The sequence below is a fragment of the Phyllobates terribilis genome, unplaced genomic scaffold, assembly GCF_046119375.1.
Source record: "Phyllobates terribilis strain yellow unplaced genomic scaffold, ASM4611937v1 Scaffold_117__1_contigs__length_5270597, whole genome shotgun sequence".
Lineage (NCBI taxonomy): Eukaryota > Metazoa > Chordata > Amphibia > Anura > Dendrobatidae > Phyllobates > Phyllobates terribilis.
The window spans coordinates 1497161-2073876 of NW_027362877.1; the positions used below are offsets into that span (position 1 = coordinate 1497161).

General features: G+C 46.9%; 5 protein-coding genes and 1 pseudogene across 5 annotated transcripts; 4 read left to right on the forward strand and 2 right to left on the reverse strand.

Moving 5' to 3' along the window:
- Window positions 1–84906: 84906 nt before the first annotated feature.
- Window positions 84907–86842, reverse strand: LOC141201526 (uncharacterized; annotated as a pseudogene).
- Window positions 86843–114120: 27278 nt separating this feature from the next.
- LOC141201524 (uncharacterized) lies at window positions 114121–354842 on the forward strand. Its single transcript, XM_073663527.1, has 4 exons — window positions 114121–114230; window positions 115854–115951; window positions 116074–116191; window positions 352257–354842. The coding sequence occupies exons 3-4, from the start codon at window positions 116125–116127 to the stop codon at window positions 354386–354388; spliced, it is 2199 nt and encodes a 732-aa protein (XP_073519628.1). The 5' UTR covers window positions 114121–114230; window positions 115854–115951; window positions 116074–116124; the 3' UTR covers window positions 354389–354842.
- On the forward strand, window positions 116112–179644 carry LOC141201530 (uncharacterized). The gene is made up of 4 exons (XM_073663532.1): window positions 116112–116191; window positions 146390–146544; window positions 149465–150934; window positions 178309–179644. The coding sequence occupies exons 3-4, from the start codon at window positions 149518–149520 to the stop codon at window positions 179640–179642; spliced, it is 2751 nt and encodes a 916-aa protein (XP_073519633.1). The 5' UTR covers window positions 116112–116191; window positions 146390–146544; window positions 149465–149517; the 3' UTR covers window positions 179643–179644.
- Window positions 151163–169296, forward strand: LOC141201490 (uncharacterized). The gene is made up of 5 exons (XM_073663498.1): window positions 151163–151168; window positions 160631–160813; window positions 166159–166282; window positions 168017–168114; window positions 168193–169296. The coding sequence occupies exons 1-5, from the start codon at window positions 151163–151165 to the stop codon at window positions 168430–168432; spliced, it is 651 nt and encodes a 216-aa protein (XP_073519599.1). The 3' UTR covers window positions 168433–169296.
- LOC141201492 (uncharacterized) lies at window positions 265482–271618 on the reverse strand. Its single transcript, XM_073663499.1, has 2 exons — window positions 271545–271618; window positions 265482–266910 (listed from the first exon to the last, which is right to left on the reverse strand). The coding sequence occupies exons 1-2, from the start codon at window positions 271616–271618 to the stop codon at window positions 265482–265484; spliced, it is 1503 nt and encodes a 500-aa protein (XP_073519600.1).
- Window positions 354843–521125: 166283 nt separating the features above from the next.
- Window positions 521126–529282, forward strand: LOC141201502 (uncharacterized; the record flags this gene model as incomplete). Its single annotated transcript, XM_073663509.1, has 4 exons — window positions 521126–521204; window positions 521905–522002; window positions 522124–522241; window positions 527272–529282. Coding segments are annotated over 4 exons (2259 nt in total), but the record flags the coding sequence as incomplete, so codon positions are not given.
- Window positions 529283–576716: the final 47434 nt, after the last annotated feature.

A 576716-nucleotide genomic window follows, 5' to 3' on the forward strand; every position in this document is an offset into this window, starting at 1 on the left:
ACCCTTCTGTAATACAGACCTTTCAACATCATTTAATGTATAAGTGGAAAGGTTGATGATCTGAAGTTGGTCAGAGTTCTGACTTAAAATCTGTTCCTCTTCTTGTATGTCCTGGTGGCCATGGTCCTCACAGAATTTAATCCTGTTTTTTTGCTGCCGTTGCTTACGTTTCCCCCGTCTCGTCCGCCGTCGGTATCGCTCGTTTCTGAGCTTAAAAAATGATCACTGTGGCCTATACTTGACAGGGATCCTCCTTCCGTATATTTTACAGATGAAGGTTTACGCAGGTTGCCCCTATGTTTCCATTTGTAAGCTTGGTTCCTGTCATAATCAGCTTTATCCCTATTTAACTTGGCTCTTTTCCTCTCCATGGTATCTTTATCAAGACGATCAATGGTGTCCCTCAACTCAGTTTGGAAGGGCACTGTAAATTTATTATAATCATATTTGGACATCTGTGTTTCCAATGATTTAATGCGAATTTTCAATGTCTGGAAAAGATCCCTGTCATGTTGGATTAGCATATTGACTAGGACATTAGAACACTGTGATAAACCTGATTCCCATATGGCCTTAAATTCTGGGGTAGGTTCCCAGGCTGGAAATATCTGGACTCTCAATCCACGTGGATAGATAGAGAGTCTCTGATATTCCTCAAGGCTAGATATGTTCCACCAGACTCGTGTGACTGACTTGTGCAGGTCCGTCAAATCCCGTGCGAGACGATTAAAATCATTATCCTCCGCCAATGTAGGGGAAGGAAAAGCAGTCAAACTCTGTTTGCTCCAAGCCGCTTCCCTGGCCTCAAAATCAAACGCCATTATCCTTGAAAAGGGAATCACAACCAATTAGACAGTATAAAAAGCAAAATATAAGAAAAAAAAAATATATAATTGTATGTAGTTAGTGGCAATCATATAATTTACATACCAATATAATATTTGCGTGCAACCACCCTAGAACGTCAGAAAACTGACAAAAGCTAAATATCCTATGCAAGGAGGTGGGCACTGCTGTAGAATAGTGAGCAAAACGGGGTGCTACAGTAACCTGATATAATTGTATAATGTAGTTTAGAAGAAAAAAGACTCAGGATATACAACCGTGCACACCCAATATTAGAAAAGTGAAAAAATCTTTATTACATGATTATACACTGACAACACAAGAAAAAATAAAAACTTTTAAAAACAGACAAGGCATAACAATATTCATGGGGGAAGAACAATAATAATGTTCCAAAGCAATAAATCCCCCTTTAGGCCACAGGTATAATATATATCAATTTTAATGTCTCATAATACAATAATGGTTTTTGACCAAGCTATGTCACCCTAATTTCCAAGGCTCACCAGAAGGTTTTGGTCAAACCACGGGAGATGTTGCTACAATCACGTGTCAATATGGAGGATACACAGATTAGATTTATCACCAGGTTTAACAATCAATGGAATGAAGTGGTAGTCTATTTCGGAAACATTGGAATATACTTAAGACGGATAGTCGTCTTTCTAGTATTTTACCAGAGAGACCGTTGTTGACGGCTAGACGTGCCCCAAATTTAAGGGATAAACTTATGCACAGTCACTATACACGCCCTAGTTGTAGTACCTCGGGTGGTAGTAAATTTAAGGGCTCATTCCCTTGTGGCGATTGCTCTGCTTGTCCATTTTTCTCTTCTGGTAAAACTTTCACCAATCCGACTGACAACCTTCAATACCCTTTGAGGGACTTTATTAATTGTAGGTCCACCAATGTTGTATATGCATTGACCTGTCCTTGTCCAAAGGTTTATATTGGTCAAACGTCGCAGGAACTCCGTAGACGGGTACAGCAACATGTTTCTAACATCCATCTTGCTGAACAGGATTTGAAGAAGGGCAAAGCCATCTCTTCGGTGGCTCTGCACTTCTTCCAATACCACTCTGGTAGCCCCAATAAATTGCGAGTAATGGGCCTCCAGAAGATGAGGCCCAATTCACGTAATTCAGATCACACCAAGGATCTATTGAGATCTGAATCAAGGTGGATCTTTGTTCTTGATACAGTGGCCCCTAGGGGTATAAATGAGGATTTTTCATTTACTGGTTACTTGGCCTAAACTCCCATGGTATCCTTGCTATTGGAATCCCGCCTTAGATTGAGGGCTCTCTGGTTCAACCTTTTTATCCTTTTTATCCTTCTGACGCGCTCCTGGGCCTGAGTCGTGCGGCATCGCGCGCACGGGGGCTTACCCGGAGCCGGATCAGATAGGGATAGTAGTCTCGTGGCGGTGACCCGGTCCGTGCCCAGGGAGTCAAACTGAGTGGCAGTATTTAGCAGTAGATGTTAGAATGTTCGACTACGCCACCCGTTGAATGCGGCTATGAGGCCGCCGCTGCAGGGCAGACCGCTGAGGCCGGTGGTACGATTGTGCAGCGTAGATGGTATAACCCCCAACGGGAGGGGTATAGCCTCAGGGCAGCCGACGTGTTTGAAGGGGGTAGCAGTATAGCATGCAGGTGGCAGGAACCACTCAGAGACGGTGCGGTGTAGTTCAGGGTCTTTACTGGTGGCAAAGATAGACCCTCCCGGAGTACTGGCTAGCGATCGGGGCCTGGTCAGTCCGTGAGCAGATGGGATCTCCCCTGGCCAGGCGGAGTTGTAGGCCTCCCCAACTAATTGTACTCTTCTGGCTACCTTGCTAGAGGCGGGTAAAAGTAGCCCACGTCCCTGAGTGTACCATGTGGTGCTCACCCGTATGGCCGATGACTCGGGGTCTTCTGGTAGCTTCCGCTCCACGACGGCGGTGCTGGTCCCTTGCGTGTGACCGTGCCTTCGGGTTTCTTGGCCAGAGGACCTGAAATCCCCTGCCGGTCGGTTTCTGCTGCTGGGTAAGGATTAGTCCCCACAGCCTCGGACTCCGGGTCCGGTGAGAACTCTTCAATCAGGGCGAGCTCTACAGCTTCCAGCCCCTGACTCCTTTTAGCACTGCTCCCACTGAGCTCCTGATCTTTCTTTCCTATAGCTGCTCCTCTCCAGACCAGACTATGTCTCTGTCTGGGACTTCTCTTCTCCTCTTTTCCTTCTCTCCTTCAGGCCTAGCTCTGGAGCTGGGCCCAGACGGAGCCACAGCTCCCTGTCAGCCCTCTCTGGCTGAACTCTCTCTCAGCTTCTCCTCAGACTGAACTGACACTGTTCCTAGATGGTGCCCACCTTTTATACTCCCTCTGACACCCGAGCCCTGGTGACAATGCAACCAATGGGCTCCTACCTATGCCCAGAGTCCCTCCCCTGTCTGCTCCTACACCACTGGGATGTTCCCCCCCCCCCACTCCAGCCAGGGACAGACGCTGTCGTACCTGCACAACTATCTGGTGGGAGTACCGTTGTTCTGTCCCCCGGAAATGGGGTGTATGTGGTGCATGCAGCTGACTGAGCTCTGTTCCACACTCCATCCTTACCCGGGAGTGGAATACCACACCTCTGGTTCGAGGTGCAATACCCCTGTAGCAGCCGAGTCCTCGGGGTGCTACATTCCCCCCTGGTAAATCACAGCAGGTCCTCGGGCTGGAAAAGAGTAAAACAATTTAGACATACAAAAATTTTAAAGTGTACACTTGCATATAACACATAACTGAAAACTCATCCCTTTATGGGAGGTACTCTACTCTTTTTAAATGTTACTGGTACAAACATCATAAAACATTACAAAACTTTCTTCACACTTATAAAATACTATAAACTCTGTTAGCAGCATATGTAACTTTCAATATAAAACTTTTTCATATAAAACATTCTCAGATAAAACACATTCTTGATCTTCTGGCCACGGTGCAACTTGTGACCAGGTTAAGTGCAACAGTCTCTAGTTCTAAAATAGAAACGCAGTCCTTCTATAAAACCAGAAGGGGGCGCCTTAGGAAGCGCAACTATTTACAGGGTGACCGCTCTCAGTCCTCGGCCAGTGGGGATAAGGGAGTGGCTGCTCACAGTCCTCAGCCTGATTAGGGATAGGGGCACACAGGAAACAGTTCCACACTAGTCCCAACGGGGACCACACTTCAATTAGCAGCAGGTCAGGTACCCTGACGGGTAACTATGTACAGTTTCAGTTACCGTTCATTAGTAACGATGTCCTCCTGCTCCTTCCTGAGGGTAGTCTTCAGACCCGTCCGGGTCCTCTTGGCTTTCCTCATACTGTATCTCCTCCTCAGTCAGCCGGTGTACGTGAAGGGCATACGGTCCTTTGGCACACTGATGCCGGGTGAAGGTGACCTCATCACCCGGGTAAAGGTCACATCCGCGGTGTCCCTCCACATCCCTGCGGGTGACAAAGACGTCGCCGGGGGTTCGGTGGTCTCGGACAAAGCCCCAGCCGTGTTCCAGTTGAAACTTTATTACGGTCCGGGTGGCGCGGGGACTGTGGGCCGTACGGGGATTTCGTCGGGCCCGGCGTTTCTGCTCCACGCTTTGGACCTGCAGCTGTTCCTCGCGGATCCGCCTCTCTCGCCGTTCTCTCCCAAAGACCTCTAGCTGTTGACGGCAGCATTCCTCACGCCGGGCTGCGGCCGCCCGGGTCTCTTTGGTGAACCCCATGAGGTCCTCACCGGTCGGATCCCATGCGAATTGGGCGTCTTCCAACGGGAGCGGGACAATTTTGGCGGGCGCCGGTGCCGGGATCAGAGGCACACACAGGGGCCGTTCCCTCCGGAGTCGGGGGTTGATGTACTCCGGTGGCCACACGAAGGGCAGCCCGTCCGGGCTAGTATGTTGTGCGAAGAGATCTTCGCCCAGGGGCAGCACTGTGGAGGTTGAGGGCGCTGTGGGGGCAGCGGCGCCCGGAGGTACTTGGCCTTGCGTCCAGGCCGGAGGCATCCTCTTTGGATCCAGGTATGGCACCTTTGGGGAAGAGGGCGCTGGAGGGGCAGCGGCGCCCGGATTCACCAGGCCTTGCGACCAGGCCGGTGGCGCTGTGGAGGTAGAGGGCGCTGTGGAGACGGCGGCGCCCGGGGGTACTCGGCCCTGAGACCAGGCCGGTGGTACTTCCTGCTTTGCCGCGCTCAGGGTCAAGGGGCATGGCGTAACAGAGGGCGTGACCGCGGCTCCTGCCGCTTGAGGCCTAGTTAGGAGCGGTGGCGGTGCGGCAATGGGCGCGGTGAGTGGGACTTCGGGCTCTGCGACGGGGAGCTGGGGCAGGCTTTCGGCTACTGGGCTCGGGGTGATGACGTCCCCATTACCTGCTTCCATCCCTGCGGCTCCCTCCGCGGTGTCGTCTCCGGCCTTCGTCCCTCCTGCACCATCCTCAGGGGCAGACATGCTCCTCGTTGCGGGTGGCGTCCTCTGCTGGCGGGTTCCAGCCTGCTGGACCATCTCCCTTCTCCACTCGGCCAGTGCTTCTTGCTGCACTCAGGCCATCTTCCGGGCCAAGGCCTCCAGCGCGGTCTGTGCACGCTCCCGATCTCTGGGGAGCTGTGCCAGGATCTCCACCAGGCCTTCTGGAGTGGCAGCCTGCAACAGGTTCCGGACCACAGGGTCGGTGCTGTTCGACTCTCCCTCCATCTCCGGGTGCGATCTGTCCAGACTCCTCCAGGCCGCACCCATCCTCTCTGTTTTGTTCCCTATCCGCCCCCAATTGAGGGTGGTCCCGGGGCAACTTAGTGACAGTCAGTTCCAGGGGCAGCCCCCTCACGCTGATGGACATTTCTATCATTGCAGTCTCTGCTGGTGGGGGCGGTTTCCGCTTTTGGCGCCATTCTTGGACCTGGCCCACGATGGGAGGTGGTCTTTTGCCACCCTCTGGCACGCCCATAATGGCGTCCGCTCTGCCAGGGCGGGAAATCGTCTCAGATGGCGGGAATCGTCTCCTTATGGCGGGAAACTCCGTGGATGGCGGGCAAAGGCTGCAGATGGCGGGCAAACGGCGGGAAACGACCCGAGATGGCGTCCGATGGCGGGGACCCTCTGGAATTGGCAGGAGACTCCTTCTTACGGTACATGTGAATTTTTCTTCAGGCACGCAGTACCCGGTGGTTGCGGGCACGTAATCCTGCCGACTACGCCAAAGTTGACGCGCCCCTGGGCCTGAGTCGTGCGGCATCGCGCGCACGGGGGCTTACCCGGAGCCGGATCAGATAGGGATAGTAGTCTCGTGGCGGTGACCCGGTCCGTGCCCGGGGAGTCAAACTGAGTGGCAGTATTTAGCAGTAGATGTTAGAATGTTCGACTACGCCACCCGTTGAATGCGGCTATGAGGCCGCCGCTGCAGGGCAGACCGCTGAGGCCGGTGGTACGATTGTGCAGCATAGATGGTATAACCCCCAACGGGAGGGGTATAGCCTCAGGGCAGCCGACGTGTTTGAAGGGGGTAGCAGTATAGCATGCAGGTAGCAGGAACCACTCAGAGACGGTGCGGTGTAGTTCAGGGTCTTTACTGGTGGCAAAGATAGACCCTCCCGGAGTACTGGCTAGCGATCGGGGCCTGGTCAGTCCGTGAGCAGATGGGATCTCCCCTGGCCAGGCGGAGTTGTAGGCCTCCCCAACTAATTGTACTCTTCTGGCTACCTTGCTAGAGGCGGGTAAAAGTAGCCCACGTCCCTGAGTGTACCGTGTGGTGCTCACCCGTATGGCCGATGACTCGGGGCCTTCTGGTAGCTTCCGCTCCACGACGGCGGTGCTGGTGCCTTGCGTGTGACCGTGCCTTCGGGTTTCTTGGCCAGAGGGCCTGAAATCCCCTGCCGGTCGGTTTCTGCTGCTGGGTAAGGATTAGTCCCCACAGCCTCGGACTCCGGGTCCGGTGAGAACTCTTCAATCAGGGCGAGCTCTACAGCTTCCAGCCCCTGACTCCTTTTAGCACTGCTCCCACTGAGCTCCTGATCTTTCTTTCCTATAGCTGCTCCTCTCCAGACCAGACTATGTCTCTGTCTGGGACTCCTCTTCTCCTCTTTTCCTTCTCTCCTTCAGGCCTAGCTCTGGAGCTGGGCCCAGACGGAGCCACAGCTCCCTGTCAGCCCTCTCTGGCTGAACTCTCTCTCAGCTTCTCCTCAGACTGAACTGACCCTGTTCCTAGATGGTGCCCACCTTTTATACTCCCTCTGACACCCGAGCCCTGGTGACAATGCAACCAATGGGCTCCTACCTATGCCCAGAGTCCCTCCCCTGTCTGCTCCTACACCACTGGGATGTTCCTCCCCCCCCCACTCCAGCCAGGGACAGACGCTGTCGTACCTGCACAACTATCTGGTGGGAGTACCGTTGTTCTGTCCCCCGGAAATGGGGTGTATGTGGTGCATGCAGCTAACTGAGCTCTGTTCCACACTCCATCCTTACCCGGGAGTGGAATACCACACCTCTGGTTCGAGGTGCAATACCCCTGTAGCAGCCGAGTCCTCGGGGTGCTACACTTCCATCTCTTCTCGTGTGGCTGGCTTGTGCATCTCCTCCATCCCATAACAAGTTAATCCCCAACATTCTTATCATCTCAAATGCCAGGTCCTTATTTATAATTGTACGTATATCCATATATGTTGTTGCTTGGCTTCATTAGCCATCTCTGTAATGGTCCACAATTTGTACATGATTGTTGTCTGTTCTATGTTTGCCCATAGTTGGTTTGTCTGGTAAGTCTTTTATGTTCATGTTTATGTTTGTATTGTCATTATTGGTCACACTTCTATGCACATTTGGTGACTTTCTGACTCCATTCATATTTTTCATCTTGCTCTTTGGCCTGGCCAGGCACTTTCCTTGATCAGGGCTAGCCCTCTTTTCTTTGTACCGGTAAAAATTTTTTGTGGCGGGCGCGCTACTTCCGGGGCCATGCATGTTCCTTGCGTTCTATCTTCCCCGGGAGTGCCAGCTTCTTTCCTGTTGTGGCTGTCCTGGGGGACTGCATCCCCCTTGATCCCTGAGGGGGTGGTTTCTAAAACCGGATATGATCTTTTACCTAGTTCCGGTTGCGTTCCACCATAGCGTTTGGGTGGAACGCATGAGAGATAGGAAGGGGCGGCGGTTCGCCGACCGGATATGACGTCTTATCCAGTTCCGGTTGCGTCACATCACAGCACGTGGGCGGTACGCTGTGGAAATAGGAAGTTACCGTCCGACTTGCCACGATGCTGGAGAGATTATCTGAGGGCATCTATACTCACCTGAAAGGAATCACACTAAATTGGACAGATTATTTAATGTACACATGTGTTCACTGACAACATACCCCTGACGAAGCTGCGGTCTAGCAGCGTAACGCGTAGGGTCTCTGGTGCCAACAGGTAACTATGTCAATTTTTTATTTTTGATTTATCCCTTGACTACTCAGGAGTGCCCGTTTTGCCATACATAATTCAATTCATGATTTAATGTCGTACCTTACGTGGGATGACACTTTCTGGTAAATGCTGATACTATATGGGCCCCTAGTGCTAGCAGGTTATCACTCCCAATCATTCCTTCATTCCTCAATTTATTATGATGTATAGTCTGATTATTTGGGAATGCCTGGTTCATTACCTATGTTTGGTTTAGTGGTGCTGTGCTACCCTTTACTAGGGTGACATAGCTTGGTCAAAAACCATTATTGTATTATGAGACATTAAAATTGATGTATATTATACCTGTGGCCTAAAGGGGGATTTATTGCTTTGGAACATTATTATTGTTCTTCCCCCATGAATATTGTTATGCCTTGTCTGTTTTTAAAAGTTTTTATTTTTTCTTGTGTTGTCAGTGTGTAATCATGTAATAAAGATTTTTTCATTTTTCTAATATTGGGTGTGCACGGTTGTATATCCTGAGTCCCCCTTATAATGCCTCATGAAGGATGTCGCCCCCCTTATAATGCCCCATGCAGGATGTCACCCCCCTTATAATGCCCCATGAAGGATGTCGCCCCCTTATAATGCCCCATGCATTATGTCACCCCCCCTTATAATGCCCCATGCATGATGTCACACCCCCGCTCCTTATAATGCCCCATGCAGGATGTCACTCCCCCCCCCTTTAATGCCCCATGCAGGATGTCACACCCCCATCCCTTATAATGCCCCATGCCTCCGTACATTGAAAAAAAAATGAAATACTCACCACACTTCTCACCTGCTGCCGCTGCTCCAGAGCCCTCACCCGAGTCGCCGGCGTCTTCCTGCTCTGCACTGTGACGGCTCAGGAGAGAGCGCGGTGGAAAGCGGTCACCACACCCTCTGACCTGAGACATCACAGTCAGAGAACGCAGAAGAGACAGTAGCTGCTGCAGAGGCCTGGGAAGAGGTAAGTATTGTGCCGCCGGCTGCCGGGGCCCTGAGCAAGCGAGGGGGAGCGGGCACTGACACCGCTCTCCTCCGCTCACGGGTCCCATAGCGCAGCGGGTTGCCCGACAGCGAGTGCCCCCCCCCCCGCCTGCTCAGGGCCGACCCTGCACTCTTGCACAAGGGCCTACCGGAGGATTCTCCTGTTCTCCTGTGGGCCAGTCCAAGCCTGACTGTGCTATACATAATAAGGCTACATTCCTGCATTGAGCATGTCCTATTCTGATCCTCAAAATCAGATCACAACTGGACATTCTCTGACCTTCACAGATCTTATTCTCAGATCCATGATTTTCATGGATTTGTGAATGGACCTATAAAACTCTACGAGTCTGTGGACCATCCAATAAAAAAATCTTTCAGCACATGGACATTTCACACAAATGTGAGAATGCAGCCTAAGGGATTTTACAGATAACATTATCACTCCAAGTCACACAGCGCAGATACAGAATAATATTTACATCCAGGCACTTACCGCTGACGTCTCATCTGATCAGAGTCGGTTTCTGCTGTTTCTTCTCCATCTGGTCGGACCTTCATGTCAACATCCCCCAGCCACGACTCGTCTTGTCACGATGATCTCCAGTCTAGAAAATAACAAGGTCACATATATTGTATATATACACGTGTTTCCCCCACACTGCGCCCCTGAATACAGATATGTAGACCCCCCCCCCCATTAATATACTATTAGACACTTAGTAATCAAAATATAAAGTGATAAGCAGCACTGTGTCCCCCATTAACTATAATCTCCACCGGCCAATAGTATAAATTATTCAGTCTCTGTAACTCTCCCCAATTAACTGTAAGGCTATGTGCACACGGAAAATATACCAGGTTTTACAGTACAAGCAAAGTGAAACCCCCATCGCTGCTCTCTCCCAGCACCCCCATCATTGCTCTCCCCCAGCACACCCATCACTGCTCTCTCCCAGTACCCCCGTCATTGCTCTTTCCGGGCACCTCCATCATTGCTCTCTCCCAGCACCCCCATCATTGCTCTCTCCCAGCACCCCCATAACTACTCTCCCCAAGTACCCCTGTCATTGCTCTTTCCGAGCACCTCCATCATTGCTCTCTCCCAGCACCCCCATCATTGCTCTCTCCCAGCACCCCCATCACTGCTCTCCCCAAGTACCCCAGTCATTACTCTTTCCAAGCACCCCCATCATTGCTCTTTCCCAACACCCCCATCATTGCTCTCTCTCAGCACCCCTGTCATTGCTCTCTCCCAGCACCCCCATCATTGCTCTTTCCTAGCACCCCATCATTGTTCTCTCCCAGCACCCCCATCATTGCTCTCCCAGCACCCCCATCATTGCTCTCTCCCAGTACCCCATCATTGCTCTCTCCCAGCACTGCACCCCCATCATTGCTCTCTCCCAGCAACCCCATCATTGCTCTCCCCAGCACCATCATTGCTCTCCCAATCCCCACCATTCTCACCATCCCCATTATTGCTCTACCCATCCCCACCATCCCCATCATTGCTCTCCCCTTCTCCACCATCCTCATCATTGCTCTCCCCATCCCCACCATCCTCATCATTGCTTTCCCCATCCCCATCATTGCTCTGCTCATCCCCACTGTCCCCATCATAGCTCTGCCCATCATTTCTCTCCCCATCATTGCTTTGCCGATCACTGCTCTGCCCATCATTGCTCTCCCATCATTGCTCTCCCCATCATTGCTCTGCCCATCACTGCTCTGCTCATCACTGCTCTTCCCATCACTGATCAGCCCATCATTGCTCTGCCCATCACTGCTCTGCCCATCATTGCTCTGCCCATCATTGCTCTCCCCCCACCTCCCCTCATTCTCCTGTTCCTCTCCCCAGTGTATCAGTACAAAAAACAAAACAAAAAAAAAACACAACTTACCTCTCAGCACGCTCCCACAGCATCCTCCTTGTTGCCGGTAACTTCCTCCCTTACACAGGCCCGAGCTGCTTGATGACGTCATCAAGCTGTACGAGCCTGTGTCAGGGAGGAAGCACCAGGCAGGAAGCAGAGGACGGATCCCTCAGCTCCACTGCCATTTTCTTCTGTCAGCAGCGGAGCTGGAGGGATCGCTCGCTGCTCGCCGCACATGAGAGGGCAATCTGGCCATGGGCCCCCCAGAGCCTGGGGCTCCGAGAAGCAGGCCAGATTGCCCTCAATATTAACCGTCCGGTAAGGGCCCCCCTGCACCCTTGCACGGCCAGGCTCTGGTGCAGCTGCACCAGCGGTAGGTCCACCCCTGTCTCTGAACTAATCTGCTGATATCTCCCACCACGTAATCTCTGGTCCTCCCAAGACCTCCTTCGCTCCTCCACAATCATACGTTCCTCATCCAATCGCCTGCAAGACTTCTCCCGAGTATTCCCCATCCTGTAGAATTCTGTGGCCCAACACATCCGATTATCCCCTCATTTGGAACTTTCAAGCGGAACTTTAAAACCCATGTCTTCAGAACAGCTTACAGCCTGCAATGACCCCACTGCCACCTTACCAACAGCAGAGCTGTTGAACCCCCAAAACTACTATCCTTCCCCATTATCCTGTAGAATGTAAGGCCGCAATGGTAGGGTCCTCTCCCCTTTGTACTTGTCCGTCACTATTAGTTTGTTCATTGCAATTTCTATTTGTGTTTGTATGTAAGTCCTCCTCATGTACAGCACCATAGAATCAATGGTGCTCTAAAAATAAATAATAACAATAATCCCCCACATGATGTTCCCCCCAGTCTTCACCCCTGCCCTCCATGCCGGTGTGCACACTGCAGGAAGCTGCAGCAGTAGTTGGCACAGTGTTTCATCGTCAGTATCATCAGAGATGGGCTGCAGTGGTCTGCTGACCGTTTACACTACCCATCCCACGTACTCATCCTCCAACAAAACAAGTGGTTGGGCATCAGTGCACTCAATCTCTTCCAATTGTTGGCCACGGCCAGATGGATGGCCCACGGAACCACAGCCAGCAGTCATCAAAAAGCAGAAGATACCGCTGCATGACTTGGGGCTCAGACTGCTTGCCAGGGGGTGAGGTGGAAGACAGATGCCCATGAGCCGCAGGTGCCAAATCTGCGCTTTCAGCAGGGGATTAGGTGGAAGACAAAGCAATGGGACTGAAGGCACTCTCAGCCAACCAACCTAAAACCACTTCTACTTGTTCTGGCCTCACCATTCATCCAACGATACTCGGGCCTACGAAATTACACAGAGCATCCTGTCGCCTACTTGCAGCAAAGGAAGGTGTTTCATTTGGGCACGTAGCCGACACAGATCGACCACGGCCTTTCTCTCCCTGCAGCAGCTACATTCACCACCACCAGCAAAACTGACACATCTATTTGATGCTCTCCGCTTTGTTTTCAACCCAAAAAATTGCAGAGTATTACACGGCCTGTATTCAGAGAGAGAGTGGCTCGCAGATTATTACACTGCCTGTATTCAGAGAGAGAGTGGATCGCAGATTATTACACTGCCTGTATTCAGAGAGAGAGTGGATCGCAGATTATTACACTGCCTGTATTCAGAGAGAGAGTGGCTCGCAGATTATTACACTGCCTGTTTTCAGAGAGAGAGTGGCTCGCAGATTATTACACTGCCTGTATTCGGAGAGAGAGGGGCTCGCAGATTATTACACTGCCTGTTTTCAGAGTACCCCCTAAAAAAAAAAAAAAAAAAAATACAGTTTTGGCTACCTACTCCTCCTCCACTTTTTCCACCTACACCTCCACCTCCTCCTCCTCCTCCTCCTCAACCTCCTGCTTCACTTGGACCTCTGCCTCCTGGTTCAAGATTATAATTGTTTCTTTTTTTTTTATTATGTTATTTTAAGTCATTTTCTTATCAACATTTGTTTTCAGGGCAATTGTCCTGCACTTACCCCCATTTGGCTTCCTTTTGCAGCCCCTTAGCCCTTACTATGAACATTTTGCAGCCCTTTTTAAGCACTGAAGTTAGGGTCCCTATTGACTTCTATTGGGTTCGGGGTCGAGTTCGGTCCAAAACCAAACTTTTAACTGTAGCTTGGTAGAATCTGCTGAACCTGAACATCCATGGATCCACACATCCCTATCAGTAACACATCATTGTCTGCACATAGACGGTCATTTTTCTTGACAGCACATCTCTTGCTTACAGGACGATATAATTCTGAGAATGATTATTTTTAAGCTTAAAGAGGTGGTCCGCTACATTCTATAATGCCCCCTTCCATCCAGTATCGGTCCAAAATCAAGCGCGCGCTTTCCCTCTCTCCTCTGCTTTCATTGGCCACAAGCGCTCTCTGGATTTTGGGATGTTCACGATTACAATAATTGTCCTGCCCCCAGCTATAGAGTGAGGTGCGGGTGGAAGGGGGCTGCAGACCCCACAATCACTAGAGGATAGAAACTTCCACCGCACACTCAGGAGATCCAATGCAAAAGTTTTAATGATATTTAGAAAAACCTGCAAGTGGTGGACAAAAAACAGTTCTTTTGTTTAGAGGGGACTTTTACGTTTCGGTCCGCTCCTGGGCCTCGCTCACATAGTCGCTCTGAGTAAGGCTGTGATGGTCCAAACCATATGAGAGAGATCCCAGTGGGGATGCATATTCAGCTGAGTCCTTATGGGGAATGGCAGTAAGGGCGCTCCTGCACTTCCTGTGTGAAGGCCTTTTGGGATGTGACGTGCGGTGAAACGCCGTTCACAACCCAGTCAATCGTGGCGGGGGGTTTAGTGCGTGCGACTGGGTCATGCCTAGGTGAATCCAAGAAATCCGGAAGTTGAGGTGACATCAGCCGAGGTCACGTGATGTGGACTGAGCAGGAAGGGATAGCGCCACCCACAGGCACATCTGGCTACATAAGGTATTTCCAAAAATAGTTAGTTAAAAGGTGTAAATGGATGGGGGCATTTTACAATGTAGCGGACCACCTCTTTACACTTGTTCATTGGGTGATTGGCAGCAGTTCACACTGCACAGTTATTGGGAAACATAAGAGTATGTGATGAATGATTAGTGCAGGTCGTCATGGTGACTGTCTGTGACAATAAACCATAGGGAGCAGTGAGCATGGTGAATGGCATAGAATGGATGATAGCTGACAATGATGTTACTATGGTAATAAACTGGGGTGGATGGTATGGATGATTACTGCAATCATTACACTGCTTATAATCTGGAGGGGAGATGATGAAGGATTCCTGCAATATTTACTGTAATGACGTATGTGCTTTATTCACAGCGGCCTGCTGATATATATTTATGTACCGTATATAGTCTTTTAATTGCTAGATGAATGCAGAGGAGAGGGAGAGCGCGCGGTGGATGCTGGGCTGTGACAGGAGGTGGCGCCACTGGGTCACGCCGGCATGAATCTGGAATGTGACATGACCTCAGCGGGGTCAGAGCCGGCTGTAGCCGGGGTCAGAGACGCCCAATGAGCCGTCAGCGATAGCGCCCCTCACAGACCCTTATAACAACCAAAGGGAATCACAAAAAAACTTGTTTCCAAATTGAAATGGATGGGGGCATTATTGATTGCAGAGGACGACCTCTTTAATAAACCGTCCTGTTATTTAGTAACAATTCTTTATAAAGGGACAGTGAACACTTCTGACTAATTGTAACTTATAATTTGTGGGGTCCTGTAAATGAAGAGGTTCCTGCACACGGCCCCCGCTCAGCAGACAGCAGACGGGTCACTCACTAGCACCTTTAGGAAGGCAGCTTTTCTAAGAAAAATAAAAGTAGCATGCCAAAAATGTGTATAGAAATCCATGTAGCAACCTTATGGCAGCTTTACATTCTAGCTGTAATTCCTGCTTATGACGCGCCCCTGGGCCTGTGTCGCGCTGCGCTGCGCATGCGGGAGCTTACCCGGAGCCGGATCTGTGGAGGGTTGTAGTCTCGTGGCGGTGACCCGGTCCGTGCCCAGGGAGTCAAACTAGACGGCAGTCCATTAGTAGTAAATGGTTGATGACTACGCCACCCGTTGAGTGCAGCCAGGGGGCTGCTGCTGCAGGGCAGACCGCTGAGGCCGATGGTGGGATTGTGCAGCGTGATAGTATAACCCCCAACGGGAGGGGTATGGCCTCAGGGCAGCCGACGTGGATGATGGGGGTAGCAGGAACCACTCAGAGACGGTACGGTGTAGTTCAGGGTCTTTACTGGTAACAACAAAAGACCCTCCCGGAGTACTTGCTAGCGGATGGGGCCTGGTCAGTCCTTGAGCAGATGGGATCTCCCCTGGCCAGGCGTAGTTGTAGGCCTCCCAAACTGACTGTACTCTTCTGGCTACCTTGCTAGGAGCTGATGTAAGTAGCCCACGTCCCTGAGTGTACCGTGTGGTGCTCACCCGTATGGCCGGTGACTCGGGGCCTTCTAATGGCTTCCGCTCCACGATGGCGGTGCTGGTCCCACGCGTGTGACCGTGCCTTCGGGCTTCTGGGCCAGAGGACCTGAAATCCCCTGCCTGACGGATTCTGCTGCTGGGCAGGAATTAGTTCCCACAGCCTCGGACTCCGGGTCCGGTAAAAAGTCTTCTTAGTCAGGGCGAACTCTGCAGCTGCCAGCCCCTGACTCCTTGTAACTGCTGTTTCTTCCTATGCTGTCTCTACTTCTTCTCTTCTTCTACTCTCCTTGTCTGCAGGCTCAGGCCCCTGACAGGGCCTGCCTGTGGAGCAGAGCCCATAGAGCAGCTCTGCTCCCTGTCTTCTCCTCTCAGAACTCCCTACCCTGCCTCAGCCCCAGGTTTATATAGGGGAAGTCCTTCCCCTCCCAAGACTGGGCAGGAGGTGTGGCATGCACAGGATCCCTGACCAAAGGACCTCCCACCTGCTCTCAGACATAACATTACATTACTGTGGAAAACCAGACCCCTGGGGTGCCACATTCCCCCCTAGTGAAATTTAGTACTCCGGGACTAAACATATTTTTTTTTTTTAGAAAAACATAACAAGGTATAACAATAACAATACAATAAGAAAAACACATAAGATGGTTACGGCGTGTCCGCAACCGGGTGCAGTTTTGAAAAGCAAGGTGTCCATTTCACCAAAACAGGGAGACGTAACCAGGTAGGGGTCTGTCCTACCCCGAGTCCTTAACAGTCTTTTAGTCCATCCTGGGTTACGCTCCACTAACTGTACAAAGGATTCCCGGTAAATCCACCAAGGACTCCTATAAATAACTGGAAACACATAATATTTACAAGATATGGCCGCTCTCAGTCCTCGGCCAGTGGGGATAAGGATTGGCTGCTCACAGTCCTCAGCCTGTGGGGAGATGGGATGGCTGCTCACAGTCCTCAGCCTGGTTAAGGATAGGGGACACACGGGAACAGTTCACTCTTTTGTCCCAACGGGGAACATATTTTAAGCAGCAACAGTTTTTTTGGTACCCCTACGGGCAACTATATACAGTCTCTTCTCTACCGTACTCAACGACAGCGTCCTCCTGCTCCTTCTTGTGTGTAGGCTTCAGACCCGTCCGGGTCCTCTTGGCTTTCCTCGTATTGGTAGTACTGCAGCTCCTCCTTGGTTAACGTGGAGGGCGTACAGTCCTTTTGCACCTGGGGAGTTCAGGCCTTGCGACCAGGCGTGGAGAGGGTCGCCGTTGATGACGCCCGGGGTCAGAGGGTGCAACTTTGGGCCTGGGTGCGGGCTGGTGGTGGTAGTGCCCAGGGCTGGAGGGCTTGGCCGCAGGGCTTGTTGCGGGGGCTGGAGCAGGTCGGTGTCTGCAGCGCCCGGAATCGGCGGCTCCACCAGGGGGCCCGGGAGCAGGCTGGCGCTGGCAGCGTCCGGGACAGGGAGACTCCTCTTACCTGCTCCCGCGACCGCTCCTGCGTCACGCGTCTTCTCCCGGCGCTGGTCGGGGCCGGCGACGACTGGGGCACTGCCGATGCTGGGCAGCTTAGTCTGCTGCCGGTCCGCCATCTTGCTGTCCGTTCCTGGTGTCCTCCTCCCCCCTAGTGGACCGTGGCCTACCTTCCGGAGATCCTCTTCCGTAGGCCGCGGCTCCGCAGTCAATCGTCGGGGTAGAGGACCTGGCGTCGCGCTCCTGTGACGTCGGCGTCTGCTGGGCTCCTTCCAGGACCTTACGCAACGTCCGGACGTGAGGCGGGGCTTCAGTTCTCGCGCGCTTTCGGAGTCCACGCCCCTCTTCTTCCCGTGCGGCGTCTCCAAGATGGCGCCGGATGGCGGGAAAACTCCTCGGATGGCGGGAAGAAGGCAGAAGATGGCGCCGGATGGCGGGAAAACTCCTCGGATGGCGGGAAGAAGGCAGAAGATGGCGCCGGATGGCGGGAAAACTCCACGGATGGCTGGAATCTTCACCACTGGTAAGTTTGAAAAGTCTCTTTTTCAGGCACGCAGTACCCGGTGGTTGCGGGCACGAGATCCTGCCGACTACGCCAAAGTTGACGCGCCCCTGGGCCTGTGTCGCGCTGCGCTGCGCATGCGGGAGCTTACCCGGAGCCGGATCTGTGGAGGGTTGTAGTCTCGTGGCGGTGACCCGGTCCGTGCCCAGGGAGTCAAACTAGACGGCAGTCCATTAGTAGTAAATGGTTGATGACTACGCCACCCGTTGAGTGCAGCCAGGGGGCTGCTGCTGCAGGGCAGACCGCTGAGGCCGATGGTGGGATTGTGCAGCGTGATAGTATAACCCCCAACGGGAGGGGTATGGCCTCAGGGCAGCCGACGTGGATGATGGGGGTAGCAGGAACCACTCAGAGACGGTACGGTGTAGTTCAGGGTCTTTACTGGTAACAACAAAAGACCCTCCCGGAGTACTTGCTAGCGGATGGGGCCTGGTCAGTCCTTGAGCAGATGGGATCTCCCCTGGCCAGGCGTAGTTGTAGGCCTCCCAAACTGACTGTACTCTTCTGGCTACCTTGCTAGGAGCTGATGTAAGTAGCCCACGTCCCTGAGTGTACCGTGTGGTGCTCACCCGTATGGCCGGTGACTCGGGGCCTTCTAATGGCTTCCGCTCCACGATGGCGGTGCTGGTCCCACGCGTGTGACCGTGCCTTCGGGCTTCTGGGCCAGAGGACCTGAAATCCCCTGCCTGACGGATTCTGCTGCTGGGCAGGAATTAGTTCCCACAGCCTCGGACTCCGGGTCCGGTAAAAAGTCTTCTTAGTCAGGGCGAACTCTGCAGCTGCCAGCCCCTGACTCCTTGTAACTGCTGTTTCTTCCTATGCTGTCTCTACTTCTTCTCTTCTTCTACTCTCCTTGTCTGCAGGCTCAAGCCCCTGACAGGGCCTGCCTGTGGAGCAGAGCCCATAGAGCAGCTCTGCTCCCTGTCTTCTCCTCTCAGAACTCCCTACCCTGCCTCAGCCCCAGGTTTATATAGGGGAAGTCCTTCCCCTCCCAAGACTGGGCAGGAGGTGTGGCATGCACAGGATCCCTGACCAAAGGACCTCCCACCTGCTCTCAGACATAACATTACATTACTGTGGAAAACCAGACCCCTGGGGTGCCACACTTATCTCGTCTTTTGGTTTTTATTTTGATTTTTCTACTTTTCTCTTTTCTACAACTACAAATCTGTCGGCTTTCTAATATCGGCTCGTGGACCTGTTGGTTCAACCACATTCACCGTCTCCTATTACTAAATCAGGATCATCACAGTCCAACGTTGTATTAAAATAATTTAATGTCGTCAAACAATAATGAGAATTGTATGAACAGGATATGGAGAGGAGAGTTTCAGAATCGGGTGGATTCAGTCCTCTCTTCCTAGACTTAGACCCGGCGATATAACACAAGAAGCAGAATCATTAGAGCTGCGTCACTTACACCGCAGACAGGAAGTGCGATATAACACAATCATTAGAGCTGCGTCACTTACACGGCAGACAGGACGTGCGATATAACACAATCATTAGAGCTGCGTCACTTACACCGCAGACAGGACGTGCGAGATTCCAATAAACATTTAAAGCTGCTTAGATTAAAAAGGTTATTCCAAAAATCGTCATTTATTCCCTATGGGACTGTAGGGAATAGTCGGGGCTGTAATCTGACAGTCTTATAGACAATGAATAAAGTTGTGGTCTAGCATGTACACCTCCACTCCATTCAATACAGGGCTATGCAGAGCCTGGTTCCTGGGATCTAGGGACCCATTGTCTGGATTGCTAAGGGGGCCAGTGGTTGGACCCCAAACGATGAGTAAGTTTTATTATTGATATGGGACAACTAGGAATTTTGGGAAAAACCCTTTAGTTTTGTAAGAGTCAAGGCTGTGTGGCACCCCAGGGGGTCTGGTTGCCACAGTGGTAGTAATACCATGTCTGGGAGCAAAACAGGGGTTTCCTGGTCAGGAACACAGTACATGCAACACCTCCTGCCCCAGACCAGAAAGGGGAGGATCCTGCCCTTTATAACTGGGTCTGGAGGCGGGGTTAGAGCAGTCTAGTCTAGGCAGTCTAGTCAAGTGTGAGGAGTCAAGTGGGACACGCAGGAGCAAGAAGCCAGGGACTGGAGCTGGAGATAGCTCGTCCTGGACGTTTTACACAGAGGACCGGACACCAGAGTCCAAGTCTGTGGGGATTGCATACCCAGCAGCAGATACCGCAGGGCAGGAGATTGCAGGTCTCCTAGCCCCATCAGAAGCCCGGAGGCTCAGCCACCCGAAAGGACCAATACCTCCACAGAGGAGCGAGGAATACACAAGGCCCGAGTTGCCAGCCATACGGGTGAGCACAGCACGTTACACTCAGGGACATGGGCCGCAACACGACTATAAGCAGGATAGCCAAAGAGTACAGTCAGAACGGCAGGCCTACAACTCCAACTGGCCAGGAGGACTCTAGGATTGCTCCCAGACTGACCAGGCCTTCATCACTAGCTGGTACTCCCGTTGGGGCCCATATAATTGCCAACAGTAAAGACCCTGGGACTGCACTGCAAAAACTCCGTGTTGCCATTACTGATAACTTGCACTACTACCATCATCATCCACACACACTGCCCTGAAGCAACACTCTTCCTGTGGGGAGTTATACTACCCTGCTGCCAAACCATCAGCTTCAGAGGACTGTTCCGCAGCGGCGGTCTCTATTGACTGCATTCCACAGGGGGTGTAGTCGGACATTATAAATAACCTATACATAAATACGCCTTGGATTGACCACCTGGGTCACGGACCGGGTCACCGCCACAGTGACTACAACCCCCAGCATCTACAGGCCCGGCTCTGGGTACCCCACGGCCCAGGGGCGCGTCAGCTGTATGTGTATATATATATATATATATATATATATATATGGATTAGAATGTATATAAGTGGATTACATGAAGTGATAACATTCTATAATATATATATACACAGTATAGACACATATATATATATATAATTAAATCCTCTTATATTTAGTGAAATACTTTTCCACAATTAGACGTCAGAAGCAGAAGCCGTTGTATCATTTCAGTTTCTATTGTTCTTCTCTTTATGACTCTTTACATTCTTATCGGCATATATGTATCAGTACATTACAGCTGGAGATGATTTATTGCCGTTCATGTGATACAAATTAGGCAATGTCTGGAATCCCACTAATGGTTGGACTAGGACGGCCATTATATTAGTGGTCTGCAGGTTCTGAGCCTATAACTCAGATACAACCAGGGGGGAGTACGGGATTTCCAGGAGGGCCGCAGGCAGAACACTTGTATTTCTTATAATATATGATAAACTGTTCTCCGCTGTTTCAGCGCAGTAATAGCCGGGTATTATAGAAAGCCGACTGCTGACTGACACACAAGGTGACATCAATGGTCTCAAGGATTGAACGTTGATCGCTCCATTCTCAGGGGGTCTTGTGTGTAAGGCTATGTTCACACATCATGTTTTTTTCTGCAGCAAAACCTGATCTCTTGCCAGATGTTTGTTCAGGATTTTTCTTGCTGTTTTGCTTATTTTTGCTGTGTTTTTTTCACGGTCCTTTTGTCTCTTAGATGTTTGTACATAACGTTCAGTGAAAACAAGATAAAAATTTCTGGTTTTGGCGCAAAAAACGCTGAAAAAAAACACTGAAAAACCTGACACCTTCACTTTTGGTGCGTTTTTTCAGCGTTTTTTTCACCAACCATTACTTTCAATGGGTAAAAAAACACTGAAAAAAACGCTGAAAGAAGTGACATGCTCTATTTTGCAAAAAAAAAACCCATGATGTGTGCATGAGATTTCTGGAATCTAATAGACTTTGCGGGTACTGCAAGACGCAGCTGAAAATTACCATAAAAAACGCATTAGAAAAAACGCTGAAAAAAAACATGATGTGTGAACATAGCCTAAAGGTTGGTAAAGACTTAAAACATAATGCAATGAAGACTCGTCTGATCCTCACAGTCCTCTACTTCTGAGATTTGTAGAATCTCATTCACACCTTCACTCAAGTGTAGGTACAAAACAGGGATCCAGGTCTCTAATAAATCCACACCTCATCCACCATGAAACTCCAGCTGCCTTCCGTCCAGCGCCGGACTGGGGTGTCTGTGGCCCACCAGGGACATTGACTCCAGGGGTCCACCCACCCGGGCCCACCCTTCAGCTATTTGCAGATACCTGTTCGCCGTTATCCCCATTATATTGGCGGCTCCTGCCCATCACTGTGCGCTCACCAGAAATGCCATGTACAATTACTAGAGTTTGCATTAAAGGGTTTTTATTGGTGAAGTTCTCAGCGATGCACAGGTTGGGAAGGGGATCACTTATTTATTGGTGGAATCCGCGCTGTCAGGAGATTGTGGCACTAAGAGTATTTGGTGAGATTTTCACCTCTGTATTTATAAGACAAATCCAGGAGTGGAGCGATCCGAGGTCATGGTTTATGCATTTCTCACCCACTCCTGGTTTTGTCTTATCAATACAGAGGTGAAAATCTCACCAAATGCCAACTTGCTTTCTCTGGTGAACCTCTGTAACTACATCTCTGCTGCTGTGTAATAGTCACAAGACAGGGAGGGGTTAAACATCCAAGTATTTAATATCTATTGGAAATAAAGAGGTTTCCCCTTATTGATATCAGATAAAACAAATGACCAACCACAATCCACTCTACCAAGACCAATATTACCAGATAGAAGGCAGAAATACCACCATACCGTGACCAGATCACATATTACCACCACATAGTGCCCAAATAATGCCACATACAAGGCACAAATACCGCCACACCATGACCAAAGCACATAATACCACCACATAGTGATCAAATGCTACCAGATACAAGGTATAAATACTGACACACCATGAGACCACATATTACCACCACATAGTGACCGAATAATACCACATAGAAGGGACAAATATCGTCATGTCATGACCAAAGTACATAATGCCACCACATAGTGACAAATAATACTAAAATAATAAAAATTTATAAAAGCTCTGCATATTGGGTCAGTGTACAGGTTATACAGTGATCACCAGTGACATTATACACAGGAGCTCTGTATGTAGTGTCAGTGTACAGGTAATGCAATGATCACCATTGATATTATACACAAGAGCTCTGTATATAGTGTACAGGTTATACAGTGATCACCAGTGACATTACACACAGGAGCTATGTATATTGGGTCAGTGTACAGGTTATACAGTGATCACCAGTGATATTATACACAGGAGCTCGGTATATAGTGTATAATGTACAGGTAATGCAATGATCACCATTGATATTATACACAGGAGCTCTGTATATAGTGTACAGGTTATACAGTGATCACCAGTGACATTATGCACAGGAGCTCTGTATATGGTGTATAGTGTACAGTTAATACAGTGATCACCAGTGACATTATACACAGGAGCTCTGTATGTAGTGTCAGTGTACAGGTAATACAGTGATCACCATTGATATTATACACAGGAGCTCTGTATATAGTGTACAGGTTATACAGTGATCACCAGTGACATTATGCACAGCAGCTCTGTATATAGTGTATAGTGTACAGGTAATACAGTGATCACCATTGATATTATACACAGGAGTTCTGTATATAGTGTCAGTGTACAGGTAATGCAATGATCACAAGTGATATTATACACAGGAGCTCTGTATATAGTGTCAGTGTACAGGGAATGCAATGATCACCATTGATATTATACACAGGAGCTCTGTATATAGTGTCAGTGTTCGTGTATAGGTAATACAAATACTCACAAGTTCTTTATCTGCCGCAGACCGATATATCACATCTTCTATGCAGGACTTATCTCTGCAGAAAATATCATAGTTAGCTATAACTGATCACTTCCAGAGCACAATCCACACTTTTCCCAAGATTTTTACACTACATGAAATGACAAAAAAGCAACATAGTGCGGCACTCCACAGTAACAGTGCTCCAGTGTCATTCTGTGTCAGCGTCTGTGATTGGCTGTTGGGACTGTCACACATATAGAAATGTGAAAATAAATAAATAATAAAACAAAAATGATGTAGCGCTCCGCAGAATTTTTGATTCTCAGCGCAGATAAAGCAGACAGCTACGGGCTGCCACCTCCAGCTGCCTGGCTTTACCGTGGCTGCTGATCAAAAGTCAGGAAAGCCCAATGGGTTTTTTTTAATTTAAAAAAATAATTAAAAAAAAAATGCGCGGGCTCCCGCCATATTTTGATCGCCAGCCAGGCAAAACTAGGCAGCTGGGGGCTAGGATTCGCGTCCAGATGAGCTGCAGGCCTGCGCTGCCTGGGGCGACGCCGGGTCCGTCCTCCACAGTGCGCACAGGAAGCAGTCCCAGGGCGATGACGTCATCACCCTGAGACTGACCTCCTGCGCACGTGTGGCGCCCCTGGGGGTTCGGTCGCCACAGAGGTATTGCACCTCAACCAGAGGTGTGGTATCTCACTCTCAGGTAAGGAAGGAGTACAGCCCAGGACCCTAACACTACATCCACTACACCACATTTACGGGGGACAGGGCGAGATTGCTCCTACGGGAGAGCACAGTCCCTGATCCCTGGCTGAAGTGGGGAGGAACCACTTAGAGAGGGGGAACTATGTAGTGGATGGGTGGAGGACGTAGATCCTGGGAGCACTGTGGTAGGAGGTATAATAGGAAGGAACCATCTTGGTTCAGTCAGTCAGTGGGGAAGTTCCAATCAGTCAGACTGAGGTGCAGGCAGGGGGCAGAGGCTCTGTATGAGCTCTGCTCCATAGGCAGGCCCTGCCAAGAGGCATGAGCCTGGAAAGAGAGAAGAGAGGAAAGGGGAACAGGAAGGCTCCAGGAACGAGGGAAGAAGGGACCCTAGGGGTACGGGCCATGCAGCAAGCCACCCGTATGCCCGCTGCTGCCAGGAGGTAGGGGGGTCAGGCCAAAGAAGTGGAACCGGGTTCCCCAACCAGCAGAGACTACAAGGCTCAACTGGGAACCAGAGGCTGCAGCACTTCAAGTACAGCAGGCCGCCCACACCAGCCACCAGGAAAATAGCCACATAGGGCCAGGGGATGGAACACAAGTCGCCCGCCAAGGCCCGAGGACACTGGATAGAGGTGCCGCTAGGTGTGAGGTTCAAGGAGAGAGGCCAGAGAGGACACACAGAAGGGGGTCCTGCTAAGTGCTCCAGAGCTACCTGGGAGTCGACTGAGCCCCTCACTCGGTAAACACAGGACGACGCGGGAAGTTATAAACCTGCAGTAATAACTTGGAGTGAAAGAACTGTGAGTAAAGACCCTGAGACTGCATTGCAAAGACTCCGCGTTGTCATTACTGATTCCCAGCACTATCACCACCATCATCTCTACACGCTGCCCTGAAGCTACACTCCACCTGTGGGGAGTCACATCACCTAGCTGCACATACCACCAGCCTCAGCGGACTACCAATAACCGCAATCCACAGGTGGCGTAGTCGGACATTGACATTAGTGCACATAGACTACTACCCTGGTTTGACCGCCCTGGGTCACGGACCGGGTCACCGCCACGGTGACTACAACCCCCAGCATCTACAAGGCCCGGCTCCGGGTGTCCCCAAGGCCCAGGGGGCGCATCACACGCGCCGGCAGTATTGCGCTGCGCAGAGGAGGCAGAGGGGCACTGCAGCAGCAGGCAGAGCAGGGAGATCGCTCTCCCTGCTTTGCCGCTGCAGAGGGCCCATCACTAATCATATCGGCAGTGCTGCCGATATGATTAGCGAACCGGGGGGGCCCTTTGTTCTCTGTACAGGTCCCAGGGGGGTAGGGGGTGGGGCTTGGGGGTGTGGCCATCGGGACCCGGGGCCCACTGGGGTTTTCCCGGTCCTCCGGTGGGCCAGTCCGCCCCTGCTTCCGTCTCACCTACCACAAAATGATATAGCAGGAAGACATGTCCTCCCAATAGTGAAGCTCTGTGGAAAGCTTCTCTTATACTTACAGAATAAAGCCTTTTTTTACCTAGCTTACTAGAACTCCTGTTTTGCAATGAGGGTCAAATACCCTAAGATATGTGTTATTTCATCAAATCATGGAGTGTAAGTATAAAATTATGTCATATTAAGATTCAATTGATTCTTTAATAAGTTATTTCTAGAGTACCTCTTTTTAATATATTCATGAATTTATTTAATTTCTATTTATACTTCTTAATTCTATTAGTTTTATTACAAATTTTGAATGACAGGACGGAGACAAAGTTAGGCCTAGCTCCAGGCAGGTCAGAAACTTACTACGCAGAAGCCAGAACCAGGAGGCCCAAAACCTGCTCATTGGGGAGGATCCGGACATACACCCTTCACCCTACAGTGCTCCGGGACGTGCCTGAATTTCCACCAGTAAAAGGTACTGAAGTGACTATCGTGTCCGTCCCTGTACTTGCTCTGGCCCGGCGTAGTCTTTTTGTCCTGCATCCCCGTTCCTATACTGCCCTGAGGCCCAGCTCTACCTGTGGAGAGCAATACCATCAAGCTGCCCTATCATCAGCCTCAGTGGACTGCGCAGCGCTGGTGATCCTCACCAGAAGCCACAGGTGGCGTCACGAACTATTATTTTTACTAAATCAAACCCTTTTTGGGCCGACCACCGCGACATCCCTGAAGGGCAGGCTAAAGGCCCGGGTACCGAGTTATCCCCCATCTTCCTCTGGGTGCTACATATATCTTCCCAGAATTCCTATACTTTAGGGCATCCCCAGAGTCCATGTAACAGATCAGATTTTCCGAGTTTGCATTTTGGACAATGTACCAGACGATCCCTCATTGTTCTAGATACTGGTATGTTGAAGGCCAGTACAGCTCTGTGCAAAATCCTAAATTGTGTGTCTCTCCAGACCTCACTTAAGATGTTTTTCCGTACTGCCTGCCAACCCGCCAGCATTTTTTTCCCGATTTCCTCACCCTCTATTTGTTTGGCCCAGGATCTGAATGTTTTCTCTATGTCTATTTTTCCAAGGATGCCTTTCAGATTTCTGTATATTGCGGATATATTGCATGTACCTGTTCGGTCAAATAATAGATTATCCATTGCATTCCTTCTCGTCTCTTCACTCACATTTATCAAATGCGTCATAATTGTCCCTTTTATTTGTCCGAATTGTTGGAATTGTTGTTCACTTAGCTTGAATTTTAATATTATCTCTTCCCTACTCAGCCACCTATTTTCTTCTTCATGTAGTAGATTAGCTATTTTATGGATCCCCCTCACCCTCCATTCCTGAAATAGTTTGTTCTCTGCTATTTGTTGGAACACAGGATTTCCCCATATGGGTAAATCTCTCGATATTCTCCATGAGAATTTAAGTTTTCTCCTAAGTTCCTTCCATGTAGCTATTGTATCCCGATACACTATTGAGTTTTTTATTTTTTTAGGCATTAGGCTTTGTGGCGTGTGTAATAAGGCGACTAAGTTCCACGGGTACGCATACGATTTTTCCAGGACCGTATCAGAGAACCCACTAGTGTCTTTAAACCAATCTACTATGTGACGGGAAATACACGCTAGATTATATCCTCTTATGTCTGGCAAGTTTACCCCTCCCTCTTCCCTGGAAGCCATCAGTGTATTCAGTTTTATACGAGGTCTTCGACCTCTCCATATAAATTTCCTAATAGCCGAGTATACTTTCTGCACATCTACATGTTTTAGGAGAACAGGAATGGTCTGCAGTGGATACATGAGTTTCGGAAAACTCATCATTTTTAAAAGGTGAATCCTGCCCAATAGACTCAAAGGCAAATTTTGCCACCGTTCTAATTCCTGTTGAATTTTGGAGATGACTGGAGGAAAGTTTAAGTTATATATTGACTCTGGTTTTCTCCCCAGCTTGATACCCAGATATGTTATATGTGTTTTGGATATTGGAATACTGCACATTTCCTTTTCCACCATACTACTTCTGCCTCTATTTGTTAAGTGGAGAATTTCGCATTTGCTTTGATTTAGAGTGAATCCCAAATACCTACCAAAATTTTCCATAAGATCCAGGACCCCTGGCAGATCTCTTGCCACCTCAGCCATGTAAAGTATGATATCGTCTGCGAAATACGAGGCCTTAAGCTTCATGCCCCCTATTGGTATCCCTTCATAAACTTCATGTTGTTCTAGGTATCGCGCAAGGGGTTCTAATGCCAGATCAAACATTAGCGGGGACAAAGGACATCCCTGACGTGTTCCCTTTTCAAGAGGGAAATTTGCCGATAAATGACCTGGGGTTTGAATTCTTGCTGCGGGGTTAGCATATAGGGCTTTTATAACATTTCTGAAGTTTCCCACAAGCCCAATTTTGTCCAAAACTTGACCTACCCAGCTCCACTTCACCTTATCAAAGGCCTTCTCTGCGTCTAGTGTAACCAGAGCCGGCTTACCTCGACTGTTTTCTTCTTTATTTATTGCATCTATGGCTAACAATGTACGTCTTACATTAGTAACTGCACTCCTACCTTTCACAAAGCCCACCTGTGCGGGTGATACTAATGTTGGCAGTATCTCTGCTAATCTGTTTGCCATGAGTTTGGATATTATTTTAAGATCTTGATTTATCAAGGATATAGGTCTATAAGATGCTGGGTCCTCCACATTTTTCCCTTCTTTTGGTATTAAGCTAATATGAGCCACATTAGTGCCCACCAACAGATCCCCCCCCCTGTAACAATTCGTTATACCATGCAGTCAAAGTAGGGGTTATTTGTTGGGACATGACCTTATAAAAATCGCCCGTGAACCCATCCGGCCCAGGTGCTTTTCCAGCTGGCAATCCCCCAATGGTACTCTTCACTTCCCCCTCTGTAATGGGAGCATTTAGCATATTTAACTGTGGCTCTGAGACACAAGGTATGTTCATTTTTTTTAGAAAGTCCTCACCCTACTTGTGCCCTTGGCCTCTTCTATATATAAGTTAGCATAATACTCCCGCAGGGTTGAGTTTATTTCCCTAGGGTTATCCACCATTAGGCTGAGTTCACACGATGCGTATTTCATGCGTTTCCGCGGCGTTTTTGCAGTTGCGTAAACGCATGAAAAACGCATGGTAGAAGGGAAGCAATGTTCCCCAATGGAAATCCGCATGTGCTGTGCCCATGATGCGGATTCTTCCGCAGCGTTAACGCTGCGGTCAAAAATCCGCAGCATGTCAATTAATTTTGCGGAAACGCGGCGATTTTGCCGCCATTGACTTGCATTAGAACGCGCCAATTCTGCAAGACAGCATTTGTACTTGCGTTATTGGCGCGTTCTAATATGCGGATGGTACCCGGGTGTAGAGGAGAGGAGAGTCTCATCCACACCCAGGTACCATTAAAAAAGCTGTAAAAAAAGAATAAAATAAAAAATAATGTATTCTTACTTTCTGTCGGCCCGCGCAGCGCTCCCGCTTGGTTCCCGGCACTTGCAGTGAGTTGTAGGACCTGATCTGACGTCAGAGTCATGTGACGGGTCACGTGACGCTGACGTCGGCAGGTCTTTCAATTCAAAGTTGCCGGCGAGGGAGAACAGATTGAGCAGGACAGCGCGGGCCATCGGAGGTAAGTATATACACTCTCTCGGGTCACACTATATAAATCCATGCTGTTTGCTGTTTGCATGGATTTATATAGTGTGACCTAGTTGTCAAGCACTTTCCAGGTGATGCTAAAATCGCCTGGAAAGCGCTTGTCAATCTGCATGCGGAAACGCATGTGAATCTGCATGTGGATCCGCATGTATTCTGCAGGAAAAACGCATGCACAATCTGCATGCGTTTTTTCTGCCAGGGAGATGCAGAAATTTTCTGCTTCATGTCTGCATCGTGTGCACATACCCTTAAACCATCTCTAGTCTTAAGCTTTAAGATATTACTCTTTCCCTTCTTGCCCTTTGCCAAGTTTGCTAATAGCTTTCCTGCTTTATCTCCAAATCTCCTCAACTCTATTTCCATTTGCGTCTTTCTAAATAATTCTTTTTTTTCCGCCCATATGTCAAAATCCCTTTTGGCCTCCCTCCATTCATCCCTATTTTAGCTGTTTTTTGTTGTTGAAAGTGCAAGCATTTCTCCCTTAATTTCCTACTAAATTCCTCATATTTAGTGTTGGTTGGTTTTTTGTAATGTATGCACATACGCTATTAGTTGCCCTCTCAGGACCGCCTTTCCTGCTTCCCAGTATGTTTGTGGTTTCAGACCATCCGCCGAATTGTGGTAAGAATACTCCTCCCACCATTGCTGTAATATCACTTTAAACCGCTCGTCTCCAAGAAGAAACGATGGGAATCTCCATATGTAGTCCGTTCCCCTTGGATATTGCTCAATTAAATTTAGAGAGATTGGCGCATGATCCGAAATCACCATTTCCTCAATTTTTGACTTTTTGCATCTGTCTAGTAGCCCTCTACTCACCAATATATAGTCAATTCTAGACCAAGTTTGATGTGGGTGGGAAAAGTGTGTAAATTCTCGTTCATTGGGTGATTCCAACCTCCAAATATCCGACAAATCTGTGTCCTCTATGAACTCTGCCAATAGAGTTGATTTCCCACTAGCTTTCCCCCTCTTGTCCTCACGTGACTCAGTCGATCTTCCTCTATAGACTGTGTGTTGTTGTAATCTCCTCCTACTATCATGTTCTTTGTAATATCTTAAAACGTAGTTGTTCAAAAAAAGGTTTTTGCTCTGTGTTGGGCGCATATATATTGATTCCACCAATTTCTTCCTCATTTCTTTCTAGCTTTAGCATTATGTACCTTCCATCTGTATCCCGTTCTACCTGCGTTACTTTGTACGGTAGATTTTTGTGCAGCAATATGAGAACACCTGCCTTTCTTCCCACCCCCTCTGAACCATACACCTCTCCCACCCACAATCTTTTCATCCTAAACATATCTTCATTTCTCAAATGCGTTTCTGCAATAATGCAATATCTGCTTCTAGTTTCTTTACATGTCGCAGAACCATCATTCTTTTAGTCGGGGCTCTAAGCCCCTTTACACCCCATGATACAATGTGCATACTATGATATTTTCATTTTTGATTATATGTTGGCTGCTCACACCAAATAATCACAATTTTGCTCTGACTTACATTCTGTTCCTGCATGTCTCCCCTTTGAACAAAAAACAAGTTAACAACCAACAACAAACAATCACTCAATAGCATTTTTCTGTGACTTCCTTTTTCTGGCTTATTCCCCCACAAGCTCCTCCCCGGCAATATTTCTTTCGTTAAACCACCTCTAAGTTCTTTAAGTGGTCACCCCCTCAAGTGACTACAAATAGGAGAGTCCTTGGGTCGCCAGTCTCATTAAAGTGTCCTTCTCCCTGCTTCATCCCCTCCATAGTGTATTACTTATCTGCTTCAATATCCACTTCCTGGATTATCTTGTGATGTCTGGGTGTTCTTTGCCTTTGGGTCTGTGGGCTCAACCTCCAATTTTCGGATTCCTCTTCTCTCTCTGTACTTTGTTCTGCTTTTCTCCCCTGCTTCGGCGATGTTCCGACCTCTGTTTCATCTTGTCCGTTTTTCCTCAGCAGCTTCGATATGTACTCTTCTGCATCCTTCGGATTTTGAAAGCTTTTTGTTGAGCCATCTGTGTGCCTTACTTTCAATATGGCCGGGTACAGTAATTGGAACTGTATATGATTTTTAAATAGTCTGGAACAACAGTCACTGAACATTCTGCGCCGTTTATTAACCTCCACAGAATAGTCATTGAAAATGATAATTTTGTGTCTTTGAAAAGTTTACGGCTCTCTTCGACGTCTAAACGCTCGCAGAATGTTTTCCTTATCGTTAAAGTCCAAGTACTTGGCTATTGCTTGCCTTGGTCTCTGGTTTGTCTCTGGCGTACTGTTCGGTCTTTGAGGGGCTATTCGGTGCGCCCTTTCTACCCTCCTGTGAGAGGTTATTCCCAGAGCCTCTGGTAAATCATCTTCAAATATTCTCTGAAGTTGTCTGGGCTTGATAGTCTCCGGGAGTCCAACGACCCTTAAATTATTCCTACGTGATCTGTTTTCAAGATCTTCAATGCGATCTACCAAAATATGAACTTGCTTCTGCAGTAAACTGATGTCTTTATCAGCCTGTTCATTTATATCCTCCAGGCGCCCAATTCTGCCTTCTGCCTCCTCTATTCTCACTTCATGTTGTGAGATGTCTTCTTTAAGACCCATCAGCGTCTGTTTCATTGCATTCTCAAGGGAAACTCTTATCTGTGGGGTGAGGTGTTCGATTACTGATTCAGTAAGTTCTTTGTAGTTTATACTGCTGAAGTCTGCCTGCATCTCTCCCATTAGCTGGCCAGACTCTCTCTGTCCTCTCCCATCTTCTCTCACCCCCATCTCCTGCTGGGAGTCTGTACACAATTCCTCCCCTCTTGGCTTCTGTGCTGTCGTCTGTGATAAGGGCAAGTCACACTGAGAATCTTCATTTGTGACCATTTTGGATATCTCCTGAATCTCCCGTCATACCACTCACCGGGGTTTTACTGCTGCGGAGGAGATAACGTTCCATCGGCTGGTTAATCTGCTTCTCACTGTTCTGTGCTTTTGATCCTATGTTTTCTTAACAGGTTTTACTGCTTTGAGGGGGTGAAATCTGCCGGGGCTGCGGAGCTATTTCTTCTTATCGCCTCTCAGCCAGGGCCTGACCGGAAGTCAAAGTCGAGTTATATTTTATCGTCCACCGGTTTTCGCATGGAGCCGGCAAAAATTCAGGAGGTACTGGATTGGAAGCGTCCTGAGGATTTAAAGGCGTTACAAAGGTTTTTGGGTTTCGCCAACTACTACCGCAAGTTCATCAAAAACTTTTCTGTAGTAGCCAAACCTCTGACGGATATGACCAGGAAAGGGACAGACTATTCTAAATGGTCCAGTCCAGCCAGGGAGACATTTAATACCCTAAAGGAGTGTTTTGCATCTGCGCCGATTCGCATACGGCCTGACGTCACTCAGCCATTCATTGTAGAAGTTGATGCGTCTGAAGTGGTGGTGGGGGCTGTTTTGTCGCAGGGTGCGTGTCCTGGTAAATGACGTCGCCCGCTGAGAGAAATTATGACATTGGTAACAGAGAACTGTTGGCAATTAAGTGGGCTTTTGAGGAGTGGCGTCATTTTTTGGAGGGGACATTTCAATCTTGTATATCTAGGGTCTGCAAAACGTCTAACGCCCAGACAAGCAAGATGGGCGTTATTCTTTACCAGGTTTAACTTTTTTGTCACTGTCACGTAAAGGCTGGGGAACAAGGGCATTAAGGCGGATGCCTTATCTCGCTGTTTTCCTGGAGGTGGAGATAATTCTGAACCGATTCCTATACTTCAAAAAGGGGTTGTGGTTGCATCTACAGGTGCTTCTCACAAAATTAGAATATCATCAAAAAGTAAATTAATTTCAGTTCTTCAATACAAAAAGTAAAACTCATATATTATATAGAGTCATTACAAACAGAGTGATCTATTTCAAGCGTTTATTTCTATTAATGTTGATGATTATGGCTTACAGCCAATGAAAACACAAAAGTCATTATCTCAGTAAATTAGAATAATTAACAAAAAACACCTGCAAAGGTTTCCTAAGCGTATAAAATGTCCCTTAGTCTGTTTCAGTAGGCTCCACAATCATGGGGAAGACTGCTGACTTGACAGATGTCCAGAAGGCAGTCATTGACACACTCAAGGAGGGTAAGCCACAAAAAGTCATTGCTAAAGAAGCTGGCTGTTCAATGTTCATAGAGTGCTGTATCCAAGCATATTAATGGAAAGTTGAGTGGAAGGAAAAAGTGTGGTAGGAAAAGGTGCACAAGCAACCGGAATAACCGCAGCCTTGAAATGACTGTTAAGAAAAGGCCATTCAAAAATGTGGGGGAGATTCACAAGGAGTGGACTGCTGCTGGAGTCATTGCTTCAAGAGCCACCACACACAGAGGTATCCAGGACATGGGCTACAAGTGTCGCATTCCTTGTGTCATGCCACTCATGACCAATAGACAACGCCAGAAGCGTCTTACCTGGGCCAAGGAGAAAAAGACCTGGACTCATGCTCAGTGGTCCAACGTGTTGTTTTCAGATGAAAGTAAATTTTGCATTTTATTTGGAAATCAATGTCCCAGAGTCTGGAGGAAGAGTGGAGAGTAGAGATGAGCGTTGTTCTACTCGAACTGTTCGCCAATCTCAAATTCGAGCTGTTTTGGGCGGTGTTCGAGCCGTTCGGCGAACACGAACGATTTGAGAAAAATTCGGCTGTTCGAGGTTATGTTCGATAACTGTTCGTGCACCAAAATCATAACTGGATTTTTTCTCAGTAATGATGAAAAGTAATGTTAATACGCAGTTTGAGTGTACAGCGGGGTGGGGGGAGGGGCAGGGGATGGATCTCTGCAGGAATAATGAAGATCTCCATTTTTTTTTCTCTTTCTCGCATTTACAGTGGGGAGGTGCAGTCTGTCAGCCTATCAGCAGCGCACACACGGAGCGAAGTGCTTTTTTTCACACAAGCATGGGCATGTGTCATTGGCAGTGTATGTCACATGTCCTTGCCCTATAAGACCAAGCCATTTTCCCCGTCACCACCATTTTCTCACTGCTGCAGCTGCGTGTTAGACGGCACCGCTGTTGCTGTGTGCGCTATACCTTGTTAATTTCAAGCCAATTTTCGCACAAATCTACAGATAGCTTGGGAGTAGGGAATAGTTGTGATTGCAGTCCTTTTAAGGACTAGGTTACAGCATTTCCTACGACTTTTATCAGGGAGGTCTGTGCTCTTAAATAGATAGATTGTGGGAGTAAAGACTAATTGTAATTGCAGTCCTTTTCAGGACTAGGTTACATCAGTTCCTATCAGTTTTTGCCAGGCAGGTCTGTGCCAGTGCTGTGCAAGTTTTTTTCACAGCATTTGGCTGAATCTAGCAAAGCTAATCGTTTTTGGCCTATTGCAGAGTGTGTTAGTCAGTGGAGTAGCCTATCTGTGTTGCAAGATATACCACCTGTGTATAGAATACCAATTTTTTTACTGCACCTAGTGAAGTAAAATCTTTTGGGCATAGCATCATTCTATTAGTCCATCTATACTGACCTCCATCAGGTTGCAAATTGAATATAATTTTTTTCTGCATCTAGCTCTGAAAAAATATTTGGGCTTCTAGCAGTGTGTGGGACTTGTTCTATTAGTCCATCTATACTGACCTCCATCAGGTTGCAAACTGAATATAATTTTTTTCTGCATCTAGCTCTGAAAAAATATTTGGCCTTCTAGCAGTGTGTGGGACTTTGTTCTATTAGTCCATCTATACTGACCTCCATCACGCTGCAAATTCAAAATAATTTTTTGTCTGCATCTAGCTCTGAAAAAATATTTGGCCTTCTAGCAGTGTGTGGGACTTTCTCTATTAGTCCATCTATACTGACCTCCATCAGGTTGCAAATTAAAAATAATTTTTATCTGCATCTACCTCTGAAAAAATATTGGGCTTCTAGCTGTGTGTGGGACATGTTCTATTAGTCCATCTATACTGACCTCCATCAGGTTGCAAACTGAATATAATTTTTTTCTGCATCTAGCTCTGAAAAAATATTTGGCCTTCTAGCAGTGTGTGGGACTTTCTCTATTAGTCCATCTATACTGACCTCCATCAGGCTGCAAATTAAAAATAATTTTTATCTGCATCTACCTCTGAAAAAATATTTGGCCTTCTAGCAGTGTGTGGGACTTGTTCTATTAGTCCATCTATACTGACCTCCATCAGGTTGCAAATTAAAAATAATTTTTTTCTGCATCTAGCTCTGAAAAAATATTTGGCCTTCTAGCAGTGTGTGGGACTTTCTCTATTAGTCCATCTATACTGACCTCCATCAGGTGGCAAATTAAAAATAATTTTTATCTGCATCTACCTCTGAAAAAATATTTGGCCTTCTAGCTGTGTGTGGGACTTGTTCTATTAGTCGATCTATACTGACCTCCATAAGGTTGCAAACTGAATATAATTTTTTTCTGCATCTAGCTCTGAAAAAATATTTAGCCTTCTAGCAGTGTGTGGGACTTTCTCTATTAGTCCATCTATACTGACCTCCATCAGGTTGCAAACTGAATATATTTTTTTCTGCATCTACCTCTGAAAAAATATTGGGCTTCTAGCTGTGTGTGGGACTTGTTCTATTAATCCATCTATACTGACCTCCATCAGGTTGCAAATTGAATATAATTTTTTTCTGCATCTAACCCAGCCAATAGTTTTGGCCTAATACCACAGTTTGGCCACTGAGCTCTGCTCGGTTCCCATCCATTGTTTTTTTGTGCAAACAACTCCAGAGTTGTGAATTAGTTAACCACCAAAATGAGTGGAAAAAGGCCTGCTGCTGGTGGAAAGGGGAATAGGCGTGTTGGGAAGGGGAAAAAAGGTTGTGTCCGTGGGGTAGGTGTTAAAGCAACATTAACATCTGCAGAAGAAAGACCATCTTCCAGCCAAACTAAAATGTCTACTTCTTTTAGCGGACAATGTGATAAGATCCCTTTCTTACGGCCACGCCAATCGCTACAAATTCCAGATGAGGCACAAAAACAGCAGGTGCTTCAACGGATATCAAGTGCTCCTTTAAGTGGGCTCTTCTCCACATCAACTTCAACATCACAAATACTCCAGTCCTCAAAGGTGTCACCCCAATCGCACTTGCTTCCTCACAGCTCCCAAATCTCCAGTTGCCCGTCTGAGTATGAGGTAGAACAGATGGTTGAGTCTGCAGAGCTGTTTACTCATACTATATCCTGGGAATCAGAGGTCGACTCCAGCGCTTCTGTGAATCCAGACGAGGAAATGATCTGCACTGATGCCCAGAATCTTTATGAGTTGGATCCAGGACCAGACGCAGAAGGTTCTGACCATAATGTAGACCCTCATTCCCAAACTGTAACTCCTGTTGGTGGAGACAATGAGGAAGACGATGATGAGACTCAAATACCTGATTGGAGCGACAACTTTAGTTTTTTGTCAGGGCAGGAACAGGTTGGCTCTGAGGACGACGGGTGTGATAACGCACAGGGTGATGATGATGAGGTTGGAGATCCCACTTACTGTCAACCCACAGTCAGCCAAGAGATGAGGTCAGCAGAGGAGGTGGAGGAAGATGCTAGTGATGACGAGGTCAGGTTGCGCCTTCCTGGACAGAGACGTAGTACTGGAAGCACGTCAACAACTGCATCCTCAAACACAACTCTGCCTCTCACCACAAGTCGTGGTGGCTCTTCAGGTCGCATGGGTGCTAAGCCTTGCATAGCCTGGGCATTTTTTCAGATCGATAAAGATGACCCAAGTCGTGTTATCTGTAACATTTGTCAGCAAAAGCTAAGTAGAGGCCAAAAAATGCATAGTTTGAGTACTTCATGCATGAACCAGCACATGGACATGAAGCATAAGTTGCAGTGGGAAGCTCAGTGTGGTACAATGCGGCCTAGCCGGCCGGGCCAACCACCGTCTGCCATATCTTGTGCATCCGCGGCCTCTTCATCCTCTGTGACTGGGGGGACAGCAGTCACACCTGTTTTGGGGCGCAGACCTGCCACCTCTTTACCCGCAACAGCCAGCGTGATTGGCAGGTCATCATTTTCTTTGGAGGTGGTAATGACGCGCCCCTGGGCCTGTGTCGTGCGGCATCGCGCGCACGGGGGCTTACCCGGAGCCAGATCAGATAGGGGTAGTAGTCTCGTGGCGGTGACCCGGTCCGTGCCCAGGGAGTCAAACTGAGTCGCAGTATTTAGCAGTAGATGTTAGAATGTTCGACTACGCCACCCGTTGAATGCGGCTATGAAGCCGCCGCTGCAGGGCAGACCGCTGAGGCCGGTGGTATGGTTGTGCAGCGTGGATAGTATAACCCCCAACGGGAGGGGTATAGCCTCAGGGCAGCTGGTGAAGCAGGTGGAGATGGTAGTGGTAGTGGTGGTGTGACAAGGAGTCAGTGAGACGTGCAGCTGCAGTTTTCAATGCTTTACTCACAGTTCTTTATCAGGTCACTTGTGCGCAGTAAGGACCACCTGAGCCATGCTGCGTCCACCAGGTCAGGGACTCGGCCAACTCCCAGGTAATTCCAGAGCGTGGTCCAGAGCTCCCCTCTCTTCCTTCCTACTGGCCGTCCCCACCAGGGACCCACCTTTGTCCGGCTCCCTCGGGCCTTCTGGTGGCGAAACCTTTCCCGGCTTCCCTGACCCTATACGTGGTATGCCTTCCTGGTGGATGTGGTGAGGGGTCGCGCCAAGACTTGACCACGACCTCCGGTTCCTGGCTTAGGATAATTGGCCTCCACCAGTTTGGGATCCGGTACCCTGCTCTGCCAACCCTTCACCCGTTTTCGTTCTCTCGTGGGATCTCAGGGTTCCCTCTATGCTTGCGTCTCTGGGCCTTTCTTTGTGTTTCTCTTCTTCCTCCTTCTTCCTTCTCTCTCCTCTCTGCTTCAGGCCTGGCTCTGGAGCTGGGCCCAGACGGAGCCACAGCTCCCTGTCAGCCCTCTCTGGCTGAACTCTCCCTCAGCTTCTCCTCAGACTGAACAGTGTTCCTAGATGGTGCCCACCTTTTATACCTCCCTTCTGACACCCGAGCCCCGGCGACAATGCAACCAATGGGCTCTTACCTATGCCCAGAGTCCCTCCCCTATCTGCTACTACACCACTGGGATGTTCCTCCCCCCCCCCACTCCAGCCAGGGACAGACGCTGTTGTACCTGCACATCTATCTGGTGGGAGTACCGTTGTTCTGTCCCCCGGAAATGGGGTGAGTGTAGTGCATGCAGCTAACTGAGCTCTGTTCCACACTCCATCCTTACCCGGGAGTGGAATATCACACCTCTGGTTCGAGGTGCAATACCCCTGTAGCAGCCGAGTCCTCGGGGTGCTACATTCCCCCCTGGTAAATCACAGCACGTCCTCGGGCTGGAAAAGAGCAAAGACAATTTAAACTTACAACTTTTAGAATGCATTCATATACAGGACATTAACTTTTAAACTCATCCCTTTATGGGAGGTTCTCTTTTTAACGTTGCAGGTATAAAACATTACGGAAACATTATAAGACTTTCTTCACACACTTATAAAATACCATTAACTCTTTTAGCAAAAACTTTTTCATATAAAACATTCTTGATAAACACGTTCTTAATCTCTGGCCACCGTGCAGCTTGTGACCAGGTAAAGGTGCAACAGTCCATTTTAGGTGTCCCAACGGGGACCACACTTGTTAATCGGAACAGTTCAAACGGAAAGCAGTCCTTGTACCCTAACAGGTAACTATGTACAGTTCTTTATTCACGCTACTTCCCTTCAGTAGCTATGTCCTCTTTGTGCTCCCTCCTGAGGGTAGTCTTCAGACCCGTCCGGGTCCTCTTGGCTTTCCTCGTACTGGTAGTACTGCAGCTCCTCCTCGGTTAGCCGGTGAACGTGGAGGGCGTACAGTCCTTTTGCACCTGGGGAGTTCAGGCCTTGCGACCGGGCGTGGAGAGGGTCGCCGTTGATGACGCCCGGGGTCAGAGGGTGCGACTTTGGGCCTGGTGGTGGCAGTGCCCAGGGCTGGAGGGCTTGGCCGCAGGGCTTGTTGCGGGGACTGGAGCAGATCGGTGTCTACAGCGCCCGGGGTCAGCGGCTCCACCAGGGGGCCCGGGAGCAGGCTGACGCTGGCAGCGTCCGGGACAGGGAGACTCCTCTTACCTGCTCCCGCGACCGCTCCTGCGTCACGCGTCTTCTCCTGGTGCTGGTCGGGGCCCGCGACGGCTGGGGCGCTGCCGATGCTGGGCAGCTTAGTCTGCTGCCGGTCCGCCATCTTGCTGTCCGTTCCTGGTGTCCTCCTCCCCCCTGGTGGACCGTGGCCTACCTGGCGATGATCCTCTTCCGTAGGCCGCGGCTCCGCAGTGGATCGTCAGGGTTGACGACCTTCCGTCGCGCTCCTGTGACGTCAGTGACGTGCCCCTGGGCCTGTGTCGCGCAGCGTTGCGCACGCGGGAGCTTACCCGGAGCCGGATCTGTTGAGGGTTGTAGTGTCGTGGCGGTGACCCGGTCCGTGCCCAGGGAGTCAGACTAAGTGGCGCTGTATTAGCGGTAGATGTTGGACGACTATGCCACCCGTTGAGTGCAGCTAAGGAGCTGCTGCTGCAGGGCAGACCGCTGAGGCCGGTGGTAGGATTGTGCAGCGTGATAGTATAACCCCCAACGGGAGGGGTATGGCCTCAGGGCAGCCGACGTGGATGATGGGGGTAGCAGGAACCACTCGGAGACGGTACGGTGTAGTTCAGGGTCTTTACTGGTGACAAAGATAGACCCTCCCAGAGTACTGGCTAGCGATTGGGGCCTGGTCAGTCCTTGAGCAGATGGGATCTCCCCTGGCTAGGCGGAGTTGTAGGCCTCCCAAACTAACGATACTCTTCTGGCTACCTTGCTAGAGGCGGGTATAAGTAGCCCACGTCCCTGAGTGTACCGTGTGGTGCTCACCCGTATGGCCGGTGACTCGGGGCCTTCTAGTAGCTTCCGCTCCACGACGACGGTGCTGGTCCCACGCGTGTGACCGTGCCTTCGGGTTTCTGGGCCAGAGGACCTGCAATCCCCTGCCGGTCGGTTTCTGCTGCTGGATAGGAGTTAGTCCCCACAGCCTCGGACTCCGGGTCCGGTGATAACTTCTCAGTCAGGGCGAGCTCTGCAGCTGCCAGCCCCTGACTCCTTGTAGCACTGCTCCCACAGAGCTCCTGATGTTCTTTTCCTATATCTGCTTCTCTTCTCTGTCTCTACTTCTTCTCTACTCCCTAACCCTGCCTCAGCCCTAGGTTTATATAGGGGAAGTTCTTCCCCTCCCAGGACTGGGCAGGAGGTGTGGCATGCATAGGATTCCTGACCAAGAGACCTCCCACCTGCTCTCAGACATAACATTGCTGTTACTGTGGAAACCAGACCCCTGGGGTGCCACATTCCCCCCTAGTGAAATTTAGTACTCCGGGACTAAACATATTTTTTTAGAAAAAAAACATAACAAGGTATAAACAATAATAATACAATAAGAAAAACACATAAAGATGGTCACGGCATGTCCGTAACCGGGTGCAGTTTTTGAAGAAAAGCAAGGTGTCCATTTCACCAAAACAGGGAGACATAACCAGGTAGGGGTCTGTCCTGCCCCGAGTCCTTAACAGTCTTTAGTCCGTCCTGGGTTACGCTCCAACTATGTACAAAGGATTCCCGGTAAATCCACCAAGGACTCCTATAAATAACTAGAAACACATAATTATACACAAGCAACAAGAAAAACAGGTAACTACAAATAAAACAATTTATACACTTCAAATCCTCCAATGTGCGGGTAACTGGCCTCTAGTGGCCCTAGTGGACCTACGGAGCTGACTGTCTGGCCCTGAACTACAGGGTGTAGGAGCTGTCAAGGGTAAACTGAGCAGCTGTCTACGGGCTCTTTGGCTCACTAGGGGTATGGCAGGCTCACTATAAGCAGAGGGTTGATCCTCCTGGTCTGCTGGTGTGGGGTCTTCTGCCTCCTGGACCGGCTGTTCTTCCAGCTCTACCTGTTGCTCCGTAGGTGCTTGGGATGCTGGTTGGAAGAAGGTGAGTACGGGTACCACAACTGCACCATTGACTTGAGTCCAAGACCGAGGGAAGTCTCCGAGCACAGTACTAACCATATCTTCCCTTTCCTCTACGGGTCGATGGTCTTCTTGTTCCTCTTCAGGGTTCCGTAGCTGTTCAGGACACTTCTTCAGGTGATCCCGGGATACAATAGCTATGGTCTCCCCTCCGTCTTTACTGATGGTACAGACCTTCGGGTTCTCGTGGCTTGAGGGCAGTACGGTGTACGGGTCCTTCTCCCACTGGTCGTCCAACTTGTGGAGCCGTCTTTTCCTCTTCAAGACCTGCTCTCCGGGTACCAGGGGAACAGCGGGAGCATACTGGTTGTAAGTTTTCTCTTGTCTTTCCCTAGCCTGACAGAGACTTCGCTCCACGCTCTCCTGTACTTTCCGGTACTGCTGCTGCCTCTCTGTGTCCCAGTCTGCTTCTGGTGAAGTGTCCTCGGGTGTCAGGACTCCCATTTCCAGGTCAACAGGTAACTTACCAGGTCTCGCCCTCATTAGGTAAGCCGGGGTACAGTTGGTGGAACCTACCGGGATGTGGTTGTATAGGTCCACCAGATCGGGCAGCTTCTCAGGCCACAGACTGCGTTCTTCCAGGGGCAACGTTTTCAGAAGATCCATTACCACCTGGTTCATTTTCTCACAAAGTCCATTAGTTTGCGGATGATAGGGTGTCGTCCTTATCTTCCGGCAGCCATACAGATTGCAGAATTCCTGGAAGACCTCCGCTTCAAAGGCAGGTCCCTGGTGCGTCAGCACTTGGTCCGGGTACCCGTGTGGACGGCAGAAGTGCTGCTGGAAGGCTCTAGCTGCTGTTTGAGCCGTTAAGTCCTTGACGGGGACGACAACCAAGAACCGGGAGTAATGATCCACAATGGTTAACGCGTAGACGTAGCCACTTCTGCTTGGGGTCAGTTTTACATGATCCAAGGCTACCAGTTCCAACGGCTGCCGGGTGACGATGGACTGCAGGGGAGTCTTCTGGCTGGCACGGTCCTTCCTTCTTAGGTTGCACGGGCCACAGTCTCTGCACCACCTCTCGATGGTTCCCCTCATGCCTACCCAGTGGAACCGCCCGCGCAGCAGGAACTCCAGCTTCTTCCATCCGAAGTGTCCAGCCCCGTCGTGGTATGTCTCCATCACCATAGCTGCGTCTCTTCGTGGCACCACTACTTGCCAGATTAGTTCATGCGTCCGGGAGTTAACCATTCTGCGGCACAACTTCCCCTTGTAAAGGAACAGTCGACTCTTCTCAGCCCACAGTTGCTTGGCTTCCTCCGGAGCGTCTGGGTCAAGGCGAGCCTCTGGCCGAGTCAGCATCTCCTTCACCAGTCGGACGGCAGGGTCACTGTCTTGCGTTTCCTCCCAGTTGTAGTGAGGCAAGGGGTTAAACGTAGCGGCTTGCTTACTCCTTACCCGGTGGGAATACTGGATAGTCCCATGACGGTGGAACGCGGGGAGTTCGACTTCTTCCAGTCCCTCTGGATCTTCTCCTACGTCCGGTAGGTTTGGCATCCTGGACAGGGCGTCCGCGTTGGTATTGGAGCGTCCTGCCCGGTATTTGATTGTGAACTCGTAGTTGGACAGACGGGCCATCCATCTCTGCTCTAGGGCACCGAGTCTTGCCGTGTCCAGGTGTGTCAACGGGTTGTTATCCGTGTACACGGTGAATCGGGAAGAAGCGATGTAGTGCTTAAAGCGTTCGGTGACTGCCCACACCACTGCCAGGAACTCTAGCTTGAATGAGCTGTAATTCTCAGGGTTTCTTTCGGTGGGTCGCAGTTTTCGGCTGGCGTAAGCGATTACTCGTTCTTTCCCCTGCTGGATCTGGGACTGTACGGCTCCTAGCCCGATGTTACTTGCGTCGGTGTAGAGGATAAAGGGCTGGCTGTAATCAGGGTATGCCAGGATTTCATCCCCCGTGAGGGCCATCTTCAGCTGGCGGAAGGACTCTTCTTCTAACTTCTCCCATTTGAAGGGCGGCTTCTGGTACTTGGCCTTCCGGGACTGGCCTATCAGGAGGTCCTGCATAGGAGCTGCCTTTTTGGTGAAACCGGGGATGAATCTGGGGTAATAGCCTACCAACCCGAGGAACTGCCGCACTTCCTTTACACTGGAGGGACTTGGCCATTCCTTAATTGCGGTGATCTTATCAGGGTCGGGAGCCACTCCGTCAGCGCTCACCACGTGTCCCAGGTACTGCACCTTTGGTTTCAGGAGGTGACACTTGGAGGGTTTTACCTTTAGGCCGTAGCTTGCCAGAGCTTCGAACACTTCCGCCAGGTGTTTCAGGTGGTCCTCATAAGTCTTGGAATATACGATGACATCGTCCAGGTACAACAGGACCGTCTCGAAGTTTCTGTGGCCCAGACAGCACTCCATTAATCGTTGGAAGGTTCCTGGTGCGTTGCAGAGTCCGAACGGCATGCAGGTAAACTCGCTAAGTCCCATCGGGGTGGTGAATGCGGTCTTCTCCCGGTCCGCCTCTGCTACAGGAACCTGCCAGTACCCGCTAGTGAGATTCAAGGTAGAGAAGAAGTTAGCAGATCTTAAAGCAGCCAAAGACTCCTCTATCCTTGGTAAGGGGTACGCATCCTTGTGTGTGATACGGTTGATTTTCCGGTAACCTACACACATCCTCATGGTGTTGTCTTTCTTTTTGACTAAGACTAGTGGAGCTGCCCAGGGGCTACAGCTATCCCTGATCACCCCAGCCTCCTTCATGTCTCTAAGCATCCCCTTGGCGTGTTGGTAGTGTGCAGGGGGTACGGGTCGATACCTCTCTTTTATGGGAGGATGGTCTCCCGTGGGGATGTGGTGTTCTACCCCCTTGACTCGCCCGAAGTCTAACGGGTGTTTACTAAACACTCTCTCGTACTCTTGAACCACCCGATAGACTCCCTGTTTCTGGTGTGAGGGAGTGGAGTCAGCACCCAAATGTAGTTGCTGACACCAGTCCTCCATTGTTTCCTTAGAGCCGTTACCTTCCTCCGGGGAAGATGGAGGCAAGGGTTCTACGGACTGTATGGAATTTTGATTGATGGTATACAATTTGGCTAGCGTGGCATACCGGGGCAGGTACACTTCCCTCTCCCCGATATTTATTATGCGAACGGGCACCCTCCCATGGCGTACATTGACCACCCCCCGTGCTGTCAAAATGGTGGGCCTACTATCTGAGTAAACTGGTTCTACCATTGCCTGGTAATCTCTACCTCTCAGACCAATAGCTGCCCGGCACCAAATCATCATTTCACTTTTTGGGGGCATGGCAATAGGGAAAGGGTCACACATTCTTACGCTACCAATCTCACCACCGGAGAGTTCTATCTGTTGCCGTCGCATCAGTGCTCGGATCTCTTTCTGGAGCACTCGCTGCTGGCCGGAGCTGGCGTTCTTGGCAACCTGGTGTAAAAGGAAAATCACCTCTGCAAGACAATTTTCAATTACATTAGTTCCTAGAGTTATCTTTGGGTGACTCTCGTGTTTGTCAATGTCTACAATGATCAGTCCCTGTGCTGCCAGTTCGACTCTACCGATTTTAATGGTCACCTCTTTAACTCCAATCTGTGGCACGGGCTGACCATTGCTGGCGATGATACTCAAGTCGTCGTCAGGGTAGCGGGTGATATCCGAGTCATTCCAGTACTGCTTGAAGAGCACGTACGGGATAGTGGTGACCTGTGACCCGGTGTCCAGTAGGGCACTCATTGGGATGCCATCCAGTACCACAGGCAAGACTGGACGTCCTCCCACATATTTGTCGCGCCAGTTCGATGGGCCTGATGATCTTTTTCCTGGGGGTTGGCCCTCTACCCCAGGTTGTGCCAGTTTAAAGGACAGTACCTTGCCATATGTCCGGGTTGATTGCAGCGGCGGCAGATGGGTCGTCCGTCCTCGTTGTATCGGTCGCTGGGTCTTCCTCTGGCCGGTGGGGTCCTCCTTGGTCGACGCCACGGGATGTCCTCCGGTCCGGATGCCAGCTGGATCTTCCCTGGAGTGGAAACCTGTAAAGACTGCACAGTTCGGGTTAGCGCAGCAACGCTTTTAGCTAGCTCTTGGACCTGATGGTGCAGGTCTGGAGCCGGGTCATTGTTCAAAGCCTGCGCATCAGCTCCCACAGGCCCTGCCGACAAGGGCGCCGCCTCCTGGTGGTAAGTGGTAGTGGGGCGTCTGTGGGTCACAACGCCACCTGGTGCCGGTTCTCGGAGCACCCGGATGGCTCTGTCCTTGAACTGTGCAAATCCCAGATGAGGGTCCTGTAAGGCCATTGCCCGCAACTGGGTTCGGTGGGCATTGCAATATAAACCCTCTATAAATTGTTCAGTCAACAGCCTGTCCTCGTCTCCCACGCCGTCAGGGTCGGTCTGCTTAATGGCTCTCAGGGCCTCTTGTAGGTTCAGGGCATAGTCCCTTATACTCTCATGTGCCCGCTGTTTGCACCCGTAGAATCTAAGCTTGATCTCGGCTGAGGTGCGGGTATCAAAGGTGTCCCTCAGCCGGGTTAGTATCCCTGCGACAGTCCTCCCCCCAGGTGGCCAGGACTTTACCTCCCTTTGGGCTGCCCCGGTTAATTGGGCCACCAGGATGCTCACTTTTTGCTCTTCTGTGAGGGGGTACACCTGGAAGAGGCTATCCAGCTTTTCTCTAAAGTCATGCAGGGTATGTGACTCCCCTGAGTACTGGGGTAGCCAGGCTGCCCCCGGGATATAGGGCATGGTGAAAGGCATGACCGCAACAGCGGTGGCGCTGGCGGGGGTTGAAGCGGTGAACCTCTCCTCCGTATCCGACATCTTCCTCCCCCCTAGTGGACCGTGGCCTACCTTGCGATGATCCTCTTCCGTAGGCCGCGGCTCCGCAGTGGATCGTCAGGGTTGAGGACCTTCCGTCGCGCTCCTGTGACGTCGGCGTCTGCTGGGCTCCTTCCAGGACCTTACGCAACGTCCGGACGTGAGGCGGGGCTTCAGTTCTCGCGCACTTTCGGAGTCCACGCCCCTCTTCTTCCCGCGCGGCATCCTCAAGATGGCGTCCAATGGCGGGAAAACTCCACGGATGGCGGGAAGAAGGCCGAAGATGGCGCCGGATGGCGGGAAAACTCCACCGATGGCGGGAAGAAAGCGGAAGATGGCGCCGGATGGCGGGAATCTTCACCACAGGTAAGTTTTCACAGTCTTTTTCAGGCACGCAGTACCCGGTGGTTGCGGGCACGAAATCCTGCCGACTACGCCAAAAGTTGACGCGCCCCTGGGCCTGTGTCGCGCAGCGTTGCGCACGCGGGAGCTTACCCGGAGCCGGATCTGTTGAGGGTTGTAGTCTCGTGGCGGTGACCCGGTCCGTGCCCAGGGAGTCAGACTAAGTGGCGCTGTATTAGAGGTAGATGTTGGACGACTACGCCACCCGTTGAGTGCAGCTAAGGAGCTGCTGCTGCAGGGCAGACCGCTGAGGCCGGTGGTAGGATTGTGCAGCGTGATAGTATAACCCCCAACGGGAGGGGTATGGCCTCAGGGCAGCCGACGTGGATGATGGGGGTAGCAGGAACCACTCGGAGACGGTACGGTGTAGTTCAGGGTCTTTACTGGTGACAAAGATAGACCCTCCCGGAGTACTGGCTAGCGATTGGGGCCTGGTCAGTCCTTGAGCAGATGGGATCTCCCCTGGCCAGGCGGAGTTGTAGGCCTCCCAAACTAACGATACTCTTCTGGCTACCTTGCTAGAGGCGGGTATAAGTAGCCCACGTCCCTGAGTGTACCGTGTGGTGCTCACCCGTATGGCCGGTGACTCGGGGCCTTCTAGTAGCTTCCGCTCCACGACGGCGGTGCTGGTCCCACGCGTGTGACCGTGCCTTCGGGTTTCTGGGCCAGAGGACCTGCAATCCCCTGCCGGTCGGTTTCTGCTGCTGGATAGGAGTTAGTCCCCACAGCCTCGGACTCCGGGTCCGGTGATAACTTCTCAGTCAGGGCGAGCTCTGCAGCTGCCAGCCCCTGACTCCTTGTAGCACTGCTCCCACAGAGCTCCTGATGTTCTTTTCCTATATCTGCTTCTCTTCTCTGTCTCTACTTCTTCTCTACTCCCTAACCCTGCCTCAGCCCTAGGTTTATATAGGGGAAGTTCTTCCCCTCCCAGGACTGGGCAGGAGGTGTGGCATGCATAGAATTCCTGACCAAGAGACCTCCCACCTGCTCTCAGACATAACATTGCTGTTACTGTGGAAACCAGACCCCTGGGGTGCCACATCAGCGTCTGCTGGGCTCCTTCCAGGACCTTACGCAACGTCCGGACGTGAGGCGGGGCTCCAGTTCTCGCGCGCTTTCGGAGTCCACGCCCCTCTTCTTCCCGCGCGGCGTCCCCAAGATGGCGTCCAATGGCGGGAAAACTCCACGGATGGCGGGAAGAAGGCAGAAGATGGCGTCGGATGGCGGGAATCGACTCCGGATGGCGGGAATCGACTCCGGATGGCGGGAATCTTTACCACAGGTCAGTTTCAACAGTCTTTTTCAGGCACGCAGTACCCGGTGATTGCGGGCACGAAATCCTGCCGACTACGCCAAAGTTGATGCGCCCCTGGGCCTGTGTCGTGCGGTATCGTGCGCACGGGGGCTTACCCGGAGCCGGATCAGATAGGGGTAGTAGTCTCGTGGCGGTGACCCGGTCCGTGCCCAGGGAGTCAAACTGAGTGGCAGTATTTAGCAGTAGATGTTAGAATGTTCGACTACGCCACCCGTTGAATGCGGCTATGAAGCCGCCGCTGCAGGGCAGACCGCTGAGGCCGGTGGTATGGTTGTGCAGCGTGGATGGTATAACCCCCAACGGGAGGGGTATAGCCTCAGGGCAGCTGGTGAAGCAGGTGGAGATGGTAGTGGTAGTGGTGGTGTGACAAGGAGTCAGTGAGACGTGCAGCTGCAGTTTTCAATGCTTTACTCACAGTTCTTTATCAGGTCACTTGTGCGCAGTAAGGACCACCTGAGCCATGCTGCGTCCACCAGGTCAGGGACTCGGCCAACTCCCAGGTAATTCCAGAGCGTGGTCCAGAGCTCCCCTCTCTTCCTTCCTACTGGCCGTCCCCACCAGGGACCCACCTTTGTCCGGCTCCCTCGGGCCTTCTGGTGGCGAAACCTTTCCCGGCTTCCCTGACCCTATACGTGGTATGCCTTCCTGGTGGATGTGGTGAGGGGTCGCGCCAAGACTTGACCACGACCTCCGGTTCCTGGCTAAGGATAATTGGCCTCCACCAGTTTGGGATCCGGTACCCTGCTCTGCCAACCCTTCACCCGTTTTCGTTCTCTCGTGGGATCTCAGGGTTCCCTCTATGCTTGCGTCTCTGGGCCTTTCTTTGTGTTTCTCTTCTTCCTCCTTCTTCCTTCTCTCTCCTCTCTGCTTCAGGCCTGGCTCTGGAGCTGGGCCCAGACGGAGCCACAGCTCCCTGTCAGCCCTCTCTGGCTGAACTCTCCCTCAGCTTCTCCTCAGACTGAACAGTGTTCCTAGATGGTGCCCACCTTTTATACCTCCCTTCTGACACCCGAGCCCCGGCGACAATGCAACCAATGGGCTCTTACCTATGCCCAGAGTCCCTCCCCTATCTGCTCCTACACCACTGGGATGTTCCTCCCCCCCCCCACTCCAGCCAGGGACAGACGCTGTCGTACCTGCACATCTATCTGGTGGGAGTACCGTTGTTCTGTCCCCCGGAAATGGGGTGAGTGTAGTGCATGCAGCTAACTGAGCTCTGTTCCACACTCCATCCTTACCCGGGAGTGGAATATCACACCTCTGGTTCGAGGTGCAATACCCCTGTAGCAGCCGAGTCCTCGGGGTGCTACAGTAACACCAGCTGGTGTTGAGCGCTGTCCGACATCGATAGCACCACCTTTGGATCAAGGCAACCTAACATGTCCGCCTGCATCTTCCTCACAGACCGGCAGTTTGCCGGGGACACCCTTATCAACCCCGTCTAAGCACAATAGCCAGCCCTCGGTCCCTCAGATGTGGACAAGTAAAAGACCATTTCCTCCTAGCCATGAGAAAGCTAAGAGGTTGAATTTCACCATCTGCAAGTTCTTGGCTACAGAAATGCTGCCTTTCCGCCTGGTGGACACAGAGGATTTTCGAGACCTTATGTCCGTCGCAGTGCCCCAGTACCAGATGCCCAGTCGGCACTACTTCTCAAAGAAAGGTGTGCCAGCGCTCCACCAGCATGTCGCACACAACATCACCGCTTCTTTGAGAAACTCTGTGTGTGACAGGTTGCATTTCACCACAGACACTTGGACGAGTAGGCATGGACAGGGGCGTTACATGTCGCTGACTGGGCACTGGCTAACTATAGTGACAGCAGGACAAGGGGCTGCTGTCCAAGTCTTGCCGTCCCTACGAGTTGTGCGTCAATCCTCTTTATGTCAAAGTTCCTCCACTGCTTCTGCCTCCTCAACCTCCTCTCGGTCTTCCACCTGCACCCAAAGCCTGTCTGGTCGTGCCACAAGCTTTCTAACTGCGCAGAAGGGATCCTGCACACCTCCTTACTATGCTGGCAGTAGGGCTCAACGTCATCAGGCGGTTTTTACTTTGAAATGTCTGGGAAATGTGAGTCACACAGCTGAGGAGTTGTGGTCAGCTCTGGAGAACCAATTTCATGAATGGTTGTCTCCACTGGACCTGAAACCAGGGAAGGCCGTGTGCGACAATGCTGCAAACCTGGGTGCGGCCCTTCGCCGGGGCAATGTCACACACGTGCCTTGTATGGCTCACGTGTTGAACCTGGTTGTCCAGCAATTTTTAGCCCACTATCCCAGACTAGATGGCCTTCTGCAGAGGGCACGGTCGCTGTGTGCTCACTTCCGCCGTTCGCATCCCGCAGCTCAGCGACTTACATCTCTACAGAAGTCGTTGGGCCTGCCACTTCACCGGCTAAAATGCGATGTGCCTACCCGGTGGAATTCAACTCTGCACATGTTGCAGCGACTGTGGCAGCACCGACAAGCCCTGGTGCAATACGTTCTGATGTATAGCCTGGGCCAACGAGATCCAGAGGTGGGGCAAATCACGCTGGAGGAGTGGTCTCAGATCAGGGACCTATGCACCCTTCTGCACAGTTTTGAAATGGCGACGAAGATGTTTAGTGCTGACGATGCCATTATCAGCATGACTATTCTGGTGATTTACATGCTGGAGCACATGTTAAACAGAATTCGGAGTCAGATGGTGGCACAAGAGGAGGTGGAGGAAGTAGAGGAGGAGGAGTTGTATGCGGAAGGGCTAACATCTGCAAGGTCCAGACGGTCGGCAGCACCAAGGTGGCAGGCATGTGAGGGTGGGGGAGATGGTTTTACCAGGGCGCATGGTAGCAGCCAAACTAGTGAGGAAGGTGCAGGAGCCCAGGAAGAAGTGGAGGACGAACTGATGGAAGACTCATCAGATGAGGGAGACCTTGATCACATTTCTGTTGTGCGAGGTTGGGGGGAGAGGACAGAGGAAGGAAGCATGATTGTTACCTCGCCACCAACACAACAGGGACTTGGTGCTCCTGGATGCGCAACACACATGAGTGCCTTCTTGCTGCACTACCTGCAACATGACCCTCAAATTGTGAGAATTAGAAATAATCCTGACTACTGGGTTGCCACACTGTTAGATCCCCGGTACAAAAGTAAATTTGCAGAAATTATTCCTGCCATAGAAAGGGATGCACGCATGCAGGAGTATCAGCAGAGACTGTTGCAGAATCTTACATGTGCTTTTCCACAAAACACTAGTGGTGCACGTAGTGAATCTCACAGTTCCAACTTGCCAACCGTGGGACCGTCAAGTGTTCAGCACTCAAACCATAACAGAACCACAGTATTTGCTGGTAACATCAATTTTGCGGAATCATTTCACCACTTTTTTAGCCCATCCTTTGCAAGGCCACAGGAGACAAGAAGTCTGACACATAGTCAACGCCTAGAGACGATGGTACAGGAGTATCTCCAAGTAAACATTGAAGCCATGACTGTGTCACTGGACCCTTGCTCTTTTTGGGCTTCCAATCTGGATAAATGGCCGGAGCTAGCCACTTACGCCTTGGAGATCTTGTCATGCCCCGCAGCCAGCGTTCTGTCTGAACGTGTGTTCAGCGCTGCTGGTGGTGTGCTGACAGATAAGCGCACGCGGCTCTCCACTGATCATGTAGACAGACTCACGTTCATAAAGATGAACAAATCATGGATCCGAAACGACTTTTCTACCCCTGTGTCATCCTGGGGAGAGTAAAAGCTTGATGATTGGTTAAAATCACCCTACCAACCGTTTTAAGCTTTCAAATTACTAATCATGTTTATCTGTATCTTGGCTGGAAAATAATTTGGGCTTTGTAGCAGTGTGCAGCACTGATTCTAATAGGCCATCTATAATAAGCTCCACCAGATTTAAAATTACTAATCATGTTTATCTGTATCTTGACTGGAAAATAATTTGGGCTTTGTAGCAGTGTGCAGCACTGATCCTATTAGGCCATCTATACTAAGCTCCACCAGATTTAAAATTAATAATAATTTTTAGCTGCATCTATCCCGGAAAATAATTTTGGGGCTCCGAGATGCGCAAGACACACAAGTGCCTTCTTGCTGCACTACCTGCAACATGACCCTCATATTGTCAGAATTCGAAGTAATCATGACTACTGGGTTGCCACACTCTTAGATCCCCCAAACTTTTCGATCAACCTTTTCATTTTAATAAAGACCAAAAAAATGGTCATTTTTGCAATTATAAGCATTAGCAGGTTATTAGAAACTGAAATCAAACAGTTTTCAACTCAAAACTTTATTCTAGGTGATGTTACATTTTCACATAGGACCCCTTGTTCGAAAGGAGCTTCTGAACTCTCTCGTCCATTGAATTTGTCAGGTTTTGGATGGTTTCTGCTTCAATTGTTTTGCATGAGGACAGAATACCCTCCCAGAGCTGTTGCTTAGATGTGAACTGCCTCCTGCCATCATAGACACTCCTTTTGATGATGCTCCAGAGGTTCTGAATGGGGTAGAGGTCAGGGGAGCATGGGGGTCACACCATAAGTTTGTCCCCTTTTATGCCCATATCAGCCAGAGATGCAGATGTTTTATGTGCAGCATGAGATGGTGCATTATCATGCAAAAAAATGATCTTGCTGTGAAATACACGGTTCTTCTTCTTGAACCATGGCAGGAAGTGCTGTTTGAGAAAATCCACATACATTATGGAGTTCATCTTTAGCGCCTTCAGGGATCCTAAAGGGGCCGACAATCTCTCTCCCCATGATTCCAGCCCAAAACATTACTCCACCTCCTCCTTGTTGGCGCTGTAGCCGTGTTTGCGTGGGGTGTCCATCAACCAGCCATCCTCCACTCCATCCATCTGGACCATCGAGCGCTGCACGGCACTCATCCGTGAACAAAACAGTTTTGAAATCAGTCTTCATGTAATGTTTGGCCCACTAGAGCCGTTTCTGCTTGTGTGAAGTGGATAGAGGAGGTCGACAGGATGGCGTATGCACAGCTGCAAACCTCTGAAGGACCCTGCATCTTGTTGTTCGGGGGACGTTGGAGGCACCAGCAGCTTCAAAAACTTGTCTGCTGATATGACAAGGCTTTTTTGCCGCTGCTCTTTTAACCTGTCGTAATTGCCTGTAGGAAAGAGTCCTCAATTTGCCCTTATCAGCACGCACACGTGTGTACTGTGAATCAGCTACATACTTCTTGATTGCCAAGACACTTCATCCTGATCATCGCACAATGTTGATTGTAGTCATGCCTTGACCTAAACACTCCACAATTTGTTGCTTCTCAGCAGCCGACACATCCTTTTTCTTTCCCATTTTGGCAGAAAATGTAGGCTGCTTAATAATGTGAGACAGCCTTCTTAAGTAGTCTTGCCTTTCATTGGACACACCTGCCAAACTAATTAGCACAGGTGTCTGCAATTGCTTACAGTGATATAAAGAGCCCTGACACACATCACCATCAATGAGTTTAACTGACAAACAAACAAATTCTTCCCTTATCACTCCTAAACACTTTTTGCATAATAATTTGGAACACAGTGTACATGTGCTTTTCCACAAAACACCAGTGGTTCACGTAGTGAATCTTACAGTTCTAACTTGCCAACCGTGGTCTGTATGGAGTTGTTCAATAAAGGGCCCAAAATTAAGATAACATAGATGGGAGAGGTCTCTATGAATAGGAATTCCTAAGTATTTGATACCCTGTGAGGGCCAGGCAAAGGGAAAGTTGGACTGGATGGAATCCTATATGGATTTGGGGAGGGAGACATCGAGGGCCTCAGACTTCGCTGCATTGATTTTAAAATTTGACCATGTAACAAAGTGATCTATTTCAGCCATAATAGCATGGATGGATATATGTGATTGAGTGATATATACTAGGACATCATCAGCAAATAGAGAGCACTTGTACTCGGTGCCTCCCACCTCAATCCACCTAATATTGGGGTTATGGCGAATTGATGAGAGCAGGTGCTCCGTCACTAGGATGTATAAGAGAGGGGACAGAGGACATCCCTGCCTTGTCCCATTGGTGATTGTGAAAGGTGATGAAAATGTTCTGACGCGCCCCCTGGGCCTTGGGACACCCGGAGCCGGACCCTTTTTGGTGGATGCTGGTGGTTGTAGTCTTCGTGGCGGCGACCCGGTTCCGTGGCTCAGGGTGGTCAAACCAGTGGCGGGACTATTTATGTGGTTTTGATGTTTAAATGTCCGACTACGCCACCCGTGGATTGCGGTCAGAGTGAACCGCCGCTGCAGGGCAGACCGCTGAGGCTGGTGTTGTGGGTGCAGCAGAGCGAAGCATAACTCCCCACGGGAGGAGTATAGCCTCAGGGCAGTGTATGCGGAGGATGGGGGTGATGGTGCAGGGCAGCAGCAGTAACGACACGGAGTCAGTGATGCAGTCCAAGGCCTTTACTCACAGTTCTTATTATCCAGACCACGTCTGCAGGTAACGGCTGCCCACGTCGTACTGTGCTCACCAGGTGAGGGGCTCAGACAACTCCCAGATAACTTTGGAGCGCTTCACAGGACCCCCTTTGTGTGTCCTTTGTCTGGCCTTTCTTACCAACCCTTCTGTCCGGCTGCCTTGGGCCTCCTCTTGGTAAACTTGGCGCCAGTTTCCCTGACCCTATGTGGTGCCTTCCTAGCGGGTGTAGCGAGGGGCTGCGCTACATAAAATGTCACAGCCTCCGGTTTCTAGCTGAGGGTCGTTTCCTGCCTCCACTAGTTTCGGGGACCGGTCTCCCCCTTTGGCCTGACCCCTCCACGCAGGTGGATTCGGGCGTGCGGTGGCGACTCGCCCGTCCGCACCCCTGGGATCCCTTCATTCCTCGTTCCTGGAGCCTTCTCCGCTCCTCTTCCTTCCTTCTCCCTCTTCCAGGCCTGGGCCTCTGTTACTAGGCCTGCCTCCGGAGCAGAGCTCATGCAGAGCCCCTGCTCCCTGCCACTTCTGCTCAGACTTCTCTGCACTGAACTAAGATGGTGCCCACCTTTTATACTCCCTTCTCAATGCACCCAGGAACTGCTTCCTCCCTGCTCCTGCACTACAGGGTTCCCCTTCCTCAGTGTTCCCTCCCCCCACTCCAGCCAGGGACAGGGACTGTCGTGCCCATCTCAGAGGCATATTGGTCGCCCTGCCCCACGGCAATGTGGTGTAATGCATGCAGGTGTCGGGTCCTGATCCACACTCCATCCTTACCTGAGAGTGAGATATCACACCTCTTGGTGAGGTGCAATACCTCTGTAGCAACCGAGCCCTCAGGGTACTACAGTTCCATTTATCTTCAGCCTAGGTGACGTATTGTGATACAGGGCCGTGATTTTGGCTATAAAAGGGTCCCCTAGACCCCTACCCCAAGCTTTTTAAGAGAATCATATATGGCGTGCCAGGAGACTCTATGGAATGCTTTCTCAGCATCCAACGAGAGTATCTAATTACAAATTTTTAACTGCTTCTAGCCCAGGAAATACTTTGTACCTAGTAGCAGTGTCTGCTAGTCAGCGGATTATCCCGGCTGTTAAGCAAGCTACACCACCTGTAGTTTGGACACTTAATTTTTTCAAAGGAAATGCTTCGGGACCACGGGATACTCAGTGAAGAGCATCAGGAGGCACCCCAAGGCATAGGGGCTGGGACTGGCAGTAGGATGCCTTGCGGTGGACAGCCGGGCTCGATCCTTATAAAAGCTTTTTAACTGCAGCAGCTTTAGTGGACGCTACTGGAGCTGGAATTACGCGGCTGCTGGCATGAGACTTGCCCTCCAATAGATCCTTGTAAATGGATTTAAAGTGTATTCATTCAAATTAGAGAGACAATTTAAATTAAAAAGCTTAGAGCTGCCTCCACCACAGGGGGGCTCGCTCGACCCACCAGCGGACAGGCACCAGTATTGGGAGAGGGGGACTGGCCGTCAGGGTCCACCGCGGCTCTGGCACAAACCCGGCGACACGGAGGTGGCACGGGCAGGAGCGGACTGAACGTGTCGGCTTCTCACTTTTTGGATTTTAGAAGGGCATGACATGCCTATATCTGTGTCTCCCCCTCCTTTTACTCCTCCACCTCTTTTCTTTTCGCATGACTATATGTACTTGTCACTTTTCCATGTGTTAGTTGTGTCTTCTGAGCAGTTTGTCAGCTTTTGGACACCTTTGAAGGTGTTTTCTATGTGTTTCTATGTGTTTTTGTTTGCCTGCCATTGGTTTTAACGGTGTTCGAAGGTGTTCGACGAACAGTTCGACGAACAGTTCGGCGAACACACGGGTGTTCGACGAACCGAACCGAACTCGAACACTACGGGGGTGGCTCAACACTACTTATATTCCCCTCCGATGCTAGTGCCATTCCATTGATTTGAGTACAGGCTCTCCCGGCAATCGCGTGACAATGTCTGTCAAATAAATCAGACTTCCGGTGGAAGCCGGAGCTGCTGCTGTTCTCTCATTTCCTCCAGATGTCAATGCTGAAAAAAGTCCAAACTCATTAGATTTTATTGCTACCTGCTTGTCGCAGTCACAGTACCCTTGGGGTTGCAATATGACCCATTCACTTGCATTGCACTTCGATATAGTAGAGGAGAGATTGGTTGCAAGACAGGGGCAGTGTTCAAGGTCACTGTATAGCCCTAACCTAGGACAGAAGAGGAGGTAGGAGAATGTATGGGCTCCTGTCAGGTATATATTATTGCAGACAGCAGAGTGTATGGGCTCCTGTCAGGTATATATTATTGGAGGCAGGAGAATGTATGGGCTCCTGTCAGGTATATATTATTGGAGGCAGGAGAATGTATGGGCTCCTGTCAGGTATATATTATTGGAGGCAGGAGAATGAATGGGCTCCTATCAGGTATATATTATTGGAGGCAGGAGAATGTATGGGCTCCTGTCAGGTATATATTATTGGAGGCAGCAGAATGTATGGGCTCCTGTCAGGTATATATTATTGGAGACAGGAGAATGTATGGGCTCCTGTCAGGTATATATTATTGGAGGCAGCAGAATGTATGGGCTCCTGTCAGGTATATATTATTGGAGGCAGCAGAATGTATGGGCTCCTGTCAGGTATATATTATTGGAGGCAAGAGAATGTATGGGCTCCTGTCAGGTATATATTATTGGAGGCAGCAGAATGTATGGGCTCCTGACAGGTATATATTATTGGAGGCAGCAGAATGTATGGGCTCCTGTCAGGTATATATTATTGGAGGCAGCAGAATGTATGGGCTCCTGTCAGGTATATATTATTGGAGGCAGCAGAATGTATGGGCTCCTGTCAGGTATATATTATTGGAGGCAGCAGAATGTATGGGCTCCTGTCAGGTATATATTATTGGAGGCAGCAGAATGTATGGGCTCCTGTCAGGTATATATTATTGGAGGCAAGAGAATGTATGGGCTCCTGTCAGGTATATATTATTGGAGGCAGCAGAATGTATGGGCTCCTGTCAGGTATATATTATTGGAGGCAGCAGAATGTATGAGCTCCTGTCAGGTATATATTATTGGAGGCAGAAGAATCTATGGGCTCCTGTCAGGTATATATTATTGGAGGCAGCAGAATGTATGGGCTCCTGACAGGTATATATTATTGGAGGCAGCAGAATGTATGAGCTCCTGTCAGGTATATATTATTGGAGGCAGCAGAATGTATGGGCTCCTGTCAGGTATATATTATTGGAGGCAGGAGAATGCATGGGCTCCTGTCAGGTATATATTATTGGAAGCAGGAGAATGTATGGGCTCCTGTCAGGTATATATTATTGGAGGCAGGAGAATGCATGGGCTCCTGTCAGGTATATATTATTGGAGGCAGCAGAATGTATGGGCTCCTGTCAGGTATATATTATTGGAGGCAGCAGAATGTATGGACTCCTGTCAGGTATATATTATTGGAGGCAGGAGAATGTATGGGCTCCTGTCAGGTATATATTATTGGAGGTAGGAGAATGTATGGGCTCTTGTCAGGTATATATTATTGGAGGCAGGAGAATGTATGGGCTCCTGTCAGGTATATATTATTGGAGGCAGGAGAATGTATGGGCTCCTGTCAGGTATATATTATTGGAGGTAGGAGAATGTATGGGCTCCTGTCAGGTATATATTATTGGAGGCAGCAGAATGTATGGGCTCCTGTCAGGTATATATTATTGGAGGTAGAAGAATGTATGGGCTCCTGTCAGGTATATATTATTGGAGGTAGAAGAATGTATGGGCTCCTGTCAGGTATATATTATTGGAGGCAGCAGAATGTATGGACTCCTGTCAGGTATATATTATTGGAGGTAGGAGAATGTATGGGCTCCTGTCAGGTATATATTATTGAAGGCAGCAGAATCTATGGGCTCCTGTCAGGTATATATTATTGGAGACAGCAGAATGTATGAGCTCCTGTCAGGTATATATTATTGGAGGCGGGAGAATGTATGGGCTCCTGTCAGGTATATATTATTGGAGGCAGGAGAATGTATGGGCTCCTGTCAGGTATATATTATTGGAGGTAGGAGAATGTATGGGCTCCTGTCAGGTATATATTATTGGAGGCAGCAGAATGTATTGGCTCCTGTCAGGTATATATTATTGGAGGCAGCAGAATCTATGGGCTCCTGTCAGGTATATATTATTGGAGGTAGGAGAATGTATGGGCTCCTGTCAGGTATATATTATTGGAGGTAGGAGAATGTATGGGCTCCTGTCAGGTATATATTATTGGAGGCAGCAGAATGTATTGGCTCCTGTCAGGTATATATTATTAGAGGCAGCAGAATCTATGAGCTCCTGTCAGGTATATATTATTGGAGGCAGGAGAATCTATGGGCTCCTGTCAGGTATATATTATTGGAGGTAGGAGAATGTATGGGCTCCTGTCAGGTATATATTATTGGAGGTAGGAGAATGTATGGGCTCCTGTCAGGTATATATTATTGTAGGCAGGAGAATGTATGGGCTCCTGTCAGGTATATATTATTGGAGGTAGAAGAATGTATGGGCTCCTGTCAGGTATATATTATTGGAGGCAGCAGAATGTATGGACTCCTGTCAGGTATATATTATTGGAGGTAGGAGAATGTATGGGCTCCTGTCAGGTATATATTATTGAAGGCAGCAGAATCTATGGGCTCCTGTCAGGTATAAATTATTGGAGACAGCAGAATGTATGAGCTCCTGTCAGGTATATATTATTGGAGGCGGGAGAATGTATGGGCTCCTGTCAGGTATATATTATTGGAGGCAGGAGAATGTATGGGCTCCTGTCAGGTATATATTATTGGAGGCGGGAGAATGTATGGGCTCCTGTCAGGTATATATTATTGGAGGAAGCAGAATGTATGGGCTCCTGTCAGGTATATATTATTGGAGGCAGGAGAATCTATGGGCTCCTGTCAGGTATATATTATTGGAGGCAGGAGAATGTATGGGCTCCTGTCAGGTATATATTATTGGAGCCAGCAGAATGTATGGGCACCTGTCAGGTATATATTATTGGAGGCAGCAGAATGTATGGGATCCTGTCAGGTATATATTATTGGAGGCAGCAGAATGTATGAGCTCCTGTCAGGTATATATTATTGGAGGCGGGAGAATGTATGGGCTCCTGTCAGGTATATATTATTGGAGGCAGCAGAATGTATGAGCTCCTGTCAGGTATATATTATTGGAGGCAGGAGAATGTATGGGCTCCTGTCAGGTATATATTATTGGAGGCAGCAGAATGTATGGGCTCCTGTCAGGTATATATTATTGGAGGTAGGAGAATGTATGGGCTTCTGTCAGGTATATATTATTGGAGGCAGCAGAATGTATGAGCTCCTGTCAGGTATATATTATTGGAGGCAGGAGAATGTATGGGCTCCTGTCAGGTATATATTATTGGAGGCAGCAGAATGTATGGGCTCCTGTCAGGTATATATTATTGGAGGTAGGAGAATGTATGGGCTCCTGTCAGGTATATATTATTGGAGGCAGCAGAATGTATGAGCTCCTGTCAGGTATATATTATTGGAGGCAGGAGAATGTATGGGCTCCTGTCAGGTATATATTATTGGAGGCAGCAGAATGTATGGGCTCCTGTCAGGTATATATTATTGGAGGTAGGAGAATGTATGGGCTCCTGTCAGGTATATATTATTGGAGGCAGCAGAATGTATGAGCTCCTGTCAGGTATATATTATTGGAGGCAGGAGAATGTATGGGCTCCTGTCAGGTATATATTATTGGAGGCAGCAGAATGTATGGGCTCCTGTCAGGTATATATTATTGGAGGTAGGAGAATGTATGGGCTCCTGTCAGGTATATATTATTGGAGGCAGCAGAATGTATGGGCTCCTGTCAGGTATATATTATTGGGGGCAGGAGAATGTATGGGCTCCTGTCAGGTATATATTATTAGAGGCAGCAGAATGTATGGGCTCCTGTCAGGTATATATTATTGGAGGCAGCAGAATCTATGGGCTCCTGTCAGGTATATATTATTGGAGAAAGCAGAATCTATGGGCTCCTGTCAGGTATATATTATTGGAGGCAGGAGAATGTATGGGCTCCTGTCAGGTATATATTATTGGAGGCAGGAGAATGCATGAGCTCCTGTCAGGTATATATTATTGGAGGTTGGAGAATCTATGGGTTCCTGTCAGGTATATATTATTGGAGGCAGCAGAATGTATGGGCTCCTGTCAGGTATATATTATTGGAGACAGCAGAATGTATGGGCTCCTGTCAGGTATATATTATTGGAGGCAGGAGAATGTATGGGCTCCTGTCAGGTATATATTATTGGAGGCAGGAGAATGTATGGGCTCCTGTCAGGTATATATTATTGGAGGCTGCAGAATGTATGGGCTCCTGTCAGGTATATATTATTGGAGACAGCAGAATGTATGGGCTTCCGTCAGGTATATATTATTGGAGGCAGGAGAATGTATGGGCTCCTGTCAGGTATATATTATTGGAGGCAGCAGAATGTATGGGCTTCCGTCAGGTATATATTATTGGAGGCAGGAGAATGTATGGGCTCCTGTCAGGTATATATTATTGGAGGCAGCAGAGTGTATGGGCTACTGTCAGGTATATATTATTGGAGGCAGGAGAATGTATGGGCTCCTGTCAGGTATATATTATTGGAGGCAGGAGAATCTATGGGCTCCTGTCAGGTATATATTATTGGAGGCAGGAGAATCTATGGGCTCCTGTCAGGTATATATTATTGGAGGCAGGAGAATCTATGGGCTCCTGTCAGGTATATATTATTGGAGGCAGGAGAATGTATGGGCTCCTGTCAGGTATATATTATTGGAGGCAGGAGAATGTATGGACTCCTGTCAGGTATATATTATTGGAGGCAGGAGAATCTATGGGCTCCTGTCAGGTATATATTATTGGAGGCAGGAGAATCTATGGGCTCCTGTCAGGTATATATTATTGGAGGCAGGAGAATCTATGGGCTCCTGTCAGATATATATTATTGGAGGTAGGAGAATCTATGGGCTCCTGTCAGGTATATATTATTGGAGGCAGGAGAATGTATGGGCTCCTGTCAGGTATATATTATTGGAGGCAGGAGAATCTTTGGGCTCCTGTCAGATATATATTATTGGAGGTAGGAGAATCTATGGGCTCCTGTCAGGTGTATATTATTGGAGGCAGGAGAATGTATGGGCTCCTGTCAGGTATATATTATTGGAGGCAGGAGAATGTATGGGCTCCTGTCAGGTATATATTATTGGAGGTAGGAGAATGTATGGGCTCCTGTCAGGTATATATTATTGGAGGCAGGAGAATGTATGGGCTCCTGTCAGGTATATATTATTGGAGGCAGCAGAATGTATGGACTCCTGTCAGGTATATATTATTGGAGGTAGGAGAATGTATGGGCTCCTGTCAGGCATATATTATTGGAGGCAGCAGAATCTATGGGCTCCTGTCAGGTATATATTATTGGAGGCACGAGAATGTATGGGCTCCTGTCAGGTATATATTATTGGAGGCAGCAGAATCTATGGGCTCCTGTCAGGTATATATTATTGGAGGCAGCAGAATGTATGGGCTCCTGTCAGGTATATATTATTGGAGGCAGCAGAATCTATGGGCTCCTGTCAGGTATATATTATTGGAGGTAGAATGTATGGGCTCCTGTCAGGTATATATTACTGGAGGCAGAATGTATGGGCTCCTGTCAGGTATATATTATTGGAGGCAGAATGTATGGGCTTCTGTCAGGTATATATTATTGGAGGCAGGAGAATGTATGTGCTCCTGTCAGGTATATATTATTGGAGGCAGCAGAATCTATGGGCTCCTGTCAGGTATATATTATTGGAGGCAGCAGAATGTATGGGCTCCTGTCAGGTATATATTATTGGAGGCAGCAGAATCTATGGGCTCCTGTCAGGTATATATTATTGGAGGCAGCAGAATCTATGGGCTCCTGTCAGGTATATATTATTGGAGGCTGCAGAATGTATGAGCTCCTGGCAGGTATATATTATTGGAGGCAGGAGAACGTATGGGCTCCTGTCAGGTATATATTATTGGAGGTAGGAGAATGTATGGGCTCCTGTCAGGTATATATTATTGGAGGAAGGAGAATGTATGGGCTCCTGTCAGGTATATATTATTGGAGGCAGAATGTATGGGCTCCTGTCAGGTATATATTATTGGAGGCAGGAGAATGTATGGGCTCCTGTCAGGTATATATTATTGGAGGCAGGAGAATGTATGGGCTCCTGTCAGGTATATATTATTGGAGGCAGCAGAATGTATGGGCTCCTGTCAAGTATATATTATTGGAGGCAGGAGAATCTATGGGCTCCTGTCAGGTATATATTATTGGAGACAGGAGAATGTATGGGCTCAGGACAGGTATATATTATTGGAGGCAGCAGAATGTATGGGCTCCTGTCAGGTATATATTATTGGAGGCAGCAGAATCTATGGGCTCCTGGCAGGTATATATTATTGGAGGCAGCAGAATCTATGGGCTCCTGGCAGGTATATATTATTGGAGGCAGGAGAATGTATGGGCTCCTGTCAGGTATATATTATTGGAGGCAGCAGAATGTATGGGCTCCTGTCAGGTATATATTATTGGAGGTTGGAGAATCTATGGGTTCCTGTCAGGTATATATTATTGGAGGCAGCAGAATGTATGGGCTCCTGTCAGGTATATATTATTGGAGACAGCAGAATGTATGGGCTCCTGTCAGGTATATATTATTGGAGGCAGGAGAATGTATGGGCTCCTGTCAGGTATATATTATTGGAGGCAGGAGAATGTATGGGCTCCTGTCAGGTATATATTATTGGAGGCTGCAGAATGTATGGGCTCCTGTCAGGTATATATTATTGGAGACAGCAGAATGTATGGGCTTCCGTCAGGTATATATTATTGGAGGCAGGAGAATGTATGGGCTCCTGTCAGGTATATATTATTGGAGGCAGCAGAATGTATGGGCTTCCGTCAGGTATATATTATTGGAGGCAGGAGAATGTATGGGCTCCTGTCAGGTATATATTATTGGAGGCAGCAGAGTGTATGGGCTACTGTCAGGTATATATTATTGGAGGCAGGAGAATGTATGGGCTCCTGTCAGGTATATATTATTGGAGGCAGGAGAATCTATGGGCTCCTGTCAGGTATATATTATTGGAGGCAGGAGAATCTATGGGCTCCTGTCAGGTATATATTATTGGAGGCAGGAGAATCTATGGGCTCCTGTCAGGTATATATTATTGGAGGCAGGAGAATGTATGGGCTCCTGTCAGGTATATATTATTGGAGGCAGGAGAATGTATGGACTCCTGTCAGGTATATATTATTGGAGGCAGGAGAATCTATGGGCTCCTGTCAGGTATATATTATTGGAGGCAGGAGAATCTATGGGCTCCTGTCAGGTATATATTATTGGAGGCAGGAGAATCTATGGGCTCCTGTCAGATATATATTATTGGAGGTAGGAGAATCTATGGGCTCCTGTCAGGTATATATTATTGGAGGCAGGAGAATGTATGGGCTCCTGTCAGGTATATATTATTGGAGGCAGGAGAATCTATGGGCTCCTGTCAGATATATATTATTGGAGGTAGGAGAATCTATGGGCTCCTGTCAGGTGTATATTATTGGAGGCAGGAGAATGTATGGGCTCCTGTCAGGTATATATTATTGGAGGCAGGAGAATGTATGGGCTCCTGTCAGGTATATATTATTGGAGGTAGGAGAATGTATGGGCTCCTGTCAGGTATATATTATTGGAGGCAGGAGAATGTATGGGCTCCTGTCAGGTATATATTATTGGAGGCAGCAGAATGTATGGACTCCTGTCAGGTATATATTATTGGAGGTAGGAGAATGTATGGGCTCCTGTCAGGCATATATTATTGGAGGCAGCAGAATCTATGGGCTCCTGTCAGGTATATATTATTGGAGGCACGAGAATGTATGGGCTCCTGTCAGGTATATATTATTGGAGGCAGCAGAATCTATGGGCTCCTGTCAGGTATATATTATTGGAGGCAGCAGAATGTATGGGCTCCTGTCAGGTATATATTATTGGAGGCAGCAGAATCTATGGGCTCCTGTCAGGTATATATTATTGGAGGTAGAATGTATGGGCTCCTGTCAGGTATATATTACTGGAGGCAGAATGTATGGGCTCCTGTCAGGTATATATTATTGGAGGCAGAATGTATGGGCTTCTGTCAGGTATATATTATTGGAGGCAGGAGAATGTATGTGCTCCTGTCAGGTATATATTATTGGAGGCAGCAGAATCTATGGGCTCCTGTCAGGTATATATTATTGGAGGCAGCAGAATGTATGGGCTCCTGTCAGGTATATATTATTGGAGGCAGCAGAATCTATGGGCTCCTGTCAGGTATATATTATTGGAGGCAGCAGAATCTATGGGCTCCTGTCAGGTATATATTATTGGAGGCTGCAGAATGTATGAGCTCCTGGCAGGTATATATTATTGGAGGCAGGAGAACGTATGGGCTCCTGTCAGGTATATATTATTGGAGGTAGGAGAATGTATGGGCTCCTGTCAGGTATATATTATTGGAGGAAGGAGAATGTATGGGCTCCTGTCAGGTATATATTATTGGAGGCAGAATGTATGGGCTCCTGTCAGGTATATATTATTGGAGGCAGGAGAATGTATGGGCTCCTGTCAGGTATATATTATTGGAGGCAGGAGAATGTATGGGCTCCTGTCAGGTATATATTATTGGAGGCAGCAGAATGTATGGGCTCCTGTCAAGTATATATTATTGGAGGCAGGAGAATCTATGGGCTCCTGACAGGTATATATTATTGGAGACAGGAAAATGTATGGGCTCAGGACAGGTATATATTATTGGAGGCAGCAGAATGTATGGGCTCCTGTCAGGTATATATTATTGGAGGCAGCAGAATCTATGGGCTCCTGGCAGGTATATATTATTGGAGGCAGCAGAATCTATGGGCTCCTGGCAGGTATATATTATTGGAGGCAGGAGAATGTATGGGCTCCTGTCAGGTATATATTATTGGAGGCAGCAGAATGTATGGGCTCCTGTCAGGTATATATTATTGGAGGCAGCAGAATGTATGGGCTCCTGTCAGGTATATATTATTGGAGGCAGCAGAATCTATGGGCTCCTGGCAGGTATATATTATTGGAGGCAGGAGAATGTATGGGCTCCTGTCAGGTATATATTATTGGAGGCAGGAGAATGTATGGGCTTCTGTCAGGTATATATTATTGGAGGCAGGAGAATGTATGGGCTTCTGTCAGGTATATATTATTGGAGGCAGGAGAATGTATGGGCTTCTGTCAGGTATATATTATTGGAGGCAGCAGAATGTATGGGCTTCTGTCAGGTACATATTATTGGAGGCAGCAGAATGTATGGGCTCCTGTCAGGTATATATTATTGGAGGCAGGAGAATGTATGGGCTCCTGTCAGGTATATATTATTGGAGGCAGGAGAATGTATGGGCTCCTGTCAGGTATATATTATTGGAGGCAGCAGAATGTATGGGCTCCTGTGAGGTATATATTATTGGAGGCAGGAGAATGTATGGGCTCCTGTCAGGTATATATTATTGGAGGCAGCAGAATGTATGGGCTCCTGTCAGGTATATATTATTGGAGGCAGCAGAATGTATGGGCTCCTGTCAGGTATATATTATTGGAGGCAGCAGAATGTATGGGCTCCTGTCAGGTATATATTATTGGAGGCAGCAGAATGTATGGGCTCCTGTCAGGTATATATTATTGGAGGCAGGAGAATGTATGGGCTCCTGTCAGGTATATATTATTGGAGGCAGCAGAATGTATGGGCTCCTGTAAGGTATATATTATTGGAGGCAGCAGAATGTATGGGCTCCTGTCAGGCATATATTATTGGAGGCAGCAGAATGTATGGGCTCCTGTCAGGTATATATTATTGGAGGCAGGAGAATGTATGGGCTCCTGTCTGGTATATATTATTGGAGGCAGGAGAATGTATGGGCTCCTGTCAGGTATATATTATTGGAGGCAGGAGAATGTATGGGCTCCTGTCTGGTATATATTATTGGAGGCAGCAGAATCTATGGGCTCCTGTCAGGTATATATTATTGGAGGGAGGAGGATGTATGGGCTCCTGTTAGGTATATATTATTGGAGGCAACAGAATGTATGGGCTCCTGTCAGGTATATATTATTGGAGGCAGCAGAATGTATGGGCTCCTGTCAGGTATATATTATTGGAGGCAGCAGAATGTATGGGCTCCTGTTAGGTATATATTATTGGAGGCAACAGAATGTATGGGCTCCTGTCAGGTATATATTATTGGAGGCAGCAGAATGTATGGGCTCCTGTCAGGTATATATTATTGGAGGCAGGAGAATGTATGGGCTCCTCTCAGGTATATATTATTGGAGGCATCAGAATGTATGGGCTCCTGTCAGGTATATATTATTGGAGGCAGCAGAATGTATGGGCTCCTGTCAGGTATATATTATTGGAGGCAGGAGAATCTATGGGCTCCTGTCAGATATATATTATTGGAGGTAGGAGAATGTATGGGCTCCTGTCAGGTATATATTATTGGAGGTAGGAGAATGTATGGGCTCCTGTCAGGTATATATTATTGGAGGCAGGAGAATGTATGGTCTCCTGTCAGGTATATATTATTGGAGGCAGCAGAATGTATGGGTTCCTGTCAGGTATATATTATTGGAGGCAGGAGAATGTATGGGCTCCTCTCAGGTATATATTATTGGAGGCATCAGAATGTATGGGCTCCTGTCAGGTATATATTATTGGAGGCAGCAGAATGTATGGGTTCCTGTCAGGTATATATTATTGGAGGCAGGAGAATCTATGGGCTCCTGTCAGATATATATTATTGGAGGTAGGAGAATGTATGGGCTCCTGTCAGGTATATATTATTGGAGGTAGGAGAATGTATGGGCTCCTGTCAGGTATATATTATTGGAGGCAGGAGAATGTATGGGCTCCTGTCAGGTATATATTATTGGAGGCAGCAGAATGTATGGGCTCCTGTCAGGTATATATTATTGGAGGTAGGAGAATGTATGGGCTCCTGTCAGGCATATATTATTGGAGGCAGGAGAATGTATGGGCTCCTGTCAGGTATATATTATTGGAGGCACGAGAATGTATGGGCTCCTGTCAGGTATATATTATTGGAGGCAGCAGAATCTATGGGCTCCTGTCAGGCATATATTATTGGAGGCAGCAGAATCTATGGGCTCCTGTCAGGTATATATTATTGGAGGCACGAGAATGTATGGGCTCCTGTCAGGTATATATTATTGGAGGCAGCAGAATCTATGGGCTCCTGTCAGGTATATATTATTGGAGGCAGCAGAATGTATGGGCTCCTGTCAGGTATATATTATTGGAGGCAGCAGAATCTATGGGCTCCTGTCAGGTATATATTATTGGAGGCAGAATGTATGGGCTTCTGTCAGGTATATATTATTGGAGGCAGAATGTATGGGCTCCTGTCAGGTATATATTATTGGAGGCAGGAGAATGTATGGGCTCCTGTCAGGTATATATTATTGGAGGCAGGAGAATGTATGGGCTCCTGTCAGGTATATATTATTGGAGGCAGGAGAATGTATGGGCTCCTGTCAGGTATATATTATTGGAGGCAGAATGTATGGGCTTCTGTCAGGTATATATTATTGGAGGCAGGAGAATGTATGGGCTCCTGTCAGGTATATATTATTGGAGGCAGCAGAATCTATGGGCTCCTGTCAGGTATATATTATTGGAGGCAGCAGAATGTATGGGCTCCTGTCAGGTATATATTATTGGAGGCAGGAGAATCTATGGGCTCCTGTAAGGTATATATTATTGGAGGCAGGAGAATGTATGGGCTCCTGTCAGGTATATATTATTGGAGGCAGCAGAATGTATGGGCTCCTCTCAGGTATATATTATTGGAGGCAGCAGAATCTATGGGCTCCTGGCAGGTATATATTATTGGAGGCAGGAGAATGTATGGGCTCCTGTCCGGTATATATTATTGGAGGTAGGAGAATGTATGGGCTCCTGTCAGGTATATATTATTGGAGGCAGGAGAATGTATGGGCTCCTGTCAGGTATATATTATTGGAGGCAGAATGTATGGGCTCCTGTCAGGTATATATTATTGGAGGCAGCAGAATGTATGGCCTCCTGTCAGGTATATATTATTGGAGGCAGGAGAATGTATGGGCTCCTGTCAGGTATATATTATTGGAGGCAGGAGAATGTATGGGCTCCTGTCAGGTATATATTATTGGAGGCAGCAGAATGTATGGGCTCCTGTCAGGTATATATTATTGGAGACAGGAGAATGTATGGGCTCCTGTCAGGTATATATTATTGGAGGCAGCAGAATGTATGGGCTCCTGTCAGGTATATATTATTGGAGGCAGCAGAATCTATGGGCTCCTGGCAGGTATATATTATTGGAGGCAGCAGAATCTATGGGCTCCTGTCAGGTATATATTATTGGAGGCAGGAGAATGTATGGGCTCCTGTCAGGTATATATTATTGGAGGCAGCAGAATGTATGGGCTCCTGTCAGGTATATATTATTGGAGGCAGGAGAATGTATGGGCTCCTGTCAGGTATATATTATTGGAGGCAGCAGAATCTATGGGCTCCTGTCAGGTATATATTATTGGAGGCAGCAGAATGTATGGGCTTCTGTCAGGTATATATTATTGGAGGCAGGAGAATGTATGGGCTCCTGTCAGGTATATATTATTGGAGGCAGGAGAATGTATGGGCTCCTGTCAGGTATATATTATTGGAGGCAGGAGAATGTATGGGCTCCTGTCAGGTATATATTATTGGAGGCAGGAGAATGTATGGGCTCCTTTCAGGTATATATTATTGGAGGCAGGAGAATGTATGGGCTCCTGTCAGGTATATATTATTGGAGGCAGCAGAATGTATGGGCTCCTGTCAGGTATATATTATTGGAGGCAGCAGAATCTATGGGCTCCTGGCAGGTATATATTATTGGAGGCAGCAGAATCTATTGGCTCCTGTCAGGTATATATTATTGGAGGCAGGAGAATGTATGGGCTCCTGTCAGGTATATATTATTGGAGGCAGCAGAATGTATGGGCTCCTGTCAGGTATATATTATTGGAGGCAGCAGAATCTATGGGCTCCTGTCAGGTATATATTATTGGAGGCAGAATGTATGGGCTCCTGTCAGGTATATATTATTGGAGGCAGAATGTATGGGCTCCTGTCAGGTATATATTATTGGAGGCAGGAGAATGTATGGGCTCCTGTCAGGTATATATTATTGGAGGCAGGAGAATGTATGGGCTCCTGTCAGGTATATATTATTGGAGGCAGGAGAATGTATGGGCTCCTGTCAGGTATATATTATTGGAGGCAGAATGTATGGGCTTCTGTCAGGTATATATTATTGGAGGCAGGAGAATGTATGGGCTCCTGTCAGGTATATATTATTGGAGGCAGCAGAATCTATGGGCTCCTGTCAGGTATATATTATTGGAGGCAGCAGAATGTATGGGCTCCTGTCAGGTATATATTATTGGAGGCAGGAGAATCTATGGGCTCCTGTCAGGTATATATTATTGGAGGCAGGAGAATGTATGGGCTCCTGTCAGGTATATATTATTGGAGGCAGCAGAATGTATGGGCTCCTGTCAGGTATATATTATTGGAGGCAGCAGAATCTATGGGCTCCTGGCAGGTATATATTATTGGAGGCAGGAGAATGTATGGGCTCCTGTCCGGTATATATTATTGGAGGTAGGAGAATGTATGGGCTCCTGTCAGGTATATATTATTGGAGGCAGGAGAATGTATGGGCTCCTGTCAGGTATATATTATTGGAGGCAGAATGTATGGGCTCCTGTCAGGTATATATTATTGGAGGCAGCAGAATGTATGGCCTCCTGTCAGGTATATATTATTGGAGGCAGGAGAATGTATGGGCTCCTGTCAGGTATATATTATTGGAGGCAGGAGAATGTATGGGCTCCTGTCAGGTATATATTATTGGAGGCAGCAGAATGTATGGGCTCCTGTCAGGTATATATTATTGGAGGCAGCAGAATGTATGGGCTCCTGTCAGGTATATATTATTGGAGGCAGGAGAATCTATGGGCTCCTGTCAGGTATATATTATTGGAGACAGGAGAATGTATGGGCTCCTGTCAGGTATATATTATTGGAGGCAGCAGAATGTATGGGCTCCTGTCAGGTATATATTATTGGAGGCAGCAGAATCTATGGACTCCTGGCAGGTATATATTATTGGAGGCAGCAGAATCTATGGGATCCTGGCAGGTATATATTATTGGAGGCAGGAGAATGTATGGGCTCCTGTCAGGTATATATTATTGGAGGCAGCAGAATGTATGGGCTCCTGTCAGGTATATATTATTGGAGGCAGGAGAATGTATGGGCTCCTGTCAGGTATATATTATTGGAGGCAGCAGAATCTATGGGCTCCTGTCAGGTATATATTATTGGAGGCAGCAGAATGTATGGGCTCCTGTCAGGTATATATTATTGGAGGCAGGAGAATGTATGGGCTCCTGTCAGGTATATATTATTGGAGGCAGGAGAATGTATGGGCTCCTGTCAGGTATATATTATTGGAGGCAGGAGAATGTATGGGCTCCTGTCAGGTATATATTATTGGAGGCAGCAGAATCTATGGGCTCCTGGCAGGTATATATTATTGGAGGCAGGAGAATGTATGGGCTCCTGTCAGGTATATATTATTGGAGGTAGGAGAATGTATGGGCTCCTGTCAGATATATATTATTGGAGGCAGCAGAATCTATGGGCTCCTGTCAGGTATATATTATTGGAGGCAGGAGAATCTATGAGCTCCTGTCAGGTATATATTATTGGAGGCAGGAGAATGTATGGGTTCCTGTCAGGTATATATTATTGGAGGCAGCAGAATGTATGGGCTCCTGTCAGGTATATATTATTGGAGGCAGCAGAATGTATGGGCTCCTGTCAGGTATATATTATTGGAGGCAGGAGAATCTATGGGCTCCTGTCAGGTATATATTATTGGAGACAGGAGAATGTATGGGCTCCTGTCAGGTATATATTATTGGAGGCAGCAGAATGTATGGGCTCCTGTCAGGTATATATTATTGGAGGCAGCAGAATCTATGGACTCCTGGCAGGTATATATTATTGGAGGCAGCAGAATCTATGGGCTCCTGGCAGGTATATATTATTGGAGGCAGGAGAATGTATGGGCTCCTGTCAGGTATATATTATTGGAGGCAGGAGAATGTATGGGCTCCTTTCAGGTATATATTATTGGAGGCAGGAGAATGTATGGGCTCCTGTCAGGTATATATTATTGGAGGCAGCAGAATGTATGGGCTCCTGTCAGGTATATATTATTGGAGGCAGCAGAATCTATGGGCTCCTGGCAGGTATATATTATTGGAGGCAGGAGAATGTATGGGCTCCTGTCAGGTATATATTATTGGAGGTAGGAGAATGTATGGGCTCCTGTCAGATATATATTATTGGAGGCAGCAGAATCTATGGGCTCCTGTCAGGTATATATTATTGGAGGCAGGAGAATCTATGAGCTCCTGTCAGGTATATATTATTGGAGGCAGGAGAATGTATGGGCTCCTGTCAGGTATATATTATTGGAGGCAGCAGAATGTATGGGCTCCTGTCAGGTATATATTATTGGAGGCAGCAGAATGTATGGGCTCCTGTCAGGTATATATTATTGGAGGCAGGAGAATCTATGGGCTCCTGTCAGGTATATATTATTGGAGACAGGAGAATGTATGGGCTCCTGTCAGGTATATATTATTGGAGGCAGCAGAATGTATGGGCTCCTGTCAGGTATATATTATTGGAGGCAGCAGAATCTATGGACTCCTGGCAGGTATATATTATTGGAGGCAGCAGAATCTATGGGCTCCTGGCAGGTATATATTATTGGAGGCAGGAGAATGTATGGGCTCCTGTCAGGTATATATTATTGGAGGCAGCAGAATGTATGGGCTCCTGTCAGGTATATATTATTGGAGGCAGGAGCATGTATGGGCTCCTGTCAGGTATATATTATTGGAGGCAGCACAATCTATGGGCTCCTGTCAGGTATATATTATTGGAGGCAGCAGAATGTATGGGCTCCTGTCAGGTATATATTATTGGAGGCAGGAGAATGTATGGGCTCCTGTCAGGTATATATTATTGGAGGCAGGAGAATGTATGGGCTCCTGTCAGGTATATATTATTGGAGGCAGGAGAATGTATGGACTCCTGTCAGGTATATATTATTGCAGGCAGCAGAATGTATGGGCTCCTGTCAGGTATATATTATTGGAGGCAGGAGAATGCATGGGCTCCTGTCAGGTATATATTATTGGAGGCAGGAGAATGTATGGGCTCCTGTCAGGTATATATTATTGGAGGCAGGAGAATGTATGGGCTCCTGTCAGTTATATATTATTGGAGGCAGGAGTATCTATGGGCTCCTGTCAGTTATATATTATTGGAGGCAGGAGAATCTATGGGTTCCTGTCAGGTATATATTATTGGAGGCAGGAGAATGTATGGGCTCCTGTCAGGTATATATTATTGGAGGCAGCAGAATGTATGGGCTTCTGTCAGGTATATATTATTGGAGGCAGCAGAATGTATGGGCTCCTGTCAGGTATATATTATTGGAGGCAGCAGAATGTATGGGCTCCTGTCAGGTATATATTATTGGAGGCAGCAGAATGTATGGGCTCCTGTCAGGTATATATTATTGGAGGCAGGAAAATGTATGGGCTCCTGTCAGGTATATATTATTGGAGGCAGCAGAATCTATGTGCTCATGTCAGGTATATATTATTGGAGGTAGCAGAATGTATGGGCTCCTGTCATGTATATATTATTGGAGGCAGGAGAATGTATGGGCTCCTGTCACGTATATATTATTGGAGGCAGCAGAATGTATGGGCTCCTGTCAGGTATATATTATTGGAGGCAGGAGAATGTATGGGCTCCTGTCAGGTATATATTATTGGAGGCAGCAGAATGTATGGGCTCCTGTCAGGTATATATTATTGGAGGTAGCAGAATGTATGGTCTCCTGTCAGGTATATATTATTGGAGGCAGCAGAATGTATGTGCTCCTGTCAGGTATATATTATTGGAGGCAGCAGAATGTATGGGCTCCTGTCAGGTATATATTATTGGAGGCAGGAGAATGTATGGGCTCCTGTCAGGTATATATTATTGTAGGTAGGAGAATGTATGGGCTCCTGTCAGATATATATTATTGGAGGCAGGAGAATGTATGGACTCCTGTCAGGTATATATTATTGGAGGCAGCAGAATGTATGGGCTCCTGTCAGGTATATATTATTGGAGGCAGGAGAATGTATGGGCTCCTGTCAGGTATATATTATTGGAGGCAGGAGAATGTATGGGCTCCTGTCAGGTATATATTATTGGAGATAGCAGAATGTATGGACTCCTGTCAGGTATATATTATTGGAGGCAGCAGAATGTATGGGCTCCTGTCAGGTATATATTATTGGAGGCAGCAGAATCTATGTGCTCCTGTCAGGTATATATTATTGGAGGTAGGAGAATGTATGGGCTCCTGTCATATATATATTATTGGAGGCAGGAGAATGTATGGGCTCCTGTCACGTATATATTATTGGAGGCAGCAGAATGTATGGGCTCCTGTCAGGTATATATTATTGGAGGCAGGAGAATGTATGGGCTCCTGTCAGGTCTATATTATTGGAGGCAGGAGAATCTATGGGTTCCTGTCAGGTATATATTATTGGAGGCAGCAGAATGTATGGGCTCCTGTCAGGTATATATTATTGGAGGCAGCAGAATGTATGGGCTCCTGTCAGGTATATATTATTGGAGGCAGGAGAATGTATGGGCTCCTGTCAGGTATATATTATTGTAGGTAGGAGAATGTATGGGCTCCTGTCAGATATATATTATTGGAGGCAGGAGAATGTATGGACTCCTGTCAGGTATATATTATTGGAGGCAGGAGAATGTATGGGCTCCTGTCAGGTATATATTATTGGAGATAGCAGAATGTATGGACTCCTGTCAGGTATATATTATTGGAGGTAGCAGAATGTATGGTCTCCTGTCAGGTATATATTATTGGAGGCAGCAGAATGTATGGGCTCCTGTCAGGTATATATTATTGGAGGCAGCAGGATGTATGTGCTCCTGTCAGGTATATATTATTGGAGGCAGCAGAATGTATGGGCTCCTGTCAGGTATATATTATTGGAGGCAGCAGGATGTATGTGCTCCTGTCAGGTATATATTATTGGAGGCAGGAGAATGTATGGGCTCCTGTCAGGTATATATTATTGGAGGCAGCAGAATGTATGGGCTCCTGTCAGGTATATATTATTGGAGGCAGGAGAATGTATGGGCTCCTGTCAGGTATATGTTATTGGAGGCAGGAGAATGTATGGGCTCCTGTCAGGTATATATTATTGGAGGCAGGAGAATGTATGGGCTCCTGTCAGGTATATATTATTGGAGGCAGGAGAATGTATTGGCTCCTGTCAGATATATATTATTGGGGGCAGCAGAATGTATGGGCTCCTGTCAGATATATATTATTGGAGGCAGCAGAATGTATGGGCTCCTGTCAGGTATATATTATTGGAGGCAGGAGAATGTATGGGCTCCTGTCAGGTATATATTATTGTAGGTAGGAGAATGTATGGGCTCCTGTCAGATATATATTATTGGAGGCAGGAGAATGTATGGACTCCTGTCAGGTATATATTATTGTAGGTAGGAGAATATATGGGCTCCTGTCAGATATATATTATTGGAGGCAGGAGAATGTATGGACTCCTGTCAGGTATATATTATTGGAGGCAGGAGAATGTATGGGCTCCTGTCAGGTATATATTATTGGAGATAGCAGAATGTATGGACTCCTGTCAGGTATATATTATTGGAGGTAGGAGAATGTATGGGCTCCTGTCAGGTATATATTATTGGAGGCAGGAGAATGTATGGGCTCCTGTCAGGTCTATATTATTGGAGGCAGGAAAATCTATGGGCTCCTGTCAGGTATATATTATTGGAGGCAGCAGAATGTATGGGCTCCTGTCAGGTATATATTATTGGAGGCAGGAGAATGTATGGCTCCTGTCAGGTATATATTATTGTAGGTAGGAGAATGTATGGGCTCCTGTCAGATATATATTATTGGAGGCAGGAGAATGTATGGACTCCTGTCAGGTATATATTATTGGAGGCAGGAGAATGTATGGGCTCCTGTCAGGTATATATTATTGGAGATAGCAGAATGTATGGACTCCTGTCAGGTATATATTATTGGAGGTAGGAGAATATATGGGCTCCTGTCAGGTATATATTATTGGAGGCAGAATGTATGGGCTCCTGTCAGGTATATATTATTGGAGGCAGGAGAATATATGGGCTCCTGTCAGGTATATATTATTGGAGGCAGAATGTATGGGCTCCTGTCAGGTATATATTATTGGAGGCAGGAGAATGTATGGGCTCCTGTCAGGTATATATTATTGGAGGCAGGAGAATGTATGGACTCCTGTCAGGTATATATTATTGGAGGCAGGAGAATGTATGGGTTCCTGTCAGGTATATATTATTGGAGGCAGGAGAATGTATGGCCTCCTGTCAGGTATATATTATTGGAGGCAGCAGAATGTATGGGCTCCTGTCAGGTATATATTATTGGAGGTAGGAGAATGTATGGGCTCCTGTCAGGTATATATTATTGGAGGCAGGAGAATGTATGGGCTCCTGTCAGGTATATATTATTGGAGGTAGCAGAATGTATGGACTCCTGTCAGGTATATATTATTGGAGGCAGGAGGATGTATGTGCTCCTGTCAGGTATATATTATTGGAGGCAGCAGAATGTATGGGCTCCTGTCAGGTATATATTATTGGAGGCAGCAGGATGTATGGGCTCCTGTCAGGTATATCTTATTGGAGGCAGGAGAATGTATGGGCTCCTGTCAGGTATATATTATTGGAGGCAGGAGAATGTATGGGCTCCTGTCAGGTATATATTATTGGAGGCAGGAGAATGTATGGGCTCCTGTCAGGTATATATTATTGGAGGCAGCAGGATGTATGTGCTCCTGTCAGGTATATATTATTGGAGGCAGCAGAATGTATGGACTCCTGTCAGGTATATATTATTGGAGGCAGGAGAATGTATGGGCTCCTGTCAGGTATATATTATTGGAGGCAGGAGAATGTATGGGCTCCTGTCAGGTATATATTATTGGAGGCAGGAGAATGTATGGGCTCCTGTCAGGTATATATTATTGGAGGCAGGAGAATCTATGAGCTCCTGTCAGGTATATATTATTGGAGGCAGGAGAATGTATGGGCTCCTGTCAGATATATATTATTGGGGGCAGCAGAATGTCTGGGCTCCTGTCAGATATATATTATTGGAGGTAGCAGAATGTATGGGCTCCTGTCAGGTATATATTATTGGAGGCAGCAGAATGTATGGGCTCCTGTCAGGTATATATTATTGGAGGCAGCAGAATGTATGGTCTCCTGTCAGGTATATATTATTGGAGGCAGGAGAATGTATGGGCTCCTGTCAGGTATATATTATTGGAGGCAGGAGAATGTATGGGCTCCTGTCAGGTATATATTATTGGAGGCAGGAGAATGTATGGGCTCCTGTCAGGTATATATTATTGGAGGCAGGAGAATGTATGGGCTCCTGTCAGGTATATATTATTGGAGGCAGGAGAATGTATGGGCTCCTGTCAGGTATATATTATTGGAGGTAACAGAATGTATGGGCTCCTGTCATGTATATATTATTGGAGGCAGGAGAATGTATGGGCTGTTGCTAGGTATACAGTTAGTACTAATAGTACAACCCGTCTATAGCTATGTTGGTGTTTATGGGAGAAGGTGCTTCCCACAAGCTCCAAAGAGTGCCGACTCATGATACACATATCAAATTGAGAAGAAAGAGTTTTATCGGCATAAAAACACATTTTATTACATTATTATTCAACATATAAAAAGAGTATTCAAGCAATGCTAGAAATAAAGTGCATGGAGATAGCAGCGATGACCACCGGTGTCACTAGTCCTATATGTAGATAGAGCTCATGTATTCCACATGCAGTGGATAGAAGACAATATAGCCAAGCCACATTATTTAGTGAATTAATGTGTCGGTCCTAGGATAAATATGTAAATTAGTGGTACTAAATAGAAGGAATAGTTTCAAAATAGGACTTTTAAGTTACCCATATATTACACAAACAATGGTGCATGGCAAAAGAGAGCTATCTATTAAAGATTAAGTAAATCATCATTAGTCTTACCAAGTGAGCAGGCAATAGGACACCAGTGGTTTAAGGGTGTGCAATGGCGTACCCCAGGGTACCCCGACGCGCGTTTCGCGGCCCCCAATGGCCGCTTCCTCAAGGGGAATGAGGAGGAACGGAGGAGCGGATCCCTTAACCCCTTCGCAACCTGGGGTTTTGTCGTTTTTGCTTTTTCGTTTTTTGCTCCTCTTGTTCTCAGAGCCATAGCGTTTTTATTTTTTGGACAATATGGCCGTGTGAGGGCTTATTTTTTGCAGGACAAGTTGTACTTTTCAACGCCATTACTAGTTTTACCATATCATGTACGGGAAAACGGGAAAAAAATTCCAAGTGCGGTAAAATTGCAAAAAAAGTGCAATACCACAGTTGTTTTTTGTTTTTTTTTACCACATTCACTGAATGCTAAAACTGACCTGCCCTTCTTATTCTACATGTCATTACGAGTTCGTAGACACCAAATATGTATAGGTTCTTTTATATTTAAGTGGTGAAAAAAAATTCCAAAATTTGGTAAAAAAAACTAAAAAAAAATAGCGCCATTTTCCGAGACCTGTAGCGTCTCCATTTTTCGTGATCTGGGGCTGGGTGAGGGCTTATTTTTTGCGCGCCGGGCTGATGTTTTTATTGATAACATTTTGGGGTAGATCCGATGTTTTGATCGCCCGTTATTGCATTTTATTGCAATTTTGCGGCGACCAAAAAACGTAATTCTGGCGTTTAGGATTTTTTTCTCGTTACACCGTTTACCGATCGGATTAATTCTTTTTTTATATTGATAGATCGGGCGATTCTGAATGCGGTGATACCAAATATGTGTATGTGGGTTGTTTTTTTTTATATTTTAGTTTGAATGGGGCGAAAGGGGGGTGATTTAAACTTTTATATTTTTTTATATTTTTAAAAACTTTTTTTTTTCACTTACTGCATGCTTCAATAGTGTCCATAGGAGACTAGAAGCAGCAGTTGTCTGATCGTCTCTGCTACATACAGGGGACGAGCAGATTCCCTGCATGCAGCAGAAATGGTCCTGTGCTATGAGCGCCGACCACTAGGTGGCGCTCATAGCGACCAGATCATGACAACCACAGGCGTCTGCTGCAGACCCTGGGTTGTCATGCCCACCCATCGGTGACCCGCGATCACGTGACGGGGTCGCCGATGGGTGGGGCTTATGACGCACAACCCGGAAGCGCGCATTAAATGCTGCTGTCAGAGATTGACAGCGGCATTTAACATGTTAACAGCCGCGGGTGGATCGCGATTCCACCCGCGGCTGTTGCGGGCACATGTCAGCTGTAAGAATCAGCTGACATGTGCTCGGTTCAGTGAGGGCTCAGCGCAGCAGCCCTCACTGAACCGGGGGTACTCAAATGTGCGTACTAATACGGCAAGGGTTGGAAAGGGGTTAATCCCCATTGTGTCGATCACGTGTGGCCTCACGTGACCGATCACATGGGGTACATCCAGGTGTGGCCTGATGCTGGTATACGGCGCATGCGTCGCCGTGCCCGTCCTGGCCGCGCGCCCAAGCCATCAGGAGCCAGTGCGCAAGCGCGGGCACGCGGCACAAAGAGTGCCTGGGCGTCCGCGCGAACACCAGCCCCGCAGAGACAGCCAAGCGCGCACACCAGCAACGGAGACAGCAGCGCACGCGCACTGCATCATTGTATGCCAACGTACCCAGTAAGTGGAGAACATCTTTGCCAGACATCACTGGTTAATGGATACATACACAGAGGGAGACATATTATAACAATATATATGATCATCAAATCTTGTCCATGTTGCATTCATATTTAACTCCGCAGATGATCAATCATCCTTCATGCAAAGAAATTCTTATTTCATCCGGTCAGGTGGAGGCACATTCAGGCAATGTGACAGGGATATGATCCGTAGTACATGTCAATGAAAACTGAGAAAAATGCAATAAATAACGAATAATGGAAAAACCAAAAATCCCAAACTACAGATTGAAAACAAAAGCACGCCATGGCAATAAAAATAGTGGAGAAGCGGGGAGGGATTGGGGAGAGAAAAGGAAGAGGAGAAGGGGGAGGGGGAAAGGAAGGATGGAAACGGTAAAATTATAGGGATCCACATTGACATTCAATAAATTGAAATGTCATCACACGAAGGAAGAAAATGATAAGGATTCGTTAAGGCCTTCTGGTGATAGGGTGCCCAGCAAAACAATCCACTTGGCCTCTACTTGGGCTAAGATTTTCTTTACATTGCCCCCCCAGGTGCCCAGATGAATAACATCAATTCCACTGACTTTTAGGCCCCCAGGGTCGCAATTATGGACCTCCCTAAAGTGTCTAGGGATAGTCTTAAGTTCTGTAACTTTGGCCACCGTCCTGGCCGCATCAATGTCCCGCACGTGCTCCCGCACACGTACTCGGAGTTCTCTAGATGTAAGTCCAATGTAAATCAATGAGCAATCACATGTTGCATAGTAGATTACATTGCTTGTACTACAGGAGATATGATGTCTAATATTAAATTCACTTTTACCATCCGAGGACGTAAATGTGGTGCAGCGTAGGACATTGGTGCAGGCACGACAGTGGCCGCATGGGAATGTCCCCAATGTGGAGCTATGCGAGCCAAAGGGGTTAGGTTTCGCTGGAATATAATGGCTGGAGACCAGCATATCCTTAAGGTTGTGGGATCGTCTGGGGGTCATGAGGGGATAACACCCAAGGATTGGTCCCAGGGAGGTATCGGTCGTCAGGATGTCCCAGTGTTTCCTCATTATTTTTCTCATGTTCTCCCATTCATGATTGATTATAGGTAGATATATAACGTATCTTTCTCTGCCTATCCTTAGATGTATTTTGTTTATTGGGATATAATAGTCATAGCCCTGCTTTAGGCTGAGTTCACACGATGCGTATTTCATGCGTTTCCCCGGCGTTTTTGCAGTTGCGTAAACGCCGCGGAAACGCATGAAAAACGCATGGTAGAAGGGAAGCAATGTTCCCCAATGGAAATCCGCATGTGCTGTGCCCATGATGCGGATTTTTCCGCAGCGTGAACGCTGCGGTCAAAAATCCGCAGCATGTCAATTAATTTTGCGGAAACGCGGTGATTTCGCCGCCATTGACTTGCATTAGAACGCGCCAATTCCGCAAGACAGCATTTGTACTTGCGTTATTGCCGCGTTCTAATATGCGGATGGTACCCGAGTGTGGAGGAGAGGAGAGTCTCATCCACACCCAGGTACCATTAAAAAGCTGTAAAAAAAAGAATAAAATAAAAAATAAATGTATTCTTACCTTCTGTCGGCCCGCGCAGCGCTCCCGCTTGGTTCCCGGCACTTGCAGTGAGTTGTAGGACCTGCGGTGACGTCAGAGTCATGTGACGGGTCACGTGACGCTGACGTCGGCAGGTCTTTCAATTCAAAGTTGCCGGCAGCCGGGAGAACGGAGTGAGCGGGACAGCGCGGGCCATCGGAGGTAAGTATATACACTCTCTCGGGTCACACTATATAAATCCATGCTGTTTGCATGGATTTATATAGTGTGACCTAGTTGTCAAGCACTTTCCAGGTGATGCTAAAATCGCCTGGAAAGCGCTTGTCAATCTGCATGCGGAAACGCATGTGAATCTGCATGTGGATCCGCATGTATTCTGCAGGAAAAACGCAGGCACAATCTGCATGCGTTTTTTCTGCCAGGGAGATGCAGAAATGATGCAGAAATTTTCTGCTTCATTTCTGCATCGTGTGCACATAGCCTTATACATCTTTTGCTATAACCACGTAGTTCAAATCTGTTTTTTAAATCGGTAGCATGTTGTTCGAATTTAGGGTCTGAAGAGCAGATCCGTCTCGCCCTCAGGAACTGTCCGACTGGAACAACCCTAATAGTTGTGGGATGGTGTGCACTTGTGGCATGAACGAGGGAATTGACCGACGTAGGTTTCCTGTGTATGTCTGTCTGGAGGTGCCCGGCGCTGTCCACCTCAAGACAGACATCCAGGAACTCCATCTTGTGCTTGTCAAATTTGTACGTCAGCCGAATTCCCCACATATTACAATTTAATTGTGCCATAAAACTCTCGAGCTGCGGCACCGTGCCACGCCAAAAAAATAAAATATCATCGATATAGCGGAGCCAGCAGAGCACACGGTCCGTAGCCCGGGCACCCCTGTAGCCAAAAATCTGTCTCTCCCATGCGCCCAAGAAGAGATTGGTGTACGAGGGAGCGCAGGCCGCCCCCATGGCCGTGCCACGCCTCTGCAGATATATCATATCTTTAAACAAAAAATAATTATATGTGAGCACGAAGTGCAGCAGCTCAAGAATTAATTCGCACAAGGGCCGCCCAGGTCGGACGCCCCGAGGAAGAGACGGACCGCGTCCAGACCAATTGCATGTTCAATGCAGGTATACAAACTCTCAACATCTGCCGTGACGAGCAAGACACCTTCATCCAGGCGAACGCCGTCGACCCGCGTTAGGACATCCGTAGTGTCATGAGTCCATGTCCATGAGTTCAAGACTTCAGGCTGTCATTGCCAACAAAGGGTTTTCAACCAAGTACTAGAAATGAACATTTTATTTACAATTATTTAATCTGTCCAATTACTTTTGGTCCCTTTAAAAACAGGGTGGCACATGTTAAGGAGCTGAAACTCCTAAACCCTTCATCCAATTTTAGTGTGGATACCCTCAAATGAAAGCTGAAAGTCTGAACTTCAACTGCATCTGAATTGTTTTGTTTAAAATTCATTGTGGTAATGTCTAGAACCAAAATTAGAAAAATGTTGTCTCTGTCCAAATATATATGGACCTAACTGTATATTATTGGAGCCAGCAGAATCTATGATCCTTTCCCAGGTATATGTTAGTGAAGCTAGCAGAATGTAGCCTACAATGTATGGTCTCCTTCCAGTTCTTGACTGCAGCCCATAAAGTCAAAAGGATGGTCTATTCTCATCAGATCTATATCCACAGGTGTGCACCACCAAAATAGTCATGTTAGGTAGAGGAAAGGTGAAGTAGGAGAATTGTGGATATATAGAAATATTTAAAATGTATAAACTTTATTAATTTATTAAAATACTTTTAAACACAAAATTTCTCATGCATCAATAGATGCATATAAGGTAACCATCTATTGGAGTATAAAGATGGTACCCACTAATAAATCTGGCTCCTCAGTGTTATAAGAGATATGATCGCTTGGCAATGAGGTTTTCCTCCTGCTAATGATTTCAAATGGTGCCGGCTCAGCTATAACAAGTACAAATACACACACTGTGCAATTCATTATGGACAACTACGGGATTGGGCAGAGAGTGAGTGATGATAGTTGATATCTATCACTGCCATAATATCAGTAACCGCTAGATAAATGTCAGCTTATGTATACATGTTAATCAGGTGGTGAATAGTCGTGCCCCAAGGCAGACTCATACAAGATAGTGGTATAAAATATTTTGCCATGATAGTGTTATGGTTAATTTTTAATACCTATATATTATTAATTAGATAAAACAATTCTGATTCATGAGGCCTCTGCTTGAGTGTTTTAAGACATACATTGTGAAATGTCTGACTAAGATACTGGTTTCCTGTGAAAGTCTCTGAGAAGATTTTACGTTGGGTCAAGGGAAATGTGTTTGTTACTGATAAGCTATTTTGGTTGTCTGTTCAGTTGTATACAAAAACGAAGTTCCGCTTTTTTGTCTAGCTAATAAATTGGTGAGTCTAGGTTGCCACACCAGAAGACTCTACTTGCTGACAATGAATGTCACATGTATTCTGTCTCTCTCCCTTCATCGATGAAGTACCTTAATTTGAATCTCGCTGGCAACGTGAAGACCCTTTGCTGTCTAAACCAAAGTTCTCCTTAAACCAAAGAGGGTCTCCATAACATCAGTAACTTTCTTTGTCCCGTCCATTCCTTGCCAACTGTGATTTTTCATCCAAGCATTGAGAGATGAGCTGAAAGCAGACAATGTTTTCTATAGAATGGCAGACATGGGTGTTGTCCACATAGAAAGCCTCTCCTAAATCCCATGGACAAAAAAGCCGCCCTACAATCTGCCAGGACACATGCGGAAACATATGAAGCCTCCTGGGACTTTATACTCTGGAGTGATGAGACCAAAATAAATGTTTTTTTTGGAACTGATGGCTTCAAAACTTTACAACATTGAAGAGGTGAGGAATACAATGAGAATGCATGGTGTCTACAGAGAGACCTGGTGGTGGCCGTGTCCTTATGTGCGGCTGCATGAGGAGCTACATTTCATTGATGGTATCTTGAATTCACAGATGTTCTGCTCTGTAGTGACAGAGAAGATGCTGCCATCACTCTGCTCCCTTGGTAGGCCACTGTTACATTTCTGAAGAACAGGGTGACAGTGATTCAGTGGCCAAGTGTCTCCTGATCTGAACCCAACCAAACACCTATGGGGAATTCTGAAGAGACAAGTTGTCATCGCTCCATCCAGCATCCAGGCTCTAAGAGCTCGTTATTGAAAAAGAGATAAAAGATAGATATAGTATTGTCACTAACTTGTTCATTCCAGGCCTAGAAAACTTGGGGACGTCCTTTAAAATTATGGAGGCCATACAAAATAATAGATGTAGTAGCTTTTGATGTGGGGTGTACTCATTTTTTGCATCAACTAATTTGAGTAAAACTGAAGATTTTGTAATGAGAGTTATATTATTACCTTTACTTTCATGTTTTGATTACAAAAAAATGTTCTATGAAATTCAGTGTTGGCAAAATTTTAGAAATTGATCTTGTGTTCAGTGAGCTATTAAATAAAATCTAGAAAGAAGGAATTCTGCGGTGTTAGTGAAGCGCTAGAACAACTAGACAGTGGATTAGGTTATAACACACAAACCTTTTATTGTTTAGTACGCTCTCTAACGCCACGACGCGTTTCGATAGCAGACGCTATCTTCCTCAGGTAGATTCATTCATTGTGGAATGCCCACTTCGGTCACACGGTCCTGGTCATGTGACCGCTGAAGCAGACAGAAGCTCCCTACAACAGTTCCTGCCAAGTTGTGATCATCTTACAGACCCCCACCTGGAAGCGTTTTCCCTTGTTGTGCGGGGCTCCTTTGCACAACAGGACCAGGTGAGTGGTCACTACATCTCCCCCTTCATTTCCCCCCCCCCAAACCTCAGGCTCTTCACCACTGGCGCTCCTACTGTTTTTGTTTTCCATTAAACAAAATCTTACTCATCAAAGGGGGTGTACTCATTTATGGTGAACAATGTTTATTAAACTTTATAAAACACAGTGAACATAATTACACTTTCTTTCCCATATGACTTCTCTCATGTTTTACAAGGTGTGATTTATGTATAAAAGATTTCCCACATTCTGAACATGAATACGGCTTCTCTCCTGTGTGACTTCTCTCATGCTGCACAAGATAAGGTTTTTTTGTAAAGCATTTCTCACAGAATGAACATGAATACGGCTTTTCTCCTGTGTGAATTTTGTGATGTTTAACAAGATCTGATTTATTTGCAAAGCATCTTCCACATGCTAAACATGAAAAAAGTTTTTCTCTTGTGTGAATTCTCTGATGTGTAATAAGATCCCCTTTATGATTGAAGGACTTTCCACATTCTGAATAAAAAAATGGCTTTTCTCCTGTATGAATTCTCTTATGAACAGAAAGACTTGATTTACGCATAAAAGATTTCCCACATTCTGAACATGAATACGGCTTCTCTCCTGTGTGAGTTCTCTGATGTCTAACAAGATCTGATTTACCTGTAAAGCATTTTCCACATTCTAAACATGAAAACGGTTTCTCCCTGGTGTGAATTCTTTGATGTAAAACCAGCTCTGATTTACTTTTAAAACATTTCTCACATTCTAAACAAGAAAATGGCTTCTCTCCTGTATGAATTCTCTTATGAGTAGAAAGATTTGATTTACGCATAAAAGATTTCCCGCATTCTGAACATGAATACGGCTGCTCTCCTGTGTGAATTTTCTCGTGTGTCACAAGTTTTGATTTCTCTGTAAAGCATTTCCCACATTCTGCACATGAATACGGCTTTTCTCCTGTGTGAATTCTCTGATGTTTAACAAGATCTGATTTATAACTAAAACACATTTCCCACATTCTGAACATGAATATGGCGACTCTCCAGTATGAATGCTCTGATGTTTACTAAGATGCCCTTTAGCTGTGAAGGTCTTCCCACATAGTGAACACAAAAATGGTTTTTCTCCTGTGTGAATTCTCTGATGTGTTATAAGACTCCCTTTATTTGTGAAGGACTTCTCACATAAGGAACATGAAAATGTTTTTTTCTCCTGTGTGATTTCTCTGATGTGTAATAAGATTCCCTTTATTTCTAAAGCATTTCCCACATTCTGAACACGAATATGGCTTCTCTCCTGTGTGAATTCGCTGATGTGGAATAAGACTCCTTTTATCTGTAAAGGACTTCCCACATTCTGAACATGAATATGGCTTCTCTCCTGTGTGAATTTTCTGATGTGTAATAAGACTCCCTTTAAATGTAAAGCATTTCCCACATTCCGAACATGAATACGGCTTCTCTCCTGTGTGAATTCTCTGATGTATAATAAGACTCCCTTTAAATGTAAAGCATTTCCCACATTCTGAACATGAATACGGCGTTTCTCCTGTGTGAATTCTCTGATGTATAACAAACTGTGATTTATCTGGAAAGCACCTTCTACATTGTAAACATGAAAAAGGTTTTTCCCCTGTGTGAATTCTTTGATGTTTAACAAGATCTGATTTACTTCCAAAACATTTCCCACATTCTGAACATGAATATGGCTTCTCTCCTGTATGAATTCTCTGATGTGTAATAAGATCCCCTTTATGTTTAAAGGCCTTCCCACATTCCGAACATGAAAATGGCTTTTCTCCTGTGTGAATTCTCTCATGTATAACAAATTGTGATTTATATGTAAAGCATTTCCCACATTCTGAACAGGAGTATGTCTTTTTTCCTTTGTGTTTTCTGCGTGTTAAAAAATTTGAGCTTTTTGGAAATTTCTTGTCACACTGAAATCTTGAATCTACTTTGCCACCTGGACTTTTGGTAATAATGAGAGATTGTTCAGGAGATGATTCCTCATGATTAGGAGGATTATAAGAAAGTGAAGTGCTGTGAAGTCCAGGAGGTGCAGGAAGGGTGATGAGGTTTTCTCCATTAGAGTGCTTCATGATATCTTCTTTTTTACAATTTAGTGATGAACCGTTATTCTCACAAGGATTTCCTATCAGGATGAAAGATAAATTAGATGTGAGTTTTTTCTTCAACACAAAAGAGATTTCTGAATGTATTTTCTGGATCTCACAATGAAGACCCTCGTCAGTGAAAGTACCGGGAATAAGGAGGACAACTACATACCATAACATTAACACAATGACAGGTAAAGTGAATGACACTTATAAACTGGTGACATTGGCACAAGTCAGGGGTGGCAGAGATTAGACAGCAAATAGTTCTTTAAGTGGTAATTACTGATGGCAGGTTCCCTTAATGTACCTCCGGTGCCATTTCACTCTCTCAAGCTTCGTATCTTGCCCTCAGTGTAGAAAAGTGTCCAAGCAATTAAAGAAGTTGTCCACTACTATTAAAAATGCCCCCAATGTAATTAACCCATTGAGAGAAGATTTTTTTTAATTATCTTGCTTTGTCTTTATTGGCTGTGAGCGGCGCTATCGCTGGCCACTCACCGGCATCACGCGATCCCCGGCCTCAGCCGGCTCTTGCTTCCCCTGATGTCACGTCAAGTGAGGCGTGACTCGGTGATGCGATCCCCGCGGTGGATGCCGGGCTGTGGGTGGGGTTTCCCCGAGCGTCACATCCAGAATCCACCGCGCACTTTCCCAATGAATACAAGGTAATTGTGATTCACAAAATGTTATACAATTGAACGGTGAAGAAAAAAAAATTACATTTTTACAGCTATAATATTATTTTAGCCCCAGATTTTACATTTTCACAAAGGAAAATGAGTAAAAATGACCACATAATTTGTTATACAATTTCTGCTGAACGGGGCAATACCCCATAAGTGTCTGTACTGTACTGCTTAGCCACATGGCGAGACTCGGGAGGGAAGGAGCGCTATTTGACTCTTGGGGAACAAACTTTAGTAGAACAGTTTGCAGACTCCATATACAGAGCCCCAAAGTGGCAGAAGAGCAGAATCCCCCCTCAAGTGACACCAGTTTGCAAACTACACCCCTATGGAAATGTATCTATAGGTGTAGTGATGAATTTGACTCCATGGGTGCTTTCCAGAAACGAGCAGTAATGGATGTTGTGAAGTGAAAATGCAAATATTCCCTTATAGTGGCCAGTACATTGTAGTGTCCGGTACATTGTAGTGCCCTTACGTTGTAGCGCCCAGTACATGATTCCCAGCTAGTGCCTTCTGGAGAAATAAATTGGCTCTCCCCGCTACAGTAATGCCAAACATGTGGATGCTAACTGCACACGGTGGGGCCCAGGAGGAGGGGGCATTTGGATTTGGGAGCGCAGATGTCACTGGATTTCTTTAAGTGGGAGCCAAGTCACTTTTCCAGAGCCTTTGTGCTACCAGTAATATGGACACCCCCTATATTACTGTTTACAGATGATGAACCTGAGTGGGGACTTGTTTTTTGTGGGTTGAGTAGAAGCTCTTAATGGTGGCATTTTGGGGTACAGAACATTTTGGATCATATTTATCCTGTGCTGTACGCTGAACACTTACAGTGGGTACGGGAAGTATTCAGACCCCTTTACATTTTTCACTCTTTGTTTCATTGCAGCCATTTAGTAAATTCTAAAAAGTTCCTTTATTTTTCTCATTAAAGTACACTCTGCACCCCATCACATGGTCATAAGTATTCAAATCCTTCGCTCAGACACTCATATTTAAGTCACATGCTGTCCATTTCCTTGTGATCCTCCTTGAGATGGTTCTACTCCTTCATTGGAGTCCAGCTGAGTTTAATTAAACTTATAGGACTTGATTTTGAAAGACACACACCTGTCTATATAAGACCTCACCGCTCACAGTGCATGTCAGACCAAATGAGAATCATCAGCTCAAAGGAACTGCCCAAGGAGCTCAGAGACAGAATTGTGGCAAGGCACAGATCTGGCCAAGGTTTCAAAAGAATTTCGGCATTAATCAAGGCTCCTAAGAGCACAGTGGCCTTCATAATCCTTAAATGGAAGAAGTTTGGGACCACCAGAAGTCTTCCTAGACCTGGCCGTCCAGCCAAACTGAGCAATCGTGGGAGAAGAGCCTTGGTAGGAGAGGTAAAGAAAAACCCCAAGATCACTGTGGCTGAGCTCCAGCGATGCAGTAGGGAGAAAGCTCACAAAAGTCAACGATCACTGCAGCCCTCCACCAGTCGGGCCTTTATGGCAGAGTGGCCAGATGGAAGGATCTACTCAGTGCAAGACATATGAAAGCCCGCATAGAGTTTGCTCAAAAACACATGAAGGACTCACAGATTATGAGAAATAAGATTCTCTGGTCTGATGAGACGAAGATAGAACTTTTTGGTGATAATTCTAAGCGGTATGTGTGGAGAAAACCTGGCACTGCTCATGACCTGCCCAATACAATCCCTACAGTGAAACATGGTGGAGGCAGCATCATGCTATGGGGGTATTTTTCAGCTGCAGAGACAGGATGACTGGTTGCAATTGAAGGAAACACGAAAGCAGCCAAGTACAGAGATATCCTGGATGAAAACCTCTTCTAGAGTGCTCTGGAGCTCAGACTTGGCCGAAGGTTCACCTTCCAACAAGACAGTGACCCTAAGCACACAGCTAAAATGACAAAGGAGTGGCTTCAGAACAACTCTGTGACCATTCTTGACTGGCCCAGCCAGAGCCCTGACCTAAACCCAATTGAGCATCTCTGGAGAGACCTGAAAATGTCTGTCCACCAACGTTCACCATCCAACCTGATGGAACTGGAGAGGATCTGTAAGGAAGAATGGCAGAGGATCCCCAAATCCAGGGGTGAAAAACTTGTTGCATCATTCCCAAGAAGACTCATGGCTGTACTAGCTCAAAAGGGGCTTCTACTCAACACTGAGTAAAGGGTCTGAATACTTATGACCATGTGATATTTCAGTTTTTCTTTTTTAATAAATTTGCAAAAATTTCTACATTTCTTGTTTTTTTCAGTCAAGATGGGGTGCAGAGTGTACTATAATGATAAAAAAATAAACTTTTTAGAACTTACCGAATAGCTGCAATGAAACAAAGAGTGAAAAATGTAAAGGGGTCTGAATACTTTCCGTACCCACTGTACATCGGGGTTTCCATCTAAATCTACAAAATACACGATTCAGATGACACCCCCGAGGGATCCATTCAGAATAATGAGGCAGCAGAGTTACACCGGACTCCGTCTAGCCTCTGGTCGACTGCGCTTTTATGCACGCTGAAAAAGATGGACATCACTGGATCATAGGCCAGACGGCGTCCACAGCGCCTCATTATACGGAATCTTCCCCCGGGGTTCTGTCCGAATCGCAAGCTCAGTCATTTATATGGCAGCATGAGACTTGTGTAAGAATAATACGAAAATAAAAGATGGAAGTAATATTAAAAAACACAATTAGGAAAATTAAAAATGTGCTTCTTAAATCATTAAGAAGAGGTGTGAATGCGGCCCAGTTATTCATCGGTGCGCAACCGGACTCTGTACAAGAGCAGCCGAGACATCACCGGACGCTTCTGCTGTGATGTGGACGGCGGATAAAGCTTCACTGCACCGGAGACTTCATACAATATCACACACCGGTCATCATCACACGCCGCTAATCATAGTCACATGCCAATCATCATCGTCATACGCCAGTCATCATCATCACACGCCGCTAATCATAGTCACATGCCAATCATCATCGTCATACGCCAGTCATCATCATCACACGCCGCTAATCATAATCACATGCCAATCATCATCGTCATACGCCAGTCATCATCATCACACGCCGCTAATCATAGTCACATGCCAATCATCATCGTCATACGCCAGTCATCATCATCACACGCCGCTAATCATAGTCACATGCCAATCATCGTCATACGCCAGTCATCATCATCATCACACGCCGCTAATCATAGTCACATGCCAATCATCATCATGATACGCCAGTCATCATCATCACACGCCGCTAATCATAGTCACATGCCAATCATCATCGTCATACGCCAGTCATCATCATCACACGCCGCTAATCATAGTCACATGCCAATCATCATCATCATACGCCAGTCATCATCATCACACGCCGCTAATAATAGTCACATGCCAATCATCATCATCATACGCCAGTCATCATCATCACACGCCGCTAATCATAGTCACATGCCAATCATCATCGTCATACGCCAGTCATCATCATCACACGCCGCTAATCATAGTCACATGCCAATCATCATCATCATACGCCAGTCATCATCATCACACGCCGCTAATCATAGTCACATGCCAATCATCATCATGATACGCCAGTCATCATCATCACACGCCGCTAATCATAGTCACATGCCAATCATCATCGTCATACGCCAGTCATCATCATCACACGCCGCTAATCATAGTCACATGCCAATCATCATCATCATACGCCAGTCATCATCATCACACGCCGCTAATAATAGTCACATGCCAATCATCATCATACGCCAGTCATCATCATCACACGCCGCTAATCATAGTCACATGCCAATCATCATCGTCATACGCCAGTCATCATCATCACACGCCGCTAATCATAGTCACATGCCAATCATCATCATCATACGCCGCTAATCATAGTCACATGCCAATCATCATCGTCATACGCCAGTCATCATCATCACACGCAGCTAATTATAGTCACATGCCAATCATCATCATCATACGCCAGTCATCATCATCACACGCCGCTAATCAGTCACATGCCAATCATCATTGTCATACGCCAGTCATCATCATCATCACACGCCGCTAATCATAGTCACATGCCAATCATCATCATCACACGCCGCTAATAATAGTCACATGCCAATCATCATCATCATACGCCAGTCATCATCATCACACGCCGCTAATCATAGTCACATGCCAATCATCATCATCATACGCCGCTAATCATAGTCACATGCCAATCATCATCATCATACGCCAGTCATCATCATCACACGCCGCTAATCATAGTCACATGCCAATCATCATCGTCATACGCCAGTCATCATCACACGCCGCTAATCATAGTCACATGCCAATCATCATCATCATACGCCGCTAATCATAGTCACATGCCAATCATCATCATCATACGCCAGTCATCATCATCATCACACGCCGCTAATCATAGTTACATGCCAATCATCATCATCATACGCCAGTCATCATCATCACACGCCGCTAATCATAGTCACATGCCAATCATCATCGTCATACGCCAGTCATCATCATCACACGTCACTAATCATAGTCACATGCCAATCATCATCGTCATACGCCAGTCATCATCATCACACGCCGCTAATCATAGTCACATGCCAATCATCATCGTCATACGCCAGTCATCATCATCACACGCCGCTAATCATAGTCACATGCCAATCATCATCGTCATACGCCAGTCATCATCATCACACGCCGCTAATCATAGTCACATGCCAATCGTCATCGTCATACGCCAGTCATCATCATCACACGCCGCTAATCATAGTCACATGCCAATCATCATCGTCATACGCCAGTCATCATCATCACACGCCGCTAATCATAGTCACATGCCAATCATCATCATCATCACACGCCGGTCATCATCATCATCACACGCCGGACATTATTACACACCTGTGGAAACATCTACAGGAATCTCCTCCTTCCCGTCACTCACACACGGCTGATCCTCCCTCGTCATCGCTTCTTCTTCTGTCTCGTCCTTCACTTTATTCTTAGTCGGATCTTCCTCCTGATATATCAGATGTAACAATCAGCACAATACAAGAAGCCACCAAAATCTGTGACATCTATGACCTCGATCAGAAATGTCCCCCATATACAGATCCAGTACAGGGCTCAGCACCGTCTACCTGATGACTCTCCGGGATGTTGTGATTCTCCTCTGGACAGTCCTGGGGATACAGAGGACGGGGACATCTCTCTGGTGGATTTCTTTCCATGAGTCCATCTGTAGGAAACACACAGTGACAGAATACTGTGACATGTAAAAGTTTGGGCTCCAATGGTCAAAATTACTGTTATTGTGAATAGTTAAGTTGAAGATGAAATAATCTCTAAACGGCCTAAAGTTACAGATGACATTTCCTTTGTATTTAAGGCAAAACAATAAACTATATATATTTTCATCTTTTACATTTAAAAAAAAATTCAATAAGGGAAAATGGGCAAATGCAAAAGTTTTGGCACCCGGCAAGGTTAGTAGCTAGTAGCGCCCCCTTTTGAAAGTATCACAGCTTGTAAATGCTTTTTGTAGCCAGACAATAGTCTTTCAATTCTTGTTTGAGGGATTTTCATTCATTCTTCTTTGGAGAATTCTTCCAGTTCTATGAGATTCTTGGGTCGTCTTGCATCGTCTGCTATTTTGAGGTCTAGCCACAGATTTTCAATGATGTTCAGATCAGGGGACTGTGAGGGCCATTGTAAAACCTTCAGCTTGCGCCTTTTGAGGTCGTCTATTGTGGATTTTGACATGTGTTTAGTATAGTATCATTATCCATTTGTAGAAGCCATCCTCTTTTTACCTCCAGCTTTTTTGCAGATGGTATTATGTATGTATCAAGAATTTGCTGAAATTTCATGGAATCCATTCTTCCCTCTACCCGTTCCCTGTGCCATTGGCTGCAACACAACCCCAAAGCAGGATTGATCCACCACCATGTTCTTTTACTAAAATTCTGTGCCCTTTTTTCTCCACACAACTTTGATCATTGCTCTATTTTAACCTCATCGGTCCACAAGACTTGTTTACAAAATGCATCAGACCTTCTTAGATGTACTTTTGCATACTTCTGACGCTGAATTTTATGGTGAGGTCGCAGGAGAGGTTTTCTTCTGATGACTCTTCCATGAAGGCCATATTTGTGCAGGTGTCTCTGAAGAGTACAACAATGTTCCACAACTTCAGAGTCTGCTAAATCTTTCTGAAGGTCATTTTCAGTCAAGTGGGGGTTCTGATTTGCCTCTCTAGCAATCCTACTGAAAATTTGCTTGGTCTTCCAGACCTTATCTTGACCTCCACTGTTTCTGTTAACTACCATTTCTTTATTACATTTTGAACCAAGGAAAGGGCAACTTGAAAATGCTTTGCTCATAGCTTTCTCCTGCTTTCTGGGCCTCCACCATTTTTAGAGTGCTAGACAGCGGATTAGAAGAAGCCCTGGCTGCGGTTATTTTGGCACAATGTTAGAGTAAGCTGTGTTTTTATAAAGCTGGAAATTTGCATCACCTGGCCTTTCCTAACGATGATAGTGAACGAGCCATAACCCTAACAGGCTAAGTAAGATCTGAATCATTGGTCAAAGTTATCTGAGCACACAAATGTCCAAGGGTAACACAAAGGAAATGTGTCATCTTTAACTTTAGGTCTTTTAGAGATCATTTCATCTTTAACTTGCTTAACTGGTCACAATAACAGGAATTTGGCCAGGGGTGCCCAAACTTTTACATTCCACTGTAGATTGTGTCATGCAATGATGGAAGTAGTAGTAGATGACCACAGAACAGACATGACAGTCTCCCTTCCTCACCCTGCTGATCGGCCCATATTGCGGTCGCCTCTTGTGCTCCATGTATAACCTCAACCTTAATATCAATCAGATCTTCACCCTAAAAAGAAAAATGTAAGATGAGCTCAGGTCCCATCACTTCATGGTCAGATGTTGTGGGGACTTCAGTGTCATCTACCTGATGATCCTCCGGGATGTTGTGAATCTCCTCTGGACAGTCCTGGGGATACAGAGGACGGGGACATCTCTCTGGTGGATTTCTCCTCCTGGATCCATCTGTGGAGACACAGAGACTGAATACATGACCTGCCGTGTATCTGTCTATATATGAGACTCGTCTCTCAGAACCAGTAATTCTATGTTTATGTATCAGGGAATAAATTACATTGTTGTGGTCCTCACCCCCGGTACCAAGGACCCAGCACATTGTGGCCTCAAGTATGAAGTGATAATCAGCGAGGCCAAAGCCTAATGCTCTGCACTTGGAGGATGAGGACCCTGAGGAGAGGGACAGAGAAGACCCTCGTCAGATGGAGGAGCCGTACTAAAAAACACAACTTCTCCAAGTTTCGTCTCCAGGGATGGAACCACAGAGGAGCTGGAGAAAGCTCCACATTTCTATCCATCGGTTTCTTCTCTCCTAATTCACTGTATGGAGATTGGGGGAAGGACGGTGACCATTTACCAGTGATTGTATTTTTGAGAGCTCATGATGTCACCATGAGGACACGGCCTCCCTCCTGGAAAGGATCCTCTGGGATCACTCAGAGGAGAGAACCTGACTTCCTCCTATTAAAAGACGGGTTACCGCATTTTTCTTCTTCTTTAAATAGAGATAAATCTCAACATTCGCCTCGGTATAAACACTAAAATAGGCAGCAAATGTAGCGTTTGTCTCTAAAGGAGGAAAAAAGGGCACATGTACGACTAACGTACGAAGTCACAGAACCCGGAAGGACGGTGTTGTGGGGAGCACCCGGTACGCAGCGGTTAGTACCTATCAATGTGTAGAAAGGACAACTAGAGAGCCGGCACCGGGGTCATGGGCACTTACTGATGCACACGGGGAGCCAAGGAGAGATTGTCTGGTCAGACTCCACAGAAAAGTTCCATAATACATATTCTTCTGAACAAACATCCCTGTAACGGAGACTTACACTTATTATTATCACCAGACCAGGATCTCAGATTGAAGTCCCCATTATTTTTGCTTTGTCTCCCAAAATTAGAACAAATGTTTTTGTTTTATAAAAATAAATCTACCTATCTAATCTATCTACATACATATACACACACACATATATATATTATTATTTGGCAAAATAAAGTATTATTATTTGGCATTTTCAAGTCAGGATTTATTGCACATGGTAAACGCCAAAAGAAAAAAACACATCAGAAACACCTCCCCAAAACTGCAATGAAAAAACAATGATCAAAAAAAGTCACCAATAAAAAGGTCAGCGGCCATTCAAGAAGAGAAGCCCTCACACAGCTCCGATAACGGAAGATAAAGTGATGGGTGTCAGGAACAGTTCTGAAAATGGCAGCGACGTCGTTCTTACCGCCCAATAAATGCTGAGAAACAAAACCCAAAAAGCCAGAAGCCCGACCACGACTGATGACGACATTGAGCCGGCACCGATTCAGAGGGACGGACGAGCGACAGCGGATTAGGGGGAAAATCATCAGTAAATTAACCCCGACTCTGCTGAGTAACAATCCACGACAGACTCAGGTACCGAAAGATCTCACAGGAGAGAACAGACAGAAGCGCTGGGACATCTGCAGACAAAATGTGACCGATGCTCTAAGGAAGGTGAAAGATTCTGAAAGAAGCCGCCGAGGACGAAGACTCAAGACTGATGAAGACGACAGCGGAGAAACCGCGACTCACAGATCAGAAGAGAAGAATCAGGGAATGAAAGCTGTGAGAAAATGTAGAGAAAACCAGAGCAAGTCTGGAGAAAAATCATCTATTATAGGAGGAGGCCGAGAGACGTCATCACATCCACCGGAGCCAACAAGAGTCTCCTCTCACCTGGTGATGTCAGAGGCCGGAGCTCCTCCATCATCACCTCCTGGTACCGATCCTGGTGTCCTTCTAGATACTCCCACTCCTCCATGGAGAGATAGACAGCGACGTCCTGACACCTTATAGGAGCCTGACAACAACGACACCGTCATCACCCAGAATCCTCCAGTGCTGTCCTGTATAATGTCCCAGCAGTCACCTCTCCGGTCATCACCCAGAATCCTCCAGTGCTGTCCTATATAATGTCCCAGCAGTCACCTCTCCGCTCATCACCCAGAATCCTCCAGTGCTGTCCTGTATAATGTCCCAGCAGTCACCTCTCCGCTCATCACCCAGAATCCTCTCCAGTGCTGTCCTGTATAATGTCCCAGCAGTCACCTCTCCGGTCATCACCCAGAATCCTCCAGTGCTGTCCAGTATAATGTCCCAGCAGTCACCTCTCCAGTCATCACCCAGAATCCTCCAGTGCTGTCCAGTATAATGTCCCAGCAGTCACCTCTCCAGTCATCACCCAGAATCCTCCAGTGCTGTCCCGTATAATGTCCCAGCAGTCACCTCTCCGGTCATCACCCAGAATCCTCCAGTGCTGTCCTGTATAATGTCCCAGCAGTCACCTCTCCGCTCATCACCCAGAATCCTCCAGTGCTGTCCTGTATAATGTCCCAGCAGTCATCTCTCCGCTCATCACCCAGAATCCTCCAGTACTGTCCTGTATAATGTCCCAGCAGTCACCTCTCCGGTCATCACCCAGAATCCTCCAGTGCTGTCCTGTATAATGTCCCAGCAGTCACCTCTCCGGTCATCACCCAGAATCCTTCAGTGCTGTCCTGTATAATGTCCCAGCAGTCACCTCTCCGGTCATCACCCAGAAACCTCCAGTGCCGTCCAGTATAATGTCCCAGCAGTCACCTCTCCGGTCATCACCCAAAATCCTCCAGGGCTGTCCTGTATAATGTCCCAGCAGTCACCTCTCCGGTCATCACCCAGAATCCTCCAGTGCTGTCCTGTATAATGTCTCAGCAGTCACCTCTCCGCTCATCACCCAGAATCCTCCAGTGCTGTCCTGTATAATGTCCCAGCAGTCACCTCTCCGCTCATCACCCAGAATCCTCCAGTGCTGTCCTGTATAATGTCCCAGCAGTCACCTCTCCGCTCAGCAGCTCAATCATCTTGTTGCTGAGCTCTAGGATCTTCTTCTTCTTCCTCTCATGTATCGGGGGGTGCGGGGGAGGCTCTGTGATGGGGTCCGGGCTCCGCCCTCCTGACTCCTGGAGATGGATGCTGGGAGTCACACCCTCCCCCGGTGTCTTCCTCACTATTGTGTAATCCTGTGTATGGAGAGAGACACTTAGGGAGAAGAATTCCTTCCCGACTCCAGATCTGACAATCAGTAGAAATCCCGGGATCAATAACCGTCTCCAGTAATCTGGGGCCATAACCTGGAATATTATTACACTCAGGACAGACATCCAGGCCCCTCTACAGCTCTTATAGGGAATCCCCATGACAACTCCTCCTGGCAGAGAGCTGCACACAATCACTGCTCTTACAGTAAAGAATCCTTCTCTTCCTCTTCTGGATTTCCTCTTCCCGATGTCGGACTTGTTACATAACACAATAAAGCTGATAGAAATGTAGAGGAGTTACCTCTCCGCTCAGCAGGGAGATGATCTCCAGGGTGAAGTGTAATAATCTTCTGGTGGTCTCGTCCTCGTCCATCCTCGGGGTCATTCAGGAGAAGGAGGGATGAACACTGGATCAGCTGGAGGGATCTCGTCCTGCCGGCGTCTTAATGATAAAGAAGAAGATGGAGATCACAGGGGACGATATAACGACAATCACTGAATTCTGCCCCAAATATCCGACATTTATCAGGAAGAATCTGGAGGAAAAGCCACAAACTCCACCGATCTGACCGCTCATTATCAGCCTCGTAGGAGGACGGTCACCGTGGTAACTACACAGCCAGCGGGGGGGACGGTCACCGTGGTAACTACACCACCAGCGGGGGACGGTCACCGTGGTAACTACAGCGCCAGCGGGGGAAGGTCACCGTGGTAACCACAACTCCAGCGGGAGACGGTCACCGTGGTAACTACAGTGCCAGCGGGGGACGGTCACCGTGGTAACTACACCTCCAGCGGGGGACGGTCACCGTGGTAACTGCACCGCCAGCGGGGGACGGTCACTGTGGTAACTGCACCTCCAGCGGGGGACGGTCAGCGTGGTAACTCCACCTCCAGCGGGGGACGGTCAGCGTGGTAACTCCACCTCCAGCGGGGGACGGTCAGCGTGGTAACTCCACCTCCAGCGGGGGGCGGTCACCGTGGTAACTCCACCTCCAGCGGGGGACGGTCACCTTGGTAACTCCACCTCCAGCGGGGGGCGGTCACCGTGGTAACTCCACCTCCAGCGGGGGACGGTCACCGTGGTAACTCCACCTCCAGCGGGGGACGGTCACCGTGGTATCTCCACCTCCAGCGGGGGGCGGTCACCGTGGTAACCACACCTCCAGCGGGGGACGGTCACCGTGGTAACTACAGCGCCAGCGGGGGACGGTCACCGTGGTAACTCCACCTCCAGCGGGGGGCGGTCACCGTGGTAACTCCACCTCCAGCGGGGGACGGTCACCGTGGTAACTCCACCTCCAGCGGGGGACGGTCACCGTGGTAACTCCACCTCCAGCGGGGGACGGTCACCGTGGTAACTCCACCTCCAGCAGAGGACGGTCACCGTGGTAACTCCACCTCCAGCGGGGGACGGTCACCGTGGTAACTCCACCTCCAGCAGAGGACGGTCACCGTGGTAACTCCACCTCCAGCGGGGGCGGTCACCGTGGTAACTCCACCTCCAGCGGGGGGCGGTCACCGTGGTAACCACACCTCCAGCGGGGGACGGTCACCGTGGTAACTACAGCGCCAGCGGGGGACGGTCACCGTGGTAACTCCACCTCCAGCGGGGGGCGGTCACCGTGGTAACTCCACCTCCAGCGGGGGACGGTCACCGTGGTAACTCCACCTCCAGCGGGGGACGGTCACCGTGGTAACTCCACCTCCAGCGGGGGACGGTCACCGTGGTAACTCCACCTCCAGCAGAGGACGGTCACCGTGGTAACTCCACCTCCAGCGGGGGACGGTCACCGTGGTAACTCCACCTCCAGCAGAGGACGGTCACCGTGGTAACTCCACCTCCAGCGGGGGCGGTCACCGTGGTAACTCCACCTCCAGCGGGGGACGGTCACCGTGGTAACTCCACCTCCAGCAGAGGACGGTCACCGTGGTAACTCCACTTCCAGCGGGGGACGGTCACCATGGTAACTCCACCTCCAGCGGGGGACGGTCACCGTGGTAACTCCACCTCCAGCGGGGGACGGTCACCGTGGTAACTCCACCTCCAGCAGAGGACGGTCACCGTGGTAACTTCACCTCCAGCGGGGACGGTCACCGTGGTAACTCCACCTCCAGCGGAGGACGGTCACCGTGGTAACTCCACCTCCAGCGGGGGACGGTCACCGTGGTAACTACACCTCCAGTGGGGGACGGTCACCGTGGTAACTCCACTTCCAGCAGAGGACGGTCACTGTGGTAACTCCACCTCCAGCGAGGGACGGTCACCGTGGTAACTCCACCTCCAGCGGGGGACGGTCAGCGTGGTAACCACAACTCCAGCGGGAGACGGTCACCGTGGTAACTACAGTGCCAGCGGGGGACGGTCACCGTGGTAACTACACCTCCAGCGGGGGACGGTCACCGTGGTAACTGCACCGCCAGCGGGGGACGGTCACCGTGGTAACTGCACCTCCAGTGGGGGACGGTCACCGTGGTAACTCCACCTCCAGCGGGGGACGGTCAGCGTGGTAACTCCACCTCCAGCGGGGGACGGTCAGCGTGGTAACTCCACCTCCAGCGGGGGACGGTCACCGTGGTAACTCCACCTCCAGCGGGGGACGGTCACCGTGGTAACTCCACCTCCAGCGGGGGACGGTCACCGTGGTAACTCCACCTCCAGCGGGGGACGGTCACCGTGGTAACTCCACCTCCAGCAGAGGACGGTCACCGTGGTAACTCCACCTCCAGCGGGGGCGGTCACCGTGGTAACTCCACCTCCAGCGGGGGACGGTCACCGTGGTAACTCCACCTCCAGCAGAGGACGGTCACCGTGGTAACTCCACTTCCAGCGGGGGACGGTCACCATGGTAACTCCACCTCCAGCGGGGGACGGTCACCGTGGTAACTCCACCTCCAGCAGAGGACGGTCACCGTGGTAACTTCACCTCCAGCGGGGACGGTCACCGTGGTAACTCCACCTCCAGCGGAGGACGGTCACCGTGGTAACTCCACCTCCAGCGGGGGACGGTCACCGTGGTAACTACACCTCCAGTGGGGGACGGTCACCGTGGTAACTCCACTTCCAGCAGAGGACGGTCACTGTGGTAACTACACCTCCAGCGAGGGACGGTCACCGTGGTAACTCCACCTCCAGCGGGGGACGGTCAGCGTGGTAACCACAACTCCAGCGGGAGACGGTCACCGTGGTAACTACAGTGCCAGCGGGGGACGGTCACCGTGGTAACTACACCTCCAGCGGGGGACGGTCACCGTGGTAACTGCACCGCCAGCGGGGGACGGTCACTGTGGTAACTGCACCTCCAGCGGGGGACGGTCACCGTGGTAACTCCACCTCCAGCGGGGGACGGTCAGCGTGGTAACTCCACCTCCAGCGGGGGACGGTCAGCGTGGTAACTCCACCTCCAGCGGGGGGCGGTCACCGTGGTAACTCCACCTCCAGCGGGGGACGGTCACCTTGGTAACTCCACCTCCAGCGGGGGGCGGTCACCGTGGTAACTCCACCTCCAGCGGGGGACGGTCACCGTGGTAACTCCACCTCCAGCGGGGGACGGTCACCGTGGTATCTCCACCTCCAGCGGGGGGCGGTCACCGTGGTAACCACACCTCCAGCGGGGGACGGTCACCGAGGTAACTACAGCGCCAGCGGGGGACGGTCACCGTGGTAACTCCACCTCCAGCGGGGGGCGGTCACCGTGGTAACTCCACCTCCAGCGGGGGACGGTCACCGTGGTAACTCCACCTCCAGCGGGGGACGGTCACCGTGGTAACTCCACCTCCAGCGGGGGACGGTCACCGTGGTAACTCCACCTCCAGCAGAGGACGGTCACCGTGGTAACTCCACCTCCAGCGGGGGACGGTCACCGTGGTAACTCCACCTCCAGCAGAGGACGGTCACCGTGGTAACTCCACCTCCAGCGGGGGCGGTCACCGTGGTAACTCCACCTCCAGCGGGGGACGGTCACCGTGGTAACTCCACCTCCAGCAGAGGACGGTCACCGTGGTAACTCCACTTCCAGCGGGGGACGGTCACCATGGTAACTCCACCTCCAGCGGGGGACGGTCACCGTGGTAACTCCACCTCCAGCAGAGGACGGTCACCGTGGTAACTTCACCTCCAGCGGGGACGGTCACCGTGGTAACTCCACCTCCAGCGGAGGACGGTCACCGTGGTAACTCCACCTCCAGCGGGGGACGATCACCGTGGTAACTACACCTCCAGTGGGGGACGGTCACCGTGGTAACTCCACTTCCAGCAGAGGACGGTCACTGTGGTAACTCCACCTCCAGCGAGGGACGGTCACCGTGGTAACTCCACCTCCAGCGGGGGACGGTCAGCGTGGTAACTCCACCTCCAGCGGGGGGCGGTTACCGTGGTAACTCCACCTCCAGCGGGGGACGGTCACCTTGGTAACTCCACCTCCAGCGGGGGGCGGTCACCGTGGTAACTCCACCTCCAGCGGGGGGCGGTCACCTTGGTAACTCCACCTCCAGCGGGGGACGGTCAGCGTGGTAACTCCACCTCCAGCGGGGGGCGGTTACCGTGGTAACTCCACCTCCAGCGGGGGACGGTCACCTTGGTAACTCCACCTCCAGCGGGGGGCGGTCACCGTGGTAACTCCACCTCCAGCGGGGGACGGTCAGCGTGGTAACTCCACCTCCAGCGGGGGGCGGTTACCGTGGTAACTCCACCTCCAGCGGGGGACGGTCACCTTGGTAACTCCACCTCCAGCGGGGGGCGGTCACCGTGGTAACTCCACCTCCAGCGGGGGACGGTCACCTTGGTAACTCCACCTCCAGCGGGGGGCGGTCACCGTGGTAACTCCACCTCCAGCGGGGGGCGGTCACCTTGGTAACTCCACCTCCAGCGGGGGGCGGTCACCGTGGGGCGGTCACCGTGGTATCTCCACCTCCAGCGGGGGACGGTCACCGTGGTAACTCCACCTCCAGCGGGGGACGGTCACCGTGGTAACTCCACCTCCAGCGGGGGACGGTCACCGTGGTAACTCCACCTCCAGCGGGGGTCGGTCACCGTGGTAACTCCACCTCCAGCGGGGGACGGTCACCGTGGTAACTCCACCTCCAGCGGGGGTCGGTCACCGTGGTAACTCCACCTCCAGCGGGGGACGGTCAGCGTGGTAACTCCACCTCCAGCGGGGGACGGTCACCGTGGTAACTCCACCTCCAGCGGGGGACGGTCACCGTGGTAACTCCACCTCCAGCGGGGGGCGGTCACCGTGGTAACTCCACCTCCAGCGGGGGGTGGTCACCTTGGTAACTCCACCTCCAGCGGGGGGCGGTCACCTTGGTAACTCCACCTCCAGCGGGGGACGGTCACCGTGGTAACTACACCTCCAGCGGGGGACGGTCACCGTGGTAACTCCACCTCCAGCGGGGGGCGGTCACCTTGGTAACTCCACCTCCAGCGGGGGACGGTCACCGTGGTAACTCCACCTCCAGCGGGGGTCGGTCACCGTGGTAACTCCACCTCCAGCGGGGGACGGTCAGCGTGGTAACTCCACCTCCAGCGGGGGACGGTCACCGTGGTAACTCCACCTCCAGCGGGGGACGGTCACCGTGGTAACTCCACCTCCAGCGGGGGGCGGTCACCGTGGTAACTCCCACCTCCAGCGAAGGACGGTCACTGTGGTAACTCCACCTCCAGCGGGGTCGGCCACCGTGGTAACTCCACCTCCAGCGGGGACGGTCACCGTGGTAACTCCACCTCTAGCGGGGGACGGTCACCGTGGTAACTACACCTCCAGCGGGGGACGGTCACCGTGGTAACTACACCTCCAGCGGGGGACGGTCACCGTGGTAACTACACCTCCAGCGGGGGACGGTCAGCGTGGTAACTACACCTCCAGCGGGGGACGGTCACCGTGGTAACTACACCTCCAGCGGGGGTCGGTCACCGTGGTAACTCCACCTCCAGCAGGGGTCGGTCACCGTGGTAACTCCACCTCCAGCGGGGGCGGTCACTGTGGTAACTCCACCTCCAGCGGGGGCTCAGTGCTGGAGTCCCCGCCCTGTACACAGACAGCAGCCTCCGCTGTGACTCCATCCATCACCACTGGGGCTGACACCAGAGAGCAACAGAGCGCAACACAGAGCTATACCGAGCGGGAGGAGCTGCGGTGACGTCATCACATCACATGGCCTTCACATCTCTCCTGAGCTCCGCCCACTGATCACATGGCGGTGACGTCACCACAGGTCCTTCACCACCTCTCTCCTGAGCTCCGCCCCCTGAGCACATGGCGGTGACGTCACCACAGCTCCTTCACCCCCCTCTCTCCTGAGCTCCGCCCCCTGATCACATGGCGGTGACGTCACCACAGCTCCTCCCGCTCTCAGTGCAGCAGCTCCGTCCTGGTTGTGCGCAGCTCTTGCTCTCTGGTATCAGCCAGCAGCAGGTTTCCGCTTCCCGCCATTCCGGTGAGATTACAGGGAGGGTTTGTGGTGAATCTGTGAGAGGAGAGTGTGGGGTGAGATCAGAGCTGTTCCTGTGGAGGCTCCTGCTCCATGTGACTGCGGCTCCTCAGTGTTGTATGGGGGATGTGCAGCGGCTCCTCCTCACCTCACCGCCCCCGCTGGAGGTGGAGTTACCACGGTGACCGCCCCCCGCTGGAGGTGGAGTTACCACGGTGACCGTCCCCCGCTGGAGGTGGAGTTACCACTGTGACCGTCCCCCGCTGGAGGTGCAGTTACCACGGTGACCGTCCCCCGCTGGAGGTGGAGTTACCACGGTGACCGTCCCCCGCTGGAGGTGGAGTTACCACGGTGACCGTCCCCCACTGGAGGTGAAGTTACCACGGTGACCGTCCCCCGCTGGAGGTGGAGTTACCACGGTGACCGTCCCCTGCTGGAGGTGGAGTTACCACGGTGACCGTCCCCCGCTGGAGGTGGAGTTACCACGGTGACCGACCCCTGCTGGAGGTGGAGTTACCACGGTGACCGACCCCCGCTGGAGGTGTAGTTACCACGGTGACCGTCCCCCGCTGGAGGTGTAGTTACCACGCTGACCGTCCCCCGCTGGAGGTGTAGTTACCACGGTGACCGTCCCCCGCTGGAGGTGTAGTTACCACGGTGACCGTCCCCCGCTGGAGGTGTAGTTACCACGGTGACCGTCCCCCGCTAGAGGTGGAGTTACCACGGTGACCGTCCCCGCTGGAGGTGGAGTTACCACGGTGGCCGACCCCGCTGGAGGTGGAGTTACCACAGTGACCGTCCTTCGCTGGAGGTGGGAGTTACCACGGTGACCGTCCCCCGCTGGAGGTGGAGTTACCACGGTGACCGTCCCCCGCTGGAGGTGGAGTTACCACGGTGACCGTCCCCCGCTGGAGGTGGAGTTACCACGGTGACCGCCCCCGCTGGAGGTGGAGTTACCACGGTGACCGTCCTCCGCTGGAGGTGTAGTTACCATGGTGACCGCCCCCACTGGAGGTGTAGTTACCACACTGACCGTCCCCTGCTGGAGGTGTAGTTACCACGGTGACCGACCTCTGCTGGCGGTGTGGTTACCACGGTGACTGTCCTCCTACGAGGCTGATAATGAACGGTCAGGTCGGCGGAGGAGGCCGCGGTGGAGTTTGTGGCTTTTCCTCCAGATTCTTCCTGATAAATGTCGGATATTTGGGGCAGAATTCAGTGATTGTCGTTATATCGTCCCCTGTGATCTCCATCTTCTCGTTTATCATGAAGGCGCCGGCAGGACGAGATCCCTCCAGCTGATCCAGTGTTCATCCCTCCTTCTCCTGAATGACCCCGAGGATGGACGAGGACGAGACCACCAGAAGATTATTACACTTCACCCTGGAGATCATCTCCCTGCTGAGCGGAGAGGTAACTCCTCTACATTTCTATCAGCTTTATTGTGTTATGTAACAAGTCCGACATCGGGAAGAGGAAATCCAGAAGAGGAAGAGAAGGATTCTTTACTGTAAGAGCAGTGATTGTGTGCAGCTCTCTGCCAGGAGGAGTTGTCATGGGGATTCCCTATAAGAGCTGTAGAGGGGCCTGGATGTCTGTCCTGAGTGTAATAATATTCCAGGTTATGGCCCCAGATTACTGGAGACGGTTATTGATCCCGGGATTTCTACTGATTGTCAGATCTGGAGTCGGGAAGGAATTCTTCTCCCTAAGTGTCTCTCTCCATACACAGGATTACACAATAGTGAGGAAGACACCAGGGGAGGGTGTGACTCCCATCATCCATCTCCAGGAGTCAGGAGGGCGGAGCCCGGACCCCATCAAAGAGCCTCCCCCGCACCCCCCGATACATGAGAGGAAGAAGAAGAAGATCCTAGAGCTCAGCAACAAGATGATTGAGCTGCTGAGCGGAGAGGTGACTGCTGGGACATTATGCAGGACAGCACTGGAGGATTCTGGGTGATGACCCGAGAGGTGACTGCTGGGACATTATACAGGACAGCACTGGAGGATTCTGGGTGATGACTGGAGAGGTGACTGCTGGGACATTATACAGGACAGCACTGGAGGATTCTGGGTGATGACCGGAGAGGTGACTGCTGGGACATTATACAGGACAGCACTGGAGGATTCTGGGTGATGACCGGAGAGGTGACTGCTGGGACATTATACAGGGCAGCACTGGAGGATTCTGGGTGATGACAGGAGAGGTGACTGCTGGGACATTATACAGGACAGCACTGGAGGATTCTGGGTGATGAGTGGAGAGGTGACTGCTGGGACATTATACAGGACAGCACTGGAGGATTCTGGGTGATGAGCAGAGAGGTGACTGCTGGGACATTATACAGGACAGCACTGGAGGATTCTGGGTGATGAGCGGAGAGGAGACTGCTGGGACATTATACAGGACAGCACTGGAGGATTCTGGGGGATGAGTGGAGAGGTGACTGCTGGGACATTATACAGGACAGCACTGGAGGATTCTGGGTGATGACTGGAGAGGTGACTGCTGGGACATTATACAGGACAGCACTGGAGGATTCTGGGTGATGACCGGAGAGGTGACTGCTGGGACATTATACAGGACAGTACTGGAGGATTCTGGGTGATGAGCGGAGAGGTGACTGCTGGGACATTATACAGGACAGCACTGGAGGATTCTGGGTGATGAGCGGAGAGGTGACTGTTGGAACATTATACAGGACAGCACTGGAGGATTCTGGGTGATGACCGGAGAGGTGACTGCTGGGACATTATACAGGACAGCACTGGAGGATTCTGGGTGATGACCGGAGAGGTGACTGTTGGAACATTATACAGGACAGCACTGGAGGATTCTGGGTGATGACCGGAGAGGTGACTGCTGGGACATTATACAGGACAGCACTGGAGGATTCTGGGTGATGAGCGGAGAGGTGACTGCTGGGACATTATACAGGACAGCACTGGAGGATTCTGGGTGATGAGCGGAGAGGTGACTGCTGGGACATTATACAGGACAGCACTGGAGGATTCTGGGTGATGAGCGGAGAGGTGACTGCTGGGACATTATACAGGACAGCACTGGAGGATTCTGGGTGATGAGCGGAGAGGTGACTGTTGGAACATTATACAGGACAGCACTGGAGGATTCTGGGTGATGACCGGAGAGGTGACTGCTGGGACATTATACAGGACAGCACTGGAGGATTCTGGGTGATGAGTGGAGAGGTGACTGCTGGGACATTATACAGGACAGCACTGGAGGATTCTGGGTGATGACCGGAGAGGTGACTGCTCGGACATTATACAGGACAGCACTGGAGGATTCTGGGTGATGACTGGAGAGGTGACTGCTGGGACATTATACAGGACAGCACTGGAGGATTCTGGGTGATGAGCGGAGAGGTGACTGCTGGGACATTATACAGGACAGCACTGAAGGATTCTGGGTGATGACCGGAGAGGTGACTGCTGGGACATTATACAGGACAGCACTGGAGGATTCTGGGTGATGACCGGAGAGGTGACTGCTGGGACATTATACAGGACAGCACTGAAGGATTCTGGGTGATGACCGGAGAGGTGACTGCTGGGACATTATACAGGACAGCACTGAAGGATTCTGGGTGATGACCGGAGAGGTGACTGCTGGGACATTATACAGGACAGCACTGGAGGATTCTGGGTGATGAGCGGAGAGGTGACTGCTGGGACATTATACAGGACGGCACTGGAGGATTCTGGGTGATGAGCGGAGAGGTGACTTCTGGGAGATTATACAGGACAGCACTGGAGGATTCTGGGTGATGAGCGGAGAGGTGACTGCTGGGACATTATGCAGGACAGCACTGGAGGATTCTGGGTGATGACCGGAGCGGTGACTGCTGGGACATTATACAGGACAGCACTGGAGGATTCTGGGTGATGAGCGGAGAGGTGACTGCTGGGACATTATACAGGACAGCACTGGAGGATTCTGGGTGATGAGCGGAGAGGTGACTGCTGGGACATTATACAGGACAGCACTGGAGGATTCTGGGTGATGAGCGGAGAGGTGACTGCTGGGACATTATACAGGACAGCACTGGAGGATTCTGGGTGATGAGCGGAGAGGTGACTGCTGGGACATTATACAGGACAGCACTGGAGGATTCTGGGTGATGAGCGGAGAGGTGACTGCTCGGACATTATACAGGACAGCACTGGAGGATTCTGGGTGATGAGCGGAGAGGTGACTGCTGGGACATTGTACAGGACAGCACTGTAGGATTCTGGGTGATGACTGGAGAGGTGACTGCTGGGACATTATACAGGACAGCACTGGAGGATTCTGGGTGATGAGCGGAGAGGTGACTGCTGGGACATTATACAGGACGGCACTGGAGGATTCTGGGTGATGACGGTGTCGTTGTTGTCAGGTTCCTATAAGGTGTCAGGGCGTCGCTGTCTATCTCTCCATGGAGGAGTGGGAGTATCTAGAAGGACACCAGGATCGGTACCAGGAGGTGATGATGGAGGCGCTCCGGCCTCTGACATCACCAGGTGAGAGGAGACTCTTGTTGGCTCCGGTGGATGTGATGACGTCTCTCGGCCTCCTCCTATAATAGATGATTTTTCTCCAGACTTGCTCTGGTTTTCTCTACATTTTCTCACAGCTTTCATTCCCTGATTCTTCTCTTCTGATCTGTGAGTCGCGGTTTCTCCGCTGTCGTCTTCATCAGTCTTGAGTCTTCGTCCTCGGCGGCTTCTTTCAGAATCTTTCACCTTCCTTAGAGCATCGGTCACATTTTGTCTGCACATGTCCCAGCGCTTCTGTCCGTTCTCTCCTGTGAGATCTTTCGGTACCTGAGTCTGTTGTGGATCGTTACTCAGCAGAGTCGGGGTTAATTTACTGATGATTTTCCTCCTAATCCGCTGTCGCTCGTCCGTCCCTCAGAATCGGTGCCGGCTCAATGTCGTCATCAGTCGTGGTCGGGCGTCCGGCTCCTCCCTCTTGGCTGACACTTGTGTGATCTTCCTTGGTCTCCTCCGTTCATTCTTCTTCTTTGTGACAAATCACTTTCTCCGTACTGAGCACAAAGTCCTGGATAAATATCGGCACCGGACCGTCCCTCAGACCCCGAAACACGAGTCCTGACATGAAGATGGAGCGTGGTGGAGCCGATCACCCCCCAGAGCCGGACATGGAGGCTCCAGCAGTTCTCCGGCCCCCGCGTCTATTCACCACTCGCTCTGCAGGCGGAGAAGCACAGAACTTTCCGCACTGGAGGAGACGGTCTCATCACCGCGCACTCCTCTCTATAGGGGGAATGTGTCTCCTGGAGGACAGCGGAGATTCTGAGTACGGAGAGTTATAGGCCATGTAATGCCCCATGGGAAATAAGATATGCAAATTTCCTTTTGCCAGATGCAGAGAACATGGTCTCTAGCGCCATCTACAGGATTCAGAAATCCTAGGAGTCAATGTCAAAGTTTCAAACCCATCCTGATAGGGCAAATTTCCATTTTTTTCCTCCCCTTCTTCTATAGGCCATAATATTTATATTTTTCCATCCACAGATGTTTGAGCTCTTCTGTTTTTTACATGACATTTTACCATATAATGTGCTGAAAAACAGGAAAAATTCCAGATGAGGCCAAACAGTTAATAAAAAGAAAACAAAAATCCTATTCCACATTTATGTTTTGGGTTTTGTGACCTCGCTGTGAATTTCCAGGTCATTACAGTTACGGTGATTCCAAACTTCCATTTTTTTTTTTTTAGAATATATTTTATGGGTTAAATATTCAGAACTGTTCCTGACACCCAGGGCCGGCGTCAGCACCCGGCGCACCCGGGCAAGTGCTGGGGCCCTGAGCAGGCAGGGGGGCCCACTGGCGGTCGCGCACCCCGCTGGGCCATGGGCGGAGGAGAGCGGTGTCAGTGCCCACCCTTCTCCGCCGCTTGCTCAGGGCCCCGGCAGCCGGATAATTACCTCTCCCCGTGCCTCCGCAGATCCGCCGTCTTCCTGCTGTGCGCTTCCTGTGACGTCTCAGGTCAGAGGGCACGGTGACGTCTTTCCACCGGGCGCTCCCCTGAGCCGTCACAGGCAGCGCAGAGAGGGACGACGCCGGCCACGCTGGAGTCCGGACCCGAGCAGCGGCTGGAGGAGGGAGGTGAGTATTTGATTTTTTTTTTTTTTAATGTATGGAGACATGGGGCATAATATGGGGAGGGGGGTGACATCCTGCATGGGGCATAATATGGGGGGGTGACATCTTGCATGGGGCATTATAAAGAGAGGGGGGGATGACATCCTGCATGGGGCATTATAAAGAGAGGGGGGGTGACATCCTGCATGTGGCATTATAAAGAGAGGGGGGGTGACATCCTGTATGGGGCATTATAAAGAGAGGGGAGGGGTGACATCCTGCATGGGGCATTATAAAGAGAGGGGAGGGGTGACATCCTGCATGGGCATTGTAAAGAGAGGGGGGGTGACATCCTGCATGGGGCATTATAAAGAGAGGGGAGGGGTGACATCCTGCATGGGGCATTATAAAGAGAGGGGGGGTGACATCCTGTATGGGGCATTGTAAAGAGAGGGGGGGTGACATCCTGCATGGGGCATTATAAAGAGAAGGGGGTGACATCCTGCATGGGGCCTTATATGGGGGCCAGTATTCCGTATGGGGCCTTATATGGGGGCCAGTATTCCGTATGAAGCGTTATATGGGGGCCAGTATTCCGTATGGAGCCTTATATGGGGGCCAGTATACTGTGTGGAGCGATTCGCTGGTTTCTGAGCTATTGTGGAATTTACAATAGATATCACTCATGTAATGTAAGAAGTGAAATCTTTGCATTGTACTATATATATATATATATATATATTTCTCTGCGGTATCTGTGCATCATGAATCGTGGTATGTGTTAAAGGGGCCACTGAGACTCTTTCGCCCGGGGCCCAGAAAAACCTGGAGCCGGCCCTGCTGACACCCATCACTATCTTCCTTTATCGGAGCTGTGTGAGGGCTTCTCTTCTTGAATGGCCGCTGACCTTTTTATTGGTACCATTTTAGGGGTATCTGTGACTTTTTGATCTATTTTCATTGCAGTTTTGGGGAGGTGTTTTTGAGGTTTTGATGTTTTTTTCCTTATGGCGTTTACTGTGTGGGATAAATCCTGAAGTGAAAATGCCAAATATGTTTGTTTTTTTTTAAAAAAAAAATAAATAAAATTCTTCTCATTTTGGGAGACAAAGCAAAAATAATGGCGACTTCAACCTAAGATCCTTGTTGTGGATCCGGGTGGTGGAACCTCTGTGCTGCGGTGCAAGGAGGGACCAGAGGAGCGTGACTAAGGTCGCACAGCGGCTCAGTCGACTCCGTGAACCAGGGAGGGACCGAGCAGAGGGACCAGGTGCCACTCTGGGACCGACCTTGTATGAGAGCAGGTGATTCCCACGGGTCAGATGGCAGGAACTGACCGGTACAGCGGATGAGCACAGCAGGCAGGCTGACTTGTAGACAAGCAGGCTGATTCGGCTGATAGCCAGACGAGTGCTCCAGGTAGGCAAACTGGCGGGCACAACAGGTAACTGGTAGAGACGCCGATGCTACAATCCTATTCATACCGGGCTTCATAGGAAACCCATGGAGGCAGAGACGGGGGTCTTCTGCAGGCCGCTGGTAGTCATGGCAAACCGTTGTTGGGATCCTCCGATTTATTGACTGATTGGCAGGAGAATGGGACACCCAACCACATAAAGGGAACCTGTCATGTAAAATAACACTATTAACCTGCAGATGTTCCCTAGCAGTGTTCGGTTTCCAGTCATAGTTTCGGCCGGCGCAGCTACAGTCACTGTTGAGTGTATAGAGAGCAGCTTATGTTACCGCGCCCCCGGCACTGACTGACAGCCGGGTCAACATTTGAGCTGGCTATCAGTCAGTACCTGGGGGCGCGGATTCAGTCTCTCCTCAGTATACAGTGAGCAGCGGCTGAATCCGCACCCCCGGCACTGACTGACTGCCAGCTCTAATGCTGAGCTGGCTGTCAGTCAGTGCCGGGGTGCGGTAAGTGCTGCCGCTCTCTTTACACTGAGCAGTGACTGTAGCTGCTCCGACCCAAACTCTATGACCGGAAGCCAAACACTGTGGAGTGGAATAAGGTTCATTTCCTACCGACAGCGTGGCTGTAAATGTGGGCGCCAAGCAGGTTCAAAATGCTATTAACCTGTAGATTGGCCTGATGTCTGCAGGTTAATAGCATTGTTTTACATAACGGGTTCCCTTTAAATGGCACTGTCAGGCTGTCAGCAGCAGTGAAGTGGTTAAATGGCAGCAATTGGAGCTCTCTCCACATACGTGCACCTGGCATGCTCCATGCATGAACACCAGATATCAGCAAGGGGTTAAAGAGCGTTATCACATGACATCAGAATGCGCGGGACGGGGTGTTCTCGCCTCAAGGGCTCAACGATAGCAAAATGTCAGGTGGTCCGCTCCTCCTCTTCATGGGGTCTGATCAGAATCATATAAGTGGGATGATGACGCAGGTGTTGGCCCTGCAGGAACATCGGGCAGCACAAGGGTGGTAATAATAAGTGTAAGTCTCCCTTAAAGGGATGTTTGCTCAGAAGAATATGTATTATGGAGCTTTTCTGTGGAGTCTGACCAGACAATCTCTCCTTGGCTCCCCGTGTGCATCAGTAAGCGCCCATGACCCCGGTGCCTGCTCTCTAGTTGTCCTTTCTACACATTGATAGGTACTAACCGCTGTGTACCGGGTGCTCCCCACAACACCGTCCTTCCGGGCGCTGTGACTTCATCCGTCAGCCGTACATGTGCCTTTTTTCCTCCTTTAGAGACAAACGCTGCACTTGCTGCCTATTTTAGTGTTTATATCGAGGCGGATGTTGAGATTTATCTCTATTTAAAGAAGAATAAAAAAGCGGTAACTTATCTTTTAATAGGAGGATGTCAGGTTCTCTCCTCTGAGTGATCCCAGAGGATCCTGTCCAGGAGGGAGGCCACATCCACATAGTGACATTGTGAGCTCTCAAAAAACAATCACTGGTAAATGGTCACCATCCGTCCCCCAATCTCCATAATGGCGAATTAGGAAAGGAACCGATGGATAGAAGTGTGGAGCTTTCTCCAGCTCCTCTGTGGTTCCATCCCTGATGGAGATGAATCTTGGAGAAGTTGTGTTTCTTAGTACGGCTCCTCCATCTGACTGACGAGGGTCTTCTCCAGGGCTGTGGAGTCGGTAAGCCAAACCTCCGACTCCTCAATTTCCATGACTCCGACTCCCTCATACACGGCTCATGTTTAAGTGATAAATTTACTGTACCACAGATTCATCTCATCTAAAAGTCTAGACCCTTAGATCAGGAATAGGACGGACATTTATAGGACATTTCATAACTTTCCCAAATTCTTATGAAAAAATATTTCCCACAAACTGCATTGAATTACTATACCCAATTTATTATATATTTTAGGGGTCACTCGGTCCATTTTATATCGACTCCAGCAAAATGGGCTCCAACTCCACAGCCCTGATCTTCTCTGTCCCTCTCCTCATGGTCTTCATCCTCCGAGTGCAGAGCAGAGAGCATTAGGCTTTGGCCTCGCTGATTATCACTTCATACTTGAGGCCCACAATGTGCTGGGTCCTCGGTACCGGTGGTGAGGACCACAACAATGTAATTTAGTCCCTGATACATAAATATAGAATTACCGGTTCTGAGAGACGAGCCTCATATATAGACAGATACACGGCAGGTCATGTATTCAGTCTGTGTGTCTCCACAGATGGATCCAGGAGGAGAAATCCACCAGAGAGATGTCCCCGTCCTCTGTATCCCCAGGACTGTCCAGAGGAGAATCACAACATCCCGGAGGATCATCAGGTAGATGACACTGAAGTCCCCACAACATCTGACCATGAAGTGATGGGACCTGAGCTCATCTTACATTGTTCTTTTTAGGGTGAAGATCTGATTGATATTAAGGTTGAGGTTATACATGGAGTAAAAGAGGCGACTGCAATATGGGCCGATCAGCAGGGTGAGGAGGGAGACTATCATGTCTGTTCTGCGGTCAGCTACTACTACTCCCATCATCACATGACACAATCTGCAGTGTCATGTAAAAGTTCGGTCACCCCTGGTCAAAATGACTTATTGTGAACAGTTAAGCAAGTTGAAGATGAAATGATCTAAATGGCCTAAAGTTAAAGATGACACATTTCCTTTGTATTTTAGGAAAAAATAAGAAATATTGACATTTTTTACAGTTTAAAAACTACTAAAAGGAAAATGGGCTGATGTAAAAGTTTGGGCGCCCTTGGAGATTTGTGTGCTCAGATGACTTCAACCAAGGTCTCAGACCTTACTTAGCCTGTTAGGGTTATGACTCGTTCACTATCATCGATAGTAAAGACCAGGTGATGCCAATTTCTTAGCTTTATAAAAACCCAGCCTCCTCTAACATTGTGCCAGAACCAGCAGCCATGGGTTCTTCTAAACAGCTGCCAAGTACTCAGAAAATGGTGGAGGCCACAAAGCAGGAGAAGGCTATAAGAAGATAGCAAAGCGTTTTCAAGTTGCCCTTTCCTCAGAAATGTAATTTAGAAATAGCAGTTACCAGGCACAGTGGAGGTCAATATAAGGTCTGGAAGACCAAGCAAAATTTCAGTGAGAGCTGCTCGTAGGATTGCTAGAGAGGCAAATCAGAACACCCAGCTGACTGCAAAAGACTTTCACAAAGATTTAGCAGACTCTGGAGTTGAGGTACATTGTCCTACTGTTCAGAGACACCTGCACAAATATGGCCGTCATGGAAGAGTCATCAGAAGAAAACCTCTCCCGCATTCTCACCATAAAATTCAGTGTCAGAAGTACAAAAGAACATCTAAACAAGCCTGATGCATTATGGAAACAAGTCCTGTGGACCGATGAGGTTAAAATAGAAAATGATCAGAGGTATGTGTGGAGGAAAAAGGGCACAGAATTTTAGGAAAAGAACATCTCGCCAACTATTAAGCATGGGGGTGGATCAATCATGCTTTGGGGTTCTGTTTCAGTCAGTGGCACAGGGAACATTTCACGGGTAGAGGGAAGAATGGGTTCAATGAAATTTCAACAAATTCTTGATGCAAACATAACAGCATCTGTAAAAAAGCTGAAGGTGAAAAGAAGATGGCTTCTACAAAAGGATAATGATCCTAAAAACAGGTCAAAATCCACAATAGAAGACCTGAAAAGGCGCAAACTGAAGGTTTTACAATGGCCCTCACAGTCCCCTGATCTGAACATCTTGAAAATCTGTGGCTAGACCTCAAAATAGCAGAGGAGGCAAGACGACCCAAGAATCTCACAGAACTGGAAGAATTCTCAAAGGAAGAAAGGATGAAAATCCCTCAAATAAGAATTTGGCCAAAAAAGGTTTACACGCTGTGATACTTGCAAAAGGGGGTGCTACTAGGTACTAACCATGCAGGGTGCCTAAACTTTTGCATTATTTATTTATTATTTGCCTAAAATACAAAGGAAATGTGTCATCTTTAACTCTAGGCCTTTTAGAGATCATTTCATCTTCAACTTGCTTGTTCACAATAACAGTAATTTTAACCATTGGGGCCCAAACTTTTACATGTCACTGTATTCTGTCACTATGTGTTTCCTACAGATGGACTCGTGGAAAGAAATCCACCAGAGAGATGTCCCCGTCCTCTGTATCCCCAGGACTGTCCAGAGGAGAATCACAACATCCCGGAGAGTCATCAGGTAGACGGTGCTGAGCCCTGTACCGGATCTGTATATGGGGGGACATTTCTGATCGAGGTCATAGATGTCACAGATTTTGGTGGTTTCTTGTATTGCGCTGATTGTTACATCTGATATATCAGGAGGAAGATCCGACTAAGAATAAAGAGGAGGACGAGACAGAAGAAGAAGCGATGACGAGGGGGGATCAGCCGTGTGTGAGTGACGGGAAGGAGGAGATTCCGGTAGATGTTTCCACAGGTGTGTAATAATGTCCAGTGTATAATAATTACTGGCTTTAATATTACTTCCATCCTTTACTTCCATATTGTTCTTACACAAGTCCCGTGCTGCCATGTAAATGATTCAGCTTGTGATTCAGACAGACTGATTTCTTATAATGAGGCAGATGGAGACATTGTGGACGCCGTCTGACCTGTGATCCGTCGGTGTCCGTCTTTTTAAGCGTGCATAAAAGCGCGGTCCGCCACAGCTTTGTGCACTTTTGAAAAAAAGGACACCGCTGATCAGAGCCAACACAGAGTCCAGAGCAACTCTGCTGTCTCATTATATGAATGGATCCCTCGGAGGTGTCATCTGAAACACGTATTTTGTAAATATTGATTGAAGCCCCGATGTAAGTGCTCAGCGTAGAGCACAGGATAAATGTGATCCAAAATGCCACCAATAAAAGCTTCTACTCAACCCACAAAAAACAAGTCCCTACTCAGGTTCATCATCTGTAAACAGAAGTATAGGGGGCATCCATATTACTGGTAGAACAAAGGCTCTGGAAAAGTGACGTGGCTCCCACTAAAAGAAATCCAGCAAAATCTGCGCTCCCAAATCCAAATACCCCCCTCCTCCTAGGCCCCACAGTGTGCCAAAACCGCTGTTAGCGTCCACATGTTTGTCATTAATGTAGATAGAAGAGCCCACTTAATTTCCAGGGTGTGTGACTCCATAAGCACGAGCCGGGCATAATGTACTGGGCGCTACAAAGTACTGAGCGCTACAAAGTACCGGGCACGACAATGTACCAGTCACTACAATGTACCAGTCACTACAATGTACCAGTCACTACAATGTACCAGGCACTACAATGTACCAGACACTACAATGTACCAGTCACTACAATGTACCGGACACTACAATGTACCAGTCACTACAATGTACCAGGCACTATAATGTACCAGACACTACAATGTACCAGACACTACAATGTACCAGACACTGCAATGTACCAGGCACTACAATGTACCAGGCACTACAATGTACCAGGCACTACAATGTACCAGTCACTACAATGTACCAGACACTACAATGTACCAGTCACTACAATGTACCAGGCACTACAATGTACCAGACACTACAATGTACCAGTCACTACAATGTACCAGGCACTATAATGGCAGATTTGCATTTTCACTTGGCAACATTCATTGCTGATAGTTTCTGGAAAACATTCATGGAGTCAAATTCATCACTACAATAGTAGATAAATTCTTAAAGGGTTATAATTTTCAAAATAGGGTCACTTGAGGGGGGATTCTGCTCTTCTGCCACTTAGAGGCTCTGTATATGGAGTCTGCAAATTATTCTATGAAAATTTGTTCTCCAAGAGTCAAATATTGCTCCTTCCCTCCCGAGTCTCGCCATGTGGCTAAGCAGTACAGTACAGCCACATATGGGGTATCGCCACGTTCAGCAGAAATTGTGTAACAAATTATGTGGTCATGTTTGCCCATTTCCCCTTGTGAAAATGTAAAATCTGGGGCTAAAACAACATTTTAGTGGTAAATATGTCATTTTTGTTCTTCTCCGTTCAATGGTATAACATTTTGTGAAACACATATGGAGTCAATATGATCACTGCACCCCTGGATGATTTCTTTGTGAAAATGAAAAATTCGTGGCTAAAACAACATTTTTGGAGAAAAAACATAATTTTTAATTTTCACAGTCCAATTTCTTAAAATTTTGTGAAACACCTGTGGTTTTAAAATGTTCACCATACCTTTAGATAAATTCCTTGAGCGTTGTAGTTTCCAAAATGGGGTCAGTTATGGGGGGTTTCCACTGTTTAGGCACATCAGGGGCTCTGCAAACGTGACATGGCGTCCGCTATCTATTTAGACGATTTTGCACTCCAAAAGTCAAATGGCGCTCCTTCCCTTCTGAGCCCTGCCATGCACCCAAACAGTAGGTTTTCCCCCACATATGGGGTATCGGTGTACTCAGGAGAAAGTGCACATCAAATTGTATGATGCATTTTCTCCTTTCATTCTTGTAAAAATGCAAAATCTGGGGCTAAAGCAACATTTTTGTGGGAAAAAAATAATTTTTCATTTTTCTCTTCCACATTGCTTTAATTCCTGTAAAGCACCTAAAGGGTTAATAAACTTCTTGAATGTGGTTTTGAGCAATTTTGATTGGTGCAGTTTCTCAAATCGTGTCACTTTGGGGTATTTTCTGTCACATAGGCCCCTCAAAGTCAAACATGATGTGGTCCCTAAAAAATAGGTTTTGTAAATATTCTTGTAAAAATGAGAAACTTCTGATAAATTTCTAACCCTCTAATTTCGTAACAAAAAATATATTTGTTTTAAAAATGACTCTGATGTAAAGTAGACATGTAGTAAATGTTAGTTTTACCACCAAAAATAGTTAATAAATATCTGGTTTAAAGGCATAAAAATTCAATGTTGGAAAATTGCAAAACTCTCAATTTTTTTGGGTGAAATTTTTGATATTTTCATAAATAAATGCAAATAATAACGACCAAAATTTACCACTAACATGAAGAGCAATGTGTCACGAAAAACATTCTCAGAATCGCTGGGATGTGCGGAAGCTCCAGAGTTATTACCACATAAAGTGACGCCGGTCAGAATTGTAAAATGAGGCCGGGTCATTAACATACAAAGTGGCTGGGTCCTTAAGTGGTTAATGTGTCTTCAGTGCTATTCCAGTCTTCTAAGGTTTCCTATCATGCTCGTAGACATACTGTGGACATGATTACTGATAAGAGATAAAATAAATCCAACTCACCTGTGTGGTTCATGATTGGAGCACGGGAGAAGGTTCTGATCAAAGCGTGATGAATAGCCAAAGAAGATGCGGTATCCAGCTCCAAGTAAAAACATGCGTTTAATTAGTCCATGTGTAAAAATTACACCCATGGGGCGTGGCGTGGACGGACATGTGAGTGGAAGTGTGCTAGGAGAGCCCCTGGGATAACTAGCCTGCCGGAGGATCCATTGGTCCCCTAACTTAATAAAAAGCGGTATTACCCCTTCTATACACGTCCTAGCACTGACCGGTGTGCATAGGAGGAGCCATCATGGCCAGAGGAGCAGCAGCGAGACGACGGGGAGCAGGAGGGAATGGAGGCACCCAAGATGGCGCAGGCTCCTCTGCAGCAGGTAACAGAACAGGGAAGTCAGTGGCTGCAGGCACAGCACTGAGGCTGGCTGGATGTGTTAGAGCTTCAGACACAGGAGCCTCCACTGACAATGAGGCACAGACACAAATCATTGAGGTGTCTAATCCTTTCTCTGTGCTTTCAGAGGAATTCAATAACACTGCTGATAAGGTCTCTGCAAGTTCCCGTGCCCGCAGCCTCAGCCAGAAATCACTGCTTCCCACCATAATACAGATCAGAACATTAATGAGCCCACGATAAAGGATGTGTTTGTGGCTGTAACACAGTATGAAGCTGCTTTAGCCTCACTTAACAGTCAGATGGGAGAGATTAAAGAGGAACTTTGTTTTATGAGGCAAGGGCTACAAAAGGTTAACGACCGCACTACAGCAGCAGAGGGCAGAACCAGTGATCTGGAGGATAAACAGTCTCAGATATCACAGGACAGCCACAGACATGGACAGCCGATCATGGCCCTATTACCTAAAACTGATGATTGGAGAACAGACTCCGGCGAAATAATATAAGAGTGATGGGTGTCCCTGAAAAAACTGTGAGCAATAATCTGAATGAGTACTTTGAGACATGGTTATGTTCTTTGTTTGGGGCTGATTGCCTGTCTGCCTTCTTTGCTGTGGAAAGGGCGCACAGGGTGCCAACCCGGCCATTGTCACCAGGGTCCCCTCCACGTCCAGTATTAATAAAGCTGCTGCACTACAAAGACAGAGATGCCACCCTTAAGGCCGCCTGTGATAAAGGGGACATCTCTATTAACGGCCAAAGAATTTCCTTTTTTCCGGATTACTCCATTGAAGTTTCAAAACATAGGGCGCAGTTTCTTGATGTAAACTGAAGGCTGCGTAGTCTGCAAACCTCATACTCCATGATTTACCCTGCAAAACTTAGAGTGGCGGCTCTGGGAGAGACTTTCTTTTTTGAACATCTGAAAGACGCACTCCGCTGGATTGATCTGAATGAGCCGAGGATCCATCAAAATCAGTAACTTTGAATCTGGATAATTAAAGATATATATCATCGGAGTTTCCCGATTGACTGTTGGGGTCATATCCTTTACTGCCTAGCCCACGGCCCAGTGGACACAACTATCCTGAGCTATATCTGAATATTGCAGGCCCCCAGGAAGTGTTTAACCCTTTTTCGTTTTAGGTTGATTGTTCACTTGCCTTGTATACAGCTACAGGATGGACTGGTGCCTTTCTTCATTCGCTTGCCTTGTATACGGCTACAGGATGGACTGGTGGCTTTCTTCATTCGCTTGCCTTGTATACGGCTACAGGATGGACTGGTGACTTTCTTCATTCGCTTGCCTTGTATACGGCTACAGGATGGACTGGAACCTTTCTTCATTCGCTTGCCTTGTATACGGCTACTGGATGGACTGGTGGCTTTCTTTATTCGCTTGCCTTGTATACGGCTACAGGATGGACTGGTGACTTTCTTCATTCGCTTGCCTTGAATACGGCTACAGGATGGACTGGTGCCTTTCTTCATTCGCTTGCCTTGTATACGGCTACAGGATGGACTGGTGCCTTTCTTCATTCGCTTGCCTTGTATACGGCTACAGGATGGACTGGTGCCTTTCTTCATTCGCTTGCCTTGTATACGGCTACAGGATGGACTGGTGCCTTTCTTCATTCGCTTGCCTTGTATACGGCTACAGGATGGACTGGTGACTTTCTTCATTTGCTTGCCTTGTATACGGCTACAGGATGGACTGGTGGCTTTCTTCATTAGCTTACCTTGTATACGGCTACAGGATGGACTGGTGCCTTTCTTCATTCGCTTGCCTTGTATACGGCTACAGGATGGACTGGTGACTTTCTTCATTCGCTTGCCTTGTATATGGCTACAGGATGGACTGGTGGCTTTCTTCATTCTCTTGCCTTGTATACGGCTACAGGATGGACTGGTGCCTTTCTTCATTCGCTTGCCTTGTATACGGCTACAGGATGGACTGGTGACTTTCTTCATTCGCTTGCCTTGTATACGTCTACAGGACGGACTGGTGACTTTCTTCATTCGCTTGCCTTGTATACGGCTACAGGATGGACTGGTGCCTTTCTTCATTCGCTTGCCTTGTATACGGCTACAGGATGGACTGGTGACTTTCTTCATTCGCTTGCCTTGTATACGGCTACAGGATGGACTGGTGCCTTTCTTCATTCGCTTGCCTTGTATACGGCTACAGGATGGACTGGTGCCTTTCTTCATTCGCTTGCCTTGTATACGGCTACAGGATGGACTGGTGACTTTCTTCATTCGCTTGCCTTGTATTCGGCTACAGGATGGACTGGTGGCTTTCTTCATTCGCTTGCCTTGTATACGGCTACAGGATGGACTGGTGGCTTTCTTCATTAGCTTACCTTGTATACGGCTACAGGATGGACTGGTGCCTTTCTTCATTCGCTTGCCTTGTATACGGCTACAGGATGGACTGGTGACTTTCTTCATTCGCTTGCCTTGTATATGGCTACAGGATGGACTGGTGGCTTTCTTCATTCTCTTGCCTTGTATACGGCTACAGGATGGACTGGTGCCTTTCTTCATTCGCTTGCCTTGTATACGGCTACAGGATGGACTGGTGACTTTCTTCATTCGCTTGCCTTGTATACGTCTACAGGACGGACTGGTGACTTTCTTCATTCGCTTGCCTTGTATACGGCTACAGGATGGACTGGTGCCTTTCTTCATTCGCTTGCCTTGTATACGGCTACAGGATGGACTGGTGACTTTCTTCATTCGCTTGCCTTGTATACGGCTACAGGATGGACTGGTGCCTTTCTTCATTCGCTTGCCTTGTATACGGCTACAGGATGGACTGGTGCCTTTCTTCATTCGCTTGCCTTGTATACGGCTACAGGATGGACTGGTGACTTTCTTCATTCGCTTGCCTTGTATACGGCTACAGGATGGACTGGTGGCTTTCTTCATTCGCTTGCCTTGTATACGGCTACAGGATGGACTGGTGCCTTTCTTCATTCGCTTGCCTTGTATACGGCTGCAGGATGGACTGGTGCCTTTCTTCATTCGCTTGCCTTGTATACGGCTACAGGATGGACTGGTGCCTTTCTTCATTCGCTTGCCTTGTATACGGCTACAGGATGGACTGGTGACTTTCTTCATTCTCTTGCCTTGTATACGGCTACAGGATGGACTGGTGACTTTCTTCATTCGCTTGCCTTGTATACGGCTACAGGATGGACTGGTGACTTTCTTCATTCGCTTGCCTTGTATACGGCTACAGGATGGACTGGTGACTTTCTTCATTCGCTTTCCTTGTATACGGCTACAGGATGGACTGGTGACTTTCTTCATTCGCTTGCCTTGTATACGGCTACAGGATAGACTGGTGACTTTCTTCATTCGCTTGCCTTGTATACGGCTACAGGATGGACTGGTGACTTTCTTCATTGACTTTCCTTGTATACGGCTACAGGATGGACTGGTGACTTTCTTCATTCGCTTGCCTTGTATACGGCTACAGGATGGACTGGTGCCTTTCTTCATTCGCTTGCCTTGTATACGGCTACAGGATGGACTGGTGCCTTTCTTCATTAGCTTGCCTTGTATACGGCTACAGGATGGACTGGTGGCTTTCTTCATTAGCTTGCCTTGTATACGGCTACAGGATGGACTGGTGCCTTTCTTCATTCGCTTGCCTTGTATACGGCTACAGGATGGACTGGTGCCTTTCTTCATTCTCTTGCCTTGTATACGGCTACAGGATGGACTGGTGCCTTTCTTCATTCGCTTGCCTTGTATACGGCTACAGGATGGACTGGTGACTTTCTTCATTCGCTTGCCTTGTATACGGCTACAGGATGGACTGGTGACTTTCTTCATTCGCTTGCCTTGTATACGGCTACAGGATGGACTGGTGGCTTTCTTCATTCGCTTGCCTTGTATACGGCTACAGGATGGACTGGTGCCTTTCTTCATTCGCTTGCCTTGTATACGGCTACAGGATGGACTGGTGCCTTTCTTCATTCTCTTGCCTTGTATACGGCTACAGGATGGACTGGTGCCTTTCTTCATTCGCTTGCCTTGTATACGGCTACAGGATGGACTGGTGGCTTTCTTCATTAGCTTGCCTTGTATACGGCTACAGGATGGACTGGTGCCTTTCTTCATTCGCTTGCCTTGTATACGGCTACAGGATGGACTGGTGCCTTTCTTCATTCGCTTGCCTTGTATACGGCTACAGGATGGACTGGTGCCTTTCTTCATTCGCTTGCCTTGTATACGGCTACAGGATGGACTGGTGGCTTTCTTCATCCAGATTGAACGGATGGATTAATATTTACTTGTTTAAATGTGGGATTTTGTTTCTATAACTTGTTGTTTGCTTCTGCAAATACTAGCGGTCAAGCCGACTAAGTGGAAATACTGTAAAGAGGGTTATAAAAGGGAAGAGAAAGGCGAGATACCTTACAAGTCACCTGTATTTTTCAATCCCTTATAACTATATATAAAGTAAAATTCCTTTCATGGAATGTCAGAGGTCATCCTTAAGGCTGCCCGGGTCAGAGGTCTGGGGGAATCCTTAAAGAGAGCGGCAGTCATGGAGGATATCCGGGATCATCTGCCTGCAGTGGTGCCATCCTTAAGGCTGCCCGGGTCAGAGGTCTGGGGGAATCCTTAAAGAGAGCGGCGGTCATGGAGCATATCCAGGATCACCTGTCTGCAGTGGTGCCATCCTTAAGGCTGCCTGGGTCAGAGGTCTGGGGGACTCCTTAAAGAGAGCAGCGGTCATGGAGCATATCCGGGATCACCTGCCTGCGGTGCCATCCTTAAGGCTGCCCGGGTCAGAGGTCTGGGGGAATCCTTAAAGAGAGCGGCGGTCATGGAGCATATCCGGGATCACCTGCCTGCAGTGGTGCCATCCTTAAGGCTGCCTGGGTCAGAGGTCTGGGGGACTCCTTAAAGAGAGTGGCGGTCATGGAGCATATCCGGGATCACCTGTCTGCAGTGGTGCCATCCTTAAGGCTGCCCGGGTCAGAGGTCTGGGGGACTCCTTAAAGAGAGCGGCGGTCATGGAGCATATCCGGGATCACCCGCCTGCAGTGGTGCCATCCTTATGGCTGCCCGGGTCAGAGGTCTGGGGGACTCCTTAAAGAGAGCTGTGGTCATGGCGCATATCCGGGATCATCTGCCTGCAGTGGTGTCATCCTTAAGGCTGCCCGGGTCAGAGGTCTGGGGGACTCCTTAAAGACAGCGGCGGTCATGGAGCATATCCGGGATCATCTGCCTGCAGTGGTGTCATCCTTAAGGCTGCCTGGGTTGGAGGTCTGGGGGACTCCTTAAAGAGAGCGGCGGTCATGGAGCATATCCGGGATCACCTGCCTGCAGTGGTGTCATCCTTAAGGCTGCCTGGGTTGGAGGTCTGGGGGACTCCTTAAAGAGAGCGGCGGTCATGGAGCCTATCCGGGATCATCTGCCTGCAGTGGTGTCATCCTTAAGGCTGCCTGGGTTGGAGGTCTGGGGGACTCCTTAAAGAGAGCGGTGGTCATGGAGCATATCCGGGATCACCTGCCTGCAGTGGTGCCATCCTTAAGGCTGCCCGGGTCAGAGGTCTGGGGGACTCCTTAAAGAGAGCAGCAGTCATGGAGCATATCCGGGATCACCTGCCTGCAGTGGTGCCATCCTTAAGGCTGCCCGGGTCAGAGGTCTGGGGGACTCCTTAAAGAGAGCGGCAGTCATGGAGCATATCTGGGATCACCTGCCTGCAGTGGTGCCATCCTTAAGGCTGCTCAGGTCAGAGATCTGGGGGACTCCTTAAAGAGAGCGGCAGTCATGGAGCATATCCGGGATCACCTCCCTGCAGTGGTGCCATCCTTAAGGCTGCTCGGGTCAGAGATCTGGGGGACTCCTTAAAGAGAGCGGCGGTCATGGAGCATATCCGGGATCACCTGCCTGCATTGGTGCCATCCTTAAGGCTGCCCGGGTCAGAGGTCTGGGGGACTCCTTAAAGAGAGCAGCAGTCATGGAGCATATCCGGGATCACCTGCCTGCAGTGGTGCCATCCTTAAGGCTGCCCGGGTCAGAGGTCTGGGGGACTCCTTAAAGAGAGCGGCAGTCATGGAGCATATCCGGGATCATCTGCCTGCTGTGGTGTCATCCTTAAGGCTGCCGGGGTCAGAGGTCTGGGGGACTCCTTAAAGAGAGCGGCGGTCATGGTGGATATCCGGGATCACCTGCCTGCAGTGGTGCCATCCTTAAGGCTGCCTGGGTCAGAGGTCTGGGGGACTCCTTAAAGAGAGCGGTGGTCATGGAGCATATCTGGGATCACCTGCCTGCAGTGGTGCCATCCTTAAGGCTGCCCGGGTCAGAGGTCTGGGGGACTCCTTAAAGAGAGCGGCGGTCATGGAGCACATCCGGGATCACCTGTCTGCAGTGGTGCCATCCTTAAGGCTGCCCGGGTCAGAGGTCTGGGGGACTCCTTAAAGAGAGCGGCGGTCATGGAGCATATCTGGGATCATCTGCCTGCAGTGGTGCCATCCTTAAGGCTGCCCAGGTCAGAGGTCTGGGGGACTCCTTAAAGAGAGCGGTGGTCATGGAGCATATCTGGGATCACCTGCCTGCAGTGGTGCCATCCTTAAGGCTGCCCGGGTCAGAGGTCTGGGTGACTCCTTAAAGAGAGCGGTGGTCATGGAGCATATCCGGGATCATCTGCCTGCAGTGGTGCCATCCTTAAGGCTGCCCAGGTCAGAGGTCTGGGGGACTCCTTAAAGAGAGCGGCGGTCATGGAGCATATCTGGGATCATCTGCCTGCAGTGGTGTTTGCAGCAAATGCACTTTGGGAAAAACAGTGTTGTGGGCATGAAATACTCATGGATCGGCCACAGCTTCCACTCTGCCTTCTCCACATACTCTAGGGGGGTCAGCATCCTAGTACATAGGACGATCCCTTTTGAATTCATTGATTCCAAGATAGATGGAGAAGGCAGATTTCGGGGATCCACTGTAAAAATATTTACAAAAGAAATTCTACTTGCGGCCGTCTATGTTCCTCTTCCATATAACAACATTAGTCTGAAAAATATTGCTTCACTAATGAATAAGAGACCGGGAGTTCCAGTCCTTTTGTATGGGAGATTTCAATAATGGTGTCCATCCATATTGGGATAGAGATAAATCAGACACTGCTACAAAAACTGCCCCATAACTAAGTTTGGAGAAATACTATCAGAACTATCATTAGTGGACATATGGCGTCTCACATATCCGAACACTAGACAGTTTTCTTGCTATTCTAAGACACATAAAACATTATGGCGTATTGATCTGGTATTGGGCACAGAACATATTTCCTCCTTGGTGAGAACAGTGGACTATCTGCCCAGACGCTATCAGATCATTCACCCTCGCTGACTACTCTCTGTTTGTTACCCAGGCCGCTGGATTCTCTGACTATATCGGCCATGAATCCCTTCTGGCTTCACATTATAGATATTACACGGATCACATCGACCTTAGAACATTATTATAAGGAAAACGACAAACGAGTGTCGCAAACACATTATGGGATGCCATGAAAGCGGCTTACGAGGAGTCTTAATACCGGCCATTAACAGATCCAAAACTAAGACAAAACAGTTTGGGGAGTTTTTACGGGATAGAGTTCGATCTACAGAAGAGAAATCTGTACTAACCGTGTAAAAGAGGACCTGATGGAGTGGGGAGAGGCGCAAGAAGCATATACCATACATATTAGGAAAAAAGCTAAAAACAAACGCATGTTTCACCCAGACACACTTCATCGAGGAGGGGGAGAAGGCAGGAGACTTATTGGCCGTGATGGCAAGAGCCCAGACGGGGAGGTCTATTATTGGTGCTGAAGGACTGGGAAGGAGCGGTAGTAAACCAGACTGACCAGATCTCAAACACTCTGCTAGAATTTTATAAAGATTTATATACACCCAAACTGCAATTTAATAGAGAACAAATCTTATCTTACTTGAGGGAAATCAAACTACCGACATTCAGCGGTAACGATCAAGAATTATTAAACAGACCACTACAGCTGGAGGAGGTACAAATGGCAGTAGCCTCTATGGCTAATAACAAATCGCCAGGACTAGACGGGCTTCCCACAGAAATATATAAGAAATTTGGAGATATTCTACTTGCCCACTTACTGGCTACCTGCGGAGACGGTGAGGGAGTAAAACCCTACCCCATTCAATGCAAGAGGCGGTGTCACGCTGTCTCTGCGTACAGGAGGTCAGGGGCCTAAGCTGACCCTAAGCTGGGGCCCTGACTAATCCCTCTACCTGGAGGTACTGTTAAAGGTACAGAGGTCCAGGCCGCCAGCGTAACCCCTACCCCCTGAGGATCCCTGCACCTCAGTAATCTAGTCCTGAGAAGGCCCCCCATCACAACAATAGGGGACAGGAAATAATATGCCAACACTCAGTACTTAGACGAACGAGACAGTACAAGGGTCAAACCAAAAACTACCTTGCATACAAAAACTACTCACAACAACAGAGGGAACACCAACGGGAAAGGAGATAAATGATAAAGCGAGGAAGGGAAAAATCACACCAAATACACTTAGCTCAGAACTCCAAAACACCACGATCCGCTCTGTTTGTCTGTATGAAATGCTTTCACCGACACTTCCCTAACAGACCGGCAGGCATTTGAAGGAGTCCCACTACAGCAGCATTGATTGCAGCTGGGCGAGGCTGGACCTGTCTAGCACAGAGAGAGAGAGAGTTAACTCCCTCACTGCCGAAAAACACAAAGCACCAAAAACTCAGCTGCGAGAAGTCAGGCTGTGTAATCGTGACGATCTTCGTGGCGACACACCCGTGACAGTACCCCCCCTTCTACGAGGGGCCTCCGGACCCTCAGGGCCAGGTTTATCCGGGTGAGTCGTGTGGAAGGCCCGAACTAATCGGTCTGTGTTAGTATCCGACGCAGGAACCCACATCCTCTCCTCAGGACCATACCCCTTCCAATGAACCAGGTACTGAAGGGACCGGCGATTAAAGCGTGAATCGATGACCCTCGATACCTGGAACTCCAAGTTACCATTGACCACCACTGGAGGGGGAGGTAAAGGTGACGGTACCACCGGCGCCACATACCTCTTAAGCAACGATCTGTGGAACACGTTGTGAATTTTAAACGTAGGGGGGAGGTCAAGACGGAATGCCACCGGATTAATTATAGAACTGATCCTGTACGGCCCGATGAACCTGGGACCCAGTTTCCAGGAGGGAACTTTAAGTTTTATATTCCTGGTAGACAACCATACCCGATCGTTCACACTTAGGTCCGGACCAGACACTCTCCTCCTATCAGCCATACGTTTGTATCGGTTCCCCATAGTATTCAGATTCTTCAGCACCCCTCTCCATACTGAAGCGAGTGATGAGGAAAATCGCTCCTCCTCAGGAACCCCCGAAGAGCCCCCCCTACTGAAAGTACAAAACTGGGGGTGAAAACCATATGCCCCAAAAAACGGGGACTTACCAGTGGACTCGCTCCGCCTATTATTAAGAGCAAACTCTGCCAGAGGTAAGAAAGAAGCCCAGTCCTCCTGGTTCTCTGACACAAAACACCGGAGATATGTCTCCAAGCTCTGGTTCATACGTTCCGTCTGACCATTGGTCTGAGGATGAAAAGCCGATAAGAACGATAAATGCATCCCCCGCCGTGTACAAAACGCCTTCCAGAATTTGGACACAAACTGAGACCCCCGATCTGACACCACATCGGAGGGTACCCCGTGAAGCCTCACAATCTCCCCAATGAACACCTGCGCAAGAGTTTTAGCATTAGGAAGAGCGATAAAATGTGCCATCTTGCTGAACCTGTCCACTACAACGAGTATGACCGTTTTACCCGAAGACGGCGGGAGGTCCGTAATAAAGTCCATAGACAGATGAGTCCAAGGACGCTCCGGGATCTTCAAAGGTAAGAGGGCCCCAGACGGACGGGTATGTGAGGTCTTAGAGCGCGCACAAACCCCACAGGACGCGACAAAAGTTACCACCTCCTTATGTAAGTTAGGCCACCAAAACCGACGCGAGAGGAGATCCACCGTTGCTTTACTCCCCGGGTGTCCTGCAAAAACTGAGTTATGGTGTGCCTCGATCACCTTTTGTCGCAAGTGATCTAGAACAAACAGTCTCCCCGGAGGTCCAACAGGGGCGTCCCCCTGAGCCTCCAATACCTCCTCCTCAAGCTCAGAGCATACTGCCGAAACCACCACCCCCTCCTGAAGGATAGGAACCGGGTCGTCCGTATTCCCGGCCCCAGGGAAACTACGAGATAAGGCATCCGCCTTTACATTTTTTGACCCAGGACGATATGTAATGACAAAATTAAACCTGGTAAAAAACAATGACCACCTAGCTTGTCTGGGATTCAGACGTTTTGCGGACTCCAGATATAGCAGGTTCTTGTGATCGGTGATGACGGTGACCGGATGGACTGCCCCCTCTAAAAAATGGCGCCACTCCTCAAAAGCTAACTTAATGGCCAAGAGTTCCCTATTGCCGACATCGTAATTCCTCTCAGCGGACGACAATTTTTTAGAGAAAAAGGCGCACGGATGCCACTTACCAGGGGACGAACCTTGTGACAATACTGCTCCCACCCCTACCTCGGAAGCGTCTACCTCTGCAATGAATGGCTGTGACGCATCAGGTTGAATGAGTATGGGTGCCGAGGCAAAACATTTTTTCAAGGAGGAGAATGCTTGACAAGCCTTGTCAGACCACCTAGAAAAATCCGTCCCCTTTTTAGTCATGTCTGTGAGAGGCTTAACCGTGGACGAGAAATTACGAATGAACCTCTGGTAATAATTAGCAAACCCCAGGAAACGTTGTAGTGCCTTAAGATTCTCTGGCCGATCCCACTCAAGAACTGCCCGCACTTTCCCAGGGTCCATACGAAAACCGGACGCTGAAACCAGGAAGCCTAAAAACTGGAGTTCCTGTACGGCGAACACACACTTTTGCCATTTGGCATACAGTTTATTATCCCGCAAGATCTGTAACACCTGCCTAACGTGCTCCTGATGAGACACCAGATCCGGCGAGTAAATTAAGATATCATCCAGATATATGACAACAAACTGTCCCACCAGGCGGCGAAAAATGTCATTAACAAAGTGTTGGAACACCGCCGGGGCATTAGTCAGACCGAATGGCATGACAAGGTTCTCATAATGCCCCTCAGGAGTGTTAAACGCCGTCTTCCACTCATCCCCCTCCTTCATCCTAATCAGATTGTACGCCCCCCTGAGATCCAACTTAGAGAACCATTTGGCGCCCACGATCTGATTAAAGAGATCGGGAATAAGTGGGAGCGGATACGGATCTCGGACCGTAATCCGATTAAGTTCACGGAAATCCAGGCAAGGGCGTAGGCCTCCATCTTTCTTCTTAACAAAGAAGAACCCCGCGGCCACCGGTGAAGATGAAGGTCTAATATGCCCCTTAGCCAGACTTTCTGAAGTATAATCCTTCATGGCCTGCCTCTCAGGACCAGAAAGGTTATACAACCTAGCTTTAGGTAACTTGGCCTCAGGGAGCGTTTTACAGAACAGTCATACTCGCGATGAGGAGGTAGTTCCTGACACCCTTTCTCCGAGAATACATCCTCAAAGTCCGCCAGAAATGGAGGCAAGACCCTAGGAGTAACCGCACCGATGACCGTATTCATGCAGATTTTATTACAGAATTTACTCCATTGGCTTATCTCTCTGGATTGCCAATTAATAACCGGGTTATGCTTAGTTAACCAAGGAAGGCACAACACTATAGGAGTGGGAAGACCCTCCAACACGTAGCAAGACAACAGTTCTTTATGTATCGCCCCCACTTGAAGTTTTACGTTATGCACAGCTTGCAAAAAACTTCCCTGACTGAGAGGCCTGGCATCGATCGAGAATATGGGGATGGGTTTAGCCAACTCACTCAATCGCATACCTTGAACCCGGGCAAACCGAGCGTCCACCAGATTAGCCCCGGCCCCACTATTCAGAAGAACAGATATCCTCTCAGTTCTCGTACCCACCACCACCTCCGCCGGTACGAGAAACTGAGACGAACCTAGGAACGAAATACCTACTCCCAGATTGCCGTCCACCACACAACCTGGGATCAACAGTTTTCCGACGACTCTTCACTCTGCAAGGGACAGGATGGACACCCCCCAATAAAATGTCCCTTTCTCCCGCAGAAGAAACACCTTCCTGTCTTATGGCGCACCACCGGTCCCCTCCCCCCAAATGATGTCCCTCCTAATTGCATAGGCTCCTCTGGACTGACCAGGGGAACCTCCATATGAGAGGACCTTGTAGGAGGTGGAGTCATCACAGGGGGTGGAGTTACCCCGCTGCTCTCCCGAAGCCGTCTGTCAATGCGAATAGCAAGGGCCATAGCGGCTTCCAGTGACGCGGGAGGGTCATACTGTGCCAATACATCCTTTAATTTGTCGGATAAACCTTGACAAAACTGGCTCCTAAGAGCCGGGTCATTCCACTGGGTGTCCGTGGCCCACCTACGGAACTCCGAACAGAATTCCTCCGCCGGACGATCTCCCTGCTGGATCCTACGTACCTTAGATTCAGCAAGGGAGATCCGATCCGGGTCATCATATACGAGACCCAGAGCTGCAAAAAACTTATCCACTGACTGGAAAGCCGGGGAGCCCGGGGGAAGAGAGAACGCCCAAGATTGTGGGTCCCCTTGTAGGAGCGAGATGACAATTCCCACCCTTTGTTCTTCACTCCCCGATGACCGAGGCCGCAGCCGAAAGTACAACTTGCATGCCTCCCGGAAAACAAAAAACTTGTCCCGCCCCCCAGTGAACCTGTCAGGGAGAGCTACTTTAGGTTCTGGTCCGGCTTGCTCCTGGGGATACAAAACCTTAGACCTAACGTCCGCCAGCTCCATGGATAAACTCTGCAACTGCCGAGCTAGACTGGCTACTGGATCCATGGTAGCTGGAGAGAATCTTAGTTGGTCGGTGAAAATGTCACGCTGTCTCTGCGTACAGGAGGTCAGGGGCCTAAGCTGACCCTAAGCTGGGGCCCTGACTAATCCCTCTACCTGGAGGTACTGTTAAAGGTACAGAGGTCCAGGCCGCCAGCGTAACCCCTACCTCCTGAGGATCCCTGCACCTCAGTAATCTAGTCCTGAGAAGGACCCCGATCACAACAATAGGGGACAGGAAATAATATGCCAACACTCAGTACTTAGACGAACGAGACAGTACAAGGGTCAAACCAAAAACTACCTTGCATACAAAAACTACTCACAACAACAGAGGGAACACCAACGGGAAAGGAGATAAATGATAAAGCGAGGAAGGGAAAAATCACACCAAATACACTTAGCTCAGAACTCCAAAACACCACGATCCGCTCTGTTTGTCTGTATGAAATGCTTTCACCGACACTTCCCTAACAGACCGGCAGGCATTTTAAGGAGTCCCACTACAGCAGCATTGATTGCAGCTGGGCGAGGCTGGACCTGTCTAGCACAGAGAGAGAGAGAGTTAACTCCCTCACTGCCGAAAAACACAAAGCACCAAAAACTCAGCTGCGAGAAGTCAGGCTGTGTAATCCTGACGATCTTCGTTGCGACACACCCGTGACAGGCGGTGATAGTAGTCATACCTAAGCCAGGTAAACACCCTTTAATTCCTGACTCATACAGGCCCATATCTTTAATGTCAACTGACGTTAAAATCATTGCGAAGGTTCTGGCGTCTAGATTGAATACAATAATTTCTACAGTAATTCATACCGACCAGTCAGGCTTCATGCCGGCTAGATCCACAGCTGTTAATATCCGCAGATTGTTTCTTAATCTTCAGTTGCCAGTGGATGGTGATGGGGACAGGGCTGTATATTCTCTGGACGCCGCTAAGGCTTTCGATTCTGTTGAGTGGGAATATTTATGGGCGGTGTTGGAGAAGTTTGGTATAGCACATAGTTTTATTTCATGGGTTAGATTGCTGTATGGTAAACCGGTGGCTAGAATACAGGTAAATGGACACCTCTCCCCGGCTTTTGGACTGAGTAGAGGTAGGCGGCCGGGGTGCCCATTGTCCCCCCTGCTCTTTGCACTGGGCATTGAACCCCTGGCATCGGTTATCAGGGAACATCCAGGAATAGTTGGGTTTCGTAGAGGGATCAGTGAAGAGAAGGTCGCGTTATACGCTGATGACTCTTTATTATTTCTGGCTAAAACTTCTGAGTCCCTTCCTGTAGCAATGGAAACGATAGAAACATTTGGAAAATACTCTGGTCTGAAGATAAACTGGAGCAAATCAGTCATACTTCCATTGGACAATACAGATGAGAACGCTTCCCACTACATTAACTCGGGTTCACAATTGGTATCGGAGTTTAAATATTTAGGCATCAATATATCGGCAAAAATAAATGATTATGAGAAGTTGAATCTTGACCCAGTCTTGATTAAATTTAGAGGTAAACGAGGCGCCTGGTCTAAGTTACCGTTGTCGGTGGTGGGCCGTGCTAACCTGGTCACACTGATCCGGATGCCACAACTGCTGTATGTTCTACACAACCCCCCAATATGGATAAATCAGAGGCTTTTCTTTAAAGTCAGTCAGGAGCTTAGAGAATTAATATGGGGCAAACAGACTCCGAGAATTACACTGAAAACATTGCAAAGAAACTAAACAATGGGAGGGCTTGCAGTTCCTTACCCATGGGTGTATTATTCGGCATCTCAGCTTCAACCTATCCAGGGATGGGACGACCCTGGGGGAGGGGGGGCTCAGCGTATGTGGAGATGGGACGACCCTGGGGGAGGGGGGGCTCAGCGTATGTGGAGATGGGACGACCCTGGGGGAGGGGGGGCTCAGCGTATGTGGAGATGGGACGACCCTGGGGGAGGGGGTGCTCAGCGTATGTGGGGATGGGATGACCCTGGGGGAGGGGGGGCTCAGCATATGTGGGGATGGGACGACCCTGGGGGAGGGGGGGGCTCAGCGTATGTGGGGATGGGACGACCCTGGGGGAGGGGGGGCTCAGCATATGTGGAGATGGGACGACCCTGGGGGAGGGGGGGGGCTCAGCGTATGTGGGGATGGGATGACCATGGGGGAGGGGGGGCTCAGCATATGTGGGGATGGGACGACCCTGGGGGAGGGGGGGGCTCAGCGTATGTGGGGATGGGACGACCCTGGGGGAGGGGGAGCTCAGCGTATGTGGAGATGGGACGACCCTGGGGGAGGGGGGGCTCAGCGTATGTGGGGATGGGATGACCCTGGGGGACGGGGAGCTCAGCGGATGTGGGGATGGGACGACCCTGGGGGAGGGGGGGCTCAGCGTATGTGGGGATGGGACGACCCTGGGGGAGGGGGAGCTCAGTGTATGTGGAGATGGGACGACCCTGGGGGAGGGGGAGCTCAGCGTATGTGGAGATGGGACGACCCTGGGGGAGGGGGAGCTCAGCGTATGTGGGGATGGGATGACCCTGGGGGAGGGGGGGCTCAGCGTATGTGGGGATGGGATGACCCTGGGGGAGGGGGAGCTCAGTGTATGTGGAGATGGGACGACCCTGGGGGAGGGGGAGCTCAGCGTATGTGGAGATGGGACGACCCTGGGGGAGGGGGAGCTCAGCGTATGTGGGGATGGGACGACCCTGGGGGAGGGGGGGCTCAGCGTATGTGGAGATGGGACGACCCTGGGGGAGGGGGAGCTCAGCGTATGTGGAGATGGGACGACCCTGGGGGAGGGGGAGCTCAGCGTATGTGGGGATGGGACGACCCTGGGGGAGGGGAGCTCAGCTTATGTTGCTACAGCATTATTTCCAATCAGATAAACTCTATGAGGTATTGGAGGCGCATAAGTTTGGGACACTTGGAGGCAAAATACCGACTATGCTGTTATGTCACAAACTTTGGGGGACGGTGAAAGAATTACAAGGAATAGAAGGTGTTTCACAATTTTCTTCATTATGGAACACTCCATGGCTTCCAAATCTACAGCAACTGGTGGGATTTAACTCCTGGAGCTCCAAGGGTTTAAACAGACTTAATCAATCAAGTGCTGATAGGTGATGTGATTAAGGAATTCTCACAGCTGCACAATGAATATGAGTTACCTCCTCTGAATTCTATAGATACTTACAATTTAGGCGCGCGTATCGGGGGGAAGGCATTGTTCTGGAAGGAGGGTTACCCCGAAACTCAATAATACAGAGAATAGCAAATCTACACAGTTCTCGTGGACTGATCTCATTACTTTATAACATTATATTGACAAACCAGCCGACGCGATCAAAGGAGAAATGGGAGAGTGTAATGGACCATAGAGGAAAATCACTGGTCAGATATACTGGAAAGAGTCCCACAATTGTCTGTAAGTGAATCCCATAGACTGTCCATATATATGTGATACACCGGGTATACAGGACGCCTCAATTCTTATTTAACATCGGATTTCGTTCAAGTCCCCACTGTCCTAGATGCAAAACTACCATAGCAGACCTGCTTCATATGATGTGGAACGGTCCTAACCTGGTGTCCTTCTGGAAGAGTGTTGTAGCAATGATTAACAGGGTTTATTCAGTTGACGTAGAGCTTTCACCATTACTATGTATACTGGGATATGTTGAGTACGGCAAAATTGCGGCGTCACGTATGTTATATATGGCAAGAAAATAGATAGCAGATCAGGAGCCCATGATATCAGAATGATAAAGGTAACTGGCTGGTAAACTTATACTAAAGGCATATACCTAAAAGGAGATGCTGTCTGTAAATGTGACAAGATCTGGGGTCTATGGATTGACGGCTCTGGTCTGACATCTAGAGACCTGAGGGGCTTTAGCTTGCTTTGAGTTACGTTTATACGATGCCTCAAATGAAACTTATATGAAAATTAATATAAATGTTATTATTCCACCGGTTATATGTAATTGGACGGAGTATTGTTACTATCTTCAGATGTTTCTTCATCTAATTCTGCTGGTTTTGCGGAGCCGATGTCGGTGCATCTTACATTCCATTGATAATGACAAACCGGTGCTGATGTATCAGACGGTTAGGCGCGTCCACAGACGTCATCACCGAGAAGAAACCCGCATGGATTCCGGAACAGTGTGTCAGCGCAGCCTGAATGCTCTCAACAAACTGCAGACTGGCATCTAAACATTTAATGTCTCCACATAATAGACAGATCTCATCTTTACGTGTTATGGGTATAGAAGGAGTTATTACATCTACCCGGGGCGGCGATCGTATGAGACGACTGTGCACCACAGAAGCCTTCTGGAGTTACAGTTTGGGCTCGTGTGTTCCCCGGTCTGAACCTGCGCAGAGAGGTAATGCTTCACTACTCAATAATCCAGAGAGGTAATGCTTCACTGCTCAATAATCCAGAGAGGTAATGCTTCACTACTCAATAATCCAGAGAGGTAATGCTTCACTACTCAATAATCCAGAGAGGTAATGCTTCACTACTCAATAATCCAGAGAGGTAATGCTTCACTACTCAATAATCCAGAGAGGTAATGCTTCACTACTCAATAATCCAGAGAGGTAATGCTTCACTACTCAATAATCCAGAGAAGTAATGCTTCACTACTCAATAATCCAGAGAGGTAATGCTTCACTGCTCAATAATCCAGAGAGGTAATGCTTCACTGCTCAATAATCCAGAGAGGTAATGCTTCACTGCTCAATAATCCAGAGAGGTAATGCTTCACTGCTCAATAACCCAGAGAGGTAATGCTTCACTGCTCAATAATCCAGAGAGGTAATGCTTCACTGCTCAATAATCCAGAGAGGTAATGCTTCACTGCTCAATAATCCAGAGAGGTAATGCTTCACTACTCAATAACCCAGAGAGGTAATGCTTCACTGCTCAATAATCCAGAGAGGTAATGCTTCACTGCTCAATAATCCAGAGAGGTAATGCTTCACTGCTCAATAATCCAGAGAGGTAATGCTTCACTGCTCAATAACCCAGAGAGGTAATGCTTCACTGCTCAATAATCCAGAGAGGTAATGCTTCACTGCTCAATAATCCAGAGAGGTAATGCTTCACTACTCAATAATCCAGAGAGGTAATGCTTCACTGCTCAATAATCCAGAGAGGTAATGCTTCACTGCTCAATAATCCAGAGAGGTAATGCTTCACTGCTCAATAATCCAGAGAGGTAATGCTTCACTGCTCAATAACCCAGAGAGGTAATGCTTCACTGCTCAATAATCCAGAGAGGTAATGCTTCACTGCTCAATAATCCAGAGAGGTAATGCTTCACTGCTCAATAATCCAGAGAGGTAATGCTTCACTGCTCAATAATCCAGAGAGGTAATGCTTCACTGCTCAATAATCCAGAGAGGTAATGCTTCACTGCTCAATAATCCAGAGAGGTAATGCTTCACTACTCAATAATCCAGAGAGGCAATGCTTCACTGCTCAATAATCCAGAGAGGTAATGCTTCACTGCTCAATAATCCAGAGAGGCAATGCTTCACTGCTCAATAATCCAGAGAGGCAATGCTTCACTGCTCAATAATCCAGAGAGGTAATGCTTCACTGCTCAATACTCCAGAGAGGTAATGCTTCACTGCTCAATAACCCAGAGAGGTAATGCTTCACTACTCAATAATCCAGAGAGGTAATGCTTCACTACTCAATAATCCAGAGAGGTAATGCTTCACTACTCAATAATCCAGAGAGGTAATGCTTCACTACTCAATAATCCAGAGAGGTAATGCTTCACTGCTCAATAATCCAGAGAGGTAATGCTTCACTGCTCAATAATCCAGAGAGGTAATGCTTCACTGCTCAATAATCCAGAGAGGTAATGCTTCACTGCTCAATAATCCAGAGAGGTAATGCTTCACTGCTCAATAACCCAGAGAGGTAATGCTTCACTGCTCAATAATCCAGAGAGGTAATGCTTCACTGCTCAATAATCCAGAGAGGTAATGCTTCACTGCTCAATAATCCAGAGAGGTAATGCTTCACTACTCAATAACCCAGAGAGGTAATGCTTCACTGCTCAATAATCCAGAGAGGTAATGCTTCACTGCTCAATAATCCAGAGAGGTAATGCTTCACTGCTCAATAATCCAGAGAGGTAATGCTTCACTACTCAATAACCCAGAGAGGTAATGCTTCACTGCTCAATAATCCAGAGAGGTAATGCTTCACTGCTCAATAATCCAGAGAGGTAATGCTTCACTGCTCAATAATCCAGAGAGGTAATGCTTCACTGCTCAATAATCCAGAGAGGTAATGCTTCACTGCTCAATAATCCAGAGAGGTAATGCTTCACTACTCAATAATCCAGAGAGGTAATGCTTCACTGCTCAATAACCCAGAGAGGTAATGCTTCACTGCTCAATAACCCAGAGAGGTAATGCTTCACTGCTCAATAATCCAGAGAGGTAATGCTTCACTGCTCAATAATCCAGAGAGGTAATGCTTCACTGCTCAATAATCCAGAGAGGTAATGCTTCACTGCTCAATAATCCAGAGAGGTAATGCTTCACTGCTCAATAATCCAGAGAGGTAATGCTTCACTACTCAATAATCCAGAGAGGCAATGCTTCACTGCTCAATAATCCAGAGAGGTAATGCTTCACTGCTCAATAATCCAGAGAGGCAATGCTTCACTGCTCAATAATCCAGAGAGGCAATGCTTCACTGCTCAATAATCCAGAGAGGTAATGCTTCACTGCTCAATACTCCAGAGAGGTAATGCTTCACTGCTCAATAACCCAGAGAGGTAATGCTTCACTGCTCAATAATCCAGAGAGGTAATGCTTCACTGCTCAATAATCCAGAGAGGTAATGCTTCACTGCTCAATAATCCAGAGAGGTAATGCTTCACTACTCAATAATCCAGAGAGGTAATGCTTCACTACTCAATAATCCAGAGAGGTAATGCTTCACTGCTCAATAACCCAGAGAGGTAATGCTTCACTACTCAATAACCCAGAGAGGTAATGCTTCACTGCTCAATAATCCAGAGAGGTAATGCTTCACTGCTCAATAATCCAGAGAGGTAATGCTTCACTGCTCAATAACCCAGAGAGGTAATGCTTCACTGCTCAATAACCCAGAGAGGTAATGCTTCACTGCTCAATAACCCAGAGAGGTAATGCTTCACTACTCAATAATCCAGAGAGGTAATGCTTCACTACTCAATAATCCAGAGAGGTAATGCTTCACTGCTCAATAATCCAGAGAGGTAATGCTTCACTGCTCAATAACCCAGAGAGGTAATGCTTCACTGCTCAATAATCCAGAGAGGTAATGCTTCACTGCTCAATAATCCAGAGAGGTAATGCTTCACTACTCAATAATCCAGAGAGGTAATGCTTCACTGCTCAATAATCCAGAGAGGTAATGCTTCACTGCTCAATAATCCAGAGAGGTAATGCTTCACTGCTCAATAATCCAGAGAGGTAATGCTTCACTGCTCAATAATCCAGAGAGGTAATGCTTCACTACTCAATAATCCAGAGAGGTAATGCTTCACTACTCAATAATCCAGAGAGGTAATGCTTCACTGCTCAATAACCCAGAGAGGTAATGCTTCACTACTCAATAATCCAGAGAGGTAATGCTTCACTGCTCAATAATCCAGAGAGGTAATGCTTCACTGCTCAATAATCCAGAGAGGTATGCATCTCTCCTCTTTATGTTTCTCCTTAGATGGGGTTTTTGGATGTTTTTTATACTCATTCCCATTTTTCATTGTATATTTTTTTTTCCCTTTTTGTATTTGCTCTTATTCTCTATGTGCCGCTGTATAATTGTGTTTTCTTCTGGCACCGATGTCGGTTCATATTTTGATAATGGCAAGCACGGTGGCTCAGTGGTTAGCACTGCCCGGTGGCTCAGTGGTTAGCACTGCACGGTGGCTCAGTGGTTAGCACTGCACGGTGGCTCAGTGGTTGTCACTGCATGGTGGCTCAGTGGATAGCACTGCACGGTGGCTCAGTGGTTAGCACTGTATGGTGGCTCAGTGGTTAGCACTGCACGGTGGCTCAGTGGTTAGCACTGCACGGTGGCTCAGTGGTTAGCACTGTATTGTGGCTCAGTGGTTAGCACTGCACGGTGGCTCAGTGGTTAGCACTGTACGGTGGCTCAGTGATTAGCACTGCACGGTGGCTCAGTGGTTAGCACTGCACGGTGGCTCAGTGGTTAGCACTGTACGGTGGCTCAGTGGTTAGCACTGCACGGTGGCTCAGTGGTTAGCACTGCACGGTGGCTCAGTGGTTAGCACTGTACGGTGGCTCAGTGGTTAGCTCTGTATGGTGGCTCAGTGGATAGCACTGCACGGTGGCTCAGTGGTTAGCACTGTACAGTGGCTCAGTGGATAGCATTACACGGTGGCTCAGTGGTTAGCACTGTACGGTGGCTCAGTGGTTAGCACTGTACGGTGGCTCAGTGGTTAGCACTGCACGGTGGCTCAGTGGTTAGCACTGCACGGTGGCTCAGTGGTTAGCACTGCACGGTGGCTCAGTGGTTAGCTCTGTATGGTGGCTCAGTGGATAGCACTGCACAGTGGCTCAGTGGTTAGCACTGTACAGTGGCTCAGTGGTTAGCACTGTACAGTGGCTCAGTGGATAGCATTGCACGGTGGCTCAGTGGTTAGCACTGTACGGTGGCTCAGTGGTTAGCACTGTACGGTAGCTCAGTGGTTAACACTGCACGGTGGCTCAGTGGTTAGCACTGCACGGTGGCTCAGTGGTTAGCACTGAACGGTGGCTCAGTGGTTAGCACTGTACAGTGGCTCAGTGGATAGCATTGCACGGTGGCTCAGTGGTTAGCACTGCACGGTGGCTCAGTGGTTAGCACTGCACGGTGGCTCAGTGGATAGCATTACACGGTGGCTCAGTGGTTAGCACTGTACGGTGGCTCAGTGGTTAGCACTGTACGGTGGCTCAGTGGTTAGCACTGCACGGTGGCTCAGTGGTTAGCTCTGTATGGTGGCTCAGTGGATAGCACTGCACAGTGGCTCAGTGGTTAGCACTGTACAGTGGCTCAGTGGATAGCACTGCACAGTGGCTCAGTGGATAGCACTGCACGGTGGCTCAGTGGTTAGCACTGCACGGTGGCTCAGTGGTTAGCACTGAACGGTGGCTCAGTGGTTAGCACTGTACAGTGGCTCAGTGGTTAGCACTGTACAGTGGCTCAGTGGATAGCATTGCACGGTGGCTCAGTGGTTAGCACTGCACGGTGGCTCAGTGGTTAGCACTTCATGGTGGCTCAGTGGTTAGCACTGCACGGTGGCTCAGTGGATAGCACTGCACGGTGGCTCAGTGGTTAACACTGCACGGTGGCTCAGTGGTTAGCACTTCACGGTGGCTCAGTGGTTAGCACTGCACGGTGGCTCAGTTGATAGCACTGCACGGTGGCTCAGTGGTTAGCACTGCACGGTGGCTCAGTGGTTAGCACTGCACGGTGGCTCAGTGGTTAGCACTGCACGGTGGCTCAGTGGATAGCACTGCACGGTGGCTCAGTGGTTAGCACTGCACGGTGGCTCAGTGGATAGCACTGCACGGTGGCTCAGTGGTTAGCACTGCACGGTGGCTCAGTGGCTAGCACTGTATGGTGGCTCAGTGGCTAGCACTGTATGGTGGCTCAGTGGATAGCACTGTATGGTGGCTCAGTGGTTAGCACTGCCCAGTGGCTCAGTGGCTAGCACTGCACGGTGGCTCAGTGGATAGCACTGTATGGTGGCTCAGTGGTTAGCACTGCAGCCTTACAGCACTGGGGTCCTAGGTTCAAATCCCACCAAGGACAACATCTGCAAGGTGTTTGTATGTTCTCCCCGTGTTTGTGTGGGTTTTCTCCGGGTTCTCCGGTTTCCTCCCACACTCCAAAGACACACTGATAGGGAATTTAGATTGTGAGCCCCAATGGGGACAGTGCCCATAATGTCTGGAAAGCGCTGTGGAATTAGTGGTGCTATATAAGTGAGTAAAATAAATAAAAAATGTGAACTAATTATTTCACCAGTCTGCAATTGTTTTTAGATCCTTCAGGATGCGCTGACACACTGTTCCGGAATCCATGCTGATTTCTTCTCAGTGATGAGGTCTGTGGACATGGCGAACCATCTGATTAAATCACACACTGTTCCAGAAGCTGTGACAAAGAACGCCAGATCGTTAAAAACGCGTAGCACTGTCCACCTACCCCCCATACCCTTTCCTCATGGGTGTAATTTATAACATGGAGTAATTAAAAGCATCTTTTTCCTTGGAGCTGGATACCACATCTTCTGTGACGTCATTACTGAGGCCGGAGCTCCACTGCTCCTGGATGTGCGGCCGCCTTTGTGATTAGTCAATCTCATTTATATATGATACTGAAATATTAAAAAGTAATTGTTAATTGCGTGGACACTTTTCTACACTGAGGGCAGGATAGGAAGCTTGAGACAGTGAAATGGCACTGGTGGTACATTAACCTCTTTACAGCCTGTGACGTATTAGTGCGCACATGCAAAAAGAAAAGGGAAAGGGCACATGTGTAGACTCACAGGGCTATTTATATCAATTAAAAAGTGCCAGTGCACTCTGCTGTGATGGTTGTGTAGGTCTCCACAACCAAGATTAAGCGTGTGATTAATGAGGCTCCGGGTCACCTCTATTTGTAATACCGTCCTGTCGGTGTTTGCATCGCAACTCCGTGCTGCTCGAGTGGTCACGCGATCCTGCCGGACCGGACACCACGTCACCGCAGGTCCTCAAACATTCAAATATGCCCGGCTGCTCCTGCCGCTTTAGCTCCGTATGGAGATGTTTCACATGGAAACAATGGTGCAGCGGTCTCAGGGGGCGCCAAAGGAATACTGGACAATTTATTCTTCCTCCAATACCACAACGCGTTTCCACGGTCTAAGCCGTCTTCATCAGGTGGGGTAAAGGAGAATGTTACAATACAGCTTTATAAAGGGGTGGTAATTTGCATAATTTAGACCACGTGTTGTAATCAATTAACCCTTTCATTGCAAAACTCCATATAATGCATTCGTTACCAATTAACCTCTTATTTCCCCTTGAAACAACATTGTGCACTAAAAAATCCCTACATGGATTCATAAAATCACAATTCTTAATAAAAACTTCCTATTTATATTTAAAAAAAAGAAATTTTAATTTTTATTTATTACCCACTGTTAAAATCATCCCGGGGACCTTCTTAGGGTGTCTTGACAGTGCTATGCTGCGATTTCCAGCCCTCAATTCAAAAGTTAACTTACTTAAAGAGACAGTACACTTTCATATAAAATGGCCGAAAATAACCTTGTACCGTTGCCCACTACGATTATAAACCCCATAAACTTTTAAAATCACTCTGGGAACCTTCCCAGGGTGTCCTGACAATGCTATACTGCGATTACCAACCCCCAATTCAAAAGTTACATTTCTTAAAGAGACAGTACACTTTCATATAAAATAACCTTGTACGGTTGCCCACTACTATTTTGAAGGTCCTAAAACCCAATACTATCCATTATCATAATCGGAACCTATGCTTCCAGTAGACCAAGTGACCGACAACAATAGGAAAAATGAGCTAAATGACAACCCGAAAGGGCGAGCAAGTCTCCTGCCAGGCTGCCTCATACCATACCTTCAATCCTGTGCAGGTGACCCCGCAAGCCGTCATTAAACGGCTGATGACAACCCGGGAAAGATATGAGAGGGACAACATTAAACCTACTCGGATTTAATGGTTTGATGTGTTTTCAATCGTAAGGTTCAAACCCTCAGGGTACAAAGTGGCCATTTTGTATATCCAAAAACTTTCTTTCTTTATCAGTGTACTCACTCGTTCTTGTCCATTATCCACAATATGGTCGATGATGGTTATTTTCATTTTGCTCGGGTCTTTGTGATGATGGTTTGCAGTGTCTGGAGACTCTATGTAATGGATATCCTGCCCTTATATTAGATCTGGGTTTATGTAATCGGGCATGGGCGGTCTGAATTGTCCGGCCGATGTATTGCGAGCCACAAGGGCACTCCCGCAGGTACACTACATAGGTGGATTGGCATGTTAATCTCTGTTTGATCTGGAAAACCTCATTAGTGGTATTAGATGGAAAGGTTTTTGCATTATTGGTTATAACGCCGCAGTACATACATTTAGGTGTATTGCATGTGAAACCGCCTCCTGTGTTAGGATTAGTCGTCACATCCCTTATTTTTTTCTTTTTTCTATTCGTGTTGCTGGGAGCAAGCAAGGTTATTACACTTCTATTCTTCCTGAAGATAATATTTGGTTTCTCTGGAATGCTTTTGGAGAGAATGGGGTCACCTTTTAAATAAACCAATGTTTCTGTAATAACTCCCGTACTACTGACCTGGATTGGCAAAATGTATTAATTAAACTCCACTTTGTCTTTTCCTCTGTTCTTAAAGAAGCCCTATCCGGATTCTCCCTTCTGTCCAAGCACGAGTCCTGTGATAGAGTGCATGTTCTTTTATATGCATCTTTTAAAAGTTTTTTTGGATAGCCTTTTTCCCAGAATCTCTTTTTGAGGATCTTGGATTCCACCTTAAAGTCAGAATCCAGAGTACAGTTTTTCCTGACTCTCCAATACTGCCCACAGGGCACATTTTTGATCCATCCGGGAAGGTGTCCACTGTTGAATTTGAGGTAACTATTCACATCCACTGGTTTAAAAAGCATGGATGTGAATATTCTCCCCAGGTGGTCGAACTGCCCCCATAGATCCAAGAACTGAAGAGAAGTGGATGATGCTGTGGCCGTGAATTTTATCCCCCAATCATTGATATTTAGTTTGTCCGCAAAGCTCAATGCCTCCTCCATTGGTCCATGCCATATAATGAATAAATCATCTATAAAGCGCCTATAGAAAAGTACAGCTGCGCGATGAGGACGAATTCCACCGCACCCATAAAGAGATTGGCATAGCTTGGTGCAAATCTCGTCCCCATCGCGCAGCCCTTGATCTGTTTATATAATCCATCCTCAAAAGAAAACACATTGTTCTCCAATATGAACGCTATTGCGCTCAGAATGAATTCTCTTTGGTTTATAGGCATATTAGTGTCTCCAGTTAAAATTTCTTCGATGACCTTTATTCCCAATATATGTGAAATATTATTGTAGAGGGCCACTACATCCAGAGAGAGGAAGACGCATCCCTCCATGGGTGGTAGAGCCCTTAATTCTTTAATTAATTGTGACGAGTCCTTTAGATATGATGTTAATCTCAGCACATATATCTGCAAAAATAAATCTACATAATGCGATAGATTACTTGTAATGGATTGGATCCCTGATATTATTGGGCGTCCAGGAGGATATTTTAGGTCTTTATGCAGTTTGGGCAGAAAATAGAAAAAAGGTATTCTATATTGCGCAATATCTAAAAAGTTATTTTCTTTTTTATTGAGTATCCCCTTTTCATAAGCCTTCTTAATTAGAAGATTATACTTTATAAAGATACTTATATTAGGATCATCCTCCAATTTTTCATAAAATTCTGTATCACTCAATATTCTCATGCCCTCCTCCGCAAACCAAGATCTATCCAAAAGGACAATTTTCAAATTATCTCTCATTTTCATGCGGGGAATTGATCTTACTTCCTTTAATATTAGTTGTTGGAATGCCTCAATATGCGACCCCTTATGGTGTAGAGGATAAATTTTTTATTTGGGTGTTTGATCTCTACATGTACTATTTCATCTATTGTGGTTCTATCCTTTTCTGTCTCTTGTTCATCATGGGGTGGTTTCCTCTTAACATTTTTACCATTTTTTTTCTTCAAGTAAGAAATGTCTTTGTACCGTGAGTTTCCTAAAAAACTCATTAAAGTCAAGGTAAAGCGAGAATGTGTCTATTTCTGCTGTGGGGCAAAATGAGAGCCCCTTACTTAGAAGGGAGCGTTCATCATTAGTAAGTGTGTAGCTCGATAAGTTGTATATTCCACTATCCTGATCATCCGGATTCCCTATTTGTATCATGCTTATGGGGTTTACCCTGATTTTGTCTTTTTCAGAGTGGTGCTCTGTGCCGTGGGGTTCTCTTCTTCTAGTTCTTCCACTACCTCTACACCCTCTTGTTCTCTTTTTCTTTTGGGGTGTCGCCCTGGGGCCACCCGAAAAAATTTAGTGATTTTTGAGTCTTTCAGGTTTGTTTGGATAATAGATTTTGGTAAGTTACCTTCATTGGAGTTTCTTTCCTTTTGAGGTGCATACATATTTACATTTGATGTCTCTGTGATTACAGGTAAAATTTCCAATTGACCCCCAACCGTAATACCTGTGAAGCTGTCTATATACTCATTTTCACCCATGTTTTCTATATCACTATTTTCCTTTTCATTTATTATTATTTCCTGTGTACATATTTCGATGTTCTGATCTATATTTTGTATATTTTTTTTCAATTTTATCTGTATTGGTGTCCAATTCTAAAATGTATGTTTCACTGGGAGAATCTGTAATTGGAATTCCCGTTGTTTGGGTTGAAGTCACCTCGTGTCTGGTAATAGTCTCCGTTTCTCTCTTTATTACTTGCATGTCCAGTGTTGCTATTTTTCCATGTGCGCATGCTTTTCTCTCTTTATTACTTGCATGTCCAGTGTTGCTATTTTTCCATGTGCGCATGCTTTTCTCTCTTTATTACTTGCATGTCCAGTGTTGCTATTTTTCCATGTGCGCATGCTTTTCTCTCTTTATTTGGAGAAAATGTATTAGTGCTAGTTCTATTCTCTGCTCTCACATTGAAATCATTTGCCATACTAGTTACTTGCTGTTGATTTCATTTCTTTGTTCTTTTTCTGATTGTTGGTGATTTTATTCATATGTTGTTCATAATACTCTCTCTGCTTCTCTGTCGTGAGGAGAGTAAATGACCTTTCTTTATTGGAATTGGTGAGTTTATCCATTTTTTCTCCTTTCCCTTTTTTATCCCTCCCTTCCACATCTAATTGTGCTCTTCATCCCCCCTCAGATGCATTCATTGGGGGGGTGGTATCCATTTTTTCACACTCACTTCTCCTTTCCTTTCTATCCCTCCATAATTTCATAGCTTTCTTTCTAATTAGATCTTCTTCAAATTTATTTAATTTGACTTTTAATGCCAAATCAAATTCTTTGAAGTCAGGTTTCCAGGTTATCCCTAAGACGTTTAACCCCCTCCAAGGCTATCACGGCTAGTAAGTGTCCCTCTTACAAATTAACATTTTCATAAATCCTTTTGAACAAGATGTGGAATATTCATCTCATTTCTTTGTAAATTCCACATCTTGGGGGAAGAAGTATTTCTTGAACGTGTACTGTCTCTTTAAGAAACGTAACTTTTGAATTGGGGGCTGGAAATCGCAGCATAGCACTGTCAGGACACCCTAAGAAGGTCCCCGGGATGATTTTAACAGTGGGTAATAAATAAAAATTAAAATTTCTTTTTTTTAATATAAATAGGAAGTTTTTATTAAGAATTGTGATTTTATGAATCCATGTAGGGATTTTTTAATGCACAATGTTGTTTCAAGGGGAAATAAGAGGTTAATTGGTAAAGAATGCATTATATGGCGTTTTGCAATGAAAGGGTTAATTGATTACAACACGTGGTCTAAATTATGCAAATTACCACCCCTGATGAAGACGGTTTAGACCGTGGAAACGAGTTGTGGCAGTGGTATTGGAGGAAGAATAAAGGTCAGTTATTATCTACTAAATTGTCCAGTATTCCTTTGGCGCCCCCTGAGACCGCTGCACCATTGTTCACATGTAATAGTACGCACAGGCTGCAATCCCCCGGTTCAGCGCGGGCTCCGGCTCTGAGCCCGCACTGAACCGAGCACATGTCAGCTGATTATTACAGCTGACAGGCGCCCGCAACAGCCGCAGGTGGAATCGCGATCCACCCGCGGCTGGTAACTAGTTAAATGCCGCTGTCAATCTCCGACAGCGGCATTTAACATCGCCGCGCCGGAAGCGGGTCACTCGTCCCCTGTATGTAGCAGAGGCGATCGCACAGTTGCTGCTTCCAGTCTCCTATGGAAACTATAGAAACAAGCAAAAAGTGTAAAAAAAAATGTTTTAAAAAATTATTTAAAAAAATATAAAAGTGTAAATCACCCCCCCTTTCAAAATAAAATAATAAAAAAAAACCACATACACATATTTGGTATCGCCGCGTTCAGAATCGCCCGATCTATCAATATAAAAGAAGAATTAATCCGATGGGTAAACGGCGTAACGAGAAAACAATTCTAAACGCCAGAATTACGTTTTTTTGTCGCCGCAAAATTGAAATAAAATGCAATAACGGGCGATTAAAACATCGGATCTACCCCAAAATGTTATCAATAAAAACTTCAGCTCGGTGCACAAAAAATAAGCCCTCACCCGGCTCCAGATCCCAGAAAATGGAGACGCTACAGGACTTGGAAAATGGCGCCATTATTTTTTTTTTTTACCAAACTTTGGAATTTTTTTTCACCGCTTAAATAAAAAAGAACCTATACATGTTTGGTATCTACGAACTCGTAATGACCTGGAAAATAAGAATAGCAGGTCAGTTTTAGCAATCAGTGAACGTGGTAAAAAAAAACAAAAAAAAAACATCTGTGGTATTGCACTTTTTTTGCAATTTCACCGCACTTGGAATTGTTTTCCCATTTTCCCGTACAGGATATGGTAAAACTAGTAATGGCGTTGAAAAGTACAACTCGTCCCGCAAAAAATAAGCCTTCACATGACCATATTGACCAAAAAATGAAAACGCTATGGCTCTGGGAACAAGGGGAGAAAAAACGAAATCGCAAAAACGGAAAATCCCAGGGTTGCGAAAGGGTTAAGGGGGTAATTACTGATGACAGGTTCCCTTAAGAACTGTCTATTTGCTGTCTAATCTCTGCCACCCCTGACTTGTGCCAATGTCACCAGTTTATAAGTGTCATTCTCTTTACCCGTCATTGTGTTAATGTTATGGCATGTAGTTGTCCTCCTTATTACCGGTACTTTCACTGATGAGGGTCTTCATTGTGAGATCCAGAAAATACATTCAGAAATCTCTTTTGTGTTGAAGAAAAAACTCACATCTAATTTATCTTTCATCCTGATAGGAAATCCTTGTGAGAATAACGGTTCATCACTAAATTGTAAAAAAGAAGATCTCATGAAGCACTCTAATGGAGAAAACCTCATCACCCTTCCTGCACCTCCTGGACTTCACAGCACTTCACCTTCTTATAATCCTCCTGATCATGAGGAATCATCTCCTGAGCAATCTCACATTGTTACCAAAAGTCCAGGTGACACAGTGGATTCAAGATTTCAGTGTGACAAGCAACTTACTAAAAGCTCAGCTCAGACACAAAGAAAACACAAAGGAGAGAAGCCATACTGCTGTTCAGAATGTGGGAAATGTTTTACATATAAATCACAATTTGTTATACATGAGAGAATTCACACAGGAGAAAAAACATTTTCATGTTCAGAATGTGATAAATCCTACACAGATAAAGGGAGTCTTATTACACATCAGAGAATTCATACAGGTGAGAAGTTGTATTCATGTTCAGAATGTGGGAAATGTTTTACATATAAAAGTAGTCTTATTAGACATCAGAGAACTCACACAGTTGAGAATCCATATTCATGTTCACTATGTGGGAAATCCTTCACTGGTAAGGGGCATCTTAGAAGACATCAGAGCATTCATACTGGAGAGAAGCCATTTTCATGTTCAGAATGTGAGAAATGCTTTAGATATAAATCAGATCTTGTTATACATCAGAGAATTCACACCGGGGAGAAACCATATTCATGTTCAGAATGTGGGAAATCTTTTATATATAAATCAGTCCTTGTTGCACATGAGAAAATTCATACAGGAGAAAAATCATTTTCCTGTTCAGAATGTTGGAAATGTTTTATATATAAATCAAATCTTGCAACACATGAGAGAATTCACACAGGAGAGAAGCCATTTGCATGTTCAGAATGTGAGAAATGTTTTGGAAGTAAATCAAAGCTTGTTAAACATCAAAGAATTCACACGGGAGAAAAACCTTTTTCATGTTTAGAATGTGGAAGGTTCTTTACAGATAAATCATATCTTGTTACTCATCAGAAAATCCACACAGGAGAGAAGCCGTATTCATGTTCACTATGTGAGAAGTCCTTCGCAGTTAAAGGGAGTCTTATTAGACATCAGAGAATCCACACAGGAGAGAAGCCGTATTCATGTTCGGAAGGTGGGAAATGTTTTAGAAAAAAATCAAATCTTATTGAACATCAAAGAATTCACACCGTGGAGAAACCGTTTTCATGTTTACAATGTGGAAAATTCTTTACAGGTAAATCAGATCTTTTTAGACATCTGAGAACTCACACAGGAGAGAAGCCGTATTCATGTTCAGAATGTGGGAAATGTTTTATACATAAATATCAACTTGCTGCACATAAGAGAATTCATACAGGAGAAAACACATTTTCATGTTCAGAATGTGGGAAATGTTTTATATATAAATCGGATCTTGTTAAACATCACAGAATTCACACAGGAGAGAAGCCGTATTCATGTTCACAAAGTGGGAAATCTTTTATACATAAATCATATCTTTTAAAACATGAGAAAAGTCATACAGGAAAGAAACTGTAATTATGTTCACTGTGTTTCATAAATTTAATAAACATTGCTCAGCATAAATAAGTACACCCCCTTTGATAAGTAAGATTTTATTTAATATCTTCCTGAATAAATTTCTAAAATTTTGCCAACACTGAATTTCATTGAACATTTTATTTGTAATCAAAACATGAAAGTAAGGTTCATAATATAACTCTCATTACAAAATCTTCAGTTTTACTCAAATTAGTTGGTGCAAAAATGAGTACACCCCACATCAAAAGCTACTACATCTAGAATTTTGTATGGCCTCCATGATTTTTTAAGGACGGCACCAAACCTTCTAGTCATAGAATGAACAAATTAGTGACATAATACAACATCTATAGTTTTTCTCTTTTTCAATAACGAGCTCTTGGAGCCTGGATGCTGGATGGAGCGATGACAACTTGTCTCTTCAGAATTCCCCATAGGTGTTTGGTTGGGTTCAGATCAGGAGACACTTGGCCACTGAATCACTGTCACCCTGTTCTTCAGAAATGTAACAGTGGCCTTAGATGTGTGTTTTGGATCATTGTCATGTTGGAGAAGTGCAGGTCTATCAAGGGCATGGAGTGATGGCAGCATCTTTTCTTCCACTATAGTGTAACGCTGATGCCGGCGCCCTCGCATGGTGTCCCCTTCTCCCTCCATGCAAAGACGCTTTCTCACTGCTCCGGCCGTAGGCGTGGTTCCTGGCGCTCTCCTTGTCCTCTGTTCCTGTGACTGCGTTGCAGCTACCGGCGGCGTCTAGTACACGCGTGTTTCCCTGTTTTTAAAGGGGCAGCGTGCGCCTTATGCTAAATGCCTCAACTGGTAGCTGAGAGGCATTTAGCATAAGTAGTACACCTGCAAGATGGCTCCCAACCAATAGCTGGGAGGCATGTGGTATAAAAAGACTCACTCTCCCCTTACTAAGGTGTACTGCTTGTGACTTGTGAGGTCCCCTGGTCTTGGCGTGGCCAGGGTCCTGAGTCCTGTACCTGAATCCCTAGTCCTAGAGTAGCCCGTGCCAAAAACCTCGTCCCCTGGTCCTGGAGCAGCCAGTGCCTGAACCCTTGCCCCCTGGTCCTGGAGCGGCCAGTGCCTGAACCCTCATTCCCTGGTTCTGGAGTGGCCGGTGCCTGTACCATCGTCCTTTGGTCCTGGAGAGATCAAAGCTTTTACCCTTGTCCCCTGGTTCTGGAGAGACCAGTGCCGGTACCCTCATCCCCTGGACCTGGAGAGACCAGTGCCAGTACCCTCGTCCCGTGGTCCTGTAGCGGCCAGTGCCTGAACCCTCATCCCCTGGTTCCAGAGCGGCCAGTGCCTGTACCCTCGTCCCTTGGTCCCGGAGCAGTCAGTGACTGAACCCTTGTCAAATGGTCCTGGTTCTGCCAGAGCCCTGAACGTTGTCCCCTGGTCCTAGTGTGGCCATTCCTGTTCCTGAAGTCCCCTGGTCACAGTGCATCGAGTGTCTGAACATTCCCCTAAGTCTCCGTGTCAGTGATCCTGGACTGTATTTACTGAGTCTGAATGGAGCTGTAATCAGTGTCAGCTAAGCTGACCCCTGGGGTCAGCAGCTACTGCCGGACACCACCCTGGAGTTGTACTTGGCAGCTACCTGCCGCACAAGCCTGACCTCACCACTAGAGGCTCCAGTGAACACCAAAGTAGTTGCTTAGTTACGCCCCTCCAGGGTCGGCCCGGTGGGTCCAGAAGTCCACTAGCGCCACCAGTGGGCGTAACAAAGCAGAGCATCTGTGAATAAATGATGTCATCAATGACCTGTAGCTCCCCGACACCAGCAGCGCTCATGCAGCCGCACATGAGGACACGGCCACCACCAGGTCTCACTGTAGACACCATGCATTCTCATTGTATTCCTCACCTCTTCAATGTTATACAGTTTTGAAGCCATCAGTTCCAAACACATTTATCTTGGTCTCATCACTCTAGAGTATAAAGTCCCAGGAGGCTTCATATGTTTCCGCATGTGTCCTGGCAGATTGTAGGGCGGCTTTTTTGTGTATGGGATTTAGGAGAGGCTTTCTATGTGGACAACACCCATGTCTGCCATTCCTCTATAGAAAAATATGTCTGCTTTCAGCTCATCTCTCAGTGCTTGGTGAGATCCATGGGAAGTGCTCGGAGGGAAAATCACAGTTGGGAAGGAATGGACGGGATTTATTAAGTTACTGATAATCCAGCACCTGTTTTCCAGTGTGAATAAAAACAAAACCTTATATGGAAACATACAAATTAAAATCATAGAAACATTAAAAAGCAATGTGCACACTGTGCGTTTTTGATGTGTTTTCGCTGCGTTATTTCTGCTCGGAAATGCACCAAAAACGCTAGGTAATCCGTGTGCCAGCTAATGCAATGACAATCCTGAAGCGCTGTGCACATGAATTATCTTGACCGGATTGTCATTGCGTTTAAATCTGCAGCATGTCAATTCTTTGTGCGTTTCTGCAGCGTTTTTCACCCATAGACTTGAATTGAGTCAGTCAAATCCGCAACAAAAACTTCAGGTATAAATATATCTGCGGATTTGCTGCATATTTGACTGACTCAATTCAAGTCAATGAGTCAAAAACGCCGCAAAACCGCACAAAGAATGGACCGCGGAAGACTACACCTCCTATCATCCGATGGCCGATCCCGCTGATAACAGCGGGAGCAGGCGCAGCTGAGGGGAGAAGTAGTCTCCTCAGCCAGCGTCTGTGCGCAATGTAAAAAAAAAAAAAAAAAGTAAAAAATCAATATTAAAATAAAAACACTGTATTCTCACCTGTCCGCCATCCTCCCGATGTCTCACGGCAACCCGGCCACCCGACAATCGCTCCCGGCAGTGTACATCGCTGCGCTTCTGGGACTGAGTTCACGAGAGTTCATCAGCTGACGAGCTCCGGTGACCTCACATACGGCTTCAGTGCTGCTTGGGAATTTTCCCACGCAACACTGATGCAGTGTATGAGGGCACCTGGGCTTATCAGCTGATCTTCAGCTGATGAACTCCAGTGAACTCAGTCCCAGCAGCGCAGCGATGTACACTGATAGCAGTGATTACACCCCTGTCGGTATATACAGAGCTGTCTTCTACAACAGTCACATCAGTGATTGATGTGGATGCTGTAGAAGTTAACCGGATTGCCGTGGGACACTGGGATTACGTCATGACGGCAGGTAAGGGATATGGTTATTTTTGGTTTCTTACAGGAGACGAGGGCTTCAGGGACTGGGCGTTAGGTGAGTATAGTTTTTCTTTATTTTCAAATAAAAGATTAAAACCGTTTATAATTTTATTTCAATAAAACACTTTATTCTAGCTGTGTCTTTAATGAAAAATGACAAAAACATTACTACGGGGTTAGTAATGGGGGCGTCTATAACCTGGGCTTCATGTCAGCTGCCAATACAAGACTGACATGAACCCTGCACCAGTTCTGGGGCAGCTGAGAGCTGATATTATTAGCCACGGAGGGGGCCAGGATCCATGGCCCCTTCCCTGGCTTTTAGTATGAACCTGCAGATGTCTGTATAGCCTTTGCTGGTTAGATTTTATAGGGGACCCTACGTCAATTTTTTTCTGGGGTCCCCATGTAATCTAGCCAGTAAAGGCTAAGCAATCAGCTGTGTGCTGTTAATAGCCAGGAAACATTTTTGGCTAATGGCCCCTTCCCCGGCTACTAATATCACCTCACAGTAGTTGGCTTTCCCTTTGCTGATTATGAAAATAATGGAGCCCACAACATTTTTTTTTTAAATATAAGGCTATGTGCCCACGATCCGGGCGTGGCAAAATACTGCTTCTATTGAACGCAGGTAAATACGCATGTGTTCACTGAATACAATACAATACATTCTAGTGGTCAAATTTATGTTGCGGAGACAAGCGACTCCACAGGAGAATTTGACATGCTGCGGTCCTGAAAAACGCACCGCATGTCAGTGTCCGCGGGTGATCCGCAGCCTCAGATGCACACATAGTGGAAATAGGATTTCTAGAAAACCCATCCACTGAGCTGTAACATCTGAACACTGCGGGTTTGACTCTGCATAAATACACAGCTCCAAACCCACAGTGGCTCCTGATCATGGGCATACCCAAATTCACCTGCAGAAAATCAATTTCTGGGTCTCTGCTGTAGATTTTGACTGATTGAAATGTCATTATATGCGGTGGATCCGCATGTATTGACAGCAAAAGTGCGGCATTAGAACACAGCGTTTTGGGGGACGTAGCGGCTAAACAAACAACTGTGAGCTGTTATTAATAGCCAGGGAACATGGTTGCCTAATGGCACCTTCCTAGGCTAAAAAGAGCAGCTCTCAGCTGCCCCAGAAATGACATGAATGGGAATACTAATGGGATTAACCCGTATGGGATTAGCTGACACCTAGCCCTTTTGTTTAGTGATGAAAAAGTGTCAATCAGGCCATCTCATTACTAAACTTAAGTAAAGAGCTAAATAAACCCACACACAGAGTAAAACACTTTATTTGAACTACAACTGACACATTCTTTAATCATTTAAATTAACCAATATACAGGTCTGACAGTAATCCAAGGGTTAAAGCGATGTCCCACATTTCTTTTTTCAAATATCTTTATTTGGCTCCAAAAAGGATTTATTGCTGTACAAAACGCATCAAAATAGCTGTAAAACGCGTGTTTTTTTCTGCAGTGTTTTTCCTGCCAAGAGATGCAGAAACCTGAAGGAATTTTCTGCATTCAAATCCTGAACGTGCGCACATAGCCAAGAACAGGATCTCCTGGGGAAAGTCGCAAAAGCTACGTGTTTAGAACTGTTATATGTGTTTGATTCATAGTCATGGAACAATAAATCACCAGTAACCGGCTTCTTATACACATCATAGTGTCTAATGCACAGTGGAGACCCCCAGCCCCAAATGGACATGTGCAAGTATGTCTACATTACCCCTATGGACGATCATATGTCCACAACAAAAAGCATCCGTGCAATAGAAGAATGAAGTGTCTGCATCTATAATGTGTATATTATGTATAATTACTATAAAAGAGGAAAAACACAATTCAGTAAATGGATACAAGGTCTGAAGGAAGCTTCATATCACTGGGGAATCTGGGGTCCAATTCCAGAATCCACAAGGCTTCTCGGGGGTGTACTTTTTATACCAATCTCCCCCCTTAGCTGGTCTGGTGACATATTCAATACCCACAACTGTAAAGTGATTAATCCCTATTGTGTTGTATGAGATGTTGTGATGCAGCAGATGTATTACGTGTTGTGGGGCCAAGAACGTCCCTAACGTGTCCCCCAATGCGGTGACTAGTGATGTGTAGCTCCTGAACGAGCCGGCTCTTTATAGTGAATGATATGAGTCGGCTCCTGGCAGGGAGCAAATTGAAATTTAAACGGCTCTTTGCCAGTTCACGTTCCACAGTCAGTCCCCTCTGGCCCCGCCCCTCCCCTCTGGCCCCTCCCGGCAGTAGTCACTCTGATCCTGAGGATGCCTGCTCCTCCTGCTGCCGCACATAGCACTGACTCACAGCCCCGCCCCTCCCTCCCTCTGGCTCCGCCCTCCCGGCCCCTCCCTCCCGGCAGTAGTCACTCTGATCCTGAGGATGCTGCTCCTCCTGCTGCCGCACATAGCACTGACTCACAGCCCCGCCCCTCCCTCCTCTGGCCCCGCCCCTCCCGGCCCCTCCCTCCCGGCAGTAGTCACTCTGATCCTGAGGATGCCTGCTCCTCCTGCTGCTGCACATAGCACTGACTCACAGCCCCGCCCCCCTCCAATCTGTGATAAGCAGCAGTCAGGCAGTCAGGCACTTTATTAAAGGAACACTGACATCTGGATTTAGCCTGATTATAGTTATTTACCGCCAGCTGAGCGAGGGAGAAACAGCGGATGTAAATGTGCGTCCCTTGTTCTCTCTCATTCACTTGAATGGAAGAGAACAAATGATCCAGCGATGCATATGGGCAGATAAGGATCTCCTCTGCAGACACCATCGCTGGATGGAGCATCACTGGATCGCAGGCTCGGGGGCTGCATGCTCCATGCGCTCAGTCAGCGAGCGCTGCCCGACAACATGGTCGCATCCTGAATAGGGCTCCGGCACAGGACGACTTCCATGGAAACCCGTGTAAACAGTTCCATAGGTGTTTATGGAATACCAGCAGGATTGAAGCAGAATTTTTAAAATAAGTCTATGGAGAATAAACCTATTGTAAAAAGTTCTCTTCAATTAATGGCACTAATGCCCATGAGATCCAACCCCTTTAATGACATTATATTAGTGATGGCAAAAGACATTGGTCCTTGATGGGACCCCAAAAAAACAGATAATAACAGAGGAAATAAACTGCATCAGTCCATCCAGCTCTGGCACTGAGTTTATCCAATGGGCCCTGCAGACAATTCTAGGCGGCGTTCACACTGTGTGGATTTGCAGCGCAGTTTCCATGCAGATCATCAGCCTGGACGTTCCACGGCATTTACAGAAGCCGACAGCGGCCATGGTCTCTACCCAAAACACATTCTCACTTCCTGGAAAACTTCAGCATCTGCCATGAGGTGTGAAATGGTCTTCAGCAGCAGCGTGTGAATATGTGCCGAGTATCCGAGCTGCGGAATTCATTGCAGTCAATGGACGGGTGAATCCGCCTGGATGCAGATGCCACAGTTCACACTGCAGACGGCCCACAGCCAACCTGCCCAGTGTGAACGCAGCTTTACAATGTGGCGCTGATCATTACCAGCTTGTTGCTATTTTGCATCTTCATTTTGTGTTTGTTAAAGTTTTTACAGCAAATAATATAAAATCCGGTTATTCTGGAAACTATTCTGTTTTATGTCAGAAATTGTCAGATGTGGAGATTCTACTAAAAGGCTAAAACATACCAGAATATGGCGTCAAACGTAAAGCCAAAGGGAACAGGAAATGAAGAGCCGGCTCCCCAAAAATCACACTTTACCCATCACTAGCGGTGACGTAAGGGTCTGAACGTGCCCCCCACATATTGCAGCAGACGTCACCACAGGTCCTTCACGTCTCTCCTGAGCTCCGCCCCCTGATCACATGGCGTTGACGTCACCACAGGTCCTTCAACACTTCTCTCCTGAGCTCCGCCCCCTGATCACATGGCGTTGACGTCACCACAGGTCCTTCAACACTTCTCTCCTGAGCTCCGCCCCCTGATCACACGGCGGTGACGTCACCACAAGACCTTCACCACTTCTCTACTGAGCTCCGCCCCCTGATCAATTTATGTCAGAAATTGTCAGATGTGGAGATTATACTAAAAGGCTAAAACATCCCAGAATATGGCTTCAAACGTAAAGCCAAAGGGAACAGGAAATGAAGAGCCGGCTCCCCAAAAAATCACATTTTACCCATCACTACTCTGCAGTGACACCAAGGAGTGGGCGGAGCTCTGAGGAGGGGCGGAGCTCTGAGGAGAGGCGTGGGCGGAGCTCTGAGGAGGGGGCGGAGCTCTGAGGAGAGGGCGTGGGCGGAGCTCTGAGGAGAGGGCGTGGGCGGAGCTCTGAGGAGGGGGTGGAGCTCTGAGGAGAGGGCGTGGGCGGAGCTCTGAGGAGAGGGCGGAGCTCTGAGGAGAGGGCGTGGGCGGAGCTCTGAGGAGGGGGCGGAGCTCTGAGGAGAGGGCGTGGGCGGAGCTCTGAGGAGGGGGCGGAGCTCTGAGTGGCGTGGGCGGAGCTCTGAGGAGGGGGCGTGGGCGGAGCTCTGAGGAGGGGCGTGGTCGGAGCTCCGAGGAGGGGGCGTGGCCGAGCACTGCTTTTTACTTCCTTGTTGTCTTTCTCTCGGGTTCTGCCTGTGAAGCTGCACAGTGTGAACGCGCTCCTACACTCCGCAGCGTCTCCTCCGGCTCAGGGTCTTGGTTCTGCTGCAGTTTCTTGGCCTCTGTACACACAGGGCGCGGCTCCTCTCTGAGCGGCGGCGTCTTCTTCGTGTCCCGGGGCCCCACATGCTGAGGGCTCAGTACTGGAGTCCCCGCCCTGTACACAGACAGCAGCCTCCGCTGTGACTCCATCCATCACCACTGGGGCTGACACCAGAGAGCAACAGAGCGCAACACAGACCTATACCGAGCGGGAGGAGCTGCGGTGACGTCATCACATCACATGGCCTTCACCACTTCTCTCCTGAGCCCCGCCCCCTGATCACATGGCGGTGACGTCACCACAGGTCCTTCACTTCTCTCCTGAGCCCCGCCCCCTGATCACATGGCGGTGACGTCACCACAGGTCCTCCCGCTCTCAGTGCAGCAGCTCCGTCCTGGCTGTGCGCAGCTCTTGCTCTCTGGTATCAGCCAGCAGCAGGTTTCCGCTTCCCGCCATTCCGGTGAGATTACAGGGAGGGTTTGTGGTGAATCTGTGAGAGGAGAGTGTGGGGTGAGATCAGAGCTGTTCCTGTGGAGGCTCCTGCTCCATGTGACTGCGGCTCCTCAGTGTTGTATGGGGGATGTGCAGCGGCTCCTCCTCACCTCACCGCCCCCGCTGGAGGTGGAGTTACCACGGTGACCGCCCCCCGCTGGAGGTGGAGTTACCACGGTGACCGCCCCCGCTGGAGGTGGAGTTACCACGGTGACCGTCCCCCGCTGGAGGTGGAGTTACCACGGTGACCGCCCCCGCTGGAGGTGGAGTTACCACGGTGACCGTCCCCCGCTGGAGGTGGAGTTACCACGGTGACCGTCCCCCGCTGGAGATGGAGTTACCAAGGTGACCGCCCCCCGCTGGAGGTGGAGTTACCACGGTGACCGTCCCCCGCTGGAGGTGTAGTTACCACGGTGACCGTCCTCCGCTGGAGGTGGAGTTACCACAGTGACCGTCCCCCACTGGAGGTGGAGTTACCACGGTGACCGCCCCCCGCTGGAGGTGGAGTTACCACGGTGACCGTCCCCCGCTGGAGGTGGAGTTACCACGGTGACCGCCCCCCGCTGGAGGTTTAGTTACCACGGTGACCGCCCCCACTGGAGGTGTAGTTACCACGGTGACCGTCCTCCTACGAGGCTGATAATGAGCGGTCAGGTCGGCGGAGGAGGCCGCGGTGGAGTTTGTGGCTTTTCCTCCAGATTCTTCCTGATAAATGTCGGATATTTGGGGCAGAATTCAGTGATTGTCGTTATATCGTCCCCTGTGATCTCCATCTTCTCCTTTATCATGAAGACGCCGGCAGGACGAGATCCCTCCAGCTGATCCAGTGCTCATCCCTCCTTCTCCTGAATGACCCCGAGGATGGACGAGGACGAGACCACCAGAAGATTATTACACTTCACCCTGGAGATCATCTCCCTGCTGAGCGGAGAGGTAACTCCTCTACATTTCTATCAGCTTTATTGTGTTATGCAACAAGTCCGACATCGGGAAGAGGAAATCCAGAAGAGGAAGAGAAGGATTCTTTACTGTAAGAGCAGTGATTGTGTGCAGCTCTCTGCCAGGAAGAGTTGTCATGGGAATTCCCTATAAGAGCTGTAGAGGGGCCTGGATGTCTGTCCTGAGTGTAATAATATTCCAGGTTATGGCCCCAGATTACTGGAGACGGTTATCGATCCCGGGATTTCTACTGATTGTCAGATCTGGAGTCGGGAAGGAATTCTTCTCCCTAAGTGTCTCTCTCCATACACAGGATTACACAATAGTGAGGAAGACACCGGGGGAGGGTGTGACTCCCATCATCCATCTCCAGGAGTCAGGAGGGCGGAGCCCGGGCCCCATCACAGAGCCTCCCCCGCACCCCCCGATACATGAGAGGAGGAAGAAGAAGATCCTAGAGCTCAGCAACAAGATGAATGAGCTGCTGAGCGGAGAGGTGACTGCTGGGACATTATACAGGACGGCACTGGAGGATTCTGGGTGATGAGCGGAGAGGTGACTGCTGGGACATTATACAGGACAGCACTGGAGGATTCTGGGTGATGACCGGAGAGGTGACTGCTGGGACATTATACAGGACAGCACTGGAGGATTCTGGGTGATGACCGGAGAGGTGACTGCTGGGACATTATACAGGACAGCACTGGAGGATTCTGGGTGATGAGCGGAGAGGTGACTGCTGGGACATTATACAGGACAGCACTGGAGGATTCTGGGTGATGAGCGGAGAGGTGACTGCTGGGACATTATACAGGATGGCACTGGAGGATTCTGGGTGATGACCGGAGAGGTGACTGCTGGGACATTATACAGGACAGCACTGGAGGATTCTGGGTGATGACCGGATAGGTGATTGCTGGGACATTATACAGAACAGCACTGGAGGATTCTGGGTGATGACCGGAGAGGTGACTGCTGGGATATTATACAGGACAGCACTGGAGGATTCTGGGTGATGACCGGAGAGGTGACTGCTGGGACATTATACAGAACAGCACTGGAGGATTCTGGGTGACTGCTGGGACATTATACAGGACAGCACTGGAGGATTCTGGGTGATGAACGGAGAGGTGACTGCTGGAACATTATACAGGACAGCACTGGAGGATTCTGGGTGATGACCGGAGAGGTGACTGCTGGGACATTATACAGGACAGCACTGGAGGATTCCGGGTGATGACCGGAGAGGTGACTGCTGGGACATTATACAAGACAGCACTGGAGGATTCTGGGTGATGACCGGAGAGGTGACTGCTGGGACATTATACAGAACAGCACTGGAGGATTCTGGGTGATGTCCGGAGAGGTGACTGCTGGGACATTATACAGGACAGCACTGGAGGATTCTGGTGATGACCGGAGAGGTGACTGCTGGGACATTATACAGGACAGCACTGGAGGATTCTGGGTGATGACCGGAGAGGTGACTGCTGGGACATTATACAGGAGAGCACAGGAGGATTCTGGTGATGACCGGAGAGGTGACTGCTGGGACATTATACAGGACAGCACTGGAGGATTCTGGTGATAACCGGAGAGGTGACTGCTGGGACATTATACAGGACAGCACTGGAGGATTCTGGGTCATGATCGGAGAGGTGACTGTTGGGACATTATACAGAACAGAACTGGGGGATTCTGGGTGATGACCGGAGAGGTGACTGCTGGGACATTATACAGGACAGCATTGGAGGATTCTGGCTAATGACCGGAGAGATGACTGCTGGGACATTATGCAGGATGGCACTGGAGGATTCTGGGTGATCAGCGGAGAGGTGACTGCTGGGACATTATACAGGACGGCAGTGGGGAATTCTGGGTGATCAGCGGAGAGGTGACTGCTGGGACATTATACAGGACGGCACTGGAGGATTCTGGGTGATGACCGGAGAGATGACTGCTGGGACATTATGCAGGACGGCACTGGAGGATTCTGGGTGATCAGCGGAGAGGTGACTGCTGGGACATTATACAGGACAGCACTGGAGGATTCTGGGTGATCACCGGAGAGGTGACTGCTGGGACATTATACAGGACGGCACTGGAGGATTCTGGGTGATGACCGGAGAGGTGACTGCGGGGACATTATACTGGACAGCACTGGAGGATTCTGGGTCATGACCGGAGAGGTGACTGCTGGGACATTATACAGGACGGCACTGGAGGATTCTGGGTGATCAGCGGAGAGGTGACGGTTCGGACATTATACAGGACGGCACTGGAGGATTCTGAGTGATGACCGGAGAGGTGACTGCTGGGACATTATACAGGATCGCACTGGAGGATTCTGGGTGATGACCGGAGAGGTGACTGCGGGGGACATTATACAGGACAGCACTGGATGATTCTGGGTGATGAGTGGAAAGGTGACTGCTGGGACATTATACAGGACCGCACTGGATGATTCTGGGTGATGAGTGGAAAGGTGACTGCTGGGACATTATACAGGACAGCACTGGAGGATTCTGGGTGATGAGTGGAGAGGTGACTGCTGGGATATTATACAGGACAGCACTGGAGGATTCTGGGTGATGACCGGAGAGGTGACTGCTGGGACATTATACAGGACAGCACTGGAGGATTCTGGGTGATGACCGGAGAGGTGACTGCTGGGACATTATACAGGACAGCACTGGAGGATTCTGGGTGATGACTGGAGAGGTGACTGCTGGGACATTATACAGGATGGCACTGGAGGATTCTGGGTGATGACCGGAGAGGTGACTGCTGGGACATTATACAGGACGGCACTGGAGGATTTTGGGTGATGAGCGGAGAGGTGACTGCTGGGACATTATACAGGACAGCACTGGAGGATTCTGGGTGATGACCGGAGAGGTGACTGCTGGGACATTATACAGGACAGCACTGGAGCATTCTGGGTGATGAGCGGAGAGGTGACTGCTGGGACATTATACAGGACGGCACTGGAGGATTTTGGGTGATGACCGGAGAGGTGACTGCTGGGACATTATACAGGACAGCACTGGAGGATTCTGGGTGATGAGCGGAGAGGTGACTGCTGGGACATTATACAGGACAGCACTGGAGGATTCTGGGTGATGACCGGAGAGGTGACTGCTGGGACATTATACAGGACAGCACTGGAGGATTCTGGGTGATGACCGGAGAGGTGACTGCTGGGACATTATACAGGACAGCACTGGAGGATTCTGGGTGATGAGCGGAGAGGTGACTGCTGGGACATTATACAGGACAGCACTGGAGGATTCTGGGTGATGAGCGGAGAGGTGACTGCTGGGACATTATACAGGATGGCACTGGAGGATTCTGGGTGATGACCGGAGAGGTGACTGCTGGGACATTATACAGGACAGCACTGGAGGATTCTGGGTGATGACCGGATAGGTGATTGCTGGGACATTATACAGAACAGCACTGGAGGATTCTGGGTGATGACCGGAGAGGTGACTGCTGGGATATTATACAGGACAGCACTGGAGGATTCTGGGTGATGACCGGAGAGGTGACTGCTGGGACATTATACAGAACAGCACTGGAGGATTCTGGGTGACTGCTGGGACATTATACAGGACAGCACTGGAGGATTCTGGGTGATGAACGGAGAGGTGACTGCTGGAACATTATACAGGACAGCACTGGAGGATTCTGGGTGATGACCGGAGAGGTGACTGCTGGGACATTATACAGGACAGCACTGGAGGATTCCGGGTGATGACCGGAGAGGTGACTGCTGGGACATTATACAAGACAGCACTGGAGGATTCTGGGTGATGACCGGAGAGGTGACTGCTGGGACATTATACAGAACAGCACTGGAGGATTCTGGGTGATGTCCGGAGAGGTGACTGCTGGGACATTATACAGGACAGCACTGGAGGATTCTGGTGATGACCGGAGAGGTGACTGCTGGGACATTATACAGGACAGCACTGGAGGATTCTGGGTGATGACCGGAGAGGTGACTGCTGGGACATTATACAGGAGAGCACAGGAGGATTCTGGTGATGACCGGAGAGGTGACTGCTGGGACATTATACAGGACAGCACTGGAGGATTCTGGTGATAACCGGAGAGGTGACTGCTGGGACATTATACAGGACAGCACTGGAGGATTCTGGGTCATGATCGGAGAGGTGACTGTTGGGACATTATACAGAACAGAACTGGGGGATTCTGGGTGATGACCGGAGAGGTGACTGCTGGGACATTATACAGGACAGCATTGGAGGATTCTGGCTAATGACCGGAGAGATGACTGCTGGGACATTATGCAGGATGGCACTGGAGGATTCTGGGTGATCAGCGGAGAGGTGACTGCTGGGACATTATACAGGACGGCAGTGGGGAATTCTGGGTGATCAGCGGAGAGGTGACTGCTGGGACATTATACAGGACGGCACTGGAGGATTCTGGGTGATGACCGGAGAGATGACTGCTGGGACATTATGCAGGACGGCACTGGAGGATTCTGGGTGATCAGCGGAGAGGTGACTGCTGGGACATTATACAGGACAGCACTGGAGGATTCTGGGTGATCACCGGAGAGGTGACTGCTGGGACATTATACAGGACGGCACTGGAGGATTCTGGGTGATGACCGGAGAGGTGACTGCGGGGACATTATACTGGACAGCACTGGAGGATTCTGGGTCATGACCGGAGAGGTGACTGCTGGGACATTATACAGGACGGCACTGGAGGATTCTGGGTGATCAGCGGAGAGGTGACGGTTCGGACATTATACAGGACGGCACTGTAGGATTCTGAGTGATGACCGGAGAGGTGACTGCTGGGACATTATACAGGATCGCACTGGAGGATTCTGGGTGATGACCGGAGAGGTGACTGCGGGGGACATTATACAGGACAGCACTGGATGATTCTGGGTGATGAGTGGAAAGGTGACTGCTGGGACATTATACAGGACCGCACTGGATGATTCTGGGTGATGAGTGGAAAGGTGACTGCTGGGACATTATACAGGACAGCACTGGAGGATTCTGGGTGATGAGTGGAGAGGTGACTGCTGGGATATTATACAGGACAGCACTGGAGGATTCTGGGTGATGACCGGAGAGGTGACTGCTGGGACATTATACAGGACAGCACTGGAGGATTCTGGGTGATGACCGGAGAGGTGACTGCTGGGACATTATACAGGACAGCACTGGAGGATTCTGGGTGATGACTGGAGAGGTGACTGCTGGGACATTATACAGGATGGCACTGGAGGATTCTGGGTGATGACCGGAGAGGTGACTGCTGGGACATTATACAGGACGGCACTGGAGGATTTTGGGTGATGAGCGGAGAGGTGACTGCTGGGACATTATACAGGACAGCACTGGAGGATTCTGGGTGATGACCGGAGAGGTGACTGCTGGGACATTATACAGGACAGCACTGGAGCATTCTTGGTGATGAGCGGAGAGGTGACTGCTGGGACATTATACAGGACGGCACTGGAGGATTTTGGGTGATGACCGGAGAGGTGACTGCTGGGACATTATACAGGACAGCACTGGAGGATTCTGGGTGATGACTGGAGAGGTGACTGCTGGGACATTATACAGGACAGCACTGGAGGATTCTGGGTGATGAGAGGAGAGGTGACTGCTGGGACATTATACAGGACAGCACTGGAGGATTCTGGGTGATGACCGGAGAGGTGACTGCTGGGATATTATACAGGACAGCACTGTAGGATTCGGGGTGATGAGCGGAGAGGTGACTGCTGGGACATTATACAGGACAGCACTGGAGGATTCTGGGTGATGACGGTGTCGTTGTTGTCAGGTTCCTATAAGGTGTCAGGACGTCGCTGTCTATCTCTCCATGGAGGAGTGGGAGTATCTAGAAGGACACCAGGATCGGTACCAGGAGGTGATGATGGAGGAGCTCCGGCCTCTGACATCACCAGGTGAGAGGAGACTCTTGTTGGCTCCGGTGGATGTGATGACGTCTCTCGGCCTCGTCCTATAATAGATGATTTTTCTCCAGACTTGCTCTGGTTTTCTCTACATTTTCTCACAGCTTTCATTCCCTGATTCTTCTCTTCTGATCTGTGAGTCGCGGTTTCTCCGCTGTCGTCTTCATCAGTCTTGAGTCTTCGTCCTCGGCGGCTTCTTTCAGAATCTTTCACCTTCGTTAGAGCATCGGTCACATTTTGTCTGCAGATGTCCCAGCGCTTCTGTCCGTTCTCTCCTGTGAGATCTTTCGGTTCCTGAGTCTGTCGTGGATCGTTACTCAGCAGAGTCGGGGTTAATTTACTGCTGATTTTCCCCCTAATCCGCTGTCGCTTGTCCGTCCCTCAGAATCGGTGCCAGCTCAATGTCGTCATCAGTCGTGGTCGGGCTTCTGGCTTTTTGGGTTTTGTTTCTCAGCATTTATTGGGTGGTAAGAACGACGTTGCTGCCATTTTCAGAATTGTTCCTGACACCCATCGCTTTATCTTCCGTTATCGGAGCTGTGTGAGGGCTTCTCTTCTTGAATGGCCGTTGACCTTTTTATTGGTGACTTTTTTTGATTGTTGTTTTTTCATTGCAGTTTTGGGGAGGTGTTTCTGATGTGTTTTTTTCTTTTGGCATTTACCGTGCAAGATAAATCCTGACATGAAAATGCCAAATAATATAATATATATATGTGTGTGTGTATATGTATGTAGATAGTTAGATTTATTTTTATTAAAAAAAAAACATTCGTTCTCATTTTGGGAGACAAAGCAAAAATAATGGGGACTTCAATCTGAGATCCGGGTGTGGTGGTAATAAGTGTAAGTCTCCCTTACAGGGTTGTTTGTTTAGAAGAATATGTATTATGGAGCTTTTCTGTGGAGTCTGACCAGACAATCTCTCCTTGGCTCCCCGTGTGCATCAGTAAGCGCCCATGACCCCGGTGCCGGCTCTCTAGTTGTCCTTTCTACACATTGATGGGTACTAACCGCTGCGTACCGGGTGCTCCCCACAACACCGTCCTTCCGGGTTCTGTGACTTCGTACGTTAGTCGTACATGTGCCTTTTTTTTCATCCTTTAGAGACAAACGCAGAACTTGCTGCCTATTTTAGTGTTTATACCGAGGCGGATGTTGAGATTTATCTCTATTTAAAGGAGAAGAAAAACACGGTAACTCGTCTTTTAATAGATCAGGTTCTCTCCTCTTAGTGATCCCAGAGGATCCTGTCCAGGAGGGAGGCCGTGTCCACATGGTGACGTCATGAGCTCTCAAAAAAACAATCACTGGTAAATGGTCACCGTCCTTCCCCCAATCTCCATACAGTAAATCAGGAGAGGAAACCAATGGATAGAAATGTGGAGCTTTCCCCAGCTCCTCTGTGGTTCCATCCCTGGTGGAGCTGAATCTTGGAGAAGTTGTGTTTCTTAGTACGGTTCCTTCATCTGACTGATGAGGGTCTTCTCTGTCCCTCTCCTCAGGGTCCTCATCCTCCGAGTGCAGAGCATTAGGCTTAGGCCTCGCTGATTATCACTTCATACTTGAGGCCCACAATGTGCTGGGACCTCTGTATCGGTGGTGAGGACCACAACAATGTAATTTATTCCCAGATACATACACATAGAATTACCGGTTCTGAGAGACGAGTCTCATATATAGACAGATACACGGCAGGTCATGTATTCAGTCTGTGTGTCTCCACAGATGGATCCAGGAGGAGAAATCCACCAGAGAGATGTCCCCGTCCTCTGAATCCGCAGGACTATCCAGAGGAGAATCACCACATCCCGGAGGATCATCAGGTAGATGACACTGAAGTCCCCACAACATCTGACCATGAAGTGATGGGACCTGAGCTCATCTTCCATTTTTATTTTTAGGGTGAAGATCTGATTGATATTAAGATTGAGGTTATACATGGAGCACAAGAGGCGACCGCAATATGGGCCGATCAGCAGGGTGAGGAGGGCAGACTGTCATGTCGGTTCTGTGGCCATCTACTACTACTCCCATCATCTCATGATCACATGATACAATCTACAGTGGCATGTAAAAGTTTGGGCACCCCTGGTCAAAATTACTGTTATTGTGACCAGTTAAGCAAGTTGAAGATGAAATGATCTCTAAAAGACCTAAAGTTAAAGATGACACATTTCCTTTGTGTTACCCTTGGACATTTGTGTGCTCAGATAACTTTGACCAATGATTCAGACCTTACTTAGCCTGTTAGGGTTATGGCTCGTTCACTATCATCGTTAGGAAAGGCCAGGTGATGCAAATTTCCAGCTTTATAAAAACACAGCTTACTCTAACATTGTGCCAAAATAACCGCAGCCATGGCTTTTTCTAAGCAGCTGTCTAGCACTCTAACAATGGTGGAGGCCCACAAAGCAGGAGAAGGCTATGAGCAAAGCGTTTTCAAGTTGCCTTTTCCTTGGTTCAAAATGTAATAAAGAAATGGCAGTTAACAGAAAGAATGGAGGTCAAGATAAGGTCTGGAAGACCAAGCAAATTTTCAGTAGGATTGCTAGAGAGGCAAATCAGAACCCCCGCCTGACTGCAAAAGACCTTCAGAAAGATTTAGCAGACTCTGTAGTTGTGGAACATTGTTGTACTCTTCAGAGACACCTGCACAAATATGGCCTTCATGGAACAGTCATCAGAAGAAAACCTCTCCTGCGACCTCACCATAAAATTCAGCGTCAGAAGTATGCAAAAGTACATCTAAGAAGGTCTGATGCATTTTGTAAACAAGTCTTGTAGACCGATGAGGTTAAAATAGAGCAATGATCAAAGTTGTGTGGAGAAAAAAGGGCACAGAATTTTAGTAAAAGAACATCTCGCCAGCCATTAAGCATGGTGGTGGATCAGTCATGCTTTTGGGTTGTGTTGCAGCCAATGGCACAGGGAACGGGTAGAGGGAAGAATGGATTCCATGAAATTTCAGCAAATTCTTGATACAAACATAACACCATCTGCAAAAAAGCTGACGGTAAAAAGAGGATGGCAAATGATAATGGTACTAAACACACGTCAAAAGGCACAAGCTGAAGGTTTTACAATGGCCCTCATAGTCCCCTGATCTGAACATCATTGAAAATCTGTGGCTAGACCTCAAAATAGCTGAGGATGCAAGACGACCCAAGAATCTCACAGAACTGGAAGAATTCCTCCAAGGAAGAAAGGATGAAAATCCCTCAAACAAGAATTGAAAGACTATTGTCTGGCTACAAAAAGCATTTACAAGCTGTGATACTTTCAAAAGGGGGCGATACTGGGTACTAACCTTGCCAGGTGCCAAAACTTTTGCATTTATCCATTTTTCCTCATTGAAATTTTTTTTAAATGTAAAAGTTGAAAATACAGTGGTGGCCAAAAGTATTGGCACCCCTGCAATTCTGTCAGATAATACTCAGTTTCTTCCTGAAAATGATTGCAATCACAAATTCTTTGGTCTTATTATCTTCATTTAATTTGTCTTCAGTGAAAAAAACACAAAAGAGAATGAAGCAAAAATGAAATCATTGATCATTTCACACAAAACTCCAAAAATGGGCCCGACAAAAGTATTGGCACCCTCAGCCTAATACTTGGTTGCACAACCTTTAGCCAAAATAACTGCAAACAACTGCTTCCGGTAACCATCAATGAGTTTCTTACAATGCTCTGCTGGAATTGTAGACCATTCTTCATTGGCAAACTGCTCCAGATCCCTGATATTTGAAGGGTGCCTTCTCCAAACTGCCATTTTGAGATCTCTGCACAGGTGTTCTATGGGATTCAGGTCTGGACTCATTGCTGGCCACCTTAGAAGTCTCCAGTGCTTACTCTCAAACCATTTTATAGTGCTTTTGGAAGTGTGTTTTGGGTCATTGTCCTGCTGGAAGACCCATGACCTCTGAGGGAGACCCAGCTTTCTCACACTGGACCCTACATTATGCTGCAAAATTTGTTGGTAGTCTTCAGACTTCATAATGCCATGCACACGGTCAAGCAGTCCAGTGCCAGAGGCAGCAAAGCAACCCCAAAACATCAGGGAACCTCCGCCATGTTTGACTGTAGGGACCGTGTTCTTTTCTTTGAATGCCTCTTTTTTTTTCCTGTACACTCTATGTTGATGATTTTTCCCAAAAAGCTCTACTTTTGTCTCATCTGACCAGAGAACATTCTTCCAAAACGTTTTAGGCTTTCTCAGGTAAGTTTTGGCAAACTCCAGCCTGGCTTTTTTATGTCTCGGGGTAAGAAGTGAGGTCTTCCTGGGTATCCTACCATACAGTTCCTTTTCATTTAGACGCCAACGGATAGTACGGGTTGACACTGTTGTACCCTCGGACTGCAGGGCAGCTTGAACTTGTTTGGATGTTAGTCGAGGTTCTTTATCCACCATCCACACAATCTTGCGTTGAAATCTCTCGTCAATTTTTCTTTTCCATCCATATCTAGGGAGGTTAGCCCCAGTGCCATGGGCTTTACACTTCTTGATGAAACTGCGCACAGAAGACACAGGAACATTCAGGTCTTTGGAGATGGACTTGTAGCCTTGAGATTGCTCATGCTTCCTCACAATTTGGTTTCTCAAGTCCTCAGACAGTTCTTTGGTCTTCTTTCTTTTCTCCATGCTCAATGTGGTACACACAAGGACACAGGACAGAGGTTGAGTCAACTTTAATCCATGTTAACTGGCTGCAAGTGTGATTTAGTTATTGCCAACACCTGTTAGGTGCCACAGGTAAGTTACAGGTGCTGTTAATTACACCAATTACAGAAGCATCACAGGATTTTTAAAAGGGTGCCAATACTTTTGTCCACCCCCTTTTTTAGGTTTGGTGTGAAATTATATCCAATTTGGCTTTAGGACAATTCTTTTTGTGTTTTTTCATTGAAGACTAATTAAATGAAGAGAATAATACCAAAGAATTTGTGATTGCAATCATTTTCAGGAAGAAACTGAGTATTATCTGACAGAATTGCAGGGGTGCCAATACTTTTGGCCACCACTGTATATATAGTTTATTATTTATTATTTTGCCTGAAATACAAAGGAAATGTAATCTTTAACTTTAGGCCGTTTAGAGATTATTTCATCTTCAACTCAACTGTTCACAATAACAGTAATTTTGACCATTGGTGCCCAAACTTTTACATGTCACTGTATTCTGTCACTATGTGTTTCCTACAGATGGACTCATGGAAAGAAATCCACCAGAGAGATGTCCCCGTCCTCTGTATCCCCAGGACTGTCCAGAAGAGAATCACAACATCCCGGAGAGTCATCAGGTAGACGGTGCTGAGCCCTGTACCGGAACTGTATATGGGGGGACATTTCTGATCGAGGTCATAGATGTCACAGATTTTGGTGGTTTCTTGTATTGTGCTGATTGTTACATCTGATATATCAGGAGGAAGATCCGACTAAGAATAAAGTGAAGGACGAGACAGAAGAAGAAGTGATGACGAGGAGGGATCAGCCGTGTGTGAGCGACGGGAAGGAGGAGATTCCTGTAGATGTTTCCACAGGTGTGTAATAATGACCGGCGTGTGATGATGATGATGACTGGCGTATGACGATGACGATTGGCATGTGACTATGATTAGCGGCGTGTGATGATGATGACTGGCGTATGACGATGGCGATTGGCATGTGACTATGATTAGCTGCGTGTGATGATGATGACTGGCGTATGATGATGATGATTGGCATGTGACTATGATTAGCGGTGTGTGATGATGATGACTGGCGTATGACGATGATGATTGGCATGTGACTATGATTAGCGGCGTGTGATGATGATGACCGGCTTGTGATGATGATGACTGGTGTATGACGATGATGATTGGCTTGTGACTATGATTAGCGGCGTGTGATGATGATGACTGGCGTATGATGATGATGATTGGCATGTGACTATGATTAGCGGCGTGTGATGATGATGACTGGCGTATGATGATGATGATAGGCATGTGACTATGATTAGCGGCGTGTGATGATGATGACTAGCGTATGACGATGATGATTGGCATGTGACTATGATTAGCGGCGTGTGATGATGATGACTGGCGTATGACGATGATGATTGGCATGTGACTATGATTAGCGGCGTGTGATGATGATGACTGGCGTATGATGATGATGATAGGCATGTGACTATGATTAGCGGCGTGTGATGATGATGACTAGCGTATGACGATGATGATTGGCATGTGACTATGATTAGCGGCGTGTGATGATGATGACTGGCGTATGACGATGATGATTGGCATGTGACTATGATTAGCGGCGTGTGATGATGATGACCGGTGTGTGATGATGATGACTGGCGTATGACGATGGCGATTGGCATGTGACTATGATTAGCTGCGTGTGATGATGATGACCGGTGTGTGATGATGATGACTGGCGTATGACGATGATGATTGGCATGTGACTATGATTAGCGGCGCCTGACGATTATGACTGGCGTATGACGATGACGATTGGCATGTGACTATGATTAGCGGCGTGTGATGATGATGACTGGCGTATGATGATGATGATTGGCATGTGACTATGATTAGCGGCGTGTGATGATGATGACTGGCGTATGATGATGATGATAGGCATGTGACTATGATTAGCGGCGTGTGATGATGATGACTGGCGTATGATGATGATGATTGGCATGTGACTATGATTAGCGGCGTGTGATGATGATGACTGGCGTATGATGATGATGATTGGCATGTGACTATGATTAGCGGCGTGTGATGATGATGACTGGCGTATGACGATGATGATTGGCATGTGACTATGATTAGCGGCGTGTGATGATGATGACTGGCGTATGATGATGATGATTGGCATGTGACTATGATTAGCGGCGTGTGATGATGATGACCGGCTTGTGATGATGATGACTGGCGTATGACGATGATGATTGGCATGTGACTATGATTAGCGTCGTGTGATGATGATGACTGGCGTATGATGATGATGATTGGCATGTGACTATGATTAGCGGCGTGTGATGATGATGACTGGCGTATGATGATGATGATTGGCATGTGACTATGATTAGCGGCGTGTGATGATGATGACTGGCGTATGATGATGATGATAGGCATCTGACTATGATTAGAGGCGTGTGATGATGATGACTGGCGTATGACGATGATGATTGGCATGTGACTATGATTAGTGGCGTGTGATGATGATGACTGGCGTATGACGATGGCGATTGGCATGTGACTATGATTAGTGGCGTGTGATGATGATGACTGGCGTATGACGATGATGACTGGCATGTGACTATGATTAGCGGCGTGTGATGATGATGACTGGAGTATGATGATGATGATTGGCATGTGACTATGATTAGCGGCGTGTGATGATGATGATGATTGGCGTATGATGATGATGATTGGCATGTGACTATGATTAGCGGCGTGTGATGATGATGACTGGCGTATGACGATGATGATTGGCATGTGACTATGATTAGCGGCGTGTGATGATGATGACTGGCATATGATGATGATGATTGGCATGTGATTATGATTAGCGGCGTGTGATGATGATGACTGGCGTATGAGGATGATGATTGGCATGTGACTATGATTAGCGGTGTGTGATGATGATGACTGGCGTATGACGATGATGATTGGCATGTGACTATGATTAGCGGTGTGTGATGATGATGACTGGCGTATGATGATGATGATTGGCATGTGACTATGATTAGCGGTGTGTGATGATGATGACTGGCGTATGACGATGATGATTGGCATGTGACTATGATTAGTGGCGTGTGATGATGATGACTGGCGTATGACGATGATGATTGGCATGTGACTATGATTAGCGGTGTGTGATGATGATGACTGGCGTATGATGATGATGATTGGCATGTGACTATGATTAGCGGTGTGTGATGATGATGACTGGCGTATGACGATGATGATTGGCATGTGACTATGATTAGTGGCGTGTGATGATGATGACTGGCGTATGACGATGATGATTGGCATGTGACTATGATTAGCGGCGTGTGATGATGATGACTGGCGTATGATGATGATGATTGGCATGTGACTATGATTAGCGGCGCCTGACGATGACCGGTGTGTGATATTGTATGAAGTCTCCGGTGCAGTGAAGCTTTTATCCGCCGTCCACATCACAGCAGAAGCGTCCGGTGATGGCGCGGCTGCTCTTGTACAGAGTCCGGTTGCGCACCGATGAATAACTGGGCCGCATTCACACCTCTTCTTAATGATTTAATAAGCACATTTTTAATTTTCCTAATTGTGTTTTTTAATATTACTTCCATCTTTTACTTCCATATTATTCTTACACAAGTCTCATGCTGCCATATAAATGACTGAGCTTGCGATTCGGACAGAACCCCGGGGGAAGATTCCGTATAATGAGGCGCTGTGGACGCCGTCTGGCCTATGATCCAGTGATGTCCATCTTTTTCAGCGTGCATAAAAGCGCAGTCGACCAGAGGCTAGACGAAGTCCGGTGTAACTCTGCTGCCTCATTATTCTGAATGGATCCCTCGGGGGTGTCATCTGAATCATGTATTTTGTAGATTTAGATGGAAACCCCGATGTACAGTGGGTACGGAAAGTATTCAGACCCCTTTAGATTTTTCACTCTTTGTTTCATTGCAGCCATTTTGTAAATTGTAAAAAGTCATTTTTTTCTCATTATAGTACACTCTGCACCACATCTTGACTGAAAAAAACAAGAAATGTAGAAATTTTTGCAAATTTATTAAAAAAGAAAAACTGAAATATCACATGGTCATAAGTATTCAGACCCTTTGCTCAGTATTGAATAGAAGCACCTTTTGAGCTAGTACAGCCATGAGTCTTCTTGGGAATGATGCAACAAGTTTTTCACCCCTGGATTTGGGGATCCTCTTCCATTCTTCCTTGCAGATCCTCTCCAGTTCCGTCAGGTTGGATGGTGAACGTTGGTGTACAGACATTTTCAGGTCTCTCCAGAGATGCTCAATTGGGTTTAGGTCAGGGCTCTGGCTGGGCCAGTCAAGAATAGTCACAGAGTTGTTCTGAAGCCACTCCTTTGTCATTTTAGCTGTGTGCTTAGGGTCATTGTCTTGTTGGAAGGTGAACCTTTTGCCAAGTCTGAGGTCCAGAGCACTTTGTAAGAGGTTTTCATCCAGGATATCTCTGTGCTTGGCTGCATTCATGTTTCCTTCATTTACAACCAGTCATCCTGTGCCTGCAGCTGAAAAATACCCCCATAGCATGATGCTGCCACCACCATGTTTCACTGTAGGGATTGTATTGGGCAGGTGATAAGCAGTGCCTGGTTTTCTCCACACATACCGCTTAGAATGATCACCAAAAAGTTCTATCTTCGTGTCATCAGACCATATAATCTTATTTCTCATAGTCTGGGAGTTCTTCATGTGTTGTGAGCAAACTCTATGCGGGCTTTCATATGTCTTGCACTGAGGAGAGGCTTCCATCTGGCCACTCTGCCATAAAGGCACGACTGGTGGAGGGCTGCAGTGATAGTTGACTTTGTGGAACTTTCTCCCATCTCCCTACTGCATCTCTGGAGCTCAGCCACAGTGATCTTGGGGTTCTTTTTTACCTCTCCTACCAAGGCTCTTCTCCCACGATTGCTCAGTTTGGCTGGACGGCCAGGTCTAGGAAGACTTCTGGTGGTCCCAAACTTTTTCCATTTAAGGATTATGGAGGCCACTGTGCTCTTAGGAACCTTCAATTCAATAATGCAGAAATTCTTTTGTAACCTTGGCCAGATCTGTGCCTTGCCACAATTCTGTCTCTGAGCTCCTTGGGCAGTTCCTTTGAGCTCATGATTCTCATTTGGTCTGACATGCACTGTGAGCGGTGAGGTCTTATATAGACAGGTGTGTGTCTTTCCAAATCAAGTCCTATGAGTTTCTTTAGACACAGCTGGACTCAAATAAATGAGTAGAACCATCTCAAGGAGGATCACAAGGAAATGGACAGCATGTGACTTAAATATGAGTGTCTGAGCAAAGGGTCTGAATACTTATGACCATGTGATATTTCAGTTTTTCTTTTTTAATAAATCTGCAAAATTGTCTGCATTTATGCTTTTTTTCAGTCAAGATGGGGTGCAGAGTGTACCTTAATGAGAAAAATAAATGAACTGTTTAGAATTTACCAAATGGCTGCAATGAAACAAAGAGTGAAAAATGTAAAGGGGTCTGAATACTTCCCGTACCCACTGTAAGTGTTCAGTGTACAGCACAGGATAAATATGCTCCAAAATGTTCTGTACCCCAAAATGCCACCATTAAGAGCTTCTACTCAACCCACAAAAAACAAGTCCCCACTCAGGTTCATCATCTGTAAACAGTAATATAGGGGGTGTCCATATCACTGGTAGCACAAAGGCTCTGGAAAAGTGACTTGGCTCCCACTTAAAGAAATCCAGTGACATCTGCGCTCCCAAATCCAAATGCCCCCTCCTCCTGAGCCCCACCGTGTGCAGTTAGCATCCACATGTTTGGCATTACTGTAGCGAGGAGAGCCAATTTATTTCTCCAGAAAGCACTAGCTGGGAATCATGTACTGGGCGCTACAACGTAAGGGCACTGCAATGTACCGGACACTACAATATACTGGCCACTATAAGGAAATATTTGCATTTTCACTTCGCAACATCCATTACTGCTCGTTTCTGGAAAGCACCCATGGAGTCAAATTCATCACTATTCCTGTAGATACATTTCCATAGGGGTGTAATTTCCAAACTGGTGTCACTTGAGGGGGGATTCTGCTCTTCTGCCACTTAGGGGCTCTGTATATGGAGTCTGCAAACTGTTCTACTAAAGTTTGTTCTCCAAGAGTCAAATAGCGCTCCGTCCCTCCCGAGTCTCGCCATGTGGCTAAGCAGTACAGTACAGACACATATGGGGTATTGCCCCGTTCAGCAGAAATTGTATAAAATTATGTGGTCATCTTTACCCAGTTTCCCTTGTGAAAATGTAAAATCTGGGGCTAAAATAACATTATAGTGGTAAAAATGTAATTTTTTTTTTTCCTTCACCGTTCAATTGTATAACATTTTGTGAATCACAATTACCTTGTATTCATTGGGAAACTGAGCGGTGGATGCTGGGTGTGACGCGTGGGGAAACCCCACCCACAGCCCACCGAGTCACGCCTCACTTGACGTGACATCAGACATCAGGTGAAGCAAGAGCCGGCTGCAGCCGGGGGTCGCGTGATGCCGGTGAGTGTCCAGCGATAGCGCCGCTCACAGCCAATAAAGACAAAGCTAGGTAATTAAAAGAAATCTTCTCTCAACGGGTTAATTACATTGGGGGCATTTTTAATAGTAGTGGACAGCTTCTTTAATTACGTGGACACTTTTCTATACTGAGGGCAAGATACGAAGCTTGAGAGAGTGAAATGGCACTGGAGGTACATTAAGGGAACCGGTCATCAGTAATTACCACTTAAAGAACTATTTGCTGTCTAATCTCTGCCACCCCTGACTTGTGCCAATGTCACCAGTTTATAAGTGTCATTCACTTTACCCGTCATTGTGTTAATGTTATGGCATGTAGTTGTCCTCCTTATTCCCGGTACTTTCACTGACGAGGGTCTTCACTGTGAGATCCAGAAAATACATTCAGAAATCTCTTTTGTGTTGAAGAAAAAACTCACATCTAATTTATCTTTCATCCTAATAGGAAATCCTTGTGAGAATAACGGTTCATCACTAAATTATAAAAAAGAAGATATCAGGAAGCACTCTAATGGAGAAAACCTCATCACCCTTCCTGCACCTCCTGGACTTCACAGCACTTCACTTTCCTATAATCCACCTGATCATGAGGAATCATCTCCTGAGCAATCTCACATTGTTACCAAAAGTCCAGGGGGCAAAGTGGATTCAAGATTTCAGTGTGACAAGCAATTTACAAAAAGCTCAGATTTTTTAACACACAGAAAACATAAAGGAGAGAAGCCATACTCCTGTTCAGAATGTGAGAAATGCTTTACATATAAATCACAATTTATTATACATGAGAGAATTCACACAGGAGAGAAGCCATTTTCATGTTCGGAATGTGGGAAGGCCTTTAAACATAAAGGAGATCTTATTACACATCAGAGAATTCATACAGGAGAGAAGCCATTTTCATGTTCGGAATGTGGGAAATGTTGTAGAAGTAAATCAGTCCTTGTTAAACATCAAAGAATTCACACAGGAGAAAAACCTTTTTCATGTTTACAATGTAGAAGGTGCTTTCCAGATAAATCACAGCTTGTTATACATCAGAGAATTCACACAGGAGAAAAGCCATATTCATGTTCGGAATGTGGGAAATGCTTTACATTTAAAGGGAGTCTTATTATACATCAGAGAATTCACACAGGAGAGAAGCCGTATTCATGTTCAGAATGTGGGAAGTCCTTTACAGATAAAAGGAGTCTTATTCCACATCAGCGAATTCACACAGGAGAGAAGCCATATTCGTGTTCAGAATGTGGGAAATGCTTTACAAATAAAGGGAATCTTATTACACATCAGAGAAATCACACAGGAGAAAAAACATTTTTGTGTTCACTATGTGGGAAGACCTTCACAGCTAAAGGGCATTTTAATAGACATCAGAGCATTCATACTGGAAAGTCGCCATATTCATGCTCAGAATGTGGGAAGTGTTTTAGTTATAAATCACATCTTGTTAAACATCACAGAATTCACACAGGAGTAAAGCCATTTTCTTGTTCAGAATGTGGGAAATGTTTTAAAAGTAAATCAGATCTGGTTTTACATCAAAGAATTCACACCGGGGAGAAACCGTTTTCATGTTTACAATGTGGAAAATGTTTTACAGAGAAATCATATCTTGTTAGACATCAGAAAACTCACACAGGAGAGAAGCCGTATTCATGTTCAGAATGTAGGAAATCTTTTATACATAAATATCAACTTGCTGCACATAAGAGAATTCATACAGGAGAAAACACATTTTCATGTTCAGAATGTGGGAAATCTTTTATATATCAATCAGAGCTTGTTATACATCACAGAATTCACACAGGAGAGAAGCCGTATTCATGTTCAGAATGTGGGAAATCTTTTATACATAAATCAAATCTTTCTGCTCATAAGAGAATTCATACAGGAGAGAAGCCGTATTCATGTTCATTCTGTGAGAAATGCTTTACAAAAAAAACTTATCTTGTGCAGCATGAGAGAAGTCACACAGGAGAGAAGCCGTATTCATATTCAGAATGTGGGAAATCTTTTATACAAAAATCACACCTTGTAAAACATGAGAGAAGTCATACGGGAAAGAAAGTGTAATTATGTTCACTGTGTTTTATAAAGTTTAATAAACATTGCTCAGCATAAATGAGTACACCCCCTTTGATGAGTAAGATTTTATTTAATAGCTCACTGAACACAAGATCAATTCCTACAATTTTGCCAACACTAAGTTTCATAGAACATTTTTTTGTAATCAAAACATGAAAGTAAGGGTAATAATATAACTCTCATTAGAAAACCTTCAGTTTTACTCAATATAGTTGATGCAAAAATGAGTACACCCCACATTAAAAGCTACTACATCTATTATTTTGTATGGCCTCCATAATTTTAAAGGACGGCACCAAGTTTTCTAGGCCTGGAATGAACAAGTTAGTGACAATACTACATCTATCTTTTATCTCTCTTTCGATAACGAGCTCTTAGAGCCTGGATGCTGGATGGAGCGATGACAACTTGTCTCTTCAGAATTCCCCATAGGTGTTTGGTTGGGTTCAGATCAGGAGACACTTGGCCACTGAATCACTGTCACCCTGTTCTTCAGAAATGTAACAGTGGCCTACCAAGGGAACAGAGTGATGGCAGCATCTTTTCTGTCACTATAGAGCAGAACATCTGTGAATTCAAGATACCATCAATGAAATGTAGCTCCTCATGCAGCCGCACATAAGGACACGGCCACCACCAGGTCTCACTGTAGACCCCATGCATTCTCATTGTATTCCTCACCTCTTCAATGTTATACAGTTTTGAAGCCATCAGTTCCAAAAAAAACCTTTATCTTGGTCTCATCACTCCAGAGTATAAAGTCCCAGGAGTCTTCATATGTTTCCGCATGTGTCCTGGCAGATTGTAGGGCGGCTTTTTTGTGTATGGGATTTAGGAGAGGCTTTCTATGTGGACAACACCCATGTCTGCCATTCCTCTATAGAAAAAATTATCTGCTTTCAGCTCATCTCTCACTGCTTGGATGAAAAATCACAGTTGGGAAGGAATGGACGGGACAAAGAAAGTTACTGATAATCCAGCACTTGTTTTCCAGTGTGAATAAAACCAAAAACTTTTATTGAAAAATCCAAATTAAAATCATAGAAACATTAAAAAACAGATAGGAGCAAAACATCTCTGCGTTTCTACCTGGTATTTGTGTTCAGTTCTTCTTCATGACATAATAAATCACCAGTAACCGGCTTCTTATACACATCATAGTGTCTAATGCACAGCGGAGACCCCCAGCCCCAAATGGACATGTGCAAGTATGTCTACATTACCCCTATGGATGATCATATGTCCACAACAAAAAGCATCCGTGCAATAGAAGAATGAAGTGTCTGCATCTATAATGTGTATATTATGTATAATTACTATAAAAGAGGAAAAAACACAATTCAGTAAATGGATACAAGGTCTGAAGGAAGCTTCATATCACTGGGGAATCTGGAGGCCAATTCCAGAATCCACAAGGCTTCTCTGGGGTGTACTTTTTATACCAATCTCCCCCTTAGCTGGTCTGGTGACATATTCAATACCCACAACTGTAAAGTGATTAATCCCTATTGTGTTGTATGAGATGTTGTGATGCTGGAGATGTATTACGTGTTGTGGGGCCAAGAACGTCCCTAACGTGTCCCCCAATGCGGTGACGTAAGGGTCTGACCGTGCCCCCCACATATTGCAGCAGACAAGCTTCACATTGTATGGTGTCAATGACGTGTGGAGCTACAACTAATGAGATGTCGGATATTATAGGGTTTATTATGGTTAGTAGATGCAGACATTTTTGCTTTGTGCACAGACTTGCACAAACCACATTTATTTCTCCCACATTCAATGAAACCTTTGGTGTTTGTCCTCCACGTGTCAGTTGTCTTTCTTGTTGCTGGATCCTTGTCGGTGTATAACATAGGTAAATGTTTTCTGGTAATATTCACTATATTATAGGAATCTTCTCTGCAGCCAGTATTGAATGTAACTCTAGACTGATGGATGTTTCCTTCTTTGTGAGTTTTCGGTAATGTATGAAATATTGGACATTGTGGGTGATTTTCCTTTAATCGTTCTGTTTGGCATTAAGTACAGCCGATACCAAACCCTCCTCCAAAAGACAATGTAAGGGGGTATTGTATGAATTAGTAGGATCTCCATCTAGAGTGCGGCATATATTAGTATCGTCATCCATGTTCATAACCTCCGGCTCATACAACCCACTATCCAGAGCTGTGATCGAGCCCCCTTTATCTGCAGCTCTAATGACTTTATTAGGGCTGTGCTCAGGGCCGTATCTGGCATTCATGCTGCCCTAGGCACTTTAAGTGGTCACGCCCCCTACTGGTAACTCTTACTAGAAGTGCTCATACCCTTTAGGCCCCCTTCACACGTACCGGAGACACACACGTACACCCATTATAATCTATAGGCTGCGCACATGGTCACACGGACCGGACATGTCCGTTTTTTGCCGGCAGCTCGGACGTCAGTACGTCCTGCACACAGATGACATAAAGTGTGACATCCGCACACACGTCTGTGTGACACGTGCCGGAAGAGAGCGCAGAATAGAAATGACAGATATTTAGGTGTTAGATGTGCAAAGATTGAGATAGATGATAGATATCCGTGAGATATATAATTAGTAGTGTTGAGCATTCCGATAATGAAATATCGGGTATCGGCCGATATTCGCGGTATCGGAATTCCGATACTTAATTCCGATACTTTTACAATATCGAATACCGGAATCGGAAGTTCCCATAATGCCTGCGCTCTGCAGTGTCTCTGAAGGATGACAAGCTGGATGGCAGCGCTCAGCTGAGATCCAGCCTGTCATCAGAATGCCATCCCAGCGTGAGAGAATTCTCCTGATTGTTTAACCCCTTAACAACATCTGACATACTAATACGCGTCTGTGCCCTGGGACTTAAAAGCCAGACCCGTATTAGTACGTCATGGCGATCGCGCGCGCACACAGACTGTGCGGGCGCGATCGCCGCCGGGTGTCAGCTGATTGTCACAGCTGACACCCGATACTATGTGCAGGGAGCGGTCCTGCACCGCTCCCAGCACATTAACCGCGGCATTGCGGGGCAAGGGGAGGTGATCGGCGACACCATGTTGCGTTTGGCAAGCCCCTGTGTGCTCAAACTTTGGAGCTCCCCCACAAGTGACCCCATTTTGGAAACTAGACCCCCGAAGGCACCTATCTAGTTGCATAGTGAGCACTTGGAACCCCAGGTGCTTCACAAATTGATTCATAAAAATGAAAAAGTGTTTTTTTTTTCACTTTTTCATTTTTACAAATCAATTTGTGAAGCACCTTGGGGTTCCAAGTGCTCACTATGCATCTAGAAAGGTGCCTTGGGGGGTCTAGTTTCCAAAATGGGGTCACTTGTGGGGGAGCTCCAAAGTTTGGGCACAGAGGGGCTCTCCAAACGCAATGTGGTGTCCGCTAACAATTTGAGCCGATTTTCCATTCAATTTGTTAGCGGATATCATGTTGCATTTGGAGAGTCCCTGTGTGCCCAAACATTGGAGCTCCCCCACAAGTGACCCCATTTTGGAAACTAGACCCCCCAAGGCACCTATCTAGATGCATAGTGAGCACTTGGAACCCCAGGTGCTTCACAAATTGATTCATAAAAATGAAAAAGTGTTTTTTTTTTCAATTTTTCATTTTTACGACTCAATTTGTGAAGCACCTGGGGGTTCCAAGTGCTCACTATGCATCTAGAAAGGTGCCTTGGGGGGTCTAGTTTCCAAAATGGGGTCACTTGTGGGGGAGCTCCAAAGTTTGGGCACACAGGGACTCTCCAAACACAACATGGCGTCCGCTAATTATTCAAGCAAATTTTACAATCAAAAAGTCAAATGGCGCTCCTTCCCTTCCGAGCCCTGCCGTGCGCCCAAACAGTGTTTTTTCCCCAAATATTGGGTATCTGCGTGCCCAGGGGAAATTGCACAACAAATTTTGGGGTCCATTTTTTCTTGTTACCCCTGTGAAAATAAAAAAAATTGGGTCTAAAGTAACATTTTTGTGAAAAAAGTTAAATGTTCATTTTTTTCTTCCACATTCAAAAAATTCCTGTGAAGCACCTGAAGGGTTAATAAAGTTCTTGAATGTGGTTTTGAGCTCCTTGAGGGGTGCAGTTTTCAGAATGGTGTCACTTTTGGGTATTTTCTGTCATAAAGACCTCTCAAAGTGACTTCAAATGTGATGTGGTCCCTAAAAAAATGGTTTTGTAAATTTTGTTGGAAAAATGAGAAATCGCTGGTCAACTTTTAACCCTTATAGCTCCCTAACAAAAAAAAAATTTGGTTCCAAAATTGTGCTGATGTAAAGTAGACATGTGGGAAATGTTATTTATTAACTCTTTTGTGTGACATATCGCTCTGATTTCAGGGCTTAAAAATTCAAATTTTGAAAATTGCAAAATTTTCAAAATTTTCGCCAAATTTCCGTTTTTTTCACAAATAAACGCAAGTGATATCGAAGAAATTTTTCCACAATCATGAAGTACAATATGTCACGAAAAAACATTCTCAGAATCAGGGGGATCCGTTGAAGCGTTCCAGAGTAATTACCTCATAAAGTGACAGTGGTCAGAATTGTAAAAATTGGCCTGGTCATTAACGTGCAAACCACCCGCGGGGCTTAAGGGGTTAAAAGCTGGTGGGCGGTAAAAAGCTGGTGGGCGGTAAAAAGCTGGCGGGCGGTAAAATGCTGGCGGGCGGTAAAAATCCGCCGGCTTTTAAACAATCACACAGCCCCATACTGCTTCCCCGCAGCCTCCCACCCCGATCCTCCACTCCCCTCGCCACCTCCCATCCCGATCGTAAGTTAGGACCGGGCGGGGAGTGCAGCACCAAGGAGCGGGGAGCGAAGGACCCGGGCGGGGAAGCCGGCAGTGAAAAGACTTCACCGCCGGCTTTCCCGTTCTGTGCTGCGCTTTCCCGCCGGTTATTTCAACTGAACAGCTGAGGTATCAGGTGATGCCGATCAGCTGTTCATTGAAGTAGCCGCGGTGCCCTCAGAGGGTTCATGTGAGTTCATGCTTGACTGCATTGCATGAACTCACATGAACTTTCCCACGGCCGCACAGGGCAGCCTCACCTCCCAGACCATCAGCCCGTCATGATTGGTGTGTGTGGGTGTCTGTGCGATGTGTGCGGGTGTGCGCGCTGTCTGTGCGATGTCTGCGAGTGTGTGCGGGTGTGCGCGGTGTCTGTGCGAGTGTGTGCGAGTGTGCGCGGTGTCTGTGCGATGTCTGCGGGTGAACGCGGTGTCTGCGAGTGTGTGCGGGTGTGCGCGGTGTCTGTGCGATGTCTGTGAGGGTGTGCGCGGTGTCTGTGCGATGTCTGCGAGTGTGTGCGGGTGTGCGCGGTGTCTGTGCGATGTCTGCGGGTGTGCGCGTGCAGGCAGACATAGGCCGATGTGACACTACTACTCCCATCGGCCTATGTCTGTCCCCCGTCCACTCCTGCCAGCAGGATCAGCTCGATGGGAGCAGTAGTTCCCATCAGCCTGATCCTGCTATTTAAATTACCCTACTGTGTCCCCAATAAATTTTAAATACATGTCATTGGTGGCCAGTGGTTGCCTACAATAAATTAGTTCATACATTACCTGTCCCTGCCGATCGCCACCTAAAATAAAGTAAAAAATAAAAAACTACACCTATGCTCACCTAGACACCTAATTCCCCGAAGCCATCGATCTCCTGTAATAAAATATAAAATAATAAACCACAACCTTATCCTTACCCCTCCGTAGTAGTCCACGAGTGTCCCACGATGATCTCCAGTTTAGAGCAGCCACATAGAATATAACCGCTCTGAACCGCTGCCGCCGCTACAATGATGGGGCCGTAGAGCAGCCCCTTCATTGCATAAGCGGGTTCGCCGGAGTTCAGGCAGCGCTGCTCCGGTTAGCTCCTTTACGGCCCTGCTGTATCGTGAGAAATTCCCACGGTACAGCAGTGCCGTAAAGGAGGTCTCCGGAGCTACGCTGCCTGAATGCACTCCGGTGACCTCAGTCAGTGGCTCCCGCTGCCGGGAGCGGACGTGTTCCCGGCAGCGTGAGCTTACAGCAGCCATGCACAGCTGTCACCATCTCCAGATGTGACAGCTGTGCATGGGAGATCAGCGCAGGAACGTGGACAGGTAACTATTTTTTTTTTAGTAAACTAAGAATTAAATAAAATTGTGTGTTTTATTTCAAATAAATTATTTTTTTCTGGGTGTAGTGTGAGTTTTTTATTTTTAACACTTTGTAGGTTAGTAATGGGGGTGTCTTATAGACGCCCATCATTACTAACCTGGGCTTCATGGCAGCTGGCGCTGACATGAACCCCACCACTATTACCCCCTGCCACCGCACCAGGGCAGCGTGGAAGAGCGAGGCTAAGTGCCAGAATTGGCGCATCCTATGGATGCGCCATTTCTGGGGCGGCTGACGGCTGGTGTTTCTAGCCTGGGAGGGGGCCAATATTCATGGCACCCTTCCTGGGCTATTAATATCAGCCCCCAGCTGTCTGCCTAGCCTTTGCTAGCTATTAAAATAGGGGGGACCCCACGTCATTTTTTTGGGGGGTCTCCCATTTTAATAGCTAGTAAAGGCTAGGTATTCAGCTGGGGGCTGATATTAGTAGCCTGGGAAGCTCCGTGGGTATTACCCCCTTCCCAGGCTTCAAACATCTGCCCCAGCCGTCTGCTTAACCTCCGCTAGAGACTAAAATTATGGGGGATCCCACTCCAATTTTATTTTTAATAAATCCTTTATTTTAACAGTAAATGACACTTGAGGGATTAATAAAGATGCAGTCCCTAAATTATTATTTATTTTTTAATTATTTTCTCCCAAAAATTTTGACGTGGGCTTTGCCATATTTTTGTATGCCAGCCAGGTACAGCAGGCAGGAACGGGCTGCCCCCAACTGCCAGCTGCCTATTTGTACCTGGCCGGACACAACAATATAGGGAAGCCCTTTTTTTCTAAATTATTTCATGAAATAATTAAAAAAAAATTGACGTGGGGCTTCGCCCTATTTTTGTGTCCAGCCAGGTACAACTAGGCAGCTGGGGGCTGGAATCCGCAGCGCTGGGAGGCCCAAGCTTTCTGGGCCACCCCCTCTGCAAATTGCAGTCCGCAGCCACCCCAGAAAATGGCGCGTTCATAGAAGCGCCATCTTCTGGCGCTGTACCCAACTCATCCAGGGCCCTGGTGCGGTGGCTCACTGGGTAATAAAGGGGTTAGGGCAAGCTTGATATTATCAGCTGGCCCTAAGCCTGAAATTCATGGGGTCACGCCAATATTAGACATGACCACCATGATTTTCTAGTAAAGTATTTAAAAAAAACACAACACCGAGAAAAAAGTCCTTTAATTGAAATAAAGACACAATTCTTTATTGTTCTAAATTAAACCATACTTACCATCACGCCCATTCCAGCTGAAGCCAACGATCTCCTGCAATAAAAGAAAAATAATAAAGCAACATCATCCTTACCTTTCCATGGTTCCCACGACAGCTTCAGCTCTGCTACATCGAGATGACAGGCTGGACCGCAGCAGAACGCTGCCATCCAGCCTGTCATCCCGCAGAGACTGAGAAGCGCAGTGACGGCATCCAGATGAGCCGAGTTCATGTCCAATGAACTCGGCTCACCTCATGCATTTCTGAGGTGGCTGACGGCTGGTGTTTCTAGCCTGGGAGGGGGCCAATATTCATGGCTCCCTTCCTGGGCTATTAATATCAGCACCCAGCTGTCTGCCTAGCCTTTGCTAGCTATTAAATTAGGGGGGACCCCACGTCATTTTTTTGGGGTGGTCCCCCATTTTAATAGCTAGTAAAGGCTAGGTATTCAGCTGGGGGCTGATATTAGTAGCCTGGGAAGCTCTGTGGGTATTACCCCCTTCCCAGGCTTCAAACATCTGCCCCAGCAGTCTGCTTAACCTCCGCTAGAGCCTAAAATTACGGCGAACCCCTCGCCAATTTTTTTTTAAATAAATCCTTTATTTTAACACTAAATGACAAGTACAGTAATCAACACTGTCACTGTACTTCTTATATATGTGACTGACATGTTTCTATCTATCTAATCTATGTATGATTCTCTATTCCTTCTATTCTAAATTGTCGGGTACCGCTGCTGAATTGCATTTCCGGTGACGACCTCTTGAAGCTGATCAAGAGAATGCCAAGAGTGTGCAAAGCAGTCATCAAAGCAAAAGGTGGCTACTCTGAAGAACCTAGAATATAAGACATATTTTCAGTTGTTTCACACTTTTTTGTTAAGTATATAATTCCACATGTGTTAATTCATAGTTTTGATGCCTTCAGTGTGAATGTACAATTTTCAAAGTCATGAAAATACAGGAAAATCTTTAAATGAGAAGGTGTGTCCAAACTTTTGGTCTGTACTGTACTGGTTCTCTGCGCCATCATTCCTTCTACTCATTCTCTATATGTCAACCAGGGCTGCTTCTGTCATGAGGTGAGATGAGCATCTTGCCCCAGGCGCTTGTTGGAGCTGTCTGAAAGGGGTGGCAGAATGCGGTTGCTGCTCCCTCAGAGACACTAGACACAGGCCTGTAGGCAGCTGCTGCCCCCTCAGAGACACTAGACACAGGCCTGTAGGCAGCTGTTGCCCACTCAGAGACACTAGACACAGGCCTGTAGGCAGCTGTTGCCCACTCAGAGACACTAGACACAGGCCTGTAGGCGGCTGCTGCCCCCTTAGAGACACTAGACACAGGCCTGTAGGCGGCTGCTGCCCCCTCAGAGACACTAGACACAGGCCTGTAGGCGGCTGCTGCCCCCTCAGAGACACTAGACACAGGCCTGTAGGCGGCTGCTGCCCCCTCAGAGACACTAGACACAGGCCTGTAGGCGGCTGCTGCCCCCTCAGAGACACTAGACACAGGCCTGTAGGCGGCTGCTGCCCCCTCAGAGACACTAGACACAGGCCTGTAGGCGGCTGCTGCCCCCTCAGAGACACTAGACACAGGCCTGTAGGCGGCTGCTGCCCCCTCAGAGACACTAGACACAGGCCTGTAGGCAGCTGCTGCCCCCTCAGAGACACTAGACACAGGCCTGTAGGCAGCTGTTGCCCACTCAGAGACACTAGACACAGGCCTGTAGGCAGCTGTTGCCCACTCAGAGACACTAGACACAGGCCTGTAGGCGGCTGCTGCCCCCTCAGAGACACTAGACACAGGCCTGTAGGCGGCTGCTGCCCCCTCAGAGACACTAGACACAGGCCTGTAGGCGGCTGCTGCCCCCTCAGAGACACTAGACACAGGCCTGTAGGCGGCTGCTGCCCCCTCAGAGACACTAGACACAGGCCTGTAGGCGGCTGCTGCCCCCTCAGAGACACTAGACACAGGCCTGTAGGCGGCTGCTGCCCCCTCAGAGACACTAGACACAGGACTGTAGGCAGCTGCTGCCCCCTCAGAGACACTAGACACAGGCCTGTAGGCGGCTGCTGCCCCCTCAGAGACACTAGACACAGGCCTGTAGGCGGCTGCTGCCCCCTCAGAGACACTAGACACAGACCTGTAGGCGGCTGCTGCCGCCTCAGAGACACTAGACACAGGCCTGTAGGCAGCTGCTGCCCCCTCAGAGACACTAGACACAGGCCTGTAGGCAGCTGCTGCCCCCTCAGAGACACTAGACACAGGCCTGTAGGCTGCTGCTGCCCCCTCAGAGACACTAGACACAGGCCTGTAGGCGGCTGCTGCCCCCTCAGGGACACTAGACACAGGCCTGTAGGCGGCTGCTGCCCCCTCAGAGACACTAGACACAGGCCTGTAGGCGGCTGCTGCTCCCTCAGAGACACTAGACACAGGCCTGTAGGCGGCTGCTGCCCCCTCAGAGACACTAGACACAGGCCTGTAGGCGGCTGCTGCCCCCTCAGAGACACTAGACACAGGCCTGTAGGCGGCTGCTGCCCCCTCAGAGACACTAGACACAGGCCTGTAGGCAGCTGCTGCCCCCTCAGAGACACTAGACACAGGCCTGTAGGCGGCTGCTGCCCCGCATAGACACTAGACACAGGCCTGTAGGCGGCTGCTGCCCCCTCAGAGACACTAGACACAGGCCTGTAGGTGGCTGCTGCCCCCTCAGAGACAATAGACACAGGCCTGTAGGCGGCTGCTGCCCTCTCAGAGACACTAGACACAGGCCTGTAGGCGGCTGCTGCCCCCTCAGAGACACTAGACACAGGCCTGTAGGCGGCTGCTGCCCCCTCAGAGACACTAGACACAGGTCTGTAGGCTGCTGCTGCCCCCTCAGAGACACTAGACACAGGCCTGTAGGCAGCTGCTTCCCCCTCAGAGACACTAGACACAGGCCTGTAGGCGGCTGCTGCCCCCCATAGACACTAGACACAGGCCTGTAGGCGGCTGCTGCCCCCTCAGAGACACTAGACACAGGCCTGTAGGCGGCTGCTGCCCCCTCAGAGAAACTAGACACAGGCCTGTAGGCGGCTGCTGCCCCCTCAGAGACACTAGACACAGGCCTGTAGGCGGCTGCTGCCCCCTCAGAGACACTAGACACAGGCCTGTAGGCGGCTGCTGCCCCCTCAGAGACACTAGACACAGGCCTGTAGGCGGCTGCTGCCCCCTCAGAGACACTAGACACAGGCCTGTAGGCAGCTGCTGCCCCCTCAGAGACACTAGACACAGGCCTGTAGGCAGCTGCTGCCCCCTCAGAGACACTAGACACAGGCCTGTAGGCGGCTGCTGCCCCCTCAGAGACACTAGACACAGGCCTGTAGGCGGCTGCTGCCCCCTCAGAGACACTAGACACAGGCCTGTAGGCTGCTGCTGCCCCCTCAGAGACACTAGACACAGGCCTGTAGGCGGCTGCTGCCCCCTCAGAGACACTAGACACAGGCCTGTAGGCAGCTGCTGCTCCCTCAGAGACACTAGACACAGGCCTGTAGGCAGCTGCTGCCCCCTTAGAGACACTAGACACAGGACTGTAGGCGGCTGCTGCCCCCTCAGAGACACTAGACACAGGCCTGTAGGCGGCTGCTGCCACCTCAGAGACACTAGACACAGGCCTGTAGGCAGCTGCTGCCCCCTCAGAGACACTAGACACAGGCCTGTAGGCTGCTGCTGCCCCCTCAGGGACACTAGACACAGGCCTGTAGGCAGCTGCTGCCCCCTCAGAGACACTAGACACAGGCCTGTAGGCAGCTGTTGCCCACTCAGAGACGCTAGACACAGGCCTGTAGGCAGCTGTTGCCCCCTCAGAGACACTAGACACAGGCCTGTAGGCGGCTGCTGCCTCCTCAGAGACACTAGACACAGGCCTGTAGGCGGCTGCTGCCCCCTCAGAGACACTAGACACAGGCCTGTAGGCGGCTGCTGCCCCCTCAGAGACACTAGACACAGGCCTGTAGGCGGCTGCTGCCCCCTCAGAGACACTAGACACAGGCCTGTAGGCAGTTGCTGCCCCCTCAGAGACACTAGACACAGGCCTGTAGGCGGCTGCTGCCCCCTCAGAGACACTAGACACAGGCCTGTAGACGGCTGCTGCCCCCTCAGAGACACTAGACACAGGCCTGTAGGCGGCTGCTGCCCCCTCAGAGACACTAGACACAGGCCTGTAGGCGGCTGCTGCCCCCTCAGAGACACTAGACACAGGCCTGTAGGCGGCTGCTGCTGCCCCCTCAGAGACACTAGACACAGGCCTGTAGGCAGCTGCTGCCCCCTCAGAGACACTAGACACAGGCCTGTAGGCAGCTGCTGCCCCCTCAGAGACACTAGACACAGGCCTGTAGGCAGCTGCTCTCCCCTCAGAGACACTAGACACAGGCCTGTAGGCGGCTGCTGTCCCATCAGAGACACTAGACACAGGCCTGTAGGCAGCTGCTGCCCCCTCAGAGACACTAGACACAGGCCTGTAGGCGGCTGCTGCCCCCTCAGAGATACTAGACACAGGCCTGTAGGCAGCTGCTGCCCCCTCAGAGACACTAGACACAGGTCTGTAGGCGGCTGCTGCCCCCTCAGAGACACTAGACACAGGCCTGTAGGCGGCTGCCAGTCACAGTGTATCAGACAGAGGGGCGAGATCGCAGAGCAGAGGGGGGCGCTCCAATGCTAGCTCCATACTCAGGTGCAGCCTCGTACTGCTGAGCCTCGGGCCCACCAGAGGAAATTATTCCTGGGGCCCAATATGTAACTACATAGAAATAATACAAGCCCACCAATTGTGAGATAAAATATGCTAGTATTGTGGTGTAACATAAAAACACAATGGTTCACATTTATCAAAAATGGCAGAATTTGAGCAAAATCTTTTGTACTCGCTTCAACTCCATTATTCCATATTTATCACATTTCGTCACTAATGATACATTTGGTGCAAATTATTTAAGCAGAACATTTTAAGCGTGGTAGCACACGTCTCAATGCTAAAAAAGAGCTGACATCCAGTGCGTCAAATGTTGCATAGTAATATAATTTTGTACAAATTGCAACTTTTTTTGCATGTAAAAATGGTTTTAATATGAATGCATTTGTTCCGCGCCTTTTTTAAGACAGCCGGTGCCAGGGTGCTCCTGTCCCCAGGCACATACATAAAATCAATTAGAAATATATTAATCCCTTGGCACAGATGAACATACAGTACCAGTACGTCCACAGCAGGGTCCACGTGTGCGGAGTTGGCTCAGGAGTGGAGACCACTTCACACGCAACATACAGCGGGCATGTGCCTGTATGGTGACCATTCAGCTGTGCACACACAACATACAGCGGGCATGTGCCTGTATGGTGACCATTCAGCTGTGCACACGCAGCATACAGCGGGCATGTGCCTGTATGGTGACCATTCAGCTGTGCACACGCAGCATACAGCGGGCATGTGCCTGTATGGTGACCATTCAGCTGTGCGCACGCAACATACAGCGGGCATGTGCCTGTATGGTGACCATTCAGCTGTGCACACACAACATACAGCGGGCATGTGCCTGTATGGTGACCATTCAGCTGTGCACACGCAACATACAGCGGGCATGTGCCTGTATGGTGACCATTCAGCTGTGCACACACAACATACAGCGGGCATGTGCCTGTATGGTGACCATTCAGCTGTGCACACGCAACATACAGCGGGCATGTGCCTGTATGGTGACCATTCAGCTGTGCACACGCAACATACAGCGGGCATGTGCCAGTATGGTGACCATTCAACTGTGCGCACGCAACATACAGCGGGCATGTGCCAGTATGGTGACCATTCAGCTGTGCACACGCAACATACAGTGGGCATGTGCCTGTATGGTGACCATTCAACTGTGCGCACGCAACATACAGCGGGCATGTGCCAGTATGGTGACCATTCAGCTGTGCACACGCAACATACAGCGGGCATGTGCCTGTATGGTGACCATTCAGCTGTGCGCACGCAACATACAGCGGGCATGTGCCGGTATGGTGACCATTCAGCTGTGCACACACAACATACAGCGGGCATGTGCCTGTATGGTGACCATTCAGCTGTGCACACGCAACATACAGCGGGCATGTGCCTGTATGGTGACCATTCAGCTGTGCACACGCAACATACAGCGGGCATGTGCCTGTATGGTGACCATTCAGCTGTGCACACGCAACATACAGCGGGCATGTGCCTGTATGGTGACCATTCAGCTGTGCGCACCCATCTTGATACTCCTGTGATATCCAGCATTAGGCTGGATTCATATGGGATCATTATTTCCACTATATACTGCAATACTGTTACTGTTATATTAAAACATACAAAACAAGCAGGGGCGTAATGATCGCGGTCATAGAGGGTACAACCGGGACCAGACCCATGCTTGTGCGTGGCCCGACGACACCGATTTCACCTGGATGTGCATTCTCTGACACACATTCTGCTGAAATGTATTGTGACGCAGAGACCCGTCGGCTCCCTGCACTTCAAGACATGCTGCCAGCCAATCAGAGGCAAGCAGCAGGTGTTGGCGGCCCGCAGAAGTCAGCTACCGGCTGGGGGAACATTATACCAGGATGGCGGACCTTATACCAGGATGGCGGACCTTATACCAGGATGGCGGACCTTATACCAGGATGGCGGACCTTATACCAGGATGGCGGACATTATATCAGGATGGGAGATAAGATACCAGGCTGGGAACATTATATTAAGATGGGCACAATATACCAGGATGAGTGACATTACACCAGAAGGGGGACATGGTTATAGCATGGAGCCCACGATGGGGGACATTATATCAGTCAGGGGTGGTACAGGGTGGGCATCAGTCAGGGTTGATACAGGGGCACTCAGGGGTAATACAGGGGAGGCTCAGTCAGTCAGGGGTGAAACAAAACATTGAGGGAAATCCTCCGTTAGTGACTGAGCCCTCTCACCCTCTATCACCAATGAGTAAAGCCCCTCACTGTTGGTGTTGATGGGGGTCACTTAGTTATGTGATAATCCTGCTCAGCTACATATATCTGACCTTTGGTGAGTGATGTAGCAGGCGGCCATCCATCTCCCTGTGCTTCTCACTGTCAGCCTGTGACACAGTTAGGGAGGAGCGCTGTTACTCAGCACATCATGGCTCATTACCTCAGCTCTGCTGTTAGCACGGGGAAGAGGCCACAAACAAAACTAACACTGATTGGCTGCGATGCTGCCAATCACTATTAGACTTACCAGCAGCAGCACCGCTCTCCCTGGTTGCTCCAGGTGCGGTATCGCAGAGGCAGAGATTCAGCATTATTGATCAGCGATCAGTCAGTCCCTGAAGTGAGCTGCTGTCTGCACTGCAGCAGAACAGATCCAGTGACTCCCGTACTCTGCCGGGATGTCTAATGCTGGGAGGAGCGGTGAATAGTAATCAGTGACACGTGTGAGCTGCCGTGCTTGCAGCATGTCATGTGCTAGTGCGCTGAGTGCTGCTGACTGCTCCTCCCAGCATTAGACATCCCGGGAGAGCAGTGCACGGGTCACTGAATCTCTCCAGCTGCAGACAGCGGCTCACTCCTCATACTGACCAGAACACTGATCCATCCTGCTGGATCCTGAACACTGTGATATCGCACCTGGAGCTGAATCACTGGAATCAGTAAGTCATAAAAATGCCTGAAAACCTTCTCTCTCTCTCATTATTCTGGCATTTGGCAAATATTAAAAATGATGGTAAAATCCTAATTGACCTAAAACGGGAAAGGTTTATTCTGATTTCATGTCAGATATTGAGAAAAACCTGCGTCTTTTTATATAGTGTATGGAAACTTCTGGTTTCAGCTGTGTGTGTATGTGTCCCTATAGTTATAGTTTTGGATGATTACTATTGTCCCTTCATTGTCTGCGTCGTTGCATCCAAATAACCTGTTCACAAAATCAAAGTATGTCATTGGGTTGGAAGGGGTTAAACAGGCAGTTCTGATGACATCACAAAGCACATAGACATCATAGGCATCCTATGACATCACAATTGGTATAGAATGTCCAGAGTGTAACTCCTGAGCCATCTTGTGTCATTCCAGGCTGACTGCTGGAAGGTGACAAGTCCAGGTCGGGAACTCTTCACCTATGACCTCACTCATACATTGTATAGATGGGGGGCTAGTAGTCGGATTCAGAACTGCATCATTAACCTGAAAATCTCAGCAGATGGCGCTGGATCCTGTGTCCCGTGCTGGGATTGTTAGAATGAGTCTATGATTTACAAAAAAAATGTTATTGAGCAGATTCCATGGAAAATCATTTGGGGGCTTTAGTAAAGCAGTGTGAGCCCGGCCTAACGGGGGCTACCAATCTGGACAAACCCTTCCCTGAATGAGGACTTGCTGGAGATCACCTGATCATGTGTCACTGGTCTTGAAGACCCTCAGCAATCGGCTGGCTTTGCCCTCTATGACACCCATGTGCTGTAATAAAAGCATATAGAAAGGGGAGCGCCGGCTGACACCCCCCCATTTGGCTCCATTTTTGGGCAGCTTTGCCATTAATGTTGTCAGAACCTAGCGTTTTCAGAACATCCATTTAATAGCAGACGGGTCCAGTTCTCCATTATCCGTTCTCATGGTCCTGCTGGATCCGGAGTGACCGGGAGCTGACGGTTTATGGTGATCAGGAGTTGCAGGATGGCGCCGGTGTTTCCCTTTAGGTCATAGAGCAGTAGATGATGCGGATTAGAATAAAAGATGGAAATGTTTAGGTTATTATCTGCGTCATGACTCAATTAATAATGAGGCTGGTGGTTATTTGCAGCCGGTGATTTCTTTTTATTAATTCAACTCTTCCTTGATGTTGGAAACTCGATATATAACACAGCAGTGGCAGTTATTATGACATCACAGGGCACATGACATCATAGATATCACATGACATCACAGTTGGTACAGAATGTGTAAAGTTCTAATCCTGAACCATCTTGTGTCCCAGAGGCGGCATTTTGAGGAAGACAAGTCTATGTAGGTAGCTCTTCACTTAGCACTAAGGCCCTGTTCACACATTGTGTAGCTGTGCGGAGTTTGTGGTGAAGTTTAGAACTTCATCATTTACCCCTAAAAAAATCTCAGCAAACATCTCTGAGCGACGTGTTCTTTCTTGTGCATCAGGATGATTCCTTAAATAGGACCTGTCATGTAATCCTCATTTTTGTAATGATAGGTGTTATGTCTCATCTAGTTCAGATGAGCAGCAGTAATGAAGCACGGACAGATGACGGCGGCGCAGCAGGACGGCCGAGCAGAAACAACGGAGAACGCCGTGGCTTGATGGCAGCAGGAAGACCAGAACTGGAACCACAGGAAATCAGGAGCAGAATTGAAGCAGCGGCACCTGGTATAATAGAGGGACAGACTCTGATCAGACTTTCATCAGAGTGGTATCAGGTTTTCTCGGACATGGAGAGGAGAAAGAAAAGGTTTCTCACCTTCTCCCTTCTGCAAGTCGGTGAAAATCAGACCACACTCCGATGTCAAAGCGCGGTCCAATTTTTCCACAAGCGCATAGACTTGCATTGCCATTGCCATATTTTGCAGACTATAAGACGCACCCCAAATTTTGGGGTGGAAAATCATTTTTTAAAATAAAATGGTGGTGCCTCTTATAGTCCGTTTAACAGTAGGTTACCAGGGGGCGGCGGTGGTGGAGCGGGGTAACAGGAGGCAGGGCCACTGCTTTAGGCAGTCGGCGGCGACAGGAGTGGGGCGATGCTGCAGGCCCTGGGCTCTAATAAGATGTCGGCGCCGGTGAGCAGAGTCCCCTTTCCTATAGATTGCCCTGCAGTAGGCTTTGGGAAAATGGCTGCTGGAGGTGACGCATGTGCAGATTGAGATCTCGGGAGATGCATGCGCCGCCTCAAGCGTTCATTTTCCCAAAGCCCACTGCAAGGCAATAAATGGGAAAAGCTACTCTGCTCACCGGCGCCGACATCTTATGAGAGTCCAGGGACCGCCGACACCGGCCTCCTGTGACCGCGCTCCACCGCAACCACCCCTCGGTAAGCTACACTCAGATATTGTATATTAGATTGTAAGCTCCTAGGACAGGGTGTGCATTATTCTGCATGCCCTCAGGAGCAGTCTGTATATTGTATATTAGATTGTAAGCTGCTAGGACAGGGTGTGCATTATTCTGCATGCCCTCAGGAGCAGTCTGTATACTGTATATTAGATTGTAAGCTCCTAGGACAGGGTGTACATTATTCTGCATGCCCTCAGGAGCAGTCTGTATATTATATATTAGATTGTAAGCTCCTAGGACAGGGTGTGCATTATTCTGCATGCCCTCAGGAGCAGTCTGTATATTGTATATTAGATTGTAAGCTCCTAGGATAGGATGTGCATTATTCTGCATGCCCTCAGGAGCAGTCTGTATATTATATATTATATTGTAAGCTCCTAGGACAGGGTGTACATTATTCTGCATGCTCTCAGGAGCAGTCTGTATATTGTATATTAGATTGTAAGCTCCTAGGACAGGGTGTACATTATTCTGCATGCCCTCAGGAGCAGTCTGTATACTGTATATTAGATTGTAAGCTCCTAGGACAGGGTGTGCATTATTCTGCATGCCCTCAGGAGCAGTCTGTATATTGTATATTAGATTGTAAGCTCCTAGGACAGGGTGTACATTATTCTACATGCCCTCAGGAGCAGTCTGTATATTGTATATTTGATTGTAAGCTCCTAGGACAGGGTGTGCATTATTCTGCATGCCCTCAGGAGCAGTCTGTATATTATATATTAGATTGTAAGCTCCTAAGACAGGGTGTACATTATTCTGCATGTCCTCAGGATCAGCCTGTATATTGTATATTAGATTGTAAGCTCCTAGGACAGGGTGTGCATTATTCTGCATGCCCTCAGGAGCAGTCTGTATATTGTATATTAGATTGTAAGCTCCTAAGACAGGGTGTACATTATTCTGCATGTCCTCAGGATCAGCCTGTATATTGTATATTAGATTGTAAGCTCCTAGGACAGGGTGTGCATTATTCTGCATGCCCTCAGGAGCAGTCTGTATATTGTATATTAGATTGTAAGCTCCTAGGACAGGATGTGCATTATTCTGCATGCCCTCAGGAGCAGCCTGTATATTGTATATTAGATTGTAAGCTCCTAGGACAGGGTGTGCATTATTCTGCATGCCCTCAGGAGCAGTCTGTATATTGTATATTAGATTGTAAGCTCCTAAGACAGGGTGTACATTATTCTGCATGTCCTCAGGATCAGCCTGTATATTGTATATTAGATTGTAAGCTCCTAGGACAGGGTGTGCATTATTCTGCATGCCCTCAGGAGCAGTCTGTATATTGTATATTAGATTGTAAGCTCCTAGGACAGGATGTGCATTATTCTGCATGTCCTCAGGAGCAGCCTGTATATTGTATATTAGATTGTAAGCTCCTAGGACAGGGTGTGCATTATTCTGCATGCCCTCAGGAGCAGCCTGTATATTGTATATTAGATTGTAAGCTCCTAGGACAGGGTGCACATTATTCTGCATGCCCTCAGGAGCAGTCTGTATACTGTATATTAGATTGTAAGCTCCTAGGACAGGGTGTACATTATTCTGCATGCCCTCAGGAGCAGTCTGTATATTGTATATTAGATTGTAAGCTCCTAGGACAGGGTGTGCATTATTCTGCATGCCCTCAGGAGCAGTCTGTATATTGTATATTAGATTGTAAGCTCCTAGGACAGGGTGCACATTATTCTGCATGCCCTCAGGAGCAGTCTGTATACTGTATATTAGATTGTAAGCTCCTAGGACAGGGTGTACATTATTCTGCATGCCCTCAGGAGCAGTCTGTATATTGTATATTAGATTGTAAGCTCCTAGGACAGGGTGTACATTATTCTGCATGCCCTCAGGAGCAGTCTGTATATTGTATATTAGATTGTAAGCTCCTAGGACAGGATGTGCATTATTCTGCATGCCCTCAGGAGCAGTCTGTATATTGTATATTAGATTGTAAGCTCCTAGGACAGGGTGTGCATTATTCTGCATGCCCTCAGGAGCAGCCTGTATACTGTATATTAGATTGTAATCTCCTAGGACAGGGTGTACATTATTCTGCATGCCCTCAGGAGCAGTCTGTATATTGTATATTAGATTGTAAGCTCCTAGGACAGGGTGTGCATTATTCTGCATGCCCTCAGGAGCAGTCTGTATATTATATATTAGATTGTAAGCTCCTAGGACAGGGTGTGCATTATTCTGCATGCCCTCAGGGGCAGTCTGTATATTGTATATTAGATTGTAAGCTCCTAGGACAGGATGTGCATTATTCTGCATGCCCTCAGGAGCAGTCTGTATATTGTATATTAGATTGTAAGCTCCTAGGACAGGGTGTACATTATTCTGCATGCCCTCAGGAGCAGCCTGTATATTGTATATTAGATTGTAAGCTCCTAGGACAGGGTGTGTATTATTCTGCATGCCCTCAGGAGCAGCCTGTATATTGTATATTAGATTGTAAGCTCCTAGGACAGGGTGCACATTATTCTGCATGCCCTCAGGAGCAGTATGTATACTGTATATTAGATTGTAAGCTCCTAGGACAGGGTGCACATTATTCTGCATGCCCTCAGGAGCAGTCTGTATATTGTATATTAGATTGTAAGCTCCTAGGACAGGGTGTACATTATTCTGCATGCCCTCAGGAGCAGTCTGTATACTGTATATTAGATTGTAAGCTCCTAGGACAGGGTGTACATTATTCTGCATGCCCTCAGGAGCAGTCTGTATATTGTATATTAGATTGTAAGCTCCTAGGATAGGGTGTACATTATTCTGCATGCCCTCAGGAGCAGTCTGTATATTGTATATTAGATTTGTAAGCTCCTAGGACAGGGTGTACATTATTCTGCATGCCCTCAGGAGCAGTCTGTATATTGTATATTAGATTGTAAGCTCCTAGGATAGGGTGTACATTATTCTGCATGCCCTCAGTAGCAGCCTGTATATTGTATATTAGATTGTAAGCTCCTAGGATAGGGTGTACATTATTCTGCATGCCCTCAGGAGCAGCCTGTATACTGTATATTAGATTGTAAGCTCCTAGGACGGGGTGTGCATTATTCTGCATGCCCTCAGGAGCAGTCTGTATATTGTATATTAGATTGTAAGCTGCTAGGACAGGGTGTACATTATTCTGCATGCCCTCAGGAGGAGCCTGTATATTGTATATTAGATTGTAAGCTCCTAGGACAGGGTGTACATTATTCTGCATGCCCTCAGGAGCAGCCTGTATATTGTATATTAGATTGTAAGCTTCTAGGACAGGGTGTACATTATTCTGCATGCCCTCAGGAGCAGCCTGTATATTGTATATTAGATTGTAAGCTCCTAGGACAGGGTGTGCATTATTCTGCATGCCCTCAGGATCAGTCTGTATATTGTATATTAGATTGTAAGCTCCTAGGACAGGGTGTGCATTATTCAGCATGCCCTCAGGAGCAGTCTGTATACTGTATATTAGATTGTAAGCTCCTAGGACAGGGTGTACATTATTCTGCATGCCCTCAGGAGCAGTCTGTATACTGTATATTAGATTGTAAGCTCCTAGGACAGGGTGTACATTATTCTGCATGCCCTCAGGAGCAGTCTGTATACTGTATATTAGATTGTAAGCTCCTAGGACAGGGTGTACATTATTCTGCATGCCCTCAGGAGCAGCCTGTATACTGTATATTAGATTGTAAGCTCCTAGGACAGGGTGTACATTATTCTGCATGCCCTCAGGAGCAGTCTGTATACTGTATATTAGATTGTAAGCTCCTAGGACAGGGTGTGCATTATTCTGCATGTCCTCAGGAGCAGTCTGTATATTGTATATTAGATTGTAAGCTCCTAGGACAGGGTGTACATTATTCTGCATGCCCTCAGGAGCAGTCTGTATACTGTATATTAGATTGTAAGCTCCCAGGACAGGGTGTACATTATTCTGCATGCCCTCAGGAGCAGTCTGTATACTGTATATTAGATTGTAAGCTCCTAGGACAGGGTGTACATTATTCTGCATGCCCTCAGGAGCAGTCTGTATATTGTATATTAGATTGTAAGCTCCTAGGACAGGGTGTGCATTATTCTGCACGCCCTCAAGAGCAGCCTGTATTTTGTATATTAGATGGTAAGCTCCTAGGACAGGGTGTACATTATTCTGCATGCCCTCAGGAGCAGTCTGTATACTGTATATTAGATTGTAAGCTCCTAGGACAGGGTGTGCATTATTCTGCATGTCCTCAGGAGCAGTCTGTATATTGTATATTAGATTGTAAGCTCCTAGGACAGGGTGTACATTATTCTGCATGCTCTCAGGAGCAGCCTGTATATTGTATATTAGATTGTAAGCTCCTAGTGCAGGGTGTACATTATTCTGCACGCCCTCAAGAGCAGCCTGTATATTGTATATTAGATTGTAAGCTCCTAGGACAGGGTGTACATTATTCTGCATGCTCTCAGGAGCAGTCTGTATACTGTATATTAGATGGTAAGCTCCTAGGACAGGGTGTACATTATTCTGCATGCCCTCAGGAGCAGTCTGTATATTGTATATTAGATTGTAAGCTCCTACGACAGGGTGTGCATTATTCTGCATTCCCTCAGGAGCAGCCTGTATATTGTATATTAGATTGTAAGCTCCTAGGACAGGGTGTGCATTATTCTGCATGCCCTCAGGAGCAGCCTATATATTGTATATTAGATTGTAAGCTCCTAGGACAGGGTGTACATTATTCTGCATGCCCTCAGGAGCAGTCTGTATATTGTATATTAGATTGTAAGCTCCTAGGACAGGGTGTACATTATTCTGCATGCCCTCAGGAGCAGTCTGTATATTGTATATTAGATTGTAAGCTCCTAGGACAGGGTGTGCATTATTCTGCATGCCCTCAGGAGCAGTCTGTATAATATAATAATAATAATCTTTATTTATATAGCGCCAACATATTCCGCAGCGCTTAACAATTCACAGGTTCATATACAACAGTCATAAGTAACATAGCTAAAGATAATACAATAATTACAGCAAAAATAATGGCAACCCTGCTCGTAAGAGCTTACAATCTACAATGAGGTGGGGGTGACACAAAGTACAATAGCTTATTTACAAGGATGGTCCAGCCATCTTGAGGGGATGAGGGATAGATAAAGGCTGCATGAGCTCATCACCAGCCAGTATTTGTGGTGCTTTTTGGTTCGGTGGAGAGTTGTGTGGAGAAATAAGGGATGGGTTATAAGAAGATAAAAGGACTTCGATTAGGGAAGGTGATAGGCTGCCCTAAACAGGTGTGTTTTAGGAAGCGCCTAAAACTGTGTAAATAGTGGTTCATCCTAATTTCTTGGGGTAGAGCATTCCAAAGAATAGGTGCAGCTCAGGAGAAGTTTTGAAGCAGGGAGTGGGAGGTACGGATTAGTGTGGATGTTAGTCGAAAGTCGCTTGCGGAGCGTAGAGAACGGGTAGGCCGATAAACAGAAATGAGGGAAGAGATGTAGGGTGGTGCCGCACTGTGGAGAGCTTTGTGGGTGAGAACAAGCAATTTAAATTGGATCCTATAATTCATGGGCAGCCAGTGCAATGACTGGCACAGAGCGGAGGAGTCTGAGTAACGGTTAGCCAAATAGATGACCCTGGCAGCAGCATTAAAGATGGACTGGAGGGGGGAAAGTCGAGTGAGGGGGAGGCCAATTAATAGAGAGTTACAGTAGTCGAGGCGGGAGTGGATCAGGGCAACAGTGAGGGTTTTTGTTGTTTTCAAGGTGAGAAAGTGGCGGATTCTAGAGATGTTCTTCAGGTGCAAGCGACAAGAGTGGGCAAGAGATTGTATGTGGAAGGTGAAGGAGAGATTGGTGTCAAACACAAGGCCCAGACAACGTGCCTGCTGGCTCGGCATTATTGTGGTGCCACACACGGAGAGAGAGATGTCAGATTTAGAGAGGTGAGTAGACGGCGGGAGTAGAAGAAGTTCAGTTTTGGAAAGGTTGAGTTTCAGGTAGAGAGCGGACATGATGTTAGAAACTGCAGCCAGACAGTCACTGGTGTTCTGTAGTACAGCGGGGGTAAGGTCAGGGGATGAGGTGTATAGTTGTGTGTCATCAGCATAAAGATGGTACTGAAAACCAAGTTTGCTGATGGTCTGTCCAACTGGGGCTGTGTAGAGAGAGAATAGAAGAGGGCCAAGGACTGAACCCTGAGGAACCCCAATAGTGAGAGGAAGAGGGGAAGAAGTGGAGCCAGCGAACGATACACTGAAAGAGCGGTCAGATAGGTAGGAGGAGAACCAGGAGAGAGCAGTGTCCTTAATGCCGATTGAGTGGAGCGTAGAGAGTAGGAGGTTGTGGTCAACGGTGTCAAAGGCTGCAGAGAGGTCAAGAAGAATGAGGGTCACCATTACATTTTGCTGTCAGAAGGTCATTGGTTACTTTGATGAGTGCAGTTTCTGTAGAATATAGGGGATGGAAGCCGAACTGTGATGGGTCTAGAAGAGAGTGAGTGGAGAGGTAACTGGTAAGGCGGGAGTAGACCAGGCGCTCCAAGAGTTTAGAGATGAAGGGAAGATTGGAGACTGGTCTGTAGTTGTTTGTGCAGGAAAGGTCAAGAGAGGGCTTTTTTAATAATGGAGTAATGATGGAGTGTTTGAAGTAGGAGGGGAAGATACCAGAAGAGAGGGAGAGGTTGAAGATTTTAGTTAGGCGAGTAGTGACGACTGAAGAAAGAGACTGGAGTAGATGTGAGGGGATGGGGTCAGTGGTGCATGTAGTGGGATGGGAAGAAGAGAGGACTTCGTCTTCTGTGACTGGGTCATATGTGGAGAGTGATGCAGAGGGGATGTGGGGAGGGATGGGAGTCACGGCTCTTGGTGGCTGGGAGTTGATTTCCTGATGGATGGTGTCTAATTTCTCTGTAAAGTAGGAGGCCAAGTACTCGGCACAAATGTCCGTGATGGGGGCCTGCGCTTTGAAGGGCAGAGTTATATGTTTTTAACATAAATTTGTAGAGGATAAAGTCTTCTAGTCTCTGAGTTTTCCTCCATAGGCGTTCGGCACTTCTAGAGCAATGCTGGAGAAATCGGCTTTGCGGTGTGAGCCAGGGCTGTTTTGCTCTGTGTTTAGAGGTTCTGAGGGTGACGGGCGCTACTTGGTCCACTGTGCTTCTGAGGGTGTCATTGTAGTGGTTTACAGCCACATCAGGACAGGAAAAAGAGGAGATTGGGGACAGTGATGAGTGAAGGGAGTCTGTAAGTGTATGAGGGTTAATGGCTTGTAGAATTCTGAATGTGTGATAGGTAGGAGTGTGCTGGGGCAGGCGAGGATTTGTGAGTGTGACGGAGAGAATGTTATGATCAGAGAGGGGAGTTATTTAGGTGGGGGATTGAACTAAGCCGGACAAAGACCAGATCAAGGGTGTTTCCATCTTTGTGTGTCTCAGAAGTTGAAAGCTGTGAGAGGCCAAGAGAAGTGGTTAAAGATAGAAGCTGGGATGCGGATGAGGAGGTGGGGCTGTTTATGGGGATGTTGAAGTCTCCCAGGATAAGGGTTGGTAAATCTGAGCACATGAAGTGCGGCAGCCAGGCAGAAAAATGGTCAAGGAACTGGGTGGGTGAGCCTGGGGAATGGTATACAACCGCTACTCTGAGGGAGAGAGGATGGAAGAGCCTGATTGTGTGGACCTCAAAAGAAGGGAATGAGAGTGATGGTACTGGGGGGGATGACCTGGAAGGTTAAATGTGGGGACAGGAGTATGCCGACCCCACCAACAAGTCTGTTTGCAGGTCTCGGGGAATGGGAAAAATGCACGCCGCCATGAGAAATAGCAACAGGGAAGACAGTGTCAGAATCCTGGATCCAGGTTTCAGTGAGGGCCAGCAGATTGAAAGCGTTGGTCAGAAAGTAATTCTGCAGGAAAGGAAGCTTGTTGCATATAGACCGTGGATTCCTCAGTGCGCAATTGAAGGAAGTAGATGAAGGAGTACAGCTGATGTTAATAAGGTTAGCAGGGTTTCGATGTGAGGTAAGGGAGAGGTTGAGGTTGGTGGAGGGTGGTCCGGGGCTAGAAGAGATATCCCCTGAAATGAGTAGTAGCAGTTAAAAGAGAAAGAGCAGATAGTTTTTGGATTTGTGACATGATTTCCTGTGCAATACCTTTGGATAAGATAGAGTGAGATTTTTCAGGAAGTTCAAAAGAGCATGGGAGCTGTACATAGGAGAGGGAAGGAGAGAGGGGCAGATATGGTGATGGAGGGGGGATAGGGCGGTCAATGTGGATGAAAAAAAGGACACAGGAATATGGATGCAGGAGTAAAGTACATAGTTAGAAGAGAGTATAAAGTGTCGGTTACCTGACTCCTGTCCTGAATGACTGCCATTGAAATGACTGTCAAACACTTGTTGAACAGAACACTTTGCTGAAGAGGACACGTGCGTGCACCCCTTATGATGCATCTAGATTTATAGGAAGGACTATAGCATCAGGTGAGAGGGATTGTGGGAGCTGCTTGTGACTAAATTGGCAGCTGCTCAGCTCACCAGGGAGTGGAGAGCTGATCAAAGACACAAACCTAACACACTATGCCTGACACAGTATAACATCTTTCACCATCAGATAAAGTCTACAATGATGGAAGGACAGACAGTGACTATTGAATACATTGCATCAAATAACAGAGCACAGACACAGCAAGCAGACACATTATACCATAGAAATGATTTCAAGATGAGAGGTCAGCAGATGACATAGATCCTGCAAGCAGAGATGTTATACCATACAAATGGTTTCAAGATGAGAGTTCAGCAGATGACATAGATCCAGCAAGCAGAGATGTTATACCATAGAAATGGTTTCAAGATGAGAGTTCAGCAGATGACACAGATCCAGCAAGCAGAGATGTTATACCATAGAAATGGTTTCAAGATGAGAGTTCAGCAGATGACATAGATCCGGTAAGCAGAAATGTTATACCATATAAATGGTTTCGAGATGAGAGTTCAGCAGATGACATAGATCCAGCAAGCAGAGATGTTATACCATAGAAATGGTTTCCAGATGAGAGTTCAGCTGATGACATAGATCCAGCAAGCAGAGATATTATACCATAGAAATGGTTTCAAGATGAGAGTTCAGCAGATGACATAGATCCAGCAAGCAGAGATATTATACCATAGAAATGGTTTCAAGATGAGAGTTAAGCAGATGACATAGATCCAGCTAGCAGAGATGTTATACCATAGAAATGGTTTCAAGATGAGAGTTCAGCTGATGACATAGATCCAGCAAGCAGAGATGTTATACCATAGAAATGGTTTCAAGATGAGCATTCAGCTGATGACATAGATCCAGCAAGCAGAGATTTTATACCATAAAAATGGTTTCAAGATGAGAGATCAGCAGATGACATAGATCCAGCAAGCAGAGATGTTATACCATAGAAATGGTTTCAAAATGAGAGTTCAGCAGATGACATAGATCCAGCAAGCAGAGATGTTATACCATAGAAATGGTTTCAAGATGAGAGTTCAGCAGATGCCATAGATCCAGCAAGCAGAGATATTATACCATATAAATGGTTTCAAGATGAGAGTTCAGTAGATGACATAGATCCAGCAAGCAGAGGTGTAATACCATAGAAACGGTTTCAAGATGAGAGTTTAGCAGATGACATAGATCCAGCAAGCAGAGATATTATGCCATAGAAATGGTTTCAAGATGAGAGTTCAGCAGATGACATAGATCCCGCAAGCAGAGATGTTATACCATAGAAATGGTTTCAAGATGAGAGTTCAGCAGATGACATAGGTCTTGCAAGCAGAGATATTATACCATAGAAATGGTTTCAAGATGAGAGTTCAGCAGATGACATAGATCCGGCAAGCAGAGATGTTATACCATAGAAATGGTTTCAAGATGAGAGTTCAGCAGATGACATAGGTCTTGCAAGCAGAGATGTTAAACCATAAAAATGGTTTCAAGATGAGAGTTGAGCAGATGACATAGATCCTGCAAGCAGAGATGTTATACCATAGAAATGGTTTCAAGAGAAGAATTCAGCAGATGCCATAGATCCAGCAAGCAGAGATGTTATACCATAGAAATGGTTTCAAGAGGAGAGTTCAGCAGATGACATAGATCCAGCAAGCAGAGATGTTATACCATAGAAATGGTTTCAAGATAAGAGTTCAGCAGATGACATAGATCCAGCAAGGAGAGATGCTATACCACAGAAATGGTTTCAAGAGGAGTGTTCAGCTGATGACATAGATCCAGCAAGCAGAGATGTTATACCATAGAAATGGTTTCAAGATGAGAGTTCAGCTGATGACATAGATCCAGCAAGCAGAGATGTTATACCATAGAAATGGTTTCAAGAGGAGAGTTCAGCAGATGACATAGATCCAGCAAGCAGAGATAATATACCATAGAAATGGTTTCAAGATGAGAGTTCAGCTGATGACCTAGATCCAGCAAGCAGAGATGTTATACAATAGAAATGGTTTCAAGAGGAGAGTTCAGCAGATGACATTGATCCAGCAAGGAGAGATGCTATACCACAGAAATGGTTTCAAGAGGAGAGTTCAGCTGATGACATAGATCCAGCAAGCAGAGATGTTATACCATAGAAATGGTTTCAAGATGAGAGTTCAGCTGATGACATAGATACAGCAAGCAGAGATGTTATACCATAGAAATGGTTTCAAGATGAGAGTTCAGCAGATGACATAGATACAGCAAGCAGAGATGTTATACCATAGAAATGGTTTCAAGATGAGAGTTCAGCAGATGACATAGATACAGCAAGCAGAGATGTTATACCATAGAAATGGTTTCAAGATGAGAGTTCAGCAGATGATATAGATCCAGGAAGCAAAGGTGTTATACCACAGAAATGGTTTCAAGATGAGAGTTCATCAGATGACATAGATACAGCAAGCAGAGATGTTATACCATAGAAATGGTTTCAAGATGAGAGTTCAGCAGATGATATAGATCTTGCAAGCAGAGATGTTATACCATAGAAATGGTTTCAAGATGAGAGTTCAGCAGATGATATAGATCCTGCAAGCAGAGATGTTATACCATAGAAATGGTTTCAAGATGAGCATTCAGCTGATGACATAGATCCAGCAAGCAGAGATGTTATACCATAAAAATGGTTTCAAGATGAGAGTTCAGCAGATGACATAGATCCAGCAAGCAGAGATGTTATACCATAGAAATGGTTTCAAAATGAGAGTTCAGCAGATGACATAGATCCAGCAAGCAGAGATGTTATAGCATAGAAATGGTTTCAAGATGAGAGTTCAGCAGATGCCATAGATCCAGCAAGCAGAGATATTATACCATATAAATGGTTTCAAGATGAGAGTTCAGTAGATGACATAGATCCAGCAAGCAGAGATGTTATACCATAGAAATGGTTTCAAGATGAGAGTTCAGTAGATGACATAGATCCAGCAAGCAGAGATGTTATACCATAAAAATGGTTTCAAGATGAGAGTTCAGCAGATGACATAGATCCAGCAAGCAGAGATGTTATACCATAGAAATGGTTTCAAAATGAGAGTTCAGCAGATGACATAGATCCAGCAAGCAGAGATGTTATACCATAGAAATGGTTTCAAGTTGAGAGTTCAGCTGATGACATATATCCAGCAAGCAGAGATGTTATACCATAGAAATAGTTTCAAGATGAGAGTTCAGCAGATGCCATAGATCCAGCAAGCAGAGATATTATACCATAGAAATGGTTTCAAGATGAGAGTTCAGCAGATGACATAGATCCAGCAACCAGAGATGTTATACCATAGAAATGGTTTCAAGATGAGAGTTCAGCAGATGACATACGTCTTGCAAGCAGAGATATTATACCATAGAAATGGTTTCAAGATGAGAGTTCAGCAGATGACATAGATCCGGCAAGCAGAGATGTTATACCATAGAAATGGTTTCAAGATGAGTGTTCAGCAGATGACATAGGTCTTTCAAGCAGAGATGTTAAACCATAAAAATGGTTTCAAGATGAGAGTTGAGCAGATGACATAGATCCTGCAAGCAGAGATGTTATACCATAGAAATGGTTTCAAGAGAAGAGTTCAGCAGATGCCATAGATCCAGCAAGCAGAGATGTTATACCATAGAAATGGTTTCAAGAGGAGAGTTCAGCATATGACATAGATCCAGCAAGCAGAGATGTTATACCATAGAAATGGTTTCAAGAGAAGATTTCAGCTGATGACATAGATCCAGCAAGCAGAGATGTTATACCATAGAAATGGTTTCAAGAGGAGAGTTCAGCAGATGACATAGTTCCAGCAAGGAGAGATGCTATACAACAGAAATGGTTTCAAGAGGAGAGTTCAGCTGATGACATAGATCCAGCAAGCAGAGATATTATACCATAGAAATGGTTTCAAGATGAGAGTTCAGCTGATGACATATATACAGCAAGCAGAGATGTTATACCATAGAAATGGTTTCAAGATGAGAGTTCAGCTGATGACATAGATCCAGCAAGCAGAGATTTTATACCATAGAAATGGTTTCAAGAGGAGAGGTCAGCAGATGACATAGATCCAGCAAGCAGAGATGCTATACCACAGAAATGGTTTCTAGAGGAGAGTTCAGCTGATGACATAGATCCAGCAAGCATAGATAATATACCATAGAAATGGTTTGAAGATGAGAGTTCAGCTGATGACCTAGATCCAGCAAGCAGAGATGTTATACCATAGAAATGGTTTCAAGAGGAGAGTTCAGCAGATGACATAGATCCAGCAAGGAGAGATGCTATACCACAGAATTGGTTTCAAGAGGAGAGTTCAGCTGATGACATAGATCCAGCAAGCAGAGATGTTATACCATAGAAATGGTTTCAAGAGGAGTGTTCAGCAGATGACATAGATCCAGCAAGCAGAGATGCTATACCATAGAAATGGTTTCAAGATGAGAGTTCAGCAGATGACATAGATCCAGCAACCAGAGATGTTATAACATAGAAATTGTTTCAAGATGAGAGTTCAGCAGATGACATAGGTCCGGCAAGCAGAGATGTTATACCATAGAAATGGTTTCAAGATGAGAGTTCAGCAGATGACATACGTCTTGCAAGCAGAGATATTATACCATAGAAATGGTTTCAAGTTGAGAGTTCAGCTGATGACATATATCCAGCAAGCAGAGATGTTATACCATAGAAATGGTTTCAAGATGAGAGTTCAGCAGATGCCATAGATCCAGCAAGCAGAGATATTATACCATAGAAATGGTTTCAAGATGAGAGTTCAGCAGATGACATAGATCCAGCAACCAGAGATGTTATAACATAGAAATTGTTTCAAGATGAGAGTTCAGCAGATGACATAGGTCCGGCAAGCAGAGATGTTATACCATAGAAATGGTTTCAAGATGAGAGTTCAGCAGATGACATACGTCTTGCAAGCAGAGATATTATACCATAGAAATGGTTTCAAGATGAGAGTTCAGCAGATGACATAGATCCGGCAAGCAGAGATGTTATACCATAGAAATGATTTCAAGATGAGTGTTCAGCAGATGACATAGGTCTTTCAAGCAGAGATGTTAAACCATAAAAATGGTTTCAAGATGAGAGTTGAGCAGATGACATAGATCCTGCAAGCAGAGATGTTATACCATAGAAATGGTTTCAAGAGAAGAGTTCAGCAGATGCCATAGATCCAGCAAGCAGAGATGTTATACCATAGAAATGGTTTCAAGAGGAGAGTTCAGCATATGACATAGATCCAGCAAGCAGAGATGTTATACCATAGAAATGGTTTCAAGAGAAGAGTTCAGCTGATGACATAGATCCAGCAAGCAGAGATGTTATACCATAGAAATGGTTTCAAGAGGAGAGTTCAGCAGATGACATAGTTCCAGCAAGGAGAGATGCTATACAACAGAAATGGTTTCAAGAGGAGAGTTCAGCTGATGACATAGATCCAGCAAGCAGAGATATTATACCATAGAAATGGTTTCAAGATGAGAGTTCAGCTGATGACATATATACAGCAAGCAGAGATGTTATACCATAGAAATGGTTTCAAGATGAGAGTTCAGCTGATGACATAGATCCAGCAAGCAGAGATTTTATACCATAGAAATGGTTTCAAGAGGAGAGGTCAGCAGATGACATAGATCCAGCAAGCAGAGATGCTATACCACAGAAATGGTTTCTAGAGGAGAGTTCAGCTGATGACATAGATCCAGCAAGCATAGATAATATACCATAGAAATGGTTTGAAGATGAGAGTTCAGCTGATGACCTAGATCCAGCAAGCAGAGATGTTATACCATAGAAATGGTTTCAAGAGGAGAGTTCAGCAGATGACATAGATCCAGCAAGGAGAGATGCTATACCACAGAATTGGTTTCAAGAGGAGAGTTCAGCTGATGACATAGATCCAGCAAGCAGAGATGTTATACCATAGAAATGGTTTCAAGAGGAGTGTTCAGCAGATGACATAGATCCAGCAAGCAGAGATGCTATACCATAGAAATGGTTTCAAGATGAGAGTTCAGCAGATGACATAGATCCAGCAAGCAGAGATGTTATACCATAGAAATGGTTTCAAGATGAGAGTTCAGCTGATGACATAGATCCAGCAAGCAGAGATGTTTTACCATAGAAATGGTTTCAATAGGAGTGTTCAGCAGATGACATAGATCCAGCAAGCAGAGATGCTATACCATAGAAATGGTTTCAAGATGAGAGTTCAGCAGATGACATAGATCCAGCAAGCAGAGATGTTATACCATAGAAATGGTTTCAAGATGAGAGTTCAGCAGATGACATAGATACAGCAAGCAGAGATGTTATACCATAGAAATGATTTCAAGATGAGAGTTCAGCAGATGACATAGATACAGCAAGCAGAGATGTTATACCATATAAATGGTTTCAAGATGAGAGTTCAGCAGATGATATAGATCCAGGAAGCAGAGATATTATACCACAGAAATGGTTTCAAGATGAGAGTTCAGCAGATGACATAGATCCAGCAAGCAGAGATGTTATACCATAGAAATGGTTTCAAGATGAGAGTTCAGCAGATGACATAGATCCAGCAAGCAGAGATGTTATACCATAGAAATGGTTTCAAAATGAGAGTTCAGCAAATGACAGATCCAGCAAGCAGAGATGTTATACCATAGAAATGGTTTCAAGAGGAGAGTTCAGCAGATGACACAGATCCAGCAAGCAGAGATGTTATACCATAGAAATGGTTTCAAGAGGAGAGTTCAGCAGATGACATAGATCCAGCAAGCAGAGATGTTATACCATAGAAATGGTTTCAAGAGGAGAGTTCAGCAGATGACATAGATCCTGCAAGCAGAGATGCTATACCATAGAAATGGTTTCAAGATGAGAGTTCAGCAGATAACATAGATCCTGCAAGCAGATATGTTATACCATAGAAATGGTTTCAAGATGAGAGTTCAGCAGGTGACATAGATCCTGCAAGCAGAGATGTTATACCATAGAAATGGTTTCAAGAGGAGAATTCAGCAGATGACATAGATCCAGTAAGCAGAGATGTTATACCACAGAAATGGTTTCAAGATGAGAGTTCAGCAGATGGCATAGATCCAGCAAGCAGATTTGTTAAACCATAGAAATGGTTTCAAGATGAGAGTTCAGCAGATGACACAGATCCAGCAAGCAGAGATGTTATACCATAGAAATGGTTTCAAGAGGAGAGTTCAGCAGATGACATAGATCCAGCAAGCAGAGATGTTATACCATAGAAATGGTTTCAAGAGGAGAGTTCAGCAGATGACATAGATCCAGCAAGCAGAGATGTTATACCATAGAAATGGTTTCAAGAGGAGAGTTCAGCAGATGACATAGATCCTGCAAGCAGAGATGCTATACCAAAGAAATGGTTTCAAGATGAGAGTTCAGCAGATAACATAGATCCTGCAAGCAGAGATGTTATACCATAGAAATGGTTTCAAGATGATTGTTCAGCTGATGACATAGATCCAGCAAGCAGCAATGTTATACCATAGAAATGGATTCAAGATGAGAGTTCAGCAGATGACATAGATCCAGCAAGCAGAGATGTTATACCATAGAAATGGTTTCAAGATGAGAGTTCAGCAGATGACATAGATCCAGCAAGCAGAGATGTTATCCATAGAAATGGTTTCAAGAGGAGAGTTCAGCAGATGACATAGATACAGCAAGCAGAGATGTTATACCATAGAAATGGTTTCAAGATGAGAGTTCAGCAGATGACATAGATCCAGCAAGCAGAGGTTATACCATAGAAATGATTTCAAGATGAGAGTTCAGCATATGACATAGATCCAGTAAGCAGAGATGTTATACCATAGAAATGGTTTCAAGATGAGAGTTCAGCAGATTACATAGATCCAGGAAGCAGAGATGTTATACCATAGAAATGGTTTCAAGATGAGAGTTCAGCAGATGACATAGATCCAGTAAGCAGAGATGTTATACCATAGAAATGGTTTCAAGATGAGTGTTCAGCAGATGACATAGATCCAGCAAGCAGAGATGTTATACCATAGAAATGGTTTCAAGATGAGAGTTCAGCAGATGACATAGATCCAGCAAGCAGAGATGTTATACCATAGAAATGGTTTCAAGATGAGAGTTCAGCAGAGGACATAGATCCAGCAAGCAGAAATGTTATACCATAGAAATTGTTTCAAGATGAGACTTCAGCAGATGACATAGATCCGGCAAGCAGAGATGTTATACCATAGAAATGGTTTCAAGATGAGAGTTCAGCAAATGACATAGGTCTTGCAAGCAGAGATGTTAAACCATAAAAATGGTTTCAAGATTAGAGTTGAGCAGATGACATAGATCCTGCAAGCAGAGATGTTATACCATAGAAATGGTTTCAAGAGGAGAGTTCAGCAGATGACATAGATCCAGCAAGCAGAGATGTTATACCATAGAAATGGTTTCAAGATAAGAGTTCAGCAGATGACATAGATCCAGCAAGGAGAGATGCTATACCACAGAAATGGTTTCAAGAGGAGTGTTCAGCTGATGACATAGATCCAGCAAGCAGAGATGTTATACCATAGAAATGGTTTCAAGATGAGAGTTCAGCTGATGACATAGATCCAGCAAGCAGAGATGTTATACCATAGAAATGGTTTCAAGAGGAGAGTTCAGCAGATGACATAGATCCAGCAAGCAGAGATAATATACCATAGAAATGGTTTCAAGATGAGAGTTCAGCTGATGACCTAGATCCAGCAAGCAGAGATGTTATACCATAGAAATGGTTTCAAGAGGAGAGTTCAGCAGATGACATTGATCCAGCAAGGAGAGATGCTATACCACAGAAATGGTTTCAAGAGGAGAGTTCAGCTGATGACATAGATCCAGCAAGCAGAGATGTTATACCATAGAAATGGTTTCAAGATGAGAGTTCAGCTGATGACATAGATACAGCAAGCAGAGATGTTATACCATAGAAATGATTTCAAGATGAGAGTTCAGCAGATGACATAGATACAGCAAGCAGAGATGTTATACCATAGAAATGGTTTCAAGATGAGAGTTCAGCAGATGACATAGATACAGCAAGCAGAGATGTTATACCATAGAAATGGTTTCAGGATGAGAGTTCAGCAGATGCCATAGATCCAGCAAGCAGAGATGTTATACCATAGAAATGGTTTCAAGAGGAGAGTTCAGCAGATGCCATAGATCCAGCAAGCAGAGATGTTATGCCATAGAAATGGTTTCAAGAGGAGAGTTCAGCAGATGACATAGATCCAGCAAGCAGAGATGTTATACCATAGAAATGGTTTCAAGATAAGAGTTCAGCAGATGACATAGATCCAGCAAGGAGAGATGCTATACCACAGAAATGGTTTCAAGAGGAGTGTTCAGCTGATGACATAGATCCAGCAAGCAGAGATGTTATACCATAGAAATGGTTTCAAGATGAGAGTTCAGCAGATGGCATAGATCCAGCAAGCAGAGATGTTATACCATAGAAATGGTTTCAAGAGGAGAGTTCAGCAGATGCCATAGATCCAGCAAGCAGAGATGTTATACCATAGAAATGGTTTCAAGAGGAGAGTTCAGCAGATGACATAGATCCAGCAAGCAGAGATGTTATACCATAGAAATGGTTTCAAGATAAGAGTTCAGCAGATGACATAGATCCAGCAAGGAGAGATGCTATACCACAGAAATGGTTTCAAGAGGAGTGTTCAGCTGATGACATAGATCCAGCAAGCAGAGATGTTATACCATAGAAATGGTTTCAAGATGAGAGTTCAGCTGATGACATAGATCCAGCAAGCAGAGATGTTATACCATAGAAATGGTTTCAAGAGGAGAGTTCAGCAGATGACATAGATCCAGCAAGCAGAGATAATATACCATAGAAATGGTTTCAAGATGAGAGTTCAGCTGATGACCTAGATCCAGCAAGCAGAGATGTTATACCATAGAAATGGTTTCAAGAGGAGAGTTCAGCAGATGACATTGATCCAGCAAGGAGAGATGCTATACCACAGAAATGGTTTCAAGAGGAGAGTTCAGCTGATGACATAGATCCAGCAAGCAGAGATGTTATACCATAGAAATGGTTTCAAGATGAGAGTTCAGCTGATGACATAGATACAGCAAGCAGAGATGTTATACCATAGAAATGGTTTCAAGATGAGAGTTCAGCAGATGACATAGATACAGCAAGCAGAGATGTTATACCATAGAAATGGTTTCAAGATGAGAGTTCAGCAGATGACATAGATACAGCAAGCAGAGATGTTATACCATAGAAATGGTTTCAAGATGAGAGTTCAGCAGATGATATAGATCCAGGAAGCAAAGATGTTATACCACAGAAATGGTTTCAAGATGAGAGTTCATCAGACGACATAGATACAGCAAGCAGAGATGTTATACCATAGAAATGGTTTCAAGATGAGAGTTCAGCAGATGATATAGATCCTGCAAGCAGAGATGTTATACCATAGAAATGGTTTCAAGATGAGAGTTCAGCAGATGATATAGATCCTGCAAGCAGAGATGTTATACCATAGAAATGGTTTCAAGATGAGCATTCAGCTGATGACATAGATCCAGCAAGCAGAGATGTTATACCATAAAAATGGTTTCAAGATGAGAGTTCAGCAGATGACATAGATCCAGCAAGCAGAGATGTTATACCATAGAAATGGTTTCAAAATGAGAGTTCAGCAGATGACATAGATCCAGCAAGCAGAGATGTTATAGCATAGAAATGGTTTCAAGATGAGAGTTCAGCAGATGCCATAGATCCAGCAAGCAGAGATATTATACCATATAAATGGTTTCAAGATGAGAGTTCAGTAGATGACATAGATCCAGCAAGCAGAGATGTTATACCATAGAAAAGGTTTCAAGATGAGAGTTCAGTAGATGACATAGATCCAGCAAGCAGAGATGTTATACCATAAAAATGGTTTCAAGATGAGAGTTCAGCAGATGACATAGATCCAGCAAGCAGAGATGTTATACCATAGAAATGGTTTCAAAAGGAGAGTTCAGCAGATGACATAGATCCAGCAAGCAGAGATGTTATACCATAGAAATGGTTTCAAGTTGAGAGTTCAGCTGATGACATATATCCAGCAAGCAGAGATGTTATACCATAGAAATGGTTTCAAGATGAGAGTTCAGCAGATGCCATAGATCCAGCAAGCAGAGATATTATACCATAGAAATGGTTTCAAGATGAGAGTTCAGCAGATGACATAGATCCAGCAACCAGAGATGTTATACCATAGAAATTGTTTCAAGATGAGAGTTCAGCAGATGACATAGATCCGGCAAGCAGAGATGTTATACCATAGAAATGGTTTCAAGATGAGAGTTCAGCAGATGACATACGTCTTGCAAGCAGAGATATTATACCATAGAAATGGTTTCAAGATGAGATTTCAGCAGATGACATAGATCCGGCAAGCAGAGATGTTATACCATAGAAATGGTTTCAAGATGAGTGTTCAGCAGATGACATAGGTCTTTCAAGCAGAGATGTTAAACCATAAAAATGGTTTCAAGATGAGAGTTGAGCAGATGACATAGATCCTGCAAGCAGAGATGTTATACCATAGAAATGGTTTCAAGAGAAGAGTTCAGCAGATGCCATAGATCCAGCAAGCAGAGATGTTATACCATAGAAATGGTTTCAAGAGGAGAGTTCAGCATATGACATAGATCCAGCAAGCAGAGATGTTATACCATAGAAATGGTTTCAAGAGAAGAGTTCAGTTGATGACATAGATCCAGCAAGCAGAGATGTTATACCATAGAAATGGTTTCAAGAGGAGAGTTCAGCAGATGACATAGTTCCAGTAAGGAGAGATGCTATACAACAGAAATGGTTTCAAGAGGAGAGTTCAGCTGATGACATAGATCCAGCAAGCAGAGATATTATACCATAGAAATGGTTTCAAGATGAGAGTTCAGCTGATGACATATATACAACAAGCAGAGATGTTATACCATAGAAATGGTTTCAAGATGAGAGTTCAGCTGATGACATAGATCCAGCAAGCAGAGATTTTATACCATAGAAATGGTTTCAAGAGGAGAGTTCAGCAGATGACATAGATCCAGCAAGCAGAGATGCTATACCACAGAAACGGTTTCTAGAGGAGAATTTAGCTGATGACATAGATCCAGCAAGCATAGATAATATACCATAGAAATGGTTTGAAGATGAGAGTTCAGCTGATGACCTAGATCCAGCAAGCAGAGATGTTATACCATAGAAATGGTTTCAAGAGGAGAGTTCAGCAGATGACATAGATCCAGCAAGAGAGATGCTATACCACAGAATTGGTTTCAAGAGGAGAGTTCAGCTGATGACATAGATCCAGCAAGCAGAGATGTTATACCATAGAAATGGTTTCAAGAGGAGTGTTCAGCAGATGACATAGATCCAGCAAGCAGAGATGCTATACCATAGAAATGGTTTCAAGATGAGAGTTCAGCTGATGACATAGATCCAGCAAGCAGAGATGTTTTACCATAGAAATGGTTTCAATAGGAGTGTTCAGCAGATGACATAGATCCAGCAAGCAGAGATGCTATACCATAGAAATGGTTTCAAGATGAGAGTTCAGCAGATGACATAGATACAGCAAGCAGAGATGTTATACCATAGAAATGATTTCAAGATGAGAGTTCAGCAGATGACATAGATACAGCAAGCAGAGATGTTATACCATATAAATGGTTTCAAGATGAGAGTTCAGCAGATGATATAGATCCAGGAAGCAGAGATATTATACCACAGAAATGGTTTCAAGATGAGAGTTCATCAGATGACATAGATACAGCAAGCAGAGATATTATACCATAGAAATGGTTTCAAGATGAGAGTTCAGCAGATGACATAGATCCAGCAAGCAGCGATGTTATACCATAGAAATGCTTTCAAGATGAGAGTTCAGCAGATGACATAGATCCAGCAAGCAGAGATGTTATACCATAGAAATGGTTTCAAGATGAGAGTTCAGCTGATGACATAGATCCAGCAAGCAGAGATGTTATACCATAGAAATGGTTTCAAGATGAGAGTTCAGCAAATGACATAGATCCAGCAAGCAGATTTGTTATACCATAGAAATGGTTTCAAGATGAGATTTCAGCAGATGACACAGATCCAGCAAGCAGAGATGTTATACCATAGAAATGGTTTCAAGAGGAGAGTTCAGCAGATGACATAGATCCAGCAAGCAGACATGTTATACCATAGAAATGGTTTCAAGAGGAAAGTTCAGCAGATGACATAGATCCTGCAAGCAGAGATGCTATACCATAGAAATGGTTTCAAGATGAGAGTTCAGCAGATAACATAGATCCTGCAAGCAGAGATGTTATACCATAGAAATGGTTTCAAGATGAGAGTTCAGCAGGTGACATAGATCCTGCAAGCAGAGATGTTATACCATAGAAATGGTTTCAAGAGGAGAATTCAGCAGATGACATAGATCCAGTAAGCAGAGATGTTATACCACAGAAATGGTTTCAAGATGAGAGTTCAGCAGATGGCATAGATCCAGCAAGCAGATTTGTTAAACCATAGAAATGGTTTCAACATGAGAGTTCAGCAGATGACACAGATCCAGCAAGCAGAGATGTTATACCATAGAAATGGTTTCAAGAGGAGAGTTTAGCAGATGACATAGATCCAGCAAGCAGAGATGTTATACCATAGAAATGGTTTCAAGAGGAGAGTTCAGCAGATGACATCGATCCTGCAAGCAGAGATGCTATACCATAGAAATGGTTTCAAGATGAGAGTTCAGCAGATGACATAGATCCAGCAAGCAGAGATGTTATCCATAGAAATGGTTTCAAGATGAGAGTTCAGCAGATTACATAGATCCAGGAAGCAGAGATGTTATACCATAGAAATGGTTTCAAGATGAGAGTTCAGCAGATGACATAGATCCAGTAAGCAGAGATGTTATACCATAGAAATGGTTTCAAGATGAGTGTTCAGCAGATGACATAGATCCAGTAAGCAGAGATGTTATACCATAGAAATGGTTTCAAGATGAGTGTTCAGCAGATGACATAGATCCAGCAAGCAGAGATGTTATACCATAGAAATGGTTTCAAGATGAGAGTTCAGCAGATGACATAGATCCAGCAAGCAGAGATGTTATACCATAGAAATGGTTTCAAGATGAGAGTTCAGCAGAGGACATAGATCCAGCAAGCAGAAATGTTATACCATAGAAATTGTTTCAAGATGAGAGTTCAGCAGATGACATAGATCCAGCAAGCAGAGATGTTATACCATAGAAATTGTTTCAAGATGAGAGTTCAGCAGATGACATAGATACAGCAAGCAGAGATGTTATACCTTTGTGAAGATAGAAGAGATGGATGGACGTTAGTCGCTTGCCATTGAAATTACTGTCAGACACTTGTCGAACAGGACACTTTGCTGAAGAGGACACGTGCGTGCATTCCACACTGTATTAGATTGTAAGCTCCTAGGACAGGGTGTACATTATTCTGCATGCCCTCAGGAGCAGTCTGTATACTGTGTATTAGATGGTAAGCTCCTCGGACAGGGTGTGCATTATTCTGCATGCCCTCAGGAGCAGTCTATATATTGTATATTAGATTGTAAGCTCCTAGGACAGGGTGTGCATTATTCTGCATGCCCTCAGGAGCAGTCTGTATACTGTATATTAGGCTTTAAGCTCCTAGGACAGGGTGTGCGTTATTCTGCATGCCCTCAGGAGCAGTCTGTATACTGTATATTAGATTGTAAGCTCCTCGGACAGGGTGTCCATTATTCTGCATGCCCTCAGGAGCAGCTTGTATATTAGATTGTAAGCTCCTCTTCAGCAGGGTGTATTTGTCTTTTCCTTTGCCTTAGCTTATAATACATGTAGATATACAGCAATATGCAGCAGGACAGACATGATCCAGGGAAATATCCGATCGCCACCACTGGGGTCAGGAAGGAATTTTTTTCCCCCCTGAGGCAGAGCTCTCCGGGGGGTTTCTTCGCCTTCCTCTGGATCTCTGGCTTCAATGGCTCTCAGCCAGTCCTCAATGACCACAGCCAGTTCTGTGGTCTCTATGGAGCCTGATCTGAGAGTCATTGTGATCAGAGTTTAATTTCTTAAGGGGCCAGTAATATTTTTATTACAATGTTGCTTATTGCTATTCCAATAAAAAAATAAAAAGAAAGAAAATAAAAGTGTCATGTGAGTTTTTTTGTCTTGACTTTTTTTTATTTAAACAGTTACAATGATGGAAGTGACCATTACTACCCTCAATATTCCTGAAGTAGAACCAGGAATTATGGGGGCGTCATTTACAGACGGCAGACCACGTCTATCTCCACCCATTGTGGTATCATAATGTCAGCTCCTGTCCCAAGTCACATTACAAGTGTTATGGGGGTCGATCTCTGTGATGGGGGCAGGGCATTAAAATAGTATATGTCCTACACAACAAACTACCTGATCGAAGACTGAAGACCGGACACAGAGCCGCCGAGTACAAGAGACACAAGCAGAGTCTGACTGTGGTGCCAAGTGGCCCCCCACTATCCAACTCCAGGGCCCCACGTTTCAGCTTCATGCAAATATGACGTTATTCTCAATTACAAATATATATAACAATGAACGGGGTAGATTGGTAAATGAATAAGATTCTGTCTTTGTCTCTACATAGTGAGTCAATTATATTGTGCCAAGTGCTGCTCATATAAGAGGGTGGTGGACACTCTTGCAGGGCCGGCTCCAGGTTTTTCTGGGCCCCGGGCGAAAGAGTCTCAGTGGCCCCTTTAACACATACTACGATTCATGATGCACAGATACCGCAGAGAAATATATATATATATATATATATATACATATATATATATATATATATAGTACAATGCCAAAGATTTCACTTCTTACATTACATGAGTGATATCTATTGTAAATTCAACAATAGCTCAGAAACCGGCGAATCGCTCCACACAGAATACTGGCCCCCATATAAGGCCCCATACAGGATACTGGCCCCATATAACGCTCCATACAGAATACTGACCCCCATATAACGCTCCATGCAGGCTGTTCCCACCACATAATGCCTAATGCAGGCTGTTCCCCCCACATAATGCCCCACACAGGCTGTTCTCCCCTTATAATGCCCCATGCAGGCTGTTCCCCCCCTTATAATGCCCCATGCAGGATGTCACCCACCCTTATAATGCCCCATGCAGGATGTCACCCCCCTTATAATGCCCCATGAAGGATGTCGTCCCCCTTATAATGCCCCATGCAGGATGTCACCCCCCTTATAATACCCCATGAAGGATGTCGCCCCCTTATAATGCCCCATGCATTATGTCACCCCCCCTTATAATGCCCCATGCATGATGTCACACCCCCGCCCCTTATAATGCCCCATGCAGGATGTCACTCCCCCCCCCATATAATGCCCCATGCAGGATGTCACACACACCCTCCCTTATAATGCCCCATGCAGGATGTCACTCCCCCCCTTATAATGCCCCATGCAGGATGTCACTCCCCCCCTTTAATGCCCCATGCAGGATGTCACCCCCCCTCCCTTATAATGCCCCATGCAGCCATACATTTTAAAAAAATGAAATACTCACCACACTTCTCACCTGCTGCCACTGCTCCAGACCCCTCACCCGCGTCGCCGGCGTCTTACTTCTCTGCGCTGTGACGGCTCAGGAGAGAGCGCGGTGGAAAGCGGTCACCACGCCCTCTGACCTGAGACATCACAGTCAGAGGACGCAGAAGAGACAGGAGCTGCTGCAGAGGCTTGGGAAGAGGTAAGTATTGTGACGCCGGCTGCCGGGGCCCTGAGCACGCGAGGGGGAGCGTGCACTGACACCGCTCTCCTCCGCTCACGGGTCCCATAGCGCAGCAGGGTGCCCGACAGCGAGTGGCCCCCCCGCCTGCTCAGGGCCCCGGCACTTGCCGGGGTGCGCCAGGTGCTGACGCCGACCCTGCACTCTTGCACAAGGGCCTACCGGAGGATTCTCCTGTTCTCCTGTGGGCCAGTCCAAGCCTGACTGTGCTATATATAATAAGGCTACATTCCTGCATTGAGCATGTCCTATTCTGATCCTCAAAATCAGATCACAACTGGACATTCTCTGACCCTCACAGATCTTATTCTCAGATCCATGATTTTCATGGATTTGTGAATGGACCTATAAAACTCTACGAGTCTGTGGACCATCCAATAAAAAAATCTTTCAACACATGGACATTTCACACAAATGTGAGAATGCAGCCTAAGGGATTTTACAGATAACATTATCACTCCAAGTCACACAGTGCAGATACAGAATAATATTTACATCCAGGCACTTACCGCTGACGTCTCATCTGATCAGAGTCGGTTTCTGCTGCTTCTTCTCCATCTGGTCAGACCTTCATGTCAACATCTCCCAGCCACGACTCGTCTTGTCATGATGATCTCCAGTCTAGAAGATAACAAGGTCACATATATTGTATATATACACGTGTTTCCCCCACACTGCGCCCCTGAATACAGATATGTAGACCCCCCCCCCCCATTAATATACTAGTAGCCACTTAGTAATCAAAATATAAAGTGATAAGCAGCACTGTGTCCCCCATTAACTATAATCTCCACCGGCCAATAGTATAAATTATTCAGTCTCTGTGACTCTCCCCAATTAACTGTAAGGCTATGTGCACATGGAAAATATACCAGGTTTTACAGTACAAGCAATGTGAGACCCCCATCACTGCTCTCTTCCCAGCACCCCCATCATTGCTCTCCCCCAGCACACTCATCACTGCTCTCTCCCAGTACCCCCGTCATTGCTCTTTCCGGGCACCTCCATCATTGCTCTCTCCCAGCACCCCCATCATTGCTCTCTCCCAGCACCCCCATCACTACTCTCCCCAAGTACTCCCATCATTGCTCTTTCCGAGCACCTCCATCATTGCTCTCTCCCATCACCCCCATCATTGCTCTCTCCCAGCACCCCCATCACTGCTCTCCCCAAGTACTCCAGTCATTACTCTTTCCAAGCACCCCCATCATTGCTCTTTCTGAGCACCCCATCATTGCTTTTTCCCAACACCCCCATCATTGTTCTCTCTCAGCACCCCTGTCATTGCTCTCTCCCAGCACCCCCATCATTGCTCTTTCCAAGCACCCCATCATTGTTCTCTCCCAGCACCCCCATCATTGCTCTCCCAGCACCCCAATCATTGCTCTCTCCCAGTACCCCATCATTGCTCTCTTCCAGCACTGCACCCCATCATTGCTCTCTCCCAGCAACCCCCATCATTGCTCTCCCCAGCACCATCATTGCTCTCCCAATCCCCACCATTCTCACCATCCCCATTATTGCTCTACCCATCCCCACCATCCCCATCATTGCTCTCCCCTTCTCCACTATCCTCATCATTGCTCTCCCATCCCCACCATCCTCATCATTGCTCTCCCCATCCCCACCATCCCCATCATTGCTCTCCCCATCCCCACTATCCTCATCATTGCTTTCCCCGTCCCCATCATTGCTCTGCTCATCCCCACTGTCCCCATCATAGCTCTGCCCATCATTTCTCTCCCCATCATTGCTTTGCCGATCACTGCTCTGCCCATCATTGCTCTCCCATCATTGCTCTCCCCATCATTGCTCTGCCCATCACTGCTCTGCTTATCACTGCTCTTCCCATCACTGATCAGCCCATCATTGCTCTGCCCATCACTGCTCTGCTCATCACTGCTCTGCCCATCACTGCTCTCCCCCCACTTCCCCTCATTCTCCTGTTCCTCTCCCCAGTGTATCAGTACAAAAAAAACAACAAAAAAAACCACAACTTACCTCTCAGCACACTCCCGCAGCATCCTCCTTGTTGCCGGAAACTTCCTCCCTTACACAGGCCCGAGCTTCTTGATGACGTCATCAAGCTGTACGAGCCTGTGTCAGGGAGGAAGTGCCGGGCAGGAAGCAGAGGACAGATCCCTCAGCTCCACTGCCATTTTCCTTCTGTCAGCAGCGGAGCTGGAGGGATCGCTTGCTGCTCGCCGCACATGAGAGGGCAATCTGGCTATGGGCCCCCCCAGAGCCTGGGGCTCCGAGAAGCAGGCCAGATTGCCCTCAATATTAACCGTCCGGTAAGGGTCCCCCTGCACCCTTGCACGGCAAGGCTCCGGTGCAGCTGCACCAGCGGTAGGTCCGCCCCTGTCTCTGAACTAATCTGCTGATATCTCCCACCATGTAATCTCAGGTCCTCCCAAGACCTCCTTCTCTCCTCCACAATCGTACGTTCGTCATCCAATCGCCTGCAAGACTTCTCCCGAGTATTCCCCATCCTGTAGAATTCTGTGGCCCAACACATCTGATTATTCCCTCATTTGGAACTTTCAAGCGGAACTTGAAAACCCATTTCTTCAAAACAGCTTACAGCCTGCAATGACCCCACTGCCACCTTACCAACAGCAGAGCTGTTGCACCCCCCAATACTACTATCCTTCCCCATTATCCTGTAGAATGTAAGGCCGCAATGGTAGGGTCCTCTCCCCTTTGTACTTGTCCGTCACTATTAGTTTGTTCATTGCAATTTCTATTTGTGTTTGTATCTAAGTCCTCCTCATGTACAGCACCATAGAATCAATGGTGCTCTAAAAATAAATAATAACAATAATCCCCCACATGATGTTCCACCCAGTCTTCACCCCTGCCCTCCATGCCGGTGTGCACACTGGAGGAAGCGGCAGCAGTAGTTGGCACAGTGTTTCATCGTCAGCATCATCAGAGATGTGCTGCAGCGGTCTGCTGACCGTTTACACTACCCATCCCACGTACTCATCCTCCAACAAAACAAGTGGTTGGGCATCAGTGCACTCAATCTCTTCCAACTGTTGGCCAGGGCCAGATGGATGGCCCACGGAACCACAGCCAGCAGTCATCAAAAAGCAGAAGATACCGCTGCATGACTTGGGGCTCAGACTGCTTGCCTGGGGGTGAGGTGGAAGACAGATGCCCATGAGCCGCAGGTGCCAAATCTGCGCTTTCAGCAGGGGATTAGGTGGAAGACAAAGCAATGGGACTGAAGGCACTCTCAGCCAACCAACCTAAAACCACTTCTACTTGTTCTGGCCTCACCATTCACCCAACGATACTCGGGCCTACGAAATTACACAGAGCATCCTGTCGCCTACTTGCAGCAAAGGAAGGTGTTTCATTTGGGCACATAGCCGACACAGATCGACCACGGCCTTTCTCTCCCTGCAGCAGCTACATTCACCACCACCAGCAAAACAGACACATCTATTTGATGCTCTCCGCTTTGTTTTCAACCCAAAAAATTGCAGAATATTACACGGCCTGTATTCAGAGAGAGAGTGGCTCGCAGAGTATTACACTGCCTGTTTTCAGAGTACCCCCTAAAAAAACAAAACCAAAAAATACAGTTTTGGCTACCTACTCCTCCTCCACTTTTTCCACCAACACCGCCACCTCCACCTCCTCCTCCTCCTCAACCTCCTGCTTCACTTGGACCTCTGCCTCCTGGTTCAAGATTATAATTGTTTCTTTTTTTTTATTATGTTATTTTAAGTCATTTTCCTATCAACATTTGTTTTCAGGGCAATTGTCCTGCACTTACCCCCATTTGGCTTCCTTTTGCAGCCCCTTAGCCCTTACTATGAACATTTTACAGCCCTTTTTAAGCACTGAAGTTAGGGTCCCTATTGACTTCTATTGGGTTCAGGGTCAAGTTCGGTCCAAAACCAAACTTTTAACTGTAGCTTGGTAGAATCTGCTGAACCTGAACATCCATGGATCCACACATCCCTATCAGTAACACATCATTGTCTGCACATAGACGGTCATTTTTCTTGACAGCGCATCTCTTGCTTACAGGACGATATAATTCTGAGAATGATTATTTTTAAGCTTAAAGAGGTGGTCCGCTACATTCTATAATGCCCCCTTCCATCCAGTATCGGTCCAAAATCAAGCGCGCGCTTTCCCTCTCTCCTCTGCTTTCATTGGCCGCAAGCGCTCTCTGGATTTTGGGATGTTCACGATTACAATAATTGTCCTGCCCCCAGCTATAGAGTGAGGGGCCGGTGGAAGGGGGCTGCAGACCCCACAATCACTAGAGGATAGAAACTTCCACCGCACACTCAGGAGATCCAATGCAAAAGTTTTAATGATATTTAGAAAAACCTGCAAGTGGCGGAGAAAAAACAGTTCTTTTGTTTAGAGGGGACTTTTACGTTTCGGTCCGCTCCTGGGCCTTGCTCACATAGTCGCTCTGAGTAAGGCTGTGATGGTCCAAACCATATGAGAGAGATCCCAGTGGGGATGCATATTCAGCTGAGTCCTTATGGGGAATGGCAGTAAGGGCGCTCCTGCACTTCCTGTGTGAAGGCCCTTTGGGATGTGACGTGCGGTGAAACGCCGTTCACAACCCAGTCAATCGTGGCGGGGGGTTCAGTGCGTGCGACTGGGTCATGCCTAGGTGAATCCAAGAAATCCGGAAGTTGAGGTGACATCAGCCGAGGTCACGTGATGTGGACTGAGCAAGAAAGGATAGCGCCACCCACAGGCACATCTGGCTACATAAGGTATTTCCAAAAATAGTTAGTTAAAAGGTGTAAATGGATGGGGGCATTTTACAATGTAGCGGACCACCTCTTTACACTTGTTCATTGGGTGATTGGCAGCAGTTTACACTGCACAGTTATTAGGGAACATAAGAGTATGTGATGAATGATTAGTGCCGGTCGTCATGGTGACTGTCTGTGACAATAAACCATAGGGAGCAGCGAGCATGGTGAATGGCATAGAATGGATGATAGCTGACAATGATGTTACTATGGTAATAAACTGGGGTGGATGGTATGGATGATTACTGCAATCATTACACTGCTTATAATCTGGAGGGGAGATGATGAAGGATTCCTGCAATATTTACTGTAATGACGTATGTGCTTTATTCACAGCGGCCTGCTGATATATATTTATGTACCGTATATAGTCTTTTAATTGCTAGATGAATGCAGAGGAGAGGGAGAGCGCGCGGTGGATGCTGGGCTGTGACAGGAGGTGGCGCCACTGGGTCACGCCGGCATGAATCTGGAATGTGACATGACCTCAGCGGGGTCAGAGCCGGCTGTAGCCGGGGTCAGAGACGCCCAATGAGCCGTCAGCGATAGCGCCCCTCACAGACCCTTATAACAACCAAAGGGAATCACAAAAAAACTTTTTTCCAAATTGAAATGGATGGGGGCATTATTGATTGCAGAGGACGACCTCTTTAATAAACCGTCCTGTTATTTAGTAACAATTCTTTATAAAGGGACAGTGAACACTTCTGACTAATTGTAACTTGTAATTTGTGGGGTCCTGTAAATGAAGAGGTTCCGGCACACGGCCCCCGCTCAGCAGACAGCAGACGGGTCACTCACCAGCACCTTTAGGAAGGCAGCTTTTCTAAGAAAAATAAAAGTAGCATGCCAAAAATGTATATAGAAATCCATGTAGCAACCTTATGGCAGCTTTACATTCTAGCTGTAATTCCGGCTTATCTCGTCTTTTGGTTTTTATTTTGATTTTTCTACTTTTCTCTTTTCTACAACTACAAATCTGTCGGCTTTCTAATATCGGCTCGTGGACCTGTTGGTTCAACCACATTCACCGTCTCCTATTACTAAATCAGGATCATCACAGTCCAACGTTGTATTAAAATAATTTAATGTCGTCAAACAATAATGAGAATTGCATGAACAGGATGTGGAGAGGAGAGTTTCAGAATCGGGTGGATTCAGTCCTCTCTTCCTAGACTTAGACCCGGCGATATAACACAAGAAGCAGAATCATTAGAGCTGCGTCACTTACACGGCAGACAGGAAGTGTGATATAACACAATCATTAGAGCTGCGTCACTTACACGGCAGACAGGAAGTGCGATATAACACAATCATTAGAGCTGCGTCATTTACACGGCAGACAGGAAGTGCGATATAACACAATCATTAGAGCTGCGCTCACTTACACCGCAGACAGGAAGTGCGATATAACACAATCATTAGAGCTGCGTCACTTACACGGCAGACAGGAAGTGCGATATAACACAATCATTAGAGCTGCGCTCACTTACACAGCAGACAGGAAGTGCGATATAACACAATTATTAGAGCTGCGTCACTTACACGGCAGACAGGAAGTGCGATATAACACAATCATTAGAGCTGCGCTCACTTACACGGCAGACAGGAAGTGCGATATAACACAATCATTAGAGCTGCGCTCACTTACACGGCAGACAGGAAGTGCGATATAACACAATCATTAGAGCTACGCTCACTTACACCGCAGACAGGAAGTGCGATATAACACAATCATTAGAGCTGCGTCACTTACACGGCAGACAGGAAGTGCGATATAACACAATCATTAGAGCTGCGCTCACTTACACAGCAGACAGGAAGTGCGATATAACACAATCATTAGAGCTGCGTCACTTACACGGCAGACAGGAAGTGCGATATAACACAATCATTAGAGCTGCGCTCACTTACACGACAGACAGGAAGTGCGATATAACACAATCATTAGAGCTGCGTCACTTACACGGCAGACAGGAAGTGCGATATAACACAATCATTAGAGCTGCGCTCACTTACACCGCAGACAGGAAGTGCGATATAACACAATCATTAGAGCTGCGCTCACTTACACGGCAGACAGGAAGTGTGATATAACACAATCATTAGAGCTGCGTCACTTACACGGCAGACAGGAAGTGCGATATAACACAATCATCAGAGCTGTGCTCACTTACACGGCAGACAGGAAGTGCGATATAACACAATCACTAGAGCTGCGTCACTTACACGGCAGACAGGAAGTGCGATATTCCTTTAAACATTTAAAGCTGCTTAGATTAAAAAGGTTATTCCAAAAATCGTAATTTATTCCCTATGGGACTGTAGGGAATAGTCGGGGCTGTAATCTGACAGTCTTATAGACAATGAATAAAGTTGTGGTCTAGCATGTACACCTCCACTCCATTCACTACAGGGCTATGCAGAGCCTGGTTCCTGGGATCTAGGGACCCATTGTCTGGATTGCTAAGGGGGCCAGTGGTTGGACCCTAAACGATTAGTAAGTTTTATTATTCATATGGGACAACTTAGAATTTGGGGAAAAACCCTTTAGTTTTGTAAGAGTTAAGGCTGTGTGGCACCCCAGAGGGTCTGGCTGCCACAGTGGTAGTAATACCATGTCTGGGAGCAAAACAGGGGTTTCCTGGTCAGGAACACAGTACCAGCAACACCTCCTGCCCCAGACCAGAAAGGGGAGGATCCTGCCCTTTATAACTGGGTCTGGAGGCGGGGTTAGAGCAGTCTAGTCTAGGCAGTCTAGTCTAGTGTGAGGAGTCGAGTGGGACACGCAGGGGCAAGAAGCCAGGGACTGGAGCTGGAGATAGCTCGTCCTGGACGGTTTACACAGAGGACCGGACACTGGAGTCCGAGGCTGTGGGGATTGCATACCCAGCAGCAGATACCGCAGGGCAGGAGATTGCAGGTCTCCTGGCCCCATCAGAAGCCCGGAGGCTCAGCCACACGAAAGGACCAATACCGCCACAGAGGAGCGAGGAATACACAAGGCCCGAGTCGCCAGCCATACGGGTGAGCACAGCACGTTACACTCAGGGACGTGGGCCACGACACGACTATAAGCAGGATAGCCAAAGAGTACAGTCAGAACGGCAGGCCTACAACTCCACCTGGCCAGGAGGACTCTAGGATTGCTCCCAGACTGATCAGGCCTTTATCACTAGCCGGTACTCCCGTTGGGGCCCATATAATTGCCAACAGTAAAGACCCTGGGACTGCACTGCAAAGACTCCGTGTTGTCATTACTGATACCTTGCACTACTACCATCATCATCCACACACACTGCCCTGAAGCAACACTCTTCCTGTGGGGAGTTATACTACCCTGCTGCCAAACCATCAGCTTCAGAGGACTGTTCCGCAGCGGCGGTCTCTATTGACTGCACCTGGGTCATGGACCGGGTCACCGCCACGGTGACTACAACGCCCAGCATCTACAGGCCCTGCTCCGGGTACCCCACGGCCCAGGGGCGCGTCAGCTGTATGTATATATATATATATGGATTAGAATGTATATAAGTGGATTACATGAAGTGATAACATTCTATAATATATATATACACAGTATAGACACATATATATATAATTAAATCCTCTTATATTTAGTAATTGAAATACTTTTCCACAATTAGACGTCAGAAGCAGAAGCCGTTGTATCATTTCAGTTTCTATTGTTCTTCTCTTTATGACTCTTTACATTCTTATCGGCATATATGTATCAGTACATTACAGCTGGAGATGATTTATTGCCGTTCATGTGATACAAATTAGGCAATGTCTGGAATCCCACTAATGGTTGGACTAGGACGGCCATTATATTAGTGGTCTGCAGGTTCTGAGCCTATAACTCAGATACGACCAGGGGGGAGTACGGGATTTCCAGGAGGGCCGCAGGCAGAACACTTGTATTTCTTATAATATATGATAAACTGTTCTCCGCTGTTTCAGCGCAGTAATAGCCGGGTATTATAGAAAGCCGACTGCTGACTGACACACAAGGTGACATCAATGGTCTCAAGGATTGAACGTTGATCGTTCCATTCTCAGGGGGTCTTGTGTGTAAGGCTATGTTCACACATCATGTTTTTTCTGCAGCAAAACCTGATCTCTTGCCAGATGTTTGTTCAGGATTTTTCTTGCTGTTTTGCTTATTTTTTGCTGCATTTTTGCTGCGTTTTTTTCACTGTCCTTTTGTCTCTTAGATGTTTGTACTTAACGTTCAGTGAAAAAAAGATAAAAATTTCTGGTTTTGGCGCAAAAAACACTGAAAAAAAACACTGAAAAACCTGACACCTGCATTTTTGGTGCGTTTTTTCAGCGTTTTTTTCACCACTCATTACTTTCAATGGGTAAAAAAACACTGAAAAAAATGCTGAAAGAAGTGACATGCTCTATTTTGCAAAAAAAACCATGATGTGTGCATGAGATTTCTGGAATCTCATAGACTTTGCGGGTACTGCAAAACGCAGCTGAAAATTTGCATAAAAAAACGCATTAAAAAAAGCGCTGAAAAAAAACATGATGTGTGAACATAGCCTAAAGGTTGGTAAACACTTAAACATAATGCAATGAAGACTCGTCTGATCCTCACAGTCCTCTACTTCTGAGATTTGTAGAATCTCATTCACACCTTCACTCAAGTGTAGGTACAAAACAGGGATCCAGGTCTCTAATAAATCCACACCTCATCCACCATGAAACTCCAGCTGCTTTCCGTCCAGCGCCGGACTGGGGTGTCTGGGGCCCACCAGGGACATTGACTCCAGGGCAGGGCCGGCTCCAGGTTTTTCTGGGCCCCGGGAGAAAGAGTCTCAGTGGCCCCTTTAATACTGTACATACCACGATTCATGATGCACAGATACCGCAGAGAAAAAAAAAATATATATATAGTACAAGGCCGAAGATTTCACTTCTTACATTACATGAGTGATATCTATTATAAATTCCACAATAGCTCAGAAACCAGCGAATCGCTCCACACAGAATACTGCCCCCCATAAAATGCTCCATACAGAATACTGGCCCCCATATAATGCTCCATACAGGATACTGGCCCCCATATAACTCTCCATACAGGATACTGGTCCCCATATAACTCTCCATACAGAATACTGACCCCCATAAAATGCTCCATACATAATACTGGCCCCCATATAATGCTCCATATCCATACAGGATACTGGCCCCCATATAATGCTCCATACAGGATACTGGTCCCCATATAACGCTCCATACAGAATACTGACCCACATATAACACTCCATACAGGATACTGGCCCCCATATAATGCTCCATACAGGATACTGGCCCCCATATAACTCTCCATACAGAATACTGACCCCCATATAACACTCCATACAGGATACTGGCCCCCATATAATGCTCCATACAGAATACTGGCCCCCATATAATGCTCCATACAGAATACTGGCCCCCATATAATGCTCCATACAGGATACTGGTCCCCATATAACTCTCCATGCAGAATACTGACCCCCATATAACACTCCATACAGGATACTGGCCCCCATATAATGCTCCATACAGAATACTGGCCCCCATATAACTCTCCATACAGAATACTGACCCCCATATAACACTCCATACAGGATACTGGCCCCCATATAATGCTCCATACAGAATACTGGCCCCCATATAACTCTCTATACAGAATACAGGCCCCCATATAATGCTCCACACAGAATACTGGCCCCCATAAAATGCTCCATACAGAATACTGGCCCCCATAAAATGTTCCATACAGAATACTGGCCCCCATATAAGGCTCCATACGGAATACTGGCCCCCATATAAGGCTCCATACGGAATACTGGCCCCCATATAAGGCCCCATACGGAATACTGGCCCCCATATAAGGCTCCATAAGGAATACTGGCCCCCATATAAGGCCCCATACAGAATACTGGCCCCCATATAAGGCCCCATACGGAATACTGGCCCCCATATAAGGCTCCATACGGAATACTGGCCCCCATATAAGGCCCCATGCGGAATACTGGCCCCTATATAAGGCTCCATACGGAATACTGGCCCCCATATAAGGCCCCATACAGAATACTGGCCCCCATATAAGGCCCCATACGGAATACTGGCCCCCATATAAGGCCCCATACAGAATACTGGCCCCCATATAAGGCCCCATACGGAATACTGGCCCCCATATAAGGCCCCATACGGAATACTGGCTCCCATATAAGGCTGCATACGGAATACTGGCCCCCATATAAGGCTCCATACGGAATACTGGCCCCCATATAAGGCTCCATACGGAATACTGGCTCCCATATAAGGCTCCATACGGAATACTGGCCCCCATATAAGGCTCCATACGGAATACTGGTCTCCATATAAGGCTCCATACGGAATACTGGCCCCCATATAAGGCTCCATATGGAATACTGGCCCCCATATAACGCTCCATACAGGATACTGATCCCCTTATAATGCTCCATACAGGATACTGGCCCCCATATAATGCTGCATGCAGGCTGTTACCCCCCACATAATGCCCCATACAGGCTGTCCCCCACCTTATAATGCTCCATGCAGGCTGTTCCCCCCACATAATGCACTATGCAGGCTGCCCCCCCCCCCTTATAATGCCCCATGCAGGCTGTTCCCCCCTTTATAATGCCCCATGCTGGCTGTCACCCCTCCTCTTCATAATGCCCCATGCAGGATGTACCCCCCCTCTTTATAAGGCCCCATGCAGGATGTCACCCCCTCTGTTTATAATGCCCCATGCAGGATGTCACCCCCCTCTCTTTATAATGCCCCATGCAGGATGTCACCCCCCCTCTTTATAATGCCCCATGCAGGATGTCACCCCCCCTCTCTTTATAATGCCCCATGCAGGATGTCACCCCCCCTCTCTTTATAATGCTCCATGCAGGATGTCACACCTCCCTATCTTTATAATGCCCCATGCAGGATGTACCCCCTTCTTTATAAGGCCCCATGCTGGCTGTCACCCCCCCTCTCTCTATAATGCCCCATGCAGGATGTACCCCCCCTCTTTATAAGGCCCCATGCAGGCTGTCACCCCCTCTCTCTATAATACCCCATGCAGGATGTCACCCCCTCTCTCTATAATGCCCCATGCAGGATGTCACCCCCTCTCTCTATAATACCCCATGCAGGATGTCACCCCCTCTCTCTATAATGCCCCATGCAGGATGTCACCCCCCCTCTCTTTATAATGCCCCATGCAGGATGTCACCCCCATATTATGCCCCATGCTAGGCTCCATACATTAAAAAATAAAAATAAAAAAAAATCAAATACTCACCTCCCTCCTCCTCACCTGCTGCCCGCTGCTTGGGTCCAGACTTCAGCGTTGCCGGCGTCTTCCCGCTATGCGCTCCCTGTGATGGCTCAGGGGAGCGCGCGGTGGAAAGACGTCACCGCGCCCTCTGACCTGAGATGTCACAGGGAGCGCAGAGCAGGAAGACAGCGGATCTGCGGAGGCACGGGGAGAGGTAAGTATCCGGCTGCCGGGGCCCTGAGCAAGCGGGGAAGAAGGGCGGGCGCTGACACCCCTCTCCTCCGCCCATAGCCCAGCGGGGTGCGCGACCGCCAGTGGGCCCCCCTGCCTGCTCAGGGCCCCGGCACTTGCCAGGGTGCGCCGGGTGCTGACGCCGGCCCTGCTCCAGGTGCCCACCCACCCGGGCCAACCCACCCTTCAGCTATTTGCAAATACCTGTTAGCCGTTATCCCCATTATATTGGCGGCTCCTGCCCATCACTGTGCGCTCACCAGAAATGCCATGTACAATTACTGGAGTTTGCATTAAAGGGTTTTTATTGGTGAAGTTCTCAGCGATGCACAGGTTGGGAAGGGGATCACTTATTTATTGGTGGAATCTGCACTGTCAGGAGATTGTGGCACTTTGAGTATTTGGTGAGATTTTCACCTCTGTATTTATAAGACAAATCCAGGAGTGGAGCGATCCGAGGTCATGTTTTATGCATTTCTCACCCACTCCTGGTTTTGTCTTATAAATACAGAGGTGAAAATCTCACCAAATGCCAACTTGCTTTCTCTGGTGAACCACTGTAACTGCATCTCTGCTGCTGTGTAATAGTCACAGGACAGGGAGGGGTTAAACATCCAAGTATTTAATATCTATTGGAAATAAAGAGGTTTCCCCTTATTGATATCAGATAAAACAAATGACCAACCACAATCCACTCTACCAAGACCAATACTACCAGATAGAAGGCAGAAATACCACCACACCGTGACCAGATCACATATTACCACCACATAGTGCCCAAATAATGCCACATACAAGGCACAAATACCGCCACACCATGACCAAAGCACATAATACCACCACATAGTGATCAAATGCTACCAAATACAAGGTATAAATATTGACACACCATGAGACCACATATTACCACCACATAGTGACCGAATAATACCACATACAAGGGACAAATATCGTCATGTCATGACCAAAGCACATAATGCCACCACATGACAAATAATACTAAAATAATAAAAAAAGCTCTGTATATTGGGTCAGTATACAGTGATCACCAGTGACATTATACACAGGAGCTCTGTATATAGTGTATAGTGTACAGGTGATACAGTGATCACCAGTGACATTATACACAGGAGCTCTGTATATAGTGTCAGTGTACAGGTAATACAGTGATCACCAGTGACATTATACACATGAGCTCTGTATATAGTGTACAGGTTATACAGTGATCACCAGTGACATTATACACAGGAGCTCTGTATATAGTGTCAGTGTACAGGTAATGCAATGATCACCATTGATATTATACACAGGAACTCTGTATATAGTGTGAGTGTACAGGTAATACAGTGAACACCAGTGACATTATACACAGAAGCTCTGTATATAGTGTCAGTGTACAGCTAATACAGTGATCACCATTGATATTATACACAGGAGCTCTGTATATAGTGTCAGTGTACAGGTAATGCAATGATCACCAGTGACATTATACACAGAAGCTCTGTATATAGTGTCAGTGTACAGGTAATGCAATGATCACCAGTGACATTATACACAGAAGCTCTGTATATAGTGTCAGTGTACAGGTAATACAGTGATCACCAGTGACATTATACACAGGAGCTCTGTATATAGTGTATAGTGTACAGGTAATACAGTGATCACCAGTGACATTATACACAGGAGCTCTGTATATAGTGTCAGTGTACAGGTAATACAGTGATCACCAGTGACATTATACACAGGAGCTCTGTATATAGTGTATAGTGTACAGGTAATACAATGATCACCAGTGACATTATACACAGGAGCTCTGTATATAGTGTCAGTGTGCGTGTATAGGTAATACACATACTCACAAGTTCTTTATCTGCCGCAGAGTGATATATCACATCTTCTATGCAGGACTTATCTCTGCAGGAAATAACATAGTTAGCTATAACTGATCACTTCCAGAGCACAATCCACACTTTTCCCAAGATTTCTACACTACATGAAATGACAAAAAAGCAACATAGTGCGGCACTACACAGTAACAGTGCTCCAGTGTCATTCTGTGCCGCCTCATCTGTCAGCAGACATACTCGTCTGATGGCAAAGATGTAGCAGAGCTGAAGACAGAAGATCCGTGGATTACGTTGGAGTGAGGATTTTTCTTTATTAAAGATGGAGTCCCTAAATGTGTTTTATTTTTAATAAAAAAAAAAAATTCTGTCTTTTTTTCTTCTGTTTACTAGAAATTCATGGTGGCCATGTCTAATTTGGCGTGACACCATGAATTTCGGGCTTAGTACCAGCTGATAATGCAAAGCTGGCCTGGTACTAACCCTATTATTACCCAGAGTGCCACTCACCACCAGGGCCGCTGGAAGAGCCGGGTAAAGCACCTGGCAATGCTGCTATGATGAATGCGCCATTTTCAGGGGTGGCTGCGGGCTGCGATTTTCAGCGTGGGGGGCGAGGAACGCTTGGGCCTTACCATGCTGAGAATCCCGGCCCCCAGCTGCCTTGTTTTATCTGGCTGGCGATCAACATATGGCGGGAGCCCACGCATTTTTAAAAAAAATAAATGTTAATTAAGTTTAAAACAAATATTCGTCTTCTCTGTCTTGTGATCGCCAGCCAAGGTAAAGCCAGGCAGTTGGGGGGGCAGGCCGTAGCTGTCTGCTTTATCTGCGGTGAGAATCAGAAATTCTGTGGAGCGCTACATCGTTTTAAACATTTCTTTTCACACTTCTATATGTGACAGACCCAACAGCCAATCGCAGATGCTGTCAAAGTGGATGAGCGTCTGTGATTGGCTGTTCGAGTAATGTACAATTAGCCCATATATTCTAGTATGCTACTATGTATGGGCTGCTTTCAGGTTACTCAAGCAGCCAATCACAGACGCCCATTCTCTGTGTCAGCGTCTGTGATTGGCTGTTGGGACTGTCACACATATAGAAGTGTGAAAATAAATAAATAATAAAACAAAAATGACATAGCGCTCCGCAGAATTTTTGATTCTCAGCGCAGCTAAAGCAGACAGCTACGGGCTGCCACCTCCAGCTGCCTGGCTTTACCGTGGCTGCTGATCAAAAGTCAGGAAAGCCCTAAGGTTTTTTTTTTATTTAAAAAAATAATTAAAAAAAAAATGCATGGGCTCCCGCCATGTTTTGATCGCCAGCCAGGCAAAACCAGGCAGCTGGGGGCTAGGATTCGCGTCCAGATGAGCTGCAGGCCTGCGCTGCCTGGGGCGACGCCGGGTCCGTCCTCCACAGTGCGCACAGGAAGCAGTCCCAGAGCGATGACCCCATCACCCTGAGACTGACCTCCTGCGCACGTGTGGCGCCCCTGAGGGTTCGGTCGCCACAGAGGTATTGCACCTCAACCAGAGGTGTGGTATCTCACTCTCAGGTAAGGAAGGAGTACAGCCCAGGACCCTAACACTACATCCACTACACCACATTTACAGGGGACAGGGCGAGATTGCTCCTACGGGAGAGCACAGTCCCTGATCCCTGGCTGGAGTGGGGAGGAACCACTTAGAGAGGGGGAACTATGTAGTGGATGGGTGGAGGACGTAGATCCTGGGAGCACTGTGGTAGGAGGTATAATAGGAAGGAACCATCTTGGTTCAGTCAGTCAGTGGGGAAGTTCCAGTCAGTCAGACTGAGGTGCGGGCAGGGGGCAGAGCCTCTGTATGAGCTCTGCTCCATAGGCAGGCCCTGCCAAGAGGCCTGAGCCTGGAAAGAGAGAAGAGAGGAAAGGGGAGCAGGAAGGCTCCAGGAACGAGGAGAGAAGGGACCCTAGGGGTACAGGCCATGCAGCAAGCCACCCGTACGCCCGCTGCTGCCAGGAGGTAGGGGGGTCAGGCCAAAGAAGGGGAACCGGGTCCCCCAACCAGCAGAGACAACAAGGCTCAACTGGGAACCGGAGGCTGCAGCACTTCAAGTACAGCAGGCCGCCCACACCAGCCACCAGGAAAGTAGCCACATAGGGCCAGGGGACGGAACACAAGTCGCCCGCCAAGGCCCGAGGACACTGGACAGAGGTGCCGCTAGGTGTGAGGTTCAAGGAGAGAGGCCAGAGAGGACACACAGAAGGGGGTCCTGCTAAGTGCTCCAGAGCTACCTGGGAGTTGACTGAGCCCCTCACTCGGTAAACACAGGACGACGCGGGAAGTTATAAACCTGCAGTAATAACTTGGAGTGAAAGAACTGTGAGTAAAGACCCTGAGACTGCATTGCAAAGACTCCGCGTTGTCATTACTGATTCCCAGCACTATCACCACCATCATCTCTACACGCTGCCCTGAAGCTACACTCCACCTGTGGGGAGTCACATCACCTAGCTGCACATACCACCAGCCTCAGCGGACTACCAATAACCGCAATCCACAGGTGGCGTAGTCGGACATTGACATTAGTGCACATAGACTACTACCCTGGTTTGACCGCCCTGGGTCACGGACCGGGTCACCACCATGGTGACTACAACCCCCAGCATCTACAAGGCCCGGCTCCGGGTGTCCCCAAGGCTCAGGGGGCGCATCACACGCGCCGGCAGTATCGTGCTGCACAGAGGAGGCAGAGGGGCACTGCAGCAGCAGGCAGAGCAGGGAGATCGCTCTCCCTGCTTTGCCGCTGCAGAGGGCCCATCACTAATCATATCAGCAGTGCTGCCGATATGATTAGCGAACCGGGGGGGCCCTCTGTTCTCTGTACATGTCCCAGGGGGGTAGGGGGTGGGGCTTGGGGGCGTGACCATTGGGACCCGGGGCCCACTGGGGGTTTTTCCGATCCTCCGGTGGGCCAGTCCGCCCCTGCTTCCGTCTCACCTACCACAAAATGATATAGCAGGAAGACATGTCCTCCCAATAGTGAAGCTCTGTGGAAAGCTTCTCTTATACTTACAGAATAAAGCCTTTTTTACCTAGCCTACTAGAACTCCTGTTTTGCAATGAGGATCAAATACCCTAAGATATGTGTTATTTCATCAAATCATGGAGTGTAAGTATAAAATGATGTCATATTAAGATTCAATTGATTCTTTAATAAGTTATTTCTAGAGTACCTCTTTTTAATATATTCATGAATTTATTTAATTTCTATTTATACTTCTTAATTCTATTAGTTTTATTACAATTTTTGAATGAGATTCCTATGACTGAAATAGTGGCGGAATTTTTTTTTTTAAATAATAATTTTTATTGATTTTAACATATAACATAAGTATGTAAATGTACATTCCAATGCATTATTCTTAGCTTAAGTATTCATCATTTCAGTTTTGATTATCACCTTACTAATTGTATGGTCTAAGTACAAAGTAAACATTGAAGAAAAGAAAAAAACAAACAAACTCCTCCCCATTGCCGTCCCTCTTCCCCAACATGCAGGAAACACTTGTATATTTCTTGTGTGCACCTCTCCTTTCTTTTCGTCTTCTTCTTAATCCCTTAAACATTATTGAATATTTAGTCTGTATCCATATTTTATACTACGTCTTAACCTGTATCCCTTCCACCTTTTCCATCAACATTCAGATCAACTATTTTCCACTTCCCCAATGTTCCGCCCAAGTCTTCCAGTATGGACCAACTGGTCTGTTCAAAGGGTTTCATAATTCCCTGAAGTTCTTGGTTTGTGTAATGTCTAAGTAAGAAGCTTTTCCATTTCATTATGAGCGATTTTATACTCTTTTCCTTGTTACGCTCGGCTTCCAACCATTCTAAGTGAAACAAAGTTTTCATTTGTCCCATTATAACTTTCCGATTTGGAATGGAATCGCTCAACCAATCCTTTAATAGGCTTCTTTTGGCTATCATACAAATTAAGTGGAACATTGGAGTTAATGTGTCCTTTCCTTTTTGTTGTGGGGCTTCTTCTCCTTTCCAGTAATGGAAGAAGAACGGTAATGGGTGCAATGATATGTTCCCAATACCTATATTTTCCATCATATGTTTTATATCTTCCCAGAATTCCTGTACTTTAGGGCATCCCCAGAGTCCATGTAACAGATCAGATTTTCCGAGTTTGCATTTTGGACAATGTACCAGACGATCCCTCATTGTTCTAGATACTGGTATGTTGAAGGCCAGTACAGCTCTGTGCAAAATCCTAAATTGTGTGTCTCTCCAAACCTCACTTAAGATGTTTTTCCGTACTGCCTGCCAACCCGCCAGCATTTTTTCCCCGATTTCCTCACCCTCTATTTGTTTGACCCAGGATCTGAATGTTTTCTCTATGTCTATTTTTCCAAGGATGCCTTTCAGATTTCTGTATATTGCGGATATATTGCATGTACCTGTTCGGTCAAATAATAGATTATCCATTGCATTCCTTCTCGTCTCTTCACTCACATTTAGCAAATGCGTCATAATTGTCCCTTTTATTTGTCCGAATTGTTGGAATTGTTGTTCACTTAGCTTGAATTTTAATATTATCTCTTCCCTACTCAGCCACCTATTTTCTTCTTCATGTAGTAGATTAGCTATTTTATGGATCCCCCTCACCCTCCATTCCTGAAATAGTTTGTTCTCTGCTATTTGTTGGAACACAGGATTTCCCCATATGGGTAAATCTCTCGATATTCTCCATGAGAATTTAAGTTTTCTCCTAAGTTCCTTCCATGTAGCTATTGTATCCCGATACACTATTGAGTTTTTTATTTTTTTAGGCATTAGGCTTTGTGGCGTGTGTAATAAGGCGACTAAGTTCCACGGGTACGCATACGATTTTTCCAGGACCGTATCAGAGAACCCACTAGTGTCTTTAAACCAATCTACTATGTGACGGGAAATACACGCTAGATTATATCCTCTTATGTCTGGCAAGTTTACCCCTCCCTCTTCCCTGGAAGCCATCAGTGTATTCAGTTTTATACGAGGTCTTCGACCTCTCCATATAAATTTCCTAATAGCCGAGTATACTTTCTGCACATCTACATGTTTTAGGAGAACAGGAATGGTCTGCAGTGGATACATGAGTTTCGGAAAACTCATCATTTTTAAAAGGTGAATCCTGCCCAATAGACTCAAAGGCAAATTTTGCCACCGTTCTAATTCCTGTTGAATTTTGGAGATGACTGGAGGAAAGTTTAAGTTATATATCGACTCTGGTTTTCTCCCCAGCTTGATACCCAGATATGTTATATGTGTTTTGGATATTGGAATACTGCACATTTCCTTTTCCACCATACTACTTCTGTCTCTATTTGTTAAGTGGAGAATTTCGCATTTGCTTTTATTTAGAGTGAATCCCGAATACCTACCAAAATTTTCCATAAGATCCAGGACCCCTGGCAGATCTCTTGCCACCTCAGCCATGTAAAGTATGATATCGTCTGCGAAATACGAGGCCTTAAGCTTCATGCCCCCTATTGGTATCCCTTCATAAACTTCATGTTGTTCTAGGTATCGCGCAAGGGGTTCTAATTCCAGATCAAACATTAGCGGGGACAAAGGACATCCCTGACGTGTTCCCTTTTCAAGAGGGAAATTTGCCGATAAATGACCTGGGGTTTGAATTCTTGCTGCGGGGTTAGCATATAGGGCTTTTATAACATTTCTGAAGTTTCCCACAAGCCCAATTGTGTCCAAAACTTGACCTACCCAGCTCCACCTCACCTTATCAAAGGCCTTCTCTGCGTCTAGTGTAACCAGAGCCGGCTTACCTCGACTGTTTTCTTCTTTATTTATTGCATCTATGGCTAACAATGTACGTCTTACATTTGTAACTGCACTCCTACCTTTCACAAAGCCCACCTGTGCGGGTGATACTAATGTTGGGAGTATCTCTGCTAATCTGTTTGCCATGAGTTTGGATATTATTTTAACATCTTGATTTATCAAGGATATAGGTCTAGAAGATGCTGGGTCCTCCACATTTTCCCCTTCTTTTGGTATTAAGCTAATATGAGCCACATTAGTGCCCACCCTGTAACAATTCGTTATACCATGCAGTCAAAGTAGGGGTTATTTGTTGGGACATGACCTTATAAAAATCGCCCGTGAACCCATCCGGCCCAGGTGCTTTTCCAGCTGGCAATCCCCCAATGGTACTCTTCACTCCCCCCTCTGTAATGGGAGCATTTAGCATATTTAACTGTGGCTCTGAGACACAAGGTATGTTCATTTTTTTTAGAAAGTCCTCACCCCTACTTGTGCCCTTGGCCTCTTCTAAATATAAGTTATCATAATACTCCCGCAGGGTTGAGTTTATTTCCCTAGGGTTATCCACCATTAAACCCTCTCTAGTCTTAAGCTTTAAGATATTACTCTTTCCCTTCTTGCCCTTTGCCAAGTTTGCTAATAGCTTTCCTGCTTTATCTCCAAATCTCCTCAACTCTATTTCCATTTGCGTCTTTCTAAATAATTCTTTTTTTTCCGCCCATATGTCAAAATCCCTTTTGGCCTCCCTCCATTCATCCCTATTTTAGCTGTTTTTTGTTGTTGAAAGTGCAAGCATTTCTCCCTTAATTTCCTACTAAATTCCTCATATTTAGTGTTGGTTGTTTTTTTTTAATGTATGCACATACGCTATTAGTTGCCCTCTCAGGACCGCCTTTCCTGCTTCCCAGTATGTTTGTGGTTTCAGACCATCCGCCGAATTGTGGTAAGAATACTCCTCCCACCATTGCTGTAATATCACTTTAAACCGCTCGTCTCCAAGAAGAAACGATGGGAATCTCCATATGTAGTCCGTTCCCCTTGGATATTGCTCAATTAAATTTAGAGAGATTGGCGCATGATCCGAAATCACCATTTCCTCAATTTTTGACTTTTTGCATCTGTCTAGTAGCCCTCTACTCACCAATATATAGTCAATTCTAGACCAAGTTTGATGTGGGTGGGAAAAGTGTGTAAATTCTCGTTCATTGGGTGATTCCAACCTCCAAATATCCGACAAATCTGTGTCCTCTATGAACTCTGCCAATAGAGTTGATTTCCCACTAGCTTTTCCCCTCTTGTCCTCACGTGACTCAGTCGATCTTCCTCTATAGACTGTGTGTTCTTGTAATCTCCTCCTACTATCATGTTCTTTGTTGTGTTTTAAAACGTAGTTGTTCAAAAAAAGGTTTTTGCTCTGTGTTGGGCGCATATATATTGATTCCACCAATCTCTTCCTCATTTCTTTCTAGCTTTAGCATTATGTACCTTCCATCTGTATCCCGTTCTACCTGCGTTACTTTGTACGGTAGATTTTTGTGCAGCAATATGAGAACACCTGCCTTTCTTCCCACCCCCTCTGAACCATACACCTCTCCCACCCACAATTTTTTCATCCTAAACATATCTTCATTTCTCAAATGCGTTTCTGCAATAATGCAATATCTGCTTCTAGTTTCTTTACATGTCGCAGAACCATCATTCTTTTAGTCGGGGCTCTAAGCCCCTTTACACCCCATGATACAATGGGCATACTATGATATTTTCATTTTTGATTATATGTTGGGTGCTCACACCAAATAATCACAATTTTGCTCTGACTTACATTGTGTTCCTGCATGTCTCCCCTTTGAACAAAAAACAAGTTAACAACCAACAACAAACAATCACTCAATAGCATTTTTCTGTGACTTCCTTTTTCTGGCTTATTCCCCCACAAGCTCCTCCCCGGCAATATTTCTTTCGTTAAACCACCTCTAAGTTCTTTAAGTGGTCACCCCCTCAAGTGACTACAAATAGGAGAGTCCTTGGGTCGCCAGTCTTATTAAAGTGTCCTTCTCCCTGCTTCATCCCCTCCATAGTGTATTACTTATCTGCTTCAATATCCACTTCCTGGATTATCTTGTGGTGTCTGGGTGTTCTTTGCCTTTGGATCTGTGGGCTCAACCTCCAATTTTCGGATTCCTCTTCTCTCTCTGTACTTTGTTCTGCTTTTCTCCCCTGCTTCGGCGATGTTCCGACCTCTGTTTCATCTTGTCCGTTTTTCCTCAGCAGCTTCGATATGTACTCTTCTGCATCCTTTGGATTTTGAAGGCTTTTTGTTGAGCCATCTGTGTGCCTTACTTTCAATATGGCCGGGTACAGTAATTGGAACTGTATATGATTTTTAAATAGTCTGGAACAACAGTCACTGAACATTCTGCGCCGTTTATTAACCTCCACAGAATAGTCATTGAAAATGATAATTTTGTGTCCTTGAAAAGTTAACGGCTCTCTTCGACGTCTAAACGCTCGCAGAATGTTTTCCTTATTGTTAAAGTCCAAGTACTTGGCTATTGCTTGCCTTGGTCTCTGGTTTGTCTCTGGCGTATTGTTCGGTCTTTGAGGGCCTATTCGGTGCGCCCTTTCTACCCTCCTGTGAGAGGTTATTCCCAGAGCCTCTGGTAAATCATCTTCAAATATTCTCTGAAGTTGTCTGGGCTTGATAGTCTCCGGGAGTCCAACGACCCTTAAATTATTCCTACGTGATCTGTTTTCAAGATCTTCAATGCGATCTACCAAAATATGAACTTGCTTCTGCAGTAAACTGATGTCTTTATCAGCCTGTTCATTTATATCCTCCAGGCGCCCAATTCTGCCTTCTGCCTCCTCTATTCTCACTTCATGTTGTGAGATGTCTTCTTTAAGACCCATCAGCGTCTGTTTCATTGCATTCTCAAGGGAAACTCTTATCTGTGGGGTGAGGTGTTCGATTACTGATTCAGTAAGTTCTTTGTAGTTTATACTGCTGAAGTCTGCCTGCATCTCTCCCATTAGCTGGCCAGACTCTCTCTGTCCTCTCCCATCTTCTCTCACCCCCATCTCCTGCTGGGAGTCTGTACACAATTCCTCCCCTCTTGGCTTCTGTGCTGGCGTCTGTGATAACGGCAAGGCACACTGAGAATCTTCATTGGTGGCCATTTTGGATGTCTCCTGAATCTCCCCTGTCATACCACTCACCGGGGTTTTACTGCTGCGGAGGAGATAACGTTCCATCGGCTGGTTAATCTGCTTCTCACTGTTCTGTGCTTTTGATCCTATGTTTTCTTAACAGGTTTTACTGCTTTGAGGGGGTGAAATCTGCCGGGGCTGCGGAGCTATTTCTTCTTATCGCCTCTCAGCCAAGGCCTGACCCGGAAGTCAAAGTCGAGTTATATTTTATCGTCCACCGGTTTTCGCATGGATCCGGCAAAAATTCAGGAGGTACTGGATCGGAAGCATCCTGAGGATTTAAAGGCGTTACAAAGGTTTTTAGGTTTCGCCAACTACTACCGCAAGTTCATCAAAAACTTTTCTGTAGTAGCCAAACCTCTGACGGATATGACCAGGAAAGGGACAGACTATTCTAAATGGTCCAGTCCAGCCAGGGAGACATTTAATACCCTAAAGGAGTGTTTTGCATCTGCGACCATTCTCATACGGCCTGACGTCACTCAGCCATTCATTGTAGAAGTTGACGCGTCTGAAGTGGTGGTGGGGGCTGTTTTGTCGCAGGGTGCGTGTCCTGGTAAATGACGTCGCCCACTGAGAGAAATTATGACATTGGTAACAGAGAACTGTTGGCAATCAAGTGGGCTTTTGAGGAGTGGCGTCATTTTTTGGAGGGGACATTTCATCCGGTTATGGTAATCACGGATCATAAAAATCTGGTATATCTAGGGTCTGCAAAACGTCTAACGCCCAGACAAGCAAGATGGGCGTTATTCTTTACCAGGTTTAACTTTTTTGTCACTGTCACGTAAAGGCTGGGGAACAAGGGCATTAAGGCGGATGCCTTATCTCGCTGTTTTCCTGGAGGTGGAGATAATTGTGAACCGGTTCCTATACTTCAAAAAGGGGTTGTGGTTGCATCTACAGGTGCTTCTCACAAAATTAGAATATCATCAAAAAGTAAATTTATTTCAGTTCTTCAATACAAAAAGTAAAACTCATATATTATATATAGTCATTACAAACAGAGTGATCTATTTCAAGCATTTATTTCTATTAATGTTGATGATTATGGCTTACAGCCAATGAAAACACAAAAGTCATTATCTCAATAAATTAAAATAATTAACAAAAAACACCTGCAAAGGTTTCCTAAGCGTATAAAATGTCCCTTAGTCTGTTTCAGTAGGCTCCACAATCATGGGGAAGACTGCTGACTTGACAGATGTCCAGAAGGCAGTCATTGACACACTCAAGGAGGGTAAGCCACAAAAAGTCATTGCTAAAGAAGCTGGCTGTTCAATGATCATAGAGTGCTGTATCCAAGCATATTAATGGAAAGTTGAGTGGAAGGAAAAAGTGTGGTAGGAAAAGGTGCACAAGCAACCGGGATAACCGCAGCCTTGAAATGACTGTTAAGAAAAGGCCATTCAAAAATGTGGGGGAGATTCACAAGGAGTGGACTGCTGCTGGAGTCATTGCTTCAAGAGCCACCACACACAGAGGTATCCAGGACATGGGTTACAAGTGTCGCATTCCTTGTGTCATGCCACTCATGACCAATAGACAACGCCAGAAGCGTCTTACCTGGGCCAAGGAGAAAAAGACCTGGACTGTTCTCAGTGGTCCAACGTGTTGTTTTCAGATGAAAGTAAATTTTGCATTTTATTTGGAAATCAATGTCCCAGAGTCTGGAGGAAGAGTGGAGAGGCCAAAATCCAAGCTGCTGGAGGTCTAGTGTGAAGTCTCCACAATCAGTGATGGTTTGGGGGGCCATGTCATCTGTCGGTGTAGGTCCACTGTGTTTTATCAAGACCAAAGTCAGCGCAGCCGTCTACCAGGACATTTTACAGCCCTTCATGCTTCCCTCTGCCGACAAGCTTTTTGGAGATGGAAATTTCATTCTCCAGCAGGACTTGGCCCCTGTCCACACGGCCAAAAGTACCAATACCTGGTTTACACACAACAGTATCACTGTGCTTGATTGGCAGCAACATCGCCTGACCTTAACCCCATAAAGAATCTATGGGGTATTATCAAGAGGAAGATGAGAGACACCAGAGCCAACAATGCAGACGAGCTGAAGGCTGCTATCAAAGCCACCTGGGCTTCCATAACACCTCAGCAGGGCCATAGGCTGATCCCTCCATGCCACAGGCTGATCGCCTCCATGCCACATTGCCGCATTGATGCACAAGGAGCCCCGACCAAGTATTGAGGGCATTTGCTGAACATACATTTCAGTAGGACAACATTTCGGATTTTAAAATCATTTTTCAAGCTGTTGTTATAAAGTATTCTAATTTACTGAGATAATGACTTTTGTGTTTTCATTGGCTGTAAGCCATAATCATCAACATTAACAGAAATAAACACGTGAAATAGATCACTCTGTGTCTAATGACTCTATATAATAGATCCCTCTGTGTGTAATGACTATATAATATATGAGTTTCACTTTTGTATTGAAGAACTGAAATAAATTACCATATTTTTCGGACTATAAGACGCACTTTTTTCCTCCAGAATTTTGGAGGAAAGTGGGGGGATGCGTCTTATAGTCCGATATACATAAATACTGTTGCTGTGGGTGGTGGGGTATGTAGGGGAAGCGACAGCGGCGGAGTAGCGAGGCACAGGAGGCAGCAGCCTGCAGCAGCCTACACTGTGCCTGTAGTGCGACTCCTGGTATGTATGGCCCCCCTCATCGTGGTATGCTTGGCACCCCCTGATCCTCGTAGCACTTCACAGAAAGAAAATAAACAATTACACTCACCTCCTCTCTCCTCCAGCGCTGTGTCCCACTCTGTGCCGGAATAGTCACTGCTCCCCATGAGAGAATATTTTGTGTGCCTGGAGTTTTCTGTTTATCCCTGTCTGTGCTGCCCTGTTTGTCGGGTGGGTGTACTTCGGTGCACAGTAGTGCCCCTCTTCCCCGAGTGGGGGAGAACAAGCAGAGGGTTAACTCAGGAGTTAGAGCGAGGGTGGAGGCCTCGGCATCCTCACCTTCAGAGGTATCCCGGGGAATAGGGTGAGCTAGGGTGCCCCCTAGTGTTAGGGTCAGAATAGGAGCCCCTGATCCCTGGTCACCTGACAGCTGTGTCGTGAAATGGATCCTTTAACTAAGGCTCTGATCACATCGACAAAATGACACCAACCACGACCGATGGATCCTGTAACTAAGGCTCCGATCACATCTACAAGATGTCACCAACCACGACCGATGGATCCTGTCACTAAGGCTCCGATCACATCTACAAGACGTCACCGACCACGACCGATGGATCCTGTAACTAAGGCTCAGATCACATCTACAAGACATCACCGACCACGAGCGATGGATCCTGTAACTAAGGCTCCAATCACATCTACAAGACGTCACTGACCATGACCAATGGATCCTGTAACTAAGGCTCCGATCACATCTACAAGACGTCACCGACCATGACCGATGGGCCTGTAACTAAGGCTCCGATCACATCTACAAGATGGCACCAATCATGACCGATGGATCCTGTAACTAAGGCTCCGATCACATCTACAAGACGTCACCGACCACGATCGATGGATCCTGTAACTAAGGCTCCGATCACATCTACAAGACGTCACCGACCACGAGCGATGGATCCTGTAACTAAGGCTCTGATCACATCTACAAGACGTCACCGGCCACGACCGATGAATCCTGTCACTAAGGCTCTGATCACATCTACAAGACGTCACCGACCACGACCGATGGATCCTGTAACTAAAGCTCCAATCACATCTACAAGACGTCACCGACCATGACCGATGGATCCTGTAACTAAGGCTCCAATCACATCTACAAGACGTCACCGACCACTACCGATGGATCCTGTAACTAAGGCTCCGATCACATCTACAAGACGTCACCGACCACGACCGATGGATCCTGTAACGAAGACTCTGATCACATCTACTAGACATCATAAAATCACTAGATTACACCTCGGAAGTGACATCATATGTAAAACAAAAAAACGCTTACTCAATAAAATTCTTTATGCATAAATCTCGTATAACATAATTCAAAAAATACATAAAACAAAACTATATACATATATATGTATATACATATACATGTATATTTTTATATTATTCACAGCTACATAGACATTATTGCATTAAATACAATTAATCAAAGCTATATTAATGAATCATATACTGCTATACAGAAAGGTTTTTTCCTTAGAATATAATAGTGCATCAAATCTATTCTATTAGTTCTTTTTAAATTAATCCTCCTCTATTAGATAAAATTTCATATAATGCCATAAGTCCCCACAGTCCCTCTTCATATCTACTCAACTCTCCTCCTCCAAAACCAGCTTCTCCACCATCACAGAAGATCAACTTTCCTCTCCAAGTAACATCTCACCACCTGTGAACTTGACCCAATCCCGTTCCACCTCATCCCAAACCTGCAGTCTTCATCCCAACCCTAACCCACCTCTTCAACCTATCACTAGCAACCGGTGTCTTCCCCTCATGCTCCAAACATGCCTCGATCACACCCATCCTCAAAAATCCATCCCTTGACCCATCCTCTCTGTCTAGCTATCTCCCCATATCACTTCTCCCCTTTGCCTTAAAACCACTGGAACAACACGTCCATCTTGAGGTGTCCTTCCACCTCTCCTCCTGCTCCCTCTTTCACCGCCTCCAATCTGGCTTCTGACCGCACCATTCTACTGAAACGGCCCTGACTAAAGTCACCAACGACCTACTGACCACTAAATCCAAGCGACACTACTCTGCCCTTCTCTTTCTGGACCTGTCATCTGCCTTTGACACAGTAGACCATTCCCTCCTACCAGGGGTGGATTAAGAGTAGTCAGGACCCCGGGCAATTTAGAAGGCGTGGGCCCCCCACGGGCACCTGATGTATCACGTGACATGTCACATGATCCCCTTTGATAGATCATGTGATAGGTCATGTGAGTAACACACAGATGCTTTGATCACATCTGTAGACGGAAAATTACGGAATTTTTTTCCATTATTTACAGCACTATACATAACATAGCGCTATACATAATAGAGCAGCGGTGGTAGATTATTTTTCCCAAGGGGCCACAAGAGAGACCATGACTGTTGTGGAAGCCGAACCAATAGGCTGAAATTAATTCTGCTCCATATTAATAATATTAATAAAATAATAAAAAATAATATTAATTGTATGACATAATACTGAGCAGTTTTAAGTATGCTGACATCCCCCTATATACTGTATGAGCCCCCATATAGCTTCCTAGATACAGTATGAGCCCCTACACAGCCGTATACATACATTTTGAGCCAACACGCAGCCCCCTACACACAGTATGAGCCCCCGTACTGCCACCTACATACAGTATGAGCCCCCACATAGCCTCCTAGATACAGTATGAGCCCCCACATAGCCCTCCATATACAGTAAGAGCCCCCACATAGCCCTCTATATACAGTAAGAGCCCGCACATAGCTCCCTATATACAGTGAGAGCCCGCACATAGCTCCCTTTATACAGTATGAGCCCCCACATAGCTCCCTATATACAATAGGAGCCCGCACATAGCTCCCTTTATACAGTATGAGCCCCCACATAGCTCCCTATATACAGTAAGAGCCCATACATAGCTCCCTATATACAGTAAGAGCCTGTACATAGCTCCCTATATACAATAGGAGCCTGCACATAGTTCCCTATATACAATAGGAGCCCGCACATAGCTCCCTATATACAATAAGAGCCCGCACATAGCTCCCTATATACAATAAGTGCCCGCACATAGCTCCCTTTATACAGTATGAGCTCCCACATAGCTCCCTATATACAGTAAGAGCCCATACATAGCTCCCTATATACAGTAAGAGCCCGCACATAGCTCCCTATATACAGTAAGTGCCCGCACATAGCTCTCTTTATACAGTATGAGCCCCCACATAGCTCCCTATATACAGTAAGAGCCCATACATAGCTCCCTATATACAGTAAGAGCCCGCACATAGCTCCCTATATACAATAAGAGCCTGCACATAGCTCCCTATATACAATAAGAGCCCCCACATAGCTCCCTATATACAGTAAGAGCCCATACATAGCTCCCTATATACAGTAAGAGCCCGCACATAGCTCCCTATATACAATAAGAGCCCGCACATAGCTCCCTATATACAATAAGAGCCTGCACATAGCTCCCTATATACAATAAGTGCCCGCACATAGCTCCCTATATACAGTAAGAGCCCGTACATAGCTCCCTATATACAATAAGAGCCCACACATAGCTCCCTATATACAGTAAGTGCCCGCACATAGCTCCCTTTATACAGTATGAGCCCCCACATAGCTTCCTATATACAGTAAGAGCCCATACATAGCTCCCTATATACAGTAAGAGTCCGCACATAGCTCCCTATATACAATAAGTGCCCGCACATAGCTCCCTATATACAATAAGTGCCCGCACATAGCTCCCTATATACAATAAGTGCCCGCACATAGCTCCCTTTATACAGTATGAGCCCCCACATAGCTCCCTATATACAGTAAGAGCCCGTACATAGCTCCCTACTCTGATCGACTGTCAGTTCCACAGCCAGCTCAGAGAATGGTCGAATGCAAAATGCAGCTGCCTGGGAGAAACCTCTGACCATCGCATGAGGTGGCCCGAAGGCGCCCCCCCTGACGAATGTACCCAGGTCACGTGCCCCCCCCGATTCCCCTAGGTATGGCCCTGTACAGTCTATATGACAATACATGACTGGTATCTATAGTACAATCAGGGAAGTTTCCTTCTGTCAGAAGCCTCTATAGACTGCGCCAGTGCAATACCTGCACAGTCTGGCCGCAGACAGAAAGACGCATCCACATCCCAGACAGGGATGAGGAGTGTGGAGCCAGAGATCGCGGTATACATAAGCACTGAGCGCATACCGCGATCTCCAGCACCATAAACACATACTTTTTCGGTCCGGTCATCTCTGGAGAGGCCGGGGGAAGAGTGTGGCGCCAAAATCGGCGCCTGCGCATAGCGCGATTTTTGGTGGCATTTTAGTGAAGACAAATATGCACAGTGTCTTCAACAAAATGGACAGCGTGGCATGCGCTTGCGCGTATTCTGGTGGCATTTTGTTGAATACACTCTGCACAATCGTATTCATTATAATTAAAATGGATATCGCGCTATGAGTGAGTGCCGATTCCGGCGCAATTGTTAGTGAAATAACGCAGGCGATGCGCTGCAGTGGAGAGGTGGAAAAGCAAGTAGGAGTCTTTTTTTTTTTTAATTAATTTATGGATGGGGTAGTATATACCAGGATGGAGGAGTATATACCAGGATGGGGAGGGGGGCATAGACCAGGATGGGGTAGTATATACCAGGATGGGGGAGCATATACCAGGATGGGGGGGGGAGCATGGACCAGAATGGGGGAGCATATACCAGGATGAGGAAGCATACACTAGACTGGAGGAGTATATACCAGGATGGGGGAGCAGGCTTGGGGAGCATACACCAGGATGGGGTACCAGGATAAGGGGGAGCCATGGACCAGGATGGGGTCATATATACCAGGATGGAGGAGTATATACCAGGATGGGGAAGGGGGCATGGACCAGGATGGGGTAGTATATACCAGGATGGGGGAGTATATACCAAGATGGGGGACCAAGATGGAGGAGCATATACCAATAAAAAAGCTTGCCACCCGGGCGTAGAACGGGTTCAATAGCTAGTATGATATACTGTGATACAGACATCAGATATTATATACTATACACATTGTTATATCCCATCTGATGTCTGTACCACAGTATACCATACACTAATCTGTATACTGGATGACATTTTTTGTACAGGGATATACACTGTACTGATCACACCTGGACCTGCACACAGGACCTCACATATTATATATGGAGCAGTATAGTATGTGATGTCCTGTAGGTTCAGGGTTGATCAGTCAGTGCAGGATCCTATATGGATGTCTGTGGATGCTCAAATGGGGCTCAGTGTGATTTATTGCAGGACTGGTGACGCTTGAGCCAATGACTCAGAGTGACCTGATCTGCAGCAAAGGTCAGACTCCAGCAATAAGTCACACAGAGCCCCAGCAGAGCGTCTGCAGACCTGACACTAAGGGATCTGTGTGAACTCATCAAGAGAAGAGCAGCGTCCTGCAGCCCCCTCCTCAATCCTCATATTTACCGCCATCCACTGAGGTCTCCTGCATGAGCTCCTCTCCGGCAGGCTGATGCTCCTCTCCGGCAGGCTGATGCTCCTCTCCGGCAGGCTCATGAGCTCCAGGCGCCGCTGTGTAATGTCAGCTCTGGAGACGCAGCACACAGCGTGCAGGGGGCGTGTCTGTCTCCCTGATGCGGCTGGCGTCTAAGGCACAGTGCGGTCCCCCTCTGCCGAAAACATTATAATGAGGGCAAATTGGCCATGGGCCCCCTGGAGGCCCGGGCCCAGGGCGGTAGCCCAGATTGCCCTTATTATAATCCACCTATGCCTCCTACTACAGACTCTCTCATCTCTTGGCATCACAAACTTGGCCCTATCTTGTATCTCCTTATATCTAACAGACTGGATATTCAGCGTCTCCCACTCCCACACCACCTCCTCACCTCGCCCCCTATCTGTCAGTGTTCCCCAAGGCTCAGTTCTAAGACCCCTGCTCTTCTCCATCTACACCTTCGGCCTGGGACAGCTCATAGAGTCTCACGGCTTTCAGTATCACCTCTATGCCGATGACACACAGATCTACCTCTCTGGACCTGATATCACCTACTTACTAACCAGAATCCCCCAATGTCTGTCTGCTATTTCATCTTTCTTCTCCAGATTTCTAAAACTTAATATGGATAAAACTGAATTCATCATCTTTCCACCATCTCGCTCAACCCCCCATCTATCAAAGTCAATGGCTGCCCACTCTCCCCAGTCCCGCAAGCTCGCTGCCTCGGGGTAACCCTTGACTATGATCTCTCCTTCAAACCTCATATCCAAGCCCTTTCCACTTCCTGCCGACTCCAGCTCAAAAATATTTCCCAGATCCGCACATTCCTGAACGACGAATCTGCAAAAACACCCGTGCATGCCCTCATCATCTCCCGCCTCGACTACTGCAACCTCCTGCTCTGTAGCCTCCCTTCTGCCACTCTAATCTATCCTAAACTCTGCTGCCCGACTAATCCACCTGTCCCCCCACTATTCCCCGGCCTCTCCTCTCTGTCAATCCCTTCACTGGCTCCCCATTGCCCAGAGACTCCAGTTCAAAACCCTAACCATGGCATACAAAGCCATCCACAACCTGTCTCCTCCATATATCTCTGACCTAGTCTCCCGGTACTTACCTGCACGCAACCTCTGATCCTCACAAGATCTCCTTCTCTACTCCCCTCTCATCTCCTCTTCCCACAATCGCATACAAGATTTCTCCCGTGTATCCCCCCTACTCTGGAACTCTCTACCCCAACACATCAGACTCTCGTCGACCGTGGAAACCTTCAAAAGGAGCCTGAAGACCTACCTGTTCCAACAAGACTACAACCTGCAGTAACCCTTGCTCCACCACACTGCTGCACGATCAGCTCTACCCTCACCTATTGTATCCTCACCCATCCCTTGTAGATTGTGAGCCCTCGCGGGCAGGGTCCTCTCTCCTCCTGTACCAGTCGCTGACTTGTTTTTGTTCCAATTATTGTACTTGTTGTTTGCTATGTATATCCCTTTTAAACATGTAAAGTGCCATGAAATTAAGGGTGCTATAATAATAAATAATAATAATGCGACTTATCTAATCTAATCTAATTTAATATAAACTAGTGATTGTATGATGACTGCATTGTTGAAAAAAGCCTGGGACAGGCTGAAACATCCTTTGGAATTGGCAATGAAATAAAAGAGCAATTATTCACTGAACACGTGAGTGCCGGGAATTACTTCCTTTCTGCATATTCTACTCCACGTGCACCACCACCACCGATCCACCATCCCTGTATTCATATTGGGATACGAGCACACATTTTTCACCATCGCTGCAACAAGTCGGATTTCCAATTAGGAAGAAGCCGCTAGAATTATGGCGCAATCCACAATATCAACAGATTTCCTGAAAATCCCAACAAGTGAGTTCAAAAGACGGGACTTTGAGAGGGGAAACTAAGAGGTTGATTTCATACGAGTTGCATGCTGAAACACTTGTAGAATATTATCGAGAAAAGAAAATACAGCAGGACTTAAGGGTTTAACCTACGCTCGACGCTGTTTTCAGAAGATAATATATTCTGCGATGATTTTGAGCAAGTGCTTAATAAATGCTCTATGGATTTGATGTTACTAACTATTGACAGATTGCATAAAGCCATCGCTGACCTTAAAGTTCAGAGTGCTAATATTGAAGAGCAATTAACCTCCTGTTTGAAATCTGATAAACTTTCCATTATGAAGGAATCTTTGTAATTGTGTTCAGGATATTCATTGAAAGGATTTACAAGAGAGAGAAAGAAGGAAATTTACTCGTGACACTGAAGACTATCTTTCTAATAAAGTCTATAGATGGCGAGAGCAAACTTTAAATAGGATTAGAAATCCCAGACAATGTTTTAGGAATGATTTTTATTCATCTGATTCTAGCAGCGAGTTCTCAGGATCCTGGAGGAATCCACGTCCTTTTTCCGCGAGAACAAAGAAGCAGAACATCACAAGAAGAGGAGGAGAACAGGTCGCCATCACCGACACAGCTACACCTGCGATGCAAACAAGATCTCGGTAGAGAGGAGTCCCTTGCTATAAACATTTCATCAAAAACTTTTTGGCAATTCAGATGCAGGTATTGCAGAAAGGACTTTCATTTGTTGTTATGTCCAAACTTAATACATTTCAACTTGATTTGGACATTAAGTTTCTCCGTAATGTCAGATTAAAACGTATTTTTCAAATGTGATTACACCTGCGCGCACTTTACCTGTATTACAGTTGAAATGCTTTACTGCATCTGAACTGGGATTAAAACAAAGAAGCTTTTTCTCTCCACCCAAAATTCACGTATGCAGATAGACAAAGTGGTCCTTATCCAAGAATGAATTTGGGTTTTAGAGAGAGACAAGCATTGACTTCTTTAACGCATGACGATTCGATCGAAATTAAACCGGCAGCCAAGGGTGGTTCAGTGGTGGTAATGGATCGTTACCAATATAATAAAAAGAAATCTTGCGACAATTGTCAGATCAGACGACCTATGTACCACTGAGCCATGATCCCTTGCCCAAAATTCAGAGGAAAATTTCCAACATGATTGATAAATATAAAAACCTGGGTATTATTGATGATAAATTAGCAGAGTTTTTGGTGAAGACGGATCCCCTTACACCTGTATTTTATATACTGCCAAAGGTGCATACAACCTTAATTGATCCTCCGGGCAAGGCCAATTGTGGCATCAACTAACTCGGTATTATCCCCGTTTATCAATCATGTTGGAAAGGATCCTCCTCACACTTTTAATAAAAAAAAAACAAAAGCATTTCTTCTGGATACTAAAGACTTTTTTGAAAAAAATTAAAATGATTGATGATAGTGGAGATGATACTATATTAGTTACCATTGATGGAGCTAATTTATACACTTCTAGAGAACATCACAAGGGACTTGAGGCGATCCATTGGATTTTGAATTGAAATGAATTTACACACTTCCAAATTGATTGCATTATCGGGTTTTTTTTTATTCTAGTCCTCAATGAGAACTATTTCCTCTTTCAGGACACTTTCTATTGTCAACGGAGGGGTTTGGCGATGGGTGCTAATGTGGCCCCCCCATATGCAAATGCATATATGGCATTCTTTGAAGAACGATTTATATACAAACATACTTTATTTCAAACACACGTGAAAACGTGGTATAGATATATTGACGATGTCATTTGCATATGGGAGGGGCCACACTAGAGGCAATGCAAGATTTTGAAAAATATCTGAATAATATTTGGGATGAATTAAAATTTACCACGACAAACGATTTGGGAAGAATAATTTTTTTTTTTGATACATCAATTATTAAAAATGATAATAGTCTGGATACAGATTTATATATATAAAAAAAAAATACAGACAAAAATAGTGTTTTATACTTTGAAAGTGCGCACTCTTATTCTCTTAAGAGGGCTATCCCTAAATCACAGTTACAAAGGATACGCAGAATTGTGTCCAAACCATCTCTTTGTGAACAGAGACTTACTGAAATGCGACATGATTTTATGGCGAGAGGTTATCCACGCCACCTGTTAGAGAAAGTTAAAGAGGATTCTCTGTCTAATAAAAGATCTAGAAGTGCATTATCACACAGGATACCTTTTGTCAGGGATTATCATCCAATCAATTTAAAAGTTGATCATATTGTTAAAAAACATCGGCATATCTGACATCATGCGTATCCTCAGATATCACAGTTTGAGAATCTCCCATTGATTTGTAACAAAAAGTTGACTAATATTAAAGATAAATTAGTGCGTGCGGACCTAGGTAGTGAAAAGAGAGAATCTAAACAAACCTTTATTTCAAGTAGGAAAAAACGGTACATATCCATGTTTGGGATGTTTCCAATGTAATAATGTTGCTAAAGGAGAATTTTTTTTTATGACTCTCAAACCGGACAACCACGAAAAAGAAAAGTTTTTTTTACTTGCCTCTCCAATAACGTGATTTATATGATAAAATGTCCCTGTGGTTTAGCTTATAGTAGAGAAACCACGCAATCAGTTGGTACAAATATTAATAAGCACAAATCCACAATAAGGTGCGGAGATATTACCTTTATTGGTATTGCCATTACCTCTTCCAGCACATTTTCAGGGAAAAAAAACACATACTATCGCACAATTAAAATACCAAGTGCTGGAACAGGTGATAATTCCTAGAATTCCTAGGAGGGGTGGTAATATAAAGACAATGCTCCTCCGAAGTGAGGCGTATTGGATACATAATGTAAAAACGTTATCCCTGAATGTATTAATAAAGGTTCTGAAATGAGTCGCAATATATGAAATTGTATCTTTTATTTTTACCTTAAATTTGTTTGTGATTAAAAAATATACCGTATTTTTTCGGACTATAAGACGCACTTTTTTCCTCCAAAATTTTGGAGGAAAGTGGGGGTGTCTTATATTCCGAACTGTGCCCCGTACTATATATCTATGGCTGTGGGTGGTGAGGGGTGTGGGGGGAGCGGCGGCGGGGCACAAGAGGCAGGAGCCGCCTGCTGCAGCCTACACTGTGCCCGCTGCTAAAGAAAATGAATATTCACTGCTCCACACGCCCATGGGCGTGGAGAACAATGAATATTAATTTTCCTCAAAAACGCGCACACTGTAGCCGCAGTGCGGCTCCTGCTGCCGCTGTCCGGTTTGTGTTCGCGCTATTAAAGACCATGAATATTCACTACAATGCACTCCCATGGGTTGTAGTTAATATTCATGGTCTTTAATAGTGGGCACAAAGACTGCCGTCCGCAGCAGGAGCTGTGCTGCAGGTACTGTGTGAGTTAATGGTCACTGCTCCCCACACACAGTTCTGGCGCAGGGAGCAGTAACTATTCTAGAACAGCATCTCACACTGTGAGGGCGCATGGCAGGGACGCAATGCGCGCCTTTCATAGTGAGAGTGTCGAAAGCAGAGTGGGTCGTAGCGCTGGAGGAGAGAGGAGGTGATTATAATTGTTTATTTTTGTGTGTGCAGCGTGATGGGGATCAGGGGGTGGCCTTGTATACTAGGATGAGGGGTGCCATGCATACTGTTACGGATCCGGATGGTGGAACCTCTGTGCTGCGGAACAAGGAGGGACCCAGAGGGGCGTAACTAAGTATAAACTCAGACCGACCAAGGTCGTACGGCGGCTAACGATTCCGTGACCAGGGAGGGACCGAGCAGAGAGACCAGGTGCTACTCTGGGGACGACCTTGTAAGAGAGCAGGTGACTCCCACGCGTCAGATGGCTGAGACTGACCGATACTGCAGATGGGCACAGCAGGCAGGCTGATGAGAGATCCGGGTAGATGAACTGGCAGAGACAGCAGGCGACAGGCGGGAGCCTCCAGGTAGGCTGTCAGGTGGTCACGGCAAGTGACAGGCAGGAGCCTCTAGGTAGGCTGTCAGGTGGTCACGGCAAGTGACAGGCGGAAGCCTCTAGGTAGGCTGTCAGGTGGTCAAGGCAAGTGACGGGCAGGAGCCTCCAGGTAGGCAGACAGGTGGTCACGGCAAGTGACGGGCAGGAGCCTCCAGGTAGGCTCACAGGTTACAGGCAGGTGCTTCTAGGTAAGCAGGTGGGCAAAGCCCATAGACAGACTGGCAGACTGGACGGAAGACAGACTGTCGGGCTGGAGAGTAGTCAGGCTGGCGGACTGGACTGATAGTCGGGCTGGCGGGCAGGACTAGTAGTCAGGCTAGCAGCGGGACCTGAGGGCTGAAGCAGAGGTAAGTACACTGTGCATCAACTATTGCTCGGGCACCTCCATTTTGGAGGAGGTGCTTTATATATGGGAGGACCTCCGGCAATTGGCCGGGGACTCCTTAGGGCGGCGCGCGCGGCCCCTTTAAGAGGGGGGGAGCGCGCGCGCCCTAAGCACAGTGCCCGGGAAGCTGCGCACGCCGGCAGAAGCAGGAAGAGGAGCGCTGGAGGATGCCGGGCAGGGAGCACGGCGGTGAGAGGGACGGCGTCTCTGCCTGGCAGGGAGCAGAGACGCCGATGCTACACATACCAGGATGAGGGGTGTCATGCATACCAGGAAGAGGGATGAGGGGTGCCATGCATACCAAGATGAGGGGGACCATGCATAACAGGATGAGGGGTGCCATGCCTACCAGGATGAGGGGTGCCTAGCATATCAGGATGGGGATCAAGGGGTGCCATGCATACCAGGATAGGAGATTGGGGTGCCATGCATACAAAGATGGGGGATTGGGGTGCCATGCAGACCAGGATGGGGATGAGGGGTGCCATGCATATCCGGATGGTGATGAGGGCCACGTATAACAGGAAGGAGGGGGCCATACAGACCAGGATGGGGAATATTAACAGAATTGGGGGACATTACCCCTATAACAGTGTCAGCAGCAGACCCCCTCCCCCTTAACAGGGCATCATGACCACATTTTTTGCTTACATTTTTTTTTTCTATTTTCTTCCTCTAAAACCTAGGTGCGTCTTATAGTCCGAAAAATACGGTATTTCTTTGTTTTAGACAACATTGTTGCGCTGATTTAATATTGATGAATCCCTACTTGATGTAATTTCAATGATGATACTCGACACAGTCCAAGTGGAAGTTATTTTCATTTCAGTAAAAAAATTTCATAAGATAATTTACGTATGATATAACAATAATAATAATAATAATAATAATAATAATATAATGAGATAATCATGTTTCAACTTCATATTAGTAAATTGAATAGAAATAAATCTAATAGAGGATTAATTTAAAAATAACTAATAGAATAGATTTGATACACTATAATGTTCTAAGGAATAAACTTTCTGTATAGCATATGATTCATCAATATAGCTTTGATTAATTATATTTAATGCAATAATGTCTACGTAGCCGTGAATAATATAATAATTAAAAAAATACATAAAATAAAAAATAAATTATGTTATACGGGATTCATGCATGAATAATTATATCGGCTAGGCGTTTTTTTGTTTTACATCTGATGTCACTTCTGAGGTGTAATCCTTTATAAACTAGTGATTGTATGATGACTGCATTGCTGAAAAAAGCCTGGGACGGGCTGAAATGTCCACTGGAATTGGCAATGAAATAAAAGATGTGACAAAGTCACTGGTAAAGTGCTGGAGGGGAGATATGTTTTCCTGAGGCCATTAGCTTTAGTGAAATAAAGCCGTTAAGTTTCCTTCAGCATATTATTTGCTGAGAAGGGTTAAGTCACCACTTGTAAAATGTATGTTTTTATAAGAACAACCATAGAGCGGGGGGAGGTTGTTCTCCATATCTCCACCTGAAGGTGCGGTCTGGGGTCTAAATACAAGGTCTGCTGAGGCATTACTTGTTCAGTAAGTCTGGGGAGGCAAACTCCAGACATGTTTGTGTTGAGCTGACCTGAACCTTGTGGAGTTGCTAGACTCTGAGCAGGTGGACCCCTGCTAACACAAGGACTGTGTTTTGCGTGACCAATTTATTTTTTTGTTTTCCCGTTTTGCCCAAAGGGCTGTTTTATTTTCATTGACTCAATGTTGGTTTATGCCACATTCTAATAAACCAACAAGAGATATAAAGAAAGCGTACCTGTGTCTACCTCCATGTGCAGCTGAGTGAGCGATCTAGTGAGCAATTATTCACTGAATACGTGAGTGCCGGGAATTACTTCCTTTCTGCATATTCTACTCCACGTGCACCACGCTAACGGAGTGCCGATCCACCATCCCTGTATGCAGGGTTCTAGTGATCTGCCTACCATCAGGAAATAGTCTAAGTATGGAATTATTATGGTGTTCTGTTCACAAAGATTTGCTGTCATCTCCACTATGATCTTTGTAAATACTCTCGGAGCCATGGACAGACCAAAGGGCCGGGGCCCTGAACTGAAAATGTCTGATTCTCTAGTTTATGGATAGGGCCACTCTCAGGAATTTTTCAGCTTCTGCATGGATTGAAACATGGTAGTATGCATCTTTTCTCATTAAGACATACCACAGAAGAGTCCGCATAATCACGCAGCTAATACACCACCACAACGGGGAGACTCATGGACGATTAACGAGAGGGCATCGCAAAAACAACTGAAAAAAATGACCAAGGAAAAAATAGCGACATAAAGCCCATAAACATAACTTAGATGTAAAAAATATATAAATCTTTATTGAATATATCTTAGTTAAAAGTCAATTAGATTACATAAGGAGTAGTAAACACCAATGACCATGTACAGAAAAGAGAACGGACATATCACACAGCCAGCCCTTATGGCCCGACAATATTATCGATGATTAAATAAATATGCTCCGATCCATAACACTGCTCTAATATTCCCATCCATCTAGGGTAGTTTATAAGTCATGATTCCATATGAAGATAAAATATATAGCTACCTTGGGTACAGGAAGCCAGGAGCGTACCAACGGCTGGGTGGTGTACATCCACCCCAACGCGCGTTTCGGCGAACCTTCGTCAGGGGGTATGTGTCAGTGTCAATGTGATCCCTTTTAAATCTGCCCACGCTAATCACCACGTGTGTAAAAAACCGGATGTCTATAGTCTGATCGATAGGTTTGAGGACCTTTGATGACGCATACCGCGTCATGATAGGCGGGGCGGCCCGCGGCGTCGGCATCACATGGCACCCGCGTCACAGTCAGCTGACCGCGGCGCAGGTCCTCACGATGTAGCAACCTAGAAACAGAAGTTTTACAGCCGATTGTTTTGACTTCATCTTGAAGGGTTGATACACCAGAAATCTGTTCAGACCTCTCAAATTTACTATAGTTCTGAAAGTGCCATCCAGCTTCTTTATCAAGAAAAGGGGGGAATATAATCCCTTTTCTTATTCTTCTATGGGTACCTCCAAGAGGACCAAAAACTCTGCCTCCAGGACTAACTATTGCTTGGAAGACCTTCGGAGATCGTGTCACCATGAAGGTTCGCAGGGGTGGAAGGATAGTCTGGAATTCCAATTTTAGGTCTGCTTCCACTATCCCTAGAATCCAGACATGGGATGAATTTTATTCGTACGCATGGAGGAAGAGGGAAAGCTTTCCTCCTTCCAGGGGAATGACATCACTGGGAAGACTTCCTTCCCCCTGAAGGCGGCCCCCCAAACATGAAACCTTTTTTTTTACTCTTCTGACTTCCTATTTTCCCTGATCCCTAGGAGGTCTTTTCTGGCTGTATCTTCAATTCCAAAAGGTACTCCTGTATTCTGGGATAGACAAACTGGGGAATCCTTTCTTTTTATCTCCAGCTTTGTCCAAGATGTCATCCAGAACTTGACCAAAAAGAAAGCCCCCATCACATGGGATTGAACACAGTTTGGTCTTTGACTGGACATCCCCAAGCCAACTTTTTACCCATAGCGCCCTACGAGTGGCAATAAAGAGGCCCGCTAACCTGGCTGCCAGCCTCACTGAGTCTGTTGAGGCATCTGCAATAAAAGCTGCTGCTCCCTGCATCAGCCAGGATCTTTTCCCTTGGGACATTATCCTTCGGTTGACCTTCTAGTTGTTGCAACCAGATAATCATAGATCTGGCTGTACAGGTCGTAGAGACCGCTGGCTTCAGGGCACCCACCGAGGACTCCCAGGTGTGTCTTAAGTAACCATCTGCCTTTCTATCCAGATGGTCTTTCAGAATACCCACATCCTCAAAAGGCAAGGTAGATTTTCTGGATGAATTGGCCACTGCTACGTCAAGCTTTGGGATCTTATTCCATGAGTCTTGTTTCCTCATCAAATTGGTATCTTCTCTTAGAAGATGATGGTAGTGAAACCTTTCTCTTCGTTTTTTTCTCTTAATGAGAGAATCTTTTCATTAATTAGAAATATGCGCCTCTTTTTTTTGCTCTAATCCACAAAACATGAACTCTTGTATGGATTTGGGAGTCTTAGCATCCGAGATGCCCATGGTAGCTCTCACAGCCTTAATCAACCTATCTGCGACTATTATAGGAAAGCATGGCCTACCCCCTGTATCGCCATTAAAGAATGAAAAGGAACAAGAATCCAATCCACATTCACCTTCCGACTTTATAGATTCATCTAAATCAGGTGATAATTTTTTGGACCCTTTCCTTCCCTTTCTATTCCTTTTTTTATGAATAAGGGTCTCAAGGGAATTCTTAACTTGTGCCCTGATCACGGATCTCAAATCCATGCGGTTTTCTGTATACAATCTGCACAGTCTTTTCTGCCACAAGTCAGGTAACTTATCCCTACAAAGGGTACACTCCTTATTCTTTTGTGCCACATTTCTTAAGCCATTCCTAGTAGTTAGAGACAAGAAAAAGGGACTTAATTACCATGGTAAAATTTCTCAAAGATCAGTCAGCATTCTGGAGTTTAATAAGGGTACCAGATTCAGAGGCTGGATCAAATCACACCATTATTCGTGGTTGGTGGTACTGTCACTTCTGCAACTCATGAGACTGCCATTGCTGCGTGAACTCTGATCCTGGCACTGACGTTCCTCCATATCACGTGGGGAAGGAGAGCCAGAGCAAACCCACTCTTTTGGCAGTCAGGCGTGATTTTAAAAGAGGGACCAGCCACAGCAACTTCCGCACACCCTTGTACATGCCTTCTCCAGACCCCCTAGAAGTTAAATCCAACACTTCAGGTCAGAAGTCTCCGGAATGCTCGTCATCAGGGCGCACCAATCCCAGGTCGTCCTGCACATGCGCAAGCCTGGGACATTGTTGGAGCCAGCAAGCATCCAAAAGGACTTCGGCGCTCGCATCTACATGAGCCCTCAAGTGACCAGCGGTGGAACTTCCAGGACCCGACACCGGCACTATAGACAAGGAGCCTTTCTTCCAGGCAAGGCCTGGGTAAGTTTCTCCTTTAACTTTCCTCTCCTGATTCTTCAGCTTCAGGTTTCCTCATGGACAGGAAACCAAAATGATGCGGGGTAGAGGTGCAGCCCTCTTATTCAGTACGCTTCCTGTCCTTATTGGGTGAATTCCCTCTCTCGTGTGGCGCTGGTCATGGGGGAAAGGACAATTTTAGAAATTGTTCTGGTATTCAGTGAGATATTAATGACAATCTTACTTATCAAAGGAAGTGTACTCATTATTCTGAGCAATTTTATTAAAAAAATTAAAACACACAGTGTACATGATTACAGTTTCTTTCCTGTATGACTTCCCTCATGTCTAGCAAGATACAATTTATTTACAAAAGATTTCCCACATAGTGAACATGAATACAGCTTCTCCCCAGTGTGACTTCTCTCGTGCATCACAAGACTTAATTTACCTGTGAAGGCTTTCCCACATTCCAAACATGAAAATGGCTTTTCTCCTGTGTGAATTCTCTCATGTCTAACACATTTTGATTTCTCTGTAAAGCATTTCCCACATTCTGAACAGGAATATGGCTTCTCTCCTGTGTGAGTTTTCTGATGTCTAATAAGAGTCTTTTTATCAATAAAGCATTTCCCACATACTGAACATGAAAATGGCTTCTCTCCTGTGTGAATTCTCTGATGTATAATAAATCCTGATTTAGCTGGAAAGCATTTCCCACATTCTGAACATGAATACGGCTTCTCTCCAGTGTGAAATGTCTGATGTCTAATAAGACTCCCTTTGTATCCAAAGCATTTCCCACATTCTAAACATGAATATGGCTTATCTCCTGTGTGAGTTTTCTGATGTTTATTAAGAGTCTTTTTATCAGTAAAGCATTTCCCACATACTGAACATGAAAATGGTTTTTCTCCTGTGTGAATTCTCTGATGTATAATGAATCTTGATTTAGTTGGAAAGCATTTCCCACATTCTGAACATGAATACAGCTTCTCCCCAGTGTGACTTCTCTCGTGCATCACAAGACTTAATTTACCTGTGAAGGCCTTCCCACATTCCGAACATGAAAATGGCTTTTCTCCTGTGTGAATTCTCTCATGTCTAACACATTTTGATTTATCTGTAAAGCATTTCCCACATTCTGAACATGAAAATGGCTTCTCTCCTGTGTGAATTCTCTGATGTATAATAAATCTTGATTTAGTTGGAAAGCATTTCCCACATTCTGAACATGAATACGGCTTCTCTCCTGTGTGAAATGTCTGATGTCTAATAAGACTCACTTTATATCCAAAGCATTTCCCACATTCTGAACATGAATATGGCTTCTCTCCTGTGTGAGTTTTCTGATGTCTAATAAGAGTCCTTTTATCATTAAAGCATTTCCCACATACTGAACATGAAAATGGTTTTTCTCCTGTGTGAATTCTCTGATGTATAATGAATCTTGATTTATCTGTAAAGCATTTCCCACATTCTGAACATGAATACGGCTTCTCTCCTGTGTGACTTCTCTGATGTATAACAAGTTTTGTTTTATTTGTAAAGCATTTCCCACATTCTGAACAGGAGTATGACTTTTCTCCTTTGTGTTTTCTGTGTGTTAATAAATCTGAGCTTTTAGTAAGTTGCTTGTCACACTGAAATCTTGTATGTGTGTCACCTGGAATTGTGGTAACAATGTGAGATTGCTCAGGAGATGATTCCCCATGATTAGGAGGATTATAAGAAAGTGAAATGCTGTGAAGTCCAGGAGGTGCAGGAAGGGTGATGAGGTTTCCTCCATTAGAGTGCTCCCAGATATCTTCTTTTTTACAATTTAGTGATAAACCGTTATTCTCACAAGGATTTCCTATCAGGATGAAAGATAGATTGGTGTTGTTAAAAAAATCATATCCAAAGAGATTTACACATTTATTTTCTGGATCTCACAATGAATACCCTCGTCAAAGTATCGGTATAAGGAGGACAACTACATGCCATAACATTAACACAATGACGGGTAAAGTGAATAACACTTATAAACTGGTGACATTGGCACAAGTCAGGGGTGGCAGAGATTAGATAGCAAATAGACAGTTCTTAAAGGGAACCTGTCACCAGCATTTACCCCTTAATGTACCACCAGTGCCATTTCACTCTCTCAAGCTTCCTATCTCGCCCTTAGTGTAGAAAAGTGTCCACACAATTAACAATGGAGTTTTAATCTTTTATTACTGCATGCAAATGAGATTGACTAATCACAAAGGTGGGCCTCATAAAGGTGGCCACCGTAATCATGTCCACAGTATGCCTAAGGACTAGTGTTGAGCGAGTATGTTCTATTAACCCTTTCGGCGAGTATGCTCGGGCCGAGCTCCGAGTATTTATAGCTGCTCGGTGATAAGGTTAGATCGCTCCCGTGTGCATGATTTGCGACTGTTTGACAGTTTTATTACATGGGAGAAATGTCTATTTCTTACACATTCCTCCCATGTAATAAAACTGTCAAACAGTTGGAAATCATGCACATGGGAGCGATCTAACCTTATCACCGAGCAGCTGTAAATACTCGAAGCTTGGCCCGAGCATACTCGGACAGAACATACTCGCTCAACCCTACTAAGGACATGATACGAACCATTAGAAGAATGAAATAGCACCAAAATCATATTACAGGGTTAAATCCTAATTACCGGACCCAGGAGAGTCCTTCTCCCAATGTCTGAGAAGAAAAATCTACAGAGGTAGAAAGTGGGACGATTCCAGTATGTGAGCAACCTGTAGTGCAAATGGGTCTCCATGTCACCTCTGGAGACTCCTTATTCCATTAACCACCCTAAACCACGGATCCTCCTTAACAAGGAGGTGGGCACTGCTATGAAATAATAAATGTTATGGGGTGCTATAGTAACCTGATATAGTTACATAATATAAGGAAAAAAAGAAAAGACTCAGGATATACAACCGTGCACACCCAATATTAGAAAAATGAAAAATCTTTATTACATGATTACAGACTGACAACACAGAAAAATAAAAACAATTAAAAACAAACAAAGCATAGCAATATTCATGGGGGAGGAATAATGTAGTGTTCCAAAGTAATAAATCCCCCTAAAGCCACAGGTATCATTTAATATAATATATTTACCATCTCATAATACAATAAGGCTTATTGACCAAGCTATGTCACCCTAATGAAGGGTGGCACAGTACCACTAGACCAAATATGGATAATAAACCACGTACTACCAAATAATCGAACCATACATAATAATAAATAGATCAAAAAATAAAGGAATGAATGGAAGTAGTAGTCTGCTTAAACTAGGGGCCCTTGTAATATCAGCGTATGTCAAAACATATCATCCCACCTGGTATACGATATGGGATCATGAATAAAGGCCCTATATAACCAAGCAGACACTCTTAAATGGTCAAAGGAAAAGGTCAAAAATAATAAAGTGACATAGTTACCTGTTGGCACCAGAGACCCTACGCGTTACGCTGCTAGACCGCAGCTTCGTCAGGGGTATGTTGTCAGTGGACACATGTGTACATTAAATAGTCTATCCAATTTAGTGTGATTCCCTTCAGGTGAAAATAAATACCCTCACTAAGTCTCTCCAGTATCGTGGCGGATCGAACGATCATTTCCTGTTTCCACAGCGTGCGGCCCACGTGCTATGGTATGACACAACCGGAATTGAATGAGACGTCATATCCGGTCGGCGAAGCGCCGCCCCTTCCTATCACTCATGCGTTCCACCCAGACGCCATGGTGGAACGCAACCGGAACTAGACAGGAAACATCATATCCGGTTCTAGGAGCCGCCCCCATTGGGATCGCACGGGACATGGTCCCATAACCACAACGGGCAGAGGCCGGGACTAGGGAAAAAAAACAAAAAACACAAACAAAAAAAACAAAAAACAAGGCGCAAAAAACATATATATATATGTAAATAGACACCCCCGAAAGTAGCGCGTCCGCTACAAAAAATGCACCGGTACAGAAACAAGAGGGCTAGCCCTAATCAAGAAAAATGCCTGACTAGGCCAAGAACACCACGGATCCTCCTTATCCCCTGGAGCCTCCCTACACCACAGAGCCTCCTTATCCCCTGGAGCCTCCCTACACCACGGATCCTCCTTACCCCCTGGAGCCTCCCTACACCACAGAGCCTCTTATCCCCTGGAGCCTCCCTACACCACGGAGCCTCCTTATCCCCTGGAGCCTCCCTACACCACGGATCCTCCTTACCCACTGGAGCCTCCCTACACCACAGAGCCTCTTATCCCCTGGAGCCTCCCTACACCATGGATCCTCCTTATGCCCTGGAGCCTCCCTACACCACAGAGCCTCCTTATCCCCTGGAGCCTCCCTACACCACAGAGCCTGCTTATCCCCTGGAGCCTCCCTACACCATGGATCCTCCTTATCCCCTGGAGCCTCCCTACACCACAGAGCCTGCTTATCCCCTGGAGCCTCCCTACACCATGGATCCTCCTTATCCCCTGGAGCCTCCCTACACCACAGAGCCTTCTTATCACCTGGAGCCTCCCTACACCACAGAGCCTGCTTATCCCCTGGAGCCTCCCTACACCACAGAGCCTGCTTATCCCCTGGAGCCTCCCTACACCACGGAGCCTGCTTATCTCCTGGAGCCTCCCTACACCACAGAGCCTGCTTATCCCCTGGAGCCTCCCTACACCACAGAGCCTGCTTATCCCCTGGAGCCTCCCTACACCACGGATCCTCCTTATCCCCTGGAGCCTCCCTACACCACAGAGCCTGCTTATCCCCTGGAGCCTCCCTACACCACAGAGCCTGCTTATCTCCTGGAGCCTCCCTACACCACGGAGCCTGCTTACCCCCTGGAGCCTCCCTACACCACGGATCCTCCTTATCCCCTGGAGCCTCCCTACACCATGGATCCTCCTTATCCCCTGGAGCCTCCCTACACCACGGAGCCTCATCCCCTGGAGCCTCCCTACACCATGGATCCTCCTTATCCCCTGGAGCCTCCCTACACCACAGAGCCTCCTTATCCCCTGGAGCCTCCCTACACCACGGATCCTCCTTATCCCCTGGAGCCTCCTTACATTACTTGGTCTATATGCAGCTGAACCTACTGCACATGTGATACATCCGCCCCTGCCCAAAACACTAAATATATGTCCTTAAAAATTATGTGTAAAGGGAAACTGTCCGTTCCCTGTGCCCCCAGAACCCGCAGCAGTTGTGTCTGCAGATATAAACTCTCCGCCTAACATCTCTATTACATTAAACACACAAACAGATCTATAGAAAAAGTACTGTATTTCTAAAGTTTATGATATGTAAATGAGGCCTTTGATTTGTCGATGAGGCGTTCGTGACCCGAGTAGTCGCCCCACTTAGCATGTCATCACGGCTTTGGGGGCTTGAGAACATGACAAACCTACCGCATGCGCGCGGCTTCTCCTCCTCACTGCATTGAGCCTCTGACGCCGGGTGTACGCGTCCCATTACTGAGATAGGAGAGGACGGTCACTACTGGTCAGAGTCCATGTAGATGGGAGGAGCTCGGCCTCTAGCCCCGCCCTCCTCTCCCCTCCCCCTACACAGAATCTTATCAGTAGCGGCCGTCACCTCCGATCTCAGTGATGGAACAATGTTTCCTAACTGAATAGAGATTTTACCCCGGAACCGAGAATCCTGAGACGGAAGAAGAAATACGCAGATTTCTGTGGAGACTCCGGGGAGAAAGTTTCCTATTTCCATCTCGTCTATTCTTACAATTCATGAAGTTTATTCCTCTTATTCCTGTGTAATAAAGACTGATCAGGACGTTGTGTATATTATATGGGAACAATGAGGAATACTGTCACCATGTAACAATACATCGCTTATGGTTTATGGCCGCCAGGATTTGGTAACACAAAAATGTCTGAAAAGAAACAAAGTATTTATTGTAGAAAAGTCCTAAAAGAAAATGAAATAAATATATTGTTATTGGCTTGGATTAGTTGTATTACCGCAGTTACAGCGACCCTCCACCCCGGGACTGAACACTACACATTTCCCTGTACAGTCCCCTATGGGGTCCTCTGCCCTCCGCTGCCCCCTCAGCTCAGATCGGTGGTCTCTTCCCCCGGCTTCCAGGACGGCCAGTGCAGTGGTATGGGGAGTGCAGTAATACGTCTACCCCACCCTCCCCTGCCTTTCCTGTGCTGTGACCTATGGGGCAGCGCCCCTCCTATTAATCTCCCAGCAGTCTGCGGGGCGTCACCAGTTACAGATGTATTCTGCACCTGCTTTCATTGCTCCTGTTTGTCTTTGGTAACCTTGTCTGGCTTCCATAATACCCCGGGATGACTTAGGCCTCCATCTACAGGACCATTCTTACTCGGCTTCCTGATTCTGACCTCGTCCCGCTTCTTGATTGTCTAGCACCTGCCATCTTTGGGTCAGATCTGACATGTCGACCTTCTTCTGCCAGCTCGCTCTATCAGCCAGCACTACTATGTGGAGCAGCCCCGGTGTCTGTGCTGTAAGTCCAGATCACTGTACAGTGGTAAAAAGATGGAAGCCGGGAAACCTCTGGGACCGGCTGTATGGAGACTGTCTGTAAGCGCCTTATTATTAGGACCTGCCAGGTTTCCTCCATCGGTTCACCGTTACAGGAGGCAAATGGAGGACACAAGGAAGGGAGTCTATATATGATAACCGTATAGTCACTTCTCAGTCTCAGGGTGGACGGTCGTTTTATCACTCAACTTGTGCAGCTCATGAAGAGAGAAAAATTCTAAAAAATAACAGCAGAATAAAGATGATAAAGTAACAAGATGAGAAATACAACTCATCCCCCACAAAAAAGCTCCTCATACAGCGAGGTCAGTAATGAGAAATAAACCATCAAGAATGGAGAAAACAATCCAACAGAGGCCGGACAGACATCTGTCTGAGATGGTGAGTCCTGCATTGAGCAGGGGGCTGGATACGGGGACCCTGGAGGTGGTCCCCTCCAACCAGAACATTCTAGGATTGTAAGTTGTTTGGTCATTTTATCTGTAAATCATTTCCCCCATTATCGGCCTTACAGACACATTTTTTCTTTATTGATTTTTAATTTAGTTTTTTTTTTTACTTTCTCGTCCTCTCATTTCCGGAGTCATAATGTTATTGGTCACTAAGCTGCGCAGTTCTCCTGCTATTCACCCTATAAATGTAAGGAAATACTGACAACTGGGCGTTATCATTGTTCCCCTACATTGTCCAATCAGCGCTGAGTGTCAGAAGTGTGGGGACACATGTATGGAGAACGGTGACACCCGGTTATCATGTCATTCATAAATGTCGGAGGAACGGCCGGGAATCGGAGCAGCAGTTTCTTTCTTTGGTAACAATTCTTGTAGGAAAAAGAATTTCATCCAATTTATTGGTAAAAAAAACAAAAAAAAAAAACTTAAAACTTTCGGAACCTGGATGAGGACGTCTTCTTACCTTCTTTTAGTAATTTATGGATTTTACTGTGGGAAAGAGAATTATTTATTGAAGTTAGAGGCTCAGATGGGGGGACGATTCCTAGACGACATCTTGTCTGAAGAGACCGAGAGTGAAGATTCTTCTAAAGGGACGTTCCCAAAATCACAATGTGCTCTTATAATAAAGTACACCCTGGTTATTGTGAATATAACCCCTGTATAACATCTGGCCTGTCCAGCACATATCACCCCCTGAGTATGCCCCCCAGGCTCTAAATCGAAAATTTTACAAAAAAAATGTTGGACTTTTAATTTTTATGCCTTTAAACCAGATATGTATTAACTATTTTGTATGGTATAACTAACATTTACCACATGTCTACTTCACATCAGATTTATTTTTTTTGTTAAAAGTTTAATCAGCAATTTCTTATTTTTCAAACAAAATTTACAAAACCAATTTTAAGTTTCCTCCTTTCTCCCCTTTTGCATTTTAAGTCTGCAGTCCTGCTCCCCAATACTTATATCTATGGTCAGTTTGACGTCAATCAGCCGTTACTAACATGTCGCATTTAAGGGATCGCACTCATCGGGTGAAATAAAATTGGTCGGATATTCCTGAACAGTAGGATGATTGTCTTGCGAGTACGATGCGACTTCTCTCACCTGTCTCGCATCTGTATGACATCCGTATCAAACGCGTTTATAACATCAGCTTTTACAGACGATCATTCTCTGACATTTCAGGGTAATTTTCTAACTAATAAAACATTTTTTTATAGATCTAGAAAGATAGAAATGAGTCAGTGAGATATATCATCAGTGCAGGGCGTGTGGAGCTGCTGTACATGGATTTAGCTAATAATTAAAGAATTTAAAGTAAAAAAAGCAAAGGGGGAAAGCGGACAGCTGATGCTTATAGTCTGGGAAGCGGGTAATAAACATTAATATACATAGATCTTCCCAGGGGATTAATATTAACATCTGCGTAGCCTTTACTGGTTATTAACAAGTCACGAACTCCAGCTCTGCTACATCTGTATGGTGTGTTGAGCGATGGCTCAGCACGCCAGCCAGGACACACTGGTCAGTGCAGCGAGCAGTGACGTCAGTAAGGTGAGCAGAGCTCATCGGCTATGAACTCCGGTGACCTTAGTCAGAGCAGCGCTAGACACTGCAGGAGCATTCTCACGCTACTGGCTTGCTGAGCGGTCACATCAAACAATCCAGATGTAGCACGGCTGGGGATTTTTGTTGGACAGCACCACATAAGGATTATCTGCGGACAGGTGAGGATTATTTTGTATTTTAATTTGATCTTTATAAAGGGTAAAAGAGGGTCTAGGAGTGTTCATTTCAATTAAAGGACTTTGCTCTGTGTGTGTGTTTTTTTAACTAAACTTACGGGGTTAGTAATGGGGGTGTCTTATAGACGCCTCTCCATTACTAACCCCTGGGCTCGATGTCAGCAAACATTACAAAGCTAACATCAACCCCAATAGTATTACCCCACTCGCCACCGCACCAGGGCAAGTGGAAAGAGCCGAGGCTAGGCGCCAGAAATGGTGCATCTTATGAATTCTTGGGCAGATGAGTGCTGGTGTTCTTGCACTGGGAGGGGGACAATATCCAATTCCCAGGCTATTAATATCAGCCGGCAGCTGTCTGTTTAGCCTTTGCTGGTTGGGTCCCTGGTTTCCTGCACTGCTGGTAACATTACCATTATGTCTATCTATTGTGTCCTATTGCACTTGGTCTGTTGATGCTTATTTGTATCACCTTTGCCCAGCATACTGACTGAACCTATCACTTTATATGTTTATTACTATATCCTTTATGTCTATGAGGTATAATGCTTACTTGTGATAGTGTTTCTCTAGTCAGAAACTTTTTCATTCTAATGATATAAATAACTGATATTATATATTACTTATGTGATGTATGCTATGGACCTTTACGCATTAGTATACTCTCTAACATATAATTGGACCCATATTTCGTATTTACTTAATAGGATAATTTCACCTTTGGTCGGGGCCTTAGATGTAGCAGTGCAGTACACCAAGTGTTATATCCAGGTATACCACCATTGTTCCTCCTGAACTTGTACCTCACTTTTTGTATATATTGTATTTGTATATGAATACATATGGTATTCCTCTATATGTTTTTTTTTAATTTGTTAATAATAAAGATATATTTTTAGGCCATTGAAGAAAACGCTTCATCTCTTTAGTGACAGTAATTAACAGAGGCTGAAGTTACAGTTCTATCCAAAGGCTTAACCTTCTCCCCGACAATTGAGTTTGACGTTCATAGAACTTTATTAGATGTGAATAAGTTTGTGAGAACTTTCACTTTGCGTTGTCATTTCATGGTCAATGAACAGAATGAGAACATGGAGAACTCGTTACAAGAAGTTTCTCATGATGATGTTCCCAATAGAACTGGAACTTTTGATGAACAGAGTTCACTTCTTGATCATAAAACTCCAGCGATTCAACACAACAGACAGTTACTTTCAATCGTTTGTTATAAAAAAAATCTCTATTACTATCCGGTCAAGTCTCGTCCACCAGTCTTGGATGTTTTCTAGGAAATGATTGAAGATGAACTACTTACATTAAAAAGAACACAAAATTTCAAGGACAGAAATATCATAATCTAATGATATCAGAGCAACGAGCTCTGAAAGAACTTAACGAGAACTCTGACCTCCTCATAAGGAAAGCAAAGGACGATCCGCTGTTATATTGAATGTGGGACTTTATGAAAAATTCCATTGGGAAATCTGCAGACAAAATGTGACCGATGCTCTAAGGAAGGTGAAAGATTCTGAAAGAAGCCGCCGAGGACGAAGACTCAAGACTGATGAAGACGACAGCGGAGAAACCGCGACTCACAGATCAGAAGAGAAGAATCAGGGAATGAAAGCGGTGAGAAAATGTAGAGAAAACCAGAGCAAGTCTGGAGAAAAATCATCTATTATAGGACGAGGCCGAGAGACGTCATCACATCCCCCGGAGCCAACAAGAGTCTCCTCTCACCTGGTGATGTCAGAGGCCGGAGCTCCTCCATCATCACCTCCTGGTACCGATCCTGGTGTCCTTCTAGATACTCCCACTCCTCCATGGAGAGATAGACAGCGACGTCCTGACACCTTATAGGAACCTGACAACAACGACACCGTCATCACCCAGAATCCTCCAGTGCTGCCCTGTATAATGTCCCAGCAGTCACCTCTCCGCTCATCACCCAGAATCCTCCAGTGCCGTCCTGTATAATGTCCCAGCAGCCACCTCCCCGCTCATCACCCAGAATCCTCCAGTGCTGTCCTGTATAATGTCCCAGCAGTCACCTCTCCGGTCATCACCCAGAATCCTCCAGTGCTGTCCTGTATAATGTCCCAGCAGTCACCTCTCCGCTCATCACCCAGAATCCTCCAGTGCTGTCCTGTATAATGTCCCAGCAGTCACCTCTCCGCTCATCACCAAGAATCCTCCAGTGCTGTCCTGTATAATGTCCCAGCAGTCACCTCTCCGCTCATCACCCAGAATCCTCCAGTGCTGTCCTGTATAATGTCCCAGCAGTCACCTCTCCGGTCATCACCCAGAATCCTCCAGTGCTGTCCTGTATAATGTCCCAGCAGTCACCTCTCCTGTCATCACCCAGAATCCTCCAGTGCTGTCCTGTATAATGTCCCAGCAGTCACCTCTCTGCTCATCACCCAGAATCCTCCAGTGCTGTCCTGTATAATGTCCCAGCAGTCACCTCTCCGCTCATCACCCAGAATCCTGCAGTGCTGTCCTGTATAATGTCCCAGCAGTCACCTCTCCGCTCAGCAGCTCAATCATCTTGTTGCTGAGCTCTAGGATCTTCTTCTTCTTCCTCTCATGTATCGGGGGGTGCGGGGGAGGCTCTGTGATGGGGTCCGGGCTCCGCCCTCCTGACTCCTGGAGATGGATGATGGGAGTCACCCCCTCCCCCGGTGTCTTCCTCACTATTGTGTAATCCTGTGTATGGAGAAAAGTGGTAAAACACAAAACCCCAGAGACATAATGAAATAGTTGTGGCTTTCTAACCCAAAACCTAATTACAGGTTCCTATTAACACTTTCACCCACGAGACTGTTTTCACCTTTCTGATTAGGCCAATTTTTTCAATTCTTATTAGTTTGACTTTAATTTTGATCAAAATTACACGGTGACCCTATTTGGGCCATGTGTGAACACGCTCTTGCATGCTGCATGTACACTCATTTATATTCCAGTTCATTTCTTTAGTTTTTTTTTCAGTTAAAGGGGTCCTCCCATCTCCAAGATCCCATCCCAATATGGAGTAGGTGTAATAATAATAATAATATTAGCAAATACCTTCAATTAGAAATGTAGTATAGTATTTTTGGTTGGCTAGCTCTCTTACCCCATGTGCAGAGCATCGCAGGACCTTAGGTATCCATGGTTACGACCACTAGCAGCTAGCCAACTAACTGTGATTTTATCAGTGGACGTAACCATGGATACCTAAGGTCCTGCGATGCTCTGCACATGAGGTAAGTGGCGAATCAAAAATACTATACTACATTTCTAATTAGAGGCATTTGCTAATATTACTATTATTACACCTACTACATATTGGGATAGGATCTTGGAGATGGGAGTACCCCTTTAAGTGTGCACAAGTGTGGTAATCTCATGTGGTGTATGGCAGGGGGCTGCACTCCTCGCAGTATACAATGTATCTCGCTGTGGACAGTTTTCTGTCAGGAGAAGAGTCCTCTCTTCTCAAATTAAACTCCACAATATAATATTTTTCCAGTAAATGCCTCCAGGTAGAGGGTGATGATGGTGGTAGTAGTCTGTGCACCCGAGCCCCAGTCATAAAGAAGCCTAAAGATCTTAAACAGAAGTCCCTTTACTGGGGATAATGGGTCAAATTCTTAGGCTGTGTGCCCACAATGCGTTTATGAAGCGTTTCTGCAGCAGCAAAAACACTGAAGAAACGCATCAAAAACGCTTGGTAGAAGGTCCGCCATGTCCCCCAATGATAATCCGCGTGTGCTCTGCTCATGCTGCTCAAATTTCCACTTCCGTTTTTTCATGAGGAAAAAAAACGCAGCACCACCAATTATTTTGCAGAAGCGCTGCGTTTTCGCCGCCATTGACTTGCATTGGAACGCTTCAAATCTGCAAATATGTAAAACTACTTGCAGAATTAAAGCGCATTTGCTGCGATTTTGGAACACAAGACTGCAGCAAATGGGAAGTGACCTCATGCGGGGGCGTTCCAGCCATCCCATAAATCCAGGAAGACGAGAATCCCATACCATTCCTGTCTTCCTGGATCATGGCTGAGCACCTGGGGTGGTACAAGATGGACCTGAATGTCCCGGTCATGATTGGTGTCTGCGGGTGTCTGCGCTGGAAACCTGCGCAGTGTCAGCATGGGCTCTGCGCGGTGTCTGCGGTTGTCAGCGGGTGTCTGCGTGCAGGCAGACATAGGTCTATGTGACACTACTACTCCCATCGGCCTATGTCTGTCCCCCGTCCACTAGTGGCAGCAGGATCAGCTCGATGGGAGCAGTAGTTCCCATCAACCTGATCCTGCTGTTAAAATTGCCCTAATGTGTCCGTAAAACTGCCCCATATGTTATTTTTGGCCCCCATAGGTTTATATTTTTGCCCCTATATATTTTTTATTTTTTGTATGCCCCCATTTTTTTTTTTTGGGCAACCTATTTTTTTTAATTAATTTAAAGTCCCATTTTTTTTTGTTTGGTCCCCAATTAATTTTAAAAATACATTTCATTGGTGGCCAGTGGTTGCCTAAAGAAATTTAGTTTATACATTACCTGTTCCCACCGATCGCCACCTAAAATAAAGTAAAAAATAAAAATACACCTATACTCACCTAATTCCCCAAAGCCCTCAATCTCCTCTAATAAAATATAAAATAAAAAAACACAATTTTATCCTTACCCCTCCGTAGTAGTCCACAAGTGTCCCATGAAGATCTCCAGATTAGAGCAGCCACATAAAATGTGACCGCTCTAAACCGCTGCCGCCGCTACAATGGCGAGGCCGTAAAGCAGCCCCGTCATTGCATAAGCGAGTTCACCGGAGTTCAGGCAGCGCTGCTCCGGTGACCTCCTTTACGGCCCCGCTGACTGAGAAATTCCCACGGTACAGCAGGGCCGTAAGGGGGGGGGGGGTCACCGGAGCTGCGCTGACTGAATGCACTCCGGTGACCTCAGTCAGTGCCTCACACTGCCGGGAGCGGACGTGCTCCCGGCAGTGTGAGCTTACAGCAGCCATGACAGCTGTCACATCTCCAGATGTGACAGCTGTGCATGGGAGATCATCGCAGGAGTGTGGACAGGTAATTATTTTTTTTTAGTAAATTAATAATTAAATAAAATTGTGTGTTTTATTTCAAATAAATAATTATTTTCTGGGTGTAGTGTGTGTTTTTTCTTTTTAACTCTTTGTAGGTTGGTAATGGGGGTGTCTTATAGACGCCCCTCATTACTAACTTGGGCTTTATGGCAGCTGGCGCTGACATGAACCCCACTACTATTACCCTCTGCCACCGCACCAGGGCAGCGTGGAAGAGCGAGGCTAAGCATCAGATTTGGCGCACAAATATGATGCGCCAAATCTGGGGCGGCTGAGGGCTGATATTATAGCCTGGGAGGGGGCCTATAACCTTGGCCCCTTTCTAGGCTATTAATATCAGGTCGCAGCTGTCCGCCTAGCCTTTGCTGGCTCCAATTTATAGGGTGACACTATGTCATTTTTTTTTTTTTGGGTCCCCCTGTAGAATGGACAGTAAAGGCTAAGCTAACTGCTGCGGCCTGATATTAATAGCAAGGGAAGGGGCCATGATCCTTGGCTACTTTCCAGACTATATCAGCCCTCAGCCGTCTGCTTTCCCTCTGCTGGTTATTAAAAATACACGTGAACCCACCCATTTTTTTTTAAATACATTGAAATGTAAGATTATTGTACAGCGTATGCGTGACCAAGCATACATTGAAATGGGTCTGTGTGTGTTTCCGGTATGTGTGGAAAAAGTCATCACCATTCGTACCGGAGATTCTGACGTGTGAAAGAGCCGTAATTGGATACTGGGTGAGGAGTGTGTGTGTGTGTGTGTGGGGGGAGCCCATGTATACACACGCGTACATATCTGCATTGAGTATGTATGTGTATATATATATTTTTTATATTAATTACAGGGGCTGCAGTTCTTGTGGCATCCTGAATACTTCCAAAATGGTGAATAGGGGTTTGACTAGGAAATGACATTATTCACCTTTTTTTTTTTTCCCACTAACTTTATTTGGCTTCAAAAACGTTTACAAAACGCATTAAAAAACGCATCAAAAAAGCGTCAAAAACGCACATAGAATCCACATGCATTTTTCTGGCAAGGAGATGCAGAAATGGTCAGGAAAATTTCTGCTTCATTTCTGCATCGTGGGCACATAGCCTTATTCACAAGCGGTAGGGAGCTGAGGTACAGGATGACACTCATGGTTGAATATTGTTCTGCACCTGCAGACAGGCAGATCCTGGGAACCTCTGGTTTCATCAAATCTGAATATTTCTTCCTCAGCGCTGTGCTCTGTTTCTGCCCTGAGGTAATTCTTCCTAATATGAAGACTATCAGCTCCCCTTATTGTGTCTGTCCCTTTTTTAAGCGCAGCAGTCAGGGAGAAGGTAGGTAACTCCTTCACCTACAAAATGGCTTCCTCTTCTCAAAATGTCTGACCACCAACTGCCTCTTCAATCCTTAACTACCTCACAGGATTTAACTCCTCCCACTCCCATGTGACTGTTAGAACTGCAGTCATTGGCTGACTGCCCAGAGGCGTTTTTCCAGAAGCTTCAACGGATCCCTCTGATTCTGAGATATTGTACTTCAAGATAGTGATAAAATTTCTTCGATGTCACTTGCGTTTATTTGTGAAAAAAAAGGAAATTTGGCGAAAATTTGTAAAATGTTGCAATTTTCAAAATTTGAATTTTTATGCCCTTAAATCAGAGAGATATGTCACACAAAAGAGTTAATAAATAACATTTCCAACATGTCTACTTTACATCAGCACAATTTTGGAACCAAAATTTTTTTTTGTTAGGGAGCTATAAGGGTTAAAAGTTGACCAGCGATTTCTTTCGATTTATTTTCGCAGGGGTAAGAGGAAAAAATGGACCCCAAAATTTGTTGTGCAATTTCCCGTGAGCACGCAGATACCCCATATGTGAGGAAAAACCACTGTTTGGCCGCACGGCAGGGCTCGGAAGGGAAGGAGCGCCATTTGACTTTTTGAATGTAAAATTTGCTTGAATAATTAGTGATGTCATGTTGCGTTTGGAGAGCCCCTGATGTGCCTAAACAGTGGAAACCCCCCACAAGTGACACCATTTTGGAAACTAGACCCCTCAAGGATTTTATTAAGGGGTATAGTGAACATTTTGAACCCAGAGGTACGACACAGAATTTGATAATATCAGGTCATCATATTGAATAAGTTGTCATTAGTGCTCGCTACATGATTTTGCATCAGGTACTCGGGTATGCACCATGTATCGCGGGTGCTCGAGTCCCCGCTCGCATGTTTCATGGTTATTAGACACCCAAAAAAAACATGTGGGGATCGCTCGTGCATGGCAGGCAATCCCCGCGAGTTTTTTTTGGCCACAATGCATATGGGGCGGAGACTCGAGCACCCGCGATACTCAATGCATACCCGAGCACCCGATGCAAACTCAAGTAGCGAGCACTTGCGCTCGACACTAGTCGCCATATCGTCATCTTTTTTTTTTTACTTTTGAAAAAAATCCCAACCCCATCACAACCCTAACCCCAAACCCAGCCCTAACCCTAGAGTTTATTTTTTGCGCCGTTCCTCGTGCGGTATAAGTGATTAGACGACTTTATTCTTCGGGTCGGTGCGATTACAGTGATACCAGAATGATATCGGGTTTTTATGATTGACAGCTGTCACACACTAAAGGACGCATTTTTTTTTTTTTTTTTTTAAAAATCTAGTTTTTGCATCGCCATATTTTGAGAGCTATAATTTTTACATATTTTGGCCGACAGACTCATGTGACGGCTTGTTTTTTTGCGGGACAAGTTGGCATTTTTATTGGTACCATTTTCAGGCATGTGACATTTTTTGATCACTTTCTATTCCAATTTTTGGGAGGCAGAATAAACAAAAAACAGAACTTCCAGAATTTTTTTTTATGTTTTTTTTTTATTCTGTTCCACGTGTGGTAAAATTGATAAGGTAGCTTTATTCTTCGGGTCAGTACGTTTACAGCGGTACCACATTAATATAATTTTTCGATGTTTTGGCGCTTTTACACAATAAAAGCTATTTTATAGAAAACATTTTTTTTTTGCATCGCTTTATTCTGAGAGCTATAACTTTTTTATTTTTAAGCTGATGGAGCTGTATGGCGGCTTGTGTTTTTGCGGGACAAGATGGAGTTTTCAGCGGTACCATTTTTATTTACATTCGCCTTTTTGATCGCGTGTTATTACATTTTTAGTTTGGCGGTATGGTGATAAATCATTGTTATTTGCTTTGTTTTTTGTTGTTTTTTTACCGTGTTCACTGAAGGGGTTAACTAGTGGGACAGTTTTATAGATCGGGTCGTTCTGGACACAGCGATACCAAAAGTGTACTTTATTTATTTTTATGTAAATATGTGTATTTAATTAATAATTTTTCCTTTCTTTGTTGTTGTTTACCTTGTCTCTGGACGGGACATCAACTTTTCCTGCCCGGATCGCTGATCTAATACTCTGGATTGCTTGCATCAGGTGCTGCATGTACGGTGAATGTCATGAAGAGGTTAACGGATCGCTGATCTAATACTCTGGATTGGTTGCATCAGGTGCTGCATGTACGGTGAATGTCATGAAGAGGTTAAATGGAATCTGTCACCAAGTTATTGCCACTGACTGGCAGCTTTCTGCCTATGCACAGTGTACAGAGAGCGGCCAATCATGGATGTGGGCGGAGCTATACAGAGCTCAGAGCACTACTAGATCTACAGCAGAAGAAACAGGGATTTCATCAGAACTGCAGCGAGCAGCCCAGTAAGTGACCGATCACTGGAATCAAGGTCTCTGCCCCCACATCATGCTGCTCTCATATCAGATAGATGTCGGACTTGTTACATAACACAATAAAGCTGATAGAAATGTAGAGGAGTTACCTCTCCGCTCAGCAGGGAGATGATCTCCAGGGTGAAGTGTAATAATCTTCTGGTGGTCTCGTCCTCGTCCATCCTCGGGGTCATTCAGGAGAAGGAGGGATGAACACTGGATCAGCTGGAGGGATCTCGTCCTGCCGGCTGATAACAGAGAGCAAGAGCTGCACACAACCAGGACGGAGCTGCTGCACTGAGAGCTGGAGGACCTGTGGTGATGTCACCGCCATGTGATCAGGGGGCGGAGCTCGGGAGAGAGGTGAAGGACCTGTGATAATGATGACGTCACCACAGCTCCTCCCCCTCAGTGCAGCAGACACTTCATACTTCTCCTGGATCTCTGTTCTCTCTGTTATCAGCCATTATACAGAGACCTGCGCCCAGGAGACATTATATACAGAGCAGAGAACATTCCCCGCAGATTATATTCCTGGAGACAGAACAGGATCTGTGTGACGTCAGCACTGAGGGGATTCCAGGAGGAGACCAGAGGCCGAGAGACCGGATCCATCAGTGGTTGATGTCCTCTTGTAGATGTGATCAGAGCCTTAGTTACAGGATCCATCGCTCGTGGTCGGTGTCGTCTTGTAGATGTGATCGGAGCCTTAGTTACAGGATCCATCGGTCGTGGTCGGTGCCGTCTTATAGATGTGATCGGAGCCTTAGTTACAGGATCCATCGCTCGTGGTCGGTGACGTCTTGTAGATGTGATCGGAGCCTTAGTTACTGGATCCATTGGTCGTGGTCGGTGACGTCTTGTAGATGTGATCGGAGCCTTAGTTACAGGATCCATTGGTCGTGGTCGGTGACGTCTTGTAGATGTGATCGGAGCCTTAGTTACAGGATCCATTGGTCGTGGTCGGTGACGTCTTGTAGATGTGATCAGAGCCTTAGTTACAGGATCCATCGGTCGTGGTCGGTGACGTCTTGTAGATGTGATCGGAGCCTTAGTTACAGGATCCATTGGTCGTGGTCGGTGACGTCTTGTAGATGTGATCGGAGCCTTAGTTACAGGATCCGTCGGTCGTGGTCGGTGACATCTTGTAGATGTGATCGGAGCCTTAGTTACAGGATCCATCGGTTGTGGTCGGTGACGTCTTGTAGATGTGATCGGAGCCTTAGTTACTGGATCCATCGGTCGTGGTCGGTGACGTCTTGTAGATGTGATGGGAGCCTTAGTTACAGGATCCATCGGTCGTGGTCGGTGACGTCTTGTAGATGTGATCGGAGCCTTACTTACTGGATCCATCGGTCGTGGTCAGTGACGTCTTGTAGATGTGATCGGAGCCTTAGTTACAGGATCCATCGGTCGTGGTCGGTGACGTCTTGTAGATGTGATCGGAGCCTTAGTTACAGGATCCATCGGTTTTGGTCGGTGACGTCTTGTAGATGTGATCGGAGCCTTAGTCACAGGATCCATCGGTCGTGGCCGGTGTCGTCTTGTAGATGTGATCGGAGCCTTAGTTACAGGATCCATCGGTCGTGGTCGGTGACGTCTTGTAGATGTGATCGGAGCATTAGTTACAGGATCCATCGGTCGTGGTCGGTGACGTCTTGTAGATGTGATCGGAGCCTTAGTTACAGGATCCATCTTTCGTGGTTGGTGACATCCTATAGATGTGATCGGAGCCTTAGTTACAGGATCCATCGGTCGTGGTTGGTTATGTCTTGTAGATGTGATCGGGGCCTTAGTTACAGGATCCATCGGTCGTGGTCGGTGACGTCTTGTAGATGTGATCGGAGCATTAGTTACAGGATCTATCGGTCGTGGTCCGTGTCGTCTTGTAGATGTGATCGGAGCCTTAGTTACAGGATCCATCGGTCGTGGTTGGTGATGTCTTGTAGATGTGATCGGGGCCTTAGTTACAGGATCTATCGGTCGTGGTTGGTGACGTCTAGTAGATGTGATCGGAGCCTTAGTTACAGGATCCATCGGTCGTGGTTGGTGACGTCTAGTAGATGTGATCGGAGCCTTAGTTACAGGATCTATCGGTCATGGTCCGTGTCGTCTTGTAGATGTGATCGGAGCCTTAGTTACAGGATCCATCGGTCGTGGTTGGTGATGTCTTGTAGATGTGATCGGGGCCTTAGTTACAGGATCCATTGGTCGTGGTCGGTGTCGTGTTGTAGATGTGATCGGAGCCTTAGTTACAGGATCCATCGGTCGTGGTTGGTGTCGTCTTGTAGATGTGATCGGAGCCTTAGTAACAGGATCCATCGGTCGTGGTCGGTGACGTGTTGTAGATGTGATTGGAGCCTTAGTTACAGGTTCCATCGGTCGTGCTCAGTGACGTCTTGTAAATGTGATCGGAGCCTTAGTTACAGGATCCATCGGTCATGGTCGGTGATAGCCCTTCGAAGAAGAGTCTCTCTCTCTGTGTAAGGCATGTCTCTGGGCTCCACTCTCTCTCTTTGTGTGTGTGTGTGAGGCATGTATCTGAGCTCCGCTCTCTCTCTCTCTGTGTGTGTGAGGTGCCGTCTCTGGGCTCCGCTCTCTCTCTCTCTGTGAGGCGCCGTCTCTGGGCTCCTCTCTTTCTCTCTGTGTGAGGCGCTGTCTCTGGGCTACGCTCTCTCTCTCAGTGTGTGTGAGGCATGTCTCTGGGCTCCGCTCTCTCTCTCTCTGTGTGTGTGAGGTGCCGTCTCTGGGCTCCGCTCTCTCTCTCTCTGTGAGGCGCCGTCTCTGGGCTCCTCTCTCTCTCTGTGTGAGGCTCGTCTCTGGGCTCTGCTCTCTCTCTCTCTCTGTGTGAGGCACGTCTCTTGGCTCCGCTCTCTCTCTGTGTGTGTGTGAGGCGATGACTCTGGGCTCCGCGCTCTCTCTCTCTGTGTGTGTGTGAGGCTCCGCTCTCTCTCGCTCTGTGTGTGTGTGTGAGGCGCCGTCTCTGGGCTCCGCTCTCTCTCTGTGTGTGTGTGTGAGGCACTGTCTCTGGGCTCCGCTCTTTCTCTCTCTCTGTATGTGTGTGAGGTGCCGTTTCTGGGCTCCGCTCTCTCTCTCTCTCTCTGTGAGGCGCCGTCTTTGGGCTCCTCTCTCTCTCTGTGTGTGAGGCACGTCTCTGGGCTCCACTCTCTCTCTCTCTCTGTGTGAGGCACGTCTCTGGGCTCCACTCACTCTCTGTGTGTGTGAGGCGCCGTCTCTGGGCTCCGCTCTCTCTCTCTCTCTATGAGGCGCCATCTCTGGGCTCCGCTCTCTCTCTCTGTGTGTGGCATTGTCTCTGGGTTCCGCTCTCTCTCTCTCTGTGTGTGTGTGAGGCACTGTCTCTGGGCTCCGCTCTCTCTCTCTCTCTATGAGGCGCCATCTCTGGGCTCCGCTCTCTCTCTCTGTGTGTGGCATTGTCTCTGGGCTCCGCTCTCTCTCTCTCTGTGTGTGTGTGAGGCACTGTCTCTGGGCTCCGCTCTCTCTCTCTCTCTCTGTGTGTGTGTGTGTGAGGTGACTTCTCTGGGCTCTGCTCTCTCTCTCTCTCTGTGTGCGAGGTGCCGTCTCTGGCTCCGCTCTCTCTCTCTGTGAGTGAGGTGCCGTCTCTGGGCTCTGCGCTCTCTCTCTCTGTTTGTGTGTGTGTGTGTGGCGCCGTGTCTGGGCTCCGCTCTCTCTCTCTGTGTGTGAGGCGTCGTCTCTGGGCTCCGCTCTCTCTCTCTCTGTGTGTGTGTGAGGCGCCGTCTCTGGGCTCCACTCTCTCTCTCTCTCTGTGTGTGAGGCGCTTTCTCTGGGCTCCGCTCTCTCTCTCTCTCTCTGTGTGTGTGAGGCACGTTTCTGGGCTCCGCTCTCTCTCTCTCTCTGTGTGTGTGTGTGTGTGAGGAGTTGTCTCTGGGCTCTGCTCTCTCTCTCTCTCTGTGTGTGTGAGGCGAAGTCTCTGGGCTCTGCTCTCTCTCTCTGTGTGTAAGGCGCCGTCTCTGGGCTCCGCTCTCTCTCTCTCTGTGTGTGAGGCGCCGTCTCTGGGCTCTGCGCGCTCTCTCTCTGTGTTTGTGTGTGTGTGGCGCCGTCTCTGGGCTCCGCTATCTCTCTCTGTGTGTGAGGCGCCATCTCTGGGCTCCGCTCTCTCTCTCTGTGAGGCGCTGTCTCTGGGCTCTGCTCTCTCTGTGTGTGTGTGTGAGGCGCCGTCTCTGGGCTCTGCTCTCTCTCTCTCTCTCTGTGAGGCACGTCTCTGGGCTCTACTCTCTCTCTCTCTGTGTGTGTGAGGCGCCGTCTCTGGGCTCCGCTCTCTCTCTCTCTCTCTGTGTGAGGCGCCATCTCTGCGCTCCACTCTCTCTCTCTCTGTGTGTGTGAGGCACTGTCTCTGGGCTCCACTCTCTCTCTCTCTGTGTGTGTGTGTGATGCGCTGTCTCTGGGCTCCACTCTCTCTCTCTCTGTGTGTGTGTGAGGCGCTGTCTCTGGGCTTTGCTCTCTTTCTCTCTCTGTGTGTGTGTGTGAGGCGCTGTCTCTGGGCTCTGCTCTCTCTCTCTCTCTCTCTGTGTGTGTGAGGCGACGTCTCTGGGCTCTGCTGTCTCTCTCTGTGTGTGAGGCGCCGTCTCTGGGCTCTGCTCTCTCTCTCTCTCTGTGTGTGAGGCGTCGTCTCTGGGCTCCGCTCTCTCTCTCTCTGTGTGTGAGAGGCGCCGTCTCTGGGCTCCGCTCTCTCTCTTTGTGTGAGGCGCCATCTCTGGGCTCCGCTCTCTCTCTGTGTGTGTGTGTGTGTGAGGCACTGTCTCTGGGCTCCGCTCTCTCTCTCTGTGTGTGTGTGAGGCACTGTCTCTGGGCTCCGCTCTCTCTCTCTCTGTGTGTGTGTGTGTGTGTGTGTGTGTGTGTGTGTGTGTGTGTGTGTGTGTGTGTGAGGCGTCGTCTCTGGGCTCCACTCTCTCTCTGTGTGTGTGTGTGTGTGTGAGGCGCTGTCTCTGGGCTCTGCTCTCTCTCTCTGTGTGTGTGAGGTGACGTCTCTGGGCTCTGCTCTCTCTCTGTGTGTGAGGCGCCGTCTCTGGGCTGACCTCTGCTTCAGCCCTCAGGTCTAGTTGCCAGCCTGACTACTGTTCCAGTCCGCCAGCCTGACTACTTTCCAGCCCGACAGTCTGCCTTCCGTTCTACCCGCCAGTCTGTCTATGGGCAAGTCCGCCTGCTTACCAGGAAGCACCTGCCAGTTACCTGCCTGCTACCTGCTGTGCCTGCTAGCCCGCTCAACTGGGAGCATTCGCCTGTTACCTGCCTGTTACCTGAAAGCCTACCTGGAGGCTTCTGCTGTCACTTGCTGTGACCACCCGCCTGCTAACCTAGAGACTTCAGCCTGCTTGGCCGTCACTTGCCGTGACCACCTGTCAACTATCCAGAGACTCCTGCCTGCCTGTTGTGTCCATCCGCTATTCCGGTCAGTACCAGTCTACTGACCCATGGGAGTGACCTGCTCTCTTACAAGGTCGTCCCCAGAGTAGCACCTGGTCCCTCTGCTCGGTCCCTCCCTGGTCACGGAGTCATTAGCCGCCGTACGACCAGGGTCGGTCTGAGTTGATACTTAGTCACGCCCCTCTGGGTCCCTCCTTGCACCGCGGCACAGAGGTTCCACCACCTGGATCCGTAACAGTTTGCTCGGGCCATGGAACCCGGTGGCCCCAGGCTCCTTCGCTTGCTGGCCTGTACCAGGAGGTTTCTCGTCAGAGATCCCAACAGGAAACCATCCTGACCTACCTGCGGTCTGTCAACACTCGCCTGGACACGCTGTCCGTACCACCTGTGTCCGCCCCTAGTCGAGCAACACCCGTTCCGGCAGCGCCGCTGCCCACCAATACCATGGCATCCAACCCAGGCCCCTGGCTTTCTGCACCTCCTCGTTTTGGAGGCGACCTCGCTCTAGCTCGGGGTTTCCTAAACCAGTGCACCCTGCACTTTGAACTCTTGGCACATCAGTTCATATCCGACCGGGCTAAGGTGGCATTCATCATGTCCCATCTCACTGGGGAAGCACTGACATGGCTAAATCCCCTGTGGGAGAGAGGGGACCCCCTGGTGTCCGACCTATTGTCTTTCCTCGCGGCTTTCCGGAGAGTCTTCGATGAGCAAGGACGAAAATCCTCTTCAGCATCCTCTCTGCTACGTCTCCGCCAAGGGAGTCTCACCGTGGGCCAATATGCCATACGGTTCCGTACCCTCGCTTCTGAGCTTGCCGGGGATAACGAGGCTCTGGTGTCCGTCTTCTGGGAGGGTCTTTCCGGTCGGATTAAGGATGAGCTAGCCGGTCGGGACATTCCTACCACCCTGGATGACCTGGTGTCACTCGCTACCCGGATTGACATCCGGTTTCAAGAAAGCACCAAAGGGACCACTCAGGAGAGAAAGTTCCCCCGCCTCGCTCCTACTTTCCAGAGACCTGCCTCTCAACTAGTCACTCCCCGGGCGCACTCGCCCGAACTCAGGCAGATCGACCAGACCAAGATGGTCAAAGCTCGCCAAGAGTCACGTCGAGCCGAGGGGAGCTGTTTCTATTGTGGCAGTAAAGAGCACCTGATCCGTTCCAGCCCGGAGAGGCCGGGAAACTTCAGTGTCTAGGACCGCTCGGAGAGGTCGTCCTAGGCAAAAGTAAGCCCTCTCCATCCCTGACTTTGTCTGTCTCTATCTCCTGGGGAGAGAACCGTCTCCTTGAAATTGCTCATCTGGATTCTGGAGCTGCTGGAAACCTCATTTCCCAGTCCCTGGTAGAGAGATACCGTATTCCCACCAAACCTCTGTCTGAACCATTGTCCGTCGCCTCCATGGATGGAGGACTCCTTCCGGTGACCATCCTGCTCATCACTTAGCCCCTAACCCTGCAGGTGGGAATGCTGCACTCGGAGAAAATCTCCTTCCATGTGCTGTCCGGACTCTCTCACTCCTTATGGCTAGGTCTACCCTGGCTCCAGACACATGAACCCGTGCTGAACTGGCAATCTGGTGAAGTACTCCGGTGGGGGCAGGACAGCCATAGGACCTGCCTGATTCCGGTTCGCCCGACTCGTCCACCACCTACCCCAGCTAATTCACCCGGTCTACCGGCTCCTTACTGGTCCTACGCGGATTTCTTCGGTAAAAAGGAAGCAGAGACACTGCCACCTCATAGGCCATATGATTGCCCGATCGACCTGGTACCTGGCGCCACTCCACCCCGTGGGCGAATTTACCCGTTGTCGGCGGCTGAAATCCGAGCCATGTCTGAGTACATTGAGGAGAATCTGGCTAGGGGATTCATCCGGAAATCTACCTCCCCGGCTGGAGCCGGATTCTTCTTTGTCAAGAAGAAGGATGGTTCGCTACGCCCCTGTATTGATTATAGAGGATTCAATCAGATCACGGTAAAAAACAAATATCCCCTGCCGCTCATCTCCGAGTTGTTTGATCGACCTTAAGGGCGCCAGGATCTTTTCCAAGCTGGATCTTCGTGGAGCGTATAACCTGGTCCGAATCCGTCAAGGAGATGAGTGGAAGACGGCATTCAATACCCGGGACGGTCACTATGAGTACCGTGTGATGCCCTTCGGTCTCTGCAATGCTCCCGCTGTCTTCCAAGAATAGGTCAACGACATCTTCCTTGACCTTCTTTACTCCTGTGTGGTGGTATACCTGGACGATATCTTGGTCTTCTCTCCGGATCTTCCCACACACCGGAGGGATGTTTGTCAGGTCCTGCTTAGGCTCAGGCAGAACCACCTCTATGCAAAATACGAGAAGTGCCTCTTCGAGCAGACCTCTCTTCCATTCCTGAGCTATGTTATCTCCTAGACAGGCCTACGAATGGATCCTGAGAAGCTTTCTGCTGTCCTAAAGTGGCCCCGTCCGGAGGGGTTGAAGGCGATTCAGCGATTCCTGGGCTTCGCCAACTACTATCGTCTCTTCATCCCGCACTTCTCTGCCCGGACTGCTCCCATATCTGCGCTCACCCGTAAGGGAGCAAATCCCAAGGAATGGTCGCCCGAAGCTGAGGAGGCCTTCCTTTCCTTAAAGCAAGCCTTCTCCTCTGCCCCAGTGCTGCACCGTCCGGATAGCAACAAACAGTTCTACCTGGAGGTTGATGCTTCCTCCTCTGGAGCCGGAGCGGTGCTCACCCAAAAGTCTTCTTCCGGGAGAATGGTAACCTGCGGCTTCTTCTCCAAACTCTTCTCCTCCTCTGAGCACAACTACTCTATAGGAGACCGAGAACTGTTAGCTGTTAAATTGGCGCTAGAGGAGTGGCGTTACCTGCTTGAAGGGGCTCTATACCGGGTGATCATCTATACGGATCACAAAAACCTGGCATATCTCCAGAATGCCCAAAGACTTAACCCGCGCCAGGCCCGGTGGTCTTTGTTCTTCGCCCGCTTCGACTTCGTCCTACACTTCCCCCCGGCGGACAAGAATGTCAAAGCCGATGCCTTGTCCCGATCCTTCCTGTCCTCCGATCAAGAGGAGGAGCCTATGCACATCATCGACCCCTCCAAAGTGATGAATGTGGCCCCCTTGGATCTGACTCGTCTTCCACCCGGTAAGACGTTTGTAGCAGTACCGGATCGTGAGAAGGTTCTTCGCAGGGGTCATTCATCTAAACTAGCTGGCCATGCTGGCCAAAAGAAGACCTTCCTGCTCATCGCCCGGCATTACTGGTGGCCTACCCTGCGCAAGGATGTGGTAGACTTCGTCTCGGCCTGTTCGTCCTGTGCCCGCAACAAAGTTCCCAGACATCTACCAGCCGGTCATCTCCTGCCTCTTCCCGTACCTGATGCTCCGTGGCAACACATTGCTATGGACTTTATTACATGCTAAGGCATCCCCGGCCAATAGCCAAGGGTCCTTCCATATAAATAAGGCACCTCCTCCAAAATGGAGGTGTCCGAGCAAAAGTTGACGCACAGCATACTTACCTCTGCTTCAGCCCTCAGGTCTAGTTGCCAGCCTGACTACTGTTCCAGTCCGCCAGCCTGACTACTCTCCAGTCTGACAGTTTGCCTTCCATTCTACCTGCCAGTCTGTCTATGGGCAAGTCCGCCTGCTTACCAGGAAGCACCTGCCAGTTACCTGCCTGCTACCTGCCGTGCCTGCTAGCCCGCTCACCTGGGAGCACTCGCCTGTTACCTGCCTGTTACCTGAAAGCCTACTTGGAGGCTCCTGCTGTCACTTGTCGTGACCACCTGTCTGTTACCTAGAGACTTCAACCTGCTCTGCCGTCACGTGCCGTGACCACCTATCAACTATCCAGAGACTCCTGCCTGCCTGTTGTGTCCATCCGCTATACCGGTCAGTCCCAGTCCGCTGACCCATGGGAGCGACCTGCTCTCTTACAAGGTCGTCCCCAGAGTAGCACCTGGTCCCTCTGCTCGGTGCCTCCCGGGTCACAGAGTCGTTAGCCGCCATACGACCAGGGTCGGTCTGAGTTGATACTTAGTCACGCCCCTCTGGGTCCCTCCTTGTACCGTGGCACAGAGGTTCCACCACCCGGATCCGTTACAGTTTGCAGACTACGCAGCCTTCAGTTTATATCAAGAAACTGCGCCCTATGTTTTGAAACTTCAATGCAGTAATCTGGAAAAAAAGAAATTCTTTGGCCGTTAATAGAGATGCCCCCTTTATCACGGGCAGCCTTAAGGGTGGCATCTCTGTCTTTGTAGTGCAGCAGCTTTATTAATACTGGACGTGGAGGGGCCCCTGGTGACAGTGGCCGGGTTGGCACCCTATGCGCCCTTTCCACAGCAAAGAAGGCAGACAGGCAATCAGCCCCAAACAAAGAACATAAACATGTCTCAAAGTACTCATTCGGATTATTGCTCACAATTTTTTCAGGGAAACCCATCACTCTTATATTATTTCGCTGGAGTCTGTTCTCCAAATCATCTGTTTTAGGTAATAGGGTCATGATCGGCTGTCCATGTCTGTGGCTGTCCTGTGATATCTGAGACTGTTTATCCTCCAGATCACTGGTTCTGCCCTCTGCTGCTGTAGTGCGGTCGTTAACCTTTTGTAGCCCTTGCCTCATAAAACAAAGTTCCTCTTTAATCTCTCCCATCTGACTGTTAAGTGAGGCTAAAGCAGCTTCATGCTGTGTTACAGCCACAAACACATCCTTTATCGTGGGCTCATTAATGTTCTGATCTGTATTATGGTGGGAAGCAGTGATTTCTGGCTGAGGCTGCGGGCACGGGAACTTGCAGAGACCTTATCAGCAGTGTTATTGAATTCCTCTGAGAGCACAGAGAAAGGATTAGACACCTCAATGATTTGTGTCTGTGCCTCATTGTCAGTGCAGGCTCCTGTGTCTGAAGCTCTAACACATCCAGCCAGCCTCAGTGCTGTGCCTGCAGCCACTGACTTCCCTGTTCTGCTACCTGCTGCAGAGGAGCCTGCGCCATCTTGGGTGCCTCCATTCCCTCCTGCTCCCCGTCGTCTCGCTGCTGCTCCTCTGGCCATGATCGCTCCTCCTATGCACACCGGTCAGTGCTAGGACGTGTATAGAAGGGGTAATACCGCTTTTTATTAAGTTAGGGGACCAATGGATCCTCCGGCAGGCTAGTTATCCCAGGGGCTCTCCTAGCACACTTCCACTCACATGTCCGGCCACGCCACGCCCCATGGGTGTAATTTTTACACATGGACTAATTAAACGCATGTTTTTACTTGGAGCTGGATACCACATCTTCTTTGGCTATTCATCACGCTTTGATCAGAACCTTCTCCCGTGCTCCAATCATGAACCACACAGGTGAGTTGGATTTATTTTATCTCTTATCAGTAATCATGTCCACAGTATGTCTACGAGCATGATAGGAAACCTTAGAAGACTGCAATAGCACTGAAGACACATTAACCACTTAAGGACCAAGCCACTTTGTATGTTAATGACCCGGCCTCATTTTACAATTCTGACCGGCGTCACTTTATGTGGTAATAACTCTGGAGCTTCCGCACATCCCAGCGATTCTGAGAATGTTTTTCGTGACACATTGCACTTCATGTTAGTGGTAAATTTTGGTCGTTATTATTTGCATTTATGAAAATATCAAAACTTTCACCCCAAAAAATTGAGAGTTTTGCAATTTTCCAACATTGAATTTTTATGCCTTTAAACCAGATATTTATTAACTATTTTTGGTGGTAAAACTAACATTTACTACATGTCTACTTTACATCAGAGTCATTTTTAAAACAAATATATTTTTTGTTACGAAATTAGAGGGTTAGAAATTTATTAGAAGTTTCTCATTTTTACAAGAATATTTACAAAACCTATTTTTTAGGGACCACATCATGTTTGACTTTGAGGGGCCTATGTGACAGAAAATACCCAAAAGTGACACGATTTGAGAAACTGCACCAATCAAAATTGCTCAAAACCACATTCAAGAAGTTTATTAACCCTTTAGGTGCTTTACAGGAATTAAAGCAATGTGGAAGAGAAAAATGAAAATTAAATTTTTTCACACAAAAATGTTGCTTTAGCCCCAAATTTTGCATTTTTACAAGAATGAAAGGAGAAAATGCATCATACAATTTGATGTGCACTTTCTCCTGAGTACGCCGATACCCCATATGTGGGGGAAAACCTACGGTTTGGGTGCATGGCAGGGCTCAGAAGGGAAGGCGCGCCATTTGACTTTTGGAGTGCAAAATCGTCTAAATGGATAGCGGACGCCATGTCACGTTTGCAGAGCCCCTGATGTGCCTAAACAGTGGAAACCCCCCACAACTGACCCCATTTTGGAAACTACAACGCTCAAGGAATTTATCTAAAGGTATGGTGAACATTTTAAAACCACAGATGTTTCACAAAATTTTAAGAAATTGGACTGTGAAAATTAAAAATTATGTTTTTTCTCCAAAAATGTTGTTTTAGCCACGAATTTTTCATTTTCACAAAGAAATCATCCAGGGGTGCAGTGATCATATTGACTCCATATGTGTTTCACAAAATGTTATACCATTGAACGGTGAAGAACAAAAATGACATATTTACCACTAAAATGTTGTTTTAGCCCCAGATTTTACATTATCACAAGGGGAAATGGGCAAACATGACCACATAATTTGTTACACAACTTCTGCTGAACGGGGCAATACCCCATATGTGGCTGTACTGTACTGCTTAGCCACATGGCGAGACTCGGGAGGGACGGAGCAATATTTGACTCCTGGAGAACAAATTATCATAGAATAATTTGCAGACTCCATATACAAAGCCTCTAAGTGGCAGAAGAGCAGAATCCCCCCTCAAGTGACCCTATTTTGAAAATTATAACCCTTTAAGAATTTATCTACTATTGTAGTGATGAATTTGACTCCATGAATGTTTTCCAGAAACTATCAGCAATGAATGTTGCCAAGTGAAAATGCAAATATGCCATTATAGTGCCTGGTACATTGTAGTGACTGGTACATTGTAGTGTCTGGTACATTGTAGTGCCTGGTACATTGTAGTGACTGGTACATTGTCGTGCCCGGTACTTTGTAGCGCTCAGTACTTTGTAGCGCCCAGTACATTATGCCCGGCTCGTGCTTATGGAGTCACACACCCTGGAAATTAAGTGGGCTCTTCTATCTACATTAATGACAAACATGTGGACGCTAACAGCGGTTTTGGCACACTGTGGGGCCTAGGAGGAGGGGGGTATTTGGATTTGGGAGCGCAGATTTTGCTGGATTTCTTTTAGTGGGAGCCACGTCACTTTTCCAGAGCCTTTGTTCTACCAGTAATATGGATGCCCCCTATACTTCTGTTTACAGATGATGAACCTGAGTAGGGACTTGTTTTTTGTGGGTTGAGTAGAAGCTTTTATTGGTGGCATTTTGGATCACATTTATCCTGTGCTCTACGCTGAGCACTTACATCGGGGCTTCAATCAATATTTACAAAATACGTGTTTCAGATGACACCGCCGAGGGATCCATTCATATAATGAGACAGCAGAGTTGCTCTGGACTCTGTGTTGGCTCTGATCAGCGGTGTCCTTTTTTTCAAAAGTGCACAACGCTGTGGCGGATCGTGCTTTTATGCACGCTTAAAAAGACGGACAACGACGGATCACAGGTCAGACGGCGTTCACAATGTCTCCATCTGCCTCATTATAAGAAATCAGTCTGTCTGAATCACTAGCTCAATCATTTACATGGCAGCACGGGACTTGTGTAAGAACAATATGGAAGTAAAGGATGGAAGTAATATTAAAGCCAGTCATTATTATACACTGGACATTATTACACACCTGTGGAAACATCTACCGGAATCTCCTCCTTCCCGTCACTCACACACGGCTGATCCCCCCTCGTCATCGCTTCTTCTTCTGTCTCGTCCTCCTCTTTATTCTTAGTCGGATCTTCCTCCTGATATATCAGATGTAACAATCAGCGCAATACAAGAAACCACCAAAATCTGTGACATCTATGACCTCGATCAGAAATGTCCCCCCATATACAGATCCGGTACAGGGCTCAGCACCGTCTACCTGATGACTCTCCGGGATGTTGTGATTCTCCTCTGGACAGTCCTGGGGATACAGAGGACGGGGACATCTCTCTGGTGGATTTCTTTCCATGAGTCCATCTGTAGGAAACACATAGTGACAGAATACAGTGACATGTAAAAGTTTGGGCCCCAATGGTCAAAATTACTGTTATTGTGAACAAGCAAGTTGAAGATGAAATGATCTATAAAAGGCCTAGAGTTAAAGATGACACATTTCCTTTGTATTTTAGGCAAATAATAAATAAATAATGCAAAAGTTTAGACACCCTGCATGGTTAGTACCTAGTAGCACCCCCTTTTGCAAGTATCACAGCTTGTAAACCCTTTTTTGGCCAAATTCTTGTTTGAGGGATTTTCATCCTTTCTTCCTTTGAGAATTCTTCCAGTTCTGTGAGATTCCTGGGGCGTCCTGCATCCTCTGCTATTTTGAGGTCTAGCCACAGATTTTCAAGATGTTCAGATCAGGGGACTGTGAGGGCCATTGTAAAACCTTCAGCTTGCGCCTTTTCAGGTCTTCTATTGTGGATTTTGACCTGTTTTTAGGATCATTATCCTTTTGTAGAAGCCATCTTCTTTTCACCTTCAGCTTTTTTTACAGATGGTGTTATGATTGCATCAAGAATTTGTTGAAATTTCATTGAACCCATTCTTCCCTCTACCCGTGAAATGTTCCCTGTGCCAATGACTGCAACAGAACCCCAAAGCATGATTGATCCACCCCCATGCTTAATAGTTGGCGAGATGTTCTTTTCCTAAAATTCTGTGCCCTTTTTTCTCCACACATACCTCTGATCATTTTCTATTTTAACCTCATCGGTCCACAGGACTTGTTTCCATAATGCATCAGGCTTGTTTAGATATTCTTTTGTACTTCTGACACTGAATTTTATGGTGAGAATGCGGGAGAGGTTTTCTTCTGATGACTCTTCCATGACGGCCATATTTGTGCAGGTGTCTCTGAACAGTAGGACAATGTACCTCAACTCCGGAGTCTGCTAAATCTTTGTGAAGGTTTTTTGCAGTCAGCTGGGTGTTCTGATTTGCCTCTCTAGCAATCCTACGAGCAGCTCTCACTGAAATTTTGCTTGGTCTTCCAGACCTTATATTGACCTCCACTGTGCCTGGTAACTGCTATTTCTAAATTACATTTCTGAGGAAAGGGCAACTTGAAAACGCTTTGCTATCTTCTTATAGCCTTCTCCTGCTTTGTGGCCTCCACCATTTTGAGAGTACTTGGCAGCTGCTTAGAAGAAGCCCATGGCTGCTGGTTTTGGCACAATGTTAGAGGAGGCTGGGTTTTTATAAAGCTAAGAAATTGGCATCACCTGGTCTTTACTATCGATGATAGTGAACGAGTCATAACCCTAACAGGCTAAGTAAGGTCTGAGACCTTGGTTGAAGTCATCTGAGCACACAAATCTCCAAGGGCGCCCAAACTTTTACATCAGGCCATTTTCCTTTTAGTAGTTTTTAAAATGTAAAAAATGTCAATATTTCTTATTTTTTCCTAAAATACAAAGGAAATGTGTCATCTTTAACTTTAGGCCATTTAGATCATTTCATCTTCAACTTGCTTAACTGTTCACAATAAGTCATTTTGACCAGGGGTGACCGAACTTTTACATGACACTGCAGATTGTGTCATGTGATGATGGGAGTAGTAGTAGGTGACCGCAGAACAGACATGATAGTCTCCCTCCTCACCCTGCTGATCGGCCCATATTGCGGTCGCCTCTTGTGCTCCATGTATAACCTCAACCTTAATATCAATCAGATCTTCACCCTAAAAAGAAAAATGTAAGATGAGCTCAGGTCCCATCACTTCATGGTCAGATGTTGTGGGGACTTCAGTGTCATCTACCTGATGATCCTCCGGGATGTTGTGATTCTCCTCTGGACAGTCCTGGGGATACAGAGGACGGGGACATCTCTCTGGTGGATTTCTCCTCCTGGATCCATCTGTGGAAACACACAGACTGAATACATGACCTGCCGTGTATCTGTCTATATATGAGGCTCGTCTCTCAGAACCGGTAATTCTATGTTTATGTATCAGGGAATAAATTACATTGTTGTGGTCCTCACCACCGGTACCGAGGACCCAGCACATTGTGGGCCTCAAGTATGAAGTGATAATCAGCGAGGTCAAAGCCTAATGCTCTCTGCTCTGCACTCGGAGGATGAGGACCCTGAGGAGAGGGACAGAGAAGATCAGGGCTGTGGAGTTGGAGCCCATTTTGCTGGAGTCGATATAAAATGGACCGACTGACTCCTAAAATATATAATAAATTGTGTACAGTAGTTCAATGCAGTTTGTGGGAAATATTTTTTCATAAGAATTTGGGAAAGTTATGAAATGTCCTATAAATGTCCGTCCTATTCCTGATCTAAGGGTCTAGACTTTTAGATGAGATGAATCTGTGGTACAGTAAATTTATCACTTAAACATGAGCCGTGTATGAGGGAGTCGGTGTCATGGAAATTGAGGAGTCAGAGGTTTGGCTTACCGACTCCACAGCCCTGGAGAAGACCCTCGTCAGTCAGATGGAGGAGCCGTACTAAGAAACACAACTTCTCCAAGATTCATCTCCACCAGGGATGGAACCACAGAGGAGCTGGAGAAAGCTCCACATTTCCATCCATCGGTTCCTTTCCTAATTCGCCATTATGGAGATTGGGGGACGGATGGTGACCATTTACCAGTGATTGTCTTTTGAGAGCTCACAATGTCACTATGTGGATGTGGCCTCCCTCCTGGACAGGATCCTCTGGGATCACTCAGAGGAGAGAACCTGACATCCTCCTATTAAAAGACGAGTTACTGCGCTTTTATTCTTCTTTAAATAGAGATAAATCTCAACATCCGCCTCGATATAAACACTAAAATAGGCAGCAAGTTCTGCGTTTGTCTCTAAAGGAGGAAAAAAGGGCACATGTACGACTAACAGATGAAGTCACAGAACCTGGAAGGACGGTGTTGTGGGGAGCACCCGGTACACAGCGGTTAGTGCCTATCAATGTGTAGAAAGGACAACTAGAGAGCAGGCACCGGGGTCATGGGCGCTTACTGATGCACACGGGGAGCCAAGGAGAGATTGTCTGGTCAGACTCCACAGAAAAGCTCCATAATACATATTCTACTGACAAACATCCCTTTAAGGGAGACTTACACTTATTATTACCACCCTTGTGCAGCCCGATGTTCCTGCAGGGCCAACACCTGCGTCATCATCCCACTTATATCGTTCTGATCAGACCCCATGAAGAGGAGGAGCGGACCACCTGACATTTTGCTATCGTTGAGCCCTTGAGGCGAGAACACCCCGTCCCGCGCATTCTGATGTCATGTGATAACGCTCTTTAACCCCTTGCTGATATCTGGTGTTCATGCATGGAGCATGCCAGGTGCACGTATGTGGAGCGAGCTCCAATTGCTGCCATTTAACCACTTCACTGCTGCTGACAGCCTGACAGTGCCATTTAAAGGGAACCCGTTATGTAAAACAATGCTATTAACCTGCAGACATCAGGCCAATCTACAGGTTAATAGCATTTTGAACCTGCTTGGCGCCCACATTTACAGCCACGCTGCCGGTAGGAAATGAACCTTATTCCACTCCCCAGTGTTTGGCTTCGGTCATAGAGTTTGGGTCGGAGCAGCTACAGTCACTGCTCAGTGTAAAGAGAGCGGCAGCACTTACCGCACCCCGGCACTGACTGACAGCCAGCTCAGCATTAGAGCTGGCAGTCAGTCAGTGCCGGGGGTGCGGATTCAGCCGCTGCTCACTGTATACTGAGGAGAGACTGAATCCGCGCCCCCAGGTACTGACTGATAGCCAGCTCAAATGTTGACCCGGCTGTCAGTCAGTGCCGGGGGCGCGGTAACAGCCGCTGCTCTCTATACACTCAACAGTGACTGTAGCTGCGCCGGCCGAAACTATGACTGGAAACCGAACACTGCTAGGGAACATCTGCAGGTTAATAGTGTTATTTTACATGACAGGTTCCCTTTATGTGCATGGGTGTCCCATTCTTCTGCCAATCAGTCAATAAATCGGAGGATCCCAACAACGGTTTGCCATGACTACCAGCGGCCTGCAGAAGACCCCCGTCTCTGCCTCCATGGGTTTCCTATGAAGCCCGGTATGAATAGGATTGTAGCATCGGCGTCTCTACCAGTTACCTGTTGTGCCCGCCAGTTTGCCTACCTGGAGCACCCGTCTGGATATCAGCCGAATCAGCCTGCTTGTCTACAAGTCAGACTGCCTGCCGTGCTCATCCGCTGTACCGGTCAGTTCCTGCCATCTGACCCGTGGGAATCACCTGCTCTCATACAAGGTCGGTCCCAGAGTGGCACCTGGTCCCTCTGCTCGGTCCCTCCCTGGTTCACGAAGTCGACTGAGCCGCCGTGCGACCTTAGTCACGCTCCTCTGGTCCCTCCTTGCACCGCAGCACAGAGGTTCCACCACCCGGATCCGCAACAAGGATCTTAGGTTGAAGTCGCCATTATTTTTGCTTTGTCTCCCAAAATGAGAAGAATTTTATTTTTATTTTTTTTAAAAAAAAAAAAAACATATTTGGCATTTTCACTTCAGGATTTATCATCCCACACAGTAAACGCCATAAGGAAAAAAACATCAAAACCTCAAAAACACCTCCCCAAAACTGCAATAAAAATACAAAGATCAAAAAGTCACAGATACCCCTAAAATGGTACCGATAAAAAGGTCAGCGCGCCATTCAAGAAGAGAAGCCCTCACACAACTCCAATAATGGAAGATAGTGATGGGTGTCAGCAGGGCCGGCTCCAGGTTTTTCTGGGCCCCGGGCGAAAGAGTCTCAGTGGCCCCTTTAACACATACCACGATTCATGATGCAGAGATACCGCAGAGAAATATATATATATATATAGTACAATGCAAAGATTTCACTTCTTACATTACATGAGTGATATCTATTGTAAATTCAACAATAGCTCAGAAACCAGCGAATCGCTCCACACAGTATACTGGCCCCCATATAAGGCTCCATACGGAATACTGGCCCCCATATAAGGCTCCATACGGAATACTGGCCCCCATATAAGGCCCCATACGGAATACTGGCCCCCATATAAGGCCCCATACGGAATACTGGCCCCCATATAAGGCCCCATACGGAATACTGGCCCCCATATAAGGCCCCATACGGAATACTGGCCCCCATATAAGGTCCCATACGGAATACTGGCCCCCATATAAGGCTCCATACGGAATACTGGCCCCCATATAAGGCCCCATACGGAATACTGGCCCCCATATAAGGCCCCATACGGAATACGGGCCCCCATATAAGGCCCCATACGGAATACTGGCCCCCATATAAGACTCCATAAGGAATACTTGGCCCCCATATAAGGCTCCGTACAGAATACTGGCCTCCATATAAGGCTCCATACAGAATACTGGCCCCCATATAAGGCTCCATACAGAATACTGGCCCCCATATAACGCTCCATACAGGACACTGGTCCCCTTATAAAGCTCCATACAGGATACTGGCCCCCATATAACGCTCCATACAGGATACTGGTCCCCTTATAAAGCTCCATACAGGATACTGGCCCCCATATAATGCTGCATGCAGGCTGTTACCCCCACATAATGCCCCATACAGGCTGTCCCCCCCCCCCTTATAATGCTCCATGCAGGCTGTTACCCCCCACATAATGCCCCATACAGGCTGTCCCCCCCCCCCCCTTATAATGCTCCATGCAGGCTGTTCCCCCCACATAATGCACTATGCAGGCTGCCCCCCCCCCTTATAATGCCCCATGCAGGCTGTCCCCCCCTTATAATGCCCCATGCAGGCTGTTCCCCACCTTATAATGCCCCATGCAGGCTGTCACCCCTCCTCTTTATAATGCCCCATGCAGGATGTACCCCCCCCTCTTTATAAGGCCCCATGCAGGATGTCACCCCCCCTCCTTATAATGCCCCATGCAGGATGTCACCCCCTTCTCTTTATAATGCCCCATGCAGGAGGTCACCCCCTTCTCTTTATAATGCCCCATGCAGGATGTCACCCCCCCTCTTTTTATAATGCCCCATGCAGGATGTCACCCCTCCCCTCTCTTTATAATGCCCCATGCAGGATGTCACCCCCCCTCTCTTTACAATGCCCCATGCAGGATGTCACCCCTCCCCTCTCTTTATAATGCCCCACGCAGGATGTCACCCCTCCCCTCTCTTTATAATGCCCCATACAGGATGTCACCCCCCCTCTCTTTATAATGCCACATGCAGGATGTCACCCCCCCTCTCTTTATAATGCCCCATGCAGGATGTCATCCCCCCCTCTCTTTATAATGCCCCATGCAAGATGTCACCCCCCCATATTATGCCCCATGCAGGATGTCACCCCCCTCCCCATATTATGCCCCATGTCTCCATACATTAAAAAAAAAAAAAATCAAATACTCACCTCCCTCCTCCAGCCGCTGCTCGGGTCCGGACTCCAGCGTGGCCGGCGTCGTCCCGCTCTGCGCTGCCTGTGACGGCTCAGGGGAGCGCCCGGTGGAAAGACGTCACCGTGCCCTCTGACCTGAGACGTCACAGGAAGCGCACAGCAGGAAGACGGCGGATCTGCGGAGGCACGGGGAGAGGTAATTATCCGGCTGCCGGGGCCCTGAGCAAGCGGCGGAGAAGGGTGGGCACTGACACCGCTCTCCTCCGCCCATGGCCCAGCGGGGTGCGCGACCGCCAGTGGGCCCCCCTGCCTGCTCAGGGCCCCAGCACTTGCCCGGGTGCGCCGGGTGCTGACGCCGGCCCTGGGTGTCAGGAACAGTTCTGAATATTTAACCCATAAAATATATTCTAAAAAAAAAAAAATGGAAGTTTGGAATCACCGTAACTGTAATGACCTGGAAATTCACAGCGAGGTCACAAAACCCAAAACATAAATGTGGAATAGGATTTTTGTTTTCTTTTTATTAACTGTTTGGCCTCATCTGGAATTTTTCCTGTTTTTCGGCACATTATATGGTAAAATGCATGTAAAATGTCATGTAAAAAACAGAAGAGCGCAAACATCTGTGGATGGAAAAATATAAATATTATGGCCTATAGAAGAAGGGGAGGAAAAAAATGGAAATTTGCCCTATCAGGATGGGTTTGAAACTTTGACATGGACTCCTAGGATTTCTGAATCCTGTAGATGGCGCTAGAGACCATGTTCTCTGCATCTGGCAAAAGTAAATTTGCATATCTTATTTCCCATGGGGCACTGCATGGCCTATAACTCTCCGTACTCAGAATCTCCGCTGTCCTCCAGGAGACACATTACCCCTATAGAGAGGAGTGCGCGGTGATCCGACCTTCTCCTCCAGTGCGGAAAGTTCTGTGCTTCTCCGCCTGCAGAGCGAGTGGTGAATAGACGCGGGGGCCGGAGAACTGCTGGAGCCCCCATGTCAGGCTCTGGGGGGTGATCGGCTCCACCACACTCCATCTTCATGTCAGGACTCGTGTTTCGGGGTCTGAGGGACGGTCCGGTGCCGATATTTATCCAGGACTTTGTGCTCAGTACGGAGAAAGTGATTTGTCACAAAGAAGAAGAATGAACGGAGGAGACCAAGGAAGGTCACACAAGTGTCAGCCAAGAGGGAGGAGCCGGACGCCCGACCACGACTGATGATGACACTGAGCCGGCACCGATTCTGAGGGACGGACGAGCAACAGCGGATTAGGAGGAAAATCATCAGTAAATTAACCCCGACTCTGCTGAGTAACAATCCACGACAGACTCAGATACCGAAAGATGTCACAGGAGAGAACGGACAGAAGCGCTGGGACATCTGCAGACAAAATGTGACCGATGCTCTAAGGAAGGTGAAAGATTCTGAAAGAAGCCGCCGAGGACGAAGACTCAAGACTGATGAAGACGACAGCGGAGAAACCGCGACTCACAGATCAGAAGAGAAGAATCAGGGAATGAAAGCTGTGAGAAAATGTAGAGAAAACCAGAGCAAGTCTGGAGAAAAATCATCTATTATAGGAGGAGGCCGAGAGACGTCATCACATCCACCGGAGCCAACAAGAGTCTCCTCTCACCTGGTGATGTCAGAGGCCGGAGCTCCTCCATCATCACCTCCTGGTACCGATCCTGGTGTCCTTCTAGATACTCCCACTCCTCCATGGAGAGATAGACAGCGACGTCCTGACACCTTATAGGAACCTGACAACAACGACACCGTCATCACCCAGAATCCTCCAGTGCTGTCCTGTATAATGTCCCAGCAGTCACCTCTCCACTCATCACCCAGAATCCTCCAGTGCTGTCCTGTATAACGTCCCAGCAGTCACCTCTCCGCTAATCACCCAGAATCCTCCAGTGCTGTCCTGTATAATGTCCCAGCAGTCACCTCTCCGCTCATCACCCTGAATCCTCCAGTGCTGTCCTGTATAATGTCCCAGCAGTCACCTCTCCGCTCATCACCCAGAATCCTCCAGTGCTGTCCTGTATAATGTCCCAGCAGTCACCGCTCCGGTCATCACCCAGAATCCTCCAGTGCTGTCCTGCATAATGTCCCAGCAGTCACCTCTCCGCTCATCACCCAGAATCCTCCAGTGCTGTCCTGTATAATGTCCCAGCAGTCACCTCTCCGCTCATCACCCAGAATCCTCCAGTGCTGTCCTGTATAATGTCCCAGCAGTCACCTCTCCGCTCATCACCCAGAATCCTCCAGTGCTGTCCTGTATAATGTCCCAGCAGTCACCTCTCCGCTCATCACCCAGAATCCTCCAGTGCTGTCCTGTATAATCTCCCAGAAGTCACCTCTCCGCTCATCACCCAGAATCCTCCAGTGCCGTCCTGTATAATGTCCCAGCAGTCACCTCTCCGGTCATCACCCAGAATCCTTCAGTGCTGTCCTGTATAATGTCCCAGCAGTCACCTCTCCGGTCATCACCCAGAATCCTTCAGTGCTGTCCTGTATAATGTCCCAGCAGTCACCTCTCCGGTCATCACCCAGAATCCTCCAGTGCTGTCCTGTATAATGTCCCAGCAGTCACCTCTCCGGTCATCACCCAGAATCCTTCAGTGCTGTCCTGTATAATGTCCCAGCAGTCACCTCTCCGCTCGTCACCCAGAATCCTCCAGTGCTGTCCTGTATAATGTCCCAGCAGTCACCTCTCCAGTCATCACCCAGAATCCTCCAGTGCTGTCCTGTATAATGTTCCAACAGTCACCTCTCCGGTCATCACCCAGAATCCTCCAGTGCTGTCCTGTATAATGTCCCAGCAGTCACCTCTCTACTCATCACCCAGAATCCTCCAGTGCTGTCCTGTGTAATGTCCCAGCAGTCACCTCTCCGGTCATCACCCAGAATCCTCCAGTGCCGTCCTGTATAATGTTCCAACAGTCACCTCTCCGCTCACCACCCAGAATCCTCCAGTGCCGTCCTGTATAATGTCCCAGCAGTCACCTCTCCGCTCATCACCCAGAATCCTCCAGTGCTGTCCTGTATAATGTCCCAGCAGTCACCTCTCCGGTCATCACCCAGAATCCTCCAGTGCTGTCCTGTATAATGTTCCAACAGTCACCTCTCCGGTCATCACCCAGAATCCTCCAGTGCTGTCCTGTATAATGTCCCAGCAGTCACCTCTCCAGTCATCACCCAGAATCCTCCAGTGCTGTCCTGTATAATGTCCCAGCAGTCACCTCTCCGCTCATCCCCCAGAATCCTCCAGTGCTGTCCTGTATAATGTCCCAGCAGTCACCTCTCTGCTCATCACCCAGAATCCTCCAGTGCTGCCCTGTATAATGTCCCAGCAGTCACCTCTCTGCTCATCACCCAGAATCCTCCAGTGCTGTCCTGTATAATGTCCCAGCAGTCACCTCTCCACTCATCACCCAGAATCCTCCAGTGCTGTCCTGTATAATGTCCCAGCAGTCACCTCTCCTGTCATCACCCAGAATCCTCCAGTGCTGCCCTGTATAATGTCCCAGCAGTCACCTCTCCGGTCATCACCCAGAATCCTCCAGTGCTGTCCTGTATAATGTCCCAGCAGTCACCTCTCCGGTCATCACCCAGAATCCTCCAGTGCTGTCCTGTATAATGTCCCAGCAGTCACCTCTCCAGTCATCACCCAGAATCCTCCAGTGCTGTCCTGTATAATGTCCCAGCAGTCACCTCTCGGGTCATCACCCAGAATCCTCCAGTGCTGTCCTGTATAATGTCCCAGCAGTCACCTCTCAGCTCAGCAGCTCAATCATCTTGTTGCTGAGCTCTAGGATCTTCTTCTTCTTCCTCTCATGTATCGGGGGGTGCGGGGGAGGCTCTGTGATGGGGCTCGGGCTCCGCCCTCCTGACTCCTGGAGATGGATGATGGGAGTCACACCCTCCCCCGGTGTCTTCCTCACTATTGTGTAATCCTGTGTATGGAGAGAGACACTTAGGGAGAAGAATTCCTTCCCGACTCCAGATCTGACAATCAGTAGAAATCCCGGGATCAATAACCGTCTCCAGTAATCTGGGGCCATAACCTGGAATATTATTACACTCAGGACAGACATCCAGGCCCCTCTACAGCTCTTATAGGGAATCCCCATGACAACTCCTCCTGGCAGAGAGCTGCACACAATCACTGCTCTTACAGTAAAGAATCCTTCTCTTCCTCTTCTGGATTTCCTCTTCCCGATGTCGGACTTGTTACATAACACAATAAAGCTGATAGAAATGTAGAGGAGTTACCTCTCCGCTCAGCAGGGAGATGATCTCCAGGGTGAAGTGTAATAATCTTCTGGTGGTCTCGTCCTCGTCCATCCTCGGGGTCATTCAGGAGAAGGAGGGATGAACACTGGATCAGCTGGAGGGATCTCGTCCTGCCGGCGTCTTCATGATAAAGGAGAAGATGGAGATCACAGGGGACGATATAACGACAATCACTGAATTCTGCCCCAAATATCCGACATTTATCAGGAAGAATCTGGAGGAAAAGCCACAAACTCCACCGCGGCCTCCTCCGCCGACCTGACCGCTCATTATCAGCCTCGTAGGAGGACAGTCACCGTGGTAATTACACCGCCAGCAGAGGACGGTCACCGTGGTAACCACACCGCCAGCAGAGGTCGGTCACCGTGGTAACTACACCTCCAGCGGGGGACGGTCAGTGTGGTAACTACACCTCCAGTGGGGGCGGTCACCATGGTAACTACACTTCCAGCGGAGGACGGTCACCGTGGTAACTCCACCTCCAGCGGGGGCGGTCACCGTGGTAACTCCACCTCTAGCAGGGGACGGTCACCGTGGTAACTCCCACCTCCAGCGGGGGACGGTCACCGTGGTAACTCCCACCTCCAGCGGGGGACGGTCACCGTGGTAACTCCACCTCCAGCGAAGGACGGTCACCGTGGTATCTCCACCTCCAGTGGGGGATGGTCACCGTGCTAACTCCACCTCCAGCGGGGGTCGGCCACCGTGGTAACTCCACCCCCAGCGGGGACGGTCACCGTGGTAACTCCACCTCCAGCGGGGGACGGTCACCGTGGTAACTCCACCTCCAGCGGGGGACGGTCACCGTGGTAACTCCACCTCCAGCGGGGGACAGTCACCGTGGTAACTCCACCTCCAGCGGGGGAAAGTCACCGTGGTAACTCCACCTCCAGTGGGGGACGGTCACCGTGGTAACTCCACCTCCAGCGGGGGTCGGTCACCGTGGTAACTACACCTCCAGCGGGGGACGGTCACTGTAGTAACTCCACCTCCAGCGGGGGACGGTCACCGTGGTAACTCCACCTCCAGCGGGGGCGGTCACCGTGGTAACTCCACCTCCAGCAGAGGACGGTCACCGTGGTAACTCCACCTCCAGCGGGGAACGGTCACTGTGGTAACTCCACCTCCAGCGGGGGACGGTCACCGTGGTAACTCCACCTCCAGCGGGGGACGGTCACCGTGGTAACTCCACCTCCAGCGGGGGACGGTCACCGTGGTAACTCCACCTCCAGCGGGGGACGGTCACCGTGGTAACTCCACCTCCAGCGGGGGACGGTCACCGTGGTAACTACACCTCCAGCAGAGGACGGTCAAAGTGGTAACTCCACCTCCAGCGGGGGACGGTCACCGTGGTAACTCCACCTCCAGCGGGGGACGGTCACCGTGGTAACTCCACCTCCAGCGGGGGACGGTCACCGTGGTAACTCCACCTCCAGCGGGGGACGGTCACCGTGGTAACTCCACCTCCAGCGGGGGACGGTCACCGTGGTAACTCCACCTCCAGCAGGGGACGGTCACCGTGGTAACTCCACCTCCAGCAGGGGACGGTCACCGTGGTAACTCCACCTCCAGCGGGGGACGGTCACCGTGGTAACTCCACCTCCAGCGGGGGCGGTGAGGTGAGGAGGAGCCGCTGCACATCCCCCATACAACACTGAGGAGCCGCAGTCACATGGAGCAGGAGCCTCCACAGGAACAGCTCTGATCTCACCCCACACTCTCCTCTCACAGATTCACCACAAACCCTCCCTGTAATCTCACCGGAATGGCGGGAAGCGGAAACCTGCTGCTGGCTGACACCAGAGAGCAAGAGCTGCGCACAGCCAGGACGGAGCTGCTGCACTGAGAGCTCGAGGACCTGTGGTGACGTCACCGCCTTGTGATCAGGGGGCGGAGCTCAGGAGAGAAGTGTTGAAGGACCTGTGGTGACGTCACCGCCATGTGATCAGGGAGCGGAGCTCAGGAGAGAGGTGGTGAAGGACCTGTGGTGACGTCACCGCCATGTGATCAGGGGGCGGAGCTCAGGTGAGAAGCGGTGAAGGCCATGTGAAGTGATGACGTCACCGCAGCTCCTCCCGCTCGGTGTAGGTTAGTGTTGCCTTCTGTTGCTCTCTGGTGTCAGCCCCAGTGGTGATGGATGGAGTCACAGCGGAGGCTGCTGTCTGTGTACAGGGCGGGGACTCCAGTACTGAGCCCTCAGCATGTGGGGCCCCGGGCCACGAAGAAGACGCCGCAGCTCAGAGAGGAGCCGCGCCCTGTGTGTACAGAGGCCAAGAAACTGCAGCAGAACCAAGACCCTGAGCCGGAGGAGACGCTGCGATATGTGCGGAGTGTAGGAGTGCGTTCACACTGCGCCGCTTCACAGCCAGAACCCAAGAGCAAGACGCAGGAAGTAGTGATGTGTAGCTCCTGAACCTCTTTATAGTGAATGATATGAGTCGTCTCCTGGCAGGGAGCCAACTGAAATGTAAACGGCTCTTTGCCAGTTCACGTTCCACAGTCAGTCCCCACTGACCCCGCCCCTCCCCTCTGACCCCTGCCAGCCCCACCCCTCCCTCCCCTCTGGCTCCGCCCCTCCCGGCCCCTCCCTTCCCTCTGGCCCCTCCCTTCCCTGTGGCTCCTCCCTCCCCTCTGGCTCGGCCCCTCCCTTCCCTCTGGCCCCGCCCCTCCCGGCCCCGCCCTCCCGGCAGTAGTCACTCTGATCCTGAGGATGCCTGCTCCTCCTGCTGCCGCACATAGCACTGACTCACAGCCCCGCCCCTCCCTCCTCTGGCCCCGCCCCTCCCTCCCCTCTGGCCCCTCCCTCTCCTCTGCAGACATACCATCGCTGGATTGAGCATCACTGGATCGCAGGCTCGGGGGCTGCATGCTCCATGCGCTCAGTCAGCGAGCGCTGCCCGACAACATGGTCGCATCCTGAATAGGGCTCCGGCACAGGACAACTTCCATGGAAACCCATGTAAACAGTTCCATAGGTGTTTATGGAATACCAGCAGGATTGAAGCAGAATTTTTAAAATAAGTCTATGGAGAATAAACCTATTGTACAAAGTTCTCTTCAATTAATGGCACTAATGCCCATGAGATCCAACCCCTTTAATGACATTATATTAGTGAGGGCAAAACACATTGCTCCTTGATGGGACCCCAAAAAAACAGATAATAACAGAGGAAATAAACGGCGTCAGTCCATCCAAGCTCTGGCACTGAGTTTATCCAATGGGCCCTGCAGACAATTCTAGGCGGCGTTCACACTTTGTGGATTTGCAGCGCAGTTTCCCTGCAGATCATCAGCCTGGACGTTCCACGGCATTTACAGAAGCCGACAGCGGCCATGGTCTCTACCCAAAACACATTCTCACTTCCTGGAAAACTTCAGCATCTGCCATGAGGTGTGAAATGGTCTTCAGCAGCAGCATGTGAATATGTGCCGAATATCCGAGCTGCGGAATTCATTGCAGTCAATGGACGGGTGAATCCGCCTGGATGCAGATGCCACAGTTCACACTGCAGACGGCCCACAGCCAACCTGCCCAGTGTGAACGCAGCTTTACAATGTGGCGCTGATCATTACCAGCTTGTTGCTATTTTGCATCTTCATTTTGTGTTTGTTAAAGTTTTTACAGCAAATAATATAAAATCCGGTTATTCTGGAAACTATTCTGTTTTATGTCAGAAATTGTCAGATGTGGAGATTCTACTAAAAGGCTAAAACATCCCAGAATATGGCGTCAAACGTAAAGCCAAAGGGAACAGGAAATGAAGAGCCGGCTCCCCAAAAATCACACTCTGCAGTGACACCGAGGAGGGGGCGGAGCTCTGAGGAGGGGGCGGAGCTCTGAGGAGGGGCGGAGCTCTGAGGAGGGGGCGGAGCTCTGAGGAGGGGCGTGGGCGGAGCTCTGAGGAGGCGGAGCTCTGAGGAGGGGGCGGAGCTCCGAGGAGGGGGCGTGGGCGGAGCTCTGAGGAGGGGCGTGGGCGGAGCTCTGAGGAGGCGGAGCTTTGAGGAGGGGGCGGAGCTCTGATGAGGGGCGTGGGCGGAGCTCTGAGGAGGGGGCGTGGCCGAGCACTGCTTGTTACTTCCTTGTTGCCTTTCTCTCGGGCTCTGGCTGTGAAGCGGCGCAGTGTGAACGCGCTCCTACACTCCGCAGCGTCTCCTCCGGTTCAGGGTCTTGGTTCTGCTGCAGTTTCTTGGCCTCTGTACACACAGGGCGCGGCTCCTCTCTGAGCTGCGGCGTCTTGTTCGTGGCCCGGGGCCCCACATGCTGAGGGCTCAGTGCTGGAGTCCCCGCCCTGTACACAGACAGCAGCCTCCGCTGTGACTCCATCCATCACCACTGGGGCTGACACCAGAGAGCAACAGACCGCAACGCAGACCTACACCGAGCGGGAGGAGCTGCGGTGACGTCATCACATCACATGGCCTTCACCACTTCTCTCCTGAGCTCCGCCCCCTGATCACATGGCGGTGACGTCACCACAGGTCCTTCACCACTTCTCTCCTGAGCTCCGCCCCCTGATCACATGGCGGTGACGTCACCACAGGTCCTTCACCACTTCTCTCCTGAGCTCCGCCTCCTGATCACACGGCGGTGACGTCACCACAGGTCCTCCCGCTCTCAGTGCAGCAGCTCCGTCCTGGCTGTGCGCAGCTCTTGCTCTCTGGTATCAGCCAGCAGCAGGTTTCCGCTTCCCGCCATTCCGGTGAGATTACAGGGAGGGTTTGTGGTGAATCTGTGAGAGGAGAGTGTGGGGTGAGATCAGAGCTGTTCCTGTGGAGGCTCCTGCTCCATGTGACTGCGGCTCCTCAGTGTTGTATGGGGGATGTGCAGCGGCTCCTCCTCACCTCACCGCCCCCGCTGGAGGTGGAGTTACCACGGTGACCGCCCCCGCTGGAGGTGGAGTTACCACGGTGACCGTCCCCCGCTGGAGGTGGAGTTACCACGGTGACCGCCCCCCGCTGGAGTTGTGGTTACCACGGTGACCGTCCCCCGCTGGCGCTGTAGTTACCACGGTGACCGTCCCCCGCTGGTGGTGTAGTTACCACGGTGACCGTCCCCCCCGCTGGAGGTGTAGTTACCACGGTGACGGCCCCCCGCTGGAGTTGTGGTTACCACGGTGACCGTCCCCCGCTGGCGCTGTAGTTACCACGGTGACCGTCCCCCGCTGGTGGTGTAGTTACCACGGTGACCGTCCCCCCCGCTGGAGGTGTAGTTACCACGGTGACCGTCCCCCCTGCTGGAGGTGTAGTTACCACGGTGACCGTCCTCCTACGAGGCTGATAATGAGCGGTCAGATCGGTGGAGGAGGCCGCGGTGGAGTTTGTGGCTTTTCCTCCAGATTCTTCCTGATAAATGTCGGATATTTGGGGCAGAATTCAGTGATTGTCGTTATATCGTCCCCTGTGATCTCCATCTTCTTCTTTATCATTAAGACGCCGGCAGGGCGAGATCCCTCCAGCTGATCCAGTGTTCATCCCTCCTTCTCCTGAATGACCCGGAGGATGGACGAGGACGAGACCACCAGAAGATTATTACACTTCACCCTGGAGATCATCTCCCTGCTGAGCGGAGAGGTAACTCCTCTACATTTCTATCAGCTTTATTGTGTTATGTAACAAGTCCGACATCGGGAAGAGGAAATCCAGAAGAGGAAGAGAAGGATTCTTTACTGTAAGAGCAGTGATTGTGTGCAGCTCTCTGCCAGGAGGAGTTGTCATGGGGATTCCCTATAAGAGCTGTAGAGGGGCCTGGATGTCTGTCCTGAGTGTAATAATATTCCAGGTTATGGCCCCAGATTACTGGAGACGGTTATTGATCCCGGGATTTCTACTGATTGTCAGATCTGGAGTCGGGAAGGAATTCTTCTCCCTAAGTGTCTCTCTCCATACACAGGATTACACAATAGTGAGGAAGACACCGGGGGAGGGAGTGACTCCGATCATCCATCTCCAGGAGTCAGGAGGGCGGAGCCCGGACCCCATCACAGAGCCTCCCCCGCACCCCCCGATACATGAGAGGAAGAAGAAGATCCTAGAGCTCAGCAACAAGATGATTGAGCTGCTGAGCGGAGAGGTGACTACTGGGACATTATACAGGACCGCACTGGAGGATTCTGCGTGATGACGGAGAGGTGACTGCTGGGACATTATACAGAACGGCACTGGAGGATTCTGGGTGATGACCGGAGAGGTGACTGCTGGGACATTATACAGGACGGCACTGGAGGATTCTGGGTGATGACCGGAGACGTGACTGCTGGGAGATTATACAGGACGGCACTGGAGGATTCTGCGTGATGACGGAGAGGTGACTTCTGGGACATTATACAGGACGGCACTGGAGGATTCTGGGTGATGAGTGGAGAGGTGACTGCTGGGACACTATACAGGACGGCACGGGAGGATTCTGGGTGATGACCGGAGAGGTGACTGCTGGGACACTATACAGGACAGCACTGGAGGATTCTGGGTGATGACCGGAGAGGTGACTGCTAGGACATTATACAGGACAGCACTGGAGGATTCTGGGTGATGACCGGAGAGGTGACTGCTGGGACATTATACAGTACAGCACTGGAGGATTCTGGGTGATGACTGAAGAGGTGACTGCTGGGACATTATACAGGACAGCACTGGAGGATTCTGGGTGATGACCGGAGAGGTGACTACTGGGACATTATACAGGACAGCACTGGAGGATTCTGGGTGATGAGCGGAGAGGTGACTGCTGGGACATTATACAGGACAGCACTGGAGGATTCTGGGTGATGACTGAAGAGGTGACTGCTGGGACATTATACAGGACAGCACTGGAGGATTCTGGGTGATGACTGAAGAGGTGACTGCTGGGACATTATACAGGACCGCACTGGAGGATTCTGGGTGATGAGCGGAGAGGTGACTGCTGGGACATTATACAGGACAGCACTGGAGGATTCTGGGTGATGAGCGGAGAGGTGACTGCTGGGACATTATACAGGACGGCACTGGAGGATTCTGGGTGATGACCAGAGAGGTGACTGCTGGGACATTATACAGGACGGCACTGGAGGATTCTGGGTGATGACCAGACAGGTGACTGCTGGGACACTATACAGGACGGCACTAGAGGATTCTGGGTGATGACCGGAGAGGTGACTGCTGGGATATTATACAGAACGGCACTGGAGGATTCTGGGTGATGACGGAGAGGTGACTGCTGGGACATTATACAGGACGGCACTGGAGGATTCTGGGTGATGACCGGAGAGGTGACTGCTGGGACACTATACAGGACAGCACTGGAGGATTCTGGGTGATGACCGGAGAGGTGACTGCTGGGACATTATACAGGACAGCACTGGAGGATTCTGGGTGATGACCGGAGAGGTGACTGCTGGAAGATTATACAGGACGGCACTGGAGGATTCTGGGTGATGACGGAGAGGTGACTGCTGGGACATTATACAGGACCGCACTGGAGGATTCTGGGTGATGACGGAGAGGTGACTGCTGGGACACTATACAGGACGGCACTAGAGGATTCTGGGTGATGACCGGAGAGGTGACTGCTGGGACATTATGCAGGACGGCACTGGAGGATTCTGGGTGATGACCGGAGAGGTGACTGCTGGGACACTATACAGGACAGCACTGGAGGATTCTGGGTGATGACCGGAGAGGTGACTGCTAGGACATTATGCAGGATGGCACTGGAGGATTCTGGGTGATGACCGGAGAGGTGACTGCTGGGACATTATACAGGACGGCACTGGAGGATTCTGGGTGATGACCGGAGAGGTGACTGCTGGGAGATTATACAGGATGGCACTGGAGGATTCTGGGTGATGACCGGAGAGTTGACTGCTGGGACACTATACAGGACAGCACTGGAGGATTCTGGGTGATGACCGGAGAGGTGACTGCTTGGACACTATACAGGACAGCACTGGAGGATTCTGGGTGATGACCGGAGAGGTGATTGCTGGGACATTATACAGGACAGCACTGGAGAATTCTGGGTGATGACCGGAGAGGTGACTGCTGGGACATTATACAGGATAGCACTGGAGGATTCTGGGTGATGACCGGAGAGTTGACTGCTGGGACACTATACAGGACAGCACTGGAGGATTCTGGGTGATGACCGGAGAGGTGACTGCTTGGACACTATACAGGACAGCACTGGAGGATTCTGGGTGATGACCGGAGAGGTGATTGCTGGGACATTATACAGGACAGCACTGGAGGATTCTGGGTGATGACCGGAGAGGTGACTGCTGGGACATTATACAGGATAGCACTGGAGGATTCTGGGTGATGAGCGGAGAGGTGACTGCTGGGACATTATACAGGACAGCACTGGAGGATTCTGGGTGATGACCGGAGAGGTGACTGCTGGGACATTATACAGGACAGCACTGGAGGATTCTGGGTGATGACCGGAGAGGTGACTGCTGGGATATTATACAGAACGGCACTGGAGGATTCTGGGTGATGACCGGAGAGGTGACTGCTGGGACATTATACAGGACGGCACTGGAGGATTCTGGGTGATGAGCGGAGAGGTGACTGCTGGGACATTGTACAGGACGGCACTGGAGGATTCTGGGTGATGAGCGGAGAGGTGACTGCTGGGACATTGTACAGGACAGCACTGGAGGATTCTGGGTGATGAGCGGAGAGGTGACTGCCGGGACATTATACAGGAGAGCACTGGAGGGTTCTGGGTGATGGCGATGTCGTTGTTGTCAGGCTCCTATAAGGTGTCAGGACGTCGCTGTCTATCTCTCCATGGAGGAGTGGGAGTATCTAGAAGGACACCAGGATCGGTACCAGGAGGTGATGATGGAGGAGCTCCGGCCTCTTACACCAGGTTCGCTGTAGATGACGTGTAATGATGAATCTCCCATTTTCGGCTTTTCTCCTCTTTTTTTGCCTTGTACATGTCACTCTTGTGCTGCTGTTCTCGCTCCCTCACGGTCTCGTCTTCTCCGCTCCCCTCCCCCATCGCTCACACAGGAGAGTGATTGTCAGCAGCGTTTGATTTTACATTCTGTGGATAAATCAGCAGATTTCCGATTGTGTTTGGAGGACAATGAAGCCTCATAAGGCGACAGCAGAAGAAATATTAGGAAGATTCATCGCTTCATGACATAATGGCCGATCAGTAATGAGGGTTATGAAGGGTCGTTCCTCCTGAGCTTTTTGGGGTCTCAGGACTTGTTCTGGTGACTGATGGGGTCCTTTGTCCCCTGATCCGACGTCCCACACTGGACGGTTACTCCGGTGATGTCCCCCCCGGTATCAGTATGGTACAATATAAGGGAGGGCCCTGCTCACAGTCTACATGTTACAGGGGAATAGAAGGAGTTTCGTATCGGACACGACCAGAATAAGATGTTACACGTCTCTGAGGTCTCAGATTTGTAGTGATTTACATTTATTGTGCATTGTTCCTTACAGGGAACCTGTGTGGTTGGATATCGCCAGTAACATGCACATATGGGGTTAATCTGCTGGTTAATAGCATTAGGGAGGTGCCCGGCTGCTGTACTGAGTGTGCGGCACCCTGAAGCCGCTGGCTTTCAGTCATGTAGCCGCCAACGCAGATACAGTCACCGTACGCAGCACTGAGCGGCGTCTGTAACTGCGCCCGGGACTGAGACTGACAGCCGGCTCAGCAGTGCATCAGTACAGAGCGACCGTCACTCAGTATCGGGGCGCAGTTACAGCTGTCGCTCACAGTGCTGCCAGTGGTGACTGTAGCTGCACCTTCTTGATTCCTTGGGATTACATCAGGCCTATGCATTTTTTGTGAGGGTGGTAGTAGTGGCGAGGGACTGTTGTGTTCCTACACCCTGGCTCCCTGACAAAGACAAATGTCCCCATTCTCCTGTGCTGTGCGTGTGGTGCAGAACACTCACGTTTTGGTCGCAGATCTCTGCCGTCTTCGGTTTTTCCACTTCAGTAACCGCCGCACACACGATAGGGGACTTCCACTCCGCTTTATAAAAAAGAACTTTACTTAACAGTCCAACTTCACCATGAGGGAACACGCAGTATTGGGCGCATCCTTTTCCAGGTGCACAGTTCATTGCACAGCATATGTTAATATTCACCGTCTGTTTCTCCTGAGATGTCCCTTCCATAGTCGACCTCTTTGGCCTCTGAGACCCTCGCAGTTTTTAGAGTCCCGTTCCATTTCCTCTGTACTATTCCCCGTCCGACTTCCCCTTCTGGGAAGATTTTGAGACAAGTTACTCTGCTGACTCCTGTGGACCGTAGGCCCCGAACATTAAGGGAAAGTCGTTTTAGAGTTCCTGACTAACGTTCCTCTGCTGCTGGTCGGACCGGGTTTCTGTGCCCCCTGGACCTCCAGCTACTGCTCTGTCACATCCCTCCCTCAGAACTAACTGACAGGAAAAACCGTTACTCCGCCCTGGCCTAATCTCCTCCCCTTTTGACTGGGCCAATCACCAATCCTCCTTCGGTTGCTGGGCAGACTTCCCCGTTACTCCCCTGCTGCAGTCACTAAACCTCCTGGTAACTACCCCGGCTCCTCCTGCTCTGCAGCTATTGCTGAACACATTAACGGTTTCTATCCTAAACTATTGCGTTCACCCCTACACTGTACCCAATTCCTAGTAATAATAATACGTTTTATTTATATAGCGCCAACATATTCCGCAGCACTTTACAATTAAGCGGGGACATGTACAGACAATAAATTCAATACAAGGTAAGACAGTGTAAACAGTTACATTAGGAGCGAGGGTCCGGCCGCTCGCACGCTTACAATCTACAAGGGAATGGGGGGGACACAGTAGGTGTAAAGTGCTTGTTATTTCAGGTCTGACAATTCTAATAAATAGGGATTTTCATATAAAGCTGCATGATCCGGTCATCAGCCCGTATGTATAAGTGCAATAATCAAGGATCGAGTGCAGTTATCTTGTGCATGGAGGGTGTGGAGACAGATGAAGAGTAGGGAGCAGATTCTGAATAATATTTAGAAGGAGGGAACAGGGGAAAGTTGGTTTACTGAGTAGTTGAGGTGGTCGGCTTGTTTAAAGAGATGGGTTTTTAAAGCGCGCTTGAAGACATGGGGGCTAGGCATCAGTCGGATCGTTTGGGGCAGAGCATTCCAGAGAACTGGCGCAGCACGAGAGAAGTCTTGGAGACGGAGGTGCGAGGTTCAGATTATGAGGGATGTTAGTCTTAGGTCATTTGTAGAACGGAGGGCACGTGTAGGGCGATAGAGATGAGAGAGGAGATATAAGGCGGTGCAGAACTGTGGAGAGCTTTGTGGGTGAGAGCGATGAGTTTATATTGGACCCTGTAGCGAATGGGCAACCAGTGTAATGACTGGCACAAGGTGGAGGCATCGGTGAAGCGGCTGGACAGAAATACGACCCTGGCTGCCGCATTCAGGACAGATTGGAGAGGAGAAAGTTTGGTAAGAGGGAGACCGATCAGAAGAGAGTTGCAGTAGTCCAGACGAGAGTGAATAAGAGCGACAGTAAGAGTTTTAGCAGTTTCAAAGGTGAGAAAAGGTCGGATTCTGGAGATGTTTTTAAGATGCAGGTGACAAGAGCGAGTGAGTGATCGGATATAGGGAGTAAAGGAAATGTTAGTGTCGAATATGACCCCAAGGCAGCGGGCGTGCTGCTGGGAGTTATGGTTGAACCATCCAAGGTAATTTCGATGTTAGGTAGAGTTGGGTTAGTAGAGGGGAGAAACACAAGAAGTTCAGTTTTAGAGAGATTCAGTTTAAGATAGAGGGAGGACATGATGTTAGAGACAGCGGACAGATAATCCTTGGTATTTTGTATTAGGGTAGGGGTGATGTCAGGTGAAGAAGTGTATAGTTGGGTGTCGTCAGCATAGAGATAATACTGAAACCCAAATCTGCTGATTGTTTGTCCAATACGGGCAGTGTATAGAGAGAAGAGGAGGGGGCCTAGGACTGAGCCCTGCGGGACCTCGATAGTAAGGGGAAGAGGAGCCGGCAAAAGATACAGTGAAGGAGCGGTCAGAGAGGTAGGAGGAGAACCAGGAGAGAACGGTTTCCTTGAGGCCTATAGAGTGGAGCACAGTGAGGAGGAGCTGGTGATCCACAGTGTCAAATGCAGCCGAGAGATCCAGGAGAATCAGCAGGGAGCAGTGACCTTTGGATTTAGCTGTTAGTAGATCATTAGAGACTTTAGTGAGGGCAGTTTCAGTAGAGTGTAAGGAGCGGAAACCAGATTGTAGAGGGTCAAGAAGAGAGTTATCTGAGAGAGAGCGGATTAGACGGGAGTGGACCAAGCGTTCCAGGAGTTTAGAGATATAAGGAAGGTTAGAGACAGGTCTGTAGTTAGCAGTGCAGTTCTGGTCCAGGGATGGCTTTTTAAGTAAAGGGGTTATGATGGCATGTTTAAATGAGGAGGGAAAGATACCCGAAGAAAGAGAGAGGTTAAATATTTTAGTCAGGTGAGTGGTGACCACCGGTGAGAGAGACTGCAGGAGATGTGAAGGAATGGGGTCACTGTTGCAGGTTGTAGGTCGAGGAGAAGCGAGGAGCTGGGTAACTTCTTCTTCTCTAACAGGCTCAAAGATGGCTAGTGAGCTTGAAGTGCGGCAGGGAAGGGGATCCAGGCACTGAGGAGATTGGGCTGAGATGTCCTGATGGATGTGGTTGATTTTTTTCTAGGAAATAAGTGGCCAGATCCTCTCTGCTGAGGTTGGTGGTGGGGTCCTGTGCATTAGGGTTTCAGGAGGGAGTTTAAGGTTTCAAAAAGTCGTTTTGGATTGTTGGACAGTAAAGTGATGAGGGTGGTGAAGTAGGATTGTTTGGCCAGATAAAGGGCAGAGTTATAGGTTTTGAGCATGAATTTATAGTGGATGAAGTCCTCTGCTAAAAGAGATTTTCTCCACTGCCGCTCAGCACACCTTGAGCAACGCTGAAGAAAACGTGTTTGCATTGTGTGCCAGGGCTGCCGTTGTCTCTGTCGGGTCTTTCTGCGTATAGAAGGTGCTGCTTCATCTAGGGCGCTCTTCACTGTATTATTGTAGTGTGACAATGCCAAGTCTGGACAGGAGATGGAGGAGATGGGGGCTGAAGATGTGTGGAGATTGTCCATAAGCTGCTGGGTATTAATGGCACGTGTATTTCTAGAAGTGAGGTAATTGGGGGTGTCCCGGGGGAGAAGGAAAGAAGGTTGTGGTCCGAGAGCGGGAGAAGGGAGTTAGTAAAGTCATGCAACGAGCATAGATGGGAGAAAACCAGGTCCAGAGTATTCCAGTCTTCATGTGTAGGACAGTTAGTAACCTAAGAGAGGCAGATTGGGAGAGGAGATCATTGATGGGGATGTTAAAGTCTCCCATGATGAGGGTGGGGATGTCACAGGATAGAAAGTGAGGAAGCCAGGTGGCAAAGTGATCCAGGAACTGGCAGCAGGAGCCTGGAGGGCGATACACAACCGCCACTCCCAGGGAGAAGGGTTTGAAGAGTCTGACGGTGTGGACTTCAAAGGAAGGAAACATAAGTGAGGGAACCGGGGTGGGGGGTGACCTGGAAAGCACATTGTGGTGAAAGGAGCAAACCAACACCTCCACCCTGTCTATTCTCAGGTCTGGCCGCATGTGAAAATTTCATCCCACCAAATGAGAGAGCAGCAGCTGCGGTGGTGTCTGAATGCTGGGTCCAGATTTTTGTAATAGCCAGAAGGTGAAGGGAATTGCTGAGGAAAAAATCGTGAATGTAAGTTAGTTTGTTACACACAGACCGTGCGTTCCAGAAAGCACAATGAAAGCAATAGGAGAGGGCATGCACCGAATGTTAATTAGATTAGCAGGGTTTCTATATGCAGCTGGAGGAGAGTATATGTTAGTGCAGAGAGGCCCAGGGTTGGGGGAGATGTCGCAGCGACTAGGAGAAGGAGAAAAAAGAGAAAGAGCAGGTGGTGCAATGATTTGTATGAACGTTTTGAGTGCTGTATGGAGGTAGTGGATGGTTTGGAGTGGGTGAGAAATGTCAGTAGAGCCTCAGAGTTATACATGGGAGAGGGGAGAAGGGAGGGGTGGATATGGAGAGAGTGCATAAAAACAAGTAAGAGGCAGATTGCTATGACCAATGCATAATGCAATACAACTGACCAAGAAGCAGCATGTTTGTATGAATATCTTATGCACCTTACCTGTCTCCTGCCCTGTCCAACTGCCCTTGTATAACTGCTTATTAAAAGCACTTTAAGCTATTGCACTTAGTCTGTTGCACGTGTGACCCAGCATGCGTGCTATCCTGAGCCAGAGCTGAATATACACTGCTCAAAAAAATAAAGGGAACACTTAAATAAAACATCATAGATCTGAAGGAATGAAATATTCTCATTGAATACTTTGTTCTGTACGAAGTGGAATGTGCTGACAACAAAATCACACAAAAATAATCAGTGGAAATCACATTTATTAACCAATGGAGGCCTGGATTTAGGGTCACCCCCAAAATTAAAGTGGAAAAACACACTACAGGCTGATACAACTTTGATGTAATGTCCTTAAAACAAGTCACAATGAGGCTCAGTATTGTGCGTGGCCTCCACGTGCCTGTATGACCTCCCTACAACACCTGGGCATGCTCCTGATGAGGCTGAGTATTGTGTGTGGCCTCCACGTGCCTGTATGACCTCCCTACAACGCCTGGTCATGCTCCTGATGAGGGTGAGTATTGTGTGTGGCCTCCACATGCCTGTATGACCTCCCTACAACGCCTGGGCATGCTCCTGATGAGGGTGAGTATTGTGTGTTGCCTCCACGTGCCTGTATGACCTCCCTACAACGCCTGGACATGCTCCTGATGAGGCTGAGTATTGTGTGTGGCCTCCACGTGCCTGTATGACCTCCCTACAACGCCTGGGCATGCTCCTGATGAGGTTGTGGATGGTCTCCTGTGGGATCTCCTCCCAGACCTGGGCTAAAGCATCCGCCAACTCCTGGACAGTCTGTGGTGCAACGTGACGTTGGTGGATGGAACGAGACATGATGTCCCAGATGGAGGGGGCCGTAGGAGGGCAACAACCCAGCAGCAGGACCGTTACCTACTCCTTTGTGCAAGGAGGAACAGGAGGAGCACTGCCAGAGCCCTGCAAAATGACCTCCAGCAGGCCAAAAATGTGCATGTGTCTGCACAAACGGTTAGAAACCGACTCCATGAGGGTGGTATAAGGGCCCGACGTCCACAAATGGGGGTTGTGCTCACAGCCCAACACCGTGCAGGACGCTTGGCATTTGCCACAGAACACCAGTATTGGCAAAGTCGCCACTGGCGCCCTCTGCTCTTCACAGATGAAAGCAAGTTCACACTGAGAACATGTGACAGACGTGACAGAGTCTGGAGACGCCATGGAGAGCGATCTGCTGCCTGCAACATCCTTCAGCATGACCGGTTTGGCAGTGAGTCAGTAATGGTGTGGGGTGGCATTTCTTTGGAGGGCCGCACAGCCCTCCATGTGCTCGCCAGAGGTAGCCTGACGGTCATTAGGTACCGAGATGAGATCCTCAGACCTCTTGTGAGACCATATGCTGGTGTGGTTGGCCCTGGGTTCCTCCTAATGCAGGGCAATGCCGGACCTCATGTGGCTGGAGTGTGTCAGCAGTTCCTGCAAGATGAAGGCATTGAAGCTATGGACTGGCCCACCCATTCCCCAGACCTGAATCCGATTGAGTACATCTGGGACATCATCTCTCGCTCTATCCACCAACGTCACGCTGCACCACAGGCTTCCAGGAGTTGGCGGATGCTTTAGTCCAGGTCTGGGAGGAGATCCCACAGGAGACCATCTGCAACCTCATCAGGAGCATGCCCAGGCGTTGTAGGGAGGTCATACAGGCACGTGGAGGCCACACACAATACTGAGCCTCATCAGGAGCATGTCCAGGCGTTGTAGGGAGGTCATACAGGCACGTGGAGGCCACACACAATACTGAGCCTCATCAGGAGCATGCCCAGGCGTTGTAGGGAGGTCATACAGGCACGTGGAGGCCACACACAATACTGAGCCTCATCAGGAGCATGCCCAGGCGTTGTAGGGAGGTCATACAGGCACGTGGAGGCCACACACAATACTGAGCCTCATCAGGAGCATGCCCAGGCGTTGTAGGGAGGTCATACAGGCACGTGGAGGCCACACACAATACTGAGACTCATCAGGAGCATGCCCAGGCGTTGTAGGGAGGTCATACAGGCACGTGGAGGCCACACACAATACTGAGACTCATCAGGAGCATGCCCAGGCGTTGTAGGGAGGTCATACAGTCACGTGGAGGCCACACACAATACTCAGCCTCATCAGGAGCATGCCCAGGCGTTGTAGGGAGGTCATACAGTCACGTGGAGGCCACACACAATACTCAGCCTCATCAGGAGCATGCCCAGACGTTGTAGGGAGGTCATACAGGCACGTGGAGGCCACACACAATACTCAGCCTCATCAGGAGCATGCCCAGACGTTGTAGGGAGGTCATACAGGCACGTGGAGGCCACACACAATACTCAGCCTCATCAGGAGCATGCCCAGGCGTTGTAGGGAGGTCATACAGGCACGTGGAGGCCACACACAATACTCAGCCTCATCAGGAGCATGCCCAGGCGTTGTAGGGAGGTCATACAGGCACGTGGAGGCCACACACAATACTCAGCCTCATCAGGAGCATGCCCAGGCGTTGTAGGGAGGTCATACAGGCACGTGGAGGCCACACACAATACTCAGCCTCATCAGGAGCATGCCCAGGCGTTGTAGGGAGGTCATACAGGCACGTGGAGGCCACACACAATACTCAGCCTCATCAGGAGCATGCCCAGGCGTTGTAGGGAGGTCATACAGGCACGTGGAGGCCACACACAATACTCAGCCTCATCAGAAGCATGCCCAGGCGTTGTAGGGAGGTCATACAGGCACGTGGAGGCCGCACACAATACTCAGCCTCATCAGGAGCATGCCCAGGCGTTGTAGGGAGGTCATACAGGCACGTGGAGGCCACACACAATACTCAGCCTCATCAGGAGCATGTCCAGGCGTTGTAGGGAGGTCATACAGGCACGTGGAGGCCACACACAATACTCAGCCTCATCAGGAGCATGCCCAGGCGTTATAGGGAGGTCATACAGGCACGTGGAGGCCACACACAATACTGAGCCTCATCAGGAGCATGCCCAGGCATTGTAGGGAGGTCATACAGGCACGTGGAGGTCACACACAATACTCAGCCTCATCAGGAGCATGCCCAGGCGTTGTAGGGAGGTCATACAGGCACGTGGAGGCCACACACAATACTCAGCCTCATCAAGAGCATGCCCAGGCATTGTAGGGAGGTCATACAGGCACGTGGAGGTCACACACAATACTCAGCCTCATCAGGAGCATGCCCAGGCATTGTAGGGAGGTCATAGAGGTACGTGGAGGCCACACACAATACTCAGCCTCATCAGGAGCATGCCCAGGCATTGTAGGGAGGTCATACAGGCACGTGGATGCCACACACAATACTCAGCCTCATCAGGAGCATGCCCAGGCGTTGTAGGGAGGTCATACAGGCACGTGGAGGCCACACACAATATTGAGCCTCATCAGCAGCATGTCCAGGCGTTGTAGGGAGGTCATGCAGGCACGTGGAGGCCACACACAATACTCAGCCTCATCAGGAGCATGCCCAGGCGTTGTAGGGAGGTCATACAGGCACATGGAGGCCACACACAATACTCAGCCTCATCAGGAGCATGCCCAGGCGTTGTAGGGAGGTCATACAGGCACGTGGAGGCCACACACAATACTGAGCCTCATCAGGAGCATGCCCAGGCGTTGTAGGGAGGTCATACAGGCACGTGGAGGCCACACACAATACTCTGCCTCATCATTAGCATGCCCAGGCGTTGTAGGGAGGTCATACAGGCACGTGGAGGCCACACACAATACTCAGCCTCATCAGGAGCATGCCCAGGCATTGTAGGGAGGTCATACAGGCACGTGGAGGCCACACACAATACTGAGCCTCATCAGGAGCATGTCCAGGCGTTGTAGGGAGGTCATACAGGCACGTGGAGGCCACACACAATACTCAGCCTCATCAGGAGCATGCCCAGGCGTTGTAGGGAGGTCATACAGGCACGTGGAGGCCACACACAATACTGAGCCTCATCAGGAGCATGTCCAGGCGTTGTAGGGAGGTCATACAGGCACGTGGAGGCCACACACAATACTGAGCCTCATCAGGAGCATGCCCAGGCGTTGTAGGGAGGTCATACAGGCACGTGGAGGCCACACACAATACTGAGACTCATCAGGAGCATGCCCAGGCGTTGTAGGGAGGTCATACAGGCACGTGGAGGCCACACACAATACTCAGCCTCATCAGGAGCATGCCCAGGCGTTGTAGGGAGGTCATACAGGCACGTGGAGGCCACACACAATACTCAGCCTCATCAGGAGCATGCCCAGACGTTGTAGGGAGGTCATACAGGCACGTGGAGGCCACACACAATACTCAGCCTCATCAGGAGCATGCCCAGACGTTGTAGGGAGGTCATACAGGCACGTGGAGGCCACACACAATACTCAGCCTCATCAGGAGCATGCCCAGGCGTTGTAGGGAGGTCATACAGGCACGTGGAGGCCACACACAATACTCAGCCTCATCAGGAGCATGCCCAGGCGTTGTAGGGAGGTCATACAGGCACGTGGAGGCCACACACAATACTCAGCCTCATCAGGAGCATGCCCAGGCGTTGTAGGGAGGTCATACAGGCACGTGGAGGCCACACACAATACTCAGCCTCATCAGGAGCATGCCCAGGCGTTGTAGGGAGGTCATACAGGCACGTGGAGGCCACACACAATACTCAGCCTCATCAGGAGCATGCCCAGGCGTTGTAGGGAGGTCATACAGGCACGTGGAGGCCACACACAATACTCAGCCTCATCAGAAGCATGCCCAGGCGTTGTAGGGAGGTCATACAGGCACGTGGAGGCCGCACACAATACTCAGCCTCATCAGGAGCATGCCCAGGCGTTGTAGGGAGGTCATACAGGCACGTGGAGGCCACACACAATACTCAGCCTCATCAGGAGCATGTCCAGGCGTTGTAGGGAGGTCATACAGGCACGTGGAGGCCACACACAATACTCAGCCTCATCAGGAGCATGCCCAGGCGTTGTAGGGAGGTCATACAGGCACGTGGAGGCCACACACAATACTGAGCCTCATCAGGAGCATGCCCAGGCATTGTAGGGAGGTCATACAGGCACGTGGAGGTCACACACAATACTCAGCCTCATCAGGAGCATGCCCAGGCGTTGTAGGGAGGTCATACAGGCACGTGGAGGCCACACACAATACTCAGCCTCATCAAGAGCATGCCCAGGCATTGTAGGGAGGTCATACAGGCACGTGGAGGTCACACACAATACTCAGCCTTATCAGGAGCATGCCCAGGCATTGTAGGGAGGTCATAGAGGTACGTGGAGGCCACACACAATACTCAGCCTCATCAGGAGCATGCCCAGGCATTGTAGGGAGGTCATACAGGCACGTGGATGCCACACACAATACTCAGCCTCATCAGGAGCATGCCCAGGCGTTGTAGGGAGGTCATACAGGCACGTGGAGGCCACACACAATATTGAGCCTCATCAGCAGCATGTCCAGGCGTTGTAGGGAGGTCATGCAGGCACGTGGAGGCCACACACAATACTCAGCCTCATCAGGAGCATGCCCAGGCGTTGTAGGGAGGTCATACAGGCACATGGAGGCCACACACAATACTCAGCCTCATCAGGAGCATGCCCAGGCGTTGTAGGGAGGTCATACAGGCACGTGGAGGCCACACACAATACTGAGCCTCATCAGGAGCATGCCCAGGCGTTGTAGGGAGGTCATACAGGCACGTGGAGGCCACACACAATACTCTGCCTCATCATTAGCATGCCCAGGCGTTGTAGGGAGGTCATACAGGCACGTGGAGGCCACACACAATACTCAGCCTCATCAGGAGCATGCCCAGGCATTGTAGGGAGGTCATACAGGCACGTGGAGGCCACACACAATACTGAGCCTCATCAGGAGCATGTCCAGGCGTTGTAGGGAGGTCATACAGGCACGTGGAGGCCACACACAATACTCAGCCTCATCAGGAGCATGCCCAGGCGTTGTAGGGAGGTCATACAGGCACGTGGAGGCCACACACAATACTGAGCCTCATCAGGAGCATGTCCAGGCGTTGTAGGGAGGTCATACAGGCACGTGGAGGCCACACACAATACTGAGCCTCATCAGGAGCATGCCCAGGCGTTGTAGGGAGGTCATACAGGCACGTGGAGGCCACACACAATACTGAGACTCATCAGGAGCATGCCCAGGCGTTGTAGGGAGGTCATACAGGCACGTGGAGGCCACACACAATACTCAGCCTCATCAGGAGCATGCCCAGGCGTTGTAGGGAGGTCATACAGGCACGTGGAGGCCACACACAATACTGAGCCTCATCAGGAGCATGCCCAGGCGTTGTAGGGAGGTCATACAGGCACGTGGAGGCCACACACAATACTCAGCCTCATCAGGAGCATGCCCAGGCGTTGTAGGGAGGTCATACAGACACGTGGAGGCCACACACAATACTCAGCCTCATCAGGAGCATGCCCAGGCGTTGTAGGGAGGTCATACAGGCACGTGGAGGCCACACACAATACTGAGCCTCATCAGGAGCATGCCCAGGCGTTGTAGGGAGGTCATACAGGCACGTGGAGGTCACACACAATACTCAGCCTCATCAGGAGCATGCCCAGGCGTTGTAGGGAGGTCATACAGGCACGTGGAGGCCACACACAATACTCAGCCTCATCAGGAGCATGCCCAGGCGTTGTAGGGAGGTCATACAGGCACGTGGAGGCCACACACAATACTCAGCCTCATCAGGAGCATGCCCAGGCGTAGTAGGGAGGTCATACAGACACGTGGAGGCCACACACAATACTCAGCCTCATCAGGAGCATGCCCAGGCGTTGTAGGGAGGTCATACAGACACGTGGAGGCCACACACAATACTCAGCCTCATCAGGAGCATGCCCAGGCGTTGTAGGGAGGTCATACAGGCACGTGGAGGCCACACACAATACTGAGCCTCATCAGGAGCATGTCCAGGCGTTGTAGGGAGGTCATACAGGCACGTGGAGGCCACACACAATACTGAGCCTCATCAGGAGCATGCCCAGGCGTTGTAGGGAGGTCATACAGGCACGTGGAGGCCACACACAATACTCAGCCTCATCAGGAGCATGCCCAGGCGTTGTAGGGAGGTCATACAGGCACGTGGAGGCCACACACAATACTGAGCCTCATCAGGAGCATGTCCAGGCGTTGTAGGGAGGTCATAGAGGCACGTGGAGGCCACACACAATACTGAGCCTCATCAGGAGCATGCCCAGGCGTTGTAGGGAGGTCATACAGGCACGTGGAGGTCACACACAATACTCAGCCTCATCAGGAGCATGCCCAGGCGTTGTAGGGAGGTCATACAGGCACGTGGAGGCCACACACAATACTCAGCCTCATCAGGAGCATGCCTAGGTGTTGTAGGGAGGTCATACAGTCACGTGGAGGCCACACACAATACTCTGCCTCATCATTAGCATGCCCAGGCGTTGTAGGGAGGTCATACAGGCACGTGGAGGCCACACACAATACTCAGCCTCATCAGGAGCATGCCCAGGCATTGTAGGGAGGTCATACAGGCACGTGGAGGCCACACACAATACTGAGCCTCATCAGGAGCATGTCCAGGCGTTGTAGGGAGGTTATACAGGCACGTGGAGGCCACACACAATACTCAGCCTCATCAGGAGCATGCCCAGGCGTTGTAGGGAGGTCATACAGGCACGTGGAGGCCACACACAATACTCAGCCTCATCAGGAGCATGCCCAGGCGTTGTAGGGAGGTCATACAGGCACGTGGAGGCCACACACAATACTGAGCCTCATCAGGAGCATGTCCAGGCGTTGTAGGGAGGTCATACAGGCACGTGGAGGCCACACACAATACTGAGCCTCATCAGGATCATGCCCAGGCGTTGTAGTTAGGTCATACAGGCACGTGGAGGCCACACACAATACTCAGCCTCATCAGGAGCATGTCCAGGCGTTGTAGGGAGGTCATACAGGCACGTGGAGTCCACACACAATACTCAGCCTCATCAGGAGCATGCCCAGGTGTTGTAGGGAGGTCATACAGGCACGTGGAGGCCACACACAATACTCAGCCTCATCAGGAGCATGCCCAGGCGTTGTAGGGAGGTCATACAGACACGTGGAGGCCACACACAATACTCAGCCTCATCAGGAGCATGCCCAGGCGTTGTAGGGAGGTCATACAGGCACGTGGAGGCCACACACAATAGTCAGCCTCATCAGGAGCATGCCCAGGCGTTGTAGGGAGGTCATACAGACACGTGGAGGCCACACACAATACTCAGCCTCATCAGGAGCATGCCCAGGTGTTGTAGGGAGGTCATACAGGCACGTGGAGGCCACACACAATACTCAGCCTGATCAGGAGCATGCCCAGGCGTTGTAGGGAGGTCATACAGGCACGTGGAGGCCACACACAATACTCAGCCTGATCAGGAGCATGCCCAGGCGTTGTAGGGAGGTCATACAGGCACGTGGAGGCCACACACAATACTGAGCCTCATCAGGAGCATGTCCAGGCGTTGTAGGGAGGTCATACAGGCACGTGGAGGCCACACACAATACTCAGCCTCATCAGGAGCATACCCAGGCGTTGTAGGGAGGTCATACAGACACGTGGAGGCCACACACAATACTCAGTCTCATCAGGAGCATGCTCAGGCGTTGTAGGGAGGTCATACAGGCACGTGGAGGCCACACACAATACTGAGCCTCATCAGGAGCATGCCCAGGCGTTGTAGGGAGGTCATACAGGCACGTGGAGGTCACACACAATACTCAGCCTCATCAGGAGCATGCCCAGGCGTTGTAGGGAGGTCATACAGGCACGTGGAGGCCACACACAATACTCAGCCTTATCAGGAGCATGCCCAGGTGTTGTAGGGAGGTCATACAGGCACGTGGAGGCCACACACAATACTCTGCCTCATCATTAGCATGCCCAGGCGTTGTAGGGAGGTCATACAGGCACGTGGAGGCCACACACAATACTCAGCCTCATCAGGAGCATGCCCAGGCATTGTAGGGAGGTCATACAGGCACGTGGAGGCCACACACAATACTGAGCCTCATCAGGAGCATGTCCAGGCGTTGTAGGGAGGTTATACAGGCACGTGGAGGCCACACACAATACTCAGCCTCATCAGGAGCATGCCCAGGCGTTGTAGGGAGGTCATACAGGCACGTGGAGGCCACACACAATACTCAGCCTCATCAGGAGCATGCCCAGGCGTTGTAGGGAGGTCATACAGGCACGTGGAGGCCACACACAATACTGAGCCTCATCAGGAGCATGTCCAGGCGTTGTAGGGAGGTCATACTGGCACGTGGAGGCCACACACAATACTGAGCCTCATCAGGAGCATGCCCAGGCGTTGTAGGGAGGTCATACAGGCACGTGGAGGCCACACACAATACTCAGCCTCATCAGGAGCATGCCCAGGCGTTGTAGGGAGGTCATACAGGCACGTGGAGGCCACACACAATACTGAGCCTCATCAGGAGCATGTCCAGGCATTGTAGGGAGGTCATACAGGCACGTGGAGGCCACACACAATATTGAGCCTCATCAGGAGCATGCCCAGGCGTTGTAGGGAGGTCATACAGGCACGTGGAGGCCACACACAATACTCAGCCTCATCAGGAGCATGCCCAGGCGTTGTAGGGAGGTCATACAGGCACGTGGAGGCCACACACAATACTGAGCCTCATCAGGAGCATGTCCAGGCGTTGTAGGGAGGTCATACTGGCACGTGGAGGCCACACACAATACTGAGCCTCATCAGGAGCATGCCCAGGCATTGTAGGGAGGTCATACAGGCACGTGGAGGCCACACACAATACTGAGCCTCATCAGGAGCATGTCCAGGCGTTGTAGGGAGGTTATACAGGCACGTGGAGGCCACACACAATACTCAGCCTCATCAGGAGCATGCCCAGGCGTTGTAGGGAGGTCATACAGGCACGTGGAGGCCACACACAATACTCAGCCTCATCAGGAGCATGCCCAGGCGTTGTAGGGAGGTCTTACAGGCACGTGGAGGCCACACACAATACTGAGCCTCATCAGGAGCATGTCCAGGCGTTGTAGGGAGGTCATACTGGCACGTGGAGGCCACACACAATACTGAGCCTCATCAGGAGCATGCCCAGGCGTTGTAGGGAGGTCATACAGGCACGTGGAGGCCACACACAATACTCAGCCTCATCAGGAGCATGCCCAGGCGTTGTAGGGAGGTCATACAGGCACGTGGAGGCCACACACAATACTGAGCCTCATCAGGAGCATGTCCAGGCGTTGTAGGGAGGTCATACAGGCACGTGGAGGCCACACACAATATTGAGCCTCATCAGGAGCATGCCCAGGCGTTGTAGGGAGGTCATACAGGCACGTGGAGGCCACACACAATACTCAGCCTCATCAGGAGCATACCCAGGCGTTGTAGGGAGGTCATACAGACACGTGGAGGCCACACACAATACTCAGCCTCATCAGGAGCATGCCCAGGCGTTGTAGCGAGGTCATACAGGCACGTGGAGGCCACACACAACACTGAGCCTCATCAGGAGCATGCCCAGGCGTTGTAGGGAGGTCATACAGGCACGTGGAGGTCACACACAATACTCAGCCTCATCAGGAGCATGCCCAGGCGTTGTAGGGAGGTCATACAGGACGTGGAGGCCACACACAATACTCAGCCTCATCAGGAGCATGCCTAGGTGTTGTAGGGAGGTCATACAGGCACGTGGAGGCCACACACAATACTCTGCCTCATCATTAGCATGCCCAGGCGTTGTAGGGAGGTCATACAGGCACGTGGAGGCCACACACAATACTCAGCCTCATCAGGAGCATGCCCAGGCATTGTAGGGAGGTCATACAGGCACGTGGAGACCACACACAATACTCAGCCTCATCAGGAGCATGCCCAGGCATTGTAGGGAGGTCATACAGGCACGTGGAGGCCACACACAATACTGAGCCTCATCAGGAGCATGTCCAGGCGTTGTATGGAGGTTATACAGGCACGTGGAGGCCACACACAATACTCAGCCTCATCAGGAGCATGCCCAGGCGTTGTAGGGAGGTCATACAGGCACGTGGAGGCCACACACAATACTCAGCCTCATCAGGAGCATGCCCAGGCGTTGTAGGTAGGTCATACAGACACGTGGAGGCCACACACAATACTCAGCCTTATCAGGAGCATGCCCAGGTGTTGTAGGGAGGTCATACAGGCACGTGGAGTCCACACACAATACTCAGCCTCATCAGGAGCATGCCCAGGCGTTGTAGGGAGGTCATACAGGCACGTGGAGGCCACACACAATACTGAGCCTCATCAGGAGCATGTCCAGGCGTTGTAGGGAGGTCATACAGGCACGTGGGGGCCACACACAATACTGAGCCTCATCAGGAGCATGCCCAGGCGTTGTAGGGAGGTCATACAGGCACGTGGAGGCCACACACAATACTCAGCCTCATCAGGAGCATGTCCAGGCGTTGTAGGGAGGTCATACAGGCACGTGGAGTCCACACACAATACTCAGCCTCATCAGGAGCATGCCCAGGTGTTGTAGGGAGGTCATACAGGCACGTGGAGGCCACACACAATACTCAGCCTCATCAGGAGCATGCCCAGGCGTTGTAGGGAGGTCATACAGACACGTGGAGGCCACACACAATACTCAGCCTCATCAGGAGCATGCCCAGGCGTTGTAGGGAGGTCATACAGGCACGTGGAGGCCACACACAATAGTCAGCCTCATCAGGAGCATGCCCAGGCGTTGTAGGGAGGTCATATAGACACTTGGAGGCCACACACAATACTCAGCCTCATCAGGAGCATGCCCAGGTGTTGTAGGGAGGTCATACAGGCACGTGGAGGCCACACACAATACTCAGCCTGATCAGGAGCATGCCCAGGCGTTGTAGGGAGGTCATACAGGCACGTGGAGGCCACACACAATACTCAGCCTCATCAGGAGCATGCCCAGGCGTTGTAGGGAGGTCATACAGACACGTGGAGGCCACACACAATACTCAGCCTCATCAGGAGCATGCCCAGGCGTTGTAGGGAGGTCATACAGGCACGTGGAGGCCACACACAATACTCAGCCTCATGAAGAGCATGCCCAGGCGTTGTAGGGAGGTCATACAGGCATGTGGAGGCCACACACAATACTCAGCCTCATCAGGAGCATGCCCAGGCGTTGTAGGGAGGTCATACAGGCACGTGGAGGCCACACACAATACTCAGCCTCATGAGGAGCATGCCTAGGCGTTGTAGGGAGGTCATACAGGCACGTGGAGACCACACACAATACTCAGCCTCATGAGGAGCATGCCCAGGCGTTGTAGGGAGGTCATACAGGCACGTGGAGGCCACACACACTACTCAGCCTCATCAGGAGCATGCCCAGGCGTTGTAGGGAGGTCATACAGGCATGTGGAGGCCACACACAATACTCAGCCTCATCAGGAGCATGCCCAGGCGTTGTAGGGAGGTCATACAGGCACGTGGAGGCCACACACAATACTCAGCCTCATCAGGAGCATGCCCAGGCGTTGTAGGGAGGTCATACAGGCACGTGGAGGCCACACACAATACTCAGCCTCATCAGGAGCATGCCCAGGCATTGTAGGGAGGTCATACAGGCACGTGGAGGCCACACACAATACTCAGCCTCATCAGGAGCATGCCCAGGCGTTGTAGGGAGGTCATACAGGCACGTGGAGGCCACACACAATACTCAGCCTGATCAGGAGCATGCCCAGGCGTTGTAGGGAGGTCATACAGGCACGTGGAGGCCACACACAATACTCCGCCTCATCAGGAGCATGCCCAGGCGTTGTAGGGAGGTCATACAGACACGTGGAGGCCACACACAATACTCAGCCTCATCAGGAGCATGCCCAGGCGTTGTAGAGAGGTCATACAGGCATGTGGAGGCCACACACAATACTCAGCCTCATCAGGAGCATGTCCAGGCGTTGTAGGGAGGTCATACAGACACGTGGAGGCCACACACAATACTCAGCCTCATCAGGAGCATGCCCAGGCGTTGTAGGGAGGTCATACAGACACGTGGAGGCCACACACAATACTCAGCCTCATCAGGAGCATGTCCAGGCGTTGTAGGGAGGTCATACAGACACGTGGAGGCCACACACAATACTCAGCCTCATCAGGAGCATGCCCAGGTGTTGTAGGGAGGTCATACAGACACGTGGAGGCCACACACAATACTCAGCCTCATCAGGAGCATGCCCAGGTGTTGTAGGGAGGTCATACAGGCACGTGGAGGCCACACACAATACTCAGCCTCATCAGGAGCATGCCCAGGCGTTGTAGGGAGGTCATACAGGCACGTGGAGGCCACACACAATACTCAGCCTCATCAGGAGCATGCCCAGGCGTTGTAGGGAGGTCATACAGGCACGTGGAGGCCACACACAATACTGAGCCTCATCAGGAGCATGCCCAGGCGTTGTAGGGAGGTCATACAGGCACGTGGAGGCCACACACAATACTCAGCCTCATCAGGAGCATGCCCAGGCGTTGTAGGGAGGTCATACAGGCACGTGGAGGCCACACACAATACTCAGCCTCATCAGGAGCATGCCCAGGTGTTGTAGGGAGGTCATACAGGCACGTGGAGGCCACACACAATACTCAGCCTTATTTTGACTTGTTTTAAGGACATTACATCAAAGTTGGATCAGCCTGTAGTGTGTTTTTCCACTGTAATTTTGGGGGTGACTCCAGATCCAGGCCTCCATTGGTTAATAAATGTGATTTCCATTGATGATTTTTGTGTGATTTTGTTGTCAGCACATTCAGCTTTCTACAGAACAAAGTATTCAATGAGAAGATTTCATTCATTCAGATCTAGGATGGGTTATTTCACTGTTCCCTTTAGTTTTTTGAGCAGTGTATATGAATTGAAATGTCTGCTAACATGCAGCACCTAATCTAATACTCTATCTATATATACTGACCCTATAACTAACACATCAGACATTAGGTCACATACATACTCATATATAAACACAGGGTACAGCAATATGTGCAGAAAGAGGGAAGAGGCGCATGACCGTCCTGGTCTCCCTCTTACACATTTCCTCCCCCCGTGATATTAATATCTCACTCCTCTGCTACGTGTTATCTCTTCTGAAATCTGCATTGTATCTCCATGTTACTTGCAATGCTCTGCAGCTAATCACTGGTATATACACTGCTCAAAAAAATAAAGGGAACACTTAACAGAATATAACTCCAAGTAAATCAAACTTCTGTGAAATCAAACTGTCCACTTAGGAAGCAACACTGATTGACAATCAATTTCACATGCTGTTGTGCAAATGGAATAGACAATAGATGGAAATTATTGGCAATTATCAAGACACCCTCAATAAAGGAGTGGTTCTGCAGGTGGGGACCACAGACCACATCTCAGTACCAATGCTTTCTGGCTGATGTTTTGGTCACTTTTGAACGTGTAAACCTGCCGCCGTTTCACTCGGGTGCGCCAGTTACGTTGCCTTCACCAGCCTTTGTTGCGCCTTCACCCAGGCTTGCATTGTACAGAGCCTCCTGTTCTGCAGCTTAGCAAACAAACCACTGACACCCAAACCTTTGCTGAAGGTTTTCTAATGGATTCTGTGGCCATGAGCCACTTGTAAGACTCGGCAGGAGGGAGTGGACCGCCCCACTGCCACCTGCAGATCACTCCCAAAATAAAAGCCCACGCTGGGTTTTCTTAAATCCAACTTGGTCAAATAGTTTGACCAAGTCCAAACTTTCCTTTTATTTTGCTCTGCAGCCACAGGTGTTTCTGTGACTCCAGTGCACTCCAGCGGGTTCAATGTGCCTCTATGAGCATCCTGGGGGATACATACCGTCCCCCGCATATAATCCCCCTCACTGCCTCACGACTGTAATACAGGGATAAAAACCTGTGATCCCAATGTATTACCTGTGACAATACAGCTTTTCTTCTCAGTTATTCCAGACGATTAGATTTGTTAAATCAAGAGAAATGGCATTTATAGAAGGGCCGGATGATTTTCTCACAGTGAATGTCATTGTAGGTTAAAATAATTGATAAACAATGTAGAACTCGTGGAGACCGGTTGGACTTGATGGACCTGAGTCTTATTTAAACCTATATAACTATGTATTCATGGGGTTAATCGTAAAGGTCAGAGTTTAAGCCCCGATCGCTGCAGGTACAGGTAGATGCTGGATATTGGGAAGGGATTAAATACTTTATAGGAAAATGTATATTTTATTAGAACAGATGTTTTTCGGTCATCCCATCTGAAAATAACTATAAAGTGAAGACCCCGATGGGCTCATACTGGGACCCCCTCACATAGACTCCTCGGGTGCTATTACTTTCAACAATAAAGAGGTTAAATAGCCGGAGGTTTACTTATTTCTAGTTCTCAGAAGGAAGAAACTCCTCAGACGACCCCCCATGGGGAATCGGCATGTGTCCCTTATTCATTATCCTGTGACTATGACATAAATCTGTGTTGGGAGTCCTCCTATAATCCATGTGGTGACGGCTCGGAGGACCTGCTTCTCCCGCTGCTCAGTGACTGCGCTTCTGTGCTCTGCTGATCACCATTATTGGCATCCCTTCATTTTTTTCATGGCCTGTACAATATCTTCAGAAATAATGAAAGTTACAGTATATCCTTAGGATTTTTTAATTGTTGGTCCAAAGTAATACAACAATAGAACATTGTTTAACCTCCTTGTGGCAATTTCAAAGAAGAAACCGAATAAACAGCATGTGCAGCAATAAAGGCCCCCCTAAACCCCTAATTAATACTTGGCAGAAAAACAAGAACATCCTCCAGCGGTAGCCAAAAATATAAAAAGCAAAGTTTATTGATCACATTAGAAACTGTAGTAGCAAGTCACCAAAAGAGATCCATAGATATTCTATTCTATTTTCTGCTGTTTGTCTCCACGTCCGAGACTGGGACGGCTCCGCACGCTGCCTTACAGATGAAGACTGCTAATCAACGTTGGGTGAGCGGACTATTCCTTTACCCCATTCCCCTCTGTTCTTCAAGTAATTAATACTTGGTTGCCCACCCTTTGGCATTGCTGACAGCCTCCACACATTTCTTGTAGCCATCTATAAGCTTCTTGCACTTCTCAGCTGGGATTTTCTCCCGCTCTTCCTTTTGGAGTTTGTTCGAGCTCTTGAATGTTTGCAGGTTCTTTTTCCCAGCGGCAGATTTCAGCTCACCCCAAAGATTTTCAGTGGGATTGAGGTCTGGACTCGTTGCTGGCCATTATAAAACAGTCCATGTTTTTTCTTTTTCAACCATTCCTGTGTACTTTTGGATTTGTACTTTGGGTCATTGTCTTGCTGGAGGACCCATGATCTTTGACTCAAACCAAATTTTCTTTCACTGGGTAGGACATTTCTGTTAGAACCCTCCTGTTTGTTTTTTCCATCTTGTGTTTTGTGGTCATGTGACCATCTGCCTTTATATTCCAGCTCCGCCCTTGTGGCTGTGCTGGACTTCAGTGTTTGACTGTTTCTCTAGCCTGGTGCTTCGGTGCCTTTCTCTGTCAAGTTCGCTTGGTCCTCTGGGACTTCCAGTACATTTTTGTCAGTTTGTCTTTTTGTGTTCTGCAACAACTTCTTTGTTTAGGAGGTGTCCCATTTTTGTCCCAGTCGTTAGTGCTTTTAGGGACACCTCCCTTTTATGCTATAGGTCTTCGTTCAGACTAGCCGAGGACTAAGTCGGGTCTGTTCACTAGGAACAGGCTGCCCGCTACATCGTAGGGATTCAGCTTAGTCTTACTGTAGGGACAGCTAAAACCTCTTGATAATTCTTTGATTTCATGATTCCTGTGATATGGTCAAGGCCTCCAGTACCAGATGCTGCAATGCAACCCCACAGCATTGTGGATCTTCCACCATGCTTAAGTGTTGGTAAGGTTTTCTTTCCTTATATCAAAAGAATCTAGTCAGCACTCCGTACAGCTGGGGTGGTGCACGTGGAAAACAGTGTTTCTAGGAAAAGTCAATCCCGGCACTCACGTATTGATGATTAATTCGTTTATTCCACAACTCACATTGTGAGTTGTGGAATAAACAAATTAATCATTAACACGTGAGTGCCGGGATTTTCTTTCCTTATATAACCTTCATTGCATCGTCTGTAAACAAACTGTTGCTTTGCATTGCCAAAAAGCTCTATTTTTGTTTCATCTGTCCACAGAACATTTTCCCAGAAGGATTGAGGCTTGTCAAGGTACTCTTTATCAAAGATCAGTCGTTCCTTTTTATGTCTTTTACTCAGCAATGGTTTCTTCCTTGGCCTTCGCCCATAAAGCTCTGCTTGGTTTAGTGTGCGGCGTATGGTACTTGTTTTAACCATGACCCCAGACTGTTCCAGGTTGGCCTTCAGGTCTTTGGATGTTTGACGTGATGTTTTTTTTCCACTATTTCCACCAATCTTCGAAGACCTTTTTTGCCAATTTTCCTCTTTCCAGGGAGGTTCTTGACGGTTCCATGCTTGGCAAACTTATTAATGACATTGCACACTGTTGAAACTGGGATACCAAGGTTTTTGGAGATGGCCTTCTACCCTTTGGAAGTCTTGTGTTTCCTAATAGCAGTTCTGATGTCCTCAGGCAGCTCCTTTGTCTTCACCATTGTGACAAAGGAACGGGGCCTACCATGTGGCTTTTTCATAGAATCATAGAATCATAGAATGGTAGAGTTGGAAGGGACCTCCTGGGTCATCTGGTCCAACCCCCTGCTCAAAGCAGGATTCACTAGATCATCTCAGACAGATGTCTGTCCAGCCTCTGTTTGAAGACGTCCATTGAAGGGGAACTCACCACCTCTCGTGGCAGCCTGTTCCACTCATTAATCACCCTAACTGTCAAAAAGTTTTTTCTAATATCTAATCTGTGTCTCCTCCCATTTAGTTTCATCCCATTGCTTCTAGTCTTTCCTTGTGCAAATGAGAATAAAGATGATCCTTCTACAATGTGACAGCCCTTGACATATTTGTAGACAGCTATTAAGTCTCCTCTCAGTCTTCTTTTTTGCAAGCTAAACATTCCCAAATCCTGCAACCGTTCCTCATAGGACATGGTTTGCAGACCAGTCACCATTCTGGTCGCTCTTCTCTGAACTTGCTCCAGTTTGTCTATGTCTTTTTTAAAATGTGGTGCCCAAAACTGTACACAGTATTCCAGATGAGGTCTGACCAAAGAGGAGTAAAGACCGATAATGACTTCACGTGATCTAGACTGTACGCTTCTGTTAATACATCCCAGAATTGTATTTGCCTTTTTTGCTGCTGCATCACACTGTTGACTCATGTTCAGTCTATGATCTATTAATATACCTAAGTCTTTTTCACATGTACTGTTGCTTAGCTCTATTCCTCCCATTCTGTATATGCTTTTTTCATTTTTATTGCCCAGATGTAGTACTTTGCATTTTTCCCTGTTAAAAACCATTCTGTTGGTTGCTGCCCACTGCTCCAGTTTATTTAGGTCTTTTTGAATCCTCTCTCTCTCTTCTCTAGTATTAGCTATCCCTCCTAGCTTTGTGTCATCAGCAAATTTAATCAGTTTACCCTCAATTCCTTCATCTAAATCATTGATAAAGATGTTGAACAATACAGGTCCCAGGACGGAGCCCTGTGGTACCCCACTTGAGACATTCATCCAGCTGGATGTGAAGCCATTTACAACCACCCTTTGAGTCCGATCACTAAGCCAGTTATGAATCCACCTAACAGTTGCCTGGTCCATTGCATACTTGGTCATTTTTTCAATAAGGATGATGTGAGATACTTTGTCAAATGCTTTGCTGAAGTCAAGATATACTATATCTACAGCATTTCCCTGATCCACCCAGTCAGTGATTCTGTCATAGAAGGAAATTAAGTTAGTCTGACATGACTTGTTAGTTACAAACCCATGTTGACTCTGGTTAATCACTTAATTCTTATCCATGTACTTACATACATGTTGTTTAATAATTTGTTCAAAGATCTTTCCTGGTATAGAAGTCAGACTCACCGGCCTATAGTTCCCTGGGTCCACCTTCTTCCCCTTTTTGAAGATAGGAACAACATTTGCTCTTCTCCAGTCTTCTGGGACTTCTCCTGTTCTCCAAGAATTTTCAAAGATTATGGAGAGTGGTTCTAAAATTTCTTCTACAATCTCCTTCAGTACTCTGGGGTGTAATTCATCTGGACCTGGAGACTTGAACTCATTTATGTTAGCTAAATATTCCCTCACAATCTTTCTGTTTACTGATAATTTGGATTCCTCTATTCCTTTAAAAGGACAGTGAAGATCAGTTGATGTTACATTTTCTTTCTGAGAGAAAACAGATGCAAAATAGGAATTAAAAAGTTTTTAAAACATTGAAGTCACCATTCATTGGCTAATTCTTGTCACATAGGCACTGACCATCACAGGAGAATCTCTTTTGTGATTTACCACAGGCGAGTCAAAATGTGTTTCCATACTAAATTAAGGTAAAGGTGGAAATACCAGTGACACAGAAAGCTTTAGATTTTTCTATTTTTCCCTCCCATTGTTTTTTGTTTTAAATTATCATTTGCTCTTTTGTATTTAACATGAGTCTCTATACAAAAAAACTGTTTCACTTTATTCATTTTTTTCAGGAGATATTCCACATTATGTACTTAAAGCGCATCTGTCAGCAGGATTGTGCTCAGTAAACTACATACACTGTCAGGAGGGTGACATTACACTGATTAATATGACACCTTGGTTGATGAAATCCGTCCTGTGGTTCTTGTGTAATCTTTACTTTCAGTTTGGAGATAATGATATGCCTGTGCTCCAGGGCGACCTGTGGGGGGCGCTCTATCTGGTGCTCTGATTACATATTCACCTGTATGCTCTTATGACAGCTCACTTATCATTCACTGACCTGCCTCCTATTTTACCGAGCCACGCACTACTAGATGCATTATGTAAAATAGGAGGCAGGTCAGTGAACGATAAGTGAGCTGTCATAAGAGCATACAGATGAATATGGAAGCAGAAACCCAGATAGAGCGCCCCCCATAGGCTGCCCCGGAGCACGAGCATATCATTATCTCCAAACTGAAAGTAAAGATTACACAAGAACCACAAGACGGATTTCATCAACCAAGGTGTCATATTAATCAGTGTAATGTCACCCTCCTGACAGTGTATGTAGTTTACTGAGCACAATCCTGCTGACAGGTGCCAATAACGATTAGCAGGAATGTATCGCATATGAAGTTGTCCTCTGTTTTCATCTTCTCCTTTTATTGTAAAGACGCCGGCAGGACGAGATCCCTCCAGCTGATCCAGTGCTCATCCCTCCTTCTCCTGAATGACCCCCCGAGGATGGACGAGGACGAGACCACCAGAAGATTATTACACTTCACCCTGCAGATCATCTCCCTGCTGAGCGGAGAGGTAACTCCTCTACATTCCTATCAGCTTTATTGTGTTATGTAACAAGTCCGACATCGGGAAGAGGAAATCCAGAAGAGGAAGAGAAGGATTCTTTACTGTAAGAGCAGTGATTGTGTGCAGCTCTCTGCCAGGAGGAGTTGTCATGGGGATTCCCTATAAGAGCTGTAGAGGGGCCTGGATGTCTGTCCTGAGTGTAATAATATTCCAGGTTATGGCCCCAGATTACTGGAGACGGTTATTGATCCCGGGATTTCTACTGATTGTCAGATCTGGAGTCGGGAAGGAATTCTTCTCCCTAAGTGTCTCTCTCCATACACAGGATTACACAATAGTGAGGAAGACACCGGGGGAGGGGGTGACTCCCATCATCCATCTCCAGGAGTCAGGAGGGCGGAGCCCGGACCCCATCACAGAACCTCCCCCGCACCCCCCGATACATGAGAGGAAGAAGAAGAAGATCCTAGAGCTCAGCAACAAGATGATTGAGCTGCTGAGCGGAGAGGTGACTGCTGGGACATTATACAGGACAGCACTGGAGGATTCTGGGTGATGAGCGGAGAGGTGACTGCTGGGACATTATACAGGACGGCACTGAAGGATTCCGGGTGATGATAGGAGAGGTGACTGCTGGGACATTATACAGGACAGCACTGGAGGATTCTGGGTGATGACTGGAGAGGTGACTGCTGGGACATTATACAGGGCAGCACTGGAGGATTCTGGGTGATGACGGTGTCGTTGTTGTCAGGTTCCTATAAGGTGTCAGGACGTCGCTGTCTATCTCTCCATGGAGGAGTGGGAGTATCTAGAAGGACACCAGGATCGGTACCAGGAGGTGATGATGGAGGAGCTCCGGCCTCTGACATCACCAGGTGAGAGGAGACTCTTGTTGGCTCCGGTGGATGTGATGACGTCTCTCGGCCTCCTCCTATAATAGATGATTTTTCTCCAGACTTGCTCTGGTTTTCTCTACATTTTCTCACAGCTTTCATTCCCTGATTCTTCTCTTCTGATCTGTGAGTCGCGGTTTCTCCGCTGTCGTCTTCATCAGTCTTGAGTCTTCGTCCTCGGCGGCTTCTTTCAGAATCTTTCACCTTCCTTAGAGCATCGGTCACATTTTGTCTGCAGATGTCCCAGCGCTTCTGTCCGTTCTCTCCTATGATTTCTTTCGGGACCGGAGTCTGATCTTTACTCAGCAGAGTCGGGGTTAACTTACTGATGATTTTCCCCCTAATCCGCTGTCGCTCGTCCGTCCCTCTGAATCGGTGCCGGCTCAATGTCGTCATCAGTCGTGGTCGGGCTTCTGGCTTTTTGGGTTTTGTTTCTCAGCATTTATTGGGCGGTAAGAACGACGTCGCTGCCATTTTCCAGGTCAGTACAGTTACAGCAATTCCAAACTTGTCGGGTTTATTTTTTAGAATATATTTTATGGGTTAAATATTCAGAACTGTTCCTGACACCCATCACTTTATCTTCCGTTATCGGAGCTGTGTGAGGGCTTCTCTTCTTGAATGGCCGCTGACCTTTTTGTTGGTGACTTTTTTGATCGTTGTTTTTTCATTGCAGTTTTGGGGAGGTGTTTTTGATGTGTTTTTTTTCTTTTGGCGTTTACCGTGTGAGATAAATCCTGACGTGAAACTGCCAAATAATAAATATATATATACAGTACAGACCAAAAGTTTGGACACACCTTCTCATTTAAAGATTTTTCTGTATTTTCATGACTTTGAAAATTGTACATTCACACTGAAGGCATCAAAACTATGAATTAACACATGTGGAATTATATACTTAACAAAAAAGTGTGAAACAACTGAAAATATGTCTTATATTCTAGGTTCTTCAAAGTAGCCACCTTTTGCTTTGATGACTGCTTTGTACACTCTTGGCATTCTCTTGATGAGCTTCAAGAGGTAGTCACCGGAAATGGTTTTCACTACACAGGTGTGCCCTGTCAGGGTTAATAAGTGGGATTTCTTGCCTTATAAATGGGGTTGGGACCATCAGTTGTGTTGTGAAGAAGTCTGGTGGATACACAGCTGATAGTCCTACTGAATAGACTGTTAGCTGGCCATCATTACTTTAAGAAATGAAGGTCAGTCAGTGCGAAAAATTGGGCAAACTTTGAAAGTGTCCCCAAGTGCAGTTGCAAAAACCATCTATCGCTACAAAGAAATTGGCTCACATGAGGACTGCCCCAGGAAAGGAAGACCAAGAGTCACCTCTGCTTCTGAGCATAAGTTTATCCGAGTCAACAGCCTCAGAAATCGCAGGTTAACAGCAGCTCAGATTAGAGACCAGGTCAATGCCACACAGAGTTCTAGCAGCAGACACATCTCTACAACAACTGTTAAGAGTAGACTTTGTGCAGCAAGCCTTCATGGTAAAATAGCTGCTAGGAAACCACTGCTAAGGACAGGCAACAAGCAGAAGAGACTTGTTAGGGCTAAAGAACACAAGGAATGGACATTAGACCAGTGGAAATCTGTGCTTTGGTCTGATGAGTCCAAATTTGAGATCTTTGGTTCCAACTACCGTGTCTTTGTGCGACGCAGAAAAGGTGAACGGATGGACTCTACATGCCTGGTTCCCACCGTGAAGCATGGAGGAGGAGGTGTGATGGTGTGGGGGGGCATTGCTGGTGACACTGTTAGGAATTTATTCAAAATTAAAGGCATACTGAACCAGCATGGCTACCACAGCATCTTGCAGCGGCATGCTATTCCACCCGGTTTGCGTTTAGTTGGACCATCATTTATTTTTCAACAGGACAATGACCCCAAACACACCTCCAGGCTGTGTAAGGGCTATTTGACCAAGAGGGAGAGTGATGGGGTGCTACGCCAGATGACCTGGCCTCCACAGTCACCAGACCTGAACCCAATCGAGATGGTTTGGGGTGAGCTGGACCGCAGAGTGAAGGCAAAAGGGCCAACAAGTGCTAAGCATCTCTAGGAACTCCTTCAAGATTGTTGGAAGACCATTTCCGGTGACTACCTCTTGAAGTTCATCAAGAGAATGCCAAGAGTGTGCAAAGCAGTCATCAAAGCAAAAGGTGGCTACTTTGAAGAACCAAGAATATAAGACATATTTTCGGTTGTTTCACACTTTTTTTGTTAAGTATATAATTTCACATGTGGTAATTCATAGTTTTGATGCCTTCAGTGTGAATGTACAATTCTCATAGTCATGAAAATACAGAAAAATCTTTAAATGAGAAGGTGTGTCCAAACTTTTGGTCTGTACTGTATGTATATATTTTATTATTTGGCAAAATAATGTATGTGTGTGTGTAAATAAATAAATATATATATTTTATACAAAAACATTTGTTCTAATTTTGGGAGACAAAGCAAAATTAATGGGGACTTCAATCTGAGATCCTGGTCTGGTGGTAATAAGTGTAAGTCTCCCTTAAAGGGATGTTTGTTCAGAAGAATATGTATTATGGAGCTTTTCTGTGTAGTCTGACCAGACAATCTCTCCTTGGCTCCCCGTGTGCATCAGTAAGCGCCCATGACCCCGGTGTCGGCTCTCTAGTTGTCCTTTCTACACATTGATAGGTACTAACCGCTGCGTACCGGGTGCTCCCCACAACACCGTCCTTCCGGGTTCTGTGACTTCGTACGTTAGTCGTACATGTGCCCTTTTTTCCTCCTTTAGAGACAAACGCAGAACTTGCTGCCTATTTTAGTGTTTATACCGAGGCGGATGTGGAGATTTATCTCTATTTAAAGAAGAAGAAAAATGCGGTAACCCGTCTTTTAATAGATCAGGTTCTCTCCTCTTAGTGATCCCAGAGGATCCTGTCCAGGAGGGAGGCCGTGTCCTCATGGTGACATCATGAGCTCTCAAAAAACAATCACTGGTAAATGGTCACCGTCCTTCCCCCAATCTCCATACAGTGAATTAGGAGAGAAGAAACCAATGGATAGAAATGTGGAGCTTTCTCCAGCTCCTCTGTGGTTACATCCCTGGAGACGGAACTTGGAGAAGTTGTGTTTTTTAGTACGGCTCCTCCATCTGACTGACGAGGGTCTTCTCTGTCCCTCTCCTCAGGGTCCTCATCCTCTCTGCAGAGCATTAGGTTTTGGCCTTGCTGATTATCACTTCATACTTGAGGCTCACAATGTGCTGGGACCTCGGTACCGGGGGTGAGGACCACAACAATGTAATTTAGTCCCTGATACATAAATATAGAATTACCGGTTCTGAGAGACGAGTCTCATATATAGACAGATACACGGCAGGTCATGTATTCAGTCTCTGTGTCTCCACAGATGGATCCAGGAGGAGAAATCCACCGGAGAGATGTCCCCGTCCTCTGTATCCCCAGGACTGTCCAGAGGAGAATCACAGCATCCCGGAGGATCATCAGGTAGATGACACTGAAGTCCCCACAACATCTGACCATGACGTGATGGGATTTGAGCTCATGTTACATTGTTCTTTTTAGGATGAAGATCTGATTGATATTAAGGTTGAGGTTATACATGGAGCACAAGAGGCGACCGCAATATGGGCCGATCAGCAGGGTGAGGAGGGGAGACTGTCATGTCTGCTCTGTGGCCATCTACTACTACTCCCATCATCTCATGATCACATGATACAATCTACAGTGGCATGTAAAAGTTTGGGCACCCCTGGTCAAAATTACTGTTACTGTGACCAGTTAAGCAAGTTGAAGATGAAATGATCTCTAAAAGACCTAAAGTTAAAGATGACACATTTCCTTTGTATTACCCTTGAACATTTGTGTGCTCAGATAACTTTGACCAATGATTCAGACTTTACTTCGCCTGTTAGGGTAAGGGCTCGTTCACTATCATCGTTAGGAAAGGCCAGCTTTATAAAAACCCAGCCTACTCTAACAATGTGCCAAATAAACAGCAGCCATGGCTTCTTCTAAGCAGCTGTCTAGCACTCTGAAAATGGTGGAGGCCCACAAAGCAGGAGAACGCTATGAGCAAAGCGTTTTCAAGTTGCCCTTTCCTCAGTTCAAAATGTAATAAAAAAATGTCAGTTAATAGAAACAGTGGAGGTCAAGATAAGGTCTGGAAGACCAAGCAAATTTTCAGTAAGATTGCTAGAGAGGCAAATCAGAACCCCCGCCTGACTGCAAAAGACCTTCAGAAAGATTTAGCAGACTCTGGAGTTGTGGTACATTGTTGTACTCTTCAGAGACACCTGCACAAATATGGCCTTCATGGAAGAGTCATCAGAAGAAAACGTCTCCTGCGACCTCACCATGAAATTCAGCGTCAGAAGTATGCAAAAGTACATCTAAGAAGGTCTGATGCATTTTGGAAGCAAGTCTTGTGGACCGATGAGGTTAAAATAGAGCAATGATCAAAGTTGTGTGGAGTAAAAAGGGCACAGAATTTTAGGAAAAGAACATCTCGCCAACCATCAAGCATGGTGGTGGATCAATCATGCTTTGGGGTTGTGTTGCAGCCAATGGCACAGGGGACGGGTAGAGGGAAGAATGGATTCCATTAAATTTCAGCAAATTCTTGATGCAAACATAACACCATCTGCAAAAAAGCTGGAGGTGAAAAGAGGATGGCAAATGATGATGATACTAAACACACGTCAAAAGGCGCAAGCTGAAGGTTTTACAATGGCCCTCATAGTCCCCTGATTTGAATATCATTGAAAATCTGTGGCTAGACCTCAAAATAGCAGACGATGCAAGACGCCCCAGGAATCTCACAGAACTGGAAGAATTCTCCAAAGAAGAATGAATGAAAATCCCTCAAACAAGAATTGAAAGACTATTGTCCGGCTACAAAAAGCATTTACAAGCTGTGATACTTTCAGAAGGGGGCGCTACTAGCTACTAACCTTGCCGGGTGCCAAAACTTTTGCATTTGCCCATTTTCCCTTATTGAATTTTTTTTTAAATGTAAAAGATGAAAATATATATAATTTATTATTTATTGTTTTGCCTAAAATACAAAGGAAATGTCATCTGTAACTTTAGGCCGTTTAGAGATTATTTCATCTTCAACTTAACTGTTCACAATAACAGTAATTTTGACCATTGGAGCCCAAACTTTTACATGTCACTGTATTGCGTCACTTTGTGTTTCCTACAGATGGACTCATGGAAAGAAATCCACCAGAGAGATGTCCCCGTCCTCTGTATCCCCAGGACTGTCCAGAGGAGAATCACAACATCCCGGAGAGTCATCAGGTAGACGGTGCTGAGCCCTGTACCGGATCTGTATATGGGGGGACATTTCTGATCGAGGTCATAGATGTCACAGATTTTGGTGGTTTCTTGTATTGTGCTGATTGTTACATCTGATATATCAGGAGGAAGATCCAACTAAGAAAAAAGTGAAGGAAGAGACAGAAGAAGAAGTGATGACGAGGGGGGATCAGCCGTGTGTGAGTGACGTGAAGGAGGAGATTCCTGTAGATGTTTCCACAGGTGTGTAATAATGACCGGCGTATGATGGTGATGGTGATGACCGGCGTGTGATGATGATGATGATTGGCATGTGACTATGATTAGCGGCGTGTGATGATGATGACTGGCATATGACGATGATGATTGGCTTGTGACTATGATTAGTGACGTGTGATGATGACTGGCGTATGACGATGATGATTGGCATGTGACTATGATTAGCGGCGTGTGATGATGATGACTGGCGTATCATGATGATGACTGGCATGTGACTATGATTAGTGGCGTGTGATGATGATGACTGGCGTATGACGATGATGATTGGCATGTGACTATGATTAGTGGCGTGTGATGATGATGACTGGCGTATGACGATGATGATTGGCATGTGACTATGATTAGCGGCGTGTGATGATGATGACTGGCGTATGATGATGATGATTGGCATGTGACTATGATTAGCGGCGTGTGATGATGATGATTGGCATGTGACTATGATTAGCGGCGTATGACGATGATGATTGGCATGTGACTATGATTAGCGGCGTGTGATGATGACCGGTGTGTGATATTGTATGAAGTCTCCGGTGCAGTGAAGCTTTATCCGCCGTCCACATCACAGCAGAAGCGTCCGGTGATGGCGCGGCTGCTCCTGTACAGAGTGCGGTTGCGCACCGATGAATAACTGGGCCGCATTCACACCTCTTCTTAATGATTTAATAAGCACATTTTTAATTTTCCTAATTGTGTTTTTAATATTACTTCCATCTTTTATTTTCATATTATTCTTACACAAGTCTCATGCTGCCATATAAATGACTGAGCTTGCGATTCGGACAGAACCCCGGGGGAAGATTCCGTATAATGAGGCGCTGTGGACGCCGTCTGGCCTATGATCCAGTGATGTCCATCTTTTTCAGCGTGCATAAAAGCGCAGTCGACCAGAGGCTAGACGGAGTCCAGTGTAACTCTGCTGCCTCATTATTCTGAATGGATCCCTCGGGGGTGTCCTCTGAATCATGTATTTTGTAGATTTAGATGGAAACCCCGATGTACAGTGGGTGCGGAAAGTATTCAGACCTCTTTAAATTTTTCACTCTTTGTTTTATTTCAGCTATTCGGTAAGTTCTAAAAAGTTCATTTTTTTCTCATTATAGTTCACTCTGCACCCCATCTTGACTGAAAAAAACAGAAATGTAGACATTTTTGCAAATTTATTAAAAAAGAAAAACTGAAATATCACATGGTCATAAGTATTCAGACCCTTTGCTCAGTATTGAGTAGAAGCCCCTTTTGAGCTAGTACAGCCATGAGTCTTCTTGGGAATGATGCAACAAGGTTTTCACCCCTGGATTTGGGGATCCTCTGCCATTCTTCCTTGCAGATCCTCTCCAGTTCCATCAGGTTGGATGGTGAACGTTGGTGGACAGCCATTTTCAGGTCTCTCCAGAGATGCTCAATTGGGTTTAGGTCAGGGCTCTGGCTGGGCCAGTCAAGAATGGTCACAGAGTTGTTCTGAAGCCACTCCTTTGTTATTTTAGCTGTGTGCTTAGGGTCATTGTCTTGTTGGAAGGTGAACCTTCAGCCAAGTCTGAGGTCCAGAGCACTCTGGAAGAGGTTTTCATCCAGGATATCTCTGTACTTGGCTGCATTCATGTTTCCTTCAATTGCAACCAGTCATCCTGTCCCTACAGCTGAAAAATACCCCCATAGCATGATGCTACCACCACCATGTTTCACTGTAGGGATTGTATTGGGCATGTCAGGAGCAGTGCCAGGTTTTCTCCACACATACCGCTTAGAATTATCACCAAAAACTTCTATCTTCGTCTCATCAGACCAGAGAATCTTATTTCTCATAGTCTGTGAGTCCTTCATGTGTTTTTGAGCAAACTCTATGCGGGCTTTCGTATGTCTTGCACTGAGGAGAGGCTTCCATCTGGCCACTCTGCGATAAAGGCCCGACTGGTGGAAGGCTGCAGTGATCGTTGACTTTTGTGAGCTTTCTCCCATCTGCCTACTGAATCGCTGGAGCTCAGCCACAGTGATCTTGGGGTTTTTCTTTACCTCTCCTACCAAGGCTCTTCTCCCACGATTGCTCAGTTTGGCTGGACGGCTAGGTCTAGGTAGACTTCTGGTGGTCACAAACTTCTTCCATTTAAGGATTGTGATGGCCACTGTGCTCTTAGGAACCTTGAGTAATGCAGAAATTCTTTTGTAACCTTGGCCAGATCTGTGCCTTGCCACAATTCTGTCTCTGAGCTCCTTAGGAAGTTCCTTTGAGCTCATGATTCTCATTTGGTCTGACATGCACTGTGAGCGGTGAGGTCTTATATAGACAGGTGTGCGCCTTTCCAAATCAAGTCCTATGAGTTTCATTAAACACAGCTGGACTCCAATGAAGGAGTAGAACCATCTCAAGGAGGATCACAAGGAAATGGACAGCATGTGGATTAAATATGAGTGTCTGAGCAAAGAGTCTGAATACTTATGACCATGTGATATTTCAGTTTTTCTTTTTTAATAAATTTGCAAAATTGTCTGCATTTCAGTCAAGATGGGGTGCAGAGTGTACTTTAATGAGAAAAATAAATGAACTTTTTAGAATTTACCAAATGGCTGCAATGAAACAAAGAGTGAAAAATGTAAAGGGGTCTGAATACTTCCCGTACCCACTGTAAGTGTTCAGCGTACAGCACAGGATAAATATGATCCAAAATGTTCTGTACCCCAAAATGCCACCATTAAGAGCTTCTACTCAACCCACAAAAAACAAGTCCCCACTCAGGTTCATCATCTGTAAACAGTAATATAGGGGGTGTCCATATTACTGGTAGTGCAAAGGCTCTGGAAAAGTGACTTGGCTCCCACTTAAAGAAATCCAGTGACATCTGCTCTCCCAAATCCAAATGCCCCCTCCTCCTGAGCCCCACCGTGTGCAGTTAGCATCCACATGTTTGGCATTACTGTAGCAGGGAGAGCCAATTTATTTCTCCAGAAAGCACTAGCTGGGAATCATGTACTGGGCGCTACAACGTAAGGGCACTACAATGTACCGGACACTACAATGTACTGGCCACTATAAGGGAATATTTGCATTTTCACTTCACAACATCCATTACTGCTCGTTTCTGGAAATCACCCATGGAGTCAAATTCATCACTACACCTGTAGATACATTTCCATAGGGGTGTAATTTCCAAACTGGTGTCACTTGAGGGGGGATTCTGCTCTTCTGCCACTTAGGGGCTCTGTATATGGAGTCTGCAAACTGTTCTACTAAAGTTTGTTCTCCAAGAGTCAAATAGCGCTCCTTCCCTCCCGAGTCTCGCCATGTGGCTAAGCAGTACAGTACAGACACATATGGGGTATTGCCCCGTTCAGCAGAAATTGTGTAAAATTATGTGGTCATTTTTACCCATTTTACCTTGTGAAAATGTAAAATCTGGGGCTAAAATAACATTATAGTGGAAAAATGTAATTTTTTTTTTCTTCCCCTTTCAATTGTATAACATTTTGTGAATCACAATTACCTTGTATTCATTGGGAAAGTGCGCGGTGGATGCTGGGTGTGACGCGTGGGGAAACCCCACCCACAGCCCGGCATCCACCGCGGGGATCGCATCACCGAGTCACGCCTCACTTGACGTGACATCAGGGGAAGCAAGAGCCGGCTGCAGCCGGGGGTCGCGTGATGCCGGTGAGTGGCCAGCGATAGCGCCGCTCACAGGCAATAAAGACAAAGCTAGGTAATTAGAAAAAATCTTCTCTCAACGGGTTAATTACATTGGGGGCATTTAGTAGTGGACATCTTTTTTAACTGCGTGGACACTTTTCTATACTAACGCCGAGATATGAAGCTTGAGAGAGTGAAATGGCACCGGAGGTACATTAAGGGAACCTGTCATCAGTAATTACCACTTAAAGAACTATTTGCTGTCTAATCTCTGCCGCCCCTGACTTGTGCCAATGTCACCAGTTTATAAGTGTCATTCACTTTACCCGTCATTGTGTTAATGTTATGGCATGTAGTTGTCCTCCTTATCACCGGTACTTTCACTGACGAGGGTCTTCATTGTGAGATCCAGAAAATACATTCAGAAATCTCTTTTGTGTTGAAGAAAAAACTCACATCTAATCTATCTTTCCTCCTTACAGGAAATCCTTGTGAGAATAACGGTTCATCACTAAATTGTAAAAAAGAAGATATCAGGAAGCACTCTAATAGAGAAAACCTCATCACCCTTCCTGCACCTCCTGGACTTCACAGCACTTCACTTTCTTATAATCCTCCTAATCATGAGGAATCATCTCCTGAGCAATCTCGCATTATTACCAAAAGTCCAAGGGACAAAGTGGATTCAAGATTTCAGTGTGACAAGCAATTTACAAAAAGCTCAGATTTCTTAACACACAGAAAACACAAAGGTAAAAAGCCATACTCCTGTTCAGAATGTGGGAAATGCTTTACATATAAATCACAATTTGTTATACATGAGAGAATTCACACAGGAGAGAAGCCATTTTCTTGTTCGGAATGTGGGAAATGTTTTGGAAGTAAATCAGAGCTTGTTACACATCAGAGAATTCATACAGGAGAGAAGCCGTATTCATGTTCAGAATGTGGAAAGTCCTTCACAGGTAAAGGGACTCTTATTATACATCAGAGAATTCACACAGGAGAGAAGCCGTATTCATGTTCAGAATGTGGAAAGTCCTTCACAAGTAAAGGGACTCTTATTATACATCAGAGAATTCACACAGGAGAGAAGCCATTTTCTTGTTCGGAATGTGGGAAATGTTGTAGAAGTAAATCAGAGCTGGTTAAACATCAAAGAATTCACACAGGAGAAAAACCTTTTTCATGTTCGGAATGTGGGAAGTCCTTCAAACATAAAGGGAATCTTATTACACATCAGAGAATTCATACAGGAGAGAAGCCATTTTCATGTTCGGAATGTGGGAAATGTTGTAAAAATAAATCAGACCTTGTTAAACATCAAAGAATTCACACAGGGGAAAAGCCGCATTCATGTTTACAATGTGGAAGGTGCTTTACAAAGAAATCACAACTTGTTAAACATCAGAGAATTCACACAGGAGAAAAGCCGTATTCATGTTCAGAATGTGGAAAGTCCTTCACAGGTAAAGGGGATCTTATTATACATCAGAGAATTCACACAGGAGAGAAGCCATATTTATGTTCAGAATGTGGGAAATGTTGTAGACGTAAATCAGACCTTGTTAAACATCAAAGAATTCACACAGGGGAAAAACCTTTTTCATGTTTACAATGTGGAAGGTGCTTTCCAGATAAATCACAGCTTGTTCTACATCAGAGAACTCACACAGGAGAAAAGCCATATTCATGTTCAGAATGTGGGAAATGCTTTACATTTAAAGGGAGTCTTATTACACATCAGAAAATTCACACAGGAGAGAAGCCATTTTCCTGTTCAGAATGTGGGAAATGCTTTACATTTAAAGGGAATCTTATTACACATCAGAAAATTCACACAGGAGAGAAGCCATATTCATGTTCAGAATGTGGGAAATCCTTTACAGATAAAAGGAGTCTTATTCTACATCAGCGACTTCACACAGGAGAGAAGCCATATTCATGTTCAGAATGTGGGAAATGCTTTGCAAATAAATGGAATCTTATTAGACATCAGAGAAATCACACAGGAGGAAAAACATTTTCATGTTCACTATGTGAGAAGTCCTTCACAAATAAAGGGAATCTTTTTACACATCAAAGAAATCATACAGGAGAAAAAACATTTTCATGTTCGGAATGTGAGAAGTCCGTCACAAATAAAGGGAGTCTTATAACACATCAGAGAATTCACACAGGAGAGAAACCATTTTTGTGTTCACTATGTGGGAAGACCTTCACAGCTAAAGGGCATCTTAGTAGACATCAGAGCATTCATACTGGAAAGAAGCCATATTCATGTTCAGAATGTGGGAAGTGTTTTAGTTATAAATCAGATCTTGTTAAACATCAGAGGATTCACACAGGAGAAAAGCCGTATTCATGTTCAGAATGTGAGAAATGTTTTACAAATAAAGGGAATCTTGTTATACATCAAAGAATTCACACAGGAGAAAAACTTTTTTCATGTTTAGCATGTGGAAGATGCTTCGCAAATAAATCAGAGCTTGTTACACATCAAAGAATTCACACAGGAGAGAAGCCGTATTCATGTTCAGAATGTGGGAAATCTTTTATACATAAATCACACCTTGTAAAACATGAGAGAAGTCATACGGGAAAGAAAGTGTAATTATGTTCACTGTGTTTTATAAAGTTTAATAAACATTGTTCAGCATAAATGAGTACACCCCCTTTGATGAGTAAGATTTTATTTAATAGCTCACTGAACACAAGATCAATTTCTACAATTTTGTCAACACTAAGTTTCATAGAACATTTTTTTGTAATCAAAACATGAAAGTAAGGTTATTAATATAACTATCATTACAAAATCTTCAGTTTTACTCAAATTAGTTGATGCAAAAATGAGTACACCCCACATCAAAAGCTACTACATCTATTATTTTGTATGGCCTCGATAATTTTAAAGGACGGCACCAAGTTTTCTAGGCCTGGAATGAACAAGTTAGTGACAATACTATATCTATCTTTTATCTCTCTTTCGATAACGAGCTCTTAGAGCCTGGATGCCGGATGGAGCGATGACAACTTGTCTCTTCAGAATTCCCCATAGGTGTTTGGTTGGGTTCAGATCAGGAGACACTTGGCCACTGAATCACTGTCACCCTGTTCTTCAGAAATGTAACAGTGGCCTACCAAGGGAACAGAGTGATGGCAGCATCTTTTCTGTCACTATAGAGCAGAACATCTGTGAATTCAAGATACCATCAATGACCTGTAGCCCCTCATGCAGCCGCACATAAGGACACGGCCACCACCAGGTCTCACTGTAGACCCCATGCATTCTCATTGTATTCCTCACCTCTTCAATGTTATACAGTTTTGAAGCCATCAGTTCCAAAAAAAAACATTTATCTTGGTCTGATCACTCCAGAGTATAAAGTCCCAGGAGGCTTCATATGTTTCCGCATGTGTCCTGGCAGATTGTAGGGCGGCTTTTTTGTGTATGGGATTTAGGAGAGGCTTTCTATGTGGACAACACCCATGTCTGCCATTCCTCTATAGAAAAAATTGTCTGCTTTCAGCTCATCTCTCAATGCTTGGATGAAAAATCACAGTTGGGAAGGAATGGACGGGACAAAGAAAGTTACTGATAATCCGGCACTTGTTTTCCAGTGTGAATAAAACCAAAAACTTTTATTGAACAAATCAAATTAAAATCATAGAAACATTAAAAAACAGATAGGAGCAAAACATCTCTGCGTTTCTACCTGGTATTTGTGTTCAGTTCTTCTTCATGACATAATAAATCACCAGTAACCGGCTTCTTATACACATCATAGGGTCTAATGCACAGCGGAGACCCCCAGCCCCAAATGGACGTGTGCAAGTATGTCTACATTACCCCTATGGATGATCATATGTCCACAACAAAAAGCATCCGTGCAATAGAAGAATGAAGTGTCTGCATCTATAATGTGTATATTATGTATAATTACTATAAAAGAGGAAAAAACACAATTCAGTAAATGGATACAAGGTCTGAAGGAAGCTTCATATCACTGGAGAATCTGGAGTCCAATTCCAGAATCCACAAGGCTTCTCTGGGGTGTACTTTTTATACCAATCTCCCCCCTTAGCTGGTCTGGTGACATATTCAATACCCACAACTGTAAAGTGATTAATCCCTATTGTGTTTTATGAGATGTTGTGATGCTGCAGATGTATTACGTGTTGTGGGGCCAAGAACGTCCCTAACATGTCCCCCAATGCGGTGACGTAAGGGTCTGACCGTGCCCCCCACATATTGCAGCAGACAAGCTTCACATTGTATGGTGTCAATGACGTGTGGAGCTACAACTAATGAGATGTCGGATATTATAGGGTTTATTATGGTTAGTAGATGCAGACATTTTTGCTTTGTGCACAGACTTGCACAAACCACATTTATTTCTCCCACATTCAATGAAACCTTTGGTGTTTGTCCTCCACGTGTCAGTTGTCTTTCTTGTTGCTGGATCCTTGTCAGTGTATAACATAGGTAAATGTTTTCTGGTAATATTCACTATATTATAGGAATCTTCTCTGCAGCCAGTATTGAATGTATCTCTAGACTGATGGATGTTTCCTTCTTTGTGAGTTTTCGGTAATGTATGAAATATTGGACATTGTGGGTGATTTTCTTTAATCGTTCTGTTTGGCATTAAGTACAGCCGATACCAAACCCTCCTCCAAAAGACAATGTAAGGGGGTATTGTATGAATTAGTAGGATCTCCATCTAGAGTGCGGCATATATTAGTATCATCATCCATGTTCATAACCTCCGGCTCATACAACCCACTATCCAGAGCTGTGATCGAGCCCCCTTTATCTGCAGCTCTAATGACTTTATTAGGGCTGTGCTCAGGGCCGTATCTGGCATTCATGCTGCCCTAGGCACTTTAAGTGGTCACGCTCCCTACTGGTAATCCATACTAAAAGTGCTCATACCCTTTAGGCCCCCTTCACACGTACCGGAGACACACACGTACACCCATTATAATCTATAGGCTGCGCACATGGTCACACGGATCGGATATGTTTTTTGCCGGCAGCTCGGACGTCAGTACGTCCTGCACACAGATGATAAAGTGTGACATCCGCACACACGTCTGTGTGACACGTGCCGGAAGAGAGTGCAGAATAGAAATGACAGATATTTAGGTGTTAGATGTGCAAAGATCGAGATAGATGATCGATATCCGTGAGATATATAATTAGTGCCCTGTGTGTGGAGTTTACTGTACTTGTGTTTAGCTAATAAATTAAAAAAGCGATGTGGAGTCCTCCCTATTTTTGATAACCAGCAAAGGTAAAGCAGACAGCTGTGAGCGGATATTATCAGGGTAGGAAGGTCCTCGGTTACTGGGCCCTTCCCAGCCTAAAAATACCAGCCCTCAGCCGCCTCAGAAATGGCGCACCAATTCAGGTGCTTTGCACGGCTCTTCACGATTGCCCTGGTGCGGTGGCGATCGGGGTAATGGTGGTTAGGGTTGATGACAGCTGTGATTTGTCATAAAACACAGCTGTCTAAAAGCCCTCAGGTTAATAATGGAGAGGGAAAGGAAAGAGATCCCGGCACTCACCTGTAGTCAATCATTTATTCCACATCCACAGATCTGCAAAACGTTTCAGCTCCTCCAGAGCTTTTGTCAATTGTGGGCAATCACATAGAAATACAACATTTATATAGAAAGAAAACAAGGAAATGACATCACAATGAAATAGAAAATGAAGAAAACTACAAACAGTCATATAATCATATAAGTCTCATTATATAAAATACCGTATTTTTCGGACCATAAGACGCACTTTTTTCCTCCAAAATTTTGGAGGAAAATGGGGGGTGCGTCTTATAGTCCGAATGTTGGGGGGTGTGTATATTTATGTGGGGTGTGGGGGGAGCGGTATCGGTGGAGGAGTGGGCACAGGAGGCAGCGGCCGCCCGCTGTAGCCTACACTGTCCCCGCTGCTAAAGAAAATGAATATTCACTGCTCCCCACGACCATGAGGCGTGGGGAGCACTGAATATTCATGCTCCTTAATAGCGGTATACAGTGTAGCCGCGCTGCGGCTGCTGCCGGCTATCTCCTGTGCCCGCTGTTAAAGGGCATGAATATTCAACCTCTCTCCATGCCCATGGGCGTGGGGAGGGGGTGAATATTCATGCCCTTTAATGAGCATCGCGGCTCCGCTGTGTGCCGGCTATGAAGGAGAGTGAAGTCACTGCTCCTCGCGCACACAGACCCGGCGTGGGGAGCAGTGACTTCCGGCAGCTGATCTCTCCTTGTGAGCCGCGCATGGCAGTGACGTCATGCTCGGCTCACATGGAGAGATCAGTGCAGGCAGACAGGACGCAGCGCTGGAGGAGAGAGAAGAGAGGTGAGTAGGAGTGTTTATTTATTTTTTATGTGCACCTTGATGGGGATTAGGGGGACCATGCATACTAGGACAGGGATTAGGGGTGCCATGCATACCAGGACAGGGATGAGGGGTGCCAATCATACCAGAACAGGGATGAGGGGTGCCAATCATACCAGAACAGGGATGAGGGGTGCCATGCATATCAGGACAGGAATTAGGGGTGCCATGCATACCAAGACAGGGATGAGGGGTGCCATGCGTACCAGGATAGGGATTAGGGGTGCCTGCATACCAGGACAGGGATGAGGGGTGCCATGCATACCAGGACATGGATGAGGGGTGCCTTGCATACCAGGACAGGGATGAGGGGTGCCATGCATACCAGGACAGGGATTAGGGGTGCCATGTATACCAGTACAGGGATGAGAGGTGCCATGCATACCAGGACAGGGATTAGGTGTGCCATGCATACCAGGATAGGGATTAGGGGTGCCATGCATACCAGGACAGGGATGAGGGGTGCCATGCATACCAGGACAGGGATTAGGGGTGCCATGCATACCAGGGTAGGGATTAGGGGTGCCATGCATACCAGGACAGGGATGAGAGGTGCCATGCATACCAGGACAGGGATTAGGGGTGCCATGCATACCAGGATAGGGATTAGGGGTGCCATGCATACCAGGACAGGGATGAGGGGTGCCATGCATACCAGGATAGGGATTAGGGGTGCCATGCATACTAGGATTTGGGATGAGTGGTGCCATGCATACCAGGATAAGGATGAGGGAGCCATGCATATCAGGATAGGTATGAAGGGTGCCATGCATACCAGGATGGGGATGGAGACCACATATAAAAGGAAGGGGGACGGCATATATACCAGGATGGGGGATATTGGCAGAATTGGGGGACATTACCCCTATACCAGTGTCAGCAGAAGACCCCCTCCCCCTTAAAAGTGCATCATGACCACATTTTTTGCTTAAATTTTTATTTTTCTATTTTCCTCCTCTAAAACCTAGGTGCGTCTTATGGTCTGAAAAATACGGTATACACTGCTCAAACAAATAAAGAGAGCACTTAAACAACAGAATATAACTCCAAGTCAATCAAACTTCTGTGAAATCAAACTGTCCATTTAGGAAGCAACACTGATTGACAATCAATTTCACATGCTGTTGTGCAAATGGAATAGACAATAGATGGAAATTATTGGCAATTATCAAGACACCCTCAATAAAGGAGTGGTTCTGCAGGTGGGGACCACAGACCACATCTCAGTACCAATGCTTTCTGGCTGATGTTTTGGTCACTTTTGAATGTTGGTTGTGCTTTCACACTCGTGGTAGCAGGAGACGGACTGTACAACCCACAGAAGTTTCTCAGGTAATGCAGCTCATCCAGAATGGCACATCAGTGCGAGCTGTGGCAAGAAGGTTTGCTGTGTCTGTCAGCGTAGTGTCCAGAGGCTGGAGGCGCTACCAGGAGACAGGTCAGTACACCAGGAGACGTGGAGGGGGCCATAGGAGGGCAACAACCCAGCAGCAGGACCGCTACCTCCTCGTTTGTGCAAGTAGGAACAGGAGGAGCACTGCCAGAGCCCTGCAAAATGACCTCCAGCAGGCCACAAATGTGCATGTGTCTGCTGCACAAAAGGTTAGAAACCGACTCCATGAGGGTGGTATGAGGGCCCGACGTCCACAGATGGGGGTTGTGCTCACAGCCCAACACCGTGCGGGACGCTTGGCATTTGTCACAGAACAACAGGATTGGCAAAGTCGCCACTGGCGCCCTGTGCTCTTCACAGATGAAAGCAGGTTAACACTGAGCACATGTGACAGAGTCTGGAGACGCCGTAGAGAGCGATCTGCTGCCTGCAACATCCTTCAGCATGACCGGCTTGGCAGTGGGTCAGTAATGGGGTGGGGTGGCATTTCTTTGGAGGGCCGCACAACCCTCCATGTGCTCGCCAGAGGTAGCCTGACTGCCATTAGGTATCAAGATGAGATCCTCTGACCCCTTGTGAGACCATATGCTGGTGCGGTTGGCCCTGGGTTCCTCCTAATGCAGGACAATGCCAGACCTCATGTGGCTGGAGTGTGTCAGCAGTTCCTGCAAGATGAAGGCATTGAAGCTATGGACTGGCTGCCCGTTCCCCAGACCTGAATCCGATTGAGCACATCTGGGACATCATGTCTCGCACCATCCACCAACGTCACGTTGCACCACAGACTGTCCAGGAGTTGGCGGATGCTTTAGTCCAGGTCTGGGAGGAGATCCCACAGGAGACCATCCGCAACCTCATCAGGAGCATGCCCAGGCATTGTAGGGAAGTCATACAGGCACGTGGAGGCCACACACAATACTCAGCCTCATCAGGAGCATGCCCAGGCGTTGTAGGGAGGTCATACAGGCACGTGGAGGCCATACACAATACTCAGCCTCATCAGGAGCATGCCCAGGCGTTGTAGGGAGCTCATACAGGCACCTGGAGGCCACACACAATACTCAGCCTCATCAGGAGTATGCCCAGGCGTTGTAGGGAGGTCATACAGGCACGTGGAGGCCACACACAATACTCAGCCTCATCAGGAGCATGCCCAGGCATTGTAGGGAGGTCATACAGGCACGTGGAGACCACACACAATACTCAGCTTCATCAGGAGCATGCCCAGGCATTGTAGGGAGGTCATACAGGCACGTGGAGGCCACATACAATACTGAGCCTCATCAGGAGCATGCCCAGGCGTTGTAGGGAGGTCATACAGGCACGTGGAGGCCACACACAATACTCAGCCTCATCAGGAGCACGCCCAGGCATTGTAGGGAGGTCATACAGGCACGTGGAGGCCACGCACAATACTGACCCTCATTGTGACTTGTTTTAAGGACATTACATCAAAGTTGGATCAGCCTGTAGTGTGTTTTTCCACTTTAATTTTGGGGGTGACTCCAAATCCAGGCCTCCATTGGGTAATAAATGTGATTTCCATTGATGATTTTTGTGTGATTTTGTTGTCAGCACATTCAGCTTTCTACAGAACAAAGTATTCAATGAGAATATTTCATTCATTCAGATCTAGGATGGGTTATTTCAGTGTTCCCTTTATTTTTTTGAGCAGTGTATATACACAAAAATGAAAAAACGCCCATAACAAAGTATAATAACTATCAAATAAAATATGTAATTTTACACCAATACACATCGCCACAAATATATATATAGGCGTATATAGGAAATGCAAAAAAAACATAATAAGTTTTATTTATATAGCGCCAACATATTCCGCAGCACTTTACAATTAAGCGGGGACATGTACAGACAATAAATTCAATACAAGGTAAGACAGTTTAAACAGTTACATTAGGAGCGAGGGTCCGGCCGCTCGCACGCTTACATTCTACAAGGGAATGGGGGAACACAGTAGGTGAAAAGTGCTTGTTATTTCAGGTCTGACAATTATAATAAACAGGGATTTTCATATAAAGCTGCATGATCCGGTCATCAGCCCGTATGTATAAGTGTAATAATCAAGTATCGAGTGCAGTTGTCGTGTGCATGGAGGATGTGGAGACAGATGAAGAGTAGGGAACAGATTCTGAATAATATTTAGAAGGAGGGAACAGGGGAAAGTTGGTTTACTGAGTAGTTGAGGTGGTCGGCTTGTTTAAAGAGATGGGTTTTTAAAGCGCTCTTGAAGACATGGGGGCTAGGCATCAGTCGGATCGTCTGGGGTAGAGCATTCCAGAGAACTGGTGCAGCACGAGAGAAGTCTTGGAGACGGAGGTGCGAGGTTCGGATTATGGGGGATGTTAAGTCCTTTGTAGAACGGAGGGCACGTGTAGGGCGATAGACAGAGATGAGAGAGGAGATATAAGGCGGTACAGAACTGTGGAGAGCTTTGTGGTTGAGAGCGATGAGTTTATATTGGACCCTGTAGCGAATGGGCAACCAGTGTAATGACTGGCACAAGATGGAGGCATCGGTGAAGCGGCTGGACAGAAATACGACCCTGGCTGCCGCATTCAGGATGGATTGGAGAGGAGAAAGTTTGGTAAGAGGGAGACCAATCAGAAGAGAGTTGCAGTAGTCCAGACGAGAGTGAATAAGAGCGACAGTAAGAGTTTTAGCAGTTTCAAAGGTGAGAAAAGGTCGGATTCTGGAGATGTTTTTAAGATGCAGGTGACAAGAGCGAGTGAGTGATCGGATATAGAGAGTAAAGGAAAGGTTAGTGTCAAATATGACCCCCAGGCAGCGGCCGTACTGCTGGGAGTTATGGTTGAACCATCCAAGGTAATTTCAATGTCAGGTAGAGTTGGGTTAGTAGAGGGGAGAAACACAAGAAGTTCAGTTTTGGAGAGATTCAGTTTAAGATAGAGGGAGGACATGATGTTAGAGACAGCGAACAGACAGTCCTTGGTATTTTGTATTAGGTTAGCGGTGATGTCAGGTGAAGAAGTGTATAGTTGGGTGTCGTCAGCATAGAGATGATACTGGAACCCAAATCTGCTGATTGTTTGTCCAATAGGGGCCGTGTATAGAGAGAAGAGGAGGGGGCCTAGAACTGAGCCCTGCGGGACCCCGACAGTAAGGGGAAGAGGAGTCGGCAAAAGATACAGTGAAGGAGCGGTAAGGAGGAGAACCAGGAGAGAACGGTTTCCTTGAGGCCGATAGACCGGAGCATAGTGAGGAGGAGCTGGTGATCCACAGTGTCAAATGCAGCAGAGAGATCCAGGAGAATCAGCAGGGAGCAGTGACCTTTGGATTTAGCTGTTACTAGATCATTAGAGACTTTAGTGAGGGCAGTTTCAGTGGAGTGTAAGGAGCGGAAATCAGATTGTAGAGGGTCAAGAAGAGAGTTATCTGAGAGATAGCGGATTAGACGGGAGTGGACCAAGCGTTCCAGGAGTTTAGAGATGTAAGGAAGATTAGAGACAGGTCTGTAGTTAGCAGCGCAGTTCTGGTCCAGGGATGGCTTTTTAAGCAAAGGGGTTATGATGGCATGTTTAAATGAGGAGGGAAAGATACCTGAAGAAAGAGAGAGGTTAAATATTTTAGTCAGGTGAGTGGTGACCACCGGTGAGAGAGACTGCAGGAGATGTGAAGGAATGGGGTCACTGTTGCAGGTTGTAGGTCGAGAATAAATGAGAAGCTGGGTAACTTCTTCTTCTGTAACAGGCTCAAAGATGGCTAGTGAGCTTGAAGTGCGGCAGGGAAGGGGATCCAGGCACTGAGGAGATTGGGTTGAGATGTCCTGATGGATGTGGTTGATTTTTTTCTAGGAAATAAGTGGCCAGTTCCTCCCCGCTGAGGTTGGTGGTGGGGACCTGTGCATTAGGTTTCAGGAGGGAGTGTAAGGTTTCAAAAAGTCATTTTGGATTGTTGGACAGTGAAGTGATGATGGTGGTGAAGTAGGATTGTTTGGCCAGATGAAGGGCAGAGTTATAGGTTTTGAGCATGAATTTATAGTGGATGAAGTCCTCTGCTAAAAGAGATTTTCTCCACTGACGCTCAGCACACCTTGTGCAACACTGAAGAAAACGTGTTTGCATTGTGTGCCAGGGCTGCCGTTGTCTGTGTCGGGTCTTTCTGCATGTAGAAGGTGCTGCTTCATCTAGGGCGCTCTTCAGTGTATTATTGTAGTGTGACAATGTCAAGTCTGGACAGTAGAGGCAGGAGATGGGGGCTAAAGATGTGTGGAGATTGTCCATAAGCTGCTGGGTATTAATGGGACATGTATTCCTATAAGTAAGGTAAGTGGGGGTGTCCCGGGTGAGGAGACAGTTCTTGACAGAGAAGAAAAGAAGGTTGTGGTCCGAGAGCGGGAGAGGGGAGTTAGTAAAGTCATGCAGCGAGCAGAGACGGGAGAAAACCAGGTCCAGAGTATTCGCGTCTTCATGTGTAGGAGAGTTAGTAACCTGTGAGAGGCCGAATGAGGAGGTTAGAGAAAGTAGATGAAAGGCAGATTGGGAGAGGAGATCATTGATGGGGATGTTAAACTCTCCCATGATGAGGGTGGGGATGTCACAGGATAGAAAGTGAGGAAGCCAGTTGGCAAAGTGATCCAGGAACTGGCGGCAGGAGCCTGGAGGGCGATATACAACTGCCACTCACAGGGAGAAGGGTTTGAAGAGTCTGACGGTGTGGACTTCAAAGGAAGGAAACATAAGTGAGGGAACCGGGGTGGGTGGTGACCTGGAAAGCACATTGTGGTGAAAGGAGCAAACCAACACCTCCACCCTGTCTATTCTCAGGTCTGGCCATATGTGAAAATTTCAGGCCATCAAATGAGAGAGCAGCAGCTGCGGTGGTGTCTGAATGCTGGATCCAGGTTTCTGTAATAGCCAGAAGGTTAAGGGAATTAGAGAGGAAAAAATCGTGAGTGTAAGTTAGTTTGTTACACACAGACCGTGCGTTCCAGAGAGCACAATGGAAAGCAATAGGAGAGGGCATGCACTGAATGTTAATAAGATTAGCAGGATTTCTATATGCAGCTGGAGGAGAGTGGTGCATGCTAGTGCAGGGAGGCCCAGGATTGGGGGAGATGTCACCAGCAACTCGGAGAAGGAGAAAAAAAAGAGAAAGAGCAGGTGGTGCAATAATTTGTATGAACGTTTTGAGTGCTGTATGGAGGTAGTGGATGGTTTGGAGGGGGTGAGAAATATCAGTAGAGCCTCAGAGTTATACATGAGGGAGGGGAGAAGGGAGGGGTGGATATGGAGAGAGTGCACAGAATGTGTTAAAGGGCGGACGATATGTGAGAAAGCAGAAGTTAAAACAAGTAAGATAATAATCATCGTACCATTTAACTATACGCACCAAAGTCTAAAAAACAAATATCATAATTCACCCACAACACATTCTAATTCTCCTCTGTATATCATAAATGAGAAGGAAAAATTATTGACCTAATTTATATATTGTTTATTTTACATTTTTTGCAATCTCCACTTTTAAATCTGTATCTGCTGCGTGCAGTCTATCAGCAGTCAACAAGATTAAATCCAGGGAACACTTATTAATCTGCTCGAATTGATCGCACAAAGTCCCATCCTCTGAAAACAGAGTGGGGCGCAGATGGACTCGCAGTCCTCGCGATAGGCGTTTTTCTCCACAGTATTCCATTACAGTTGCAGCATGAAGTTCATAGGAGACTCACCTTTTGGTTTCTTTTCCCAGTCACGTCTCCTGAATTCACTTGTGGATATTTTGAGAAAGTCCGTAGATATCGTTGTCTGAGACAAAATACCAGGTGATAGAACAAGTGAGTGCTCCTAGGAGAGGAGGCGGCATTAAGAGAAGGTTATTAAGGAGGGAAGCCTTCTGGATATTGACTGTAAATCGTCTGTCTCCTAAAGGCCTGAATCTAGAGTATAATGTGAGTCCGTCAGTAGAGCTGGGGGACAAATGTCCCCTTTCTCTTCTTTCTTCTTGCAGACAGTACAGACACGGTGGTCTCGCTGGAGCGCAGATACCGCATTGTGCACTAACACATCTATGGTTATAGAAATGATCGGGGTCAGGAATGAAGTTGAGATTGGATGAAGGTTTTTTATGGATAGAGCAACATTGGATTCCGGGGAAGAAGCTTTCACATTACTATTTGTGGCTTCGGCTCTTATGTTGTGATAATGTCGGTATACTCATTGTTTTTTCAGTATGTAGACAGTGATCAGGTCATAGAAGGGTTATGGATTTAGAATTGCTTTCATTTCTCATTGGGTGAATATTTTAATATCTGAACGGACGACTAAATTATCAGCATTAGAACATTTTAATAAAAAATTTTAAAATTAAAAAAATAATAAATAAAATATGAAAAATTCTCCAGACCCTCATCACAAGATGGCGCCGAGAACTCTGCACAACAACATGGAGAGGAGGAGATGGCGCGGGAGGATGCTGAGGCTGAGTGGCACCCGGGAGAACCTGAGCCTACGTAAAGACAGGTATCTGTACAACTCCGCTCTGCTATACAAGACACAGACGTATCTCTTAGGCCGGGGTCCCACTAGCGTACGGTATGCGATGCGAGACCCCCCGATGCGATATGCTAATGACACTCGCTGCTGCTCTGCTGCGAGCGGGAGCCGAATGTCAGTGCTCCATGCTCTGATCCTCTCGCACGGCTGCGGAGGGGACGGGGAAATCACTATCTCCATCTCCTCTGTTGCTGGCATTGGCGGGAATCACACTGCACTCGGGTGGTATCTGAGTGCAGCGCGATGTTTCACACGCACCCGTAGATTATATAGATGCGTGCGATCCTAATCCACCATGCTGCGATTTTTTTCCAGCCCGATCGCAATCCGATCGGAGCTGGAAAAAAAAACAGCACTGAGCACAGAAACATAGGACTAAATGGGAACAATGGAGTCTGATGTTTTATCTGATTGCATTCATCCGATTTAATCACAAGTGAGAGCGAGCCCTGACTGGGGAAACAGATGAACTTACTATAGATGTGGACCTGATGAGACTACTGGACTTACAGAACCTCCGGGAGCGGAGAAATCCTCATCACTGGAGAAAGCGGCCACTATGTGACGTCAGAGAGCGGAGGAGCCGGAGGAGCGACTGCGCCGGGATCATCTGCAGATCTGGGCGGGGCAATGACCCCTGAGGGGGAGGAGCTGCGGTGACGTCATCACTGTCACATGACCGCAGCCTCATCACAGCTCCTTCACCATTATAATAACTTTATAGTTTATGGTTGCGTCTAGTTTGGAGGTGATTTTTTGAGGCCTCATTTTATCAGCTCCTCTCTAGGCGGCTCAGCACTGAAGTGGCTGGATCGGGGGGATACTTTGTGGTCCTCATTCCAGCATCTCCCCTCTAGACGGTTCACTGGTGAGGTGACTGGATTGGAGTTGAGTTTTTGAGGCCTCACTGTAGTCACATGTTTTTGAGGACCTCATTTTAGCGTCTCCCTCTCGCTGATCACTGGGGAGGTGACTGGATCGGAGTGGATCTCTTGATGATCTCTCTGCAGCTTCTCCATTCTAGACAGTTCAGTTTCTACAGTGATGTTCCTCAAAAAATCATCTCCAATGTCCAGAATGGAGCAGATTCCCGGATCCTCATAGACTGCAATGTAGTGGAATTGAAATGTACACACATTGTATATACAGTACAGACCAAAAGTTTGGACACACCTTCTCATTTAAAGATTTTTCTGTATTTTCATGACTATGAAAATTGTACATTCACACTGAAGGCATCAAAACTATGAATTAACACATGTGGAATTATATACTTAACAAAAAAGTGTGAAACAACTGAAAATATGTCTTATATTCTAGGTTCTTCAAAGTAGCCACCTTTTGCTTTGATGACTGCTTTGCACACTCTTGGTATTCTCTTGATGAGCTTCAAGACATGTTAATTCATAGTTTTGATGCCTTCAGTGTGAATGTACAATTTTCATAGTCAAGAAAATACAGAAAAATCTTAAAATGAAAAGGTGTGTCCAAACTTTTGGTCTGTACTGTACTGGTTCTCTGCGCCATCATTCCTTCTTCTCATTCTCTATATGTCAACCAGGGCTGCTTCTGTCATGAGGTGAGATGAGCATCTTGCCCCAGGCGCTTGTTGGAGCTGTGTGAGAGGGGTGGCAGAATGCTGCTGCTGCCCCCTCAGAGACACTAGACACAGGCCTGTAGGCTGCTGCTGCCCCCTCAGAGACACTAGACACAGGCCTGTAGGCAGCTGCTGCCCCCTCAGAGACACTAGACACAGGCCTGTAGGTGGCTGCTGCCCCCTCAGAGACACTAGACACAGGCCTGTAGGCGGCTGCTGCCCCCTCAGAGACTCTAGACACAGGCCTGTAGGCGGCTGCTGCCCCCTCAGAGACACTAGACACAGGCCTGTAGGCGGCTGCTGCCCCCTCAGAGACACTAGACACAGGCCTGTAGGCTGCTGCTGCCCCCTCAGAGACACTAGACACAGGCCTGTAGGCTGCTGCTGCCCCCTCAGAGACACCAGACACAGGCCTGTAGGCGGCTGCTGCCCCCTCAGAGACACTAGACACAGGCCTGTAGGCGGCTGCTGCCCCCTCAGAGACTCTAGACACAGGCCTGTAGGCGGCTGCTGCCCCCTCAGAGACACTAGACACAGGCCTGTAGGCGGCTGCTGCCCCCTCAGAGACACTAGACACAGGCCTGTAGGCGGCTGCTGCCCCCTCAGAGACACCAGACACAGGCCTGTAGGCGGCTGCTGCCCCCTCAGAGACACCAGACACAGGCCTGTAGGCGGCTGCTGCCCCCTCAGAGACACTAGACACAGGCCTGTAGGCAGCTGCTGCCCCCTCAGAGACACTAGACACAGGCCTGTAGGCGGCTGCTGCCCCCTCAGAGACACTAGACACATGCCTGTAGGCGGCTACTGCCTCCTCAGAGACACTAGACACAGGCCTGTAGGCAGCTGCTGCCCCCTCAGAGACACTAGACACAGGCCTGTTGGCGGCTGCTGCCCCCTCAGAGACACTAGACACAGGCCTGTAGGCAGCTGCTGCCCCCTCAGAGACACTAGACACAGGCCTGTAGGCGGCTGCTGCCCCCTCAGAGACACTAGACACAGGCCTGTAGGCGGCTGCTGCCCCCTCAGAGACACTAGACACAGGCCTGTAGGCGGCTGCTGCCCACTCAGAGACACTAGACACAGGCCTGTAGGCGGCTGCTGCCCCCTCAGAGACACTAGACACAGGCCTGTTGGCAGCTGCTGCCCCCTCAGAGACACTAGACACAGGCCTGTAGGCAGCTGCTGCCCCCTCAGAGACACTAGACACAGGCCTGTAGGCGGCTGCTGCCCACTCAGAGACACTAGACACAGGCCTGTAGGCAGCTGCTGCCCCCTCAGAGACACTAGACACAGGCCTGTAGGCGGCTGCTGCCCCCTCAGAGACACTAGACACAGGCCTGTAGGCGGCTGCTGCCCCCTCAGAGACACTAGACACAGGCCTGTAGGCGGCTGCTGCCCCCTCAGAGACACTAGACACAGGCCTGTAGGCGGCTGCTGCCCCCTCAGAGACACTAGACACAGGCCTGTAGGCGGCTGCTGCTCCCTCAGAGACACTAGGCACAGGCCTGTAGGCGGCTGCTGCCCCCTCAGAGACACTAGACACAGGCCTGTAGGCGGCTGCTGCCCCCTCAGAGACACTAGACACAGGCCTGTAGGCGGCTGCTGCTCCCTCAGAGACACTAGACACAGGCCTGTAGGCGGCTGCTGCCCCCTCAGAGACACTAGACACAGGTCTGTAGGCGGCTGCTGACCCCTCAGAGACACTAGACACAGGCCTGTAGGCAGCTGCTGCTGCCCCTCAGAGACACTAGACACAGGCCTGTAGGCAGCTGCTGCCCCCTCAGAGACACTAGACACAGGCCTGTAGGCAGCTGCTGCCCCCTCAGAGACACTAGACACAGGCCTGTAGGCGGCTGCTGCCCCCTCAGAGACACTAGACACAGGCCTGTAGGCGGCTGCTGCCCCCTCAGAGACACTAGACACAGGCCTGTAGGCAGCTGCTGCCCCCTCAGAGACACTAGACACAGGCCTGTAGGCGGCTGCTGCCCCCTCAGAGACACTAGACACAGGCCTGTAGGCAGCTGCTGCCCCCTCAGAGACACCAGACACAGGCCTGTAGGCAGCTGCTGCCCCCTCAGAGACACTAGACACAGGCCTGTAGGCGGCTGCTGCCCCCTCAGAGACACTAGACACAGGCCTGTAGGCAGCTGCTGCCCCCTCAGAGACACTAGACACAGGCCTGTAGGCAGCTGCTGCCCCCTCAGAGACACTAGACACAGGCCTGTAGGCGGCTGCTGCCCCCTCAGAGACACTAGACACAGGCCTGTAGGCGGCTGCTGCCCCCTCAGAGACACTAGACACAGGCCTGTAGGCGGCTGCTGCCCCCTCAGAGACACTAGACACAGGCCTGTAGGCGGCTGCTGCCCCCTCAGAGACACTAGACACAGGCCTGTAGGCGGCTGCTGCTCCCTCAGAGACACTAGGCACAGGCCTGTAGGCGGCTGCTGCCCCCTCAGAGACACTAGACACAGGCCTGTAGGCGGCTGCTGCCCCCTCAGAGACACTAGACACAGGCCTGTAGGCGGCTGCTGCCCCCTCAGAGACACTAGACACAGGCCTGTAGGCGGCTGCTGCCCCCTCAGAGACACTAGACACAGGCCTGTAGGCGGCTGCTGCCCCCTCAGAGACACTAGACACAGGCCTGTAGGCGGCTGCTGCTCCCTCAGAGACACTAGGCACAGGCCTGTAGGCGGCTGCTGCCCCCTCAGAGACACTAGACACAGGCCTGTAGGCGGCTGCTGCCCCCTCAGAGACACTAGACACAGGCCTGTAGGCGGCTGCTGCTCCCTCAGAGACACTAGACACAGGCCTGTAGGCGGCTGCTGCCCCCTCAGAGACACTAGACACAGGTCTGTAGGCGGCTGCTGACCCCTCAGAGACACTAGACACAGGCCTGTAGGCAGCTGCTGCTGCCCCTCAGAGACACTAGACACAGGCCTGTAGGCAGCTGCTGCCCCCTCAGAGACACTAGACACAGGCCTGTAGGCAGCTGCTGCCCCCTCAGAGACACTAGACACAGGCCTGTAGGCGGCTGCTGCCCCCTCAGAGACACTAGACACAGGCCTGTAGGCGGCTGCTGCCCCCTCAGAGACACTAGACACAGGCCTGTAGGCAGCTGCTGCCCCCTCAGAGACACTAGACACAGGCCTGTAGGCGGCTGCTGCCCCCTCAGAGACACTAGACACAGGCCTGTAGGCAGCTGCTGCCCCCTCAGAGACACCAGACACAGGCCTGTAGGCAGCTGCTGCCCCCTCAGAGACACTAGACACAGGCCTGTAGGCGGCTGCTGCCCCCTCAGAGACACTAGACACAGGCCTGTAGGCAGCTGCTGCCCCCTCAGAGACACTAGACACAGGCCTGTAGGCAGCTGCTGCCCCCTCAGAGACACTAGACACAGGCCTGTAGGCGGCTGCTGCCCCCTCAGAGACACTAGACACAGGCCTGTAGGCAGCTGCTGCCCCCTCAGAGACACTAGACACAGGCCTGTAGGCAGCTGCTGCCCCCTCAGAGACACTAGACACAGGCCTGTAGGTGGCTGCTGCCCCGTCAGAGACACCAGATACAGGCCTGTAGGCTGCTGCTGCCCCCTCAGAGACACTAGACACAGGCCTGTAGGCAGCTGCCAGTCACAGTGTATCAGACAGAGGGGCAAGATCGCAGAGCAGAGGGGGACGCTCCAATGCTAGCTCCATACTCAGGTGCAGCGTCGTACTGGTGAGCCTTGGGCCCACCAGAGGAAATTATTCCTGGGGCCCAATATGTAACTACATAGAAATAATACAAGCCCACCAATTGTGAGATAAAATATGCTAGTATTGTGGTGTAACATAAAAACACAATGGTTCACATTTATCAAAAATGGCAGAATTTGAGCAAAATCCTTTATACTCACTTCAACTCCATTATTCCATATTTATCACATTTCGTCACTAATGATACATCTGGTGTAAATTATTTAAGCAGAACATTTTAAGCATGGTAGCACACGTCTCAATGCTAAAAAAGAGCTGACATCCAGTGGGTCACATGTTGCATAGTAATATAATTTTGTACAAATTGCAACTTTTTCTACATGTAAAAATGGTTTTAATATGAATGCATTTGTTCCGCGCCTTTTTTAAGACAGCCGGTGCCAGGGTGCTCCTGTCCCCAGGCACATACATAAAATCAATTAGAAATATATTAATCCCTTGGCACAGATGAACATACAGTACCAGTACGTCCACAGCAGGGTCCACGTGTGTGGAGTTGGCTCAGGAGTGGAGACCACTTCACACGCAACATACAGCGGGCATGTGCCTGTATGGTGACCATTCAGCTGTGCACACACAACATACAGCGGGCATGTGCCTGTATGGTGACCATTCAGCTGTGCACACGCAACATACAGCGGGCATGTGCCTGTATGGTGACCATTCAGCTGTGCACACGCAACATACAGCGGGCATGTGCCTGTATGGTGACCATTCAGCTGTGCACACGCAACATACAGCAGGCATGTGCCTGTATGGTGACCATTCAGCTGTGCACACGCAACATACAGCGGGCATGTGCCTGTATGGTGACCATTCAGCTGTGCACACGCAACATACAGCGGGCATGTGCCTGTATGGTGACCATTCAGCTGTGCACATGCAACATACAGCGGGCATGTGCCTGTATGGTGACCATTCAGCTGTGCACACGCAACATACAGTGGGCATGTGCCTGTATGGTGACCATTCAGCTGTGCACACGCAACATACAGCGGGCATGTGCCGGTATGGTGACCATTCAGCAGTGCGCACCCATCTTGATACTCCTGTGATATCCAGCATTGGGCTGGATTCATATGGGATCATTATTTCCACTATATACTGCAATACTGTTACTGTTATATTAAAACATACAAAACAAGCAGGGGCGTAATGATCGCGGTCATAGAGGGTACAACCGGGACCAGACCCATGCTTGTGCGCGGCCCGACGACACCAATTTCACCTGGATGTGCATTCTCTGACACACATTCTGCTGAAATGTATTGTGACACAGAGACCCGCCGGCTCCCTGCACTTCAAGACATGCGGCCAGCCAATCAGAGGCAAGCAGCAGGTGTTGGCGGCCCGCAGAAGTCAGCTACCGGCTGGGGGAACATTATACCAGGATGGCGGACCTTATACCAGGATGGCGGACATTACATCCGGGTGACGGACATTACATAAGGATGGCGGACACTATATCAGGATGGCAGACATTATATCAGGATGGCGGACATTATATCAGGATGGGGAAATGATATCAGAATGAAGGACATTATATCAGGATGGGAGATAAGATACCAGGCTGGGAACATTATATTAAGATAGGGACAATATACCAGGATGAGTGACATTACACCAGAATGGCGGACATTATACCAGAAGGGGGACATGGTTATAGCATGGAGCCCAGGATGGGGGAAATTATACCAAAATGGGGACATTATATCAGTCAGGGGTGGTACAGGGTGGGCATCAGTCAGGGTTGATACAGGGGCACTCAGGGGTAATACAGGGGAGGCTCAGTCAGTCGGGGGTGAAACAAAAAATTGAGGGAAATCCTCCCTTAGTGACTGAGCCCTCTCACCCTCTAACACCAATGAGTAAAGCCCCTCACTGTTGGTGTTGATGGGGGTCACTTAGTTATGTGATAATCCTGCTCAGCTACATATATCTGACCTTTGGTGAGTGGTGTAGCAGGCGGCCATCCATCTCCCTGTGCTTCTCACTGTCAGCCTGTGACACAGTTAGGGAGGAGCGCTGTTACTCAGCACATCATGGCTCATTACCTCAGCTCTGCTGTTAGCACGGGGAAGAGGCCACAAACAAAACTAACACTGATTGGCTGCGATGCTGCCAATCACTATTAGACTTACCAGCAGCAGCACCGCTCTCCCTGGTTGCTCCAGGTGCGGTATCGCAGAGGCAGAGATTCAGCATTATTGATCAGCGATCAGTCAGTCCCTGAAGTGAGCTGCTGTCTGCACTGCAGCAGAACAGATCCAGTGACTCCCGTACTCTGCCGGGATGTCTAATGCTGGGAGGAGCGGTGAATAGTAATCAGTGACACGTGTGAGCTGCCGTGCTTGCAGCATGTCATGTGCTAGTGCGCTGAGTGCTGCTGACTGCTCCTCCCAGCATTAGACATCCCGGGAGAGCAGTGCACGGGTCACTGAATCTCTCCAGCTGCAGACAGCGGCTCACTCCTCATACTGACCAGAACACTGATCCATCCTGCTGGATCCTGAACACTGTGATATCGCACCTGGAGCTGAATCACTGAAATCAGTAAGTCATAAAAATGCCTGAAAACCTTCTCTCTCTCTCATTATTCTGGCATTTGGCAAATATTAAAAATGATGGTAAAATCCTAATTGACCTAAAACGGGAAAGGTTTATTCTGATTTCATGTCAGATATTGAGAAAAGCCTGCGTCTTTTTATATAGTGTATGGAAACTTCTGGTTTCAGCTGTGTGTGTATGTGTCCCTATAGTTATAGTTTTGGATGATTACTATTGTCCCTTCATTGTCTGCGTCGTTGCATCCAAATAACCTGCTCACAAAATCAAAGTATGTCATTGGGTTGGAAGGGGTTAAACAGGCAGTTCTGGTGACATCACAAAGCACATAAACATCATAGACATCCTATGACATCACAATTGGTATAGAATGTACAGAGTGTAACTCCTGAGCCATCTTGTGTCATTCGAGGCTGACTGCTGGAAGGTGACAAGTCCAGGTCGGGAACTCTTCACCTATGACCTCACTCATACATTGTATAGATGGGGGGTCAGTAGTGGGATTCAGAGCTGCATCATTAACCTGAAAATCTCAGCAGATGGCGCTGGATCACGTGTCCCGTGCTGGGATTGTTAGAATGAGTCTATGATTTACAAAAAAATGTTATTGAGCAGATTCCATGGAAAATCATTTGGGGGCTTTAGTAAAGCAGTGTGAGCCCGGCCTAACGGGGGCTACCAATCTGGACAAACCCTTCCCTGAATGAGGACTTGCTGGCGATCACCTGATCATGTGTCACTGGTCTGGAAGACCCTCAGCAATGGGCTGGCTTTGCCCTCTATGACCCCCATGTGCTCTAATAAAAGGGGAGGGCCGGCTGACACCCCCCCATTTGGCTCCATTTTTGGGCAGCTTTGCCATTAATGTTGTCAGAACCTAGCGTTTTCAGAACATCCATTTAATAGCAGACTGGTCCAGTTCTCCATTATCCGTTCTCATGGTCCTGCTGGATCAGGAGTGACCGGGAGCTGACGGTTTATGGTGATCAGGAGTTGCAGGATGGCGCCGGTGTTTCCCTTTAGGTCATAGAGCAGTAGATGATGCGGATTAGAATAAAAGAGTGGAAATGTTTCGGTTATTATATGCGTCATAACTCAATTAAAAATGAGGCCGGTGGTTATTTGCATCCGGTGATTTCGTTTTATTAATTCAACTCTTCCTTGATGTTGGAAACTCGATACATAACACAGCAGTGACAGTTATTATGACATCACAGGGGACATGACATCACAGGGCACATGACATCATAGATATCACATGACATCACAGTTGGTACAGAATGTGTAAAGTTCTAATCCTGAACCATCTTGTGTCCCAGAGGCGGCATCTTGAGGGAGACAAGTCTATGTAGGCAGCTCTTCACTTAGCACTAAGGCCCTGTTCACACATTGTGTAGCTGTGGGGAGTTTGTGGTGAAGTTTAGAACTTCATCATTTACCCCTAAAAAATTCTCAGCAAACATCTCTGAGCGACGTGTTCTCTCTTGTGCATCAGGATGATTCCTTAAATAGGACCTATCATGTAATCCTCTTTTTTGTAATGATAGGTGTTATGTCTCATCTAGTTCAGATGAGCAGCAGTAATGAAGCACGGACAGATGACGGCGGCGCAGCAGGATGGCCGAGCAGAAACAACGGAGAACGCCGTGGCTTGATGGCAGCAGGAAGACCAGAACTGGAACCACAGGAAATCAAGAGCAGAACTGAAGCAGCGGCACCTGGTATAATAGAGGGACAGACTCTGATCAGACTTTCATCAGAGTGGTATCAGTTTTTCTCGGACATGGAGAGGAGAAAGAAAAGGTTTCTCACCTTCTCCCTTCTGCAAGTCGGTGAAAATCAGACCACACTCCGATGTCAAAGCGCCGTCCAATTTTTCCACAAGCGCATAGACTTGCATTGCCATTGCCATATTTTGCAGACTATAAGACGCACCCCAAATTTTGGGGTGGAAAATCATTTTTTTAAATAAAATGGTGGTGCCCCTTATAGTCCGTTTAACAGTAGGTTACCAGGGGGCGGCGGTGGTGGAGCGGGGGAACAGGAGGCAGGGCCACTGCTTTAGGCAGTCGGCGGCGACAGGAGTGGGGCGATGCTGCGGGCCCTGGGCTCTCATAAGATGTCGGCGCCGGTGAGCAGAGTCCCCTTTCCTATAGATTGCCCTGCAGTAGGCTTTGGGAAAATGGCTGCTGGAGGTGACGCATGTGCAGATTGAGATCTTGGGAGATACATGCGCCGCCTCAAGCGTCCATTTTCCCAAAGCCCACTGCAGGGCAATAAATGGGAAAAGCTACTCTGCTCACCGGCGCAGACATCTTATGAGAGCCCAGGGCCCGCCGACACCGGCCTCCTGTGACCGCGCTCCACCGCAACCACCCCTCGCTAAGCTACATTCAGATATTGTATATTAGATTGTAAGCTACTAGGACAGGGTGTGCATTATTCTGCATGCCCTCAGGAGCAGTCTGTATACTGTATATTAGATTGTAAGCTCCTAGGACAGGGTGTGCATTATTCTGCATGCCCTCAGGAGCAGCCTGTATATTGCATATTAGATTGTAAGCTCCTAGGACAGGGTGTACATTATTCTGCATGCCCTCAGGAGCAGCCTATATATTGTATATTAGATTGTGAGCTCCTAGGACAGGGTGTGCATTATTCTGCATGCCCTCAGGAGCAGTCTGTATATTGTATATTAGATTGTAAGCTCCTAGGACAGGGTGTACATTATTCTGCATGCCCTCAGGAGCAGTCTGTATATTGTATATTAGATTGTGAGCTCCTAGGACAGGGTGTGCATTATTCTGCATGCCCTCAGGAGCAGTCTGTATATTGTATATTAGATTGTAAGCTCCTAGGACAGGGTGTGCATTATTCTGCATGCCCTCAGGAGCAGTGTGTATATTGTATATTAGATTGTAAGCTCCTAGGACAGGGTGTGCATTATTCTGCATGCCCTCAGGAGCAGTGTGTATATTGTATATTAGATTGTAAGCTCCTAGGACAGGGTGTACATTATTCTGCATGCCCTCAGGAGCAGTCTGTATACTGTATATTAGATTGTAAGCTCCTAGGACAGGGTGTGCATTATTCTGCATGCCCTCAGGAGCAGTGTGTATATTGTATATTAGATTGTAAGCTCCTAGGACAGGGTGTGCATTATTCTGCATGCCCTCAGGAGCAGTCTGTATACTGTATATTAGATTGTAAGCTCCTAGGACAGGGTGTGCATTATTCTGCATGCCCTCAGGAGCAGTCTGTATATTGTATATTAGAGTGTAAGCTCCTAGGACAGGGTGTGCATTATTCTGCATGCCCTCAGGAGCAGTCTGTATACTGTATATTAGATTGTAAGCTCCTAGGACAGGGTGTGCATTATTCTGCATGCCCTCAGGAGCAGTCTGTATACTGTATATTAGATTGTAAGCTCCTAGGACAGGGTGTACATTATTCTGCATGCCCTCAGGAGCAGCCTATATATTGTATATTAGATTGTGAGCTCCTAGGACAGGGTGTACATTATTCTGCATGCCCTCAGGAGCAGTCTGTATATTGTATATTAGATTGTAAGCCCCTAGGACAGGGTGTACATTATTCTGCATGCCCTCAGGAGCAGTCTGTATATTGTATATTAGATTGTAAGCTTCTAGGACAGGGTGTACATTATTCTACATGCCCTCAGGAGCAGTCTGTATATTGTATATTAGATTGTAAGCTCCTAGGACAGGGTGTGCATTATTCTGCATGCCCTCAGGAGCAGTCTGTATATTGTATATTAGATTGTAAGCTCCTAGGACAGGGTGTGCATTATTCTGCATGCCCTCAGGAGCAGCCTGTATATTGTATATTAGATTGTAAGCTCCTAGGACAGGGTGTGCATTATTCTGCATGCTCTCAGGAGCAGTCTGTATATTGTATATTAGAGTGTAAGCTCCTAGGACAGGGTGTGCATTATTCTGCATGCCCTCAGGAGCAGTCTGTATACTGTATATTAGATTGTAAGCTCCTAGGACAGGGTGTACATTATTCTGCATACCCTCAGGAGCAGTCTGTATATTGTATATTAGATTGTAAGCTCCTAGGACAGGGTGTACATTATTCTGCATGCCCTCAGGAGCAGCCTGTATATTGTATATTAGATTGTAAGCTCCTAGGACAGGGTGTGCATTATTCTGCATGCCCTCAGGAGCAGTCTGTATATTGTATACTAGATTGTAAGCTCCTGGGACAGGGTGTACATTATTCTGCATGCCCTCAGGAGCAGCCTGTATACTGTATATTAGATTGTAAGCTCCAAGGACTGGATGTGCATTATTCTGCATGCCCTCAGGATCAGTCTGTATACTGTATATTAGATTGTAAGTTCCTAGGACAGGGTGTACATTATTCTGCATGTCCTCAGGAGCAGTCTGTATATTGTATATTAGATTGTAAGCTCCTAGGACAGGGTGTGCATTATTCTGCATGCCCTCAGGAGCAGTCTGTATATTGTATATTAGATTGTAAGATCCTAGGACAGGGTGTGCATTATTCTGCATGCCCTCAGGAGCAGTCTGTATATTGTATATTAGATTGTAAGCTCCTAGGACAGGGTGTGCATTATTCTGCATGCCCTCAGGAGCAGTCTGTATACTGTATATTAGATTGTAATCTCCTAGGACAGGATGTGCATTATTCTGCATGCCCTCAGGAGCAGTCTGTATATTGTATATTAGATTGTAAGCTCCTAGGACAGGGTGTGCATTATTCTGCATGCCCTCAGGAGCAGTCTGTATATTGTATATTAGATTGTAAGCTCCTAGGACAGGATGTGCATTGTTCTGCATGCCCTCAGGAGCAGTCTGTATATTGTATATTAGATTGTAAGCTCCTAGGACAGGATGTGCATTATTCTGTATGCCCTCAGGAGCAGTCTGTATATTGTATATTAGATTGTAAGCTCCTAGGACAGGTTGTGCATTATTCTGCATGCCCTCAGGAGCAGTCTGTATATTGTATATTAGATTGTAAGCTCCTACGACAGGGTGTGCATTATTCTGCATGCCCTCAGGAGCAGCCTGTATATTGTATATTAGATTGTAAGCTCCTAGGACAGGGTGTACATTATTCTGCATGCCCTCAGGAGCAGTCTGTATATTGTATATTAGATTGTAAGCTCCTAGGACAGGGTGTGCATTATTCTGCATGCCCTTAGGAGCAGCCTGTATATTGTATATTAGATTGTAAGCTCCTAGGACAGGATGTGCATTATTCTGCATGCCCTCAGGAGCAGCCTGTATATTGTATATTAGATTGTAAGCTCCTAGGACAGGGTGTGCATTATTCTGCATGCCCTCAGGAGCAGTCTGTATACTGTATATTAGATTGTAAGCTCCTAGGACAGGGTGTGCATTATTCTGCATGCCCTCAGGAGCAGTCTGTATACTGTATATAAGATTGTAAGCTCCTAGGACAGGGTGTGCATTATTCTGCATGCCCTCAGGAGCAGTCTGTATATTGTATATTAGATTGTAAGCTCCTAGGACAGGGTGTGCATTATTCTGCCTGCCCTCAGGAGCAGTCTGTATATTGTATATTAGATTGTAAGCTCCTAGGACAGGGTGTGCATTATTCTGCATGCCCTCAGGAGCAGTCTGTATATTGTATATTAGATTGTAAGCTCCTAGGACAGGGTGTACATTATTCTGCATGCCCTCAGGAGCAGTCTGTATACTGTATATTAGATTGTAAGCTCCTAGGACAGGGTGTGCATTATTCTGCATGCCCTCAGGAGCAGTCTGTATATTGTATATTAGATTGTAAGCTCCTAGGACAGGGTGTGCATTATTCTGCATGCCCTCAGGAGCAGTCTGTATACTGTATATTAGATTGTAAGCTCCTAGAACAGGGTGTACATTATTCTGCATGCCCTCAGGAGCAGTCTGTATATTGTATATTAGATTGTAAGCTCCTAGGACAGGGTGTGCATTATTCTGCATGCCCTCAGGAGCAGTCTGTATATTGTATATTAGATTGTAAGCTCCTAGGACAGGGTGTACATTATTCTGCATGCCCTCAGGAGCAGTCTGTATATTGTATATTAGATTGTAAGCTCCTAGGACAGGGTGTGCATTATTCTGCATGCCCTCAGGAGCAGTCTGTATACTGTATATTAGATTGTAAGCTCCTAGGACAGGGTGTACATTATTCTGCATGCCCTCAGGAGCAGTCTGTATATTGTATATTAGATTGTAAGCTCCTAGGACAGGGTGTACATTATTCTGCATGCCCTCAGGAGCAGTCTGTATACTGTATATTAGATTGTAAGCTCCTAGGACAGGGTTTGCATTATTCTGCATGCCCTCAGGAGCAGTCTGTATATTGTATATTAGATTGTAAGCTCCTACGACAGGGTGTACATTATTCTGCATGCCCTCAGGAGCAGTCTGTATACTGTATATTAGATTGTAAGCTCCTAGGACAGGGTGTACATTATTCTGCATGCCCTCAGGAGCAGTCTGTATATTGTATATTAGATTGTAAGCTCCTAGGACAGGGTGTGCATTATTCTGCATGCCCTCAGGAGCAGTCTGTATATTGTATATTAGATTGTAAGCTCCTACGACAGGGTGTACATTATTCTGCATGCCCTCAGGAGCAGTCTGTATATTGTATATTAGATTGTAAGCTCCTAGGACAGGGTGTGCATTATTCTGCATGCCCTCAGGAGCAGTCTGTATACTGTATATTAGATTGTAAGCTCCTAGGACAGGGTGTACATTATTCTGCATGCCCTCAGGAGCAGTCTGTATACTGTATATTAGATTGTAAGCTCCTAGGACTGGATGTGCATTATTCTGCATGCCCTCAGGAGCAGTCTGTATACTGTATATTAGATTGTAAGCTCCTAGGACTGGATGTGCATTATTCTGCATGCCCTCAGGAGCAGTCTGTATATTGTATATTAGATTGTAAGCTCCTAGGACAGGGTGTGCATTATTCTGCATGCCCTCAGGAGCAGTCTGTATATTGTATATTAGATTGTAAGCTCCTAGGACAGGGTGTGCATTATTCTGCATGCCCTCAGGAGCAGTCTGTATATTGTATATTAGATTGTAAGCTCCTAGGACAGGGTGTGCATTATTCTGCATGCCCTCAGGAGCAGTCTGTATATTGTATATTAGATTGTAAGCTCCTACGACAGGGTGTACATTATTCTGCATGCCCTCAGGAGCAGTCTGTATATTGTATATTAGATTGTAAGCTCCTAGGACAGGGTGTGCATTATTCTGCATGCCCTCAGGAGCAGTCTGTATATTGTATATTAGATTGTAAGCTCCTAGGACAGGGTTTGCATTATTCTGCATGCCCTCAGGAGCAGTCTGTATACTGTATATTAGATTGTAAGCTCCTCGGACAGGGTGTACATTATTCTGCATGCCCTCAGGAGCAGTCTGTATACTGTATATTAGATTGTAAGCTCCTAGGACAGGGTGTGCATTATTCTGCATGCCCTCAGGAGCAGTCTGTATACTGTATATTAGATTGTAAGCTCCTAGGACAGGGTGTGCATTATTCTGCATGCCCTCAGGAGCAGCCTGTATATTGTATATTAGATTATAAGCTCCTAGGACAGGGTGTGCATTATTCTGCATGCCCTCAGGAGCAGTCTGTATACTGTATATTAGATTGTAAGCTCCTAGGACAGGGTGTACATTATTCTGCATGCCCTCAGGAGCAGTCTGTATACTGTATATTAGATTATAAGCTCCTAGGACAGGGTGTGCATTATTCTGCATGCCCTCAGGAGCAGCCTGTATATTGTATATTAGATTGTAAGCTCCTAGGACAGGATGTGCATTATTCTGCATGCCCTCAGGAGCAGCCTGTATATTGTATATTAGATTGTAAGCTCCTAGGACAGGGTGTGCATTATTCTGCATGCCCTCAGGAGCAGTCTGTATACTGTATATTAGATTGTAAGCTCCTAGGACAGGGTGTGCATTATTCTGCATGCCCTCAGGAGCAGTCTGTATACTGTATATAAGATTGTAAGCTCCTAGGACAGGGTGTGCATTATTCTGCATGCCCTCAGGAGCAGTCTGTATATTGTATATTAGATTGTAAGCTCCTAGGACAGGGTGTGCATTATTCTGCTTGCCCTCAGAAGCAGTCTGTATATTGTATATTAGATTGTAAGCTCCTAGGACAGGGTGTGCATTATTCTGCATGCCCTCAGGAGCAGTCTGTATATTGTATATTAGATTGTAAGCTCCTAGGACAGGGTGTGCATTATTCTGCATGCCCTCAGGAGCAGTCTGTATATTGTATATTAGATTGTAAGCTCCTAGGACAGGGTGTGCATTATTCTGCTTGCCCTCAGGAGCAGTCTGTATATTGTATATTAGATTGTAAGCTCCTAGGACAGGGTGTGCATTATTCTGCTTGCCCTCAGGAGCAGTCTGTATATTGTATATTAGATTGTAAGCTCCTAGGACAGGGTGTGCATTATTCTGCTTGCCCTCAGGAGCAGTCTGTATATTGTATATTAGATTGTAAGCTCCTAGGACAGGGTGTGCATTATTCTGCATGCCCTCAGGAGCAGTCTGTATACTGTGTATTAGATTGTAAGCTCCTAGGACAGGGTGTGCATTATTCTGCATGCCCTCAGGAGCAGTCTGTATATTGTATATTAGATTGTAAGCTCCTAGGACAGGGTGTGCATTATTCTGCTTGCCCTCAGGAGCAGTCTGTATACTGTATATTAGATTGTAAGCTCCTAGGACAGGGTGTGCATTATTCTGCTTGCCCTCAGGAGCAGTCTGTATATTGTATATTAGATTGTAAGCTCCTAGGACAGGGTGTACATTATTCTGCATGCCCTCAGGAGCAGTCTGTATACTGTATATTAGATTGTAAGCTCCTAGGACAGGGTGTACATTATTCTGCATGCCCTCAGGAGCAGTCTGTATACTGTATATTAGATTGTAAGCTCCTAGAACAAGGTGTACATTGTTCTGCATGCCCTCAGGAGCAGCCTGTATATTGTATATTAGATTGTAAGCTCCTAGAACAAGGTGTACATTATTCTGCATGCCCTCAGGAGCAGCCTGTATATTGTATATTAGATTGTAAGCTCTTGGACAGGGTGTACATTATTCTGCATGCCCTCAGGAGCAGCCTGTATATTGTATATTAGATTGTAAGCTCCTAGGACAGGGTGTACATTATTCTGCATGCCCTCAGGAGCAGCCTGTATATTGTATATTAGATTGTAAGCTCTTGGACAGGGTGTACATTATTCTGCATGCCCTCAGGAGCAGTCTGTATACTGTATATTAGATTGTAAGCTCCTAGGACAGGGTGTGCATTATTCCGCATGCCCTCAGGAGCAGTCTGTATACTGTATATTAGATTGTAAGCTCCTAGGACAGGGTGTACATTATTCTGCATGCCCTCAGGAGCAGTCTGTATATTGTATATTAGATTGTAAGCTCCTAGGACAGGGTGTGCATTATTCTGCATGCCCTCAGGAGCAGCCTGTATATTGTATATTAGATTGTAAGCTCCTAGGACAGGGTGTGCATTATTCTGCATGCCCTCAGGAGCAGTCTATATATTGTATATTAGATTGTAAGCTCCTAGGACAGGGTGTACATTATTCTGCATGCCCTCAGGAGCAGTCTGTATATTGTATCTTAGATTGTAAGCTCCTAGGACAGGGTGTACATTATTCTGCATGCCCTCAGGAGCAGTCTGTATATTGTATATTAGATTGTAAGCTCCTAGGACAGGGTGTGCATTATTCTGCATGCCCTTAGGAGCAGTCTGTATACTGTATATTAGATTGTAAGCTCCTAGGACAGGGTGTGCATTATTCTGCATGCCGTCAGGAGCAGTCTGTATATTGTATATTAGATTGTAAGCTCCTAGGACAGGGTGTACATTATTCTGCATGCCCTCAGGAGCAGTCTGTATATTGTATATTAGATTGTAAGCTCCTAGGACAGGGTGTGCATTATTCTGCATGCCCTCAGGAGCAGTCTGTATATTGTATATTAGATTGTAAGCTCCTAGGACAGGGTGTACATTATTCTGCATGCCCTCAGGAGCAGTCTGTATATTGTATATTAGATTGTAAGCTCCTAGGACAGGGTGTGCATTATTCTGCATGCCCTCAGGAGCAGTCTGTATACTGTATATTAGATTGTAAGCTCCTAGGACAGGGTGTACATTCTTCTGCATGCCCCCAGGAGCAGTCTGTATATTGTATATTAGATTGTAAGCTCCTAGGACAGGGTGTACATTATTCTGAATGCCCTCAGGAGCAGTCTGTATATTGTATATTAGATTGTAAGCTCCTAGGACAGGGTGTGCATTATTCTGCATGCCCTCAGGAGCAGTCTGTATATTGTATATGAGATTGGAAGCTCCTAGGACAGGGTGTGCATTCTTCTGCATGCCCCCAGGAGCAGTCTGTATATTGTATATTAGATTGGAAGCTCCTAGGACAGGGTGTGCATTATTCTGCATGCCCCCAGGAGCAGTCTGTATATTGTATATTAGATTGGAAGCTCCTATGACAGGGTGTGCATTATTCTGCATGCCCTCAGGAGCAGTCTGTATATTGTATATTAGATTGTAAGCTCCTAGGACAGGGTGTGCATTATTCTGCATGCCCCCAGGAGCAGTCTGTATATTGTATATTAGATTGGAAGCTCCTATGACAGGGTGTGCATTATTCTGCATGCCCTCAGGAGCAGTCTGTATATTGTATATTAGATTGTAAGCTCCTAGGACAGGGTGTGCATTATTCTGCATGCCCTCAGGAGCAGTCTGTATATTGTATATTAGATTGTAAGCTCCTATAACAGGGTGTGCATTATTCTGCATGCCCTCAGGAGCAGTCTGTATATTGTATATTAGATTGGAAGCTCCTAGGACAGGGTGTACATTATTCTGCATGCCCTCAGGAGCAGTCTGTATATTGTATATTAGATTGTAAGCTCCTATGACAGGGTGTGCATTATTCTGCATGCCCTCAGGAGCAGTCTGTATATTGTATATTAGATTGGAAGCTCCTAGGACAGGGTGTGCATTATTCTGCATGCCCTCAGGAGCAGTCTGTATATTGTATATTAGATTGTAAGCTCCTAGGACAGGGTGTGCATTATTCTGCATGCCCCCAGGAGCAGTCTGTATATTGTATATTAGATTGTAAGCTCCTATGACAGGGTGTGCATTATTCTGCATGCCCTCAGGAGCAGTCTGTATATTGTATATTAGATTGGAAGCTCCTAGGACAGGGTGTACATTATTCTGCATGCCCTCAGGAGCAGTCTGTATATTGTATATTAGATTGTAAGCTCCTAGGACAGGGTGTGCATTATTCTGCATGCCCTCAGGAGCAGTCTGTATATTGTATATTAGATTGGAAGCTCCTAGGACAGGGTGTACATTATTCTGCATGCCCTCAGGAGCAGTCTGTATATTGTATATTAGATTGTAAGCTCCTAGGACAGGGTGTGCATTATTCTGCTTGCCCTCAGGAGCAGTCTGTATATTGTATATTAGATTGTAAGCTCCTAGGACAGGGTGTGCATTATTCTGCTTGCCCTCAGGAGCAGTCTGTATATTGTATATTAGATTGTAAGCTCCTAGGACAGGGTGTGCATTATTCTGCATGCCCTCAGGAGCAGTCTGTATACTGTATATTAGATTGTAAGCTCCTAGGACAGGGTGTGCATTATTCTGCATGCCCTCAGGAGCAGTCTGTATATTGTATATTAGATTGTAAGCTCCTAGGACAGGGTGTGCATTATTCTGCATGCCCTCAGGAGCAGTCTGTATACTGTGTATTAGATTGTAAGCTCCTAGGACAGGGTGTGCATTATTCTGCATGCCCTCAGGAGCAGTCTGTATATTGTATATTAGATTGTAAACTCCTAGGACAGGGTGTGCATTATTCTGCATGCCCTCAGGAGCAGCCTGTATATTGTATATTAGATTGTAAGCTCCTAGGACAAGGTGTACATTATTCTGCATGCCCTCAGGAGCAGTCTGTATACTGTATATTAGATTGTAAGCTCCTAGAACAGGGTGTACATTATTCTGCATGCCCTCAGGAGCAGTCTGTATATTGTATATTAGATTGTAAGCTCCTAGGACAGGGTGTGCATTATTCTGCATGCCCTCAGGAGCAGTCTGTATACTGTATATTAGATTGTAATATCCTAGGACAGGGTGTTCATTATACTGCATGCCCTCAGGAGCAGTCTGTATATTGTATATTAGATTGTAAGCTCCTAGGACAGGGTGTACATTATTCTGCATGCCCTCAGGAGCAGTCTGTAAATTGTATATTAGATTGTAAGCTCCTAGGACAGGGTGTACATTATTCTGCATGCCCTCAGGAGCAGTCTGTATACTGTATATTAGATTGTAAGCTCCTAGGACAGGGTGTACATTATTCTGCATGCCCCCGTGAGCAGTCTGTATATTGTATATTAGATTGTAAGCTCCTAGGACAGGGTGTACATTATTCTGCATGCCCTCAGGAGCAGTCTGTATATTGTATATTAGATTGTAAGCTCCTATGACAGGGTGTGCATTATTCTGCATGCCCTCAGGAGCAGTCTGTATACTGTATATTAGATTGTAAGCTCCTAGGACAGGGTGTGCATTATTCTGCATGCCCTCAGGAGCAGTCTGTATATTGTATATTAGATTGTAAGTTCCTAGGACAGGGTGTGCATTATTCTGCATGCCCTCAGGAGCAGTCTGTATACTGTATATTAGATTGTAAGCTCCTAGAACAAGGTGTACATTGTTCTGCATGCCCTCAGGAGCAGCCTGTATATTGTATATTAGATTGTAAGCTCCTAGAACAAGGTGTACATTATTCTGCATGCCCTCAGGAGCAGCCTGTATATTGTATATTAGATTGTAAGCTCCTAGGACAGGGTGTACATTATTCTGCATGCCCTCAGGAGCAGCCTGTATATTGTATATTAGATTGTAAGCTCTTGGACAGGGTGTGCATTATTCTGCATGCCCTCAGGAGCAGTCTGTATACTGTATATTAGATTGTAAGCTCCTAGGACAGGGTGTACATTATTCTGCATGCCCTCAGGAGCAGTCTGTATATTGTATATTAGATTGTAAGCTCCTAGGACAGGGTGTACATTATTCTGCATGCCCTCAGGAGCAGTCTGTATATTGTATATTAGATTGTAAGCTCCTAGGACAGGGTGTGCATTATTCTGCATGCCCTTAGGAGCAGTCTGTATACTGTATATTAGATTGTAAGCTCCTAGGACAGGGTGTACATTATTCTGCATGCCCTCAGGAGCAGTCTGTATATTGTATATTAGATTGTAAGCTCCTAGGACAGGGTGTGCATTATTCTGCATGCCCTCAGGAGCAGCCTGTATATTGTATATTAGGCTGTAAGCTCCTAGGACAGGGTGTACATTATTCTGCATGCCCTCAGGAGCAGTCTGTATATTGTATATTAGATTGTAAGCTCCTAGGACAGGGTGTACATTATTCTGCATGCCCTCAGGAGCAGTCTGTATATTGTATATTAGATTGTAAGCTCCTAGGACAGGGTGTGCATTATTCTGCATGCCCTCAGGAGCAGTCTGTATACTGTATATTAGATTGTAAGCTCCTAGGACAGGGTGTACATTCTTCTGCATGCCCCCAGGAGCAGTCTGTATATTGTATATTAGATTGTAAGCTCCTAGGACAGGGTGTACATTATTCTGAATGCCCCCAGGAGCAGCATGTATATTGTATATTAGATTGTAAGCTCCTAGGACAGGGTGTGCATTCTTCTGCATGCCCCCAGGAGCAGTCTGTATATTGTATATTAGATTGGAAGCTCCTAGGACAGGGTGTGCATTATTCTGCATGCCCTCAGGAGCAGCCTGTATATTGTATATTAGATTGTAAGCTCCTAGGACAGGGTGTGCATTATTCTGCATGCCCCCAGGAGCAGTCTGTATATTGTATATTAGATTGGAAGCTCCTAGGACAGGGTGTGCATTATTCTGCATGCCCCCAGGTGCAGTCTGTATATTGTATATTAGATTGGAAGCTCCTATGACAGGGTGTGCATTATTCTGCATGCCCTCAGGAGCAGTCTGTATATTGTATATTAGATTGTAAGCTCCTAGGACAGGGTGTGCATTATTCTGCATGCCCCCAGGAGCAGTCTGTATATTGTATATTAGATTGTAAGCTCCTAGGACAGGGTGTACATTATTCTGCATGCCCTCAGGAGCAGTCTGTATATTGTATATTAGATTGTAAGCTCCTAGGACAGGGTGTGCATTATTCTGCATGCCCTCAGGAGCAGTCTGTATATTGTATATTAGATTGGAAGCTCCTAGGACAGGGTGTGCATTCTTCTGCATGCCCCCAGGAGCAGTCTGTATATTGTATATTAGATTGTAAGCTCCTAGGACAGGGTGTGCATTATTCTGCATGCCCCCAGGAGCAGTCTGTATATTGTATATTAGATTGTAAGCTCCTAGGACAGGGTGTGCATTCTTCTGCATGCCCCCAGGAGCAGTCTGTATATTGTATATTAGATTGTAAGCTCCTAGGACAGGGTGTGCATTCTTCTGCATGCCCCCAGGAGCAGTCTGTATATTGTATATTAGATTGTAAGCTCCTAGGACAGGGTGTGCATTATTCTGCATGCCCTCAGGAGCAGTCTGTATATTGTATATTAGATTGGAAGCTCCTAGGACAGGGTGTGCATTATTCTGCATGCCCCCAGGAGCAGTCTGTATATTGTATATTAGATTGGAAGCTCCTATGACAGGGTGTGCATTATTCTGCATGCCCTCAGGAGCAGTCTGTATACTGTATATTAGATTGTAAGCTCCTAGGACAGGGTGTGCATTATTCTGCATGCCCTCAGGAGCAGCCTATATATTGTATGTTAGATTGTAAGCTCCTAGGACAGGGTGTGCATTATTCTGCATGCCCTCAGGAGCAGTCTGTATACTGTATATTAGATTGTAAGCTCCTAGGACAGGGTGTGCATTATTCTGCATGCCCTCAGGAGCAGCCTATATATTGTATGTTAGATTGTAAGCTCCTAGGACAGGGTGTGCATTATTCTGCATGCCCTCAGGCGCAGTCTGTATATTGTATATTAGATTGTAAGCTCCTAGGACAGGGTGTGCATTATTCTGCATGCTCTCAGGAGCAGCCTATTTATTGTATGTTAGATTGTAAGCTCCTAGGACAGGGTGTGCATTATTCTGCATGCCCTTAGGAGCAGCCTGTATATTGTATATTAGATTGTAAGCTCCTAGGACAGGGTGTGCATTATTCTGCATGCCCTCAGGAGCAGCCTGTATATTGTATATTAGATTGTAAGCTCCTAGGTCAGGGTTTACATTATTCTGCATGCCCTCAGGAGCAGTCTGTATACTGTATATTAGATTGTAAGCTCCTAGGACAGGGTGTGCATTATTCTGCATGCCCTTAGGAGCAGCCTGTATATTGTATATTAGATTGTAAGCTCCTAGGACAGGGTGTGCATTATTCTGCATGCCCTCAGGAGCAGCCTGTATATTGTATATTAGATTGTAAGCTCCTAGGTCAGGGTTTACATTATTCTGCATGCCCTCAGGAGCAGTCTGTATACTGTATATTAGATTGTAAGCTCCTAGGACAGGGTGTGCATTATTCTGCATGCCCTCAGGAGCAGTCTGTATATTGTATATTAGATTGTAAGCTCCTAGGACAGGGTGTACATTATTCTGCATGCCCTCAGGAGCAGTCTGTATACTGTATATTAGATTGTAAGCTCCTAGGACAGGGTGTACATTATTCTGCATGCCCTCAGGAGCAGTCTGTATACTGTATATTAGATTGTAAGCTCCTAGAACAGGGTGTACATTATTCTGCATGCCCTCAGGAGCAGTCTGTATATTGTATATTAGATTGTAAGCTCCTAGGACAGGGTGTGCATTATTCTGCATGCCCTCAGGAGCAGTCTGTATACTGTATATTAGATTGTAATATCCTAGGACAGGGTGTTCATTATTCTGCATGCCCTCAGGAGCAGTCTGTATATTGTATATTAGATTGTAAGCTCCTAGGACAGGGTGTACATTATTCTGCATGCCCTCAGGAGCAGTCTGTATACTGTATATTAGATTGTAAGCTCCTAGGACAGGGTGTACATTATTCTGCATGCCCCCGTGAGCAGTCTGTATATTGTATATTAGATTGTAAGCTCCTAGGACAGGGTGTACATTATTCTGCATGCCCTCAGGAGCAGTCTGTATATTGTATATTAGATTGTAAGCTCCTATGACAGGGTGTGCATTATTCTGCATGCCCTCAGGAGCAGTCTGTATACTGTATATTAGATTGTAAGCTCCTAGGACAGGGTGTGCATTATTCTGCATGCCCCCAGGAGCAGTCTGTATACTGTATATTAGATTGTAAGCTCCTAGGACAGGGTGTACATTATTCTGCATGCCCTCAGGAGCAGTCTGTATATTGTATATTAGATTGTAAGCTCCTAGGACAGGGTGTGCATTATTCTGCATGCCCCCAGGAGCAGTCTGTATACTGTATATTAGATTGTAAGCTCCTAGGACAGGGTGTACATTATTCTGCATGCCCTCAGGAGCAGTCTGTATATTGTATATTAGATTGTAAGCTCCTAGGACAGGGTGTACATTATTCTGCATGCCCTCAGGAGCAGTCTGTATATTGTATATTAGATTGTAAGCTCCTAGGACAGGGTGTACATTATTCTGCATGCCCTCAGGAGCAGTCTGTATATTGTATATTAGATTGTAAGCTCCTAGGACAGGGTGTGCATTATTCTGCATGCCCTTAGGAGCAGTCTGTATACTGTATATTAGATTGTAAGCTCCTAGGACAGGGTGTACATTATTCTGCATGCCCTCAGGAGCAGTCTGTATATTGTATATTAGATTGTAAGCTCCTAGGACAGGGTGTGCATTATTCTGCATGCCCTCAGGAGCAGCCTGTATATTGTATATTAGGCTGTAAGCTCCTAGGACAGGGTGTACATTATTCTGCATGCCCTCAGGAGCAGTCTGTATATTGTATATTAGATTGTAAGCTCCTAGGACAGGGTGTACATTATTCTGCATGCCCTCAGGAGCAGTCTGTATATTGTATATTAGATTGTAAGCTCCTAGGACAGGGTGTGCATTATTCTGCATGCCCTCAGGAGCAGTCTGTATACTGTATATTAGATTGTAAGCTCCTAGGACAGGGTGTACATTCTTCTGCATGCCCCCAGGAGCAGTCTGTATATTGTATATTAGATTGTAAGCTCCTAGGACAGGGTGTACATTATTCTGAATGCCCCCAGGAGCAGCATGTATATTGTATATTAGATTGTAAGCTCCTAGGACAGGGTGTGCATTATTCTGCATGCCCCCAGGAGCAGTCTGTATATTGTATATTAGATTGGAAGCTCCTAGGACAGGGTGTGCATTATTCTGCATGCCCTCAGGAGCAGCCTGTATATTGTATATTAGATTGTAAGCTCCTAGGACAGGGTGTGCATTATTCTGCATGCCCCCAGGAGCAGTCTGTATATTGTATATTAGATTGGAAGCTCCTAGGACAGGGTGTGCATTATTCTGCATGCCCCCAGGTGCAGTCTGTATATTGTATATTAGATTGGAAGCTCCTAGGACAGGGTGTGCATTATTCTGCATGCCCTCAGGAGCAGTCTGTATATTGTATATTAGATTGTAAGCTCCTAGGACAGGGTGTGCATTATTCTGCATGCCCCCAGGAGCAGTCTGTATATTGTATATTAGATTGTAAGCTCCTAGGACAGGGTGTACATTATTCTGCATGCCCTCAGGAGCAGTCTGTATATTGTATATTAGATTGTAAGCTCCTAGGACAGGGTGTGCATTATTCTGCATGCCCTCAGGAGCAGTCTGTATATTGTATATTAGATTGTAAGCTCCTAGGACAGGGTGTGCATTATTCTGCATGCCCTCAGGAGCAGTCTGTATATTGTATATTAGATTGGAAGCTCCTAGGACAGGGTGTGCATTCTTCTGCATGCCCCCAGGAGCAGTCTGTATATTGTATATTAGATTGTAAGCTCCTAGGACAGGGTGTGCATTATTCTGCATGCCCCCAGGAGCAGTCTGTATATTGTATATTAGATTGTAAGCTCCTAGGACAGGGTGTGCATTCTTCTGCATGCCCCCAGGAGCAGTCTGTATATTGTATATTAGATTGTAAGCTCCTAGGACAGGGTGTGCATTCTTCTGCATGCCCCCAGGAGCAGTCTGTATATTGTATATTAGATTGTAAGCTCCTAGGACAGGGTGTGCATTATTCTGCATGCCCTCAGGAGCAGTCTGTATATTGTATATTAGATTGGAAGCTCCTAGGACAGGGTGTGCATTATTCTGCATGCCCCCAGGAGCAGTCTGTATATTGTATATTAGATTGGAAGCTCCTATGACAGGGTGTGCATTATTCTGCATGCCCTCAGGAGCAGTCTGTATACTGTATATTAGATTGTAAGCTCCTAGGACAGGGTGTGCATTATTCTGCATGCCCTCAGGAGCAGCCTATATATTGTATGTTAGATTGTAAGCTCCTAGGACAGGGTGTGCATTATTCTGCATGCCCTCAGGAGCAGTCTGTATACTGTATATTAGATTGTAAGCTCCTAGGACAGGGTGTGCATTATTCTGCATGCCCTCAGGAGCAGCCTATATATTGTATGTTAGATTGTAAGCTCCTAGGACAGGGTGTGCATTATTCTGCATGCCCTCAGGCGCAGTCTGTATATTGTATATTAGATTGTAAGCTCCTAGGACAGGGTGTGCATTATTCTGCATGCTCTCAGGAGCAGCCTATTTATTGTATGTTAGATTGTAAGCTCCTAGGACAGGGTGTGCATTATTCTGCATGCCCTTAGGAGCAGCCTGTATATTGTATATTAGATTGTAAGCTCCTAGGACAGGGTGTGCATTATTCTGCATGCCCTCAGGAGCAGCCTGTATATTGTATATTAGATTGTAAGCTCCTAGGTCAGGGTTTACATTATTCTGCATGCCCTCAGGAGCAGTCTGTATACTGTATATTAGATTGTAAGCTCCTAGGACAGGGTGTGCATTATTCTGCATGCCCTTAGGAGCAGCCTGTATATTGTATATTAGATTGTAAGCTCCTAGGACAGGGTGTGCATTATTCTGCATGCCCTCAGGAGCAGCCTGTATATTGTATATTAGATTGTAAGCTCCTAGGACAGGGTGTACATTATTCTGCATGCCCTCAGGAGCAGCCTGTATACTGTATATTAGATTGTAAGCTCCTAGGATAGGGTGTACATTATTCTGCATGCCCTCAGGAGCAGTCTGTATATTGTATATTAGATTGTAAGCTCCTAGGATAGGGTGTACATTATTCTGCATGCCCTCAGGAGCAGCCTGTATACTGTATATTAGATTGTAAGCTCCTAGGATAGGGTGTGCATTATTCTGCATGCCCTCAGGAGCAGCCTGTATATTGTATATTAGATTGTAAGCTCCTAGTACAGGGTGTACATTATTCTGCATGCCCTCAGGAGCAGCCTGTATACTGTATATTAGATTGTAAGCTCCTAGGACAGGGTGTACATTATTCTGCATGCCCTCAGGAGCAGCCTGTATATTGTATATTAGATTGTAAGCTCCTAGGTCAGGGTTTACATTATTCTGCATGCCCTCAGGAGCAGTCTGTATACTGTATATTAGATTGTAAGCTCCTAGGACAGGGTGTGCATTATTCTGCATGCCCTCAGGAGCAGTCTGTATATTGTATATTAGATTGTAAGCTCCTAGGACAGGGTGTACATTATTCTGCATGCCCTCAGGAGCAGTCTGTATACTGTATATTAGATTGTAAGCTCCTAGGACAGGGTGTACATTATTCTGCATGCCCTCAGGAGCAGTCTGTATACTGTATATTAGATTGTAAGCTCCTAGAACAAGGTGTACATTATTCTGCATGCCCTCAGGAGCAGCCTGTATATTGTATATTAGATTGTAAGCTCCTAGGACAATGTGTACATTATTCTGCATGCCCTCAGGAGCAGTCTGTATACTGTATATTAGATTGTAAGCTCCTAGAACAGGGTGTACATTATTCTGCATGCCCTCAGGAGCAGTCTGTATATTGTATATTAGATTGTAAGCTCCTAGGACAGGGTGTGCATTATTCTGCATGCCCTCAGGAGCAGTCTGTATACTGTATATTAGATTGTAATATCCTAGGACAGGGTGTTCATTATTCTGCATGCCCTCAGGAGCAGTCTGTATATTGTATATTAGATTGTAAGCTCCTAGGACAGGGTGTACATTATTCTGCATGCCCTCAGGAGCAGTCTGTATACTGTATATTAGATTGTAAGCTCCTAGGACAGGGTGTACATTATTCTGCATGCCCCCGTGAGCAGTCTGTATATTGTATATTAGATTGTAAGCTCCTAGGACAGGGTGTACATTATTCTGCATGCCCTCAGGAGCAGTCTGTATATTGTATATTAGATTGTAAGCTCCTATGACAGGGTGTGCATTATTCTGCATGCCCTCAGGAGCAGTCTGTATACTGTATATTAGATTGTAAGCTCCTAGGACAGGGTGTGCATTATTCTGCATGCCCCCAGGAGCAGTCTGTATACTGTATATTAGATTGTAAGCTCCTAGGACAGGGTGTGCATTATTCTGCATGCCCTCAGGAGCAGTCTGTATATTGTATATTAGATTGTAAGTTCCTAGGACAGGGTGTGCATTATTCTGCATGCCCTCAGGAGCAGTCTGTATACTGTATATTAGATTGTAAGCTCCTAGAACAAGGTGTACATTGTTCTGCATGCCCTCAGGAGCAGCCTGTATATTGTATATTAGATTGTAAGCTCCTAGAACAAGGTGTACATTATTCTGCATGCCCTCAGGAGCAGCCTGTATATTGTATATTAGATTGTAAGCTCCTAGGACAGGGTGTACATTATTCTGCATGCCCTCAGGAGCAGCCTGTATATTGTATATTAGATTGTAAGCTCTTGGACAGGGTGTGCATTATTCTGCATGCCCTCAGGAGCAGTCTGTATACTGTATATTAGATTGTAAGCTCCTAGGACAGGGTGTACATTATTCTGCATGCCCTCAGGAGCAGTCTGTATATTGTATATTAGATTGTAAGCTCCTAGGACAGGGTGTACATTATTCTGCATGCCCTCAGGAGCAGTCTGTATATTGTATATTAGATTGTAAGCTCCTAGGACAGGGTGTGCATTATTCTGCATGCCCTTAGGAGCAGTCTGTATACTGTATATTAGATTGTAAGCTCCTAGGACAGGGTGTACATTATTCTGCATGCCCTCAGGAGCAGTCTGTATATTGTATATTAGATTGTAAGCTCCTAGGACAGGGTGTGCATTATTCTGCATGCCCTCAGGAGCAGCCTGTATATTGTATATTAGGCTGTAAGCTCCTAGGACAGGGTGTACATTATTCTGCATGCCCTCAGGAGCAGTCTGTATATTGTATATTAGATTGTAAGCTCCTAGGACAGGGTGTACATTATTCTGCATGCCCTCAGGAGCAGTCTGTATATTGTATATTAGATTGTAAGCTCCTAGGACAGGGTGTGCATTATTCTGCATGCCCTCAGGAGCAGTCTGTATACTGTATATTAGATTGTAAGCTCCTAGGACAGGGTGTACATTCTTCTGCATGCCCCCAGGAGCAGTCTGTATATTGTATATTAGATTGTAAGCTCCTAGGACAGGGTGTACATTATTCTGAATGCCCCCAGGAGCAGCATGTATATTGTATATTAGATTGTAAGCTCCTAGGACAGGGTGTGCATTATTCTGCATGCCCCCAGGAGCAGTCTGTATATTGTATATTAGATTGGAAGCTCCTAGGACAGGGTGTGCATTATTCTGCATGCCCTCAGGAGCAGCCTGTATATTGTATATTAGATTGTAAGCTCCTAGGACAGGGTGTGCATTATTCTGCATGCCCCCAGGAGCAGTCTGTATATTGTATATTAGATTGGAAGCTCCTAGGACAGGGTGTGCATTATTCTGCATGCCCCCAGGTGCAGTCTGTATATTGTATATTAGATTGGAAGCTCCTAGGACAGGGTGTGCATTATTCTGCATGCCCTCAGGAGCAGTCTGTATATTGTATATTAGATTGTAAGCTCCTAGGACAGGGTGTGCATTATTCTGCATGCCCCCAGGAGCAGTCTGTATATTGTATATTAGATTGTAAGCTCCTAGGACAGGGTGTACATTATTCTGCATGCCCTCAGGAGCAGTCTGTATATTGTATATTAGATTGTAAGCTCCTAGGACAGGGTGTGCATTATTCTGCATGCCCTCAGGAGCAGTCTGTATATTGTATATTAGATTGTAAGCTCCTAGGACAGGGTGTGCATTATTCTGCATGCCCTCAGGAGCAGTCTGTATATTGTATATTAGATTGTAAGCTCCTAGGACAGGGTGTGCATTATTCTGCATGCCCCCAGGAGCAGTCTGTATATTGTATATTAGATTGTAAGCTCCTAGGACAGGGTGTGCATTCTTCTGCATGCCCCCAGGAGCAGTCTGTATATTGTATATTAGATTGTAAGCTCCTAGGACAGGGTGTGCATTCTTCTGCATGCCCCCAGGAGCAGTCTGTATATTGTATATTAGATTGTAAGCTCCTAGGACAGGGTGTGCATTATTCTGCATGCCCTCAGGAGCAGTCTGTATATTGTATATTAGATTGGAAGCTCCTAGGACAGGGTGTGCATTATTCTGCATGCCCCCAGGAGCAGTCTGTATATTGTATATTAGATTGGAAGCTCCTATGACAGGGTGTGCATTATTCTGCATGCCCTCAGGAGCAGTCTGTATACTGTATATTAGATTGTAAGCTCCTAGGACAGGGTGTGCATTATTCTGCATGCCCTCAGGAGCAGCCTATATATTGTATGTTAGATTGTAAGCTCCTAGGACAGGGTGTGCATTATTCTGCATGCCCTCAGGAGCAGTCTGTATACTGTATATTAGATTGTAAGCTCCTAGGACAGGGTGTGCATTATTCTGCATGCCCTCAGGAGCAGCCTATATATTGTATGTTAGATTGTAAGCTCCTAGGACAGGGTGTGCATTATTCTGCATGCCCTCAGGCGCAGTCTGTATATTGTATATTAGATTGTAAGCTCCTAGGACAGGGTGTGCATTATTCTGCATGCTCTCAGGAGCAGCCTATTTATTGTATGTTAGATTGTAAGCTCCTAGGACAGGGTGTGCATTATTCTGCATGCCCTTAGGAGCAGCCTGTATATTGTATATTAGATTGTAAGCTCCTAGGACAGGGTGTGCATTATTCTGCATGCCCTCAGGAGCAGCCTGTATATTGTATATTAGATTGTAAGCTCCTAGGTCAGGGTTTACATTATTCTGCATGCCCTCAGGAGCAGTCTGTATACTGTATATTAGATTGTAAGCTCCTAGGACAGGGTGTGCATTATTCTGCATGCCCTTAGGAGCAGCCTGTATATTGTATATTAGATTGTAAGCTCCTAGGACAGGGTGTGCATTATTCTGCATGCCCTTAGGAGCAGTCTGTATACTGTATATTAGATTGTAAGCTCCTAGGACAGGATGTGCATTATTCTGCATGCCCTCAGGAGCAGCCTGTATATTGTATATTAGATTGTAAGCTCCTAGGACAGGGTGTACATTATTCTGCATGCCCTCAGGAGCAGCCTGTATACTGTATATTAGATTGTAAGCTCCTAGGATAGGGTGTACATTATTCTGCATGCCCTCAGGAGCAGTCTGTATATTGTATATTAGATTGTAAGCTCCTAGGATAGGGTGTACATTATTCTGCATGCCCTCAGGAGCAGCCTGTATACTGTATATTAGATTGTAAGCTCCTAGGACAGGGTGTACATTATTCTGCATGCCCTCAGGAGCAGCCTGTATACTGTATATTAGATTGTAAGCTCCTAGGACAGGGTGTACATTATTCTGCATGCCCTCAGGAGCAGCCTGTATACTGTATATTAGATTGTAAGCTCCTAGGATAGGGTGTGCATTATTCTGCATGCCCTCAGGAGCAGCCTGTATATTGTATATTAGATTGTAAGCTCCTAGGACAGGGTGTACATTATTCTGCATGCCCTCAGGAGCAGCCTGTATACTGTATATTAGATTGTAAGCTCCTAGGACAGGGTGTACATTATTCTGCATGCCCTCAGGAGCAGCCTGTATACTGTATATTAGATTGTAAGCTCCTAGGACAGGGTGTGCATTATTCTGCATGCCCTCAGGAGCAGCCTGTATACTGTATATTAGATTGTAAGCTCCTAGGATAGGGTGTACATTATTCTGCATGCCCTCAGGAGCAGCCTGTATATTGTATATTAGATTGTAAGCTCCTAGGATAGGGTGTACATTATTCTGCATGCCCTCAGGAGCAGCCTGTATATTTTATATTAGATTGTAAGCTCCTAGGACAGGGTGTGCATTATTCTGCATGCCCTCAGGAGCAGCCTGTACATTGTATATTAGATTGTAAGCTCCTAGGACAGGGTGTGCATTATTCTGCATGCCCTCAGGAGCAGCCTGTATATTGTATATTAGATTGTAAGCTCCTAGGACAGGGTTTACATTATTCTGCATGCCCTCAGGAGCAGCCTATATTTTGTATATTAGATTGGAAGCTCCTAGGACAGGGTGTGCATTATTCTGCATGCCCTCAGGAGCAGTCTGTATATTGTATATTAGATTGTAGCTCCTAGGACAGGGTGTGCATTATTCTGCATGTCCTCAGGAGCAGTCTGTATACTGTATATTAGATTGTAAGCTCCTAGGACAGGATGTGCATTATTCTGCATGCCCTCAGGAGTAGCCTGTATATTGTATATTAGATTGTAAGCTCCTAGGACAGGGTGTACATTATTCTGCATGTCCTCAGGAGCAGTCTGTATATTGTATATTAGATTGTAAGCTCCTAGGACAGGGTGTACATTATTCTGCATGTCCTCAGGAGCAGTCTGTATATTGTATATTAGATTGTAAGCTCCTAGGACAGGGTGTGCATTATTCTGCATGTCCTCAGGAGCAGTCTGTATATTGTATATTAGATTGTAAGCTCCTAGGACAGGATGTGCATTATTCTGCATGCCCTCAAGAGCAGTCTGTATATTGTACATTAGATTGTAAGCTCCTTGGACAGGGTGTACATTATTCTGCATGCCCTCAGGAGCAGCCTATATTTTGTATATTAGATTGTAAGCTCCTAGGACAGGGTGTACATTATTCTGCATGTCCTCAGGAGCAGCCTGTATATTGTATATTAGATTGTAAGCTCCTAGGACAGGATGTACATTATTCTGCATGCCCTCAGGAGCAGTCTGTATATTGTATATTAGATTGTAAGCTCCAAGGACAGGGTGTGCATTATTCTGCATGTCCTCAGGAGCAGTCTGTATATTGTATATTAGATTCTAAGCTCCTAGGACAGGGTTTACTTTATTCTGCATGCCCTCAGGAGCAGCCTATATTTTGTATATTAGATTCTAAGCTCCTAGGACAGGGTTTACTTTATTCTGCATGCCCTCAGGAGCAGCCTATATTTTGTATATTAGATTGTAAGCTCCTAGGACAGGGTGTACATTATTCTGCATGTCCTCAGGAGCAGCCTGTATATTGTATATTAGATTGTAAGCTCCTAGGACAGGATGTACATTATTCTGCATGCCCTCAGGAGCAGTCTGTATATTGTATATTAGATTGTAAGCTCCAAGGACAGGGTGTGCATTATTCTGCATGTCCTCAGGAGCAGTCTGTATATTGTATATTAGATTGTAAGCTCCTAGGACAGGATGTGCATTATTCTGCATGCCCTCAAGAGCAGTCTGTATATTGTACATTAGATTGTAAGCTCCTTGGACAGGGTGTACATTATTCTGCATGCAGTCAGGAGCAGTCTGTATACTGTATATTAGATTGTAAGCTCCTAGGACAGGGTGTGCATTATTCTGCATGCCCTCAGGAGCAGTCTGTATACTGTATATTAGATTGCAAGCTCCTAGGACAGGGTGTGCATTATTCTGCATGCCCTCAGGAGCAGCCTATATATTGTATATTAGATTGTAAGGTCCTAGGACAGGGTGTGCATTATTCTGCATGCTCTCAGGAGCAGTGTGTATATTGTATATTAGATTGTAAGCTCCTAGGACAGGGTGTACATTATTCTGCATGCCCTCAGGAGCAGCCTATATATTGTATATTAGATTGTAAGGTCCTAGGACAGGGTGTGCATTATTCTGCATGCCCTCAGGAGCAGTCTGTATATTGTACATTAGATTGTAAGCTCCTTGGACAGGGTGTACATTATTCTGCATGCAGTCAGGAGCAGTCTGTATACTGTATATTAGATTGTAAGCTCCTAGGACAGGGTGTGCATTATTCTGCATGCCCTCAGGAGCAGTCTGTATACTGTATATTAGATTGCAAGCTCCTAGGACAGGGTGTGCATTATTCTGCATGCCCTCAGGAGCAGCCTATATATTGTATATTAGATTGTAAGGTCCTAGGACAGGGTGTGCATTATTCTGCATGCTCTCAGGAGCAGTCTGTATATTGTATATTAGATTGTAAGGTCCTAGGACAGGGTGTGCATTATTCTGCATGCCCTCAGGAGCAGTCTGTATATTGTATATTAGATTGTAAGCTCCTAGGACAGGGTGTACATTATTCTGCATGCCCTCAGGAGCAGCCTATATATTGTATATTAGATTGTAAGGTCCTAGGACAGGGTGTGCATTATTCTGCATGCCCTCAGGAGCAGCCTGTATAATATAATAATAATCTTTATTTATATAGCGCCAACATATTCCGCAGCGCTTAACAATTCACAGGTTCATGTACAACAGTCATAAGTAACATAGCTAAAGATAATACAATAATTACAGCAAAAATAATGGCGACCCTGCTCGTAAGAGCTTACAATCTACAATGAGGTGGGGTGACACAAAGTACAATGGCTTATTTACAAGGATGGTCCAGCCATCTTGAGGGGATGAGGGATAGATAAAGGCTGCATGAGCTCATTACCAGCCAGTATTTGTGGTGCTTTTTGGTTCGGTGGAGAGTTGTGTGGAGAAATAAGGGATGGGTTATAAGAAGATAAAAGGACTTCGATTAGGGAAGGTGATAGGCTGCCCTAAACAGGTGTGTTTTTAGGGAGAACCTAAAACTGTGTAAATTGTGGTTCATCCTAATTTCTTGGGGTAGAGCATTCCAAAGAATAGGTGCAGCTCAGGAGAAGTTTTGAAGCAGGGAGTGGGAGGTACGGATTAGTGTGGATGTTAGTCAAAAGTCGCTTGCGGAGCGTAGAGAACGGGTAGGCCGATAAACAGAAACGAGGGAATAGATGTAGGGTGGTGCCGCACTGTGGAGAGCTTTGTGGGTGAGAACAAGCAATTTAAATTGGATCCTATAATTCATGGGCAGCCAGTGCAATGACTGGCACAGAGCGGAGGAGTCTGAGTAACGGTTAGCCAAATAGATGACCCTAGCAGCAGCATTAAAGATGGACTGGAGGGGGGAAAGTCGAGTGAGGGGGAGGCCAATTAATAGAGAGTTACAGTAGTCGAGGCGGGAGTGGATCAGGGCAACAGTGAGGGTTTTTGTTGTTTTCAAGGTGAGAAAGTGGCGGATTCTAGAGATGTTCTTCAGGTGCAAGCGACAAGAGTGGGCAAGAGATTGTATGTGGAAGGTGAAGGAGAGATTGGTGTCAAACACAACGCCCAGACAACGCACCTGCTGGCTCGGCATTATTGTGGTACCACACACGGAGAGAGAGATGTCAGATTTAGAGAGGTGAGCAGACGACGGGAGCAGAAGAAATTCAGTTTTGGAAAGGTTGAGTTTCAGGTAGAGAGCGGACATGATGTTAGAAACTGCGGCCAGACAGTCACTGGTGTTCTGTAGTACAGCGGGGGTAAGGTCAGGGGATGAGGTGTATAGTTGTGTGTCATCAGCATAAAGATGGTACTGAAAACCAAGTTTGCTGATGGTCTGTCCAACTGGGGCTGTGTAGAGAGAGAATAGAAGAGGGCCAAGGACTGAACCCTGAGGAACCCCAATAGTGAGAGGAAGAGGGGAATAAGTGGAGCCAGCGAACGATACACTGAAAGAGCGGTCAGATAGGTACGAGGAGAACCAGGAGAGAGCAGTGTCCTTAATGCCGATTGAGTGGAGCGTAGAGAGTAGGAGGTGGTGGTCAACGGTGTCAAAGGCTGCAGAGAGGTTAAGAAGAATGAGGGTCACCATATAGGGAATGGAAGCCAAACTGTGATGGGTCTAGAAGAGAGTGAGTGGAGAGGTAACTGGTAAGGCGGGAGTAGAGCAGGCGCTCCAAGAGTTTAGAAATGAAGGGAAGATTGGAGACTGGTCTGTAGTTGTTTGTGCAGGAAAAGGTCAAGAGAGGGCTTTTTTTAATAATGGAGTAATGATGGAGTGTTTGAAGGAGGAGGGGAAGATACCAGAAGAGAGGGAGAGGTTGAAGATTTTAGTTAGGCGAGTAGTGACGACTGAAGAAAGTGACTGGAGTAGATGTGAGGGGATGGGGTCAGTGGTGCATGTAGTGGGATGGGAAGAAGAGAGGAGCCTGGAGACTTTGTCTTCTGTGACTGGGTCATATGTGGAGAGTGATGCAGAGGGGATGTGGGGAGGGATGGGAGTCACGGCTCTTGGTGGCTGGGAGCTGATTTCCTGATGGATGGTGTCTATTTTCTCTGTGAAGTAGGAGGCCAAGTACTCGGCACAAATGTCCGTGATGGGGGCCTGTGCTTTGAAGGGCAGAGTTATATGTTTTTAACATAAATTTGTAGTGGATAAAGACTTCTAGTGTGCGAGTTTTCCTCCATAGGCGTTCGGCACTTCTAGAGCAACGCTGGAGAAATCGGCTTTGCGGTGTGAGCCAGGGCTGTTTTGCTCTGTGTTTAGAGGTTCTGAGGGTGACGGGCGCTACTTGGTCCAGCGTGCTTCTGAGGGTGTCATTGTAGTGGTTTACAGCCAGATCAGGACAGGAAAAAGAGGAGATCGGGGACAGTGATGAGTGAAGGGAGTCTGTAAGTGTATGAGGGTTAATGGCTTGTAGAATTCTGAATGTGTGATAGGTAGGAGTGTGCTGGGGCAGGCGAGGATTTGTGAGTGTGACAGAGAGAATGTTATGATCAGAGAGGGGAAGAGGGGAGTTATTTAGGTGGGGGATTGAACTAAGCCAGACAAAGACCATATCAAGGGTGTTTCCATCTTTGTGTGTCTCAGAGGTTGAAAGCTGTGAGAGGCCAAGAGAAGTGGTTAAAGATAGAAGCTGGGATGCGGATGAGGATGTGGGGCTGTTTATGGGGATGTTGAAGTCTCCCAGGATAAGGGTTGGTAAATCTGAGGACATGAAGTGCGGCAGCCAGGCAGAAAAATGGTCAAGGAACTGGGTGGGTGAGCCTGGGGAATGGTATACAACCTCTATTCTGAGGGAGAGGGGATGGAAGAGCCTGATTGTGTGGACCTCAAAAGAAGGGAATGAGAGTGATGGTATTGGGGGGGGATGACCTGGAAGGTGCAATGTGAGAACAGGAGTATGCTGACCTCACCACCAAGTCTGTTTGCAGGTCTCGGGGAATGGGAAAAATGCAGGCCGCCATGGGAAATAGCAGCAGGGGAGACAGTGTCAGAATCCTGGATCCAGGTTTCAGTGAGGGCCAGCAGATTGAAAGCGTTGGTCAGAAAGTAATTGTGCAGGAAAGGAAGCTTGTTGCATATAGACCGTGGATTCCTCAGTGCGCAATTGAAGGAGGTAGATGAAGGAGTACAGCTGATGTTAATAAGGTTAGCAGGGTTTCGATGTGAGGTAAGGGAGAGGTTGAGGTTGGTGGAGGGTGGTCCGGGGCTAGAAGAGATATCCCCCTGAAATGAGTAGTAGCAGTTAAAAGAGAAAGAGCAGATAGTTTTTGGATTTATGACATGATTTCCTGTGCAATACCTTTGGATAAGATAGAGTGAGATTTTTCAGGAAGTTCAAAAGAGCATGGGAGCTGTACATAGGAGAGGGAAGGAGAGAGGGGCAGATATGGATGAGTGGTGACGGAGGGGGGATAGGGCAGTCAATGTGGATGAAAAAAAGGACACAGGAATATGGATGCAGGAGTAAAGTACATAGTTAGAAGAGAGTATAAAGTGTCGGTTACCTGACTCCTGCCCTGAATGACTGCCATTGAAATGACTGTCAAACACTTGTTGAACAGGACACTTTGCTGAAGAGGACACGTGCGTGCACCCCTTATGATGCATCTAGATTTATAGGAAGGACTATAGCATCACGTGAGAGGGATTGTGGGAGCTGCTTGTGACTAAATTGGCAGCTGCTCAGCTCACCAGGGAGTGGATAGCTGATCAAAGACACAGACCTAACACACTATGCCTGACACAGTATAACACCTTTCACCAACAGATAAAGTCTACAATGATGGAAGGACAGACAGTGACTATTGAATACATTGCATCAAATAACAGAGCACAGATACAGAAAGCAGACACATTATACCATAGAAATGGTTTCAAGATGAGAGGTCAGCAGATGACATAGATCCAGCAAGCAGAGATGTTATACTATAGAAATGGTTTCAAGATGAGCGTTCAGCAGATGACATAGATCCAGCAAGCACAGATGTTATACCATAGAAATGGTTTCAAGATGAGAGTTCAGCAGATGACATAGATCCAACAAGCAGACACATTATACCATAGAAATGGTTTCAAAATGAGAGGTCAGCAGATGACAAAGATTCAGGAAGTAGAGATGTTATACCATAGAAATGGTTTCAAGATGAGAGTTCAGCAGATGACATAGATACAGCAAGCAGAGATTTTATACCTGTGTGAAGATAGAAGAGATGGATGGACGTTAGTCGGTTGCCATTAAAATGACTGTCAGACACTTGTCGAACAGGACACTTTGCTGAAGAGGACACGTGCGTGCACCCCACAGTGCCTGCACCCCATATGATGCATCTAGATTTATAGGAAGGACTATAGCATCAGGTGAGAGGGATTGTAGGAGCTGCTTCTGACTAAATTGGCAGCTGCTCAGCTCACCAGGGAGTGAATAGCTGATCAAAGACACAGACCTAACACACTATGCCTGACACAGTATAACACCTTTCACCATCAGATAAAGTCTACAATGATGGAAGGACAGACAGTGACTATTGAATACAATGCATCAAATAACAGAGCACAGATGCAGCAAGCAGACACATTATACCATAGAAATGGTTTCAAGATGAGAGTTCAGCAGATGACATAGATCCAGCAAGCAGAGATGTTATACCATAGAAATGGTTTCAAGATGAGAGTTCAGCATATGACATAGATCCAGCAAGCAGAGATGTTATACCATAGAAATGGTTTCAAGATGAGAGTTCAGCTGATGACATAGATCCAGCAAGCAGAGATGTTTTACCATAGAAATGGCTTCAAGATGAGAGTTCAGCAGGTGCCATAGAGCCAGCAAGCAGAGTAGTTATACCATAGAAATGGTTTCAAGATGAGAGTTCAGCTGATGACATAGATCCAGCAAGCAGAGATGTTATACCATAGAAATGGTTTCACAATGAGAGTTCAGCAGATGACATAGATACAGCAAGCAGAGATGTTATACCATAGAAAAGGTTTCAAGATGAGAGTTCAGCTGATGACATAGTTCCAGCAAGCAGAGATGTTATACCATAAAAATGGTTTCAAGATGAGAGTTCAGCTGATGACATAGATCCAGCAAGCAGAGATGTTATACCATAGAAATGGTTTCAAGATGAGAGTTCAGCAGATGACATAGATCCAGAAAGCAGAGATGTTATACCATAGAAATGGTTTCAAGATGAGAGTTCAGCAGATGACATAGATCCAGGAAGCAGAGATGTTATACCATAGAAATGGTTTCAAGAGGAGAGTTCAGCTGATGACATAGATCCAGCAAGCAGAGATATTATACCATAGAAATGGTTTCAAGATGAGAGTTCAGCAGATGACATAGATCCAGCAAGCAGAGATGTTATACCATAGAAATGGTTTCAAGATGAGAGTTCAGCAGATGACATAGATCCAGCAAGCAGAGATGTTATACCATAGAAATGGTTTCAAGATGAGAGTTCAGCAGATGACATAGATCCAGCAAGCAGAGATGTTATACCATAGAAATGGTTTCAAGATGAGAGTTCAGCAGATGACATAGATCCAGCAAGCAGAGATGTTATACCATAGAAATGGTTTCAAGATGAGAGTTCAGCATGTGACATTGATCCAGGAAGCAGATATGTTATACCATAGAAATGGTTTCAAGATGAGAGTTCAGCAGATGACACAGATCCAGCAAGCAGAGATGTTATACCATAGAAATGGTTTCAAGATGAGAGTTCAGCAGATGACATAGATCCAGCAAGCAGAGATGTTAAACCATAGAAATGGTTTCAAGATGAGAGTTCAGCAGATGACATAGATCCAGCAAGCAGAGATGTTATACCATAGAAATGGTTTCAAGATGAGAGTTCAGCACGTGACATAGATCCAGCAAGCAGATATGTTATACCTTTCAAGATGAGAGTTCAGCAGATGACACAGATCCAGCAAGCAGAGATGTTATACCATAGAAATGGTTTCAAGATGAGAGCTCAGCAGATGACATAGATCCAGCAAGCAGAGATGTTATACCATAGAATTGGTTTCAAGATGAGAGTTCAGCAGATGACATAGATCCTGCAAGCAGAGATCATAGATCCTGCAAGCAGAGATGTTATACCATAGAAATGGTTTCAAGATCAGAGTTCAGTAGATGACATAGATCACAGCAAGCAGAGATGTTATACCATAGAAAAGGTTTCAAGATGAGAGTTCAGCAGATGACATAGATCCAGCAAGCAGAGATGTTATACCATAGACATGGTTTCAAGATGAGAGTTCAGCAGGTGACATAGATACAGCAAGCAGAGATGTTATACCATAGAAATGGTTTCAAGATGAGAGTTCAGCAGATGCCATAGATCCAGCAAACAGAGATGTTATACCATAGAAATGGTTTCAAGATGAGAGTTCAGCTGATGACATAGATCCAGCAAGCAGAGATGTTATACCATAGAAATGGTTTCAAGATGAGAGTTCAGCAGATGACATAGATCCTGCAAGCAGAGATGTTACATCGTAGAAATGGTTTCAAGATCAGAGTTCAGCTGATGACATAGATCCAGCAAGCAGAGATGTTATACCATAGAAATGGTTTCAAGATCAGAGTTCAGTAGATGACATAGATCACAGCAAGCAGAGATGTTATACCATAGAAAAGGTTTCAAGATGAGAGTTCAGCAGATGACATAGATCCTGCAAGCAGAGATGTTACACCGTAGAAATGGTTTCAAGATGAGAGTTCAGCTGATGACATAGATCACAGCAAGCAGATATGTTGCACCATAGAAATGGTTTCAAGATTAGAGTTCAGAAGATGACATAGATCCAGCAAGCAGTGATGTTATACCATAGAAATGGTTTCAAGATGAGAGTTCAGCAGGTGACAGAGATCCAGCAAGCAGAGATGTTATACCATAGAAATGGTTTCAAGATGAGAGTTCAGCTGATGACATAGATCCAGCAAGGAGAGATGCTATACCATAGAAATGGTTTCAAGATGAGAGTTCAGCAGATGACATAGATCCAGCAAGCAGAGATGTTATACCATAGAAATGGTTTCAAGATGAGCGTTCAGCTGATGACATAGATCCAGCAAGCAGAGATGTTATACCATAGAAATGGTTTCAAGATGAGAGTTCAGCTGATGACATAGATACAGCAAGCAGAGATGTTATACCATAGAAATGGTTTCAAGATGAGAGTTCAGCTGATGACATAGATCAAGCAAGCAGAGATGTTATACCATAGAAATGGTTTCAAGATGAGAGTTCAGCAGATGACATAGATCCAGCAAGCAGAGATGTTATACCATAGAAATGGTTTCAAGATGAGAGTTCAGCTGATGACATAGATCCAGCAAGCAGAGATGCTATACCATAGAAATGGTTTCAAGATGAGAGTTCAGCAGATGACATAGATCCAGCAAGCAGAGATGTTATACCATAGAAATGGTTTCAAGATGAGAGTTCAGCTGATGACATAGATCCAGCAAGCAGAGATGGTATACCATACAAATTGTTTCAAGATGAGAGTTCAGCAGATGACATAGATACAACAAGCAGAGATGTTATACCATAGAAATGGCTTCAAGATGAGAGTTCAGCAGATGACATAGATCCAGCAAGCAGAGATGTTATACCATAGAAATGGTTTCAAGATGAGCATTCAGCACGTGACATAGATCCAGCAAGCAGAGATGTTATACCATAGAAATGGTTTCAAAATGAGAGTTCAGCAGATGCCATAGATCCAGCAAGCAGAGATGTTTTACCATAGAAATGGTTTCAAGATGAGAGTTCAGCTGATGACATAGATCCAGCAAGCAGAGATGTTATATCATAGAAATGGTTTCAAGATGAGAGTTCAGCAGATGACATAGATCCAGCAAGCAGAGATGTTTTACCATAGAAATGGTTTCAAGAGGAGAATTCAGCTGATGACATAGATCCAGCAAGCAGAGATGTTATACCATAGAAATGGTTTCAAGATGAGAGTTCAGCAGATGACATAGATCCTGCAAGCAGAGATGTTATACCATAGAAATGGTTTCAAGACCAGAGTTCAGCAGATGACATAGATCCAGCAAGCAGAGATGTTTTACCATAGAAATGGTTTCAAGAGGAGAGTTCAGCTGATGACATAGATCCAGCAAGCAGAGATGTTATACCATAGAAACGGTTTCAAGATGAGAGTTCAGCAGGTGACATAGATCCAGCAAGCAGAGATGTTATACCATAGAAATGGTTTCAAGATGAGACTTCAGCAGATGACACAGATCCAGCAAGCAGAGATGTTATACCATAGAAATGGTTTCAAAATGAGAGTTCAGCAGATGCCATAGATCCAGCAAGCAGAGATGTTTTACCATAGAAATGGTTTCAAGATGAGAGTTCAGCTGATGACATAGATCCAGCAAGCAGAGATGTTATATCATACAAATGGTTTCAAGATGAGAGTTCAGCAGATGACATAGATCCAGCAAGCAGAGATGTTTTACCATAGAAATGGTTTCAAGAGGAGAGTTCAGCTGATGACATAGATCCAACAAGCAGAGATGTTATACCATAGAAATGGTTTCAAGATGAGAGTTCAGCAGATGACATAGATCCTGCAAGCAGAGATGTTATACCATAGAAATCGTTTCAAGACCAGAGTTCAGCAGATGCCATAGATCCAGCAAGCAGAGATGTTTTACCATAGAAATGGTTTCAAGATGAGAGTTCAGCTGATGACATAGATCCAGCAAGCAGAGATGTTATATCATAGAAATGGTTTCAAGATGAGAGTTCAGCAGATGACATAGATCCAGCAAGCAGAGATGTTTTACCATAGAAATGGTTTCAAGAGGAGAATTCAGCTGATGACATAGATCCAGCAAGCAGAGATGTTATACCATAGAAATGGTTTCAAGATGAGAGTTCAGCAGATGACATAGATCCTGCAAGCAGAGATGTTATACCATAGAAATGGTTTCAAGACCAGAGTTCAGCAGATGACATAGATCCAGCAAGCAGAGATGTTTTACCATAGAAATGGTTTCAAGAGGAGAGTTCAGCTGATGACATAGATCCAGCAAGCAGAGATGTTATACCATAGAAATGGTTTCAAGATGATAGTTCAGCAGATGACATAGATCCTGCAAGCAGAGATGTTATACCATAGAAATGGTTTCAAGACCAGAGTTCAGCAGATGACATAGATCCAGCAAGCAGAGATGTTTTACCATAGAAATGGTTTCAAGAGGAGAGTTCAGCTGATGACATAGATCCAGCAAGCAGAGATGTTATACCATAGAAATGGTTTCAAGATGAGAGTTCAGCAGATGACATAGATCCAGCAAGCAGAGATGTTATACCATAGAAATGGTTTCAAGATGAGAGTTCAGCTGATGACATAGATCCAGCAAGCAGAGATGGTATACCATACAAATTGTTTCAAGATGAGAGTTCAGCAGATGACATAGATACAACAAGCAGAGATGTTATACCATAGAAATGGCTTCAAGATGAGAGTTCAGCAGATGACATAGATCCAGCAAGCAGAGATGTTATACCATAGAAATGGTTTCAAGATGAGCATTCAGCACGTGACATAGATCCAGCAAGCAGAGATGTTATACCATAGAAATGGTTTCAAAATGAGAGTTCAGCAGATGCCATAGATCCAGCAAGCAGAGATGTTTTACCATAGAAATGGTTTCAAGATGAGAGTTCAGCTGATGACATAGATCCAGCAAGCAGAGATGTAATATCATAGAAATGGTTTCAAGATGAGAGTTCAGCAGATGACATAGATCCAGCAAGCAGAGATGTTTTACCATAGAAATGGTTTCAAGAGGAGAATTCAGCTGATGACATAGATCCAGCAAGCAGAGATGTTATACCACAGAAATGGTTTCAAGATGAGAGTTCAGCAGATGACATAGATCCTGCAAGCAGAGATGTTATACCATAGAAATGGTTTCAAGACCAGAGTTCAGCAGATGACATAGATCCAGCAAGCAGAGATGTTTTACCATAGAAATGGTTTCAAGAGGAGAGTTCAGCTGATGACATAGATCCAGCAAGCAGAGATGTTATACCATAGAAACGGTTTCAAGATGAGAGTTCAGCAGGTGACATAGATCCAGCAAGCAGAGATGTTATACCATAGAAATGGTTTCAAGATGAGACTTCAGCAGATGACACAGATCCAGCAAGCAGAGATGTTATACCATAGAAATGGTTTCAAAATGAGAGTTCAGCAGATGCCATAGATCCAGCAAGCAGAGATGTTTTACCATAGAAATGGTTTCAAGATGAGAGTTCAGCTGATGACATAGATCCAGCAAGCAGAGATGTTATATCATAGAAATGGTTTCAAGATGAGAGTTCAGCAGATGACATAGATCCAGCAAGCAGAGATGTTTTACCATAGAAATGGTTTCAAGAGGAGAGTTCAGCTGATGACATAGCTCCAACAAGCAGAGATGTTATACCATAGAAATGGTTTCAAGATGAGAGTTCAGCAGATGACATAGATCCTGCAAGCAGAGATGTTATACCATAGAAATGGTTTCAAGACCAGAGTTCAGCAGATGCCATAGATCCAGCAAGCAGAGATGTTTTACCATAGAAATGGTTTCAAGATGAGAGTTCAGCTGATGACATAGATCCAGCAAGCAGAGATGTTATATCATAGAAATGGTTTCAAGATGAGAGTTCAGCAGATGACATAGATCCAGCAAGCAGAGATGTTTTACCATAGAAATGGTTTCAAGAGGAGAATTCAGCTGATGACATAGATCCAGCAAGCAGAGATGTTATACCATAGAAATGGTTTCAAGATGAGAGTTCAGCAGATGACATAGATCCTGCAAGCAGAGATGTTATACCATAGAAATGGTTTCAAGACCAGAGTTCAGCAGATGACATAGATCCAGCAAGCAGAGATGTTTTACCATAGAAATGGTTTCAAGAGGAGAGTTCAGCTGATGACATAGATCCAGCAAGCAGAGATGTTATACCATAGAAACGGTTTCAAGATGAGAGTTCAGCAGGTGACATAGATCCAGCAAGCAGAGATGTTATACCATAGAAATGGTTTCAAGATGAGACTTCAGCAGATGACACAGATCCAGCAAGCAGAGATGTTATACCATAGAAATGGTTTCAAAATGAGAGTTCAGCAGATGCCATAGATCCTGCAAGCAGAGATGTTATACCATAGAAATGGATTCAAGATGAGAGTTCAGCTGATGACATAGATACAGCAAGCAGAGATGTTATACCATAGAAATGGTTTCAAGATGAGAGTTCAGCAGATGACATAGATCCAGCAAGCAGAGATGTTAAACCATAGAAATTGTTTCAAGATGAGAGTTCAGCAGATGACATAGATCCAGCAAGCAGAGATGATAAACCATAGAAATGGTTTCAAGATGAGAGATCAGCAGATGACATAGATCCAGCAAGCAGAGATCTTATACCATAGAAATGGTTTCAAGATGAGAGTTCAGCAGATGACATAGATCGAGGAAGCAGAGATGTTATACCATAGAAATGGTTTCAAGAGGAGAGTTCAGCAGATGACATAGATCCAGCAAGCAGCGATGTTATGCCATAGAAATGGCTTCAAGATGAGAGTTCAGCAGATGACACAGATCCAGCAAGCAGAGATGTTATACCATAGAAAAGGTTTCAAGATTAGAGTTCAGCAGACGACATAGATCCAGCAAGCAGAGATTTTATACCATAGAAATGGTTTCAAGATGAGAATTCAGCAGATGACATAGATCCTGCAAGCAGAGATGTTATACCATAGAAATGGTTTCAAGATGAGAGTTCAGCAGATGACATAGATCCAGCAAGCATAGATGTTATACCATAGAAATGGTTTCAAGATGAGAGTTCAGCAGATGCCATAGATCCAGCAAGCAGAGATGTTTTACCATAGAAATGGTTTCAAGATGAGAGTTCAGCAGATGACATAGATCCAGCAAGCAGAGATATTAAACCATAGAAATGTTTTCAAGATGAGAGTTCAGCAGATGACATATATCCAGCAAGCAGAGATGTTATACCATAGAAATGGTTTCAAGATGAGAGTTCAGCAGATGACATAGATCCAGCAAGCAGAGATGTTAAACCATAGAAATTGTTTCAAGATGAGAGTTCAGCAGATGACATAGATTCAGCAAGCAGAGATGTTAAACCATATAAATGGTTTCAAGATGAGAGATCAGCAGATGACATAGATCCAGCAAGCAGAGATGTTATACCATAGAAATGGTTTCAAGATGAGAGTTCAGCAGATGACATAGAGCCAGCAAGCAGAGATGTTATACCATACAAATGGATTTAAGATGAGAGTTCAGCAGATGACATAGATCCAGCAAGCAGAGATGTTATACCATAGAAATGGTTTCAAGATGAGAGTTCAGCAGATGACATAGATCCAGCAAGGAGAGATGTTATACCATACAAATGGATTCAAGATGAGAGTTCAGCAGATGACATAGATCCAGCAAGCAGAGATGTTATACCATAGAAATGGTTTCAAGAGGAGAATTCAGCAGATGACATAGATCCATCAAGCAGAGATGCTATACCATAGAAATGGTTTCAAGATGAGATTTCAGCAGATGACATAGATCCAGCAAGCAGAGATGTTATACCATAGAAATGATTTCAAGATGAGAGTTCAGCTGATGACATAGATCCAGTAAGCAGAGATGTTATACCATAGAAATGGTTTCAAGATGAGAGTTCAGCTGATGACATAGATCCAGCAAGCATTGATGTTATACCATAGAAATGGTTTCAAGATGAGCGTTCAGCTGATGACAGATCCAGCAAGCAGAGATGTTATACCATAGAAATGGTTTCATGATGAGAGTTCAGCAGATGACATAGATCCAGCAAGCAGAGATGTTATACCATAGAAATGGTTTCAAGAGGAGAGTTCAGCAGATGACATAGATCCAGCAATCAGAGATGTTATACCATAGAAATGGTTTCATGATGAGAGTTCTGCTGATGACATAGATCGAACAAGCAGGGATGTTATACCATAGAAATGGTTTCAAGAGGAGAGTTCAGCAGATGACATAGATCCAGCAAGCAGAGATGTTATACCATAGAAATTGTTTCAAGATGAGAGTTCAGCAGATGACACAGATCCAGCACGCAGAGATGTTATACCATAGAAATGGTTTCAAGATGAGAGTTCAGCAGATGACATAGATCCAGCAAGCAGAGATGTTATACCATATAAATGGTTTCAAGATGAGAGTTCAGCAGATGACATAGATCCTGCAAGCAGAGATGTTATACCATAGAAATGGATTCAAGATGAGAGTTCAGCTGATGACATAGATCCAGCAAGCATAGATGTTATACCATAGAAATGGTTTCAAGATGAGAGTTCAGCAGATGCCATAGATCCAGCAAGCAGAGATGTTTTACCATAGAAATGGTTTCAAGATGAGAGTTCAGCAGATGACATAGATCCAGCAAGCAGAGATGTTAAACCATAGAAATGGTTTCAAGATGAGAGTTCAGCAGATGACATATATCCAGCAAGCAGAGATGTTATACCATAGAAATGGTTTCAAGATGAGAGTTCAGCAGATGACATAGATCCAGCAAGCATAGATGTTATACCATATAAATGGTTTCAAGATGAGAGTTCAGCAGATGCCATAGATCCAGCAAGCAGAGATGTTTTACCATAGAAATGGTTTCAAGATGAGAGTTCAGCAGATGACATAGATCCAGCAAGCAGAGATATTAAACCATAGAAATGTTTTCAAGATGAGAGTTCAGCGGATGACATATATCCAGCAAGCAGAGATGTTATACCATAGAAATGGTTTCAAGATGAGAGTTCAGCAGATGACATAGAACCAGCAAGCAGAGATGTTAAACCATAGAAATTGTTTCAAGATGAGAGTTCAGCAGATGACATAGATCCAGCAAGCAGAGATGTTAAACCATATAAATGGTTTCAAGATGAGAGATCAGCAGATGACATAGATCCAGCAAGCAGAGATGTTATACCATAGAAATGGTTTCAAGATGAGAGTTCAGCAGATGACATAGAGCCAGCAAGCAGAGATGTTATACCATACAAATGGATTTAAGATGAGAGTTCAGCAGATGACATAGATCCAGCAAGCAGAGATGTTATACCATAGAAATGGTTTCAAGATGAGAGTTCAGCAGATGACATAGATCCAGCAAGCAGAGATGTTATACCATACAAATGGATTCAAGATGAGAGTTCAGCAGATGACATAGATCCAGCAAGCAGAGATGTTATACCATAGAAATGGTTTCAAGATGAGAGTTCAGATGATGACATAGATCCAGCAAGCAGAGATGTTATACCATAGAAATGGTTTCAAGATGAGAGTTCAGCAGATGACATAGATCCAGCAAGCAGAGATGTTATACCGTAGAAATTGTTTCAAGATGAGAGTTCAGCAGATGACATAGATCCAGCAAGCAGAGATGTTATACCTTTCTGAAGATAGAAGAGATGGATGGATGTTAGTTGGTTGCCATTGAAATGACTGTCAGACACTTGTCGAACAGGACACATTGCTGAAGAGGACACGTGTGTGCACCTCACACTATATTAGATTGTAAGCTCCTAGGACAGGGTGTACATTATTCTGCATGCCCTCAGGAGCAGTCTGTATACTGTATATTAGATGTAAGCTCCTAGGACAGGGTGTGCATTATTCTGCATGCCCTCAGGAGCAGTCTGTATATTGTATATTAGGCTGTATGCTCCTAGGACAGGGTGTGCATTATTCTGCATACCCTCAGGAGCAGTTTGTATACTGTATATTAGGCTTTAAGCTCCTAGGACAGAGTGTGCATTATTCTGCATGCCCTCAGGAGCAGTCTGTATACTGTATATTAGATTGTAAGCTCCTAGGACAGGGTGTGCATTATTCTGCATGCCCTCAGTAGCAGTCTGTATACTGTATATTAGATTGTAAGCTCCTAGGACAGGGTGTACATTATTCTGCATGCCCTCAGGAGCAGTCTGTATACTGTATATTAGATTGTAAGCTCCTAGGACAGGGTGTGCATTATTCTGCATGCCCTCAGGAGCAGTCTGTATACTGTATATTAGATTGTAAGCTCCTAGGACAGGGTGTACATTATTCTGCATGCCCTCAGGAGCAGTCTGTATATTAGATTGTAAACTCCTCTTGAGCAGGGTGTATTTGTCTTTTCCTTTGCCTGAGCTTATAATACATGTAGATATACAGCAATATGCAGCAGGACAGACGTGATCCAGGGAAATATCCGATCGCCACCACTGGGGTCAGGAAGGAATTTTTTTCCCCCCTGAGGCAGAGCTCTCCGGGGGGTTTCTTCGCCTTCCTCTGGATCTCTGGCTTCAATGGCTCTCAGCCAGTCCTCAATGACCACAGCCAGTTCTGTGGTCTCTATGAAGCCTGATCTGAGAGTCATTGTGATCAGAGTTTAATTTCTTAAGGGGCCAGTAATATTTTTATTACAATGTTGCTTATTGCTATTCCAATAAAAAAATAAAAAGAAAGAAAATAAAGTGTCATGTGAGTTTTTTTGTCTTGACTTTTTTTTTTACACAGTTACAATGATGGAAGTGGCCATTACTACCCTCAATATTCCTGAAGTAGAACCAGGAATTATGGGGGCGCCATTTACAGATGGCAGACCACGTCTATCTCCACCCATTATGGTATCATAATGTCAGCTCCTGTCCCAAGTTACATTACAAGTGTTATGGGGGTCGATCTCTGTGATGGGGGCAGGGCACTAAAATAGTATATGTCCCCCACTATCCAACTCCAGGGCCCCACGTTTCAGCTTCATGCAAATATGACGTTATTCTCAATTACAAATATATATAACAATGAACGTGGTAGATTGGTAAATGAATAAGATTCTGCCTTTGTCTGTACATAGTGAGTCAATTATATTGTGCCAAGTGCTGCTCATATAAGAGGGTGGTGGACACTCTTGCAGGGCCGGCTCCAGGTTTTTCTGGACCCCGGGTGAAAGAGTCTCAGTGGCCCCTTTAACACATACTACGATTCATGATGCACAGATACCGCAGAGAAATATATATATATATATATATATATATATATATATATATATATAGTACAATGCCAAAGATTTCACTTCTTACATTACATGAGTGATATCTATTGTAAATTCAACAATAGCTCAGAAACCGGTGAATCGCTCCACACAGAATACTGGCCCCCATATAAGGCCCCATACAGGATACTGGCCCCATATAACGCTCAATACAGAATACTGACCCCCATATAACGCTCCATGCAGGCTGTTCCCACCACATAATGCCTCATGCAGGCTGTTCCCCCCACATAATGCCCCACACAGGCTGTTCCCCCCTTATAATGCCCCATGCAGGATGTCACCCACCCTTATAATGCCCCATGCAGGATGTCACACACACCCTCCCCTATAATGCCCCATGCAAGATGTCACTCCCCCCCTTATAATGCCCCATGCAGGATGTCACTCCCCCCCTTATAATGCCCCATGCAGGATGTCACTCCCCCCCTTTTAATGCCCCATGCAGGATGTCACACCCCCATCCCTTATAATGCCCCATGCCTCCATACATTAAAAAAAAAATGAAATACTCACCACACTTCTCACCTGCTGCCGCTGCTCCAGACCCCTCACCCGCGTCGCCGACGTCTTCCTGCTCTGCGCTGTGACGGCTCAGGAGAGAGCGCGGTGGAAAGCGGTCACCACGCCCTCTGACCTGAGACATCACAGTCAGAGGACGCAGAAGAGACAGGAGCTGCTGCAGAGGCCTGGGAAGAGGTAAGTATTGTGCTGCCGGCTGCCGGGGCCGTGAGCAAGCGAAGGGGAGCGGGCACTGACACCGCTCTCCTCCGCTCACGGGTCCCATAGCGCAGCGGGGTGCCCAACAGCGAGTGGCCCCCGCTGCCTGCTCAGGGCCCCGGCACTTGCCGGGGTGCGCCAGGTGCTGACGCCGACCCTGCACTCTTGCACAAGGGCCTACCGGAGGATTCTCCTGTTCTCCTGTGGGCCAGTCCAAGCCTGACTGTGCTATACATAATAAGGCTACATTCCTGCATTGAGCATGTCCTATTCTGATCCTCAAAATCAGATCACAACTGGACATTCTCTGACCCTCACAGATCTTATTATCAGATCCATGATTTTCATGGATGTGTGAATGGACCTATAAAACTCTATGAGTCTGTGGACCATCCAATAAAAAAATCTTTCAGCACATGGACATTTCACACAAATGTGAGAATGCAGCCTAAGGGATTTTACAGATAACATTATCACTCCAAGTCACACAGCGCAGATACAGAATAATATTTACATCCAGGCACTTACCGCTGACGTCACATCTGATCAGAGTCGGTTTCTGCTGTTTCTTCTCCATCTGGTCAGACCTTCATGTCAACATCTCCCAGCCACGACTCGTCTTGTCATGATGATCTCCAGCCTAGAAGATAACAAGGTCACATATATTGTATATATACATGTGTTTCCCCCACACTGCGCCCCTGAATACAGATATGTAGACCCCCCCTCATTAATATACTATTAGCCACTTAGTAATCAAAATATAAAGTGATAAGCAGCACTGTGTCCCCCATTACCTATAATCTCCACCGGCCAATAGTATAAATTATTCAGTCTCTGTGATTCTCCCCAATTAACTGTAAGGTTATGTGCACACGGAAAATATACCAGGTTTTATAGTACAAGCAAAGTGAAACCCCCATCGCTGCTCTCTCCCAGCACCCCCATCATTGCTCTCCCCCAGCACACCCATCACTGCTCTCTCCCAGTACCCCCGTCATTGCTCTTTCCGGGCACCTCCATCATTGCTCTCTCCCAGCACCCCCATCATTGCTCTCTCCCAGCACCCCCATCACTACTCTCCCCAAGTACCCCCGTCATTGCTCTTTCCGAGCACCTCCATCATTGCTCTCTCCCAGCACCACCATCATTGCTCTCTCCCAGCACCGTCATCACTGCTCTCCCCAAGTACCCCAGTCATTACTCTTTCCAATCACCCCCATCATTGCTCTTTCCGAGCACCCCATCATTGCTTTTTCCCAACATCCCCATCATTGCTCTCTCTCAGCACCCCTGTCATTGCTCTTTCCCAGCACCCCCATCATTGCTCTTTCGAGGCACCCCATTATTGTTCTCTCCCAGTACCCCATCATTGCTCTCTCCCAGCACTGCACCCCTATCATTGCTCTCTGACAGCAACCCCCATCATTGCTCTCCCCAGCACCATCATTGCTCTCCCAATCCCCACCATTCTCACCATCCCCATTATTGCTCTACCCATCCCCACCATCCCCATCATTGATCTCCCCTTCTCCACCATCCTCATCATTGCTCTCCCATCCTCATCATCCTCATCATTGCTCTCCCCATCCCCACCATCCCCATCATTGCTCTCCCTATCCCCACCATCCTCATCATTGCTTTCCCCGTCCCCATCATTACTCTGCTCATCCCCACTGTCCCCATCATAGCTCTGCCCATCATTTCTCTCCCCATCATTGCTTAGCCGATCACTGCTCTGCCCATCATTGCTCTCCCATCATTGCTCTCCCCATCATTGCTCTGCCCATCACTGCTCTGCTCATCACTGCTCTTCCCATCACTGATCAGCCCATCATTGCTCTGCCCATCACTGCTCTCCCCCCACCTCCCCTCATTCTCCTGTTCCTCTCCCCAGTGTATCAGTACAAAAAAAAACCAAAAAAAAAACCACAACTTACCTCTCAGCACGCTCCCGCAGCATCCTCCTTGTTGCCGGTAACTTCCTCCCTTACACAGGCCCGAGCTACTTGATGACGTCATCAAGCTGTACGAGCCTGTGTCAGGGAGGAAGCGCCGGGCAGGAAGCAGAGGACGGATCCCTCAGCTCCACTGCCATTTTCCTTCTGTCAGCAGCGGAACTGGAGGGATCACTCGCTGCTCGCCGCACATGAGAGGGCAATCTGGCCATGGGCCCCCCAGAGCCTGGGGCTCCGAGAAGCAGGCCAAATTGCCCTCAATATTAACCGCCCGGTAAGGGCCCCCCTGCACCCCTGCACGGCCAGGCTCTGATGCAGCTGCACCAGCGGTAGGTCCACCCCTGTCTCTGAACTAATCTGCTGATATCTCCCACCACGTAATCTCTGGTCCTCCCAAGACCTCCTTCTCTCCTCCACAATCATACGTTCCTCATCCAATCGCCTGCAAGACTTCTCCCGAGTATTCCCCATCCTGTAGAATTCTGTGGCCCAACACATCTGATTATCCCTTCATTTGGAACTTTCAAGCGGAACTTGAAAACCCATGTCTTCAGAACAGCTTACAGCCTGCAATGACCCCACTGCCACCTTACCAACAGCAGAGCTGTTGAACCCCCAAAACTACTATCCTTCCCCATTATCCTGTAAAATGTAAGGCCGCAATGGTAGGGTCCTCTCCCCTTTATACTTGTCCGTCACTATTAGTTTGTTCATTGCAATTTCTATTTGTGTTTGTATGTAACTCCTCCTCATGTACAGCACCATAGAATCAATGGTGCTCTAAAAATAAATAATAACAATAATCCCCCACATGATGTTCCCCCCAGTCTTCACCCCTGCCCTCCATGCCGGTGTGCACACTGCAGGAAGCGGCAGCAGTAGTTGGCACAGTGTTTCATCGTCAGCATCATCAGAGATGTGCTGCAGTGGTCTGCTGACCGTTTACACTACCCATCCCACGTACTCATCCTCCAACAAAACAAGTGGTTGGGCATCAGTGCACTCAATCTCTTCCAATTGTTGGCCAGGGCCAGATGGATGGCCCACGGAACCACAGCCAGCAGTCATCAAAAAGCGGAAGACACCGCTGCATGACTTGGGGCTCAGACTGCTTGCCAGGGGGTGAGGTGGAAGACAGACGCCCATGAGCCGCAGGTGCCAAATCTGTGCTTTCAGCAGGGGATTAGGTGGAAGACAAAGCAATGGGACTGAAGGCACTCTCAGCCAACCAACCTAAAACCACTTCTACTTGTTCTGGCCTCACCATTCATCCAACGATACTCGGGCCTACGAAATTACACAGAGCATCCTGTCGCCTACTTGCAGCAAAGGAAGGTGTTTCATTTGGGCACGTAGCCGACACAGATCGACCACGGCCTTTCTCTCCCTGCAGCAGCTACATTCACCACCACCAGCAAAACTGACACATCTATTTGATGCTCTCCGCTTTGTTTTCAACCCAAAAAATTGCAGAGCATTACACGGCCTGTATTCAGAGAGAGAGTGGCTCGCAGATTATTACACTGCCTGTATTCAGAGAGAGAGTGGCTCGCAGATTATTACACTGCCTGTATTCAGAGAGAGAGAGTGGATCGCAGATTATTACACGGCCTGTATTCAGAGAGAGAGTGGATCGCAGATTATTACACTGCCTGTATTCAGAGAGAGAGGGGCTCGCAGATTATTACACTGCCTGTATTCAGAGAGAGAGAGTGGATCGCAGATTATTACACTGCCTGTATTCAGAGAGAGAGTGGATCGCAGATTATTACACTGCCTGTATTCAGAGAGAGAGTGGATCGCAGATTATTACACGGCCTGTATTCAGAGAGAGAGTGGATCGCAGATTATTACACGGCCTGTATTCAGAGAGAGAGTGGCTCGCAGATTATTACACTGCCTGTATTCAGAGAGAGAGTGGCTCGCAGATTATTACACTGCCTGTTTTCAGAGTACCCCCTAAAAAAAACAAAAAAAAATACAGTTTTGGCTACCTACTCCTCCTCCACTTTTCCCACCTACACCGCCACCTCCACCTCCTCCTCCTCCTCAACCTCCTGCTTCACTTGGACCTCTGCCTCCTGGTTCAAGATTATAATTGTTTCTTTTTTTTTATTATGTTATTTTAAGTCATTTTCCTATCAACATTTGTTTTCAGGGCAATTGTCCTGCACTTACCCCCATTTGGCTTCCTTTTGCAGCCCCTTAGCCCTTACTATGAACATTTTGCAGATCTTTTTAAGCACTGAAGTTAGGGTCCCTATTGACTTCTATTGGGTTCGGGGTCAAGTTCGGTCCAAAACCAAACTTTTAACTGTAGCTTGGTAGAATCTGCTGAACCTGAACATCCATGGATCCACACATCCCTATCAGTAACACATCATTGTCTGCACATAGACGGTCATTTTTCTTGACATCTCTTGCTTACAGGACGATATAATTCTGAGAATGATTCTTTTTAAGCTTAAAGAGGTGGTCCGCTACATTCTATAATGCCCCCTTCCATCCAGTATCGCTCCAAAATCAAGCGCGCGCTTTCCCTCTCTCCTCTGCTTTCATTGGCCGCAAGCGCTCTCTGGATTTTGGGATGTTCACGATTACAATAATTGTCCTGCCCCCAGCTATAGAGTGAGGGGCCGGTGGAAGGGGGCTGCAGACCCCACAATCACTAGAGGATAGAAACTTTCACCGCACACTCAGGAGATCCAATGCAAAAGTTTTAATGATATTTAGAAAAACCTGCAAGTGGCGACAAAAAACAGTTCTTTAGTTTAGAGGCGACTTTTACGTTTCGGTCCGCTCCTGGGCCTTGCTCACATAGTTGCTCTGAGTAAGGCTGTGATGGTCCAAACCATATGAGAGAGATCCCAGTGGGGATGCATATTCAGTTGAGTCCTTATGGGGAATGGCAGTAAGGGCGCTCCTGCACTTCCTGTGTGAAGGCCTTTTGGGATGTGACGTGCGGTGAAACGCCGTTCACAACCCAGTCAATCGTGGCGGGGGGTTCAGTGCGTGCGACTGGGTCATGCCTAGGTGAATCCAAGAAATCCGGAAGTTGAGGTGACATCAGCCGAGGTCACGTGATGTGGACTGAGCAAGAAGGGATAGCGCCACCCACAGGCACATCTGGCTACATAAGGTATTTCCAAAAATAGTTAGTTAAAAGGTGTAAATGGATGGGGGCATTTTACAATGTAGCGGACCACCTCTTTACACGTGTTCATTGGGTGATTGGCAGCAGTTTACACTGCACAGTTATTGGGAAACATAAGAATATGTGATGAATGATTAGTGCCGGTCGTCATGGTGACTGTCTGTGACAATAAACCATAGGGAGCAGTGAGCATGGTGAATGGCATAGAATGGATGATAGCTGACAATGATGTTACTATGGTAATAAACTGGGGTGGATGGTATGGATGATTACTGCAATCATTACACTGCTTATAATCTGGAGGGGAGATGATGAAGGATTCCTGCAATATTTACTGTAATGACGTATGTGCTTTATTCACAGCGGCCTGCTGATATATATTTATGTACCGTATATAGTCTTCTAATTGCTAGATGAAAGCAGAGGAGAGGGAGAGCGCGCGGTGGATGCTGGGCTGTGCCAGGAGGTGGCGCCACTGGGTCACGCCGGCATGAATCTGGAATGTGACATGACCTCAGCGGGGTCAGAGCCGGCTGTAGCCGGGGTCAGAGACGCCCAATGAGCCGTCAGCGATAGCGCCCCTCACAGACCCTTATAACAACCAAAGGGAATCACAAAAAAACTTTTTTCCACATTGAAATGGATGGGGGCATTATTGATTGCAGAGGACGACCTCTTTAATAAACCGTCCTGATATTTAGTAACAATTCTTTATAAAGGGACAGTGAACACTTCTGACTAATTGTAACTTATAATTTGTGGGGTCCTGTAAATGAAGAGGTTCCTGCACACGGCCCCCGCTCAGCAGACAGCAGACGGGTCACTCACCAGCACCTTTAGGAAGGCAGCTTTTCTAAGAAAAATAAAAGTAGCATGCCAAAAATGTGTATAGAAATCCATGTAGCAACCTTATGGCAGCTTTACATTCTAGCTGTAATTCCGGCTTATCTCGTCTTTTGGTTTTTATTTTGATTTTTCTACTTTTCTCTTTTCTACAACTACAAATCTGTCGGCTTTCTAATATCGGCTCGTGGACCTGTTGGTTCAACCACATTCACCGTCTCCTATTACTAAATCAGGATCATCACAGTCCAACGTTGTATTAAAATAATTTAATGTCGTCAAACAATAATGAGAATTGCATGAACAGGATGTGGAGAGGAGAGTTTCAGAATCGGGTGGATTCAGTCCTCTCTTCCTAGACTTAGACCCGGCGATATAACACAAGAAGCAGAATCATTAGAGCTGCGTCACTTACACGGCAGACAGGAAGTGCGATATAACACAATCATTAGAGCTGCGTCACTTACACGGCAGACAGGAAGTGCAAGATAACACAATCATTAGAGCTGTGCTCACTTACACGGCAGACAGGAAGTGCGATATAACACAATCATTAGAGCTGCGTCACTTACACGGCAGACAGGAAGTGCAAGATAACACAATCATTAGAGCTGTGCTCACTTACACGGCAGACAGGAAGTGCGATATAACACAATCATTAGAGCTGCGCTCACTTACACGGCAGACAGGAAGTGCGATATAACACAATCATTAGAGCTGCGCTCACTTACACCGCAGACAGGAAGTGCGATATAACACAATCATTAGAGCTGCGCTCACTTACACGGCAGACAGGAAGTGCGATATAACACAATCATTAGAGCTGCGCTCACTTACACGGCAGACAGGAAGTGCGATATAACACAATCATTAGAGCTGCGCTCACTTACACCGCAGACAGGAAGTGCGATATAACACAATCATTAGAGCTGCGCTCACTTACACGGCGGACAGGAAATGCGATATAACACAATCATTAGAGCTGCGCTCACTTACACCGCAGACAGGAAGTGCGATATAACACAATCATTAGAGCTGTGTCACTTACACGGCAGACAGGAAGTGCGATATAACACAATCATTAGAGCTGCGCTCACTTACTCGGCAGACAGGAAGTGCGATATAACACAATCATTAGAGCTGCGCTCACTTACACGGCAGACAGGAAGTGCGATATAACACAATCATTAGAGCTGCGCTCACTTACACGGCAGACAGGAAGTGCGATATAACACAATCATTAGAGCTGCGCTCACTTACACGGCAGACAGGAAGTGCGATATAACACAATCATTAGAGCTGCGCTCACTTACACCGCAGACAGGAAGTGCGATATAACACAATCATTAGAGCTGCGCTCACTTACACCGCAGACAGGAAGTGCGATATAACACAATCATTAGAGCTGTGTCACTTACACGGCAGACAGGAAGTGCGATATAACACAATCATTAGAGCTGCGCTCACTTACACGGCAGACAGGAAGTGCGATATAACACAATCATTAGAGCTGCGCTCACTTACATGGCAGACAGGAAGTGCGATATAACACAATCATTAGAGCTGCGTCACTTACACGGCAGACAGGAAGTGCGATATAACACAATCATTAGAGCTGCGCTCACTTACACCGCAGACAGGAAGTGCGATATAACACAATCATTAGAGCTGCGCTCACTTACACGGCAGACAGGAAGTGCGATATAACACAATCATTAGAGCTGCGCTCACTTACACGGCAGACAGGAAGTGCGATATAACACAATCATTAGAGCTGCGCTCACTTACACGGCAGACAGGAAGTGCGATATAACACAATCATTAGAGCTGCGCTCACTTACACGGCAGACAGGAAGTGTGATATAACACAATCATTAGAGCTGCGCTCACTTACACGGCAGACAGGAAGTGCGATATAACACAATCATTAGAGCTGCGCTCACTTACATGGCAGACAGGAAGTGCGATATAACACAATCATTAGAGCTGCGTCACTTACACGGCAGACAGGGAGTGTGATATAACACAATCATTAGAGCTGCGTTACTTACACGGCAGACAGGAAGTGCGATATAACACAATCATTAGAGCTGCGCTCACTTACACGGCAGACAGGAAGTGCGATATAACACAATCATTAGAGCTGCGTCACTTACACCGCAGACAGGAAGTGCGATATAACACAATCATTAGAGCTGCGCTCACTTACACGGCAGACAGGAAGTGCGATATAACACAATCATTAGAGCTGCGTCACTTACACGGCAGACAGGAAGTGCGATATAACATAATCATTAGAGCTGCGTCACTTACACGGCAGACAGGACGTGCGATATAACACAATCATTAGAGCTGCGTCACTTACACGGCAGACAGGACGTGCGATATAACACAATCATTAGAGCTGTGCTCACTTACACGGCAGACAGGACGTGCGATATAACACAATCATTAGAGCTGCGCTCACTTACACCGCAGACAGGAAGTGCGATATAACACAATCATTAGAGCTGCGCTCACTTACACCGCAGACAGGAAGTGCGATATAACACAATCATTAGAGCTGCGTCACTTACACGGCAGACAGGACGTGCGATATAACACAATCATTAGAGCTGCTCTCACTTACACCGCAGACAGGAAGTGCGATATAACACAATCATTAGAGCTGCGTCACTTACACCGCAGACAGGACGTGCGATATAACACAATCATTAGAGCTGCGCTCACTTACACCGCAGACAGGAAGTGCGATATAACACAATCATTAGAGCTGCGCTCACTTACACCGCAGACAGGAAGTGCGATATAACACAATCATTAGAGCTGCGTCACTTACACGGCAGACAGGACGTGCGATATAACACAATCATTAGAGCTGCGCTCACTTACACCGCAGACAGGAAGTGCGATATAACACAATCATTAGAGCTGCGTCACTTACACCGCAGACAGGACGTGCGATATAACACAATCATTAGAGCTGTGTCACTTACACGGCAGACAGGACGTGTGATATAACACAATCATTAGAGCTGCGTCACTTACACGGCAGACAGGACGTGCGATATAACACAATCATTAGAGCTGCGCTCACTTACACCGCAGACAGGAAGTGCGATATAACACAATCATTAGAGCTGCGCTCACTTACACCGCAGACAGGAAGTGCGATACAACACAATCATTAGAGCTGCGTCACTTACACCGCAGACAGGAAGTGCGATATTCCAATAAACATTTAAAGCTGCTTAGATTAAAAAGGTTATTCCAAAAATCATCATTTATTCCCTATGGGACTGTAGGGAATAGTCGGGGCTGTAATCTGACAGTCTTATAGACAATGAATAAAGTTGTGGTCTAGCATGTACACCTCCACTCCATTCAATACAGGGCTATGCAGAGCCTGGTTCCTGGGATCTAGGGACCCATTGTCTGGATTGCTAAGGGGGCCAGTGGTTGGACCCCAAACGATTAGTAAGTTTTATTGTTCATATGGGACAACTTAGAATTTTGGGAAAAACCCTTTAGGTTTGTAAGAGTCAAGGCTGTGTGGCATCCCAGAGGATCTGGTTGCCACAGTGGTAGTAATACCATGTCTGGGAGCAAAACTGGGGTTTCCTGGTCAGGAACACAGTACATGCAACACCTCCTGCCCCAGACCAGAAAGGGGAGGATCCTGCCCTTTATAACTGGGTCTGGAGGCGGGGTTAGAGCAGTCTAGTCTAGGCAGTCTAGTCTAGTGTGAGGAGTCGAGTGGGACACGCAGGAGCAAGAAGCCAGGGACTGGAGCTGGAGATAGCTCGTCCTGGATGGTTTACACAGAGGACCGGACACAGGAGTCCGAGGCTGTGGGGATTGCATACCCAGCAGCAGATACCGCAGGGCAGGAGATTGCAGGTCTCCTAGCCCCATCAGAAGCCCGGAGGCTCAGCCACACGAAAGGACCAATACCGCCACAGAGGGGCGAGAAATACACAAGGCCCGAGTCGCCAGCCATATGGGTGAGCACAGCACGTTACACTCAGGGACGTGGGCCACAACACGACTATAAGCGGGATAGCCAAAGAGTACAGTCAGAACGGCAGGCCTACAACTCCACCTGGCCAGGAGAACTCTAGGATTGCTCCCAGACTGATCAGGCCTTCATCACTAGCCGGTACTCCCGTTGGGGCCCACATAATTGCCAACAGTAAAGACCCTGGGACTGCACTGCAAAGACTCCGTGTTGTCATTACTGATACCTTGCACTACTACCATCATCATCCACACACACTGCCCTGAAGCAACACTCTTCCTGTGGGGAGTTATACTACCCTGCTGCCAAACCATCAGCTTCAGAGGACTGTTCCGCAGCGGCGGTCTCTATTGACTGCATTCCACAGGTGGCGTAGTCGGACATTATAAATAACCTATACATAAATACGCCTTGGATTGACCACCTGGGTCACGGACCGGGTCACCGCCACAGTGACTACAACCCCCAGCATCTACAGGCTCTGCTCCGGGTACCCCACAGCCCAGGGGCGCGTCAGCTGTATGTATATATATATATATATATATATATATATATATATATATATATATATATGGATTAGAATGTATATAAGTGGATTACATGAAGTGATAACATTCTATAATATATATATACAGTACAGACCAAAAGTTTGGACACACCTTCTCATTTAAAGATTTTTCTGCATTTTCTTGACTATGAAAATTGTACATTCACACCGAAGGCATCAAAACTATGAATTACCACATGTGGAATTATATACGTAACAAAAAAGTGTGAAACAACTGAAAATATGTCTTATATTCTAGGTTCTTCAAAGTAGCCACCTTTTGCTTTGATGACTGCTTTGCACACTCTTGGCATTCTCTTGATGAACTTCAAGAGGTAGTCACCGGAAATGGTCTTCCAGCAATCTTGAAGGAGTTCCCAGAGATGCTTAACACTTGTTGGCCCTTTTGCATTCACTCTGCGGTCCAGCTCACCCCAAACCATCTCAATTGGATTCAGGTCTGGTGACTGTGGAGGCCAGGTCATCTGGCGTAGCCCCCCATCACTCTCCTTCTTGGTCAAATAGCCCTTACACAGCCTGGAGGTGTGTTTGGGGTCATTGTCCTGTTGAAAAATAAATGATGGTCCAACTAAACGCAAACCGGATGGAATAGCATGCCGCTGCAAGATGCTGTGGTAGCCATGCTGGTTCAGTATGCCTTCAATTTTGAATAAATCTCCAACAGTGTCACCAGCAAAGCACCATCACACCTCCTCCTCCATGCTTCACGGTGGGAACCAGGCATGTAGAGTCCATCCGTTCACCTTTTCTGCGTCGCACAAAGACACTGTGGTTGGAACCAAAGATCTCAAACTTGGACTCATCAGACCAAAGCACAGATTTCCACTGGTCTAATGTCCATTCCTTGTGTTCTTTAGCCCAAACAAGTCTCTTCTGCTTGTTGCCTGTCCTTAGCAGTGGTTTCCTAGCAGCTATTTACCCATGAAGGCCTGCTGCACAAAGTCTCCTCTTAACAGTTGTTGTAGAGATGTGTCTGCTGCTAGAACTCTGTGTGGCATTGACCTGGTCTCTAATCTGAGCTGCTGTTAATCTGCGATTTCTGAGGCTGGTGACTCGGATAAACTTATCCTCAGAAGCAGAGGTGACTCTTGGTGTTCCTTTCCTGGGGCGGTCCTCATGTGAGCCAGTTTCTTTGTAGCGCTTGATGGTTTTTGCAACTGCACTTGTGGACACTTTCAAAGTTTGCCCAATTTTTCGCACTGACTGACCTTCATTTCTTAAAGTAATGATGGCCACTCGTTTTTCTTTACTTAGCTGCTTTTTTCTTGCCATAATACAAATTCTAACAGTCTATTCAGTAGGACTATCAGCTGGGTATCCACCAGACTTCTGCACAACACAACTCTAAAATAAGCACTGAGACACTGAGTCCTCTACTCCTGCACTCATGCCTTATCTCTTTCAAGCAGTCTGGTAGGTGATACCTTAATCAATTACCTATACTAGCTTATCCGCTTATTTTAGCAAAGATCCCATGCCTTTCCCACAAGCCTTGACTCCGGTCAAACCATTTTCCCTGCCCAGTGGCGAAATCTAAGCCACATGCTGATCTATTTGTTTTTTTATTGTTACTTTTGTATTCTTTGGTGTACTTATGTTTTTTCATTTATGTTCTGCAGTGTACTGATAAAGGTCTGTTGGACCGAAACGTTTTGTTAATTTATGGACTGCATTAAAATTATACTTCTTTGAACAAATCCGAGTGCCGAGGTTATTCTATAGTATTGTATGGGTTCGGCCCCTACTCGAGCACCACTGTCCAGCTGTGCAGCGATTTTCTTTCTACTATGAAAATTGTACATTCACACTGAAGGCATCAAAACTATGAATTAACACATGTGGAATTATATACGTAACAAAAATACTGTGAAACAACTGAAAATATGTCTTATATTCTAGGTTCTTCAAAGTAGCCACCTTTTGCTTTGATGACTGCTTTGCACACTCTTGGCATTCTCTTGATGAGCTTCAAGAGGTAGTCACCGGAAATGGTCTTCCAGCAATCTTGAAGGAGTTCCCAGAGATGCTTAGCACTTGTTGGCCCTTTTGCATTCACTCTGCGGTCCAGCTCACCCCAAACCATCTCGATTGGATTCAGGTCTGGTGACTGTGGAGGCCAGGTCATCTGGCGTAGCCCCCCATCACTCTCCTTCTTGGTCAAATAGCCCTTACACAGCCTGGAGGTGTGTTTGGGGTCATTGTCCTGTTGAAAAATAAATGATGGTCCAACTAAACGCAAACCGGATGGAATAGCATGCCGCTGCAAGATGCTGTGGTAGCCATGCTGGTTCAGTATGCCTTCAATTTTGAATAAATCCCCAACAGTGTCACCAGCAAAGCACCCCCACACCATCACACCTCCTCCTCCATGCTTCACGGTGGGAACCAGGCATGTAGAGTCCATCCGTTCACCTTTTCTGCGTCGCACAAAGACACTGTGGTTGGAACCAAAGATCTCAAACTTGGACTCATCAGACCAAAGCACAGATTTCCACTGGTCTAATGTCCATTCCTTGTGTTCTTTAGCCCAAACAAGTCTCTTCTGCTTGTTGCCTGTCCTTAGCAGTGGTTTCCTAGCAGCTATTTACCCATGAAGGCCTGCTGCACAAAGTCTCCTCTTAACAGTTGTTGTAGAGATGTGTCTGCTGCTAGAACTCTGTGTGGCATTGACCTGGTCTCTAATCTGAGCTGCTGTTAATCTGCGATTTCTGAGGCTGGTGACTTGGATAAACTTATCCTCAGAAGCAGAGGTGACTCTTGGTCTTCCTTTCCTGGGGCGGTCCTCATGTGAGCCAGTTTCTTTGTAGCGCTTGATGGTTTTTGCAACTGCACTTGTGGACACTTTCAAAGTTTGCCCAATTTTTCGCACTGACTGACCTTCATTTCTTAAAGTAATGATGGCCACTCGTTTTTCTTTACTTAGCTGCTTTTTTCTTGCCATAATACAAATTCTAACAGTCTATTCAGTAGGACTATCAGCTGGGTATCCACCAGACTTCTGCACAACACAACTCTAAAATAAGCACTGAGACACTGAGTCCTCTACTCCTGCACTCATGCCTTATCTCTTTCAAGCAGTCTGGTAGGTGATACCTTAATCAATTACCTATACTAGCTTATCCGCTTATTTTAGCAAAGATCCCATGCCTTTCCCACAAGCCTTGACTCCGGTCAAACCATTTTCCCTGCCCAGTGGCGAAATCTAAGCCACATGCTAATCTATTTGTTTTTTTATTGTTACTTTTGTATTCTTTGGTGTACTTATGTTTTTTCATTTATGTTCTGCAGTGTACTGATGAAGGTCTGTTGGACCGAAACGTTTTGTTAATTTATGGACTGCATTAAAATTATACTTCTTTGAACAAATCCGAGTGCCGAGGTTATTCTATAGTATTGTATGGGTTCGGCCCCTACTCGAGCACCACTGTCCAGCTGTGCAGCGATTTTCTTTCTACTATGAAAATTGTACATTCACACTGAAGGCATCAAAACTATGAATTAACACATGTGGAATTATATACTTAACAAAAAAGTGTGAAACAACTGAAAATATGTCTTATATTCTAGGTTCTTCAAAGTAGCCACCTTTTGCTTTGATGACTGCTTTGCACACTCTTGGTATTCTCTTGATGAGCTTCAAGTGGTAATTCATAGTTTTGATGCCTTCAGTGTGAATGTACAATTTTCATAGTCATGAAAATACAGAAAAATCTTTAAATGAGAAGGTGTGTCCAAACTTTTGGTCTGTACTATATATATATATATATATATATATATATATATATATATATATGGATTAGAATGTATATAAGTGGATTACATGAAGTGATAACATTCTATAATATATATACACAGTATAGACACATATATATATATATAATTAAATCCTCTTCTATTTAGTGAAATACTTTTCCACAATTAGACGTCAGAAGCAGAAGCCGTTGTATCATTTCAGTTTCTATTGTTCTTCTCTTTATGACTCTTTACATTCTTATCGGCATATATGTATCAGTACATTACAGCTGGAGATGATTTATTGCCGTTCATGTGATACAAATTAGGCAATGTCTGGAATCCCACTAATGGTTGGACTAGGACGGCCATTATATTAGTGGTCTGCAGGTTCTGAGCCTATAACTCAGATACAACCAGGGGGGAGTACGGGATTTCCAGGAGGGCCGCAGGCAGAACACTTGTATTTCTTATAATATATGATAAACTGTTCTCCGCTGTTTCAGCGCAGTAATAGCCGGGTATTATAGAAACCGACTGCTGACTGACACACAAGGTGACATCAATGGTCTCAAGGATTGAAAGTTGATCGCTCCATTCTCAGGGGGTCTTGTGTGTAAGGCTATGTTCACACATCATGTTTTTTTCTGCAGCAAAACCTGATCTCTTGCCAGATGTTTGTTCAGGATTTTTCTTGCTGTTTTGCTTATTTTTTGGTGCATTTTTGCTGCGTTTTTTTCACTGTCCTTTTGTCTCTTAGATGTTTGTACATAACGTTCAGTGAAAAAAAAGATAAAAATTTCTGGTTTTGGCGCAAAAAACGCTGAAAAAAAACATTGAAAAACCTGACACCTGCATTTTTGGTGCGTTTTTTCAGCGTTTTTTTCACCACCCATTACTTTCAATGGGTAAAAAAACACTGAAAAAACGCTGAAAGAAGTGACATGCTCTATTTTGCAAAAAAAACCATGATGTGTGCATGAGATTTCTGGAATCTCATAGACTTTGCGGGTACTGCAAAACGCAGCTGAAAATTAGCATAAAAAAACGCATTAAAAAAAAAACACTGAAAAAAAACATGATGTGTGAACATAGCCTAAAGGTTGGTAAACCCTTAAAACATAATGCAATGAAGACTCGTCTGATCCTCACAGTCCTCTACTTCTGAGATTTGTAGAATCTCATTCACACCTTCACTCAAGTGTAGGTACAAAACAGGGATCCAGGTCTCTAATAAATCCACACCTCATCCACCATGAAACTCCAGCTGCCTTCCGTCCAGCGCCGGACTGGGGTGTCTGGGGCCCACCAGGGACATTGACTCCAGGGGTCCACCCACCCGGGCCCACCCTTCAGCTATTTGCAGATACCTGTTAGCCGTTATCCCCATTATATTGGCGGCTCCGGCCCATCACTGTGCGCTCACCAGAAATGCCATGTACAATTACTGGAGTTTGCATTAAAGGGTTTTTATTGGTGAAGTTCTCAGCGATGCACAGGTTGGGAAGGGGGTCACTTATTTATTGGTGGAATCCGCGCTGTCAGGAGATTGTGGCACTAAGAGTATTTGGTGAGATTTTCACCTCTGTATTTATTAAGACAAATCCAGGAGTGGAGCGATCCGAGGTCATGGTTTATGCATTTCTCACCCACTCCTGGTTTTGTCTTATAAATACAGAGGTGAAAATCTCACCAAATGCCAACTTGCTTTCTCTGGTGAACCTCTGTAACTACATCTCTGCTGCTGTGTAATAGTCACAGGACAGGGAGGGGTTAAACATCCAAGTATTTAATATCTATTGGAAATAAAGAGGTTTCCCCTTATTGATATCAGATAAAACAAATGATCAACCACAATCCACTCTACCAAGACCAATATTACCAGATAGAAGGCAGAAATACCACCACACCGTGACCAGATCACATATTACCACCACATAGTGCCCAAATAATGCCACATACAAGGCACAAATAACGCCACACCATGACCAAAGCACATAATACCACCACATAGTGATCAAATGCTACCAGATACAAGGTATAAATACTGACACACCATGAGACCACATATTACCACCACATAGTGACCGAATAATACCACATAGAAGGGACAAATATCGTCATGTCATGACCAAAGTACATAATGCCACCACATAGTGACAAATAATACTAAAATAATAAAAATGTAAAAAAGCTCTGTATATTGGGTCAGTGTACAGGTTATACAGTGATCACCAGTGACATTATACACAGGAGCTCTGTATGTAGTGTCAGTGTACAGGTAATGCAATGATCACCATTGATATTATACACAGGAGCTCTGTATATAGTGTACAGGTTATACAGTGATCACCAGTGACATTATACACAGGAGCTCTGTATATGGTGTATAGTGTACAGGTAATACAGTGATCACCAGTGACATTATACACAAGAGCTCTGTATGTAGTGTCAGTGTACAGGTAATACAGTGATCACCATTGATATTATACACAGGAGCTCTGTATATAGTGTCAGTGTACAGGTAATGCAATGATCACCATTGATATTATACACAGGAGCTCTGTATATAGTGACAGTGTGGAGGTAATACAGTGATCACCAGTGACATTATACACAGGAGCTCTGTATATAGTGTATAGTGTACAGGTAATACAGTGATCACCAGTGACATTATACACAAGAGCTCTGTATGTAGTGTCAGTGTACAGGTAATACAGTGATCACCATTGATATTATACACAGGAGCTCTGTATATAGTGTCAGTGTACAGGTAATGCAATGATCACCATTGATATTATACACAGGAGCTCTGTATATCGTGACAGTGTGGAGGTAATACAGTGATCACCAGTGACATTATACACAGGAGCTCTGTATATAGTGTATAGTGTACAGGTAATACAGTGATCACCAGTGACATTATACACAGGAGCTCTGTATATAGTGTCAGTGTACAGGTAATGCAATGATCACCATTGATATTATACACAGGAGCTCTGTATATGGTGTCACTGTGCATGTATAGGTAATACACATACTCACAAGTTCTTTATCTGCCGCAGACCTATATATCACATCTTCTATGCAGGACTTATCTCTGCAGAAAATAACATAGTTAGCTATAACTGATCACTTCCAGAGCACAATCCACACTATTCCCAAGATTTCTACACTACATGAAATGACAAAAAAGCAACATAGTGCGACACTACACAGTAACAGAGCTCCAGCGTCATTCTGTGCCTGCTCATCTGTCAGCAGACATACTCGTCTGATGGCAAAGATGTAGCAGAGCTGAAGACAGAAGACCTATGGATTACGTTGGAGTGAGGATTTTTCTTTATTAAAGATGGAGTCCCTAAATGTGTTTTATTTTTAATAAAAAAAAAAGCTGTCTTTTTTTTTTTCTGTTTACTAGAAATTCATGGTGGCCATGTCTAATTGGGCGTGACACCATGAATTTCGGGCTTAGTACCAGCTGATAATACAAAGCTGGCCTGGTACTAACCCTATTATTACCCAGGGTGCCACTCACCACCAGGGCCGCTGGAAGAGCCGGGTAAAGCACCTGGAAATGGTGCTATGTTGAATGCGCCATTTTCAGGGGTGGCTGCGGGCTGCGATTTTCAGCGTGGGGGCCAAGAACGCTTGGGCCGTACCATGCTGTGAATCCCGGCCCCCAGCTGCCTTGTTTTATCTGGCTGGCGATCAGCATATGGCGGGAGCCCACGCATTTAAAAAAAAATAAATGTTAAATAAGTTTAAAACAAATATTCGTCTTCTCTGTCTTTTGATCGCCAGCCAAGGTAAAGCCAGGCAGTGGGGGGGGGGCAGGCCGTAGCTGTCTGCTTTATCTGCGGTGAGAATCAGAAATTCTGTGGAGTGCTACATCGTTTTAAACATTTCTTTTCACACTTCTATATGTGACAGACCCAACAGCCAATCGCAGATGCTGTCAAAGTGGATGAGCGTCTGTGATTGGCTGTTCGAGTAATGTACAATTAGCCCATATATTCTAGTATGCTACTATGTATGGGCTGCTTTCAGGTTACTCAAGCAGCCAATCACAGACGCCCATTCTCTGTGTCAGCGCCTGTGATTGGCTGTTGGGACTGTCACACATATAGAAGTGTGAAAATAAATAAATAATAAAACAAAAATGACATAGCGCTCCGCAGAATTTTTGATTCTCAGCGCAGCTAAAGCAGACAGCTACGGGCTGCCACCTCCAGCTGCCTGGCTTTACCGTGGCTGCTGATCAAAAGTCAGGAAAGCCCTAAGGTTTTTTTTTTATTTAAAAAAATAATTTAAAAAAAATGCATGGGCTCCCGCCATGTTTTGATCGCCAGCCAGGCAAAACCAGGCAGCTGGGGGCTAGGATTCGCGTCCAGATGAGCTGCAGGCCTGCGCTGCCTGGGGCGACGCCGGGTCCGTCCTCCACAGTGCGCAGAGGAAGCAGTCCCAGGGCGATGACCCCATCACCCTGAGACTGACCTCCTGCGCACGTGTGGCGCCCCTGAGGGTTCGGTCGCCACAGAGGTATTGCACCTCAACCAGAGGTGTGGTATCTCACTCTCAGGTAAGGAAGGAGTACAGCCCAGGACCCTAACACTATATCCACTACACCACATTTACGGGGGACAGGGCGAGATTGCTCCTACGGGAGAGCACAGTCCCTGATCCCTGTCTGGAGTGGGGAGGAACCACTTAGAGAGGGGGAACTATGTAGTGGATGGGTGGAGGACGTAGATCCTGGGAGCACTGTGGTAGGAGGTATAATAGGAAGGAACCATCTTGGTTCAGTCAGTCAGTGGGGAAGTTCCAGTCAGTCAGACTGAGGTGCAGGCAGGGGGCAGAGCCTCTGTATGAGCTCTGCTCCATAGGCAGGCCCTGCCAAGAGGCCTGAGCCTGGAAAGAGAGAAGAGAGGAAAGGGGAGCAGGAAGGCTCCAGGAACGAGGAGAGAAGGGACCCTAGGGGTACAGGCCATGAAGCAAGCCACCCGTACGCCCGCTGCTGCCAGGAGGTAGGGGGGTCAGGCCAAAGAAGTGGAACCGGGTCCCCCAACCAGCAGAGACAACAAGGCTCAACTGGGAACCGGAGGCTGCAGCACTTCAAGTACAGCAGGCCGCCCACACCAGCCACCAGGAAAGTAGCCACATAGGGCCAGGGGATGGAACACAAGTCGCCCGCCAAGGCCCGAGGACACTGGACAGAGGTGCCGCTAGGTGTGAGGTTCAAGGAGAGAGGCCAGAGAGGACACACAGAAGGGGGTCCTGCTAAGTGCTCCAGAGCTACCTGGGAGTCGACTGAGCCCCTCACTCGGTGAACACAGGACGACGCGGGAAGTTATAAACCTGCAGTGATAACGTGGAGTGAAAGAACTGTGAGTAAAGACCCTGAGACTGCATTGCAAAGACTCCGCGTTGTCACTACTGATTCCCTGCACTATCTCCACCATCATCTCTACACGCTGCCCTGAAGCTACACTCCACCTGTGGGGAGTCACATCACCTAGCTGCACATACCACCAGCCTCAGCGGACTACCAATAACCGCAATCCACAGGTGGCGTAGTCGGACATTGACATTAGTGCACATAGACTACTACCCTGGTTTGACCGCCCTGGGTCACGGACCGGGTCACCGCCACGGTGACTACAACCCCCAGCATCTACAAGGCCCGGCTCCGGGTGTGCCCAAGGCCCAGGGGGCGCATCACACGCGCCGGCAGTATCGTGCTGCACAGAGGAGGCAGAGGGGCACTGCAGCAGCAGGCAGAGCAGGGAGATCGCTCTCCCTGCTTTGCCGCTGCAGAGGGCCCATCACTAATCATATCAGCAGTGCTGCCGATATGATTAGCGAACCGGGGGGGCCCTCTGTTCTCTGTACAGGTCCCAGGGGGGTAGGGGGTGGGGCTTGGGGGCGTGACCATTTGGACCCGGGGCCCACTGGGGGTTTTTCCGATCCTCCGGTGGGCCAGTCCGCCCCTGCTTCCGTCTCACCTACCACAAAATGATATAGCAGGAAGACATGTGCTCCCAATAGTAAAAGGCAGGCCCACAATTACTTGAGGTAATTGATTATAATAATACACTAGATACACGATATACAACTAAATATACACAGGTATAAGGTCAGGCTAAACTATACAACAATGGAATACAACACACAGAATCACCACAGCATATCAGTTACCGGTTTCTTGATTTTCTTGTGACGCAGGGAGAGGATTCTGCGGTCGCAGGCACGGTTCTTTGTTACAGGCTGAGGCCTACCACCGCATGGTCAAACTGCTCCTCCCCTTGGTGGCCTCAGCTGGTGCTCAGATGTTCAGCACACCACTCTTGGGTCAAGACTGACTTATCTCTTGTCTGTCCTGCTATCTTACCTGCCCCGTCCCGCCCACTGCTGGTGAGGTCAGCTGGCTCAGTCTCCACCCTCAGGTCTAACTTCGATCAGAAGCCCAAATTCTATGGAACCCAATAACTTCTTCTGGGATGGTCTCATGATACCCCCAGGGGTTCCCATGGATTCGGGCCGCCGTAACCGACCTTTTGATATCAATTATGATACCATACGGTCCTCAGGAATGGCTCCGCGCTATATCTTGGCTTCCAGAGCACGTACAAACGTCTACCGCGGAGGCTTGTGTGCGCAATGGCTCCGGGACGCCGTGATATTTTTTTTTTATTGGCCCATCCCATGCAACATGCGTGTACTTTTCATGTTTCTATATCTTATGCCTCCATGCTTGTGACAGACAAAGAAACTAGTCCTATGGGACAAATGGTCAGGTACAGATAGACGAAGCACCCCCCCCTGCTGGCTGTGTTTCCTCTCGAAGTCTTTGAAGCTCCTAGCATTCAAGTGTTAAGTAGGCTTCTTATCTTACAGGAGCCTGGATGGGGGGAAACTATCTAGTTGACGTTTTAACAGAAGGTCCCAAGGGTGGGGGCTGCCGAAGTGTGGCCATCCCTGGATATGATTTATCATTACCAAGATGGCGGCTACAGGTTCATCACAGTGTGTCTCTCCAGACCTCACTTAAGATGTTTTTCTGTACTGCCTGCCAACCCGCCAGCATTTTTTTCCCGATTTCCTCACCCTCTATTTGTTTGGCCCAGGATCTGAATGTTTTCTCTATGTCTATTTTTCCAAGGATGCCTTTCAGATTTCTGTATATTGCGGATATATTGCATGTACCTGTTCGGTCAAATAATAGATTATCCATTGCATTCCTTCTCGTCTCTTCACTCACATTTAGCAAATGCGTCATAATTGTCCCTTTTATTTGTCCGAATTGTAGGAATTGTTGTTCACTTAGCTTGAATTTTAATATTACCTCTTCCCTACTCAGCCACCTATTTTCTTCTTCATGTAGTAGATTAGCTATTTTATGGATCCCCCTCACCCTCCATTCCTGAAATAGTTTGTTCTCTGCTATTTGTTGGAACACAGGATTTCCCCCTATGGGTAAATCTCTCGATATTCTCCATGAGAATTTAAGTTTTCTCCTAAGTTCCTTCCATGTAGCTATTGTATCCCGAAACACTATTGAGTTTTTTATTTTTTTAGGCATTAGGCTTTGTGGCGTGTGTAATAAGGCGATTAAGTTCCACGGGTACGCATACGATTTTTCCAGGACCGTATCAGAGAACCCACTAGTGTCTTTAAACCAATCTACTATGTGACGGGAAATACACGCTAGATTATATCCTCTTATGTCTGGCAAGTTTACCCCTCCCTCTTCCCTGGAAGCCATCAGTGTATTCAGTTTTATACGAGGTCTTCGACCTCTCCATATAAATTTCCTAATAGCCGAGTATACTTTCTGCACATCTACATGTTTTAGGAGAACAGGAATGGTCTGCAGTGGATACATGAGTTTCGGAAAACTCATCATTTTTAAAAGGTGAATCCTGCCCAATAGACTCAAAGGCAAATTTTGCCACCGTTCTAATTCCTGTTGAATTTTGGAGATGACTGGAGGAAAGTTTAAGTTATATATCGACTCTGGTTTTCTCCCCAGCTTGATACCCAGATATGTTATATGTGTTTTGGATATTGGAATACTGCACATTTCCTTTTCCACCATACTACTTCTGCCTCTATTTGTTAAGTGGAGAATTTCGCATTTGCTTTTATTTAGAGTGAATCCCGAATACCTACCAAAATTTTCCATAAGATCCAGGACCCCTGGCAGATCTCTTGCCACCTCAGCCATGTAAAGTATGATATCGTCTGCGAAATACGAGGCCTTAAGCTTCATGCCCCCTATTGGTATCCCTTCATAAACTTCATGTTGTTCTAGGTATCGCGCAAGGGGTTCTAATGCCAGATCAAACATTAGCGGGGACAAAGGACATCCCTGACGTGTTCCCTTTTCAAGAGGGAAATTTGCCGATAAATGACCTGGGGTTTGAATTCTTGCTGCGGGGTTAGCATATAGGGCTTTTATAACATTTCTGAAGTTTCCCACAAGCCCAATTTGTCCAAAACTTGACCTACCCAGCTCCACTTCACCTTATCAAAGGCCTTCTCTGCGTCTAGTGTAACCAGAGCCGGCTTACCTCGACTGTTTTCTTCTTTATTTATTGCATCTATGGCTAACAATGTACGTCTTACATTTGTAACTGCACTCCTACCTTTCACAAAGCCCACCTGTGCGGGTGTTACTAATGTTGGGAGTATCTCTGCTAATCTGTTTGCCATGAGTTTGGATATTATTTTAACATCTTGATTTATCAAGGATATAGGTCTATAAGATGCTGGGTCCTCCACATTTTTCCCTTCTTTTGGTATTAAGCTAATATGAGCCACATTAGTGCCCACCAACAGATCCCCCCCTGTAACAATTCGTTATACCATGCAGTCAAAGTAGGGGTTATTTGTTGGGACATGACCTTATAAAAATCGCCCGTGAACCCATCCGGCCCAGGTGCTTTTCCAGCTGGCAATCCCCCAATGGTGCTCTTCACTCCCCCCTCTGTAATGGGAGCATTTAGCATATTTAACTGTGGCTCTGAGACACAAGGTATGTTCATTTTTTTTAGAAAGTCCTCACCCTACTTGTGCCCTTGGCCTCTTCTAAATATAAGTTAGCATAATACTCCCGCAGGGTTGAGTTTATTTCCCTAGGGTTATCCACCATTAAACCATCTCTAGTCTTAAGCTTTAAGATATTACTCTTTCCCTTCTTGCCCTTTGCCAAGTTTGCTAATAGCTTTCCTGCTTTATCTCCAAATCTCCTCAACTCTATTTCCATTTGCGTCTTTCTAAATAATTCTTTTTTTTCTGCCCATATGTTAAAATCCCTTTTGGCCTCCCTCCATTCATCCCTATTTTAGCTGTTTTTTGTTGTTGAAAGTACAAGCATTTCTCCCTTAATTTCCTACTCAATTCCTCATATTTAGTGTTTGTTGGTTTTTGTAATGTATGCACATACGCTATTAGTTTCCCTCTCAGGATCGCCTTTCCTGCTTCCCAGTATGTTTGTGGTTTCAGACCATCCACCGAATTGTGGTAAGAATACTCCTCCCACCATTGCTGTAATATCACTTTAAACCGCTCGTCTCCAAGAAGAAACGATGGGAATCTCCATATGTAGTCCGTTCCCCTTGGATATTGCTCAATTAAATTTAGAGAGATTGGCGCATGATCCGAAATCACCATTTCCTCAATTTTTGACTTTTTGCATCTGTCTAGTAGCCCTCTACTCACCAATATATAGTCAATTCTAGACCAAGTTTGATGTGGGTGGGAAAAGTGTGTAAATTCTCGTTCATTGGGTGATTCCAACCTCCAAATATCCGACAAATCTGTGTCCTCTATGAACTCTGCCAATAGAGTTGATTTCCCACTAGCTTTCCCCCTCTTGTCCTCACGTGACTCAGTCGATCTTCCTCTATAGACTGTGTGTTCTTGTAATCTCCTCCTACTATCATGTTCTTTGTTGTGTTTTGTAATATCTTAAAACGTAGTTGTTCAAAAAAAGTTTTTTGCTCTGTGTTGGGCGCATATATATTGATTCCACCAATTTCTTCCTCATTTCTTTCTAGCTTTAGCATTATGTACCTTCCATCTGTATCCCGTTCTACCTGCGTTACTTTGTACGGTAGATTTTTGTGCAGCCATATTAGAACACCTGCCTTTCTTCCCACCCCCTCTGAACCATACACCTCTCCCACCCACAATATTTTCATCCTAAACATATCTTCATTTCTCAAATGCGTTTCCTGCAATAATGCAATATCTGCTTCTAGTTTCTTTACATGTCGCAGAACCATCATTCTTTTAGTCGGGGCTCTAAGCCCCTTTACACTCCATGATACAATGTGCATACTATGATATTTTCATTTTTGATTATATGTTGGCTGCTCACACCAAATAATCACAATTTTGTTCTGACTTACATTGTGTTCCTCCATGTCTCCCCTTTGAACAAAAAACAAGTTAACAACCAACAACAAACAATCACTCAATAGCATTTTTCTGTGACTTCCTTTTTCTGGCTTATTCCCCCACAAGCTCCTCCCCGGCAATATTTCTTTCGTTAAACCACCTCTAAGTTCTTTAAGTGGTCACCCCCTCAAGTGACTACAAATAGGAGAGTCCTTGGGTCGCCAGTCTTATTAAAGTGTCCTTCTCCCTGCTTCATCCCCTCCATAGTGTATTACTTATAACGCGCCCCCTGGGCCAGTGCTGTTTGGGGGATTACCCGGAGCCGGATCAGATGGGGGTTGTAGTCTCCGAGCGGCTGTGACCCGGTCCGTGCCCAGGGTGTCAAGCTCAGTGTGTGGCAGTCCTACAGATGTTGCTGGATGTTCTTTAGTGTCGACTACGCCACCCGTTGATTTGCGGTCAATACGGCCGCCGCTGCAGAAGGGTCCGCTGAGGCTGGTGGTGTTTGTGCAGCTCTGGTAGTATAACCCCCAACGGGAGGGGTATAGCCTCAGGGGGTCAGGTGTAGAGGATGGTGGTTGTGGTGGTGCAATGTGGACGGTAAGAAGACTCAGAGTCGGGCTGTGCAGTTCAGGGTTTTTACTTACTGCTGTTGTGCTGGTCACTCCGGCCTTGAGTGACCGCCCGAGCCGTGCTGCGTCCACCAGGTCCTGGACTCGGCCAATCCCCAAGCAAGTCTGGAGCGTGGTCCTGAGCTCCCTTTCTCACTGTCCTTACTACAGCCTTCCCCACCAGGGATCCACTTATATCCGGCTCCCTTGGGCCTCTTGTTGGGTAACCTTTTCTCTGGGTTCCCTGACCCTATACTCGGTTTGCCTTCTGAGTGGATTTAGTGAGGGGCTGCTCCACTGGTAATGTTGCAGCCTCCGGTTCTTAGTCGAGGGTAGTTTCTCTCCTCCACTAATTTGGGATCCGGTTCCCTTGCGTGCCAACCCTTCACCCTTCTGCTTTTATTCTGGGCTCTTGGGGTTCCTTCTTCTCCCCCTCTGGGTCCTCCTTTTCTCCTCTCTCTCTTGGCCTTGGAGCTGGCTGACTGTTGACTGTCCTTCCCTCTACAAAAGACCCTGTCTCTAGATGGTGCCCACCTTATATACTCCCTCTATGTGTGAGCTCAGGTGACCAGCACCCAATGAGCTCCTAGCGTTACCCAGACTGCTCCCCCTATCTGCCCCTACACTACTGGGATGTTCCACCCCCCTCCCACTCCAGCCAGGGACAGACACTGTCGTACCTGCACATATATCTAGTGGGAGTACCATCGATCTGTCCCCCGGAAATGGGATGTGTGTAGTGCATGCAGCCTACTGAGCTCAGTTCCACACTCCATCCTTACCCGGGAGTGGAATACCACACCTCTGGCTTGAGGTGTAATACCCCTGTAGCAGCCGAATCCTCAGGGTGCTACACTTATCTGCTTCAATATCCACTTCCTGGATTATCTTGTGATGTCTGGGTGTTCTTTGCCTTTGGATCTGTGGGCTCAACCTCCAATTTTCGGATTCCTCTTCTCTCTCTGTACTTTGTTCTGCTTTTCTCCCCTGCTTCGGCGATGTTCCGACCTCTGTTTCATCTTGTCCGTTTTTCCTCAGCAGCTTCGATATGTACTCTTCTGCATCCTTCGGATTTTGAAGGCTTTTTGTTGAGCCATCTGTGTGCCTTACTTTCAATATGGCCGGGTACAGTAATTGGAACTGTATATGATTTTTAAATAGTCTAGAACCACAGTCACTGAACATTCTGCGCCGTTTATTAACCTCCACAGAATAGTCATTGAAAATGATAATTTTGTGTCCTTGAAAAGTTAACGGCTCTCTTCGACGTCTAAACGCTCGCAGAATGTTTTCCTTATCGTTAAAGTCCAAGTACTTGGCTATTGCTTGCCTTGGTCTCTGGTTTGTCTCTGGCGTACTGTTCGGTCTTTGAGGGGCTATTCGGTGCGCCCTTTCTACCGTCCTGTGAGAGGTTATTCCCAGAGCCTCTGGTAAATCATCTTCAAATATTCTCTGAAGTTGTCTGGGCTTGATAGTCTCCGGGAGTCCAACGACCCTTAAATTATTCCTACGTGATCTGTTTTCAAGATCTTCAATGCGATCTACCAAAATATGAACTTGCTTCTGCAGTAAACTGATGTCTTTATCAGCCTGTTCATTTATATCCTCCAGGCCCCCAATTCTGCCTTCTGCCTCCTCTATTCTCACTTCATGTTGTGAGATGTCTTCTTTAAGACCCATCAGCTTCTGTTTCATTGCATTCTCAAGGGAAACTCTTATCTGTGGGGTGAGGTGTTCGATTACTGATTCAGTAAGTTCTTTGTAGTTTATACTGCTGAAGTCTGCCTGCATCTCTCCCATTAGCTGGCCAGACTCTCTCTGTCCTCTCCCATCTTCTCTCACCCCCATCTCCTGCTGGGAGTCTGTACACAATTCCTCCCCTCTTGGCTTCTGTGCTGGCTTCTGTGATAAGGGCAAGGCACACTGAGAATCTTCATTGGTGGCCATTTTGGATATCTCCTGAATCTCCCGTCATACCACTCACCGGGGTTTTACTGCTGCGGAGGAGATAACGTTCCATCGGCTGGTTAATCTGCTTCTCACTGTTCTGTGCTTTTGATCCTATGTTTTCTTAACAGGTTTTACTGCTTTGAGGGGGTGAAATCTGCCGGGGCTGCGGAGCTATTTCTTCTTATCGCCTCTCAGCCAGGGCCTGACACGGAAGTCAAAGTCGAGTTATATTTTATCGTCCACCGGTTTTCGCATGGAGCCGGCAAAAATTCAGGAGGTACTGGATTGGAAGCGTCCTGAGGATTTAAAGGCGTTACAAAGGTTTTTGGGTTTCGCCAACTACTACCACAAGTTCATCAAAAACTTTTCTGTAGTAGCCAAACTTCTGACGGATATGACCAGGAAAGGGACAGACTATTCTAAATGGTCCAGTCCAGCCAGGGAGGCATTTAATACCCTAAAGGAGTGTTTTGCATCTGCGCCGATTCGCCTACGGCCTGACGTCACTCAGCCATTCATTGTAGAAGTTGACGCGTCTGAAGTGGTGGTGGGGGCTGTTTTGTCGCAGGGTGCGTGTCCTGGTAAATGACGTCGCCCGCTGAGAGAAATTATGACATTGGTAACAGAGAACTGTTGGCAATCAAGTGGGCTTCTGAGGAGTGGCGTCATTTTTTGGAGGGGACATTTCATCCGGTTATGGTAATCACGGATCATAAGAATCTGGTATATCCAGGGTCTGCAAAACGTCTAACGCCCAGACAAGCAAGATGGGTGTTATTCTTTACCAGGTTTAACTTTTTTGTCACTGTCACGTAAAGGCTGGGGAACAAGGGCATTAAGGCGGATGCCTTATCTCGCTGTTTTCCTGGAGGTGGAGATAATTGTGAACCGGTTCCTATACTTCAAAAAGGGGTTGTGGTTGCATCTACAGGTGCTTCTCACAAAATTAGAATATCATCAAAAAGTAAATTTATTTCAGTTCTTCAATACAAAAAGTAAAACTCATATATTATATAGAGTCATTACACACAGAGTGATCTATTTCAAGTGTTTATTTCTATTAATGTTGATGATTATGGCTTACAGCCAATGAAAACACAAAAGTCATTATCTCAATAAATTAAAATAATTAACAAAAAACACCTGCAAAGGTTTCCTAAGCGTATAAAATGTCCCTTAGTCTGTTTCAGTAGGCTCCACAATCATGGGGAAGACTGCTGACTTGACAGATGTCCAGAAGGCAGTCATTGACACACTCGAGGAGGGTAAGCCACAAAAAGTCATTGCTAAAGAAGCTGGCTGTTCAATGTTCATAGAGTGCTGTATCCAAGCATATTAATGGAAAGTTGAGTGGAAGGAAAAAGTGTGGTAGGAAAAGGTGCACAAGCAACCGGGATAACCGCAGCCTTGAAATGACTGTTAAGAAAAGGCCATTCAAAAATGTGGGGGAGATTCACAAGGAGTGGACTGCTGCTGGAGTCATTGCTTCAAGAGCCACCACACACAGAGGTATCCAGGACATGGGCTACAAGTGTCGCATTCCTTGTGTCATGCCACTCATGACCAATAGACAACGCCAGAAGCGTCTTACCTGGGCCAAGGAGAAAAAGACCTGGACTCATGCTTAGTGGTCCAATGTGTTGTTTTCTAATGAAAGTAAATTTTGCATTTTATTTGGAAATCAATGTCCCAGAGTCTGGAGGAAGAGTGGAGAGGCCACAATCCAAGCTGCTGGAGGTCTAGTGTGAAGTCTCCACAATCAGTGATGGTTTGGGGGCCATGTCATCTGCTGGTGTAGGTCCACTGTGTTTTATCAAGACCAAAGTCAGCGCCGCCGTCTACCAGGACATTTTACAGCCCTTCATGCTTCCCTCTGCCGACAAGCTGTTTGGAGATGGAAATTTCATTCTCCAGCAGGACTTGGCCCCTGTCCACACGGCCAAAAGTACCAATATCTGGTTTACACACAACAGTATCACTGTGCTTGATTGGCAGCAAACTCGCCTGACCTTAACCCCATAGAGAATCTATGGGGTATTATCAAGAGGAAGATGAGAGACACCAGAGCAAACAATGCAGACGAGCTGAAGGCTGCTATCAAAGCCACCTGGGCTTCCATAACACCTCAGCAGGGCCACAGGCTGATCGCCTCCATGCCACATTGCCGCATTGATGCACAAGGAGCCCCGACCAAGTATTGAGGGCATTTGCTGAACATACATTTCAGTAGGACAACATTTCGGATTTTAAAATCATTTTTCAAGCTGTTGTTATAAAGTATTCTAATTTACTGAGATAATGACTTTTGTGTTTTCATTGGCTGCAACTCATAATCATCAACATTAACAGAAATAAACACGTGAAATAGATCCCTCTGTGTGTAATGACTCTATATAATATATGAGTTTCACTTTTGTATTGAAGAACTGAAATAAATTACCATATTTTTCGGACTATAAGACGCACTTTTTTCCTCCAGAATTTTGGAGGAAAGTGGGGGGTGCGTCTTATAGTCCGATATACATAAATACTGTTGCTGTGGGTGGTGGGGTATGTAGGGGAAGCGACAGCGGCGGAGTAGCGAGGAACAGGAGGCAGCAGCCTGCAGTAGCCTACACTGTGCCCGCTACTAAAGAAAATTAATATTCAGGAGCAGTGAACATTCATTTTCCTTAATAGCCGGCACACTATGCCTGTAGTGCGACTCCTGGTATGTATGGCCCCCCTCATCCTGGTATGCTTGGCACCCCCTGATCCTCGTAGCACTTCACAAAAAAAAAAAAAACAATTACACTCACCTCCTCTCTCCTCCAGCACTGTGTCCCACTCTGTGCCAGAATAGTCACTGCTCCCCATGAGAGAATATTTTGTGTGCCTGAAGTTTTCTGTTTATCCCTGTCTGTGCTGCCCTGTTTGTCGGGTGGGTGTACTTCGGTGCACAGTAGCACCCCTCTTCCCTGAGTGGGGGAGAACAAGAGGAGGGCTAACTCAGGAGTTAGAGCGAGGATGGAGGCCTCGGCATCCTCACCTTCAGAGGTATCCCGGGGAATAGGGTGAGCTAGGGCGCCCCCTAGTGTTAGGGTTAGGATAGGAGCCCCTGATCCCTGGTCACCTGACAGCTGTGTCGTGACATGGATTCTTTAACTAAGGCTCTTATCACATCGATAAAATGACACCAACCACGACCGATGGATCCTGTAACTAAGGCTCCGATCACATCTACAAGACATCACCAACCACGACCGATGGATCCTGTAACTAAGGCTCTGATCACATCTACAAGACGTCACCGACCACGAGCGATGGATCCTGTAACTAAGGCTCCGATCACATCTACAAGACGTCACCGACCACGAGCGATGGATCCTGTAACTAAGGCTCCGATCACATCTACAAGACGTCACCGGCCACGACCGATGGATCCTGTAACTAAGGCTCCGATCACATCTACAAGACATCACCAACCACGACCGATGGATCATGTAACTAAGGCTCCGATCACATCTACAAGACGTCACCGACCACGAGCGATGGATCCTGTAACAAAGGCTCCGATCACATCTACAAGACGTCACCGGCCACGACCGATGGATCCTGTAACTAAGGCTCTGATCACATCTACAAGACGTCACCGGCCACGACCGATGGATCCTGTAACTAAGGCTCCAATCACATCTACAAGACGTCACCGACCACGACCGATGGATCCTGTAACTAAGGCTCCGATCACATCTACAAGACGTCACCGACCACGACCGATGGATCCTGTAACTAAGGCTCCGATCACATCTACAAGACGTCACCGATCACGACCGATGGGCCTGTAACTAAGGCTCCGATCACATCTACAAGACGTCACCGGCCACGACCGATGGATCCTGTAACTAAGGCTCTGATCACATCTACAAGACGTCACAGGCCGCGACCGATGGATCCTGTAACTAAGGCTCCGATCACATCTACAAGACGTCACCGACCACGACCGATGGATCCTGTAACTAAGGCTCCGATCACATCTACAAGACGTCACCGACCACGACCGATGGATCCTGTAACTAAGGCTCCGATCACATCTACAAGACGTCACCGATCACGACCGATGGGCCTGTAACTAAGGCTCCGATCACATCTACAAGATGGCACCAATCACGACCGATGGATCCTGTAACGAAGACTCTGATCACATCTACTAGACATCATAAAATCACTAGTTTATAAAGGATTACACCTCGGAAGTGACATCATATGTAAAACAAAAAAACGCCTACCCAATAAAATTCATTATGCATAAATCTCGTATAACATAATTTAAAAAATACATAAAACAAAACTATATATTTTTTATATTATTCACAGCTACATAGACATTATTGCATTAAATACAACTAATCAAAGCTATATTGATGAATCATATACTACTATACAGAAAGTTTTTTTCCTTAGAATATAATAGTGCATCAAATCTATTCTATTAGTTCTTTTAAAAATTAATCCTCCTCTATTAGATAAAATTTCATATAATGCCATAAGTCCCCACAGTCCCTCTTCATATCTACTCAACTCTCTTCCTCCAAAACCAGCTTCTCCGCCATCACAGAAGATCAACTTTCCTCTCCAAGTAACATCTCACCACCTGTGAACTTGACCCAATCCCGTTCCACCTCATCCCAAACCTGCAGTCTTCATCCCAACCCTAACCCACCTCTTCAACCTGTCACTAGCAACTGGTGTCTTCCCCTCATGCTCCAAACATGCCTCGATCACACCCATCCTCAAAAATCCATCCCTTGACCCACCCTCTCTGTCTAGCTATCGCCCCATATCACTTCTCCCCTATGCCTCAAAACTACTGGAACAACACGTCCATCTTGAGGTGTCCTCCCACCTCTCCTCCTGCTCCCTCTTTCACCGCCTCCAATCTGGCTTCCGACAGCACCATTCTACTGAAACTGCCCTGACTAAAGTCACCAACGACCTACTGACCGCCAAATCCAAGCGACACTACTCTGCCCTTCTCTTTCTGGACCTGTCATCTGCCTTTGACACAGTAGACCATTCCCTCCTACCAGGGGTGGATTAAGAGTAGTCAGGGCCCCGGGCAGTTTAGAAGGCGTGGGCCCCCCCTGGGCACCTGATGTATCACGTGACATGTCACATGATCCCTTTTGATAGATCATGTGATAGGTCATGTGAGTAACACACAGATGCTTTGATCACATCTGTAGACGGAAAATTACGGAATTTTTTCCATTATGTACAGCACTATACATAACATAGCGCTCTACATAATAGAGCAGCGGTGGTAGATTATTTTTCCCAAGGGGCCACAAGAGAGACCATGACTGTTGTGGAAGCCGAACCAATAGGCTGAAATTAATTCTGCTCCATATTAATAATATTAATAAAATAATAAAAAATAATATTAATTGTATGACATAATATTGAGCAGTTTTAAGTATGCTGACATCCCCCTATATACTGTATGAGCCCCCATATAGCTTCCTAGATACAGTATGAGCCCCTACACAGCCGTATACATACATTTTGAGCCAACACACAGCCCCCTACACACAGTATGAGCCCCCGTACTGCCACCTACATACAGTATGAGCCCCCACATAGCCTCCTAGATACAGTATGAGCCCCCACATAGCCCTCTATATACAGTAAGAGCCCGCACATAGCTCCCTATATACAATAGGAGCCCGCACATAGCTCCCTTTATACAGTATGAGCCCCCACATAGCTCCCTATATACAGTAAGAGCCCGCACATAGCTCCCTATATACAGTAAGAGCCCGCACATAGCTCCCTATATACAATAAGTGCCCGCACATAGCTCCCTATATACAGTATGAGCCCCCACACAGAGATACAGTAAGAGCCCGCACATAGCTCCCTATATACAATAGGAGCCCGCACATAGCTGCCTTTATACAGTATGAGCCCCCACATAGCTCCCTATATACAATAGGAGCCCGCACATAGCTCCCTATATACAGTATGAGCCCCCACATAGCCCTCTATATACAGTAAGAGCCCGCACATAGCTCCCTATGTACAATAGGAGCCCGCACATAGCTCCCTTTATACAGTATGAGCCCCCACATAGCTCCCTATATACAGTAAGAGCCCGCACATAGTTCCCTATATACAATAGGAGCCCGCACATAGCTCCCTATATACAATAAGTGCCCGCACATAGCTCCCTTTATACAGTATGAGCTCCCACATAGCTCCCTATATACAGTAAGAGCCCGTACATAGCTCCCTATATACAGTAAGAGCCCACACATAGCTCCCTATATACAGTAAGTGCCCGCACATAGCTCCCTATATACAGTATGAGCCCCCACATAGCCCTCTATATACAGTAAGAGCCCGCACATAGCTCCCTATATACAATAAGTGCCCACACATAGCTCCCTATATACAATAAGTGCCCGCACATAGCTCCCTATATACAATAAGTGCCCGCACATAGCTCCCTATATACAATAAGTGCCCGCACATAGCTCCCTATATACAATAAGTGCCCGCACATAGCTCCCTATATACAATAAGTGCCCGCACATAGCTCCCTATATACAATAAGTGCCCGCACATAGCTCCCTTTATACAGTATGAGCCCCCACATAGCCCTCTATATACAGTAAGAGCCCGCACATAGCTCCCTATATACAATAAGTGCCCGCACATAGCTCCCTATATACAATAAGTGCCCACACATAGCTCCCTATATACAATAAGTGCCCGCACATAGCTCCCTATATACAATAAGTGCCCGCACATAGCTCCCTATATACAATAAGTGCCCGCACATAGCTCCCTATATACAATAAGTGCCCGCACATAGCTCCCTATATACAATAAGTGCCCACACATAGCTCCCTATATACAATAAGAGCCCGCACATAGCTCCCTATATACAATAAGTGCCCACACATAGCTCCCTATATACAATAAGTGCCCGCACATAGCTCCCTATATACAATAAGTGCCCGCACATAGCTCCCTATATACAATAAGTGCCCGCACATAGCTCCCTATATACAATAAGTGCCCGCACATAGCTCCCTATATACAATAAGTGCCCGCACATAGCTCCCTATATACAATAAGTGCCCGCACATAGCTCCCTTTATACAGTATGAGCCCCCACATAGCCCTCTATATACAGTAAGAGCCCGCACATAGCTCCCTATATACAATAAGTGCCCGCACATAGCTCCCTATATACAATAAGTGCCCACACATAGCTCCCTATATACAATAAGTGCCCGCACATAGCTCCCTATATACAATAAGTGCCCGCACATAGCTCCCTATATACAATAAGTGCCCGCACATAGCTCCCTATATACAATAAGTGCCCGCACATAGCTCCCTATATACAATAAGTGCCCACACATAGCTCCCTATATACAATAAGAGCCCGCACATAGCTCCCTATATACAATAAGTGCCCGCACATAGCTCCCTATATACAATAAGTGCCCGCACATAGCTCCCTATATACAATAAGTGCCCGCACATAGCTCCCTTTATACAGTATGAGCCCCCACATAGCTCCCTATATACAGTATGAGCCCGTACATAGCTCCCTATATACAGTAAGAGCCCATACATAGCTCCCTATATACAGTAAGAGCCCGCACATAGCTCCCTATATACAATAAGTGCCCGCACATAGCTCCCTATATACAATAAGTGCCCGCACATAGCTCCCTATATACAATAAGTGCCCGCACATAGCTCCCTTTATACAGTATGAGCCCCCACATAGCTCCCTATATACAGTATGAGCCCGTACATAGCTCCCTATATACAGTAAGAGCCCATACATAGCTCCCTATATACAGTAAGAGCCCGCACATAGCTCCCTATATACAGTAAGAGCCCATACATAGCTCCCTATATACAGTAAGAGCCCGCACATAGCTCCCTATATACAGTAAGAGCCCATACATAGCTCCCTATATACAGTAAGAGCCCGCACATAGCTCCCTATATACAATAAGTGCCCGCACATAGCTCCCTATATACAATAAGTGCCCGCACATAGCTCCCTATATACAGTAAGAGCCCGCACATAGCTCCCTATATACAATAAGTGCCCACACATAGCTCCCTATATACAATAAGTGCCCGCACATAGCTCCCTATATACAATAAGTGCCCGCACATAGCTCCCTATATACAATAAGTGCCCGCACATAGCTCCCTATATACAATAAGAACCTGCACATAGCTCCCTATATACAATAAGAACCTGCACATAGCTCCCTATATACAATAAGTGCCCGCACATAGCTCCCTATATACAGTAAGAGCCCGCACATAGCTCCCTATATACAATAAGTGCCCACACATAGCTCCCTATATACAATAAGTGCCCGCACATAGCTCCCTATATACAATAAGTGCCCGCACATAGCTCCCTATATACAATAAGTGCCCGCACATAGCTCCCTATATACAATAAGAACCTGCACATAGCTCCCTATATACAATAAGTGCCCGCACATAGCTCCCTATATACAGTAAGAGCCCGCACATAGCTCCCTATATACAATAAGTGCCCACACATAGCTCCCTATATACAATAAGTGCCCGCACATAGCTCCCTATATACAATAAGTGCCCGCACATAGCTCCCTATATACAATAAGAACCTGCACATAGCTCCCTATATACAATAAGTGCCCGCACATAGCTCCCTATATACAGTATGAGCCCCCACATAGCTCCCTATATACAATAAGTGCCCGCACATAGCTCCCTATATACAATAAGTGCCCGCACATAGCTCCCTATATACAATAAGTGCCCGCACATAGCTCCCTATATACAATAAGTGCCCGCACATAGCTCCCTTTATACAGTATGAGCCCCCACATAGCTCCCTATATACAGTATGAGCCCGTACATAGCTCCCTACTCTGATCGACTGTCAGTTCCACAGCCAGCTCAGAGAATGGTCGAATGCAAAATGCAGCTGCCTGGGAGACACCTCTGACCGTCGCATGAGGTGGCCCGAAGGCGCCCCCCTGACGAATGTACCCAGGTCACGTGCCCCCCCGATTCCCCTAGGTATGGCCCTGTACAGTCTATATGACAATACATGACTGGTATCTATAGTACAATCAGGGAAGTTTCCTTCTGTCAGAAGCCTCTATAGACTGCGCCAGTGCAATACCTGCACAGTCCGGCCGCAGACAGAAAGACGCATCCACATCCCAGACAGGGAAGAGGAGTGTGGAGCCAGAGATCGCGGTATGCATAAGCACTGAGCGCATACCGCGATCTCCAGCACCATAAACACATACTTGTTCGGTCCGGTCATCTCTGGAGAGGCCGGGGGAAGAGTGTGGCGCCAAAATCGGCGCCTGCGCATAGCGCGATTTTTGGCGGCATTTTAGTGAAGACAAATATGCACAGTGTCTTCAACAAAATGGACAGCGTGGCATGCGCATGCGCGTAGTCTGGCGGCATTTTGTTGAATACACTCTGCACAATTGTATTCATTAAAATTAAAACGGATATCGCGCTATGCGTGGGCGCCGATTCCGGTGCAATTGTTATTGAAATAGCGCAGGCGATGCGCTGCAGTGGAGAGGTGGAAAAGCAAGTAGGAGCCTTTTTTTTTTTTCATTTATTTATGGATGGGGGAGTACATATCAGGATGGGTGACTAGGATGGGGGAGCATATACCAGGATGAAGGGGGGGCATGGACCCGAATGGGGGAGCATATACCAGGATGAGGAAGCATACACTAGAATGGAGGAGTATATACCAGGATGGGGGAGCAGGCTTGGGGAGCATATACCAGGATGGGGAACCAGGATAAGGGGGGGGCCATGGACCAGGATGGGGTAGTATATACCAGGATAAAGGAGTATATACCAGGATGGGGAGGGGGGCATAGACCAGGATGGGGTAGTATACACTGTGTTCCAAATTATTATGCAAATAATATTTTCTCAGATTTTCCCAAATTACCTATATGAATTGTAGTCATTGTAATTTTCCAGTCAAATAACTATTAGAGTACAATTGAAAGGTTTTTGTACAAACTGCCTATGAGAACAGTATATTTTTAAAAAATAAAAAACTCAAACTGCACTCAAAATGCATGTTCCAAATTATTATGTACAGCAGAGTTTTCAACCTTTTCATTTTAATAAAAAACAAAAAAATGGTCATTTTTGAAATTATAAGCATTAGCAGGTTATTACACACTGAAATCAAACAGTTTTCAACTCAAAACTTTATTCTAGGTGATGCTACATTTGCACATAGGACCGCTTGTTCGAAAGGAGCTTCTGAACCCTCTCGCCCATTGAATTTGTCAGGTTTTGGATGGTTTCTGCTTTAATTGTTTTGCATGAGGACAGAATACCCTCCCAGAGCTGTTGCTTAGATGTGAACTGCCTCCCGCCATCATACACACTCCTTTTGATGATGCTCCAGAGGTTCTCAATGGGGTTGAGGTCAGGGGAGCATGGGTGCCACACCATAAGTTTGTCCCCTTTTATGCCCATAGCAGCCAGAGATGCAGATGTGTTATGCGCAGCATGAGACGGGGCATTGTCTCCCTGATGCGGCCGGTTTCTAAGGCACAGTGCGGTCCCCCGCTGCTGAAAACATTATGAGGGCAAATTGGCCATGGGCCCCCTGGAGGCCCGGGCCCCGGGTGGTAGCCCAGATTGCCCTTATTATAATCCACCTATGCCTCCTACTACAGACTCTCTCATCTCTTGGCATCACAAACTTGGCCCTATCTTGTATCTCCTTATACCTAACAGACTGGACATTCAGCGTCTCCCACTCCCACACCACCTCCTCACCTCGCCCCCTATCTGTCAGTGTTCCCCAAGGCTCAGTTCTAAGACCCCTGCTCTTTTCCATCTACACCTTCAGCCTGGGACAGCTCATAAAGTCTCACGGCTTTCAGTATCACCTCTATGCCGATGACACACAGATCTACCTTTCTGGACCTGATATCACCTACTTACTAACCAGAATCCCCCAATGTGTGTCTGCTATTTCATCTTTCTTCTCTAGATTTCTAAAACTTAATATGGATAAAACTGAATTCATCATCTTTCCACCATCTCACTCAACCCCCCATCTATCAAAGTCAATGGCTGCCCACTCTCCCCAGTCCCGCAAGCTCGCTGCCTCGGGGTAACCCTTGACTCTGATCTCTCCTTCAAACCTCATATCCAAGCCCTTTCCACTTCCTACTGACTCCAACTCAAAAATATTTCCCAGATCCGCACATTCCTGAACCACGAATCTGCAAAAACACAAGTGCATGCCCTCATCATCTCCCGCCTCGACTACTGCAACCTCCTGCTCTGTAGCCTCCCTTCTGCCACTCTAATCTATCCTAAACTCTGCTGCCCGACTAATCCACCTGTCCCCTCGCTATTCCCCGGCCTCTCCTCTCTGTCAATCCCTTCACTGGCTCCCCATTGCCCAGAGACTCCAGTTCAAAACCCTAACCATGGCATAAAAAGCCATCCACAACCTGTCTCCTCCATATATCTCTGACCTAGTCTCCCGGTACATACCTGCACGCAACCTCTGATCCTCACATGATCTCCTTCTCTACTCCCCTCTTATGTCCTCTTCCCACAATCGCATCGTGGAAATCTTCAAAAGGAGCCTGAAGACCTACCTGTTCCGAAAAGACTACAATCTGCAGTAACCCTTGCTCCACCACACTGCTGCACGATCAGCTCTACCCTCACCTACTGTATCCTCACCCATCCCTTGTAGATTGTGAGCCCTCGCGTGCAGGGTCCTCTCTCCTCCTGTACCAGTCGCTGACTTGTTTTTGTTCCAATTATTGTACTTGTTGTTTGCTATGTATACCCCTTTTAAACATGTAAATTAATGGTGCTATAATAACAAATAATAATAATGCGACTTATCTAATCTAATCTAATTTAATATAAACTAGTGATTGTATGATGACTGCATTGTTGAAAAAAAGCCTGGGACAGGCTGAAACATCCTTTGGAATTGGCAATGAAATAAAAGAGCAATTATTCACTGAACACGTGAGTGCTGGGAATTACTTCCTTTCTGCATATTCTACTCCACGTGCACCACCACCACCGATCCACCATCCCTGTATTCATATTGGGATACGAGCACACATTTTTCACCATCGCTGCAACAAGTCGGATTTTCAATTAGGAAGAAGCCGCTGGAATTATAGCGCAATCCACAATATGAACAGATTTCCTGAAAATCCCAACAAGTGAGTTCAAAAGATGGGACTTTGAGAGGGGAAACTAAGAGGTTGATTTCATATGAGTTGCATGCTGAAACACTTGTAGAATATTATCGAGAAAAGAAAATACAGCAGGACTTAAGGGTTTAACCTACGCTCGACGCTGTTTTCAGAAGATAATATATTCTGCGATGATTTTGAGCAAGTGCTTAATAAATGCTCTATGGATTTGATGTTACTAACTATTGACAGATTGCATAAAGCCATCGCTGACCTTAAAGTTCAGAGTGCTAATATTGAAGAGCAATTAACCTCCTGTTTGAAATCTGATGAACTTTCCATTATGAAGGAATCTTTGTAATTCTGTTCTGGATATTCATTGAAAGGATTTACAAGAGAGAAAAAGAAGGAAATTTACTCGTGACACTGAAGACTGTCTTTCTAATAAAGTTTATAGATGGCGAGAGCAAACTTTCAATAGGATTAGAAATCCCAGACAATGTTTTAGGAATGATTTTTATTCATCTGATTCTAGCAGCGAGTTCTCAGGATCCTGAAGGAATCCACGTCCTTTTTCCGCGAGAACAAAGAAGCAGAACATCACAAGAAGAGGAGGAGAGCAGGTCGCCATCACCGACACAGCTACACCTGCGATGCAAACAAGATCTCAGGTCCCTTGTTATAAACATTTCATCAAAAACTTTTTTTGCAATTCAGATGCAAGTATTGCAGAAAGGACTTTCATTTGTTGTTATGTCCAAACTTAATACATTTCAACTTGATTTGGACATTAAGTTTCTCCGTAATGTCAGATTAAAACGTATTTTTCAAATGTGATTACACCTGCGCGCACTTTACCTGTATTACAGGTGAAATGCTTTACTGCATCTGAACTGGGATTAAGACAAAGAAGCTTTTTCTCTCCACCCAAAATTCACGTATGCAGATAGACAAAGTGGTCCTTATCCAAGAATGAATTTGGGTTTTAGAGAGAGACAAGCATTGACTTCTTTAAGGCATGACGATTCGATCGAAATTAAACCGGCAGCCAAGGGTGGTTCAGTGGTGGTAATGGATCGTTACAAATATTAAAAAAAGAAATCTTGCGACAATTGTCAGATCAGACGACCTATGTACCACTGAGCCATGATCCCTTGCCCAAAGTTCAGAGGAAAATTTCCAACATGATTGATAAATATAAAAACCTGGGTATTATTGATGATAAATTAGCGGAGTTTTTGGTGAAGACGGATCCCCTTACATCTGTATTTTATAAACTGCCAAAGGTGCATACAACCTTAATTGATCCTCCGGGCAAGGCCAATTGTGGCATCAACTAACTCGGTATTATCCCCGTTATCAATCATGTTGGTAGGATCCTCCTCAATTAAATAATAAAAACAAAAGCATTTCTTCTGGATACTAAAGATTTTTTTGAAAAAAATTAAAATGATTGATGATAGTGGAGATGATACTATATTAGTTACCATTGATGGAGCTAATTTATACCCTTCTAGAGGACATCACAAGGGACTTGAGGCGATCCATTGGATTTTGAATTGAAATGAATTTACACACTTCCAAATTGATTGCATTATCGTTTTTTTGACTCTAGTCCTCAATGAGAACTATTTTCTCTTTCAGGACACTTTCTATTGTCAACGGAGGGGTTTGGCGATGGGTGCTAATGTGGCCCCCCCATATGCAAATGCATATATGGCATTCTTTGAAGAACGATTTATATACAAACATACTTTATTTCAAACACACGTGAAAACATGGTATAGATATATTGACGATGTCATTTGCATATGGGAGGGGCCACACTAGAGGCAATGCAAGATTTTGAAAAATATCTGAATAATATTTGGGATGAATTAAAATTTACCACGACAAACGATTTGCGCAGAATTAAATTTTTTAAGATACATCAATTATTAAAAATGATAATAGTCTGGATACAGATTTATATAGAAAAAAAAAACGGACAAAAATTGTGTTTTATACTTTGAAAGTGCGCACTCTTATTCTCTTAAGAGGGCTATCCCTAAATCACAGTTACAAAGGATACGCAGAATTGTGTCCGAACCATCTCTTTGTGAACAGAGACTTACTGAAATGCGACATGATTTTATGGCGAGAGGTTATCCACGCCACCTGTTAGAGAAAGTTAAAGAGGATTCTCTGTCTAATAAAAGATCTAGAAGTGCATTATCACACAGGATACCTTTTGTCAGGGATTATCATCCAATCAATTTAAAAGTTGATCATATTGTTAAAAAACATCGGCATATCTGACATCATGCGTATCCTCAGATATCACAGTTTGAGAATCTCCCATTGATTTGTAACAAAAAGTTGACTAATATTAAAGATAAATTAGTGCGTGCGGACCTAGGTAGTGAAAAGAGAGAATCTAAACAAACCTTTATTTCTAGTAGGAAAAAACGGTACATATCCATGTTTGGGATGTTTCCAATGTAATAATGTTGCTAAAGGAGGAGAATTTTTTTTTATGACTCTCAAACCGGACAACAACGAAAAAGAAAAGTTTTTTTTTACTTACCTCTCCAATAACGTGATTTATATGATAAAATGTCCCTGTGGTTTAGCTTATAGTGGAGAAACCACGCAATCAGTTGGTACAAAGATTAATAAGCACAAATCCACAATAAGGTGCGGAGATATTACCTTTATTGGTATTGCCATTACCTCTTCCAGCACATTTTCTGGAAAAAAAAACACACATATTATCGCACAATTAAAATACGAAGTGCTGGAACAGGTGATAATTCCTAGAATTCCTAGGAGGGGTGGTAATATAAAGACAATGCTCCTCCGAAGTGAGGCGTATTGGATACATAATGTAAAAACGTTATCCCCGAATGTATTAATAAAGGTTATGAAATGAGTCGCAATATATGAAATTTTATCTTTTATTTTTACCTTAAATTTGTTTGTGATTAAAAAATATACCGTATTTTTTCGGACTATAAGACGCCCTTTTTTCCTCCAAAATTTTGGAGGAAAGTGGGGGTGTCTTATAGTCCGAACTGTGCCCCGTACTATATACCTTTGGCTGTGGGTGGTGAGGGGAGCGGCGGCGGGGCACAAGAGGCAGGAGCCGCCTGCTGCAGCCTACACTGTGCCCGCTGCTAAAGAAAATGAATATTCACTGCTCCACACGCCCATGGGCGTGGAGAACAATGAATATTAATTTTCCTCAAAAGCGCGCACACTGTAGCCGCAGTGCGGCTCCTGCTGCCGCTGTCCGGTTTACGTTCCCGCTATTAAAGACCATGAATATTCACTACAATCCACTCCCATGGGTTGTAGTGAATATTCATGGTCTTTAATAGTGGGCACAAAGACCGCCGTCCGCAGCAGGAGCTGTGCTGCAGGTACTGTGTGAGTTAATGGTCACTGCTCCACACACACAGTTCTGGCGCAGGGAGCAGTAACTATTCCAGAACAGCATCTCACACTGTGAGGGCACATGGCAGGGACGCCATGCACGTCTTTCATAGTGAGTGTCGACAGCAGAGTGGGACGTAGCGCTAGAGGAGAGAGGAGGTGATTATAATTGTTTATTTTTGTGTGTGCAGCGTGATGGGGATCAGGGGATGGCCTTATATACTACGATGATATAGTTAGTAAAGCCGAATAAAGACTTGCGTCCATCAAGTTCGACCTGTTAGTTCTGTAATTGCTAAAGTTGATCCAGAGGAGGGCAAAAACCCCAAATGATTTAGCCAATCTTCACCTGAGGAAAAATTCCCTCCCGACTCTGAAACCAGCAGTCAGAATAAATCCCTGTATCAACCTACTATTTTATTCTATTTTTAAGTATATGCAGAAATCTGCCTGGTATCTAGAAATGCATCCAGTCCCCGCTTGAACTGGTTTAGTGAATCCGACATCACCGTCTCCTCACTCAGTGAATTCCATATTCTCACTGCTCTTACCGTAAAGAACCCCTTCCTATGCTGGTGCTGAAACCTTTTCTCTTCCAGTCTTAGTGAGTGCCCTCTTGTTACCGTAATATCCCTCCTTTTGAACAAATCCCTGGCAAGGTCTCTATACTGTCCCCTAACATATTTGTACACATTTATTATGTCCCCCCTCAACCTTCTCTTTTCCAGGCTGAATAGTCCTAGTTTTGCCAACCTCTCTGGGTATTGCAGTCCCTCCATTCCCCTTATTAATTTTGTTGCCCTCCTTTGTACCTTTTCAAGCTCATTTATATCCTTTCTATATATTGGGGCCCATAACTGAGCACAGTATTCCAAGTGTGGTCTGACCAGTGCTTTGTACAGTGGAAGAACAATGTTCTCATCCTTTGCAGCTATACCTCTTCTGATACATCCCATTACCCTGTTTGCTCTTACAGCAGCCGCCTGACTTTGGGCACTCCAATTTAGTTTGCTATGAATCAAGATGCCCAAGTCCTTCTCCATCTCTGAATTCCCCAATGATTTCCCATTCAGTGAGTACTGGTGACTTCCATTTTTCCTTCCCATATGTATGACCTTACATTTCTCCTCGTTAAACCTCATTTGCCATTTAATGCTCCACCTACCCAGCTTATCCAAATCCCTCTGTAGGTCTGCACTGTCCTCTTTTGTATTAATTGTTTTACATAACTTTGTGTCATCTGCAAATATTGATATTTTACTATTTATTCCGTTGACTATGTCGTTAATAAAGATATTAAATAACATTGGGCCTAGTACAGACCCCTGTGGTACCCCACTAGTGACGCTTACCCAATCTGAGTATATTCCATTTATAACCACCCTTTGCCTTCTATCCTTTAGCCAGTTAGCTACCCACTTACAGACATTTTCCCCCAGCCCCATCATTCTCATTTTGTATACCAACCTATTATGTGGCACGCTATCGAACGCTTTTGAGAAATCGAGATACACGACATCCACTGGTTCCCCCTGATCTACTCGAGAGCTAACCTCCTCGTAGAAGTCAATCAGGTTTGTTTGGCAGGAGCGATTCCTCATGAATCCATGTTGGTTCGGGGTTAATAGATTATTAGCATCAAGATGCTCCGTAATTGCCTCTTTAATGAAGCCTTCAAAAATTTTGCCCACAACGGACGTCAGACTCACCGGCCGATAGTTTCCGGCGTCACTTTTCGCTCCCTTTTTGAATATTGGCACTACATTAGCCTGTCGCCAATCAAGTGGTACAGACCCAGTCTCAACAGAGTCCTTAAATATAAGATATAACGGTCTGTCTATCACATTACTTAGTTCCCTTAGTACCCGTGGGTGTATGCCATCAGGTCCTGGTGATTTGTTTATTTTAATGTTACTGAGGCGTTTCTGTACCCCAGCTTGGGTTAGATTTGTCATACTTAGTGGAGGATTAAGCTTGTCACTTCTCATTTCGCCTGTTAGTTCTTTTTCCTTTGTGAAAGTTGACGAAAAAAAATTATTTAATAGATTAGCTTTATCCTCATCTTTCTCTATGATTTTCCCTTCCTCACTTTTTATCGGTCCAATATTATCCGATTTAATCCTTTTACTATTTATATACGTAAAGAACAGTTTGGGATTTGATCTACTTTCCCTAGCAATACGTCTCTCTGTTTCCTCCTTCGCTATTTTTATTTGTTTTTTGCAGGTTCTCGTTTTTTCCTTGTAACACATTAGTGCCTCCTTACTGTTTTCCTGTTTTAATCTCTTGAATGCCTCTTTTTTGCTATTTAACGCCCCTTTTACGTTCTTGTTCAACCATATTGGTTTCCTCTTATTTCTGGCCCTTTTATTCCCATACGGTATATACCTCTCGCACTGAGTATTCAGAATTCTTTTGAAGGTTTCCCATTTACTATTCGTATTTCCTTGATTAAGAACTTTGTCCCAGTCTATAAGTTGAAGGTTTTCTTTCAGCTGATCAAACTTCGCCCTCCTAAAGTTTAATGTTTTAGTTGTTCCCTTATTGATAACCCTACTGAAGGGCATTTTGAAGTCGATAATATTATGGTCGCTATTACCTAGGTGCCCCACTATCTGTACCTCAGTTATTCTATCAGGCCTATTAGTCAATATTAAGTCCAACACGGCCTTCCCTCTCGTTGGTTCCTGCACTAGTTGGGAGAGATAATTATCCTTGATATTTGTCAAGAACCTTTTTCCTTTCTGCAATCTACAGGTTTCTGTTTCCCAGTCAATATCCGGGTAGTTGAAATCCCCCATTACAATCACCTCATTATGTTTTGCTACTTTGTCTATTTGTCCTAATAGCAGTTTCTCATTCTCCTCTGTTATATTGGGTGGCTTATAGCAGACCCCCAGTAATATTTTATTATTATTTTTTGCCCCCTCTATCTCTACCCACATGGACTCGACCCCCTCTTCTCCCTCTCCTATATCTTCCCTTAGTCTGGGCTTTAGACGTGACTTTACATATAAGCAGACTCCTCTGCCCTTCCCCTGTTTCCGGTCCCTTCTAAATAAACTATAATCTGTTAAATTTACCGCCCAGTCGTAGCTATCGTCTAGCCAAGTCTCTGTTATACCTACGATGTCATACCTCTCCTCCGATATAAGCGCCCGCAGCTCATCCGCCTTATTGGTCAGGCTTCTTGCGTTGTTCAGCATGCAAGATAAAACTTTGGGGTTATTTAGCATCCTATTCTTCTCTAACGATCTAACTGTACTATCCCCACCCCCCTCTCCACCCTCATTATATTCACTTCTCCCCTTCCCCCTTGCTTGCCTCACATCCCACCTATTTCCTTGGTTTCCCCCCCCCCCCCGTCTCTAGTTTAAAGACTCCTCCAACCTATTAGCCATCTTCTTCCCCAGCACCGCTGCACCCTCCCCATTGAGGTGCAGCCCGTCCCTACGGTAGAGCCTGTAGCCGACAGCGAAGTCGGCCCAGTTCTCCATGAACCCAAACCCTTCTGCCTTGCACCAACTCTTTAGCCACTTATTCACCTCCCTAACCTCCCGTTGGCGCTCCTGTGTGACTCGCGGGATTGGTAGTATTTCTGAGAAAACTACCTTGGAGGTCCTTGCCCTAAGCTTCCTACCTAGATCCCTGAAATCATTTTTAAGGACCCTCCATCTACCACTCACTTTGTCATTGGTGCCAATGTGGACCATGACCGCTGGGTCTTCGCCAGCCCCACCCAGTAACCTGTCAACCCGATCCGCGATGTGCCAGACTCGAGCGCCAGGGAGGCAGCACACCGTTCGGCGATCCCGGTCTTTGTGACAGATTGCCCTGTCTGTCCCCCTAATAATAGAGTCACCCACTACCAGGACCTGTCTAGCCTGCCCTACACTTCCCCCCTCCCCCTCATTACTGGAGCATACACTCCCCCGGCGGTCAGAGGATCTGTCGTGCTCCAATAATGCCGGTTCTGAACCAGCCTTCCTATACTTCTTCCCTCTATCCCTTCTAACTGTTACCCAGCTCCCTGCCTGTTCAGCCTGCGCTTCCCCACTAAGCTCCACCCCCAGTGTTGACCCATTGAGTGTCTGCTCGGTGAGCAGCAAACTCCGTTCCATGTTGTCGATGCTCCTCAGTACCGCTATCTGAGCACTTAGATCCAGGATTTGGGCTTCCAAGTGCACGATATGCTCACATCTCTCGCAGCAGTATGGATCCCTGAGCGGTAGCTCAGGGAATGCATACATTGCGCAAGATGTACACTGCACGGCTCCGGCCAACATGGACGTCATTCTAAATATGGGGATACAGTCAGTATATATGTACAAGTACAAAACACAATTATTTATATATAGGTGTTTGGACGGGGATCAATTAGGGATGTGCAAGTGTATCGATTAGATATCGGCGCGGGATCAGTTAAGTATGGACGGGGGATCAATTAAGTATCAATTAAGTATGGACGGGGGATCAGCTGAGTGGGTCAGGTGGATTAATTAAGTATGGATGGTGTGTCAATTAACTATGGACTGGGATCAATAAGTATGGACTGGGGAAATAATTAATTGTGGACTAGGGAATCAATCAATTAATTATGGACAGGGGGTTTAATTAAATAGGATGGGGGGTAAAGCAAATAAATAGGTATGGACGGTGGGTCAATTAACTAAGGACTGGGGATCAATAAGTATCAATAATATCAATAAATATGGACTGGGGAAACAATTAATTGTGGTCTGGGGAATCAATCAATTAATTATGGACAGGGGTTAATTAAATATGGTGGGGGATAAGGCAAATAGATAGGGACTGGGGATGAGTAAAAGTGGACAAGGGGAATCTATTAAATAGGATGAGGGGTGCCATGCATACCAGGATGAGGGGTGCCATGCATACCAGGATGAGGGGTGTCATGCATACCAAGAAGAGGGATGAGGGGTGCCATGCATACCAAGATGAGGGGAACCATGCATACCAGGATGAGGGGTGCCATGCCTACCAGGATGAGGGGTGCCTAGCATATCAGGATGGGGATCAAGGGGTGCCATGCATACCAGGATAGGAGATTGGGGTGCCATGTATACAAAGATGGGGGATTTGGGTGCCATGCAGACCAGGATGGGGATGAGGGGTGCCATGCATATCAGGATGGTGATGAGGGCCACGTATAAGAGGAAGGAGGGGGCCATACAGACCAGGATGGGGAATATTAACAGAATTGGGGGACATTACCCCTATAACAGTGTCAGCAGCAGACCCCCTCCCCCTTAACAGGGCATCATGACCACATTTTTTGCTTACATTTTCTTTCTTCCTCTAAAACCTAGGTGCATCTTATAGTCTGAAAAATACGGTATTTCTTTGTTTTAGACAACATTGTTGCGCTGATTTAATATTGATGAATCCCTACTTGATGTAATTTCAATGATGATACTCGACACAGTCCAAGTGGAAGTTATTTTCATAAGATAATTTACGTATAATATAATAATAATAATAATATAATGAGATAATCATGTTTCAACTTCATATTAGTAAATTGAATAGAAATAAATCTAATAGAGGATTAATTTAAAAATAACTAATAGAATAGATTTGATACACTATAATATTCTAAGGAATAAACTTTCTGTATAGCATATGATTCCTCAATATAGCTTTGGTTAATTATATTTAATGCAACAATGTCTACGTAGCCGTGAATAATATAATAATTCAAAAAATACATAAAATAAAAAATAAATTATGTTATACGGGATTCATGCATGAAGAATTATATCGGGTAGGCGGTTTTTTGTTTTACATCTGATGTCACTTCTGAGGTGTAATCCTTTATAAACTAGTGATTGTATGATGACTGTATTGCTGAAAAAAGCCTGGGACGGGCTGAAATGTCCACTGGAATTGGCAATGAAATAAAAGATGTGACAAAGTCACTGGTAAAGTGCTGGAGGGGAGATATGTTTTCCTGAGGCCATTAGCTTTAGTGAAATAAAGCCGTTAAGTTTCCTTCAGCATATCATTTGCTGAGAAGGGTTAAGTCACCACTTGTAAAATGTATGTCTTTATAAGAACAACCATAGAGCGGGCGGGAGGTTGTTCTCCATATCTCCACCTGAAGGTGCGGTCTGGGGTCTAAATACAAGGTCTGCTGAGGCATTACTTGTTCAGTAAGTCTGGGGAGGCAAACTCCAGACATGTTAGTGTTGAGCTGACCTGAACCTTGTGGAGTTGCTAGACTCTGAGCAGGTGGACCCCTGCTAACACAAGGACTGTGTTTTGCGTGACCAATTTATTTTTTTGTTTTCCCGTTTTGCCCAAAGGGCTGTTTTATTTTCATTGACTCAATGTTGGTTTATGCCACATTCTAATAAACCAACCAGAGATATAAAGAAAGCGTACCTGTGTCTACCTCCGTGTGCAGCTGAGTGAGCGATCTAGTGAGCAATTATTCACTGAATACGTGAGTGCCGGGAATTACTTCCTTTCTGCATATTCTACTCCACGTGCACCACGCTAACGGAGTGCCGATCCACCATCCCTGTATGCAGGGTTCTAGTGATCTGCCTACCATCAGGAAATAGTCTAAGTATGGAATTATTAGGGTGTTCTGTTCACAAAGATTCGCTGTCATCTCCACTATGATCTTTGTAAATACTCTCGGAGCCATGGACAGACCAAAAGGCCGGGGCCCTGAACTGAAAATGTCTGATTCTCTAGTTTATGGATAGGGCCACTCTCGGGAATTTTTCAGCTTCTGCATGGATTGAAACATGGTAGTATGCATCTTTTCTCATTAAGACATACCACAGAAGAGTCCGCATAATCACGCAGCTAATACACCACCACAACGGGGAGACTCATGGATGATTAACGAGAGGGCATCGCAAAAACAACTGAGAAAAATGACCAAGGAAAAAATAGCGACATAAAGCCCATAAACATTACTTAGATGTAAAAAATATATAAATCTTTATTGAATATACACTGTGTTCAGAATTATTAGGCAAATGAGTATTTTGATCACATGATACTTTTTATACATGTTGTCCTACTCCAAGCTGCATATTATTGAGAGCCAACTACCAATTAAGTAAATCTGGTGATGTGCATCTCTGTAATGAGGAGGTGTGTTGACTAATGACATCAACACCCTATATAAGGTGTGCTTAATTATTAGGCAACGTCCTTTCCTTTGGCAAAATGAGTCAGAAGAGAGTTTTGACGGGCTCTGAAATGTCCAAAATTGTGAGCTGTCTTGCAGAGGGATGCAGCAGTCTTGAAATTTCCAAACTTTTGAAGCGTGATCACCACGTGTACATCTACCCCAACGCGTGTTTCGGCGAACCTTCGTCAGGGGGTATGTGTCAGTGTCAATGTGATCCCTTTTAAATGTGCCCACGCCAATCACCACGTGTGTAAAAAACCGGATGTCTATAGTCTGATCGATAGGTTTGAGGACCTTTGATGATGCATACCGTGTCATGATAGGCGGGGCGCCGTCGGCATCACGTGGCACCCGTGTCACAGTCAGCTGACCGCGGCACAGGTCCTCACGATGTAGCAACCTAGAAACAGAAGTTTTACAGCCGATTGTTTTGACTTCATCTTGAAGGGTTGATATACCAGAAATCTGTTCAGACCTCTCAAATTTACTATATCTCTGAAAGTGCCATCCAGCTTCTTTATCAAGAAAAGGGGGGAATATAATCCCTTTCCTTATTCTTCTATGGGTACCTCCAAGAGGACCAAAAACTCTGCCTCCAGGACTAACTATTGCTTGGAAGATCTTCGGAGAGGTGTCACCATGAAGGTTTGCAGGGGTGGAAGGATAGTCTGGAATTCCAATTTTAGGTCTGCTTCCACTATCCCTAGAATCCAGACATGGGATGAATTTTATTTGTACGCATGGAGGAAGAGGGAAAGCATTCCTCCTTCCGGGGGAATGACATCACTGGGAAGACTTCCTTCCACCTGAAGGCGGCCCCCCAAACAAGAAACCTTTTTTTTAGTCTTCTGACTTCCTATTTTCCCTGATCCTAGGAGGTCTTTTCCGGCCGTATCTTCTATTCCAAAAGGTACTCCTGTATTCTGGGATAGACAAACTGGGGAATCCTTTCTTTTTATCTCCAGCTTTGTCCAAGATGTCATCCAGAACTTGACCAAAAAGAAAGCCCCCATCACATGGGATTGAACACAGTTTGGTCTTTGACTGGACATCCCCAGGCCAACTTTTTACCCATAGCGCCCTATGAGTGGCAATAAAGAGGCCCGCTAACCTGGCTGCCAGCCTCACTGAGTCTGTTGAGGCATCTGCAATAAAAGCTGATGCTCCCTGCATCAGCCACGATCTTTTCCCTTGGGACATTATCCTTCGGTTGACCTTCTAGTTGTTGCAACCAGATAATCATAGATCTGGCTGTACAGGTCGTAGAGACCGCTGGCTTCAGGGCACCCACCGAGGACTCCCAGGTGTGTCTTAAGTAACCATCGGCCTTTCTATCCAGATGGTCTTTCAGAATATCCACATCCTCAAAAGGCAAGGTAGATTTTTTGGATGAATTGGCCACTGCTACGTCTATCTTTGGGATCTTATTCCATGAGTCTTGTTTTGGTATCTTCTCTTAGAAGATGATGGTAGTGAACCCTTTCTCTTCGTTTTTTCTCTTAATGAGAGCCTGAATCTTTTCATTAATTAGAAATATGCGTCTCTTTTTTTTTTCTCTAATCTACAAAACATGAACTCTTGTATGGATTTGGGGGCCGTAGCATCCGAGATGCCCATGGTAGCTCTCACAGCCTTAATCAACCTATCTGCGACTTTTATAGGATAGCATGGCCTACCCCCTGTATCGCCATTAAAGAATGAAAAGGAACAAGAATCCAATCCACATTCACCTTCCGACTTTATAGATTCATCTAAATCAGGTGATAGTTTTTTGGACCCTTTCCTTCCCTTTCTATTCCTTTTTTTATGAATAAGGGTCTCAAGGGAATTCTTAACTTGTGCCCTGATCACGGATCTCAAATCCATGAAGTTAGTGGATTCTTCACATGCGGTTTTCTGTATACAATCTGCACAGAGTCTTTTCTGCCACAAGTCAGGTAACTTATCCCTACAAAGGGTTCACTCCTTATTCTTTTGTGCCACATTTCTTAAGTCGTTCCTAGTAATTAGAGACAAGAAAAAGGGACTTAATTACCATGGTGAAATTTCACAAAGATCAGTCAGCATTCTGGAATTTAATAATGTACCAGATTCAGAGGCTGGATCAAATCACACCATTATTCGTGGTTGGTGGTACTGTCACTTCTGCAACTCATGAGACTGCCATTGCTGCGTGAACTCTGATCCTGGCACTGCCGTTCCTCCATATCACATGGGGAAGGAGAGCCAGAGAAAAGCCACTCTTTTGGCAGTCAGGCTTGATTTTAAAAGAGGGACCAGCCACAGCAACTCCCCCACCCCCTTGTACATGCCTTCCCCAGACCCCCTGGAAGTGAAATCCAACACTTCAGGTCAGAAGTCTCCGGCATGCTCTTCATCAGGGCACACCAATACCAGGGCCTCCTGCACATGCGCAAGCCTGGGACATTGTTGGGGCCAGCAGGCATCCAAAAGAACTTCAGCGCTCGCATCTACATGAGCCCTCAAGTGACCAGCGGTGGCGCTTCCAGGACCCGACACCGGCACTATAGACAAGGAGCCTTTCTTCCAGGCAAGGCCTGGGTAAGTTTCTCCTTTAACTTTCCTCTCCTGATTCTTCAGCTTCAGGTTCCCTCATGGACAGGAAACCAAAATGATGCGGGGTAGAGGTGCAGCCCTCTTATTCAGTACGCTTCCTGTCCTTATTGGGTGAATTCCCTCTCTCGTGTGGCGCTGGTCATGGGGGAAAGGAAAATTTTAGAAATTGTTCTGGTATTCAGTGAGATATTAATGACAATCTTACTTATCAAAGGAAGTGTACTCATTATTCTGAGCAATTTTTTAAAAAATTTTAAAACACACAGTGTACATGATTACAGTTTCTTTCCTGTATGACTTCCCTCATGTCTAACAAGATACGATTTATTTACAAAAGATTTCCCACATAGTGAACATGAATACGGCTTCTCCCCAGTGTGACTTCTCTCGTGCATCACAAGACTCCGTTTATCTGTGAAGGACTTCCCACATTCCAAACATGAAAATGGCTTTTCTCCTGTGTGAATTCTCTCATGTCTAACACATTTTGATTTCTCTGTAAAGCATTTCCCACATTCTGAACAGGAATATGGCTTCTCTCCTGTGTGAGTTTTCTGATGTCTAATAAGAGTCCCTTTATCTGTAAAGCATTTCCCACATTCTGAACATGAATATGGAGTCTCTCCTGTGTGAATTCTCTGATGTATAATAAGACTCCCTTTTTCCGTGAAGAACTTCCCACATTCCAAACATGAAAATGGCTTTTCTCCTGTGTGAATTCTCTCATGTCTAACACATTTTGATTTCTCTGTAAAGCATTTCCCACATTCTGAACAGGAATATGGCTTCTCTCCTGTGTGAGTTTTCTGATGTCTAATAAGAGTCTTTTTATCAATAAAGCATTTCCCACATACTGAACATAAAAATGTCTTTTCTCCTGTGTGAATTCTCTCATGTATAACACAATTTGATTTATATGTAAAGCATTTCCCACATTCTGAACAAGAATATGGCTTCTCTCCTGTGTGAGTTTTCTGATGTCTAATAAGAGTCCTTTTATCTGTAAAGCATTTCCCACATACTGAACATGAAAATGTTTTTTCTCCTGTGTGAATTCTCTGATGTGTAATAAATCTTGATTTATATGTAAAGCATTTCCCACATTCTGAACATGAATACGGCTTCTCTCCTGTGTGAATTCTCTGATGTGTAATAAGATTCCCTTTATCTGTAAAGCATTTCCCACATTCTGTACATGAATATGGCTTCTCTCCTGTGTGACTTCTCTGATGTGTAATAAGATTATATTTCTTTGTAAAGCATTTCCCACATTCTGAACAGGAGTATGGCTTTTCTCCTTTGTGTTTTCTTTGTGTCTGAGCTGAGCTTTTAGTAAGTTGCTTGTCACACTGAAGTCTTGTATCCACTGTGTCACCTGGAATTGTGGTAACAATGTGAGATTGCTCAGGAGATGATTCCTCATGATCAGGAGGATTATAAGAAGGTGAAGTGCTGTAAAGTCCAGGAGGTGCAGGAAGGGTGATGAGGTTTTCTCCATTAGAGTGCTTCCTGATATCTTCTTTTTCACAATTTAGTGATAAACCTTTATTCCCACAAGGATTTCCTATCAGGATGAAAGATAGAAAAAAAATCACATCTAATCTACAACACAAAAGAGATTTCTGAATGTATTTTCTGGATCTCACAATGAAGACCCTCGTCAGTGAAAGTACCGGTAATAAGGAAGACAACTACATGCCATAACATTAACACAATGACGGGTAAAGTGAATAACACTTATAAACTGGTGACATTGGCACAAGTCAGGGGTGGCAGAGACTAGACAGCAAATAGACAGTTCTTAAAGGGAACCTGTCATCAGGATTTACCCCCTTAATGTACCACCAGTGCCATTTCACTCTCTCAAGCTTCCTATCATGCCCTCAGTGTAGAAAAGTGTCCACACAATTAACAATGGAGTTTTAATCTTTTATTACTGCATGCAAATGAGACTGTCTAATCACGAAGGTGGGCTTCATAAAGGTGGCCACCGTAATCATGTCCACAGTATGCCTAAGGACTAGTGTTGAGCGAGTATGTTCTATTAACCCTTTTGGCGAATATGCTCGGGCCGAGCTCCGAGTATTTATAGCTGCTCGGTGATATGGTTGAATCGCTTGATTTGCGACTGTTTGACAGCTTTATTACATGTGAGGAATGTCTATTTCTTACACATTCCTCCCATGTAATAAAACTGTCAAACAGTTGCAAATCATACACACGGGAGCGATCTAACCTTATCACCGAGCTGCTGTAAATACTTGGAGCTCGGTCCGACCATACTCGGACAGAACATACTCGCTGAACCCTACTAAGGACATGATACGAACCCTTAGAAGAATGAAATAGCACCAAAATCATATTACAGGGTTAAATCCTAATTACCGGACCCAGGGGAGTCCTTCTCCCAATGTCTGAGAAGAAAAATCTACAGTGGCAGAAAGTGCAACGATTCCAGTATGTGAGCAACCTGTAGTGCAAATGGGCCTCCATGTCCCCTCTGGAGCCTCCTTATTCCATTAACCACCCTACACCACGGATCCTTCTTATCCCCTGGAGCCTCCCTACACCACGGATCCTTCTTATCCCCTGGAGCCTCCCTACACCACGGATCCTCCTTACCCCCTGGAGCCTCCCTACACCATGGATCCTCATCATCCCCTGGAGCCTGCCTACACCACGGATCCTCCTTATCCCCTGGAGCCTCCCTACACCACGGATCCTCATCATCCCCTGGAGCCTCCCTACACCACGGAGCCTGCTTATCCCCTGGAGCCTCCCTACACCACGGATCCTCATCATCCCCTGGAGCCTCCCTACACCACGGATCCTCCTTATCCCCTGGAACCTCCCTACACCACGGATCCTCCTTATCCGCTGGAGCCTCCCTACACCATGGATCCTCATCATCCCCTGGAGCCTCCCTACACCACGGATCCTCATCATCCCCTGGAGCCTCCCTACACCAAGGATCCTCATCATCCCCTGGAGCCTCCCTACACTACGGATCCTCCTTATCTCCTGGAGCCTCCCTACACCACAGAGCCTGCTTATCCCCTGGAGCCTCCCTACACCACAGAGCCTGCTTATCCCCTGGAGCCTCCCTACACCACAGAGCCTGCTTATCCCCTGGAGCCTCCCTACACCACAGATCCTCCTTATCCCCTGGAGCCTCCCTACACCACGGACCCTCCTTATCCCCTGGAGCCTCCCTACACCACGGATCCTCCTTATCCCCTAGAGCCTCCCTACACCACGGATCCTCCTTATCCCCTGGAGTCTCCCTACACCACGGATCCTCATCATCCCCTGGAGCCTCCCTACACCACGGATCCTCATCATCCCCTGGAGCCTCCCTACACCATGGATCCTCCTTACCCCCTGGAGCCTCCTTACACCACAGAGCCTGCTTATCCCCTAGAGCCTCCCTACACCACAGATCCTCTTTATCCCCTGGAGCGTCCCTACACCACGGAGCCTCCTTATCCCCTGGAGCCTCCCTACACCACGGATCCTCCTTATCCGCTGGAGCCTCCCTACACCACGGATCCTCATCATCCCCTGGAGCCTCCCTACACCATGGATCCTCATCATCCCCTGGAGCCTCCCTACACCACGGATCCTCATCATCCCCTGGAGCCTCCCTACACCATGGATCCTCATCATCCCCTGAAGCCTCCCTACACCATGGATCCTCCTTACCCCCTGGAGCCTCCCTACACCACAGAGCCTGCTTATTCCCTGGAGCCTCACTACACCACGGACCCTGCTTATCCCCTGGAGCCTCCCTACACCATGGATCCTCCTTATCCTCTGGAGCCTCCCTACACCACGGAGTCTGCTTATCCCCTGGAGCCTCCCTACACCACAGAGCCTGCTTATCCCCTGGAGCCTCCCTACACCACAGAGCCTGCTTATCCCCTGGAGCCTCCCTACACCACGGATCCTCCTTATCCCCTGGAGCTTCCCTACACCACGGATCCTCCTTATCCTCTGGAGCCTCCCTACACCACGGAGTCTGCTTATCCCCTGGAGCCTCCCTACACCACAGAGCCTGCTTATCCCCCGGAGCCTCCCTACACCACAGAGCCTGCTTATCCCCTGGAGCCTCCCTACACTACAGAGCCTCCTTATCCCCTGGAGCCTCCCTACACCACAGAGCCTCCTTATCCCATGGAGCCTCCCTACACCACGGATCCTCCTTATCCCCTGGAGCCTCCCTACACCACAGAGCCTCCTTATCCCATGGAGCCTCCCTACACCATGGATCCTCCTTACCCCCTGGAGCCTCCCTACACCACAGAGCCTGTTTATCCCCTGGAGCCTCCCTACACTACGGATCCTCCTTATCCCCTGGAGCCTCCCTACCCCACGGATCCTCCTTACCCCCTGGAGCCTCCCTACACCACAGAGCCTGTTTATCCCCTGGAGCCTCCCTACACAACGGATCCTCCTTATCCCCTGGAGCCTCCCTACCCCACGGATCCTCCTTATCCCCTGGAGCCTCCCTACACCACAGATCCTCCTTATCCCCTGGAGCCTCCCTACACCACGGACCCTCCTTGTCCCCTGGAGCCTCCCTACACCACGGATCCTCCTTATCCCCTGGAGCCTCCCTACACCACGGATCCTCCTTATCCCCTGGAGTCTCCCTACACCACGGATCCTCATCATCCCCTGGAGCCTCCCTACACCACGGATCCTCATCATCCCCTGGAGCCTCCCTACACCATGGATCCTCCTTACCCCCTGGAGCCTCCTTACACCACAGAGCCTGCTTATCCCCTGGAGCCTCCCTACACCACAGATCCTCCTTATCCCCTGGAGCGTCCCTACACCACGGAGCCTCCTTATCCCCTGGAGCCTCCCTACACCACGGATCCTCCTTATCCGCTGGAGCCTCCCTACACCACGGATCCTCATCATCCCCTGGAGCATCCCTACACCATGGATCCTCATCATCCCCTGGAACCTCCCTACACCACGGATCCTCATCATCCCCTGGAGCCTCCCTACACCATGGATCCTCATCATCCCCTGAAGCCTCCCTACACCATGGATCCTCCTTACCCCCTGGAGCCTCCCTACACCACAGAGCCTGCTTATTCCCTGGAGCCTCACTACACCACGGACCCTGCTTATCCCCTGGAGCCTCCCTACACCATGGATCCTCCTCATCCTCTGGAGCCTCCCTACACCACGGAGTCTGCTTATCCCCTGGAGCCTCCCTACACCACAGAGCCTGCTTATCCCCTGGAGCCTCCCTACACCACAGAGCCTGCTTATCCCCTGGAGCCTCCCTACACCACGGATCCTCCTTATCCCCTGGAGCTTCCCTACACCACGGATCCTCCTTATCCTCTGGAGCCTCCCTACACCACGGAGTCTGATTATCCCCTGGAGCCTCCCTACACCACAGAGCCTGCTTATCCCCCGGAGCCTCCCTACACCATAGAGCCTGCTTATTCCCTGGAGCCTCCCTACACCACAGAGCCTGCTTATCCCCTGGAGCCTCCCTACACTACAGAGCCTCCTTATCCCCTGGAGCCTCCCTACACCACAGAGCCTCCTTATCCCATGGAGCCTCCCTACACCACGGATCCTCCTTATCCCCTGGAGCCTCCCTACACCACAGAGCCTCCTTATCCCATGGAGCCTCCCTACACCATGGATCCTCCTTACCCCCTGGAGCCTCCCTACACCACAGAGCCTGTTTATCCCCTGGAGCCTCCCTACACTACGGATCCTCCTTATCCCCTGGAGCCTCCCTACCCCACGGATCCTCCTTACCCCCTGGAGCCTCCCTAAACCACAGAGCCTGTTTATCCCCTGGAGCCTCCCTACACCACGGATCCTCCTTATCCCCTGGAGCCTCCCTACACCACAGAGCCTATTTATCCCCTGGAGCCTCCCTACACCACGGATCATCCTTATCCCCTGGAGCCTCCCTACACCACAGATCCTCCTTATCCCCTGGAGCCTCCCTACACCACAGAGCCTGTTTATCCCCTGGAGCCTCCCTACACCATGGATCCTCCTTATCCCCTGGAGCCTCTCTACACCACGGATCCTCCTTATCCCCTGGAGCCTCCCTACACCACGGATCCTCCTTATCCCCTGGAGCCTCCCTACACCACAGAGCCTGCTTATCCCCCGGAGCCTCCCTACACCACAGAGCCTGTTTATCCCCTGGAGCCTCCCCACACCATGGATCCTCCTTATCCCCTGGAGCCTCCCTACACCACGGATCCTCATCATCCCCTGCAGCCTCCCTACACCAAGGATCCTCATCATCCCCTGGAGCCTCCCTACACCACGGATCCTCCTTATCCCCTGGAGCCTCCCTACACCATGGATCCTCCTTATCCCCTGGAGCCTCCCTAGACCACGAATCATCCTTATCCCCTGGAGCCTCCCTACACCACGAATCATGCTTATCCCCTGGAGCCTCCCTACACCACGGATCCTCCTTATCCCCTGGAGCCTCCCTACACCACGGATCCTCCTTATCCCCTGGAGCCTCCCTACACCACGGATCCTCCTTATCCCCTGGAGCCTCCCTACGCCACGGATCCTCATCATTCCCTGGAGCCTCCCTACACCACGGATCCTCCTTATCCCCTGGAGCCTCCCTACACCACAGAGCCTGCTTATCCCCTGGAGCCTTCCTACACCACAGAGCCTGCTTATCCCCTGGAGCCTCCCTACACCATGGATCCTCCTTATCCCCTGGAGCCTCCCTACACCACGGATCCTCATCATCCCCTGGAGCCTCCCTACACCACGGATCCTCATCATCCCCTGGAGCCTGCCTACACCAAGGATCCTCATCATCCCCTGGAGCCTGCCTACACCAAGGATCCTCATCATCCCCTGGAGCCTCCCTACACTGCGGATCCTCCTTATCCCCTGGAGCCTCCCTACACCATGCATCCTCCTTATCCCCTGGAGCCTCCCTAGACCACGAATCATCCTTATCCCCTGGAGCCTCCCTACACCACGAATCATCCTTATCCCCTGGAGCCTCCCTACACCACGGATCCTCCTTATCCCCTGGAGCCTCCCTACACCACGGATCCTCCTTATCCCCTGGAGCCTCCGTACACCACGGATCCTCCTTATCCCCTGGAGCCTCCCTACGCCACGGATCCTTATCATCCCCTGGAGCCTCCCTACACCATGGATCCTCCTTATCCCCTGCAGCCTCCCTACACCACAGAGCCTGCTTATGCCCTGGAGCCTCCCTACACCATGGATCCTCCTTATCCCCTGGAGCCTCCCTACACCACAGAGCCTCCTTATCCCCTGGAGCCTCCCTACATTACTTGGTCTATATGCAGCTGAACCTACTGCACATGTGATACATCCGCCCCTGCCCAAAACACTAAATATATGTCCTTAAAAATTATGTTTAAAGGGAAACTGTCCGTTCCCTGTGCCCCCAGAACCCGCAGCAGCTGTGTCTGCAGATATAAACTCTCCGTCTAACATCTCTATTACATTAAACACACAAACAGATCTTTAGAAAAAGTATTGTATTTCTAAAGTTTATGATATGTAAATGAGGCCTTTGACTTGTCGATGAGGCGCTCGTGACCCCAGAGTAGTCGTCCCACTTAGCATGTCATCACGGCTTTGGGGGCTTGAGAACATGACAAACCTACCGCATGCGCGTGGCTTCTCCTCCTCACTGCATTGAGCCTCTGACGCCGGGTGTACGCGTCCCATTACTGAGATAGGAGAGGACGGTCACTACTGGTCAGAGTCCATGTAGATGGGAGGAGCTCGGCCTCTAGCCCCGCCCTCCTCTCCCCTCCCCCTACACAGAATCTTATCAGGAGCGGCCGTCACCTCCGATCTCAGTGATGGAACAATGTTTCCTAACTGAATAGAGATTTTACCCCGGAACCGAGAATCCTGAGACGGAAGAAGAAATACGCAGATTTCTGTGGAGACTCCGGGGACAAAGTTTCCCATTTCCATCTCGTCTATTCTTACAATTCATGAAGTTTATTCCTCTTATTCTTGTGTAATAAAGACTGATCAGGACGTTGTGTCTATTATATGGGAACAATGAGGAATACTGTCACCATGTAACAATACATCGCTTATGGTTTATGGCCGCCAGGATTTGGCAACACAAAAATGTCTGAAAAGAAACAAAGTATTTATTGTAGAAAAGTCCTAAAAGAAAATGAAATAAATATATTGTTATTGGCTTGGATCAGTTGTATTACCGCAGTTACAGCGACCCTCCACCCCGGGACTGAACACTACACATTTCCCTGTACAGTCCCCTATGGGGTCCTCTGCCCTCCGCTGCCCCCTCAGCTCAGATCGGTGGTCTCTTCCCCCGGCTTCCAGGACGGCCAGTGCAGTGGTATGGGGAGTGCAGTAGTACGTCTACCCCACCCTCCCCTGCCTTCCTGTGTTGTGACCTATGGGGCAGCGCCACATCCTATTAATCTCCCAGCAGTCTGCGGGGCGTCACCAGTTACAGATGTATTCTGCACCTGCTTTCATTGCTCCTGTTTGTTTTTGGTAACCTTGTCTGGCTTCCATAATACCCCGGGATGACTTAGGCCTCCATCTACAGGACCATTGTTACTCGTCTTCCTGATTCTGACCTCGTCCCGCTTCTTGATTGTCTAGCACCTGCCATCTTTGGGTCAGATCTGACATGTCGACCTTCTTCTGCCAGCTCGCTCTACCAGCCAGCACTACTATGTGGAGCAGCCCCGGTGTCTGTGCTGTAAGTCCAGATCACTGTACAGTGGTGAAAAGATGGAAGCCGGGAAACCTCTGGGACCGGCTGTATGGAGACTGTGTGTAAGCGCCTTATTATTAGGAACGGCCAGGTTTCCTCCATCGGTTCACCGTTACAGGAGGCAGATGGAGGACACAAGGAAGGGAGTCTATATATGATAACCGTATAGTCGCTTCTCAGTCTCAGGGTGGACGGTCGTTTTATCACTCAACTTGTGCAGCTCATGAAGAGAGAAAAATTCTAAAAAATAACAGCAGAATAAAGATGATAAAGTAACAAGATGAGAAAAACAACTCATCCCCCACAAAAAAGCTCCTCATACAGCGAGGTCAGTAATGAGAAATAAACCATCAAGAATGGAAGAAACAATCCAACAGAGGCCGGACAGACATCTGTCTGAGATGGTGAGTCCTGCATTGAGCAGGGGGCTGGATACGGGGACCCTGGAGGTGATCCCCTCCAACCAGAACATTCTAGGATTGTAAGTTGTTTGTGATATGTTCTGCTACCAGAGCTAAGGAAAGAGAGGAGATCTGTCCCTGCAATAGAACTCAGCTTAATCCCTACGATGTAACAGGGGACCTGATCCTGCGATCAGACCTGCTAAAGTCCTAAGCTAGTCTGTACGGAGACCTATAGATGTGGGGAAGGAATCCCTACAAGTACTAAGGACTGGGAGGAATATGGGACACCTCCTAACAGAAATAGTAGCAGACAGACGAACAAACAAAATATATAGAACATAGAGGTCCGTAGACCAAGCAAACTAACAGAGCAAGACACAGAGCACAGGCTAGCTAGAAAGTAGATATACAATGAAGTCCAGCAAAGCCAGAAGGGCGGAGCAGGATTAAATAGACCAACAAGGTCATGTGACCAGCAAAGGAAAAAACCTAAGAGCAAGGTTCTAACAGTTTGGTCATTTTATCTGTAAATCATTTCCCCCATTATCGGCCTTACAGATACATTATTTTATTGATTTTTTTATTTTTCCTCCTCTCATTTCCGGAGTCATAATGTTATTGGTCACTAAGCTGCGCAGTTCTCCTGCTATTCACCCTATAAATGTAAGGAAATACTGACAACTGGGCGTTACCATTGTTCCCCTACATTGTCCAATCAGCGCTGAGTGTGAGAAGTGTGGGGACACATGTATGGAGAACGGTGACACCCAGTTATCATGTCATTCATAAATGTCGGAGGAACGGCCGGGAATCTGAGCAGCAGTTTCTTTCTTTGGTAACAATTCTTGTCGGAAAAAGAATTTCATCCAATTTATTGGTAAAAAACAAAAACAAAAAAACGTAAAACTTTCGGAACCTGGATGAGGACATCTTCTTACCTTCTTTTGGTAATTTATGTATTTCACTGTTGGAAAGAGAATTATTTATTCACGTTAGAGGCTCAGATGGGGGGACGATTCCTAGACGACATCTTGTTTGTCTGGAGAGACCGAGAGTGAAGATTCTTCTAAAGGGACGTTCCCAAAATCACAATGTGCTCTTATAATAAAGTACACCCTGGTTATTGTGAATATAACCCCTGTATAACATCTGGCCTCTCCTGCACATATCACCCCCTGAGTATGCCCCCCAGGATCTATACACCCAGTAGTTGAAATTGTAACCAATACATACCGAGGAGCCACATGTTATATACTGGGGGGTGGGACAGGGCTGGATGTTATACACCGGGGGGACAACAGGGCCTGAAGGAGAAGCCAGACTGCAGTGATTAATGCGTGTGGCCCAATACTATTCTCCATATAGTGAACCTCTCCATATTACAAGATTCACCATAAATGAGACGCTGACAGGGGATATAATCCGTGCATGGTAAAGGGCGCCCCCTCTGGGTAGTATTTAGTCTCCATGTTTATACGTTGGTTGAACTAGATCTCAAAAACCAACATGATGTCAGATAACGACAACTCTAGATGCGGCCATCGCAGCTGTTTGTAGATATGAGCTCCTAATCCCTTTTATGATGAAGCAATTCCCCACCCGGCACAGAGGACTAAACAACTGTCATGTACTGTCACCTACCTGGTGTCCTCCGCTTGTCTCTGACTAAGACCTGTGTTCTGGTCCTCCGACATCCAAGATGGCCTCCATAGTGGCAGAGGGACGACAGCAGTATGTCTGACCCACACCTCCATAGCATGGCACTTACTGACTTACCATAGGGGTCTTCATGCCACCGGGCGGTCGGCCTGGATGAGGAGGGACCAGAACGCCGGCCTCAGTGTAGGAGGCAGTGGGAGGCAAACAGAGGCGACAGGTAGGACGACTCTACATGTGACATGTGTCGTCACTCGTCAGCACCAGGCAGTGGCTGCTACATCACCGAGATCCATAGGACAGGGAGATTCATAACCTGGAACACAGGCTCAGTCATTTATATGGAAGCAGGGACTTGTGTAAGGAAAATATGGACGTAAAGGATGGAAGGAATATTATAGAAGGTGAAGGAAAACTAATACGTGATTCCTAATCATAAAGAAGAGGTGTGAAGGCGGCCCCGTTATTCATCAGTGCACAGCCGGACTCTACAGGAGCAGCCGCGCCATCACCGGACGCTTCTGCTGTGATGAGGACAGCAGATAAAGCTTCACTGCACCGGAGACTTCATACAATATCACACACCGGTCATCATCATCATCACACGCCGGTCATCATCATCATCATCATCACACGCCGGTCATTATTACATACCTGTGGAAACATCTACCGGAATCTCCTCCTTCCCGTCACTCACACACAGCTGATCCCCCCCCGTCATCGCTTCTTCTTCTGTCTCGTCCTTCACTTTATTCCTAGTTGGATCTTCCTCCTGATATATCAGATGTAACAATCAGCACAATACAAGAAACCACGAAAATCTGTGACATCTATGACCTCAATCAGAAATGTCCCCTATATACAGATCCGGTACAGGGCTCAGCACAGTCTACCTGATGACTCTCCGTGACATTGTGATTCTCCTCTGGACAGTCCTGGGAATACAGAGGACGTGGATATCTCTCTGGTGGATTTCTCCTCCTGAATCCATCTGTAGGAAACACACAGTGACGGAATAGATTGTGTCATGTGTGGCAAAGTCACTGGTAAAGTGATAGAGGGAAGATATATTTCATGGAGGCTATTAGCTTCTGTGAATTGAAACCATGAAATTTGCTCCAACATGCTATTTGCTTAAAGAGGTTAAACTTCCATGTTAAAAGGGAGTGTTTTTTGTGAATGATCATTGTGAAGGGTGGGAGGTCATTCACCATATCTCCATCTCAGAGTGTGGTCTTTGATTTAAATACAAGTCCTACTGAGGCATTCAGTGTTCAGTGTCTGGAGAAGCTAGCTCCAGAGAGGATCTTGTGTTTGTTTTTCTTGAACCAAGTGGAGTTGCTGAACTCTCAGCAGGTGGATCCCTGCTATCACAAAGACTGTGCTTTTGTGTTACCATTTTGCTTTGTTTCCTGTTTTGGCCAAAGGGCCGTGATTTCTTTTATGGACTCAGTGTTGGTTTATGCTGCATTTTAATAAACCAACGAGAACTTTTTGGCCAAAGGGCCGTGATTTCTTTTATGGACTCAGTGTTGGTTTATGCTGCATTTCAATAAACCAACGAGAAGTTTTTAAAGAAACAGTGTACCTGTGTCTACCTCCGTGTGAGCGATCTACCACACATGTTATGATGAAATTATGGGAGTAGTAGTAGGTGACCACAGAACAGACATGACAGTCTCCCTCCTCACCCTGCTGATCGGCCCATATTGCGATCGCCTCTTGTGCTCCATGTATAACCTCAACCTTAATATCAACCAGATCTTCACCCTAAAAATAAAAATGTAAGATGAGCTCAGGTCCCATCACTTCATGGTCCGATGTTGTGGGGACTTCAGTGTCATCTACCTGATGATCCTCCGGGATGTTGTGATTCTCCTCTGGACAGTCCTGTGAATACAGAGGACGGGAACATCTCTCTGGTGGATTTCTCCTCCTGGATCCATCTGTGGAGACACACAGACTGAATACATGACCTGCCGTGTATCTGTCTATATATGAGACTCGTCTCTCAGAACTAGTAATTCTATGGTTATGTATCAGGGAATAAATTACATTGTTGTGGTCCTCACCACCGGTACAGAGGTCCCAGCACATTGTGGCCTCAAGTATGAAGTGATAATCAGCGAGGCCAAAGCCTAATGCTCTCTGCTCTGCACTCGGAGGATGAGGACCCTGAGGAGAGGGACAGAGAAGACCCTCGTCAGTCAGATGGAGCAGCCGTACTAAGAAACACAACTTCTCCAAGTTTCGTTTCCAGGGATGGAACCACAGAGGAGCTGGAGAAAGCTCCACATTTCCATCCATTGGTTTCTTCTCTCCTAATTCACCGTTATGGAGATTGGGGGAAGGACGGTTACCATTTACCAGTGATTGTATTTTGAGATCTCATGATGTCACCATGAGGACACGGCCTCCCTCCTGGACAGGATCCTCTGGGATCACTAAGAGGAGAGAACCTTCCGTTCTATTAAAAGACGGGTTACCGCTTTCTTATTCTTCTTTAAATGGAGATAACTCTCAACATCCGCCTCGATATAAACACTAAAATAGGCAGCAAGTGCGCAAAAAGATCTGCGTTTGTCTCTGAAGGAGGAAAAAAGGGCACATGTACGCCTGACGGATGAAGTCACAGAACCCGGAAGGACGGTGTTGTGGGGAGCACCCGGTACACAGCGGTTAGTACCTATCAATGTGTAGAAAGGACAACTAGAGAGCCGGCACCGGGGTCATGGGCGCTTACTGATGCACACGGGGAGCCAAGGAGAGATTGTCTGGTCTGACTCCACAGAAAAGCTCCATAATACATATTCTTCTGAACAAACATCCCTTTAACCCCGTCACTCTCGCGTCTGTTTTCACCTTCCTGACCGGGCCAATGTTTTACAATTCTGAGCACTGTCACTTTATGGAGGTAATAACTCTGGAGCTTCATCGGATCCCGCTGATTCTGAAACTGTTTTTTCGTGACACATTGTGCTTCATGTTAGTGGTAAATTTAGGATTTGGCATTTTTTTTGCGTTTATTTATGAAAATATCGAAAATTTTACAAAAAAAATGTTGGACTTTTAATTTTTATGCCTTTAAACCAGATATGTATTAACTATTTTGTATGGTATAACTAACATTTACCACATGTCTACTTCACATCAGATTTATTTTTTTTGGTAAAAGTTTAATCAGCAATTTCTTATTTTTCAAACAAAATTTACAAAACCAATTTTAAGTTTCCTCCTTTCTCCCCTTTTGCATTTTAAGTCTGCAGTCCTGCTCCCCAATACTTATATCTATGGCCAGTTTGACGTCAATCAGCCGTTACTAACATGTCGCATTTAAGGGATCGCACTCATCGGCTGAAATAAAATTGGTCGGATCTTCCTGAACAGTAGGATGATTGTCTTGCGAGTACGATGCGACTTCTCTCACCTGTCTCGCATCTGTATGACATCCGTATCAAACGCGTTTATAACATCAGCTTTTACAGACGGTCATTCTCTGACATTTCAGGGTAATTTTCTACCTAATAAAACATTTTTTTATAGATCTAGAAAGATAGAAATGAGTCAGTGAGATATATCATCAGGGCAGGGCGTGTGGAGCTGCTGTACATGGATTTAGCTAATAATTAAAGAATTTAAAGTAAAAAAAGCAAAGGGGGAAAGCGGACAGCTGATGCTTATAGTCTGGGAAGCGGGTAATAAACATTAATATACATAGATCTTCCCAGGGGATTAATATTAACATCTGCGTAGCCTTTACTGGTTATTAACAAGGGGTGACCCCCTCCCAAAAAAATGATGTGGGGGCCCCTTCTATTTTTAATAACCAGAAAAGGCTAGGCAGACAGCTGCAGGCTGGTATTAATAGCCTAGGAAGGGGCCACGCATATTGTACCCCCTCCCAAACTAATAACATCAGCCTGCAGCCGCCCAAAAAATGGTGCATCCATTAGCCTCGGCTCTTCCCACTTTCCCTGGTGCAGTGGCAAATGGGGTAATAATATTGGGGTTGATGTCAGCTTTGTAATGTCAGCTGATCTCAAGCCCAGGGTTAGTAATGGAGAGGCGTCTACAAGACACCCACATTACTAACCCCCATCAGTTTAAGTAAAAAACACATACACAGAGCAAAGTCCTTTATTTGAACAAAACACTTCCCGACCCTTTTACCCATTTAATAATATCCAAAGAAAAATAAAAAAAAACAAAGTCATCCTGAACTGTCGGCAGATAATCCATACTGATGATGTCCCGTGACGAACTCCAGCTCTGCTACATCTGTATGGTGTGTTGAGCGATGGCTCAGCCCGCCAGCCAGGACACACTGGTCAGTGCAGCGAGCAGTGACGTCAGTAAGGTGACCAGAGCTCATCGGCTATGAACTCCGGTGACCTTAGTCAGAGCAGCGCTAGACACTGCAGGAGCATTCTCACGCTACTGGCTTGCTGAGCGGTCACATCAAACAATCCAGATGTAGCATGGCTGGGGATTTTTGTTGGACAGCATCACATAAGGATTATCTGCGGACAGGTGAGGATTATTTTGTATTTTAATTTGATCTTTATAAAGGGTAAAAGAGGGTCTGGGAGTGTTCATTTCAATTAAAGGACTTTGCTCTGTGTGTGTGCTTTTTTAACTAAACTTACGGAGTTAGTAATGGGGGTGTCTTATAGACGCCTCTCCATTACTAACCCCTGGGCTCGAAGTCAGCAAACATTACAAAGCTAACATCAACCCCAATAGTATTACCCCACTCGCAACCGCACCAGAGCAAGTGGAAAGAGCCGAGGCTAGGCGCCAGAAATGGTGCATCTTATGGATGCGCCAATTCTTGGGCAGCTGAGTGCTGGTGTTCTTGCACTGGGAGGGGGACAATATCCAATTCCCAGGCTATTAATATCAGCCGGCAGCTGTCTGTTTAGCCTTTGCTGGTTGGGTCCCTGGTTTCCTGCACTGCTGGTAACATTACCATTATGTCTATCTATTGTGTCCTATTGCACTTGGTCTGTTGATGCTTATTTGTATCACCTTTGCCCAGCATACTGACTGAACCTATCACTTTATATGTTTATTACTATATCCTTTATGTCTATGAGGTATAATGCTTACTTGTGATAGTGTTTCTCTAGTCAGAAACTTTTTCATTCTAATGATATAAATAACTGATATTATATATTACTTATGTGATGTATGCTATGGACCTTTATGCATTAGTATACTCTCTAACATATAATTGGACCCATATTTCGTATTTACTTAATAGGATAATTTCACCTTTGGTCTGGGCCTTAGATGTAGCAGTGCAGTACACGAAGCTTTATATCCAGGTATACCACCATTGTTCTTCCTGAACTTGTACCTCACTTTTTGTATATATTGTATTTGTATATGAATATATATGGTATTCCTCTATATGTTTTTTTTTTATTTGTTAATAATAAAGATATATTTTTAGCCCTTTGAAGAAAACGCTTCATCTCTTTAGTGACAGTAATTAACAGAGGCTGAAGTTACAGTTCTATCCAAAGGCTTAACCTTCTACCCGACAATTGAGTTTGACGTTCATAGAACTTTATTAGATGTGAATAAGTTTGTGAGAACTTTCACTTTGCGTTGTCATTTCATGGTCAATGAACAGAATGAGAACATGGAGAACTCGTTACAAGAAGTTTCTCATGATGATGTTCCCAATAGAACTGGAACTTTTGATGAACGGGGTTCACTTCTTGAACATAAAACTCCAGCGATTCAACACAACAGACAGTTACTTTCAATCGTTTGTTATAAAAAAATCTCTATTACTATCCGGTCAAGTCTCGTCCACCAGTCTTGGATGTTTTCTAGGAAATGATTGAAGATGAACTACTTACATTAAAAAGGAACACAAAATTTCAAGGACAGAAATATCATAATCTAATGATATCAGAGCAACGAGCTGTGAAAGAACTTAACGAGAACTCTGACCTCCTCATAAGGAAAGCAAAGGACGATCCGCTGTTATATTGAATGTGGGACTTTATGAAAAATTCCATTGGGAAATCTGCAGACAAAATGTGACCGATGCTCTAAGGAAGGTGAAAGATTCTGAAAGAAGCCGCCGAGGACGAAGACTCAAGACTGATGAAGACGACAGCGGAGAAACCGCGACTCACAGATCAGAAGAGAATAATCAGGGAATGAAAGCTGTGAGAAAATGTAGAGAAAACCAGAGCAAGTCTGGAGAAAAATCATCTATTATAGGACGAGGCCGAGAGACGTCATCACATCCACCGGAGCCAACAAGAGTCTCCTCTCACCTGGTGATGTCAGAGGCCGGAGCTCCTCCATCATCACCTCCTGGTACCGATCCTGGTGTCCTTCTAGATACTCCCACTCCTCCATGGAGAGATAGACAGCGACGTCCTGACACCTTATAGGAACCTGACAACAACGACACTGTCATCACCCAGAATCCTCCAGTGCTGTCCTGTATAATGTCCCAGCAGTCACCTCTCCGCTCATCACCCAGAATCCTCCAGTGCTGTCCTGCATAATGTCCCAGCAGTCACCTCTCCGGTCATCACCCAGAATCCTCCAGTGCCGTCCTGCATAATGTCCCAGCAGTCACCTCTCCGCTCATCACCCAGAATCCTCCAGTGCTGTCCTGTATAATGTCCCAGCAGTCACCTCTCCGGTCATCACCCAGAATCCTCCAGTGCTGTCCTGTATAATGTCCCAGCAGTCACCTCTCCGCTCATCACCCAGAATCCTCCAGTGCTGTCCTGTATAATGTCCCAGCAGTCACCTCTCCGGTCATCACCCAGAATCCTCCAGTGCTGTCCTGTATAATGTCCCAGCAGTCACCTCTCCGCTCATCACCCAGAATCCTCCAGTGCTGTCCTGTATAATGTCCCAGCAGTCACCTCTCCGGTCATCACCCAGAATCCTCCAGTGCTGTCCTGTATAATGTCCCAGCAGTCACCTCTCCTGTCATCACCCAGAATCCTCCAGTGCTGTCCTGTATAATGTCCCAGCAGTCACCTCTCCGCTCATCACCCAGAATCCTCCAGTGCTGTCCTGTATAATGTCCCAGCAGTCACCTCTCCGGTCATCACCCAGAATCCTCCAGTGCGGTCCTGTATAATGTCCCAGCAGTCACCTCTCCGCTCAGCAGCTCAATCATCTTGTTGCTGAGCTCTAGGATCTTCTTCCTCTTCCTCTCATGTATCGGGGGGTGCGGGGGAGGCTCTGTGATGGGGTCCGGGCTCCGCCCTCCTGACTCCTGGAGATGGATGATGGGAGTCACACCCTCCCCCGGTGTCTTCCTCACTATTGTGTAATCCTGTGTATGGAGAAAAGTGGTAAAACACAAAACCCCAGAGAGATAATGAAATAGTTGTGGCTTTCTAACCCAAAACCTAATTACAGGTTCCTATTAACACTTTCACCCACGAGACTGTTTTCACCTTTCTGATTAGGCCAATTTTTTCAATTCTTACTAGTTTGACTTTAATTTTGATCAAAATTACACAGTGACCCTATTTGGGCCATGTGTGAACACGCTCTTACATGCTGCATGTACACTCATTTATATTCCAGTTCATTTCTTTAGTTTTTTTTTCAGTTAAAGGGGTCCTCCCATCTCCGAGATCCCATCCCAATATGTAGTAGGTGTAATAATAATAATAATATTAGCAAATACCTTCAATTAGAAATGTAGTATAGTATTTTTGGTTCGCTAGCTCTCTTACCCCATGTGCAGGCATCGCAGGACCTTAGGTATCCATGGTTACGACCACTAGCAGCTAGCCAGCTAACTGTGATTTTATCAGTGGACGTAACCATGGATACCTAAGGTCCTGCGATGCTCTGCACATGAGGTAAGAGATAGCGAATCAAAAATACTATACTACATTTCTAATTAGAGGCATTTGCTAATATTACTATTATTACACCTACTACATATTGGGATAGGATCTTGGAGATGGGAGGACCCCTTTAAGTGCGCACAAGTGTGGTAATCTCATGTGGTGTATGGCAGGGGGCTGCACTCCTCGCAGTATACAATGTATCTCGCTGTGGACAGTTTTCTGTCAGGAGAAGAGTCCTCTCTTCTCAAATTAAACTCCACAATGTAATATTTTTCCAGTAAATGCCTCCAGGTAGAGGGTGATGATGGTGGTAGTAGTCTGTGCACCCGAGCCCCAGTCATAAAGAAGCCTAAAGAAGTTAAACAGAAGTCCCTTTACTGGGGATAATGGGTCAAATTCTTAGGCTGTGTGCCCACGATGCGTTTTTGAAGCGTTTCTGTAGCAGCAAAAACACTGAAGAAACGCATCAAAAACGCTTGGTAGAAGGCCCGCCATGTCCCCCAATGATAATCCGCGTGTGCTGTGCACATGCTGCTCAAATTTCCGCTTCCGTTTTTCATGGGGAAAAAAAACGCAGCACCACCAATTATTTTGCAGAAGCGCTGCGTTTGTGCCGCCATTGACTTGCATTGGAAAGCTTCAAATCTGCAAATATGTAAAACTACTTGCAGAATTAAAGTGGATTTGCAACGATTTTGGAACACAAGACTGCAGCAAATGGGAAGTGACCTCATGCGGGGGCGTTCCAGCCATCCCATAAATCCAGGAAGACCAGAATCCCATACCATTCCTGTCTTCCAGGATCATGGCTGAGCACCTGGGGTGGTACAAGATGGACCTGAATGTCCCGGTCATGATTGGTGTCTGCGGGTGTCTGCGCTGGAAACCTGCACGGTGTCAGCATGGGCTCTGTGCGGTGTCTGCGGTTGTCAGCGGGTGTCTGCGTGCAGGCAGACAAAGGTCTATGTGACACTACTACTCCCATCGGCCTATGTCTGTCCCCCGTCCACTAGTGGCAGCAGGATCAGCTTGATGGGAGCAGTAGTTACCATCAGCCTGATCCTGCTGTTAAAATTGCCCTAATGTGTCCGTAAAACTGCCCCATATGTTATTTTTGGCCCCCATAGGTTTATATTTTTGCCCCTATACATTTTTTAATTTTTGTATGCCCCCATATATTTTTTTTGGCAACCTATTTTTTTTTAATTAATTTAATAGTCCCCATTTTTGTTTTGCTTGGTCCCCAATTAATTTTAAAAATACATTTCATTGGTGGCCAGTGGTTGCCTAAAGAAATTTAGTTTATACATTACCTGTTCCCACCGATCGCCACCTAAAATAAAGTAAAAAATAAAAAAAATACACCTATACACCTAATTCCCCGAAGCCCTCAATCTCCTGTAATATAATATAAAATAACACAATTTTATCCTTACCCCTCTGTAGTAGTCCACGAGTGTCCCATGAAGATCTCCAGATTAGAGCAGCCACATAAAGTGTGACCGCTCTAAACCGCTGCCCCGCTACAATGGCGGGGCCGTAAAGCAGCCCCGTCATTGCATAAGCGAGTTCACCGGAGTTCAGGCAGCGCTGCTCCGGTGACCTCCTTTACGACCCCGCTGACCGTGAGAAATTCCCACGGTACAGCAGGGCCGTAAGGGGGGGGTCACCGGAGCTGCGCTGACTGAATGCACTCCGGTGACCTCAGTCAGTGCCTCACACTGCCGGGAGCGGACGTGTTCCCGGCAGTGTGAGCTTACAGCAGCCATGACAGCTGTCACATCTCCAGATGTGACAGCTCTGCATGGGAGATCATCGCAGGAACATGGACAGGTAATTATTTTTTTTTAGTAAATTAATAATTAAATAAAATTGTGTTTTATTTCAAATAAATAATTATTTTCTGGGTGTAGTGTGTGTTTTTTCTTTTTAACTCTTTGTAGGTTAGTAATGGGGGTGTCTTATAGACGCCCCTCATTACTAACCTGGGCTTTATGGCATCTGGCGCTGACATGAACCCCACTACTATTACCCCCTGCCACTGCACGAGGGTAGTGTGGAAGAGCGAGGCTAAGCGTCAGATTTGGCGCACAAATATGATGCGCCAAATCTGGGGCGGTTGAGGGCTTATATTATAGCCTGGGAGGGGGCCTATAACCTTGGCCCCTTTCTAGGCTATTAATATCAGGTCGCAGCTGTCCGCCTAGCCTTTGCTGGCTCCAATTTATAGGAGGACACTATGTCATTTTTTTTTTTGGGGTCCCCCTGTAGAATGGACAGTAAAGGCTAAGCTAACTGCTGCGGCCTGATATTAATAGCAAGGGAAGGGGCCATGATCCTTGGCTACTTCCCAGACCATATCAGCCCTCAGCTTTCCCTCTGCTGGTTATTAACCCTCTGTCAGGGGCAACTGATCTGACAGGCGCAGCTCACTTAGTTTCATTTCTCTATTTTCAGTGGTTTGTCTGGGAAACACCCTCCTCCCAGTACCTTCCTAACTTTAAAGGCTGTGTGATTATGTGTATTCTCATTTATTACATTCCTATTAAGGTAACTGATCACTTTTAGAGCATTGAAATTTTAATAAAAGGAAAATATAGCCAATTTTCTAGCCTGTGCCTGACAGGTGCAATGCCCCTAAACTCGTTATGAAACATATTGCCCCTGACGGAGGGTTAAAAATACACGTGAACCCACCCATTTTTTTTTTTAAATACATTAAAATGTAAGATTATTGTACAGCGTATGCGTGACCAAGAATACATTGAAATGGGTCTGTGTGTGTTTCCGGTATGTGTGGAAAAAGTCATCACCATTCGTACCGGAGATTCTGACGTGTGAAAGAGCCGTAATTGGATACTGGGTGAGGAGTGTGTGTGTGGGAGGGGGGGGTGCCCATGTATACACACGCGTACATATCTGCATAGAGTATGTATGTGTATATATATTTTTTATATTAATTACAGGGTCTGCAGTTCTTGTGGCATCCTGAATACTTCCAAAATGGTGAATAGGGGTTTGACTAGGAAATTACATTACTGGCCTTTATTTGGCTTTAAAAACGCTTAAAAAACTTTTACAAAACGCATCAAAAAACGCATAAAAAAAGCGTCAAAAACGCATCAAAAACGCACATAGAATCTGCATGAATTTTTCTGGCAAGGAGATGCAGAAATGGTCAGGAAAATTTCTGCATCGTGGGCACAATGCCTTATTCACAAACGGTAGGGAGCTGAGGTACAGGATGACACTCAGGCTGAGTTCACACGATGCGTTTTTAATGCGTTTAAGCTGCGTTTTTGCAGCTGCGTAAACGCCGCGGAAACGCATTAAAAACGCATGGTAGAAGGGCAGCAATGTTCCCCAATTGAAATCCGCATGTGCTGTGCCCATGATGCAAATTTTTCCGCAGCGTAAACGCTGCGCTCAAAAATCCGCAGCATGTCCATTAATTTTGCGGAAACGCTGCGTTTTCGCCGCCATTGACTTGCATTAGAACGCGCCAATTCCGCAAGACTGCATCTGTACTTGCGTAATTGGCACGTTCTAATGTGCGGATGGTACCCCTGTATGGAGGAGAGGAGAGTCTCATCCGCACCCAGGTACCATTAAAAAATCTGTAAAAAAAAAGGATAAAATAAAAAATAAATGTATATTTACCTTCTGTCGGCCCGCGCAGCGCTCCTGCTTGGTTCCCGGCACTTTGCAGTGAGTTGAAGGACCTGCGCTGACGTCAGAGTCATGTGATGGGTCACGTGACGCTGATGTCGGCAGGTCTTTCAATTCAAAGTGGCCGGCGAGGGAGAACGGAATGAGCGGGACACCGGGGGCCATCGGAGGGTAAAGTATACATGTATTTTTTATTTTTACCACTCTCTCGGTTCACACTATATAAATCCATGCCTAGTTGTCAAGCACTTTCCAAGTGATGCTAAAATCGCCTGGAAAGCGCTTCTCAATCCACATGCAGAAACGCATGGGGGAACGCATGTGAATCCGCATGTATTCTGCAGGAAAAACGCATGCACAATCCGCATGCATTTTTCTGGCAAGGAGATGCAGAAATGGTCAGGAAAATTTCTGCTTCATTTCTGCATCGTGGGCACATAGCCTTATTCACAAGCGGTAGGGAGCTGAGGTACAGGATGACACTCATGGTTGAATATTGTTCTGCACCTGCAGACAGGCAGATCCTGGTAACCTCTGGTTTCATCAAATCTGAATATTTCTTCCTCAGCGCTGTGCTCTGTTTCTGCCCTGAGGTAATTCTTCCTAATATGCCCTGAGGTAATTCTTCCTAATATGAAGACTATCAGCTCCCCTTATTGTGTCTGTCCCCTTTTTAAGCGCAGCAGTCAGAGAGAAGGTAGGTAACTCCTTCACCTACAAAATGGCTTCCTCTTCTCAAAATGTCTGACCACCAACTGCCTCTTCAATCCTTAACTACCTCACAGGATTTAACTCCTCCCACTCTCATGTGACTGTTAGAGCTGCAGTCATTGGCTGACTGCCCAGAGGCGTTTTTCCAGAAGCTTCTGCATATTAAACAGAGCTGGGTCACATGATCAAGCCTGTTAGAGGAAGATTAACCCTTTTTGTGCTGCCTGTCAGCAGGTCTCACCATTTATAAAAAATGCACAGTTTACACAAAAAAACACAGCATTTATATGAAACACACTATATATCCGGTATCCCATAGGGATAGGATCTTGGAGATGGGAATACCTCTTTAATTCTTCTGAATATTAAGTTATATCATTAATATTAACCCCCTTTACCCCCGCGGGTGGTCTGCACGTTAATGACCAGGCCAATTTTTACAATTCTGACCACTGTCACTTTATGAGGTAATTACTCTGGAGCTTCAACGGATCCCCCTGATTCTGAGACTGTTTTTTCGTGACATATTGTACTTCATGATTGTGGTAAAATTTCTTCGATATCACTTGCGTTTATTTGTGAAAAAAAGGGAAATTTGGCGAAAATTTGGAAAATTTAGCAATTTTCAAAATTTGAATTTTTATGCCCTTAAATCAGAGAGATATGTCACACAAAATAGTTAATAAATAACATTTCCCACATGTCTACTTTACATCAGCACAATTTTGGAACCAAAATTTTTTTGTTAGGGAGCTATAAGGGTTAAAAGTTGACCAGCGATTTCTCATTTTTCCAACAAAATTTACAAAACCATTTTTTTAGGGACCACATCACATTTGAAGTGACTTTGAGGGGCCTTTATGACAGAAAATACCCAAAAGTGACACCATTCTAAAAACTGCACCCCTCAAGGTGCTCAAAACCACATTCAAGAACTTTATTAACCCTTCAGGTGCTTCACAGGAATTTTTGGAATGTGGAAGAAAAAAATTAACATTTAACTTTTTTCACAAAAATGTTACTTTAGACCCAATTTTTTTTTTTTTCGCAGGGGTAACAGGAAAAAATGGACCCCAAAATTTGTTGTGCAATTTCCCCTGAGCACGCAGATACCCCATATGTGAGGAAAAACCACTGTTTGGGTGCACTGCAGGGCTCGGAAGGGAAGGAGCGCCATTTGACATTTTGAATGTAAAATTTGCTTGAATAATTAGCGATGCCATGTTGCGTTTGGAGAGCCCCTGATGTGCCTAAACAGTGGAAACGCCCCACAAGTGACCCCATTTTGGAAACTAGACCCCTCAAGGATTTTATTAAGGGGTATAGTGAACATTTTGAACCCAGAGGTACGACACAGAATTTGATAATATTATGTCATCATATTGAATAAGTTGTCATTAGTGCTCGCTACATGATTTTGCAGCAGGTGCTCGGGTATGCACCATGTATCGCGGGTGCTCGAGTCCCCGCTCGCATGTTTCATGGTTATTAGACACCCAAAAAAAATCATGCGGGGATCGCTCGTGCATGGCAGGCAATCCCCGTGAGTTTTTTTTGGCCACAATGCATATGGGGCGGAGACACGAGCACCCGCTATACTCGGTGCATACCCGAGCACCTGATGCAAACTCAAGTAGCGAGCACTTGCGCTCAACACTAGTCGCCATATCGTCATCTTTTTTTTTTTTACTTTTGAAAAAAATCCCAACCCCATCACAACCCTAACCCCAAACCCAGCCCAACCCTAACCCTAGAGTTTATTTTTTACGCCGTTCCTTGTGCGGTATAAGTGATTAGACGGCTTTATTCTTCGGGTCGGTGTGATTACAGTGATACCAGAATGATATCGGGTTTTTATGATTGACAGCTGTCACACACTAAAAGACGCATTTTTTTTTTTTTAAATCTAGTTTTTGCATCACCATATTTTGAGAGCTATAATTTTTCCATATTTTGGCCGACAGAGTCATGTGACAGCTTGTTTTTTGCGGGACGAGTTGACGTTTTTATTGGTGCCATTTTCAGGCACGTGACATTTTTTGATCACTTTCTATTCCAATTTTTGGGAGGCAGAATAAACAAAAAACAGAACTTCCAGAATTTTTTTTAATGTTTTTTTTTCATTCTGTTCCGCGTGTGGTAAAATTGACAAGGCAGCTTTATTCTTCGGGTCAGTACGTTTACAGCGGTACCACATTAATATCATTTTTCTATGTTTTGGCGCTTTTACACAATAAAAGCTATTTTATAGAATTTTTTTTTGCATCGCTTTATTCTGAGAGCTATAACTTTTTTATTTTTAAGCTGATGGAGCTGTATGGCGGCTTGTTTTTTGCGGGACATGATGGAGTTTTCAGCGGTACCATTTTTATTTACATTCGCCTTTTTGATCGCGTGTTATTACATTTTTTGTTTGGCGCTATGGTGATAAAGCATTGTTTTTTGCTTCTTTTTTTTTTTTTTAGCGTGTTCACTGAAGGGGTTAACTAGTGGGACAATTTTATAGGTCATGTCGTTCTGGACACAGCGATACCAAAAGTGTACTTTATTTATTTTTATGTAAATATGTGTATTTAATTAATAATTTTTCCTTTCTTTGTTGTTGTTTTTTTTAAAATGTTTTTACAAATTTTAAAAACTTTTTTTTTTTACACTAATTGACCTTGTCTCTGGACGGGACATCAACTTTTCCTGCCCGGATCGCTGATCTAATACTCTGGATTGCTTGCATCAGGTGCTGCATGTACGGTGAATGGCATGAAGAGGTTAAATGGAATCTGTCACTAAATTATTGCCACTGACTGGCAGCTTTCTGCCTATGCACAGTGTACAGAGAGCGGCCAATCATGGCTGTGGGTGGAGCTATACAGAGCTCAGAGCACTACTAGAGCTACAGCAGAAAAAACAGGGATTTCATCAGAACTGCAGCGAGCAGCACAGTAAGCGACCGATCACTGGAATCAGGGTCTCTGCCCCCACATCATGCTGCTCTCAGATCAGATAGCAAAACCTGATGTCGGACTTGTTACATAACACAATAAAGCTGATAGAAATGTAGAGGAGTTACCTCTCCGCTCAGCAGGGAGATGATCTCCAGGGTGAAGTGTAATAATCTTCTGGTGGTCTCGTCCTCGTCCATCCTCGGGGTCATTCAGGAGAAGGAGGGATGAACACTGGATCAGCTGGAGGGATCTCGTCCTGCCGGCTGATAACAGAGAGCAAGAGCTGCACACAACCAGGACGGAGATCTGCACTGAGAGCTGGAGGACCTGTGGTGACATCACTGCCATGTGATCAGGGGGCGGAGCTCAGGAGAGAAGTGGTGAAGGACCTGTGATAATGATGACGTCACCACAGCTCCTCCCCCTCAGTGCAGCAGACGCTTCATACTTCTCCTGGATCTCTGTTCTCTCTGTTATCAGCCATTATACAGAGACCTGCGCCCAGGAGACATTATATACAGAGCAGAGAACATTCCCCGCAGATTATATTCCTGGAGACAGAACAGGATCTGTGTGACGTCAGCACTGAGGGGATTCCAGGAGGAGACCAGAGGCCGAGAGACCGGATCCATCAGTGGTCGATGACGTCTTGTAGATTTGATCGGACACTTAGTTACAGGATCCATAGGTCGTGGTTGGTGACGTCTTGTAGATGTGATCGGGGCCTTAGTTACAGGATCCATCGGTCGTGGTCGGTGACGTCTTGTAGATGTGATCGGAGCCTTTGTTACAGGATCCATCGGTCGTGGTCGGTGACATCTTGTAGATGTGATCGGGGCCTTAGTTACAGGATCCATCGGTCGTGGTCGGTGATGTCTTGTAGATGTGATCGGAGCCTTAGTTACAGGATCCATCGGTCGCGGTCGGTGACGTCTTGTAGATGTGATCGGAGCCTTTGTTACAGGATCCCTCGGTCGTGGTCGGTGATGTCTTGTAGATGTGATCGGAGCCTTAGTTACAGGATCCATCGGTCGCGGTCGGTGACGTCTTGTAGATGTGATCGGAGCCTTTGTTACAGGATCCCTCGGTCGTGGTTGTTGATGTCTTGTAGATGTGATCCGAGCCTTAGTTACAGGATCCATCGGTTGTGGTTGGTGTGCCATCTGGGCCGGGGGATTTGTCAATGTTTAATTTGCTGAGACGCAGGGGTACTTATTTTTGCGTTAAACTAGTTATATTTGGTGGTGAACTTTGATTTTTGCCTTGTTGAAAGATCCCTAGATGATTCATTGGTGAACACGGATGAAAAGTGACTGCTTTGTATCTCCGCCTTTTCTTTGTCCTCTATAATTATTTTGTTATTATTGTCTTTTAAGGGGCTGATACCATCCGTTTTTTTTTTATTTTTGGCATTGGGATTTTTTGGGATTTATTTTAATGTCTCTGGTAATTTGTTTCTCTGTAGATAACTTTGCTACCCTGATTTTCTTTTTTACATTTCTTATTGAGATCTTTAGGCTATGTTCATACATTGCGTTTTTGCTGCATTTTTTCCCGCAGGCAACACCTGCTCTCTTGGCAGTAGAGAAGCTACCTCAAAAAAGCAGGTTTTGCTGCGTTTTTTATGCTTTTTTTACAGCGTTTTTGTCACTGTACATTTGTCTCTTTTGCATGCTGATAAAGTTTAATGCAAAAAAAAAATCTTATTCAACTTCCTCAGGTTTTGGCATCAAAAACACTGCAAAACCTGATACCTGCGTTTTTGCAGTGTTTTTTGCACTACTCATTGCTTTCAATGGGTGAAAAAGGCTGAAAATACGCTGAAAGAAGTGACATGCTGTATTTTTTAAGAACCAAGGTATTGCACGAAAGATTGAGGACAAAAAAAAAACAAGCTATGTGCATGAGATTTCTGAAATCTCATACACTTTGCTGGTACGGTAAAATGCAGCTGAAAATTTGCATAAAAATGCATTAAAAAAACACTGAAAAATTGCAACGTGTGAACATAGCCTTATACCCCTGAAATGCTATTTCTGTATTCTCAGCCTTCAAGATTTGGAATGCCCTTTGTTTTTGTCTTATTAAACTTTGTACTGTCTTATTTATCTGACGCGCCCCCTGGGCCGTGGGGTACCCGGTGCCAGGACGGTAGATGCTGTGGGGATGTCACAGTGGCGGTGACCCGGTCTGTGACCCAGGGCGGTCAATAAAAAGGGGTTATTGATAGGGGATTTATAGTGATTGTATAAAGTTCGTGACGCCACCTGTGGTATGCGGCTAAGGGAGCCGCCGCTCCGGAGCAGTCCTCTGGAGCTGATGTTACTGCAGCAGGGATGGTGTGGCTCTCCACAGGTAGAGCTTAGCTCCAGGGCAGTGTAGATGTTATGGGTTATGCTGGGCGTTGTAGTGCAGGGGTTGATGGCACAGCAATAATCAGTCCACAACCTAATGGCGGTTTCCTCTTAGCTTTACTGGTGGTGATTACACAAGCCGGGACTAGGGTACTGGCTAGAAGTGGAAGTCCGGGCAGCCTGGAAGCAAGTAAAGAATCCTCCTTGCCAGGTGAAGTTGGAGGCCTTCCCTTTCCACTAAACTCTTTGGCCCTGCTGCTTGTAGCTGTGCTGTGGCCCTCGTCCCTGAGTGCAATGTCTTTTTGCTCACCCGTATGGCAGGCAGCTCGGGTCTTGCTGATGCGTCGCTCCCACGTGGTGGTGCTGGGCCCTGCGATGCTGCTGAGCCTCCGGGCGTCTGATGGGGCCAGGAGACCTGCAATCTCCTGCCCTCCGGTTTCTGCTGCTGTGCCTTCGGTGCCCCCACAGCCTCAGACTCCGGTGTCCAGTTCCTCTGTGCTGGTTCTTCTGGGGTGAGCTGCTGAGCAGCTCCAGTCCCCAGCTCCTCTCTCCTCAACGTCCTGACTTCAACTCCTCACACTAAGACTAACTAACCCCGCCTCCAGATCCCAGTTGCCAAGGGGAGAAACTCCCCTTGCTGGTCTGGAGCCAGGAAAGTGTTGTATGCTTAGTAAAACCTGATTAGGGGACCCCTGCTTGCTTCCAGGCATGGCATCACCTCTTGTGAGAGAGGCAATGCCACTGTGGCAACCAGACCCCTGGAGTGCCACATTCCCCCCTAGTTAACTTCAGTACTCCCGGACTGAGGATACCTTTTAAAATTAACAAATAACAATTCACATTACAAACAGGTTACAAAATCAAAAATTACAAAAACCCAACAAAAATTGAAAGCAGTCACTGCGGCGCTTAGTCCTTACGCCACAATCCTGGTAACTGTAATTTGGCTGGTGGGAACCGCATCAACCCACTTTGTGCATCGTCCCTGGGCGTGGCTTCAGGGCACTCTTTCGTTGGGCCTGGTCTCCAGCCACGCCTGCGGTTTATTTTCTAGGCCTATTAGAAACTATTTTCAATATTGTCCTGACCACACCTAGTCCTGTGGCCCAATTGTCCATAAATTCAACAAATATACTTTTGCAAGACTATTTAATGGGTACAACTATAAACAACATACACTTTAGTTCTCTTACACTTTATACTTTAGTTTCTCCAGCGAGCAGGGAGCTGACCTTTTGGACTCCTGGTCGATCTACATAGTACGTTAGTTGTCACTGCCCTACGCTGGTCCCTAGTGTCTACCCCTGGTGTGGTGGGTTCAGTGTGATCTACACTACGGGTAGTCTGAGGTAACACCGGTAGGCTGGGTAATCTCCTACAAATTCTTTGGCTCACCCTGGGTACTACAGGTTCACTGCTAGCAGAGGGTAGATTCTCCTGATCTGCTGCTGATGAAGCATCTGTCTCTGGGGCCGACTGGTCTTCCAGATGTTCTGGAGCCTCTGCAGCTTCCGGTGAGGCCGCTTGGATAAAGGTCAGGACCGGTACCACAATCGCTTTGTTCACCTGCGTCCAAGACCGGGGAAATTCTCTGAGGACTATCTGAACCGTTTCTTCCACCTCTTCTGTGGGCTGAGGGCTGTCTTGATCTTCTTTGTGTTTCAACTGTTCAGGACATATCTTCAAGTGATCTCTTGAGACTGCCGCTGAAGTTTCCCCTCCATCTTTGCTGATGAGGCACACTTTGGTGTTGTCGTAATTTGAGGGTAGGACGGTGTATGGCTCAACCTCCCACTGGTCATCTAACTTGTGGACTCGTCTTTTCCTCTTAAGTACCTGTTCTCCAGGTGATAAGGGAACGGCAGGTGCATGCTGATTATAAGTTTTCTCTTGCTTCTGTCTTGCCTGGGACAAACTTCTCTCAACACATTCTTGCACCTTGCGGTATTGTTGCTGCCGCTCGGTATCCCAATCCGCATCTGGTGAGGTCGTCTCTGGTGTTAAGACTCCCATGTCTAAGTCGATGGGTAGTCTACCAGGTCTTGCTCTCATCAGGTAAGCAGGTGTACGGTTGGTGGAGTTCACCGGGATGTGATTATATAGGTCCACCAAATCTGGTAACTTCTCTGGCCACAGGCTACGTTCTTTAAGGGGCAACGTCTTCAACAGGTCTATCACCACCTGGTTCATCTTTTCACACAACCCATTGGTCTGGGGATGATACGGCGTCGTCCTTATTTTCTTGCAACCGTACAAGTTACAGAATTCCTGGAACACCTCTGCTTTAAAGGCTGGACCTTGGTCGGTAAGCACCCGTTCAGGGTAACCGTGCGGGCCACAAAAGTGCTGTTGGAACGCTTTGGCTGCCGTCTGAGCCGCCTGGTCTTTTACTGGCACTACTACCAGGAGCCGGGAGTAGTGGTCTACTATGGTTAGCGCGTAGACATAGCCTGACCTGCTTGGGGCTAGCTTCATGTGGTCCAAGGCTACCAGTTCTAGTGGCTGTTTGGTGATGATGGGCTGCAGGGGAGCCCTCCGGCTGTCACGGTCTTTTCGTCTCAGGTTGCATGGACCACATTCTCGACACCATCTCTCGATTGCTTTCCTCATGCCAGGCCAGTAGAATTGCTCACGTAACAGGACTTCCAACTTCTTCCACCCGAAGTATCCTGCTCCATCGTGGTATGCTTCTAAGACCATTGACGCATCCCGCCTCGGGACTACCACCTGCCAGACCAGTTCATGTGTCCGGGAGTTGATGCTTCTTCGACACAGCTTTCCTTTGTAGATGAACAGTTTGCCCTTCTCCTTCCACAACTGTTGGGTCTCCTGTGGAGCATCTGGATCAGGGTATGAGTCAGCTTGCATCAGCAACTCCTTGACTAGGCGGACAGCCGGGTCGCTATCCTGCGTTTCTGCCCATCCATGGTGGGGCAATGGGTTGAACGTGGCCTCTCTGTTGGTGGAGCTCTTGTCCCTTACATAGTGGGAGCACTGGGTCACCCCATGACGATGGAAAGCGGGTATCTCTATCTCCTCCAGCTCTTCCAGGACTTCTCCCCCATCTGGCAAGTTGGGCATCCTAGACAGCGCATCAGCATTTGCATTTTTATGCCCCGCCCGATACTTGATGGTAAACTCGTAGTTAGACAGTCGGGCCATCCATCTTTGCTCTAGGGCACCAAGCCTCGCAGACTCCTGGTGCGTCAGCGGGTTATTGTCCGTGAAGACTGTAAATTTGGAGGAGGCGAGATAGTGCTTGAAGCGCTCTGTTACAGCCCAGACTATGGCGAGAAACTCCAACTTGAAGTAACTGTAGTTGTCGGGATTCCTTTCCGAGGGCCGGAGCTTCCTTCTGGCATAGGCAATCACTCTCTCTCTGCCTTGCTGTACCTGGGACTGCACCGCTCCCAATCTCACGTTGCTGGCGTCTGAATGGAGTATAAAGGGTTGGCCATAGTCGGGGTAGGCCAGGACTTCGTCTCCGGTCAGAGCCATCTTCAGTCGGGTGAAAGATTCGTCTTCTGGTTTACCCTATTTGAACGGAGGTTTCGGGTTCTTGGCCTTCTTGGACTGGCCTACCAGGAGGTCCTGCATGGGTGCTGCTATCTTGGTAAAACCCTTGATAAATCTCCTGTAGTAGCCTACCAGCCCGAGGAACTGCCGCACTTCCTTGATAGTGGAGGGTCTTAGCCAGTCCTTGATTACGGTGACTTTTTCAGGGTCTGGCGCTACACCTTCAGCGCTTACCACATGATCTAGGTACTGCACCTTGGGCTTCAACAGGTGGCATTTGGACAGCTTTACCTACAGGCCAAAACCAGATAGGGCTTCAAACACCTCGGACAGGTGCTCCAGGTGGTCTTCATATGTCTTCGAGTAGACAATTACGTCGTCCAGGTACAGCAGGACAGTTTCGAAGTTCTTGTGTCCTAGGCAGCACGCCATTAACTGCTGGAAGGTTCCTGTGGCATTGCAGAGCCCGAATGGCATGCAGTTGAACTCGCCCATTGGTGTTGTAAACGCGGTCTTTTCTTTGTCCGCCTCTGCCACAGGAACCTGCCATTACCCACTATTGAGATCCAAAGTGGAGAAATAATTAGCAGATCTTAGTGCAGCTATTTAGTACTGTACATAGGAGGGGAGAGAGGGGCTGATATGGATGGAGTGCAAAGAGTGTGTGCAAGGACTGTGGATGTGAGTGAGTGCAGCTGCCAGAATAGAAATTATACAAGTAAATATGGTGAATACTTGTTGCAGTGCAAATGATCTGGAAGTAGGTTTCTTTGAATGTCTTACCTGCTCCTGCCCTTTCTGCTATGTTTAATGGCCAGGCATTTTGAAAAAATGACACTTGAACAAAATGTACATAAATTCTCCCCGCCCCTGCATAAATCCTTCCCCAAAGCTCTGTCTGAATATTTAGGAGAGTTAGCTCTCTATTACTAAATTAGCTCGTTACTAGTGATGAGCAAGCTCTAAAATGCTGGAAGTGCTCGTTGCTCGGGCCGAGTAAATCGTAATACTCGGGTGCTCGACCCGAGCAATGAGCTCAATCTAAGTCAATGGGAAACTCGAGCATTCTTCTGGCGGCCCCCACCTCGGAGGTCTGCAGGGGGCCTAAAAATTGCCCAAATCGATGGGAACAGTGCTCAAATTACATGGGAAGACCCCTGGAAGCATCTCTGACTCCCAGGTCACTGCTGTGAACAATGTTGTCAGAGTATTACACCACTTTTACGGACTCACAATAAAACATACAAAAACAAAGCCAAAATGGATTTTCCCGGAAAAAAAACGTCAAAAGGACATTCTTTCCAGGGTAATGGCTTGTATACAAGGCAAAAAAAAACCACACAAAAAAGTGCTCCTCCACACCTTGGGCTATGTTCACATGCATTTTTGTAGTTTTGCATCGCTTTCCATGGTGAAAAATACATTCACCGGTAAATATCATTTTAACATTTTACTAACTTACCTACCCATGTGGTATGTGAGACATGATCAGACACATCCTCTTTCATTTATGAAGGAGGGACTCTGAAAGTCACAAAGCCTATTTTTATAGGGCCGTCAGGCGGCCCTTAGTATTGTTAAAGGGCCAGCAGTCAGCCCTCACTATTGTTAAGACGACACCGACCACGACTGATGGATCCTGTAACTAAGGCTCCGATCACATCTACAAGAAGTCACCAACCACGACCGATGGATCCTGTAACTAAGGCTCCGATCACATCTACAAGATGACACCAACCACGACCGATGGATCCTGTAACTAAGGCTCCAATCACATCTACAAGACGACATCGACCATGACCGGTGGATCCTGTAACTAAGGCCCCAATCACATCTACAAGACATCACCAACCACGACTGATGGATCCTGTAACTAAGGCTCCAATTACATCTACAAGAAGTCACCGACCACGACCGATGGATCCTGTAACTAATGCTCCGATCACATCTACAAGACGTCACCGACCACGACCGATGGATCCTGTAACTACACTGTGTGCCAAATTATTAGGCAAATGAGTATTTTGATCACATGATACTTTTTATACATGTTGTCCTACTACAAGCTGCATAGGCTTGAGAGACAACTACCAATTAAGTAAATCTGGTGATGTGCATCTCTGTAATGAGGAGGGGTGTTGACTAATGACATCAACACCCTATATAAGGTGTGCTTAATTATTAGGCAACTTCCGTTCCTTTGGAAAAATGGGTCAGAAGAGAGATTTGACGGGCTCTGAAAAGTCCAAAATTGTGAGATGTCTTGCAGAGGGATGCAGCAATCTTGAAATTTCCAAACTTTTGAAGTGTGGTCACCGAACAATCAAGCGTTTCATGGCAAATAGCCAACAGGGTCGCAAGAAGCGTGTTGGCCAAAAAAGACGCGAAATAACTGCCCATCAATTGAGGAAAAATCAAGCGTGAAGCTGCCAAGATGCCATTCGCCACCAGTTTTGCCATATTTCATAGCTGCAACGTTACTGGAGTATCAAAAAGCACAAGGTGTGCGATACTCAGGGACATGGCCAAGGTAAGGAAGGCTGAAAAACGACCACCTTTGAACAAGAAACATAAGATAAAACGTCAATAATAGGCCAAGAAATATCTTAAGACTGATTTTTCAAAGGTTTTATGGACTGATGAAATGAGAGTGACTCTTGATGGGCCAGATGGATGGGCCAGAGGCTGGATCAGTAAAGGGCAGAGAGCTCCACTCCGACTCAAATGCCAGCAAGGTGGAGGTGGGGTACTGGTATTGGCTGGTATCATCAAAGATGAACTTGTGGGACCTTTTCGGGTTGAGGATAGAGTTAAGCTCAACTCCCAGACCTACTGCCAGTTTCTGGAAGACAACTTTTTCAAGCAGTGGTAGAGGAAGAAGTCGGTATCGTTCCAGAAAAACATGATTTTCATGCAGGACAATGCTCCATCACATGCATCCAACTACTCCACAGCGTGGCTGGCCAGTAAAGGTCTAAAAGAAAAAAAATTAATGACATGGCCCCCTTATTCACCTGATCTGAACCCCATAGAGAACCTGTAGTCCATCATAAAATGTGAGATCTACAGGGAGGGAAAACAGTACACCTCTCGGAACAGTGTCTGGGAGGCTGTGGTGGCTGCTGCACGCAATGTTGATCGAAAACAGATCAAGCAAGTGACAGAATCTATAGATGGAAGGCTGTTGAGTGTCATCATAAAGAAAGGTGGCTATATTGATCACTGATTTTTTTAGATTTTGTTTTTGCATGTCAGAAATGTTTATTTCTAAATTTTGTGCACTGATATTGGTTTACCTGGTGAAAATAAAAAAGTGAGATGAGATTATATTTGATTTTTATTAAGTTGCCTAATAATTCGGCACAGTAAAAGTTACCTGCACAAACAGATATCCTCCTAAGATAGCCAAATCTAAAAAAAAAAAACCTCCAACTTCCAAAAATATTAAGCTTGGATATTTATGAGTCTTTTGGGTTGATTGAGAACATATTTGTTGATCATTAATAAAAATAATACTCTAAAATGCAACTTGCCTAATAATTCTGCACACAGTGTAAGGCTCTGATCACATCTACAAGACGACACCGACCACGACCGATGGATCCTGTAACTAAGACTCCGATCACATCTACAAGACGTCACCGACCACGACTGATGGATCCTGTAACTAAGGCTCCGATCACATCTACAAAACGTCACCGACCACGACCGATGGATCCTGTAACTAAGAATCCGATCACATCTACAAGAAGTCCACGACCGATGGATCCTGTAACTAAGGCTCCGATCACATCTACAAGACATCACCGACCACGACCGATGGATCCTGTAACTAAGGCTCCGATCACATCAACAAGACGTCACCGACCACAACCGATGGATCCTGTAACTAAGGCTCCGATCACATCTACAAGACGTCCCCGACCACGACCGATGGATCCTGTAACTAAGGCTCCGATCACATCTACAAGATGTCACTGACCACGATCGATGGATCCTGTAACTAAGGCTCCGATCACATCTACAAGACGTCACCGACCACAACCGATGGATCCTGTAACTAAGGCTCCGATCACATCTACAAGACGTCACCGACCATGACGGATGGATCCTGTAACTAAGGCTCCGATCACATCTATAAGACGTCACCGACCACAACCGATGGATCCTGTAACTAAGGCTCCGATCACATCTACAAGACGTCACCGACCACGACCGATGGATGCTGTAACTAAGGCTCCGATCACATCTACAAGAAGTCACGGACCACGACCGATGGATCCTGTAACTAAGGCTCCAATCACATCTACAAGACGTCACCGACCGCGACCGATGGATCCTGTAACTAAGGGTCCGATCACATCTACAGGACGTCACCGACCACGACCGATGGATCCTGTAACTAAGGCTCCGATCACATCTACAAGACGTCACCGACCGCGAGCGATGGATCCTGTAACTAATGCTCCGATCACATCTACAAGACGTCACCGATCGCGAGCGATGGATCCTGTAACTAAGGCTCCAATCACATCTACAAGACGTCACCAGCCACGACCGATGGATCCTGTAACTAAGGCTCCGATCACATATACAAGACGTCACCGACCGCAACCGATGGATCCTGTAACTAAGGCTCCGATCACATCTACAAGACGACACCAACCACGACCGATGGATCCTGTAACTAAGGCTCCGATCACATCTACAAGACGTCACCGATGACGACCGATGGATCCTGTAACTAAGGCTCCGATCACATCTAGAAGACGTCACCGATCACGAGCGATGGATCCTGTAACTAAGGCTCCGATCAAATCTACAAGACGTCATCGACCACTGATGGATACGGTCTCTCGGCCTCTGGTCTCCTCCTGGAATCCCCTCAGTGCTGATGTCACACAGATCCTGTTCCGTCTCCAGGAATATAATCTGCGGGGAATGTTCTCTGCTCTGTATATAATGTCTCCTGGGCGCAGGTCTCTGTATAATGGCTGATAACAGAGAGAACAGAGATCCAGGATAAGTATGAAGCGTCTGCTGCACTGAGGGGGAGGAGCTGTGGTGACATCATCATTATCACAGGTCCTTCACCACTTCTCTCCTGAGCTCCGCCCCCTGATCACATGGCGGTGATGTCACCACAGGTCCTCTAGCTCTCAGTGCAGATCTCCGTCCTGGTTGTGTGCAGCTCTTGCTCTCTGTTATCAGCCGGCAGGACGAGATCCCTCCAGCTGATCCAGTGTTCATCCCTCCTTCTCCTGAATGACCCCGAGGATGGACGAGGACGAGACCACCAGAAGATTATTACACTTCACCCTGGAGATCATCTCCCTGCTGAGCGGAGAGGTAACTCCTCTACATTTCTATCAGCTTTATTGTGTTATGTAACAAGTCCGACATCAGGTTTTGCTATCTGATCTGAGAGCAGCATGATGTGGGGGCAGAGACCCTGATTCCAGCGATCGGTCGCTGGGCTGCTCGCTGCAGTTCTGATGAAATCCCTGTTTTTTTCTGCTGTAGCTCTAGTAGTGCTCTGAGCTCTGTATAGCTCCACCCACAGCCCTGATTGGCCGCTCTCTGTACACTGTGCATAGGCAGAAAGCTGCCAGTCAGTGGCAATAACTTAGTGACAGATTCCATTTAACCTCTTCATGACATTCACCGTACATGCAGCACCTGATGCAAGCAATCCAGAGTATTAGATCAGCGATCCGGGCAGGAAAAGTTGATGTCCCGTCCAGAGACAAGGTCAATTAGTGTAAAAAAAAAAAAGTTTTTAAAATTTGTAAAAACATTTTAAAAAAAACAACAACAAAGAAAGGAAAAATTATTCATTAAATACACATATTTACATAAAAATAAATAAAGTACACTTTTGGTATCGCTGTGTCCGGAACGACCCGATCTATAAAACTGTCCCACTAGTTAACCCCTTCAGTGAACACGGTAAAAAAACAAAGCAAAAAACAAAGCAAAAAACAATGCTTTATCACCATACCGCCAAACAAAAAATGTAATAACACGCGATCAAAAAGGCGAATGTAAATAAAAATGGTACCGCTGAAAACACCATCTTGTCCCGCAAAAAAACAAGCCACGATACAGCTCCATCAGCTTAAAAATAAAAAAGTTATAGCTCTCAGAATAAAGCGATGAAAAAAAAATTGTTTTCTATAAAATAGCTTTTATTGTGTAAAAGCGCAAAAACATCGAAAAATGATATTAATGTGGTACCGCTGTAAACGTACTGACCCGAAGAATAAAGCTGCCTTATCAATTTTACCACACGCGGAACAGAATAAAAAAAACATAAAAAAAAATTCTGAAAGTTCTGTTTTTTGTTTATTCTGCCTCCCAAAAATTGGAATAGAAAGTGATCAAAAAATGTCACGTGCCTGAAAATGGCACCAATAAAAACGTCAACTCGTCCCGCACAAAACAAGCCGTCAAATGACTCTGTCTGCCAAAATCTGGAAAAATTATAGCTCTCAAAATATGGCGATGCAAAAACTAGATTTTAAAAAAAAAAAAAATGCGTCTTTTAGTGTGTGACAGCTGTCAATCATAAAAACCCGATATCATTCTGGTATCACTGTAATCGCACCGACCCGAAGAATAAAGTCGTCTAATCACTTATACCGCATGAGGGACGGCGTAAAAAATAAACTCTAGGGTTAGGGCTGGGTTTGGGGTTAAGGTTGTGATAGGGTTGGGATTTTTTTCAAAAGTAAAAAAAAAAAAAAAGATGACGATATGGCGACTAGTGTTGAGCGCAAGTGCTCGCTACTTGAGTTTGCATCGGGTGCTCGGGTATGCACCGAGTATAGCGGGTGCTCGAGTCTCCGCCCCATATGCATTGTGGCCAAAAAAACCTCGCGGGGATTGCCTGCCATGCACAAGCGATCCCCGCATGTTTTTTTTTGGGTGTCTAATAACCATGAAACATGCGAGCGGGGACTCGAGCACTCGCGATACATGGTGCATACCCAAGTACCTGATGCAAAATCATGTAGCGAGCACTAATGACAACTTATTCAATATGATGACCTAATATTATCAAATTCTGTGTCGCACCTTTGGATTCAAAATGTTCACTATACCCCTTAATAAAATCCTTGAGGGGTCTAGTTTCCAAAATGGTGTCACTTGTGGGGGGTTTCCACTGTTTGGGCACATCAGGGGCTCTCCAAACGCAACATGGCATCGCTAATTATTCAAGCAAATTTTACATTCAAAAAGTCAAATGGCGCTCCTTCCCTTCCGAGCCCTGCCGTGCGCCCAAACAGTGGTTTTTCCTCACATATGGGGTATCTGCGTGCTCAGGGGAAATTGCACAACAAATTTTGGGGTCCATTTTTTCCTGTTACCCCTGCGAAAAAAAAAAAATTGGGTCTAAAGTAACATCTTTGTGAAAAAAGTTAAATGTTAATTTTTTTCTTCCACATTCCAAAATGAAATAAAGTTCTTGAATGTGGTTTTGAGCACCTTGAGCACCTTGAGGGGTGCAGTTTTTAGAATGGTGTCACTTTTGGGTATTTTCTGTCATAAAGGCCCCTCAAAGTGACTTCAAATGTGATGTGGTCCCTAAAAAAATGGTTTCGTAAATTTTGTTGTAAAAAAGAGAAATCGCTGGTCAACTTTTAACCCTTATAGCTCCCTAACAAAAAAAATTTTGGTTCCAAAATTGTGCTGATGTAAAGTAGACATGTGGGAAATGTTATTTATTAACTATTTTGTGTGACATATCTCTCTGATTTAAGGGCATAAAAATTCAAATTTTGAAAATTGCTAAAGTTTCCAAATTTTCGCCAAATTTCCATTTTTTTCACAAATAAACGCAAGTGATATCGAAGAAATTTTATCACAATCATGAAGTACAATATGTCACGAAAAAACAATCTCAGAATCAGGGGGATCCGTTGAAGCTCCAGAGTAATTACCTCATAAAGTGACAGTGGTCAGAATTGTAAAAATTGACCTGGTCATTAACGTGCAAACCACCCGCGGGGGTAAAGGGGTTAATATTAATGATATAACTTAATATTCAGAAGAATTAAAGGGGTATTCCCATCTCCAAGATCCTGTCCCTATAGGATACCGGATATATAGTGTGTTTCATATAAATGCTGTGTTTTTTTGTGTAAACTGTGCATTTTATATAAATTGTGAGACCTGCTGACAGGCAGCACAAAAAGGGTTAATCTTCCTCTAACAGGCTTGATCATGTGACCCAGCTCTGTTTAATATGCAGAAGCTTCTGGAAAAACGCCTCTGGGCAGTCAGCCAATGACTGCAGCTCTAACAGTCACATGAGAGTGGGAGGAGTTAAATCCTGTGAGGTAGTTAAGGATTGAAGAGGCAGTTGGTGGTCAGACATTTTGAGAAGAGGAAGCCATTTTGTAGGTGAAGGAGATACCTACCTTCTCCCTGACTGCTGCGCTTAAAAAGGGGACAGACACAATAAGGGGAGCTGATAGTCTTCATATTAGGAAGAATTACCTCAGGGCAGAAACAGAGCACAGCGCTGAGGAAGAAATATTCAGATTTGATGAAACCAGAGGTTTCCAGGATCTGCCTGTCTGCAGGTGCACAACAATATTCAACCATGAGTGTCATCCTGTACCTCAGCTCCCTACCGCTTGTGAACTAGGCTATGTGCCCACGATGCAGAAATGAAGCAGAAATTTTCCTGACCATTTCTGCATCTCCTTGCCAGAAAAATGCATGCGGATTGTGCATGCGTTTTTCCTGCAGAATACATGCGGATTCACATGCGTTCCCCCATGCGTTCCCCCATGCGTCTCTGCATGTGGATTGACAAGCGCTTTCCAGGCGATTTTAGCATCACTTGGAAAGTGCTTGACAACTAGGCATGGATTTATATAGTGTGAACCGAGAGAGTGGTAAAAATAAAAAATACATGTATACTTTACCCTCCGATGGCCCCCGGTGTCCCGCTCATTCCGTTCTCCCTCGCCGGCCACTTTGAATTGAAAGACCTGCCGACATCAGCGTCACGTGACCCGTCACATGACTCTGACGTCAGTGCAGGTCCTTCAACTCACTGCAAAGTGCCGGGAACCAAGCAGGAGCGCTGCGCGGGCCGACAGAAGGTAAATATACATTTATTTTTTATTTTATCCTTTTTTTTACAGATTTTTTAATGGTACCTGGGTGCGGATGAGACTCTCCTCTCCTCCACACCCGGGTACCATCCGCACATTAGAACGCGCCAATTACGCAAGTACAGATGCAGTCTTGCGGAATTGGCGCGTTCTAATGCAAGTCAATGGCGGCGAAAACGCAGCGTTTCCGCAAAATTAATGGACATGCTGCGGATTTTTGAGCGCAGCGTTTACGCTGCGGAAAAATCTGCATCATGGGCAGAGCACATGCGAATTTCAATTGGGGAACATTGCTGCCCTTCTACCATGCGTTTTTAATGCGTTTCCGTGGCGTTTACGCAGCTGCAAGAACGCAGCTTAAACGCATTAAAAACGCATCGTGTGAACTCAGCCTGAGTGTCATCCTGTAACTCAGCTCCCTACCGTTTGTGAATAAGGCATTGTGCCCACGATGCAGAAATGAAGCAGAAATTTTCCTGACCATTTCTGCATCTCCTTGCCAGAAAAATTCATGCAGATTCTATGTGCGTTTTTGATGCGTTTTTGACGCTTTTTTGATGCGTTTTTTGATGCGTTTTGTAAACGTTTTTTAAGCGTTTTTGAAGCCAAATAAAGTTAGTGGAAAAAAAAAAGGCCAATAATGTAATTTCCTAGTCAAACCCCTATTCACCATTTTGGAAGTATTCAGGATGCCACAAGAACTGCAGCCCCTGTAATTAATATAAAAATATATATATATACACATACATACTCTATGCAGATATGTACGCGTCTGTATACATGGGCACCCCCCTCACACACACACACACTCCTCACCCAGTATCCAATTACGGCTCTTTCACGCGTCAGAATCTCCGGTACGAATGGTGATGACTTTTTCCACACATACCGGAAACACACACAGACCCATTTCAATGTATGCTTGGTCACGCATACGCTGTACAATAATCTTACATTTCAATGTATTTAAAAAAAAAAAAAATGGGTGGGTTCACGCGTATTTTTAACCCTCCGTCAGGGGCAATATGTTTCATAACGAGTTTAGGGGCATTGCACCTGTAAGGCACAGGCTAGAAAATTGGCTATATTTTCCTTTTATTAAAATTTCAATGCTCTAAAAGTGATCAGTTACCTTAATAGGAATGTAATAGATGAGAATACACATAATCACACAGCCTTTAAAGTTAGGAAGGTACTGGGAGGAGCGTGTTTCCCAGACAAACCACTGAAAATCGAGAAATGAAACTAACTGAGCTGCGCCTGTCAGATCGGTTGCCCCTGACAGAGGGTTAATAACCAGCAGAGGGAAAGCAGACGGCTGAGGGCTGATATAGTCTGGGAAGTAGCCAAGGATCATGGCCCCTTCCCTTGCTATTAATATCAGGCCGCAGCAGTTAGCTTAGCCTTTACTGTCCATTCTACAGGGGGACCCCCCCCAAAAAAAATGACATTGTGTCCTCCTATAAATTGGAGCCAGCAAAGGCTAGGCGGACAGCTGCGACCTGATATTAATAGCCTAGAAAGGGGCCAAGGTTATAGGCCCCCTCCCAGGCTATAATATCAGCCATCAACCGCCCCAGATTTGGCGCATCATATTTGTGCGCCAAATCTGACGCTTAGCCTCGCTCTTCCACGCTACCCTCGTGCAGTGGCAGGGGGTAATAGTAGTGGGGTTCATGTCAGCGCCAGCTGCCATAAAGCCCAGGTTAGTAATGAGGGGCGTCTATAAGACACCCCCATTACTAACCTACAAAGAGTTAAAAAGAAAAAACACACACTACACCCAGAAAATAATTATTTATTTGAAATAAAACACAATTTTATTTAATTATTAATTTACTAAAAAAAAATAATTACCTGTCCATGTTCCTGCGATGATCTCCCATGCACAGCTGTCACATCTGGAGATGTGACAGCTGTCATGGCTGCTGTAAGCTCACACTGCCGGGAACACGTCCGCTCCCGGCAGTGTGAGGCACTGACTGAGGTCACTGGAGTGCATTCAGTCAGCGCAGCTCTGGTGACCCCCCCTTACGGCCCTGGTGTACCGTGGAAATTTCTCACGGTCAGCGGGGCCATAAAGGAGTTGACCGGAGCAGCGCTGCCTGAACTCCGGTGAACTCGCTTATGCAATGACGGGGCTGCTTTACGGCCCCGCCATTGTAGCGGCGGCGGCGGTATAGAGCGGTCACAGTTTATGTGGCTGCTCTAATCTGGAGATCTTCATGGGACACTCGTGGACTACTACGGAGGGGTAAGGATAAAATTGTGTTATTTTATATTTTATTACAGGAGATTGAGGGCTTCGGGGAATTAGGCATATAGGTGAGTATAGGTGTATTTTTTTTATTTTTTACTTTATTTTAGGTGGTGATCGGTGGGAACAGGTAATGTATAAACTAAATTTCTTTAGGCAACCACTGGCCACCAATGAAATGTATTTTTAAAATTAATTGGGGACCAAAAAAAAAAAAATGGGGACTTTAAATTAATAAAAAAAAAATAGGTTGCCAAAAGAAATATATGGGGGCATACAAAAAATAAAAAATGTATAGGGGCAAAAATATAAACCTATGGGGGCCAAAAATAACATATGGGGCAGTTTTACGGACACATTAGGGCAATTTTAACAGCAAGATCAGGCTGATGGGAACTACTGCTCCCATCGAGCTGATCCTGCTGCCACTAGTGGACGGGGGACAGACATAGGCCGATGGGAGTAGTAGTGTCACATAGACCTATGTCTGCCTGCACGCAGACACCCGCTGACAACCGCAGACACCGCACAGAGCCCATGCTGACACCGCGCAGGTTTCCAGCGCAGACACCCGCAGACACCAATCATGACCGGGACATTCAGGTCCATCTTGTACCACCCCAGGTGCTCAGCCATGATCCAGGAAGACAGGAATGGTATGGGATTCTCGTCTTCCTGGATTTATGGGATGGCTGGAACGCCCCCGCATGAGGTCACTTCCCATTTGCTGCAGTCTTGTGTTCCAAAATCGTTGCAAATGCGCTTTAATTCTGCAAGTAGTTTTACATATTTGCAGATTTGAAGCGTTCCAATGCAAGTCAATGGCGGCGAAAACGCAGCGCTTCTGCAAAATAATTGGTGGTGCTGCGTTTTTTTCACCATGAAAAAACGGAAGTGGAAATTTGAGCAGCATGTGCAGAGCACACGCGGATTATCATTGGGGGACATGGCGGACCTTCTACCAAGCGTTTTTGATGCTTTTCTTCAGTGTTTTTGCTGCTACAGAAATGCTTCAAAAACGCATCGTGGGCACACAGCCTAAGAATTTGACCCATTATCCCCAGTAAAGGGACTTCTGTTTAAGTTCTTTAGGCTTCTTTATGACTGGGGCTCGGGTGCACAGACTACTACCACCATCATCACCCTCTACCTGGAGGCATTTACTGGAAAAATATTATATTGTGGAGTTTAATTTGAGAAGAGAGGACTCTTCTCCTGACAGAAAACTGTCCACAGCGAGATACATTGTATACTGCGAGGAGTGCAGCCCCCTGCCATACACCACATGAGATTACCACACTTGTGCGCACTTAAAGGGGTACTCCCATCTCCAAGATCCTATCCCAATATGTAGTAGGTGTAATAATAGTAATATTAGCAAATGCCTCTAATTAGAAATGTAGTATAGTATTTTTGATTCGCCACTTACCTCATGTGCAGAGCATCGCAGGACCTTAGGTATCCATGGTTACCTCCACTGATAAAATCACAGTTAGTTGGCTAGCTGCTAGTGGTCGTAACCATGGATACCTAAGGTCCTGCGATGCTCTGCACATGGGGTAAGAGAGCTAGCGAACCAAAAATACTATACTACATTTCTAATTGAAGGTATTTGCTAATATTATTATTATTATTACACCTACTCCATATTGGGATGGGATCTTGGAGATGGGAGGACCCCTTTAACTGAAAAAAACCCTAAAGAAATGAACTGGAATATAAATGAGTGTACATGCAGCATGCAAGAGCGTGTTCACACATGGCCCAAATAGGGTCACTGAGTAATTTTGATCAAAATTAAAGTCAAACTAATAAGAATTGAAAAAATTGGCCCAATCAGAAAGGTGAAAACAGTCTCGTGGGTGAAAGTGTTAATAGGAACCTGTAATTAGGTTTTGGGTTAGAAAGCCACAACTATTTCATTATCTCTCTGGGGTTTTGTGTTTTACCACTTTTCTCCATACACAGGATTACACAATAGTGAGGAAGACACCGGGGGAGGGTGTGACTCCCATCATCCATCTCCAGGAGTCAGGAGGGCGGAGCCCGGACCCCATCACAGAGCCTCCCCCGCACCCCCCGATACATAAGAGGAAGAAGAAGATCCTAGAGCTCAGCAACAAGATGATTGAGCTGCTGAGCGGAGAGGTGACTGCTGGGACATTATACAGGACAGCACTGGAGGATTCTGGGTGATGACCGGAGAGGTGACTGCTGGGACATTATACAGGACAGCACTGGAGGATTCTGGGTGATGACCGGAGAGGTGACTGCTGGGACATTATACAGGACAGCACTGGAGGATTCTGGGGGATGACCGGAGAGGTGACTGCTGGGACATTATACAGGACAGCACTGGAGGATTCTGGGTGATGACCGGAGAGGTGACTGCTGGGACATTATACAGGACAGCACTGGAGGATTCTGGGTGATGACCGGAGAGGTGACTCCTGGGACATTATACAGGACAGCACTGGATGATTCTGGGTGATGGCCGGAGAGGTGACTGATGGGACATTATACAGGACAGCACTGGACGATTCTGGGTGATGACAGGAGAGGTGACTGCTGGGACATTATACAGGATGGCACTGGAGGATTCTGGGTGATGACCGGAGAGGTGACTGCTGGGACATTATACAGGACGGCACTGGAGGATTCTGGGTGATGACCGGAGAGGTGATTGCTGGGACATTATACAGGACGGCACTGGAGGATTCTGGGTGATGACCGGAGAGGTGACTGCTGGGACATTATACAGGACAGCACTGGAGGATTCTGGGTGATGAGCGGAGAGGTGACTGCTGGGACATTATACAGGACAGCACTGGAGGATTCTGGGTGATGACTGGAGAGGTGACTGCTGGGACATTATATAGGGCAGCACTGGAGGATTCTGGGTGATGACGGTGTCGTTGTCAGGTTCCTATAAGGTGTCAGGACGTCGCTGTCTATCTCTCTATGGAGGAGTGGGAGTATCTAGAAGGACACCAGGATCGGTACCAGGAGGTGATGATGGAGGAGCTCCGGCCTCGGACATCACCAGGTGAGAGGAGACTCTTGTTGGCTCCGGTGGATGTGATGACGTCTCTCGGCCTCCTCCTATAATAGATGATTTTTCTCCAGACTTGCTCTGGTTTTCTCTACATTTTCTCACAGCTTTCATTCCCTGATTCTTCTCTTCTGATCTGTGAGTCGCGGTTTCTCCGCTGTCGTTTTCATCAGTCTTGAGTCTTCGTCCTCGGCGGCTTCTTTCAGAATCTTTCACCTTCCTTAGAGCATCGGTCACATTTTGTCTGCAGATTTCCCAATGGAATTTTTCATAAAGTCCCACATTCAATATAACAGTGGATTGTCCTTTGCTTTCCTTATGAGGAGGTCAGAGTTCTCGTTAAGTTCTTTCACAGCTCGTTGCTCTGATATCATTAGATTATGATATTTCTGTCCTTGAAATTTTGTGTTCCTTTTTAATGTAAGTAGTTCATCTTCAATCATTTCCTAGAAAACATCCAAGACCGGTGGACGAGACTTGACCGGATAGTAATAGAGATTTTTTTATAACAAACGATTGAAAGTAACTGTCTGTTGTGTTGAATCGCTGGAGTTTTATGATCAAGAAGTGAACTCTGTTCATCAAAAGTTCCAGTTCTATTGGGAACATCATCATGAGAAACTTCTTGTAACGAGTTCTCCATGTTCTCATTCTGTTCATTGACCATGAAATGACAACGCAAAGTGAAAGTTCTCACAAACTTATTCACATCTAATAAAGTTCTATGAACGTCAAACTCAATTGTCGGGGAGAAGGTTAAGCCTTTGGATAGAACTGTAACTTCAGCCTCTGTTAATTACTGTCACTAAAGAGATGAAGCGTTTTCTTCAAAGGCCTAAAAATATATATTTATTATTAACAAATAAAAAAAAAACATATAGAGGAATACCATATGTATTCATATACAAATACAATATATACGAAAAGTGAGGTACAAGTTCAGGAAGAACAATGGTGGTATACCTGGATATAACACTTGGTGTACTGCACTGCTACATCTAAGGCCCAGACCAAAGGTGAAATTATCCTATTAAGTAAATACGAAATATGGGTCCAGTTATATGTTAGAGAGTATACTAATGCGTAAAGGTCCATAGCATACATCACATAAGTAATATATAATATCAGTTATTTATATCATTAGAATGAAAAAGTTTCTGACTAGAGAAACACTATCACAAGTAAGCATTATACCTCATAGACATAAAGGGTATAGTAATAAACATATAAAGTGATAGGTTCAGTCAGTATGCTGGGCAAAGGTGATACAAATAAGCATCAACAGACCAAGTGCAATAGGACACAATAGATAGACATAATGGTAATGTTACCAGCAGTGCAGGAAACCAGGGACCCAACCAGCAAAGGCTAAACAGACAGCTGCCGGCTGATATTAATAGCCTGGGAATTGGATATTGTCCCCCTCCCAGTGCAAGAACACCAGCACTCAGCTGCCCAAGAATTGGCGCATCCATAAGATGCACCATTTCTGGCGCCTAGCCTCGGCTCTTTCCACTTGCCCTGGTGCGGTGGCGAGTGGGGTAATACTATTGGGGTTGATGTTAGCTTTGTAATGTTTGCTGACATCGAGCCCAGGGGTTAGTAATGGAGAGGCGTCTATAAGACACCCCCATTACTAACCCCGTAAGTTTAGTTAAAAAAGCACACACACAGAGCAAAGTCCTTTAATTGAAATGAACACTCCTAGACCCTCTTTTACCCTTTATAAAGATCAAATTAAAATACAAAATAATCCTCACCTGTCCGCAGATAATCCTTATGTGATGCTGTCCAACAAAAATCCCCAGCCGTGCTACATCTGGATTGTTTGATGTGACCGCTCAGCAAGCCAGTAGCGTGAGAATGCTCCTGCAGTGTCTAGCGCTGCTCTGACTAAGGTCACCGGAGTTCGTAGCCGATGAGCTCTGGTCACCTTACTGACGTCACTGCTCGCTGCACTGACCAGTGTGTCCTGGCTGGCATGCTGAGCCATCGCTCAACACACCATACAGATGTAGCAGAGCTGGAGTTCGTCACGGGACATCATCAGTATGGATTATCTGCCGACAGTTGAGGATGACTTTGTTTTTTTTTTATTTTTCTTTGGATATTATTAAATGGGTAAAAGGGTCGGGAAGTGTTTTGTTCAAATAAAGGACTTTGCTCTGTGTGTGTGTTTTTTACTTAAACTGATGGGGGTTAGTAATGTGGGTGTCTTGTAGACTCCTCTCCATTACTAACCCTGGGCTTGAGATCAGCTGACATTACAAAGCTGACATCAACCCCAATATTATTACCCCATTTACCACTGCACCAGGGAAAGTGGGAAGAGCCGAGGCTAATGGATGCGCCATTTTTTTGGCGGCTGCAGGCTGATGTTATTAGTTTGGGAGGGGGTACAATATGCATGGCCCCTTCCTAGGCTATTAATACCAGCCTGCAGCTGTCTGCCTAGCCTTTTCTGGTTATTAAAAATAGAAGGGGCCCCCACATCATTTTTTTGGGAGGGGGTCACCCCTTGTTAATAACCAGTAAAGGCTACGCAGATGTTAATATTAATCCCATGGGAAGATCTATGTATATTAATGTTTATTACCCGCTTCCCAGACTATAAGCATCAGCTGTCCGCTTTCCCCCTTTGCTTTTTTCACTTTAAATTCTTTAATTATTAGCTAAATCCATGTACAGCGGCTCCACACGCCCTGCCCTGATGATATATCTCACTGACTCATTTCTATCTTTCTAGATCTATAAAAAAAATGTTTTATTAGTTAGAAAATTAGCCTGAAATGTCAGAGAATGACCGTCTGTAAAAGCTGATGTTATAAACGCGTTTGATGCGGATGTCATACAGATGCGAGACAGGTGAGAGAAGTCGCATCGTACTCGCAAGACAATCATCCTACTTTTCAGGAAGATCCGACCAATTTTATTTCAGCCGATGAGTGCGATCCCTTAAATGCGACATGTTAGTAACGGCTGATTGACGTCAAACTGGCCATAGATATAAGTATTGGGGAGCAGGACTGCAGACTTAAAATGCAAAAGGGGGAGAACGGAGGAAACTTAAAATTGGTTTTGTAAATTTTGTTTGAAAAATAAGAAATTGCTGATTAAACTTTTACCAAAAAAAATAAATATGATGTGAAGTAGACATGTGGTAAATGTTAGTTATACCATACACAATAGTTAATACATATCTGGTTAAAAGGCATAAAAATTAAAAGTCCAACATTTTTTTTGTAAAATTTTCGATATTTTCATAAATAAACGCAAAAAAAAAGCCAAATCCTAAATTTACCACTAACATGAAGCACAATGTGTCACGAAAAAACAGTTTCAGAATCAGCGGGATCCGTTGAAGCTCCAGAGTTATTACCTCCATAAAGTGACAGAGGTCAGAACTGTAAAAAATTGGCCCGGTCAGGAAGGTGAAAACAGACGCGAGAGTGAAGGGGTTAAAGGGATGTTTGTTCAGAAGAATATGTATTATGGAGCTTTTCTGTGGAGTCTGACCAGAGAATCTCTCCTTGGCTCCCCGTGTGCATCAGTAAGCGCCCATGACCCCGGTGCCGGCTCTCTAGTTGTCCTTTCTACACATTGATAGGTGCTAACCGCTGCGTACCGGTTGCTCCCCACAACACCGTCCTTCCGGGTTCTGTGACTTCATCCGTCAGCCGTACATGTGCCCTTTTTTCCTCCTTCAGAGACAAACGCAGATCTTTTTGCGCACTTGCTGCCTATTTTAGTGTTTATATCAAGGCGGATGTTGAGATTTATCTCTATTTAAAGAAGAATAAGAAAGCGGTAACCCGTCTTTTAATAGAACGGAAGGTTCTCTCCTCTTAGTGATCCCAGAGGATCCTGTCCAGGAGGGAGGCCGTGTCCTCATGGTGACATCATGAGATCTCAAAATACAATCACTGGTAAATGGTCACCGTCCTTCCCCCAATCTCCATACAGTGAATTAGGAGAGAAGAAACCGATGGATGGAAATGTGGAGCTTTCTCCAGCTCCTCTGTGGTTCCATCCCTGGAAACGAAACTTGGAGAAGTTGTGTTTCTTAGTACGGCTGCTCCATCTGACTGACGAGGGTCTTCTCTGTCCCTCTCCTCAGGGTCCTCATCCTCCGAGTGCAGAGCAGAGAGCATTAGGCTTTGGCCTCGCTGATTATCACTTCATACTTGAGGCCACAATGTGCTGGTTCCTTGGTACCGGTGGTGAGGACCACAACAATGTAATTTATTCCCTGATACATAAACATAGAATTACTAGTTCTGAGAGACGAGTCTCATATATAGACAGATACACGGCAGGTCATGTATTCAGTCTGTGTGTCTCCACAGATGGATCCAGGAGGAGAAATCCACCAGAGAGATGTTCCCGTCCTCTGTATTCACAGGACTGTCCAGAGGAGAATCACAACATCCCGGAGGATCATCAGGTAGATGACACTGAAGTCCCCACAACAACGGACCATGAAGTGATGGGACCTGAGCTCATCTTACATTTTTATTTTTAGGGTGAAGATCTGGTTGATATTAAGGTTGAGGTTATACATGGAGCACAAGAGGCGATCGCAATATGGGCCGATCAGCAGGGTGAGGAGGGAGACTGTCATGTCTGTTCTGTGGTCACCTACTACTACTCCCATAATTTCATCATAACATGTGTGGTAGATCGCTCACACGGAGGTAGACACAGGTACACTGTTTCTTTAAAAACTTCTCGTTGGTTTATTAAAATGCAGCATAAACCAACACTGAGTCCATAAAAGAAATCACGGCCCTTTGGCCAAAAAGTTCTCGTTGGTTTATTAAAATGCAGCATAAACCAACACTGAGTCCATAAAAGAAATCACGGCCCTTTGGCCAAAACAGGAAACAAAGCAAAATAATAACACAAAAGCACAGTCTTTGTGATAGCAGGGATCCACCTGCTGAGAGTTCAGCAACTCCACTTGGTTCAAGAAAAACAAACACAAGATCCTCTCTGGAGCTAGCTTCTCCAGACACTGAACACTGAATGCCTCAGTAGGACTTGTATTTAAATCAAAGACCACACTCTGAGATGGAGATATGGTGAATGACCTCCCACCCTTCACAATGATCATTCACAAAAAACACTCCCTTTTAACATGGAAGTTTAACCTCTTTAAGCAAATAACATGTTGGAGCAAATTTCATGGTTTCAATTCACAGAAGCTAATAGCCTCCATGAAATATATCTTCCCTCTATCACTTTACCAGTGACTTTGCCACACATGACACAATCTATTCCGTCACTGTGTGTTTCCTACAGATGGATTCAGGAGGAGAAATCCACCAGAGAGATATCCACGTCCTCTGTATTCCCAGGACTGTCCAGAGGAGAATCACAATGTCACGGAGAGTCATCAGGTAGACTGTGCTGAGCCCTGTACCGGATCTGTATATAGGGGACATTTCTGATTGAGGTCATAGATGTCACAGATTTTCGTGGTTTCTTGTATTGTGCTGATTGTTACATCTGATATATCAGGAGGAAGATCCAACTAAGAATAAAGTGAAGGACGAGACAGAAGAAGAAGCGATGACGGGGGGGGATCAGCTGTGTGTGAGTGACGGGAAGGAGGAGATTCCGGTAGATGTTTCCACAGGTATGTAATAATGACCGGCGTGTGATGATGATGATGATGATGACCGGCGTGTGATGATGATGATGACCGGTGTGTGATATTGTATGAAGTCTCCGGTACAGTGAAGCTTTATCCGCTGTCCTCATCACAGCAGAAGCGTCCGGTGATGGCGCGGCTGCTCCTGTAGAGTCCGGCTGTTCTCTGATGAATACCGGGGCCGCCTTCACACCTCTTCTTTATGATTTAGGAATCACATATTAGTTTTCCTTCACCTTCTATAATATTCTTTCCATCCTTTACGTCCATATTTTCCTTACACAAGTCCCTGCTGTCATATAAATGACCGAGCTTGTGCTCCAGGTTATGAATCTCCCTGTCCTATGGATCTCGGGGATGTAGCAGCCTCTGCCTGGTGCTGACGAGTGACGACACATGTCACATGTAGAGTCGTCCTACCTGTCGCCTCTGTTTGCCTCCCACTGCCTCCTACACTGAGGCCGGCGTTCTGGTCCCTCCTCATCCAGGCCGACTGCCCGGTGGCATGAAGACCCCTATGGTAAGTCAGTAAGTGCCATGCTATGGAGGTGTGGGTCAGACATACTGCTGTCGTCCCTCTGCCACTATGGAGGCCATCTTGGATGTAGGAGGACCAGAACACAGGTCTTAGTCAGAGACAAGCGGAGGACACCAGGTAGGTGACAGTACATGACAGATGTTTAGTCCTCTGTGCCGGGTGGAGAATTGCTTCATCATAAAAGGGATTAGGAGCTCGTATCTACAAACAGCTGCGATGGCCGCATCTAGAGTTGTCGTTATCTTACATCATGTCGGTTTTTGAGATCTAGTTCAACCAACGTATAAACATGGAGACTAAATACTACCCAGAGGGGGCGCCCTTCACCATGCACGGATTATATCCCCTGTCAGCGTCTCATTTATGGTGAATCTTGTAATATGGAGAGATTCACTATATGGAGAATAGTATTGGGCCACACGCATTAATCACTGCATTCTGGCTTCTCCTTCAGGCCCTGTTGTCCCCCCGGTGTATAACATCCAGCTCTGTCCCACCCCCCAGTATATAACATGTGGCTCCTTGGTATGTATGGGTTACAATTTCAACTGCTGGGTATATAGATCCTGGGGGGCATACTCAGGGGGTGATATGTGCTGGACAGGCCAGATGTTATACAGGGGTTATATTCACAATAACCAGGGTGTACTTTATTATAAGAGCACATTGTGATTTTGGGAACGTCCCTTTAGAAGAATCTTCACTCTCGGTCTCTCCAGACAAACAAGATGTCGTCTAGGAATCGTCCCCCCATCTGAGCCTCTAACGTGAATAAATAATTCTCTTTCCAACAGTGAAATACATAAATTACCAAAAGAAGGTGAGAAGATGTCCTCATCCAGGTTCCGAAAGTTTTAAGTTTTTTTGTTTTTGTTTTTTACCAATAAATTGGATGAAATTCTTTTTCCGACAAGAATTGTTACCAAAGAAAGAAACTGCTGCTCAGATTCCCGGCCGTTCCTCCGACATTTATGAATGACATGATAACCGGGTGTCACCGTTCTCCATACATGTGTCCCCACACTTCTGACACTCAGCTCTGATTGGACAATGTAGGAGAACAATGGTAACGCCCAGTTGTCAGTATTTCCTTACATTTATAGGGTGAATAGCAGAAGAACTGCGCAGCTTAGTGACCAATAACATTATGACTCCGGAAATGAGAGGACGAGAAAGTGAAAAAAAAAATAAAATAATGTATCTGTAAGGCCGATAATGGGGGAAATGATTTACAGATAAAATGACCAAACAACTTACAATCCTAGAATGTTCTGGTTGGAGGGGACCACCTCCAGGGTCCCCGTATCCAGCCCCCTGCTCAATGCAGGACTCACCATCTCAGACAGATGTCTGTCCGGCCTCTGTTGGATTGTTTTCTCCATTCTTGATGGTTTATTTCTCATTACTGACCTCGCTGTATGAGGAGCTTTTTTGTGGGGGATGAGTTGTATTTCTCATCTTGTTACTTTATCATCTTTATTCTGCTGTTATTTTTTAGAATTTTTCTCTCATGAGCTGCACAAGTTGAGTGATAAAACGACCGTCCACCCTGAGACTGAGGCGTGACTATACGGTTATCATATATAGACTCCCTTCCTTGTGTCCTCCATTTGCCTCCTGTAACGGTGAACCGATGGAGGAAACCTGGCAGTTCCTAATAATAAGGCGCTTACACACAGTCTCCATACAGCCGGTCCCAGAGGTTTCCCGGCTTCCATCTTTTCACCACTGTACAGTGATCTGGACTTACGGCACAGACACCGGGGCGGCTCCACATAGTAGTGCTGGCTGGTAGAGCGAGCTGGCAGAAGAAGGTCGACATGTCAGATCGGACCCAAAGATGGCAGGTGCTAGACAATCAAGAAGCGGGACGAGGTCAGAATCAGGAAGCCGAGTAAGAATGGTCCTGTAGATGGAGGCCTAAGTCATCCCGGGGTATTATGGAAGCCAGACAAGGTTACCAAAGACAAACAGGAGCAATGAAAGCAGGTGCAGAATACATCTGTAACTGGTGACGCCCCGCAGACTGCTGGGAGATTAATAGGATGTGGCGCTGCCCCATAGGTCACAGCACAGGAAAGGCAGGGGCGGGTGGGGTAGACGTATTACTGCCCTCCCCATACCACTGCACTGGCCATCCTGGAAGCCGGGGGAAGGGACCACCGATCTGAGGGGGCAGCGGAGGGCAGAGGACCCCATAGGGGACTGTACAGGGAAATGTGTAGAGTTCAGTCCCGGGGTGGAGGGTCGCTGTAACTGCGGTAATACAACTAATCCAAGCCAATAACAATATATTTATTTCATTTTCTTTTAGGACTTTTCTACAATAAATACTTTGTTTCTTTTCAGACATTTTTGTGTTACCAAATCCTGGCGGCCATAAACCATAAGCGATGTATTGTTACATGGTGACAGTATTCCTCATTGTTCCCATATAATATACACAACGTCCTGATCAGTCTTTATTACACAAGAATAAGAGGAATAAACTTCATGAATTGTAAGAATAGACGAGATGGAAATAGGAGACTTTGTCCCCGGAGTCTCCACAGAAATCTGCGTATTTCTTCTTCCGTCTCAGGATTCTCGGTTCCGGGGTAAAATCTCTATTCAGTTAGGAAACATTGTTCCATCACTGAGATCGGAGGTGACGGCCGCTCCTGATAAGATTCTGTGTAGGGGGAGGGGAGAGGAGGGCGGGGCTAGAGGCCGAGCTCCTCCCATCTACATGGACTCTGACCAGTAGTGACCGTCCTCTCCTATCTCAGTAATGGGACGCGTACACCCGGCGTCAGAGGCTCAATGCAGTGAGGAGGAGAAGCCGCGCGCATGCGGTAGGTTTGTCATGTTCTCAAGACCCCAAAGCCGTGATGACATGCTAAGTGGGGCGACTACTCTGGGGTCACGAACGCCTCATCGACAAGTCAAAGGCCTCATTTACATATCATAAACTTTAGAAATACAGTACTTTTTCTAAAGATCTGTTTGTGTGTTTAATGTAATAGAGATGTTAGGCGGAGAGTTTATATCTGCAGACACAGCTGCTGCGGGTTCTGGGGGCACAGGGAACGGACAGTTTCCCTTTAAACATAATTTTTAAGGACATATATTTAGTGTTTTGGGCCGGGGCGGATGTATCACATGTGCAGTAGGTTCAGCTGCATATAGGACAAGTAATGTAAGGAGGCTCCAGGGGATAAGGAGGATCCGTGGTGTAGGGAGGCTCCAGGGGATAAGGAGGATCCATGGTGTAAGGAGGCTCCAGGGGATAAGGAGGATCCATGGTGTAGGGAGGCTCCAGGGGATAAGCAGGCTCTGTGGTGTAGGGAGGCTCCAGGGGATAAGCAGGCTCTGTGGTGTAGGGAGGCTCCAGGGGATGATGAGGATCCGTGGTGTAGGGAGGCTCCAGGGGATAAGCAGGCTCTGTGGTGTAGGGAGGCTCCAGGGGATAAGCAGGCTCTGTGGTGTAGGGAGGCTCCAGGGGATAAGCAGGCTCTGTGGTGTAGGGAGGCTCCAGGGGATGATGAGGCCCCGTGGTGTAGGGAGGCTCCAGGGGATAAGCAGGCTCTGTGGTGTAGGGAGGCTCCAGGGGATAAGCAGGCTCTGTGGTGTAGGGAGGCTCCAGGGGATGATGAGGATCCGTGGTGTAGGGAGGCTCCAGGGGATAAGGAGGATCCGTGGTGTAGGGAGGCTCCAGGGGATAAGGAGGATCCATGGTGTATGGTTGTTAATAGGGGACATGGAGGCCCATTTGCACTACAGGTTGCTCACATACTGGAATCGTTCCACTTTCTACCTCTGTAGATTTTTCTTCTCAGACATTGGGAGAAGGACTCCCCTGGGTCCTGTAATTAGGAATGTGTAAGAAATAGACATTTCTCCCATGTAATAAAATTGTCAAACAGTCGCAAATCATGCACACGGGAGGGATTCAACCATATCACCGAGCAGCTGTAAATACTCGGAGCTCAGCCCGAGCATACTCGGCGAAAGGGTTAACAGAACATACTCGCTCAACACTAGTCCTTAGGCATACTGTGGACATGATTACGGCGGCCACCTTTATGAGGCCTACCTTTGTGATTAGTCAGTCTCATTTGCATGCAGTAATGTAAGATTAAAACTCCATTTTTAATTGCGTGGACACTTTTCTACACTGAGGGCATGATGGGAAGCTTGAGAGAGTGAAATAGCACTGGTGGTACATTAAGGGGGTAAATCCTGATGACAGGTTCCCTTTAAGAATTGTCTATTTGCTGTCTAATCTCTGCCACCCCTGACTTGTGCCAATGTCACCAGTTTATAAGTGTCATTCACTTTACCCGTCATTGTGTTAATGTTATGGCACGTAGTTGTCCTTCTTATTACCGGTACTTTGACTGACGAGGGTCTTCATTGTGAGATCCAGAAAATAAATGTGTAAATCTCTTTGGATATGATTTTTTTAACAACACAAATCTATCTTTCATTCTTACAGGAAATCCTTGTGAGAATAACGGTTTATCACTAAATTGTAAAAAAGAAGCTATCAGGAAGCACTCTAATGGAGAAAACCTCATCACCCTTCCTGCACCTCCTGGACTTCACAGCACTTCACCTTCTTATAATCCTCCTGATCATGAGGAACCCTCTCCTGAACAATCTCACATTGTTACCACTATTCCAGGTGACACAGTGGATTCAAGATTTCAGTGTGACAAGCAACTTACAAAAAGCTCAGATTTTTTAGCACACAGAAAACACAAAGGTATAAAGTCATACTCCTGTTCAGAATGTGGGAAATGCTTTACAGATAAAGGGACTCTTATTAGACATCAGAAAACTCACACAGGAGAGAAGCCGTATTCCTGTTCAGAATGTGGGAAATGCTTTACATATAAATCAAAATATGTTATACATGAGAGAATTCACACAGGAGAAAAGACATTTTCATGTTCGGAATGTGGGAAGGCCTTCACAGGTAAATTAAGTCTTGTGTTGCACAAGAGAAGTCACACTGGGAAGAAGCTGTATTCATGTTCAGAATGTGGGAAATGCTTTACAGATAAATCAAGATTCATTATGCATCAGAGAATTCACACAGGAGAAAACCCATTTTCATGTTCAGTATGTGGGAAATGCTTTAATGATAAAAGGACTCTTATTAGACATCAGAAAACTCACACAGGAGAGAAGCCATATTCATGTTCAGAATGTGGGAAATGCTTTGGATATAAAGGGAGTCTTATTAGACATCAGACATTTCACACAGGAGAGAAGCCGTATTCATGTTCAGAATGTGGGAAATGCTTTCCAGCTAAATCAAGATTTATTATACATCAGAGAATTCACACAGGAGAGAAGCCATTTTCATGTTCAGAATGTGGGAAATGCTTTACAGATAAATCAAAATGTGTTAGACATGAGAGAATTCACACAGGAGAAAAGCCATTTTCATGTTCGGAATGTGGGAAATGCTTTACAGATAAATCAAAATGTGTTATACATGAGAGAATTCACACAGGAGAAAAGCCATTTTCATGTTCGGAATGTGGGAAGGCCTTCACAGGTAAATTAAGTCTTGTGATGCACGAGAGAAGTCACACTGGGGAGAAGCCTTATTCATGTTCAGAATGTGGGAAATGCTTTCCAACTAAATCAGATTTCATTAGACATCAGAGAATTCACACTGGAGAAAAACCATTTTCATGTTCAGTATGTGGGAAATGCTTTACTGATAAAAAGACTCTTAATAGACATCAGAAAACTCACACAGGAGAGAAGCCATATTCATGTTCAGAATGTGGGAAATGCTTTGGATGTAAAGGGAGTCTTATTAGACATCAGACATTCCACACAGGAGAGAAGCCGTATTCATGTTCAGAATGTGGGAAATGCTTTCCAGCTAAATCAAGATTTATTATACATCAGAGAATTCACACAGGAGAAAAGCCATTTTCATGTTCAGTGTGTGGGAAATGCTTTATTGATAAAAAGACTCTTATTAGACATCAGAAAACTCACACAGGAGAGAAGCCATATTCCTGTTCAGAATGTGGGAAATGCTTTACAGAGAAATCAAAATGTGTTAGACATGAGAGAATTCACACAGGAATAAAGCCATTTTCATGTTTGGAATGTGGGAAGGCCTTCCCAGGTAAATGGAGTCTTTCTACCCATCAGAGAATTCACACAGGAGAGAAGCCATATTCATGTTCAGAATGTGGGAAATGCTTTACAGATAAAGGGAATCTTATTAAACATCAGAAAATTCACACAGGAGAAAAGCCATTTTCATGTTTGGAATGTGGGAAGGCCTTCACAAGTAAATTAAGTCTTGTGATGCACGAGAGAAGTCACACTGGGGAGAAGCCGTATTCATGTTCACTATGTGGGAAATCTTTTGTAAATAAATCGTATCATGTTAGACATGAGGGAAGTCATACAGGAAAGAAACTGTAATCATGTACACTGTGTGTTTTAAAATTTTTAATAAAATTGCTCAGAATAATGAGTACACCCCCTTTGATAAGTAAGATTGTCATTAATATCTCACTGAATACCAGAACAATTTCTAAAATTTTCCTTTCCCCCATGACCAGCGCCACACGAGAGAGGGAATTCACCCAATAAGGACAGGACAGGAAGCGTACTGAGTAAGAGGGCTGCACCTCTACCCCGCATCATTTTGGTTTCCTGTCCATGAGGGAACCTGAAGCTGAAGAATCAGGAGAGGAAAGTTAAAGGAGAAACTTACCCAGGCCTTGCCTGGAAGAAAGGCTCCTTGTCTATAGTGCCGGTGTCGGGTCCTGGAAGCGCCACCTCTGGTCACTTGAGGGCTCATGTAGATGCGAGCGGCGAAGTCCTTTTGGATGCCTGCTGGCCCCAACAATGTCCCAGGCTTGCGCATGTGCAGGACGCTCTGGGATTGGTGCGCCCTGATGAAGAGCATGCCAGAGACTTCTGACCTGAAGTGTTGGATTTCACTTCCAGGGGGTCTGGAGAAGGCATGTACAAGGGGGTGGGGGAGTTGCTGTGGCTGGTCCCTCTTTTAAAATCACGCCTGACTGCCAAAACAGTGGGTTTTCTCTGGCTCTCCTTCCCCACGTGATATGGAGGAACGGCAGTGCCAGGATCAGAGTTCACGCAGCAATGGCAGTCTCATGAGTTGCAGAAGTGACAGTACCACCAACCACGAATAATGATGTGATTTTATCCAGCCTCTGAATCTGGTACCCTTATTAAACTCCAGAATGCTGACTGATCTTTGTGAAATTTCACCATGGTAATTAAGACCCTTTTTCTTGTCATTAATTACTAGGAACGGCTTAAGAAATGTGGCACAAAAGAATAAGGAGTGAACCCTTTGTAGGGATAAGTTACCTGACTTGTGGCAGAAAAGACTGTGCAGATTGTATACAGAAAACCGCATGTGAAGAATCCACTAACTTCATGGATTTGAGATCCGTGATCAGGGCACAAGTTAAGAATTCCCTTGAGACCCTTATTCATAAAAAAAGAATAGAAAGGGAAGGAAGGGGTCCAAAAAATTATCACCTGATTTAGATGAATCTATAAAGTCAGAAGGTGAATGTGGATTGGATTCTTGTTCCTTTTCATTCTTTAATGGCGATACAGGGGGTAGGCCATGCTTTCCTATAAAAGTCGCAGATAGGTTGATTAAGGCTGTGAGAGCTACCATGGGCATCTCGGATGCTAAGACCCCCAAATCCATACAAGAGTTCATGTTTTGTGGATTAGAGCAAAAAAAAAGAGGCGCATATTTCTAATTAATGAAAAGATTCAGGCTCTCATTAAGAGAAAAAAACAAAGAGAAATGGTTCTGACGCGCCCCCTGGGCCTGTGTTGTGTAGCGTCGCGCACGCGGGGAATACCCGGAGCCGGATCTGCTGGGGATAGTAGTCCTCGTGGCGGTGACCCGGTCCGTGCCCAGGGTGTCAAACTAAGTGGCGGAATTAGTAGAAGTTGTTATAGTGTTCGACTACGCCACCCGTTGAATGCGGTTACGAAACCGCCGCTGCAGGGCAGACCGCTGAGGCCGGTGGTACAGTTGTGCAGCGTGGGTAGTATAACCCCCAACGGGAGGGGTATGGCCACAGGGCAGCGGACGTGGATGATGGGGATAGTGGAATTGCACGCAGGCACCAGGAACCACTCAGAGACGGTGCGGTGTAGTTCAGGGTCTTTACTGGTGGCAAAGGTAGACCCTCCCGGGAGTACTGGCTAGCGATCGGGGCCTGGTCAGTCCGTGAGCAGATAGGATCTCCCCTGGCCAGGCGGAGTTGTAGGCCTCCCCAACTAATTGTACTCTTCCTGGCTACCTTGCTAGAAGCGGGTAAAAGTAGCCCACGTCCCTGAGTGTGCCGTGTGGTGCTCACCCGTATGGCCGATGACTCGGGGCCTTCTGGTAGCCTCCGCTCCAGGACGGCGGTGCTGGTCCCTTGCGTGTGACCGTGCCTTCGGGTTTCTTGGCCAGAGGACCTGAAATCCCCTGCCGGTCGGTTTCTGCTGCTGGGTATGGAACAGTCCCCACAGCCTCGGACTCCGTGTCCGGTGAGATCTCTTTCAGTCAGGACGAGCTCTACAGCTTCCAGTCTTTGACCCCTTTTATCACTGCTCCCACAGAGCTCCTGATCTTACTCTCCCTGTATCAGCTCCCTCCAGACCAGACTGTGTCTCTGTCTGGGACTCCTCTTCTTCTCCTTCTCCTTCTCCTTCTTTTTCTAACCCCACCTCAGCCCCAGTTTATATAGGGGAAGTTCTTCCCCTCCCAGGACTGGGCAGGAGGTGTGGCATGCTTAGGGTTCCTGACCAGGAGACCTCCCACCTGCTCACAGACGTAATATAGCTATTACTGTGGTAACCAGACCCCTGGGGTTCCACATTCCCCCCTAGTAAAATTTAGTACTCCGGGACTAAACATATTTTTGAAAACATAACAGGGTATAAACAGGAACAATACAATAAGGAAAAATACGTTAAGGTGGTCACGGCGTGTCCGCAACCGGGTGCAATTTTTGAAGCAAAAAGGGTGTCCATTTCACCAAAGAACAGGGAGCCGTAACCAGGTAGGGGTCTGTCCTGCCCCGAGTCTTTAACAGTCTTTAGTCCGTTCCTGGGTTACGCTCCAAACATATATACAACAGAGTTCTGGTTAATCCACAAAAGACACCTATAAAATAACTGGAAAAACATAATTATTTACAAGCAACAGTAAACAGGTAAATACCAATAAAACAGTCTGAACACTTTAAATCCTCCAACGTACGGGCAACTGGCCTCTAGTGGCCCTAGTAGACCTACGGAGCTGACTGACCGATCCTGAGCTACAGGGTGTAGGAGCTGTCAAAGGTAAGCTGGGCAGCTGTCTACGGACTCTTTGGCTCACTAGGGGCACGGCAGGCTCACTATAAGCAGAGGGTCGATTCTCCTGGTCTGCTTGTGTGGGGTCCTCTGCCTCCTGGACCGGCTGCTCTTCCAGCTCTACCTGTTTTTCCGTAGGCACTTGGGATGCTGGCTGGAGGAAGGTGAGGACGGGTACCACAACAGCGCCATTTACTTGTGTCCAAGACCGAGGGAAGTCTCCGAGTACAGTACTGACCATCTCTTCCCTTTTCTCTGTGGGTCGAGGGCTTTCTTGATCTTCTTCAGGGTTTCGTAGCTGCTCGGGACACTTCTTCAGGTGATCTCAGGAGACAATGGCTGTGGTTTCTCCTCCATCCTTACTGATTGTGCAGACTTTCGGGTTTTCATGGCTGGATGGCAGTACGGTGTACGGGTCCTTTTCCCACTGGTCGTCCAACTTGTGGAGCCGTCTTTTCCTCTTCAAGACCTGCTCTCCAGGTACCAGAGGAACAGCGGGAGCATACTGGTTGTAAGTCTTCTCCTGTCTTTCTCTTGCTTGACGGAGACTTCGCTCAACGCTCTCCTGTACTTTCCGGTACTGCTGCTGCCTCTCTGTGTCCCAGTCTGCTTCTGGTGAAGTGTCCTCGGGTGTCAGGACTCCCATATCCAGATCAACAGGCAGCTTACCAGGTCTTGCTCTCATTAGGTAAGCCGGGGTACAGTTGGTAGAACCTACAGGGATGTGGTTGTATAGGTCCACCAGATCAGGCAGTTTCTCAGGCTACAGACTGCGTTCTTCCAGGGGCAATGTTTTCAGAAGGTCTATCACCACCTGGTTCATCTTCTCGCAGAGTCCATTGGTTTGCGGATGATAGGGTGTTGTTCTTATCTTCCGGCAGCCATACAGAGTGCAGAACTCCCGGAAGACTTCCGCTTCAAAGGCAGGTCCTTGGTCCGTCAGCACCTGCTCTGGGTATCCGTGTGGACGGCAGAAGTGCTGCTGGAAGGCTCTAGCTGCTGTTTGAGCCGTTAAGTCCTTGACGGGGACTACAACCAAGAACCGGGAGTAATGATCCACGATGGTTAACGCATAGACGTAGCCACTTCTGCTGGGGGTCAGTTTTACATGGTCCAAGGCTACCAGTTCCAACGGTTGCCTGGTGACGATGGACTGCAGGGGGGTCTTCTGGCTGGCACGGTCCTTCCTTCTTAGGTTGCATGGGCCACAGTCTCTGCACCACCTCTCGATGGTTCCTCTCATGCCTACCCAGTGGAACCGCCCGCGCAGCAGGAACTCCAGCTTCTTCCATCCGAAGTGCCCAGCTCCGTCGTGGTATGCCTCCAGTACCATAGCCGCGTCTCTTCTTGGCACCACTACTTGCCAGATCAGTTCATGCGTCCGGGAGTTAACCATTCTGCGGCACAACTTCCCCTTGTAAAGGAACAGTCGACTCTTCTCAGCCCACAGTTGCTTGGTCTCCTCCGGAGCGTCTGGGTCAAGGCGGGCATCTGGCTGAGTCAGCATCTCCTTCACTAGTCGGACGGCGGGGTCACTGTCTTGAGTTTCCGCCCAGTTGTAATGAGGTAAGGGGTTGAACGTAGTGGATTGCTTACCCCTTACACGGTGGGAATACTGGGTAGTCCCATGACGGTGAAACGCGGGGAGTTCAACTTCTTCCAGTTCCTCTGGATCTTCCCCTACATCCGGTAGGTTTGGCATCCTGGACAAGGCATCCGCGTTGGTATTGGAGCGTCCTGCCCGGTATTTGATCGTGAACTCATAGTTGGTCAGGCGGGCCATCCATCTCTGCTCCAGGGCACCGAGTCTTGCAGTGTCCAGGTGCGTCAACGGGTTGTTATCCGTGTACACGGTGAACCGGGAAGAGGCGAGGTAGTGCTTAAAGCGTTCGGTGACTGCCCACACCACTGCCAGGAACTCTAGCTTGAATGAGCTGTAATTCTCAGGGTTTCTTTCGGTGGGTCGCAGTTTTCGGCTGGCGTAAGCAATTACCCGTTCTCTCCCCTGCTGGATCTGGGACAGTACGGCTCCTAGCCCGATGTTACTTGCGTCGGTGTAGAGGATAAAGGGCTGGCTGTAATCAGGGTACGCCAGGATTTCATCCCCCGTGAGGGCCATCTTCAGCTGGCGGAAGGACTCTTCTTCCAGCTTCTCCCATCTGAAGGGCGGCTTCTGGTTCTTGGCCTTCCTGGACTGGCCTATCAGGAGGTCCTGCATAGGAGCTGCCTTTTTGGTGAAACCGGGAATGAACCTTCGGTAGTAGCCTACCAACCCGAGGAACTGCCACACTTCCTTCACGCTGGAGGGTCTTGGCCATTCCTTAATCGCGGTGATCTTATCAGGGTTGGGAGCCACTCCGTCAGCACTCACCACGTGTCCCAGGTACTGCACTTTTGGTTTTAGCAGGTGACACTTCGACGGTTTCACCTTCAGACCGTAGTTTGCCAGGGCTTCAAACACTTCCGCCAGGTGTTTCAGGTGGTCCTCGTAGGTTTTGGAATAAACTATAACATCGTCCAGGTACAGCAGGACCGTCTCAAAGTTCCGGTGTCCCAGACAGCATTCCATCAATCGTTGGAAGGTTCCTGGTGCGTTGCAGAGTCCGAACGGCATGCAGGTAAACTCGCTAAGTCCCATCGGGGTGGTGAATGCGGTCTTCTCCCGGTCCGCCTCTGCTACAGGAACCTGCCAGTACCCGCTAGTGAGATCCAAAGTGGAGAAGAAGTTAGCAGATTTTAAAGCAGCCAAAGACTCCTCTATCCTTGGTAAGGGGTACGCATCTTTGTGTGTGATACGGTTGATTTTCCGGTAATCTACACACATTCTCATGGTGTTGTCTTTTTTTTTAACCAAGACTAGTGGAGCTGCCCAGGGGCTACAGCTATCCCTGATTACCCCAGCCTCCTTCATGTCTCTAAGCATCCCCTTGGCGTGTTGGTAGTGTGCAGGGGGTACGGGACGATACCTCTCCTTTATGGGAGGATGGTCTCCCGTGGGGATGTGATGTTCCACTCCCTTCACTCGCCCGAAGTCTAGCGGGTGTTTACTGAACACTCTCTCGTATTCCTGGATCACCCGGTAGACTCCCTGCTTTTGGTGAGCGGGTGTGGAGTCAGTACCCAAATGCAGTTGCTGACACCAGTCCTCCATTTGTTGCTTAGAGCCGTTACCTTCCTCTGGATGAGATGGAGGCAAGGGTTCCACGGACTGTACAGAATTTTGGTTGATGGTATACAATTTGGCTAGCGTAGCATACCGGGGCAGGTACACTTCCCTCTTCCCGATATTTATTATGCGAACGGGCACCCTCCCATGGCGTACATCAACCACCCCCCGTGCCGTCAAAATGGTGGGCCTACTATCTGAGTAGACTGGTTCTACCATTGCCTGGTAATCTCTACCTCTCAGACCAATAACTGCCCGGCACCAAATCATCATTTCACTTTTCGGGGGCATGGCAATAGGGAAAGGGTCACACATTCGCACGCTACCAATCTCACCACCGGAGAGTTCCACCTGTTGCCGTCGCATCAGTGCCCGGATCTCTTTTTGGAGCACTCGCTGCTGGCCGGAGCTGGCGTTCTTGGCAACCTGCTGTAAAATGAGAATCACCTCTGCAAGACAATTTTCAATCACATTAGTTCCTAGAGTTATCTTTGGGTGACTCTCGCGCTTGTCAATGTCCACAATGATCAGTCCCTGTGCTGCCAGTTCGACTTTACCGATTTTAATGGTCATCTCTTTAAATCCGATCTGTGGCACGGGCTGACCATTGCTGGCGATGATACTCAAGTCGTCGTCTGGGTAGCGGGTTATATCCGAGTCATTCCAGTACTGCTTGAAGAGCATGTACGGGATGGTGGTGACCTGTGACCCGGTGTCAAGTAGGGCACTCATAGGAATGCCATCCAGTACTACAGGCAAGACTGGATGTCCTCCCACGTATTTGTCACGCCAGTTCGATGGGCCTGGTGATCTTATTCCTAGGGGTTGGCCCTCTACCCCAGGTTGTGCCAGTTTAAAGGACAGTACCTTGCCATATGTCCGGGTTGATTGCAGCGGCGACAGATGGGTTGTCCGTCCTCATTGTATCGGTCGCTGGATCTTCCTCTGGCCGGTGGGGTCCTCCTTGGTCGGCGCCACGGGATATCCTCCGGTCCGGATGCCAGCTGGATCTTCCCTGGAGTAGAAACCTGTAAAGACTGCACAGTTCGGGTTAGCGCGGCAACGCTTTTAGTTAGCTCTTGGACCTGATGGTGCAGGTCTGTAGCCGGGTCATTGTTTAAAGCCTGCGCATCAGCTCCCACAGGCCCTGCCGACAAGGGCGCCGTCTCCTGGTGGTAAATGGTAGCAGGGCGTTTGTGGGTCACAGCGCCACCTGGTGCCGGTTCTCGGAGCACCCGGATGGCTCTGTCCTTGAACTGTGCAAAGTCCAGATGAGGGTCCTGTAAGGCCATTGCTCGCAACTGGGTTCGGTGGGCATTGCAATATAGACCCTCTATAAATTGTTCAGTCAACAGCTTGTCTTCGTTTCCCACGCCGTCAGGGTCGGCCTGCTTGATGGCTCTCAGGGCCTCTTGGAGGTTTAGTGTATAGTCCCTTATATTCTCATGTGCTCGCTGCCTGCACCCGTAGAATCTAAGCTTGATCTCGGCTGAGGTACGGGTATCAAAGGTGTCCTTCAGCCGGGCTAGTATCTCTGCGACAGTCCTCCTCCTCCCAAGTGGCCAGGACTTTACCTCCCTTTGGGCTGCCCCTGTTAATTGAGCCACCAGGATGCTCACTTTTTGCTCTTCTGTGAGGGGGTACACCTGGAAGAGGCTATCCAGCCTTTCTCTGAAGTCATTTAGGATATGTGACTCCCCTGAGTACTGGGGTAGCCAGGCTGCCCCCGGGATATAGGGCATGGTGAAAGGCATGACCGCCGCAGCGGTGGCGCTGGCGGTGGCTGTGGCAGTGAAGCTCTCCTCCGTATCCGACATCCTCCTCCCCCCTAGTGGACCGTGGCCTACCTTGCGATGATCCTCTTCCGTAGGCCGCGGCTCCGCAGTGGATCGTCAGGGTTGAGGACCTTCCGTCACGCTCTTGTGACGTCGGCGTCTGCTGGGCTCCTTCCAGGACCTTACGCAACGTCCGGACGTGAGGCGGGGCTTCAGTTCTCGCGCGCTTTTGGAGTCCACGCCCCTCTTCTTCCCGCGCGGCGTCCTCAAGATGGCGTCCAACGGCGGGAAAACTCCACGGATGGCTGGAAGAAGGCAAAAGATGGCGTCGGATGGCGGGAAAACTCCACGGATGGCGGGAAGAAGGCAAAAGATGGCGTCGGATGGCGGGAATCTTCACCACAGGTAAGTTTAACAGTCTTTTTTCAGGCACGCAGTACCCGGTGGTTGCGGGCACGGGATCCTGCCGACTACGCCAAAAGTTGACGCGCCCCCTGGGCCTGTGTTGTGTAGCGTTGCGCACGCGGGGAATACCCGGAGCCGGATCTGCTGGGGATAGTAGTCCTCGTGGCGGTGACCCGGTCCGTGCCCAGGGTGTCAAACTAAGTGGCGGAATTAGTAGAAGTTGTTATAGTGTTCGACTACGCCACCCGTTGAATGCGGTTACGAAACCGCCGCTGCAGGGCAGACCGCTGAGGCCGGTGGTACAGTTGTGCAGCGTGGGTAGTATAACCCCCAATGGGAGGGGTATGGCCTCAGGGCAGCGGACGTGGATGATGGGGATAGTGGAATTGCACGCAGGCACCAGGAACCACTCAGAGACGGTGCGGTGTAGTTCAGGGTCTTTACTGGTGGCAAAGGTAGACCCTCCCGGGAGTACTGGCTAGCGATCGGGGCCTGGTCAGTCCGTGAGCAGATAGGATCTCCCCTGGCCAGGCGGAGTTGTAGGCCTCCCCAACTAATTGTACTCTTCCTGGCTACCTTGCTAGAAGCGGGTAAAAGTAGCCCACGTCCCTGAGTGTGCCGTGTGGTGCTCACCTGTATGGCCGATGACTCGGGGCCTTCTGGTAGCCTCCGCTCCAGGACGGCGGTGCTGGTCCCTTGCGTGTGACCGTGCCTTCGGGTTTCTTGGCCAGAGGACCTGAAATCCCCTGCCGGTCGGTTTCTGCTGCTGGGTATGGAACAGTCCCCACAGCCTCGGACTCCGTGTCCGGTGAGATCTCTTTCAGTCAGGACGAGCTCTACAGCTTCCAGTCTCTGACCCCTTTTATCACTGCTCCCACAGAGCTCCTGATCTTACTCTCCCTGTATCAGCTCCCTCCAGACAAGACTGTGTCTCTGTCTGGGACTCCTCTTCTTCTCCTTCTCCTTATTTTTCTAACCCCACCTCAGCCCCAGTTTATATAGGGGAAGTTCTTCCCCTCCCTGGACTGGGCAGGAGGTGTGGCATGCTTAGGGTTCCTGACCAGGAGACCTCCCACCTGCTCACAGACATAATATAGCTATTACTGTGGTAACCAGACCCCTGGGGTTCCACAGTTCACTACCATCATCTTCTAAGAGAAGATGCCAAAACAAGACTCATGGAATAAGATCCCAAAGATAGACGTAGCAGTGGCCAATTCATCCAGAAAATCTACCTTACCTTTTGAGGATGTGGGTATTCTGAAAGACCATCTGGATAGAGAGGCAGATGGTTACTTAAGACACACCTGGGAGTCCTCGGTGGGTGCCCTGAAGCTAGCGGTCTCTACGACCTGTACAGCCAGATCTATGATTATCTGGTTGCAACAACTAGAAGGTCAACCGAAGGATAATGTCCCAAAGGAAAAGATCCTGGCTGATACAGGGAGCAGCAGCTTTTATTGCAGATGCCTCAACAGACTCAGTGAGGCTGGCAGCCAGGTTAGCGGGCCTATTTATTGCCACTCGTAGGGCGCTATCGGTAAAAAGTTGGCCTGGGGATGTCCAGTCAAAGACCAAACTGTGTTCAATCCCATGTGATGGGGGCTTTCTTTTTGGTCAAGTTCTGGATGACATCTTGGACAAAGCTGGAGATAAAAAGAAAGGATTCCCCAGTTTGTCTATCCCAGAATACAGGAGTACCTTTTGGAATAGAAGATACAGCCGGAAAAGACCTCCTAGGGATCAGGGAAAATAGGAAGTCAGAAGACTAAAAAAAAGGTTTCATGTTTGGGGGGCCGCCTTCAGGGGGAAGGAAGTCTTCCCAGTGATGTCATTCCCCCGGAAGGAGGAATGCTTTCCCTCTTCCTCCATGCGTACAAATAAAATTCATCCCATGTCTGGATTCTAGGGATAGTGGAAGCAGACCTAAAATTGGAATTCCAGACTATCCTTCCACCCCTGCGAACCTTCATGGTGACACCTCTCCGAAGGACTTCCAAGCAATAGTTAGTCCTGGAGGCAGAGTTTTTGGTCCTCTTGGAGGAAAGGGATTATATTCCCCCATTTTCTTGATAAAGAAGCTGGATGGCACTTTCAGAACTATAGTAAATTTGAGAGGTCTGAACAGATTTCTGGTGTATCAACCCTTCAAGATTAAGTCAAAACAATCGGCTGTAAAACTTCTGTTTCTAGGTTGCTACATCGTGAGGACCTGCGCCGCGGTCAGCTGACTGTGACGCGGGTGCCACGTGATGCCGACGCCGCGGGCCGCCCCGTCTATCATGACGCGGTATGCGTCATCAAAGGTCCTCAAACCTATCGATCAAACTATGGACATCCGGTTTTTTACACACGTGGTGATTGGCGTGGGCACATTTAAAAGGGATCACATTGACACTGACACATACCCCCTGACGAAGGTTCGCCGAAACGCGCATTGGGGTGGATGTACACCACCCAGCCGTTGGTACGCTCCTGGCTTCCTGTACCCAAGGTAGCTATATATTTTATCTTCATACGGAATCATGACTTATAAACTACCCTGATTGTCGGCAGAGGGAAGCATGAAGTGCTCTACAATGTCCTGGTAGACGGCTGCGCTGACTTTGGTCTTGATAAAACATAGTGGACCTACACCAGCAGATGACATGGCCCCCAAACCATCAGTGATTGTGGAAACTTCACACTAGACCTCCAGCAGCTTGGATTGCGGCCTCTCCACTCTTCCTCCAGACTCTGGGACCTTGATTTCCAAATAAAATGCAAAATTTACTTTCATCTGAAAACAACACGTTGGACCACTGAGCCACAGTCCAGGTCTTCTTCTCCTTGGCCCAGGTAAGACGCTTCTGGTGTTGTCTATTGATCATGAGTGGCCTGACACAAGGAATGCGACACTTGTAGCCCATGTCCTGGATACCTCTGTGTGTGGTGGCTCTTGAAGCAATGACTCCAGCAGCAGTCCACTCCTTGTGAATCTCCCCCAAATTTTTGAATGGCCTTTTCTTAACAGTCATTTCAAGGCTGCAGTTATCCCGGTTGCTTGTGCACCTTTTCCTACCACACTTTTTCCTTCCACTCAACTTTCCATTAATATGCTTGGATACAGCACTCTATAAACATTGAACAGTCAGCTTCTTTACCAATGACTTTTTGTGGCTTACCCTCCTTGAGTGTGTCAGTGATTGCCTTCTGGACATCTGTCAAGTCAGCAGTCTTCCCCATGATTGTGGAGCCTACTGAAACAGACTAAGGGACATTTTATACACTTAGGAAATCTTTGCAGGTGTTTTTTGTTAATTATTCTAATTTATTGAGATAATGACTTTTGTGTTTTCATTGGCTGTAAGCCATAATTATCAACATTAATAGAAATAAACGCTTGAAATAGATCACTCTGTGTGTAATGACTCTATATAATATAGGAGTTTCACTTTTTGTATTGAAGAACTTCAATAAATTTACTTTTTGATGATATTCTAATTTTATGAGACGCACCTGTAGATGCAACCACAACCCCTTTTTGAAGTATAGGAACCGGTTCACAATTATCTCCACTTCCAGGAAAACAGCGAGATAAGGCATCCGCCTTAATGCCCTTGTTCCCCAGCCTATACGTGACAGTGACAAAAAAGTTAAACCTGGTAAAGAATAATGCCCATCTTGCTTGTCTGGGCGTTAGACGTTTTGAAGACCCTAGATATACCAGATTCTTATGATCCGTGATTACCATAACCGGATGAAATGCCCCCTCCAAAAAATGACGCCACTCCTCAAAAGCCCACTTGATTGCCAACAGTTCTCTGTTACCAATGACATAATTACGCTCAGTGGGCGACAGTTTTTTAGAAAAGTATGCACACGGATGTCATTTACCAGGACCATAGGCGGATTATAATGAGGGCAATCTGGGCTACCGCCCAGGGCCCCGAACCTGCGGGGTGTCTAATGCCGGATTACCCTCATTATATGTGCGGGCCACCGCGGCACATACCGGTAGTAGTGGCGGGAGGGGGGGCCCCGGACTGCTCCCCCAGCAGCGGCCGCCGCTTCTTCTTCATCGGCCGGGCCAGCACTGCAGCAGTTAACTTCCCTGTGCTGGCCCGGCCGCGTCACTGCTAGGAGACACAGCCCTGTGCGCGGCCGTGTCTCCTAGCTCTGACGTCACGCAGTGCGCGCCCGGCCTGCAGTGCTGCAACGGAGAAGTCAGAGCAGGCATGAGGAATGGAGCCGGGGGATGGTGAGTGTGAGTGTGTGTGTGTGTGTATATATGTGTGTGTGTGTGTGTGTGTACGCATGTGTGTGTGTGTGGGCAGATGTGTGTGTGTGTGGGCAGATGTATGTGTGTGTGGGCAGGTGTGTGTGGGCAGGTGTGTGTGTGTGGGCAGATGTGTGTGTATATGTATGTGTGTGTGTGGGCAGGTGTGTGTGGGCAGGTGTGTGTGTGTGGGCATGTGTGTGTGTGGGCAGGTGTGTGTGTGGGCAGGTGTGTGTGTGGGCAGGTGTATGTGTGTGTGGGCATGTGTGTGTGTGGGCAGGTGTGTGTGTGTGTGGGCAGGTGTGTGTGTGGGGGCAGGTGTGTGTGTGGGCAGGTGTGTGTGGGCAGGTGTGGGCATGTGTGTGTGTGTGGGCAGGTGTGTGTGTGTGGGCAGGTGTGTGTGGGCAGGTGTGTGTGTGTGGGCAGGTGTGTGTGTGGTCAGGTGTGTGTGTGTGGGCTGGTGTGTGTGGGCAGATGTGTGTGTGTGGACAGATGTATGTGTGTGTGTGTGTGGGCAGGTGTGTGTGTGTGGGCAGGTGTGTGTGTGGGCAGATGTGTGTGTGTGTGTGGGCAGATGTGTGTGTGTGCAGATGTGTGTGTGTGTGGGCAGATGTGTGTGTGTGGGCAGATGTGTGTGTGTGTGGGCAGATGTGTGTGTGTGGGGGCAGATGTGTGTGTGTGTGTGTGGGCAGATGTGTGTGTGTGGACAGATGTGTGTGTGTGGGCAGATGTGTGTGTGTGGGCAGATGTGTGTGTGTGTGGGCAGATGTGTGTGTGTGATGTCTGTCTGTTTGTATGTGTGTGTGATGTCTGTCTGTTTGTGTGTGTGTGTGTGTGGGCAGATATCATTGTGTGATGTCTGTTTGTATGTATTTTTGTGTTTCAAATGTGTTTATGCGTGTCTGTATATGTTTGTGTGTGTGCGTGACTGCATGCGGCCCCCCGCTGTGTATAGATGACTGCATGCGGCCCCCCGCTGTGTATAGATGGCTACGTGCGGCCCCCCGCTGTGTATTGATGGCGCCGTGCGGCCCCCCGCTGTGTATTGATGGCGCCGTGCGGCCCCTCGCTGTGTATAGATGGCTACGTGTGGCCCCCCACTGTGTTTAGATGGCTACGTGCGCCCCCCCGCTGTGTATAGATGGCTACGTGCGGCCCCCCGCTGAGTATAGATGGCGCCGTGCGGCCTCCTGCTGTCTCTGGGGGGGCGCTGTGCGGCTTCCCGCTGTGTATAGATGGCTACGTGCGGCCTCCCGCTGAGTATAGATGGCGCTGTGCGGCCTCCTGCTGTCTCTGGGGGGGGCGCCGTGCGGCATCTATACTCAGCAGGAGGCCGCACGTAGCCATCTATACACGTATACTCAGCAGGAGGCTGCCCGTAGCCATCTATATGGTGCCATCTATACACAGCGGGAGGCCGCACGTAGCCATCTATACACAGCGGGAGGCCGCACGTAGCCATCTATACACAGCGGGAGGCTGCACGTAGCCATCTATACACAGCGGGAGGCCGCACGGCGCCATCTATGCACAGCGGGAGGCCGCACGGCGCCATCTATACAAAGCGGGAGGCCGCACGGCGCAATCTATACACAGCAGGAGTCTCAGTACTTTGCAAGAGCAGTCGATAAATTCTGCTTGACTAATTCTGAGCACCATAAAGTCTGGTTCACTTCTAACCTGCTGTCTTCATTTTCAGCTTGCTGAATTCTAACTCATTTACTGTCATTCGAGACGATGCCTTTGCTGGTCTCTTTCACCTTGAATACCTGTAAGTGCTCCACTTAATGTCATATTTTTGATTCTGTTCTTCTTCATCTTTTGGCATGTGCAATTGTATGAGCAAGTATTCATATGAATTTATGACCTACTTAAACCTTCGAGGACCTTAAATTTTATTCAATCAAATTTTTTTCCAGTTTAAAACTATGGGACATATATGTGCCTTGGTCCTCAAAGGGTTTTTAAAGGGGCTGCAAACATAAATACGAAAAAAATAATTCAATTAGTGCTTTTTGTGTTCATTTAATTTTTATTTGAAGTCCATTTTTTTTATATACCTTGAAATTAAGCCCTACCCCATGGAATGAAGCCCTACCTACATGACATCTGAGAGCTACATGGATCCCGCTTGTGAGGTGCCTGTCCGTCACTACTATTCAGTTTTAGGGTCCACTCACTAAGCCATATATTCTCTCATGCAAGAGAATAGGGCCAATTATGCTAATGACACTCGGCTCAAACTCTGTCAGAGCTTCAACTGAGTGTGATCCGATTCTCTCGCAGCACAGATATGGAGAAGATGGAGAACTTAATTTCTCCATCTTCTCCATAGTCTCTGTGAGTGTTCATCGGACTGCACTTGGATGACATCCGAGTGCAGTCCAATGTTTTACGTGCACCCAATATATCAAATGAGATTATTTTCTCATGCCAATAATCGTAGATCTGCACTGTCCCATAGTATAACATAGGGCCGAGTCCTATCCGATAAAACATCACATAGCATTCGGCCGTGTTATACGACAGTGTGAGCGAGCCCTTAGAGTCAAGGAATATTTACATGCAGATGATGATATTACTCTCCCAGTGTATATTTTTTTAGGCGAGTTCATAGTAAATGCTTTGCCTTTTTGACATGTGATCAACTAAAGAACAAGAAAGATTTAGGACCTCCCCTATAGAGAAACGGAAAATAGTTTGGAGGACTTGCATGTCCTTTTTTATTTATTATGAGAAAATCATAAAAGATCCCGTTTTTTAACCATGCTGTGACTTTCTGCTGAGGAAGAGGGAGAGAGCTGCCCTATTCAGAGTCTGTAATAAGACCTGCTGACAAAAGGGTTGAAGATACAGTCTAATGTGAATTAACAATGAAAAAAAGTTCATTTCACAAATGGCTTGTATTTTTTTTAATACAAACTTTTTTGTGTTTACAGCTCCTTTAAAGGGAATCTGTCATCAGGTTTTTGCCACCTAATCTGAGAGCAGCATAATGTAGGGTTAGAGGCACTGATTCCAGTAATGTGTCACTTACTGGGCTGCTTAGTGTTGCTTTGATAAAATCATTGATTTGTCAGAAGGTAATTATCACTAGATGACTAGTAAGTTCTGTAGGACCCCACCCCCATCACTAATCAGTAGATTTCTGTGTACACTGAGCAGGGGCAGAAAGCTGCCAATCAGTGGTGTGGGCGGGGCTATACAGAGCGCAGCATTCAGAGAGCTGCTAGATCTGCAGCAGATAAAATGGTGATTTTCTCAAAATGACAAGCAGCTGAAAAAGTGACACATCGCTGGAATCAGGGTATCTGCCCCAATATTGTGCTGCTCTCAGATGAGGCAGCACAATTAATATTGTGCCAAATTAATTTCCCGTGAACTATCACATGATCTATCACAGGGGATCATGTGACATGTCACGTGATAAATCAGGTGTGGGGGGGGGGGGCCGCGCCTTCTAAACTGCCCGGGCCCTTGCTACTCTTAATCCACCCCTGACTGCTCCCTATGGTTTATTGTCACAGACAGTCACCATGACGACCGGCACTAATCATTCATCACATACTCTTATGTTTCCCAATAACTGTGCAGTGTAAACTGCTGCCAATCACCCAATGAACAAGTGTAAAGAGGTGGTCCGCTACATTGTAAAATGCCCCCATCCATTTACACCTTTTAACTAACTATTTTTGGAAATACCTTATGTAGCCAGATGTGCCTGTGGGTGGCGCTATCCCTTCTTGCTCAGTCCACATCACGTGACCTCGGCTGATGTCACCTCAACTTCCGGATTTCTTGGATTCACCTAGGCATGACCCAGTCGCACGCACTAAACCCCCCCGCCACGATTGACTGGGTTGTGAACGGCGTTTCACCGCACGTCACATCCCAAAAGGCCTTCACACAGGAAGTGCAGGAGCGCCCTTACTGCCATTCCCCATAAGGACTCCGCTGAATATGCATCCCCACTGGGATCTCTCTCATATGGTTTGGACCATCACAGCCTTACTCAGAGCGACTATGTGAGCGAGGCCCAGGAGCGGACCGAAACGGAAAAGTCCCCTCTAAACAAAAGAGCTGTTTTTTGTCGCCACTTGCAGGTTTTTCTAAATATCATTAAAACTTTTGCATTGGATCTCCTGAGTGTGCGGTGAAAGTTTCTATCCTCTAGTGATTGTGGGGTCTGCAGCCCCCTTCCACCGGCCCCTCACTCTATAGCTGGGGGCAGGACAATTTTTGTAATCGTGAACATCCCAAAATCCAGAGAGCGCTTGCGGCCGATGAAAGCAGAGGAGAGAGGGAAAGCGCGCACTTGATTTTGGAGCGATACTGGATGGAAGGGGGCATTATAGAATGTAGCGGACCACCTCTTTAAGCTTAAAAATAATCATTCTCAGAATTATATCGTCCTGTAAGCAAGAGATGTCAAGAAAAATGACCGTCTATGTGCAGACAATGATGTGTTACTGATAGGGATGTGTGGATCCATGGATGTTCAGGTTCGGCAGATTCTACCAAGCTACAGTTAAAAGTTTGGTTTTGGACCGAACTTGACCCCGAACCCAATAGAAGTCAATAGGGACCCTAACTTCAGTGCTTAAAAAGGGCTGCAAAATGTTCATAGTAAGGGCTAAGGGGCTGCAAAAGGAAGCCAAATGGGGGTAAGTGCAGGACAATTGCCCTGAAAACAAATGTTGATAGGAAAATGACTTAAAATAACATAATAAAAAAAAAGAAACAATTATAATCTTGAACCAGGAGGCAGAGGTCCAAGTGAAGCAGGAGGTTGAGGAGGAGGAGGAGGTGGAGGTGGCGGTGTAGGTGGAAAAAGTGGAGGAGGAGTAGGTAGCCAAAACTGTATTTTTGTTTTTGTTTTTTTTAGGGGGTACTCTGAAAACAGGCAGTGTAATAATCTGCGATCCACTCTCTCTCTGAATACAGGCAGTGTAATAATCTGCGAGCCACTCTCTCTCTGAATACAGGCAGTGTAATAATCTGCGAGCCACTCTCTCTCTGAATACAGGCAGTGTAATAATCTGCGAGCCCCTCTCTCTCTGAATACAGGCAGTGTAATAATCTGCGAGCCACTCTCTCTCTGAATACAGGCAGTGTAATAATCTGCGATCCACTCTCTCTCTGAATACAGGCAGTGTAATAATCTGCGAGCCACTCTCTCTCTGAATACAGGCAGTGTAATAATCTGCGATCCACTCTCTCTCTGAATACAGGCCGTGTAATAATCTGCGATCCACTCTCTCTCTGAATACAGGCCGTGTAATAATCTGCGATCCACTCTCTCTCTGAATACAGGCAGTGTAATAATCTGCGAGCCACTCTCTCTCTGAATACAGGCCGTGTAATAATCTGCGAGCCACTCTCTCTCTGAATACAGGCAGTGTAATAATCTGCGAGCCACTCTCTCTCTGAAAACAGACAGTGTAATAATCTGCGAGCCACTCTCTCTCTGAATACAGGCAGTGTAATACTCTGCAGTTTTTTGGGTTGAAAACAAAGCGGAGAGCATCAAATAGATGTGTCAGTTTTGCTGGTGGTGGTGAATGTAGCTGCTGCAGGGAGAGAAAGGCCGTGGTCGATCTGTGTCGGCTACGTGCCCAAATGAAACACCTTCCTTTGCTGCAAGTAGGCGACAGGATGCTCTGTGTAATTTCGTAGGCCCGAGTATCGTTGGGTGAATGGTGAGGCCAGAACAAGTAGAAGTGGTTTTAGGTTGGTTGGCTGAGAGTGCCTTCAGTCCCATTGCTTTGTCTTCCACCTAATCCCCTGCTGAAAGCACAGATTTGGCACCTGCGGCTCATGGGCGTCTGTCTTCCACCTCACCCCCTGGCAAGCAGTCTGAGCCCCAAGTCATGCAGCGGTGTCTTCTGCTTTTTGATGACTGCTGGCTGTGGTTCCGTGGGCCATCCATCTGGCCCTGGCCAACAATTGGAAGAGATTGAGTGCACTGATGCCCAACCTCTTGTTTTGTTGGAGGATGAGTACGTGGGATGGGTAGTGTAAACGGTCAGCAGACCGCTGCAGCACATCTCTGATGATGCTGACGATGAAACACTGTGCCAACTACTGCTGCAGCTTCCTGCAGTGTGCACACCGGCATGGAGGGCAGGGGTGAAGACTGGGGGGAACATCATGTGGGGGATTATTGTTATTATTTATTTTTAGAGCACCATTGATTCTATGGTGCTGTACATGAGGAGGAGTTACATATAAACACAAATAGAAATTGCAATGAACAAACTAATAGTGACGGACAAGTACAAAGGGGAGAGGACCCTACCATTGCGGCCTTACATTCTACAGGATAATGGGGAAGGATAGTAGTCTTGGGGGGTGCAACAGCTCTGCTGTTGGTAAGGTGGCAGTGGGGTCATTGCAGGCTGTAAGCTGTTCTGAAGACATGGGTTTTAAAGTTCCGCTTGAAAGTTCCAAATGAGGGGATAATCGGATGTGTTGGGCCACAGAATTCTACAGGATGGGGAATACTCGGGTGAAGTCTTGCAGGCGATTGGATGAGGAACGTACGATTGTGGAGGAGAGAAGGAGGTCTTGGGAGGACCAGAGATTACGTGGTGGGAGATATCAGCAGATTAGTTCAGAGACAGGGGTGGACCTACCGCTGGTGCAGCTGCACCGGAGCCTGGCCGTGCAAGGGTGCAGGGGAGCCCTTACCGGGCGGTTAATATTGAGGGCAATCTGGCCTGCTTCTCGGAGCCCCAGGCTCTGGGGGGCCCATGGCCAGATTGCCCTCTCATGTGCGGCAAGCAGCGAGCGATCCCTCCAGCTCCGCTGCTGACAGAAGATAATGGCAGTGGAGCTGAGGGATCCGTCCTCTGCTTCCTGCCCGGCGCTTCCTCCCTGACACAGGCTCGTACAGCTTGATGACATCATCAAGCAGCTCGGGCCTGTGTAAGGGAGGAAGTTACCAGCAACAAGGAGGATGCTGCGGGAGCGTACTGAGAGGTAAGTTGTGTTTTGTTTTGTTTTTTGTACTGATACACTGGGGAGAGGAACAGGAGAATGAGGGGAGGTGGGGGGGAGAGCAATGATGGGCAGAGCAGTGATGGGCAGAGCAATGATGGGCAGATCAGTGATGGGAAGAGCAGTGATCGGCAAAGCAATGATGGGCAGAGCAGTAATGGGCAGAGCAATGATGGGCAGAGCAATGATGGGCAGAGCAGTGATGGGCAGAGCAATGATGGGCTGATCAGTGATGGGAAGAGCAGTGATGAGCAGAGCAGTGATGGACAGAGCAATGATGGGAGAGCAATGATGGGCAGAGCAGTGATCGGCAAAGCAATGATGGGGAGAGAAATGATGGGCTGAGCTATGATGGGGACAGTGGGGATGAGCAGAGCAATGATGGGGACGGGAAAAGCAATGATGAGGATGGTGGGGGTGGGGAGAGCAATGATGGGGATGGTGGGGATGGGGAGAGCAATGATGAGGATGGTGGGGATGGGAGAGCAATGATGAGGATGGTGGAGAAGGGGAGAGCAATGATGGGGATGGTGGGGATGGGTAGAGCAATAATGGGGATGGTGAGAATGGTGGGGATTGGGAGAGCAATGATGGTGCTGGGGAGAGCAATGATGGGGGTTGCTGGGAGAGCAATGATGGGGGTGCAGTGCTGGGAGAGAGCAATGATGGGGTACTGGGAGAGCAATGATGGGGGTGCTGGGAGAGCAATGATGGGGGTGCTTGGAGAGAACAATTATGGGTTGCTGGGAAAGAGCAATGATGGGGGTGCTGGGAGAGAGCAATGACAGGGGTGCTGAGAGAGAGAGCAATGATGGGGGTGTTGGGAAAAAGCAGTGATGGGGGTGCTGGGAGAGAGCAATGATGGGGGTGCTGGGAGAGAGCAATGATGGAGGTGCTCGGAAAGAGCAATGATGGGGGTACTTGGGGAGAGTAGTGATGGGGGTGCTGGGAGAGAGCAATGATGGGGGTGCTGGGAGAGAGCAATGATGGAGGTGCCCGGTAAGAGCAATGACGGGGGTACTGGGAGAGAGCAGTGATGGGTGTGCTGGGGGAGAGCAATGATGGGGGTGCTGGGAGAGAGCAGCGATGGGGGTTTCACTTTGCTTGTACTGTAAAACCTGGTATATTTTCCGTGTGCACATAGCCTTACAGTTAATTGGAGAGAGTCACAGAGACTGAATAATTTATACTATTGGCCGGTGGAGATTATAGTTAATGGGGGGCACAGTGCTGCTTATCACTTTATATTTTGATTACTAAGTGGCTAATAGTATATTAATGGGGGGGGGTCTACATATCTTTATTCAGGGGCGCAGTGTGGGGGAAACACGTGTATATGACGCGCCCCTGGGCCTTCATTGCGCGGCATCGCGCGCACGGGGGAGGGCTTACCCGGAGCCGGATCCGATGGGAGTAGTAGTCTCGTGGCGGTGACCCGGTCCGTGCCCAGGGAGTCAAACTGAGCGGCACTGTTTTGCAGTAGATGTTAAAATGTTCGACTACGCCACCCGTTGATTGCGGCTATGAGGCCGCCGCTGCAGGGCAGACCGCTGAGGCCGGTGATAGGATTGTGCAGCGTAGATGGTATAACCCCCAACGGGAGGGGTATGGCCTCAGGGCAGCAGATGTAGACGACAGTGGTGGTGATGGTGAAGCAAGGAAGCTCAGAGACGTGTGGTGTAGTTTCAAGGCTTTTACTCACAGGTGTTGCTCCGGTCACTTCGGCCAAGAGTGACCACCCAAGCCGTGCTGCGTCCACCAGGTGCGGGACTCGGCCAACTCCCGGGAAGTTCCAGAGCGTGGTCCTGAGCGCCCCTCTCTTCCTTCCTACTGGCCGTCCTCACCAGGGACCCACCTATGTCCGGCTCCCTCGGGCCTTTTGGTGGCGAAACCTGTCCCGGCTTCCCTGACCCTATTCGTGGTCTGCCTTCCTGGTGGATATGGTGAGGGTCGTGCCAAAACTTGTCCACGACCTCCGGTTCCTGGCTAAGGATGATTAGCCTCTACCAGCTTGGGATCCGGTACCCTTTTCTGCCAACCCTTCACCCTTCTGGTTTACTTCTGGGATCTCAGGGTTCCCTCTTGTCTTGTGTCTCTGGGCCTCTCTTCCTCTTTCTCTCCACTACAGGCCTGGCCCTGGAGCTGGGCCCAGCCGGAGCCACAGCTCCCTGTCAGCCCTCCTGGCTGAACTCTCTCTCAGAACTCTCCCTGTCTCTAGATGGTGCCCACCATATATACTCCCTCTATGTGTGAGCCCAGGTGACTAGCACCCAATGGGCTCCTACCTCTATGCCCAGAGCCCCTCCCCTATCTGCCCCTACACTACTGGGATGTTCCTCCCCCCTCCCCACTCCAGCCAGGGACAGACGCTGTCGTACCTGCACAACTATTTGGTGGGAGTACCGTTGTTCTGTCCCCCGGAAATGGGGTGAGTGTAGTGCATGCAGCTATCTGAGCTCAGTCCCACACTCCATCCTTACCCGGGAGTGGAATACCACACCTCTGGTTTGAGGTGCAATACCCCTGTAGCAGCCGAGTCCTCGGGGTGCTACATTCCCCCCCTGGTAAACCACAGCACGTCCTCGGGCTGGAAAAGAGCATAACATAATAAAACATACAAAATTTTTAAAGTGTACACTCACATAAAAAAAAACATATTAACTTTCAATATAAAACTCTTGCATATAAAACATTCTCATATAAAACACATTCTTGATCTTCTGGCCACGGGGTAACTTGTGACCAGGTAAAGTGCAACAGTCATTAGTAGAAAAACAGTTCCTTATAAAACCGGTAGGGGGCGCCTTAGGAAGCGCAACTATTTACAGGATATGGCCGCTCTCAGTCCTCGGCCAGTGAGGATAAGGAATGGCTGCTCACAGTCCTCAGCCTGGTTAGGGATAGGGACACACAGGTAAACAGTTCCACGCTAGTCCCAACGGGGACCACACTTCACTTAGCAGCAATTCACTTAACAGTTCTGGTAACAGTTCTGGTACCCTGACGGGTAACTATATACAGCTCTTTTGTCTATGCTACTTCCCTTCAGTAGCGGTGTCCTCCAGCTCCTTCCGGAAGGTAGTCTTCAGACCCGTCCGGGTCCTCTTGATCTTCCTCATACCGCAGCTCTTCCTCCGTCAACCGGTGCACGTGAAGGGCGTACGGTCCTTTAGCGCACTGATGCCGGGTGAAGGTGACCTCATCACCCAGGTAAAGGTCACGTCCGCGGTGTCCCTCTGGCAGGTGGGACTCAACATCCCTACGGGTGACGAAGACGTCGCCGGGGGTCCTGTGATCCCTGATAAAGCCCCAACCGTGCTCCAGTTGGAACTTGATTACGGTCCCGGTGGCGCGGGGACCGTGGGCTGCACGGGGGTTTCGCCGGGTCCGGCGTTTCTGCTCCGCGCTCTGTACCTGCAGCCGCTCCTCGCGGACCCGCCTCTCTTGCCGTTCTTTGTTGAAGACCTCTAGTTATTGTCGGCAGCACTCCGCACGCTGGGCTGCGGCCGCCCGGGTCTCTTGGGTGAACCCCATGAGGTTTTCACCGGTGGGGTCCCATGCGAACTGAGCCTCCTCCAACGGGAGTGGGGTGATCTTGACGGGCGCCGGAGCCGGGATCAGGGGCTCACACAGGGGCCATTCCTTCCGGAGTCGGGGATTGACGTACTCCGGTGGCCACACAAAGGACTGCCCATCCGGGCAAGTATGTTGTGCGAACAGGTCTTCACCCAAGGGCAGCACTGTGGAGGTTGAGGGCGCGGTGGTGGTAGCGGCGCCCGGATTCACCAGGCCTTGCGACCAGGCCGGTGGCACTCTGAAGGTGAAGGGCACTGTGGGAACGGCGGCGCCCGGGGGTACTCGGCCTTGCGACCAGGCCGGTGGCGTTTCCTGCTTGGCCGCGCTCAGGGTTGAGGCGCGTGACGTCACAGGGGGCGTGGCCGCGGCTCCTGCCGCTTGAGGCCTAGTTTGGAGCGGTGGCGGTGCAGCATCGGGTATGGTAAGGGGGATTTTGGGCTCTGCGACGGGGAGCTGGGGCAGGCTCACGGCTACTAGGCCTGGGGTGGTGACGTCCCCTTTACCTGCTTCCATCTCTTCAGCTCCTTCCACGGCGTCGTCTCCGGCCTTCGTCCCTCCTGCACCATCCTCAGAGGCAGACAGACTCCTCGTCCCGGGTGGCGTCCTTTGCTGGCGGGTTCCAGCCTGCAGGGCCATTTCTCTGCTCCACTCGGCCAGCACTTCTTGCTGCACTCGGGCCATCTTCCAAGCCAAGCCCTCCAGCGCAGTCTGTGCATGCTCCCGATCTTTGGGGAGCTGTGCCAGGATCTCCACCAGGCCTTCTGGGGTGGCGGCCTGCAACAGGCTCCTGACCAGAGGGTCGGTGCTGCCTGACTCTCCCTCCATCTCCGGGTGCGATCTTTCCAGACTCCTCCAGGCTGCACCCATCCTCTCTCTTTTGTTCTTGATCCGCCCATACTGAGGGTGGTCCCGGGGCCACTTGGTGATTGTCAGTTCCAGGGGCAGTCCCCCCACGCTGATGGACATTTCTATCACTGCAGTCTCTGCTGGTGGGGGCGGTCTTTGCTTTTGGCGCTCTTCTGGGACCAGGCCCACGATGGGAGGTCGTCTCTTGCCACCCTCTGGCACGCCCATAATGGCGTCCGCTCTGCCAGGGCGGGAAATCGTCTCAGATGGCGGGAATCGTCTCCTAATGGCGGGAAACTCCGTGGATGGCGGGAAAAGGCTGCAGATGGCGGGCAAACGGCGGGAAACGACCCGAGATGGCGTCCGATGGCGGGGACCCTCTGGAATTGGCGGGAGACTTCTTCTTACGGTACATATAAACTTTTCTTCAGGCACGCAGTACCCGGTAGTTGCGGGCACGAAATCCTGCGGACTACGCCAAAAGTTGACGCGCCCCTGGGCCTTCATTGCGTGGCATCGCGCGCACGGGGGAGGGCTTACCCGGAGCCGGATCCGATGGGAGTAGTAGTCTCGTGGCGGTGACCCGGTCCGTGCCCAGGGAGTCAAACTGAGCGGCACTGTTTTGCAGTAGATGTTAAAATGTTCGACTACGCCACCCGTTGATTGCGGCTATGAGGCCGCCGCTGCAGGGCAGACCGCTGAGGCCGGTGATAGGATTGTGCAGCGTAGATGGTATAACCCCCAACGGGAGGGGTATGGCCTCAGGGCAGCAGATGTAGACGACAGTGGTGGTGATGGTGAAGCAAGGAAGCTCAGAGACGTGTGGTGTAGTTTCAAGGCTTTTACTCACAGGTGTTGTTCCGGTCACTTCGGCCAAGAGTGACCACCCAAGCCGTGCTGCGTCCACCAGGTGCGGGACTCGGCCAACTCCCGGGCAGTTCCAGAGCGTGGTCCTGAGCTCCCCTCTCTTCCTTCCTACTGGCCGTCCTCACCAGGGACCCACCTATGTCCGGCTCCCTCGGGCCTTTTGGTGGCGAAACCTGTCCCGGCTTCCCTGACCCTATTCGTGGTCTGCCTTCCTGGTGGATATGGTGAGGGTCGTGCCAAAACTTGTCCACGACCTCCTGTTCCTGGCTAAGGATGATTAGCCTCTACCAGCTTGGGATCCGGTACCCTTTTCTGCCAACCCTTCACCCTTCTGGTTTACTTCTGGGATCTCAGGGTTCCCTCTTGTCTTGTGTCTCTGGGCCTCTCTTCCTCTTTCTCTCCACTACAGGCCTGGCCCTGGAGCTGGGCCCAGCCGGAGCCACAGCTCCCTGTCAGCCCTCCTGGCTGAACTCTCTCTCAGAACTCTCCCTGTCTCTAGATGGTGCCCACCATATATACTCCCTCTATGTGTGAGCCCAGGTGACTAGCACCCAATGGGCTCCTACCTCTATGCCCAGAGCCCCTCCCCTATCTGCCCCTACACTACTGGGATGTTCCTCCCCCCTCCCCACTCCAGCCAGGGACAGACGCTGTCGTACCTGCACAACTATTTGGTGGGAGTACCGTTGTTCTGTCCCCCGGAAATGGGGTGAGTGTAGTGCATGCAGCTATCTGAGCTCAGTCCCACACTCCATCCTTACCCGGGAGTGGAATACCACACCTCTGGTTTGAGGTGCAATACCCCTGTAGCAGCCGAGTCCTCGGGGTGCTACATATATATACAATATATGTGACCTTGTTATTTTCTAGACTGGAGATCATCATGACAAGACGAGTCGTGGCTGGGGGATGTTGACATGAAGGTCTGACCAGATGGAGAAGAAACAGCAGAAACCGGCTCTGATCAGATGAGACGACAGAGGTAAGTGCCTGGATGTAAATATTATTCTGTATCTGCACTGTGTGACTTGGAGTGATAATGTTATCTGTAAAATCCCTTAGGCTGCATTCTCACATTTGTGTGAAATGTCCATGTGCTGTAAGATTTTTTTATCGGATGGTCCACAGACTCGTAGAGTTTTATAGATCCATTCACAAATCCATGAAAATCATGGATCTGAGAATAAGATCTGTGAGGGTCAGAGAATGTCCAGTTGTGATCTGATTTTGAGGCTCAGAATAGGACATGCTCAATGCAGGAATGTAGCCTTATTATGTAAAGCACAGTCAGGCTTGGACTGGCCCACAGGAGAACAGGAGAATCCTCCGGTAGGCCCTTGTGCAAGAGTGCAGGGTCGGCGTCAGCACCTGGCGCACCCCGGCAAGTGCCCGGGCCCTGAGCAGGCGGGGGGGCCACTCGCTGTTGGGCACCCCGCTGCGCTATGGGACCCGTGAGCGGAGGAGAGCGGTGTCAGTGCCCGCTCCCCTTCGCTTGCTCAGGGCCCCGGCAGCCGGCGGCACAATACTTACCTCTTCCCAGGCCTCTGCAGCAGCTCCTGTCTCTTCTGTGTCCTCTGACTGTGATGTCTCAGGTCAGAGGGCGTGGTGACCGCTTTCCACCGCGCTCTCTCCTGAGCCGTCACAGTGCAGAGCAGGAAGAGGCTGGCGACGCGGGTGAGGGGTCTGGAGCAGCGGCAGCAGGTGAGAAGTGTGGTGAGTATTTCATTTTTTTTTCAATGTACGGAGGCATGGGGCATTATAAGGGATGGGGGTGTGACATCCTGCATGGGGCATTAAAGGGGGGGGGAGTGACATCCTGCATGGGGCATTTATAAGGGGCGGGGGTGTGACATCATGCATGGGGCATTATAAGGGGGGGTGACATAATGCATGGGGCATTATAAGGGGGCGACATCCTTCATGGGGCATTATAAGGGGGGTGACATCCTGCATGGGGCATTATAAGGGGGGCGACATCCTTCATGAGGCATTATAAGGGGGACTCAGGATATACAACCGTGCACACCCAATATTAGAAAAATGAAAAAATCTTTATTACATGATTACACACTGACAACACAAGAAAAAATAAAAACTTTTAAAAACAGACAAGGCATAACAATATTCATGGGGGAAGAACAATAATAATGTTCCAAAGCAATAAATCCCCCTTTAGGCCACAGGTATAATATACATCAATTTTAATGTCTCATAATACAATAATGGTTTTTGACCAAGCTATGTCACCCTAGTAAAGGGTAGCACAGCACCACTAAACCAAACATAGGTAATGAACCAGGCATTCCCAAATAATCAGACTATACATCATAATAAATTGAGGAATGAAGGAATGAGTGGGAGTGATAACCTGCTAGCACTAGGGGCCCATATAGTATCAGCATTTACCAGAAAGTGTCATCCCACGTAAGGTACGACATTAAATCATGAATTGAATTATGTATGGCAAAACGGGCACTCCTGAGTAGTCAAGGGATAAATCAAAAATAAAAAATTGACATAGTTACCTGTTGGCACCAGAGACCCTACAAGTTACGCTGCTAGACCGCAGCTTTGTCAGGGGTATGTTGTCAGTGAACACATGTGTACATTAAATAATCTGTCCAATTTAGTGTGATTCCTTTCAGGTGAGTATAGATGCCCTCAGATAATCTCTCCAGCATCGTGGCAAGTCGGACGGTAACTTCCTATTTCCACAGCGTACCGCCCACGTGCTGTGATGTGACGCAACCGGAACTGGATAAGACGTCATATCCGGTCGGCGAACCGCCGCCCCTTCCTATCTCTCATGCGTTCCACCCAAACGCTATGGTGGAACGCAACCGGAACTAGGTAAAAGATCATATCCGGTTTTAGAAACCACCCCCTCAGGGATCAAGAGGGATGCAGTCCCCCAGGACAGCCACAACAGGAAAGAAGCTGGCACTCCCGAGGAAGATAGAACGCAAGGAACATGCATGGCCCCGGAAGTAGCGCGCCCGCCACAAAAAATTTTTACCGGTACAAAGAAAAGAGGGCTAGCCCTGATCAAGGAAAGTGCCTGGCCAGGCCAAAGAGCAAGATGAAAAATATGAATGGAGTCAGAAAGTCACCAAATGTGCATAGAAGTGTGACCAATAATGACAATACAAACATAAACATGAACATAAAAGACTTACCAGACAAACCAACTATGGGCAAACATAGAACAGACAACAATCATGTACAAATTGTGGACCATTACAGAGATGGCTAATGAAGCCAAGCAACAACATATATGGATATACGTACAATTATAAATAAGGACCTGGCATTTGAGATGATAAGAATGTTGGGGATTAACTTGTTATGGGATGGAGGAGATGCACAAGCCAGCCACACGAGAAGAGATGGAAGGATAAAAAGGATAAAAAGAAAAAAGGTTGAACCAGAGAGCCCTCAATCTAAGGCGGGATTCCAATAGCAAGGATACCATGGGAGTTTAGGCCAAGTAACCAGTAAATGAAAAATCCTCATTTATACCCCTAGGGGCCACTGTATCAAGAACAAAGATCCACCTTGATTCAGATCTCAATAGATCCTTGGTGTGATCTGAATTACGTGAATTGGGCCTCATCTTCTGGAGGTCCATTACTCGCAATTTATTGGGGCTACCAGAGTGGTATTGGAAGAAGTGCAGAGCCACCGAAGAGATGGCTTTGCCCTTCTTCAAATCCTGTTCAGCAAGATGGATGTTAGAAACATGTTGCTGTACCCGTCTACGGAGTTCCTGCGACGTTTGACCAATATAAACCTTCGGACAAGGACAGGTCAATGCATATACAACATTGGTGGACCTACAATTAATAAAGTCCGTCAAAGGGTATTGAAGGTTGTCAGTCGGATTGGTGAAAGTTTTACCAGAAGAGAAAAATGGACAAGCAGAGCAATCGCCACAAGGGAATGAGCCCTTAAATTTACTAGCACCCGAGGTACTACAACTAGGGCGTGTATAGTGACTGTGCATAAGTTTATCCCTTAAATTTGGGGCACGTCTAGCCGTCAACAACGGTCTCTCTGGTAAAATACTAGAAAGACGACTATCCGTCTTAAGTATATTCCAATGTTTCCGAAATAGACTACCCACTTCATTCCATTGATTGTTAAACCTGGTGATAAATCTAATCTGTGTATCCTCCATATTGACACGTGATTGTAGCAACATCTCCCGTGGTTTGACCAAAACCTTCTGGTGAGCCTTGAAAATTAGGGTGACATAGCTTGGTCAAAAACCATTATTGTATTATGAGACATTAAAATTGATATATATTATACCTGTGGCCTAAAGGGGGATTTATTGCTTTGGAACATTATTATTGTTCTTCCCCCATGAATATTGTTATGCCTTGTCTGTTTTTAAAAGTTTTTATTTTTTCTTGTGCTGTCAGTGTGTAATCATGTAATAAAGATTTTTTCATTTTTCTAATATTGGGTGTGCACGGTTGTATATCCTGAGTCTTTTTTCTTCTAAACTACATTATACAATTATATCAGGTTACTGTAGCACCCCGTTTTGCTCACTATTCTACAGCAGTGCCCACCTCCTTGCATAGGATATTTAGCTTTTGTCAGTTTTCTGACGTTCTAGGGTGGTTGCACGCAAATATTATATTGGTATGTAAATTATATGATTGCCACTAACTACATACAATTATATTTTTTTTTTCTTATATTTTGCTTTTTATACTGTCTAATTGGTTGTGATTCCCTTTTCAAGGATAATGGCGTTTGATTTTGAGGCCAGGGAAGCGGCTTGGAGCAAACAGAGTTTGACTGCTTTTCCTTCCCCTACATTGGCGGAGGATAATGATTTTAATCGTCTCGCACGGGATTTGACGGACCTGCACAAGTCAGTCACACGAGTCTGGTGGAACATATCTAGCCTTGAGGAATATCAGAGACTCTCTATCTATCCACGTGGATTGAGAGTCCAGATATTTCCAGCCTGGGAACCTACCCCAGAATTTAAGGCCATATGGGAATCAGGTTTATCACAGTGTTCTAATGTCCTAGTCAATATGCTAATCCAACATGACAGGGATCTTTTCCAGACATTGAAAATTCGCATTAAATCATTGGAAACACAGATGTCCAAATATGATTATAATAAATTTACAGTGCCCTTCCAAACTGAGTTGAGGGACACCATTGATCGTCTTGATAAAGATACCATGGAGAGGAAAAGAGCCAAGTTAAATAGGGATAAAGCTGATTATGACAGGAACCAAGCTTACAAATGGAAACATAGGGGCAACCTGCGTAAACCTTCATCTGTAAAATATACGGAAGGAGGATCCCTGTCAAGTATAGGCCACAGTGATCATTTTTTAAGCTCAGAAACGAGCGATACCGACGGCGGACGAGACGGGGGAAACGTAAGCAACAGCAGCAAAAAAACAGGATTAAATTCTGTGAGGACCATGGCCACCAGGACATACAAGAAGAGGAACAGATTTTAAGTCAGAACTCTGACCAACTTCAGATCATCAACCTTTCCACTTATACATTAAATGATGTTGAAAGGTCTGTATTACAGAAGGGTCTCTCTTTCTCTCCCATGGTACCGGTCGATAAATTTATCTTGCTAAAAGACTTGTATCTCTTTTGTAGGAGAATTATTCTCAAAGTCATCTACACTAAATCTGATTCATTCTCAGACCTCTCTTCCCCTACTGATAAACAGGTCTTCCGTGACTTACTTGAACTCCTAGAGGACAACCAGTCATACCAAGGTAGGAAAAAGTTTCCGCATCGATTACCTTCTAATATTCTACCATCCCTGTCTTTGGTTCCAGCAGTTTCTACATTTTTTGAGGTTATGAAAGATGAGATCAGGAGATTACCTGTCAATAATATATCTCATCAAAATTTAACCATGATGGAGAGGCGTGCCCTCCTTTGCCTGCAGAAAAACCAGGAATTCCTGATAAAGGAAGCAGACAAAGGGGGAAATATTGTTTTATGGCCTCGTGGCATGTACACTGCTGAAGTACATAGACAGCTCAATAACACCAGATTTTATTTGAGACTTCCCTCGGACCCCACACAGGTCTTCTCGGTCAAACTTGAACGACTACTTTTGAAGGCTTTTTCTATGGGAACCATTAATAAACAAGAGAGGGAATTTATGATAGTGAGGAAACCTACTATACCCACTTTCTATGTCTTGCCCAAAGTCCACAAAAATTTGGAATGTCCACCGGGTCGACCTATTGTGTCAGGCCTAGGAAGCATTTGTGAAAAGGCATGTATTTACATAGATTTTTTCTTACAGCCCCTCGTTACCAGTTTACCCTCTTATCTCAGAGATTCATCTCATCTGATACGGACTCTCAACTCTCTTTGTTTACCTGACCAGTTCTCATTCATCACTGTTGATGTTGAATCGCTATATTCAAATATAGCCCACAAAGATGGCATAGCAGCAGTCCTCTATTTTCTGAATGCTACAAGTGGAGGTAATCGTTTACATGACTCTTTCATTGTGGACCTTTTGAACTTCATTCTTACCCACAATTATTTTGTGTTTGATCATATCTTCTATCGACAAATCTCTGGGACTGCCATGGGGGCACGGTGTGCACCCTCCTTTGCCAACCTTTTTCTGGGTTGGTGGGAGGACACACACGTGTACCCCTCACAGTCATACAATCGGGGGGTCTTCAAGTGGCTACGCTTCATAGATGATATTTTGATTATCTGGACGGGCACGGAAGCCGAGGCACTTACTTTCATTGATAGGCTGAACGTTAATGACTTTAACATTCATCTTACCCATTGTGTATCTTCCTCTGCAGTTAACTTCCTGGATCTGGAGATCAGGAAAGTGGGTGGCTCACTTGTGTCCAAATTACATAGGAAATCGACTGCCACAAACAGTCTCTTACACTACCAAAGTTTTCACCCTAGAATCTTGAGAGACAGCATACCGGTGGGACAATTTTCAAGGGCCAAAAGGAACTGTACAACACAGGAGGATTACAAAACCGAGGCCAGCAATTTAACCTCACGTTTTCGGGAACGCGGATATCCTAAAGCGGTAATTTCCAAGGCTCACCAGAAGGTTTTGGTCAAACCACGGGAGATGTTGCTACAATCACGTGTCAATATGGAGGATACACAGATTAGATTTATCACCAGGTTTAACAATCAATGGAATGAAGTGGGTAGTCTATTTCGGAAACATTGGAATATACTTAAGACGGATAGTCGTCTTTCTAGTATTTTACCAGAGAGACCGTTGTTGACGGCTAGACGTGCCCCAAATTTAAGGGATAAACTTATGCACAGTCACTATACACGCCCTAGTTGTAGTACCTCGGGTGGTAGTAAATTTAAGGGCTCATTCCCTTGTGGCGATTGCTCTGCTTGTCCATTTTTCTCTTCTGGTAAAACTTTCACCAATCCGACTGACAACCTTCAATACCCTTTGAGGGACTTTATTAATTGTATGTCCACCAATGTTGTATATGCATTGACCTGTCCTTGTCCGAAGGTTTATATTGGTCAAACGTCGCAGGAACTCCGTAGACGGGTACAGCAACATGTTTCTAACATCCATCTTGCTGAACAGGATTTGAAGAAGGGCAAAGCCATCTCTTCGGTGGCTCTGCACTTCTTCCAATACCACTCTGGTAGCCCCAATAAATTGCGAGTAATGGGCCTCCAGAAGATGAGGCCCAATTCACGTAATTCAGATCACACCAAGGATCTATTGAGATCTGAATCAAGGTGGATCTTTGTTCTTGATACAGTGGCCCCTAGGGGTATAAATGAGGATTTTTCATTTACTGGTTACTTGGCCTAAACTCCCATGGTATCCTTGCTATTGGAATCCCGCCTTAGATTGAGGGCTCTCTGGTTCAACCTTTTTTCTTTTTATCCTTTTTATCCTTCCATCTCTTCTCGTGTGGCTGGCTTATGCATCTCCTCCATCCCATAACAAGTTAATCCCCAACATTCTTATCATCTCAAATGCCAGGTCCTTATTTATAATTGTACGTATATCCATATATGTTGTTGCTTGGCTTCATTAGCCATCTCTGTAATGGTCCACAATTTGTACATGATTGTTGTCTGTTCTATGTTTGCCCATAGTTGGTTTGTCTGGTAAGTCTTTTATGTTCATGTTTATGTTTGTATTGTCATTATTGGTCACACTTCTATGCACATTTGGTGACTTTCTGACTCCATTCATATTTTTCATCTTGCTCTTTGGCTTGGCCAGGCACTTTCCTTGATCAGGGCTAGCCCTCTTTTCTTTGTACCGGTAAAAAATTTTTGTGGCGGGCGCGCTACTTCCGGGGCCATGCATGTTCCTTGCGTTCTATCTTCCCCGGGAGTGCCAGCTTCTTTCCTGTTGTGGCTGTCCTGGGGGACTGCATCCCTCTTGATCCCTGAGGGGGTGGTTTCTAAAACCGGATATGATCTTTTACCTAGTTCCGGTTGCGTTCCACCATAGCGTTTGGGTGGAACGCATGAGAGATAGGAAGGGGCGGCGGTTCGCCGACCGGATATGACGTCTTATCCAGTTCCGGTTGCATCACATCACAGCACGTGATTTCTCTGCGGTATCTGTGTATCATGAATCGTAGCATGTGTTAAAGGGGCCACTGAGACTCTTTTGCCCGGGGCCCAGAAAAACCTGGAGCCGGCCCTGCAAGAGTGTCCACCACCCTCTTATATGAGCAGCACTTGGCACAATATAATTGACTCACTATCTACAGACAAAGGCAGAATCTTATTCATTTACCAATCTACCCCGTTCATTGTTATATATATTTGTAATTGAGAATAACGTCATATTTGCAAGAAGCTGAAACGTGGGGCCCTGGAGTTGGATAGTGGGGGGCCACTTGGCACTACAGTCAGACTCTGCTTGTGTCTCTTGTATTCGGCGGCTCTGTGTACGGTCTTCAGTCTTCGATCAGGTAGTTTGTTGTGTAGGACATATACTATTTTAGTGCCCTGCCCCCATCACAGAGATCGACCCCCATAACACTTGTAATGTAACTTGGGACAGGAGCTGACATTATGATACCACAATGGGTGGAGATAGATGTGGTCTGCCGTCTATAAATGGCGCCCCCATAATTCCTGGTTCTACTTCAGGAATATTGAGGGTAGTAATGGCCACTTCCATCATTTTAACTGTGTAAAAACAAAAAAGTCAAGACAAGAAAACTCACATGACACTTTTATTTTCTTTCTTTTTATTTTTTTATTGGAATACCAATAAGCAACATTGTAATAAAATTATTACTGGCCCCTTAAGAAATTAAACTCTGATCACAATGACTCTCAGATCAGGCTCCATAAAGACCACAGAACTGGCTGTGGTCATTGAGGACTGGCTGAGAGCCATTGAAGCCAGAGATCCAGAGGAAGGCGAAGAAACCCCCCGGAGAGCTCTGCCTCAGGGGGGAAAAAAATTCCTTCCTGACCCCAGTGGTGGCGATCGGATATTTCCCTGGATCACGTCTGTCCTGCTGCATATTGCTGTATATCTACATGTATTATAAGCTCAGGCAAAGGAAAAGACAAATACACCCTACTCAAGAGGAGCTTACAATCTAATATACAGGCTGCTCCTGAGGGCATGCAGAATAATGTACACCCTGTCCGAGGAGCTTACAATCTAATATACAGTATACAGACTGCTCCTGAGGGCATGCAGAATAATGTACACCCTGTCCTAGGAGCTTAAAGCCTAATATACAATATACAGATTGCTCCTGAGGGCATGCAAAATAATGCACACCCTGTCCTAGGAGCTTAAAGCCTAATATACAGTATACAGACTGCTCCTGAGGGCATGCAGAATAATGCACACCCTGTCCTAGGAGCTTACAGCCTAATATACAATATACAGACTGCTCCTGAGGGCATGCAGAATAATGCACACCCTGTCCTAGGAGCTTAAAGCCTACTATACAGTATACAGAGTGCTCCTGAGGGCATGCAGAATAATGCACACCCTGTCCTAGGAGCTTACCATCTAATATACAGTATACAGACTGCTCCTGAGGGCATGCACAATAATGTACACCCTGTCCTAGGAGCTTACAATCTAACACAGTGTGGGGTGCACACACACGTCCTCTTCAGCAAAGTGTCCTGTTCGACAAGTGTCTGACAGTCATTTCAATGGCAACCGACTAACGTCCATCCATCTCTTCTATCTTCACACAGGTATAACATCTGTTTGCTGTATCTATGTCACGTGCTGAACTCTCATCTTGAAACAATTTCTATGGTATAACATCTCTGCTTGCTGGATCTATGTCATATGCTGAACTCTCATCTTGAAACCATTTCTATGGTATAACATCTCTGCTTGCAGGATCTATGTCATCTGCTGAACTCTCATCTTGAAACCATTTCTATGGCATAATGTGTCTGTTTGCTGGATCTATGTCATCTGCTGAACTCTCAACTTGGAACCATTTCTATGGTATAACATCTCTGCTTGCTGGATCTATGTCATCTGCTGAACTCTCATCTTGAATCCATTTCTATGGTATAACATCTCTGCTTGCAGGATCTATGTCATCTGCTGAACTCTCCTCTTGAAACCATTTCTGTGGTATACCATCTCTGCCTGCTGGATCTATGTCATCTGCTGAACTCTCATCTTGAAACCATTTCTATGGTATAACATCTCTGCTTGCTGGATCTATGTCATCTGCTGAACTCTCACCTTGAAACCATTTCTATGGTATAATATCTCTGCTTGCTGGATCTATGTCATCTGCTGAAGTCTCATCTTCAAACCATTTCTATTGTATAACATCTCTGCTTGCTGGATCTATGTCATCTGCTGAACTCTCATCTTGAAACTCTTTCTATGGTATAACATCTCTGCTTGCTGGATCTATGTCATCTGCTGAACTCTCATCTTGAAACCATTTCTATGGTATAACATCTCTGCTTGCTGGATATAAGTCATCTGCTGAACTCTCATCTTGAAACCATTTCTATGGTATAACATCTCTGCTTGCAGGATCTATCTCATCTGCTGAACTCTCATCTTGAAACCATTTCTATGGTACAACATCTCTGCTTGCTGGATCTAGGTCATCTGCTGAACTCTCATCTTGAAACAATTTCTATGGTATAACATCTCTGCTTGCTCGATCTATGTCATCTGCTGAACTCTCATCTTGAAACCATTTCTATGGTATAACATCTCTGCTTGCTGGATCTATGTCATCTGCTGAACTCTCATCTTGAAACCATTTCTATGGTATAATATCTCTGCTTGCTGGATCTATGGCATCTGCTGAACTCTCATCTTGAATCCATATCTATGTATAACATCTCTGCTTGCTGGATCTATGTCATCAGCTGAACTCTCATCTTGAAACCATTTCTATGGTACAACATCTCTGCTTGCTGGATCTATGTCACCTGCTGAACTCTCATCTTGAAACCATTTCTATGGTATAACATCTCTGCTTGCTGGATCTAGGTCATCAGCTGAACTCTCATCTTGAAACCATTTCTATGGTATAACATCTCTGCTTGCTGGATCTATGTCATCTGCTGAACTCTCATCTTGAAACCATTTCTATGGTATAACATCTCTGCTTGCTGGATCTATGTCATCTGCTGAACTCTCATCTTGAAACAATTTCTATGGTATAACATCTCTGCTTGCTGGATCTATGTCATCTGCTGAACTCTCATCTTGAAACCATTTCTATGGTATAACATCTCTGCTTGCTGGATCTATGTCATCTGCTGAACTCTCATCTTGAAACCATTTCTATGGTATAACATCTCTGCTTGCTGGATCTATGTCATCTGCTGAACTCTCATCTTGAAACCATTTCTATGGTATAATATCTCTGCTTGCTGGATCTATGGCATCTGCTGAACTCTCATCTTGAAACCATATCTATGGTATAACATCTCTGCTTGCTGGATCTATGTCATCAGCTGAACTCTCATCTTGAAACCATTTCTATGGTACAACATCTCTGCTTGCTGGATCTATGTCACCTGCTGAACTCTCATCTTGAAACTATTTCTATGGTATAACATCTCTGCTTGCTGGATCTATGTCATCTGCTGAACTCTCATCTTGAAACCATTTCTATGGTTTAACATCTCTGTCTGCTGGATCTATGTCATCTGCTGAACTCTCATCTTGAAACCATTTCTATGGTATAACATCTCTGCTTGCAGGATCCATGTCATCTGCTGAACTCTCATCTTGAAACCATTTCTATGGTATAACATCTCTGCTTGCTGGATCTATGTCATCAGCTGAACTCTCATCTTGAAACCATTTCTATGGTATAACATCTCTGCTTGCTGGATCTATGTCATCTGCTGAACTCTCATCTTGAAACCATTTCTATGGTATAACATCTCTGCTTGCTGGATCTATGTCATCTGCTGAACTCTCATCTTGAAACAATTTCTATGGTATAACATCTCTGCTTGCTGGATCTATGTCATCTGCTCAACTCTCATCTTGAAACCATTTCTATGGTATAACATCTCTGCTTGCTGGATCTATGTCATCTGCTGAACTCTCATCTTGAAACCATTTCTATGGTATAACATCTCTGCTTGCTGGATCTATGTCATCTGCTGAACTCTCATCTTGAAACCATTTCTATGGTATAATATCTCTGCTTGCTGGATCTTTGTCATCTGCTGAACTCTCATCTTGAAACCATTTCTATGGTTTAACATCTCTTCCTGCTGGATCTATGTCATCTGCTGAACTCTCATCTTGAAACCATTTCTATGGTATAACATCTCTGCTTGCAGGATCCATGTCATCTGCTGAACTCTCATCTTGAAACCATTTCTATGGTATAACATCTCTGCTTGCTGGATCTGTGTCATCTGCTGAACTCTCATCTTGAAACCATTTCTATGGTATAACATCTCTGCTTGCTGGATCTATGTCATCTGCTGAACTCTCATCTTGAAACCATTTCTATGGTATAGCATTTCTGCTTGCTGGATCTATGTCATCTGCTGAACTCTCCTCTTGAAACCATTTCTATGGTATAACATTTCTGCTTGCTGGATCTATGTCATCTGCTGAACTCTCATCTTGAAACCAATTCTATGGTATAACATCTCTGCTTGCTGGATCTATGTCATCTGCTGAACTCTCATCTTGAAACCATTTCTATGGTATAACATCTCTGCTTGCTGGATCTATGTCATCTGCTGAACTCTCATCTTGAAACAATTTCTATGGTATAACATCTCTGCTTGCTGGATGTATGTCATCTGCTCAACTCTCATCTTGAAATCATTTCTATGGTATAACATCTCTGCTTGCTCGATCTATGTCATCTGCTCAACTCTCATCTTGAAACCATTTCTATGGTATAGCATCTCTGCTTGCTGGATCTATTTCATCTGCTGAACTCTCATCTTGAAACCATTTCTATGGTATAACATCTCTTCTTGCTGGATCTATGTCATCTGCTGAACTCTCATCTTGAAACCATTTCTATGGTTTAACATCTCTGCCTGCTGGATCTATGTCATCTGCTGAACTCTCATCTTGAAACCATTTCTATGGTATAACATCTCTGCTTGCAGGATCCATGTCATCTGCTGAACTCTCATCTTGAAACCATTTCTATGGTATAACATCTCTGCTTGCTGGATCTGTGTCATCTGCTGAACTCTCATCTTGAAACCATTTCTATGGTATAACATCTCTGCTTGCTGGATCTATGTCATCTGCTGAACTCTCATCTTGAAACCATTTCTATGGTATAGCATCTCTGCTTGCTGGATCTATGTCATCTGCTGAACTCTGTTCTTGAAACCATTTCTATGGTATAACATTTCTGCTTGCTGGATCTATGTCATGAGCTGAACTCTCATCTTGAAACCATTTCTATGGTATAACATCTCTGCTTGCTGGATCTATGTCATCTGCTGAACTCTCATCTTGAAACCATTTCTATGGTATAACATCTCAGCTTGCTGGATCTATGTCATCTGCTGAACTCTCATCTTGAAACAATTTCTATGGTATAACATCTCTGCTTGCTGGATCTATGTCATCAGCTGATCTCTCATCTTGAAACCATTTCTATGGTATAACATCTCTGCTTGCTGGATCTACGTCATCAGCTGATCTCTCATCTTGAAACCATTTCTATGGTATAACATATCTGCTTGCTGGATCTATGTCATCTGCTGAACTCTCATCTTGAAACCATTTCTATGGTTTAACATCTCTGCTTGCTGGATCTGTGTCATCTGCTGAGCTCTCATCTTGAAACCATTTCTATGGTATCACATCTCTGCTTGCTGGATCTATGTCATCTGCTGAACTCACATCTTGAAACCATTTCTATGGTATAACATCTCTGCTTGCTGGATCTATTTCATCTGCTGAATTCTAATCTTGAAACCATTTCTATGGTATAGCATCTCTGCTTGCTGGATCTATGTCATCTGCTGAACTCTCATCTTGAAACCATTTCTATGGTATAACATCTCTGCTTGCTGGATCTATGTCATCTGCTTAACTCTCATCTTGAAACCATTTCTATGGTTTAACATCTCTGCTTGCTGGATCTATGTCATCTGCTGAACTCTCATCTTGAAACCATTTCTATGGTATAACATCTCTGCTTGCTGGATCTATGTCATCTGCTGAACTAACATCTTGAAACCATTTCTATGGTATAACATCTCTGCTTGCTGGATCTATTTCATCTGCTGAATTCTAATCTTGAAACCATTTCTATGGTATAGCATCTCTGCTTGCTGGATCTATGTCATCTGCTGAACTCTCATCTTGAAACCATTTCTATGGTATAACATCTCTGCTTGCTGGATCTATGTCATCTGCTTAACTCTCATCTTGAAACCATTTCTATGGTTTAACATCTCTGCTTGCTGGATCTATGTCATCTGCTGAACTCTCATCTTGAAACCATTTCTATGGTATAACATCTCTGCTTGTAGGATCCATGTCATCTGCTGAACTCTCATCTTGAAACCATTTCTATGGTATAACATCTCTGCTTGCTGGATCTGTGTCATCTGCTGAACTCTCATCATGAAACCATTTCTATGGTATAACATCTCTGCTTGCTGGATCTATGTCATCTTCTGAACTCTCATCTTGAAACCATTTCTATGGTAAAGCATCTCTGCTTGCTGGATCTATGTCATCTGCTGAACTCTCATCTTGAAACCATTTCTATGGTATAACATTTCTGCTTGCTGGATCTATGTCATCTGCTGAACTCTCATCTTGAAATCAATTCTATGGTATAACATCTCTGCTTGCTGGATCTGTGTCATCTGCTGAACTCTCATCTTGAAACCATTTCTATGGTATAACACCTCTGCTTCCTGGATCTATGTCATCTGCTGAACTCTCATCTTGAAACCATTTCTATGGTATAACATCTCTGCTTGCTGGATCTATGTCATCTGCTGAACTCTCATCTTGAAACCATTTCTATGGTATAACATCTTTGCTTGCTCGATCTATGTCATCTGCTGAGCTCTCATCTTGAAAACATTTCTATGGTACAACATCTCTGCTTGCTCCATCTATGTCATCTGCTGAACTCTCATCTTGAAACCATTTCTATGGTATAACATTTCTGCTTGCTGGATCTATGTCATCTGCTGAACTCTCATCTTGAAACCAATTCTATGGTATAACATCTCTGCTTGCTGGATCTATGTCAACAGCTGATCTCTCATCTTGAAACCATTTCTATGGTATAACATCTCTGCTTGCTGGATCTACGTCATCAGCTGATCTCTCATCTTGAAACCATTTCTATGGTATAACATCTCTGCTTGCTGGATCTATGTCATCTGCTGAACTCTCATCTTGAAACCATTTCTATGGTTTAACATCTCTGCTTGCTGGATCTGTGTCATCTGCTGAGCTCTCATCTTGAAACCATTTCTATGGTATAACATCTCTGCTTGCTCGATCTATGTCATCTGCTGAACTCTCATCTTGAAACCATTTCTATGGTATAACATCTCTGCTTGCTGGATCTATGTCATCTGCTGAACTCACATCTTGAAACAATTTCTATGGTATAACATCTCTGCTTGCTGGATCTATTTCATCTGCTGAATTCTAATCTTGAAACCATTTCTATGGTATAGCATCTCTGCTTGCTGGATCTATGTCATCTGCTGAACTCTCATCTTGAAACCATTTCTATGGTATAACATCTCTGCTTGCTGGATCTATGTCATCTGCTTAACTCTCATCTTGAAACCATTTCTATGGTTTAACATCTCTGCTTGCTGGATCTATGTCATCTGCTGAACTCTCATCTTGAAACCATTTCTATGGTATAACATCTCTGCTTGCAGGATCCATGTCATCTGCTGAACTCTCATCTTGAAACCATTTCTATGGTATAACATCTCTGCTTGCTGGATCTGTGTCATCTGCTGAACTCTCATCATGAAACCATTTCTATGGTATAACATCTCTGCTTGCTGGATCTATGTCATCTGCTGAACTCTCATCTTGAAACCATTTCTATGGTAAAGCATCTCTGCTTGCTGGATCTATGTCATCTGCTGAACTCTCATCTTGAAACCATTTCTATGGTATAACATTTCTGCTTGCTGGATCTATGTCATCTGCTGAACTCTCATCTTGAAACCAATTCTATGGTATAACATCTCTGCTTGCTGGATCTGTGTCATCTGCTGAACTCTCATCTTGAAACCATTTCTATGGTATAACACCTCTGCTTCCTGGATCTATGTCATCTGCTGAACTCTCATCTTGAAACCATTTCTATGGTATAACATCTCTGCTTGCTGTATCTATGTCATCTGCTGAACTCTCATCTTGAAACCATTTCTATGGTATAACATCTTTGCTTGCTCGATCTATGTCATCTGCTGAGCTCTCATCTTGAAAACATTTCTATGGTACAACATCTCTGCTTGCTCCATCTATGTCATCTGCTGAACTCTCATCTTGAAACCATTTCTATGGTATAACATCTCTGCTTGCTGGATCTATGTCATCTGCTGAACTCTCATCTTGAAACCATTTCTATGGTATAACATCTCTGCTTGCTGGATCTATTTCATCTGCTGAATTCTCATCTTGAAACCATTTCTATGGTATAGTATCTCTGCTTGCTGGATCTATGTCATCTGCTGAACTCTCATCTTGAAACCATTTCTATGGTATAACATCTCTGCTTGCCGGATCTATGTCATCTGCTTAACTGTCATCTTGAAACCATTTCTATGGTTTAACATCTCTGCTTGCTGGATCTATGTCATCTGCTGAACTCTCATCTTGAAACCATTTCTATGGTATAACTTCTCTGCTTGCAGGATCCATGTCATCTGCTGAACTCTCATCTTGAAACCATTTCTATGGTATAACATCTCTGCTTGCTGGATCTGTGTCATCTGCTGAACTCTCATCTTGAAACCATTTCTATGGTATAACATCTCTGCTTGCTGGACCTATGTCATCTGCTGAACTCTCATTTTGAAACCATTTCTATGGTATAGCATCTCTGCTTGCTGGATCCATGTCATCTGCTGAACTCTCCTCTTGAAACCATTTCTATGGTATAACATCTCTGCTTGCTGGATCTGTGTCATCAGCTGAACTCTCATCTTGAAACCATTTCTATGGTATAACATCTCTGCTTCCTGGATCTATGTCATCTGCTTAACTCTCATCTTGAAACCATTTCTATGGTATAACATCTCTGCTTGCTCGATCTATGTCATGTGCTGAACTCTCATCTTGAAACCATTTCTATGGTATAACATCTCTGCTTGCTCGATCTATGTCATCAGCTGAACTCTCATCATGAAACCATTTCTATGGTATAACATCTCTGCTTGCTGGATCTATGTCATCTGCTGAACTCTCATCTTGAAACCATTTCTATGGTATAACATCTCTGCTTGCTGGATCTATGTCATGAGCTGAACTCTCATCTTGAAACCATTTCTATGGTATAACATCTCTGCTTGCTGGATCTATGTCACCTTCTGAACTCTCATCTTGAAACCGTTTCTATGGTATAACATCTCTGCTTGCTGGATCTATTTAATCTGCTGAACTCTCATCTTGAAACCATTTCTATGGTATAGCATCTCTGCTTGCTGGATCTATGTCATCTGCTGAAATATCATCTTGAAACCATTTCTATGGCATAACATCTCTGCTTGCTGGATCTATGACATCAGCTGAACGCTCATCTTGAAACCATTTCTATGGTATAACATCTCTGCTTGCTGGATCTATGTCATCTGCTGAACTCTCATCTTGAAACCATTTCTATGGTATAACATCTCTGCTTGCTGGATCTGTGTCATCTGCTGAACTCTCATCTTGAAACCATTTCTATGGTATAACATCTCTGCTTGCTGGATCTATGTCACCTGCTGAACTCTCTTCTTGAAACCATTTCTATGGTATAACATCTCTGCTTGCTGGATCTATGTCATCTGCTGAACTCTCATCTTGAAACCATTTCTATGGTATAACATCTCTGCTCGCTGGATCTATGTCATCTGCTGAACTCTCATCTTGAAACCATTTCTATGGTATAATATCTCTGCTTGCTGGATCTATGGCATCTGCTGAACTCTCATCTTGAAACCATTTCTATGGTATTACATCTCTGCTTGCTGGATCTATGTCATCAGCTGAGCTCTCATCTTGAAACCATTTCTATGGTATAACATCTCTGCTTGCTGGATCTATGTCACCTGCTGAACTCTCATCTTGAAACCATTTCTATGGTATATCATCTCTGCTTGCTGGATCTGTTTCATCTGCTGAACTCTCATCTTGAAACCATTTCTATGGTATAGCATCTCTGCTTGCTGGATCTATGTCATCTGCTGAACTCTCATCTTGAAACCATTTCTATGGTATAACATCTCTGCTTGCTGGATCTATGTCATCTGCTGAACTCTCATCTTGAAACCATTTCTATGGTTTAACATCTCTGCTTGCTGGATCTATGTCATCTGCTGAACTCTGATCTTGAATCCGTTTCTATGGTATAACATCTCTGTTTGCAGGATCCATGTCATCTGCTGTACTCTCATCTTGAAACCATTTCTATGGTATAACATCTCTGCTTGCTGGATCTGTGTCATCTGCTGAACTCTCATCTTGAAACCATTTCTATGGTAAATCATCTCTGCTTGCTGGATCTATGTCATCTGCTGAACTCTCCTCTTGAAACCATTTCTATGGTATAACATTTCTGCTTGCTGGATCTATGTCATCTGCTGAACTCTCATCTTGAAACCAATTCTATGGTATAACATCTCTGCTTGCTGGATCTGTGTCATCTGCTGAACTCTCATCTTGAAACCATTTCTATGGTATAACATCTCTGCTTGCTGGATCTATGTCATCTGCTGAACTCTCATCTTGAAACCATTTCTATGGTATAACATCTCTGCTTGCTCGATCTATGTCATCTGCTGAGCTCTCATCTTGAAACCATTTCTATGGTATAACATCTCTGCTTGCTGGATCTATGTCATCTGCTGAACTCTCATCTTGAAACCATTTCCATGGTATAACATCTCTGCTTGCTGGATCTATTTCATCTGCTGAATTCTCATCTTGAAACCATTTCTATGGTATAGTATCTCTGCATGCTGGATCTATGTCATCTGCTTAACTCTCATCTTGAAACCATTTCTATGGTTTAACATCTCTGCTTGCTGGATCTATGTCATCTGCTGAACTCTCATCTTGAAACCATTTCTATGGTATAACATCTCTGCTTGCAGGATCCATGTCATCTGCTGAACTCTCATGTTGAAACCATTTCTATGGTATAACATCTCTGCTTGCTGGATCTGTGTCATCTGCTGAACCTTCATCTTGAAACCATTTCTATGGTATAACATCTCTGCTTGCTGGATCTATGTCATCTGCTGAACTCTCATCTTGAAACCATTTCTATGGTATAGCATCTCTGCTTGCTGGATCTATGTCATCTGCTGAGCTCTCCTCTTGAAACCATTTCTATGGTATAACATTTCTGCTTGCTGGATCTATGTCATCTGCTGAACTCTCATCTTGAAACCAATTCTATGGTATAACATCTCTGCTTGCTGGATCTGTGTCATCTGCTGAACTCTCATCTTGAAACCATTTCTATGGTATAACATCTCTGCTTCCTGGATCTATGTCATCTGCTTAACTCTCATCTTGAAACCATTTTTATGGTATAACATCTCTGCTTGCTCGATCTATGTCATCTGCTGAACTCTCATCTTGAAACCATTTCTATGGTATAACATCTCTGCTTGCTCGATCTATGTCATCAGCTGAACTCTCATCATGAAACCATTTCTATGATATAACATCTCTGCTTGCTGGATCTATGTCATCTGCTGAACTCTCATCTTGAAACCATTTCTATGGTATAACATCTCTGCTTGCTGGATCTATGTCATCTGCTGAACTCTCATCTTGAAACCATTTCTATGGTATAATATCTCTGCTTGCTGGATCTATGGCATCTGCTGAACTCTCATCTTGAAACCATTTCTATGGTAAAGCATCTCTGCTTGCTGGATCTATGTCATCTGCTGAACTCTCCTCTTGAAACCATTTCTATGGTATAACATTTCTGCTTGCTGGATCTATGTCATCTGCTGAACTCTCATCTTGAAACCAATTCTATGGTATAACATCTCTGCTTGCTGGATCTGTGTCATCTGCTGAACTCTCATCTTGAAACCATTTCTATGGTATAACATCTCTGCTTGCTGGATCTATGTCATCTGCTGAACTCTCATCTTGAAACCATTTCTATGGTATAACATCTCTGCTTGCTCGATCTATGTCATCTGCTGAGCTCTCATCTTGAAACCATTTCTATGGTATAACATCTCTGCTTGCTGGATCTATGTCATCTGCTGAACTCTCATCTTGAAACCATTTCCATGGTATAACATCTCTGCTTGCTGGATCTATTTCATCTGCTGAATTCTCATCTTGAAACCATTTCTATGGTATAGTATCTCTGCATGCTGGATCTATGTCATCTGCTTAACTCTCATCTTGAAACCATTTCTATGGTTTAACATCTCTGCTTGCTGGATCTATGTCATCTGCTGAACTCTCATCTTGAAACCATTTCTATGGTATAACATCTCTGCTTGCAGGATCCATGTCATCTGCTGAACTCTCATCTTGAAACCATTTCTATGGTATAACATCTCTGCTTGCTGGATCTGTGTCATCTGCTGAACCTTCATCTTGAAACCATTTCTATGGTATAACATCTCTGCTTGCTGGATCTATGTCATCTGCTGAACTCTCATCTTGAAACCATTTCTATGGTATAGCATCTCTGCTTGCTGGATCTATGTCATCTGCTGAACTCTCCTCTTGAAACCATTTCTATGGTATAACATTTCTGCTTGCTGGATCTATGTCATCTGCTGAACTCTCATCTTGAAACCAATTCTATGGTATAACATCTCTGCTTGCTGGATCTGTGTCATCTGCTGAACTCTCATCTTGAAATCATTTCTATGGTATAACATCTCTGCTTCCTGGATCTATGTCATCTGCTTAACTCTCATCTTGAAACCATTTTTATGGTATAACATCTCTGCTTGCTCGATCTATGTCATCTGCTGAACTCTCATCTTGAAACCATTTCTATGGTATAACATCTCTGCTTGCTCGATCTATGTCATCAGCTGAACTCTCATCATGAAACCATTTCTATGATATAACATCTCTGCTTGCTGGATCTATGTCATCTGCTGAACTCTCATCTTGAAACCATTTCTATGGTATAACATCTCTGCTTGCTGGATCTATGTCATCTGCTGAACTCTCATCTTGAAACCATTTCTATGGTATAATATCTCTGCTTGCTGGATCTATGGCATCTGGTGAACTCTTATCTTGAAACCATTTCTATGGTATAACATCTCTGCTTGCTGGATCTATGTCATGAGCTGAACTCTCATCTTGAAACCATTTCTATGGTATAACATCTCTGCTTGCTGGATCTATGTCACCTTCTGAACTCTCATCTTAAAACCATTTCTATGGTATAACATCTCTGCTTGCTGTATCTATTTCATCTGCTGAACTCTCATCTTGAAACCATTTCTATGGTATAACATCTCTGCTTGCTGGATCTGTGTCATCTGCTGAACTCTCATCTTGAAACCATTTCTATGGTATAACATCTCTGCTTGCTCGATCTATGTCATCAGCTGAACTCTCATCATGAAACCATTTCTATGATATAACATCTCTGCTTGCTGGATCTATGTCATCTGCTGAACTCTCATCTTGAAACCATTTCTATGGTATAACATCTCTGCTTGCTGGATCTATGTCATCTGCTGAACTCTCATCTTGAAACCATTTCTATGGTATAATATCTCTGCTTGCTGGATCTATGGCATCTGCTGAACTCTCATCTTGAAACCATTTCTATGGTAAAGCATCTCTGCTTGCTGGATCTATGTCATCTGCTGAACTCTCCTCTTGAAACCATTTCTATGGTATAACATTTCTGCTTGCTGGATCTATGTCATCTGCTGAACTCTCATCTTGAAACCAATTCTATGGTATAACATCTCTGCTTGCTGGATCTGTGTCATCT

Excerpts from the sequence above, each read along its gene's own strand:
- LOC141201524 (XM_073663527.1), top strand. The coding sequence starts at position 116,125 with ATGACGAGGGGGGATCAGCCGTGTGTGAGTGACGGGAAGGAGGAGATT. Across the intron at positions 116,192-352,256 it reads TCCGGTAGATGTTTCCACAG|GAAATCCTTGTGAGAATAAC; the intron begins GTGTGTAATAAT and ends TCCTCCTTACAG.
- LOC141201530 (XM_073663532.1), top strand. The coding sequence starts at position 149,518 with ATGAAGCACTCTAATGGAGAAAACCTCATCACCCTTCCTGCACCTCCT. Across the intron at positions 150,935-178,308 it reads GCCGTATTCATGTTCACAAA|AATGTGAGAAATGCTTTACA; the intron begins GTGGGAAATCTT and ends ACTCCTGTTCAG.
- LOC141201490 (XM_073663498.1), top strand. Across the intron at positions 160,814-166,158 it reads ATGAGCTGCTGAGCGGAGAG|GTTCCTATAAGGTGTCAGGA; the intron begins GTGACTGCTGGG and ends CGTTGTTGTCAG. Across the intron at positions 168,115-168,192 it reads ACATCCCGGAGGATCATCAG|GGTGAAGATCTGATTGATAT; the intron begins GTAGATGACACT and ends TTTTATTTTTAG.
- LOC141201492 (XM_073663499.1), bottom strand. The coding sequence starts at position 271,618 with ATGTCAGATCTGACCCAAAGATGGCAGGTGCTAGACAATCAAGAAGCG. Across the intron at positions 266,911-271,544 it reads GGTCAGAATCAGGAAGCCGA|CATTTCACTTTCTTATAATC; the intron begins GTAAGAATGGTC and ends TGGACTTCACAG.